General features: G+C 41.7%; 6 protein-coding genes, 2 long non-coding RNA genes and 1 pseudogene across 18 annotated transcripts in view; 6 read left to right on the plus strand and 3 right to left on the minus strand.

Annotated features, from left to right (window-relative positions):
• The window catches only part of F5 (coagulation factor V), a 74,489-nt gene extending 42,335 nt beyond the window's left edge, over positions 1-32,154 (plus strand). Inside the window, exons 9-25 of one of the 2 annotated variants that reach the window (XM_027046402.2) lie at positions 836-935; positions 1,313-1,524; positions 2,615-2,765; positions 4,643-4,855; positions 6,404-8,858; positions 11,531-11,705; positions 12,917-13,153; positions 14,003-14,219; positions 16,904-17,083; positions 19,177-19,293; positions 20,155-20,226; positions 21,490-21,590; positions 22,018-22,173; positions 24,602-24,746; positions 27,169-27,320; positions 30,322-30,504; positions 31,865-32,154. In XM_027046402.2, the coding sequence (XP_026902203.2) occupies positions 836-935; positions 1,313-1,524; positions 2,615-2,765; positions 4,643-4,855; positions 6,404-8,858; positions 11,531-11,705; positions 12,917-13,153; positions 14,003-14,219; positions 16,904-17,083; positions 19,177-19,293; positions 20,155-20,226; positions 21,490-21,590; positions 22,018-22,173; positions 24,602-24,746; positions 27,169-27,320; positions 30,322-30,504; positions 31,865-32,011 (5,013 nt within the window). In that variant the 3' untranslated portion in view covers positions 32,012-32,154. Of the gene's footprint in view, positions 1-835; positions 936-1,312; positions 1,525-2,614; positions 2,766-4,642; positions 4,856-6,403; positions 8,859-11,530; positions 11,706-12,916; positions 13,154-14,002; positions 14,220-16,903; positions 17,084-19,176; positions 19,294-20,154; positions 20,227-21,489; positions 21,591-22,017; positions 22,174-24,601; positions 24,747-27,168; positions 27,321-30,321; positions 30,505-31,864 lie in introns of those variants that run through there. The other variant, XR_008293389.1, reaches the window with a different exon arrangement.
• An 18,718-nt stretch (positions 32,155-50,872) lies between these two features.
• LOC128313128 (ERI1 exoribonuclease 3-like) lies at positions 50,873-55,706 on the plus strand (annotated as a pseudogene).
• Positions 55,707-61,242: 5,536 nt separating this feature from the next.
• SLC19A2 (solute carrier family 19 member 2) lies at positions 61,243-84,485 on the plus strand. Of its 3 annotated transcripts, none has more exons than XM_027046423.2 (6): positions 61,247-61,677; positions 67,481-68,068; positions 77,853-78,075; positions 79,612-79,804; positions 80,145-80,286; positions 82,523-84,485. In XM_027046423.2, the coding sequence occupies exons 1-6, from the start codon at positions 61,480-61,482 to the stop codon at positions 82,649-82,651; spliced, it is 1,473 nt and encodes a 490-aa protein (XP_026902224.1). In that variant the 5' UTR covers positions 61,247-61,479; the 3' UTR covers positions 82,652-84,485. The 3 variants fall into 3 exon arrangements, with proteins under 3 accessions (XP_053065819.1, XP_026902224.1, XP_053065818.1); XM_053209843.1 differs by lacking the exon at positions 61,247-61,677 and adding an exon at positions 61,726-63,517; XM_053209844.1 differs by lacking the exon at positions 82,523-84,485 and having other exon boundaries at positions 61,243-61,677; positions 79,612-79,886; positions 80,145-80,279.
• Positions 84,486-108,345: 23,860 nt separating this feature from the next.
• CCDC181 (coiled-coil domain containing 181) lies at positions 108,346-136,470 on the plus strand. Of its 7 annotated transcripts, none has more exons than XM_053209839.1 (8): positions 108,349-108,459; positions 113,535-113,674; positions 116,403-117,213; positions 117,300-117,350; positions 125,255-125,388; positions 128,508-128,654; positions 133,927-134,078; positions 136,128-136,470. In XM_053209839.1, exons 1-8 carry the CDS (start codon positions 108,399-108,401, stop codon positions 136,285-136,287), a joined length of 1,656 nt encoding a protein of 551 aa, XP_053065814.1. In that variant the 5' UTR covers positions 108,349-108,398; the 3' UTR covers positions 136,288-136,470. The 7 variants fall into 7 exon arrangements, with proteins under 7 accessions (XP_053065817.1, XP_053065814.1, XP_053065813.1 ...); XM_053209838.1 differs by having other exon boundaries at positions 108,352-108,459; positions 133,924-134,078; XM_053209840.1 differs by having other exon boundaries at positions 108,385-108,564; positions 133,924-134,078.
• A 224-nt stretch (positions 136,471-136,694) lies between these two features.
• Positions 136,695-143,630, plus strand: LOC128313130 (uncharacterized). Its single transcript, XR_008293391.1, has 2 exons — positions 136,695-139,787; positions 142,289-143,630. It is a non-coding gene; the product is annotated as an uncharacterized LOC128313130 (long non-coding RNA).
• Positions 140,412-169,706, minus strand: BLZF1 (basic leucine zipper nuclear factor 1). The gene is made up of 7 exons (XM_015062299.3): positions 169,421-169,706; positions 168,062-168,136; positions 158,133-158,572; positions 155,540-155,739; positions 153,297-153,425; positions 150,171-150,390; positions 140,412-141,743 (listed from the first exon to the last, which is right to left on the minus strand). The coding sequence occupies exons 2-7, from the start codon at positions 168,090-168,092 to the stop codon at positions 141,558-141,560; spliced, it is 1,206 nt and encodes a 401-aa protein (XP_014917785.3). The 5' UTR covers positions 168,093-168,136; positions 169,421-169,706; the 3' UTR covers positions 140,412-141,557.
• Positions 169,707-169,840: 134 nt separating this feature from the next.
• NME7 (NME/NM23 family member 7) lies at positions 169,841-425,748 on the plus strand. 2 transcript variants are annotated; one of them, XM_015062301.3, is made up of 12 exons: positions 169,841-169,999; positions 216,876-216,983; positions 217,746-217,912; positions 233,026-233,136; positions 237,156-237,206; positions 240,761-240,968; positions 253,478-253,583; positions 289,363-289,427; positions 292,885-292,953; positions 302,277-302,378; positions 369,825-369,932; positions 425,305-425,748. In XM_015062301.3, the coding sequence occupies exons 1-12, from the start codon at positions 169,997-169,999 to the stop codon at positions 425,335-425,337; spliced, it is 1,131 nt and encodes a 376-aa protein (XP_014917787.2). In that variant the 5' UTR covers positions 169,841-169,996; the 3' UTR covers positions 425,338-425,748. The 2 variants fall into 2 exon arrangements, with proteins under 2 accessions (XP_014917787.2, XP_053065820.1); XM_053209845.1 differs by lacking the exon at positions 425,305-425,748 and having other exon boundaries at positions 369,825-369,941.
• On the minus strand, positions 408,197-424,846 carry LOC128313129 (uncharacterized). The gene is made up of 3 exons (XR_008293390.1): positions 416,970-424,846; positions 414,156-414,330; positions 408,197-413,010 (listed from the first exon to the last, which is right to left on the minus strand). It is a non-coding gene; the product is annotated as an uncharacterized LOC128313129 (long non-coding RNA).
• ATP1B1 (ATPase Na+/K+ transporting subunit beta 1) lies at positions 425,402-449,215 on the minus strand. The gene is made up of 6 exons (XM_027046299.2): positions 448,644-449,215; positions 444,008-444,136; positions 432,331-432,486; positions 430,445-430,629; positions 427,806-427,886; positions 425,402-426,841 (listed from the first exon to the last, which is right to left on the minus strand). The coding sequence occupies exons 1-6, from the start codon at positions 448,738-448,740 to the stop codon at positions 426,578-426,580; spliced, it is 912 nt and encodes a 303-aa protein (XP_026902100.1). The 5' UTR covers positions 448,741-449,215; the 3' UTR covers positions 425,402-426,577.
• Positions 449,216-468,329: the final 19,114 nt, after the last annotated feature.

The following is a 468,329-nucleotide window of genomic DNA, read 5'->3' on the forward strand; positions in this document are numbered from 1 at the left end:
GTGTTCTTCAGGCAGCTTTCCTTAAATATATGTCACATCAGTCAAGCTTTTGATAAGAACTGGGCAGCAGAAAATTAAAGGTTGGCATCTTTAGCAAGGTTCTAGAATGCAGGTAATCTACAGATTAAGGATGAGCCAAATGCTTTGGCGATCGACCAGTAGGAGATAAGATTAAGGTTCTCTTTCGAAGATTAAGAAGACTAACTATCACTCCTGTGTAAATAATGCTCCTCCTTTCACCCCTTCCTGGGGGTAAACTAACATATCCGCACACAAGGTCAATTCTGTTCATTTAAAGATAACAAAAGGATAGGAAGCAGCCTTTCTCTATTCCTCTTTCCCTTCCGCCATTTCTGATTTCCCCCATCCCTTTTAGGTGCACTTAGCAAGTGTAAATATACCTCATTGGAAATTCAGGATCTGGCTATTTGTATGCCCCTCAAGAAGATAATGTCAAGGACAGTGTCCTGGGAGGTGTGCCAGGCTGGAGAAGGGAATCATGGTCTAGAGAGGAGAAGGAACAGATCTGAAGGCAGATGTGGTCCAAGTTGAGAGGAGAGGGGAAGGGGACAGGTTTGGAAAGAGTGATATACTGTGAGGAAAATACAGGGCAGACTTCTCTTTCCATTTTCCACCCTACCGTGTGAGTGAAATGCTCTCAAAAGTTTCTTCCAGGTGATGGGGAGAGGTTGCTGCTCAGAGAAACAGAACTAGTTTGCGAACACACACACATAAGCACGCCCTCCAGCAAGTGCGTTTGCCAAGCTAAGCATCCCATATCAATTCTCACGATTGAGCTTAAGTCCTGAAATAATGAATTGAGTTAACTTTGTAGATCGTGTTCAAAAATATGGCCAGCCGTGTCTACAGCATTTACCCTCATGGAGTGACCTTCTCTCCTTATGAAGATGAAGTCAACTCTTCCTTCACCTCAGGTTTGAACCCGAGTCTACTGAATGAAACTGTTCACCTCTGAGAGGCTGCCACGCTTTCCTACTGTCCTCTTTGCTCAGTAACATGACTTGTGCAGTCAGGCAGTATACAAGTAGGGGTATCCTAAAAGTCACAACGAAACCCTGCTCACTTCAGGGATTTATTTACCCCAAAATGTGCTGTTCTTTGTTAGTGCCATAGCGGCCTCTAGTGGAGCGATGTCTAACGGCGACACGTAATCCAAGGTTCTGTCAAGTGGAGCTTAGTATACACATATTCCTTCCCTAATATTACCTGGCTCTAATAAAAATTTTGCTGTTTGTTTGTTTACTGAAATAATTTTGAAAATGAAGACAATTTTACCTCCATTTTCTTTCAGGCAATAACACTATGATCAGAGCAGTTCAGCCAGGGGAAACCTATACTTACAAGTGGAACATCCTAGAGTCTGATGAACCCACAGAAAATGATGCCCAGTGCTTAACAAGACCGTATTACAGTAATGTGGACATCACCAGGGACATTGCCTCTGGACTGATCGGGCTACTTCTAATTTGTAAGAGCAGATCCCTGGATAAACGAGGCATACAGGTATTCTGTCCATGGAGTAAACTTTTAGAAAATCTAGGAACTTCTTCTGGCTGACACAGATTAGGTCTTCTCACTAGAGAATGAGCCTTCTTCTAGAGAACAGAAAATGCTAAGTTGTCCTCTTTAGTGCAAATGTGACAACATATATTCCTTTTTTTTTTTGTCTTGTCTATTTTCATCTGACTCTCACTGCAGAAGACAATCATTCTATAGAGTGATGCTGTATTTTGTTTTAGTTTGAAATTCCAGATATTTTGCTATGTGATCGGCAAGTCACTTCGCCTTTCTCAATTTCTTCCTTTTATGAAATGGCTAATACCCCTCCTAAAAAAATTTGACACGGCTGCTTTGGGGCTCAGTGAGATACCACCTGGTAAAAGGGTAAATCTCTCTACTAGTCCTTGTTATTTTTAGAGACCTGAACTAGGGAGAGATGAGAGAGATAATACTTTGGAGAGATAGCATCTGGTGAAGTTGGACCCAGACAATGGTCCATCTCTAGTGAGACTAAATTATACAAAAAAAAAATGTGAACAAATATATGGAACTTCATCAGGGACTAATAGTCTCATATTAGTAACTTAAAATTCCCAACCAGGCTAAGCTGTTATTAAAGAAGTTCATCCTAAGGCATACACCATAAATATATGTTTGGAAAATTTTTTTAAATGGACATTTGGAAGACCCTAACTTATTGAGCTAGGAAAGGACACAGATAGGAAGAGGTATAAAGTTTTCCTATTGCAACCTTCTGCTTTATCCTTTGCAACTATTTGGAGCACATCTGGTCAATCTTGCAGGTTGAAAGGTATTCACTTACAGAGATAGAACACAATTACAGCGGCCATGAGGAGATGGAATTTTTCTACTAAGATGTTTTAGTCTCTGAATTTCCTGATCCGCTCAGTTTGCTTTTGCACATTACCTTTGGCCCTAATGAGGGCCAAACCCTAATGGGTTTTCATACATGCCTGCATTTGTGGCTTCAGTGGCCCCAGGGACTGTGCCTCTTTGGTTTCTGAGAAGAGCTCAGTGTTGCGGGTGATGGGCTGGCGCATCAATCACTGAACACAGCACTTTTACCCTCCAGAGGGCAGCAGACATTGAGCAGCAGGCTGTGTTTGCTGTGTTTGATGAGAACAAGAGCTGGTACATTGAGGACAATATCAACAAGTTCTGCGAAAATCCCGATAAGGTGAAACGTGATGACCCCAAGTTTTATGAATCAAACATCATGAGCAGTAAGTCAAATCACTGTTTTCGTCCGTCAGTTTTTCACTCCGGTGCTTAAAGTAGGACTGTGCCTAAAGGTGGAGACATGGAGTAGAATCCACTCACCTCTTATCCTCGCTCGCAGTCCTCACTTTGATGACGAAATTAGTGGATGATATTACAGAAACTTCTTTACGACATGAGGCCAAAAGCTTGTGACCCTTAGGAAGTCTGTGTCTCATGCTCCAGATGTGCATGCTCTGGGCACATACACTCCGGAGGAGCAGGGTGAGGGGTGGGGGTGGTGAGGAGAGGGGCTACAGGCTTGGTCAGTGGCATATGGGGATTTCAGACGGAGTGGGGGACAAGGTGAATGCTCTTGCTAGCAGGGCAGAAACTGAGTAAGTAACCCAAAGCTGGACTGTCCAATCAAACTAAGGCAAAATGCATATGGGGAGCCAAGCGTCTTAAAGAGCCAATCCACGAAGAAGTTTGAAGGGAGCAGTAAGAAGTTCAGAACAGAGGGAGTGGCCTGAGCCAAAGTCCAGGCATTTGCTGCAGTTTTCAATTTCAGTGCCCAGAGCCACTGCTCTGACAAGTCTGAGAGAGATTTGACTAAGCCAGCTGGAAGCAAACACTGCCACAGTGGTCAGGGTCCTCACCACATTTCCTTACACTCAAGAGTCATTATGACCACCTTCTCTGATAGGTGATCGTAGATAGGAGGATGGCTTCTCTGCGGTCTGTTCATATGGCTTCAGATGACTGGCAGCTGGGGATTATCTGAATGGGCAGGTGCCATGGAAATCATTCAAAACGGGGAGTTACTCCGCTTTCTTTGCATAATTTCATTTTGGCAGCGAATCTGTCATAGTTCTGGGCCAGCGCTGTCCAGTTTGAAATTATGTGTGAGCCACAAATGCGATTTAAACTTTTCTGATGGCCATATGAAAAAATGAAGAGAAATACATCCCAAATGTGATCATTTCAACATATAACCAATATAAAAATTGATGAGGTTTGCTTTCTTTATTTCATATACTAAGTCTCTGAAATCTGGTGTATATTTTACCCTTCGAGCACATCTCCATCCAGATTTTCCACCTTTCAAGTGCTCAGTGGCCCCTGTCGCTACTGGCTACTATATTATAGAGCTTTCGACCATTGAGAAGAGCCTCCTGAATGAAATACAAACTAAAAACATGTGTCAGTTCTTCAGTAAATATTTAAGGGTTCACTAGTGCTAGGCCTCATACTAGGATCCGGGCTAGGCTGGTAAACCAGGCAGATGTGGGCCGTGTCCTCAAAGAAATCAAGCCTGGGATTTTATTACCATGCCTAGAATCTGAGAAAAGATACTGCCTAAAGCTGTGTCCCTTTGAAAGATAATGAAGATGTGTGAACTCAATCCCTGCATGAAAACTATAGGTTATCTCAGTGCTAAGAGGGCACAATACAAGTTGCAAATGTACTAAATATGCATGACTTTTAGGGACATTACTTCTTATTCACTAACTCATGTGTCAAAACGACTTTCTTATATTATGCTTTCCTTCCAGGTGAAATTAGTCTAGATAATATTCTAAATTGATGTTTAGAATATCTTTAAAAGCAGACCATGGAAAACAAAGTATCTCATACACACCTGACAATGAAGAAGTCAACATGAATGAAAAGCTTTGTCTTTATCGGAAATTTCTCCCTTGGCTAACTTAGGAAATTAAGTTCTCATTTGGGAAATCTGACTTTGATCTTCTAGTCACATGTTAGACCTGGTGGAGCTTATCTCAGATGATCACTGCTTTGACACAACCAAGTTAATATTAGGACATTAATCCCAGGTATAATTAGACACATGTCCTTTTGTTGGCGGAGGCCTGCGTGTTAACAGATTTTACTCTTTCAGCTATCAATGGCTATGTGCCTGAGAGTATACCCACGCTAGGATTCTGCTTTGATGACACTGTCCAGTGGCACTTCTGCAGTGTAGGGACCCAGGATGACATTTTGACCATTCACTTCACTGGGCACTCATTCGTCTATGGAAAGAGACATGAGGACACCTTGACGCTCTTCCCCATGCGTGGGGAATCTGTGACCGTCACAATGGATAATGTTGGTAAGAGCCTAGACACTTGGAGAGGCGTCTCTGCTCTCTAAAGGTCTGCTGCAGCTCTCCAGACTCCCACAGTTCCTGGGTTTATCTTTCTGATCCCTTTCAGGCTTGCCTTTCAGTATTTCTCATGATCTCTGTTGGGTGGAATTAATTACTTAAAGGGTCCAGTCGCTTAATGTGGGTTCCATTTATCCTTCTCTGGGCTAAGTGAGAAGTAAAGACACAACAGCAAAGAGATAAGCCATGACTTAGAGGAGGAAGTGTGAACATTCAGCCACAAAAGAGCATTTCTTTTATCAAAAAAAAAACAAAAACCTTTTCAGGGTTTGTTTAATGTTTATTCATTTTTGAGAGTCAGAGTGTGAGCAGGGGAGGGGCAGAAGGAGAGGGAGACACAGAATCTGAAGCAGGCTCCAGGCTCCGAGCTATCAGCACAGCCCGACGCCGAGCTCAAACCCACGAACTGGGAGATCATGGCCTGTGCCAAAATTGGATACTCAACTGACTGAGCCACCCAGGCGCCCCTACCTTTTTTAGTTTAGTTTTTTTTTAATATATATAATTTATTGTTCAAATTGGTTTCCATACAACACCCAGCACTCATCCCAACAGGTGCCCTCCTCAATGCCCATCACCCACCTGGGGAGGAGGGGAGCCAGGCGTGGGTGTGGTGGTAGGTCAGGGGTTCAGTCTGCAGTTGGAGAAAGTGATTCCCTTTTTTAGTTTTTAAAGACAGCCCTTCCACCATGCAGTAGTGACCATCACATATAGCGCCTTAGAGGCTGGCCTCAAAGCCAGCAGCGCCGTGGAAAGCACGTGGGCTTTGGAGTTGTTCAGATGCGCTCTGGCATTCAGTATGGACAAGTGACTTGACCTCACTGAGCCTCCGTGTTTTCATCTGAAAAACACAATAACAACACTTTACAGAGTTGCTCTGACCATTAATTGTAATATCCTAGCACTCGGCAGACACCCAACGAGCGCTAACTATTGGAGACTCTCCAGGAAATCTGTACGCCAGCAAATAATAGCATTTCAAAGAGATTCAAAGGTTCCCTGGGCCCACCCAAATCATTTATTGCTTAGAAATATCTATATGTCTCTTATTTGTTGGGGTGAACATCATCATCCTCCCCTCACACCAATTTGCAATATGTGCAGCTAACAGGATGGTTATGGTATTCAAAGCCCATTTTATTCTTCATTCATCCTTTTTATATATATTCTAAAATAGTGATTCTCAAATTCTCTATGCTAACTCTTTTATCCCTAATCTCCACTGACCAATCCTTTGGGCCGATACTGATCACATGCTTGGATGTCACAGCAATGTCAAATTGCTAACGGGCTTTCTAAACGCCTTAGACCAACTTATCTCCTTCTGTCACTGTGGAACACTAATCAACAGTTCACGGATCAGTGGTGGCCCACAGACCATGCTGGATTGTCCCTGCCTGAAGTTCATTGAAAATCATCTGCCACAGTGGATCCCAGTGTTTTTCTATATTTTTCGGGACTTAGAGCTCTGTTTTCTCTGTCTCTCTTCTGTAGGAACGTGGATATTAACTACAGTGAATTCCAGTCCCAGAAGCAAGAACCTAAGGCTGCGATTCAGGGACGTTAAGTGTATCTGGGATGAAGACGACGATTCATATGAGATTATATATGAACCTCCGGCATCTACAGCCATGACTACACGGAAAATGCGTGATTCTTCAGAAAACAGAGGTGAAGAGGACGATGCTGACTATGATTATCAGGAAAACCTGGCTTCATGGTTAGGAATTAGGTCATTCAGAAATTCATCACTGAATCAGGAGGAAGAGGAGTTTAATCTTACTGCCCTAGCTCTGGATAACTACTCAGAGTTCATTCCTTCAAGTACTGATCCAGCTATTCGTTCAAATTCTTCTTTCCTGAGTAGCATTAGCAGGCTTATTGTCCATAACTTTGTAGGACCTCACAAAACACTTCCTCGCCCAGAAGCCACCACAGCTGGTCCCCCCTTGGGACGCATTGGCTTGGACAAGAAATCAGTTCTCAACTCTTCCACAGAAGAACATTCCAGCCCTTATTCTGAAGACTCCATGGAGGATCCTCTCCCATCAGATATCACAGGGATAAGCCTTCTTCCGCTCGATGCAGATGGTTTCAGGAATCAAAAACATGCTAAGCACAATGGATCCAAGAAAAGAAGAGACCACACAACAAAGCATGGGATCTCCCAGGTGGGACTTTCAGCATATAAAACTGGGAGCCATTTAAGACAAGGCAACTCTTCTCCTTCCAGAACGGGAGCCTGGGAAGACCTTCCCGGTGATCTGTTACTCTTAAGACAAAAGAACCCATCAAAGATTTTGAATGGGAAATGGCATCCGGCTTCTGAGAAAGGTAGTTATGAAATAGTCCAAGATGCTGATGAAGACACAGCTGCCACTAAGCTGCTGAGCAGCCCTCAGAATGCCTCGAGGACTTTGGGAAAAAGCAGCCCTTTCACAAACAAAGACAGAAAGCAGAGTGGCCACCCCCCATTTTCTGGAATTAGAAAGAAATTTCTGCAAGAAAGACAGGATGGAGGAAACGGTAGATTGAAGAAAAGTGCTTTTTTCATTAAAACACGAAAAAAGAAAAAGGAAGAGAAGCTTGCACACCATATTCCTCTATCTCCAAGGGGCTTTCATCCTCTAAGAAAGGCTAATACCACATTTGCAGACAGGAGACTTAATCACTCATTGTTATTCCATAAATCCAAGGAAACACCTTTTTATCCCACAGACCTCAATCAGACATTCCCCTCTGTGAATCTTAGCCTGATAGCCTCACTTCCTAACCATAATCAGAATCCCCCAAATGACACCAGTCAGACAAGCTCCCCTTCAGATCTTTATCAGACAATAACCCCAGAAGAACGCTATCAAACATTCCCTATTCAAGACTCTGATCAAATGCACTCCACTACAGAGTCTAGTCATGGATCTCTCCCAGAGCGTGGCCAGATGCTCAACTATGACCTAAGGAACAAGTCCTTCCCTACTGACATTGCTCAGATGTTCCCTTCCTTGGAGCCTGAAGCCTGGCAGACAACCATCTCTGCAGATCTCAGTCAACCAACCCTTTCCCCAGACCTCAGCCAGACAGCTGTTTCCCCAGACCTTGGCCAGATGCCCCTTTCCCCAGACCTCAGCCAGGAGCCTCTCTTATCAGACCTCAGCCAGATGGCCCTTTCTCCAGACCACAGACAAACAACCCTTTCTCCAGACCTCAGCCAGACAGATGTTTCCCCAGACCTCAGTGAGATAACCATTTCCCCAGATCTCATAAAGATGAACCTTCCCCCAGACCTCAGCCAGATGCCCTTCTTCCCAGACCTCAGCCAGGAGACTCTCTCATCAGACCTCGGCCAGATGCCTCTTTCCCCAGACCTCGGCCAGGAGACCCTCTCATCAGATGTTGGCCAAACAACCCTTTCTCCAGATACCAGCCAGACAACACTCTCTCAAGACCTTGGTCAGATACCCCTTTCCCCAGACATCAGTCAAACAGCCCTTTCTCATGATCTCAGGCAGACATCATCTCCTCCAGACCTTGATCAGACATCCAACACCTCTGAATTTAGTCATTCATTGCTTCTTCCAGAATTTGGTCAGATTTCCCCTTCTCCAGACCTTAGTCAGGTGCCATCTCCTCCACTATCTTCTACGGTAAATAACACTTTTATACCAAGGGAACTTAACCCACCAGTTGTAATAGGCCTCAGTGGAAACGATGGAGATTACATTGAGATTATTCCAAGGCAGAAGGAAGAGAGCAGTGAAGAAATCATTGATGACATTGATTACGTGGCCTATGATGACCCTTACCAAACTGATGTTAGGACAGACATTAACTCTTCCAGAAATCCCGACAAAATTGCAGCATGGTATCTCCGCAGCAACAATGGAAACAAGAAATATTATTACATTGCTGCTGAAGAACTATCCTGGGATTATTCAACATTTGCTCAAAGGTTTGGCCAAATTTTCTCCGTTGATTTTCTCATTTTTCCACTACTGCTAAAAAGATTACAATAGTCTTGAGGAGATAATTCTGGGCAAATTATACTAATTCTGGGAAAATTTAATTCCCCTATTGCAATTTGTCCTATACAATTTCCTTTGTCAATTCTATGATTAACCTCTCTGTATTACATGACATTTGGACAATATAAGAACAATCACTATAAGAAGTCTGTGATATTCTCTAGAGAAGCTCCCTCCTCTCTTCTTTCATCACTCATGTTCCTACCTCCTTTTCTTGCCCAAGTACAGAGCCCAGCCTATCCATAGCTATCTGCTAATCTGGCTAATCAGAAGGAATCTCCTTTTGCATTTGTTTACAGAAAAACACATCTTTTAGTTGTTTGCTGATCAATATAAAGTGTATAGCATCTTGGTGAAGTTTAATTCAAATTACATGAGATTCCAGTGGCAGAGGCCAAAGATATAAACCAGTTTAGAAACAAAAAGGCAAGTTTATACCTTCAACTGAGGCAGTCATAAACAATGATTTCTTTTGCTTTAAATTTGAATTTTAACTTGGCTTATAGAATGAGTGCTTACTCTCTCCTAAGCGTTGTGCTAAGTGTTGAGACTATAAAATAGAATATAAACATACATGACTCCTGCCCTCATGGAACTTGCATCTAGTTGGGCAGGTAGATAAGAATCAAATGCTCACATAAATAAGTGTAAAATACAACTATGCTAAAGACCAAAAAGGAAAGGCAGATACACGGTGATACGGTGATACGAGAATTCAGGAACCTGACACTGAACATTCTAGATAGAATAGCATAATGAGGCCATGAGGAAGGAGGAAGCCTGAAGTCTCTGTAGCTGGAGCTCAAGAAGGGGGTGAGTGTAAGAAAACATTGGGCTCGCTCTACAAAGACCAGATGCCACTAGGCTTTGGGAAGAATTTTGGTGTTTATCCAAAGAGCGTTGAGAAGCCCTTCAAAAGCTTTAGCCATTCTTAGCTTCATAGATTCTGTCAGTTCCTTTCCTGGACCTTGTTACTTTCATCTTTTAAATGAAGGAGGTACACCAAATGTCCCCCAAGGTCCTCTTCTGCTTTAACATTTCAGGTTCCAGCCATTCTTCGACCAGAGATGCAATTATGTAAGTGGCCTGACTTACAACAGAGGGTTCCTAAGGGATCTATATATGTTTTGAAAACGGTTTTCAATTCAATTCTGCTTAAGGATGGAAAGCCATATTGGGCTGGACTCCGGACTTGGCCTGTATTCTGGGATGACAATATAGAGAAAGAAGAGGTTGGGGGCAGGGGGGACAAGGGGCAAGTCTTAGCCAGCAATAGTGGGAGAATCACAGCTTGGTGACCATGCTCACACCATGTCTAATATATAGTTCACAGATTTTATAAAAGCTAACAACTACACTGAAAATCAAAAGCCAAAGTGTAGAGTAAGCAAACACAATATATGGTATGGCTCACAGAAATTATTTCATTAATCTGATGCCTGGCATTTCCATATTAGAACTCTGTTAGCTTAAAACACAGTTTCACATGACTTCCTATTTAAATGTAGCTCCCACTGCTATATGAGAATAATTTATCTAGGGATTTCTAAGAGAGGCCCTGAAAGAGTAAGATTTAGGGTGTTTCCAAAGCAGAAAGGGATAGAACCAGGTCCTTCAAAATCTTACGTCCCATTCCAGATATGCAACCCATGTTTATGGAACTCACAGCTGCTTTGCTGATCCCCATGTTTCTGTGAAACTATGCTTAGGGTCTGGAAGGATGGGGTCAGTGGTGTAGGAAGACCAGGAGGAAGACAGAGTGGGATTCTCTGTTGATGGATTGTGGTGCATGACAAATTCTATGACATTGATGGATGAGCTTTCGGCCTGTTTCCATAGGCTTGAGAAATGTAAGAGTCAGTGAGAAAATCTGATGTGCTCTGGCCCCAGACTGAGCTGGTGAACTATGTGAGGAATGATGCGATTTAACAACAGCAAACACAAGAAGGGTGGCTACTTTCATTCACAGGGGTGACCACTGTCAACTGACAGCCCCAAGCTGCCAATCCCATTGCATGGCTTTGTCTGCTTCTGATATTAAAATCTGCTATGTGACTATATGATTATAATTATTCGTTCATTAATACATTAAACAAAAGTTGATCCAGTGCCTGTCATGTGTCAGATGATTTGCCAGGCACTGGAAATTAAATAATGAGCAGACTAGGCACAATCCCTGACCTCATGGGACTTTCACTCTAGTGTCAGAGTCAGATTTTAATAGATAATATCACAAATAAATGATATATACTGTACTGTACATAACAGAGAAACTTAAGAATACTACAGGAATATACTATATACACTATGGTAATACTGTGAACACTTAGAGAATAATATAGACAGATTTCACCTACTCTAAAGGATCATAGGAGCCCTTACCGAAGAAATGATACATGAGCTGGGATCAGAAGGATATTTACTGGCTTAAGTTTTTACTCATTTATAGTTTCATTCATTTGTTCATTAAGTATTTATTAAATATCTCTGCTAGACACTATATTCAGAAGCAGGGATAATTCCTCCAATTCTTCAATGGTCTTTCATTTGTTCTTTTAAACAAATACTATTATTATTGTTGTTGTTGTTGTTATTTCAGTGAAGTAGATAATGAAGACATTGACGATGTTCCCGAGAACACCGTATACAAGAAAGTGGTCTTTCGAAAGTATCTTGATGGCTCTTTTACCAAACGTGATCCTACGGGGGAGCTTGAAGCTCATCTCGGCATTCTTGGTCCTGTTATTAGAGCTGAAGTGGATGATGTCATCCAAGTAAGTCATCTTTTGAGCATTGTTAAGATCGTCAGAGGAATTTCCACAAGCACCAGGGGGTTGTAACAGTGAAAGGGGCAGGAGGGCTATGGGTAATTTATTTACCTTCCAAAATGAACAAATAATAACACATCTTTTCAGAGACTGCTTGCCAAGTACAGTAAAACCTTAGATTGCAAGTAACTTGTTCTGCAAGCGTTCCACAAGACAAGCAAACATTTCTAATAAATTTGAACTTGATAAATGAGTGATATCTTGCAATATGAGTAGTACATGACGCCGAACGTCACATGATCACAACTGAGCCAATGGTTCTTAAAATTCACTTTGACATACTAGTGCTTTGGATGACAAGCATGTTTCCGGAACCGATTATTTTTGCAAACCACGGTTTTACTGTCGTTTGATAATCTTCAAGAAAAAAAATGATCTCATGATTTTATTTCCCCTTCTGCTGAGCTCCCATTCATCACTGCAAGGGTCAGTTCTGTTTTCCCTAAGAAACTTTTTTTGCCACCCCAACCTCTCCTGCACATTCAACCGAATAGCTCCTTCCTGGCATTCCCATGAACCCCATTCATACTTTGTTTACAACACTTTTGATCTCCAGATTTTTTAGTTTATTTATTTTGAGACAGAGAGAGGGTGAGCAGGGGAGAGGAACAGAGAGAGGGAGAGAGAGAGAGAATCCCGAGCAAGTTCTGTGCTGTCAGTGCAGAGCCCAACGCAGAGCTGGATCTAATGAACCGTGAGATCGTGACCTGAGTAGAAATCAAGAGTCGGTTGCTTAACTGACTGGGCCCTCCCTGTGCCCTGGGTCTCCAGATTTTGAACTTGAATCCGTATGTGCACGTGTCTCTTCATCAGGAGGTTGAAAGCTTATTGTTAGCAAGACCCAAACTTCATTCATCTCCACATCTGCAGCACCTATTGTGATCATTTCATTCGAACAGAATGTCAGTACTTTTGCTTGGCAGAAGAATAAACATGTTTTGGTATTTCTAGGGTAAACTACTTGGGCCCTATCTCATAGGATATTGTAAAAATCAGGTGAAATAATACATATGTGACCTGCATGCAATTAATATATTCTACTGTATATAGACCTAGGTCTAATTTAATAGCCATCTACTTGGGCCTATAATAGTGACATTCTTTAATTTGGATTTTTGTTGATCTTAAGTACATTTGTGGACCATTCCTTTTTCTAGGTTCGTTTTAAAAATTTAGCATCCAGACCATATTCTCTTCATGCCCATGGGCTTTCCTATGAAAAGTCATCAGAGGGAAAGTCTTATGAAGATGATTCTCCTGAATGGTTTAAGGAAGATAATGTTGTTCAGCCGAACAGCAGTTATACATACGTATGGCACGCCACTCCAAGGTCGGGGCCAGAAAACCCTGGCTCTGCCTGCCGGGCTTGGGCCTACTACTCAGCAGTGAACCCGGTACGTACATCCATTAAAAATTTCTGTCATTCCCCTAACCCTATAACTTGAGTCCACCAAATGGAAGGGTCAACTTGATCTCCTGTTAGATGTCTGTCCTGTTTTCCATGAGGAATGTGTGAGGATTGTGGCCAGTCGTCTACAGCCACTTGTGTTCAGAGGTCAGCGAGAGAGAAGCAAGTGTTCAGGAAGGGCAGTGGGGATTACTTAAATTGTTGAACCTGGTTAGAGTGACTACGTTTGCAGAGGAAGACGTTCATCTGCAATGTCCTCGAGCAAGTATTAGCTTTCTTTAGCTCTGCCTTTATGAAACAGCTACAAAATCAAGACTCGTTCGTTTGGGGCATGGGGGAGAGAGAGAGCACAGACTTTGAGTTCAACCCTCCTGTCACTTCCTGCGTGGGCCTAGGAAAATTACTTGACCTCTCTCAGCCTCAGTTTCCAAAAGTTAAAAATGAGACAACAGTAGATAGCACACAATAGGCACTTGGTAATATTTGTTCAGTAAATGAGTTTCTTTGTATTTAAGATACAGGATTGTTGTCTGAATTAAATAAGACACTACAGGCAAAGTGTTTTGTGTATTGGCAGATGCTCAATAAATAGTGATTATAATAGTGTCGATATTGTCACTAATTGCAACATTATCATGACTGCCATGCTGAGATAAAGGATTCATCAGAGGAAGGGAATATGAATGCCACAGTATTTGGTAATGATACCTAGGCTTAGTAAGCTATTCCTTTATAATCTTCCAACTCGGAGCCCCTGAAGTTTCCTTTTCTGTATCATCAGAGGAAATCCTGCAAGAGAGCGAAATATGTGCAATTTGTCCCTACTGTCTTCCAGGAAAAAGATATCCATTCTGGCTTGATAGGTCCCCTTCTGATCTGCCAAAAAGGAGTACTTCATAAGGAGAGCAACACGCCCGTGGACATGAGAGAATTTGTCTTACTCTTTATGGCCTTTGACGAAAGGAAGAGCTGGTACTATGAAAAGAAACCCCAGTCTCCCAGGGCTTGGAAGCTGTCATCCTCCGAAGAAAAAACCTCCCACGAGTTTCATGGTATCGTCTTCTGACTTTGAGCTAATCTCTGACTGATCTGATTAGATCTCTTTGATCTAATCCCTGGGTGCACGTGATTCCTGCCCTCGGTCTTCATAAGATTAGACATGAGGTGCTTCTAAAGAGGTGCTTCCGATGTCGCCCAGCAGGTGGCGCTGCAGGTGAAGGGGACAGAGAAGTCTGAAAGCTAGCACAGGAGCCCGCAGAACTGACCCAACCAGCCAACAAGGAGCCAGTGTGCGTCAGTCTACGGTAGCTTAGGGATTAGCACTATTCTGCAGTGTAAGCAGTTAATGAACCTGTTCCTTGATCTAAAGGAACAACCATGTATCTAGAAGAAGTGATCACTCATGTGTACTTTCTAAATAAGAACATGACAGTTCCAGCCCTCAGCACTTCTCAGGTGGCATTGGAAGCATCTAGAACAAAATGAGATAGGAAACTGGGTAGTTGGGTCACAGGAGAATCATGGCAAGAGAGCATTGCTGGGGGTGGGGGGAAAGGGGTGAGTGGGGAAAGCAAATGTGCTCTGAACTCCATTCAGGAAATTTGTCTGTAAATTGTCACTGAATTAAACCTTGGTTTGTGAGCATAATTTGTCCCGGAAACATGCTTGTCATCCAGAGCACTCGTATATCAAAGCGAATTTCAAGAACCATTGGCTCAGTTGTGGTCATGTGATGTTCCACATCACGTACGACGCATATTGCCAAACAACACTCATTTATCAAGTTAAAACTTATTAGAAATGTTTGCTCGTCTTGCGGAACACTCGCAGAGCAAGTTACTCGCAATCCAAGGTTTTACTATAGTTTTAGAGAAAGGCAGAATTGAGAATTAGGTGAAAAACAAAGAGAATGACTTGGGGATTAGAAAAATAAATGAAGACTGAGAAGCCCTGCTTTTAGAGTTTGATGAATGGAGGGAATTGCTGTAAGGTTTCTCATCAGGATGGATCTGTGCTTTGGGTATGGGTAGGTCATTCCATGAAACAGGAAAGGAGAAGGTTGCTTGAGGAATAAGAAAAAGACTTATATACCACATCCACTTCAGTGCCACCACCACCCCTCCCCCAGCCAGTCGCCATGGCTAAGTAGGTGTATTCTGCCTCCCCTAGCCCATTTACACACTCAGGCTGCCCTTCTGATCTGATCTCACCCGTATAAACACTTGTGGGTAGAGGAAGGTGAACAACATAATTTATGATCTGCTCCAAAACCCTACCCTCTGACTGCTTATCACACAAAGAAGTTAAAAAGATTCTCTTAAGCTTTCTAGAAGAGTGTCAATGGAAAGCTGACCAATAACTCTGGGCGGAGCTTCCTTTTCTCTTCTAGCATTTCTGGGTTTTTCAGCCTAGCCTACTTGGTGTTTCGGGTGGCAAACACACGCTGCTGAAAACCTCCCAAGCTGGTGGGAACGCAATGGCTGCAGACTCAGCTAGGCTTGTCAGCTGGCTGTCCCCTTTCCTGTTCAGTACCCTTGAGCCACTGCTTCCGATTCCTCAAAGAAAGAGTAAAATGCATCCGGGATAGTTTAGTTTGAAATGTACTCTGTAATTTGGTAATCCCCATGGCATAGTATTGATCAGGGTATTTGGTAAGCAGACCGCCCGAGTTCCCAGCCTCAGACTCAGCACCTGGCCTGTGCAGTGCGTGCTTGGAACTAAGTGGTGAAATAGGGAGTAAATGAAGGAATTCTATTACTCAGTTCAATTTATCAAACGTTTACTGAGCACCTGCTATGTTGAGAGACTTCATTCCACATCCTGATGTAATGATTTAGCAATGCTGACCCAATAATTGCTTGAGACACGTTTCACTCTTAGGAGATCTATTTCCTGCACAGGTGAGGGGGTTAGGCCTGGTGTGAGGAGTAGGAAGATAGGTACTCTTTACTTGATGTAACCTTAAGGGTGCCAAAATGACCTCAACTCCTTTTGCTCCCAAAATTCACTCGCTCAGTTCCTGAAGTCCCATATAGTTCTTTTTACTTTGGAAAAACACTACTAATAAAAACTTCCCTCACTTCAATCTCAGCTAAATGCATGGTAGCCCAGAGCTTTATCAGTAAAATTTTGTATTATTTTTTAAGGTGATCAAATTTGCGAAGTGCTTTAAACACACACACACACACACACACACACACACACACACACACACTCTCTTCACTGAGGGAGAGTGGATGAAGCCTGAGAACCCCAGACATTTAAGCTGGGAAGAGGGCAGAGGAGCTATCATACAAATGAGACAATAGACATGAACCCTTATGGTCTGCCTTCCTAATTTTGCCTGGAACTATCTCTGAATTTAGGAGGCCTCAGGGTGATGTGCTGTGTGTGCTCTCAGTCTTTTTCCTTTAACCACTGGAGTTCACCTATCTGGCTCGTGTTAGTCTTTCTGTTTTGGTAGCGCAGGAAAATGTCAAGGGTAAGTGAGTGGAGCCCAGGGAAGAAGTGTGAGGTCCAGGGTGAAGAGTGAGAAGCCACATGAGAAGCTGCTGTGGGCTGGCATGAGGAGGAGCTGGAGGGCCCGTCTTAGCCTCCCTCTGGTAGCAGGACACACAGGGGTCCGGACGGGTGGAGTGATAAGAAGATGGGTGGTGAACAGGACGCCTCCTACTTCCTCACCAGCCCCTCTGCCGTGTACATGGATTTCTAATCAATTGCACCTCTGTCCTTGCAGCCATTAATGGGATGATTTACAGCTTGCCTGGCCTGAGAATGTATGAGCAAGAGTGGGTGAGGTTGCACCTGCTGAACATGGGCGGCTCCCGAGACATTCATGTGGTTCACTTTCACGGCCAGACCTTGCTGGAAAACGGCACCCAACAGCACCAGCTAGGGGTCTGGCCCCTTCTGCCTGGTAAAGATCTGCACGCTGTAAAGAGGTCCCGGATGGAAAAAATGGCTAGGGAAGGCGATCTCAGCAATGTAACTGTCCCTCATTCCGTCCTGTGCATTTGCTTCCTAAGGGTCAGGAGTGGGTTCTGGCACAGATCCTGGGCACAGCCATTTCCCCAAACTGCAGACAGAGTATGACAAAGTCAGCCAGTGTAGGCACTGCGTGCAGCTCCCCACAGGCTCAACTCGGTTCTACGGAGATGTTACATCTGACGCAGTTTTTTCCAAACCGCACTGTGTCACGTAGGCCAGGTCTTAAACAGATTACAAAATGAATCCCACAGGGCTCAGGCTGCTTTAGCAGCTTTCTGTTGGGAAGGAGATTAAAAACTTACTAGGGTTTTGGGATTCTTGCATCCATGAATTCTGTTCCGCACACTCTGACCCTGATACCTTTGGGCAAGTGACTACAGGAATCTTAATCTTAAACTGACTCATGAGGCTGTTGGGGCAGTGCCGGGGGGAGGGGGGAGTGCTTTTAAGGATTATAAAAGCTAAAAAATAAGAGGGGTATTTAGAGCTTTCATGTACAAAGTAATGAAAAGGCTTAAACAAACCAACCATCACAAAGGATTTTTATGTGCCAGTGAGTTGTTTTATAGGCATATCTGTGCATTGCAGGGGGATGAGTGCCAGGGACCCTGATTCTCAAACTGCAATAGGCATAGTGAAATTTTAGGAAACCGGTTAAAACATAAATGCTAAGGCAGAGATTTTGCTTCTGGAGACTTTGATGTCAGACAAGGGCCCAGGACTCTGCATTTTTAACAAGCAGCCTTGCTTCCACAAATGCTCTGAGAAGCTAGGCAGGGCAGTCAGTCCTTTGCCAGAACTTTGGTTGGGAAGTTCCTATGTGGGTCAGCCTCAGTTAGGCACAGAAGTCCAAACAGGACTGGTTTGGTTAAAGGTGGGGGGAAAGAGTGTTCTTGGTTGGTTTGTTCAAGCCAGTGGCTCACTAATGGAGCTATGAAGACCCACTTTATTAAAATCAGGGACAGAGGGGATTAGGTCAAACTTCTGGCTTTTTACCAAATGTAAATTACCAGATCCGTCATCCTTCCCTTGAGCCTGAGAAGCTGGAATTGGCTGGCCCATCCAAATCTTCAAATCTAAATATCTCCGTTGGAGAGTGGAAGGCTGGAATCTTTTTTCGTGTGTTAGAGGAGGACCATCAGCTATTAATTTTTATTCACCATCTGGGAAATAGTCACGAATTACAGTCAGCAGAAGTTAAGTGTACACTGGTGATGAGTAGCATTGAAATAACAGAGTGGGTAATCAGAGGTTTCAGAAACGCCCTTCAGTGATTTTCTGAGTCAGTTTATGTGTATCTCTATCCAACTATGTAAACCTAATAGAAAATTTGAAAACATGGGAGATAGATGTTTTATTTTTATTTTTCTTATGTAAAAAAAGAAACACTAGTGAAATGAAGGGAGAGGAAGGAAACACATACAATATTCCTGAGGCCCAATAATGAGTCATTCAAGGCCGCTTTAATACTTAAGACTGTGAAGCTGTGTTGTATATGGGTTAGCTTGTGACATTAAATGTAGATCAGTAAAAGTTACTTTCTAGTAAGGCATGCTGGAGATTTTTTAAAGTCTGGGCCAATTAACTTTTAGTAATGTGTGTGTGTTGTTTTGTTTCATTTTTAAAAAATTTTTTTCAATGTTTATTTATTTTTGGAGACAGAGAGAGACAGAGCATGAGCAGGGGAAGGGCAGAGAGAGAGGGAGACACAGAATCCGAAGCAGGCTCCAGGCTCTGAGCCGTCAGCACAGAGCCTGATGTGGGGCTTGAACTCATGAACAATGAGATCATGACCTGAGCCGAATCGGACACTTAACTGACTGAGCCACCCAGGCGCCCGTTTTGTTTCGTTTTTATCTGTTTGTTACAACTCTAGCCCTGCCTAAAGAGAAATGGATAATTCATAAGTTCTTTTCTAAAACTCCGTGTGATGCAGGGATTTTAGGATTCTTTGACAGCTGTCAACTAATATTAACTTTTAATCTTTGGGTATGTAATGTCGTGCTTCACTTCCTATTTTAGGTTCATTTAAAACTCTTGAAATGAAGGCATCAAAATCCGGTTGGTGGCTCCTTGACACAGAGGTTGGAGAAAACCAGAGAGCTGGGATGCAGACACCTTTTCTCATCATAGACAGAGGTACACTCTGAGCTCCATGGGATGTTTCTAGAAGGACAGTCCCTGCTAGAATATTATTAACTTTTAAGTTTGAAATACTCAACTCTGGGACTTCTACATGACAGAGGTACAATCTGTAGCAGTAGCTGCTTGTATTCTGACCTGTGGTCTGATTATACTGCAAACATCAGTCTTCTAGGAACCTTAAACCACATGCTTCAGCCCAAAGGCATGCCTTTCAATTGGGAAACCAGTATAAAGTGTCTTCCTTCATGACATGTGATTCATGGGAAAGTGAGTGGAAGAGTTTTTCCAGACTCCTAGAGCAGAGGAGGGAAAAGATACCAGGAATTAAACAATGACTAGGATAGTCTCTGAACTTGGCATTTCAGTATTTGAGAAACAGTTCCCATATGTCCATCCATGCAGCCAGCCAGCCAGCATTTATTAGGTACCTGTCGAATACCAAGCACTGTGTCCACATCCAGGTATCTCAGTGGCTGGTATTTTCTTTTGTGATCAGAATGTAAATAGCTCTGTAACTTTTGGTCCAACTTTTGGGAACATAGACTTATAAGGGTAGTACGCAATGTTGTAAAATGGCTTTATTTTAAGATACAAGCAAATGGAAATCAGTTTAAGACTAACTGCATTTCAGGACGTCAGTGGTTTTCCTCTAGGGTATCACTATTTCTGTTAGAGCACCAGTCTTGCAAGTACATTCACCTGTTATGATCCAACATATTTAGGTCAGTGCCACATAAGGTAGGTGAAACTATTGAATCACTGACCCACCAGAGGTATAATCTCTAGCCACGAAATTTTACTTTGTTAATATGTATTTTCTAAGCAAAAATTATTCATTGTTCTGTTTTTTTGTAGAATGTAAGATGCCAATGGGACTAAGCACTGGTATCATAGCTGATTCACAGATCAGGGCTTCTGGGCATTGGGGTAAGTAGTAGCATCATAGCCTTTGAAAGGCACCTCCTATAACTGTGCAGTATACAGCCTGAAAAACCATCCATGACAACCCTGCCTGTTCAATCTATGGATCATTGCTTGTCTCCAGGCTTTTCTCTACCACAGAAAAGCACCTCTATCTTAAGGTGCTCATCTGGTAGAGGAAGGAGCAAAAAACCTGTTGGCATTCCTTTATCACTGCCTCCCTCCCTGGTGTATAATGTTCCTAAGGAGTCTCTCCCCCGGGAGACCAAGAGCTAGGGGTCCTCAGAATCTCTACAAGGCAGTACAGCCTCTCAGCAGGGATTGAGCGAGGAGTGGATCTCTCTCTCTCTCTGAGAGAGAGAGAATCTTAAGCCGGTTCCATACCTAGCACAGAGCCTGATGCAGGGCTTGATACCCACAAACTGTGAGATCATGACCCGAACAGAAATCAAGAGTCAGATACAACCAACTGAGCCACCCAAGCACCCCCTTTCTTTTTTTTTTCTTTTCCTTTCTTTCTTTTTCTCTTTCTTTTTCTTCCTTCATTTCTTTCTTTCTTCCTTTTTCTTTTTTTCTTTCTTTTCTTTCTTTCTTTCTCTCTTTCTTTTTTTGTTTTCTCCTTCCTTCCTTCCTTCCTTCCCTCCTTCTTTCCTTCCGATCCCATACTCTTGTGACCATGTGCCCATTTCCAAAACTCTCCACATTCATCCCCATTCCACATTTGATCACAAATGAGATATTCCAGCCAGATTCCCAAGGTCTATTGGCCACATGCCATACTGCCCTCTAACAGGGCCCTTTGCTGTGCTAACCATTCATCTATTCAGAAATTCTGCTGATCACCCACTTTGTGTCAGGATCTTCTTCTAAATTGCCTCACTCTGCCTCAAAGCACTTCCCAAGATGAAGAGGTCACTTGCAAGGGATCACGAGCTTCCCATAATCCCTCCCATGTCCTCTGCTTAGGCAAGGCACACTCAGCAGCAACCACACCAACATAGCTGAGAAAAGATAAACACAACCTGCATGCAAGAAAGGGGGTGGGTGGTGGTTGACACCAACCAAGCACGGACCTGAAGCCGAGATTTCATAATCATGAACTGACTTAGTAGCTGAGGCCTGTGACAACCGCCTGGTTGCCTAACTTTAATAGAGGCTCCTGCAGAGATCTGGTTGTCCACAGGGACTAAACTTACTTGGGAAATTTCTAGTTGTATGTTTTGGGTTTTTTTTAAGTTCAGAATAAATTTTTTTCTCTTTTGAATTTAGGTTATTGGGAGCCCAAACTAGCAAGATTAAACAATGGTGGATCATATAATGCTTGGATCACAGAAAAGCCTTCAGAAGTTGACCTTAAACCTTGGATCCAGGTATATCTTATTAACCTGATAGCATTTACTGTGCTATAATAATAAAATGACAGTGATTTCATATTTTTATTTCTTGTTCTTGCAGTGTTTTAGGCACTATTCTAAGTGCTTTACATATTCAAAATGAACCCTATAAAGTTAGTTCTAGCGTTATCCTAGATATCCTTTTTACAGATGAAAAAAACAAAGAAACGGAGGGACTGATTAACTTCCAAAAATCACACACAGCTAGTAAGTGGTCAAACTTGGACTCAAGTCCAGGTACTCTGTGCTCAAATATGGATTGTATCTAGCCAGTTTATTAGTTTGCTGACTTAGGTGCTGGCTTTTTAGTTCTAAAGAAAGCTGGTTACACAACGAATTAAGGAAGGGGATATGTGAGTTGTCGACAAGGACAGATCTGCTTAATGGCTTTGCTCTGTTGCAGGTTGACATGCAGAGGGAAGTCGTCCTCACAGGGATCCAGACCCAAGGTGCCAAACACTATCTGAAGTCCTACTACACCATGGAGTTCTATGTGGCCTACAGCTCTGACCAGACAAACTGGCAGATCTTCAAAGGGAACAGCACAAGGAACGTGATGGTCTGTGGACAGTTTCTTGTCTCAAGACTCACCCTAGGATTACTAGGCTACTATGCCTATGACTATGTCTTTTTAAAAAATCCCTTTCTGGGTGGTAGAAAAAAATGGCTTTCTTAGGGCTTTATGAAAGAAAGTGGCAAAATCATGGGTCTGTTATACAAATTAAAGGGATAAGCCTGAGTTATGGAACTTCAAAACTCCACACACACAAAAAAATCACTTTTCGATCAAACTAAATGCCCATGCTTCTCAGATTGGGACATGGTGTAGGGCATTTAATCTGGTTTTGTGCCTTAAGGAGCTCATGCTCCTTAAGCTTGGAGTTTGGCCTCCAAGTTTTGATAATACTAACTTTTACATTTTATTTGTTCTTTGTTTCAGTGTACTTGAAGGAAATAGCAGCTCTGAGGCAGTGTGCTTTTCGGAATTTTTTTTTTTTTTTTTTTTTTTTTTTTTTTTGCTACCCTGCCTGCAGAGTGACAGTCCCCTGCTGGGTCTTTCAGAGGCTCAGCGGGATTATTCCCAATAACCCGTATGTACCAGCCCTAACTCTTCTCTTCCTCCCTAACCCCCTTGCCAAAGAAAGTTATCAGAATGTAAGGCGTCAGTCTGCCATTATGCTGATAACTTTGAACCTGTTTCATTTTTCCTGTAAATCACTTACCATTTTACTAGTTTGTATATTATTATTAGCTACCCCTGGTAATAAACCTTAGAACAGATCATGAAAATCTCAAATTATCGTCCCTACTGATCAGTTTTGGAAAGAGAACACAGGTTACAGTTAGAGTTCGTAGCTGAAAGACTTTTGCCCTTATACTTATGAGGAACGTTGGTGTGCGGTATTATTTTTTTTTTTGTACTTTTTTTCTGGTTTTGGTATCAGAGTAATACTGGCTTCATAAAATAATTTGGGAAGCATGTTCTGTTTTCTGAGAGAGATTTTCTAGCATTGGTGTTAATTCTTTAAATATTTGTAGTATTCAGCAGTGAAACTATAGGGGCCTAGAGATTTTTTTTTCCAGGAACTTGTAAATTACAAATCCAACTTCTTTAGTAGTTACAGGCTGTTCAAATTACCTATTTCATACTGGGTGAGTTAGATAGTGTTTTTCAAGAAACTGATCCATTTCCTCTAGGCTGTTAAATTTATGTGTGTAGAGGTGTTTGTAGTATACTTTTATTATCCTTTTGATGTCTGCAGATCTATAGTGGTATTGCCTGTTGAATTTGATGTTGGTAATATTCACCTCTTCTCTTTTTGCTTTGTCAGTCTTGCTAGATGTTTGCCTTTTTTTTTTTTTTTATCTTTTCAAAGAATTGATTCTGTTTCCTTGTGTTTATCTACTGTTTTTCTGTTTTCAGTCTTGCAGCTCTTATCTCCTGTGTTAGCTGGCTCTTTCCTCGCTGGCTCTTTCCAGCCTCTTTCCAAGTCCAGGTTCTCCACTAAAGGGGAGCTCCTCTTTGCTGTTGGGTGGGGACGGGATAGTGTCCACTGATACGACGGTGGTGGGAGTCTTGTTAGGAGCTGGCGGGGATCAAAGTCCTGGATTCCTATTTGCCCTTCTCCGACACAATCCCAGTGAGGGTGCTGGGGTGCCTCATTACAATCTCATGAGCATGGAAGTCTAGGCTCCCCACTTGGCCTTTGATGCTGTGAGTAGAGGAAGGGCCATGATGTTTTCTATAATGCTGAGCTGGACATAGATCAGTTATCATCTGAGAATTTTCTGTCTTGCTGAGCTGCTCTTTCCTGGGCCTGTGGCTAGAGAAAGCAGGTTTTCATTGGGGCTTTTTTTTTTTTTTTTTTTTTGGCTGCACCCATTGGTGTTTCTTGGTTGCTGGCTTCTTTGCTTCCCAGTCTGGGGCATATGAGGCAACAATAAAACCCAGGGAGCCCACCGCCATGTTGCTCCTTGGGTCCCAAGGACCCTAGCCAGTCTGCCTTCTTCTCTCCCCCTCTCCGAGGCTCCTTATGTTTTAGTAGTACTCAGCAGAAGGAACGAGGCAAAATATGTCTACCTCATCTTCCTGAAGTGATCTCCAATTATTTTTTTTATTTAAAAAAATTTTTTTAATGTTTTTATTTATTTTTGAGACAGAGAGAGACAGAGCATGAACAGGGGAGGGGCAGGGAGAGAGGGAGACACAGAATCTGAGGCAGGCTCCAGACTCTGAGCTGTCAGCACAGAGCCTGATGCAGGGCTCGAACTCACGGAGTGTGAGATCATGACCTGAGCTGAAGTCGGACACTCCACCGACTGAGCCACCCAGGCGCCCCTCCAATTATTTTTTTTTAAACCAAGAGACTTAATTCAGGTCACATGAAAACTGAAAATGACAATATTAAATTAATCCAGAATTTTATTACAAAATCACTTTATAGAGAATTGTTATATAACTAAGCCTTCCTCTTTTTTTCCTCTAGTATTTTGATGGCAATTCAGATGCCTCTACAATAAAAGACAATCAGTTTGACCCACCCATCGTGGCTAGATATATTAGGATCTCTCCAACCAGATCCTACAATAGAGCTGCCCTTCGCTTGGAGCTACAAGGCTGTGAGGTTAACGGTAAGGAACTAAGATGCATTGTTGTCCAACCACCAGGCAGAGAGTCAAGTAGATATGGAAGAATGGCTAGAACTTTTAGTTCTCTTCAATCACCTGGGTGCCTAGAAAAACCTTGGCGAAACCGGTTCTGCTCAGGTGAACTCTCATTGTGATCTGGGCCAAAACTGGTTCTACCAGCCAAAGGGCAGGCACCATCTCTGAACAGTGCCAGGATGGCATGGGCACCGTCCTGACCCTGCGAGGAAGGGCCCTAGCTTAGAATAACTGCATCAGCCCATTTCAATAAGAACTAAGGTTCAGACTAGGCCTGACTCTTCCACAGTTCTCCAGGTCACCCAGATTTTATTTTATTTTTTTTTTAATTTTTTTTCAACGTTTATTTATTTTTGAGACAGAGAGAGAAAGAGCATGAACGGGGGAGGGGCAGAGCGAGGGAGACACAGAATCGGAAACAGGCTCCAGGCTCTGAGCCATCAGCCCAGAGCCCGACGCGGGGCTCGAACCCACGGACCGCGAGACCGTGACCTGGCTGAAGTCGGACGCTCAACCGACTGCGCCACCCAGGCGCCCCCAGGTCACCCAGATTTTAATGCAGAAGAACATAGCAACATTACTGGCATATATGAGATGTTCGATGAATGTTTTCAACAAATCTAAACTCCTTGTCAACCTCCTGAAACTCTGATTGAACTCTTCATTCTCTTTGGCACCCAATGTAGGCGCTCAAGCTCTTTCTCTGTAAGCTGCTGTTTTTCAAGGGATGTAATGTGACCTGTGGTATAAATAAATCCAGGTACTCACAAATGGCCATAATAAAATTCTACCATGTGGAACAAAGATGTTTAAGAATCTGATCAACTATGCTCCTTTGGCGACTCTTAAAGTAGAGCTCTCCACATTCTTTCACTTCAAAGCGCATCTAGAAAATATCTGGCTAGCAATCTGGGGTAAGAGAAGGCCCTGGCTAATCTTCCGTTGCATCTCAGCTGCCCGAGGGCTCTGAGCGGGAGGGAGACCAATACACAGCGCACCTGAAACGTGTATTTCTCCACCTGTTGGGGAGCTACAGTACCTTCTCAGTCTCGCACGGCTCATAGTGGACAAAGCAGCTGAAACTCGGAATCCGCTTCTTATCGAGGCAGATAACGGTATCCATTATACTGCCGATACCATGAGGGGCATGGACATGGGTGTTTTGTCAAAGCGTGGTTAGCAGTGGTATGTAACACCTCCCACATAAAATGCTAATTCTGTATAGCAGGAGCAGTCCTTGAGACAGCTCCGTAAATCACTGGCCTTTCTTTCCCTCTGGCACATGATGTAAATGGTAGTTTGTTCAGATCACAGAGACAAGCCACTCTAAAATGTGACATTCAACTCTGTTAATCTATTTAAAACATTTATATTCTATTCAAGAAGCATTACTTTTTAAAAATCTCTTCACTTTCTTGGGGCGCCTGGGTGGCTCAGTCGGTTAAGCATCCGACTTCGGCTCAGTTTGTGAGTTCGAGCCCCGCGTCGGGCTCTGTGCCGACAGCTCGGAGCCTGGAGCCTGCTTCGGATTCTGTGTCTCCCTTTCTCTCTGTCCCTCCCCCTGCTCACACTCTGTCTCTCTCTCTCTCTCTCTCTCTCTCTCTTGCTCAAAAACAAACATTAAAAAAAAATAATAATAATAATCTCTACACTTTCTTGATATAATTATTAGAGTAGATTTTCTTTTTTAAAACTCTTTTTTTTCCATGGAGAAAGATATCACTTCAAGAAAATGTCAGCATGATTTACTAACAAGAACAAAGTGTCACAGAGGTGATGATGATGCGTGGTCAGCTGGGCTCACTCACTAGTTACGTTTCTTACATTCGCAGCCCAGCCTCGAAGCCTGACGTTCAAGTTCACGTCTTGGCAAAATTCATAACATGAACCACCCTCAAAGGGTTAAAAATAAAATATTGAATGTGACTCCCCAGGGATCTTCTTCTTTGTAGCTTTTCCTTAGAAAGAGAAATAGAGTATATTCTTATATACAGAGATAGTTTAGGAGTATTTTCTACCTCAAAGAAAAGACAGTTTCCATGATTCTCTGAAGGAGGAAAATGAGTTTCAATATTTAGAACGCGGTGTTTGGTGTCAGACTTCCTGCGCCCCAGTTTAGTTTCTGATTCTTCTGGTAGTCTTACTTCAGGCAAGTTACTCTTTCTTGCTCTGCTTTTGTCTTCTCATTTGTAAAACGGAGGTGGTTAGCAGCATCAGATGATACATGGAGAGCCTAAAAGTAGGATTTGGCACATGGGCAATAATGTTCACTGTCGGCGATGGTTGTTTTGTTGTCACCGAGTATGAATACTGTCTCCTCTGTAGTGCAAACCACCACACAGGGAATACTGGTGGTGCATAATTAATCACATTACTTTTCTCTTGACAGGATGCTCCACACCGCTGGGTATGGAAAGTGGAAAGATAGAAAACAAGCAAATCACAGCTTCCTCATTTAAAAAATCTTGGTGGGGAGATTACTGGGAACCCTTCCGTGCCCGTCTCAATGCCCAGGGCCGTGTGAATGCCTGGCAAGCCAAGGTAAAATAACGCCTATGAGTGGAGTTCTCTCAGCCTTCTAGAAGAAAACCACGGCCCTCACTACAAGGAACATGGGCATCTTGGGAAGCAAGAATATTATCTCCTGTTTCTGCAGATTATGATCCTAGGTCCTTAGACCTAGGATGTCTGTTGACTTGATAGCTGTAGCTCTGACTTTGGCTCAGAGAGAAGTTACCATCTCCTTGGTTTTTGGTCTAGTCTTGATTTAGACGAGCCTGGGCAAATTTTTTCTGCAAAGGGCCAGATAATAAATATTTTAGACTTTGTGAGCCATACATTTCTAGTCATAACTACTCAACTCCGCCACTATAGCAAGAAAGCAGCTATAAACAATAAGTACATGAGCATGGCTGTATTCCAATAAAACTTTATTTACAAAAACAGGCCGGGGGCCAAATATGGCCCTTGGGCTGTAGCTTGCCACCTCTGAATTAAGACAACTTAGTGATAAATGATTTAGATTTCCAACACCTTCTCTCTTTTTTCACAATTTAGCAATATTTTTCATTTTCTTAATAGTGCTATTTAAATGTTTTATGTTCCCATTTTTTAGAATTTTGTGACATTCCTTTGGACAATTGGAGGCACAGTAAAATGCTACAAAACCGGGGTTATAAATCAGTGGCCTAAGTTTAATAAGCATCTTCCAGAGAGTAATATTGCTCCTAATATTAGCCCATTGAGTAATTCCAGTGTCTTAGTTTTTAGGGTAACTGTTAATATTGACTCATTTTTATCGCACTTTTCAACTGACTTGAAAAATTACGGTGGCGTCAGAAACCAGAATACTTCTATCAGTCAACTTAACCCTTCCTTATTTTCTATCTTCCTATGTCCCTCCCTTAAGACACCTACATTCTAGTTCCCTGGACTCCATAGAATTCCAGGTCCTAACCCTAAGTTAGGCTGTCGGGAATGGAAAGCGAGCTGTGGTGGGGGTAGAGAAAGTAGAACAGCTTGGACCCCATACAGAGAGTCTTGGGGACTGACATCTGTATCTCAGAACTCATTGCTAGTCCATCACAGACTCACAGAATAGAAGAACAGCGAGGGGGTTACCAAGCATACGGTCCAGACTTTTCCTGCTAAGTTTAAACACAGAGAAGATTGCATCATTTTCGCTTAGTCTGGTGGCAGAATCAGGAAACCCATTCTCCCGATAAACAGTTTAGTGGTCCTTCCGCCATTCAAAGCCACCCAAACCCCTTATTATGCAATTTCATGGAGGGGTAAACAGACCTGAAGAAGTTAAAATTTAAAAAGTAATAATGTATTACATTATACTAATATAATTATATAAATAAAATAATAAAAAATGAAGGATTCAGTTACATAGAGATGTCATCCAATTTTTTCCCAGATAACTCTTTAGATCTGTTCATATGACAGATATATGACACAGGTATAACTGTGTCACCCTACTCCGTATTTTACAACTTTTTGAAATACTTTGCTCTGTATATGATTTGCACTTAGTCTTTGTAATATAATAAGGGCTTCAAAGATGAAATGCTGATTTTAATTTTTAATGCTGTCATTTTAAAATCTGGAATTCTAGGTCAGAACTGTTTCACTTAATCTTCTATTAGGATCATATGTCTTTAAAGGGTCTCTTTAGAGAGGCTAAAAATCTAAGCCAGACCTATGCAAGTACACACACAGACTGAGGTGTCTCTACCTCTGTCATGCCTACGAAAATTTTCATGCCTTCAAAAACCCTCTAGCAACCTATATTCTATATCACCGGTACAACTTCGATTGGATACCATACAGTTTAAAGGTACACTAAGAAACCACCATATTCCCTTGGGGCGCCTGGGTGGCTCAATTGGTTAAGTGTCCAACTTCGGCTCAGGTCATGATCTCAAGGTTCACAAGCCCATGTCCATCTCTGGGCTGACAGCTCAGAGCCTGGAGCCTGCTTTGGATTCTGTGTCTCACTCTCTCTTCCCCTCCCCTGCTCTGGCTGGCTCTCTCTCTCTCTTTCTCTCTGTCTCTCAAAAATAAAATAAAATATAAACATTAAAAAATTTTTAAGAAAAGAAACCACCAAAGTCCCTAGAGAGTATTACAAACTTGACAAAAAATTAATGAACATGATAATTTTAATTCAGTTAATTTACTTTAAAAATACACATAGTATATGAGTATATACATATATCTGTGTAGAAATATATACACATACATATGTGTACACATAAGTGATGATAAAGAAATATGTCAATATTCATTATTTCATATAGAACTGAATGAGACTATGGGGCATGATAAATCTCCCAAAGGTGAAAATTTCTCTTAGATTACTCTCGTACTCAGTCCTTCTGATCCTCTTTCTCCAAGTATGTATCAGCGAACGTATGATTAGGCATTTTGTTAGGCCAGAAGGCAGGACAGCTACCATGCCATAAAGTCCCAGGTATGGCTTTATCAAGGCTCTCAAATATTACATTTATTTGAAATATCAGAAGAGAAGACATTGGACTTCTCGTTGATATAAGCAATGGGAAGAAAAGTGGGACTTTTCTAAAATAAGTTAAATAGAGATTCTTTCCCTGATACCCTCATGGCATTTACACAAATTTATTTAAGAGAATAATATTTACAGATAACTTAGCAATATGATATTCTTTCTCAAGTAGTATTCATTTATGTGTTCATTCAACAAATATTTGTCGAACACCAACCATGTGCCATGCATTGTGGTAAGTACGTGGAAACAAAACAAATTCCGGCCCTCGAAAAGGAAGGGATACAAAGAAGTAAGTCATTATTGTACAGTGTCTGTGATACTCAAGTAAAAGTTTATGTATGTCGGTGACAACAAACACGAAGGAATAGGGAAATCCTCTGAGAGAAAGGATCTTAAGGGATGAGACAGAAAAGAAATCCTCTTGAGCTCTGTACATTTCTGAGTATCTTGGTCTAAAAAAAAATCAAAGGTTTTAATTGCCTCATTCACATGTCCTCATCATTTTCACAGGCAAACAACAACAAGCAGTGGTTACAAATTGACCTACTCAAAATCAAGAAAATAACTGCGATTGTAACACAGGGCTGCAAGTCTCTGTCCTCGGAAATGTACGTGAAGAGCTACACCATCCACTACAGCGACCAGGGAGTGGATTGGAAATCGTACAGGCAGAAATCCTCCATGGCGGACAAGGTACCGGCCGGTGTCCCAGCAAAGACAAAGCAGTTTGAAAGCTGCTGTGATGAGAAAAGTACCCTACATTTATTTGCACGTAGCTTTTGGGATTTGACAAATAGGCACAGACAGGCACCTCCTCTCTAAGAATTCTGTGTGGAGAGAGATCCCATGTCTCCCCCTCTTTTTATGAGTACATTAATCCCATTGTGACGGCCCCACCCTCCCGATTTACTCTAATCCTAATTATCCCCCAAAGGCCCCGCCTCTTAATACTATCCCATTGGGGGTTAAGGTGTCGATGTAGGAATCTGAGCGGGATGCAAACATGCAGTCCATAACAGGGTCTAGAAAACCTTCCACCGTGAAATAACATCATGTTGGCATTACCTTGGGTATACTTGTTATTCTTGACTGATGCCCAGCAAATGCCCATGCCCCAAAGCTTTCTGTATCATATTATTAAGCAGGAGACAATTGTTAGCCTCACTGATGAGGAAACTAATTTCCTTCAAGATGAACTACGCCATTATTCTCCTTAATTCCCTGTCATATGGTGTTAAGATGGTGCTGGGGCAAAACTAAGGACATAAACCTAATATTCCAGAAATGGAAGTGAGGCTGGAGCCAGGTGGAGGGGCAGTGCAGGAGAAGGGGGTGACGTTTACTGACTGCTCAGCTTGGGCTCAGCACTTATCTCAGCAAATGAGTTTGAACCTCTCTCTCTTTTTAAACTCCTGGGTTGTTTGTCTGGTCGCTTGGTTGGTTCAGTTTGTTTTATCTGTCACTGTACCAGGATGTCTTTCTAGCTTGATAAGCATCACTGTCATAAACAAATAGTGATTTAGCTTCTGGTGTATGTAAATCTGGGGGGGAACCTGCTGGGAATGCAAAACTGGAAAAGAAAAAGGGGGGGGCATAAAACACAGTTCAATTGAGGATATAAGGCATTTGGCAAAAAGAATAAGTAAAAACACATATCGTTGCATTTTATTTTAAATGTTGGTGACCCCTACTCTCTGGCACTTGTCATATGTGTACATACTTAAAAAAAGTCTTTATAACGCCTTCTGTGAGGTAAACTTTTATTATCCCCATTTTGCCAATGAGTATAGAGAATCAGGGAATATAAGTAACCTGCCAGAAGTCACACAGCTACAAAGGGACCGCGTCAGACGTCAGATTTCTTTATTTTCCCAGCTCGGATCACTGGTGAGGTAGAATCCCTAAAGAGGTCTGTTAGGCACATGATTTCATAATTGACTGAAGATCATCTCTGATCATGATGTCTGTGTTCTTTGTTTTTAAAAAAAATCACCTATAAGATTTTTATATCTGTTACATCATCATCAAAGATCTTCTCATATTTTCCTTTCAGATTTTCGAAGGAAATAATAATGTCAAAGGACATGTGAAGAATTTTTTCAACCCACCAATTATTTCCAGGTTTATCCGCATCATTCCTAAAACATGGAACCAAAGTATTGCACTTCGCTTGGAACTCTTTGGCTGTGATATTTACTAGAATTGAATATTCAAGGACATAGGAAAGACTCTTAAAGATATCAAGCCATTTAGAGCGGGCAATGTATTTTATAGCTATTTTAAATATTAATAATTTTGATTGTTTCCTTTTCTCTATTAGAGAATAAAATTTTATGTATGAAACTTTCATAATGTAACTCCTTGCTACAATTCAGTGAGATGATGGCTATTATTTATTCAGATATATGGGAAAATATCAAGAACCAACAAAACAAATGGCTTATCTGTCACAATGATTAAAAATGCTATAGAAAGTAATATTTATGTAGTTAGCATGCTTCATTATAGTTCTGTTGAAACCTAAAAACACTAGGGGTGCCTGGGTGGCTCAGTCATTTACGCATCCAACTCCTGATTTCGGCTCAGGTCATGATCTTGCAGTTTGTGGGTTTGAGCCCTGCATCTGGCTCTTTGCTGACAGAGTAGAGCCTGCTTGGGATTCTCTATCTCCCTCTCTTTCTGCCCCTTCCCGCTAGCGTGTGCTTCTCTCTAAGAAATAAACACTTTTTTTTTTAAACCTGTACACACTAATAAAAGAGATATTACTTTTTTAAGCCATTTATAGACCTGGATAGCTTTCACACCTACCTTAAAAAAAAAAAAAAAAGAACTATGATTTAAGAGTAAAGGAAACAAATAAAATTTTTTAAATGGTTCATTTTTCTTGACATGAAGAGAAAAATATCTTACCATATGAAATAATGAGTCATTAAAATACCCTGCCTTCCTTACGTGACAATGATTTTTCTGACCCTCTATGAGATAAAATCATGTCCAGAGTTAGGGGTCTTTAGATACAAAACACAACCCAAATAACCATGGGAGAAATGAACCCTTGGCCTCACTCTAGCTGACACTACAATGGTATACTGTTTTTTCAAAGCATAGGTTCACCTAAGGGAAAGCTAAAACCTGTAAAGCAGCATTGGAACCAGGGGCCCAAATGCAGCTGTTCCTGCTAAAACTGGCGAGCAATTGTGGCTCTCTTTCAGTGCCCTTCCTTCCAGGGCCCCAACCTCCCCCTCTCCCTTCCTCAACAACTTCCCCTTTCAGCGCTCCCTTCCATGGGAACTTGGCATCCAATGATCCCATAGATACCGTGAGACTGGGGAGCTCTCTGGTCCACTTCAGCCACATGGGATAGGCAGTCACTGGTAAGACTATCTTTTTGTGGAACAAACCACCCCAAATCTGAATGCTTAAAGCAACACGTTTATTCTTTCTCATGATTCTGTGGGTTGACTGCGCTTGGCTGGGTGGTTTGACTCCTGACTACATTGTGGGGATATCCAGTGAGGTCACAGGCAGGGCTGGAGGCAGAGTCATCAGAAGGCTCAACGGGACATTGAAACAGCTGATCTTCTGTCACTCCTCAAGTGGTTTCAGGTCATTTCCTCATGACATGGCAGCCAAGTGGTCCATCCCTTTGCTGTCTCCGATAGGAGAGCTGGGCTTCATGTAAGGTGGTTCGGGCTCCTCAAAGCAAGTGTTCATGGTTTAGGAAGCAGAAGTTGCCAGTCCTCTTAAAGGTAAGGCCTGGAACTGGCACAGCCTCACTCTGCGGCGTCCTATTGGTTAACACAAGTCACAGGTGCATCCCAAGGAGTAGAATTCATTGGGAACATCTTTAGATACTAACTATCAGAGTTACCTATTGCATCCATGGGTGGGCTGAGTCCTATGAATGCATAGGGGAACTTCAAACATCCACAAAATATGGCTTTCTCCCCCTCCCCACCTTTATTAAAATATATTTGACCAAACTATAATATGTTTAAGTGCAGAACTTGATGATTTGACATACGTAAATGATTCCCATTGTCAAGGATTCCCATTGTAAAGGATTCCCATTGTCAAGTTAATTAACTCACAGTTACTGTTTTGTTTTGTTTTGGTCAGAATGCTTAAGATCTACTATCTTAGCAAATTTCAAATATAAAATACAGTATTATCAACTATAGCCTCCATGCTATATATTAAATCCTCAGAACTTATTCATCCTATAATTGAAAGTTTATACCCTTTTTACCAGGTTCTCCCCCATTTCTTACACTTGCCAGCCCCTGGCATCACCATTCTACTCTTTGCTTCTATGACTTCAGCTTTTTATTTTAATTCTGAATAGTGATACCATGCAGTATTGGTCTTTGTCTAGCTTGTTTCACTTAGCATAATGACCTCCGGGTTCATCCATGTTGTCACAAATGGCAAGATTTCCTTCTTTTTTAAGGCTTCATAATATTCCATTGTATATATACCACATTTTTTTTTTATCCATTCATCTATTGACATACACTTAAGCTGTTTCCATAGCTTGACTATCATGAATAATGCTGCAATGAACATGGGAATATACATATCTTTTAAGCAGATGATTCGGTTTCCTTTGTACATATATCTACAAATGAGATTGCTAAATAATATGATACAGTAGTTTTGTCTTTAATTTCTTGAGGAAGTGCTATACTGTTTTCCATAGAGGCTGTACCAGTTCACATTCCCACCCAAAGTGTGCATCTTCACCAAGATTTGTTGTCTTTTGTCATTTTGATAATAGCCATTCTAACCAAGTATGAGCTTATATCTCATTATGGTTCTGAATTTGCATTTCCTTGAGGACTAGTGATGTTGAGCATATTTTCACTGGCCATTTCATCTATTGGCCATTTATATGTCTTCTTAGAAAAATGTATACTCAGATCCTTTGCCCATTTTTTTATTTGGGTTATTTGGGTTTTTTGCTATTGAGTTGTATGAATTCCTTGTGTATTTTGGATATTAATCTCTTATCAGATTTGTGGTTTGCAAATATTTTCTCCAATTCAGTACATTGTGTTTTCGTTTTGTTGGTAGTTTCCTTTTATGCCCAGAAGACTTTGAGTTGGATGTAGTCCTACTTGTTTACTTTATGCTCTTTGGTGTCATATCCAAAAAATCATTGCCAAGGCCAATGTCAAAGACCTTATCTTCAATGCTCTAGGAGTTTTATGATATCAGATCTTATATTTGGGTCTTTAACCCATTTTGAGTTGGTTTTTCTGTATGGTGTAAGCTAATGGTCCAATTTCATTCATTTGCATGTAGATACCAACACACTTATTAAAGAGACTATCCTACTCCCATTGTGTATTTCTGGCATCTTTGTCAAAAATTAATTGACCATACATGCATGGGTTTATTTTTGGGCTCTCTATTCTGTTCATTGATCTATGTCTGTTTTTATGCCAATATCCTACTGCTTTGATTACTATAAGTTTGTAATGTAGCTTGAAATCAACTAGTGCGATGTTTCTGCCTTGCTCTTCTTCCCCATGATTGCTTTGGACATTTGGAATCTTTTGTGGTTCTAGATGAATTTTAGGATTTTCCCCCTATTTTTGTGGAAAATGTCATTGGAACTTTGATAGGGACTGCACTGAATCTATAGATCACTTTGGGTGGTGTGGACACTTTAGCAATACAAATTCTTATAAGCCATGAGAGGTTAAATAAATTTAACCAAGGTGGTTAAATTTATTTGCTTAAATTTAACCACCTTGCTTAAATTTATTCCTAAGTATTTTATTCTTTCAATTCTATTGTAAATGGGATTTTTTTTCTCAATGTCTCTTTCCAATAGTTTGTTGTTAGTATATAGAAATGCAACTGATTTTTGCATATTGATTTTGTATCCTGCAACTTTGATGAATTTACTAGCTCTAATTACAATATATAAAATACATAACACCATAATAATAGTGCTTTTGTGTTGTCTTTAGTGTTTTCTATATATAACATCATGTCATCTGCAAATAGAGACAATTTTACTTCCTCCTTTCTCATCCTTTCATTTCTTTTTCTTGCCTAATAGCCCTGGCCAGGACTACTAATACTATTAAAAAAATTTTTTTTTAACATTTACTTACGATTGAGAGACAGAGAGACACAGAGCATAAGCAGGGGAGGGGCAGAGGGAGGGGGAGACACAGAATGTGAAGCAGGCTCCAGGCCCTGAGCTGTCAGCCCAGAGCCCGACGCGGGGCTCAAACTCACAAACTGCGAGATCATGACCTGAGCCGAAGTCATCCGCCTAACCGACTGAGCCACCCAGGTGCCCTTATCAGTATTATTTTAAATAAAAGAGGCAAGTGTGGGCATGCTTGTCTTGCTGCTGATCTTAAAAGCTTTCAGCTTTTCACCAATGAATATGATGCTAGCTATTGGCCTGCCATATATGGATGGTCTTTTTATGTTGAAGTACATTTCTTCCATACATACTTGAGAGTTTTTATCATGAAAAGATGTTGAATTTTGTTAAATGCTTTTACTGCATCTATTTAAGTGATATTGTAATACGGATTCATTTTGTTGATGTAGCATACCACATTTATTGAAAGCATACATTGAACTATCCTTGCATCCCAAGAAAATCCCACTTGATCAAGGTGTATGATCCTTATATCGTATTCTCAAATTCATAATGTTTTGTTGAAGATTTTTGCATCTGTATTCATCAGGGACATTGGATTGTAATTTTCTTTTTTTGCATGTCTTTGTCTGGCTTTGTTATGAGGGCAATGCTGGGCTCATAAAATGAGTTTGGGAGAGTATCATCCTGTTTAATTGTTTGTAAGAGTTTGAGAAGGATTGGTGTTAATTCTTCCTCAAATATTTGGTCCATGAAGCTGTTTCGTCCTGGGCTTCCATTTGTTGGGTGGCTTTTGATTACTGCTTCAATCTCCTCACTCGTTGTTCTGTTCAGATTTTCTATTTCTTCACGATTCAGTCTTGGTAGGTTAGATGTTCCCAGGAATTTTTTTTAATATATATATTTTTTTAATGTTTATTTATTTTTGAGAGAGAGACAGAGTGCAAGCTGGGGAGGGGCAGAGACAGAAAGGGAGACACAGAATCCAAGGCAGGCTCCAGGCTCTGAGCTGTCAGCACAGTGCCTGACATGGGACTTGAACTCATGAATCGTGAGATCATGACCTGACTCAAAACAGGAGTCAGATGTTTAACAGATTGAACCACCCAGACGCCCCGTTCCCATAAATCGATTAATTTCTTCTGGGTTGTCCAATTTTTTGGTGTGTAATTGTTCATAATAGTTTCTTGTAATCTTTAGTATATCTGTGATATCAGTTGTGATGTGTCTTCTTTCACTTACGATCCTATATTTATTTGAGCCTTACTTCTTTTTGTCTTAGTTTAGCCAAAGTTTTGTGAATTTTGTTTATCTTTTCAAAAAATCAGCTCTTAGTTTCACTGATCTTTTCTATTGCCATTCTAGTCTATATTTTATTTATGTCCACTGTCTTCTTTCCTTCTACTAACTTTGGGCTTGGTTTGTTCTTCTCTTTCCAGTTCTTTGAGACGTAGTGTTAGGTTTATTTGAGATCTTTCTTTTTTCTTAACGTAGGCATTTATCACTATAAATTTCCCTCTTAGAACTGCTTCTGCTGCATCTCATAAGTTTGGGTCTGTTGTGTTTCTATTTTCATATGTCTCAAGTTATTTTTTGACTTCCCATTTGATTTCTTCTCTGATTCATCAGTTGCTCAGGAGCATGTTGTTTAATCTCTATGTGTGAATTTTTATTCTCTTCTTGGAACTGATTTCTAGTTTCATGCCCTTATGGTTGAAAAAGGTGCTAGATATGATTCTGACCTTCTTAAATTTATGAAGACTTGTTTTGTGGCCTAACGTATGATCTCTCGTAGAAAATGTTCCATGTGTGCTTGAGAAAGGTATAGCCTGCTGCCGTTGGTTACAATGTTCTGTAAATGTCTGTGAGGTCCAATTGATTTTATGCCTGGATGATTTGTCCATTGTTGAAAGTGGGATGCTGAAGTCTCCTACTATTATTGTACTGCTATTTCTCCCTTCAGATCTGTTAATAACTGTTTCTTATTTGTAGGTGCCTAATGTTGGGTGCATAAGTATTTACAGTGATTATATCTTTTGGATGAGTTCACCCCTTTATCATTATATACTTATTTTTCCTGTTGTTTTAGGCTTAATGTTTAGTCTGATATAAATATAGCTACCCTGCTCTGTTTATATTTGCATGGGAAAATCTTTTTTCATCTCTTCTTTTTCAGTCTACATGTGTCCTTAAAGCTGAAGTTATTCTTTTATAGGTAGTATGTAGTTGGCTCTTTTTTTTAATGTTTATTCATTTTTGAAAGAGACAGACAGAGCACAAGCAGGGGTGGGACGGATAGAGAGGGCGACACAGAATCCGAAGCAGCCTCCAGGCTCTGAGCTGTCAGCACAGAGCCTGACGCAGGGCTCAAACTCGCGAACCGCGAGATCATGACCTGAGCCGAAGTTGGACGCTCAACCGACTGAGCCACCCAGGCACCCCTAGTTGGCTCTTATTTTATATCCATTGGCAACTCTATGTCTTTTGACTGGAGAATTTATAGTCCATTCATATATACAGTAATTATTGATAGATATGAGCTTAATATTTCCATTTTGTTCATTGTTTCTGGCCATTTATGTGTCCCACTTTTGTTCCACTCTTGCTTTCTTCCTTTGTGATTTGATGGTTTTCTGTAGTATGCTTTGATTCCTTTCTCTTTATCCTTTGCATATCTACTAAAGGTTTTGTTTTGTAGTTACCATAAGGCTTATACATAACATCTTGTATGTATAATAGTCTATTTTAATCCGATAACAACTTACAAACAGACGCAGTCTCTACATTTGTATGTCCCCCCCCCTTTTGTTACTGATGTCACAATTTAAATCTTTTAATACTATGTGTCCATTAACAAATTACTGTAGCTATAGTTATTTTAAGACTTTCGTCTTTTAGGGCTTCGTTGTAACAATTTACACATCCTCATACAATACTAGCATATCCTAAATTTAGCTCCATATTTACTTTCGACAGCGAGTTTTACACTTTCTTGTATTTTCATATTAGTAGTTGGCATCTCTTCATTTCAACTTGAAGAACTACCCTTAACACTTCTTGTAAGGCCGATCTAGTAATGATGAGCTCCTTCAGCTTCTGTTTGGGAAAATCTCTCTCCAATTCTGAAGGATATTTTGCTGGGCTGAGTATTCTTGGCTGGCTGTTTCTTGTTTGTTGTTTAGCACTCTGAATATATCATCCCACTCTCCTCTGGCCTATAAGGTTTCTGCTGAACAACCCGATGATAGTTTTATGGGGGATCCCTTGTACATAACAAGTCACTTTTATGTTGCTGATTTTAAGATTCTCTCATTTTCTTTAACATTTGACAATACAAGTATAGTGTGTCTTGGCGTGGGTCTCTTTTGGATTCATCTCTTTGGTAATATTTGAGCTTCCTTGATCTGGATATGTTTCTCTCCTCAGGTTTGAGATGTCTTAAGCCATTGTTTCTTTGAATAAGCTTCCTGTCCCTTTCCCTCTCTTCTCCTTCTGAGATACCTATGATACATGTACTGGTCTGCTTGATGGTGTCCTATATGTCCCTTAAGCTATCTTCATTCCTTCTTAATTTTTCCTCCTCCTCTGATTGGACGATTTTCACTGCCTTGACTTTGAGCTCACTGATCCTTTCTTCCACTTGATCTAGTCTGCCATCGAACCCCTCTATTGACGTCTTAAGTTATTGTATTCTTTAGCTCTGTGACTACTGTTTGGCACTTTTTCGTATTTTCCATTTCTGTTGAAATTCACACATCTTTATGACCATTAGCTTGAACTCTCTGTCAGGTAAATCACTTATATCTATTTCATTAAGGTTGGTCTCCAAAAATTGGTCTTATTCTTTTGTTTGGAATACATTTCCCTGATTCTTCATTTTCCTTGGCTCTCTGAATTGTCTGTGCATTAGATGAAATAGCCACCCCACCTAGTCTTGACTGACTAGACTGTGTAGTTGATTAGCGAGGTCAGCCTAGCCTGATGTTATTGTTGCTTCTCAAATCTCTATAACTGTCCATCCTGCTGCCTTTGTTTTTATGGGTCCCGGTTAGATTGGGGTGATCCATTATAGTCCCAAAGATATGGGAAATGCCCACATGCCTTTTCAGTTTCATGGACTATTAATTGTCTGCCCCATCATCCCACCAATTCAGGGTAGTTGGAAGCCTGACCTTCAGGCAGAAGCTGGGAAAGTCAGGTTATTAGATGTACAGTCTAGTCCCTATCAGGAAGAAACTGGGAACCGGGTATTTTTGCTTACTCTGTGCTAAGCTAGAGAAAAGTTGGTAGAGGTGCTTGTATACCCATATAAAGTCATCTCTTTGCATTGTGTGGTTCTGGGGGACTTGTGAGTGCTAAGCTCTGTCAGCCCCAGAGCTAGATCATTCAGGAGCCAGTCCCTCATGTAGCAACTATAGCATTTGGGGTGCTACATGAGTGGACATGCTCCTTCCAGGGAGAAGCTGGAGCCTTGGTTTTACTGCTGGACACGTTGAAGAAAGATGGTAGGGGACATTCCCACCAGCTCTTTCAGGCTCCTGAGAGGATCCCAGTCCGCTCCCCCATGCAGTGTAACTAGAAGCCAGAACCTCAAACAGCAGCTAGGAAAATATCCAGTCCAATGCATTCTAGGGAGAAACTGGGACTTGAATGTTTTTGCCTCTTCCTTCTGTACTGAGCCAGGGAAGGGAGAGCTGCAAAAAGTGCTTGTGTGCCCATTTAAAAACTGCTTTGTTTGTTTCATATGGTCCTAGGGGACTTCTAAATGCCGAGCCCTGGTGGCTATTAGAGTCAGTGACTTCAGAACCTGTTCCTAGGGTGACAGCTGCAAAACTTGGAGCGCTTTATGTGTGGGCACTTTCCTTCCAGGAAGAAGCTGGCAACTTGTTTGTTGCTGTCGTTGTTGTTGAAATGAGCCAGAGGGAGAATGTGGGACAAGTGCCTACCAGCTTTTTAGGGCTCCTGGGAGGATCCCAGCCAGCACCCAGAAACAGACTGATTAGAAGCCAGACCCTCATGGAGCAGCTAGGAAATTGTGCTCTCAAAATCCTTCCAGGGAGAAATGAGGAGATGGTAATCTTTGCCTGGTCGGTGTGCGCTGAGCCCCGGGAAGAGCTGTGGGGCGTGTTTAACAACTGCTTCTTTGTTTGGTATGGTCCTGTGGGACTCGTGAATGCCAAGCCCTGTTGGCTCCCTGAGCTAAGAGACTTGGGGACCCATGCCTCGCATAGTAGCCTTAAAACTGGAGCACTCGATGTGTGGTCCAAACCCTTCACTCATAGGGAGGCTGGGAGCTGTGGGTTCCCTCCCAATCATAAGGCTCTGTGCCAGGGGTGGGGTGTATGGTGTGTGTCTCAGCCTTTCCTACCCACTTTTATGTGGGTGTTTTCTCAATAAGCTGATGTGAAGGGATTACTCAGTTGGTTTTTAGATTTCTCTCAGAGGGAAATGACCCGTGTGTAGCTATACCTTTGGCAAATCCATGGCAGGAGGGAAAGTCAGGAGCCTCCCATCCTGTCACCTTGGTCGATCTAAAACGTTGGCTTTCTAATACTGTATGTTCATTATTTCTGTCTTTTAATGAGGCATGTCAGTGTTCCACCAGTATTTCTCTGATGTTCATTCTGTTAAGAGCAAAAGAGAGTGTCTGAATATAAAATAAAAATTCCTTTGGTCTCTGCAGGGCCAGCCTCGCGGCTGTGCGATCTGCTCAAAGAGCCCCCATGCTCAGAGGGGCCCCCATGCTTAGTTTAATGCTCCATCATCTTGCTCTTGAAATTCTTAATAATTTTTTAACAAGGAGGCTGCCATTTTTATTTTGCAAATTATGTAGCTAGTCATGGTCTGTCTACTGAAGAAGTGGGCAGGATCTCTCCAGATCTAGAATCTACCAAGATATAAGAGGGACAAGAAAATCATATGGAATAATAAGTAGGGGATAAGACGATGGTGGAGCATGAGCTCCAACTTCATTATCCTATATGTGAGAAGAATGTCTCCAAAGGTTAAACAACTTGCCTGAAACTACTGCTTGTTTGTGTCAGAGGTGAAACTAAAAACCAGGTGATCAGACTCCCAGACTCTTTTTCAGTCTGGTTTCTCTTCCATAGAATGGAAAAATTGTAACATTTATAATTTATCCCCTCCCCCACCGACTGGTAGACATGAATTATTAATTATTAATATATAAATATTAATTAATAAAGCCTATTAATATGAACAATACTTGTTTGGGGATCAATGAGATGTTTGGGTTAAATCTGATGCTCTGTGGGAAAATGAAAGCCCCTCTTTGAAATAAAAAGCATTTTCTGTATTTTTATTCCTCTCTTTGAAGTCATTTATATGGTATTACAACTTTTGTTGTATAGTATATCCTCCACTGACATATCACTGTCCACTGTTGTATCATAATTGGTTTCTACGCAAAGGAGCTAAGTGACTCACAGTGGAATCATGACTTGAAGAAACTAACAGATAAAATCCTAAATGTTACCAATAATCATAGTTGAAAATTAGAAAAGAGGGTCTGTGAGTGTATCACAAATATGAAAAGGTCAGAGGAAAAGAATTACTGCTCTAGAATTTTTTTCAAGCTGTTAAAAGAAATTACAAACTTCATTGTTTTTAAGAATAACTTTGAATAATCATAATTATTTGAGTTCAGGACCATTCTGGCAAACTTGGGGAAAACGCATTAACCAAACAGCTTGAATCCTCTAGAGTTTTACCATTTACTTCTCTAGATAGGCCAAGAAAGTGCAATTCATGGGTCAGTGGATTTGGTTTCTATAACTGGCACATGCCCTAACACACACTTAAAAATATCTGTGATTTCTATGCTACCATTTTTTCTTCGCATTGTTTCCTAATAGAAAGTGATTTTATGGAAAATTCAGAATGCCTAATTCTTCTAAGTTCTTATGTTGTCAGAGACTAGAGGTGGGACAAGCAATAAGACACAGGCAGATAAAATGACTGTGTGGAGTGACATTTACATTGTTAATGCCCAGGTAGTAAGAAGTTTTTTACATCTAGGTACTGTAGATATAAGATCTGCCATCTCTGGGTTGTATGAACTGTCCTCACCAAAGATACTTATGTATTTTGCATTTGGTATATGGAAAGAAAAAAACAGTATTAGCATCCCTAGATGTACCACCATGTTAATTTGCTTTTTAAAAACATTTATTTAGCACACAACAAAGTTGTTGTATTTATACAAAAAAAGTACTATGATAGGAATTATAGGGGAGAGTATATTTTAAAAAATAAAAGACATTGCTCTGGCTCTTTTAACATGTATTAGCTATTTGGATAGAAAAGACAAACATAAGAAGTCAATAAAACACCAAAAGAAAAAGCTTTTGCATAGCAAAGGAAATGGTCAACAAAACAAAAAGGCAACCTACTAAATGGTAGAAAATACTTGAAAATGATATATCCGATAAGGGGTTAACATCCAAAATAACTTACACAACTCAACAAAAAAATCTGATTTAAAAAATGGGCAAAATGGGGCGTCTGGGTGGCTCAGTTAAGCATCCGACTGTTGATCTCGGCTCATGTCTTGATCTCAAGGTTGTAAGCCTGAGCCCCACATTGGGCTCTGTGCTCGGCGAGGAGCCGACTTTAAAAAAATATATATGGGCAAAGGACCTGAACAGACATGTTTCCAAAGAAGACATACAGATGGCCAACAGACACATGAAAAGATGCTCAACATCACTCATCATCAGGGAAATGCAAATCAAAACCACAATGAGATATCACCTCACACCTGTCAGAATGTCCAGAACTTTATTTTTGAGACAGAGACAGAGCATGAACAGGGGAGGGTCAGAGAGAGAGGGAGACACAGAATCAGAAGCAGGCTCCGGGCTCAGAGCTGTCAGCACAGAGCCCGACGCGGGGCTCGAACTCACGGACCGTGAGATCATGACCTGAGCCGAAGTCGGACACTTAACTGACTGAGCCACCCAGGAGCCCCCAGAGTGTCCAGAACTTTAAAAGACAACAAATAACAAGAGGTGACAAAGATGTGGAGAAAAGGGAACACTTGTGCAACTGTTAGTAGGAGTGTAAATTGGTGCAGCCACTGTGGAACACAGTATATAAGTTCCTTAAAAAAATTAAAAATAGAACTCCCATATGATCCAGTAATGGAATTACTGGGTATTTAGGCAAAGAAAATGAAAACAGTAAATTGGAAACATATATGCACCCCTGTGTTTGTTGCAGTATCATTTACAATAGTCAAGATATGGAGGCAAACCATAGGCTGATGAATGGATAAAGAAGATGTAGTGTGTATACACACACACACACACACACACACACACACACACACAATGGAATATTACTTATCCTTAAAAAGGAATGAGATCTTGCCATTTGTGACAACACGGATGGACCTAGAGGGTTATTATGCCAAGTGAAATAAGTCACATAGAGGAAGACAGATACCACATAATTTTACTTAGATTTGGAAACAAACAAAGCAGAATTAGACCCATAAATACAGAGAACAAACTGGTGGTTGCTGGAGGGGAGACGGGTGAGGGGTGAGGGGGATGAGTAAAATGGGTGAAAGAAAGTGAGGGATGCAGACTTCCAGTTACGGAATGAATAAGTCACACGAAAGGTACAGCCTCAGGAATATAGTCAATGGTATTACTACAGATGGCAGCTATGCCTGTGGCGTGTACAGTTGCTGAATCACTATGTGGCACACCTGAAACTAACATTGTGTGTCCACTGTACTTCCATAAAAAAGGAAGAAGAAGCAAAGAGAGACGATGGGCAGACTACACTCCGAGTACTAAAAAGTCAACCAAAAGAGTACCTATGTAAGATGAGTCACGTTGTGAAAGCTCTTGGAGAAGGTCATTTGACTCAGATCTTGAAGACATTGGATGGGTATCTAGGCAATCTGTGCAGAATGCCAGATCAGTGGATTAGGATAAGGGATAGGATGGTAGTAACCAGATGAAAAGTAGGTTACCTTTGGAGATGTGATGGAGGATGCCAACCTCAGACAAGACTCTGGCTTGCTCAGAGGACAGGGCATGCTGGTCAGAAGGCATGGCACTGGGGTAGGAAGCCAGGTGGACAAAAGAGTGTCATATGTGGGACACTGACCAGCCGAGAGGTGGGACAATCACATGGGCATATTTGGATAATGACGAGAGTTTTCAATGCTTAGGTGATTGTTCTGCTTGGTTGTGTTTTACCACTCGCCCACACTTGAGCCATCTGTGGTTCGCCAGCTCTTTCATGTTTCACCTTCAGGGGCAACTTGTCAATGTTCCAGATATTTTCATACACCCAGCTGCTTCTGGGGGCGTGAAATTTGGTAATGGGTTTACTGTTCTGTTTATCCCAACTGCCTTCAATCAAAGTTCCTTCTTGTTGACTGAAGAGGCTTTCTGACAGTCTGGATGGAATGTGGCAACCATGTTTCCAGATGTGACAGATAAGAATGCAAAAGGCGGGGCACCTGGATGGCTCAGCCGGTTGGGCGACCAACTTGGGCTCGGGTCTTGATCTCACGGTTTGTGAGTTCGAGCCCCACATCCGGCTCTGTGCTGACAGCTCAGAGCCTGAAGCCTGCTTGGGATTCTGTGTCTCCTTCTCTGCCCCTCCCCCATTTGTGCTCTGTCTCTCTGTCTCTCAAAAATAAATAAATGTTAAAAAAAATTTAAAAAAAAAGAATGCAAAACGTTTCTCAGTAGTCTTGGGGAAATAGTGACAAAGACTATATTTCTATGTACAGCGCTTAGAATAGTACATGGCACATATTAAACAGTATATATATGTATTATTACTAATAACAATGATATATAAATATAATACACTATAGCATCAATATAGTGGTATCATGATGAACAATTGTTACTAATTTCTGCTGTGTCGAACACCTTGTTTTATATCACTTGTTACTTTTTTTAATATGTGGTAAAATATACATAACAAAAATGGTTGACACGATACCTTTTACAAGTATACAATCCAGTGGCACTAAGTGCCTTCCTTCGCACTGCTCAGCGACCATTGTTACTTTTCATCCCTGCTCTATTTTCTGTAACCCCACGTCTTCCCAGCAGGTGGCCTCTGGCTCAACTGCCAAAGTTCTGAGGGCTTCCGCTCAGAGGTCAAGCCTTAATTATCCAGGCGAAACAAAGAATTAAACGGCTGGCACTGACTTTCTTCGGTGGATTTAACCGGACTAATTACGTTTTTCTCAGGGGTGGGGACTATTTAACGTTAGATGATGTCCGGCTTCCACGCTCTGGCTAATCGGGGATTTAGGAGTTACTGTACATCATCCATACACAAATTGGATCATTTTAAAGGGAAGTAAGTAAAAGTGTTTTGAGTGCACAGTGGACCGGTTGCCCACGAAGGAGGCAAGAAGCAGGGAGGTGTAAATCGGCTGTGCCAGAGACTAAACTAGAAAGAAAGCTCAGCATGTTACATTATAATAGGTAGTGTGAAGACGATACTTTTCTGCAGTGAGCTATAAAGGCCTTTACAAACAATTGGCCGGTGACGACAGTGGGGCTTGATACTGGCCACGTATTATAAAGAATCTTCTCCGTCCTCCTAGCAGCTAACCTCCTAAATCAAAGAGTCTTGTACTTCTTCCGAGGGCAAAGTAATAGAAAGCACCATGCTCTCAGCAGGAAATAAAACTCAAATAACTAAGCACCATATCATTCTATGGATATAATGTGTATATGAATGAATATATTCAGCTCTCATCTTGGTCCCCTAAAAGATGTCAGGTTGCCTCCAAGAGAACATAAACTCCTATCAAACAACTTAGGTTGGAAGCAGGAGAGAAGGCGAAAACAGAGGCAGGAACATAAAGGGGAAGCAAGAAAGAGAAGGACATGGAAATGGGGACTGTAAACCCCTATGCCTTGCTATGAGTGGGTTTGGGTATAGCAGGAAGTTTTCAGAGCAGATGCAAAAAGAAAAACCTTATCAGTTATACAATAGAGTGCCCCCCCCACCAATGTTCGAAGGAAGCACTTTTCTTGGTGCTAAAATTAAAAATTTCTCTCAAAGGACCACAGAAAGAGACCATCATGTAATGTGCAGAGCGTCTATGGCAAGAGTAGACTTTATAGGTCTGTTTCCAGTTGAATCCCTCAGGAATGGCTGAATGGATTCCCACCAAAGCAGCTCAGTAAAAGTCCAGTGCTGTGTGATCCAAGTGCAACGCTCTCGGGATGGCCTGGCTTACACCAAAGGTAGATGTCACAGTCTCTAAAGGGAAATAGTTGTCCTTCAGACAACAGCTCATATCATAAGTAGTGTCTTCTCTAAGTCATGATTTTGATGGCCATTCCGTTAGCAATGAGCTCAAGAATTGCACACTACCCTAATTTTTGCAGAATTCTTATGTTCCTGCACCAGATTCTATTATAAGCAAACGGTAGAAGCTGAATGTTTCAGAACTAATGGGAAAGAAAATGTAAATTGAGGAAATTATTTCCGTTCACCTAATTTTTGCCTGTAATCTTGGAATAGAGCACCCATCTGTTTGGGTAGTGAAACACCTGAATGTGGCTCACAGGAGAATACCGATGGTATGACACATCGATGTGCAAACATTATATGTAGAGGCGAAATCAGATTCTTATTTATAATTTCATTTAGTACAGACTGATCATTTCTAATGATCACCTTTCCTGAAAATGAATATAACATATTTGGCATCACCCGATTCCATTAAACAAATATTTACCGCTCATCATTTGTGGGAAGCAAAATTTTAGTTACGGTAGGGAAATGCCTTGCCCTCAAGGAACTAACAGACTTATTCATAAATTTCTAGCGATTAAAGCCTGGTTTGAGTAATCACATACTAATATTTTTCTTAGTAGCTAACTTCTTAATATTTTATGAAGTGCTGCCGTGTTAACACTCAGAACAATGGACTCTAAGCACATTGTTTCCCCCAGAATTTGGAATCATTCAGATTACAGCCTAAATCTTGACACATCAATGTTAGGAGCTCCCTGGACCAGGTATTTGCTTTAAGAAGGTGCCACTTATGGAGATTAAGCTTTGCAAATAAAACCAGGTTTATATTTAACTACCTTCTCCCATTCTTTCTCCCCCACAGCGCTGATTCCCTAGCACTTTGCTCATGGTACTTTCAATGCTCACAGGACGCAAGTTTTTCCTGTTTTCATGTTAAGAGAACTTTGAAAACAACCATCTTTATCGCGTATTTTACCAAAACATTTCTTGTCATTCTGTGTTTAGCCCCCTTGAAAGTACTGGCCTACCTAAACCTAATGCCACACTTTAGAAAACACCCTTTCAGGGCGCCTGGGTGGCTCAGTCGGTTGAGCATCCGACTCCGGCTCAGGTCATGATCTCGCAGTCTGTGAGTTCGAGCCCCGTGTCGAGCTCTGTGATGACAGCTCAGAGCCTGGAGCCTGCTTCGGATTCTGTCTCCCTCTCTCTCCTTCCCTCCCCTGCTCATGCTCTGTCTCTCCCTCTCTCTCAAAAATAAATAAACATTAAAAAAATTTTTTTAAACACCCTTTCTACTGATGTGCAGTTTCTTACAATCTAAATCTGTGTGGACGTGGAGGGATGTTAAATTCAGTTGCAGACTCTTCCTAAAGTATATACTTGGAGTGTGAAACCTTCCAGTGGATTTCTTAAATCCTTATCCTATCCCTTTATTTTCTGTCTCTGACCTTTGATCTGGCCCAGTCTTTGAACTAATAAGGATCTGTTGGAAAACATTAGTAGCTTGTTAATTTCTTCTTTCTTTTTTTCCCATTTTCTCTTTCCTCTTTCCAGAGCAAATGACCTTTTTATCGTGTCTCTTTCTCCTTTTCCTTTGTATTGAAGCTTGCATTCAATTAAAATTCCACCTTACAGTCATGAGCAAGTATCCCTTCAGTCATTTCAACTTAGTGATTATTTTGTAAGTGCCGGGCACCTTTACGAGTACTGAAGAGGGCAAAAGCAGACAAAATCTGTCATCTAATGGCATTTACCCTCAAGTCGAAAAAGAAAGACGAGGAACAATAAGGAAAACATATAGGGTGTCAGACATTATTAGGTCCTAAGGCAAAAATAAACCAGGGGAGGGAACAAGGCGTGGAAGGGAGGTGAATATTAAGCAGGATGGTCAGGGAAGGCCTTAGAGAGAAAGGCACCATTGAAGCGGAGACCAGAAGGAGGTGGGGTGAGGAAGCGAATACAGAGGGATGGGCGGAAAAAACGGGCAGGCAGACAGACCAGTGAGTGCAAACATCTTGCCATAAAGCTCACACCTCGGGGGCGGTGCAGGAACAGCAAGGAGACCATGGAGGCTGAAGCTGACTGAGCAAGAGGGGGGTAAGAAGGTGAGATCAGTATAAGGGGAGATGGGGCCGTAAGGTGGGTGGGAAGAGGCGAGGGTCTGGGGGCTTGGGGGTGGGCACTGTAACTCTAGAAAGCCCTGGGGGGTGGGGGGTTGCTGAACGAGATGGGAAGTTTACTGAGGCGTTTTGAACAGGAGAGTTCTGACCCGGGCTCTGCTTAGAGAACCTTCCTGGCTGCCGCGTTCTCTAAAGGTGCAAGGACAGTCCCAGGAAGGCCATCAGATGCAACTGCAGGCACCCATGCAGGTCGGGGGTGGCCGTGAGGCTGGTCAAAGCGGTGGGGCCTTCGGACAGATTTTAAGCCAACGCTATCTGCTGATGGACTGAACGGCGGACGGTACGACAGCTGTCCCGCCGCAGGTCCTCAGTAAACATCCGCCCCAGTGAAGCACCGGCAGCGCTCTTTTAAAAGCCTAGCGTTTGTCCAAATGCTCCTTTCTTTGTGTTTTCCGCCCGCTGTTAACAGCTTCCCCTGGGCCTTCCACTCCATTTCACCGGCCACTTGCTGGGAGCGTGGCCTGAACCTCCTCACCTCTCATGAGGCGTCCACGTGGGCAACGGGAAACGCGACCCGCCCGAACCTCCCTGGGGGGGTCTCGTGCACTCTCGTGCACCCGAGATTCCCCCGAGGCCCCCAGTTCCCGAGCCCACGCCTCTCCCACCTCCGTCTTCCACGGGCTCCCTCCTGGCGTGGCCGAGAGCGTTGCTTCCAAACCCTCCGAACATTCTCGGGCGCGTCCTCAGTCCAGCCTTGGAGCGGTCCGGCCTCCTCGTGCCGCCGGCCCACCGCCAGGGGCCACCGCGCAGGCGCAGGCGCTCGTGCGCGCAGCGGGGCCGCCATTTTGCACCTCCGTGCTGGTCTCTCCCCAGGGAGCGACTCTCAGCTTCCCGCGCGCGCGTCGTGGTCGAGCCTGTCTGTTCCCGCTTCCCTTCTCCTCAGCGCACACCTAGCTGCCTGCCATACGGGGCAATAAACATTAGGAAATGCTTCCAAGGTCGCTCGCACCTCTACTCAGGGCCTATTTCCCTGCGTTTCCACCCACCTTACCTACTTCCCTGAGGGGGCGAGGGGAGAGCCTCCCTTTTTTAGTCGAGGCCAAAACTTGCACTTCGGTTCTAGATCCCAGCAGCCTCCCCCCCCGCCCCCCAACAACCTCAGGGACCTGTTTCAAAAACCCCTGGATAGTTAGTGGTAGTTATAGGACTATTTTGCCTCAACTGATTGAACGATACATTTTATTTCATTTTTAATGTTTTTAATGTTTCTTGTTGAAAGGGAGACGCACGTCGCGAGTGGAGGAGGTGGGAGGGGGAGATACGGAATCCGAAGCAGGCTCCAGGCCCTGAGCTGTCACCACAGAGCCCGATGCGAGGCTCGAACCCACTAACGGGGAGACCGTGACCTGAGCCAAAGTCGGAGTCTTAGAGCCACCCAGGGCCCCTGAACCATATATTTTAAATGGATGGGGGTTTTTCGGATAAAAATTATGTATGACAATTTAAACAAACAAACAAAAAAAAACCTGACTCTTTTCTGTCCTTTTCTTCTCTGCTTATAAATACACTTCAGCTTCTGACAAAATAAACAAAAGCTGAATTCGAAATGTCCTTTGCCTTTGTTGGCTGCCTAAGTGTTTAAAGAGCTCCAACTGTGTGCCAGTGTCTCTCTTAAGTACTTGGAAGCTGACCCACTATGGTACTTAGCAAATAATACATCTCATCCTCTTGGATCAGTGTTGTGCCTGGCACTGTGCAAAGCCTTTAACGTGTCTAACCTTATTTAGTCCTCTCAACTACCCTAAGAGGTAAATACTACGATTTACATTTTACGTAAGAAAAACTGAGCCTTTAGAAGGGGTTGGTAACTGGCCCAAGTTCTCCCAGCAGCGCGGTGGGGACCGGACCCCCAACCCGTGTCCCTCCGATGCGCCTCACCACTAAGTCCTGCCTATATTAAGCTGCGGGATGAGGTTTTAGGTTAGGTGGGAGCAGAGAGGTAAGAGATCTGAACAGTTGGTTGCTCACAAGTTTCAAGGACTTCTCTCTCTCCTGTGTGAATTCCCTGTCTTCATTGCTGGGGGCACATCTAAAGGCTACCAACCAAACTATCCTTGCCAGAATAAGGAACTGAGGCACAGGGGTTTCTGGGAACCATCGGACACAGGATCCCGAACCCGCACGTCCTCTCATATATTTTTGCTTTTCCTTAAAGGGTATTCATGCACTACTACCGTCATAGGCCTTTTCTCACCCTGTGATTCTGTGTTGTTTTTTTTTTTTTCCATTTTTTTTAAACATGTATTTATTATTGAGAGATGACAGAGCACGAGCAGGGGAGCGGCAGAGAGAGAGGGAGACACAGAATCCGAAGCAGGCTCCAGGCTCCGAGCTGTCAGCACAGAGCCCGACACGGGGCTCAAACCCACAAACTGCGAGATCACGACCTGAGCCGAAGTCGGACGCTTTACCAACTGAGCCACCCAAGCACCCCGTCACCCTGTGATTCTTAACACACTCTAAAGTTGATGTCATCAGAAGATCTTTACATCAAAATAGAAGAACTGAATCTCACTGGCCGGGGTCAGTGTGCAGATCACAGAGATTGGGTCTGCCTTTCCCATGTATGTCCAGCCTGTGGTCCATCCACAGCTTTCTCCCTTCTGTACCCAGCTCACCAGGATTATTCAAGCCATGGCGGATGGTCAGCCAAGCCTGCAGCAAGCGGTGGAGACGGTGGATGAGCAGATAGCAAAAGAAAGCCTCTTCGATCCACATGTCAATTTTTGTCACATGTGGAGACTGGGACTCGAAAGTCCCAGGCCAGGGCCATACTTGGGTTTGCCAGTGGCAAATTACTTCAAGCAGTGGATTAATTTGAAAAAGGCTTACAGCTTCACCATGGGCTGCTGGCCCAGGAATGGATTTCTAGACAGGAACCAGGATCCCAGCCTGCAACACATAGGCGGGTCCCACCGCAGCATGATGACTACAACATTGCCAACATCATAAAGACACTTGCATATCAAGGCCTCGTCTTCAAGCAGACGTTGAAGCCATTCTGACTGGCCCAGGACGGGATGGGGCAGGACAGGGTAGCTGCTTGGCTCAGCCTAGAACCCTCCTTTTCCTCACCAGAGAGGAAAAGGGGGAGTGGCATGGCTCTGCCTCCAGTGTCCCCCAGTCCACCCTGTGGACCTGTGTCCTGGGTAAGAACTTGGCCACTTGGCCCCTCGGGAGCAGACACTTTGTGTCCCCCACGCCAACCCCTCAACCTCAGCCCGGTATCAGCCCCTCCCATTGTGGGCCTTGTCCAAGACAACCCATGAACTCACAGCCTCCTCCCGGGTATGTAGGCTTTGCTGGGGCCACCAGGCCCCCCTGTGCTCCCTCCCATCCATAGTGCATGGTGTGTGGTGCCCCCAGGGCTCCAGGAGAGATCAGGCCCAACCTTGTGTCTACCCCCGTCCCCGCCGTGAACATGCCACTGGATAAAGTCAGGGAACAAGAAAAAAAAAAATGGAAGAACTGGGCTAGAACCAAGAAGACTTCACTACAACTAAGTATGATGTCATAATACTCATAAATAAGCAGTAAAAAAAAAAAAGGATTAATGAAGGTTGGAAGTGTAACTCATGACGTGTGGGAAACATGTCTGCCAAGAAACAGTTATTGTATCACACCCCTGTTCAAAATGCCAGAATAGACATAGAGGATACAAAAATAAAGATCACACTCCATTTCTGCGCACATAAAGCCCACAGTTAGCGGGGGAGAAGTCATGTGTAAAACCCTCAGAAATCATTTACCAGGCGGGATGTGACAAGGACTTGGCACGAGTCAATGTGGCTTGAGTAGCCACGGCTCCCAGCACCTGAATACCTCACCAAAATCTGAAAATTTCCCCTTTCTTAGGATGTATTCCAGGCAGGAACCCTCACCCTCAGGATGGGGGAGAGGAAAATTGAACGGCTCATGGGAGTCTGGGCTACGGGAGCCTGGACAGAAGGTCCCGAATCAGTATTCAGGTTAAGAGTTGAGAAGGGCATTTCCTTCGTAATCTCTTCTCTGTGGGTGGACTTCAAAACATCAAATGTTTTGAACCTTTATTTTTCGATTGGAGAGCATTTGAAAATACCTCACTAAAATCACGTGGAGAATTCATAAGCAAATGAGCGGAGAGGAAATGAGCGTGTGGTTGTATGTTTGCATGTGTTGATGCGTGGTTGAGAAAAAGGGAGGAGAGTGACACATCAGAAACATTTGAATAGTTGTGGCCTGACTCTGTGGCCGTGAGAATCTCATAAAGCACTTCATCTATTCCTTGGGTTAATTATGTGCCACAAATGAATATTAGATGAGAGCAATGAGCACGCCCTTATTTCAACTCATTTAGGATTTCCTAACTTATGACTCATTGGCCTTGTGATTATGAGTGCTGTTTTTGGAGGTGGCCATAAGAAGTTCCACATGTTTCTAAAACAGGACTTCAAACATTTTTCTAACAAGTGACATGCATTCTTTAAAGACGATAAGGTATAGACAGCTCCCGACTTCTGATGGTTGGACTTAAAACAGTTTTGTGGCTTCATGATGGTGCAAAAGCGACACACATTCAGTAGAAAGTGTACTTTGAAGTTTGAATTTGGAGCTTCTCCCCAGCTAGCCATATGTGGGATGATCCTCCTTCATGACACTGGTCACAGGAAACGAGGTATGGCTCCCACTCAGCCTCGTGATCATGAGGGTAAGCTATCGACACACAACCACTCGCTACCCACATGGCCATTCTTATTGTCATCTCCAGTACAGTGTTCAATAGATTACATGAGATACTCAACACTTTATTATACAACAGGCTTTGTGTTAGATGATTTTGCCCAGGTGTAGGCTAATGTAAGGGTTCTGAGCATGCTTAAGAGAGGCGAGGCTAAGCTATGATGGTTGGTAGGTGTATTAAATATTTTCAACTGACGATAGGTTTATCGGGACGTACGTAAAGGAAGATCTGTGTATTCAAAAATATATTATTTCACCACTTGGCTTGGCTAAATAATCTAGTCTGTTCTGGCCTCCGATGAAATTCATTCTGTGTGACATGAGGAGGTTCAATAGCTGAGTCACAGACAGCACATCCAGGGCTGCTCCCTCCCAATGGCTCAGTGACTGTCTGCTCCCAGTGTGCCTCTGGCAAACTCCGGAGCCTCCGGGAACCTTCCAAAGGGCACACCCTGAACCCTGGGCTGTGTGAATTCTACTTCTAGTGTGGTAGCTCAGAGGCGAACTGGACTAAGGTTGTAGGGTGGGAGAGAGATGATTTCTGAGCAGCCTCTTGAGAAATTGGCAAGCAACTCACAGCTGAACAGAGCGAGTCTACGGGCGAGGAGTGAAGAATGGAGGGGTTAGCCAAAGTCAGAAATAACAAGTTCCAGCTTTATTCAGGAAGCACACCAAATTCTTTTTTTTTTTTTTTTAATATTTACTTTTGAGAGCGAAGACAGAGTGAGCAGGCAAGGGGTCGAGAGAGGGAGACACAGAATCCGAAGCAGGCTTCAGGCTCTGTGCTGACAGTTCAGAGCCTGACGTGGGGCTCGAACTCATGAACCGTGAGATTATGACCTATGCTGAAGGTCAGATGCTTAACCGACAGAGTCACCCAGGAGCCCCAACCCCTTTTGTCATTTAATTGGACAATAGTTGTCATTTACTACATGTTCATAGATAGTGAGGTCTATCTCTGGATTCTCTAGTCTGTTTTGCTCATGTAGTTGGCTATTCCAATAATATTACCGAATCTTCTTTATTCTAGCACCTTTAAAGTGTGTTCTGATATCTAGTGATGTAAGAATACCCTTGCTAGTCTTTCTTTGCAAAATTTTATTGGTCATTCTTGTACATTTGGGTTTCCTATATCAGCTTCAAGATAGTTTTGGAATCTTAATTGGATATTGTTTGAACTCCAGTTGGAAATGCATTAAAGTTATAAATTAATTTTGAGGAAAGGGATATTTTTATGATGTTTTCCTATCTAAGGACATAGTATGTCTGATCATGTGTTCAGACCTTGTTTTATGTTCTTCAATAAGATTTTATTATTTGGCAAAAGATAACTGTAGACAAGTCAATAAAATGTATATTTTTAGAAATAACATTTTCAATGAAAGGACAAATAAAGGGTTTATAAAATATAAAAGGCTCTTATTAATTAATAAAAGAGGAATAAACAACCAACAGAAATATGAGCAAATGGGGCACCTGGGTGGCTCAGTCAGTTGGGGGGCCAACTTCGGCTCAGGTCATGATCTCACAGTTTGTGAGTTGGAGCCCCGCGTTGGGCTCTGTGCTGACAGCTCAGAGCCTGGAGCCTGCTTTGGATTCTGTCTCTCTCTCTCTCTCTCTCTCTGCCCTTCCCCCACTTGTGTGCACACGCTCTCTCTCAAAAGTAAATAAACATTAAAAAAATTTTTTAGACAGTCTCTTTAACAAATGGTGCTGGGAGAACTGGACAGCAACATGCAGAAGGTTGAAACTAGACGACTTTCTCACACTATTCACAAAAATAAACTCAAAATGGATAAAGGACCTGAATGTGAGACAGGAAACCATCAAAACCCTAGAGGAGAAAGCAGGAAAAGACCTCTCTGACCTCAGCCGTAGCAATCTCTTACTCGACACATCCCCAAAGGCAAGGGAATTAAAAGCAAAAATGAACTACTGGGACCTTATGAAGATAAAAAGCTTCTGCACAGCAAAGGAAACAACCAACAAAACTAAAAGGCAACCAACGGAATGGGAAAAGATATTTGCAAATGACATATCAGACAAAGGGCTAGTATCCAAAATCTATAAAGAGCTCACCAAACTCCACACCTGAAAAACAAATAACCCAGTGAAGAAATGGGCAGAAAACATGAATAGACACTTCTCTAAAGAAGACATCCGGATGGCCAACAGGCACATGAAAAGATGCTCCACGTCGCTCCTCATCAGGGAAATACAAATCAAAACCACACTCAGATATCACCTCAAGCCAGTCAGAGTGGCCAAAATGAACAAATCAGGAGACTATAGATGCTGGAGAGGATGTGGAGAAACGGGAACCCTCTTGCACTGTTGGTGGGAATGCAAATCGGTGCAGCCCCTCTGGAAAACAGCGTGGAGGTTCCTCAGAAAATTAAAAATAGACCCACCCTATGACCCAGCAATAGCACTGCTAGGAATTGACCCAAGGGATACAGGAGTACTGATGCATAGGGGCACTTGTACCCCAATGTTTATAGCAACACTCTCAACAATAGCCAAATTATGGAAAGAGCCTAAATGTCCATCAACTGATGAATGGATAAAGAAATTGTGGTTTATATACACAATGGAGTACTACAGGGCAATGAGAAAGAACGAAATATGGCCCTTTGTAGCAACGTGGATGGAACTGGAGAGTGTGATGCTAAGTGACATAAGCCATACAGAGAAAGACAGATACCATATGGTTTCACTCTTATGTGGATCCTGAGAAACTGAACAGAAACCCATGGGGGAGGGGAAGGAAAAAAAAAAAAGAGGTTAGAGTGGGAGAGAGCCAAAGCATAAGAGACTCTTAAGAACTGAGAACAAACTGAGGGTTGATGGGGGGTGGGAGGGAGGGGAGGGTGGGTGATGGGTATTGAGGAGGGCACCTTTTGGGATGAGCACTGGGTGTTGTATGGAAACCAATTTGACAATAAATTTCATATATTGAAAAAAAATTTTTTTTAAAGAAAGTGAGCAAAGATCAAGAATAGGTAATTTACAGAAAAGTAAATCCAAATAGCTTAAAAATATATGGAAAGATGTTCAAACTCACCCATAAAGATTTTCAAACTGAAGATAAAAGGAAGTATCTCTTTATACCAGGGTTTCTTACCTGTGGCACTGTTGGCATTCTAGGCTGGATGACCATTTGTTGTGGGGGTTGCTTTGAGTATTAGAAGATGTTTAGCAGAATCCCTGGCTCTGCCCACTAGAAGCTAGCACACCTAGTCCCCCACCTCCCCCCGACACCATGATTAACAGGACAATCAAAAATATCTCCAGACTTTGCCAAATATCCCCTGAAAGAGACAAAATCATTACCTTATTTTCCAACTATCAGACTAGAAAAAAAAATTTTTTTAACTTGACTACATCTATTGTTGGCAACGATGCGGTGCAAAAGGAAGACGCTCACATGTCGCTGGTTTATGCAAAACAACTGAACAATGCCTATTAAAATAAAAATGCATATACTCTTTGACCCAGCTCTCCCACTCCTGGAAATAAATCCCGGAAAAATGAAACACACAACACATAGACATATATTGTACATGGATGTTAATTACAGCATTGTTAACAATGAACAAAAAACTAGAAACAGAGTCAGTAGTCACAAATAGGGAATGGTTGAATAAATTATAGTGCACCCACACAATGGGGCATTAGAAAGAATTAGAGCTTAACCTTACCACAGTGGAGTGTTTTCTACAAATTATTCCTGAGAAAAGCAAGATTCAAAAGCATGGAGTATAATTCTTTTTGAAAAATGCATGTCCTCACGTGCTTTTACATATTAACAGAGAAAAAAATGTCCCTCACCGGTTTATTTACACCTACAGCATAGGCAAAAAGATTTGTAGATCATATACCTGACAAGAGCCTAATATACAGAATATATAAAGAGTTCTTACAACCCAACAACAAAAAGACAAACTATCCAATCAAAAGTGGGCAAAAGACCTGAAGGGCTTGAATGGACATTTCTCCAAAACAGGTATATATAAATGGCTAACAAATGCGTGAAAAGCTGCTCGTGTTGAGCATTAGTCATCAGGAAAACGCAAACGAAAACCATATGGGGCTACCACTCCACACCCCTTAGGTGAGGTATTTCCAAAAAAAAAAAAAAAAAGAAAACAAGTGTTGGCAAGGATGTTGAGAAAGCGGTGCCGCTGTGTGGAAAACAGGTACCACGTCGACGAACCTTCAAAATATTACGCTAAATGAAAGAAGCCAGATACAAAAGGTCGCATATTGTAGGATTCTTTTTGTATGAAACATCCAGAATAGGTAATTCTATAGAAACAGAAAACACATAAGTGTTTGCCAGGGGAGGGGGAAGGGAAGGGGGAGCAATCGCTTAATGGCTACAAGTTTCATTCTGGAGTGGGGAAATGTCTTACAACTCGGTGCGATGATGGTTACACAACACTGTGAATGTACTAATGCCACTGAGCTGTTCACACAAATATGGTTAATGGACAATCTTATGTGACTGGTACCTCAATTTCAAAATATATTGTTTTCCTCTGCATTCGTTTCCTCTTGTGGCTTAACAAATTACCACAAACCTTACAGTTTAATGTAATAAGATGTCATAAAAATGTAATAATATTACATTTTTGTTTTTAATTTAGTACTCTTTTTTCAATGACAATAACAATTCAGCTCGTGGTTCTAAAGATCAGAAGTCCAGGTGGGCTTGGGTGCGTTCCCAAGTTTCACTTAGGGTTTCACAGAGAGAAATTAAGGTGTTGGACAGAATGGACTCTTACCTGGACGCTCCAAGGAAGAATCTACTTCCAAGCTCTTTTAGATTGTTAGAATTCAGTTACTTGTGGTTGACGGACTGAAATCCTCAATTCTTGCTGGCTGTCAACCAAGAGTCGGTCTCAGCTGCTACAAGGAGCCCACATGCTTGGCACGGAGCCCCCTCCAGCAGTAGAACATCGAATCTTTCTCACTCTTCAAATAGCTCTTTCTCTTCCGCTACCAGCAGGAAAAAAATTCTCCGCTTTTAAAGGGCTCTTGAGATTACATTGGGCCCACCTGGATCATCTCATGTTGCTGTATAATGTATCACAGGTGCATTATCTTATCAGATTCACGGGTTCCACCCCACATTCAAAGGCGTGGGGATTATACAAAGGCAAGGGCCAATCGGGGTCATTCTTAGAATTCAGCCTAGTGGGACCTCTTAGAGAAAAACATTTCTCCAAGAGAAATACATTTCTCCAAGAGAAATATTCCTCTCAGAGAAGACATTTTCTACCCAATTCCAGAACAATTATTATCTGTTCATGCCCAACATTGCAAAGAGGATTTGAGGTGCCTAAGTGATTTATGCCAAGGAAATTTTTCAGAAACAGTGATTTACAGATTAACACAGTTCAGGTGTCTAAGCCTTGGAAGGGACAGAAAGCTGTTCTGAACAGGTAGACTTCTCTGAGGCCTTTACTGCTTTTCTTTCTCTTTCCTTTTCTTCTGCTACAGCACTGAATGTACAAAGCAATTGCCAAGAGGACAGAGGTGTTCTCTCTGGAGTCATGATGAGAGGTAAATACTATGGCTGGAGTCTAGGGGACTCGATAATCGTGTTACAGAGAATCAGAGGTTCTCACTTATTGGTCTCAAGATTCCTGTTATCGAGGACCCTAAACTAAAGACTTTTTGTTTTTGTGGCTTATTCCTATTGCTAGTTTCCAGATCAGAAATTAAATCTGGAAAGTTTAATAAACACAAAACGGTACAAGCACACATGCTCTTAGCTTTTGGAGTGATGATTCATCGCATATCAGGTAGCCTCTAGAGTGGAAAAGGAAATAAAGTCTTAGTATTATTATGAAAGTAAGTTTGACCTTCTGGAACTCTGACAGGTTCCAAGGACTCCCAGGGCTTTCTGGATCACACTTTGAGGCTCACCGACAGATGTAAATACCACCAACTGCATTTCTTCAGATTAACCAACTCACATATTTTGGTGTATTCACTTGTGCAGCCTTAAAAACAAAAATTTCCCTTTCCTGTTAGGTCATCCCACCCCCCACTGATTTTTGTGGCTGATGTATCTCGTTGCAAAAAGTGTTCTTTGCTGTCACAGGAGGAAATTGAGCTCCGTGTGTAGTAACATGTATTAAAGCAAAATAGAGAGTTCAAAAATGCGCTCTGTGAGCTTCTGGCAGGATCTGCTACTTTGCAAATACCACACAGGAAAAGAATGCTTTAAATGGTGCAGCTCCGTCTGCGGTGGAAGTTATCGGGAGAGAATCAGGCTGAGTCAAGCAGAAAGAGGCTGAGAGAGAGAGAGATGAGAGAAAGCACCGGGTATTCTTGTCATGCTTTGCCCTTGAAAATTATGCCAAGACTCTTTGTTTTTAATAAAGAGATCGATATTTCTTGGTTGCTTTAGTGACTCAGGATTTCCCACTTTCCTTTTAAAACACAGGCTATCGCTACGGATCCGTTTGCTTTCTTTGTACCCTGCTTCCAAAGAGGACCGAGATAAAGCTAAAGCCCTTTCATCAGGACTCCATTACGGTCCTTCTATTAAGCGTCTTGCTCGTTCCTCGTCTAAATGTTCTACCCGCTCTCTTCCGTTCGGTGTCTTGGTAAACGCCCCGAGTGCTTAGATCCCGGGCTTCTGGGGTCTGTGGCAGACGAATGCAATTTAAAACACGAAAGCTGCAGGCGGAAAGGTTTGGCACTCCCTCCCACCCCGCCCCAAGGTTAAATCTTGGCCGGGTCTCCGGTGAGGAGAGTCTGAATAAACGCGCGTCCAGAGGGACTGTGACTAAGAACCAGTCCACAGTCTGAGTGTGTGGAGGAGCGCGTTCCGTTCCGTGGGGATTAGGCCCACGGGGAGGAACCCCAGGCCGCCCGCGAGCGTGCTCCGATTACCCTCGGCCTGACTGCCGCGCACCGGCTCCAGAAGCACGCTTTCCCAGTCGCAGTCCTCCATGACTTTCTGCACTAGCAGGGTAGGTCGGGGGACGTCAGCGGACTCGCGCTCAGCCCGCGCCGATTCTCCTCTGCTGGGCTGACCACCAATGGGAGAAGAGTCCAATTCCAGGCATCCGCGGCGATTGGCTCCGGGCCCGGGGGCGGTGGCGGCGGGGGGCGGGTCTCGCTTTGGGGCTCCGGTGCCAACATGTGAGGCGTCCGCAGCCGCGGAGGACTGGAGTGCTGCCCGCGGAGGCCGCGGTTCGGCGAGCGCGACCTGGCTCCGACGCGAAGGGCGAGGGGCGCCGCTGGCGGGTCCAGGTGCCCGCGCCGGGGCAGCGCTCGAGCATCGCCGCGGCGGGCGTCGGAAAGGGAACAGCTAGGGGCCGGGCCGCGTCCCCGCCCTCCGCACCGCGAATGGATGTGCCCGGCCCGGTGTCCCGACGGGCGGCGGCGGCCACCGCGCTCCTGCGTACGGCCCGCGTGCCCCGCGAGTGCTGGTTCTTGCCCACCGCGCTGCTGTGCGCCTACGGCTTCTTCGCCAGCCTCAGGCCGTCCGAGCCCTTCCTGACCCCTTACCTGCTGGGGCCGGACAAGAACCTGACGGAGAGGGAGGTAGGCGCGGCGGCGGGCTGGGGGCCGGCGCGGCCGACCGCCGGCGCTCGGGAGGCGGCTCAGGGAAAGAGCGAGTGGAACGGCTCTCGCTCCCCGGAGGCTTTCTGGGCAGGGGTTTCTTGCCCTTCCGCAGCTGGCAGGAGGCTCGGGGCCGGCGCTGCGCTACTCCATGCCGTTTTCCTGGCGTCTGTTGGATTTGTGGGGCATGGCTCGTGTCGGGGTGGGGAGCCCCAGCACGCGTGTGCTGCCGGCGGCGTGCTCCTCACGCTGCTCTGTGGTTCAGCTCCTCTCAGCTCAGATTGGTCCAGCAGTTCCTGCTGGGGGCGGGAGGGGGCGCTGCGGGGTACTCGGATAAAAAAGTGGAAACCGCCAGTTGTACTTTGGACAAAGGTTTAGTAAATGATGAAAGTAGGGAACCATGGGGTGCCTGGGTGGCTCCGTCGGGAAGCCTCAGACTCTTGATTTCGGCTGCGATCACGATCTCGTGTTTGCGGGATCAGCCCCGTGCGGGGGCTCTGCCCTGACGGCGGGGGCCTGCTTGGGATTCTCCGTCTCTGCCCCTCCCCTGCTCACGTGGCGCGCGCGCTCTCAAACTTTGTTTTTAAAAAAGAAGAAAGTAGAGAACCAGGTGCGGAGTAACCCCTGCTTTCGGAATGGATCTTCCCTCTTCCAGCCGCAGCCTCCTCCTTCCCATACCTTACTTTGTTTACCTTTGACTGGATGGATGTGCTCAAATAAGGGCAGGACAGCAAACAAAAATCCATCATCTTAATTTGTTTTGACTTTTAATTAGCTGAGGCTTTTTGGATGTGCTCGAATAAGGGCAGAACGACAAACAACTATCCGTCCCCTTAATTTGTTTTGATTTTTATTTAGGTGAGACGTTGTCCAGGGACATGCTGCCCCCCAGCCCCCAAATCCTACCTCCTGGGATAAAAGCAGATACTGAGATGGTATCACATAATTGGCATTTAATTACAGTTTGTCTTGCATGGTGAATTGTTGGTTCACAGCTGTTAGTTTTGCTTTTCAACCACAAGCCTGAAAGCTGAAGCCTGGTATTCTTTTCTAGAACACTAAAACGGGTGAAAGATGAGTGAGCATTTATTAGTAACTATTATTTTTCCTATGCCTACTTTTCCTTCCATCCCCTCCCTGCCCTAGTTGCTGTGAAATACTTCTTCCATTTAAAGTTTACTCTTCTTCCTGTGGTTAGTAATCACCTCTTTTGAGTAGCAACTCACCGTCCCTGCATAACAGGCCAGAGCAGGATATAATTATTCACAGTCCAGTTTGTTGTTGGCTTTGCCTTTCCGTTTTCAAGGACGCTTAGCAGGGAATTGAAAGTCGGTGTTGGATCCTGCATTGAGGGTTTCATTTGAATTTCTCATATTGTCTTACCTTCAGCAAGTATCACTGCCTTTTACCCAACTTCACCTCTTCTGTTTCTCAGTCTTTTGGACCACTCCACGAAGGACTGTGACAGCTATTCATTCCCTATTTGAATTTTAACATCGTTAACATTTTAACATTGTGAACAGAATAATTTTACGAGGAGAAAATGACTGCAGTAAATGAGAGAGAATGCTTCTGGAGACCCAGAACTACTACTGACTCTGAAGCAGAAATGATACTTCCTGAGCTGCGAATAATGAAAATTTCATGTGAACTGCCATGTGATCTGCACAGTCTGTTCACCTTGCTGGACTGAGGGCCACATGGGGAGAGGAAACATGCTCTCTGTGTTGATATTTGAAAGCTGATCTGTTTTGTCATATGCCCTGGGCTGAGAGTTATGTCATGTGTCATCATGTGCCCTGTCTACTCAGAGCCTTCTGGGGTGACAGAATATGTTCACTGGCATTGGGGCTGGACAGGGGTGCTAGGGCCCATAAATGTTTGCTGATTATGTAACAAACACCTAGCACATTCCTGTGCCTGCAAATTGGAGGAGGAGGAGGAGGGCAGAGTTTGAAGAGAAATCTGGTGGTCTAGAAAGGAGTGTCATTTGTTCATGAGTACCTTGGACCTGGGCTGATTCTGTTGTTGGTGCACAGTATGGCTCCGGTCACTCTCTCCAGAACCCTGGGTTTTTGGAATATCTAAGAACTGAAATAAATAGACAACTTGTTCTCCTTCCTGACTTAATGCTTGCTTTCACCAGTGGGCAGTTAAATGAAAAATGTTACATGACTTTTAGGCACAGTGAATGTCAGGTCATGGTCAGTGATGTTCTGAAGTTTGTATTTACCCCTAGAAGACTTCAGAAGGGCCAACTTAGATCATCTTAAATGCAGCTATGGTTAACCAAGTCCAAAAGCAAAGGAAGGAGAAGAAGGACAGAATTTCCTCTATCTTTGCATGCTTGAAGGATTTTCTTCTTAGATTTCAGGAAAAATGTTAACCCGTTTTAGGTACCACTTTATAAGTTTTAAACAGGTTAAAAATGGACTCTGTTCTAATAGTTGAAAGCCAGTCTTTTAATAAAATAGAGTTCCATGTCACCAGCACTTTTTTATTCTTTCATCTTTTTTAGCATATGATTCGACATTCACCACCTTTCTTTGATTTTTTTTTTTTTTTTTTTTTTAACATTCTACCTATTCTGTCTGGTATTCAGAGTCTTACAGAATTTGGCTCTTACCTCCTTGACAGCCTTAGCCTCTGCTACATCTTTCTTCTTGCCTTCTTCCATGTGCCCAAGCTTTGTCCACATTAATCTTCTAGTCCAAAATCCAGTATATCCAGTCTCTCATCTACTAGCCTGTGCTCAAAGTTGTGATCTCTGCTTGGAATAAGCTTCCCATACCTACCTGCTGATCTCTTTCTGTTAGCCTCTACCTTTCTTCTCCTTCAAGGTCCATATTTCCTAGCTCTCTTACAATGACATATGAATATATATCCTAATTAGGTTCAGAACAGAAGTTTTATTTTATTTTATTTTTTATTTTTTATTTTATATCCATACAGCTTGAAGTGTTGTGTAAAGAAGAGCTTATTAGCTACTTGTTTACTTGGAACTTGATTCTAAAATAAAGTCTAAATCGAATTAGAGCTTAAGATGAACATCTGTTCTCTCTTAACTTTCTGTATCTCAGAAAGAAAACGCAAGCAAACTCTGATCCAAAGACTGGGGGCAGGCACCTGACGATAAAAATCAGTTCCCTTTGCTCACATGGCAGATTTTACCTGAGATAAGAAGGTATTGTCTAGGGTATGGACAATAAGAGTCTGTAATTTGTACATTTTTGCACGGAGGAAGTTTCCCTTCAAGATTAAAAGTACCCATCGTAGAAACATTTTCCGGTGTCACAGTTTGTCGGTGGCAACATTGAAAGAGAAAGGATCTTTTGGAGACCCAGTGACTAAGCTCTGGTGATTGTGTGGTCATTAGGTCTTTGTGAATGCCCTATAAAAGCACCTCCATACTGGTTGAAAAAGGCGCAGGCCATAGAAGTAACCCTGGAACGTAGTCCATGATCGGTAACAGGTTTCCAGTTGAAGAAATGAGGCTTTTCAGTATGGTAGATTGAGAATAGTGAGGTTCTGATCCTCCCTCTACCAATTACTTACTAGCTGTGCTAACTTTGGATAATTTACTTAACCTTCCTGTAAGGCCCAGTTTCCTCAGTTGTAAAATAGAGATAATAAAAGCATTTACCACTTAGGCTGGCTGGATTCAACGAAGCAATGTAGGTAAGGCTGGTATCATAGTGTGTGCACGTCAGCGGACGTTGCTATTATAATGCTGATAACACTGTGAGAGGGACATTCATTCATCTTGGGCTGATCTCTTTCCCTGGAGATGAAATCGGTCTTGTATTTAGAATGAGTAAACAAGAACCCATCCCTTCCCCCACCGTCACACCTCACCCCACTTGCTTTAATTTCATTACTATGCGGCCTTACAGGTTTGGCAATGTTACTTTTCCTCATCTTTATCATCTTAACCGTGGTTTCGAGTTAGGAGTGGATTCGACCCACACATACAAGCACTTTAGGTTGATATTTGAAAGGATGAGGGGCACCGGGGTGGCTCAGTTGGTTGAGCAAAGCCTGCCTTTCAGAAAGCACTTAAAAATTGGGGCCACTGATCCAGACTTTGAAATGGTCATTTGAGAAACTGGCTTCCTTGTATCCACACTAGGACCTTGCTAGACCTTGGGGTAGGCATAAGAGAGGGGAAAGTCTCCTATGGTGATTGATGTTGCAAGGGTGGGGATGACAGTTCAGTTGATTTACATAGTTATGTTGTCCCAAAGGGTCTGCTTCAGCTTCAGTCCTCAAGGCTTGAGACCTGTAAATAAAGTGGAATGAATGATTTACATGTATTCTCTCACTTAGTCCTTGCAGCAGACAACCCTGTGGTTGCTGGGCTTACCCTTCTTAAATTTTTTTTTTTTTTTAATGTTTATATTTGAGAGACAGAGTGAGACAGAGCTCAAGAGGGGGAGACACAGAATCCCAAGCAGGATCCAGGCTCTGAGCTGTCAGCACAGAGCCCAATGCGGGACTTGAACCCAGGAACAATGAGATCGTGACCTGAGTAGAGAGCCACCCAGGTGCCCCAGGGCTTACCCTTCTTTTACTGATAATGGAGACTAAGGCTAAAGGGAACTAAAAAAAAAAAAAAAAAAAAAAAAAAGCCTTGCCTGTAATCACACAGCAAATGATGGGAGTGAAATTCCAGCGGGGTCTTTATGGTAGAACGCTTATTGTAAAGATACCTCTACTTTATCCCAACTTTAAAAATACATTAAAAAGAAAACAAAAACTTCTATTTTTTTTTCATATTTCAGGCAAGCAAAAAGAAGGACATCAAAGCTGCCTATAAGCCTGTCATCCACAGATAATTATTCTGTCAAGACTGTAGGACAGACTTATCCTCTTGACCTGTTCCCCCAAAGAAATTAAACTGAAAATCAGAGAAACCTAATCAAACAGTGGGATCAAGGCTCCCTATTCTGTGGGTAGAAGTAAGAATTGATGATCATTCCCAAACATATATCCATTTCCAACACAGTTTTTGAGCCACGTATCCACACAGCAGGCTAACTGGAAGGCCGTGGCAGGTCAACCCTTGAAGAGTCCACCCTTTTAAGGCAGTGGTCCTCAGCTCTGGCTCAGATAAAATCTCCTGGGAGGTCGTAAAGACTGGCCTTTGGCTGGGCATCCAGATTTTTTAAAGCTCCACAGGAGATGTGCAACCACGGTTAGGAACCAGTGCTCTGTGGTAATTGGGGAGACAACACGTTCAAAGCAGTATGGAGAGCTCTGAATGTTACAGTACAGATATTATTTGCTCCAGCAAAGTCTTCCAGGATGAGGAAGGCTTTGAACTAGGCCTTGATGAATGGGGAGGATTTTCAGAAAAAGATCATGGGTTGGGTGCCTGGGTGGCTCACTCCGTTAAGCGTTAAGCATCCGACCCTTGGTGTTGGCTCAGGTCACAATCTCCCAGTCTATGAGTTTGAGACCTGCCTCAGGCTCTGCACTGACCTCGTGGAGCCTGCTTGGGATTCTCTCTCTCCACGCCTCCCCTCCTCACACTCATGCACGCGCACGTGCGTGCACTCTCTCTCTCTCTCTCTCAAAATAAATAAATAAACTTTAAAAAAAGAAAAAAGATGATGGGGCGGAAACGGGGAAGTATATTCCAATTATCAGAATTGCTGTCGAGACTTCTTCGGTCAGTAAGGATTTATCAGAGGTGCTGGTAGGTTGTTTTATGAGAGTAAATTGTTACGAATATTCCCGGTCCGTTGATCTCACTAATAGGTTTTTAATTTTCTCTTTTTATCAGGTCTTCAATGAAATTTATCCAGTATGGACTTACTCGTACCTGGTGCTGCTGTTTCCTGTGTTCCTTGCCACAGACTACCTCCGGTACAAACCCGTCATCCTGCTACAGGGACTCAGCCTTATTGTCACGTGGTTCATGCTGCTCTACGCCCAGGGACTGCTGGCCATTCAGTTCTTGGAGTTCTTCTATGGCATCGCCACAGCCACTGAAATCGCCTATTACTCTTACATCTACAGTGTGGTAGACCTGACCATGTACCAGAAGGTCACGAGTTACTGTCGGAGTGCCACCTTGGTGGGCTTTACGGTGGGCTCCGTCCTCGGGCAGATCCTCGTCTCCGTGGCAGGCTGGTCCCTGTTCAGCCTGAATGTCATCTCTCTTACCTGTGTCTCGGTGGCTTTTGCCGTGGCCTGGTTTCTGCCCATGCCACAGAAGAGCCTGTTCTTTCACCACGTTCCTTCCACTTGCCAGAGAACGAATGGCATCAAGGCACAGAATGGCGGCTTTGTAACCAACACTACGGCTGCAAACCACCTTCCAGGGTGGGAGGACCCGGAGTCAAAAATGCCTCTAAATACGGAGGAGCCGGTAAGTGTGGCCTTAGACACCTTGCGGCGGCTGCTCTGGCTGTTAGAGCAACGATGACAAAACAGACAGGAAAACCCCTCTTGCTAGCCCTTGTATTCATCTTGACTCAGTTTTTTATCCTGGGTTGGTTCACTGGTTCATTCATTTATTGATTAAAGACAGGGCTGATTTATATTAGGGATGGCCAATACATTCTGTCCTGAGGTGAATAACCTCCAAAGTCAGACCAGCACCACATCATACTGCTTGTGTCAGAGAGGTCTTAAGAAGCCATAGCAGGTGCACCTGGGGGATGGGGGACGGGGCTCAGTCAGTTAAGCATCTTACTTCGGCTCAGGTCATGATCTCACCCTTCGTGAGTTTGAGCCCCGCATTGGACTCTGTGTTGACAGCTCAGAGCCTAAAGCCTGCTTCGGATTCTATCCATTTCTCTCTCTCTCTCTCTGTGTCTCTTAAGTATAAATAAACATTTTTTTTTTTTTTAACATTTATTTATTTTTGGGACAGAGAGAGACAGAGCATGAACGGGGGAGGGGCAGAGAGAGAGGGAGACACAGAATCGGAAACAGGCTCCAGGCTCTGAGCCATCAGCCCAGAGCCTGACGCAGGGCTCGAACTCACGGACCGCGAGATCGTGACCTGGCTGAAGTCGGACGCTTAACCGACTGCGCCACCCAGGCGCCCCTAAATAAACATTTTTTTAAAAATTAAAAAAAAAATGGGGCTCCTGGGTGGCTCAGTCGGTTGAGTATCTGACTTTGGCTCAGGTCATGATCATACAGTTTGTGGGTTTGGGTCCCGCATCGGGCTCTGTGCTGACAGCTCAGAGCCTGGAGCCTGCTTTGGATTCTGTGTCTCCCTCTCTCTCTGCTCCTCCCCTACTCACACACTGTCTCTCTCTCAAAAATAAATAAAAGGATTAAAAAAAAAATTTTTTTTTTTAATTAAACAAAAACAAAAAAACAAGCCACAGCAGGAGTTGTCTCTTCCTCATCTTTACTGGCTATACAAAGAAAGCCCTCTGAAATTTTTACTGAATAAATAGTTGAAATGATTCCAATAAATGATGAACATCTTCCAGTTTCTGAATTGATGCCTAAAGTATTTAAGGTTAGAAAGTTTTCTTCCTCTTGTGTGCTGAAAGCAATGTCTGATATTCATTTTCTTTTTTTTTAATTATTTATTTATTTTTTTACGTTATTTATTTTGGTGGGGAGGTGGGGTGGGGCAGAGAGAGAGGGAGACAATCCCAAGCAGCACAGAGCCTGATGTGGGGCTTGAACTCAAAAACCACGAGATCATGACCTGAGCCGAAGTCGGATCCTTAACCGACTAAGCCACCCAGGCGCCCCCTGATAATTCATTTTCAAATGACATTTCACCAGAACGGGGTAGTAATGAGTACCACAGAGTAGATAATCACAAGAGGAAAATCTAAGATGGGTGACGGAATACCTATTAATTAAAAGTGTGGCTATGAAATTGTCTCTTAGGGAGGTATGGCATCTGAATAGTCCGTCCATCTGGTCTGGCTAGCCGGGAAGGTTAATTGCTTCCCCCAATCACTCACCCTTCTTTATAGCTTCTTATCTTTCCAACAGGTTGTAAGCTGTGAGGGGCAAGGTTCATTCCAACCATACCGAATTGGTCTCAGTTTTCATGGGACATGTTTGGAAACAAGCCTGTTAAAATTCTCACTTTGCAGGTGGGCTCTGTCAGTCCTAAAACCATGCTCCGGGGGCCTTATAGGCTGAAGGAGAGGAGAGAGCCTACAGGAGGAAAGTCTTTGGCTCCTCCCCTGGAGTTAACTCACATTGTTTCAATGTGGCATCTAATTACCTCTCTTCTGCCTACCCCCACCATTCACTTGTGGTTACCGGTTGAAACGTAGGTTATTCATCCCAAAGAGCTTGAGCTGAGGTGACACTCGTTGTGAAACTTGGGTTACTGGGGCACCTGTGAGCAGCATCAGTCAAAAGACCAGGGATTAAGTAGGAATGAATCGCCAGTTCCTTCATGTTGGCAAGTCAACCCAGGGCTGATGGAGGAGGGAAAGAGTTAGAATCATCTGGAGTACAAAAAAGTAGAAAGCTGTAGATCTCGTGTAGTAGAAAAACAAAGAATAAGGATCCTTTGTTAATTGTTTCAAAGATGTGAAATGGCTTTAGTGGAAATTAGTATCCATATACATACATATAATACCTGTATACATATATATCTTAAATATTAACATTGGTCATAGTTCTAAAGATTTTTATAGACCAGTAAGTTGTAAACCATTTTGAACATAGTAAGAAAGAGTAAGAAACATAGTAAGAAAGAAACACATTTTACTTAGGAACCAGTACCATTCATAGGTGTGTATATATTTTAGATATAACTGAAGCAGAGGTTTTACAACACTTGATTCTGGTACTTTCCATTCAGTTTATTTTTTTTATCATGCAGATCACTGCCCACTAGATTGACTTTATTACCTGTTAATGAGCTGTAACCTACCACTTAGAAAAAACTCTGTCCTAGACCAGCTTGATGTTTGTTGTTTATAGAAACGCAAGATGTCAGTACTTGACATGCTGAAGAATTATGAAATTCTAGAGTTAGAAGTGATTCTACCCACAGGTCGCAGGACCATCAGAGCATCTTACAGTGACAAGGGACTTTAGATCTCATCAACCCTCTCATTTTAGAGATAAGGATTGGGAACAGAGATTAGTGACTTACGCAGAACTGCCCTGATATACTCCGAAACATAACTAAAGAGCATATAGGAGACCCCCCCTTGATCTGTACTTCACTCCGTGAAGTCTTTCCCTGGGGTGACAGCATGGTGAGAACCATCGTGTTGGCTACAGTGTGGTAAAAGTTAGACTCAGGTCAGTTCCATAATATCCTTGGTTCCGCTGCTGACCCCGTAACAGGCGGTCGTGACTGCTGGACAGCTGTTTGGGGCCCAGACGATGCTGTTTCTCTTTCACGAGCCTGAAGGAGAGTCAGAACATGGCTGTCGGGGATCATAGTGCCATTTGAAGTTGACAAAGCCCATAACTGAACCATAAATCATAACTGTAGTAGATACAGTAAAAAAAGGGGTAGGTAGACAGGTGGGTGGTTTGATCTTGATCTTGAAAGGGAAGATGAAGTAGGAGAGCAATAGCCCTTGTCCGCAAGTTACCTTAAGGTGTTTGTGAGTCCTTTTCAGAATGAGCCTGTTGCCGTGGGGCCCAGCGTGTTGACATTACAGCAGAGCTGGTGATTTTCTTTCCTAAATAGGAAACGGGATTCCTTCTGTGCTTGGCTTGTAGTTGGATTTGCTTTATTTTAAATTGCTCATTCGCTAGAAATGATGTAAATTAAGCCACTTCTTTAGCACAGCCCATGACACGTAATGAATACCTAATAAATGACACCTGTTAACATACCTATACTTTTATTGGTAGACAGATGCCCTTTGCTGTTAGTAAGCGTTCATATTCTTGGCGTATGTGTGTGTTTGAGCTTTATAGAACACTGACTGTAGCAAAATTAGTGTTTCTACTTTGTATGCAAGTAAGATCATTTCTAGCAGCACACTATAGTGGATTTCGAAGGAAGGGAAGTTGAAACCTGGGCTCTTGTACTCACCAGCAGGGTAATCTTGGGCACGTTTCTTAATTCTTTGAGACTTAATTTCCTCATTTGTCTGTCTCCCTCACCGGGTTATTTCAAGTATTAAATGCCACAATGTAAATGAGGGAATGACCAGGTTACCTCTGGTCTTAACCTTATGAAAGATGTCACTAGAATCTGGTAGTGATTCCATACCACTAATTCTTTAACCGAGGCCACTCTTTTTTTTGAGAGAGAGAGAGGTGGGGGGAGACAGAGGATCCGAAGCAGGCTCTGTGCTGATGCGGGGCTCGAAATAACGAACCCTGAGATCATGACCTGAGCTGAAGTCAGACGCTTAACCGACTGAGCCACCCAGGGGCCCCCCCGAGGCTACTCTTAAATGTAGAATGTTAAACCAGATGATCACTAAACTTTCCTTAGCTCTAGAATACTGAGTTTTATGAACTGATTGATCTGAAAGCACTTTCTTTCTTCTGATAGGTAAAGAACACATAATATCATAGGAGTGGTTTAATTGCAGTCATCAGCCCTTGACTTAAATCTTCACAGTTTAAGCATTAAACCCTACCTATCTCCCCTCTCCCCCATATATTTTCCTATTGTATGTAGAATAAATTCAAAAATTCTCATTACGGACTATGAGACCTCATACAATCTGACCCTTTGCGACTGCCCTTCATTCTCATCTTCATGGCTGGTTCCTTTATGTCAGCTCAGGTATCAACTCAGAAGTCAGCTTTAATCACTACTTGCCAGTCCATTACCCTGTTTATTCTCTTCATGGTATCATTCTTACTGTCAGCTGTCTTGTCTGTGTGTTTATCGTCTGTCCTCCTTACCAAAATGTCAGTTTAAGGAGGACAGGGACTTTTCTGCTGTATTCCCAGGATCTAGAACATTGCCAAACGCGCAGTATGGGCACTCGTCAATATTTGTTGGTTGCATAAGTGAGTCATGATAGAGTACAGAGGAAAGGAGCATGTATTGAGCACTTGCTGCATACCGTGCAGTCCTCATTTAGTTCTTCCAATAGCCTGTTGAAGTAAACATTCATTTCCGTTTTGTAGCAAAAAGCCTAAGACTTAGAAATTGGTTCCATCTGCAGGCAGGCAGGTGTGTTTCTGTCACACTTCATCATTATCGTCTCAGCTCTCATTCATTTTAACCTGGGTGCTGTGCTAAGTACAGTGGGACTGTACTCCCACTTAACACTGTGGGACAGTGCTAAGAATCTTAGGTTCATGAGCTCGTTTAGTTCTTACTAAGACTGTGTTGTAGGTGTCACTATCCCCATGTTACAGTTGAGGGAACTGAAGCGTATGTCAGATAACTCACCCAAAGGCACCTACAAACAGCACAGTCAGAATAAACCCAGATCAGGGCGCCTGGATGGCTCAGTCGGTTAAGTGCCAATTTTGGCTCAGGTAATGAACTCACGGTTCGTGGGTTCGAGTCCCGCGTCGGGCTCTGCGCTGAGCTGAGCCTGGTTGGGATTCTCTCTCTTCCTCTCTCTCTGCCCCTGCGTGCTTGCTTGCTCTCTCTTTCTCACGCGTGCTCTCTCTCTCTCTCAGTAAAATAAACCCAGATCTAGTTGACTTCAAAATCCTCTATAATAGAGACCCCTATTCCTTGGTAGAGAAATAACTCCAAGTTTTGTTATTTTGTTTTTAAGACAGCGTCAGAACCCCTTTTTTGAGTGAAATCTGAAACCACACGCCCATTTTGATAAACCAGTGAGCTGAGCCTAGGGATGGTGTGAGTAGGCCCAACTATGGAATATTGCTTGGTTCTCATTCCACTGAGATTTTCCTAGCATTTCAGGGAGAAATGGCCTTTATTTACTTAATTTCAGGAGTCGCTATATATGTATGTGTGTGTATATATATGTATACATATACACACACACACACACACACATATATATACACACACAATATACAGCTAATAGGTATATCATCTGAATAGGAAAAAAATTTTTACTGATTTTATAAAAAAGACTCCTACTTCATTTTTTTTTTAATTTTTTTTTTAATGTTTATTTATTTTTGAGACAGAGAGAGACAGAGCATGAACGGTGGAGGGGCAGAGAGAGAGGGAGACACAGAATCGGAAGCAGTCTCCAGGCTCTGAGCCATCAGCCCAGAGCCCGACGCGGGGCTCGAACTCACGGACCGTGAGATCGTGACCTGAGCCAAAGTCGGACGCTTAACCGACTGAGCCACCCAGGCGCCCCTCCTACTTCATTTTTTTAATGAAACAAAACAGAAAACTACATAAAAAGAATTCAGAATCCTCTGAACTGCTGCTCCCAAAGATTACCACTCTTAATAGTTTAGTGACCTTCTTCCTAAACATCTCTTTCCATATACACATGTGTATGTATTCATAGGTATACATTTTATAGTAAATGAAATTATAATCTACATGTAGTTTTGTAACTTGATGGTTTTTTTTTTTTTTTTTATACTCAGTGTTATGTAATACTTGCTTTCCGATGTCTTTCCATGCAAAATAGCTTTCTTTCGGAATCCAAAGAAATGGAACCATAATGGTGCAAGTGACTGGTGGGAGGTTTGTGTTGGGCTGGTAGTCTCCCCCCAGGCTAGCCCTGAGCACAAAGCCACAACTGTTGTATAGAGACTTGTGTGAAGGACATAGTCTGCCTTTCGACCCTCCCTTTTTCCCTTGTGGTCACAAACCGTTCCCTCTAGATGTCTCCAGTGAGACCCCTGCCAATGGGTATGTCTGAGTTGGGATGGAGGGGAGAGAGTGTGTACATGGCTGCACCCCCTCCCTGTTACAGCTTAATGCCCTTGAACTTCAGGTGTCATCTCCCCCTGAAAAAGAATAGCCAAAGACAGGCCTCTAAGCCAACTCTTAGCAGGTTGTTAACGCCCTAACTTCAGGTTTAGGAACTAAGGCTCTGTGAGCCTACCAGGCCAAGGCAAGAATGACTATTCTTGGAGCAATATAAGTGCACAACAGGCCAGAACAGGAGAGAGAGTGTCCTAGAAGCTTTTGATGTGTGGCGAGAACTTTACTGTTGCTAAATTGCAAATGTACCACAACGGCATCTTCTCCCGTGCTTTTGTTACTTCCTTTGCCTAGAATGTTCTTCATTATTTCTCTATTCACATCTTGTCTGTCTCCCAAAGTCTATCTCAAACAGCAATTCTTCCTTGATACAGATTTTACTTTGTTTCTTGTCTTGTTTCTTAATAACAGATGTATGTTATTCCCATCAGTTAAGGCTCACTCCATACGTTTTTACTATGTTTCGGATATTGGAACATCACCAGCAGAGGAAACAATGATAGTCCTCTTGTCATCAGGAAAATACGTTTGCTGTTTGTAGCAAGAGTTAGTATCAGGACTGTGTCCTTCAAAAGCACTTAATAAAAGAAGCAAATGCGCTCGAAAATTTCCACCCCAGCCATTGTTTTTGGCTACAGATGAGTCTCCCTCTGCACAACAGGGCTGAGAAAACAGTGGTATTTAACTTGGTCTGGCAAACACCTAACTCTACCTACTGGAAGGTGCTGTTTACACCTAAACGTTCTCGTGCCCCTCAAGACACGTGGCCTCCAACCAACAAGAGCAGGTTGAATTGTGCGGCTGCCACCGATGTATTTACAGATCTGGCACGTGGCTCCTGTCACACGTCCTGGCGCTTATGTGCTGCTTCACGATGAGCTCCCCTTTGCTCCATTTGGGTTCTCTCCTCTTGCCTTTCCGTGTTAGCCACAAAAGTGTAAGTTCCTGTCGCTCAGGAAGTAGGGCGTACTTGGATAAATTAGACCTTAGATAGGAGTTAGAGACTTCTCCTGGGGTGTCTGGGATTTCACCTTGTCTTTGTGGCATGGTGTGGGGATGGCACATAGCTCGGTAATGCCTCGGTTCACCCCGTTACAAACGCGGTGGCTTTATTACTTCATTATAGTGGTAGTATTTCCCGTTGTACAAGCATTGGGTGATATAAAATATAAAAAGCGTAGGAGAGAAAATTAAGATCACTAATCACCTTACTACCCTCTAAGTAGAGAACTGCTAATATTTGGATCTGGTTTTTCCCAAGGTTTCTGTCTCAACCATTGCTCTACAGTGAATCGGTCAGTTTTAAGGATAGGAAGTTCTCACTGACAAACCCTAACTGACCGGTGATTTAATAAGGTTACTCACGGTTGCTTATTCTGAACGTCGCTTGCCACCGTGTGGGGAGATGTGGGGTGGCATCTCGCTTTGGCTGAAACGTGCAGTCTTTGACCATCTTTCTACCTTCACTTGGTAAACAGTACATCGTTGCTGGGTTGATTACATGCAGCTATGCTACTGTTCACAGAGCACTAAAAGAAAAAGTCGTACCATATATATACGGCAACGTGCGCGTGCGCGCACACACACACACACACACACACACACACACACACACATCTCAGAGATTTCGCATGTCCTGCCCCAGACCACCGCAATAAAGCAAACATTGGAATAAAGCCAGTCAAATGAATGTTTGGATTTCCCAGTGCACCTACAAGTTGTGTTTACATTATACTGTAAATGGGCAATGGCAGTATGTCTGAAAACAAACAAACAAACAATGCATGTACTCTAGTGTAAAAATACTTTGCTAAAAACTGCTAACCACCTTCTGGGCTTTCAGCACATTGCGATCTTTTTGCCGGCTGCAACTTGTCCGCCAGCACCTGCCGCCCCACCTTGCATTGTACGTGGTGGAGACGGTTTCTTTCCTTGACCCACGTGAGCCAGCCTGTGCTGGCTTCACGCTTTTCTTCTGCGGCCTCTTCAGCTGCCTGAACCTTCACAGAATTGAAGAGCTCGCGAGGGCCTTGCTCCGGGTTGGGCTTTGGCTTCGGGGCAACACTGTGGCTGTTTGAGCGTCTATCCAGGCCACTGAAACTTTCTCCATGTCAGTGATGAGGCCATTTCACTTTCTTATCAATTGCGTGTTTCCCGTAGTAGCACTTTTGATCTCCTTCAAGAACTTTACCCTTGCATTCACAAACTGGCCACTGTTGGGCACAAGAGGCCTAGCTTTCTGCCCGTCCAGGCTCTCGGCTAGCCTTCCTCACTGAGCTTAACCATTTCTAGCTTTTGATTTAAAGTGACAGACGTATGCCTTTTCCTTTCACTTGAACCCTTTGTGGCCACTGTAGGCTTATTCCTTGGCCTCATCTCAATATCATTGTGTCTCAGGAAAGGGGGAAGTGGAGGGAGACTAGCCAGTCGGTGGAGCAGTCAGAACGCACGCAACTTGCACTGATTAAGTTGGCCGTCTTCTGTGGGTACGCTTCATGGCTCCCCAGAACAACAACAGTAGTAACTTCACAGGTCACCACAAAAAATGTAATAGTAATGAGGGGCGCCTGGGGGGCTCAGTCGGTTGAGCGTCAGACTTCGGCTCAGGTCGTGACCTTGCAGGTTGTGAGTTCGAGCCCCGCGTCGGGCTCTGTGCTGACAGCTCAGAGCCTGGAGCCTGTTTCAGACTCTGTGTCTCCCTCTTTCTCTGACCCTCCCCTGTTCATGCTCTCTCTGTCTCTCTCAAAGGTAAATAAACGTTAAAAAATTCTTTAAAAACAATGCAACAGTAATGAGAAAGTTTGAAATCTCGTGAGAATTCCCAAAATGTGACGCAGAGACATGAAGTGACAGATACTAGAAGAAACCTGGCTCTGACAGGCTGGCTCCACACAGGGTTGCCACAAACCTTCCATTTGTTAAACACACAAATTTGCAAAGTGTAGTGAAGTGCAGCACCACAAAATGAGGTAGGCCTGTATATACACCATTTATATGCATAAAAATAGGGGCACCTGGGTGGCTCAGTCAGTTGAGCGTCCAACTTCGACTCAGGTCATGATCTCACAGTTCATGGGTTCGAGCCCCACATCGGGCTCTGTGCTGACAGCTCAGAGCCTGGAGCCTGCTTCGGATTCTGTCTCTCCCTCTCTCTCTGCCCCTCCCCTGCTCACGCTCTGTCTCTCTCTCTCTCTCTCTCTCCAAAGTAAATAAACATGAAAAAGACATTTAGATGCGTAAAAATAAATAAGCGGTTGCCTTTCACAAGGAAAAAGACAAGTAGAAAACCGGGTCTATACAGTTGCTATCTGTAGTCACCTTCACAGTATTTGCATCTTTCTCTCCGTTTGCTGTGAAGGAACCCACGCCAGAGCGGCTCCTCGTGCTGAAGGTCCTGTGGGATGACTTCCTGATGTGCTACTCCTCCCGGCCTCTGCTCTGCTGGTCTGTGTGGTGGGCCCTGTCCACCTGCGGCTACTTCCAGGTCGTGAACTACGCCCAGGGCCTGTGGGAGACGGTGATGCCCTCTCGCGATGCTGCCATCTACAACGGCGGCGTGGAGGCCGTGTCCACCCTCCTGGGTAAGCGGTGTGGGGCGGCACATTCCCCCGGAGGTTAAGTCCGCCACGATCTGATTTTACTCTCCCCTCGGGAACTGGAGGTGACCCCCAAGGCCTGGTTTATTTGTTTTGAGCTCTGGCTTTCTGATTTAGGGAGAAATTCAGCAGTGCTCCAGTTGCGGGTGGCCGCGATTCGCAAACTGGAGTCCTTTATACCCTGTTGGGAAACCCAGCGTACTGGTTTGCAGAATTGTCCTCCTATGCGGGTTTGCGCCATCTCCGGGTGTTTTGGGTGCTTCCGTCACTTGATGTGACGCTTGGGAGTGGCAATAACTAGCACACGTTGAGTGGTAATATGTACCAAATGCTGTCCTAACGACTTCAGGTATATTAACTCAGTCCTCACAAAATTCCTGAGACAGTTACAGTTAGTATCCCCATCTTACGGTTCAGGAAACCCAGACTGATAGGTTAATAACTCGCCCGAGACAGTACAGATGGTACGTAGTTGGGTTAAGGTTTGAACTCAGAGACTGCGTCCTTGACCATTATATTCTGTCGTCCCGTCCCGTTCTAATTTGTTGGCCTATCTCATACGGTTCTTTTTTTTTTTTTTTTTTTAATGTTTATTTATTTACTTTGAGAGACAGAAGGCGAGAGAGAGGGGCACCCGGGTGGCTCAGTCGGCCGAGCATCATCCGACTTTGGCTCAGGCCACGATCTTGCAGCTCGTGAGTTGGAGCCCCACGTGGGGCTCTGTGCTGACAGTTCAGGGCCTGGAGCCTGCTTCGGATTCTGCTTCTCCCTCTCTCTCTGTCTCTTCCCCTCTCGTGCCGTGTGTGTCTCTCTCTCGTCTCTCAAAAATAAATAACCGTAAAAAAAAAAAAAAAAAAAAGGGCAAGAGAGAATCCCAAGCAGGCTCCGCGCTGTCAGCGCAGAGCCCAGTGCGGGGCTTGAACTCACGAACCGTGAGATCATGACCTGAAATCAAGAGTCTGGACGCTTAACCGACTGAGCCGCCCAGGTGCGCCCCCTCATAAGGTTTTTAGACGGCATTCCGTGCTTTCTGTAAACACTTCTGACTGTGTCTGGCACTTAGAAGGCACTCTGCACATCTTAGCTATGGTTACCAGCGTCATCGTTTCCCAAAGAGAGGAGATGCCCTTTTGCCATGCTCTGGACTGCTGCTCAGGCAGGAGGAGAGACGATCCCTCCCGCCGTGTCGTGTGGTCAGGCCGGAAGCAGCGGCTCTCTTTGACTCCCGCCTCTGCGTCCGCCTCAGCACCCTGTTCCTTGGCGGCACCCCTGGGTCTGCGTCCTCCCGTCTCCTCGCCAGCTGCTGTCATTCGGTCTCTTCGTGGTCTCTCAGTGGCTCCAAGTTACTTATTCCGTCAAGTCCCAAATTCTCTGCCTTTCCAGGCCCTCCATAATCTTGAGCTACCCTATTTGTAAGTTACGAGATTTTAAAATGTAATAACCCGAGCTGAATTTTTAGTTGATTGAAATCGCGTTTGTGGAGCAAAATAACTAGAGCGCTTTTCTCTCTGCATTTTGTAGGTGCTGTTGCCGTGTTTGTAGTCGGCTACATAAAAATATCCTGGTCCACCTGGGGGGAGATGATGCTGTCTCTGTTTTCTCTGCTCATCGCCGCCGCGGTCTACATCATGGATACCGTGCAGAACATCTGGGTGTGCTACACGTCCTACGTCGTCTTCAGGATCATCTACATGTTACTCATCACTATAGCAACGTATGTGTTCTGCCTCAAGGAAGCGCTAGGAAAAGCTGTGACAGGATAAACTTCTTGGTCTCTTCACAAACCCATGAAAAGTGTAGGTTCTCCTCCCGAGGGAGCCTCAAGGGCGAGGTTCATTTACGTCCTTGGTCCCGTAGTCCCGCTCTGTTCAGATGCCTGCATGAGATTTACAGCGTTTGGCAACAAAGTGCCTTTCACTTGGTTGGGAAGGGAATCGCCCAGCAGCAGAAAGAAGGGGCTGCTCTTCATAACTGAAGCAAAAGTCGTAACTACCTAGGGAGTAATTCCTGTCTACTCATCCTTTTGTGTTTTGTTTTGTTTTGTTTTGTTGAAGTTTTCAGATCGCTGCCAACCTCAGCATGGAGCGCTACGCCCTAGTGTTTGGTGTCAATACCTTCATTGCGCTGGTCCTGCAGACCCTGCTTACTCTCATCGTGGTGGATGCCAGCGGCCTCGGCTTAGAAATTACCACCCAGGTAAGAGTTGTGTTTCGACACGCAAGGTGTTCCAGTCATAACGGCAGGTGATCAGAGTGACCAAGTCGAGCATGCCTACTGCGAGCCAAACAGTACAGACAGATATAAAATAAAAAGTAGGAGTGTTCCCTCCTTCCTTTGGCCGATCCCCGTCCTGAGTTCTTTTCTCCCTGGAGGATGGTGGGACCGTCATCTTTTTGGCGAGGACCTAGAACGTTTTTGAGCGTCACTCGAGAGCCTGACAGAGGCGAGAAGTAATGTTGGTGCCCTCCAGGCCGAGCTTTTCCGCTGCCTCATCCATCATTTCCCTCCATTTTAAAAAAAAAATTTTTTTTTTTTAACATTTATTCATTTTTGAGAGACAGAGGGAGACAGAGCATGAGTGGGGAAGGGGCAGAGAGAGGAGGAGACACAGAATCTGAAGCAGGCTCCAGGCTCTGAGCTGTCAGCACAGAGCTCGACGCGGGGCCTGAACCCACGAACTGCGAGATCATGACCTGAGCCAAAGTCAGACGCTCAACTGACTGAGCCACCCAGGCGCCCCCGTTTCCCTCCATTTTTAATTCTGTACATGGAATACTGGCTCCTGTGTGTGAGATGCCCTGCTTCGACTCACCCTTCTGAAGGCTCCTCCCTTCTTTATTAAAAATGCTGCCCGCCCAAATAGCAAGGTAGTGACTTCTGATGAACAGCAGTAAGGTTCTTAACATATGACCCATTGAGAAAACACCTGCACAAACGCCCAAAGCCAGCGTGGACACTCTTATTCATTCTGGAACCGTGTGTCGTGTATGCCTTCGTGCATTGTGAGTTAGTAGGTGGGGCTTGCTCTGTACTTTGGCAGAATGGGCAACTGAATCAAAAAGTGCCTACCCCACCCCCAGCCCAGCCGAAATGATTCCTTCTCCATTATTCCCTCCACGCTTAAGATACTAGTTTTCTTTCTTTCGATAGAGACCCAGCACGTTAGCAGTAATGAACTTTGTACTGAAAAATCTAAAAGAGAAATCGTAATCACAGTTGGTAATGTGCACTAAGTGCTTCCTGTGTGCCAGGCACTCTATAGAATTTTACAGAGCTGCAGGCAGGATTGGACATCGAGAGAACGAGTCTGAGAGATGTTAAGTAACGTTCAGTGTTTCAGGTCACGTGGTCAGTAGTAATGTGGCAAAGTTAGGCTTTAAACCAGCTTCAAGGCCTAATTATCTCTCCCTGGACGGTGGTGCCTCAGAAAGGTGGGCGGGGAGTGGGGGGGAGTAGAGCGGGAGCGCATTACTTTCTGTTTCCCGGTCACTACCAGCAGTGAAAAGCTTGAGAGGACTTCTCAAGCGTTAGGCGCTCAGATTTGGAATGGAGGGTGGGAGAGAAGCCAAGTGCTTGTCATCCTGCTGTAGAAGCGGCGGGTTTAAAAGTACGGGATTACAGAATTTTGCAGGCTGTGCCGAAACTCGGCCATGATTAATTAACAGGTTTCCTATAGGAAAATGTATCCAAATTGTAAAGAACCTGGCTCAGAGTGACACTCTTACCGCACAACCGAGCCAGCTTCTCAGTACGTCGTGCGTTATTTTCAGAAAGTGGTGATGAAGATGTCGATAAACTGTATAGTCACCTTAAAATACTGGCCTAGAGAAGATTCTTACAAAAAGTCATCCTATGGCGGAATATAGTAGACTCTCTACTGCCCTCCTCTGGGGAGGAATAGAAGTTCTTTATCTTCAGAATTTGGCCTGGTGGTCGTACTTTAACCTATCAGCTTGAGGGAAGAGACCGTGATGCAATGGTAACAACAGCAACAAAAATAAAAGCAGTTTCAATTATAACAACAGCAACAAAAATAAAAGCAGTCGTATTATCAGCTTTAGCATTGTGTGGATAAACACATATGATTTCATCCCTTCCCAGTGACCCAGAAAAAAATGGGGGATATTGTGACTTCCCGTTTTGTAAATGAAACCCAGGCGCAGAGATGAAGTATTTCGGTCAGAGTCACCCGGCTCGCCGGGGATGGAGTCCAGATTTGCGCCGAGGCGGTCAGGCTTCAGTACGACCACGCTGTGCTGCCCCTTGCGCTGCCGGTGCCGGGCACATCGTGGGAGCACACGGTGTTTTTTGAAGGTTTATAGAGACACTGAATATACCTTTAATCATAGGAGGTGTTCACCTATATCCAATACAATATCTCCTCTTGTAATCGATAATTCTCTAAATTACTTCTTTTCCCTACCCCTTTTAGTTCCTGATCTACGCCGGTTATTTTGCACTCATCGCTGTGGTTTTCCTGGCCAGTGGTTCAGTTAGTATTATGAAGAAATGCAGAAAGCAAGAAGACGCAGAATCAAGTTCTCGAGTAACCACTTTGTGATACACTGCTTAGCAAACTCTGCACAGCAACTGTGCCTGGATATATTTAATTTTTTAGTATGTAGACGTGTTTATGAACGTGCTTTTTAAGGCTTCAGAGCAGCCAATTGACTCTACCTTGTGCTCCTAGAGTAACAATCCTGTTTAGGGGAGTCAGAGGCAAAGTTTATCTCGCGGATTATTTATGGAAGCTAATTTAAGGATTACTGTCTTCTGATAACAAAAGTGAACTTGATTTTGAAAACCGGGTACTCAAGAGCACTCAAGCAACACGTGGCATTTATACTTGACAGTGAGTCTGGTGTCTCAGAGGCCTGGTTCGGGACCAGGGCTCTGCGGGCCACAGGATACTATGTTCCAACAGCACCTGTGTCTGTTCAACTTCACTCGTATCTCTTTGTTACTCATGTGCATTTGTGTTTCTACAGATGAAAGTTGTTTTTATCACCGGCAATATTTGCTCTGGTTTGGTGTTCTGTCCTATTGGGAATGTGTGTCATTTCTAATTTTTAGTTATTTTTAAAACACTTATTGTATGAATGTTCTCAGTTTCCATCTTGACAATTTTGTATTTGTGTAGATTGTCTTTAGAAGTACACTTTTGCGTTATTCATATGCTTCCCAGAGAAGCTCTTTTAGTTAGAAAATAAGGCAAGTTTTGAGGCCTGCTGATAAATCGAAATGAAGACACCTAATCAGAAAACTTAAGCTCTATTTGCCTATCTTTTAGCCTTGAGTATGAAGGACTATTAATCCTATAAGGAGAAGATCATCTATGAGCTAAAGATACCACTAGCCCAACCAGCTCATTTTGTATTTGCACTCCCTTTTATTTCCAGAATAAAATGAGAAGTCTTTTTTTTTTTTAATATCTTCATCCCTATTTATAGTTTTTATATGCTTTGTCCTTCTTATCCAAGATCAAGATGTCATTAGGAGTTAGGTTTGTTGGATTATTACAAGGCCTTTTCAAAAACTGAGACTCTTTTTGATTATTTCAGTGGGACAGGAACTAGGATAGACCTGATTCCTGCATTTTGTACATTAAATCTGCCTTTGTTTCGAAGGGCGGATCATCTTGGAATATCTGCTTAAAATAATAATTGCTAGTGGTTCCATTTCCAGGGTACTTGGAAAAAATGTTGTGTATACATTTAATTCTGTCATTAGTCTACCAAGTGGCTGCTGGTGTATGTGAGTCATGATAACTATTTGAAAGCCAACTTTGTTGCCTTATCTTGAAAAAAAACCTAGGTTAATTTATTTAGAATAACACAGGTACACAGTGTGAATACTAGTTTCAAGATTCCGGAATTGACATATGTGTTTCGTGTAAGTGGCAATTCCAGAAGTAAATGCAGATGAGTATAGGTCATTTGCCATTCACCTTCCCTTCTGATCAAGGGAAGGAAAAGAACACTAAGGGAAGGGGAAGCGATATTATGAAAGTACAGCCTCTAATTTTATACCTTATCTTTGGTTTTGCTGCGTAGGGAATTGTTCACTCAGAAACAAGTAGAGAAGTGATGTTCAAGGGACTTTATTTAATGCTTTTTAATAAAATGGGCCGCGGTACAATCACATCACTCATGTTACCAAAGCAATATTTCCCTAGAATTCAATTCAAAGTTTGTGGTGCACAACTGGAGCCTTGACTTATTGAAGACAATAACAAGGTCATCTCCCGGCACATGACCATACTTATAGAACGCCCAGACCAGTTTGCAAGTTGTGCTGTGTGCAGTTTTGCAGAGAAGTGAAAAAAATCTGTACATTTTATCCAACTCTGTATAAATTATGAAATTATTTTTATTAAATAAATATTTTACAACCTATTTTCTCTTTTTTAGTCAGATTATTTTAAATGTATTTGTTTGCTTCAGTGGGAGCTTTGGATTACGTATTGAAACCTTTTCATTGTAAGCCTTCCCTCACCTGGCCTTGGTATTTAACCTTGTTATCCTGTTAATTCCTCCCACTGCTTTGTGATCCTTACCTTGACTCCTCCCCCTTATTTCTGTCATTTTCCCTGTTATTTCTAGCACCACACTGCACTGTTTGTTTTTCTCGGTCTTCCTCTTGGCACCTCTCATCTCTCTTTTTAAAGCCCTCGTCCTTTGAGAAACCAAAAAGACTCACATTCCCTTCAACGTTAACTGACTTTTAAAAATAAAGGAAATTCAGTCAAATCAAGGGCGGAAGGTGCCATGGTAGTTTGCAACTTCCTAGCCTCTTTGTTCCAGCCCCAAATATTCTGACATCCGGGAAAGCACCTTCTTGCCATCAGTTGAGAATCACTTGTTCATTATGTCCCAGAAACCAAGTCACTCGTTTGTCACAGTATCCAAAGGAGTACCTTCCCTTTAATATCCCATCCCTAAATCTGCTTCATTTGAAGCAATTACATTGATTATCAATCAAAGATTCATAAATTTTCATGCCAAAAAGTTTTTTAAAGATATTTTGAAGATAAAGCTTTCTGTCCCTATAGTTCTATCCCCTGTATCTTGATGCCTTTTGGATTGTAAGCCTTCTGAGCTGGGACCGTGTCTTATTTTCGTCTTTTTTGTTGTATAAATCACATCCTAGCGCCATATGAATATTCAACTACATAAATACTATGTAACAGACTTAATACCTGCCAGTGTAACAGCTAAATGCCATTACTTTTTTTAAAGTGCATCAAATGTACTTAACAGGAAATGTTAAGATTAAAATGCTTATCAATGACCTCCATTCCACTAGACGGTTTATTCATGGCATTGTGCTCAACATGATCGAGATTGGACACCTGTTTGTTTTACTTACTATGGTGGCCTCCTTGTCACTAATCCCTTACACCTGAGTAACAAGTTTTAGTTTGGAAAAGGCATTTGTGAACATCCCCTCCTTTGATTCTGGAAAAGGATCTTGTGGAGGTACTGATTACTTTTTCATCAAGTGATGCCGGTATGATAGAAGGGAGTTCAAATTGCTAGGTTTGCCACTCAAAGCAGGGCAGCAGTAGGGAAGTCACTCTGTTGACCTTCAGTGTCCTCATGGGTAAGTGGGAATGACCCACAAAGACAAGAAAGCATATCCGAAAGCACCCGCACACTGGAGGCACAGTACGGGACTGAGAAATCTGTTCCTTCATCCTTTGTGTTTACAATTAGCTTGTAGCCGTGAATCTCAAAATTGCACTTTTCAAGGGAAGTTTTTTTTTTTTTTTAATGTTTCAATCAAAATGGAAACAATCACAGGCTTTCAAACACCTCCTCCCCTTTTTTTAAATTTTTTTGATGTTTATTTTGGAGAGACAGAGCATGAGTGGGGGAGGGGCAGAGAGAGAGGGAGACACGGAATCCGAAGCAGGCTCCAGGCTCTGAGCTGTCAGCACAGAGCCCGATGTGGGGCTCGAACCCACGAACTGCAAGATTATGACCCCAGCCGAAGTTGGATGCTTAATCCGCTGAGCCACCCACGCGCCCCTCCCCTTACTTTTATATTCTGGAAAGCTCTTCAGGGGATACAACAGATGAAAAAGTCATGATTCCTGCTCTCAAGGAATTTAAAAATGGGAAAGTAGGACAACATAAATGTCCAACTGTATTAAAAAAATAGTGGCAGATTCCATTAACCATTTTCCAGTAAGAAAAAGCCTTGTCTCCAAGAGAACAAGGACATTGGGAAAACCCTAAGTGACTTCCTGGAGGAGATGGCATTTAGGGTAGGATTTTTAACAGAAATTTGGAAAGGGGAACCAGTGTAGTGGAGAAAGAGGCATAAATAGTTCAGAAGGCCCAAATACGTCGGGGTGTATTTGAGACCAGTAGGTGCACTGTACGATCAGCAGGGACCGGAGAGAGGTTGTGACAAAGCTGGACAGTTTGGGTTCATTTTCTAATGTTTATTAATTGGACATGGGGGTAATGATTAAGCTTATATTCATTATAAGCTTATATTCATTATATTCAAGAAAGTTAATCTGGCAGTACAGTATAGGAGTATTTTACGGGAAGATAACCACCTAAAACTTCTAGTCGAATGGCCATTTCAATTGGCTAGGTGTAGGTGAGGAAGGCCTTTTTGACTTGGCAGTGTAAGAAACAGGACTGACTTGAGGTTACTAAATCAACATTCTAGAATGTGTGTCTGTTTCAAAGGTGGCTTAAAAAGTGTAAACAAGCACACAAGGTCACGCATCTGTAAAGTGGAGAAGCCGGTTTGGGATTCTGAATCCCACCCTACATTGCAAATTACCAGTCACTTCTGCCCTCCCCTCCCTAGCCGCTCACCCACCCCCAATCCCTATCAAATCTGCAGGGGTGAGACCGCAGTGGCTAGAGGGGCGGGGAGGAGCAGACGCAGCTCTGACAGCGGAGCTCGGGAGGGGAAGAATGCCAGGCAGGGCACCAGGAGCTGCAGGATGGACGCACTGAGGGGCTGACGAGTGAGGGGCCCCGGGTACAAGCTGTGGGTGCAGGGTGAGGCAAAGCTGTCCAAAACCAGAAGAAGCGCGACCCCCGGGCCTCGCTTAGGGAAGGCGGCTCTAGACCCGAGGCGGGCGGGCGGGCCTGTGGGAGGCGGGGCGTGCCGCCTCCCTCGCTCCTCCCCCCCGCCCCCGCCCCGCTCCCCATCCCGCGCCTGCGCCCTGCCGCAGGCCCCTGCGCGCGGCGGGCGGGTGTGCCGGGCTCCAGGTTCCCGCCGCTCCGGGCAGTGGGGCTGGGCCGCGCGCTGCAGTTGACCTGTGTTTGAAACTGAGGCCCCACATACCACACCCACCCGGGCGTAAGGGAAACCCTCGGGGAAGGGCTTGTGCTGTGCGGGGCGACCTGCCGTCCAGGGCGTTTAAAACGTCTTCGGTAATCTGTATGGGCTGCTGGAAATCACTCTGAAATCGTTTCTCGTTACCAAATTGCCTTCTTTTAAAATAAGTGAACTAAAGGGGCGATAGCTTTTTCCGGAGGAAGAATCTTACCCTCCAGAAGAATCGCAGCTCAGAAAACGCAACCTCCTGCCCCCAATGCTGAAATGTTAACGGAAACTATTGAATACTTAAATAGGTAAAACCCCTGAGCATATTCATCTGTTTGATATAGTTCCAATTTCTCCTCTCAGCAGCCCCCCCCCCCCCCTTAAAGTATCAAACTGTATGCCTTGACCGTCATTCCCTGCAGGATGCCTAAAATCCTGGAGGACCTACCTGCGAGTGTTGACAAGGGTAAACCTTGAACTCTAGATCAGTATTTACAGATCGAGGGACAGAAACAGCCACCCAGAAATTCTTGCTCCTGTCTTGTGCTTGACAGATTAAGAGGCCATGGGTCAGAATGTGTCCATAGTGGGAAAGTATCCTAGTCAGCTTAAAGATCTGTCCTTATCTCCAACTCTTGTAACTAAGAACCAGTAATAGTTTTTGATGCTGTCTTCCCCACCCTGATTTTTTGTTTCACCTTTGTCTCCTTTCCTTAGGTATAAGCCATTTCATACCCAAAGTCATTCCTCCATACCCACTTTGATTAAAAAAAAAAAAAAAAAAGATCTGGAGATGCCTAGTGGTAGAAGGGACTCTAGCCTAAACCAGAGATTCTAAGTGGGAGTTAAAGTGGCCCCGGATGGGAAGAAACCCTTGGCTTATGGCAGAAGCAGGACTTCAAAAAGTTATCTCTGGAATCCCTAAATTCTGCTCTTGAAATCATTATTACGCTATATGTTAACGAACTTGGATTGAAATAAAATCTTTAAAAATTTTTAAAAATTAAAATTATCTCTAGAGAAAAGCATTCCCTCTTAAACCCTTGCACTGATAGAGTTATACAGTGTGGAATGGAAAAGCACAGAGAAAAGGATGCCTTCATCTTCAATAAGTAGCCTTCTAAGGGGTGAGCGGAAATCCCACCTCACAAGGCACAATACAATTTTACTAATTGAGTCTACTTGTGGTTGGCAAATATTTTGGTTCCATGGCTATTTTAACCTCATTTCATGATTTTGAGAGCACTGTGTGTTTACGGTGGGAAATTTGAGACAGAGAAATGTGTTGGTTTACAAGTGCCTCGGGAGCCTTCCAGGTGTAATGTGAAAGTGGCCTCCTTACTGAAAGCAGGGAGAGACCGAAGAAAGAGGCCGCTCCAGACTGGTAGGTGGCAGGTTGAATAAGCAAAGGGAACGCAGGTACAAGGCTTATCTTGGGCTGCTGCAAGATGAGTGGATCCTTGCGCCCACCCACCAAATCTTGTAAGTTTATATGGATGCCTTCATCATACTGACCGTGCGTATCATCTCAATACCACATCACTATTTTAAGGCTAGGCACTTGGACAGCTGCTGGGAGCAGGAAAGGCAAGCAGAATGCACATTCCAAGGACAGGGGAGGGGATGTGGAGCCTCCGGTTGCCAGGGTCCAGCTCACAGGCCAACCAGTTGTTATGTCCTCTCAATGACCTCCCTCAACAGCAAAAGAGCATAAGAAGTGTTATTACTCTTAATATTTGTCAACTCTAGGGGCGCCTGGGTGGCTCAGTCTGTTAAGCATCCGACTTTGGCTCAGGTCATGATCTTACAGTCTGTGAGTTCGAGCCCCGCATCCGGCTCTGTGCTCACAGCTTGGAGCCTGCTTCAGATTCTGTGTCTCCCTCTCTCTGACCCTCCCCCGTTCATGCTCTGTATTTCTCTGTCTCAAAAATAAATAAACATTAAAAAAAAAGTTTTTTTTTAATTTGTCAACTCTAATCCCATATGTACAATTATTATCCTCTCACAGCCCCAAGAAACCACAGTAAAGCATGAACAGTTAATAGGACACTTAGTGGCAGATCCCTCTCGGGTCAAATACATAAAATATTTACTGTTGGAAATTCGTAAGTTATTACAAATTAAGTATCTTATTTTGAAAACAACCAAAGACATAAAGCAACCACAAGTGAGAGTCAGCAGAAACAATGAACAACAGATAAGAGTCTCAATGTCTTCAGATACTGGGATTATTAGACACAGAGTTTAAGATGAATATGTATAAAATTCTAAATATAAAAGATGATATCAGAGCACCTGGGTGGCTCATCTGGTTAAGCATCTGGCTCTTGATTTCGGCTCAGGTCATTGGTAAGATGGAGCCTGGCATCTGGCTCTGCACTGACAGCATGGAGCCTGCTTCAGAGTCTCTCTCTCTCTCCCTCTCTCTCTGCCCCTCCCCCCTCTCTGGCACGCACACGGGCACTCTCTCTATCTCAAAATAAATAAACATTTGAAAAATATATTAAAACTCAAGACCACAAAAATGAGCAAGTAACAAGAGGCTAACCAAAATGAAAGGACTGATTTGAAAAAGCCCATAAAGATTGATTTTAGAAATTAAAAATAGAAACATTTGAGTTAAAATTCCATAGGTCATGCCTCAGAAATTGCTGGCGGGAGTGTAAATCGGTACAACCCCTTTTAATAGCATGTTGCGGCATTGATCTTTAAATTCAAAGATGTGCATGCGCTGTGACCCAGCAATTCTGCTCCTATGCATAGGCTATAGAGCTGCGTTTTCTCACATGGTAAGTCCCAGACACGTGTGCCCACTGGGCACTTAGGCATGTGACTCTACAGGAATGAATAATTGTTGCCACAAGCAACAGTTTCAATGAATCCTATAATTTTGAGTAAAAGAACTAAGACACACCAGAATATATCAATGCAACCCTATTTGTTCAAAGCGGACAAACCATATTGTTTAAATCTATATAACATAAGTAGTAAAGGTATCAGACAAAAATGATGACTATGAAAGCCAAGCGTCTACTTTTAAGGAACGGAAGAGAGGTATGGTTACTTCAAAACTATTACAATCCACATTACTTAAAGAGATAAATGAGTCAGGGTATTTTCATTCTTTGGAATAATGGAGATAAAAAAAAAATCCATTCCTCCTGTGTTACCTATATTGTACTCCAGTAGTGGTGAAATATAGATTCCATTTTTTCCTGATGAAAAGCATTATAGTACTATAAAGCATTGTAGTAATGTAAAAAAAAAAAAAGACATCTAAAAGAAAGAGGTTATGCTTTTGTCTGCCTACTGCAAAAATGGCTCTTTTATAATGAAAAGACACTCCGAGAATAGAAAATGTCAGCTGTGGGTTTGAAACTGTTTCAAGAACGCATCTGTTGAATCCTCAAGAAGAAAGAGACACCACAAGCGACGACTTGTGTAAAGCTATGGAGAATGCAAGGGTGTCATCCAGATGGAGAAGCCTGACGTCACTTTGGAACCAAAGGCCATGGCTACCAGGTGGAGGTCATTTCAAAATTCATTTAACTGGGATTCATCAGCTGTGCAGGTGTTTTGTCCCTTTGCTCCTATTGCGGCAGTCATGATTCTACGAATGCGTTTTCTCCCCGACGCCCTCGTGGAGGAAGGGGCGTTCGGTTTTTGTTCTTTGAAATTTGAGCCCGGAAAGCTGGGGGGTGGGGGGCTGGACCTGAGGGGAGCGGAGATTGCCTGTAGAGAACAAAAGGTGAGCACTGGGGGAAAGGTGGGAGAAGAGCGGAAAGGAGAGGGAGTATGGGAGCGGTGCTGCTGAGGTCAGAGGCTCTGCACCACACTTGCAGTCATACGGCTCTTTGCCATAATGTTGATGCAGAGGAAGCAACAAAAATAGGGGCTCCCTGAGAAAGCGGCAGATTCTGTGTCCTTCTAGAAGAGGCTGAATGATTGTGTATCTGCATATTATACTGGGAGAGCGTTGTACAAAAATCCAGCAGTTTATAAAAAGTCATTTAGAGGGGTGCCTGGGTGGCTCAGTCGGTTAAGCGTCTGACTCTTGATCTCGGCTCAGGTCTTGATCTCTGGGCCGTGAGTTCAGAACCCACCGTTGCCCAGCTAGCAATGGTGGGCACAGTAAGATGGTCAACAGACCTTAAAGGATGGCGGTTAAGGTTCTTTACAGCCTTCCCTACCTGATTTTCCAGCTTTGTTTCACATCCTACACTATTCCAGAATACATCTTGTGGTGTTAACGTTCTCTACCAGCCTCAGCTTCTGTATATTTGCACATGCTTCTAGAATGCTCTCATCCCCATTTCTGCCTCTGGTATCCAACTTACTCATCAAGATTAGCTCAAGTGCCACTTTTTGTTGATAGCCTTCCCTAATGTTCCTCATGACCATATATACACTCAGCTATGTATTGTGGTCATTTGTATGAAAATATACACTTCAATCTATTTGAAGGCAGGAACGTGTTTCGTTCATTGTTTGTCTCTTACTACCTAGCACAATACCCTATAAAAATTCACTGAATTGACTGATTAAAATGGAGGTTTCTAAGTTTTTCTAAGGTTTACATCTTTAGTGATAGGATTTCTTTGGGAAATATGGTCTAGATCTTACAATTTCAAACCTAGTGACTAAAGACAACTCTGGCTTTATTACTGATATGCCTGTGTACTTCAGAAATAAAATATATACTGGTGAAGCTCTTAATATATGTCACCTCATCACTGCTGGTTTGATGGGAAAGTCTGCTGAATTGTCTGCTATGTACGAATATTGACACTTTAGAAAAGAACCCTGCCTCAGGTTGTAACAGGTACTCCTGTAAGAAGGGCTATGGCTCAGCTGAGCAGTCTCAGCTCAACTCCTCTAGGGGTAGGAGTTACTGGAGTCCAATTCTCCCTTGGAAATTTCCTCATTCGATCAGAGGTAATGATGATTTACAAACCATCTGAAGGCTGAGCTTGTGGGTGGATTAATTAGAACCAAAAGTAAGATTACACAAGTCATAGACCAGGGAAAAGAACTTATAAATCATATATCTGATAAAAAAAAAACTTGTACCTAGAATACATAAAGAATCCTTACAACTCAATTACAAACAAATAATAACCCCATTTAAAAATGGGCCAAATACTTCAATGGACATTTCACCAAAGAGGACATACTAATGGCTAACAGATATATGAAAAGTGCCTAACATCATTAGTCATTAGGTAAATGAAAATTAATACCAAATGAGTTGCCACTACACACCCTTGAAGAAGTTATAATTTAGAAAAGGAGAAAATACCAAGTACTGGTCAGGATGTGAATGAACTGGAATTCTCATGTTACTGGTAGAAATGAAACACAGTACAGCCACTTTTGAAAACTACCAATAATTACCTACAACCCAACAATTCCACTTAGAAATCTAACCAAGAAAATGAAAACGTGTTCACACAAAGACTTGTACACAGATTTTCATAGCAACATTAGTTGTGATAGTCAAAAGTAGAATCAGCACGAATGTTCATCAACTGGTGGGTGGGTAAACAAATGTGGTACATCCATACAGTGAATACTATAGTCTGAAAAAAAGGAACAAAATACTGATACATACTACACAATAGATGAATTCAAAAGCATTATGCTAAGTGATAGAGGACAGATAACAAAAGACTACACACTGTTAGAAAGAACGGTGATTGCTCAGGGCTGGAGAAAAGAGAAAATAGGGAGTTAATGTTTAATGCATATAAAGTTTCAATGTGGGAAGATGGAAAAGTTCTGTAGATAAAGGGGGAAAGTAACCATTGTGAAATATGCCTACAGCCTTTTCCAAAACAAAGACCTACTCTTCAGGGAAAAAGACAATAAGAGCCTTAACTTATGTGGGGGAAGGGCATTTTCTCATCTCTAGCTCTCTGTAGGGCTTCTTTCTCACCTAAATGCAATGGAGGAGGAAGCTAACAAACACTTGTGAAGACACAGGCCTACTCAAAGGTTGAGATTTAATCATAAGGTTATGATTCTCTTCTACCAAACCATACCACCGGACCAATAGGTCTCCAGTATAATAACACTGAATTATAGCTGAAGGAGTGGCAAGACACAGAGTCTGTCGGAAAAGGAGTTGTTATGGAAGCCCAAAGTCTAGAGAAAGCTACAGAAAACATTAAACACAGCCCAACTCCTAGCCAGATTAACATAAAATTTCACACTAAAGTCCTATTTACTTCATGATGCATCATATCCAGCTTTCGACAACAACAAAGAAGTGTACGAGTCATACTAAAAGGCAAGAGAAAACACAATCTAAAGAGACAAAGCATCAAAACTAAAGTCAGGTTGACACACATATTAGAATTATCAGACTGGGAATTTAACTATGGTCAAAATGTTTAAGGGCTTTTGTGGAAAGTTTAAGACAACATGCATGAACAGAGATATGGAAACTCTAAGAAATAATCAAAAGGAAATGCTAGAAATCAAAAGCACTGTAACAGAAATGAAGACTGCCTTTGGTGGGATCATCAGTACCCTTGACATGGCAGAAGAAAGAACCAGTGAGCTTGAATATCAGTCAAAGGAAACCTCTCAAAATGAAATGCAAATAAATGAAAAATAGAATATCCAAAGGATAACCTACATGCAATTGGAATATTAAAAGGAAAAGAAGGAGAGAATGGAGCCAAAGAAATATTTAAAGTAATAACAAAGTAATAATATTCCAAGAACTTTCCAAAATTAATGATTGGCAGCAAACCACAGATTCAAAAACCCCAGAGAAAACTAAGCAGGATAGATATAGATATAGATATAGATATAGATATAGACATATAGATATAGATACAGATATAGATATACAGATATATAGATATATAGATATATAGATATAGATATAAAATCTCTACCTGGTCATGTCATGTTGAGACTTCAGAAAATCAAAAACAAATGTTAAAATCTTGAAAGAAGCCAGAGATGGGAAAAAACCCACCTATGGAGGAACAAGGAGAATTACAGCAGACTTTTGTCAGAAACCAGACAAACAAGAGGAGAATGCAGTAGAATATTTAACGTATTGAAAGAAAAAACCCCACCAACTTAGAATTCTATATCCAGCAAAATTATCTTTCATGAGTGAAGGATAAAAACCTTCCCAGAAAAGAAAACCTGGGATAATTTACTGCAAGGAAGAAATGTTATAATGTTCTGCTCTGCAAGAAATATTCAAAGAAGTTCCTCAGGGAGAAGGGAAATGATACAGATCAGAAACATGGATCTACATAAAGAAAGGAAAATCTCAAGGAAGGAATAGATGAAGTTCAGATAAAATCTTTTGCTTTTCTTATTCTTAATTTATTGAAAACTAAACTTTAGACTTAAAATTAATAATAGAAAGAATATATTGGGTGATTATAGCATATGGATAAATGAAATAAATGAAAGTGATGTCACAAGGGTCAGGAGGAAAGAATCATGGATAACCTACTATAATGTACCTGCACTACATAAAATTAGCATTAGATTAGCTTAAAATGGACATTGTAAAGTCTAGGGCAACCAGCAAATTTTTTTATTAAGAAAATATGATTGCTATCCTAAGAGAGGAGGTAAAATAGGTAATATAAAAATTACCAATTAAAACCAGAGAAGGCAGAAAAAGAGGGAGAAGAAAGTAACAAGGGAGAAAGTAACAAGAGAGTAACAAGTTAAAAACATGGTAATTATACTGATAATTATATCAATAATCACTTTAAATATAAATGATCTAAATACAACAATTACAGGACAGAGATTGTCAGAGTGAATAAAAAACAAATCCAACAATAAGTCGTTTATAAGAGGGGCGCCTGGGTGGCTCAGTCGGTTGAGCGTCCGACTTCAGCTCAGGTCACGATCTCACGGTCCGTGAGTTCGAGCCCCGTGTCGGGCTCTGGGCTGATGGCTCGGAGCCTGGAGCCTGCTTCCGATTCTGTGTCTCCCTCTCTCTCTGCCCCTCCCCCGTTCATGCTCTGTCTCTCTCTGTCTCAAAAATAAATAAAGCATTAAAAAAATTTTTAAATAAAAAAAATAAGTCGTTTATAAGAAACCCACTTTATTTTTTTAATGTTTATTGATTTTTGAGAGAGAGGGAGAGAGAGAGAGTGGGGCAGGGCAGAGAGAGAGGAAGACACAAAATCCAAAGCAGGCTCCAGGCTGTCAGCACAGAGCCCGAGGTGGGGTTCGAACCCATGAGCCGCCGGATCATGACCTGGGCCAAGTTGGATGCTTAACCGACTTAAGCCACCCAGGTACCAAAACCCACTTTAAATATAAAGACACATGTAGATTAAAAGCAAAGGTTGAGAAAGATATGCTAACACCTGTGGGGAAATAGGTTCAAGAATTCCTTTATACTTACATAAGTGTGTTAGAAAAAAGCTTAGGGCGGAAAGCCGCTGCTACAGGGTGAAAGCGCCCAAGGTGAGTTAGTGAGATACTGTAATGGGATCACGAGTAATTTGTTATATCACCTGCAGGAAATTACTTTCCATCTGGCGCCAATATACTTTGATCACAAACACCACTTGGCCTAGCCCCACCCCCCCCCCCCCCCCCCAGGTCCTCTGCTTGTTACACACAAGTTAATGATTACTATCCGATTGTTTTCTTCACATTCACCACGTGTGTGAGATCTTGAGAGGTCAATAAATACAGAGACAAAACCCCTGTTCGGGGCTCTTGTCTCCCCCCTGGATATTAGCCCTAATTCAATTGTATTCAATTCTGCAGCTGCTGTCTTGCTGTTGAAGAGAGAACTGCAGACTCAGAGTCTGCGACAAACACGCATTAAAAGAAAGCTGAGGTAGCAACACGCTTTCAAAGAATCAGAATAAGGACAATTATCAGAGATGAAGAAGGGCATTACAGAATGATAGAGGGGTTCATTTTCCAAGAAGACATAACAATTCTTAATATGTATGCACTTAACACAGAGCATCAAAATATATAAGACAAAAACTGAGGACTAAAAGGAGAAACAGAAAAATCCACTATTATAGTTAAAGTTATAGTTAAAGACTTCAACACACTCTTTTAGTAATTGATAGATTAAAAAGGCAGAAAATCAGTAAGGATATGATCTACCTGAAAAACGTCATTTAACTTAATTGAATTGGCACATACAGACTGCTCCATCCAGTAACAGCAGAATAATTCATTCTTTTCAAACTTGAATAGACAATCACCACAATAGGCCATATTCTGGACTATAAAACACACCTTTACACATTTGAAAGTATAGAAATCATACAAATTAGATTCTCAGACTATAATACAATTAAACTAGAAATGCGTAACAGAAAAATAACTGTAAAACCTCCAAGTATTTGGAGACTACACACCACACTTTTAAATAACATGTGTCAAAAAGAAGTCTCAAAAGAAACATGAAAATATTTTGAACTAAATGAAAATACAAATTATCAAAATTCATGGGATGAGCCAGAGTTGTTTAGAGGAAAGTCCATAACATAAAATACATATATTAGAAAAGAAGGAAGATCTAAAATTAATAATTTGAGCTTCCACCTTAGGAAACTAAAGAAGGGCAACTTAAACCTCAAGCAAGCAGAAGAAAATAAATAATAAAATCAGGACAGAAATAAATGAAATTGAAAGCAGGAAATAAATAGAGAAAAGTCAAGGAAATATAAAGGTATTCCTTTAAAGAAATCAGTAAAAAGCAATAACCTGTAGCTAGGCTAACTAAGAAAAAAAAAGAGAAAAGATACAAATTATCAATATCAGAAATGAAAGAGGGATCATTACTACTGATCCCAGGGACACTTAAGGACAATAAATAAATAATATGAAAGGTCTGGGCCCACAAGTTTGATAATTTAGATGGAATGGACTAATCACAATCTATAACAATAGTTATAGTTAACTATTAAAGAACTATTAAAGAAACTGAATCACTAATCAATAACCATCCAAAAAAGAAAGCATTAGGACTGGATGGTTTCAGTGATAAGTTCTACCAAATACGTAAGGAAGAAATGATACCAATTTTCTACAATGTCTTCCAGAAAACAGAAGCAGAGGCAACTCTTTCTATGAGTTCAACATTACCCCAACGCCCCAAACAAATAAAGACATTACAAGAAAGAAAACCACGTAGCAAGACCTCTCACGAACATAGACACAAAAATCCTCAACAAAATATTCGTGAATTGAATTTAACAATGTATAAAAAGAATTATACACCACAAGTGAGATTTATTCCAGATGTGCAAGGTGGTTCAACATTTAAAAAATCAATCAATGGAATATACACAAATATTGAATCACTATGTTATACAACTGAAATTAATATAATGTATGTCAATTAGATCTTAATAAACAAATAAAACCTCTGACTTAGAGAAAAAAAAAGTCAATGTAATCCATCCCATCAATGGGGTAAAGAGGAAAGATAATGTGAACATAACAGCTGAAGCCGAAAAAGCATGTGACACAATTTGATAACCATTCATGATAAAAATTCTCAGTATACTAAGAAAAGAGGGGGATGTTTTCAACTTGATAAAGAACTTACAAAAAAAACCTACCCTTAATATCATACTTAGTGGTGAGAAATTAGGCACTTTCCTCCTAAGATCAGGAACAAGGCAAGGATGTGAGTGCAAATATCTGGGGAAGAACATTCCAGGTACAGACGCAATAGCAAAGTTGGGAATGCGATGCTTGAGGAACAGGGAGGAGGTTGGTTAGAGTGTTTTGAGTATGAAGCATAAGCAGGAACGTAGTAGGAGGTGACGTTACAGGAGTAAGAAGAGGCCTAATTCTGCAGAAACTTGGAAGCAAAGTCAGGAGCTTAGATGTTATGATAATGGCATTGGAAAGCTAGCGAGAGGTATGATGGCACTTAAATTTTTAAGAGTGTTTTGGTTGCTGACACGAACTGTGGCAAGCTACGTTCTTGGCAGGTGTTCACTCTGCATCTGGATTTAGAAGATAAGATGAGTCCATTATCAGCTAATGCTAAATGTACTCTCTCGCATATCCAATTTTTGTAACGAGCTTTAATGAAATTGTCAACCCCAGTATGTAGCCACCACTGCTTTTGAATTGGTATTACAAGGCAGGAGGTGTTCACCAGGCATAGCTGACCAAGAGAAAAAAGGTGGAAAAATACAAAGCCAATTTTTAAAATATGTGGTTTTGAGTGTCATTTTTCTAGATTAGCGAAAATATGAACAGACATAAGGAACCTGTCTATGTCTTTGCTGTAAAAATGCTATTGAAGGTCTGGTCTTTAACGTCGCTCACGACTCCTACTAAAAACCTTACCTGAGAAATTCTTTTAAAAATTAATGCCAGGACAAGTTTTTCCTGAGGCACATGGGTTAGTATTTCTTTCTGATAAGAACTAAATAATATACTTTATTTCCTTTTTTTTTTTTTTTTACACTGGCTACTTGAAATTTTAAACTCAGCTGAGACTGAAACTGACTCTCAGTGTTGGCAAGTTGGCATTCTCTTATCTCTATCCACCACCCATCGTATTTAGGACGTTATTGCAAAGCGGCTTCAACTCCGGTGTAGGTTGAGAATAAATTTATGGAGTGACGTTAACAGTAAAGAATGTAAGTGAATACAGAGGACGACAGAGACTTTACTTAAAAGCATTTTTAGAACAATCAAGTGAACTGACGTACATTTCCTCACCTATGAGTCAGTTGTTCTTTGCTGTAGCAGAGCCCATCAGCAGAAGACAGGCTCATTCTTATCGCTGGTGATCAACACCATGTGTATACTTTAAATAGAGGCTTTGCAGTCGAGCTTCCTTATTTTATTATTTTTTGCTTTTCATACTAAATATGTATGTCTGGGAGTCAAGGAAGTGAAGTGTCTACTGTAAAACTGCACTGAAAAGAGTGAGACTGACAGCATAGCTCAGCAAATGGCACTGATGTTCAAACATTTATGGGTAGACAGTTTCAAACAATAATTATTTATTAAGCAATGAAACACCACTTATAAAAGGAGGGTTTTCCAGTCAACTATTTAAAAGGTAAATTATATTTGCTGCTTTTCTCAAAGGCCAACCTCTGATTCATTTTCTTTTCCATGATAATTTATTGCCATCATATCCTTCTCCAGTTAAGGGTTGATTACAGGATTCTCAGTCATATACTGAGTAAGCTAGAGCCTCACAGCAGGAGATCCTTGAAACTTCTGCCTCATGGGGGTTGGGCATACATCAAAAGTACTGAACACATGAAGCAAGAGCTAAACAAAGCTGATGAACAAAGAAAAATAATGACAGTGTAAATCATTTTTTCAAATTAGAGTGTCAATCCTAAAATTTGCATGAAACCACAAAAGACCCCAAATAGCCAAAGCAATCCTGAAAAAGAAAAGCAGAGCTGGAGGCATCAGGATTCCAGACTTCAAGCTATATTACAAAGCTGTAGTCATCAAGACAGTATGGTACTGGCTCAAAAATAGACACATAGGTCAATGGAACAGAATAGAAAACCTAGAAGTGGTCCCACAATAGCATAGTCAACTAATCTTCAACAAAATAGGGAAGAATATCCAATGGAAACAAGACAGTCTCTTCCACAAATGGCATTAGGAAAACTGGACAGTGACATACAGAAGAATGAAACTGGACCACTTTTTTTTACACCATATGCAAAAATAAATTGAAAATGGATGAATGGTCTAAATGTGAGACAAGAAACCATCAAAAACCTAGAGGAGAACACAGGCTTTGACCTTGGCCAGAGCAACTTCTTACTAGACATGTCACTGGAGGCAAGAGAAACAAAAGCAAACATGAACTATTGGGACCCCATCAAGATAAAAAGCTTCTGCACGGCAAAGGAAACAATCAACACAATGAAAAGGCAGCCTACAGGATGGGAGAAGATATTTGCAAATGACATATCTGATAAAGGGTTAGTATCCAAAATCTACAAAGAACTTATCAAACTCAACACCCAAAAAAATAAATAATCCAGTTACAAAATGGGCAGAAGACATGAATAGACATTTTTCCAAAGAAGACATCCAGATGGCTAACAGACACATGAAAAGATGCTCAACATCACTCATCGTCAGGAAAGTACAAGTCAAAACCATGATGAGATACCACCTCACTCCTGTCGGAATGGCTAAAATTAACAACACAAGAAACTACAAAGTATTGGTGAGGGTATGGAGAAAGGGGAACCCTCTTACACTGTTGGTGGGAATGCAAACTGGTGCACACACTCTGGAAAACAGTATGAACGTTCCTCACAAAGTTAGAAATAGAATTACCCTATGATCTAGCAATTGCACTACTAGGTATTTATCCAAAGGATAAAAACGCTGATTCAAAGGGGCACATGCACCCTGATATTTATAGCAGCATTATAGACAATAGCCAAACTATGGAGAGAGCCCACATGTCCATCAACAGATGAATGGATAAAGAAGATGTGACATATATATACAATGGAATATTACTCGACCATCAAAAGGAATGAAATCTTGCTACTTGCAATGACACGGATGGAGCTAGAGTGTATTATGCTAAGCAAAATAAGTCAGGCAGAAAAAGACAAATACAAATGATTTCATTCATATGTGGAATTTAAGAAACAAAACGGATAAACATATGGGAGTGGAAAGAGAGAAGGAAACAAACCATAAGAGACTCTTAATGATAGAGAACAAACTGAGCATTGATGGAGGGAGGTGGGTGGGGGGTGGGCTAAATGGGTGATGTGTATAAAGGAGGGAACTTGTTGAGTTGAGCACTGGATGTGATATGTAAGTGATGAAGCACTGAATTCTACTCCTGAAACCAATATTACACTCTATGTTAACTAACTAGAATTTAAATAAAAATTTGGGAAAAAAAACAAAAAAACCTAGAATGTTTAAGGAACGTATTGCTGGTGTACAAGCTAAAAGTGTGTTTGTCCTGCTGCTGAAGGTCACAAGCAAACTCGAGCCCCAGTCTTCAGTGTGACATACTCATCACAGTCAGTTACAGAAAGAAAGTCTTGATGGGGGGGGGGTACTTGTCATATTTTCATCATAGCTATTTCTAGTTAAGTGATATATCTGATGTTAATCTATGCCAAATCTGTAAGTAATTCTAAGAAAAGTTTCAAATGTCACCTCAATAAGGTTTACTGGACTACTTTATGTACAAGTTCAACCCCGCTTTCAGAATGCACCCCTATACTTCTGATCCTCTTGTTTGATCTATGTTTATATAGCATTTATCACCTTCTAACATATAATAAGACTTACTTATTTAGTATGTTTCTTACTGTCTTTCTACTGGAAGTTGAGCTCCGTGAAGACAGAGAATTTTCGACTCTCTAAAGAAAATATTCCCCATATTATCAAATAGTTTTTAACTTAAAAAAGATCTAGATGTTAACATACCAATTTCAAAACATGTATGTGAAACATTACAATTATAAAGTGTTCTGCAAGTGAGTAGCATTAACGATGGAATGTAAAGATATAAAATTCAGAAAAATATCCCACTTACTAGGAGAGACTCTCCTACAAACTGTTCACACTTAGCCCACAAACTCTGTAATAGCCTTATATTTTTGCTTTCAAGCTTTTTGCACTTTCCTTTTCAATTGTTTTTATTTTTAATGTTTGTTTATTTTGAGAGACAGAGAGAGAGAGAGAGAGGCAGAGAGAGAGGGAGAGAAAGAAAATCCCAAGCAGGATGTGCACTGTCAGCACAGAGCCTGATGCAGGTCTCCAAGTCATGAACTGTGAGATCGTGACCTGAGAGGAAATCAAGAGTTGGACGCTTAACTGACTGAGCCTCCCAGGTGCCCCAGCACTTGCTTTTTTTTTTCTTTTCTTTTTTCTTTTCTTTTCTTTTTTTTCTTTTCTTTCTTTTCTCTTCTTTCTTTCTTTCTTTCCTTTCTTCCTTCCTTCCTTCCTCCCTCCCTCTCTCTCTCTCTCTCTCTTTCTTTCTTTCTTTCTACAAATGGGTTTTAGGTGGTTGGAGTCATTGGAACTCTGATTTCCAGGGAATGTAATAGTTCATCGATATATTCCGAGTACATAGAACTGTGTCTGGTGCATAAATGCTCAATAATTTTTTGTTGAATGATTTAAAATATGACTATGCCAAATCTGAGTATTGTCTGCAAAGTATATTACTTGGAACAGTTTTATAGGAGACATGTATGGTCACGTCTTTCTAATTCTTGACCCTTATTTAATCTCCTTTTCTTTGGTTACTTAAGTTGTATATCAGCTTATCTAAGTCAAAGCCTTCCTTCAAAATGTCCATTATTTAAACAGAGTTGCTCAACTTGATGCTCGTCTCTTGCCAACAGTGTGTGCCCGTTACTTCTTTGTATCCTGTGATGACCAACCACTGAAGACTGCAGGGGTGTTATCCATTTCTGGGATTCTTTACAGAATGCACATTTAAAACCTAAGCTTATAACTATTATTAAATTAAAAGTGGAGAGGGAAAACATATGGCACTGGTCACTTATACAGGGATCTTATGTTTGTAGAATCCCACAGTCTCTAATGAATCATAAATTCTGAACACATTTCTACTGCCTGTAATGAAAATACGGTTATTCATTGATATTTAACATTTTCAGACTTTAAGAAGAATAAGGCATGTTAAGTGAAAGGCCCTGGATAGCAGACAACTTCTTTTCTCTATCTACCTGATTCTTCCTGAATCATCCTGTTCCTACATTTGTTTAACTCCCATCTCTTGTGTAGTCATTGACAGACTGAGGGCAGTTACATCAGAGAGGAGAGGGAAAGGATTGTATTTATTTTTCCAGCTATATTGGGATATAAGTGAGAAAAATGGTACATATTTAGTTTGCACAGCATGATTTTTAAGTTTTACAGTGTGATGATTTTATGTGTAGGTATATATGTACATGGAGAGAGAGAGAGAGAAATGATTACCTCAATCAAGTTAATTAACACATCACCTCATATACTTTTTGTTTGTTTTTGTGATAATACCTAAAATCTACTCTCCTAGAAAATTTCAAGTATACAGTACAGTATTATTAATTATAGTTATCATGCCATACAGATCCCAAGAACTTATTCATCTTAGAGCTGAAAGTTTGTGCCCTTTGACCAATATCTCCCCACTTCCCCCTCACTCTCCAGCCCCTGGCAACCACTGTTCTACTTTTTGGTTCCATGAGTTCAACTTTGTTAGAGTCCACATATAAGTGAGGCAGAATTTGTCTTTCTTTGTCTGGCTTATTTCACTCAGCATAATATCCTCCAGATTCATCCATGTTGTCACAAATGGCAGAATTTCCTTCTTTTTATTGCTGAAAAATATTCCATCATATGTATGTGTATTTATCACACTTTTCTTTCTTATTCACCCTTTGATGGACTCTCAGATCGTTTCCATGTCTTGGCTATTATGAATAATGCTGCAGTGAACATAGGAATGCAGCTATCTTTTTGAGATACTGATTTCATTTCCTTTGGGTATATTCCTAGATGTGGTTTTGCTGGGTCATAGGGTAGTTCTATTTTTAATTTTTTGAGGAACCTCCACACTGTTTTCCATGGTGGCTGTACCAGTTTGCATTTCCACCAACAGTGCTCAAAGGTTCCCTTTTCTCCACATCTTCACCAACACTTATTATCTCCTGCCTTTTTGATAATAGCCATTCTAACAGATGTGAGGTGGCCTATTATCATGGTTTTGATTTGCATTGATGATTAGTGATGTTGAGTACCTTTTCATCACTGTATGTCTTCTTTGCAATAATGTCTATATATGTCCTTTGCCCATTTTAAAATTGGATTCTTTATTTGTATTTCTGCTATCGAGTTGTATGCCTTCCTTATACATTTTGGGTACTGGCCTCTTATCAGATATGTGGATGGCAAATATTTTCTTCCATTCCACAGGTTGCCTCTTCATTTTGTTGATGGTTTCCTTTGCTGTGCAGAAGTTTTTGGTTTAATGCAGTCCCACTTTTTAATTTCTGCTTTCATGGCCTATGCTTTTTTGGTGTTATGCCCCAAAAAGTCATTGCCAAGACTAGTTTCAAAGAGCTTACTCACTATGTTTTCTTCTGGGAATTTTACAGTTTCAGGTCTTACACTTAAGTCTTCAATCCATTTCAGGTTAATTTTTGTATATGATGTAAGATGAGGGTTCAATTTTATTCTTTTGCATGTGGATATCCAGTTTACCCAAAGCCTTTTATTGAAGAGACAATCCTTTCCCCATTGTGTATCCTTGGCACCATGGTCAAAGATTGGTTGAACAGATAGCATGGATTTATTTCTGGGCTCTCTATTCTGTTCCATTGATGTATGGTTCTGTTTTTGTGCCATTACCATACTGTTTCAATTACTATAGCTTTGTAATATAGTTTGGTATCAGGGAGTGTGATGCCCATAGCTTTGTTCTTTCTCAAGACTGTTTTGGTTATTTGGGGTCTTGTGTGGTTTCATGTGAATTTTAGGACTATTTTCCTTTCTCTGTGAAAAATCCTATTGGAATTTTGATAGGGATTGTATTGAATCTGTAGATTACTTTGGGTAGTATGAACATGTTAGCAATATTCTTCCAATCCATGAAGGGGCACCTGGGTGGCTCAGTCGGTTAAGCGTCTGACTTTGGCTCAGGTCATGATCTCACAGTTGGTGAGTTCAAGCCCCATGTCAGGCTCTGTGCTCAGAGCCTGGAGCCTGCTTTGGATTCTGTGTCTCCCTCTCTCTCTGCCCCTCCCCCATTCACACTCTGTCTCTCTCTCTCTCTCAAAAATAAACATTAAAAACATTTAAAAAAATATTCTTCCATGAACATGGAAGATCTTTCTATTCATTCATGTTTTCTTTCATTTCTGTCATCAATATCTTATAGTTTTCAGTATACAGATCTTTCACTTCCTTAGTAACTTCTGAAGTATTTTATTCTTTTTGATGCTATAGTAAATGGGGATTGTTTAAATGCGTATGGAGAGAGAGAGAGCAGAGTGACCTGCTGAACTCTATGAAACTGCCAAATGTGGGGCGCCAGGGTGGCTCAGTCGGTTAAGCGTCCGACTTTGGCTCAGGTCATGATCTCATGGTTTGTGAGTTTGAGCCCCGCATTGGGCTCCATGCTGACAGCTCCGAGGCTGGAGCCTGCTTCAGATTCTGTGTCTCCCTCTCTCTCTGCCCCTCCCCTACTCAATAGCTCTGTCTCTCAAAAATGAATAAACATTAAAAAAAGTTTAAAAATGTAAAAAAATTTGCCAAATGTGTCATTAACATTCCTCCATCATTTCTTCCCCACTTAATATGCCAGTCCTGTATTCTCATGGTCTCATGGTATCTCTGATTATCCTAATTTCCCGAAGGTCTGCACTTGCTAAAATGCCTCATTTTAGAAATTTATTCTTCCCTTCTCCTTGATCATCAAAATACTAATTCCTTCAATAACCTCTGAGCTGATAAAGTAGTAGGAAGAAGTTATGAATTCAGTTACATGATTAAGGTTATTCACAATAAAATTAGCTCATTTACTGAGTTATGTCAACTCAATAAATATTTACTAGCCACTTAAATGCCAGTTCTGCTAAGTATACAGAAATACCTAAAACTCAGTCTCTTCTTTAAGGAAGTCACAGAAGAAATGAAGGATACACTTAACTTACCCAAAGATGCTATTAATTTTAATGGAAATGCCTGTTCACAGATCATACTTCAGTGGTTTTCATAACATGCTTACAATATCTCAGACGCTGCCACGGGCAATGAAGGACAGATTTCATCTTATGCTGCCAGCAGTTCTGAATTACATAACGATCCTGGAATAAACAAGTTGATGCCCCCATGCCCTCGCAAATGCTAACTTCTCTGTGTATAATGCCCCACCCTTGTGCAATTCTTTTCATTCTTCAAAAGTCAGCTCTAATGTCAACACTTTGCAAAGGACTCTTTGTCATCACCTTTTCCTAATTGATCTCCAGTTTTGAGCTATATCTGTACCTTGTGTATCACACTGTGTTCCCTTTCTTTAAAGCCCGTCTCCTTTTTTTCAGACTATGAGCTCCTTCATGCATAGATTAGAAATTATTCACCTCCCAGCAGACCTGTAAGTAAGGCACTCAGCAGGAAATATTGAATGAAATTAATTATTGAAAACCTATTATTTCTCTGCTTTCCTTCATAGATGCTAGTGAAATAGATCTTTTTTAGGAGCTCAGGTTTATCACCACATTTTATTTATGCTTTCATCACTTGATAGACATTTGAGTTGTTTCCACTTTTTGGGTGCTATATCCCATTACATTTGTAAAAAACATTTACAAATATTTGGGAGGATCAGCGGGAAAAATATTAAATTAGGAGTTCTGAAACCTAGATGTTACCTAGATGTAGCTTTGGTAGTAATTCCATACTTATTAAAGGAGATTTAAAAAAAAATGTTTATTTTTGAGAGAGAAAGAGAGAGGACAGAGCGTGAGCAGGGGAGGGGCAGAGAGAGAGGGAGACACAGAATCCGAAGCAGGCTCCAGGCTCCGAGCTGTCAGCACAGAGCCCTATGCGGGGCTCCAGCTCACAAACTGTGAGATCATGACCTGAGCTGAAGCTGGGTGCTTAACCGATTGAGCCATCCAGGGGTCCCTTCATTAAAGGAGATTTAACTAAAATTCCTTCCACCTTAAACAGTCAAAAATTTTATATTTTATCTTTTTCAAGTGTTTGGCCTAAGATCGAAGTCCCGCAGCAGGAGAAACATTAAATCTGGAACTATGAGTTACACATTGCAGCTAAGAAACACAGTAAATATTGTAATCCATTTTAACCTTAAAATCTTTTTTATTTTTTACTTAGTTTACAATTTGGAGAATACTTTAAAACTCAATTCTACATGCCCCTCTTTGAAGAAAAGATGCTCTCCATTATACCAGGTGATAAACATTCTGATAATAAACAGAGGTGCCTGGGTAGCAAAGTTCATGAAGCTTCCGATTCTTGATTTCTGCTCAGGTCACCATCTCTCCGGTTTGAGAGATCAAGCGCCATGACTGGCTCTGCACGGAGCCTGCTTGGAATTTTCTCTCTCCCTCTTTCCCCGCCTCTCCTCTTCTCACGCACACACTCTCTCTCTCTCTCAGAATAGACAAACATTAGGGGCACCTGGGTGGCTCAGTTGGCTGAACACCTGACTTCGGCTCAGGTCATGATCTTCTGGTCTGGGAGTTCAAGCGCCACATGGGGCTTGCGGTTGTCAGTGGGGTTTCAGGTCCTCTGTCCCCCTCTCTCTGCCCCTCCTCTGCTTGTGCTCTCTCTCTCAAAAATAAACATCAAGCAAATAAATATACATTACACATTCTAATAATAAAAAAGAATCTGAAAATTATGGAGTGTACTGAGGAAGTACTTTTGTTTCTCCCTGTTTGTTTCTGGCAGGGAATGGCCAGTTTCTAAAATCTTGTCATTTGTCACTGCAATCAAAAGTTCACTTTGCCTCCCTTATAAAGTCGATCTTTAAGGAGGATTTGAGAATATCCTAGTTGACCATTCTCACATTCTTGAAACCTGGAGGAAGCATCCTTTGACCACTCTTTTGGGTGCAAAAGGATGTGTTTTTCATTCGCGGTGCGGTTGCTGAAGCTTCCAGTAAAAGAATCTGGTAGCTAATTAGCAATCCGCTTACCTAGTAGTGAAAACTGAAATGACTTGGATAACGCGAAGAAAATAACACACAGACATGTACCTCCAGAAATCGCTCTAAAAATATCCATATTTGGCGAGAGACAACTCCACGCGGGAAAAGTCACAGCCAAGAAAGCGATCCTTCGCCAACTCTGACTCGCGCCTTGGAAACCTGCGCGTGGAGCGTGCAGAGCTCGGTTGTCTCCTTGGAAACCGCAGCCCGGCAGGTCTCAGGCAGGCCCCGGGGAAGCGCGCCTGGAGGAGCAGGTGTTCTCAGGCTGCCGTCTGCGCCTGCGCCGGTCCACCGCGCCCTCGTAGTAAGAGAGGCCCGGATGGAGGACGCGGAGACGCGCCGTTGCTATGGCACCTGGGTCCTGGCCGCCGTGGGAGCAGGTGCCGGGGTCTCCCTCGGCTTACTGTCTGTCAGAGCTTAGAAAGAGGAGGAGAGGAGAGCTCCCCCGGCCATCTCTGTGACCCCCGCCGCTGCATCTCACACAGGCAGGAGGGGAACCAGAGGGAGAGAAGGGAAGGATGATGCGGAGATTTTTATGGTGGGAGATATTTATAGAGGGGACGGGGGTCAAACGTCTGGGACGTCTGGGAGGAAAAGTGCTTAGAAGAAGGGAGCGAAGAGCCTTCCTGTGGGCTTCTCATGCGGGCGAGTCCCGGGTCCGGCGAGCCCGAGGGGGAAGCCTGGCAACACCTTGCTTGCTTGGCTTTGTATGAGGGAACCCCCCCCCCCCCCATTTTTGTCATTTTCTTACCCCGCTCAAAGTTCTCCTCCCCAGGAGAAAAAAAGTCATTCCTGAAATGGTAGCTTCCATGAAGAGGCTCGGGTATTCATTTAGTCGATGGTACCTGGGGACCCTGGATACAAATTAAACTTACCACCTAATGTTTGTAAAATACTACTTAATTGTCATACTTGGTGACAGAGCATGAATTTAAGAATTTTAAAATTCAGTTGAGAAGGAGGCAGCAGGGAGAATGGGCCAGGTGGTCTCATGGTGTTCTTAGGGGTTAGCTTTTGCTTAAGTACTTATTTTGTATTAAAACGGGTTGTCTTTGACGTTCTTTCGATGCTCTTCGATTTTAAACAAGCATGTGTTTAACAGGCTATGAGATAAGGCTGGGGTCAATGAATTAAACTATTTTCGAAGGTCTGAATCCCGAAAGAAAGTTGTCAAAAGCGTATACATATAGACTTAGCTTAGACTCACATTAAAGGATCTGCAGTCACATACTCACAGGGGATTTAGCAGACACCCAGGAGGAAGGAATTAATTTCTGTCTCTTATTACAGTTAACCTATTAAGAGGGTGGTTCTTACTCAAGCCACACAGAGATTTTTACTGCTGATAAACATTGAAATTTAAATGTGTGAAACTCACAAGGAGTAAGTGTGAGGGATTCAGTTTGTGTAAAATGTGTTTTTGTTCCGGTATGTTCACTGTGTAGCATATGGCCAGTGCCCTGGGGATGATGATTAAAACAACTGAAGGGGATTGGATATCCTGTGACGCATTTGAAAAAGGCTTAAGGGACTTGGTAACAAGAATTTATGATTTACGTTCTTTGTTTACTTGGCAACCAGCCATGAGGTTTTTGAAGAGACAGGAAAAGAACGGCGGTACAAATTTAATGCACCTTCATTTTCTTCTTAGAGTCACTTCAAACTGTGGCTTTTTCTCTTTTCAATTCTTGCATAATAGTACGATTTAATAACACCTAGTATGTTTGATTTTTTCATTTCATTTTTATCGATTATGCTGATCCTATCTGTTAGTTTTAAATTTGGGCTTTCACATGGGTGCAATTCATTGTAAATAAAGCACAGCTACCAAAGTCCTCAGGCAACTATTTGTTTACAAATTCAGAGCTATGTTTATTACAAAATTAAAGGAGAGCACTGGACAGTTCCATAGAAATTTTATTCTAACATTTATGTAACCTAAACATCTTAATAAATAAATTCCAAGATCCCTGGTCTGAAAAGAAAGCAGATTATCCTAAGGCACTTGTGACTGTGAAAGACAGTATTGTTTCTATAAGTATTTTGGATCACAGTGAGTTTTAGTGTGTTCTAATCATCCATGGCACCCTTACTTTCAATTAGTAGATAGTTAGGCATAACAGTTGAGGTGAGTTAGCCTGTCTTGCGGCCAGCCAGTGGTAGATAAACTCACTCCAAAGCATTGGTTTAGTTTCCCTAGGTTACCTCAAAATATTATTGCTCTCAACCTTTGCTTTACAAATTACTGAAACCTTACTTTGAGTTCTTTAAGTAAGTCCGTTCTGTATTCTTAGTTTAAAAGAAATAAGTATCTAGAAGGAATTGTAATCCAACTAATACATTGGAAATAGTTGTAATTACCCAGTTGAATAATTAGATTGAATGATTTGCATTCATGTACCTAAAACTAACTTTGTCTTGAGAAGGGGAAGGGTACCAATCAATACCAAACACTATGCTAAGGCAGGCGGACATTGAACTGAAACAGACCAGAAGTTTTTTTTTTTTTTTAATTTTTTTTTTTTAATGTTTATTTATTTTTGAGACAGAGAGAGACAGAGCATGAACGGGGAGGGGCAGAGAGAGAGGGAGACACAGAATCTGAAACAGGCTCCAGGCTCTGAGCTGTCAGCACAGAGCCTGACGCGGGGCTCGAACTCACAGACCGTGAGATCATGACCTGAGCCGAAGTCGGATGCTTAACCGACTGAGCCACCCAGGCGCCCCCAGACCAGAAGTTTTTAAGTCTTGGATTTAAAAGGCCCCAATCACTTGTTTTTGATTAAGTTTATCATGATACTGTGCATTTCCTTTTAAATTCTCGTGCTTTTCATGAGTTGGCAGTTATTTGCTAAATTGCAGCTTATAAAAAGTTTAAAATAAATCTTAGGGGTCCCCCAGCTCAACAGTTTTTGCTAAAGCTCCTTGTCATTGACAGGGAATGAAGCACTTCTAATAGGCTGCTCACTTCTCTTCAGGACAAGTTTGCAATGTAAATTCTGTTTTAAATTGCTGAAATATATCCCTGTTTCCAGCCCTTGACACTAGTTTCACTGTTTGAAGTTAGGCAAGTCCAGTCTTCCTCCAGCCAGCAGCCATTTGGATAATGTAAAGCACATGTCATGACTTTTGTGTTTTCTTTTCTTTAGGATAATATTCCTAAGGCATTCCTCAGGGTCTGGTTTTCAGGCATTACTCTCATAGCCTCCCTTCTTCCCTTCCTTCTCTTTTATGCCTCTTCCTCCTGGTTTGCTAGCCTCTGAATGTGTTCCAGCTTGTCTTTTGTCCTTTACAGTGCAGCCCAGGAAACTGGAGAGGGTGCTTCACGCTTCTGTGTGTCTCACCCATAGTCTCAGGCTTGCAGTTGATGTATATGTTGGGTGTCCCCATCATCCTTTTAACTCACTGGAACCTACTGTTCAGTAAAACCTATTAAAATGTTTTTCACACACAGTATTGAAAAGCCTCACCTCTTCACTTAGCTAGTGCTTGTGCAACTAGTGGGAAGGTGTTCTCCCACATGCTTTTTTGGGCAATGTTGGAAGGAAAATCACGTATATCTCATCTCCCTTTAGTAAAATTGGCACGAGGTTAGGTGATCGAGTCAAAGGTTCACAGATAGTAAAGTGAAGCCAGTGGCCGAAACGAAGCTTGTGGGTAGTTTATTAATTCAGACAAAATCTCTCTCATTTTAGATCCTAAAGAAATATGTTCTTGACATCGGTACTTTCTGCCTCCAGAAAGGGTTTTAGGCAACTTAGTCTTGCTACAGGCACAAGAGATGGCTCATAGGTATAGAAACAGGTATACAAACAGGGTCCCAGGTGTTTGGGACCCTGAAGATGAGATTTCTATAGTTCTTTTGAAACTGGACCTAAAATTCTAGTACATTTAGAGAGCACTGCTCTTTCTGTTTTTGTTTAATAGTGGAAAATGTGCAGATGATTGTTATATATTTCTACAGTTATGACAATTAGATCTACATGAGCAGTTTTCCCTCAACCCTGTTTTTTGAACAGATAATCGGACATCAGAGTGACCCCTTCTCCCTCCTTCCAGATTCTTCTTCAGGAACACATTATGTTCAGGTCACCCTGGACAATTTCATGCACTTCCATGTTTGTTTGCTCTTTCTCATGCTGTTCTCTTTGTCTGAAATAACTAGTCACCTCTTGTACTCAGTATTCAAAGCCCATCTCAGCTTTCCTTGGTATTTCCAATTTTAGACTGAGTTCATTGCTTTTTTATTCCGCCTTCCATAATTCTTTACTTTTTTATTTTTGTTTTTATCTATATTTAAAATTTCTGTGTTTTTTGTTCTGTACCATACTGGAAACACCTCAGGGGCATAGGTCTGTTTTATAATCTTTATGGGGATGTATATAGGAATATTGTAGGTGTTCAACAAAGTTTCATCAAAACTGTACATATATACACATATATATGGTATGTTCACATGCATATACAGACACATAGGTGAAGATTTATTTGCTGCTTTTGTTTGAAAAATTATAGACAAAACTATATAGCAGGGCTAGGAACTGACCTCAATTTGTAGATAACTTGAGCTTTGTTCTCTTAAAAATGACTTAATTTATACACCATTTTCATAAACATTAACTTTCACCTGACCTATTTATTTATCACTGTTACCGGATAGTATTAGACATCACATTTGTTTTTGCTTTTTTTTTTTTTAATGAAAAATATATTTCATAGAGTTTAAAACAGTTTGACTTCTGTGGAAATTAACATCTACTGTCGTTGAAAATCAAATGTTACTTAATTGAAAGCTCTCAGATCACAAATTATAACCGTGCCCTATAAACTAGTAGAAAGATTAAAAAATTGAGGATAGGCAGTGATATTCAGGTTTCCTCCACATTTGAAAGTTTGCTTTATGCTTCTCTTTGACAAAAGACCTACATTTGTACCTGTTTTTGTTCACTGAATGAAATCTGAAGAGGATTTTTGCTTTTATGAAACTGTAATTGCTTCTTTGCTTTATGCCATGTTGGCTTTCCTTGGAATACTCTGCTTTCAGAGAGCTGAGGAAACCTGTATTTGTTTTCATTTGAACATTAGACAACGTTAATGAGTATGACTTAAAAGCTGAGTCATCTGCTCTGACCTGGGCAAGGAGTTTTAACGATTGGCAGGGGATGTGGAAAATCCTTCTCTAAGCCTCAGATAGTCTTCTTATCCCCCTTTTTTTAGGCTCCTTGTAAGTGAGGGTTTCAGGAATTGGGTGGAGGGGGGTGGTTTTTAGAGTGGTACATCTAGAAAATGTCTGGCCATCGAAGGCCTCTCTTTCAGGGTATACAGATATATGTTTATTCTGAACGTTCCATGCTTTGTGTTTCTATGTGTTGGTTAGTCTATTACATTAATCTCCATACTCCACTCTACCCCTAAAGTGGACATAACATATACCTTATCTTTTTAAATCTTACAGCATTATTCTATAACAAACAGAAAATGGATGAAAATAAAGATGTGGACTCAAAAGAAAGTGGAGAATATGAAGATGACTTTGAAAAGGACCTGGAATGGTTAATTAATGAAAAAGAAAAAGGTGGTGCCAGCATAATAGAGGTATATATAAATTGCCAAAAGCATTCATAATAATTACATTAACAAAGTGCTTTGTAATTCTTCAAGAGTTTTGCATATACTATGTCATCTAAACCTCCCCAAATTCCTTTGATATATATAGAACAAGTATCGTTATTTCTACCTTAGAGATGAGAAAATTGAGACATTAAGAGTTTATATGTTGTATCCTAAGGTGAGAGATGAGAGAACAGGGATTAAGTTAGCACTTAATAAAGTTTAAATTATAATTAAAAATAGGAGTGCCTGGGTGGCTCAGTCCATTGAGCTTCTGACTTCGGCTCAGGTCATGGTCTCACAGTTTGTGAGTTTGAGCCCCGCATCCGGCTCTGTGCTGACATCTCAGAGCCTAGAGCCTGCTAAAGATTCTGTGTCCCTCTCTCTCTGCCCCTCCCTCACTCATGCTCTGTCTCTCTCTCTCAAAGATAAGTAAACATTTAAAAAACTTAAATTATAATTAAAAATTATAATTTATATAATATAAATAAATATGATTTATTGCATCAAAAATAAAAACAAGTACAATTTCTACTTTATATAAACTTGGATAAAATCATGGGGTTATACTTTTAATATAAATGAAAATAAAGCAAATCCTCAAAAAACATGGTCTTTTGGCTAACATTTGAAACCTTAAGACTGAATTAGCCCTTCAGGGGAATGTATATAGAGGAAAAGCGTAGAGAGTCAAAACTGAGCCATAGGAATACCTTTAGGAAAAAGTGGACCCATTAAACATGATCATACAGGTAGAAGGGAAATCCAGGAAAATGAACCTGTTCCTGGATCATGGAGATATATATATATAGTGTGTATGTGTATCTATATGTAATTTGTGGGTACATGTTTATATATATTCATATATGTATATATTCATATGTGTATATGTATGAAATTAACGTCAATAAATAGGTAATGAAGAAAAGATGTAAGACTGCTATAAGAATAGGTGACTTTAGAGGGACAACGACCTAAGTAATTGTGACAGAAGTCAGATTTGAGGTTAAGGGAAAGAACATGAGAAAAAGAAGACGGGCAGTTTTACATCACAGACTTCTCTTAGTTGCATTTTGCTTTCTTACGCAATGGAGAGGACAAATGGGATGATATTTGAAACAGGCAACAGAGTGAAAAGTAAAGGTTTTTCTGAGATGGCCTTTAAGTGGGAGTTCGATGCATCTTTAACAGCAAAATAGTAAGATTGAGTAGAGGCAGAGATACCCCAGAGCGGTCAGTTTGAACCAACGCCTCATGACTGGAGGGGTGCGAGATCCAAAGCACAGAGTGCTAGAATTAGAGAAGTGATGATGCTGCTTCATTGTGTCATTTCTTACTTCATTCAGAAAATATTAATAATCACCTACCATGTATCCGAGGCTATTGTGGGTGCTGGGGAAATGGCAGCTTCAAAACAAAGGGCTCTCATCCATCTTCCTCCTTTTTGTGGGTGATTATAATCACTTCCTCCTCTGAGGCTGGCAGGAAAAATGGATGACAGAGATAGAGACTGGGATGAGGGCTGGGGGGTGTGAAAAGTGGCAGTTTTATTGCACTGAATTTTGTGGTTACTTTGGCTTCTTTTGCAGTGGGTTTTAAAAAATGAAAACCAAAGAATAATTAGGAACCAGATACTGTCAGAGTGAACTAGAAAATCAAATACGGCGTAAAAAAAACCAATCACAATGCAGAAATCTTAGTTTACTTGGTTGTTAGACATTTTAATGGGCCAGGTTTATTTGCTTATCAGACATCTGGCAACGCTGTGCGGGTTAGGAAGAGATGGCTATCAGAAAAGATGACCTTTAAGCATGTAAAAGCGGAAGGGGATTTTACGAGGCTGAAGAGAGCAGCAAGTAGTAATTCCCATAGAATTGTTTCAGGAGGGAGAGAATTGTCTGAGAAAAAGGAAAAAAATATCGTAGGGGAAAAGAGTTTCTGTTTGGTTGGTGAATATGCGTGTATGTAGAAAAGATGTTAGATAAGAAGCCTTTAATTAGAAACAGGTGTAGAGCAGGGTTTTGTGACGTGGTAATATTGATCTATGGTTCATGTGGAATTACGCTTTTTTAATATAAAACTGAATTTATGGTGGTGTTTAGCATAGACTGTTGGAGCCTCAGAGGATAGTTGAGGAGGGAAAATGTCATCCGTAGATAAAAATTGACTGGAATTTGGATATGGATTCTGCAGAAAATGGCACCAATGATAATCTGAAAAGATGGTAAGAAGCTCAGAGTGATTAGAACTCAACTAAAGGCTGATATTGTAATGGTCCTGGGGAGAAAGATAGTTTTTTGAAGAATAGAAATATTATAAGGAGAAAACACTTAACAAAATTTTCTTCTGAAAATTTAAAGTGAGGAAGATTTTATAGAGGAACCATAGTAACATAATAATGTACTGTTTGTAGTTACCCTTTCATTAATTAGCATACAATTTTTGAAAATATTAACCTAGCCCCTAGCAACATCAAATTCAGACTTAGCATTAAATTTTTCCTAAAGTGCTATTGTCACATGTATTTCCCTTGGGATGCTCATAAATATGAATTCAAATATTATGAGCACAGTGTAAATAAGAAGCATGTAAATTTTCCCATTCATAAAATATATTGCATGATTATGAAACTTCATTTTGGATTATCTACATATAAATGGACAAAGAGTCTCAATTTTTACTGAAAAAGAGAACCTTATATATATTTTTTTAGATGGCTTGTGGGAATGAAGAGAATATTAACCGAGAATTAAAAGACCATGAAACAGAAACAGAACACACTGAACAGAGTTCTGATCCTGACAAATCTTTGAAGGATGAAGTTTCACCAAGAAGAAATGACTTCATTTCTGTACCGAGTATTCAACCTTTGGATCCCATATCAGATTCAGATAGTGAAAACTCTTTCCAGGAATCCAAAGTAGAAAGCCAGAGAGCCCTGGAGGAGGAAGAGGATGAGGAAGTAAGGAGATATATTATGGAAAAAATTATACAAGCCAACAAGATTCTACAGAATCAAGAACCTGTGAATGATAAAAGGGAACGGAAGCTTAAGTTCAAAGACAAATTAGTTGATCTGGAAGTTCCTCCACTGGAAGACACTGATACTTACAAAAATTATGTTGAAAATGAAAGTAGTATGTCTGGAAAACTCTCACAGTTATGTATTTCCAAGGAATTTGGACAAGAAGATGTGCTCGTGTCACTAACTGATGGAAATTGTGAAGACAACAAGGATAGGAAAATTCTAGTCGAGAGAGATGGAAAGTTTGAACTTCTGAATTTACAAGACATTGAGAGTCAGGGGGTTTTGCCCCCCATTAATACTAATAGTACAGAAAACGAGCCTCACCAGTTGTCATCCAGATCTTCCAACTCAAATGTCAATGGTGTCAAGAAAGAAGAGCCGATAGCAAAGATTCATGCTGTTGCTCATTCATCAACAGAAGAGCCACTGGCTTATATCCCTCAGCCACCAGCTAACCCCAAGACTCGTCCAAGTTCTGCTGCCAACTCAGATCGAAGTAAGGGGAATGGGAAACCTAATCACAGGACACAGTCTGCAAATACACCTCCAGTGACCTCAACATATTGTCTTTCCTCTCGACAGAAAGAACTGCAAAAACGGCTAGAACAAAAGAGAGAAAAGCTAAAGAGAGAGGTGAGCACATAAGCAGGCATCATATTGAAAGCGGGATGTATTTTCATGTTTTATAAATGTAGTAGTACTTGAAATAGTTCCTCAAAGTATTGGGTAGATTTGCTTGCTTGTTTTGTTTTTCTATGGTTAGATTAAGTGGTTAAATATTAAGAGTGCAGATTATGGGGTAAACACCATGATTATCTTGGTCCTTTCTTGGAGGGATCACAGGGCCTAGTAATGAATGACTTGTTTTAGAGACAGAGGTCTCAGTGATGACATCATCTGATCCTTTCGTTTTAAAGATGAGGCTCAGAGAAGTGGCTGCTGAAAGTAATTTTGATGTGAGCAGGTGAAAATCAGGTGTCCTGTGGAAAAATGAAGGCACAAATTTGTTGGGGTTTAGGAGGCAGCAGGTAGATTTGGATTATAATTCTCTGACTTATGTGTGTATGTGTTTTCACATATTCTTCCATGCCTATAATACCTTGATTTCAGAGATTTTAGTTTTAGATGAATAGAGCCTAATAACCTTAACAAAGTATTTCCAAAATGCCATATGGAATCCAAGATGATGATGATGGTGATGGTGATGGTGATGGTGGTTTTGTGCTGTCGATTAAGAAGAGGCTGTGAAGTAACCAAAGCATTTATTTGGGGTCTTAAGGATTGCAATCCAGGAGGCAGAGTGTCGACCTAAATCAAAAGTGTGCTCTGAATAGCGAGCTAGTGAGCTGGGAGTACAGGCCTATAAAGGCAAAAAGCACAAGCTTACATAGCTTGTTTTGAAAGAATTATGATTGGTGATGGCAGAGTTTAAGCTGACTAGCTAATACACATAGGCTGTTTAGCCAACAGGTTACAATTTCCATCCAAAGTACAAGAATGTGTCTCACCAGGTTGGTCAGGGTTGCAGTTGACAAGTTGCAATTGACAAAAATCGAAAGATCATGGTGGGCTGAAAATTGAAACAGGAGACTTGAAATAGGAGACAATGCGTAGGCCCCACTTCCTCAATGTTCTTTCAACTCTATTTTCAGTGACTGTCTTAGCAATGCTTACTTCGTTTTGAATCTTCCTTCACATTTCCCCCTTCTGATCAAGATCTTTCTGGCAGGAAAACATCAGTGACAGATTTTTGTGATCATGTAGTCCTATTTCATTATTGGAGTGGTTGGCAACCTGCAACTTGCTCTGGGCCCCTCATGTCCCTTGGAGGGTGGAATCTCATAGTGGTTGTTACTTGATGTGTTCTATAAGCATGCGAGGTGAGGGTTTTCCAGCCACATCTGAGTAACAAGGAGGTTTGAGGAAATAAGACCTAGAAGTCAATTAGATTCTCCTTTCTTTCAGTCAAAGGGTACATCTGGTGAATGGTTTTGAGTCTTTGAACAAAGATTATCTGAGTTCTGACAGGATTTGAAACATTGGCTGTGAAAAGCATTGACAGTGGGATAATAATGAGTATAGAACAAATTAAAACAGTGATAAGATAACTTGTAGCCCAGGTCCCAATTCTGATCAGGAGTTAGCTAAAAATATCTGAGACTCTGAAATCTAACCAACCAGAGGTTTTAGAGGATGGGATTCCCCTTAGAGATTTAGCAAGCTTAAAAATCTTAGCAGTTTTGAATTCCAAGCGACGGGAAGTACCCATGTACAGCAAGAAGTGTTAGTGATGGCAGACTCTACCTTGGGTCCCAAGTAAATAACCTAATGCTATGCTATTATTGAGGACAACATGAGATAGAGTATCCAAAGACTTGCCCTGGCTCTAATAGCTCAGGCAGTGAACCTGGCAATTCTGCTGATGGTTCAAGAAAGATTTCCAATCATGTACTCATTCCAAGCCAGCAACTGAAGATCCTCCCAAATTGGGCCCCTTTACTGAAGTTCTTCTCTCCTGGGAGACCATAGCCTTGGGAACGCCCCCAACTGTTATCTTTTTATTCGGAGGGGTTGTCATCTGGATAATTATCTTCTTTCAGTTTTTTTTTAGCGGGGAGACTCCTTTTAGTTCTATGATTAGTTCCTGTATGGTTATCCTTTAGTAATTAAGGACAGAAGAAAGGGAAGTTAGATATCCCAGGTGGCATTGCTTTGCCATTCTCCAGCTGTCTAGGCAAGCAGATGTCCAAGATTGTCCCCTGTAAGTGCAGACGAAAATGTGTCCTGTAGGGGTGCAAAGCATCTCTGCTTAGAACTGGTTATGGACTCATTTATCGGTATAGAGGGCATGATAGGAGAAAACCAGGGATCTGTTTTATTTGAGCAGACGAAAGGAGGGTGGCTGTGTGTTTCACATCTTAGCTGAAAGAATCTTTTGTAAGAGGGGGGTCTTGCAGCTACGAGTGTCTGTTGGGGAACACTTGTTATTTGTGCCTTGGCATGTCTGCAAGAGCCAAATATAGGAGGCACTTTAGTGCTAAAGTGCCTGCTACAAGGATTGTTCCAAATATTTCATGGCCATGAGGCATTAGGAAGAGTCTCTTGTGAGATATACAGGCCTGGTCATGACTCTTGGGAAAGCTGTCTGTCTACCTCAGGTGCCATCTGCTTCTCACCCAGATTGTTGATTTTGAGTGGGTCTGGATATTTTTAGTTTGAGATCTCTTGTGGTTGGGGATGTCCAGTCAGGAGAGGATGCCTTTTTTTTTTTTTAAATAAGAACTGTGAACCCATGGGTCAACGCCTTTAAGTTTAGCAGCCTGGGGGTTAGTTAACAAATGCTTGATGTGGCCCTTCCCAGTGAGGTTGGAGGGCATCCTTGTGTGGGTGACATTTCCAGGAAGCAAATGTCCAGGTGGGAGATCATGATGTTGAAGATGTTTGTCACCCAGAAGTGTGCTGGGAAAAGATTGCTGTATGAGCTCGGTATTAGTTTCAAGTACCTTGATAAGATCTTTGCAATAGATTAGTGGATTTCCTTTCAGTAGTAGGCCATCCTCATAGGTGTTCTGGTAATGATTTCAAAGGGAGATAATTAGTGTTTACCAAATAGAGTGGATCTGAGGTTAAATAATTTGAAGGGGAGGGCTTTAGACCAAAGCAGACTGAAAGACTCAGTAAGATTTGCCAGTTGGGGGGTCTTAATTATTCCATTTGTTTTTTCTACAGTGGCAGAGTATTGGGGATGATATGTGCAATGAAAATGTTGTAATATTGGCCAGATGTGGCAAATGGCCTATGATATTTGTTTTGTGAAATAGCTCCCTCAGTCACTGTGAGGTTCCGAGGGTATGCCTCAATTTGGACTTATTTTCTCCAATCATATTTACCATGGAACTGAGGCCATAGTTCCATGACTAGGAAAGGCTCTTGCACAGTGAGAAAACATACAAGCCATTACTAGAACATATTTGTGTCCTTGAGATGGTGGCAGCTAGATAAAATTCAACTGCCATATTTCAAAGGGCCCAGAGGGTAAGAGATGTCTCTGTCATCAGAAGGTAAGGGTTTAGAAGGCAGGATTTAGAGAATGATAGTTTGAAATGATGACATTTGGGGGAGACACAAGAGGGTTTCATAAAAGGTTAATCTACTGGAGGACAGATGCTAAGTATAATGAGTATCATTCTCATTATAATGGCATTTGCAGTGGGGGTTGCTTATTTTTATGACATACATTTTATTTTTTATTTTTTTATTTTTTTAAACTTTATTTATGTTGAGAGAGGTGGGAGAGGGAGAGGCAGAGAGAGAGGGAGAGAGAGAATCATAAGCAGGTAGGTGAAGCCTGACACGGGGCTCAATCTCAAGAACCATGACATCATGACCTGAGCCGAAATCAAGAGTCAGATGCTTAATTGACTTAGCTGCCCAGGTGCCCCTATGACATACATTTTATTTTTTATTTATTTAAAAAAATTTTTAATGTTTATTTTTGAGAGATAGAGCACAAGCAGGGGAGGGGCAGAGAGAGAGAGACAGAAGGAGACACAGAATCTGAAGCAGGCTCCAGGCTCTGAACTGTCAGCACAGAACCTGACACAGGGCTCGAACCCACAAACTGCAAGATGCTTAACCAACTGAGCTACCCAGGCGCCTCTGTCATGCATTTTAAAATGATGACTGATAACATTGTATCAGGAAATAATCAGATTTCTGGGGATTTCACACAGTATTTGGAACACTGTACAGATGTTACATAAAGAAAGTTTAATATTATTTCTTATTTGACAATGCTTGCCATGTGATTTAACATATCAAATAAACCTAATAGGTCCTACGGAATTTTCCAGATCAAAAAGACTTCATTTAGAAGTTGATTTGGGGGAGTTTGTAAAAAATATCAAAACGTTTGGACACTTGACCCAATAGGATAACAGAAAATTATAAAACAATACTTCATTATCCATTTACCTAAATTATCAGGGACAAATACAGAAGATTACAGTTAGCTACAAAAGCCTTAGCTGGTCTTAACAGAGAAGAAGACTCAGCTTTCCCAAGTCATCAAAGACGTGATAAAGACAAAACATAGACTCTGTTTCCTAGGCAGATTACATTAAAAGTAAAGAAACTTTGGGTACAATCTCTTATGAAGGGCAGGCCAATAATCTGAGAAAATTTTGTCCTTTCAACAGAGAAAACCAAAATTTTGCACTAGTGTACTTTGGATGTCAAAACTGAAGTTTAGATACATTAATTTTAACCTTGGCCAGCTTGATTACACATGAAATTCCTTTTCCAAGACTTCTTTCCTATGAACCTTCTACAACTTTCTGTGTCTATTTTAGTTTGTCTCTTTTTATTTCTCTTTCTGAAATAATCAGCTCTATGACAAAATCAGTTTCATTTCCCTCAACAAAATTCATTTCTTCCCCATACCTTCTTTTACCAAAAACACACACTCTACTTTTCCTCTCTTACTTTCCATATACAGTCATTTTCTTACATCCTTGTTGATTTTTAGTAGCTTTACTTTCAAAAATACTAAATAGAATGTTTAACCCTTAGAATCTTAATTCCTAGTGAAAACTAAGAAACCATTGTGGACTGGCACATTTATAAATATGTTTCATCATTTCATAATTTTTATGTCACTTTTTTTAAGTTTATTTATTTTGAGAGAGAGAGAGAGAACGAGGGAGGGACAGAAAGAGAGAGAATCCCAAGCAGGCTCCACACTGCCAGCACGGGGCCCGACAAGGAGCTTGAACTCCCAAACCCTGAGATCATGACCTGAGCTGAAGTCAAGAGTCAGACACGTAACCAACTGAGCCACTGAGGCGCCCCTCATCATTCCATAGTTTCTAGAAGTATAATCCCCCTCCTAGTCATTTAAATTTTTTTTGCATAGGTTTGTTTATTAAATAGACCTAAATAGTATATATTTTTGTCTTTCTGTAAAAAAAATTTAAAAGCCAAAACTAAATAAACTTTAGGTTTAGCAATCAATATTTCAGTATGTTATGCTATATATTTTGAAATGATTTAGGTGGTTAATGAACATTTGTTATCTAGTTTAATTCAGCATAAATTTTGATCTCCTTTAAATTTACTTAGATTGCTTGCTTTTAGTAATTATACTTGGATTAAAATGCTAAACAGCTAATCATCATCTTAAGCTATTTCTTTTCTTGACAGATTTTGAAACAGAAATAGCATGAGCTTTTATGACTAGTAAACCCAGGTAGAAAAAGTTGTGTATCTCCATTGCCTCATCGTGATGCTGATAACCCTGAAAACATTCCTGTTTTTACTAAACCAGCAAACATAAACGTGCATTTTTTGCTTTTATTTTCTTACTAAAGTTTTTATTCAAATTCCAGTTAGTTAGCATACAGTGTAATATTAGTTTCAGGTATACAGTGTAGAGATTTAACACTTCCATAAAACATTCAGGGCTCATCACAAGTCTACTCCTCAGTCTCCATCACCTGTATCACCCAGTTCTCTACTCACCTCCCCTCTGGTAACCAGCAGTTTATTCTCCATTAAACTAGCATTTATTTATCAAGGATTGTCTCAGATCATGTGAACTTGAGAAAGATTTGGGTTAGTGGTTTTTGTATTTCTGGGAATTTTTTGACTACTTAATTTATGGAAGCACTTCATTGTTTTTAATCCAATTAAATGGACCTTGTTCATAAATTAACTTTGACAGTGCCATCAGAGCTAGAAAATGTCACATCACTGTCACATACATATGTAGACATATGTAACATATAGGTAGCTATAGACAGAAACCTTATGGTTTCATTTTAAAATTTATACCGTGATTCAGGCATGATTCAAGCTCTTCTCAAAAGAATAGCAGATCCGAATTGTGTTTCTGGCAGATGTAACGTAACGTAAGTTAGTTAACCCAAGTTACCTGCTAAGTTAATCTGAGTTAACTGCTCAGATGACCAAAGTCTTTTACTAAGGATTTTTATTTGTGTGCTGTGAAGATCCTTATAGAGCTGTCCCCGGAATTCTGGCAAGAAAATTGGAATGAGGAAGTGGAGGAGGGTACACAGATGGTACAGGGGGAAGGAGGAAGATGGCCCCAGAGGCAGGTCCTTGGTGCAAGAGGGCTGTTGCACGCCCAGAGGCAAAGCAGGAGGAAGGGAACGAGACGGTGCCTGAGACAGAGAGGATGGGTCTTTTTAAAGTTGTCTGTTTGCTTCAGTTAGTTTAGAAATGGCATTTTGTAAAGACGAGATTTTTAAAATCCTGACTATGTTTGAAACCCCCCAGGTACCAACTGAAATAGGCATCCCATTTGGTTGTCTTTATAAGCCTTTTCCAATTGTGCACGCAAGTAAACTAGCTGTAGGACATCAAAAGTGTCCATTTTGACCAATGAAGTTTTAAATCATCTTGGGTAATTTGATCCAATGGGGCAAAAATTCACAGCAAGAAAGACCATATTCCTTAACATAAATACTGCAGGAGTTACAATAGGGGGCTGAATATTAGAAGCTCCTTGGAAGAATTATTTCCCAGGGCGCCTGGGTGGCTCACTCGGTTGGGTAGCCGACTACGGCTCAGGTCGTGATCTCGCAGTCTGTGAGTTCGAGCCCCGCGTTGGGCTCTGTGCTGACAGCTCAGAGCCTGAAGCCTACTTCGGATTCTGTGCCTCCCTCTCTTTCTGCCCCTTCCCTGCTTGGTCTCTGTCTCTCTCTCTCTCAAAAATAATAAACATTTAAAAAAATTAAAAAAAAATTATTTCCCATAATTGAGTACTTACCAAGAACCTGAAACCCAAATATTCCATTCAGAATGAGTGAAGATGGAATCCTCCCCTCAAAAATGAGTGAGGACAGAAGCAAGCAACAGAGGACATCCAATTAAAGGCCTGAACCTTGACCAAGATGGGAGGTTCAGGACCAAGAGGATTTATCACTGTGACTTGAAGCCACCAAGGATATGTAGGAGTGCAATGGACTCTTGGTACCTGACTCAAATCCACGGCAACACTGGAGACAGAGGTCGGGTACTTGAGATCCTACCATATGCCCAGTAATGTTGATGAAGAAGAGGCTGTGAAGCAACCGGAGCGTTTATTTGGAGTTTTTGGGATTGCAATCCGGGAAACACAGGTCAACCAAAATTGACAGTGCTTTGAATTATGAGTGGGGAGTGCAGGCTTATAAAGACAAAACCCACAAGGTCATGTAACTTGTTTTGAAAGAATTATGATTGGTGGGGGCAGAGTTTAAACTATCGAATACACAATTGACTATTTAGCTCACAGGTGTTACATTATCTGTATTTCAGTTCAAAGTAGAAGGAGGAGTTCTGGCTGCAATTGGCAAGAGTCAGAAGTTCCTGTTGTTCTGAGAACTGAGAACTGCAGGGAGAGACCTGCATTGGTCCTACTTCCTCAAGCCCTTTCCACTCCATTCTGAGTGACGCTCTTAGCCATGCTTACTTCATTTGGGATCTTTTTTTCACAGCTCTTGAATAAAACTGTGTTTTATTAATGAAAACTCCAGGTAGTAAAACTGGTGAATTTTCTCTAAATGACTTAAATCAGTGCCCCAGTTCTCTGTTTTACTGGATACCTGATGATATTAAGCTGAACCAGAAAATATCTGACTGTAAAGGCCAAACTTCAGCAGGATCACAGGTACATAGAATTTTACAATTAGAAGAATCCCTAAAGAGCCTTTTACAGATAAGAAATCTATAGTCTAGAAGTTTAATTAACTTTACCAAAATCGTTCAACTTGTTTAGAGCAAAATAGGAGTCAAAATCTATTTTCTTGGTGTCTATTGAGAAATGGTATAGGAATTATGTAGGAAATTATCAAGGAAATTTCTGGTGTTTCAATAAGGAGCCCATATTAGCAGAAAAAGGTGAAAAACAAAGTTAGTAAGGGTTTATAACCTATAGAATGCTCAGGCAGGAATCTGAAAAAATGCATACTAAATAAAGTTTAGCTTGCTTGGCCACTAATATCTGAACTGTAACTCGCAGACTTAGTTTGCTTGGTTTATAGCAGTACTTAAAAGGATCTGCTAATGCCAAACTTGATGACAATACAAAATAACATTTGAGAATGAACTATAATAATGTTTGCTGTACACACAAATGTGTGAGTGCATTTGTATATTTCTACAAATGTTATATGAGAGGTTTTATAGAATTTCAGTGTCTTTTCACTACTGGACTGAGTAATCTTGAACTGGTGTGACTCAGAAATAGTTTCGTTTTTATTTTGATCCTCTTTTCTTGGTGCTGAGATGCACTTTTCTCATGTCAGGATCCTCAGAACTAAATTTCCCTTGGTTTATGCACTTGCTCAAGGCATGGTCTTTATTACTTATATGCTTGCTCAAGACTGTATGGAAATGCTAAGGCTTTTTCATATTTTTTAGTTGGTTTCAGGGGAAGGCTTTCCTTGTTTATACCCAACAAAATATTTGCTGAGTTGAGCTGCTGTACTGTATCTATTCTAAGTGCATCATTTCATTGTTTTCTTTGGCAACTGCATTATCTGTACTTCGGCTGATATCTTCTGTGTAATATCTAAAAGTTCCTCCAGAAAGATAATCATCTTACCATACTGTCTGTATTGATGCAAGACATCATCAACTGAGAAAAGAGGCAGAACTGAAACAAAACAAGAGCACTTATTATTTCAGGTCTCAGAATTGCAATTTGGGGAGTAGAGATTTGGGTAGCAACCCAAATTATGTCCACTAGGGCACAAAAGTCAACTGTTTTTAGAGGCAAAAAAAGAATGCTTCTTTACGTTATTTACAAAGAATTTTGTTTGGCGTTGACAGCAGAAAACTAATCTTGGCTACACATAATTGGTGGCTAAGGCTATTGCTGAGAAAAAGTCTGTTACTGTAGCAGGTTGCGGGTACTGGTAGAATCCTTGTTATATTGGTAGTTTGGCCCAATTCAAAAGTTTATGATTATACCCAGTGAGGACTTGCATAAGGCCCACATCCTAATGGCCCCTGACTCCATTTTAAAATTCCTTGACATAAGGTGAATCCATTTTATTTCACCTTTTACATTACCCAAGGTCCTTCTTGTAAAAAGAAACTTACAAATAAATGTAAATTTTAATCTGTGATAAATTCACCTTTTATATAAGCATTTTTTAGAGCTTAGAAAATAGTATATAGGTATTTCAAAATAGAAATCTTCAGTCTTTATTCACATATATGCAAATATGTTTATTAACTTTTTTTTTAATGTTTGAGAGAAAGAGACACACACAGAATGCAGGGGAGGGGTGTGGGGAGGGGATGTTAGGGGCAGAGAGAGAGGGAGACACAGAATCTGAAGCAGGCTCCAGGCTCTGAGCTGTCAACACAGAGCCCAACGTGGGGCTTGAACTCATGAACCGTGAGATCATGACCTGAAGCCAAAGTCGGATGCTCAACTGACAGAGCCACCCTATGTACGTATTTTTAAAAGGCGAGTATCACCAGGATTCTGTCACAAAATTATACACACCTTTCCAGTATATCGGTATTTTAAAAGACATTCTGTGCTGTCTATTGGATAGGATATTTTCTTTCCTTCTTACATTTTGTTCAATCAAAAGGAATTAGAAAGACTTGCTATATTGTTAAAATGTAAAAAAAGAACTCTGAATTCCACCATTTGAAGAAAATTAAAGCATAGATTATATAATTCAGTTCATTTAAGTGATAAAATTTTAGTATTGGGACTTGAGAGCTCATTAATTTCACTCCATCTTGTAGAGGAGAATACAGAGTTAAGTGGTTTGACCAAATCGACATAGTACAATCGCAGCATGCTTGCTACTCAGATCTCCTAACTTTTAGCTCAGTACAATTTTCACTATGATATGTTCCTGACATGTTCCTCTTTGCTCCTAGTGACTATTTTATAGCTGTACACAACTGGTTTAAGTACCCCTCCTCAAGTTTAAGAAACTTCCTTTTATAACATTCATTGAATAATTCATATAAAAAATTCATTTTGTTCCTGTAGTTAACTGTCTAAATATTGTTCTGATAACAAAAAATGTTACTTTGTGAATATATATTAGTTGAAAAATATTTTTAAACAGTGTAATAAAAAATTTCAAACACATATGAAGGTACGGTTAATCTCTGTGTCCCCATCACCCAGATTTGAAAGTCATTGAGATTTTGGCATATTTGCTTCATCTCCTTTGTTTCTTGGCTGATGTATGTTTAAAGCAAGTCCTAGGTAGAGCATTATTGCTCACTTGTACATTTTAATATATATTTCTAAATGACGATGTTAGCCTTCTCTTTCATGACCACAATGTCATTTATCACAATTAACAAATTTAACAATAATGTAAAAATGTTTCAAACATTTATGATGCTCCTGTAGACACCATATAGTGCTTCTAGAGTGTGGTGGCCTTTTTTTTTTTTCTTTGGCAAAGCTACAATTTGAGGGGTTTAATTCCAAAAGTAAACCAGGAAATGAAGGAGAGATTCAAGGAATTTCTGAACAGCATGCATACATATATTGTACATCTATGTAATTGTAGAATTTATCTCTCCAATTTCATTTATCTGATAAACCTTAATTTTATTCCTAAGCAAATTAGAGTCCCTATTTTTTTTTTTTTTTTTTTTTTGGAGAAGCCCAATTTTCCGATGGAAAGTTTTAGGAGCAGAGAATGCTAATTTCAGATCTCAAAATATATCTCCCTACTCTGATAACTCATATACAATTTTATTAGTTTTTCATGAATGTCTTTTGATAACTCTTTCCACCAGGAAGAACAACGAAAAATAGAAGAAGAAAAAGAAAAGAAAAAAGAGAATGACATGGTATTTAAAGCATGGTTGCAAAAGAAAAGAGAGCAGGTCATAGAAATGAGGAGAATTCAGCGAGCAAAGCAAATCGAAGACATGAATAGCAGAGTAAGTAAATCTTCTCTATGAAATGTAAGTTGATACAGATATGAAAGCTGAATTACAGGAAGAAATGAGAATATCAGAATAAGAAACTATGGAAAAAGTAGGAAAAGTGGTCCAAGAGCAACCCTTGCAAAAGATGCAACATACAGATGACTTTACAATTAAATTCTAAGAAGCCTGTGAAAATCAAATGAGTCCTATTTTATTCAGACTTTTATAGCACAGGAAATGGAAAACTACCAATATGTTTTTTCAGGATATTATAACTTTGCTATTCAAATAGGACAAAGATAGCATACACGTGCATACACACACGCACATGCACGCACACACACACACACACACACACACACACACACAAACTCTACAGAATGGGTCTACTTAAGAACAGACATATGGCGTGCCTGGGTGACTCAGTCGGTTAAGCACCGGATTCTTGATTTCAGCTTGGGTATGATCTCACGGTTCATGGGATGGAGCCCCGTGTTCTCTCTCTGCCTCTCTCTTTGCCCTTCCCATGCTTGTGCTGTCTCTCAAAATAAATAAATAAACATATAAAAAACAATAGGGACGCCCGGGTGGCTCAGTCGGTTGAGCGTCCGACTTTGGCTCAGGTCATGATCCTACAGTTCGTGAGTTCTAGCCCTGTGTCGGGCCCTGTGCTGACAGCTCATAGCCTGGAACTTGCTTCATATTCTGTGTCTCCCTCTCTCTCTCTGCCCCATCCCCACTCATGCTCTGTCTCTCTCTATCTTAAAAATAAATAAAACATTAAAAATTAAAAAAAAAACCAATAGACATATAGACAGATGGAGAAAAGACGAATACTGTTTGATTTCACACATAATGTAGAACAAAAAGAAACAGACCTACAAATACAGAGAACAAAATGGTGGTTGCCAGCGCCGGGAGGTGAGGGTAGGGGGATGGGCAAAATGGGTGAAGGGGAATGGGAAGTACAGGCTTCCTGTTACGGAATGAATAAGTCATGGCAAGAAAAGGGTCAGCATGAGGAATCCAGTACAGGATATTGTAATAATGTTGTGTGGTAACAGATGGTAGCTACACTTGTGGTGAGCCTAGAGAGGGTGAGTCACTATGTTATCCACCCGAAAGTAATGTGACATTATCGTGTGTCACCTATACTCAAAAAAAAAAAATTTTTTTTAAAGAATAGATACATCTAAATCTTACATGAAAGCTAACAAAGACACCAAATTATTTAGTTTTTAAAAATTTGAAACATTACAGGAAACCAAAGACAAAGCAAAAAACCGTCCCTATCCCTACCAATTTTTCTAAAAAGCATAGAAATAAAAAATTGAAAATTCAGTCCTGTGCCCTCCCCTGACTCATCTCCTAGTGATACGCACTTTCAGAGTGTGTGCAAGTCTTCCAAGTCTTATTTATATTTACAGTCTCACAAGTCAAAATTTTGTGATACACTTTGCTTTTTTTTCCCATTTAACTCTTCAGAGACTATTTCTAGGTCATTACATTTAGATATTTCTTTTAAGTAGCTGCATAGTATTCTGTTCAGAGATAATTTATTAAATCCTCAATTGTGGGTATTCAGCTTGGCTCCGACATTGTTCTATTCACTAACAATGCTGTAGTGAACATGTTCGTTCTGTAGGAGAGTTTCTGAAGAGTGGAATCTATGACTCACTGGGTGTCCAGAGTGAAATTTTTAGTTAAATGTGCAAAAATTAACCTCCCGAAAGGTCGTATCAATTGATAGTCCCTCCAACAGTGTGTAAGAGCGAATATTTACCACATCCTGACTAACACTTTATGTGGTTTATCTTCTTAATTTTTCTTCATGAGTACATATGACCGTGTGTATATTCTGTGAATTTTCTGTTTATAGTCTTGACTGAATTATTATAACTGAATGAAGGGGGCAAGAGAAGATGTGAGGAGAGCAATTGAAAAGCAGATGTAGTTGTAGATGAGGGAGAAAGGATAGTGACTTGGGCTAGAATTGTAACAGGAGAGGGGGAGAGAGGGAGGGGGAGAAAGGGAGGGAGAGAGATATGAGTCATTTAAGATGTTCTGAAATACTGACTGGAGGAATTTTGTAATGAATTAGATATGTGTGTGAGGGAGAATGAGGTATAAAGAGAATATACCAGTTTTCTCTTCTGAGGAGCTCGGTGGATGATGGTGCCACTCACTGGAGCAGTAGAGAGTAACACACTGGTGGAGGAAACGGCTGTTTCAGTTTTTCACTTGTTGAGTTTGAGGTCCCTACGACACATCCAGGTGAAGCTGTTGAAACGTGACTGGAGAGATATATTTTATGGCTAGCGTGGAGAATGAGAAGATTAGTGATTTCAAAGACTAATGGCCGCCCTCCATCCCCAGTTTGTGGGGATGTGGCTGTGGCTGTAGGACTGGGTGTCAAGGGCCCTGGAGAAAGGCCTAGAAGATGAGAAAATGAGAACTCTGTGAGGCTGGATGTTGAATGACCAGAGGTCGTGAAATTAAGGGAGCCAAATGGTGTGAATGTCAGATGAGCGTGGCTTTACTTAGAAGAGTAGAGGCATAGAGTTCTGAAGAGTATGAAGGAGTGTGTCCTAATTTCTGCACCTGACGTATGAAGTACTTGAAGTTTGGCAGGAAATGCAGAGTCTATTTGGGAGAGGAAAACTGCGTCTTGGGGGAGAATCCGGATTTGGGTAACACAGGAGGTTTAAGTCCAGGGCCCTTTCGGTATCTTGTGAGAATGGACATGTTTAGGAGTTTTTATATCTTTGAATGGGAATTACAAGGGAGAAACTAGGGAAGTTTTTGAGGGAAGCGGGGAATTCAGGCTTGGGAGGGGAGAGGAACAGCACATTGCTGTAATATTGAAAAGTATTGCAGACAAGAGGAGCGTACGTTTCAGTGACCAAGAAAAACACAGCTGTGAGTGCACTGCCTGCAGTTTCCCAGGGGATGGTGGACCCTCAGGCTTCATGGCACTCAGCCCAACATAATATTTTTATAGGGTATTTATAAAAATAAACGTACGCTTCAGTGTTCTATTGTGTCTTACTTGGGGATAATAGAAACTTCGAACTGGGGGTGCCTGGGTGGCTCAGTCAGTTAAGCGTCCAAATTCAAAGTGACAAATTCACAAAAGTTCTTGAGAATATGATTCATTTATGATATGGTTTCTCATTAAAGTTAATCTTTGAGACAGACTTCAAATCAAGAAAAAAAAATTCCGACGGGAAATACATAACCATGATGCCTTTTAACATGAACATTTTTTGAAATAAATTACGTTCAGCCATCGTTCATGTTTTTAAAGAATACAATTCAGAGCTTCTTTTTAAAGAAAAATATTTATCTATCTATCTATTTGTTTGTTTGTTTGTTTGTTTGTTTGTTTGGAGAGAGACAGAGAGGGAGAGCAAGCATGAGTGGGGGAGGGGCAGAGAGAGGGAGAGAGAATCCCCAGAATAGATTGTGTCCGTTATGCTTAGAAACCTCTAGTGGCTTCTCGTCTCAAAATAAAACCTGCCGAGTGTTCCTGCCGTCGCCTACCACAGCCTTCTTTCACTTCGTCTCCTACCACTTTCCAGCCACTTTGCCACAGCTTCACTTTCACTTCTTTGCTGTTTATTGAGCATACCAAACACAGTCTCTTCTCAGATCGTTCGCTCTTACTGTTACCACTGCTTGAAATACCCTTCCTCCAGACAGCCAATAACTTACCCCCTCTCTTTCTGTCTACATACCATCTTTCTCCTCACCTCCCCCATATTTCTCTCTCCCCTCACCATACTTCTCTTTTGAATCTGACCTATCAGTCGATCGATCCTCTGTTTTCATCTCCTCATCTAGAGTAACACTGCCCGGTACAACTTTCTGTGATGATGGGAATGCTGTTTGTGCCGTCCAGTAAAGTAGCCACTAGCCACAACATGGCTATTAAGCGCTTGAAATGTAGCTGATGTGAGTGAAGTACTGAATTTTAAATTTTATTTAAGTAGCTGCGTGTGACGAGGACCACCGTGTCGTGCAATCACAGAATACGAAGAGGGGGAACCTCGTTTTTTTCACCGATGCAGCCCCGTACCAGTGTGCCTGTATATACTCTATGTGGTAGACAGCTGTAAGTGCTGAATGAATAAATGAACAGAGATACCAGTAAATCCTGGTCACCTCTGAATCCTTGACTCTCTTGATCTCGAATTCCAGCATGAACCCTTTTTAGTCATCTCCAGCCCTTCCCAGGCTTCTAGGTGTTCAGTGATGATCCTTAGGTCCATGGGTCCTCTTCACAAACTTCAGCATTGCAAATCAAAGATCCTAGGTTACATAAATTATGTAAATTAAAATGGAACCTACTTGGCAATGGGAGTGAAAGATAAAGGAAAATGCAAGATGAAAGAAGTGTATGCTCTGTATCATAGAGCTCATGTTCGGGGAAAGTATTAAATGAATACATAAAGGAAAGGTCCTTTGCGTTTTAGCCAGGCATCCATAGGATGAGACGTGCTTTCCCCTCACGCCACATCTGTCCCTTTGCTTTCTTTGTTCTCTCACAGAAGAGCTCTTTCAACTGTGAAAATTCCCTGAAGATAGGATCCATCATGAAGTTTGAGGAACTGTATATACAATCAGCTACTCCCACTGGCTTTTACTTATGACAAAATCATCACGGCTGTTACCCTGATGAGAAAATTCTTATGGTTGCAAATCCTTATGGCCGCCCTCCATAAGAGTAGTTACAGTTTGGAGATGAGCTTGGTAGTTAGATGCTCTTAAAAGTTAAAAACAAAGACAGAATTTAAAAGAAAGGGTGAATAACAGAAGTGTCAGATCATTAGTTTTCCAACTGCATTCCAGGGAGCTCCTTCAGGAATTGCTACAAAGACCTCAACTCCACTCATATTGCCTATCCCAATCTTTCTTCAACCCTGTTTTATTTTTTGTGCCATTGTGAAAAATTACTTTACTTGTCAAAGGGCTCTCATCATTGAAAAGTTTGCAAATCACTGCATTTAAACCTTCTTCATTTATTGCTTACCTCAATAAGACTTTTGAAAGGCGCTGGATGGCAATGAATACAGTGTTGGGTTTTCTGACAGGGGGCAATCAGTGGTGCGAGTCAAAGGCGATATATTTTGTTTGGATGCTAGGAGTGCAGGTAGTGAGGTTGGCATTATTAAGAAAAATTGATGAGTGGAACACATATTCTTGTAGGGTCCTATAGTCAGGGCCTCAAAAAGCTGTTTTGGTGTATTGAAAGTTAAATAAAGCTTGTTTTTGTAATCAGCAGGAAAACAGAGATCCACAACAAGCTTTTCGATTATGGCTTAAAAAAAAGCACGAAGAGCAGCTGAGAGAAAGAAAGACAGAAGAACTACGAAAGCAGGAGGAATGTTTATTCTTCCTTAAAGGGACTGAAGGCCGCGAAAGGGCCTTTAAACAGTAAGTCACAGGCAGGGCATGCTTCCCCTTTTCTCACAGTCATTGTAGAGAGTTATATCGTCAAGAAAGCTTGGAAAAAAAATACCACAAAATATTTTATTGCTTATATTACATATCTATTCAGTTTTAAGTCCACGCTTCTAAAACCTGAGAAAATTCTTTAGCTCCATACTATGCATTGTATCTATATACCATTCTTTCTTTCTTCAAGGTATTTTCTATTTTTTTTATGTTTATTTATTTTTGGAGATGGGGGAGGGGCGGAGAGTGAGGGAGACAGAATCCCTAGTAGCTTCTGGGCTGTCAGCACAGAGCTCCATGTGGGGCTCAATCTCACGAATCGTGAGATCATGACCTGAGCTGATACCAAGAGTGCGACGCTTAACTGACTGAGCCACCCAGGCGCCCCTCTTCAAGATATTTTCAATACCAAAATTATTTTCTATTTCACCAGTCTGATAACCTTTGATAGCCTGCCATTTATTTTATTTGTTATCTTGTTCACTTCTTAGAGAAATGGACCAAAGACTGTTTACAGCTTCTCTTATACACTCCTCAGAAAAACTGAATAAAGAGTTGCATTTCCCAAGAAATATTTTTATGTAAAGACAGACAGGCTGAGGAGGAAGATCTGTACAAACCAAATGGAAAAAGAGATTTTGGACACATACTTTCAAGGCAAACCTGATCTTTTCAGTTACCTGGTGGATACTTTGTATTACCTAATTGTGAGGAAACAGACCTGGTTTCAGAATTTTGCCAGCAGGCCTTGGGAGAGGGAATGAGTCCAGTTGTTTGAAGTTCCTTTCTTTCCTGTCTTTTTTGCTGTCTCTGTCTTTGTTTCTGTGCTTCTTTCTTCCTTTCCTTTTTTTTTTTTTAACATATAATTTTCATAACAGAAGCAGTAAATGTGCATTGTGGAAATGGAGGCAGAAAAGTCACATTTTCATCACCCAGAGATCACTGTTAGTACCTTAGTGCATATCTTTTCTCTATACATACATTTATAATTTTAAAATATAAATTGAGATCATACTGGTTATACTGTTCTGTAATCTGATTATTTTTATTGACGATCTCATCTAATACCCAGTCCAGAATCCTATTTTTTCCCAATTGACCCCTAAATGACTACAGTTAATTTGCTCAAAGTAGTGTCTAATTCAGGACCACACAACCTTGGCTTAGATGCTTAAGTCTATTCAGTTCTGACACAGTTATTTCGTTGTTTAGGGTTATTTCTGAAAACAAGTGTGTATACACACACATACCACATATATACTTTCATATGTGTGTATACAGTTATTTGGGGGTTATTTTACCTAAGCAAGGTTATAGATTCAAATTGGTTAGAATGTGGACTCTTCTTCACCATAGAGCACATTAATGTCTACCAAGAACGAGGTAACCTACCTTTCTTTCTTTCTTTCTTTCTTTCTTTCTTTCTTTCTTTCCTTCTTTCTTTCTCTTTCTTTTTCTTTCTTTCTTTCTTTCTTTTCTTTTTCTTTGTTTTTTTTTTTTTAACTTAAATTTTAGTTAACATTCGATGCAGTATTGGTTTCAGGAGTAGAATTCAGTGATTCATCACTTACATACAACACCCAGTGCTCATTGCAAGTGGTAAGGCAATATTTCTGTATGTTGGTATTCTTAACCTAACTGAGCCATGTTTTAGAATACAGCTAGTTGCAAAAAATAAGTTATTTGGAATCTATCAAATACTTGATTGCTTAGAAAATCATATTAAAAAAAAGAATAGGACCTTTATCACATGTGAAATATTATATTTATTACTAAAAACCCAGTTTTTTTAGCTGGCAGTTTCATTGTAAGAGAAACTTAAAGTATTTGATTGCAAATGTGACTGTGCTTCCTTGTGTGATCATAGGGGATAAGTCTGAAATTTTTCAGTTAGTACTTTAATAATTTTTGTTGTGACTATAGCATTTCAATGTAAAGAACTCAATTTCCTTTAATAGCCTGCAGTAGTAACTTTACAGCAAAAGAGAGGTGTATACTCACCAGTTCTGATCATATCTTTTTCTACAGATGGCTACGAAGGAAACGGATCGAAAAACTAGCAGAGCAACAAGCTGTCAGAGAAAGAACTAGACAGCTCCGACTAGAAGCAAAGCATTCTAAACAATTGCAGAGCCACCTACATATGTCAGAAGCCAAAGCTTTTCGTTTTACTGATCATTACAACTGAAAGTATCTTAAATACTTCATTTGGAAGCTGCTACCCTCAGAATTTTGTATATCATTTCTAATGGCCTGTGTGCTTTGGTCATACTCGAAATTATGGAAATGCTATTTATCTTTTGGTGATACTGACAGTGAATTTATCTTTTTTTTTTTTTAACACTAAACAAAATAAATTTCTTCCCTCGCATTGCTGTATTGTGTTATACCGTAGTCCGTGCAACAAATTGAACAACGAATGAACGCTTTACTTGTAATTTATTGGCAAACTTAAGGACAAAGAGTGTAGGTACATGAAATAACCTACTATACTTGTAAAGTAAAGTAGGTTCCTTTACTTGTAATTTATTCCTTTACTTGTAAATTATTGGCATTTCTAGCCTTTACTTGTGAATTCCTTTACTTGTAATTCCTTTACTTGTAATTTATTGGCATTTCTAGCTGGAAAGAACATAAGAAAGGGACAAATTTCTGTTCTTGGTCTCTCTTATTATTAAAAAAAGATGGCAATAGAACATTTCATAAAGCTGTAGTGACCTCTTAAACAAGCCTGGTTCAAGGCCTTAAACAAAATCCTGCCTATGACAACTTTGAGTTTGAATAGCTGTGGCAAAAGCTGAGGAATAGGGTGGGCTTACTTCCTCATGTTCTTTACAAAATGAAGATAGTAATTATGCATCCAATTTTGGTATGTTACAAAATTAGCTGGCTCTTATTTAGAGTTTATGGTGTACATGGTATTGTTGGAGATGCTTTACGTAAATCATTTGCTTTAATCCTTGTAACAACCCTACTGGTCTTGTTTTGCAGATGAGGAAACTAAAGCATAGAGGGGAGCAGTTTGCTCACAGGCTGTGATCTGCATGACTGCAAAATCTTTTCTCTGAGGCATGTTATAAAGTTTACATACCTTGGTAGATATGGTGAAATATTTAAGACTAAGACTATACAGGAATCTGACATGTGGAGGAACAGTACTCAATATGCGTAAGAGCATTTAAAGGGTGGAGGCCAAAGGCACCCATACAAGTGTGATTGGAGACTGGAGAATCAGTGTAGGAGTTCTGTTAAAGCTTCAAAGGACACGGCTCTCCTCAACTGGGTATTCGTACTTTAATGACTCGACCCTAAATGAGAAAACACAGAATCAGTGAATCCTGTCTCAACTTCTTACGGCACTTTCAGCATACACCAGATAATTTAAAATTCCGTTATAACTAGTTTGGGTTGCTTACAGTTATCGTTAATGATACAAAGCAACTTAACCTTTGAATATTCCACAACAGTTTTACAAAAAAGGCTGTTGGAATTTTGATAGAGATCACAGTGAACCTATAGATTGTTTTGGGTAGTACTGTCATTTTAATAAAATTACCTTCCAACCCATAATAGCACAGATGTCTTTTCATTTAGTGCAGCAACATTGCTGCAGTTTTCACCGTACGAGTCTTTCACCTTCTCGGTTGAATTTATTTACAGATATTTTATTCTTTTGGATTCCACTGCAAATGGAATTGTCTTCTTAATTTGCTTTTGAGTTGTATATTCAAAAACAAACAAATGAATTTTTGCATTGATACACTGTGAAATGTTGCTGAATTTATCAGCACTAGAGTTTTGGTAGATTTCTTGGAATTTTCTACATATGGGATAACATCACCTGTGAATAGAGATAGTTTTACTTCTTCCTTTCCAAATTGGATTCCTTTTCTTTTTCGTGACTGATTACTTTGGCTAAGACTTCCAGTATAGTGTAGAATAGTGGTGATAAAAGTGGGCATCCTTGTCTTGTTCTTGATCTTAAAAGGAAAGGGTTTAGTCATTCACTATTGAGTATGATGTTAGCTGTGGGGTTTTCCATAAATGCTTATAAAGTTGAAGTTCGTACCACTCTGTTCTACTTATTCCTATTCTTTGGTCCCTATTTTTCTGAGGGCTTTTATCATAAAAGGGTGTTGGATTTTATCAAAACCTCTTTCTGCATCATGTGAAATCATCATGTAGTTTTTCCCTTTTGTCTTCTTATATATGTGTGTATATCCTATATGTATGATATACACATTGTGTGTGTGTATGATATATACTACATTGGTTGATTTTCTTATGTTGAACTACCCTTGCATTCCTGAGATAAATACCACTTGGTCATGGTATATAATCCCTTTACTGTGCTGTTGTAGTCTGCTGGGAATTTGTTGAGGAACTTTTTCATCTATATTCATAAGAACATATGGCGTTGGAAAGTTTTTTGTTTTTGTTTTTTTTTTTACCGATTTAATCTGTTATAGGCCTGTTCACATTTTCTATTTCTTCTTGTGTCAGTTTTGGTAATTTGTGTGTTTCCAGGGATTTGTCCACTTTCCTCTAGTTTATTTAAATGTTGAAGTACTATTACTCCTTTTTGTTTGTTTTACTTATTTGAGGTTGGTAATAACTCCCCCACTTTCATTTCTGATTTTAGTTATTTGCATCTTCTTTTTTCCTTAGTCTGGCTGTAGGTTTGTCAATTTTGTGGGTCTTTTCAAAGAACCAATTTTCTATTTCCTTGATACTATTTTTATGTTCTCTATTTTATCTCTGCTCTAGTTTTGATTTCCTTCGTTCTGCTAGCTTTGGACTTAAGTTTGCTCTTTTTTTTCTAGGTCCTTAGGTGTGATGTTAGGTTGTCGATTTGAGATCATTTTCTTTTTCTTTTGTTTAGCTCAATTAATTGTTATCTTTATTATTGTTACTATTCTTGACATTCTTAAACCAACCATTGCAGAAGTGTGCTATTGGCTTGTGGTTATGAGTATATACACAATTTTTTGTGTGTGTGATAAAATATATATAACAAAGCTTACCATTTTTTTTAAATGTATAATTCAGGGGCATTAAGTATATTCATATTGTACAACCATCATGACTTGCCATCTTCAGGATTTTTCATCATCCCAGCAGACTCTGTAATAATTAAAAACTCCCTGTTCTGCCTTCCCTTGACTCCCCATAACCACTTCTGTCACTATGAATTTATTTCATGTACCTACACTCTTTGTCCTTTTATTTCACTTAGTGTAACGTATTAAAGGTTCATTTATGCTGTAGCATATACCAGATTTTCAGTCCTTTTTAAGGCTAATATTCCACTGCACATATATACCGCATTTTGCTTATCAATGGATAATCGAATGGATAAGGATGAATGCATCCATCAAAGGACACCTATGTTACTTTCACCTTCCTTTTGGCTACACAAATAATGCTGCTGTGAACACTGGTATACAACTATTTGGGTCCTTGCTTTCAATTCTTTTGGGTGTTTACCTACAAGTGAATTGCTGGATCATATGGTAATTCTGTGTTTGATTTTTTTGTTTTAATTTTATTTTAGAAAGAGAACGTGAGCTGGAGAGGGGCAGAGGGAGACAGAATCCCAAGCAGAGCTCGGGATTCTTGATGCAGGGCTCCATTCCACGACCTGAACCGAAATCAGGAGTCTGATGCTCAACCGACTGAGCCACCTAGGTGCCCGTGTTTAATTTTTTGAGGAACTACCATACTGTCTTCAACAGTGGTTGCACCATTTTACATTCTCACCAGTAACGTACAAGGGTTCTAATTTCTCCACATCTTTGTCAATGCTTATTTTCCTTCTTTGATAAGTGGCCATTGTAATGGGCATGAAGTGAAACTGATTAATGATGTTGAGAATCTTTTGATATGTTATTGGCATTTTGTACATCTTTGTTTAGGAAATGTCTCTTCATGTCCTTTGCCCATTTTTTAATTAGGTTGTTTGTTTTTTGGTTGCTGAGTTGTAGACCTTTATTCTGGACACTAGACCCTTATTAGCTATATGATTTGCAAATATTTTCTTTGGTTCTGTAGGTTGCCTTTTCATTTTGTGGATACTGTCCTTTGATTAAAAAGTTTTTAATTTTGATGAAGTTAACTATTTTTTTCTCTTCTTGCCTGTGCTTCTGGTGTCATATCCAAGAAATCATTGCCAAATCCAATGTCATGAAGCTTTTCCTCTATGTTTTCCTCAAGTTTTATGCTAAGTAAACCTAAAGGAAAGGCTGAAGAATCAACTATAAATAGTATAAGTTAGAGGAAGACTTGACAAGCACATTAAATCAATATTCAAAATAAAGAATGTAGAGAAATTTATTGCCATTTCAAAGTATAACTCTGATGAGTCAGACAAAAAAACCATTAAGTTGACATTAAAATATGTTATTTGACCAGATTTGTCTTCAGAAGATTTCTCTTTTGATAGACAGTTCTGCACCTACTATGGTGTAATCTGGTGGAAACATATTGTGGATATTTTTAAAGACCTATAAAAAGGGTGTTTTATGATGGTGCATCATAAACAATTATTAATTAATTGATGGATTTCATTTTTCATTTTGTACAATGTTCCAGAAAGATTCCACTTTCTCTACCACATTTTATATCAAATTGGATATTCCTACTGTGTTGCATTTGTCAAAATGAGCTCAGTGGAATCTGTTTTCTTTATATATGTCAAGTTGCACCCATTCAAACTATGGCATTCCCCACACAAAACCAACATAATATGTTTTGCTGAAACACTTGCTAATATGCTGGTAAAATACTTTTAATTTTCCTAACATGTAGCATTTGGTTTTAAAATATTAGTCCCTTCACCCATAGTATTTCCATGAGCCTCCTTTGTAGCCCCAACAAAATCACCAAAAAGGGAATGGACACTCCCTCCACCCATCCCCCTGACTATTATTCCTTGAGAGTAGGGGCCAGAAAACTTTCTGTAAAGGACCTGATAGGAAATATTTTAAGCTCTGCAGGCCATACAAGCCCTGTTGCATCTATTCGATTGTACTGCTGTGGTGTAAAAAAACAAAACAAAAAACCAGAAAATAACCAGAGACAACAGTAAATGAGTGGTGTGGCCGCATATGACCCACCTTGCATTAAGAGTACCAAAAGTTAAGTCTGCTCACATTAAATACACAGCAAGATATAACTTAGGGCTTAAAATAAAGGTGGAATCTTTTTCTTTCAGAGTCCTTTAGGAAAAGCATCATACAGTGCCTGCAAAGTTATCATCTCCTTTAAATATAGCTACACAGTTTCCTTCTTTTCTTACCCTGAGATACTTATTAAGAAAGGGTAATCTGTGGTCCAGTACATAAAACATCTTTGGGGATATAGATTACTTAAATAGAAAGTGATATTACTTCTACCATTGTAAGAACTCCAGCTCCCAGAGAAGCAAGTGCCTGTGGCGTGCCTCCGACACACTGAATGTTAAAGGACAATAAGTTCTCCCTGGCAGTGGTTGCAGCAATTGAAAGTTATGTTTTCATATCTAGTATAGGGATGAAATCGTCCAATATTTTTCTTTGTAGCAAGTAAGGTGGTTGGTGAAGACTCAGAAAATGGGTTGTCAGGTGAGCTTTCAGTACAGGTAACTGGATCTAAAATGCGTAGAACCTAGGGAAAACAAGAAGTAATGTCAGATGAATGCATTAGGGACTGTAAAAGCCCTTGGCTTTATTGATTAATATAAGTACTTATAAAACCCCATTTCATTCACATGTAACTACCAGAAAAAATAACATCTGAATGGTGAATTTGGTTAGAGAACTTCTCCCTTTTCAAAAAGCTCTAAATTATGAACGGTGTCTAGTTATGACATTACCTAGGTTGCCTAGTTTTCAAAAATGATGAAATTAATGTTCTTTTATGGATATTGGTGAAAAAGCATGAAAACACAGAAGAAAATATGATGGTTATATCAATTTAAGTGGCATCAGTTTTTACCCTTAACCAAAAAGCACCCACCACCTTCCTTCTATGATCTTTCATTAACTGCCTGGAATCAGGATTCTGCATTCTTCTACTGAAATTGTATTTCAAAGTTTATAATGAGCTACTTGTAAAATCAATGGCTTTTCATGCCTCTGTTTCTAGTTTATATGCAACATTTTATGCTAACAATCATGTTCTTGTTCATGAACAGTTCTTGGATGTCATAGAACTGTGCTCTCTGAATTCTTCTGCTCTGACATGTCCTGTTCTACGACCCACAACAGGAGGAACCTTTGGGTTGAATACAATTCTCCAGTGAAGGCAAGGATAACACGCTTAGTTCATAGCTCCTGTTTGTCACGCTTACATTCGCCCAGCCATATTCACAGGAGGAGGATGGGTCGTGGTGCAAACGAGGTAGGCACTGCAGTTGGAAAGGAACTGGGAAAAGCAGCAGGGGAAAGAATGTTCTTGCTTTCTTGTGCAAGCCTATGCCTTATGTAAGGAGCTTCCAGATGTGGTTGGATGTGCCCGTCTCTCTCTCAAGTTGTCCAGCAGGTTTTTTTTCCTTCTAAGTTACCAACATACCCAAAGGACTAGAGCTAATTTAAGAATGTCCTGGCACCATTTAAGGGCCACTGTTCTATTTTGGGACCTTTATTTTTCAACTAGATTGCTGCTTTTTCCACTGAGTTTTTGAGATCCTATTTTTGTAAAATTTGGTTGGGTGCTACAGGACAAGTAAAGATGAAGGGCTTAACGAAAACTTGCTTATAAATTTAGAAGGGAAAATAAGTACTGAGATACTCTGTTATTACATTCTGTCTATAGAGAGAGAAACCACATACCAAAGGAATTCAGTAGAAGGAGACTGAGATACCAGTACAGATAGGTTTCTGGATTTTAGCCTGAAGGTGACGGGGAAGGATTTTAAGCAGGATACCTTTCAGACAAATATGTTATATACTCAGTTGGAAGAGATGGGAAAGGGTAGGCATTAAAAGCAGACATGGGAAGAACAAAGAAAGGGAGTTTACTACAGTAAGATAGCTAAGAAATGATGACCTTGAAGCAAAGGGGCTGAAAGGTTCAAGAGACCCTAAGAAAGGAGGACTGTTAGGTATGTTAACTAAGAGAACGTGGTGGATAAAAGATTGGGAAAAGGGGATCTAGAATATGCCCGCAGGATACCTAAAATCGTATAGTAAAGTAGAATGGACAGGGAAATGAGAAAAGCCGGGAGGGTGTGCAGTTATGTAAGCCAAGGGAAGTGAGTGTTTCAAGGAAGGAGTTGTCAGTTATACCACATAGTACCGGCAGCAACTGAATAGGCAGTGACACAGCTTCCCAACAAGGAGAAGAGAAAGGATAAAGATGATGAATTTAGGGGCACCCGGGTGGCTCAGTCAGTTAAGCATCTGACTCTCGATTTTGGCTCAGGTCATGATCTCACGGTTTCGTGAGTTCGAGCCCCACACGGGGCTCTGCACAGGCAGCACAGAGCCTGCTTGGAATTCTCTCTCTCCTCTTCTCTCTGCCCCTTCCCCACTCACGCTGTCTCTGTCTCTCTCTCAAAAAAAAAAAAAAAAGAAAAAAGAAAAAAAGATGATGAATTTAGTTTTGGGTATGGATGCATTCTGTAAACAGCTGAGCACCTACTATGTGTACAGGATTGCTGTGTCAGATCTTGAGGAAACATAAGATACGGTCCTCACCCTCACGGAGCTTATAGTTAGGGAGAGAGGGGGCGAATCAAACAACTGCAACCGAACATGGTAAAGAGCTATCACAGATGAATGCACAAAACCCAATGGAAGCCTGGGGGAAGGTCCCTCCGAGTTTGCCAGGGAGATTCGGGGAGGGCTGATTCTTAAAGGTAGAGAGGTGCTGCGAGGACAGTCCAGGCAGAACGTATACACAGAGGCTTGCAGTACAATGGCATGTCTGTGCAATGAAATGTGGTTGAGGCTGCTAGGATTTGAAGAGCAGAGTGTAGGGACACCTGGCTAATCATCCTTGAGAAGAGATGGAATAAAGATTTTGAAAAGCCTTCTATATAATATGGAAGAATTGAGACTCAATAATGAGGGAGACTGGGAGCTGTGTGAACAGGAATACCAACACAAGTGGATTGACTTTTTCCTTTTTTTTTTTTTTGGACCGGCATTTAAAAAATAACTCTCTGTAGAGAGAGACTCTAATTGCAGTAGAGGATGGCCTGGAGGCAGGTAAAAAGCTAGGGGTATTGGTAAAAAGGCTACTGCAATGATTGAGGCTGAAGGATAGGTGTTTGGACTTGAAGAGGGGATAAAATAGAAGGAACTGATAGGATTTGTAAAACCAGCAGGATTAGGGGGATGAAGAAAGTAATAAAAATGGTATCTACCATTTACTGAGAAATTACTATATTTTGGAATCTTCTATGAGCTTTATATGCATTATTTTATGAAATACTTAAAACAACTATATAGTGGTATAGTTCACTAAGAGGGAGTACAGGGGGAAGTGGGTTCTTTTTGTTTTTGGGGGGAGGGGGAAATGCAAATGCAAAAGCAAGGAGAAAGGACCAGTTGTTCTATCTTCAGCTGTCTTTGAGATGCACATATGGAGGTGGAAAGCTGGACAGGTCTCTTGAACCCAGAAATAAATATCTCCGTCGAAGTCCCAAGCATGGAGCTATGGGAACAGGACAGTCCCTACAGAATACAGAAAGTCTGTTATGAGAGGAAAGGCTCAAGAGTGGGCACAGGAGGAGGATGCCTCACATCCCTGCAAAATACTGAAAAAGAATGGTCACGGAGTAGTGAGGAGTTAGAAGTATACGGTGTTTCAGAAACTAAGGGAGTTTGAAAAGCATGGGGAACAGACTCCTATGGAACATCAACATTTAAAGGAGGAAAAAAGGTGATGAGGAGGTGTCCTGAGAGGGAGTATGGGGGCCAAGAATGAGTGAGGTCAGAGAAGTCAAGAGGATATCAAGGGAGGAGGGCTGACACATAAACTAGGGTAATAAAGTGGAGTTAAGATGGCAGAGGAGCAGGGGGACCCTAAGCTTGCCTCGGCCCTTGAACACAGCTAGATAAATATCAAATCATTCTGAACACCCAAGAGATCGACGTGAGGACCGAGAGAACAAAACTGCGAGTCTGCAAGTAGAATCCTGGAAGGTAGGAACCACAGAGAGTTGATTTGGGGGAGGGAAGAACTGCATGCTGTGGAGGGGAGGGAGCCCTGCTTATGGAGACGCAAGGTATTCTAAGCAGCAGAGCACAAAATCTGATGTTTTACAAGTCCGCCCCCGCTGGGGTGGTGCTTGGCTTAGGGGTGACCCTGCAGGGAAGGAGGGTGGAGACCTGGGACTGGACAGCATGGTCTGAGGATCCCTTGGGTCACACAGGGAGAAACGGTTCCCCTGTTTTTGGGCGTGGTGGCAAGGCCTCTTGGGGACAGAAGGACAGGTGGTGCCGGTGTGCTGTACTGTTCCCAGGCATAGGACTGGGGATGCTGGCTGAGGGCAGCGAGCCTCTGAGCCACTGTGTGGCTGCGCGACTGCTTCCCCGGCACAGGCCGGAAATGGCAAAAGCTACGCGAGACCCTCTCCCGGAAGTTCAGCACACAACATCCTGCGTGAGTCCCTAAAATCTGGGATTTAGAAGCCCAGGTGGGTGCCTGGGATAAAGCAGCTGGACACAGACAGGGCGAAGGTAGGAATCTGATGGAATCCAGGGACACGAGAGTGGGGACTGTTCGCTCTTCTGTGAGGGGGACTTCTGAAGAGTGGCAGGCACGAGTTCTCCGCTCGGGGGATGAGAGAACAGGGCAACACCATTTGCCACCTGCCCATCAGCACCCATCCACCTCAGTGAGCTGAACAGTGCCGCCAAGAGGAGACTGGAGCGGCTTATGCCGAGACCCCCCCACCTGCACTGATGCGTCTCTAGAGGGCAAGTTGGCCTGAAAAAATCAGTGCGGAAGGCCCTCTACCCAGAAGACCAGCACAAACCCCGTGCACGCACAGAGTCTACTGATCACAGAGTGCTGCAAAGCTTCAGATCTAGGGGAAATAGGCTCTAGTTTCCTTTCTTTTAATCTTTAAAATATTTATTTATTTACATATATTTTACTTTTATTTTTTGGATCTGGCTTCTTTTAACAAAGAGTACAAAACACACATAGGCTGTAGCCTTTTTATTTTTTTTTCTGGACAAACTTCCAAACTCCTTCTGTGAGGCTAGCATTACCTTGATTCCAAAACTAGACGAAGACCCCACTAAAAAGGAGAATTATAGGCCAATATCCCTGATAAACATGGATGCAAAAATTTTCAACAAGATATCAGCAAACTGAACCCAGCAATGCACTAAAAGAACTATTCACCATGATCAAGAGGGATTTATTCCTGGGCTGCAGGGATGGTTCAATATTTGCAAATCAATCAACATATATACCAAATTAATAAAAGAAAAAATAAGAACCATATGATCCTCTAAATAGATGCAGAAAGAGCATCTGATAAAATATAACATCCATTCTACCTCAACATCACAAAGGCCATATACGAAAGACTCACAGCTAATATCATCCTCAAAGGGGAAAAACTGAGAGCTTTCCTCTACAATCAGGAACAAGACAGGGATGTTCTCGCACCATTACTTTTTAACACAGTACTGGAAGTCTTAGCCTCAGCTCTCAGACAACAACAACAAAAAAATAAAAGGCATCCAAATCGTCAAAGAAGAAGTAAAACTTTCATTATTTGCAGACGACATGATACTCTATGCACAAAACCTGAAAGACTCCACCAAAAAATTGTTAGAACTAATACATGAATTCAGTAAAGTTTCAGGATGTAAAATCAAGGCACGGAAATCAGCGGCATTTTTATACACCAATAATGAAGCAGCAGAAAAAGAAATCAAGAAATCGATCCCAACTACAATGGCACCAAACACTGTAAGATACATAGGAATAAACCTAACCAAAGAACTAAAGGATCTGTACTCTGAAAACTAGAAAATTTATGAAGGAAACTGAAGAGGGCACAAAGAAATGGAAAAAACATTCCATGCTCATGGATTGGAAGAACAAATATTGTTAAAATGTCTCTACTACTCAAACCAATCCACACATTTAATGCAATCCCTATCAAAATACCACTAGCATTTTTCGCAGAGCTAGAGTTAGAACAATCCTAAAATTTGTCTGGAAACACAAAAGACCCCGAATAGCCAAAGCAGTCCTGAAAAAGAAAAGCAAAGCTGGAAGCATCATGATTCTGGAGTTTAAACTTATCTATAAAGCTGCAGTCATCAAGACAGTATGGTACTGGCACAAAAACAGACATAGGGGTTAATGGAACAGAACAGAAAACCCACAAATAGACCCACAACTATATGGTCAAGTAATCCTCAACAAAGTAGGAAAGAATACCCAAAGGAAAAAAGACAGTCTCTTCCACAAATGGCATTAGGAAAACTGGATGGTGACATACAGAAGAATGAAACTGGACTACTTTTTTTTTTTTACACCATATGCAAAAATAAATTTAAGATGGATGAAAGACCTAAATGTGAGACAGGAAACCATCAAAATCTTAGAGGAGAACACGGGCAGCAACCTCTTTGACCTCGGCCGCAGCAACTTCTTACTAGACTATTTGCTGGAGGTAAGAGAAACAAAAGCAAACGTGAACTACTGGGGGACTTTATCAAGATAAAAAGCTTCTGCACAGCGAAGGAAACAATTGACAAGAGTAAAAGGCAGCCTATGGAATGGGAGAAGATATTTGCAGATGACATATTGGATAAAGGGTTAGTATCCAAAACCTATAAAGAACTTATCAAACTCAACACCAAGAAAATAAATAATCCAGTGAAGAAATGGGCAGAAGACATGAACAGACATTTTTACAAAGACATCCAGATGACTAACGGACACATGAAAGATGCTCAACATCACTCATCATTAGGGAAACACAAATCAAAACCACAATGAGATACCACCTCACACCTGTCAGAATGGCTAAAATTAACAACACAAGAAACAACAGGTGTTGGTGAGGATGTGGGGAAAGAGGAGCCCTCCTGCACTTTTGGTGGGAATGCAAACTGGTGCACACACTCTGGGAAACAGTATGGAGGGTCCTTAACAAGTTAGAGAACAACTACCCTATGACCCAGCAACTGCCCTACTAGGCATTTACCCAAAGGATACAAAAAATGCTGATTTGAAGGGGTACATGCACCCCAATGTTTACAGCAGCATTAAAAACACTAGTCAAACCATGGAAAGGACCCAAATGTCCAATGAATGATGAATGGATAGAGAAGATGTGGTGTATGTATGTATACATACACACACACACACACACACACAATGGAATGTTACTTAGCCATCAAAAAGAATGGAATTTTGCCATTTGGAATGATGTGGATAGAACTAGAGTGTATTCTGCTAAGCAGAATGTCAGTCAGAGGAAGATGAATACCATATGATTTCACTCAGTGGAATTTAAGAAACAAAACAGATGAACATATGGAAGGGGGAAAAAAGAGAGAGGGAAACCAACCATAAGAGACTCTTAACTATAGACAACAAACTGAGGGCTGATGGAGGGAGGTGGGTGGGGGATGGGCTAGATGGATAGTGGGTAGATACTAAGGAGGGCACTTGTTATGATGAGCACTTGGGTGTTGTATGTGAATGATGAATCCCTGAATTCTACTCCTGAAACCAGTATTGCACTGTATGTTAACTAACTAGAATTTAGATAAAAATCTGAAAAGAAAAAAATACGGTAAAAAAGCATTTAAATGTTCATGACCTTTATATGAGCACGTTTTGAGAAGAGTAGAGCTGGAAGGCTACTGGGATTAGTATGGCAGGAACTGAGGAATGGATGGTACATGAATACAAACAAGTATGGACCGTTTGTCCAACGTTCTTGCTTGTAAAGGTGACAAGGCCACATCAGAGAACTTAAGATAGAGAGATTTTTCTTTTTAGGCTTCTAGGTATCATGTGGGACCTTGAAGGAATTTTCTGCCTGTGCCTTCTTTTTTGTGTGAACTAGGAACCAAAGTCATCTACTGAATGTGAGGTTATAATCTGACAGGTACAGAAACAAGGCAAGTGACGAACTGACAAAGGACTGACATTTTCAGGGTACCTGAGGGATAAGGGAGAAAGATACTTAAAATTGAAATACAGGCAAGTTATGGAAGGAAAAGAAACCAGGGGAGTGAGCTGATGCGATGAAATAAAAAACGTAGGGATCGAGGGAATAAAGATTATGTGATCGAGGAACCGGGGCAATTAAAGCAATCAGGGCTTGGAAAGAAGAGTTGAGATTACAGGTCACGGAGAGAGGTGTTGAGTTGATTTTAAAAGTGGACCATTCTGGTTAAGGACAAGGCCTGCGATAGGGACACAGGAGTAAAATATTGCAATGCAATAGAGGTGACCTTGGTTAGGACAGAACTGTGAGACCACAGTATTTAACAGCTTATCTGCATGAACCCTGAATTTACCCAGGCCTGCAGGTACTGGGTCTACACTATTTGATTCCGCAGTATTTGCCACATTCATATCTATACATGGGAATGAAATAATTTCTGATGTCAGAAGTAATCTATTATCAGCTCATGATAATAGCTAAAAGATAGGCCCTTTCAAAACAATCACATTTTTCTCCTGAAGGACATAGTAATAATGTTTTTTTAATGTTTATTTTTGAGAGAGAAGCAGAGTGTGAATGGGGAGGAGCAGAGAGACAGGGAGACACAGAATCCGAAGCAGGCTCCAGGCTCCAAGCTGTCAGCACAGAGCCCAACGCGGGGCTCGAACCCACGAACCGCGAGATCATAACCTGAGCTGAAGTTGGACGCTTACTGACTGAGCACGCAGGCGCCCCAAGAGTAATAATGTTTAAGAAATGAAAACACAAAGGAAGAAACAAGTTTTTCCAAGATCTCAAGCTCATTAGCATGAGAATCAGGTTTAGATCCCATAATTCCTAACTCCTAATCCCAAGCACTTTGTGTTATATCACCTTTTGGTAAGGGGACAGTCTTAGAAGTTCCACAGTCACACAAGAGAGAAATATTTTACCGTTTCAGCCATTTTTTCTGCTGGGGTGCTGCAGAATTCAACTGGCGATGGAACCTTTTTTTGGCCGTTAGCACCAACATTTCCCAGAAGATGAGCATTGACCGCTTTTGCCAACTTGTGATTTGTTAACGCTAGTTCTGCCGTGGTGTGAGGTTGTGTACTTGGGTAGTAGGTTTGCTCTCTTCCCCACTGCAAAGAGACTAAGAGCTCCTCCAAGAGTCTGCATAGAACACACAGGAACACTGAATATTAATAAGAGGATAAAACCTAAAAGTCAAGAATACTAAAGAAACGGGAAACATTCTTCTGGAATCATGTAAGTATCTTTCTCGCATATCTTTTTCTCAGAGTTCAATAAATTGGAAATTCTGGTTAAAATAAGACTATAGAAAGCATTTATAGATTTATTAATGTCATTATCTGGAAGTCATCAACAAGCAGAACTTTTTTTTTAGTTCTCATATTTTAGTACAGGTACAATAAACTGGTATACTCATCTAGTGGTACAGAACTACTGATCTGATTTGTGTATCTATTATTTCCTTTTTCATGAGTTACATTAATTGATTTTTGAAGGATAAGCCAACTTACAATTCCTAGGATGAAATGTACTTGGCCACGATGTAGAAACCTTTTTATATATTGTAGGATTTGATTCACTAAAATTCTGGTTAGGACTTTTGCATCTATGTTCATTGGAGATACCGGTCTGTAGTTTTCTTGTAATACCTCTGATTTTGGTATCAAGGTAATGCTGGCCTCATAAAGTGAGTTGGAAAGTGTTCCCTTCTGTTTTCTAGAAGAGTCTGTGTAAATTTGGCTTGCTTTCTTTCTTAGTTGTTTGCTGGTATTTACCAGTAAATCTATGTAGGCCTGGAATTTCCTTTATTAGAAGGTTTTTAACTGAAAATTCAATTGCTTTAATAGGTTAGGGCTATTCAGGTGACTTGTTCTTGAGTACCCTTCGGTAGTTTTGTGTCTTTTAAGGACTCTGTCCATTTCATTTAAGTTGTTGAGTTTATTGGCATACAGTTGTTCATAACATCCCCACATCATCTTTTTTATGTCTATAGAATCTAGGTAATATATGCCCTTCCTAATTCCTGACACTGGCAATGTGTTTCCTTCTTTCTTTTTTTTCCCCTGATTATACTGCCTAGAGGTTTCTTAGATTTATCTCATCAAAGAACTAGAATTGGCTATTTCATTTATCTCTGCTCTCATTCTTATTATTTTCTTCCTTCTGCTTAATTTGCTCTTTGTGTTTTTTTTGAGAGCACAAGCAGGGGAAGGGCAGAGAGAGAGGGAGACACAGAATCCAAAGCAGGCTTCAGGCTCTGGGCTGTCAGCACAGAGCCGGATGTGGGCTCGAACTCATGAACAATGAAATCATGACCTGAGTCGAAGTCTGATGCTTAACTGCCTGAGCCACCCAGGTGCCCCCTGCTCTTTGTGTTTCTTAAAGAGTAGGCTTAAATTACTGTCAGGACCTTTCTTCTTTTCTAAAATAAGTGTTTAAAGCTATAAATTTCCCTCTAAACACCGCTTTAGTTGCCTCCCACAAAATCTGATATTTTGATATATGGTTTACCCTCGAACAATGTGAGTTTGAACTGTGGAGGTCTACTTATGTGATTTTTTTTTCAGTAAATACAGTATAGTACTGTAGATGTATTTTGTCTTCCTTATAATTTTAGTAATAGTTTCTTTTATTTAGCTTATTTTATTATAAGAATATAGTGTATACTACATATGATATACAAAATATGTGTTAATCAACAATTTATGTTATTGGCAAGGCTTCTGGTTGAGAGTAGGCTAGAAGTAAATTTTTGAGGAGTCAAAAATTACACATGGATTTTCAACTGCGTGGGGGTGGGGGTCAGTCTCCTCCTCATGTTGTTCAAGCGTCATATGAATTGTTTTCATTCTTATAATTTCCCCTGTGAGTTCTTCTTTGACCCTTACTGATTCGATTTGTAATAAATCAATTATAGTCCTTGACTTATGATGGTTTGATGATTTTTTGACTATATGATGGTGCAAAAGCAATAACATTTAATTAAAACTATACTTTGAATTTTGAATTTTCATCTATTCCTGGTCTAGCAGTAGGCAGCACCATACTTTCTCATTTACTGGGCAGCAGAAGTGAGCCACAGCTCCCAGCAAGGTACGTGATCGGGAGGTAAACAATGAATACACTTACAAAATTCTGTACCTGAACAAGCATTCTGTTTTTTGCTTTCAGTGTAGTGCTCAAATCCCAAGATAGTCAACACCTTATAACAAAATGGGCTTTGTATTAGGTAATTTTGCCCAACTATAGGCTAATATACAAGTTCAGCATGTTTAAGGTAGGCTAGGCTAAGTCATGATGTTCAGTAGGTTAGGTGTATTAATTTTTGACACATGGTATTTTCACCTTGGATGACTTTACTGGGACATAACCCCACTGTAAGTCCAGGAAGATGTGTGTATAGAAGTACAAGGTACTTTTAAAAAAGACCATCAATTTTGATAGTTCTGGAGCATATGGTCATGAAAGTAAACTCTAATGCTAAAGAACAGTCCTCAAAAAGATCTCCCAAAGGAGAGACAGGTGCACTTTTTGGCCGCTACCAAAAAGTATACAGAAGTGCTACAACTATAAACAAAAACCACTTTTAAAACCAAAGATCAAAAAAATGGGTTAGAGAGGGAGGGAGCCAAAACATAAGAGACTCCTAAAAACTGAGAACAAACTGAGGGTTTATGGGGGGTGGGAGGGAAGGGTTGGATGGTGATGGGTATTGAGGAGGGCACCTGTTGGGATGAGCACTGGGTGTTGTATGGAAACCAATTTGACAATACATTTCATAATAAAAAATAATAATAAAAATAAATAAATAGAACCAAAGATCACTTCTATTATAGCTAGAATTATATATAAGAATGTAATTAAGAATGTAAGACGCACGTGGTCTTATTTTTTTTAGTCTTCCTCCCTTCTGGGCATCTATTTAAAAATGCTCCTCAAAGTATACGCTCCATAAGTTACTGCATGTAGAAATACTAAAGAACTATCACAGTAACAAAAATTGCAAGAGAAGGAAGAAGAGTTGAGAGTGGAAACAAGTACCGTACTTCTGGGTAGCTATCATTTCCTGACGAAACTGTTCCCGTTCACTCAGGAGATCTTGAATGGCACTCTGTGCATCACGGTTTTGACGCTGTAAGCCTGCCCTGGAGTTGGTTAATTCATCTGCCATAACCCTGGAAAAGATGAAAATGTCACGTGTAAATTCCCTGATAATAAATTCTCCGGCTGTAAAGAAGTGAATGTGCTACCTTTGTAACTCATTTTCAAAAGCTTACAAAGATTTCACACAGTCAAGTTACTTCTCAGTTTTAAAGCATTTAAAAATATATATAATCTTAGAACTCATTAAAGGGATTTAAAGAATACGTGTCTACAAAATGACAAAAGAAAAGTTATTTCACTTTCCTTTAGAGTGACTTTTGGAATGTACCTCAGTCTTACTCCAGATAAACCAAATTAAAAATAATAATAATTACATGTTTTTAAATACAGAAAATTTTAGAGGAAAACAAAAATGAGTTCCTATCACTCAGTTACCTCATTGTCTTTAGAAAAATATTAAAATAAGATACAAAAGGCTTTTATACAAGGGAAAACTAAGTCTTTCCTCCTGTCCAACATCCCCACCCTTCTTTTATAACCGATAAAGTTTCTTATATATTTCTCCAGAAAAAAAAAATGTGTGTATATGGCAACATAAAAGAATATGTTGAAAAATAAATACATCCACTTATTTACAAAAAAGGGGATTATTTAATACAAACTTTTCTATGCCTTTTTTTTTTTAAACCTTATAATTTATCTTGGTGATTTTTTTTCACATTAGTGCATATAGTGCATATCGCTTCCCCTTTTTCAAAAACAACAGCTTCATGGTTTCTTCTGATTGGATGTACCAAAATGTATTTAACCAGTTCTCTATCAATGGAATTGAAGCAAAATTTTAAAGTATGCTTGCTCATTTGGCTAAAAAAACTTTTCTTTCTTTTTTTTTTAAATTTTTTTCATCTTTATTTATTTTTGAGAGAAAGACAGAGTGAGCAGGGAAGGAGCAGAGAGAGAGGGAGACACAGAATCCGAAGCAGGCTGCAGGCCCCGAGCTGTCAGCACAGAGCCCGACGCAGGGCTCGAACTCACGAACCGTGAGATCATGACCTGAGCCGAAGTCGGACGCTTAACCGACTGAGCCACTCAGGCGCCCCGCGTTCAGTTAAAAAATCTTAAACCTAAAATTAAAGTCTCGGACCATAGTGACTACCGACCAAAGATTAAATCAGTTAAATGTCAGTAAAGTCGAGTTTCAGTTTTATTGCCCTTCGAGTGTTACTATCAGCATTGATAAGGATGTCAAGAAAGCTGCGTATGGCAATAATCTGTATGACACACGCATGATTTGCCTCTTCACATGTTCAGTCAGAATGAACTTTCACTCTAAGTCAATACGCAGTACATCCATTTCTCCACACACCATCCTATGTGAGCACAATTAGGAAACAAATTAAGGACTTTAAGAGCGTTGTCCATTACTGAAAAGTATCACAGCTATTAAGACATGAAGAAACACCTCCCCGCAAATTTCTTCATCACAGCCAGCGATTCTTACAGTACAGCCTCGAGACGTCTGGTGTTATGCAGGGAAATCTCGAGATGACTGAATTTATTAAACATGTGACGTGTGAGGCACGTGGATAACACCCCACACCCTGGGATCCAGTCACTCAGAGCTGGGAGGAGGTCCCACTGTCTGTGTCCCACTGTCTGTGGGCCTGGGCGAGGGCCCTGGGGGTTTCGCCTCTGCTGAAGAGTGGCCTCATTCGGCATGCCGTACGGATGATTTCGTTTGTGCACGGCGAGAAGAAGGCTGGGAAGCTCTCTTACATAATTAACATAGTTAAAAGAGCTACGAGAACACAGCATGGAAGAGAAATGATATTTGAGTTTTCCCGATAGGAGGTGGGAAGAAGTAGTATTGGCTTTTTGTGTGATTTTATTGATAAGACATCTGAGTTTCCAGTTTTGTCTTGGTTCTTAAATACTGTATCAGGAATGATTTCCCCTATAGATGAGCCACCTAGAATTCTGGAACGAGGGAGAATCCTGATACCACTTTTCCACATAGGGAGACTGACCTCCCAGAGGAGGAAGACGCCATCTCTTTAAATATATGCAGTATTTTGACAGTCTGAGTGAGAAATTCTCACACTCGAACCTACTTTCTTGGGTCATAGACAAAAAATCTGACAGAGCCAAAACCAGGAAATGAAATACTACTTAAAACAGAAAATACCTGCTCGCAAGGAATTTACTTCGCCATACATCACACTGTATTGACATACGTTCTAATTGTTCGGAAAGTTGAGCTGTGTTTTGACCTAGGGCTTCGTTTTCTAAAATAAGCTGATTTTTCTCACGGGCTAGACGTTCAAAGTGATACTGAAGATCATCCCCAACAGAAGCCACTAGCAGCTTTTTTAACTCACGATTGACCTAGAAGAAAACATGACCGTTACAATAAGCTCAAAGTAATGTCCCTGACTTCAATGTGGCAAAAGGGAAAAAGAGAAGCCAGGTTTCACGTATTTGGACCTCCATTACTTAAAGTGTATATCAAAAAGCAACTATTAAATATTGGAGTTTCATAATCCATACAAACCATATCTATCACTATGTATTTGTATCTATGGTCCACGTGATTATAAACTAAGCCTCTTCTAATAAGAGTACCAATCATTATCATAAAAATTATACACTGTTTCCAGTTAACATTTAAAGGCAAATATTAGAAAACTAAACCAATAAATTTTGCCAAAAAGTGACATAAAGTGTTTTATTTTTTTAATCTTTCTCAGCATTTAGAAATTAATTTCTTCGTGTCATAGGATTTGTAAGAATTTAAGCAAAGAGAGCAATTCAGAATATTTATAAGCATGTTCTTTACTTTATCTCAAATGTGAAAAATTAAAACGTAAATATCCAGTAACAGGTATTGATATATAGTGCAGCAACGGAAGAACAGCGTTGCTATTAAAAATGCTATTCTATGATAAGAGACAAGATTCTAAGAGGTGAGTCCAGTTAGAGTGTCAGAGGTGCAGCAGTCCGGGTGAAAACTATTCTTGAGTATTCTAGTATCGCGTTATTGGAGAATATAGAAAAAGATCCTAAAATTTGTTCATCAGGAGGGAAAACAAGAGCTTACCGTCTGGCATAGGGGGTGAAAAGGAAGTAGTTCAGGATAAATCCAAAAAATCCAAAATGCAAGTGACTAGGTAAATAGAGATATTTTGACCGAGACAAGGAATCAAAGAGAAGTAGACATTTGGAATTGTTTGGCTGGTGGTCTTCATTTACTTGGGGGCTGGAGGAGGTGGGTGATGGAGAAATACAGACGATATGTTTAGATACACATTTAAATGAATTTGTAAAGATACATGTGCACGTCAAACATAGTTATCTGATGAAATATTCAGCCGTTATGGATTTCATTACAGTTTTTTTTTCATAATTGAATTTTCTTCTCTATCCCCGATTTTGAAGTGTCTGCCAGGTAGGAGGGTTAAGACTTTTGGTTTCATGTAGAATTTATTTCCAGAAGTTGTGAGGAAGAAGCAGCGTGCATAGACAGGATTCTTACAACTCACAAGAGAACTATAGATGAATGTGGTTTAAACAAAGAATATTCAGAAAATCAAAGTTTTATTCTTTGCTGCCACCATTTGAAAATCCTGCCAAAGGCACAGCTGTGGTTTTTCTCCTTCACATCAGTCTTGCTTTAAGTAAGACTGAAATATATCAGGAAGCTGGGAGGGAAGGGTGCTAGATAACGGTAATCAGCTATTTTTGAAAAAGAGTAACGCAACAAAATTTCTTCTAATATTAATGTATGTGTAATTTGGAAGGCACTCTTGTGTTGCACCATCCATCATAGGTATGGGATATAGAAGAACAAACAAGTGATTAAAAACATGTTTACTTTATGTAACTTTCGGTTCCATTAAGTTAATCAAGGACAGTTGCTAAAAGGGGGACAGGATTTGTTGTTTTTCAATTTTGAATACATAAGTAAAAGAGTATATTATAATGAAAAAAAACTGATACTGTAATAGAATATTCTGTGACACCGGAAAATATTAATAACCAAAAATGGGGGTTTTAAGGCAAACGTGAACTCAATATGTATAACTGTGCATTTATATAGCTAGATGGTATAATTATGGTTGGTACTATTTTCATTTTTTTGTATTTTCGAAAATATTTACAATAAATATGTACTGCTTTTGTAATTAGAAATTAGGTATTTAAAAAATAGTGAAGATCTATTTGGAGAAGAACCACTAACCATAGTGTCACTTATAAAGGCTAACGACATCTAGCCAAAAGACGAAGAGTCTAATCGAGAAACAGAGGGTGAGAGGTAAGGCGATGTAAAGGCTAAGGAAACACAATCGAGCACTAATAGACGGTTTTCCATTTACAATGCTTACCCCACCATTTCTTCACCCCAAGTATTATGTGCGCATAAAGAAAAATACTTGGAACTTATGGATTCTTAAAACAGAAATCGTTAACTAGTCCGTTTCAAAGTCTAACTCGGTCAGGTTTGGGTTTGGAATTTTGTAACTGTGACCTCCTTGACACCTTATAGGTGGTCCTGTCCAAAGCACCTCACACGTGCATCTTCAACCAGGTTTAGGGTAGAAGTTCGCAACACATACTCGTTCTACTAGACGTGCTGAGAAAGAGAAATTTAAGAGAAAACTCTTTAGAGAAATGACAAGCCAGAACAAATGGCGTTCCAAGAGGAAGTATAGTTTTCTAGTACACAAGCTTAGAAGGGCCAGGTGTAAAGAGCAGTGCTCGTTAAGTCTATTGGTTCTTACCTCTGTCTGTACTCTGAGCTGGTTTGAAAGACCTTCTTTGTCCTGTAATAACCTTCTTTCAGAGTTCTTGAGCTTCTCCAGTACATTCTTTACCTCTGACAGTTCCTTTCTGGGTTCTCCAACTCCCTCCGACTGACCAAGGAATTCTCCTCTGTGATGTCCCAGAGACTTAACCTTTGCATTTTTGTTGGGGATATCATGGGTTATAGCAGCTTTGGGAACTAATATTCTTACGGCTTCGACTTCCACTGCCTTTTCAGCGAGGATCTTCCCTAGCTGAAGAACTCCTGGGCTGTCTCCTGGAACTGCTTTCTTCCGTGGGTTCTGAAGGATGTGATGCTTCACGGGCTGGATTCCAGAGGTAACTTCAACAGCTTTAGGTGGCTCCTCAGTTTCCATTCCATCTCCTGCTCCTCGGACTGGGGCTGGAGTGAGGGTGACTATAAAAGGGAAAACAAAACATAAGCTACTTGCTAAAAGGAAATGCGGCGCAAATGCCAAGACATGCTTTACCCGACATTCAGAATTACTGACGCTAAAAAGAACGCAAAAAATTCAGAGTAAACACGAGGTTTCAGAAACAATCAGGTGTCAAATAAAAGATGAGGAAAGTCTTACGGGTTCACACTTTCCTTCAGTAAATGGTTTCTCTCTTGGTAGAAAATGCGAGAGAGTTGGAATCAGGGTATTTGGTTCGGACCTCTATTTCCTAGTGTGACCCTGGGTAAATAATTTAACCCTCCGTGAATCTCTATTTCATATTTTGCAAAATGACGGTAACAGCAACAATGCTACAAGGTTGTGGTAAGAAAGAATATGCTAAGGCCAAGCACCTGGCACACTGTAGACCCTTGATAACGTCAGTTAACTATAAACATAAATACAAGCTACAGGCGTGCATTCTTGGGCCGTCTACCTCAAAACATACTCATCTGCTTTGTGAACTCTTGGCAGAGAATGCTTCGCACAAGCTACCTAACTGGACTGCTCAATACTCTTTCCTCTAGGCCCCAACAGGCCCTTGTTCCTGCCGCTTCTTCTTCTCTTAAGTGGCTTCTTTTGCCACTCACTGTGATTTGTGATTCTAACTTACCCATAAGAAGTTAGCTTTGACTCCACTCTTTGCATTAAAGCCTCCCAACTGTCCCAGCACTCTCTGCATGCCTAAAGCACTTGCTGTTTCAAATATTCAGTTCAAAACTTAATCACGAACTTTAATGATCATTTTATGGGTTTCGCCCATGCTAATCGCACTTTCCCACTGAGTTTGATAAGCACACAAAGGCAGGCATCACGCCCTAAACGAATGGAAGAACGTGGTATTCGAGAAATGACAGGAACTCTGCGATCAACCAGATCTGGTTTTGAACCTTATTTCCATCATTACTCCCTGTGCTATCATGGATAAAATCCTGCAGTTATTTGAGCCTCAGTTTTAACCTCCACAAGATGAATTTAATGACATCTATATCCGTATCTTGGGTCTTAAATGAGAAAATTTTAGGTAACAAATAACCAACACTTATAAAAGACTTACCACGTGCCAAATACTATTCTAAATACTTAACATATAACTCACCTTTCGAGTAGGTATGATTAGTTCTATTTTATAGATGAAGAAAATGAGGCACAAAGTGGTCCAGGAACTTGCCCTGGTAAGTAAGTAGAAGAGGCAGAAGGAGGCAGCTGAGATGATACTTAAGCTACATGGAGTTCTTGAATTAGTACATCCGGTAACATCCCTTTGAGCTACACGTTAGACTTCTTGCCATTTTACAAGCCCAGCATACATTTGAGAAAGCGGAAGCCACAGCCTGTGCACAGTAATGATAATGAATTTTTATTCAATTTGTTATGTGCCAAGGATTCTTCTAAGTCCTTCAGATGCATTATATCATTTAATCTTTACAACTATCTCATGAGGTAAGCATAACAGTACCCATTTTTTTTAAGAAACACAGAGGCTTTGAAAAGTTTAATGGCTTGTCCAGATCATCGGTGTCAAACTGGGATTTGAGTCCAAATCTGACTCCAGAGCTAAGCTGTTAGTCGGTCTGGGAGGGCTTCTACAAACCAGAATTATTACCTCATCAATCTGAAGTATTATCGCCTCTGCTAATAAGCCTTTTCGTCAGGCCACAAAAGCCCAGGGAGTTTACCTAACAGTTACGGGGAAGCTTTAAGTAAAAAGCAGCGCTCCTCTGCATGAAACCCCTGCACGGCTTGCCATCACTCAGAATAAAGACCAGAGTCTCCACTACGGCCTACAGGGCCTTCCATGATCTGCCTGTCTCCTGGGTCTCAACTTCGGCCATTTACTTCTTCAGACTCTGTGTTCCTGCCTGACTTGTTTTGTGTGGGTGTCTTAAAAACTCCTTCCTCTGCAGACATTTCTCTGCTCAGAATATTCTTCCCAACTTCCTATTCCCTTTAGTTAATTACTTCCCGTCCTTATAATTGCAGTTCAACCTTTTCTAAGGGAAGCCTGTCTCTAACCTTTCCAGATTAGGCTGGGTTCCATTTTTGTGCACCTGCAGCCAAGACTCTGCATTTCTCCTTTTCTCTATTTATCAGAATGGTAAATTGACAAATTGACTTTTTTTTTTTCCTTTCAGTGTCACTAGTTAGATAACGTCTGTGCCTTCCTCTAGGATAGAAGTCCCATGAGGGTAGGGAATCTGTGTCTCTTGTTTACCACATTTCCAGTAATGTGCCTCGCTCACAGTATTCTTTAGCTGATAATAAATGAATGATAACAAGGGGAGGGGCAAAGGACAAGCATATATAACAGTGGTTCTAATGACAAGCTTTGAGTCGGTCACAGGCAGCAAACATGCTGCTGATGCCTAATATTGACCAGATATCATACGAGGTAGTGGGGACTACTGTGCTCAGGAAATTACTATCTAATTTAGGGCATGCATATAAAACGAGAGCATATATTACAGGGTAATATATAATCAGAGTGCAATCGGTGGCGCAAAAATGGTTCCACTGAAATTTTATTCCTATAGAAATGTTAACTAAGAACAATCATGGGCCGGTCTTTAGTGAATTCATTATATTTTGATATTTATACCTTCTAAGGCAAAGACAGGAAACAATTCCTAGTTAAAAAGAAAAAAAAAGCCAAAGTATGTCCTCAGCCTCAATTACCTTTAGATATCAGTATCATGTCTTGACCAATTAAATCTTAATCTTTAATTGTTATTGAACGTTAAGCACATTTCGCTGTAACCCATGAAGTTAGGAAAACAATTTGATAAGAGCAATAGTAAGGTCTTATTAAAACTAAACCTTTCTTAAGAATTTCTGAAATACAAAGCCATATTAAAAAGGGATTACATAATATATACACATTCTATCGAGCAATGACTCGTTACCGTGATTCCCAATTTCTCATCCTAGAAATGGATTTCTCCAGCAAAGAGCCATAGGAAATGGTAAGCTTGTTCAGGATAATGTTAAACAAACAAACAAACAAACAAACAAGAAACAATGGAAAAATTACCTATAAAGCTGTTTTACAGCTGTTTTACAGCAAGGGAAATACCTAACAAGAATACTTTCCTTAGGTTTCTGTATTAGATTTCTATTTTTTAATAAGCATGGTTTTCTTCTTCTTCATAAACTTTGTTAAATACAGAAACTACAGTAGTTCAAATACAGTCATACACATATCTTCTGGTTTTTAACATTATATTATTCAAAGATATGAAGAAAAAATTACCTATATTCTCATCACCCTAAAATAATTTTTCATTACTTCAAATTCCTTCATTATTTTTATATGATTGTAATCATAATTAACTTTAGAAGCTTTATTTTCCTATCTTGCTACATTCTTCATACTTTTCATTTTATGACTACATTATTCCTTCAAGTTAGTATAGCATTATTTACTTAATTATTATTCTATTGTTGGGTATTTGGACTTTTTCTATTTTTTCTCTATAGTAATGCTTTAGTGAATACTTTTATGCCTACAGATTTTTCTCAACTTCTCAATTATTTCTTTTGAATAAATTCCCAAGAATGGAATTAACGTGCCGGAAGAAGATCTGTATTGTCACAATGCTTTACCAAATAACTCTAGCAAAGTGTCAGGAGATCTATTCCTCACGTTCTTATTTCGTTTTATTTACTTACTTTTTCATTCCAACACCGATGATTTAATGCAATATTTAAATACGAGTACACGTGACATGTTTAGAACGGTGTTTGGCACAGTGAGCGCTCACTAAACGTTAGCTTCTGTTGCCTGTGTGGTTTACTCTTTAAAAAACTAATAATAAACTTTGGATCTTGATTCAGGGGGAGAAAGAAAGCTTAAGTCATGACATCAAATATAGTTCTAACTTTTATTTTCTTATGCTCAAGTCTTAGAAAAGTGTATCGCTAGACTTTAGAACTGTTTTTTTTTTTTATTTAACAGTTTGCGGGGGGCGGGGGGGAGGGAGGTTCCTACAGAGGTATCAATGTACTGGGAGTCCTGAGTTAACGTTAGTTACAGAGGAGGTGGAAAGGCATCTGGGGTATAATGTGTTCCATTTTACAAAACATTTTACATCAGGATAAAATATTTTGTCATTTCTATGTTGTATGTTAACTTGGGCCTTAGGACTAACTCTGCTCTCCAGAAGACCCACAAAGGAATACTCCAGAAGGAGAAATAAAGAGTTTGGGATCTCAGGTCAGGTCAGAGCACATGAGCCCCCAGGAGAACTTCCACCGGACTTTGCAAAAGTAAAGGCCTGCTCCTGTGTTCTTAACGTTTGCTTTTAGGATGTGCTAACTTTACCTAATGCAAATTGAATTTTGTCTCTAAGACATTCTGTCTTGGAAGAAGTTCTATAGAATCAGGAGTTAGCTGGGGGTTCACAAAACAACAAAAAGACAAAGCTAGGGCCGTACCATCCGGGTCCACCGAGGCGGAAGAAACAAGAAGCAGGTGTGACACGCTACTGTGCTTGAATAGGATTTTTAGGCAAGTCGTAACGTTTTTGAGTTGGAATTTTGGGTAATGGAGACTCAAGAACACAGCACAAAATAATTACTGCTAAATTTAAAGGGCAAAGGAACATTAATGGGTATTCAAAAGAAGTCTCTTTTCAAACAAGATACATCACACATTCCAATCAAGAAGTTCTCTTAACCTGGTTCAGCCTCAATTTACTCTTAACTTTATTTAAACTGCTCTACTTATTTGGGGCACCCGGGTGGCTTGGTTGAGCGTCCGACTTCGGCTCAGGTCATGATCTCACGGTTTGTGAGTCCGAGCCCCGCGTCGGGCTCTGTGCTGACGGCTCGGAGCCTGGAGCCTGCTTCGGATTCTGTGTCTTCCTCTCTCGGCCCCTTCCCTGCTCATGCTCTGTGTCTCTCCTTCTCTCCCAATAATAAATAAACGTTAAGAAAAATTTAAACTGTTCTACTTACTCAAGCATTTATGAGTGTGAGGGTTGTACAATATAGGACATGGCAGCTGTAACAACTCTGTAAAAACTATACTTGTTGCTAATGTGCACAGGCATGGAGGCAAGTGGGAGTCCGGGCTTTCCATTTTCTCACCTGGTAACTTACCTTTCATAATTCTACCTTCCCTTAGGACACACATAGAAAACTTTATTACATACATCCAAGGCACAATCCAGGGCACATTCATGAGCAATTATCTTCTCTCAGGTGGGAAGACAATCGTCTGTGGTACGAGCTCCATAATTATGAGTAATGTTTAAGTGGACCCAAACAGCCATCCCTATTCTCCACGCTTCGAAGGGAACCAAAGGAACCATTCTTCAATTATTCATCAACATCGTTCTTCCCAGTGATCAGTTATCAAAGAATGAAAACATATCTCTAGTTTATGGCTCATCCTTCCTGCCTTCCCCAAAGATTATTGAAATGTAGGCAAAGAACAAATAATATTCCACAATAGGAGTTGACAAACTTTTTCCATAAAGGGCCAGATGAGAAATATTTGAGGCTTATGGACCATGAGGCAAAATTGAGGATACTATACAGGCACTTATACAAAGAAGAAGAAAAAAAAAAAAAAAACCAAATTTCAAAGATGAAACTTTAATGAGAAATTAATTTTTCTTTTTTTCATAGTATATGTCTGATAATAAGCACAGAAATATTTTTTATTTGGGATAACCCTTGGCCCAAGTGGGATTCAAAGTCAGTGTTCCCTGTCATCAAACTGATTTGTAAATATTCTCAGGAGGCTGAGGGCCATAACTTGCCAACCCTTGCTCTAGAATGCTGACGCAAAAACGATTTTCTAGTCTATCATTACACATTTCTCCTTTTCCCATAAAACTCTAACTCCAAGAACACAAGATACCCTAAGTCTGTAGGATGGTGTGGTACAAAGAACACCAGACTCTGGGTCAAAATACCTGAAGCTCCCCCCGGTCCCCCCACTGCCACATGTTGTGTGACTTCGGGCAGATCGCTTACCCTTACTCTCCTCTCATCCCTCAGTGCTCTCAGAATAATGCAAACAGAGTGTTTTAACACACTTTGTTTCTCTCACCGACAGGACCGTTGGGGGCTCCACAGGGCAGGGTCTGCCTGCTAATCTTTGTACGGTCAGCTTAATGACACGGTGCTTGGCGTGGAAAAGACGCGTAAGCACTTACTGAAGTTCATCAGTGTTAACCCGCCACTGAGATTTCATTTTAACATCCAATAACTAACTCATTTAAAAACCGCTTACTTTTTTCCCCCTCTACACCAAAGCCTTAATTCCGACACTCGGTTATAGTATGACAAACGTTTCAGAGTAGATGCAGATTCAGCTATCAAACAGTTAAACAAATTAGGGATTGTCACTCAGTAATCTGAAATCAATATTCTTTGTAAATGTCACCAATTTCATTTAATGAGGTTTAGTTACTATTAAATTAAAATATCTGTGTTATGGATTAGTGGACTTAAGGGTTAGGTCCACATTTTATTGACATGGGATCATTCTCCTTGTCACAGGCTCCACGAATGAAGAGTTCCCTGGTCAAGTAAGTGTGGGCCATGCTGTCTACTGTAACTCTTCGCAGCTTCACAGCGCGCGAGGATGTTAAAGGCTCTGGGAGGTCCTGTAGCACAAACTCTCCTTTAATCCAGAACTTCCCAAATTTATCTGTCCGTAGGTTTCTTTTTCGTCTAATACCTGTTCCACAGAATGAGTGTTAGAGTATCGGATGGAATCCTAAGTATTTAGATGATTCAGATTCTCCTATCTGGTTTACTTTCCCTAGACGGTCTGGTTTTATTTAATACTCTTAGTTTTAATCTTGCTCTCAAGAAAGTTTTGGATTCAAATGCTGATTTTCGAACGGTTTCTCTTTATTGCCTGTTTCCCGTTCAAATGAAACCCTAGCAGCAGTCCCTCTCGTGATGACGATATCGCTCAAATGTCCACTGAGAGGAAGTTCGGAATCTCTAAACCAATGTTGCTTCTCTTGTGAGGCAGTTACAGGAAATGCAGGCCACCGACAAACGCCAACCATGACAAATGCACCTGCTTCTAGGCCATGCATACAAGGAACTTTTGTTCACTAACAACGGTTACCGTTATATTAAGTAGGAATAGGACTAACAGCTGAATTATGTACCTTGTAAAATGAAGAGCAGATGAAATAAGGTATGGGAAAGTGCTTTATAAGTCTAATGCTCAATACAAACAGGTAGCAACAAATAAAAAATAATTTACTTTCACAGAGGCCTTGCAATAACTAACTTTTAATCTCCAATGATAATACTATATTCAGGTTTCGCTTTTTGCCACGCGCCATGCTAATGACTTTCACCGTAGTGACCATTTAATTGCCCTATTCCTCATTAATCCCCAGTGTATTACTTTCATTATATTCTCTGGTTTGCTTCTTCTAATGATTTCCAGTGACTCCGAAATGCTGTTCACACAGCTGAATAAATTCACTTAAATATGTATTGGTATGATCTTCTCTTCCTTGCTTCCTAAGCATATTTGAATCCCTTTCAGAGAGTTTGCTGTTGGAGGTCTGTTTACTGCAAAGCTGGCTTCTGGAAAATAAGTTCCCATGGAGAGAAGGGGACAGGCCCCAATCTCCGGAACTCACTGTCCAAGAACAGCCTGAATCAGGAGGCGTGCACTTTGGGACATGCAAAAAGTGTTCTCAATGCCCGTCTGAAGATGGTCAGTAGGCTATCAGGGTCTGAAGCACAAAGGAACAGATCCAGGCTACAGACAGATTTGGAAGTTGTTCTTACAGACAATTACTAAAGCCCTGAGAGCAGAGGAGAAAGAGGGCTGAAACACGTTAATATTTAAAAGATAAACCAAAAGAAGAGAAGGATGAAAGAGAGAAAATATACTTAGAGCACTGGTGCCCAATAGAACTGTCTGCAGTGACGGAAACGTTCTCTATCTGCACTTTCTAATGCAATTGCTACTAGCCATACGTGGCTAATGAGCACTTGAAATGTGACTAGGGTGACTGAAGGACTGAATTTTTTTTTTTTTTTTTTTTTAAGTAGGCTTGATGCCCAGTGTGGAGCCCAATGGGGGGCTTGAACTCATGACCCTGGGATCAAGACCCGACCCGAGATCAAGCGCCGGATGCTTAACTGACTGAGCCACCCAGGCACCCCCTGAATTTTTAATTTTTAAAAATATCAACATAAACTCAAATAGCCATGTGTGGCTATTGCGTTGGAACAGTGAAGGGCTACAGAGTAGGCTGAAAACAAGAATAATATCATGGAAGTCAAGGAAAGAAAGTATTTCAAAAGGTGGGAATGATCAATAGTTCTAGAGAGGACAAGCAAACAGGACTAAAGCAGGACTAAAAAGTTACTGTAGTTAGCAAGCATTATGAGTTGATGTGGCCCCCCTCAAATATTCCTATGTTGAAGTCCATACCTCAAAATGTGATCTTATTTGCAAATAAGGTCATTACAGATGTAATTAGTTAGGACGAGGTCATACTGGAGTAGGGTAGGCCCCTAATCCAACACGGTTGATGTCCTTAGGAAGAATCTGGACACACAGGCACATTCACACAAGGAGAATGCCACGTCCACATAAAGCAAAGATCAGGGTGATGCATCTACAAGCTAAGGAATACCAAAACTACCAGCAAACCAGGAACTAGGAGACTGGCCTGGAACAGATCCTTCCCTGGAGCCTTCAGAGGGAACATGGCCCTGCCAGCACCTTGATATTAGACTTCCGGCCTCCAGAACTGCGAGACAATACACTTCTGCTATTTCCATTACCCGATTTGGTTTGTTATAGCAGCCCAAGCAATACAACCCAACACAAATGGTCTTTTACACTTCCTAGTTGCTTGTGTGTCTACTAAAATCTTTAGAACATACATCTTCTTGTTTATTTAAACTTACTCTTGTAGTGGATAGAAAGCATAGCTGCAAAACTTTGCTTTCACACTAAATGTTTAACAGTAGTTTAACAGCAGTATTGAATACTATCCAATGATGTGACTATTCAGTCGTAGACCTGGGTACTGAAATGTAAACACCGCACTACAAAACAAGCACGGAGAAATCTGAAACACAAATGATTCCCAAGAGCCCTATGAGATTTAGTTGCTTGGCTCAAGCACTCCTCCGTCCTTGTGTCATAAATTACATGTTTTAAAAACAATGAACATCGGGGGTGCCTGGGTGGCTCAGTCGGTTGAGCGTCTGACTTCAGCTCAGGTCATGATCTCGCAGTTCTTGTGTTCGAGCCCCGCGTCAGGCTGTGTGCCGACAGCTTAGAGCCTGGAGCCTGCTTCGGATTCTGTGCCTCCCCCTCTCTCTGCTCCTCCCCCACTCATGCGTGTGCACGCACTCTCTCTCTCTCGCTCTCTCATTCAAAAATAAATACAAACATTAAAAAAAATTTTTTTTAAACAATTAACATCAAAAAAAAGAACACTTACCTTTGGCTTCTAAACTTTCAAGAGTAGTCATTTTTTAACCAATGAAAAGGCACCTCAAACCTTCTACGGAAAAACCTAAAAATGTATAAATTGAAACAATTAAGACAATACCACACAAAGATGTTTACTAAGTTTATTAATTACCTTGTAATTTAGATATGACAATATTCTAGTTTCTGCATTTAGTACACATGCATTTCAAAACCTTCCCACAGGTGATACTGTTATGGTTACCGAAGGTCTCAAAAAATCACTGGTGGTTTACTTTCAAATTTGTTTCACTGTTTCTGCCAAGTATACTCTATCAGGTGCCCTGGATTTTAGTTAAGAAACTGTGGTGAAGTTACTGTAGCGGCTTTCGTATCATTGATACGACAACAGTAATCTTACTTATTAAAAATTTTTTAAAAAATGTTTTTATTTGTTTTTGAGAGAGAGAGAGAGAGAGAGAGAGAGAGAGAGAGAGAAAGAGAACGAGTAGGGGAGGGGCAGAGAGAGGGAGACACAGAATGTGAAGCAGGCTCCAGACTCTGAGCTGTCAATACACGCCCCAATGCCCGCTGGCACTCGTGACCCACAAGATCGTGACCTGAACCGAAGGCACACCTAACCGACTGAGCCACCCAAACGCCCCAACAGTAATTTTAAAGAAATTAATTACTTTCTCAGGGGACATTAGTGACACTAATTTGCTAACTATTTATATCCCAAAGGAACTTCTGTTTAAACTATATAACAAAAATACTCAGAACTTAATTTGCACTTTCTTGGTCATAGAATTAAAATGGCATAGCATATGTTTTCAGAAACGTGTGCATGGCCTTTTCAGTAAAGACTAAGATTCAGTGGAAAACATGAGGAGGAAGGTGGTGCTTAGTAGAGTGACACGATCGAATATGATGAACTGTACGTTAGATGGCAACTGGTTTCACCACAAAAATGATCACCCTGAGTACTCGATCTGACTTGGCACAGGGTCCTCCACGACTACCTTCCTCAATAGTCACAAACTCCCCTTCTGTCGCTCTGAAAACAGGTCTCCAAAGACCCCTTCGCAAGAGCAAGGAGCCCAGCCACTGCGCTCGGAGGAAGGCCACGGCTTCGGCCGGCAAGGGCCAATTCAAGGGGGTGGGAGGGTGTGGAGTGGGTAACAGGTGGGAAAGCGACAAGCTGGTCAACCTCTGCCGTCCGGGGAGCCGAATCCGAAATTCCGTCCCTGTCTGAACAAGTTTTCCTGGAACAAAAGGCAACCTTTCCCCAAATCCAAAGCGTCTGAACACCAAACTCCAACCCAGACCTCTGTCCCTTTCAAACGTCCCCCCCGGCCCTCGGTTACACAAGCCCGTTTCTTGCACTTACCGCCAAGGGTCCTTACTCTGCCGATCCCAGGGGCTTCACTTTACAGACCTTCGGGCTCCGCACACTCCTCTTCCGTTCCGAAGCTGAGCCGCCCAGACCTTCCTGACATCCAGAGGCTGGCTCACTAGTAATCACTTCCTGTTCTCAGGGTTTCGTTTCCGGAACAATTTTCCAAAAGAGAAAGGTAAATACGCTCTGTGGTGTCTTAAAACGCGAGTGACGCAGCACATGAGGTCTAAGGCTTCTGTAAGTGAAAAAGGGATAGATGTCTACTTAGAAATAAATTATAGGATATGTGGAGCGCCGGCTGTGTATCACTTAACTTCCGGGTCACCTGTCAACCAAACTTAAGTGATGACGCTGGCCCCAAGCGGCGCCATGAAAGGGCGGGGCTGTCGACGGGATGGGCGGAGTTCTAATTCTCCCAGCCCCTGGGAAAGAAGGGGCGGGGCGGTGGCGATTCCGCACGTCCGGTAGTAGGCGGGGCTCTGTTGCCGGAGTAACCGGGCGTCGGGGTTGAGGTGGTGTCTTCCTGTGGCAACGCTACCTATTCCCCTGTGCCGAGATCCTGAGGCTATGGTGAGTGCCAGGCGAGGCCGGAGGAACCGCTTCACGGTCTTGGTTACGTAGCGTCCCAGGTCCTGGGGCGGAGGGTCACTCAGAGGCGGCCCGGTTTCTTCCACCTTCGCCCCATGTTTCCCTCTTTCCAGGGGCTCTTTCTGCAGTTTCCTTTCTCTCCCTGTGTCTTGCAGCACCTCGAATTCCGCTTCGGTACTGCTGAGCCTCTGGAGTAATGTGACAAAAGTGTAGGGGTAAACACGGAGTCTCATACCCTGAGGCGAGACATTATTTCGAACAGACGTTTTAAATGTTTGTAGTTTTCATCACTTCAAGTTCTTGGCTTCTCTTTAACGCGCCTCATTTAAGAGCATTGGTTGTGTGTGTGATGGCTCAGCACTGACCCAGGTGTCCCTAGGTCTCGCAGTGTTTGCCCTCCAGAGCCGCAGAGCGCTGCTCCTTCTCCCCTCTAAGGGCCATTTAGTCGGAACCGTATTTGCACAGCTGTCTTCTGGCCTTTCTGTGACTGCATGGAAGCATAGTATTTTCACCTGCTTTAAATGCCCCCCTTTTCATCCTCAGTACTCTTGTCCGACTTCCTCTTGAATGGTTTCAATGAAGTTGCCCTTTTCCAAGTTTTTAATGGCCCTGAAATGCCAGATCCAATGATTTCTTCTCAAAGTTTATTTTATTTAGCTTTTCTGTGATAACTGAAGTTCACAAACATTCATTCCCCCCCTACCCCCCTCCGCCTTTTCCCCCACCGGCCTTGCCTGCTTTTTAAATGCCATTCTCCAGGACTCAGTCCTTAATTATTTTCAGTTCTTAGTCTATGCATTTTTCTGGGGTGATTTCATCCACGCACATGAGTTTTACTAATGCCTAAGCATTCACACCTAAACTTCAGTTTTCAGGAGCACCTGGTGGCTTAGTTAAGCATCCGACTTCGGCTCAGGTCATGATCTCACAGTCTATGGGTTCGGACCCCATGTCGGGGCTGACAGCTCAGAGCCTGCTTCTGATTCTGTGTCTCCCTCTCTGTCTCTGCCCCTCCCCTGCTCATGCTCTGTTTGTCTCTCTCTCTCTCTCTCTCTCTCTCTGTCTCTCTCTCAATAAATAAATAAACATTAAAAAGAAGTTTTTAAACTTCAGTTTTCCTCTCATACCTGCTAGGGCCTAACCTAGTTGCTTCCCGGACACTCTCCCTGGTTACCACAAAGGCCTCAAATTTGCCATGACTAAAACTGAACTTGCTATCATTCTACCTGGGTTTCCTTATTCCTTCAAGTTAATTAATGAGATCACTCTAACTTATAATATAGCTTTAATATTATATAACTAATTAATATAGTTATTACATATTGCAATATATGTAACCTAAACCAGAAACCAGAGTTAACCTCTCTTGCTTTCCTATGCTTCCCATATTCAGGTGGTCACTAGATCCTGTTTTAGTTTGAGGTCTCCTCATTTCTTGCCTGGACTGTTGCAATATATCTTTAATAGTGTGGTATGGCAGTTATTCGAGCCATTATTTTCTCAGTAACAAGAAGGAATTTTCTAAGACCCAAATCTTTGAGGTCACCTCTTTAGTTTATTAAGAAAATTTTTTTAAAATGTTTATTTATTTTTGAAAGGCACAGAGTGTGAGCAGGGAGGAGGCAGAGAGAGGGAGACACAGAACCTGAAGTGGGCTTCAGGCTCTGAACTGTCAGCACAGAGCCCGACGCGGGGCTCGCACCCACGAACCGCGAGATCATGACCCGAGCCGAAGTCGGACGCTTAACTGACTGAGCCACCCAGGCACGCCTGAAGTCACCTCTTTAAAACTGTAGGCTCTCTAAACCCTACAGTATAAAATTCAGCGTCCCTGGAATGGCATGCAAGGCCCTCCATCATCTAGCATTTACCTGTCTAGCTGCTTTCATGCCTCTCCGTTGCCTAGACATTCCTTTCAACTGCTTATCTTTCACCGAATGTTCTAAGCACCTTCAAGCTGGTGGTATGAGTGTTCCTTCTACTTTGCACATGCTGTACACAGGATAGTCTTCTGCCCGTGTTTGCTGGCCAAATTCCCTTGGATTCTTTCAGACCCAGGTTAAGTGTCTCTCCTCCTGTGATGGTTACTTCTCTGCTCAAAGAGAGGTGACTTTTTTTTTTTTTGTCACAACTTTACATAGTACACATCTCTCTTGTTGTACTTACCACATTCAGTTGAAATTGTGTATGAATTTGTCACTCTTACCAAAGTGAACTGGGAGGGGGATCAATATTTTGTTCCCTGCTATTGCTTAGACTGTATTAGGTGCTCAGATATTTGCTGAATGGAAAAAGAAGGAATGTGGTGAGTGTCCCGAGAGGTTACACAGTACTTGGGGAATACTGGAGGATGGAGTCCTCACTTTTCAGAGTCAGAAAGGCCATCATTAAGCGAATGGAATAGAATTTCCATAGCTAGAATTGGATGGCATAGGGGGATGGAAAGTGACATTTGTGGAATACTGGTTTTCTTTGTGCTTGTCTTACCTTCTGTCATTTAGACTTCCCAACTACCCTAAGAGGGGTGACCTCCTCCCCCCACCGCCCCCGGTTGGAGTCGCATGTTTCAAACTGGGTGGTCAGTGAAGGCCGCTGTGAAGAATTGACTTCCATCTTGAGACCTGAATGATGAAGTGCAGTGGTCTGGGAGAAGCGTACCAGGCAGCACTAACAACAAGATCAAAGGTCTTGAGGCAGTCAAGCAGTTGGCATATTGCAGGAACTGATCTCGTGATTTAATGTAAAAATAGAATAGAAATTCGGTGGTGGGGAGTTGGGGGGGCAGCGGCAGTGGACAAAGTATGGCAGAGGGTAATGTGAAGTGCAGTTAGAGAGGTAGACAGAGGCCAGACCAAACGTATGTACTTCAGCATGGTTTCTCAGACGAGGTTCTAACCCATTACTCGGTCATGACATCAATTTGTCATATGTAGCCAGCATTAAAAAAGATGACATAAAACAGACACTATATTCGTTGTATGTAATAAGGATAACTTCCATGAAACTTTTATTGTAAATTGTGTGTGTCTTGTATGTCCTGGGTTATGATACAGATCATGTTCCTGGAGCACCTGGGTGGCTCAGTCAGTTGAGCCACCGATTTTAGCTCAGGTCACGATCTCATGGTTTGTGAGTTCGAGCCCCGCATCGGGCTCTGTGCTGACAGCTCAGAGCCTGGAGCCCGCTTCGGATTCTGTGTCTCCCTCTCTCTCTGCCCCTCCCCGTTCGCTCATGCGCGCTGTCTCTCAAAAAATAAACATTAAAAAAAAAACCCAAACCCCATATTCCTTACTGTCGGTCATGACCCACAAAGTTCAAGATACAGTATACTTTGTACTAATATGTACTTTAAGAGGTAAAATAGTTAATCTCAAGGCACACAGATTTCTTATTCCTCCTAAGATTGACTTAGTGACAATCTCATTGTGTGATGGGAGAAGCTCTGAATTTAATGAGAGCTTAAAATTGACTAGAGTAGAATTTTCAAGTTTCCTTTTGCATGCAGATCTGTCTCCTGTGTCATTCGCTGTCAATCCTTTATGAGAAAGAATAGGCCTTTAGAAAACTAGAGGGGCGCCTGGGTGGCTCAGTCGGTTAAGCATCTGACTCGTGATTTCAGCTCAGGTCATGATCTCATGGTTGTGGGTTCAAGCCCCACATCGGGCTCCACACTAATGGTGAGGAGTCTGCTTGGGATTCTCTCTCCCCCCTCCCTCTCTGCCCTTCCCCCACTTGAGCATGCAGACAGGCTTGCCCTCTCTCTCTCTCTCTCTCAAATAAATGAAACTTAAAAAGAGAGAGAAATTGATGTTCTTTCTCTGTGTTCAGTCTCATCACTAACAGGTATGTTGCATCAAAGGCTGATGGTCTCTCTCCAAGCAGCTGAAGGTGGAATTTGTTTGCCCCGCTGGTTTGTCTTCCTGACCGCTACAATTACATGATCTGGTCAGTTTCTTCCTGCATCTAGTGAACAGTTGTAGCTTCCAGAACCATAATTAGGTCCTGCCTACAAATTCTAGAACCACCTCTGTCATGTGCAGCAGAGCAAATGTAGTTCAGTATGTCTCAATGCATGTTGTTTAAGATAAAGAATACGCTAGGGTCATCAATTTATTTCATTTTGCGCATGAAGAGAACACAGGACATAATTCTGAGACCCTTTTGAATAATAAAGAGATGTGAATGTTATGTCTTCTAAAATAGAACATTGATTTCAATGCTGTTATCCAAGATGAACTGCTTCTATAACATAAGGTTTTTAAAGATTGTCACCTGTGTTCCACGAGAATTAGGCTAAACACATGTCTCCAAGTTTGTTTCAAAGAGACTTGAAAGAGGGTTTCATGATTGCTAAATATGGACAAGATTTTATTCCATGAAATGTTTTTCAGTTTTCAGCTTTATAAAGTTTCTTCTAAATAGGTTTACTGTTTTCATCTTTGACATATGCTTCGTAACCATCCAGGATCCCTTTTTGTCACTTGAACTGCTAACTTGGAAGGACCATAATTGTAAAGTCCCAGGAAGGGTTTCATTTATCGGGACTGAATCAGAAGTATGGCGCCTAAATTAGAAACCTGAAACTTACAAAAAAGAAACAACCGATTTTTCCTACTAAAACATTTTTATTACAAATATAATTTGGAGTCTGTTTCTTCTTTAATAGGAACCAGTAGTATTTGCAAAAGTGAATAGCAATGGGGTTAATATAATGCTCTAATTTTCCTCACATGTAGCTCTTTTATCTTTTTCTGTCCTTTTTCTGCCTTTTAATTCTTTATCCTTTGTTTCCTTTTTTCCAAGCTTTATTGGGATATAATTGACATATAACACTGTGTAAGTTGGAAGTGTATAAGGTGTTGATTTGATACACATATTGCAAAATGATTACCACCTTAGCGTTAAGCTAATACCTGTATCACATCACATAATTACCATTGCTTTTGTGTGTGTGTGTGTGTGTGTGTGTGGTGAGAACATTTAAGATCTACCCTCTTAGCAACTTTCAAGTGTATAATCTGGCATTGTTAACTATAATGACAGTGTTGTGCATTAGGTTCCCCAGAACCTCTTCTAACTGGAAGTTTTTACCCTTTGATCAACAACTCCCCGTTTTCCTCACCTGCAGCGCCTGGTAACCTCCATTCTATGCACTGTTTCTTTGAGTTTGGTCTTTTTAGATTCCACGTATAAGTGAAATTATACAGTATTTGTCTTTCTCTGTCTGACCAACTTCATTTGGCTTCGTGACCTCAGAGTCCATCCCTGTTGTCACAAATGGCAGCATTTCCTTCTTTCTCGTGGCCCAATAATATTCCGTTGTGTATTTGTGCCACGTTGCTTCATGCATTCATCCACTGATGGGCCCTTAGATTGTTTTTATACCTTAGCTATTGTAAATCATGCTGCATTGAGCATGGGGAGGGTGCATATGTCTTTTGGAGTTAAAGTTTTCATTTTTTTTCCATATATAATATACACAGACATAGAATTGCTCGATTATATGGCAATATTATTTTAAAATTTTTGCGGAATTTTCATGCTCCTTTCCATAGTGGCTGTACCATTTTACATTCCCACCAACAGTGCGTGAGGCTTCCCTTTTCTCCATAGCCTCTGCAACACTTGCTATCTCTTGTTTTTTGTTTTTGTTTTTTTTTTATAGTAGCCATTCTGACAGGTGCGAGGTGATATTTATGGTGGTTTTGATTTACTTTTCTGTGTTGATTATGATGCTGAGAACCTTTTCATGTGCCTGTTATCCATTTGTATGTTTTCTTTGGAGAAAGTCTGTTCAGTTCTTCTACCCATCTTTTTTAATCCTATTGCTTATATATCTGTTATTCAGTTGTATGTATGTATATATAATTTTGATATTAACCCCTCATTAGATATAATTTGTAAATGTTTTCTCATTTTGAAGATTGCCTTATCATTTTGTTTCTTGTTTCTTAAAATGCCCTTTTTTAAAATGTTTCATTTTATTTTTGAGAGAGAGAGCGAGCGAGAAGGGGAGGGGCAGAGAGAGAGAGAGAGGGAGACACAGAACTTGAAGCAGGCTCCAGGCTCTGAGCTGTCAGCACAGAGCCCGACGTGGGGCTTAAACTCACAAGCCATGAGATCATGACCTGAGCCAAAGTCGGACGTTCAACTGACTGAGCCACCCAGGCACTCCTGTTTATTATTTCTTTAGCTGCGCAGAAGCTTTTTAGTTTGTTGTAGTCCCACTTACTGATTTTTGCTTTTTTGTATGTGCTTTTAGTGTCCTACCCGAAGAACTGTTGCCCAGACCAATATCTAGGAGATTTTTCCCTGTTTCCTTTTAGGGATTTTAAGGTTTCCAGTCTTGTGTTTAAGTCTTTAATCCATTCCAAGTTAATTTTTGTGAGCTGTGTAAGATAGAAATCCAATCTCCTCCTTCATCTATTCTTTCCCATTCATCAATTATTCATCAGTTCAAACAGGTATTGAGTGCTTTTTGTGTGCCAGGCACTAACGATAAATACATTGATTAATAACATAGTCCTTCCTCAGTGCCTATAGAGTGGAGCCCAAATATCTGAATTGGCATTCGAGACCTTCCCTGGCCCCAGCTTACCTTGCACACCCCATGGAACTTAGAAAAACAGGTATCAGAGAATAAATTTCAAGAGTAAGTTGGGTCACAAAAGAAAAATTACAAGGTAAGGTCAAAATGTGTCCTAAAAAAGAGTGGCCTGACCTAGCCAGGGTGGTCAGGGAAAGCCCCCTTGATGGTTTAACCTTAAAATTTTTTTTTCTTGGTTGAGACATACAATATATTACATAAATGAATGAAGCCATGACACAAATAAATGAGTAGGTCATCTCATATGGTGCTAAGCAATATGAGGAAAATTAAACGAAGTAATGTTGTAGTGCCAGATTCCAAGAGCACGTAGCTTTAGGTGGGAAAATTAGAAAAGGTCCTCGCGAGGATGTGGCTTTTAAGCTGACATCTCAGAAGGAAGGAGCAGGCAGGGTGAAGATATAGGGGAAGCACCTTCCAAGCAGACAGCAGCCAAGTGCAGAGGCCCATTGGAGGCTTGGGAGGGGGCAAATGGGGGTGGGATCTAGGGAAGGTGAGGACGATGGGAGGACTAGGGATCCAAGGCAGGCAGCCACCAGGGAATACTGACGCTTCGGAAGCTTGGGAAGGATTTTGGATTTCACTCTAAATGTACTGGGATAATGCCTCACCTACATTTTCCCTGTTCTATCAAAAGAGTTTATTTTCCTTGGAGCTGCCTTATTAAAACTTTACTCATATTAGTTTGGTCTTTCAGCGACAATTTCCATCCTATCTGCAACATTTATGCTCTTACAAACTTTGGAAAATATTTTCTTATAAACTTTGGAAAAGATTTTTCTGTCCAGATCTTACGTTTGAAGATTAAACACTCCTGATTTCTCCCTTTATAATCGCTTGTCAAAAATTTAATCGCCCTTTTCTGGACTCTTTGTTTCCATAATATCTTGTCTGAGGTGTGGCAGGCAGAGTCACACATTCCAGATGTGTGTTATCATAGTTTCTCCGTGGATGTTGTGTTTTCTGCTGGGATTTCACCTAATATCTTTCTTGATGGTGCTATTGCATAAGATTGAAGTAACTCGTTCTCCAGAAATCTCTCCAACACTTGTATTAGCCTCCTTTCCACTTTCTTGCAAAGTCTGTTTTTAAAGTACTTCATTTCCGAGCGCTGTTGATATTTTAAGACTTTCTATTTATTAGATGTGAGAAATTGCAGCTATTAAAATGTACTGCTCAATTCAAGTTTATTTTCTGATACTAGGCACTTTGTTTAATTAAGTTGCTATTGTTATCTCTCCTGACTCATGTACTGTGCCTTCTTCATAGCGCTTTATTCTTTAAGATGTATTTCTCTATGTATGCGCAATGGTTCCAGAGTTCTCTGATACACGTAAATTTAAATTTCATCTTGTTTTCTGTAGTTCTGATACGAGTTACATAGGCTATATGCATATATGTATATAATATATATGAAACATATATGTTTAGGCAACATATATGTTGCCTAAAATATATCATTATATGATACATTTGTAATGTATTACATATGTAATACAAGTATATATAAAATATGTATATATATTTAACTTGTATACATGTCAAATATTTAATTTATTATACCGGACATAGTCATTTTTGGAGATGTGAAACTATGTAGAAACAATATGATTAAATTCATCTGTAATATCATTGACTATATACAGTCACTATTAATATTTTAGTATAGTATCCCAGTGACACATACATACAGTATACATACACATACACATACATGTATATATCTTTTAAAATGTGATCCTACTGTGTGTATGGTTTATAAATCTGTGTTTTTCTTTTTCCTCACTTAATATATCTTATGCAGTTTCCCAGATCCAATTTTAGGAGCTCCATTTTATTCTTTAATTTACTCTGATGTAACCAAGCCATTTATTTATTTGGTCTTTTAACCCCATAACTAATATATTTTTATAGGCATAATTTTACATACATCCATAATTATTTCCTTAGAATAAATTAGAAATGGAATAACTGGGTGAGAGGACGTGTGCATTTCTAAGGCTTTTTGTTTTTTGCTTTTCTTTTTTTTTTTTTTTTTATAATGTTTATTTATTTTTGAGAGAGACACAGAGTGCGAGCGGGGGAGGGGCAAAGAGCGAGGGAGACACACAATCTGAAGCGGTCTCCAGGCTCTGAGCTGTCCGCACAGAGCCTGACGCGGGCGGGGCTTGAACTCACAAAAGGTGAGATCAGACCTGAGCCAAAGTCAGACGCTTAACCGAGTGATGCACCCCGGCGCCCTCCTAAGGCTTTTTGGTATGCATTGCCAATTAACTCCAGAAAGTTTTGCTATTTGTACTCTGCTAGCAGTGTGCCATGGTGCCTTGTTTCTTCTAAGCTCTAACCTGGTATTGTTCATACATTTCTTACATACATCTAACAATGGATTTGAACTTCTGGTAAAAGTTTCACCTATATTACCCAATATAATGTTAAGATTATAAATTGCAATATGTTCTTTTCATGTGTCTGCTAGCCATTTTCTTTGGAAAAATGTCTATTCGTGTCTTCTGCCCATTTCTTAAGTGGATTATTTGTATTTTGGGTGTTGAATTTGATAAGTTCTTTATGATTTTAGATACTAACCCTTTATCAGATATGCCGCTGGTGAATATCGTCTCCCTTTCTGTAGGCTGCCTTTTAGTCTTGTTGATTGTTTCCTTCACTGTGCAGAAGAAGCTTTTTATCTTGATGAGGTCCCAGTAGTTCATTTTTGCTTTTGTTTCCCTTGCCTCTGGAGATGTGTTGAGAAAGAAGTTGCTGCGGCCAAGATCAGATAGGTTTTTGCCTGCTTTCTCCTCGAGGATTTTGATGGTTTCCTATGTCACATTCAGGCCTTTCATCCATTTTGAATTTATTTTTGTGTATGGTATAAGAAAGTGGTCCAGTTTTCCCAACACCATTTATTGAAGAGACTGTCTTTTTCCACTGGATATTCTTGTCTGCTTTGTCAACGATTGCTTGACCATATAGCTGTGGGTCCATCTCTGGGTTTGCTGTTCTGTTGCATTGATCTCTGTGTCTGTTTTTGTGCCACAAAACACAACTGTCTTGATGGCTACAGCTTTGTATTATAGCTTGAAGTCCGGGATTGTGGTGTCTCCAGCTTGGCTTTTCTTTTCCAAGACGCTTTGGCTATTCGGGGTCTTTTGTGGTTCCACACAAATTTTAAGATTGTTTGGTTCTAGCTCTGTGAAACATGCTGGTGGTATTTTGATAGGGATTGTATGAAATGTGTAGATTGCTTTGAGCAGTATCGACATTTTAACAATATGTGTTCTTCAACATCACTCGTAGTCAGGGAAATAGAAATCAAAACCATGATGAGATACCACCTCACTTCTATCAGAATGGCTGAAATTAACTACATAGGAAACAACAAATGTTGGCAAGGGTGTGGAAAAAAGGGAACCCTCTTACACGGTTGGTAGGAATGCAAATTGGTGCAGCCAGTCTGGAAAACACTATGGAGGTTCCTCAAAAAGTTAAAAATAGAACTAGCCTACAATCCAGCAATTGTGCTACTAGGTATTTACCCAAAGGATGCAAACATAGGGATTCAAAGGGGGCACATGCACCCTTATGTTTATGGCAGCATTATCAACAGTAGCCAAATTATGGAAAGAGCCCAAATGTCCATTGACTGATGAATGGATAAAGAAGACATGGTGTGTGTGTGTGTGTGTGTGTGTGTGTGTGTGTGATACACACACACACACACACACACACACACACACACAGGAATATTACTCAGCCATCGAAAAGGATGAAACCTTGCCATTTGCAATGATGTGGATGGAGCTAGAGTGTATTATGCTAAGCGAAATAAGTCAGTCAGAGAAAGACAAATCCCGTTTGATCTTACTTATCTGTGGAATTTAAGAAACAAAACGGATGAACATAGGGGATAGGAAAAAAAAAAAGAGAGGGAAGCAAATTATAACTTACCTATAGAGAACACACCGAATGTTGATGGAGGAAGCTGAGCGGGGGATGGACTAAATGGGTGATGAGTATTAGGGAGGGCACTTGTGATGAGCGCTGGGTATTGTATGTAAGTGAATCCCTAAATTCTCCTGAAACCAATATTACACTATAGGTTAACTAGAATATAAATAAAAACAGTGATACAAAAAAAAAACTTTAAAAATTACAGCATGTTCCATAGATAAGAAGCACTGTTGGTAATTACCTGAAATATTTTTTCTGTAATTATTTGGCATTTTTCATAAATGGTTAGAATTCAAAATTTATTACCGGTATATACGGAAGAAGATAGAGGTGACTTTTTCTATTTGTCACAGATAGATTATGTAGTCGTCTCTTGTTACCTGTTCTGAGGAAGCAGCCTTTTGTAGTCCACAGGATCTGGTGTAGTGCTAGAAATCTAAAGTTTTTGGGGCGCCTGGGTGGCTCAGTTGGTTGGGCGTCCAACTCTGTCTCAGGTCATGATCTCATGGCTTGTGAGTTCAAGCCCTGCATTGGGCTCTGTGCTGACAGCTCAGAGCCTGGAACCTGTTTCAGATTCTGTGGCTCCCTCTCTCTCTGCTCCTCCCCCGTTCATGCTCTGTCTCTCTCAAAAAATAAAGAAACGTCAAAACAAAAAAAAAGAAATCTGAAGTTTTCAATCCTACTTGGCCTCAGCATGTATTTATTTACTGTGTGACTTGTAACCTTTCCAGGTAATTGTTTTCCCTTTCATAAAATCAGAATGATAATTTCTGTTCAGAATACCTGAAAGCGTTTTTGTGAGGATCAAATGAATATGAAAGTAATTTATAAACTAATGTACTGTGCATATGAAATGTATTCTTATTAACCAGAATGCTGTCTAATGACAAGATAGTTGGGGGACATGGAAGGAGATTAAAATTTAAGATAAGTTTCAGGAATAAATATTTGAGGTTAGTGGTGTTGTCTAATTTTGTGGCTACTTAAAAACTTACTTTTGGGGTACCTGGGTGGCTTAGTCGGTTAGGCGTCCTGCTCTTCTCCTTGTGCCTCTCTCTGTCTTCCCCCCTTTCTCAAAAAATGAATAAATTAAAACAGATTTTGAAAAGTACTGTTACATATTAGATTCATTGTCAATTGAGATTCATTTTCCTAACGGGAACAATAAAGGGTCAGGGTGAAAGGGAGGGACGATGGGCGACGGCAGGAGTACTGCTTGAGGCCGATGTCAGTAATTCTCACATGCTGTTGAGGAAGGGATAGCTAGATGTGTGTGATATGTATTTAGCGAGCATTAGATCTGAGATCCATGAATTTCTACTTAGCTTAAATAGATTAGATGGGAACATTTGCTTTTATTTGTGGTAGTTGAGATTTTATTATTCAGTAATTTGATTATGAAAGTACAATGAGCCCATTTGGGCCTAGTCTTTTCTTGCTACATAGGCCTAGAAATCTGGCTTTGGCAAAACTGAAAACCCCTCCATTTGGTGGCAGGTACAAGTCTGTCATTATGTTAAGTCATCTTGCTGTTTACATTTTATTGTACATGCACAAATCTCTGAAAGGTGAGTATTTGTATGTCTTAAGTATCTGAATATTTTTCATAATTAAACAGCTTTAAGTTTCTCAGGATCCACATATGAGTGAAAACATATGGTATCTGTCTTTCTCTGCCTGACTTATTTCACTTAGCACAATACTCTCCAGTTCCATCCACATTGCTACAAATGGCCAGATTTCATTCTTTCTCATTGCCAAGCAGTATTCCATTGTATATATAAACCACATCTTCTTTATCCATTCGTCAGTTGATGGACATTTAGGCTCTTTCCATAGTTTGGCTATTGTTGAAAGTGCTGCTATAAACATTGGGGTACAAGTGCCCCTATGCATCAGTAATCCTGTATCCCTTGGGTAAATTCCTAGCAGTGCTATTGCTGGGTCATAGGGTAGGTCTATTTTTAATTTTTTGAGGAACCTCCACACTGTTTTCCAGAGTGGCTGCACCAATTTGCATTCCCACCAACAGTGCAAGAGGGTTCCCGTTTCTCCACATCCTCGCCAGCATCTATAGTCTCCTGATTTGTTCATTTTAGCCACTCTGACCGGTGTAAGAATCCTGAGAAACTTAACAGAAGACAGTGGGGAGGGGAAAGGGGGAAAAAAAAGTTACAGAGAGGGAAGGAGGCAAACCATAAGTTTTTATTCTCTTAAAACTGAGAATAAACTGAGGGTTGATGGAGGGTGGGAGGGAGGGGAAAGTGGGTGATGGGCACTGAGGAGGGCACCTCTTGGGATGAGCACTGGGTGATTGATGTATGGAAGCCAGTCTGACAATAAATTATAAACAAACAGCTTTAAAATTTATATTCAAAGGGAGAATGGATCCTAAAATATAATCCCTCCCCGCCCCAGCATTTTCATTTAAAAATTTCATAACATCTTTCAGATTTTACCTTGTTTCTCAATGCACACATAGGTTGAGCTATGGGGTAATAATACTAGCCCTCCTAGTAATGGTAACAATATCTACTGTTAAATATTGTTGTGACTGAACGGGATAAAGTTCTTAGCCTAATGCTTTATGTATCATAAGCACCCCAAGAATGTCGGCTATTATTATTGGTGCTGCTGTTGTTATTACTGACAGGTGTTAAATGGAGACTTATTGAACATGAGAACAGAAAGGAACGACTCATCACTGTGTAGGAGTGTTAATTAAAAACAAAACGAGTTAACTTTACAGCGTTCTCTGTGGGTTTCTTTTTTATTCACTTTCAGGTTTTCTTCAACTTGTGAATATATCTATATTTAAAGTTAAGCTTATGCATACTCAGATCAACGTTGATTCCTTAAATTTACCAGAAGGCATTTTCAAACATAGGAGGAAACGATGTCACCGTGGTTTATTGTTCAGTGTTCACCCTAGTGCCCTGCCCCGTTAGGGGCTTAACAGATGCTTTTTTTTCTCTCTTTTAAACAGTCTGCTTATTGACCGAGTAGTTCCTGTGGGGTGAGTTGTGACTGGGCGCATACACATTTGTGACCATTAGGAATACTTGAGGTGTTCTTACTAATGTGCTTCTTAAGAAAATTCTTTTTGATTTACCCTTTTGAAATAGCCAGTTTTTAAAGTTTACTTCCTTTTTTTTTTTTTTTTTAATTTCACATTTACATGCACTTCAGCTACACGTGCTATTCCATTTGCCTGGAATGCTTCTCCACGTGTCCCTACGCGCCTGTGACACCTCTTCAGAGAGGATTTTCTTTCGCACTGTAGCTAAATTAGCAGCTTCAGTCACTCTTGTCCCCTCTCCTCTTCCCCCTTCTCTTTTTTTCACTTTAGCACCTGGCAAAAGCTCTGTGCATTTGCAATTTTACTAATGATGGTGCCTGACATTTACAAAACATTTTCCTATTTTTTAAGGCATTTAAGATTCTTAACTAATTCATAGTGGCCTTTAGAGATAGCTACTGTAGGTATGGAGAAGACAGACGAATATTAGTAGAGAGCAGAGGAGCACAGATGTCCAAGGAAGAATAATGCTCTGAAAATAGAGTTGCAGAGAAAGGAAGTTAACTTTCCACCACGTTTCCCTGGTAGTCACATGGTAGAGACCAGGGCTGGGGACCTAGTTTTGAGCAAGGGCTTATTACCGCCAGAGAATGTCTAGAATTCCAAGTCAAATACAGTAGACTCTTTTATTCTGAGAGAGAACTCTAGGCTCGTTCGTCCACTCAACAGTTACTTTTAAATCCCTATTAAGTGCCAGACCCTGTCCTAGGCACCTAGGACCTAGCAGTGAATGACAAAGACCTGCCCTTATGGAGCGAAAACTTCTAGGGGTAGGGAGTCACACACAAAAAAAAAAAAAAAAACAAAAAAAAAAACAAACGTGAAATGTTAGGTATCGATAACTGCTATGAAAAGCTGAAACCAGTTATAGGGTCAGAGAGTAAAGGGAGTGGAAGGGGGTTGGTATTTATTTGGATGGCCGGGGAAGCCTCTCAGAATCGCCCACATTTGAGCAGAGGCCTGAACGGAGTGGTGCTACGAGGGCCTTGGTAGTCCTGGCGGGAGAGCCGTCCAGGTAGAGAAAACTGTAGGTGCAACGATTCTGTGGTGGGAGCCTGCTCAGCTCGTCCGGGGACCAGCAAGAAGGCCCGTATGACTGGAGCAGCGAGTGTGGGTGGAGGGTGGCAGAAACGTGGCCGACAGAGAGCTTGAGGCCAGAGGACACGGGCCCTGTGTGGTATGAACTCATCAAGTCTTCGAGCCGGAACACCGGATTTTCGAAAGACCGGTATTTCTGAAACTGAGGCTATGGCTCACTGGTTGACTGTGAACCCTAAGTTGTGACTGGCAGCTGACCTTTAAAAAACAGTATAAAATATTAGCGCATTGCACGTACCGGGGATAAGAATTGTCGCTTGGAACTTCCTTTCGTTTGTGGGGGATATGTGTATGTTTGGGTCTGATGGAAATTGTAGTTCTTACTGTAGGTACTGGTAAAAACAAACTGCGTGCGATCACTGACCTAGTCGTATCCCCGAATTGTAGAGACGGGGAAACGAAGCTGGAAAATACTGAACGGCTCACGAGTGTCCTCCTTCCACGTGGTGCTCCTGCTCCCATCCCGTGCTCCTGTGTAGATGGCAGTGTGCTTATCTGTGTCTAGGTGTGGCTGACTCTGTACAGAATTCGGTCTAATTTCTAAGTGAGGAGAAGGCATTAAACGCTTAATTTAGGGGCGCCCGGGTGGCTCAGCCAGTTAAGCATCCGACTTCAGCTCAGGTTCTGATCTCACGGTTCGTGAGTTCAAGCCCCGCATTGGGCTCTGTGCTGACAGCTTGGAGCCTGGATCCTGTTTCGGGTTCTGTGTCTCCCTCTCTCTCTCTCTAAAAAATAAACGTTAAAAAAAAAAAAAAAGCTTAATGTAGTCAATACCACATTAGTAAGTACCCAGCCTCTGCTCTGTTTTACGATCCTCTTTTACCCTGTCTTATTTTCCTTTACTTTCTCTGTTTTCTTAAATCTCCTCCTGTTTATCCAGGAAAGAAAGCTATCCAAAGGGAAGAGATTGAGAGGGAGAGAAAGAAATCCAGGAATGAGAGAGAGTCACACAGACATATCCAAACTCCAGCAGAGGAAAGAAAATCAAGGCCCAGAGTGAGCAAGACGTAGTGACATCTCTGTTCCGGCCTGTCCCCCCTGCTGCTTCCGCCGTCCCCTCTGCCCCTTCCCGAGGGGCAGCGTACTGATTCGTACACTGAGCTGTCATGATGCTGTTCGTCTGTATTACCGTTAACCTCTTATCCAAACAATCAATCTGTAATCTTAAGATAGGTTCAGGCTCAAAAGAGACTTCATTTTGGAGACCTTGCAAGGGTAAATTAATGAAATTGGATTAAAGCTAAGGGTTAAAAACAATGCCAACACATGGCAGCAACCTAAGTGTTCATTAATAGATGCATGGATAAGGAAAGTGTGGTGTATATACACACACACACACACACACACACACACACACAATGGACTGTTACTCAGCCATAAAAAAGGATGAGATCATGCCATTTGAGACGCCGTGGATGGACCTAGAGGATATTATGCTAAGTGAAATAAGTTGGACTGAGAAAGACGAATACCGTATGACTCCACCATAAATGGAATCTAAAAAATAAAAACAAAAACAAAAAGTGGAATCAGAACTACAAATGCAGAGAATAGTTTCCAGAGAGGAGGAAAGAAGGGGGAGTGGGCAAAATGGATGAAGGGGAGTGGGAGATACAGGCCTCCGGTTATGGAATAAGCCACGGGAATAAAAAGCAGAGCAAAAAGAACACAGTCAATGATATCGTAATAGCGATATAATGGGACAGATGGTAGGTGCACTTGTGGTGAACGTAGCATGATATATAAACTTGTCAGATCACTAAGTCGTACACCTGAAACTAATATAAAAAGAAAGACACACATACACCCCAGATTAAACCCTTTTTAAAAAATGTCATGAGGAAGATATTCTTGAAATAGTTTAGCAGGATTTTAAAAATCATTGTTTTTAAAACGGTTATGTAATTTATTAGATGTGAGAAAGCAAGTGAAGAGAATTCACTCATCTTCCATACAGTGGCTGTTTGAACCTGATCATTTATTTCTTCAGTAGCTTAAAAAAAAAGCTTTAAACTTGGAACTGGTTGAGGGAAGGATCAAAAAAAACCTCAGATTAGGTCCTTTTTTATGCAGGTGATTAGGGAGGAATGAAATTGATCTGGCACAAGTTGCCTTTTTAATAAAACATTTCCTTAAAAAAATTTTTTTTAATGTTCATTTTTGAGAGAAAGACAAAGCACGAGCAGGCAGAGGGGCTGGGAGAGAGGGAGACACAGAATTCAAAACAGGGTCCAGGCTCTGAGCTGTCAGCACAGAGCCCGACGCAGGGCCTGAACCCACGAACCTCGAGATCATGACCTGAGTTGGACGCTTAACTGACTGAACCACCCGGTCGCCCCTAATAACACATTTCTTAAAGCCCTGATGACTGAAGCCTATATGAAAAGCCAAAAGAAACCTGTCAACTTGTAGACCTGAGTGGGAAACCTATTTTTCTTAATAGTTAACATCTATAATCTATCGAATGACTACTGTGTATTAAGTTCTTTTCATAAGATGGAACAATCTCAGGTTTAAAAACACGTGAGGCAGGGCCCAGACTTGAACCGGTTTTTGCCTGGGAGCCCGTGCTCTTTTCAGTCTACTGCAATTGGGGCCAAGGTGTTTTAAGATTTCAAAATTGTTTCTGTAGCTGTAGAGAAGTAACTTACTTTTGGAAAACTCAGTTTCCAGAGCATATAGTGATACAACATTTTCTTCAAAAAGTCATAATTCATATTTTGATAATTAAGGGCCTCTGAAAAATGATGATGATTTAATGCAAACTGGCCGTGTGGCCTGGCGATGTCGATATCCACATTGAACAGTAGGTGGCACTCTCCCATCACCGGAAACATTCTTTCAGGAAAAGATCACCTTTATGGATTTCATTAGTGCTTATTAATTTTAATCATACTATGTGGCATATTAATGCCACTCAGCTAGAATGCACAGAGGACACAGTAGCACATATTTAAGACACATATATTTTCCTTTCATAAATTAGAAGGCTGAATCATGAAAAAACTAAACTTGACATTTTTTTTTTAGAATCTGTGACTCCGTGAAATATGCTTTATCTTATTTAAAAAAAATCTTACAACAGTAAACTGCTAAGTTAAAATAACCCATGAATCATCCTATGATTATTAACCCATAATGTGTTCACCCATAATGTAATATAGGCGAAAGCATTCCAAAGAGTAGAAGAGCTCCCCATGGAGCTCCTTAGATGGACTGTCTGAAGACTGCTGATACAGTCGAGCCTTCCCCCGACTCTTACAGAGGCACATGCGTGCCACAGCCGCTTGAATCTGCCCCGCTTGACTGTGCACGTAGTATTTCCTCCAGTGATTGGTGATGGATACTCACGGTACTCAGACTCGTTCTTCTCTCATGAGGATAGTACAAACAGTATCAGCTGCCAACTATAATTAATGCTGAATAGGAATAGTGTGCACTGCACGCAAATCCGCCTGTATATTTAACATCTGCAGCATTTGGCATTTGAAACAGAGGAAGCATGGAACCAGTTTGGTTTGCATGAAGCTGTCCTCGATCTCAGCAACCAGAGCCACGTACACATTGCCATGCGTGTTTGCACTGCACAAGTGTGGGTTGGAGGTATGCTAGTTTATGATACATTTTTCTAATAGTAAAATGTTCTGAGGAAGGCACAGCCTTTGCAGATTTAACACAGAAGCACTAGGTCGACCAGGGAACGGGTTTCTCAAATTTCGACTTGGTGACACTGGTTATTTATGCCATTGGCACTTTTCCTAGAGGGATGGAAGAGTAGGAGAGGGAGCATGGGAGACAGAAGGTGATGTAAAAATACATGCCAATGGGGCGCCTGGGTGGCTCAGTCGGTTGAGGTCCAACTTCGCTCAGGTCGTGATCTCACAGTTTGTGAGTTCGAGCCCCGCGTCGGGCTCTGTGCTGACAGCTCAGAGCCTGGAGCGTGCTTTGGATTATGTGTCTCCCTCTCTCTCTCTTTCTGCCCCTCCCCTGCTCGTGCTCCGTCTCTCTCTGTCTCTCAGAGATGAATAAATGTTAAAAAAAAATACATTCCAGATGCGTGCAAATTGCTAAAAATATCAGGGTGGGTTTAGGGTTTCCACGTTGGAGGTGGGATACCTTCCCACTCTGTCTGTCCCTCTAATTCCACCTTCAGGTCATGCTGACTTTTTTTGTTTTTTGAATTTACCAACCTCCATTTCCCAGTCACAGCTTTATGCTTTTTGTCTCCCTAAAATATTTACTCCCCGGGTTTCTGCATGGACAGCTTCTCCTCATCCTGGTTTTACTTCAGATGATACCTGCTCATAGAGGGCTTTCTTGATCATTCTAGCTGGAGAGGGAATCCCTATCTTTCTGGTCTCTAGTCATTAACACATTTACTTATGTATTCTGTTGTCTTTATAAGACTTATCATTACAGGAATTATACTTTTTTGTTTTTTGGTTTTTTTTTACATTCTATGAGGAGAGACAAAAGTAATAAACAAGCACTATGTCAACAGGGCCTTGTCTGTCTTGAATATTCCCGGTGTTTGCTGCCGTACCTGGGTGGCAAAGAGAAGGAACTGTTTGTTGACTGGATGAAGGAATGAATAAATTCTACTTTTCAGGCACTTTATACTTTCCATTTTATAGTGGCTAGTAGATGAACTCTGCTTTTTAAATATATTCATTCAACAAATATTTAATAATACCCACTATATGCTATGCATACACCTAGTCTCTTGGGAGGCATCTATGAACAAAACAGATCCTAAAAGGGCTCACATTCTATTGGGGGAGATCTACAATAAAAACTAAACTGGTAAGTATAACCTACAGGATATTTGAAAGTGTGAAATGCTATAGGGAGAGTGGGTCGAGTGCCGAACCCTGGGTGTGCTGACAGTGGCAGTGAATGGATTAGAAAGGGACATAGCCAGGATCAGTCTCATACAGACAGTGGTAGCTGAGCAAGGATCTATACCAAGCAAAGCAATTGAATTAGCAATTAAAAATCTTTCTACAAAGAAAAGCTCAGGCCCGGGAGAATTCTGTCAGACAGTTAAAGAATCAATAATACCAGTCTTTCACAAAGCCTTCCGGAAAAGAGAGGAGGAGGGAATACTCCTCAAATAATTCATTGAGGTCAGTCTTCCCCTTACACCGAAGCCAGAGAAGACATCATAAGAAAACTACAGACTGATATCCCTTAGGAATATAGATGCCCACCGGAGTCATTAACAAGGTATCAGCAAACTGAATCCAGCAACATATACAAAGTATTATACAACATGACCCATGTGATTTACACCAAGAGTGCAAAGGTGATTTAACATCTGAAAAATCAATATCATGTTAATAAAGGATAAAAGTCACATGATGATTAATAGACACGCAAACATTTTACAGTATCCAATACCGTTCATAATAAATAAAACATGGCAACAGATTAGCGGGGCACCTGGGTGGCTCCGTTGGTTAAGTGTCTGACTTTGGCTCAGGTCATGATCTCACAGTTCGTGAGTTTGAGCCCTGCGTCGGGCTCTGTGCAGACGGCTTGGAGCCTGAAGCCTGCTTCGGATTCTGTGTCTCTGTTTCTCTCTGCCCCTCCCCCACTCACACTCTGTCTCTCTCACTCTGTCAAAAATAGATACACATTAAAAAAAAAAATTAGGAACAGAAGAGAACTTCATTAACCGAAGGGGATTCACAAAAAAGCCTACAGCCGTCAACATTCTTAATGATGGAAATGTGAATGCATTCTTCTAACGGTAGGGAACAAGGCAATTTATACAACATTGTAATGGAGGTTCTGACCAGTGCAGCTGGGCAAGGGAAAAAAAAAAGCACCCAGATGGGATAGAAAGAAGTAAATTGTCTTCATTTATAGATGATATCCTATATATAGAAAATTCTAAGGCGTCTGAAAAACAAACTCTTATGACTAATGTGTTCGGCAAGATTACAGAATATAAGATCAATATACAAAAATCAGTTTTTCTCTATACTTTTTTCTATATATTTCAGTGGATAATCTGAAAAGGAAATTAAGAAATCACATTCACAACAGCATTAAAAGGATAAAGTAGGAATTTTTAGTGGCAGTGGGAGATATACACTGAAAACTACAAAACATTGCTGATTAAAATTGAACATCTAAATCTTTTATGGTAAGTTGATATTCAAGAAAAATGCTAATGTCATTCAATGAGTAAAGAGTAGTCTTTCAACAAATGGTGCTGAGACAGTTGGATATCCACATGCAAAAAAGATAAATTTAGACCCTAAAATGAAAAGTAACTAAAAATGGATTGTAGACCTAAATGTAAGAGCTAAAATACAAGGCTCTTAGAAGGAAATATAGGAATAAATCAATACATCTTTGTGACCTTGGGTTAGGCAAAGCTCTCTTAGATATGACACAAGTGAGCAAAGTTTTCCCCCAATTTTTAATTGAATATTAAGTGAATAGTATAAAATTGCTTAAATATTCTCTTGCTAGTATAGCTAAACTCTGTGTGTATATATAATTACATATATAATTTTTTAAAAAAAGTTTTTATCTACACTACAGTTAATATACAGTATAATATTAGGTTCAGATGTGCAATATAATGACACACACTTCCATACATCACCCTGTGCTCATCACAGCAAGTGCACTCCTTAATCCCCATCACCCATTTAACCCATTCCCTCCCACCCATCTCCCTTCTGGTAACCATCAGTTGGTTCTTTATAGTCAAGCATCTGTTTCTTGGTTTGCCCCCCACCGTTTTTCCTTTTGCTAATTTGTTTTGTTAAATTCCCCATGTGAGTGAAAAAATACGGCATTTGTCTTTCTCAGACTGACTTATTTCACTTTGTGTAATACTCTCTAGCTCCATCCACATCATTACAGATGGCAAGATTTCATTCTTTTTTATGGGTGAATAATATTCATATATATATATATATATGTCACTTCTACTTTATGCATTCATTAGTCATTAGACACTTAGGCTGTTTCCATAACTTGGCTATTATAAATAATGCCGCTATAATACTGGGGTGCACGTATCCCTTTGAATTAGTATTTTTATATATTTTTTGGTAAACGCCTAGTAGTACAGGTGCTGGATTGTAGGGTAGTTCCATTTTTAACTTTTGGAGGAACCTCCATCCTGTTTTCCTCAGTGGCTGCACCAGTTTGCATTCCCACCAACCGTGCACGAGGGTTCCTTTTTCTTTACATTCTTGCCAATGCTTGTTTCTTGTGTTGATTTTATTCACACATTCTGACAGGTGTGTGGTGATATCTCATAATTTTGATTTGCATTCCCTGATGATCAGTGCTGTCGAGCATCTTTTTTCATGTGTCTGTTGGCCATCTGTATGTGTATTCATCTCTTCCGCCCATTTTTCAACGGGATTATTCATTTTTTGGGGTGTTGAGTTTTATAAGTTCTTTACGTATTTTGGAAACTAACCCTTCATTTATGTCGTTTGTGAATATCTTCTCCCATTCTGTAGGTTGCCTTTTAGTTTTGTTGATTGTTTCCTTCCCTTCGTCCTGTAGAAACTTTTTATTTGATGAAGTTCCCCCCACTTTTTGTTTTGTTTTGTTTTGTTTTGCTTTGCTTTTTTCCGCTTGCCTCAGGAGACACATCTAGAAAGAAGTTGCTCCGGTCATTGTCAAAGAAGTTACTGCCTGTGTTGTCTTCTAGGATATTTATGGTTTCAGGCCTCACATTTAGGTCTTTAATCCATTTTGATCCTGTTTTTTGTGTCAGATGTAAGAAAGTAGCCTAGTTTTCTTCATTTGCTGTCCACTTTTCTCAATTCTATTTGTTGAAGAGTCTGTCTTTTTCTTATTGGATATTCTTTTCTGCTTTGTCAAAGATGAGCTGATGATAGCTATTGGTCCATTTCTCGATTTTTCCTTCCTTCCTTCCTTCCTTCCTTCCTTCCTTCCTTCCTTCCTTCCTTCCTTCCTTCCTTCCTTCCTTCCTTCCTTCCTTCCTTGTATTTGTTCATTTGTTATATCTGTTTCTCTTTTTAGAGTGTTGTGGTTCAGTTAATTGTTGACAAGTGGTCCTTGATGGGCCTCTTGTCCTAGGGTTAGTTAATACTTTATCAAGTGTGTTTTTTTTAAGGTGTTAATCAGAGAAGCCATACTTACCCAAAAAAGTAAGAAAAGATGTCCTCTTTCAGAATCTTCCTGGAAATACAAATAAACATACATGCAAATAGTTGAGTGTTGGGGGAGGAAGGCAGCGGGTTTTGAATCTTGGAGTGTATTTTTGCCATTTTATCAAGATCTAGTGCTGAACGTGTTTATTTACTCCTTTAGATCTTTATTTTGGTAGTATTTGATTATTATTAAGGTCCCAGAACTAGGAAAGTCACTAATGACTTTCAAAGGAAATAAATGATGTTTGGGTGCGTGGGTGGCTCAGTTGGCTAAGAGTCTGACTCTTGATTTTGGCTCAGGTCATGATCTCATGGTTCATGAGATTTGGGCTCTTGGGATTCTCTTTCTCCCTCCCTCTATGCCCTTCCCTTCCCCCTCCCCAAATAAATAAACATTTAAAAAAAGAAATAAATGATGTTTCTATTTTCTAGAAGCTCATCATTTGATTAGAGAGAGAATTTGTATTACACAAACCTGCCAGATGACAAGCCCATGTTCTGTGTGAACAACAAACTAGCTAATCAAGAAACAAGGGTTTTTGTTAAGTTCTGCTACTTAATGGGTCACGAAGTTCTTGCCAAGTCACTTAACTTATTTGAGCTTCTGTTTCCTTACCATGAATATTCCTTTGATCTCTGAAATTCTATGAAAATCAAGTACAAGTACAGAAATATCAGTTGTCTGGGGTTGGTCTTAGAAGATTTCACAGTAACTCTGTTTCCTATTAATATATCTAAAGCAAAGTTCAGTCTTGCTTTCCAAAGAGGTTTCCCCAGATAGACTGCCGGTGGTGGCATTGTGTTTTTACATGACAATTTACAGTAGTGATCTGTAGAAGTCTGAGAGGGAGGACTTTCAAGGATCTACAAGCCAAGCTAAGAAACTTAAAAAGTCTTTTCTTTCCTGAAACTGGATGTGAGCCTTTTAAAATGATTCCGTCTTGTTTGATCAGTTTCCTGATTTACATTCACATTGTAGAAATGGTTCTTTCCTGGCATTTTTCACACTTTAACAAAATTAAGCAGGAATGAAGTTGAAAGTGCATTCCTAAGCATCACAGTTGGGGAAATACATGAGTTTGTGTTCTCTTTACTGCAACATGGACTTTTTTCTGTAAAAACAAATAATGCATTTGACTTCTCAGATGCTCAAATGACTTTTTTTTTCTTAATAAAATCTTGGAAATATGGTGGAATTCTCATGTTGAACATCATATTTTTCACCAAGGGGGAAGACATTTAGCCTTAAACTGAAAATTTTTTAAAGATAAAAATAATTGCAGCGGTTTCACTAGTTCTTAAAAGAATTTAAGTGGAATAGGATAGTTGAATTTAATAACTTGCCTCCCTTTTCCTTCTAGTGCAGTTTGATTGTCTGACTTTATTAATGAGAAATACTAAGCTAGAGTTAGCAAATTAGATTCTCCACCTTAAGACCCTTTTCCCTTGAGCTCACCTTCTGTTTGCCTTTCGGGGTGGGTTTATGAGGGAGCAAGCAATAGCCCTCTGAGAACAATCTGGATGGGCTCCAAACTGGTTCTGGCCGTACTAAAATAAGGTTAATGTTTGACACAATCCAGTGTAGGAGAATGCTTGCTCCTTGAATGAAGCCCTGGAGGAAGACTGCTTGGTAAAAAAGTTTAGTACAAAACAAGTCATTGATTTGAGTTCAGCTTTGTGGTGATGGGAAAATAGAAACGTTTTGGTGGTTGTCTTTTCCTTTCTATTGTACTTATCACTATGGCATCTGGGGAAAGCAATAAAAGTTGCTATGTTTATTTGCCTACTATGTCAGGTAATAAATCTTTAATGATCTGCCGTGTTCTCAGAATGTTCAAAGTGAAGTTTGTTGGAGACCAATTAAACCACTAACCCCACTGGAAGCAGCTGGCTTGAGGTGGCAGGTTCTCACATGCTGTTGATTTCTATTATAATGTCATTATTGGGGGGAGGTAGGTAAATGGAGACTTGGATTCAACTTTAGAAGTCTGTTGAACTCTACACTTTATCAGCAATGTAGTTTCGAATGTCTGTGAAGTCACGGAAGCAGATAGCTGGCTTAAAATACATTGAAATCACTTGCTGACTTTTAAATATGCACATTCTGAAAATCTGATTTCTACGTGGTTCAACACTTTTCTCCATGCTGTGTTATGTAAATCTACCTTCATGTGATTTAAGCAAGGGAGCACTTTTGTACGAACAAAAATGTTTTGCGTATTGCGAAATAATTTTTCCTGAACATAGCATTGTATAGTGTATGTTTTCAACACATTGTTGGAATGACCAGTCTGATAAGTGTGGCCTGATTTTTATTGTTATGTTTGTTGGCAGTTGAATTGAAAGTGTTTCGTTTTGGGTTCTGGAGACCTAGCTAACAGAGCAGCATATTTGGCTGCTTTGGTCCTGTTGCCCTCAGAGCCCCTTTTCACCACTCTGAGGAGAAAGGTTAAGACCTGGGATCTGGAATCACCTCTTTATAAGCTGTGTCATCTTGGACATGTTTCTTAACTTACCTGAGCCTTAGTTTCATCATTTGTAAAATGGAGATAATAACACCATCCCTCTCATAATGTTGTTTGGATAAAATACACAAGTATTTAGAACTAGGTACTTAGCACACAGCAAGTGCCTCGTGGAAAGTGCTAGCCCTTGACTGTCACTATTAGCGTTCTTGTAACATTGCCTTGTAATGATGTGTTTAGATATTTAGGTGTATGTTACTTCCTTAAAGCCGGGGATTGTTTCTTAGAATTCACGGAATGTACCTCAGAACTTGGCAGACAATAAGCAGTTGATAAATATTTTGGAATGAATAAGCGAGTGCACGAATGGAGTATTTGATCATCTGTGGTCTGGTTTTTCCTCATTTTTTTTTATTGTGATAAAATGCACATAACCTAAAATTGACCGTCTTTACAAGTTTTAAGTGTACAATTCAGTGGTATTAAATACATTCATAATGTCTCCAGAACATCTCATCTTGTAAAACAGACACTGCAACCAGTCAATAGACAAGTCACTTAACAATTCCCTTCTCCCAGCCCCTGGCAACCACACTTCTCTTTCTGTGATGTTGAGGACCTCCTGTAAATGGAGCCGTATAGTATTTCGCCTTTTGTGACCGGCTTATTTCACTTAGCAGTATGTCCTCAAGGCTCATCCATGTTGTGGCGTATGTCAGAATTTCCTTCCCTTTTGAGGCTGAATAATACTCCATTGTATGTATATACCACGTTTTGCTTACCCATTCATTCATCAGCGAACACTTGGGCTGCTTCCGCTGCATTTTAGCTATTGTGAATGATGCTACTGTGAACATGGGTGTATAAATGTCTTTGTGAGATCCTGCTTTTAATTCTTGTGGTCTGTTTTTTGAAGGAAAAAGATACAAGTGTTTGACATTGAATTCTTACAGGACACAAAAGTAAAGAAGAGGCAGAATACTTAATCTCCAAGCTGTTTGGATTTCACATTGTTGTTAGAAAAAACCAGAATATCCCTCCCTCTCTCAAAGCGGGTGCTTCGTTATAATTTATATGCTATTAATATGTTATGTACATTGTAAATAATACACAATAATAAAAACTTTAATAGGTTCAGATAGAAAAATAGAAATGGGAATGTTAATATTTTCTTTCCATCTACCAATGGGATCTTAGAGACTATTTGATATGGAAACTTAGAGACTACTGGTATAGAGAAAGGTATTTTTATGAGACTTGAACTTAAGTTCTGTTTTTGACACTTAGTGAATGTGGTTACTTAACCATTCTGTGCCTCTGTAACAACCTCTTAGGCTTGTTGTAAGGATTAAATGCAATAATACGTGCAAGTAACTTATTATGGTGCTTGGTATGTAATAAGGGTCCAGTAAATGTTAGCTGCTATAATAATACTGATCACAAATTGAAGTTATGTTATTGCTATGATAATGATGATGATGATGATGTTTTTTTTGAAGATAGTTTCCTTTGGGAATTTTTCATGAAATTACCAGCTTTTATCTATCCTAATTTTTTTTGGGGGGGGGGATTCTTAAATAATCAGTTCTGTTTCCTTGCTCAAATTCTAGTCCCACAGCTCCAAATGATTACTATAATAATTAGAAATTCTGCCTTCACTTCAAGATCTGCAGGCCTAAATGTAATCTCATCATACGTACTCTTGAAAAGATCCTCCTTCCCCCCATTCACTTTGGCTTGAAACCTTGAAAACAGCTTTGATCTCTAACCCTTACTCCCGTATCTCTTCCTTTCCTTTCACTGACTTATTACCCCTTACTTAAAAATGTCTCATAGCCATTATTTCCTCTTCATTCTTACTATTACCCTTTTTAGGCCTGGATTAAAACATCTGGTTTGTCTCCTAACTGGTCTCCCTGATATAAATGCTTTCTGCTCTCATCTAGCCAGCCAACCAGCCAGCCATGATATTGGAAAGCATTTATTGAACACCTACTTTTGCCAGATAATTTTTTAGGTCCCTGCAAGGTAGCCCTTCCCTCAAGAGTCCATATTCCCGTTAAGATCAATATTATAGCTTCATGATCGTATTTCTTTATGCAGATCGTTCACGAGCACAGTGATTCACTATTTTCATTTTGTCTTAAAATGTAAACATACTACTTATCAAACTTTCTGCGTCCTCTTGGAAGCTCCATCCTCCCAGGATGCCTCCTTATTCCCAGTTCTGCACTCTTGGGGCTCTTGTCATGATGTTTGTGTGGACTGCTCTTGTTCAAATGCCTATAGTTTTGTATCACACATCCTATCTCTGAATTACTTTTTATTATATTTTTGCTGTTGTTCCATGTGTATTGGTCTTTATTTGTCAATTTAGACTGATTGCAAAGCCCCTAAGGATCTGAATGATGATTTTGTGTATGCCCCTTTCTCCCATCCAGGACCCAGGGCGGAGTCTAGAAGGGTGTTTATTCTATCCTTCTATAAATTCAGTCTGTATAGAGCCTGCTGAAGACTGGCCGATGTGAAAGGAATCCACTGTCAACATATTTAATACACCTTTTGTTATGCTACTAAAAATAGAAAATCTGATGTTGAACTTCTAGGAATAATGAGGAGGAGGAGTTGGGTGTAGTGCCTGGTGCTATATCTCTTCTTCCCTCTCCGCCACCTGTGTTTGTAGGAGTTGAGGGTGGGGACCTCAGTTGCCATCCAAAAGGCATGGGCCTCATAGGAGCTTTGGAGGTACTCTTGTTTTTTGTTCATTGATTAATGAAACTTGTGCCCGTTTGAATGCAAAAACTCTATGTGGTTTGGCCGAAGCATGTTAAAAACAACTTGTAAATATGTTAGTGACCAGGAATGAATAGTCACCCGAAGTAATAGATATGCAAGGTAAAGTTTTTAAGAAGTAAAAGTAGTAAAGTAGTAAGATACAGAAATACATATACAATGGAGTTGTTTTGTAATCTTGCAACAACAGATAAAATAGCCACGTAAAAATCCTGCTCAAGTGTGTTGGGCTAGGCCTGGTGTAAACAGTTTTCAACAGGAATTGGTTATTCTGTGAGTCTAACATTGAAACATTGACTAGGTATAGACCGAATGTCAACTTGTAGAAGGCACTGGGGTGGGCACTTGGGGGGATGTAAAGATGAGTGATACACTCATTTTTGACCTCAGGAACTCCCATTATCGTAGAAGATAAGGTGTGTACGTAAACAGTGTATGTATGCTTCCGAAGCCTCAGATAAAGTGCAAGGAGATTTCAAAATACTGAAAAATATCTTTCACCTGGGAGGTTCATGGGGCATTTTCTTGAGCAGGTGGAATTTGAATTGTGTCTTGACAAGAAACTGTGTGAAGATTTTGAAGGAAATGAGAGAGAGTGTTCAAAGGTTTAGGAGAAGGGCCATAAATAACAAGATACATGGTACTTATCATCAGTTCAGGTCTGCAGCAATTAGGTGTTTATTTCAGCCACAGTCACAATTAAAGTGTGATCCTGTTTTGGTTCATTCCTGGAAAAACTAAACGGCCAGTTATGTACTTGCTATCATTTAAAAAAACTTTTTTTTAAGTTTATTCATTTTTGAGAGAGAGAGAGAGAGAGGGAGACAGAGCGTGAGCAGGGGAGGGGCAGAGAGAGAGAGGGAGACACAGGATCCAAAGAAGGCTCCAGCCTCCGAGCTGTCAGCACAGAGCCCGACGCGGGGCTCGAACTCACGAACCGTGAGATCATGACCTGAGCTGAAGTTGGACGCTTAACCGACTGAGCCACCCAGGCGCCCCTACTTACTATCATTTTCGAATCTACCTCCACTCATCTTTACTCATCATCCTGAAGAAGCCAGCCGATTTATCCTAGGATGTGATGGTGGGTTAAACCGGTTCCCTGATTCCCACACCGCTTCCTCCGACCTCTGCAAATAAGAGTTTGTGCTTGGCTATCGACCCACCCTTGTAGAGACAGCAGTCAGGCCCCTCAAAAGGAAAAGGAAGTTCCAGCTCTGGAGTTCAGTGGCGAGGAGCATAGGTAGTTAGAAGGCCCGCCATCTTCCTGAGCGGATGGGCTTTTATTTTGGCAAATCTGCTTGTGATAGATTCTCTTCTCCCTTTGTATGGCTTCTGCTCGATAAACAGAGGAGTCAGTAGAAGACATTTTAGTTTGTGTCAAAGTTCAATACTTTGCAGTTTGTAAGAGTGGAAAAGAGGATGAAGGTAGGAGGATTACAATAAGCCGAAACGTGTAAATGGTTTTACCCTGCGTAGATCTTAAACATTTCCCTTTCTTAAGTGATAAACCAAAGTACAGTGGAGGTTGTTCACTGCTGTCCAGTCATGAATAGAACTAGTATTTTATCACTTTGCCCCAAATTTCCAGTTCTTTATAGTCCACTGAGTCATTCTTTTAAATAGTAATGACAATCCTTTGTTAAACTTGTGCTGACTTGTAGAAGGTGGCGGTCTCATGAGATGCCATAGGAAATGAGGGACGTTGCAAAGGTCGCCTCCCATCTTGGGCAAGCAGGAAAATGTAGTGAGAAACATGCTAACAAAACTTGCAGCAAATCCGATTTCTTTTTTAAATTCATTTAGTATTGCATCACTTGATGGGAGAGAGAAAAACTCAAGTGGCATTGAGTTGTGACCTCATAGATTCATATAACATATACAAATAAATATCCCAAGAACCCGAATACATTAGAAACTGGATGTTTAGCTATTAAAGTGGTCGTGTAGCAAGTGGTTTTTCTCGCTGGCTAGAACAGAACAGCGTAACCCCAGGGATATGATGTTCGGCTCTCCCACTTACTCTGTTTTCGATCAGTGATTCAGAAACAGTGCTTCCTTCTTGCCTCATCTTTCTGGGAGGGCGCCAAGCCACGTGACTCCTTGTTCCACACAGTCCCGACCCAATAGTGGCACATGCTGTTTCCTTACAACCTCATTGAACTTCAGGTTCATAATGTCCTCACCCTTTGGAGCCAGTAGTCTACTCAGTGCAATGGTGGGCCAGTGGCCAAGGTGAATTAAAATATCTCTCAAAAAGGAGTTCCTCCAGTTCTTGGAAAATACAGTTTTCTTCCCCTTTGTAGTCACTTTTTAAGTTAGCACATTTATTTTTTTCATTTTTTGTAATGTTTATTTTTGAAGGAGAGAGAGAGAGACAGAGTGTGAGCGGGGGAGGGGCAGAGACAGAGGGAGACACAGGATCCGAAGCAGGCTCCAGGCTCTGAGCTGTCAGCACAGGGCCCAACGTGGGGCTTGAACCCACGAACCGTGAGATCATGACCTGAGCTGGAGTCAGACACTTAACCGACTGAGACACCCAGGCGCCCATTTTGCACATTTATTTTAGTGACTGATAAGTCGTTGCTTGGTTCCAATAGGGAAAAACTTTTTTTTTTTTTTTTTTTTTAAGTGTGCTCAGTCTGAGTAAAGGAGAGGATGTGGAAGGAGATGGTGGGCGGTTTATGGTGTTTTTTCAAAGGTTTTTGACCTTATTTGTACGTCATGAAATCAGTTCAGTGTGTTTAAAAAAAGTAGGATAGAAAATAATCTTAGTCCACAGCACATAGTAAGGATAAATATTGCTGCGTAAAATTTGCCAGTAATATATTTACAGGTATGGACGTATCGCGCCGTGATGAGAAGTTACAAAGTTTGAAAGCCACCATTATAACGAAGTTTTTTTTGTTTTTTTTTAAAACGTTTATTTATTTTTGAGACAGAGAGAGACAGAGCATGAACAGGGGAGGGGCAGAGAGAGAGAGGGAGACACAGAATCTGAAACAGGCTCCAGGCTCTGAGCCGTCAGCACAGAGCCCGACGCGGGGCTTGAACTCACGGACCGCGAGATCGTGACCTGAGCCGAAGTCGGACGCTCAACCGACCAAGCCACCCAGGCGCCCCTATAACGAAGTTTTAAACATGTGGGAAAGAAGAGATATAGTAATAAGTAGCTGTTCCTGAATTGTATGCATGTTCTGTGATGGAGAAAATGACTTTAATCATTCTGAGTCTTTTCTGAATTAGATTCTAAGCTGCTTCAACAGTCTTATTCATTCACCTTTGTAAGCATTGTCCACTCCTATCTTCTGGGCTCAGTACAGGGTTGACCCTTGAGCAACATGGGTTTGAACTGCCAGGATCCACTTACGGCATTTGTTTGTTTGTTTGTTTTTAACAGTTGGCAGAAAAAGCTACAAGGCTTTATTCACAACTGCCTGCCCCAGTCTCCACAGGACTGAACGAAAGGTGACCATTGCAGAGGTCAGGCCTGCTGTCCTCTGAGTACCCAGGAGAGCTGCTGGCTGTCAGCAGCCCTTGGGGCCGCAGGGCTGGGAGGGCTACACGTCACCCGATGGGCTGATGGGGGGCGGTGGAGTGGGGTCCGGTGCTGCGGCCCGGACTGAAGAGGGGGAATGTGTCCAGAAGACAGGGAGGGCGCTGTGCATGGCGCCCCATGCCCGGTATCCCACTCCCAAGTCTTCTGGTGCCAGGCTCCAGGGCGATGCACGGTTGGCCTTTGGCCTCGGCCCCCTACGGGTGGGCACAAATCACTCCCTCGGTGGCACCCTGGTCCTGTGGTCTTCCACAGCTGCCAGTAGCCATGAGCCGGTGGGACACCTCCAGGCAGATGGGCCAGCTGTGCTGCGCCTCCAAGCCCACCTCACTGTCCGTGGCCCCCCGTGTGGCTCTAACAAGCAGAGGCCACCAGGCTGCTGAGTGTCGCCACCACTGGGGGGCCTGGGCCATCACTACTGCCCCTGTCTAGCCTAGTCTGCCTATGCTAGAAGGTGAGGGAGGGTCAGTAATGTAGCCTCCGGACTGAGCTGGCCCTTTAACACTGAAAAAACGAAGCAAGCCCCTCCATACCATTCGGGATAGAGCTTTATTCAGGGTAATTTACTGACAGGGGCGATTGGGCAGTTGGGCAGAGGGGTAATGCAGCGGTGTGCGAGCCCTTATCCTCTGCCCCCCTCCGGACCTGCATCCCCAGCTTTTTATGGAGCAAGTAGCCTGGCGGTGGAGCCACAGGGTGATTATCTTAGAGTGGTGCCATATGTGTCCCAGAAGGGAGAACAAGAGGGAGGGCCAAAGATGGAGTCAGTGTCGTCAGCACTCCTACAGCCTGGAAGCAGGTTTTTCTCAATAAATATAGGTACAGTACTGTAAATGTACTTTCTCCTCCTTAGGAGGCTTTAAATAACTTTTTCTCTAGCTTAGTCTCTTACAGGAATATAGTATTTAATACCCATAACGTACAAAATACGTGTTAATTGACTGCTTGTGTCATCAGCAAAGCTTTCAGCCAACAGTAGGTTATTAGTAGTGAAGTTTTACGGGAAGGAAAAATTCTGCCTCCACCCTTCAAGGTCTTGCAACTGGACTAAGAAGTAAATTTACACGAGACGGTAACGGGAGAGCAAAATCAAAGTTGTATGTTTGCGTGGAGGCCCAGTAATGAAATTGAGACCCAAGTAAATGACCAAACCAGGTAGTTTCTATGTTCTTTAGACAGAGAGACAATAAATTTGTGAGGAATTGGCAGGGTAAGGAAAACATGTTTGGGAGCTTTAATTAGTAAGGAATTCTGAGGGGAATTTGGGCTGAGGTAGAAGTTAGAAAGTAACAAGGTTTGTTTCTACAGCTTTGTCAGTTTTAAACTTTCCACCTCTGGTGATAAGGATGTCTTTTTACTTCTTAGTACAGGCAGGGCATCTTTCATTAGGGAGATTTATTTGCTGCCTGGGGGGGGGGGGGGTCTGAGTGTCCTGGCACTGGCTGTTCCCCCAGTAGCTTCAGTTTGAAATAATATGCCATTGTGGCACATTTTGGGCAGCCTGCCCTTGGCTCCTACAGGAGTCAAAAGTTATACTCAGTTTTGAACCGAGCGCGGGTGGGTGCCCGAACCTCCAAGTTGTTTAAGAGTGAACTATTCAATTTGACACTTCGATGACTGGCAATTAGTATTTATATCTTAACAATGACTCTTTGGAGTTCTAGAAGTGTAAAATATGCAAGCAGCAGGCACTTAAAATTTTCAGTTTTTACAATTTCAGAAACTAGAAGTCTAGTGCTATTTCAGACATATAATAGCTCATTTATATATAATGCCCTCAGGTTTTTAAAAATACATTTTTTTTTTTTTTTGGAAAACTAAAGTTTCTTGGGATGATCTCTTGATTTACTGTGTGGGGGCAGAAGGGTCCAGAATATTGTTTTTCAAGATGCATTCCTGAATACCTATTATAGAACACAGAATTCTAGAACCAGCAAAAATACCCTTCAGAAAAATGGAGGTGGAATGAAGACATTTCCAGACAGGTATCTAACATCTGCCGTGTCTTTGAATATGTAGCACCACATCATATTACTGTTACTACCACAGTTTTTTCTTTTATGCATGCCTTTCTATTCTGTGAACTGATTTTCATTTCCTAGAAATCTGATGTTGACTAACTCCTTTCCCTTGATCTCTTGCACCACATCTTTTTTTTTTTTAATGAGGTGTAGTCGACATACAATGTTACATTAGTTTCAGGTGTACACCATAGGGATTCAACAAGTCTCTAGGTTATGTTGTATTCACCACAAGTGCTATTACAATATCATTGACTGTATTCCCTATGCTGTACCTTTTATCCTTGTGACTTACTTATTTCATAACTGGAAGCCTGTATCTCCCACTCCCCTTCACCTGTTTTGCCCACCCTCTCACCCTTTCTGTTCCGGCAACCATCAGATTGTTCTCAGTATTCGTGGGTCGGTTTCTTCTTTTTGCTTGTCTATTCATTTGTCTTTTAGATCGCACATATAAGTGAAGTCATGTGATATTTGTCTTTCTGTGACTTATTTCACCTAGCATAATACCTTCTAGGTCCATCTGATTTGTCACAAATGGCAAGGTCTCATTTTTGTGTGTGTGATTGGGCAATATTCCATTGTGTGTGTATCTCACACATCTTATTTATTCCTTCATCTATTGATGGACACTTGAGTTGCTTTCTTATCTTGGCTCTTATTTTAAATAATGCTGCAGTAAACATAAGGTGCATATATCTTTTCAAATTAGTGTTTTAATTTTCTTTGGGTAGATACCCAGTAGTAGAACTATATGGTTATTTCTATTTTTAATTTTTTGAGAAACCTCCATACTGTTTCCCACAGTGGTTGCACCAATTTATATCCCCATCAGCAGGGTATAAGTGCTCCTTTTTCTCCACATCCTCATCGACACTTGTTACTTGTTTTCTTTTTGATTCTAGCCATTCTAACAGGTGAAAGGTGATACCCCATTATGGTTTTGATTTACATTTCCCTGCTGATTAGTGATGTTGAGTATCTTTTCATGGGTCTGTTGGCCATCTGGATGTCTTCTTTGGAGAAATGTCTATTCAGGTCCTCTGCCCATTTTAATTGGATTATTTGGGGGTTTCTGGTGTTGAGTTGAATAAATTCTTCATGTATTTTGGGTATTAACCTTTTATTGAATAAATCATTTGCAGATACCTTCTCCCATTCAGCAGATTGCTTTTTTGTTTTGTTGATGATTTCCTTTGCTGTGAAAACCCTTTTTATTTTGGTGTAGTCCCAATAGTTTATTTTTGCTTTTGTTTCCCTTGCCTGAGGAGACATATATGGAAACATGTTGCTACAGCTGATGTCAAAGATATTACTACCTATATTGTATTCTAGGAGTTTTATGGTTTCACGTCTCACATTCAGGTCTTGAATCCATTTGGAGTTCATTTTTGTGTACAGTGTCAGAAAGTGGCCTGCTTTCATTCTTTTGCATGTAACTGTCCAGTTTTCCCAGCACCATTTATTGAAGAGACTGTCTTTCCCCCATTGTATATTCTTGCCTTGTTTGTCATAGGTTTACTGACTGTATGTATAATCATGGGTTTATTTCCAGGCTCTCTGTCTGTTCCATTGATCTACATATTTGTTTTTGTGCCAGTACCATACTGTTCTGATTACTGTTGCTTTGTAGTATAGCTCGGAATGCAGAATTGTGATACCTTCTTTCTCAAGATGGCTTTAGCTCTTGTAGTACATCTTACGTGCAACTGTCAGAAACATGTAAGAAGTGCTTCAGTAACCTGTCAGAGCTCTTTTATAACTCTAGAATAGTTCCTATTTTTCTAGAATTGAGGCCCAACTAATCTTCCATTGTTAGTGACCTCTAGTTTCTTATCACTGTTTGCTTTTGTGCTGCGATATACCTTGTAGACAGGCTACCTTTCTCACTGTCTCCCATCTGTGTTTCTCTTTTGGTTGATCCAGAACTCTTGGTTCTTTTCTTGATTCAATGCTTTTGATGTCTGGAAATGGGTATTGATTTTTAACATCAGACTTTTGTTTGAATCCCAGCTCTGACCCTGACTAGGTGTTTGATCTGCAGAATCCCTGGATAATTAACTTCCCTCCTGAACCTCTTTCTCATCGGTGAGAGTGAGAGGGAGAGCCTCCATGACAGGTTTGTGGCAAGAGTCAACTGAGATTGGGTTCTAAATATGCCTGACAAACTGTGTAGCTTGTCTCCCTTTCCCTCCCTACCTGCTTAATTCAGTATTTATTTCTAACTTTTCTGAGGGGTAAATAAGATTTGTAAGGGTTAACTAAAATAGTAGCAGGTTAGAGAACATTGGAAGAGTTGTAAGTACAAGCAATCAGATGTTAACAGTGACTCCTACTGATTCATACAAGCTTATGATAGTTGGTACCCTAAAAATAACAATAATGGTGCTGCCTGCCTTCCTTCCTGCCTTCTTTTTCTTTTTCCTGGTTTTTTTTTTTGTTTTTTGTTTTTTTTTTAATTCTATGTCTTTAGTACTTTCCTATGCTCTCCTGAGGCCTAACCAAAATACGAGGTCCCTGGAAGAATAAGGGACTTTTCCTTGTTAAGTGGCTCCATAACATTGGAGACATTTAAAATGCAATAAAGATGATTTCATACTATTACCACGTATTATTCAGAAATATTCCTCTTCACTTAAGATGCACACAAATGCACATACATGCACGAACTCATTCTTCACCCCGAGCGCTTGTGAATTGGATGAAGTACTTTTCCATCCGTGTTAGCATTTTGTTTCTTCTGAATTTATAATTGATGTGAGATTAGATAAGTATGACTTTCAATTTCTTCTGCCTTTCCCCCAGGCTTAGTACTATCAGGACTAAAAAATTACTTGAAAACATGCCTTAATTTACTGGTGAGTCATTCAATGGAGATTTTGGTAATTTATTTGACAGAATTTTCTGTGCTTTATTTCTGATATCAGAGAAGCCTTGGGTGTGCGCTTTCTCATCTGGAAGATTCCTGTCTCTTAAATCAAGTGTGGAGCACTTCTGCTTTGTTTTGTAGAATTGGAGGCCAGTTGTTCAGATATTCTTCTCATTTCATAGACGTAGCTCCTCAGATTCCTGCTTGGCCCTGGACACCTAGTCACATAAGTAGTTTGCATCTTCGAGTAGTTAAATGGTAACGTGTGATACCTGCTCTTTTGGACATATTGGTTGCTAATAAGTATAATATCTAGCATGACTTTAAATATTAACTCTAGAACGGGAATACTTTATTGTTATTTTCCATAATATCTTTGGTTTCTGTGCTAAGCCAAAGCACAGGGTTTAATTTTTCACAGCTATAATTTGCAAGAGTAGTTTCATGTTGATTGATATATTGGTATAATTTATGATTTTTTCAATGGTGTCTTTCCTTTGAGAAGTTTGAATTATAATCCTAATGATTATATTGGGTAACAGATGATGTTATAAAACTCAGAAAGAAAATTGTTGCTCAATTTCTTATTGGTGAACACTTTGAGCTCTCTAAAAGGCAAGATTCTGTGCTCCTACTCTGATTTATTAACATGTCCTTTATAAAAATTGCTTATTATTGCAGAAAAGCTATACATTCAGTAGCTTTTCATAAACGTACAATTTCAGTCACATTTCTATTTTTCTGTCCTTCACAAAACCTTTTTTCCTTCATACTGATTTTTTCTGCAAGGGCCTTAAAAAAAACTACTGACTAGGATTTGCTGCAGCCAAGGCTGCAGTATCACAAATCAAGAGAGGCTCTCCCTATATATCAGAACAAGGCCAGTGCAGCTCTAAAGTCACAGATGGCTCTACAAGCCACTGTCACTGCTGGAAAGACGTAGGCAACATAAATCCCAAGTGACTTCCGCACACTGAGGCATTTAATCCCCACAATTACCCTATGAGGAAAGTTTATTAATAGTCCCATTTTACAGATCCAGAAACGGGTTGGGAGAGGTTGAATATCTTATCCAAGGCCACATAGCCCAGGTCTGTCGGCCTCTAGAGCCCATGCCTTTAGCCATTCTGAAGTATTCCCCAGCTGACCCAAAAGTAAGCCCTTAATAGTTTCCTGGGTCTTCCCTTCGAGCAGCACAGTTCCGGGCCATGCCAACTGCTCCCCACGAATCATAGCAACTATCGCAGCAGCAGCAGCAGCAGCAGCAGGCTCCGTTTGGTCTAGGCATTGCACTGCGCAATCCTGATAGGGCCAGGTCCAATCAGGATGTGGTGAGCGATGGCTGCAGGGTCATCAGGAGGACAGTGGTTCTTTCTGACCCATAACATTAAAGTAGACGAGGCCAAGACACGATTATACTTGATGATATGAGCTTAATAAACTTACTCTTGAACTAAGGGTAGGCATGTGTGCCTGGAGAAGGTTGTTAGTTTCACATGGTCCGTGTATGACTGGGCCTTCCTTTAAGCAGTGACCAAGAGAGGGGTGGTGTGATTTGATTTTCCAAAGACTTGGTTACCTTTCAAATGTCATTTCACGTGGAATTTCAAAAGTGGGGGGGGGGTTTCTTAAAATCACTTATTTTATCTTATAAGTTATGTGAAATTATATGAGTTTTACATTCTGTTCAATAATATATATGTTTGTTATAATGTAAAAATGTTTACTTACCATTAAGAAAGACTGATGCTCTAGGAAGTCTCTCTCTCTCTCTCTCTCTCTCTCTACCTCAACGAATAAATAACACTGTATCTGCCTGTCTATACCTCTAACTGAATGGACACAGAACTTTCGCCCTTTACAGAAATTAACTCAAATGAATCATAGACCTAAAAGTAAGGCACAAAACTGTAAAACACAGGCACAGGCAAGCACAGGTTAGTTAACTTCATTTAGGGCTGGGTCTTGGATGAGAAGAATTGTTAAGATAATGGTTGAAATGGCAGACCAAGGAACCTAAGCTGGATAAGGAAGGAAGTGAAGGAAAGACAGGCTGGTGGGTTGGCGATGTGTGAAAGGACCGTTACGCTAGAAAGAGGGAGAAGTTGGACAACCTGAGTGCAAGGACAGGAGGATGTGGGCAGGGAACAGAGCGCTGGAGACATGGCATTTGGTGGTGGAACACTTTCAGGTGATAACACGGGCCCACATGTCACCAACTCAACTGTATTGAATCAACTGATTCTATCCTTTCTTCCAGCATTGTCTGCAAGTTCAGCCACTATCATGATTATAACCAATATACATGTGGTTTTTAAATTTCACCTGTTTTACGGAAGAATATTATTATTTCTGTTGGTTGTCCCCTATTTTTTTTTTTTCTTAAAAGGAATTGAGAGAAGGGAAAATGTTTTCAAAATGAATGGAAGGAACTTACCTACGTCATTAGCATGTGCATGGTATAATCTGACTATTTTAAAAAATGGCTGCCCTGGGAAGTGACTCATTCCGGAATGCATTTGAATAGATGCAGTTTTCATATGCTACATTTTAAAACGACATTTTCCTTTTTTAGGTGTAACAAAGTAAGTTTGGAAAAACAATCTGAGATTTTTCTACGTTTGAAAAAGCGTACCATCAAAGGGAAATTAAAAATTGTAACATGCTGTACAGCACATTCTGATGAGTAGTCATATCAGTGTAGAATGGATTTTAAGTACAAAATTAAAATGACTTTTCTCTTAACTGAGTCAACTGTGAAAGAGCAGAACAATCAATCCAGAGCCAGTAGTTCTAAGTTCCTCGAAATTGCTGGACTGGCTGCTAGATTGTAAGGACCGTGTTTGTTTCTAATTGCCATTGTCATATCTTGACATACCTGAGTACCTGGCATAGTACATAGAACATGGCAAGTGCTCTGTTTGTTGGATAAATGAATTGGTGGATGGGAATAAGGTAATGTACATAGTCTGATGGCCTTGCCTTCTGCTTTTCAGAGGGCAGGTAGTGAGGCCTATACGGACACTTGGGAGGTTTCCTTAACGTTCCTGTTACTATACCCATTGCTTGTTTCCTTTGTTTCTTTGTTTTCTGTTTTTGTCTTCCCATTCTGATTTTATAGTATGGCTAATAGAACTCCAAAGGTTATTGATGAAATACGATGTGAAGAAGGGTCTACTGATGAGTATTAATCTTTGTTGGGTGTTTACGTAGTTAAATTCTTACATAGTGAAAGAGAAAAAAAGAAAGACCAGCTTCAGGTTTTCAGTGTAATTTAAAATTAAACTATAAAGAAAACTACAAATTAGAAAATAGTTTAACCCCTCTTGACATTAAACAATGACAAAAAATACAAGCATCAATCAGGTGGAACATTTCATAATGGTGTACATTGAAAAGTAGCCTCCCCACCCCCACTGCCCCCGCCCCCCCCCCCCCCCCCCGCCCCCGCCACCCCTTCACACACCACATACTCCCCAGCGGCAGCTATTTCTGACGTACTCTTCAGTGTCCTTCTGAACGATTGTTCCCTACCTAGCCCAGGATTTTGAATTGAATATTAAAGATTTGGGTCATCATCACCCAAGTTCCTTGGCAATAAAAATGCTCATTATGTTGTTCAATGCTGATCTTTTGCAGCAGGAACAGAACTGCTTTTTGTTCGATACTCTGATTACCGTTTCCCCACTGTGAGTCACATTTAGCTATCGTTTACATAATCGTCAGCATATTGTTTCTTACTATTTGCCATCTTGCAGAACCACTGTGCTCTCTGTGACTTAAGGTCTATTTGGCTTTTCACCCTCCCCCTCTTTGCACCCTCCCCCTCCAGTGCAGCGCCTGAAAGCTTCTATTCCATTTTTTTGGCTTTCTACTTAGCCTTTCAGGGAGCTGTAGGGGAGGAAGACATTTTCCTTGACCTTCTTAGGGTCCCTGGCTATGTCTGAATACTGACAAAGACAGATTAATAGGAGAAAACATGTCAATTGATTTAAGTTTTATGTGATATGGGAGCCTTCATAAGGATAGCAAGGCCTGTTTGCTGGGATTCTTTTTTTTCCCATGTTCCTTTGTCCTGAGAGATAAGGATGCTTCTTTCTTCTGGGAAGGCACCTCTCACACGAGGGATTTATAACCTGTTTCAGGGAAGAGGCTTAGGAAAAGGTCAAAGTGACCTTCTTCTTTTGCGGTTTTCTCAAGCGCCTTCAGCTTAAAATATTCACTATGCCAAGGTGCCGCCAAAAAAAAGACATGCCAAAACGAAAACAAAAACTAGATGGCCCATTAGTGATTAGTTACAAAATTGGAACGCAGTGCGCTTGAGTGTGAGGGACCCATTATCTTTTTATGTGTAAATTATATTTAGAATGTCCAGAAGAAGGAAAATGTTTTGGCTACTTTAAGAAAAAGTCTCTTTGTGCTACCGTGTGATCTTTAAATGCTCTGCAGAAGCCTATGTCCGATGGAAGCTGAAACCCTTACTGTCCCTGTGACCATCCAGTCAGTGACGTTCTCCTCAGATCTGTGACCCAAAAATGGAGGTGTCTCTTCGTACTCCTTCCGTGTTAGTTTCTCATCTCTTGAGTTGGCCCTGGAGGTCTGGTACCATGGAAATCTCTGAGTCACAGCACGTGTAGCTTCCTGGTCGGGCTCAGTCATGAACTAGCTCTGTAACCTTATGGAAGTCATTTATATTCACTGGGCCTCAATTTTTTTACCCATAAAGTGAAGGGTTCAAACAAAATGATTTTCAATTTTGACATCATTAAAATAATAAAAGGGGTTAAGATACAGAACAGATGAACATATGGGAAGAGAAGCAAAAATAATATAAAAACAAAGAGGGGGACAAAACATGAGACTCTTAAATACAGAGAACAAATCTGAGGGCTGCTGGAGGGGTTGTGGGTGGGGTGATGGGCATGACACCTGTAGGGATGAGCACTGGGTGTTATGCATAGGGGATGAGTCTCTGGAATCTACTCCTGAAATCATTATTATCTATGCTAACTACCTTGGATGTAAAGTAAAAAATAAGTAAAAGACAATAATATAAGGGGAATCACATTCTGTGTTAGACTTTGCTCAGTTGAGCTGAAAAATAAAAATGTTTAAATTTCAAAGGCAACTTTGGTGTTGGAGGTGTGTGGGTATGTCTATATCAGGCAGCGAGCAAAAGGCTAGCCTGAATGGACATTCAGGTGCACTCCTGTTTTGTGCCTAGTCCAGAAGTCCCACCGCTATACCTCTAGACATTTTTTTCATTCCACTCCATTCCATTCCATTCCATTCCATTCCATTCCATTCCATTCCATTTCTTTGGAGAGAGAGGGAGAGAGAGGATCGCATGTACACGAGCTGGGGAGGGGCAGAGGGAGAGAGAGAGAATCTTAAACAGCGTACATGCCTAGCACAGAGCCCAACGTAGGGCTCAGTCTTACAACCGTGAGATAATGACCGGAGCTGAAATCAAGAGTTGGACAGAGCCACCCAGGCACCCCGAGGCATCTTTTGATTCTTCGAAGTAACCAGACTTTCTACTGCAAAGATAAATCAGAAAGTGAAGTTTAAATCGCATTTGGAGGGGCGCCTGGGTGGCGCAGTCGGTTAAGCGTCCGACTTCAGCCAGGTCCCGATCTCGCGGTCCGTGAGTTCGAGCCCCGCGTCAGGCTCTGGGCTGATGGCTCAGAGCCTGGAGCCTGTTTCCGATTCTGTGTCTCCCTCTCTCTCTGCCCCTCCCCCGTTCATGCTCTGTCTCTCTCTGTCCCAAAAATAAATAAACGTTGAAAAAAAAAAATAAAAAAATAAATCGCATTTGGATACAATTTGTACCTGGCATAGTTGGCCCTTTTTCATAGAGGGCATAGTACCTGCTTGAGAGTTAGTTTTCCTCATCATAAATGGAAATTCCATTATTATTTTTATGTAGTTTTAAATAATCTTGTTGAGATAAATCACAGTTATAAATGAAGGAATGGGATAATTTTCCAAGAGAATATGAAGGATTTTTTTTTCTTTGTGTGTAGATGCTATTCTGAAACTCTAGGTTAAAATCTAAGAGGTCAGATAGAACTTTAGGCATTTTTGAAATCTTGTGGGTATAGTTTCTGTCTCTGTTTCTGTGTGATGCTTACTTATCAGAGATTTATTTAAGTGCTGTGTAGTGTTGCAGACTTTTCCTTCAACATCAATCATTAGGTGGTTCTGAGGGAATTTTTAAAGCTAACAACTCTTCTATTCTTTTCCCAATAAAGTATGACCTTTGGTTTCTGTTGGCCTTTTTTCCCCTTTACCTTAAAAAAGTAATTGCTTTATTATTTTCCTTTAGAGCTTATGACTACATTAGAATAACTAATGCTCACAGTGAAAATGATTTAAAGCAGCAACTTATGGGCAATACAATATAATTTCTGTAATTTCCTAGATAGCATCCGCTTTATAACATTTTTTGGTATTTTACACACCAATGCTATCTTAGAAGGACACGCTTCACTGACTTGATTCTTAAAATTTTGGAATTGGGATGTAATTGAAAAGCAGTATTTGTTAAATATGTTTGATGTCGCAGGGAATGAGATGATTCTCTTATTGCATTTCCTAATCATTAATCTTCTCCTAATGATTGATAAAGGCAACAAACTTGACCCTGTTTAGAATTATTTAGCTTTACATGGAGGAGTAGATAAATAACTCAGTTCATTAGTGGATGGAGGCCCATTGAATGGATACGTTCTTAAATAGTGGCTTTTGTGTCGTCTTTCATAGCCAGTGCTGTTTAATGGGACAAAGCATAGTGAGTTCCAACTTATTTCTTTGTTATGTAACCTTGGACCAGCGTTCAAAAATTTTAAGTTTTACTATCCTTGTCCACGAAATAGGGGTGCTACCTATTTTGTCTGTTGTGAAAATGAAATGAGATCGTGTCAAGAGCCTGCTACTTAGTAGGTACTTTAAAAATTATTGTTATTGTCATGATTAGTGGTTGCCATTCATTTCTTAAAGTTTGAATGTCACTGCTTTGTTAAACAGTCTGAGAAATGTTTTCCCATTGTCTGAGGAGTAGGAGAGGGAGAAGATTCATTCTAACATAATAGAGGGTGGAAAACTGAACAGAACGTCCCTGATTCACGTATCTATTATTTTAAGAGAGATTCTTGTTCACGAATATTCGTTGGAATTTGAGAACAGGTCGAGCAACTGATGTAGGAGATATTTTCTTTGCTGTACATAATTTGGTGAACATCGTCTACCTTTTACACCTTTTATATTCATTTTGACATACATCCAAATTCTATGTATTTTCTATCCCACAAGGCATTATTACTATTTTCATGCATAATATTTATTTAGATTTACCCACATGTTTACGTCTCCACTGTTTTTCAGCCCCTTCTTTAACTCCTTGAATCATCTGGTATAATTTTCCTTTTTCCTTTGGAACTGCCTTTAGAATTTCTTTTAATGCAGGCACACTGGTAATAAGTTTTCTCTTTTTGCTTATCTAGAAATGTCTTTATTTCACCTTTACTTTTTAGAGGATATTTTTTGCCAGCTAGAGAATGCTATATTAGAGTTATTTTTAGTTCTCGAATTTCCACTTGACTTAAAAAAAAGATTCTGGCTCTCGGGTGAAATTCTTCGTCTCAATGTATTTTTTTAATACCTATCTTCATTGTTTTGAAGCCTTTGTCAGATAATAGGTAAGCTACTCATGGATCTCTTTCTATTGTCTGCTTTTTCTCTTGGCTCTCTTTCTTGGTGTATCTGATAGCTTATCATTGAACTTCAGGAGATGCAGGGAGCTAGAATGGGGAAAGTATCCCCTCAGTGTGGTCAAGGAGTAAGCATTGAGTGAACATATAACTTGTAAACTTTGTAAGGGACAGTTGACCCTTTTGTTTACCTGTGCTCCTAGAGTGTTGTGCTCCAGGAATCAACAAAAAGGTGGGAGGGTTAAGAGAGTTCCTCTTTAGTGGGTTTAGACACCCATTTTTCTCTCCCCATGCTGTAAGGCTAGAGAACAAACACAGGTATGAGCTTACTTTTCTATAATGTCCTTCTCCCCGGGATCTTTGTCCCGCAAATCTTGGCCACTCCATATCCCTGTGACATTGTCAGAAGCTCTGCTAGCTTCTCTGCCTCTTGGCAGCTTTCCTCTGCTGGCTCTTCTTAAGCTTCTCTGTCTCTTGTCCAGGCTGACATAAGACTCAACACATGTCCTCAAGTAAAAGCAGCACAAAGAATGTTGGGCCACCTCAGTCAGCTTCCTGCCTTTCCAGATCCGGGATCATCAAATTCTGGCTGCCTTAGAGGCTCCCCAGGGTTTTCAGACAGGTATTTTTTTCATATCCCACTTTTCTAGTTCTTCTTGCTTTGGTTTGCTCTAAGCTAGTTTGTCAGTCAGAAACAGTAGGTCCTCCATTTACTTTCTTTATATTAAAACTGTTTTCTGGATAGCGTATTGTGCAAAATTCTGTTACCTGCTTCAGGATTAAGCAGTACGATTGGTTAGTTTTGTGTTTGGGCTCCCTGGATAAATGATGCCAAGTTTCACTGGTTTTTCATTGACCATCCTGCCCCATTACCTTCAGTTAGATGCATCCATACTTCTTCCATTTTCTAATTTCATTTATTTTAGTGAAGGAAATATTTCAATGATGTCGTCGAGTGAGTGAATATTTTAATATAGAGAGTAAAAAATTTAGTAAGCTGGTAATATTTAAATTTTCTATTATAAGGGGACCACAACACTAGAACCACACAGTGAAACCTAAACTTTAAGAAGCCGTATTTGTAAGAATATGAAAAAAAATGTGTGAAGGAAGGCTTTCACGAATGTCATAGTATGTCTCTTAATTTACCTTCATTTTCTCTTAGCTAATAATTAGCGTTGCTTAAATATGTCTTTGTGGATGATTGTGGGAAAAATAAAATAGCGTCTTAAAACTTTTTACAGTACAGTTTATGAGTATAATCATAAACATAACTAGCTATACACCTTCTACCATTAGAATATATAAGGGAATTATTAGCACAAAAGAAATTATCAACAAAACATAAAAAAAAACCTATCCGTGTATCCTAACCAGAGAATCAGATGCTAAGTTCAGAATTAGCAACAAAACTAGATTCCTTTCTTCCTTACATGTCCTGTATGTCCTCCTTTCCTTATAATGAAGGACCTTTGGGGCTAAGCTATTTTTAACAACATACATGATTGGAAGTCCTGCTTAACAGTCAAGGAAAGAGGGTCATTCTTTGACTTATTTTTGCACTTCATCGGGTGTGATAGGCATAGGAATGCACCTCACACACCGTCAGCTATGAGCAAGGGCCCCACCTGCTGTGCTCTGAAATCTGCTGCTGCCTTTGCACTTAAGACACGCTTCCCAAGGGCTACTCCCAACTGGTGCCTTTGAGGAGCAGGGAGACTCAAGCAGGCGGGTCCCCGGATGTCAAGGAACTCTTGAGGGCTCCCTGGCCAAGGCACTGCCTGCCAGTCTTGCTGAACCTTCCTTAGACTGTACAGCAATCTGGAATGATGCCTCCCTCCCTTCTCTCTTTTCCTTCCTTCCAGTCAGATTTGTACTGTGGTCTGGATCCCTCCCCATTTTTCTCCTCTAGGAATTGCCCTTCTTGCAATAGAATAGAACTGTTGCAAGTGTAATCCTGTCTCGGTGTCTGCTTCTCAGAGGACCTAGACTAACACATTCTCCAATTTCTGTAAAAAGATACTATCGTGTGAAATTAGGAAGGAAAGAAAGGATGTTTACTATGACTTTAATGATGACAATATTCGAATACTGCTGGATTCTTAAATTTAGGAAAATTAAAATCTCATGTAATTGAGAGCTAGCCTCTCAGAATTTTTTTCTCACAGCAGTTTATTGTCTGTTTATATGTAAATCTGCTTTCAGATCTGTTTATATGTAAATGTGCTGAATTATTACAGTAGTCCGATCAGGAGCTCATGTTCTAAAAAAAATTGTTAATTTACTCAGGGTGATCGGATGGTTGTGAAGTATTAAGCAGGTCATAAGTCATCTTTGAGATAGCTGAGGATATTTAATGAGAAATTAGAAGGAAGTATTTCTGAAGGTATGTTGGTAACTGATATATGGTTGAAAGAAGAATCCTTGAATGTAATAAATAAATAGTAACAGATGTACTTGTTAACAAATCTTTGGTAATTCTTGCCTTCAACGTAGATGGTTTATGCAAGAAGTGCTTATATTTTATATGTTAATGTTAATTCTTTCTTTGCAGAATCACGGGGAAAGATTCGTTTTCATTGCCGAGTGGTATGATCCGAATGCTTCACTTTTTCGACGTTATGAACTTTTATTTTACCCAGGGGATGGATCTGTTGAAATGGTAATTGAGCCTTTTTTTTTCCCCCTTAAACATCAGCAGAGGGAGTGAATGCGGGATAGGGAGAGGAATAGGATTGCCTTTTATGTCGCTGCTTTTGAAAATTCATAATATATTTTTTTCTTTTATTACTGGGAATTCTTTTTTTGGTGTTTGAATTCCAATACAAGAGGGTAACTTTGTACCTTTATCTTTAATGTGAAAACAGTAATTCGTATCTTTTGTTTATAAAACGGATGTAGGATTGTTCATGTTTTAGATTAAGCAATAGGCGGTAAGTGGTTGCAGATCAAGATTATCATGGCCCTAAATACGTCACCAATATTGAAAGCTGTTATCTCTCCAACGAGTCAGATTGAAGAAGATCAGGTTAAGAGTCGCACATATTTCGTTGTGTCTTTTCACTGGCAACCCTTTTACAGGTAGATCTCTTTGGTACTGGGGTTTTGTCTAGGCAAGACAGCTGAAATTTGGAATTTCTCTGGGATTTCGGAAGCACTAATTTGCTGAAATGGTTTGGCAATGAACAAATCTTTCTATTCATGGTTTATTAAAGTATTAAATTTGTAATAAGTTTTTCTGTTATTACTGGATTCCACTAGGAAATACAGAAGTTCTAAAAGCAATGTGATTTGTATTTGTAGCAAAAGTGAAACAATGTCGCCAATGTTTAATGAAGCAGAATAAAGAATCATTTTTAATTTATAATAAGATTAACATTCTCTTTGGAGAATTATTTGTCTTACTGTGTTGCTTTTGTTTTAGCACGATGTGAAGAATCACCGCACCTTTTTAAAGCGGACCAAATATGATGATCTTCACTTGGAAGATTTATTTATAGGCAACAAAGTGAACGTCTTTTCTCGACAGCTGGTGCTAATTGACTATGGGGATCAATACACAGCTCGCCAACTGGGCAGTAGGAAAGAAAAGTAAGAAAATCTTTTCTTCATTCTTAAAACATTATGTATGTCCTGATACCAAAGTCTAATTTCTCATTTCTATCTTGTGTTTTTGCAACATAGACACTTTTCTGATTCAGTGATCCGACGCAGTGTTAGGACATTTTTAGAATTTTGAGGAGTAGATTCAGTGATTTGTTTTTCACTCAGATAACAAAGTGATGCCCATAGTCCTAGGCAGTGATTATTTTCTGGAGAAAAAAATACAAACTTTTTATACGCCCTCATCTTTCTTCATGACATGCATTTAACTGGGAACTGAGAATGTTTGAACATAAAAAAGTATTGGTGTGCAGGACAGACATGGCTTATAGGAGAAAAGTAGTGAGTGCCACACTCTCGGTGGAAACAGAAGAAAGTAGTTTGTTGTGGAAGATCGGGGAAGGCTTTGTGAAGGTATTTGAGCTGGATCCTGAAAGGTGAATTGGGTTTTTACCCAGTTAGGCTGAGAGGAGGGAATGCTGGTCAGAGGAATAAGGATAAGGAGAGATTCAAAGGCAGAAAGTTGTAGGTTGTTTACTGGAAAGAGCCCATTGTTCTGCCTGACTTGTTTGACAGTTGACATTTTTTTAGAACTTTAATTAGCAAAATAGCCTGAATGAGGGCGGTAGCAATAGGCGTGGACAGGAAGATGTGTGCAAGATTAACAGTAATGGTAGTGATAAGCGCTCAGTGACGGCCAGCTATTATTATATGGAGCATGGTGTTAAAATGATCTGAATGGGCTATTTGAGTCCCATGACAACCTGATAAAAAAGGTGCTATTATAATTAGCTCCCCTTTGCAGATGGGGGAGTTGACACTTAGCCAAGTGAAACAGCTTGCTGAAGGGCCGAGGAGAGGCAAGATAAAGCCCAAAGTCCAGTCTGAAGAATGGGAGGATTTAATCATAGGAGAATGGAGAGGACCTGGAAAGCGGTCGTCCTCTCTCTGTCTCACTTCATTTGTATGTCTTCTGGCACGTGGCACATCTCCTTACGCGTATTTGTGTTAGCTAAATCAGTCAGTGAATAACAATTTTAAATTCATGATCTGCCCTTTCCTTTTTCAGAAATGTCCTCCCTGCTTACAAATGATGACCTTTGATCTAGTTGACAAAGATGTTTTTGTCTAGATTGTTTGTAATGAATGTCGTTGATTTTTGAGCTTTATACACAGACCTAACGCCTGTCTGATAAATATTGACTGATCCAGCGAAGAAAGAATGAGCTAGTGTTATAAAAATAAAATAACACAATAGCGAAGAGAAACTTACCTGTCTTGTTCACAACTGTATGCCTCAAGACCGTTCTTGTGATGCCCCAGGCAGTAAGTTATTCCCAGGGAATGCCCCACAAAAATTTGTTGAATCAATGAATGAATCCGTTTATGCCACTGAACACAGTTATGTCTGGAGGCAGAGCTTCCGGCCGGCCTGTCCAGCTCCTCCCTTCCCTCCCAGTGCACATGGCTCTCTCTTCCTGTGACGGTGAGAGGCTGCGGCGTGGGACCTTCCAGTTGTCTCGTTAGCCTTCTCTCTGTACTGGTGGTCAAAGCTGCACTTGTCGCCCTGACTTTTCCTCAGTTCTGATTTAGAAGAGAGACAGAAAATGTTGGAGATGCAGCTGAAAAATCAGGCTGTTCTGAAAACAAGGACTTTTTAGTAAGGTTTTTCTCCTGCATATCAATTTTCAGCATTGCTAAAGTGACATTTTCATTTTCAGTCTCTACCTTTATGAGTTTTCAACCTTCTGAGGCTAGGATGACTGTATTTGAATTGAAATTTGACTTCTTTTGTCATCATTATTGGCTTCGGTTTCTTTGGCTTGTATATTATATTTATCTTGGGGGGTTCTTGGCAGTGTGGAGTGATTATTGTAGTAATTAAAAGTAGGGACCGCCAGTGGAAGGTAAAGCTATCAATATAAAAAGCTCCAGATACCCTTCAATTTGAGAGGAAAAAAAATATGTCAAACTATATTTTGAGGTCTACCAACAAAATAACTAGCTGGTTACGTAACATCTGAGTAACTCCAGTAGTAATATTCTTTCTGTGACCTCTTTACAAGCCTTTTGTAATCTCGGGGTGCTCTGGTGCTCATTGTGGATATTAGTACACAAGTGGTGATGTATCAGAGGGGTGGTGAATACCTCATAAAAAAAAAAAGACCATTCCCAGAATAACTCTGAAATGGGGGAAAAATAGGATGTTAGATAAAGAGGAATCTCATTGTTATGAGGTCTCGTGGTGAAAGTCTATGAGATTAAGGAAACATCTACCCTAATTCCTTTATTTGCAAGTAATAAATATTTATAGCTTAAATGTTTTTCAGCACATATATGCCAAGCACCGTGATAGGTACTTTTCATGTGAATCTCAGTTCAAGATGACTTTAAGCTTTCGTTTAAACTAGCAGAAGTAAATGAATGAGGGAAACAGGGTTAATAGTATGACCCGATCAAAATAAAATAATAATACGTATAGCAATTACAATTTGCATATATATTAGTCTTATTTCTCTACAGTGAATGTCATTGATTCCATTTTACAGCACAGTTGAGTAGCTTGGCCACGGTCGTAGATTTGGACAGTAAAGAAACCAGTAAACGTTGTTGTATATGCCTCAAACTCCTTCTCTTTCCACTAAGCCTCTAATTAATAAGTTGATAAATACTGTTGAGTGGGACTGATTTCAAAAGAGGAGGACCAGAAGAATATGAAGACAGATTTTAAATATTTGGGGCACCCGGGTGGCTCAGTCGGTTCAGTGTCCAACTTTGGCTCAGGTCACGATCTCGTGGTTCATGGGTTCGAGCCCCACATCGGGCTCTGAGCTGACAGCTCAGAGCCTTGGAGCCCGCTTCGGACTCTGTGTCTGCCCCTCTCCCACTCGCACTCTGTTGTCTCTCAAAGGTAAATAAATAAATGTTAAAAAATTCTTAAATATTTGGGCTGTATAATTAATAACAATATATGCAGTATTATATTTTTACTGACTTAACACTGTTTCCCCATCTTCTTTTTTGATTCTTTCTTAACTGTGTGTGGGCTAGTAAATCCAGCAACCATTTGGCTGATTTAAATAAGCTTCTTCAGAATTTAAGAATTTAAAAAAATGTATTCTTTCACTTAAATGACAAAAAAAAAAAAAAAAAAGGGCATTGGAGAAGTAAGTACACGTACCGTCTGTCGTAATCCCGTAGAAGCAACCTGTATGTAATAACTGTAACTCAGCCTCATTCTCAGTGTGGATGGGGACAAGGATAATTTATGAACTCAGTACCTCCCGGTTGTATTTCTCATACTCAACTCCCTTCTTTACACCAGAAAGAAATGATAGGAACGCCAAGGAAAATTGATCTCTGTGCTGCCCATCAGCTAATTTTGAGGCAGTTATCCAGATGATTCAGTATAGTTCACTTTAGCTCTCAAACTGGCCTCGGCCTTCCAGTTCTCTTAGACTACAGAAATACGACATTTGATTCACGTTTCTACCTGCTTGCTTTCTTTAAATCTCCTTTCTGAGTTGTAATGGACATAAAAAAGCTGTAGCTAATTGAATGCATACCACTTGAGCACTTTGGAGATAAGTGCACACCCATAAGCCATCACCACAGTGAACGATACAGGCTTCTTTTCTCCTGCTCCTTTTATTATTTTTTTTATATTGATTTTTTTGTGTGTGGTCAGAGCACTTAACATACGATTTACTCTTTAGCTAATTTTAAATCTATTCTCTATAGAGCTCCTCAGGTCAAGTTGACAAAGGCTATTTGTTGGCAAAGTATCAGAGTAATTGGTTTTAATTAATTCTAATTGAAGTATAGCTGATAGGGTTTCAGTTGTAAATGGCAATGAATCCACATCTCTGGTTCTGTTGTTTAGATGCGAGTCCACCTAGTACAAACTTCTTGTGATCTCTGGGGCGGGTTAGTCTCCAGATTAGTAACTGATGGGAGCACCGACACAAGAGCCAGGCGAAGACCAACACGAAGATGGGCGCTTATCCGGAACGTCTGGGATCGGGGACGCTTGAGAGTGGCCGAGGCTCTCCTCATCTTCCTACTTCTGCCACCCCCCTCCCATCTCACTCCTCCTCCAGTCCTGACCTCGGGGCCTGCCCGAGGGGGAGAGGGGTCTGCGTGGCAAACCCCTCTGCCCGCACACTTGGCCCGGGGTCTGTGCCGCCTCACAGCCCACCCAGCACAAGAGACAGAGCACCGGAGACAGACTTCCACACAGGTCATTGTGCTAAACATGGGGACGCGGGAGGACGATGGCCTGAGGGCCTGCAGGTCTGGGACAAAAGGGGCGGGGCCACATGTGACCAGAAACCTACAGCATATAGTTGAAGAAAGACGAGGTAGAGCAGAGGGAGAGAGCACCGTCCTGGGGGTGGAGTCGAAGTCACTCATGTGCACTCAAGAGTTCACATATTCCTGTTCTTGGAGTTTTCTTTCTTTCTTCTTTTCTTTTAAAGTTTATTTATTTTGAGAGAGACAGCAAGCGAGCGTGAGCAGGGGAGGGGCAGAGAGAGACGGAGAGAATCCCAAGCAGGCTCCACACTGTCAGCGCAGAGCCCATGTGGGGCTCGAACTCATGAACCGTGAGATCATGACCTGAGCCGTAATCAGGAATCAGATGCCCAACTGACTGAGCCCCCCGGGCGCCCCTTGGGGTTTTATGTCTTAAAGCCAGTTGGCCTAACAGTTTTGAGTAGGTTACTTCTCAGAGGAGGGGAGGAGCAGAATATTCGTTTAGGTCTGCTCTCACCTGAAAAGTACTCTCGCAGTACTAACCACTGTTATTTTACAGAACGTCCTAGGACCATAGTGAGCAGTTGAGTTTTGGCTGCTAAAAGGCACTGAATTGCATTAAAGTCATGTAGTTCAATTACCAAGGCCTTCCTAAAAATTCACCCCCTAACCTTTTTCTCTTTACTTATCTATGGTCTCATTGTCCAAGATGACTTACTACTGATTACATGATGGCCCCAACAACAGCATAACTGTACCCCAAATAATGCCATGAAAAAATGCCCTCCCATTCTTAAATTCCCAGAGAGAAATTGAGATTTCTTCCTCTGTAAAAATCAAGTCAAATTCTGCCTTCTCCTTTATAATTCTTAGTCGGCTCCTAGTTAACAGATTAGAACTGAATTTTCTTTTCAGCTCCAGCCGTGGCCATCTTCCCCTAGAATGATTGATAATATATTTGGATTAATTAATATCTTTTTTTTGCCACCTCTTTTCTTGTAGTCATACTATGTTATGCTGTAGGTATGTCTCTTATAAATAGCACATAGCATTTTTTTAAAAGCAAAATTCTGTCTGAAAATGCCCTCATTTTCCTTGGTAAGATTAGTACATGTACAGTTTAAATATGTTGTATTTTTGGCATTTTTGTACAATTTCCACTCTTTGGCCGCTTTGGTGCTTTTGTACTTTTTCTTTATTCTTGCTTTTTTTTTAAATTAATTGAGGTGTTTTTCCTCTGTTCAGTTTCTTTTTCCTCTATAGTTTTCTGTTGAAGCCATAACAAATGATCACAAATTCAGTTGCTTCAACAATACAAATGTATTGCCTTACAGTTCTGTAGATCAGAAGTTTAACACACGTCTCATCGGGCTGAGATCAAGGTGTTGGTAAGGTTGCATTCCCTTGCGGAGGCTCTCGAGGAGATTCTTGAGGCCACCCACATTTCCCTGGCTGTGAGGCTGAGACCTTACACTGACATCTCTCTGGTTCTCCGCAACCAGAAAGATTCTCTGATTTTAAGGACGAATGTGATTACACTGAGCCTACGAGAATGATCCAGAATAATTTCCCTATTTCAAGGCCTGCAGTTGTAATCAAGTCTGCAAAGTCTTTTTACCATGTGAAGTAATGTATTCACAGGTTCCAGGGATTAGGTCATGGACATTTTTGGGTGGCCATTGTTCTACCTACTGTATTCTCTATTGGTTTGGGGTTTACATAATTCTATGCTATTTCTCTCGTGGTTAGCTGTGAAACTTTGTCATACATATTTAATTTAAATTGCTTAGGGTTGTATAATATCTTCACCCTTCTGTAGTCTTAAAAAAGTTTAGAACACCTTAGTGCCAATCTTCTTTCTTGAATTACATGGTTTCATTGTTGCTTTGGGCATTTGGTTTTTGTCTGCATGTTACCCTTTTTTTTTCTTTCGTACCAGCGATGTTTGCTTGGATTTACCTATGCGTTTGTCACCAATTCTTGCGTATCAGACTGTCCTTTTGGAATCATTTTTCTCTTTGGAATTTATCCTCCATTTCTTGGTAGTCAATTATCTTTCTTAAAAATGTTTTTTATCTCACCTTCTTTTTTTAATGGTGCCTTTGCTTTGTACACAATTTGAAGTTGATAGTTGCTTTCAACTTTTCTTTATTCCTCTTTTCTGCTGTTACTGGTTTGAGAATTATATATTCTATTAATTTTCAGTATTTTTAATATATGCAATTAAGGATATAAACTTCCTTCTAAATACTGCTTAGAACCACATTCTACTTTTTTATGTGAAATTTGAAAAATTTGATTTGAAATATTTTCTAATTTTTATAAGTTGTCATTGATCCAGTAGTTATTTAGAAGTATGTTCATTTATGTCTAAGCATATCGGGTTTTTTTATTCTCTTTTTGTATTGGATCCTAGCTGAATTGTGTGGTGTCTAAAAAATATACTCTGCATGATTTCTGTGTCTTTCAAGTTGGTTGAGGCTTGCTTTTGTCTTACTATAATCAATTATTTTAGTGTGCTTGAAGAGAATGTTTAATCCACTGTTGTTTTGTGTCATTAGGTCAAGGTTGTGAATTATGTGTTCAAATCTTTCATGTATTTACTAATATTTTTGTCAGCTTATTCTATCAATTACCAAGGCTTGATTAAAATTTCCTTCTATACTTGTCATTTGTCTCTTTTTCCTTGTCATTATGTTAATTTTTACATTATAATTTTGAGGGTATGTTACTAGGAGATTTAACATTGTTATATTTTCTTGGTAAATTGAACCTTTTAGTATTATAAAAAGATCATTTTTATCTCTAGCACTGAATTTTACCTTAAACTCTACTTTGTTTGATAGCAATAGAGCTGCACTGGCTTATTTTTTTCTTACTTTACTTTATTTTATTTTATTTTATTTTATTTTATTTTATTTTTCTTTTCTTTTCTTTTCTTTTCTTTTCTTTTCTTTTCTTTTCTTTTCTTTTCTTTTCTCTTCTCTTCTCTTCTCTTCTCTTCTCTTCTCTTCTCTTTTTTCTTTTCTTTTCTTTTCCTTTTCTTTATTTTATTTCATTTCACTTTATTTCATTTTATTTTTTGTTTCAGAGAGAGAGAGAGGGAGCAAGTGAGTGGGGGAGAGGGGCAATGGGCGGGGGGAGAGCCTCAAGCAGGCTCCATGCTCAGTGTGGAGCCAGACATGGGACTCCATCCCATGACCGTGAGATCATGATGATGTGAGCCGAAATCAAGAGTCAGATGCTCAACTGAGCCACCCAGGCACCCCTGCACTGGCTTTACTTTAGTTAATGTTCACACAGTGTGTCTTTTTTCATCCTTTTTAAACTTTAAAACTTTAAAACTTTCAGTATGCTATTCTAAATGTGCCTTTTCTAAATAACATAGTTACTTTTTAAATCTAGTCTGATGTAATTTGTCTTTGAATGATTTTTTTTTAAAGAAAGTTTTTTTTTTTTAACATTTATTTATTTTTGAGAGACAGAGGGAGACAGAGCGTGAGCAGGGGAGGGGCAGAGAGAGAGGGAGACACAGAATCCAAAGCGGACTCCAGGCTCTGAGCTGTCAGCACAGAGCTTGATGCGGGGCTGGAACGCATGAACTGTGAGATCGTGACCTGAGCCGAAGTTGGATGCTTAACCGACTGAGCCACCCAGGTTCCCTAAAGAAATTCAGTTTTATAGTCTTTGTCTTTTACTCTAAAGCACTTACTTTTATTTATTTACTTATTTTTATTTATTTTTTTCAATATATGAAATTTATTGTCAAATTGGTTTCCATACAACACCCAGTGCTCATCCCAAAAGGTGCCCTCCTCAATACCCATCACCCACCCTCCCCTCCCTCCACCCCCCATCAACCCTCAGTTTGTTCTCAGTTTTTAAGAGTCTTATGTAAAGCACTTACTTTTAATGCACGTACTATAATATATTTGGGGTTAACCCTGCCATCTGCTTTTGTGCTTTTTCTCATTTGATTTATTATTATTATTTTTGGTCGTTTTCTGACTTATTGAGGATTTTTCAATCCATTTAAATATATATATGTATGTAATTTTTTTTTTTTACCTTATATTTATTTTGAGAGAGATAGGCAGACAGAGCACAAACAGGGGAGGGGCAGAGAGAGAGGGAGGCACAGAATCCGAAGCAGGCTCCAGGCTCTGAGCTGTCAGCACAGAGCCCTCACATGGGGCTCGAACTCACGAGCTGTGAGATTATGACCTGAGCTGAAGTCAGATGCTCACCCCACTGAGCCACCCAGGCACCCATCAATCCATTTTTTGTCTATTTGTTTGAATGGTGTACATTCTTTTCTATACTTTTAGTTCTTATCCTAGAAACTACAGCATGCATATTTAATATCAATGCCTAAAGTTTACCAATATCTGTATCTTCTTTTTTTTTAAATCCAAGTTAGTTAACATATAGTGTAATAATGACTTAAGGAATAGAATTTAGTGTTTCATCACTTATGTATAACACCCAGTGCGCGTCCCAACAAGTGCCCTCCTTAATGCTCATCATTCAGCCCAACACCTCTCCAGCAACCCACAGTTTGCTCTCTGTATTTGAGTCTCTTATAGTTTGTCTCCTCTCTGTTTTTATCTGATTTTTGTTTCCCTTCCCCTATGTTCATCTGTTTTGTTTCTTAAATTCCACATATGAGTGATATATATGGTATTTGTCTTTCCCTGACAGACTTATTTCACTTAGCATAATACCCTCTAGTTCCATCCATGTTGTTGCAAATGACAATATTTTCATTTTTTTTGATTGCTGAGTAATGTTCCATTTTATATATTCCACATCTTCTTTATCCATTCATCTGTCGATGGACATTTTGGGCTCTTTCCATACTATTGTTGATGGTGCTGATATAAACACTGGGGTGCATGTGCCCCTTTGAATGGGCATTTTTGTATCCTTTGGATAAATACCTCGTAGTGCGATTGCTGGCTTGTAGGGTAGTTCTGTTTTTAATTTTTTGAGGAATCTCCACACTGTTTTCCAGAGTGGCTGCACCAGTTTGCATTCCCACTAGCAGTGCAAAAGGATTCCTCTTTCTCCTCATCTTCACAACATCTGTTGTTTCCTGAGTTGTTGATTTTAGTCATTCTGACAGATATGAGATAGTATCTCATTGTGGTTTCGACTTGTATTTCCCTGATGATGAGTGATGTTGAGCATCTTTTCACATGTGTGTTAGCCATGTGGATGTCGTCTTTGGAAAAGTGTCTGTTCATGTCTTTTGCCCCTTTCTTGGCTGGATTATTTTTTTTGGCGGGTGTTGAGTTTGAGAAGTTCTTTACAGATTTTGGATTCTAACCCTTTATCTGATAAGTCATTTGCAAATGTCTTCTCCCATTCTGTCAGTTGACTTTTAGTTTTGCTGATTGTTTCCTTCCCTGTGCAGAAGCTTTTTATCTTGATGAAGTCCTGGTAGTTCATGTTTGCGTTTGTAGTATCTTCCTTCTTGAAAGTATAAGAATCTCAGAACAGTTTAGCTAAATTTCGTACCTTGCTGAATTACATGCCACTTCTGTTGTATTTTCTGCAGTTTTTGTGAACCTAATGACTCATTATTATTATTCTATATAACCAGTTGACAATTAGCTGTCACTACTTTTGGCCTTTTAGTATTATTATTTTGTCTATCTCAGATATTCTGTTTGGGATTGTTTTGCTTATTTTAGAATTTCCCTTAGAGTGTTCACTGATAAGAAACTCTTTTGGCTGAAAATGTCTTTACTTTACTCACATTCTTGAAACTATCCTCTTAGCTATGTCCTATCTTTCTGTTCCTCTGTGCTTCATTCTGAATTTGTTCAGAATTCTTCCATCAGGTACATCTAGTCTTCTGTCAGCCCGTTTGGTGCTTATTTTCATTTTTGTATTTTTTTATCACTTGGTCCTCTCATAGATTCTTTTTCAAACCTAAGTATCCGTTGTTCATAGCTTGGACTTCTCTTGCCTTATGATGCTTGCACCTTGTCTTTCAGTCCTTCCTTTTGTCTGGGCCTTTCACAGTCTGCATCTGACAGTTCCAGTAGCTGAACTATCTGTGGCTGTCTCTGTTCTGCGCTGTTTCTTCTGGTTCTTCCTCAGGTTGGTCTTTTTTTACTTTTTTTTGAGGTACAGGATTAAGTTACCTGACATCTAGGGTGGAATTGTTTTTGCTTCTGAGTTTTGGCTGGAGGGATTAGCAGTCTGGATGACCGTTACCAGAATTGTGCAGAATTGGACACTCCCAGGCTCCCTAAGTGATGTGAATTTGTGCTGCCGGGCCACGCAAGGCCTGGTTCTATCTGACTCACCCTTAGGGCGTAGCTTTTGGTCCCAGAGTATTACAGGGAGAATACTCTGTTGGGTTCTGTTGCCCTCTCCCAGTGATGGGGTACAGATTAAAGTTTGGATTTGCCAGAGGCAATGCCGGCAAGGGAGACATGACTTTTGTTCTTATTCCCCTGGATCTCTGTTTTTCTTTTACGTTTGTGCTAATAATTGTTTAGCATCCAGCCCATTTCTTTTTGCTTGAAAACTCTTTAAAAACTATCGTACCCACTGTTTTTAGTTTTCCGTGGAAGGGCTGCCCTGAATGACTCTGCCGTTGTTGCCAGTCAAAAGTTCTGATCACTGCCTTTGCCTCCAAGCCACAGGGGCCTCATCTGAGACTATTCTCCTTTATCCATGGGGCAAACACATGCTGTACGCTTGCAAAGGAAGCGTGAAAGAGACCCCAAATCTGGCTTTGGGTTGATATTTTGGAACAGGTTTTTACATGCTTTCGGCCAATATCATAACTTTTGAAATATTTAGATAAATTAATACAGATTAAAGTTTACAAATATATCCCTTTAGGTGGACAGCGTTCAAAGAGTCTATTGCCCTGTGCTGTGGAGGATGTTTATTCCGCAGCGGTTGACTGGTCATCTTTATCCCATACATGTTCGCTGCGATTTTTGCCCCGAGCCTGACTGGCGGATGGAGAACGCATCTTGTGCATGGCTCCATGAAAGCTGTTAGTTTGCAGAATTCTGTGTCCTATCTGAGTTCTGTGAAGGCTGGCCCAACTGTTTTTTCACTCTCCATTGCTAAGAAGTTTTTAGTGTAAAAGAACGGTTTATAGTTTTTCTTTTGTTTCGAGAGCATCTCCTGCCACATCCCGCTCAGTGCCAGGTGAGAGGATTACCACGCGGTGGGTTGTTACAGCGGTGGTCCCCAGTGAATCACACCTCTTGGTATCGTGCCCTTGTCCAGTCCCCCCTCACATTGACTCTGGACTTGACCATGTGACTTGCATTGGCCAAAGGGACGTCAGTAGACATGTCTCAAGGGGATGCGTGATAAGTGTTTGCACGCTGGACTCTATGTGGCCGCATATGAAGAAGCCTGGTGTGGCCTCCAAAGGATGAAAGCCCACAAGGAAAAAGAAGCCTTGGGAGCCGTCCCAGCTGACCCACCAGCCGCACACGGCTGTGTGAATGATCCCCGGTGAAACCACTGCAGCTGACCTACAGAATCTTGAGCAATTGTTGTTTTGAGCCCCCACATTTTGGGATGGTTCTGTTCCTGGACAGAGAATGGATTCTCAAGTCAAATTTGGTTGCTCGCCAGTCAAAAAAAAAACCAGTGCTGGAGAGACAAGTGATGGTGGGAAAGAGAAGTTTGCTTTATTCAGGAAGCTGGCATCCTGGGAAGATGGTGGACTGATGTCTCAAAGGCCATCTTCCGTGTCCAGACAAAGCCACAGGGTTCTATCAGGGGGGAAGGTGCGGGAAATGGCGGGGGCTCCGTGCAGGAGAAGCAGGTGCCCAGGCAGTTAGTCATACGTCGACCTGGCCCTGAACAGACTTGTTGGCATCAGTGGCAGCTGTTTTCAAATGCGGTCAGGGCTTATCTTCTGGGAAAGTCTGGTCCTTCATTCCTCAAGGCCAGCCTGCAGGCCTCTGGGAAAGTAGGTCAGTCCTGCACCAGCCCGGGGGACTTCAGCTAGCAAGCGAGGAGCGCAGCAGTTTGATACACGTTCACCTTTGGGACGGCTTGGAGTGTTGTTATGGTGCGTTACAGGGCGACAGAGAACAGCAGCACTATTAATAATATTTTTGTGGTCCTATTGTTTATGTGCTGTCCTCACTTAAAATTTTTTTTTTTCAACGTTTATTTATTTTTGGGACAGAGAGAGACAGAGCATGAACGGGGGAGGGGCAGAGAGAGAGGGAGACACAGAATCGGAAACAGGCTCGAGGCTCTGAGCCATCAGCCCAGAGCCTGACGCGGGGCTCGAACTCACGGAGCGTGAGATCGTGACCTGGCTGAAGTCGGACACTTAACCAACTGCGTCACCCAGGTGCCCCTGTGCTGTCCTCACTTAAATAGCATGTGTGACTTCTCGTGCCCGTCGAATTTTCTGTTCAGGATAATAACTATTAACTATTTAACTATTTTAAATATTTTAAACTATTATGTACTGAAGAGTTAAGCAACGAGGACACGATAGGCAAATCTATTTACAGTGGTTACTCCTAGTAGTCAGCCTTTAATGTAGGCATTTAAAGAGAAAATGAAATTGCATTTTAAATTCAGTTCTGTCCGTTTTGCATTTTCCACCCTGGTGCTTGTTCCTCGAAATCGATGGCTGCTGATGTGTTTATATTTTCTTTAAGAGCTATAGTTCCAGAAAGTTCGCCCATAGTTCAGCATAAACAATTCTGGGGTTAGTGTGGCTTATGATACTTAAGTAACGTGAACTAAAAAGCGACGAGTTTTAATTGCATCTTCAGTGAAGCCATATAATATAAAATACTATCAGCGACTCGTTTGCTTCAAAATAAAGGAAAGGATTGTCCGGTATGGCTTGTCATAAGCACACTGAGATGAACAATCTTTGTTATTTATAAGTTTTAAAAGGCAGCCATGGGTGACATCCCACTGAAAGTAAGGATGTTTGAATTATTATATCTTTGTCAGAGCCTCAGCCAAGCTTGTCTCATTGGGGAAGAAAGCTCCAAAAAGGCCATTCTTCTCGTGTGCATTCCTTGAAATATTGCCGGCGTGTCAGAACACCCAGAAATGATGAAGGGCAAGTGGTAGCAGTTCATTATCATAATTCTGCATGTCCCGCAAACTGAATTACTCCAACTAGTTCGATTTTCTTCTTGTATTTGCAAGTATTACCCTCGAGGGTTTTGTGGTTGTGCTCCCTTCTGATGATACTGAGAGTGACCTTGCTTGTGGTGTGGAAGGAGCGCAGACCCCCAAGTCTTGTGAGCTGGATGTTTCTGTCCTGAAGGTGCCGCTGACCGGCTGTGCAGCCTTGCACGTGACCGCTCTCCAGGCTTAGTTACCGCATCAGCGAAGTGAGGGCATTCGGGCGGTCGCCATCACCAAAAATCGATTAATTCTGTGGCTTCAGAGTAGAGAGGGTGCTTTGCTCCTATGTGTCGTCTTGGAGGAGACTGTGATTGTAAAAATTAGCATGGTGTTTGCCATCTGTCTACATTGCCAGGCAAGAAGACATTTGGTTCTTTGCGCATCCCTCATGCTATGCTTGAGTGTTAAAAGAAGAATTTATAATTATTTCCAAATCAGTGCCTAACTGACTGCATAGCATACATTTGTTAAAGTCTAAGAGACCAAAAACCAAGCTCATAATATATTAAATGCAATATTTTAAAGATTTGTTCTCTTTTATAAAATGTGTTGTTCTAAGAAACAGATATTTTAAAGACCAGTGTTTTCTAATGTGGGGGCCAAGGACAGTCTGCCTCAAAATGTGCCACTTTGGCATATTATTTTAAATAAAAGTTACTTAAGCAGCTGGTGCAAGGACACTCGGATCCCCTTCTGTCCCCCTGAATAGAGGAAGTAAATCTCCCGTATAAAAGGTGCGCTCCCTGTACTAAGAAGTAAAGAGATCCCTTATTACCGCCAGAGATAGGAACTTTAAAGCCAACAAAGCTGTAGAAACAAACATTGTTACTTTCTTTCTAATCTACCATGGAAGTCCAAATTCTGCTTTGAATTCCTTACTAATTAAAGCTCCTAAACATCTGTTTTCTTCCTTTCTTTCTTTCTTTCTTTCTTTCTTTCTTTCTTTCTTTCTTTCTTTCTTTCTTTCTCTTCTTTCTCTTCTTTCTCTTCTTTCTCTTCTTTCTCTTCTTTCTCTTCTTTCTCTTCTTTCTCTTCTTTCTCTTCTTTCTCTTCTTTCTCTTCTTTCTTTCTTTTTTAAAGGTTTTATTTTTAAGTAATCTCTACACCCAATGTGAGGGCTAGAACTCACAGCCTGGAGATCAAGAGTCCCGTGCTCGACTGCCTGAGGCAGCCAGGTGCCCCACATCTGTTTTCTTTATCCTGTCAATCCCTCACAAATTTACTGTCTCTTTGTTTAAGTAGTATAAAAACTGTGTTTTCGTCATTTCTTTGGGTCTCAACTTCATTATTGGGCCTCCATGCACACATGACGAAACTTCACCTTTTTCTTCTGTTACTCTGCCTCGTGTAAATTTAATTCTCAGTCCAGTCGGAAGACCTTGGAGGGTAGAGGAAGAATTTTCCCTTCCCTGCATTAATTTGGGCGTATTAAACATGACAATGTGAACTTTTTTCCCCTGTAAGCTTTTATTATTTTTTTTAGATTGGGTACGTAAGTTTATATTTTCTTGGGAAAAATAGTAAGCTTACCTTGTATAAGTTTATTTAAAGAGACCTTTGATACACTTCTCTTTGGAATTGATTTCAATGTTTTATGATGTAGGATGATTGTTAAGGAAACTACCACTGCTTAGGAATTGTAAGTAAAAACTGAACTATTTTTATTTTCAAACTTATGCTTTATATCCTTACAGAACGTTGGCTCTGATTAAACCAGATGCAATATCAAAAGCTGGAGAAATAATTGAAATGATAAACAAAGCCGGATTTACTATAACCAAACTCAAAATGATGACGCTTTCAAGGTAATTTGTTGGCCATTTTCAGTCACGTAAAGTCTGATTCCATATTTTTTTCTTTTTTAAATCATCTGTTATTTTTCATGTCATTGTTTAAAATAAAAGCCTCTCACTGAGTGGCAAAGGATAGAACACTAATCTTATTAAAATGAGAAAATAATAAGACCACAGGTAATTATATTCACCAATAATAATTGAACTCCAAGCAAGTAGGAATTGTCAGATTGTACCTGCCTCACTTTTATCGTGTTCCCTAACTCCATTGGCTTTTATCACACCGACGCTGGATAATCGTCATCTCTTCTCCTTAATCTAGAAGTATAACACACTGTGTGAAAATGATAGAAGAGGAAATGAACGTTTGAGTATTTCTACTTGATGAGGGAGTATTACTGTTGGGGTTTCCCAAAGGGAGGCCTTTGGAAATGTTTACATTTTGCTCCGCCCAATGGGTATCATTGGCACATACCCTGATTTACTACTCTGAAAAGCAGTCCATTCTGTCTGACCTGATAGTCTCTAAGTTATTTAGTGAAAACAGGACTTACCCCTTGGTAGGGACATTAATGTGGCAGTTAGGCAGAACTGGCTCCAGTGGCCTTTTTATGTTACTCCACTGGGTGTTTTTGTTTCTGTTTTTTGTTTTCTTGTGTGTTTTTTTGTTTGGTTGTTTGGTTGGTTTTTTTGGTCAGGTGTCTTACTGCTATTCCCGGATATATATTGTATGGGACAGTTGCTGTTTTGGCTCCGTGAGGACAGGGACAATGAGTAACTGTAGATATTCAATGCAGCTTTGCTAAGTCTGATCCCCAGATACCTTAATGAAACACCTTCAAGTTTATCCCAACAATGACATACATTTAATTTGAACTCTTCCCATGTATAAGGTCTTGCAGTTTGCATATCTTCTAGAAAGGCAGGAGGCTTAAGTTTCAGAGCACAGAATTCAGAGCCAGATTGCATGTAATTGCACCTCTTAGTAGGTGTGTGACTCTGGACAGTTTATTCTGTGCTTCGTTTTCTTCATCTGCAAAATGGAGGTTATAACCACCTGCATCGTAAAGTTGTTATAAGGATTATGGGAGTTTAATATAAGTAAAGTGCTTTGAAAGACCCCTACACATGGTCAGTGTATATGAAGTTAGCTATTGTTATTAGTAGTGGTAATCTGGTGATATTATTATCTAGTGGAGCTGAGGTCATGCCCGTTTATAAGTAGTTAAATTTGTCCTATGTCTGTATGTGTCATGAATGCTTGCCCTCACAGCAGGTGATGGGACTGAATTCTGGAGAAATGCCTTTGAATAGTTTCAGTGAGATTAAATTTTTTTTTTGTCTTTATACCACTAGTGCTTAATAAATTAGGCATCAAACTTCCCAAGATACAGATGCCCAGGGACACTTCACCGCTTCCTTATTTTTTTATAGCACCTCGTACATCTCTATTAATCCTAATGTCAAGTCTTGGATTTTGTCCAACTGGAAAGCTAACGAGCTAGTCTGTTACTCTTTCATGGATGCTAGCGAAGACGTGAGACACCTGGGTCGGTGACAAAGGACTTTATGATGGTACAGCAAAGCCGCAGGAGCATCGCGCTTATGTTGGTGCTCCTTGCCTCCTTGTCCCGTGGGAATAAGATGATATGGATCCAGGTGGATCTTGTATACGCAGTTGATTGCATCAGAGCTGAGGCGCTTTGAACTTGGGTTACCCACTGTTTCGGTAGGCAAGCAGTACACAGGCTGCTCTCTGTACTGAAGAGGGACATGACCTCATCCCTCCGAGTGGCTCACTGCAACTGTGACTTGGAGAAAAGGCTAGGAGGGAGGGCAGTGGGGCCTTGCATTCTTGGCCCAGCCAGTAAGTCACGATACGAGCACCAGAGACCCATGGAGGAGTATCTTCCAGTGCTTACATCTTTCCTAAACTTGTCTGTTCAAATGCCAGTTCCCCAGTCATGACAGTACCTGAAAGGCAGCAGCTGAGTTGCATCTGACTTTGAACTTCTAGTTCTTCGATCAGTGCCTGATTCAAGCTAGGCATTAAGTAAATATTTCTTGAAAGAATTAATGGACAAATCTTTGTGGGAGAACGGTTTCCTTATAAAAACACAGCAAGACATAACAAAACAACAACAAAACTCCTTTCTGTGGTGATGCCCTTGATGGGAAGAATTCATGAACCCTCATCTTGGTTCCAATTTTGGATGTTGAATGGAGATAACTATGGGGTCGGTGACATGTTAGAAGAAAATAGTGAAGCACTTTTCGGAATTAATGTTTGTCTTTTCATCAGTGTTAAAGATTATGATTGATTTTTTCTTTTTTAGTAGCTTAGTTTTGTTGAAAAGTTTAGAATTGGTTGTTTGAGTCATCTTGCTGCTAATTCTGTTTTTTAATTTTAAGTTTATTTTGAGAGAGAGCAAGCAAGCAAGGGAGGGACAGAGAGAGAGGGAGAGGAAGAGAATCCAAAGCAGGTGCCACGTTGTCAGCATGGAGCCTGATGTGGGGCTCGAACCCACTAACCGTGAGATCGTGACCTGAGCCAAAATCAGGAGTCAGTTTAACCATCTGAGCCACCCAGGTGCCCCTTGCTGCGAATTCTCTTAAAATGCTCTCACATGAGTTTTTCAGACAGTTTTACCTCATTTTAGGCTACAGCACAATATATCCATTTCATTTTTGTGAATTCTTCTGACCCTCTGTAGTTGGTAACAGAAAGGGTGTAAATAGAGATTTGCAGCAAGAGATTTGGGTTCAACTCCCCCACCCTCCTTCTCTTACTAGCACTTTACCTGGACAAGTTATGGAATCATGTTGAACTTCATTATTTTCATAAGCAAAATGCAGGTAATCATACCAATTTCAATGTATTGTGAGAAATAAAATGGTTTAATGTTGGCATAAAAGGTTCTAGAAAGATGAGTTTTCTTCCCCTCTCATTTCTTGGGATGAATTTTTATTTATTTATTAATTATTTTTTATACTCGCATAGTATACTTTTCATAATCTGTTCCTAGTTGAAGAAAATATTTCAGTATATTTGGTTTGAATAAGAGTATGCCTGCTATAGTTTACTGTGTGAATTCATTTGGTAGTAGGTTCGTAAAATCTTAAAACACTGCAGACTAAGTTAATTTTCATGCCTGAAAGGATAATCCTATGCTGGAGGACACTTAAAAACTTCTTTGATATTTTAAAAAGTAGTTAATGTTGACCTATTCGTTATATAATGTGTACTCAGTTCAAAGCCTTTAAAACTGTCTGAGTTTGAGAGACACCTGGTTTAAGATAAAAAGTTGTTTAGACTTTTTAGCCAATCAATTTAATCTTTTATTCTTTCAGTGTCTCTATAGATATTCTTTTGTGGGAATATAGATTTAAAAAGTAAATTCCTATTGCCCTTAGTAAATTCTGAGTATCTCCATATTGACCTTCCTTTTCTGATGACGTTAATTAAAGCATTAGTTTTTAATATATTAACAACCAATAAGAATACATTGATATGCTTAATTTGTCAAACAGATTTTAAAAACACAAGTATATAGCCTTTCCTTGGCAGAGATCTCAGAGAGAAAACTGTAACTGTTAAGTTAAAATTCTAGCCTGACCTTTCAAGTTTAAAGCCTGGAGAAGAAAGTGACAGATTTTGAATTTGAAGATCAATTTGCATTTTTAAGTGTAATTTATTTGACTTCTAAAAAACAAATAATTCTTATTGGTCAAACGTTACACTTTGTTTCAAGAATATTAAAGATGCTGATGAAAGGGAAGATAATAGATAACATGAGGAGAAACGTAAATATTGCCTCTCACATTCATTGTAATTTTACATCTTAATAGATATTCAGCTAGCAAAAACTTTGAAAGGTGGGACAATTTGAACAGAATATTTAGTGAAAAGTCATTAATCAGTTTCCATACCAATCAAATAAGTAGAGAACTCCATCTTTATTTTATTAATGTAAGCTACAATAGTTTTTTTTATGTAATTCTTAACTGTTGTCATTTTGATTATCTTACAGGAAAGAAGCAACAGATTTTCATATAGACCATCAGTCAAGGCCCTTTTTAAAGTAGGTGCTGAATTTGGGGCAAGTGGTTTACAGCAGAGGATATTCTGGGAAACTAAAGAATTGCAGTTTTATAATTCAAAAATTTGTGACATGAAAATAATCTGTCAAAAGGACCATAGCAACATTTTGTAATTGTAGAGAAGTGTTTTCTAAGAATTGTTTTTTTGTCCTTTTATTAAATTAGAATCCTTATTTCACCCTTAAATATCTTAAACTTTAATCAGCAGCAATTAGGATGATTTGTTTACATTATAAGAGGCATAGCTTTCTTTTTAGATTTCAGTAAAATAGTGATAATTATATTTTATGTTGAGTATTTTTTAATGTTTTTATTTATTACTATTATTTTTAAGTTTATTTTGAGAGAGAAAGAGCACACGTCTGCATGAGTGGGGTGGGGAGAGAGAGAATCCTAAGCAGGCTTCACGCTGTCAGCATGGAGCCGGATGCAGGGCTCAAACTCACGAACCGTGAAACCATGACCTGAGCCAAAATCAAGAATCAGATGCTTACCCGACTGAGCCACCCAGGTGCCCCACATTTTCTTAAGGGTTTTAAAACTTTTATTTAAGTAACCTCTACACTCAACATGGGGCTCGAACTGACAACCCCAGAATCGAGTTGCATGCTCTAACGACCGAGCCAGCCAGGAACCCCTGTGTTGAGTATTTTTGTTGTTTTTTTTAAACTCTCCTGGGGCGCCTGGGTGGCTCAGTCGGTTAAGCGTCCGACTTCAGCTCAGCTCACGATCTCGCGGTCCGTGAGTTCGAGCCCCACGTCGGGCTCTGGGCTGATGGCTCAGAGCCTGGAGCCTGCTTCCGATTCTGTGTCTCCCTCTCTCTCTGCCCCTCCCCCGTTCATGCTTTCTCTCTGTCTCAAAAATAAATAAACGTTAAAAAAAAATTTAAAAAAACTCTCTTATTTTGGCATTCTTGTGTGCATAAAACAATGTTCACGGAGCCCTTATTTTTTAACTAATACTTTTGTTCCTTGAAATATAGCAACTACTATATGTTAGAAACCGAATTTATGTTCTAAACATTTGAATATTGTGAGGTGCATATTACTATTGTCAAAAAAGTGCTTCCATTTCTTTTTTTTATTTTTTAAAAAAATATTTATTTATTTTAAATATGAAATTTATTGTCAAATTGGTTTCCATACAACACCCAGTGCTCATCCCAACAGGTGCCCTCCTCCATACCCATCACCCACCATCCCCTCCCTCCCACCCCCCCATCAACCCTCAGTTTGTTCTCAGTTTTTAAGAGTCTCTTATGCTAAGGGAAATAAGTCATACAGAGAAAGACAGATACCATATGTTTTCACTCTTATGTGGATCTTGAGAAACTTAACAGAAGACCATGGGGGAGGGGAAGAAAAAAAGAGATTTTTAATTTTTTTTTAATGTTTATTTTTTGAGAGAGAGAGCATGAGCAGGCGAAGGGCAGAGAGAGGGGGAGACACAGAATCCAAAGCAGGCTCCAGGCTCCATGCTAGCAGCACAGAGCCTGACACAGGGCTTGAACCCACGAACTGCGAGATCATGACCTGAGCCGAAGTCGGGCACTTAATCGACTGAGCCACCCAGGTGCCCCAAAGTGCTTACATTTGTAATAAAGAAGGATATTAGTCAGGCTGCTATAATAAACACACTGCTTGGCATCCTGCATATGATAGTGTTTTTCCTTTAATTGTATAATAGAAAATTATGTTATAGATTATTTTAAATCAAGCAGTTTAAAATATTCCCAGGCCTTGTTAGAATATACAGTTTTCTTGGGGCACCTGGGTGGCTCAGTCGGTTGAGCGTCTGACTTCAGCTCAGGTCATGCTCTCACAGTCTGTGAGTTCGAGCCCCACGTCGGGCCTTGTGATGACAGCTCGGAGCCTGGAGCCTGCTTTGGATTCTGTGTCTCCTTCTCTCTCTGCCCCTTCCCCGCCCATGCTCGCTCGCTCTCTCTCTCTCTCTCTCTCTCTCTCTCTCTGTCAAAAATAAATAAACATTAAAAAAAAAATTTAAGAATATACAGTTTTCTTGGAAACTATTATAGCTTTGCTTTATGTTTGTGGCATTATATTGCAGCACCTGGTTTAATGTCTTATATGTAATTAGTATGCAGTAAATTTTATTAACTGGGTGAATTAACGAGTTTTCTGGTATTATGAAAGACACAACAAAAGATGTACCTGCATTAATTGGAAATAGTCAATGAAGAAGTATTTTTTATGACCAGGCACACCTTTCTCTGCATTATTAACATGCCACACCCATTATAGGGTGTGGTTATAGGTTATAGGATTATTCACTATGTGTTTTGAGGAATTCTGTAATAACAGGACATTAGATGATAAGTTTCTTGACGCCAGGGTATCATTGAATATTCTGATTTGTAGTTAAGTAATTGTTATGTGCTTACTGAATGGATCAACATGGATTTGTTCCCCTGATTTGGGCTCCTTAAATCTAATTGTTTTTGGCTACTAAGTCCTAGAAGAATATGTATGAAGAGGTCATGGGGCCTTTTAAAGGACAGAGCGTATGAATACTTCTTCATACATACTATTTTTTAGAAATCCTTTTCAAAATGAATTGAAATGATTTAAAAAGGAAGGGAGTTAACTCATAACATGATTCATGAGGGAAGGAAGCATGTAAAAGAGTCAGGAGTTAATCGGTACAAAAGTGTTTGTCACACCATGTGCTTTTCTTCTAGAGGGTTCTGGCCTCTCTCATAGTTTAGAAGAGAGAGAAACATGCACTTGCTTTAAAAAGTATTCTGTCCCTGCCCCAAACAGTAGGAGGAATGGTGTCACTTATTTCCATGTGAAACCTGCCATTGCTCCCTCATCCACGTACGGGAGCGGAGAAGGGAAATGAGATATTGTTTTTATGGGTTGGGGTGCTGTGACTCAGTGCTGGAGTTTTCATCAAGAACCCATGTGTACTCTTTAAAACTTAAGATGGGAATATCCCAGAGTAGCTTTTATAGTCAGAAGGGGGATATTTTTTCAAGGCCTGTTGATTTCGTTTTCCTTATCACTAGCCCAACTCCGTGTTTATTGACTGCAAGTTTACTGTCATTCTTTGAATCCTAATCCACAGAAAAGTAAATGAATTCTTACCGGAAATATGTTAGAAGACATCACTCTCATCACTTTCTATATTACAAATATGATTGGACTGCGGTGGCAAACCACGTGAAAATAAAAAGGGAAATCCTTCTGTACCTTTCAGAGCAATGGGAAAAGCATAGATAGGCATTTCAAGTCAATGAAGTAGTCTTAATGAAGCGCAACATTGGCTTTTTTTTTTTCTTTGCTGACAGTAAATGATTTGACACCAGTAGCGATGTGTAGTGGCTCAGGCTACTGGAGGACACTCAATTATGAAAATTTTATCTTGCCTATGTAGAATTCACTGTATCCGATAGTTCTGAGATCATAATATCCATGTGTGTGTTGAAATACTCCAATTGTAATGTATTCTTGGGAGTAGAGATACACAGGTTGACAGAAAGATGAAGCAAATCAGTCTTTTACCTGTTTTATAGCGAGCTGATCCAGTTTATTACGAGTGGTCCTATTATTGCCATGGAGATTTTAAGAGATGATGCTATATGTGAATGGAAAAGACTGCTCGGACCTGCGAACTCTGGTCTGGCACGTACCGATGCTCCTGGAAGCCTGAGAGCCCTCTTTGGAACCGATGGCATAAGAAATGCAGCTCATGGCCCTGACTCTTTTGCTTCTGCTGCCAGAGTAAGGTGTTTGAAAAATATTTTAGTTCTGTTTTTATTTTGTTAAATGTGTTAGGTCAGAGTAAAGCATTTCTGTCACTGCTGACTTAGGGTAGATTTATACAGGTGACCTAGCAGTAGAGAAAGTCTTTGACCTGTTGCCTAGAATTAAACAGCATTTCAATAATACGTCTCTTTTGTGAACTGGTAACTTGGTCATGGTCAAGATAAGTTTTCTCCAATTAAAATACCTGTCATCCCGGTTTTTGTCCCAAAACCATTTAAATTATTCAGGCTTATAAGTGTTTGAATAATTGAATTCACACAAGACCAGTTTATGGATAATAAATATTCAGAAAGAAAGCATTATTTAATATATTTTTTCCTGACTCATACTTCACACTATTTTCAAGCTTAACATCCTTTTCTTTACCTATATATAGCTAGTGTTTATGAAAAAGTTTTTATGCTTCTTACAATTACTCCTTATTTTAAATCCATATAAATAAGGTATTATACGAGGTTTATGCTGATGTTGATTTAATGACGTTGCATGTTTATTCATAGCATCATGAGAAGTTTCTCAGCTAATTTAAGATGGTTTTCAGTCTGGTCATGCTTTCATTAAAATATTAGACAATTTTAAAATAATTGAATTTTTCTTTTTTTTTACAGCTCTGTCAACAGATCCTTTCAGTTTTCCCTTCAAATTAGACTTTGAATTTGATTGTTGTGGTCTAGGTCACTGTTATATTTTGTCTGGACATAAGCCTCCTAATTCCCCTTTCCTCTTCTCTGACACTCAGTTTATGAAAATTCTACCTTGCCCATGTAAAATTAACCAGGCTAAGAGAGATCTTTTCAAACCAGATTAACAATTCAACTATTGAAGACTCTTTAGTGAATTTTTTTTAATCTCTTCTACAATAGAATCTCAAGTCCCTATTGTAGGCTCCAGAGCTCTACCTGATCTGATTTCCATCTGTCTCCCGGCTTTATCTCCAGCCTCTCCGTTATTCACTGTGGCCCAGGTACACTGACCATCTTGCTATTCCTTGAATAGCGAATCTCTGCCTGGCTTGTTCAATCAGCAGTAAAGAGGACAGCGTAGTTGAATGGGGGTGAGGGAAGGAGGGGCTGATGAGGGCACAGAAATAATCAGGGGAGATATCACATGGTAATATTTCTGACATTTTCTCTGAGAAAAGCTGGGGCCTATTGCAGTGTTGCAAGCGGAGGGCTGACATGATTGAATTGGCCTTTGAAAGGGCTATACTGGCCCTGAGAATAGTCTGTAGACGACAGGAATGGCATCAGGGAGCCCAGTTAACAGGCTGTTGCAGTAATCCAGGGAGATGATGGCTTGGACAGGGTGGTGGCAATGAGAGGAGTATGGAGATATATTTTAAAATACATTTTAATCAGTGGAGGTCAACTGAACAAGATTTCCTTCCAGATTAAATGTAGAGTCGGAGAAAAATTGATATCAAGGATTACTCCATAGCTCCTGGCGTGAAACAACTGGAAGGCGACGATTTACGTAAACTGAAATCAGGAAAGCCGTGATTAGTCAGTAGGGATGGAAACTCAGGAGTTAACATTTTGGACATTGCAAACTTAATCTGCATGCTAGTCATCAAAGTGGAGAGATATTGGGCAAAAAATTTAGTTATATGAGTTCGGGGAGGGAGGTCTGGACTAGTACATATGGGGTCATTGGCATCTAAATGGTATTTAAAGCCTTGAGAATGGCTGAGATTACTCGGGAGAGAGTACAGATAGAGAAGAAAAGAGAACAAAGATGGAGCCTTTATGTTCTTAGTAAAAGGCTGAAGAGGAGGAAGCAGCAAAGGAGGCAGAGAAGGAGCCGTCAGTGAGGGAGAAGGAAAAACCTCAGAGATGATTGTGTCCCGGAGGCCAGGTGAGGAAAATATTAAAAGGGGAGAGAATGATCAGTGGGGTCAAATGAAGCAGACCTATCAAGAAAGAAGGGCCCTGAAATTGACCACTGGATTTTACAATGGAGAGTTCATTGGTGAAGTTTGTAAGAGAGCAATAGAGTCAAAGTCCTGCCGGAAGGGATTTAAAAGAAAATTGGAGGACGGGAATATAGACAACTTTTTTTTTAGGAGTGTTGTTGGATGTTGAGCAAAGAAATGAGGTGGTAGCTGTGAAGAAAAGCAGCATCTTTTTTCTCGCTCTTTTTTTTTTTTTTGAAGATGAGAAGAATTACAGATGTGAAAAATTGAGGATGTAGAAAAAAGAGTGAGACTTACTGGCACAATGTCCTTGATTAGGTGAGAGGGAATGGGGTGCAGGAGTAGTTGTCTGTAGCAACAGGTGTGAAGGCAGACTGTGGGGGCACAGATGCTGATTCTTACTCCCTTAGTTAAGACAGTGGGAAGCAAGGTCAAAAACAGCTAAAAGTGAGGATGAGGGAGACGGTGTTTATTGGTTTGAAGAGAGAGAAGATGCGAAGTAATCATCAGAAAGACTAGGAACAGGAAGCAATTAGGGAAATATGGTTGTGGTGCTGAGTAAGTGGCCCACCTGATGTTCATGGTTCTGAATTCTGAGTGTGGTTGTTCTCCGTCCTTGTTCAGCCGCATGGGTGTAGGTGCAGAGTAGGTGGAGCGTTGACTTCAACCATGGCTGTAGTTTTGTGAAGCGAACTCGATAGGAAGGTCTCGGTAGTCAATGTGAGTGTGCAAGAGAGTGATTATAGTCTTTGACCTTTGATCTTAGTAGTAGACAATCACTCTAAATGTCGTCTTCCTTTCTGGAGTTACATTACCAATCAGATCTTTCAAGATATTACATAAGTGATAGGAATAAATAATTAATGAAATAAATGGAAGCTGGAACTGAAAGTCACTGACCATGCTCATTGATATTTGCTTCCTGTTTCCCTCCCTTATTGTCTTACCCCGTCCATTTCCATCAGTTTATTTAATAAATTTAAGCTCAGGTATGCTTGTCAGATTTTAGACAATTTAGGCTCTATATGTATCAATATATTAGATGATTCCATCAGTGAGCACCGTAAGGGGAGCAATTTTCATGTTTCGATCAGTAGAACCTGCATGGCACATAACAAATGGTGAATGAATTCTGGTGTTGGCCACTAAAATTCCCTGGTTACTTCCCATTAGCGAACAATATATTTTTTAAGTTTTTGTATTAAAAACCGTGATGTAAATAAAATGGGAAGAAGTGGGAAAATGTGAGCGTATAATTTTGATCTTTTTCTCAAGGTATTTTACCTTACAAATATTCTTTGCCTTTTATGAAAATACCATGAATCTTGACTGTGAGTCCAACTACACCATGTTGCAGTATTATGATTTATAAGAAATGCATATGATGCATATGCATATGATGCATATGATGCATAAATGATTATGATTTATAAGAAATGCATTTCCCCATACCTTGCCCCATGTATCTCTTCTTCTGGCTGTTGATGCGTAGCCTTTATCGTATCCTTTCATAAGCTGGTAAACTTAAGTATTTCCCACAATTCTGTGAGCCTCTCTAGCAAATTAATTGAACCGAAGGTAGAGGTCGTTGGAACTTTGTGTCTATAGACAGGCAGACAGTCAGAAGCATAGGTTGCCTGGGGTTGGTAACCGGCATCTGAAGTGAGGGTAGCCTTGTAGGACTGAACCTTTAATTTGTTGAAACCGATGTTGTCTCTGGGTAGATAGTGCCAGAAGGGAGTTGATTTCTTGGACACCCTGCTGGGAGAATTGCTTTGGTGTTCTGTGTGGGAGAACATTCCCACACTGCAGTTGGGTCTGGAGCCCCTAAAAGACATATTTTTATTCGGTAGTTAATAATAGGTTGTGAATTTATTTAATACTATTGATGCTGAAAATAAGTGGATTCAGAAGTGCAAGGGAGGCTTTATACTTTAATATGATAAAGCTAGTCTTGTCTTTTTTTTTTTAATGTTTATTTATTTTTGAGGGAGAGACAGAGCATGAGCAGGGGAGAGGCAGAGAGAGAGGGAGACACAGAACCCGAAACAGGCTCAAGGCTCTGAACTGTCATCACAGAGCCCGACGACGTGGGGCTTGAACTCATGAGCCGTGAGATCGTGACCCGAGCCCAAGTCGGACGCTCAGCCAATTAAGCCCCCCAGGTGCCTCTGCTAGTCTTGTCTTAAGTACATGTTTGTTTCTATGGCTGCACATACATAATGTGCCTATCTTCAAATACAGTTTGCAGAACGATTGTTTTCTTTTTATAGTGGAGAAGCTTCTGCAGAGTTAGCTACCATAATCATTCCTCCTGAAGAAATGTCTTAAACATATTTGTTTCTATTTTGTACACTTAAATTTTTTAGCTCTTTCTGACATACGTCCCTGAAATACCCCATCGTCATGAACCCTGTGGGATACACCTTTTCTTGACTCTTGTCTTGGGAGGAGTGAGTATTGTGGACATCGTGTTAGCTGACTAGCTATCAAAGAGAAATCTGGCTGCAACTCACAGCACACGTGAGGAAGCAAGGACAGGACATGTGAATTAAAAACTGAAAAACCTCACACGAGCATCCCCAAATAATCTCTCCTTGATCTTAAGTTCCTATTAGTTACAATTTAATCCTTTTTTCTTCCTTATCCAGATTTCACCAAAGCTTAGACTATAGTCACAATTTTCTCTTCAGTTGCCTGTGGCTACTCACTGAGAACAACCACTGCAATGTGGCTTCATCTTTTCATTCCACCAAAATCATTTTGGATAAAATAATCAATGTCCTCTTACTTACAAAATTCAAGGAAAAATTTTTATTTCTTTTGTATCTGTCTGCAACATTTAAGTTTGAACACTTTCTCCTTTTTGAAATTCTCTACCCTATTTTGATTTTGTGATGTCTCACTGCCCTTGTTTCTTTAGAGCTATCAGGTCATGATCTATGTCTTATTAATTGGCTGTTCTTCCTTCACCTGTCCTTTAAAGTGATGATGTTAATCAGACTCCATTCTCTCACCTACTAATGTTTTGCTCTATTTCTCAGTCTTGGTCCGTAAAATAAGGGAGTAGTTGTACCTACATTATAGTATTCTTCTGAGGATTAAATAAAATGATTTAACTGTTTAGCATAGTGCCTAAAACATAGTGTTTAATGGAGATTATCTGTTATTAACACTCCACTTTCATGGTGCTTCTCAAATCTCTACCTATTAGTTGTACTGCATATAATATCAATATATAAAAATCAATAGTGTTCTTGATATACTTGAAATAACCAGTTAGAAAATGTAGACTTAAAAGAGAGTTCCTTCATAGTGTAAAAAAAAGTATATGATGCTCAAGATAAACCTAACAAAAGATGTGAGAGATCTTTATGGAGAAAACCATAAATTTTATTGTAGGCCATAACAAAAGACTTAAATAAATGAAGATCTATACCACGTTCATGCATGTGAAGATTCAGTATCCTAATGATAAAAAGTCTTTCCAAATTTATCTATAAATTCAGCGCATTTCCAGTCAAAATTGAGGCAGAGTTTTTCCTGAAGTTTAATGAAATTCTTGCGTAGACGAGCCAAAAGCGCCAAGGAAGTTTGGAAGGGTAAGAAGAAATGGTGGTGATAAGATGACTTCTTTATGTGAGAGGAAGCCTTTTATAAAGCTTTGGTAGGAAAAGCAGTGTGATACCGGTATGGGAGTAGACAAGTGGGTCAGTGTAACAGCCCAGGGTACTCAAGAAATGACCCATAAGTGATGAGATCTTGGTGGCATTATGAATCATTGGGCAAGAGATAGATGGATAGTCAGTAAATTGTACAAGATGATTTTATGTGGACAACTCAATTTCTTAATTCTATGTGTAGGGTTCTCCTTAGTCTTTCAGATTCATACTCAAATAATGCATCCCAAACTGAACTGATTAATTTTAACTCACCAAACTATTCCTTTTGTATTCTGCATACCATTAACAAAGGAACTTGAGGGGCGCCTGGGTGGCTCAGTCGGTTGAGCGTCTGACTTCGGCTCAGGTCATGATCTCTTGGTCCGTGAGTTTGAGCCCCGCGTCGGGCTCCGTGCTGGCAGCTCGGAGCCGGGAGCCTGCTTCGGATTCTGTGTCTTCCTCTCTCTCTGCCCCTTCCCTGCTCGTGCTCTTTCTGTCAAAAATAAAAAACCAAAAAAACAACAAAAACAAAAACAACAAAGGAACTTGAGAGCCAGTAAATATTCTTCTGCCTCCTTTATCCCCTACATCCAATGAATAAAAAGTTGTGTAGATTTATCTTCTAAACATTTTCTTCAGTTCTCTCCTTTTCCTTCATTCCTACTGTCACTGTGTAACCCGGGTTGCTATAATAGCTCTGGCTCAGACTTTTCTCCCACAAATACCTCTTCCACATAGGTTTCAGAGCAAGCTCTCTAAAAATATTGATCTGTCCATGTCATGAATCTGCTAAAAATGTTCCAGAGTGATGCATTATCCCCCAAATCAAGTTAAAGCTCCTTAACGTGTTTTATGAAAATGATCTGAATGCTAGCCTCTTCTCCAGTCTCACGTCCTGCGTCTCCTTCTTTAGACTCTGGTGTTCTTGCTCTATTGCCTTTACTCTTTCTGCCCCTCTGCCTTGGAATGCCATATCTCCCTTTGTCCAGGTAATTTTTTTTGGCCCTTTAACTCTGCTCAGAGTTCTTTATATATTACAGATACAGATTTTTTACCCAGGTATATGATGTGCAAATACCTTCTCACAGTGTGTTGTTTGTACTTTTATTCTCTTCAACAGTGTCCTTGGATGAGTAGAAGTTTTTAGTTTTGATGAGGTCCAACGTATCAATTTGTTCTTTGATGTGTTGTGGGTTTTGTGTCACGTCTAGGAAATTGTCACCTCATTCAGGGTCACAGAACTTTTCCCTTTTGTTTTCTTCTAGCGATTTTATAGTTTTTGGTTTTATATTTAGCTACATGATCCGTTTTGAGTTAATGTTTATATATGGCATAGGATCTGACCAAAATTTGTTGATTTGTGTATAGACGTCTGATGGTTCCAGCATCATTAGATAAAATCACAATTTTTCCTCCACTCAGTTACCTTTATACCTTTGTCATATTTGTTGACTATGTATCTGAGGGTGTATTTCTGGATTCTTAACTTTGCTCTATTGATCTTTTTGTCTTTTTTCATTGTGAATTTTGAACTTATTAAGAAAACAAACATCGCATTTAGAAATGGACAAAAATTTTGAATAGGCATTTACTTCACCAAAGAAGATACATGAATGGTATGTAAGCACACATTAAAAGTACACAACATCAATAGACATTATGGAAATATTAACAATGAGCCAACACTACACAGCTTTCAGAATGGCTAAGGTTTAAAAGAACGGACCATATCAAGTGACAAGGATGAGAAGAAACTTAGGAACTATCATACACTGCTGATGGATGAGAATTTAAAATGGTACAATCACTTTGGGGAATAGTTTGGCCGGCACTCAACTAAAAACTTAAACATGCAGCTACCCTGTGATCCAATCATTCCACTCAAGTTTTTCCCAAGACAAATGAAAACAAATATCAATACAAAGACTTGTGCATAACAACTTTGTTCATAACAACCTTATTTGTGATATCCCACACCTAGAAATAACCCAAATGTCCAAGAGATGAGTGGATAAAGAAACCATGATATTAACACATGGAATACTATTAGGCCATAAAAAGGAATGAAGTATCGATATACGCTACATTGCATGAATCTCAACATAATTTTGCTGAGCGAAAGAAGCGGGACTAAAGAGCACATACTATATAATTATATTTAAGTAAACTTATTAAAAATTAAACTAGTTCCTAACGATGGAAAAGAGGTCATTGGTTACAGGGCCAACTTGTTAATGGTAAGGGACGTAATGGTAAAGGTAATGGTTAATGGTAGGGGAGGCAGGGAGAGGCAGAAGAAAGGGATTGCCCAGAGGAAGGAGGGATGACTGATAATGCTTATTATCTTGATTGTGGTGATGTTTTCTCAGGAATAAACAGGTCAAAGCTTATCAAATTGTATCCTTTAAATATACTCAGTTGGAAGTATGTTCATTATACCTCAACAAAACTTAGAAACCAGTGGCAACAACTCTGCTCAACTGTTATCAATTTCCTGGTTCTATGTGAGGTACCCTTCATACCTACTACATACCTCTATTTCTTACCATCTTTGAAAAGTGTTTGTGTTTATGTTTATCCTCTCAGTAGACTGTGAATTCCTCGAGGATGTCCAATTCATCGTCATACCTCCAGGATCTAGGTCACTGGTGTTCAAAAGTGTTTTGGAATTCAAAACTAACAGAGACCTTATGTGTATCGAGTACTCACTACATTGCAGGCATCATTCCACATGCTTTTATATCTGATTTAATTCTCACAGTACGCTGTGTAGTCGCTTAGATCATCCCAATTTACCAGGAACTGAAACTTGGTGAATTTAAGCACCTTGGCCTCCTGACAACATGAGCCCGAGTACCTCTGTCTCCAGAGCCCCATGTTTAACCACCAGCCCCATGTTTAACCAACTATGGATACCAAAAATAGTGGCCTACCTTGTTTTAAACATTACTGTCTTTTAGAATACGTTAGTGATGGGAACACTTTCAGAGAATTTGGCAAGTGGAGAGAAGAAAATTTAGCATCAGTAATCCTGCCACTGATGTTTACAGTTTGTTTATGGCATATTCCTTCCAGCTTGTTCCCTTGATCATTTATATAATTTACATAAGAACACCATGTACCTGATTTTAACTTGATTATTTTTTTCACTTAATAAGATATTTTTCATGTTAACAGATTATTGTCACAGGAGTACATTTTAATGGCTACAGAATATTTTGTTGTATGAATATAACATGATTTATTTAAACATCCCCTTACTTTCGGACATTTTGTTAGGTTCTCTTTTTTTTTTATTTGTAAATAAGGCTGCATTGATCACGTGACTTCATATTTCATTTCTTAAAGGTTTGGATTTTCTGAGAACAGATTTCTTATTTGGTATGAGGGTATGTAGAGAGCAAGTTCAGTGTTTTCATGTTTAGTCTGAGGCATTTACAAAAATGATATGTAAAATTATGTAAAAGTTTTGGAGAAACTTTTAACTAACAACCATTTAGTGATGCCTTTATTATGGTAATAAAGATAAGAATGTAGATTAGTCAGATGTTTTAGTGAAATTACCGGTGGGATTTTAGGTGAAATTTATGAAACAGTGCTACTGTTTTGTTACAATTTGTTAAGTAAGATATAGTAAAAAAAAAAAAAAAAAAATTGAAGACTCCATCAGTCTTCATTTTAGGTTTTGGTAAAGTTACATATCTCTATCCTTCCCTGCTAGGTAGTTTAGGAACATATAAAAGGCTAAGAGTAATAGCAGGAACCCTTGGAAGGAGAGGAGCTTTATGTAAAGTGTTTAAGCAGCTCAGATCACAAAGGGATGTGAACATTTTTTTGTGCGACTATCACATTTGTTGTGTAAACTCTCTAAATCAGTTGCCATAACAATGACCTAGTAGAAGTGCTCTTGCAAATGTCCGTTTAGATTAATCCCTGGGACAGATAGGACAACCTATGCAGGGAGTAAGAGCAAGCAAAGGCAGAAAGTAGAATTAACTCACTTTCGCCAAGAAGGTAGATTTAAGTAAGACCTTCATATTCCTTGCCTGAAATACATATTTATTCAGCATATGTAAATGAGTGCTTGGAAAGCTGGCATTTTCAGTTTTAAAAATTGAGGAAGAGAAGAGGAAAGTCGAGACAAAAATAACTGGCCCAATAATTGGTTCAGCTAGAGGTGGAACAGTTTAGCACAGCTTCTTTACTTTTGAAAGACAGGTAGGTGATGGAAAAGGCTCAGGGCTTTGCAACCAGCGCGACCTGGGTCTGAATACCGGCTTTGCCCCTTGCTAACCCGCAAGGGCTTGTTAGTCAAGGCTTTCTTATGTGTGCAGCGTGGGTAGAGCAATCTTATTTCTTAGCACATGCAGAATGTATTAGTTTCTGAATTTCAGTCGTTTCTTAACATTGAGAAGCTGCTAGTGCAAAACGAGGTCCTGGCCTACTCGGAGCTTGCATCTGATGGTGAAGGGGATGCCAGATAATAAACAAATAGACGTAAAACAAGTCAGGTGGTAAGTGCTCCGAAGAAAATAAAGCGGGGGAAGGGATAGAAAAAGCCCAGGGTGGAGGAAGGATTGTGCGTTGAGTGGAAGTGAGGAATGCTGTGAAATATATTGATATATAAATATAAATGTGTGTCGGGAAGCCCTCACCGTCTCTGGTTTGAGCAGAGATCAGAAGGAAGTGAGGGAGGAACCATGCAGATATCAGAGAGAAAGAGTGTTCCGGGAGGAAGGGAAGAGTACAGGCTAAGTTTCTGAGGCGGGAACTTGTTTGCTGTGTTTAGTCAAACAGCGAGGGGGTGAGGCCAGTGGTGCCCGGACGGAAATCTAAATGTTTTTGTGGAAACAGATGATTAGCTCAAGGTACAGCTAGGGGCCTAGGGGCCAGATCCTGAAAGGCCTTGTAGATGTCTAGAACTTTGAAATTCATTCCGAATGAGATAAAAGGCTACTGGAGAGTTGTGTGCCGAGGAGCAGCATGTGTTTTACAGGTTTTCATGCTGCCTGCAGTGTTAAGAATAGATCAAGCCAGGTGGGTGTAGGTGTGCTGGGGGGCAAGTTGGAATGGGGAGAGCAGTTAGGAGGCTAGAGCAGTTGTCAGAGGGAGAATTGGTGATAGGCATGGACCGGGGTGACCGATGTGGAAGCGGTTGGATTCTGGCTGGACACGTTATAAAGGATTTCCTGAGCGATTGGGTGGATGGCTAAGGAAAGGAGAGAAATCAGGGATCACTCGAAGTTTTTTTTTTCTTTGGCCTGTGCAGTTGGAAGGATGGGAAAACAGGGTGGGAGTGAACAGATTTTATGGGAGACGGTGGAAATCAGGACATTTTAAATGTGCATCCTCTATAAGTGGTAGTGGCTGAGATATGGGTGTGAAATTTAGGGAGGAGGTTGGACTGGAGGCAGAAACGTGGGAGCCATCAGAATACAGATGGCATTTAAAGACATGGGACTTGAGCTCATCAAGAGAGTGACCGTAGGTAGAAGATGGACCCTGGAGCTCTCCCACACGGAGGGGTCAGCCGCATGGGCAAAAACCATCAGAGGAGACTGAGACGGAGTGGCCAGTGAGGTAGGAAGACAGTCAATGAATGGAAGCATTGCAGGATATGGAGTGAGATCACCTGGTCAAATCCCGCTCGGTCCAGTGAGGCGAGGGTTGAGAAGTAACCAGAGCACTTGGCAACGCAGAGGTCACATCGAGCAGTTTGGGGATGAAACCTAAGTGTCACCTTAAGAGAGAATGGAGGTGAAAAGTAAAGACAGAGAATAAAGACCCCCCCCTTTTGAGGAGTTTTGTTGCAAAGGAAGCACAGAAACGGGAACTCTAGAGGAGGCCTTTCCTTTCCAGTTTGAACAAGTCCACATCTTCTTTGTGGCTTTCAAAATGTACACAGTACATTGTACTGTGGCTTTCAAAATGTGTAGTACATTAACACGTCCTGTGATCCTGCAATCTTTAAATTCATTGATAAATGAGTATTTACTTTGAGGCATTTGTTTTAGGTGCTGAAAGACCTACAAAGCCATGCAGGTTAGTTACTTGCTGCAGATCTAAAACTTGTGAAGGGCAGTTGCCCAAATAGCCACAGTTTTGACTGGGGACGTCACAGAAGGCCTCCTGGAGTCGGTGATATTTGAAGTGGCCCTTTACACGTTGGTAGAGTCCTTTGGAGCTTGGGACAGAGGGGCTTACGGGGAATGCTGGAAATAACAGCAGGAAAAGCTTCAGGCGGAAGGCATTTATCTGAATAATTAAAAGAATTAATTAGTGTGACTGTGTTTGTGGCTGGTTCAGATTGCTGAGTTGTCATCTAAGGGAACCATGGACAAAGCAGATACCATAGCCTGAATCTGGTTATAAAATAAAGCTTATATGATTTAATTGTATGCTAGAATTGTAGTAAGTTCATTAGTTTAAGCTAATTAGTTAAAGCTAATTTCGCAGTTCTGATTCTTAAATACTAATCTGTTTCTACAAAGAATTCCTAGTTTTTAATTTCACAAATTTTAATAAAAAGTTTAAAATCAGACCTGTGTCTATGAACTAATGCTTTGAGGAAAATAAGAACTTTATATTCATTACTTCCAATATTCAAAGTATGTTAAGATGTTATTAGTTTTAATCCTAAAGCAGAATGCTACATGTCCTCATTACTTTAATTGTACTTTTTTTTAGATGATCTTTTGATTCCAAGACTTAAAACAGGGTTCGGTTCATCAGTCTTTGTAAAAGTCATTTTTAGAAAATTTGAAGCAAAGAGTTTATATTATGAAATTTTAAAAGTAATCCTGTCGTTTTTTTTTCCCCTCTCACATTAATATTCTAGGAGTCCAAGATAAGAGATTACATATGCCAAAGTTATTTCTTTTTGTCTTTAGGAAACGGAGTTATTTTTTCCTTCGAGTGGAGTTTGTGGACCCGCGAACACCGCTAAATTTACCAATTGCACCTGTTGCATCATTAAGCCCCATGCTATCAGTGAAGGTAAGTGCTGTGTTAAATACAGTGTATCCAAGTACATTTTGTTAATAGGAGCTTATTTTCTTAGTTCATTTTTTGATGTATTTCACAGCAGAAATGAAAATATCATTTTAGCATTTTTTTCCTTTGAAGCCACGTGAGTAAAGGTAACATGAGTGAAAAATCTGTCTCCACTTATATTTATCTGCATATGTGTACCTTTTTTAAAAAGGCGTTCCTTGAGGTGCTGATTGTGACCATGCTTGTCCTGCTTAAGATCTTGATTCCTTGACTTTAAATCCGCCTCCTCCCACCACATAACCGATTTGCTTAATTCACTGAAATAGGTCTTAAAACAATGTCTGCAGTATGCCCTGAGAAAGCTGGAGAAACTTCCTTCAGTTCTTAGTATATGAAACAAAGTTCTGTGAATACAGAAATACATATTTGTACACATACATACATATACACATGTGCACACGTGCAGAGATAGGTAGATATATATATATGGCTATATACTGAGAGTGTAAACTTTTTTCTTTATTTTTCTTCATCTGTTTTATTCTGTTGTGTGCATTTTTGTGAACTATTCCCAATTCTTTTGGAAATGAGATGGATAGAATTTAAAAGATTGCCCTTAAAAAAAGTAGAATATTCTGAATAATAAACATAGGTGAATGGGTTTTTTTAGTTTTTTTTTTTCCCCCAAGTATCAAAGCAATTCGGGTATACAGTAGAAAATTTGGAAATAAAGTGAAAAAGGAAACAGTAAAAGTTACCTGGTTTTCCATTGTCTTGACATTGTTAATACTTTTATATTTCCTCTAAATTCTTTTCTTCTGAATATGTGGATGTGTGCATGTAATTGTTGACATGCATTGTTAAATTAAACATGTTGAATGACATGTAATTGTTAACATGGTTGCAATGTATGTCCATAGGATATTGTTTTAATTTTAGGGAGCATTTTGGATGCTCTTAATTCTTCACGAATATTTTAATAGTTGTACACCATGCAGTCATAGAGATGTAGTATAATATTTGGCTACGTAGGTTGTTTCCAGTTTTTTGATGTTAACAATAAAGTTTTAAAGAATATCTTTATACATGAATATTTGACAGTATCTCTAGTCATTTCCCCTGGCTAGTGTTCTAGAAATAGAAGTATTGGTTGAAAGGATATGAAGATCCTAAAGATCTTGTTGCATAATTAATACTTCTTTAATTATTTAGGAAGTACTTTAATACCTTGTAAATCCTTAGGACCACAGTTATAGGGAGCTAACATGCACAATCGGTAACGAACATTTATGGAGACCTTTCCACCATGTGCTAGGCTGTATACCGAGTACCTTATACATTATCTCCTTTCGTCTTCATGTCAATTATGCCAAGTAGGTGGATATATCATTCTTTTCCAGATAAGTGAACTGAGGCTATCTGAGAATAAGTTATTTCCCCCAATTTAGAGCAGGGAATCTAGGATACAGACCTGGTCTCTTCTACCCTCCACGTTCTCTCCTCTACGTATACGACTCCACAGCAAGATGGTTACGGTAACACGGTTAGCAACACTTCCACAGGAAGGAATGATACTATTTGAAAGGGCTGGTGTTGACAGGCTATGAAAAACAAAATTGGGACTTTATGTTGCATTCATTTCTTACCTTGGGATGAATACACACACACACACACACGCACACATTTATACCCAAATATGCACACACACATATGTGTACGCATACATACATACATACATACATGTATACACATACACATACATAATATGCACATATATACATATATAATACACATGTTTTATTTTATTGTTATGTTTTTAAAGTTTATTTATTTGGGGCGCCTGGGTGGCTTAGTCGGTTAAGCGTCCGACTTCGGCTCCGGTCATGATCTCAGGGTCCGTGAGTTCGAGCCCCGCGTCGGGCTCTGTGCTGACAGCTCAGAGCCTGGCCTGTTTCAGATTCTGTGTCCCCTTCTCTCTCTGCCCTTGCTCTGCTCGTGCTCTGTCTCTCAAAAATAAATAAACATTACAAAAAAAAAATTTTTTTTTAAGTTTATTTATTTTGAGAGAGAAGGAGAGCATGAGCAGGGGAGGGACAGAGAGACAGAGAACCCCAAACAGTCTCTGCACTGTCAGCGTGGAACCCAGCGCGGGGCTGGCACTCATGAACCACGAGATGATGACCTGAGCCAAAACCAGGAGTTAGGTGCTTAACTGACTGAGCCACCCAGGTCCCCCCCCCCCACACACGTTTTAATATGATGCGACAAACTCTTCTTGTTTAAAAGCTTCAACTTCATTAAAAAGCTTACCTTTGGCATCTTAATACATTCAATTGGGTCTGCAACTGTTTTATTTTTTTCTAAGGAAAAGTGGGATGCATGGAAAGGCAGGAATAAAATAGGATTCTAGTAAATATGGTTATTTACTTTAATAATTGCATAAATATAACTGAAGTAATTAAAGTGATTAAATGAATGGTGATGTCAAAATGATTTATATTATATTTATACAGGTTTAAATCATTCTTAGAGCTATTTTTTAAAAGATTGGCTATGTTTCATGTATTTATATATGATACATAACGTTAGAGGCATATGAGTTGATTGAAGGAAATTTTGTAAAATCTGGTCAGATGGCAGAATACTTTTAACGTTGGCATTTTGAGGCCTTTGTTTTTCTTTTCTTTCTAAATCTCAATTTTAGGGATCCTTTTAGACCATTTTAAAATGTGTAATTAATCCACTATAGCTTAGAGTTAAATTGTGGCTGCAGTGAAATGTAGTTCAAAACCTCATGTTGAATTTATTGTTAGATTTACGTGGGCCCTTTCAAGTGCTGGCATATGTTTATCTTTTTCTATAAGGATCTCACTTCCCGGTGTATTTAATTTCACCTGTGGTCTAGAATAGGTATGAGGGAAGAAGGGATTTTTTAAAAAGGTGGTGTTTATGCACGAGCAGTTGAAATAGAATTGGGTCATTTCCTTCTGTTGACTGTCACCTTCCCCAAAGAAGTCCAGAATAGTTTCAGCCAAGCAAACCTGTTGCTTAGTACAGTGAGAACACGCCTTGATGGTCTTGGCAGACTTCACTAGGGAGAGAGAGTGGGCCTGTATTGTAGGGTTTTGGGTGTGACCTTTAGAGATTTAAGGTGGGTCTTAAATCTTGCACTGATCTTGCACAGATCTTGCACTGATCTGATTGAAGCTGGGTAAAGTTCATGATCTAATAGTTTAGGATTAGTGGGAACAGTGAGACAAAGCTCTTAACTAAGTCTTGTTAAGTACACAGTTCTTGGATAAGTGAGTTGTTTGTCCAGTTGAGGGAATACTGTGGACTGTTTGAGTAGTCTATTGTTGGGGCAAATGGACTTTTGGGAAGTTCCTGAAGCAAACAATGAAGTTATTTACTGATTTATAGCCTTATCTTTGGGTAAGAATTTCTTGGCACAAATAATAAAGTCATGTGGATGTAGGCAGCCTCAGTTCTTAGCCCTATAGTTAATTTGTATGGATGTGGAGGTTTACTTCTCGTAAGAGAGCTAGAAAAAAAGAGAGCTTAGTTTGCAGATGAGGTGGCGGGGAAAAATGATGGGGTACACTTGGGGCATCTGCCGTGTTCCTGTACGTAGATTAAAGTACATTTTGTCACTTGGGGACTCAGGATTTACAAGGGAAGAAAAACAAGGAGAATGTTCTTATGTTCTTTTTTCTTTCTTAATTTAAAAGCTATACAATGTGTTTGTTTTGATGTCCTCAGTATTATTTCCGTGTAGCTAGTTTAATTCCATCAATGAAATGAATTATTTTTACTCTGAAATCAGGCTGTGTAGGTTTGTCTTTTGGCTCTGCTGCTTTCTAGCTGTGGGAAATTGCATTAAGTATTGAACCTCTTTGTCCCTTGTTTCCTTATCAAATAAGTATACTTATCAAATAAGTATAATATAGCACATCATCTTAAAAGGGTAACTGCAAGGATTAAATGCACTGACAGCAACAGTTAAATGGCTAAATGATTAATTAAATGGTTAAATGTCAGGATGCATGTGTTAAACACAGTGCCCAACTCTTAACGTGCTCTATGTGCTCGACATTCCTACTATTATGATTACTACTCTATTCGTACTGTAATTTTCCCCTCAGGTTCTGGTTCTAACTTAAATCCATGCAGGAGGCTCCTCACTTACCTCTGGTTGATTCAGCAGTCATCAGCTGTTCCCTATTCCATTGGGCCATTGTGGTTGGCCCAGGGTGGGGTGGGGAGGAGAAGGTGGCAGCCAGTGCCGGGATGGCTGCTTCTGCCCTTGTGTCACCCAGATTTAGCCTCTGAAGTACTAGAGGCCTGAAATTTTGTTGGAAAATTTCCCTTCTTATAACGGATTTAGGCATTAAACAGTTTTACTGCATTTTTCAAAATACTGTCCTTCCTGAAATGTCATTTCTCCCATAGTAAAGTGAGTCAAGGTGGTTTCTAAGTTTCCCCTCAGCCTTTAAACTTAAACCCAGTATTCGGTACCTCAGTGTTGTGTTTTGGCTGTAAAATTAATGCTATGTTCATGGAGACTGTTTCAAAGCATGTTGGATTTTATTTTTACAAAGGTATGGAGAGACAGCGTTGGGGTCTGCTTGCATTTAATTAGTTGGGAAGCAAATTACTTCTGCGAATTCTGGCCAGTTGACAAATTTACCCCCGAATTGACTCTGATATGCTAACTAGCACGGGATGAATACCAGCAAGGTCATGTTTATCACGTTTTTCACTTTTTAAAATTGGGTTATTCTTACTCAGACTCTCTTGCAGAGTTTTCATTTCCGCCCCAAATGGTAGTTTGATGCTAGGTAGGCCCAGAGCCCCATAAGACACGTGCCACCAACTTGGGCTGCTTGAATTGGTTAAGTTCTTAACTTTTTGGTGTGAGATTTCCTCCAAGTAATTCAGCCCCTGGAACCCTGTGGAAGAGGTGTGAAATTTTTGGGTGCAAAGACATTGGATGGAAACATCGTAAATCTCACTTTGTTCCAGTGAAAATTCCTGGAGTGGGCCCAGTTTTCCTTAGAATGTCACAGTTTTGGAGTTCTGTGAATGTTTTATGTTCTATCTGAAAGAGTAGACAAAACAGTGGAGGGAACTTATAACAGATGCACCAAGTACATTGAACTACACATAAGACCTTTGCCTTTGAGTGCATTGAGTGTAGCAGCATGCATTCTCAAAACACAAAATTAGAGGCAGTGAAAACACCTAATAGATTTGTATGTTATGAGGATGTTAAATGAAATCAGTGATTTTTTAAAAAAGTTTATTTATTTATTTATTTAGAGAGTGTGAGCAAGGGAGGGGCAGAGAAAAAGGGCGAAGAGCAAATCCCAAGCAGGCTCCTCACTGTCAGCCTGGAGCCTGACGTGGGGCTCGAACTCCCGAACTGTGAGATCATGACCCGAGCCAAAACCAAGAGCCGGATGCGTAACTGACTGACCCACGCAGGTGTCCCTGAAATTAGTGATTTAGAAGGAATTTCAAGAGGCAGTGAAAGCATCCGACTTCGGCTCAGGTCATGATCTTGCGGTTCAGGAGTTCGAGCCCCGCGTCAGCTCTGTGCTGACAGCTCGGGGCCTGGAGCCTGCTTTGGATTCTGTGTCTCCCTCTCTCTCTGCCCCTCCCCTGCTTGTGCTCTGTCTCTCTCTCCTTAAAAAATAAATAAACATTAAAAAATTAAAAAAAAAAAGGAGTTTCAAGAATTTTGCTGGTTTAACGATCCTGAAGAAGCAGGTGTGTATTATTAGGCTATTAAATGTTTTTTTATTTTGAAATAGTGAAATTTTGTTTGCTAATATGTTTCGAAATCTAATAGCGTTTAAAGTAAAATATAAGTCCCGAGGATTGTCAGCTGTGACGACTTGACTGAGGGGTAGAGGGAAGATTCAAATCTGGTTAATGAGACACTTGAAGGGCTTTTTCTCAAGGATAGCATCACAAAAACAGTTTTAATAGTAATACCAGTTCACATTTGTGGAGTGCGAAGGACTTTATGTGAATTATTTTATCCTCAAAACTATAGCATAGGGAGTATTTGAAGCGCATGTCACACTGAGGAAGCCTGAGAAATGAAACGTTAAGTAACTGGCCAAAGTCACTTGCTGGCCACCAAAGAGTCAAAGCTCTTAGGTGGTGGCGTTGGGATATGCACCACGTTTGCCTTCATTCTGTCTCATTGTACCATTTTGCCTCTACATGGATTATCACTTAGACCATCTAGATTCCCGTCATCACGTTTCATGGATTATTAACCCATTTTACAGGTATGGAATCGAGGCATTAGAAGACATAGTTAACATCCTGGCATGCCTACGGAAAGCCATCATGGGTAGAAGGTTATTTAATAATTGGTATGAAGGGTGACTTTAATTCCTAACATCTTAACCGGGTGAAAAATACAGTTTAAGATAGGACTTAGAGAAATTATTGCTGTTCTGGTCAATAATGGCAGTTAAGAGATAAATAATAAACAAGTTCTTGAGAATTCTAAACTTAGAATACCTCCTTAAAACTTTTCTAGTTAGATGTGAGTAGTGCTTTTTATATTCTTGAAGGTGTTTAGTCGCTAAGAGCAGTCCTTGTTTGTTTTCTTTTACATTTCAAGAATCTACTTTTTGGGGTGCCTGGGTGGCTCCGTTGGTTACGCCTCTGACTCTTCATTTTGGCTCAGGTCATGATCTCACAGTTCGTGGGATCGAGCCCCTGCATTGGGCTCTGTGCAGACAGTGCAGAGCCTGCTTGGGATTCTCCCTCTCCACCCCCCTTCTCTTCCCCTCCTCGGATCTCTCTCTCTTCCTCAAAATAAACAAAGAAACATTTTTTTTTTTTTAGAAAAGAATCTACTTTTCTTAGGTATCATTTATTTACACTTGTTTGAGGTCACTCTCCCTTGCTTCTGCACTCCAGTGCCACTGTCTGCCTTTCAGATCCCCAAATACCCCTCACCCTTCTCTCCTTGAGACTCATTCCTTGCTTTCCATTTGCATGGAGTGTGTGTGCCCTCCCTCCTCCTTCCCCGGCCCGAAGTGTCATTTCCTCAGGGAAAGCTAACCTCACACCCCTAGAAGATACTAGGTTCCCAGTGACATGTTCTTTCAGCATTCTGCTTTTCTTCGGAGCCCTTAACGCAGGTTGCTGTTATATATTAATTAGTCCACATACTGTATATTATGTAGTGATTTTTGACTAATGATTTTGTGTGCCTCCTCCACAATATTACAAACTGTGATGGCAGAAACACTCATTCTTCTCTAAATATTTTGCACTCTTCATTGTAAAATATTTTCTTTTTTTTTCTTCCTTTTTTTTTTTTAGTTCACGTGTTATTTCATGTCTACACATTGTCAGAGAATGAGGTCCCTGTGATAATTGGTTCTTTGAAATTTGTCGATGTCCTTTGTTACTTAGTGCATGGTTAAATTTTAAAAATATTTCCAGTGTGTGCTTGAAAAGAAGGGTATTTGTTGCACTCTTCTCTCTTTGTATAGAAATAACTGTTGATTCAAATCTGTTGTTCAGATCTACATCCTTCCTCCATTTTTTCTTTTTTTGTCTGGCTTCTGAAAAATAAGTTTTTAGACATTCTCCCATGTTAAAATTACTCATTCTTGTTATGAATTTGTCAGTTTCTCCATTTAATTAGGACTGTTTTTGCTTTGTATGTCCTGTAGCTACATTGTTATGTATGATTATTACATCTTTTTGTTTATTACTCGGTGTCCTACTTCATTCTCCTTAATGGTTTTATGTTGTTTACCTTAAAATAAGGTGGCATATCCTTTTTAAAAAAAATTTTTGAGCCTTTTGCCTCTAATACATATCTTATAGCCACTATGGCTGCATTTTGTTTTATTTCTACTTTTAAAGATTTTTATTTTTTCAGTCTTAGGATAGTTGAATTCAACCTCTTGCCATTTATTATAGTTACTGATCTATTTGGATTCCACACATTCCAAAATCAGACAGATCTGTTCATATTGATTTTGTAGAGTGCTGGCAGAGCTCTTTGAAGGTAAGCAAGCTGGCAGATGTCATTTTCTTCCCCTGCCCCCCAGCATAAACACAGAGGCACCTGCAGGAGGCGGGGCTACACAGACACCGGTAGCCTTGGCCTAGGGCTGAGAGCAATTTTTGCTAAACCTGTGTGCTCACCGCACCCAGCCCCTGCACGCACAGCTGCCCCGTGTGCCCCACCAAGGCACAGCGTGGCACCCAGCCCAGCTGTGACCTTCGGCTACCTTCCTACACCACGCCCAGCCACCAGGTGCACAGCTGCCTCCGCGTGCCTTGCCCAGCTGCCGCACCGTGCCTAGCCACTCACCCTCAGCCACCACTGGGTCACACTCCCAGCCCTGTGCCCCTGGCCACCCTGGCACACGGCCCCCGCCCGCCGCAGTGCTTTTGGGGATCCAGCATAGGATTAGTGGTCCCATGCAACTTTTGCTAACATTGTTGTCCAGTTCCCAAGTTCCCAGGGTGCACACCCCCTCAGAGCTGGCCTACCTGGGTCCTGCTAACAACACAGAGAGCAAGCACAGCCCACAACGGAGAGTCAGTGTAGACGACCGCTCTGAAAGGAAAAGTGGCTCAGATACAAGAGCAGGGCGTAAGCAACACACAGAGGCTATTCTCTGGAAGTGCCAGGTTCTGGTGCACAGGGGACATTGCACTGCAGGGCACTGTAGGATCTCTTCTTCATAAAGTCACTACTTGCAAGAGTAGGAGACATAGCTGACTTCCTTAACATACAGAAACAGACACAGAGAGGCAGCCAAAATGAGGAGACAGAGAAATTTATCCTGAACGAAAGAACAGGAGAAGGCCACACGCAGAGATCAAAACAAAACAGATATAAGTAATATGCCTGACAGAGAACTTATCTCTTTATTTGTTATTATTTTTTTAAGTTTATTTATTTTGAGAGAGAGAGGGAGCGTGAGTGTGTGCACGAGTGGGGGAGGGGCAGAAAGAGAGAGAGAGAGAGAATCCCAAGTAGGCTCTGCACTGTCAGCTCAGAGCCTGATGCGGAGTTTGATTCCACGAACCATGAGATCATGATCTGAGCCAAAACCAAGAGTCAGACGCTTACCTGTCTGAGCCACTTAGCCACCCTCCCACCCTGATAGAGAATTTAAAGCAATGATTGTTAAGAATAATCATCGGACTCGAGAAGAATGGAAGATATGAGTGAGACCCTTAACACACGTATGTATATGTATGTGTATTATTCAGCCATAAAAAAGAATGAATTCTTGCCATTTGCAACAGTATGGATGGAGCTAGAGTATCATGTTAAGCGAGAAAAGTCCATCAGAGAAAGACAAATAGCATGTGATTTCATTCATGTGGAATTTAAGGAACAAAACAAATGAGCCAGGAAAAAGAGACAGAATAGGAAACCAAGAAATGGACTCCTCACTATAGAGAACAAACTGATGGTTACCAGAGGGGAGGTTGGTGAGGGGATGGGGAAAATAGGTGATGGGGCTTAGGAGTGCAGTTGTCATGGTGAGCACCGGGAGATGTGTGGATTGTTGAATCATTGTGTTGTACACCTGGAACTAAGGTAACACTGTATGTTAACTGGCAGTAAAATAAAACCCTAAAAAAAGAGAAAAGGCTGTATTTAGCAAATGATAAAGAAAAGAGAATGCTTTCAACAGTCGCTGATAGAAATCTTTTTTCATCTTTTCAGTTATTGCTGCGAGAATGTTATTTTTCCTTTTCTTAACTTTTATTTTTTCATCAACTTTATTGATGTTTAACGTCTATAACCATGCACACATTCTAAAGGTACAGTTCCAGCACTAGTGTCTCAAACTCTGAGTTTAGAAGTCCTTCTTTTTTTTTTTTTATATGTTTGTTTAATTTTGAGAGAGAGACCGAGAGAGTGAGAGGAGGAGGGGCAGAGAGAGATTGGGAGATTGGGAGAGAGAGAACCTCAAGCAGGCTCTGTACTGTCAGTGCGGAGCCTGACGTGCGGCTCAAACCCACAAACCCTGAGATCGTGTGACCTGAGCCAAAACGAAGAGTTGGACGCTTAACCGACTCAGCCACCCAGGCGCCCCAGAAGTCCTTCTTAATGTATGAACTTGGTCTTGTCTAATGGCTCCTTCTTGGAGACAGGTGGAGGATGAATAAATGGTGTTGATTGTTTGAAGACGTTACCATGGGAGAAGCGAACGGATTGATCCCAGGCTTGCCTGTGTGCCTTTATGATTATAGGCTCTCTATCAATGAAAAAGCAGTGACAAGTCGTCATGTCCCTTCCCTTTGGAAATCAGAGCTTGCTCTTCACATCTGACTGGAATAAAGAAACGTCTGTTGCTAGTCAGCCAAAGCCCTAGCACTTAGCAACTGTGATGTGCACATGAGGAACCTTAGGCTGTTTTTAGAGCCCGGTGATGTGTAGGAGAAACCACAAATCTATACTCATCTGTCTGAATTAACGGACACAAGAATCTAAATAAGTGAATGGCAAGGAACTCAGTGAAAACCCTACTGGACATGGCAGGGTTAATTTAGCGTACGGTGTTTGGAAGGCCTCGTATGCTTCTGCGGCTTGGCATTTACTAATTGCGTGACCTTGGAAACACTTCTTGGATGCCTAAAGCCTCATTTCTTTTAATCTGCAAAATGGGGGTGGCGGTACCTACTGCCATTAAAGAAGTTCATACCGGTGATGCAGTTTCCATAGCAAATGTGCAAGGAAATTAGGTATCAATAACCACAGTTTTAGAGATTATATCACATGATACATTTAAAAAAAAAAAACTCAGTAGTGATTCCTTTATCTATTGCTTTAAAATAAACCATCCCCCAAACTTAGTTCCTTAAAAACGATTTATTATTTCTTAAAATTCTGTGGATTACCTGGGCTCCGCTGGTGATTCTTCTGTGGCACACGTGGGGTCGCTTGGGTGGCTTCTTCAGCTTGGGAGCTGTGCAGGAGCTAGAACATGCAAGATTGCTTTTCCCCCTCCAGAGACTCTTTCCTCGTGGCCTCCCATCACTCAGTAGTCCACCCTGGGCGTCTTTGTGGCATGGCTGCTGCCTTCCAAGGAGAGCATCTCAAGACCATCCTCAGTGTGTAAGTGCTTATCCAGCTTCTGCTTGCGTCGTGTCTTCATGTCTCAGTGGCTAAAGCAAGTCGCATGGCTAAGTCCAGAGTCAGTATGAGAGGGGATTGTGCAGTGCATGAACACCAGGAATTATGGCTCACTGGGTACCAAGTGATATAAGGCACCCTAAGACCTTAACGTACTTGGGATGTGAAACTCAAACCTGAATCCATGGTGTTGTGTCACTAGTATGGGAGACCGTGCTTCTCAAACTTTAGTGTGTGCTAGAACCACTTGGGCAGACTTTGTAAATTCACCCTCCTGGGCCCCAACTTTAGTAGGTTTGGACCAGAGACCAGAAATACGCATTTTTAACAATCTCACCAGGTTGTGTTGATGAACACCCAATTTGAGAACCATGTATCAGAGATTTTCAGGTCAGGGAACACGGTGCATTTCCTGTCGTGATCAGCCTCTGTCAGAGGCCAGCCTTATGAAATTTTATATCCAATGGAAGTTTCTTAGTTCCTTCTCTGGGAGAGGTTAGTAACCGCCATGGTTAGGGGATGGTTAGGGAAGAGGCACCTCTTGGATTTCAGTTGTTCCAATAGCTCAGAGGTAGGCCCCTTGGTTTTTAGGCTGATGAGAATTTCTTGGAATGATGGAAAATTTGGGTGACCGGGACACTCTGTTCTACCAAAATAGCTTCTCTAATACTCTGAATTCTGTGCAGCAGTTGTTTAATAAGAATAACAGATCAATTTGATCTGTGGCTAGGCAGTCTGTAGATTGACATTTCTCACTAGTGAGATTGGAATGGAACCTAGTTTCACTGAAAGAGCATTGGACCAAGTCTAACAGTAAGGAAAATGACTTCTAAAATAGGTGCCTGAAGGTCACAGTGTATATCGACAACAGCCAAATTATGGCAAGAGCCTAAATGTCAATTGACTGACGAATGGATAAAAAGGGTGTGATACACACACACACACACACACACACACACACACACACCGACCCACCCACGCACAATGGAATGAAATCTTGTCATTTGCAACAATGTGGATGGAACTAGAATGTATTCTAAGTGAAATAAGGCAATTAGAGAAAGGTAAATATCATATGATTTCACTCATATGTGGAATTTCAGAAACAAAATGGATGAACATAGGGGGAAAGAAGGAAAAATAAGATAAACAGAGAGGGAGGCAAACCAAGACTCTTAAATACAGAGAACAATCTGAGGAGAGGTGGGTGAGGGGATGGGCTAAATGGGTGATGGGCATTAAGGAGGGTACTTGTTGGGATGAGCACTGGGTGACGTATGTAAGTGATGAATCACTAAAATCTACTCTTGAAACCATTACTACATTACATGTTAAATAAGCTGGATTTAAATAAAGTTTTAAAAAAAAGAAATGATACAACCTAAAAGAAAAAAGTCATAGGGCAGGTTTTTTTTTAATCTTTTAAAATGTTTGTTTATTTTTGAGAGAGAGAGAGCATGAACAGGGAGGGTCAGAGAGAGAGGGAGACACAGAAACTGAAGCAGGCTCCAGGCTCTGAGCTGTCAGCACAGAGCCTGACGTGGGGCTCAAACCCATGAACCATGAGATCATGACCTAAGCTGAAGTTGGACATTGAACCGACTGAGCCACCCAGGTGCTCCCATAGTGCAGTTTTAAGCTTTCATAATTTCAGAATTTCTTTTATAGTCTATTTTTTGTATTCTGAATAATATTTAATTTTAGGTTTATGTTTTGATAAATATTTTAAAAAGAATATTATATAATTAAACTTTCAAATCATATTTTATTCTACATTTGGAGCATTCATACTTCTTAGTTACCAAGACCTACACTAAGACTTGTGAGAGACATCCTGCATGTGTATTACTTAAGGGATGATGTTTATTGGAAGGAGGATCGTTTCATTTGAAAATAAATTGGAAACTTCATTTTCCCATTCCTTTTTTTTCACTTTTTTATACATCAGCATTCAGCCGTCATTATACAGGGAATAATGTTATTGAAGCAACTTGACACATATACCTTTGAGATATTGATCTGTTGACCTACTAGGTTCTTTGTATACACAGAGACTTCTAGGAGGGACAGGAGGATCAAGGCAGGCTCTTATGCAGAACTCTGATGACAGAGTTCTCCCCTTGCCCCTTGCCTATTTTACATGCACTGTCTGTTAGAGGACTGTGTAACTTACGAACTCATGAGAACTAGCAGCATAGCTAGACACGATGTAGACTCCAGGAAAACATGTATCAAAGTTTGTAGCGAGGTAGCTTGTTCCCATTCCTTTGCCTTGGAGGAACGCCTCGTACTGGTTTTCTGTGTTTGTGCCTAACCTGTCCTCTGCAGAAATGCCTGTGTAATTGTACAGTGGCCGAAGGAAGACAGGAGTTTCTTCTGCCCAGGCTGTGGTCCTGCTCTTTGAGCTGCTTCCTTCCTCCAGCCCAGGAGCAGCATGTATCCCTGTGGAGGTGGGGTCCAGGGATCCAATGCACATGCTGTTGCTTTATCAGCATGAAGCTGGGCATCCGACTTCGGCTCAGGTCATGATCTCGCAGTCCGTGAGTTTGAGCCCCGCATCGGGCTCTGTGCTGACAGCTCGGAGCCTGGAGCCTGTTTCAGATTCTGTGTCTCCCTCTCTCTGACCCTTCCCTGTTCATGCTGTCTCTCCCTGTCTCAAAAATAAATAAACGTTAAAAAAAAATTAAAAAAAAAAAATTAACAGTCAAGGCAGCACGAGTTCATGTTGTAAGACTTTAGAAGATTGATTCAGCTTATATGGCAGATTATAAATACTCAACTTCTGACAAAATAATTATAATTGCTTCTTTTCAAAAAATGTTTATTTTTAAGAGAGAGAGACAGAGCATGAGGGGGTGGGGGTGCAGAGAGAGAGGGGGACACAGAATCCAAAACAGGCTCCAGGCTCTGAGCTGACAGCACAGAGCCTGACGTGGGGCTCAAACTCACGCACCATGAGATCATGACCTGAGCTGAAGTTGGACACTTAAGCGACTGAGCCACCCAGGTGCCCCATAATTATAATTGCTTCTTATGAGGGAGAAAAAAGGCACGCATCTAAAGAAAAGACGGTAAAGGTCTTTGAAAAGCTGGGGTTTCCAGGTGACATGTTAAGAGATGGGAGGAGTTGACACTTCTGAAAAATGCTGAAGGGACATGAATGCTGTACCCGTTTTTGGAGGGGATTGTTAATAAATGGTACCCTGCTTTTCTACCTAGTCACACCTCTTCTTACTCTAGAAACCCTGTGGTTGAAGGCCCTCACATGTTTTGGCAGTTAGTTCATTTGGAACCTATCACCGACTTACAGCCACTGCTTCTCTGTGTTACAGGCGGTGGCTTGTGTCTGCGAAACGGGGAGTGGGTTACTCATCCTAGTGACTTCTCCAGACCTGTTTTGGTGGTAGTTACTACAGAATAGCCTAGTTACCAAAGGAATGGTTGGCAGTGTCTCTTCAGGATAATCTCGATGATTTCCATTCGAGCAAATTGGAGAGAGTCTCTGATGTGTTTGAAATCAGTCGTGAAATTTGGGGTAGATTCATGCTACAGACACTCTATTCTGTTTTTCTTATTCTTGAGAATATCCTGGATTTGAGATTAGAACAACTTGAAGCCAAATCTTTTTCTTTTTCTCCATATTTTTATTTAAATTCCAGTTACTTGACCTGCAGTGTAATATTGGTTTCTGGTGTAGAATGTCGTGATTCATCACTTACATACAACACCCAGGGCTCATCACAACAAGTCCCCTCCTTAGTACCCATCACCTATTTAACTCTTACCCCCCGCCTACCCCCCTCTAGTAACTATCAGTTTATTCTCTATAATTAAGAGTCTGTTTCTTGGTTTGCTTCTTTCCCCCCTGTGTTCTTTGTTTTGTTTCTTAAGTTTCACATATGAGTGAGATCATATGGCATCTTTCTTCTTCTGATTGACTTATTGTGACTATTATTACTATGCTTAGCATAATACTTTCTAGCTCCATCCACATCATTGCAAATGCAAGATTTCTTTTTTTTCTTTTTTTTGATGGTGGAGTGATATTCTATTGTATATATATACCACATCTTTTTCTCTGTTCATCAGTTGGTGGATATTTGGGCTCTTTCCATAATTTGGCTATTGTTAATTGTGGTGCAATAAACATTGAGGTGCATGTATCCCTACATATCAGTACTTTTGTGTCCTTTGGGTAAATACTCAGCAGTGCAATTGCTGGATCGTAGGATAGTTCTATTTTGAACTTTTGGAGGAACCTGCATACCATTTCCCATAGTGGCTGCACCAGTTTGCATTCCCGCCAACAGTTTAAGAGGGCCCCTTTCTCGGCATCCATCGTTTTGTTTCCTGTGTTGTTAATTTTAGCCATTCTGGCAGGTGTGAGATGATACCTCCTTGTGGAGGTAATTTGTTTTCCCTGCTATTAAGTGATATTGAGCATCTTTTCATGTGTCTGTTAGCCAGCTGTACGTCATCTGTGTAAAACTGTCTATTCATGTCTTCTCACTTTTTTAACTGGATTATTTGTTTGTTTTTCGGTGCTGAGTTTTAGAAGTTCTTGATATATTTTGGTTACTAACCCTTTATCACATATGTCGTTTGCAACCATTCTGTAGGTTGCCTTTTAGTTTTGTTGATTGTTTCCTTCACTGTGCAGAAGCTTTTTATTTTGATGAAGTCCCAATACTTTTTTTTTTTTTTTTGCTTTTGTTTCCCTTGCCTTAGGAGACAGATCTAGTAAGAAGTTGCTGCAGAAGCCAAATCTTACTAAGCATCAGGCTGAGTCAGAAGATGAAATTTCCAGTATAATTTGTACAGTGTTTGGCTTTGCATTAATGATCATTTAATATGATCACTGTTTTCATTTAATATTATCACTGTTAATGTGATTCAAAACACATGCCTCAAATTCTTCATAAGTATGGTGTGAGCAGATATATATTGATATCGATGTCGATCTATCACCAACTTGAGTGCTTGAGGAAAAGTCATCACTCTAAGAAAACCATCTAACATAGGTAGATGATTAAATAATGTTGAATGTTTTCTTTAGGAACTGTGTTTTTTAGGCGTTGAAACTACCAGAATGTTCCTTTTAAGGAATAGACACCAAGGAGATACAAAAGTGGGTAATGCTAAGTTTTAGCCAGGAATTTATCTGGGTAGCTTTTACTGGCATTTGTCTCGTATTAATAGAAGTAATCTACATTGCAGAAAATTTAGAAAACAGAAACATGTTTATTTTAAAAACCACTTACTCCCACCATGTAGAGATTCCTTTTGCAACGTGGCACGTTCTTCCTTCTCTGCTGTGTTCCATAATCATAAAGTGACCAAAATAAGCAACACTTAAGGATATATGCCATCTAAGTCTATTCATATAAAGTTCAAATATAGGCAGAAGTCAACTGTGTTTTTTATGTGTTTTAATGCATACGTATGTAGTAAAGAATACAGAAATGCATGGAAAAGGTTATTCCAGTCAGGTATTCACTGAGGGGAGAAAGGACAGTGATTGGGGAGACACATATGGAGGGCTTCTGGGTGCTAGGAGTATTTTGGTTTTCTTACTTTAGTGGTGGTTACCATAGATACTCACTTTAAAATTGTTTATGAAACTGAACATATCTGATACATATTTTACCACCAAATACATACTCTTTATATTTTACAGTAAATACATAGAAATTGAGTGAGGCATAGCATAGATGGTATAGTATGTATTTCAGTAAAACAAAGGTTGTGTCTGTACATTTGTATGTACATTGAATATTTTTAGAAGAATATATAAGAAATTCTAACATTGCTTTGGAGAAGGACTGAGATGCTGGCATGGGGGGGAGACACTTTTACCATATGCCCTTTTATTTCCATGTTTTCTGATGAAGAATGGTGTTAAAAATTAAGTGATAGAGGGTAAGGAAAACTAAGACAAAAATACAAAATTTAAGAATTTAACACCTCTCATGGAGTTCCTGAGTGGCTCAGTCAGGTAAGCATCTGACTTCGGCTCAGGTCATGATCTCACCGCCCGTGAGTTCCAGCCCCGTGTCGGGCTCTGTGCTGACAGCTCAGAGCCTGGAGCCTGCTTCGTATTCTGTGTCTCCGTCTCTCTCTGCCCCTAACCCACTTGCATTCTGTCTCTGTCTCTCTCAAAAATAAATAAACATTAAAAAAAAAAAAAAAGACTGTGTAGGTTTGGAGTAGTCTGATAAGGAAAAATGTGACTGAAAGTTAAAATCATAAGGCTTTTCAGGTCACATTACGCTTTTTCATGGTCAGGAAAATGGTTTTTATGACACCCTTCTATCCTCAGACATCTGGTTCACAGCCCTGCTTCTCAAATGTTGTGTGCACCTAGGTCACCTGGGGGGCTTGTTAAAATAAAGACTCCGAAGTGTCCAGTTGAGTAGGTCTGTATTTTTGTCAGGTTCCCAGGTCATGGTCATGCTATTACTGCTAAAGTGGGCACTACATTTTGAGAACCTTTAGGTGGGAGAGTTGCCCCCTACATGAGGACTATCCTGGAAAATGGAACAAAAACGGATGCCCATACCCAGGGCAGGTAGTATATGCTTCCAGAAGACAAGGGGCAGAAGTTACATAATTTGTGGCCCATGTTGTGGAATTATGTCTATTTAAAAATTTTTTTTTAATGTGTGTTTATTTTTGAGAGACAGAGAGAAACAGAGCGTGAACAGGGGAGGAGCAGTGAGAGAGGGAGACATAGAATCCGAAACAGGCTGCAGGCTGCTGTCCACACAGAGCCCGACCCGGGGGCCTGAACTCACAAACTGCGAGATCATGACCTGAGCCAAAGTGGGATGCTCAACCGACTGAGCCACCCAAATGCCCCCAATTATATGTCTATTTTTAAGCCTGTCTATGAATGACAATGTAGGTCTTAGCCGAGGAAATCAAAGCCACTTAAAATCAGCAGAAGAAACAGTGTTCTTGAAGTAGATAACTACATTTGTGCATTTCCTTTAACTGTGACCTGGGGTAGCTAGAATAAACAAAGATCAATGTACTTATTTTTTAAAAACGGGACAAAAGACTGGCTTTGAGAATCTTTTTCTTTCGGACCTTTTCACAAAAAAGGAGGCCAACAATGGAACTCATTTTAAGAAAGGGAAAAGATTTCTTTGTTTTGTTCATGTTGGAGCTAATAGATCCATGGTTTGAATTACTTTTTCATTGGGTTTATCTTTCTAAGGCTAACAGATTTCCGTCGATGAATTCTAAGATGTATAGCCCTTGTATAACTCAGGAAAATCTCCTAGAAATATGAAGTCGGCTTCTAATGGGACTCGTGCTTATTCCCTCCACAAGAGGGACTGGCTCTTTCAAAATTAGGAAGGATCTCGCCCTGTACTGGAGCTGGCAGTATCCTGTGGTGTCGAAACTCAGTGTGGCTTTGTGACTGAGTGATTGACTTGTTTTCTGTAGTAACCTGGCATTGACTTTGGACTTGTAATTAGCTATTTGCCTCATGTTACAAAATTTTCAGTTTCTGGTCTGTCTACCCGGTTCGCTACTTTTGTTTTTCTTGGACTGTCCTTGTTTTAAAATTGTGATCTCATTTTAGTCATGATAGCTGTTCTTGGCTTCTTTTGCTGTACTGAGCCTACCCCTGTCTTCCCAGCAAAGGAGGGATTCTTGACTGCCTTTTCCTGGAGATCTCAGATCCTGCGCATCTTTTCTATTGTTCCTAAGTTGGTATGGAGCCTGCTTTTATTTTCTACTCACTTAATTACAACTATCATGTATTTTAATGCACTTAGCTACCATATTGTGGGTACATCTGTAAAGCTACATTGGTTATTTTTATTGCCTTGTAGGGAATTTACATATTATGGTTCTTAGGCTATTGGTAAGGATAAACGTGTGTTTTAGATGTGGGTGTGTGGTGTAAGTGGAGAATCAGAAATGCTATTTGGATGAATTAGGTCTGTCTTTCATTACACCTACTTGCTACTAGAATAGATTTTATGATCAGCTAATGGAATAATTTGAGGTCTTTTAAGACCTAAAAGCCTCACTAGTTCTCACTTTAACAGTTCTGCTAAATACAGACTCTCATCTGCAGTTAATTTTAAGTGATTCTACAATATCTTTGCTTACTAGAAGGCAGACACTCATAACACATTTGCATCCAAACTACTTTGCAGGTATATTTTCTCTTCCGATTAAAAATTACTGGAAGATTGGGATGTCTGGGTGGCTCAGTTGGTTGAGCACCCAACTTCAGCCCAGTCTTGGTTCGTGGTTCATGGGTTCAAACCCCATCATCCGGCTCTGTGCTGACAGCTCGGAGCCTGGAGCCTGCTTTGGATTCTCTGTCTCCCTCTCTCTCTGCCCCTCTCCCACGTGTGCTCTCACTCTCTTTCCTTCTCTCTCACAAATAAATAAACATTACAAAAATTAAAAAACTGGGGTGCCTGGGTGGCTCAGTCCATTAAGCGTCTGACTTCAGCTCAGGTCATGATCTCATGGCTCGTGAGTTCGAGCCCCGCGTCGGGTTCTGTGCTGACAGCTCAGAGCCTGGAGCCTGCTTTGGATTCTGTGTCTCTGTCTCTCTGCCCCTCCCCTGCTCGTGCTCTGTCTCTCTCTCTCTCAAAAATAAACGTTAAAAAAAATAAAAAATAATTGCTGGAAGATTATTAGTGCAGTGGCATTGCCTGGGAACATATTGCTGTCTAGGAAACTGAAAGCTTTTCCACCTGTTTTTTATGCCCAAGGTTATTTGTTATGCATGTCTGCTAGGATTAGTATTAAGTTCCTTGTGTCGAATTTAGTAACGCTTGTGATTTCTCTTGTATTTTGCTATTGAAATTGATCTAAACTCTTATCATCTCTAGCTCTGAGTGTCCTTTTCATGGGCTCTTGTGTCTATGAGTTGGGTTTTGTTTTCATCTATTTATACCTTCTTACTGCATGGAGTAAGCTTCACATTGATAGTAAAGGTGGTTTTCAAGTTTTTCCACGGTAGAGGGGTGTGTTCCTTGCCTGCAGGGTTGCTTGTAGGTGTATGGGTTACTGTAGAGTTTGAGCATCATGATATAAAGGGAAAATATCAAGGAAAGACCTTAGTATCAGGGTAAGTTCTTTCCATAGAAAGTATTTTTTTGTCACAGTTTTAAAGAATGTCGTCCAGGGGCGCCTGGGTGGCTCAGTCGGTTAAGCGTCCCACTTCAGCCCGGGTCACGATCTCGCGGTCCGTGAGTTCGAGCCCCGCGTCTGGCTCTGGGCTGATGGCTCAGAGCCTGGAGCCTGCTTCCGATTCTGTCTCCCTCTCTCTCTGCCCCTCCCCCGTTCATGCTCTGTCTCTCTCTGTCTCAAAAATAAATAAACGTTAAAAAAAAAAAAAAAGAATGTCGTCCATCTACCTTGTTAACTACTTAACTTTTCTCTTAATGATTTTCTCTCTATCAAAGTTTTGTAGCACTGCTAATACACAGTAAAGTGATTATTGTTTCCGCTCTCTTTTTCCCTCAAATGTTGATAAGCATCAAAATGGTTAGAAGGAAAGAAAGCTTAAACTCTGAATCATTAATAAATTGGGCGATCATCCTGTGAACATTTCAAAATTTGCTAGATACAGATTTTATATTCTTCTGTTATTGATTTTATAGTATATACTCAGAAGATCAAAAAAGATAAATTATACATACGTAGATAATGTGTATTTTTGCATATTGTAGGGGATGCAAACTTTTACCTTTACCCTCGTAGAGTTTTTTCCGTCCTTGATGGGAAGTACGTTGCTTTCCTGCTAATATGGGGAGGATGTCTTTCATGTGGGGAATTTCATCTCCTGCTATTAGAAAACGAGGAAAGGTCAGAGTGTTTTTCTTGCATTTGCTGAGACACTTGAATGTCTTTAACTCACAATAGTCAATATCCCAGAGCAATGTGTTTTGGGGTGGCATGAATTATTTAATATAGATGAATTATTTAATTAAATGATATGTACATGCCGATTAAACATTTTGACTGTTGTAGTATAACATAATCAGATTCTAGGGCTGGCAGAACTTGGTTTAAATTCCGTTCTGTCTCCGGGTGCCTAGGTGGCTCAGTTGGTTAAGCATCCAACTCTTGATTTTGGCCCAGGTCATGATCTTACAGTTCATGAGTTTGAGCCCCGCTTTGGGCTCTGCACTCACGGCACGGAGCCTGCTTGGGATTGATTCCCTCTCTCCCTCTCTCTATGCCCCTCCCTTACACATGTGTATGTATTCTCTCTCTCTCTCTCTCTCAAAATAAATAAACCTGAAAAAAATTTTAAATAAAAGAAATTAATTCAGTTCTATCTCTTACAGGCTATTATTCTAGGGCATGTTGTTTTTCTCTTGAGTATAGTTGGTAACAATCTATAAAATGAAGGTAATAATAGTACTTGCCTCCTAGGATCGTTGTAAGGATTACATGAAATAATATGAGTAGCACATACAATACATACAAGAAAGACTAATTGTTGTCTTCTAAATTTGTGTTATCCTCCCACAGTGTAGACTGGCTTCTGATAAGTGACTGCCATGTCAGAGACTGTATTTTCTAATTTTCCTTATACAGTCCTATCACTGGTTTTTTGAAAAGGCTGTTCTCCACTGAATTGCCTTAATGTCTTTGTCAAAAACTTTATTTATGTGGATCCGGTGCTGGGTTTTCAGCTCTGTTCCATTGATCTATATGTCTGTTGCTCTTGATTACTGCGGTCTTGATTACTACAGCTATACGATAGTTAGGAAATTGAGGAGACTGATTGCTTTGACTTTTTCTTGGAATTGTTTTAGCTCTTTTAGTTCCTTTCCCTTTCCATATAATTTCAGAATAATCTTGTCTGTATCTACAAAGTATCTTGCTGGGATTTTGATAGGAATTACATGAAATCTATCAATTTGAGGAGAATTGACATCATAACTGTGTTAAGTCTTCTAAATCATGGATACTATGTGACTCCATTTATTTAGGTCTTCCAGCATTTTGTAGTTTTTTTTTTTTTTAATCTTTTTAAAAAAATTTTTTAATGTTTATTCTTGAGAGAGGGAGAGAGAGCATGGGTGCACGCATGAGCAGAGAAAGAGAGGGAGACACAGAATCCAAAGCAGGCTCCAGGCTCTGAGCTGTCAGCACAGAGCCCAGTGTGGGGCTCGAACCCACAAACTGCGAGATCCTGACCTGAGCTGAAGTCGGATACTCAACTGACTGAGCCACCCAGGCGCCCCATCATTTTGTAGTTTTCGTAACAAATCCTGTGCATGTTCTGTTAGACTTATGTCTAGTAATTTTTGCCTTTTGAGTGATTATAAATGATATAGTTTCAGTTTTAGTGTCCACATATTTGTTGCTAGTATGTAGATATACTGTTGATTTTTGTATGTTTGTCTTACATCCTGCAACCTCGCTGAAGTCCATTATTAGTTCTAGAATACATTTTGTAGTTTTTTGGATTTTCTGTATAGACAATCGGTCACATACAAATGGAAACAATTATGCCTCTTTCTTATCTGAATGCCTTTTTCTTTTCTTGCTTTATTTACTGGCTTAAACTTCTGGTACAATTTTGAATAAGAAAAATGAGAAGGGGCATTCTTGCCTTTTACTATTAGGCATATCTTAGTTTTAGCTTTTTTGTAGATGTTCTTTATGAAATTCAGGAAGTTCCCTTCTACTCCTCTTTTTTTTCTTAGAGTTTTGACCATGAATGGGTGTTGAATTTTTTCAGAAATTTTGTTCTGCATCAGTTGATATGATCATGTAATTTTTCTTTCAAAAGCCTTTTAACATAGATGACATTGATTGATTTTTTTCTTTTTTTAACAATGAAATAGGCTTACATTCCTGAAATAAACCTCACTTGGTCATGTTGCTGAATTTGATTTGCTGATATTTTGTTAAGAATTTTTGCAACTGTATTCATAATGATTTTGATATGTAGTTATATTTTTTTGTACTTTGCTTTTGGTATTAGAGTAATACTATTTTCATAAAATGAATGGGAATTATCCAGTTTATTTAGGTTTATATTGCACTTTCTTTTAGCCTAACATTGTGTTTTGAATTTATGTTTTCAAAGATTATTTAATTGCACAGAAAAAAATTCTTTAAAAATTTTAAAGTCTGAATAATAGTTGTAGGGGGCACCTGGGTGGCTCAGTCGGTTGGGTGTCTGACTTTGGCTCAGGTCATGATCTCACTGTGTGTGAGTTCCAGCCCTACATTGGGCTCTGTGCTGACAGCTCAGAGCTTGGAGCCTGCTTTGGATCTGTGTCTCCCTCTCTCTCTGCCCTGCCTCCACTCACACTTGTGTGTTCTCTCTCTGTCTCTCTGTCTCTTTCTCTCAAAAATAAACATTAAAATTTTTAAAAACAGAGTTGTAGGAATGCACTCCTCTTTACCTTTTCCTTGCTTTATTATTTAGAAATTTAAAAATATTGGGGCTCCTGGGTGGCTCAGTTGGTTAAGCATCTGACTCTTGATTTTGGCTCAGGTCAAGATCTTGCAGTTTGTGAGATCAAGCCCATGAAAGGCTCTGAACTGACAGGGCGGAGCCTGTTTGTGATTTTCTCTCTTCTTCTCTGCCCCTCCCCAGCTTGTGTGCATGTGGACATGCATGCTCTCTTTCTCTCTCAAACTTTATAAAACAAATTTAAAAACATTATTAATACTTCTGTGATTAGTTTTTTCCAATGTAAATCCTTGTGAATCTCTTATTTATCATTAGGATAATTTCAAGAGATGGATTTTTTGAAGGTTTATTCATTTTTGAGAGAGAGAAAGAGAGTGAGCTAGCACACGTGCGTGCACCCCTGAGTGGGGGAGGGGCAGAGAGAGAGAGAGACGGACAGAGGATCCCAACCAGACTCTGAGCTGACAGCAGCGAGTCCAACATGGGGCTCAAACTCACAAACCATGAGACTATGACCTGAGCTGAAGTCAGATGCTCAACCAACTGAGCCACTCAGGTGCCCCTCAAAAGATGGAATTCTTATTATCAAAAGAAAAAATTTTCAAGTTTTTGATAAACCTCACTGTATCTTCCAGAAAGAGGGTGCCGAGTACTCCCATATGTGTGTGTATGAGATTGCCTGTTTCATTTTATTCTAACTTCTAAATATTATTGTTTGATTTGGTGTATGGTTTCTTCTGATTTGTCACTCTGGGTATTTCTTCTTGTTTCAGTCAACACTGTTCCAATGATTGTTTAGGAAAGTACTTGTAAATTCCCAAGATTTTGAGTTTTGTTGTTAACTTTTCTGGAAATTTTCTCGTTTTATTGTGTGGTAGTCAAATAAAATGGCCCATGTAATTTGTATTTATTATAGTTATGTTGGAATGTTTAGCATAGGCTTAATTTTTTAAAAAATCCACTTGTGTTCATAATATTTTTCATTGAGTCTGCAAGAGTTGGAGAATGGTATGTTTCTGTTTATCTCTCCTGTATTTCTAATATTATTTTTCTTTATGAATGCCATGTCGTATATTCTGTGCATATACATCTGTGATACTCTGGTTTTACTTTTCAAAATATCCTGAGATATTTTTCCCCTGACTTTTATTTTGTTTATTGTTAATATTGCTACCCAATTGGCTATTTTGGTTTCGTTCACTATATAATTCATCTTACTTTCTATATTGTATAAATAGAACATAGTTGGGCTTTACCGTTTCACCCAAACTGAGACTGTCTTTAAATGGGGATGCGTAAGCTGATTTATCTTACATTTGCCACCTTGTTTTATGATTTTGATTTGTTTTTAACACTTTATGTATTAACTCAACTTTTATCCTGCCCTTTTTCCTCTTGTATGGATTTTTGTAGGGAAACTTTCTATTTCAAATTTTGCTTCAAGTTTTAAATATTCCTTATGAACCTGTAGAAATTGTTTTACTGATGCATGCACCTGTCTCCAGACACAGGACTCTAGCCCTCTACAAAGTTCACTGCAGATATTTTTAGGAGTCCCTAGTGGAAGAGAGAAATCAGATAGGCCTTGTTTGTCGGATGCCACGTGAGGACCCCCTTCTCCCCTCTTTTCTTGCCCTGATTTACTCCTAGCATGTATCACTGTGTTTGCCAGATACTGCTGGCTTTGACCACACTGACTTTTCTTCTCTGGAGAACCATTGTGTCTTCCGGGCTCTGTTGTGCCTGTAGCCGATGTTGCTGTGACCCCGGAGACCTGTCTCTCCAGCATCTCCGTGCAGGCATCTCACTAGGAGTGGCCCAGACTCTCGCATAGTCCCCTTGAGATGTCCTGGCAGCACAGGGTTTTCTTGTGGAATGGGAGGCATAAGATTTTAAGGGAACTGCTAAAATTAGATTCACGGTAATTCTGGAAGCAAAGCTACGCATTCAGCTGAACTTCTACTAGTTCACTCGTGATGAGGATTATCCGCTACTGCCAACATGACCTGTTAGTGCTGTTGTATGCCACTGGCTATGCTAAGAATTTTACATATAAACACACATTTAATCCTCATAACAAGGCTGTGAGGGACGAACTACGTGGTTTTTTTGTTTTTTTTTTTTTTAACAAATGAGGAAAGAAACTGACACCGTGTAGAGGTGAAACTGAGACAGGCCAAGGAGAGGGCTTTTCAAACTGGATTATTTGCCAGGACTTACATCTGTGGCCTGGAGAGCAAACTGATTCTTAGCCCCTGGCCAGATATCTCGTGTGTAGTTGTTAGTAATCTTCCTCCTTCTATGCCATGCCCTGGGAGGTTTTACCCCTCTTTGGCAGCTCCAAGGCGAGAGAGAATAACTCATTTTTAACTCCGGGCTGTTTGGAGCAATATAATCCGAATTCAATTCTTAAGGGCTGCCTTTCTGACTAAGCGCCCTGCCTTGTAGGGATGATGATGGGTAACACAGCCGAGTCAAGGTCAATCTGCTAATATGGATTTGTTGCCCCTGACCAGATACCAGGTCAGAGGGAGAAACGATGGATTCTCAAAAATAAATACAATTTATGTACTTATTTAAAACTGAAAAAAAAAATCCCATCTTTATTTGTTTCCACTTTAGATGCAAGCTGGATTTTCTTTGTAATTTGGGGGAAAAGCTTGTCCCAATTCCCAGGACCCTCATAAAGTTGCTGCTTCCATACCCAAATAAGTCTTGGACATGATGTTAGCACCGCATTATATGTGTGCCTCATTATACCTGCTTTGGGTGACCTAGGACCCCATATCTGGCACCTGTGAATCCATCCTCGGTCATAGAAGCCTGGTGCCAATTTGTTTTCTTTCAAGTGATACCCACCATGTCCTGTATTTAAATTGTGTGAAAATGTTGTGCCTTTGTGCTTATTGATACCCGTTGGTGTTGAAGTACCTGTTTTGTTCAATTGCCTTGCAGTTTTGTTTTTTTTTCCTAGTAGGTACAAACCTGTTTTAGTTTAAATGGTTAAGTCTATTTCTAAAAACAGTATTTAAAATTTTTTAAATGTTTATTTATTTTTGAGGGGTGGGGCAGAGAGAGAGGGAGGCAGAGAATCTGCACCGGCACAAAGCCGTATGGGGGGCTCGAACTCATGAACCGTGAGATCATGGCCTGAACCGAAGTCAGAGGCTCCACTGAGCCACCCAGGCCCCGCTCTAAAAATAGTATTTGAACGTCAGTGTACCTGAGTATTTTATTGTCAGTGTCTTCTCTTACACTCTCCAACCATGATCCTTTTCTGAACTTTGTGGACAGAGGGAGGGTTCATCTTCTAATCCCACTTACTGATCATTTGGCCATGCCTAGGATTTTTTCCAAGATAATTTGTTGTTGCCTATAAATCCTCTTATCAGAATCAGCACACATTGGAATACTGTACCTGTTGTTTTGTTTTTGTTTGTTTTAGTTTCTTTTTCAACCCTTCCCACTACAGCCTTTCTTTCTCAGGCTGCAGTATATCCTCTCCTGTGTGAGTCAGATTGTCTAAAGAGGACACTGTTAGTGCAGCTGATAGAAACCCAGCTTGAATCTACTAATTCTCATTTAACTGGACTGTTGGAAGAAGAGCAGAGGTTGAGCAGGGTTTAGGGAGACGTGGTTGACATCTCTCTTCTCTCTGGCTTTTATATTTTGCTCCTCTTGATTGTCAGGTTCATGTTCTGGGGTTTTTTTTTTGTTGTTGTTGAGAGACAGAGTGTGAGTGGGGGAGGGGCAGAGAGGGAGGGAGACACAGAATTGGAAGCAGGCCCCAGGCTCTGATCTGTCAGCACAGAGCCCAATGCGGGACTCCATGCGGGGCTCAAGCTCAGGAATCATGAGATCATGACCTGAGCCGAAATCTGACACTTAACTGACTGAGCCACCCAGGCGCCCCTGTCAGCTTCATGCTCTTAAGTAAGTTTTGCCCAATACCTTGGGAGAGAAGGATGGTTGCCAGCAGTGAAGGGCTTACCTACTTATGAACATAGTGGAGAGTGCTTTTTTCCCTGGTTCTAGCTTAAAAAACAAAACAAAACAGTGAAGGCCTCTGATTGGCTTTTGCCAATGATAGGCCCATTGCTGTGTGAATTGCTCTGGTCTTAGCAGAGGGCTGATAGGTCTTGCTGTTACCTCTTGACTTTTCACTGAGACCTTGGTCATACAGTTGTAAGGGAAAATGGCAGGCAGCTCCCATTCCAATCAAATGACCGGTGAGATCAGTTTTCTTAAAAGAGGATGGGGAGCTCTTAATCTCAGGAGAAGCAAGAGTTTTTAGAACACCAAAGCAATAGATGTCTGATATTAACGATTGGATGCAGGGTGGCCATTTACAAAGAGACTTTTGAACAGTCCGAATGAAAGGTAGACAGATACAAACTAAGACACTGGGATTGGAGATGGAGAGGTGATTTGACATTCAAAAAATTTAAGAACATTCACGGAGTTATAAGCAAACCATTAAAAAACAAATTAGCTATGCAAACACCAGCCAAGGGGAAAAAAAAAAAGTTGTCTGCTTTGACCCTTTCGAACTTGTTTGCTGCAAGGCAGGCAATTTTACTTTTTTTTTTTCCTTTTGCTACTTCATTTACATAGTTATTGTTATTTGTTCAGTCATCTGAACATTTTCTGTCTAGAACAAAGTAAAGGACATATGGTTATTGACAGTTTGTTGTTTCGAGCTGTTAAACACAGAACAGGTTTCTTAAATGCCTCTCTATCCTGCCTCCACACATAACCAACTGAATATAAAAACAGCAATATCCTTGACTCATGTCTGACTGTTCTTGGCAGAATGGCGATATTACTTGAACTATAACTTTTTTTATTCGTTTATCTGTGAACAGAATTATTCTGTTCAAGTGGTACATCTTCATGGGGCGTGGTTTAATGTGATTATAGATTTCTAACAGATGTAGATTGTAGATCTCTTTGTGTTGGTTAATGCACGAGGCTTAATCCTGCTCCCATATTTAAATGATTCTTTTGTAATCGTGTGAAGCATCTTCTTTATTATAACAAGAAAGACCCTTTACGTTATCGGCGAGAGCAAATCGATTTTCATAATAATCGGTTTATTTGCCTCTTGAAATGTGGTGACGTTTGCACTAATGGTACAAAACCAATGGTGGGTAACACTGCTGGTGCCTTAGCAAAAAGTAGCAAAAGACAGTGGAAACAAACTGCACTAATAGTCAGGTTTTTTAATTAAATTGTCATGTGCTTGCAGAAAGAAAAGCCACTTTCGCTTAAGAATGTCCTTGATGAAACAGAAAAAATTAATTGTATTCATTCTTGACCTTCAAGTATATGTCTTTTTAATATTGTGTGTGAAGAAATGAGAAGTCTGCATAAAGCACTTTTGTCCTATCCTGAAATATAATGTGATCTTTAAGAATAGCATTTGTATAATTGTTTGAGTGTTGAGCTCAACTAAAAGGCTTTTTCATGGGATATCATTTTTACCCAAAAGAATGACTGGCAGACATACTGTGGTTTTTCACGCTTAGGTATTTGGCGTGAATTTTTCTTGAAATTAAGTAAGCCTGTTATTTCAGAGAAATGGCAACTGACAAAAATTGTTGCCAAAGGTAAAAATGCAAAAGAAGGTAAAATGAGAAATGAAAATCATAATTATGTTCTTGCAGAAGTATATTTACCACCTTAAGCTTGACAGCTTCCTAATAACTTACAGACTATTCTGATGAAATTGGTGGCGATGTTAACAAATGTGATTTTTTTTTTTCCTGATGTACTGTAATGAAATGAGTCAGCATTTGGAAGATCTGCACAACTGAGTGAACTAATATTTTCCAAATGATCGATGTGTACTGTTATAAAATCATGCACGGGTAAAAGATTCTTTCAAAGTATAGGATAGACCTGTGATTTTTAATGTAGCAGGGTAAAAAATTCATTGGTAGAAGTTTGAAGTTATATGTTGCAGTGAGATTTTAGGAGAATACTGTTTGTCAAAGAAGAATAAATACATTTACATTAAAGGCTATTAAAATACTGTACTATTTTCTAACTAAATGTACTTTAACCAAAACAACACATAGCAGCAGATTGAAAGCTGGAACAGATGTAAGAACAAGGCTGCTTTCTATTAAGTTAGACATTAAAGAGATTTTCTAAAACGTAAAACAATGCTGCACTTCTCATTAAATTTTTTTCTTAGAAAATATAGTCATTTTTTTCTCGCAAAATGTTATGTATGCCAACATGTGAAGAATTTTTGTTATATTTAAATTAACATTTAAGAATTTTCTGTTTCAATTTGTAACATAACAAATATTGACAGATATAACCTATATAAGTACAAGTTTTTTAGAATCTTTAATAATTTCTAAGAACTAAAGCGTCCATGAGGCCAAAAAGTTGTGAGAACTTCTGGCCTACTGGGTAAAATCCAAACATCTAAGTATGGTCTATAAGTCCTTCTGTCAATGGTTTCTACCACCTCCCCTGCCTTCTCTCCTGGTTTCCCCTCCACCAAGATATATACATCGCTGTATCTGTGCCCAGTGCTCTCTTTGTCATGAACATCCATCTTCTTCCCACTCTCTGTCTAAAGCAGCCTCCCAGATGTTGCTTAGGACATTTATCTCTGGCAATACTCTTTGTCATAAATTCTACTTTATCTGAAATTAATGTAACCACTGCAGCTCTCTTGTACCTATTGTTTGCATGGTATTTTTTTCCATCATTTATTTTCAACCTATATGTGTCTTTATATTTAAAGTTGTTTTTTTTGTTAATAGCATATAGTTGAATCTTGTTAATTCATCTAAAATCTCTGCCTTAAATGGGAGTTTTTAGTGCACTAACATTTAATGTAATTATTGCTATGATTGGTTTTAGGTTTACTCTTTTATTATTTGTTTTCTATTCTCCTTGCCCCCCTTTCTTTTTTGGAATAACTGATATCTGATATGTATTAAATTCATGTACATTTTAAACCTACAATACAATGCTAAAATTTTTGCTTTAATCAGACATGTTTTTTTTAAGTAGGCTTTTTTTTTTTTTTAAGTAGGCTTCCTACCCAGTGCAGAGCCCAACACAGGGCTTGAACTTAAGACCCTGAGATTAAGACCTGAGCTGAGATCAGGAGTCGCTTAACTGACTGAGCCACCCATGTGCCCCCATTAGGCATGTGTATTTTAAAGAAATTAAGAGGAAAAAAAAATAATCTTTTGTATTTACCCACATATTTACTTTTAATTATGCTCATTTCTCCTGAGGGTCCTATTTTTAATCTTGTTACATTTTCCTTCAAGTTAAATAATTTCCCATTACCATTTCTTGAAGTAGGAGTTTGGTAAAAACAAATCCTTTAGGGTCTTTTTTCTCGAAGTGTCTTTATTTTATCATGCTTCTTGAAGTTTTGTGCTGGGCATGGAATTTCACATTGACAATTTATTTTTCTTATAGCACATTAAAAATGCTTAGCTGTCCACCTGCCTCCAGGAGAGGGAGAAGTCAGCAGTCATTAAAATTGTTATTCCCTATATACAGTGAGTCGTTTTCTCTGGCTGCTCCAAAGATTTTCTTTATTTTTTATTATTAGACGCTGGATGATGATATGCCTAGTGTTTTTTTTTTTTTCCTTTGAGATTGGTTTAAAAAAGCACAAAGTGGATTCAATAGGTCAACAAATTTGGAAAAAATTCAGCCATTATATCTCTAAATATTTTCTGTATTATTTTGGACTCCAGTTACATGTATGTTATACTGCTTCAGCCTGATACGCTGTTCATTGTTTTTCAAAAATTGTCTGTTCTTTCTTCAAATGGGATAGTTTCTGTTGATCTCTCTTCAGATCGATTGACTCTTTTTATGTCTAAATTTATTCCGCTCTTAAGTCCCTACTGTGGATTTTGTAGTTCAGATGTTGCATTTTTTCGTTTTTATTGTTTTTATTTGATCCTGTTTGTGGTTCTTAATCTCTGTTGATATTCCCTATCTTTTCATGTATTTTAAGTGTATTTCTCTTTTATTCGCTAAGCAGTTATAACGGTAACTTTAAAGTCTTTGTTTCTTAATTGTAACATCTGCATCATCCGAGGTTGGTCTTCATCGATTCTCTTTTGTCTTGGAATAGGTCATGTTCTTCTGTGTCCTCGTGTTTCAAATAATTATGCATCATATCCTGAACGTTATGAATGAGATATTGTAAAATTATGGATATTGTCATCTTCTTGAAAGATATATTGATATTTTAAATGCAACCAGTAAACTTGCTGAATTGATCAGGCAATCTCTGTTCCCACTGTGGTGGGTGTTAACTCAAAGCCTCGTTCAGTCCTTTCAATCATAGCTGGGCTTTTTGGAGTCTGCTTCATGCCTGAATGCTTCAGTTTTCCCAAGATTTGAGCAACGTTTATACACAGAAGTCAGGCTTTCTTCTCTGGCTTTTCTTTTTCCTGGGATTATCCGTCTACTCACTTTCCAGTGGCCATGGTTGCCTAAACCTTGTCTTCTAGTTCTTTAAATTTGCTACTTCTCTGGGTTTTCAATCAGAGTTTCAGTGTAGACCGTGGCTTTCTCCTCAGCCTAAATCCTGCAAAAACAGGGAACCCACTCAGTACCTCCACGTACTTGTATTGTTATGTTTTTTCCCCCCAGAGTTTATAGTTATTATCTGAGGGAAGGTTATATTCCAATAGGAGCTACTCAGCCATAGCAGAAACAGAACTCTCCTTTTTTCCTCCCCGCTTTTTAAATTTAAAAAGCCTACCTTTACTTGAGGAAAAAATAGTCACCTAGGTATTTTTCTAATTGATTGGGGGTTCTTTTGTTTTTTGTTTTTTTATTTTGTTTGTTTTTGCATTTACCTTAAGTATATTTTGGGTTATTGTTTGTATATGGCATGAAATAAGTGTGAACTTTTTCTCTCAGATCATTAAGCCAACATTTTTAAATAATCCTTTTCCTTCTTTCTAACTTTAATTACCCATTTGTAATTTTCCAGTGTTTTCAAGTGTTTCGGTGTTTGTTTGCTCCGAAGAGTCTTAGAGTTCTTTAGGTCTGCACCAGGCAGAGCCGCGATTGTTTCTTTGGTTATTTCTGAATTCAGTGAACAGTATTTGTGCAACACCTACTACATGTTGGACACTACGCTGGGCGCTGGAGATACAATGAGAGCTGAAATGAACATGGTCCTTGCCTTAGGGAGTTACATTGCCCAGCGAATTTTACATACCAGGCTTCCACGTATGCGTTTCTTTTTCTCATTAAACTTGTAGAAAGATAGTGGGATTTGGAGATTACACTAACATTATCATTTCAGGCAAGTTATCGATCCTCCAAAACCTGATAGGAGTGTTGCTTTAAGGATTAAGTGGTATCAATTCATAATAAAGAGCTCAGTCCCCAGTAATTGTTAATCAATTTTTTCTTTCCTAACTAATATTTTTCCTGTTGATTAACGACTTAGAATTTTGGTTCACATTCTCATATCCAATATCATCTGAGTCTTTGGTGCAGATTTTTAGTGGGTTATCTAACTTCTTTTTCCTAATACTCTTAATACATATCTTTCAAGTGTCTCTAATGTCAGCATACCATCCTGCTTATGCCGAAGGCTTTATCTGCATTCCCAGGGCCCTTAATCTCCTTTAATTCTGGACTGTCCCTCCATCCTAAGAATTTCCCCCTCTGTTTGATATGGCGATACTACTGTAATATTTTATTCTTTAATTTCCTGCACATCTCTTTTTACATACCCTTCTTTACTCATTTTCATTCTTTAAGTCCCAAACTTTAGATATTTTCTCAAAAATCATTCCTCCCAGGTTGTTTTTTTTGTTTTGGTTTGTTTTTGCGTTTCCTCTTCTTTTTGTCAAACCAGCAGACCTCTGTTCTCCTCATTTCAGCTCTAACCTGTCTTCACTCCTCATTATTAGCCTTCTACCTGTCTAGCTATTGGATGTAATCCCTTATCACCTATTTGGAATAGGGAGTGTATTCACTCATTCATCAATCATTTTTTAGTCACTGGATATGTTGTCTTCTCAAACACTGATCAGTGTTCTGTTCTAAGATTCTATGTTCAGAATAATTTGCTGCCTTTCCCCTTAACTGTTGGTTCATAACCTCCGTGGCAGCTTTCAGTGTGTAATCTGAAACTGGCCCCTGAACTCGTAAGGAGGGACGGAAGAAACAGGAAGGCCACTCCAGATTGGCAGGTGGCAGTTTCAGAAAGCAAGGAAACTTACATGCAAGGCTTGCGTTGGGCAGCAGCCAGGCAAGTGGATCCCACATCCACCTTCCAAATCTTAAAAAGTTTCTATAGAGGCCTTCTGGGTTCAGTCACACACACCATGTAGGTATTCTGAGCACCACATCCCTATCTCAAGGCTGTGTCCTTGGAGCAGCCTCTGGGAGTGGGAAAGGCAAGCAGAATGCACATTCCAAGGATGGGGGAGGGAGCAAGGAGCCCTGGAGTGCCCGGGTCCAGCTCACCAGTCAGGGGGCCATCATTCCATCTTGGTGTCCTTCCCCAGGAGCTCAATCAGTTCGTTTTTCTTACTTGTTTTCTTCTTAAAGATGCTATCAACCTTTCAGTCACTTGGACTCAAAACCTTTATTTCTACATCTTCACGCTCTGTGTTCAATTTAGTCCTGTTAATTCTTGTTTGGAAATGTCTTATATTAATTACTTCTTTCTCTAGTGCTGCCATCCAAGTTCAGTGAGCATGCTAGATGATTTCAAAAGCCTTTGTTATTCTGTCTTTTATTCCTTTTCAGACTAGCTTGCCTGTCATTATTACATCGGTAATCTTCCTAAAACACTATTTGTCCTGTATTCTTCTGCTCAACTTTTTCAGTGACTCTCCGTCTCTTTTGGCAGTGTTTCCTCTGGAGGAAAAATATTCTGATGGACCCCCAGTGTTGACATAAATTATTGTAATTATAGTGCAACTTAAATATGTCCAAATATAAAACTAAATATAAACCTTTGTGCATGCAACTGTACAGCTGAAGCAATTTACAAATTCATCACCAACAAAAGTATAAAATGGATAAAATTTAAGTTAACAACACTGATTGGATAAAGGATATTTGACAAAACTCAGTCACGAAACTCAACGCCGATATGATGCAGACTGCTGTGAGTTGGCGTGGGCCTGTTCCACCCTTCAGACTTCTGAGAAACCTTTGTTTTTTTCACAATACACCCTGGTATCATTTGGTCTTCCCTTGGTACAAATGCATCATTTGAGAAATAGATCTATCGTTGTCTTTTTTTTTTCCCCCTCCTATCCCTCAATCTGCTGCAATTATAATAGCACTACTTGGCTACAGTAAAATAGTAAATAAAAGTAAATAAAACGGATACTCTTTGGTGATGTTGGGTTACTAGGTAAGCATCAAGGTCGTTCCAGAATATATGGGATAGGGGTGTGCATGTGTGAGTGTGGGTTTAGTTGACTTGGAAAAAAGAAGCTTAGAAGATTTTTATACTAAACTAATGGAATTTCAAAATCAGTCCTAGACTCCCAGAATCTACAGACCCTATTATAAAAAGTGCTGATCTGTGGGGTAAGGACCCAGTTCCTCATGTTGATATCCAAGGCCTTCATCAATTTGAATGAAGTCTCTTTTCCTTTTCAGCTGTTTCTTTTTTTCTTTTTCTGACTTCTTACTCTCATGTGAGCACCCTCACATTTTCTTAGACCTGAGCCTTCTGTCCTTTTATACCTGTGTCCCCATGTAATCCCATCTATCTACAGCCTTTAAGTACCATTTCATGCTCTCATTTCCCCTTAAAGCTTCTGCTACCCTTCAGTTATAATTTGATTTTTCTTCTTTGACCTCATCCTTGGAACTCCCATACCCAGTACTTTGGCATTTCATTTCATCTTTTTTTTTTGTAATGTTATTGTCAGTGGTTTATTTTGCATGTTCCCTATATCACTAGACTTCAGGGGTCTTAAAGTCAAAATAATACCTTAAAGATCATTTACATCATCTTCAGGATAATTGTTGGTATTCTGAAGTACTTACTTGGTAAATCAAATGATTACATGTGGTGCTCAATAGTAGGGATTTAGTTTCCTTTAGAAAAATAAGTGGTTTCTTCATATAGAGTGTAAGCAAAGTGCCCTGATGTAGAAAATTTGCATTTCTAAGAAACTAAAATGCCTTGGCAATATTGTATTGTATTTTTGCACTCATTTGTTCTGTATTTTTAGGACTCCTGGGAAAGATCCTTATGGCTATCCGGGATGCAGGTTTTGAAATCTCAGCTATGCAGATGGTAGGTAGTTTGCAGTGAGTCATAACCTATTGAGAGATTTTTTAAAAATGTTTTACATTGAATTTTCTCTGTGCACTTGTGAACTCAGCACATTAAAAATAAAAAGATATAGTTACTGAACCTGATAACCTTATAATAAAAAATGTTTTTGAGATGATTTTACCCACAGAATCTTTCACTGAGAGAACTAAAATTCAAAGGGTAATTTAAGCTTATAAAATCGGTTTATAAAACTCCTGGGACTTTAGTTGCACAATGAATATAGACAGAAACAATGTAGGTAGTTCCTACAAACAAAAAATAGTGTTAAGTTGAGTAGTTATAATGAATTTTTGGTGGCCTGGATTGGTGGATTGGTGACTGAGAAGAGAATGGAGGAGGAGAATCGGTTGAGATTTTTTTCCCCCTAACCAGGGCCTTTTGCTGGTTTCTGGACGTTCCCTCAGAACCTTCTTTGGAGTCAGTGCATTTCAGCCCCTCTGTTGGCGGTCACACCATTGGACCTGCAGGGCCCACGGCTGTTCTCGAATCGCCCTGTGGACACCTTTGTAGGAAGCCCTTCACTGAACAGACAACATCCACTTTTGAGCTCACACCTTTGTTCTCTGCTTACCCATGCACTTGACAAGAAATTGGGTACCAATTGTTACAGGAATCCAATAAACCGTGTTTCAAGGCCAGCAAGTTTATGCTGTTTTGATAGTGAATTACCAGCTTTGGAGCTGAGATTTTCCATATATATATATATATGTATGTATAATTTATACGTTCTTTTTCTAAAAAGGAAGTGCTTTTGATTTCTTTTAAGTCTTAGGATCATCCAAAATCAGGGGTCAGAGCAGTAACCAAGATTCTGACCACTTTGTGTCCTGATTAGTAGGAATGCCTACAAGCCAAAAAGAGGTCAGAAATATCAACTGGTTTGCAGTCATTGGGCAAAACTTGGAGACTAATGACAGAGTTGATATTTGAAGAACCTTATCTAGGATTATGAAGAAATTGTTAGGCAAAACGTTCTAAAAGTATTGGATTGGTGTTATATTCACAGGACTGTAGGACCTAAGCCTGTTTTAAAAGTATGTATTTTGTAGCAAACTTAGATTTAAATATTGATCTGACTCTAGGCCTACAAGCTAGCATGGTCATTGGCCATAGTAGGTGCTCAGTGAAAACAAGAATAATAATAAAAAAGATTAATTGCACCTATAGGGGAGGCATGGTTGCTTAGTGGCAATCACAGCCCTTGAGTCTGGGAGTCAGGAAGCTCTGTTTCTTTCTTTTTTTCTTTCTTTCTTTCTTTCTTTCTTTCTTTCTTTCTTTCTTTCTTTTCTTTCTTTTCTTTCTTTTCTTTCTTTTCTTTCTTTTCTTTCTTTTCTTTCTTTTCTTTCTTTTCTTTCTTTTCTTTCTTTCTTTTCTTTCTTTTCTTTCTTTTCTTTCTTTCTCTTTTTTTTTTTAATGTTTGTTTTTGAGAGAGAGAGAGAGGAGGGGCAGAGAGAGGGAGACACGGAATCTGAAGCAGCCTCCAGGCTCTGAGCTGTCAGCATAGAGCCTGATGCGGGGCTTGAACTCACAAACTGTGAGATCCTGACCTGAGCTGAAGTCGGAGGCTTAACCGACAGAACCACTCAGGTGCCCCGGCAAGCTCTGTTTCTGAATCATGGGTCAGCTGCCCTCTAGACTCGTGGGTCTGCCGGTCAGTGAGAACATTATTGTTTGCCTCAGTGGATTATTTTACAAATCAAATGAAAATTAAAATAAATTGCAAATTAAATTAAAATAACCCTACACAATGCCTCGTGGAATTTCCAATACAAAATATAAGTATTTAAATTATATATTCTGTTATTATTTTGTTATATTTAAAATTCAACAAGTTGTGGGAATGTAGGCTAAAACACTGAAATCGAAACAAAATTCACTGACTGTTATAGTTATGTTGCCTATGAAATAAATCCTCCCAGTGTGAATTATTGCCTGGGCAGGCAGAAATTTCTTAGTGATCTGTATTTTTGGCAACAATAAAGAAACAAAATAGGGAAGAAAATAAAATTGTAAATTCTATTTTTTTTTAAGTTTATTTATTTTGAGAGAGAGGGCGGGGGAGGGAGGGAAGGAGGGAGAAGGAGAGAGAAAGTGCACAAGCAGAGGAGGGACAGAGAGAGAGAGGGAGAGAGAGAATCCCAAGCAGGGTTCCTGCTGACAGTACAGAGCCCGACACAGGACTCCATCCCACAAACCATGAGATCATGACCTGAGCCAAAATCAAGAGTTAGAAGCTTAACTGACTGAGCCACCCAGGTGCCCCTAAAATTTTATTTTATTTTTTTTATTTATTTTTTTAATTTTTTTTTTTTAACATTTATTTTTGAGACAGAGAGAGACACAGCATGAACGGGGGAGGGGCAGAGAGAGAGGGAGACACAGAATCGGAAGCAGGCTCCAGGCTCTGAGCCATCAGCCCAGAGCCCGACGCAGGGCTCAAACTCGCAGACTGCGAGATCGTGACCTGAGCTGAAGTCGGACGCTTAACCGACTGAGCCACCCAGGCGCCCCGCCCCTAAAATTTTAAATTCTGAGCCAATTTAAAAAAAAAATTAAGGTCTTAGTTCTTGAGACCCTAGGACTTATTTTTTGTTTATTATTTATTTTGACTGTTACTGTCAGTGCAGAGCCTGACCCGGTGCTTGATCCCATGAACTGGGAGATCATGACCTGAGCCTAAATCAACCGTTGGATGTTTAACCGACTGAGCCACTCAGGTGCCCCAACACTAGAACTTAATGAAATTATATTTTTAATTAAATTTGAATCCAGCCTGGATAAGAAAGAGTCTTTATAGATTTATCTTATAAGCATTCTCTTACAATTCGGTTTGAATTTCAATTTCCAGACGACTCGTGTAAATGCTAAGTAGGGATTTTTCTAAATGTTTGGGAGAAAAGGGTACTATTTTTGGCCGCTGCAAAATTGGAAGTACATTGCATTAGTAATAGTTCTGCTTCTGCTCATCTATCAGTAAACAACATGACACTGTATATAAATTTTTTCGTGTGCATGGAGAATGAGGCTTTATTCAAAGAGAGGTATAGTGTAGTGGCTAGGGGCATGACAGGTGAGGTCAGACTGCTTGAGATGGAACACACAGATCTGAAGGTTACATAACCCTTATGTACATCGTGTGACTTATGTCATGGGGTTGTTGAGGGGATTAAATGAGATGATGGCGTGCAGGTCCTAGAACAATATTTGATATATCAAGTGCTCAATAAATGTTACGCATTTTTATCATTGATGAGTTTATCTTCAACGACACTTTTTCAGAGTATTTAATTTGCGCAAGGTTTAGATTTTAAAGAAAATACATCCAGGAGGTCTTAAGTGTTGAGTTCTAAGCGTGGCACATTTTGCGTCCTTTTATTGGTTGACTTTTGTTCTGTTTTGTTTTGTTTCAATATAGTTCAACATGGATCGAGTTAACGTTGAAGAGTTTTATGAAGTTTATAAAGGAGTAGTGTCTGAGTATAATGTAAGTATCAAAGCGAATGTGAGGCATTGGTACTGAAAACAGTTTGTGTATCTTAAATGTTGGGGATCTCATCTGAAATTTATTCATACTCATGAAGGTATTTACAAGTCCACCAGTTGCTAGCTGATCATATCCAGTGACTGAGGCGTTCTTATCCCTGAGAGCCACTGGATCAGCTATTAAAATATCATGTTGTTTCATTTATGAAACAAAAATATACAGGCGTGCAAGAAAATCACGAAAGACCTTGCTGGCATAGTGACACCCTTAAATGTTATCTATGAAGTTAATAATATTCTCAGGGTAGAAGACTCTCCAGGATGCTTTAGAAAGTTAAAAGCAAATAGTTCTTAATGGTACAGTATAACTCCACAGCAGTATTTAACATCCATTTTAATGGTATAAATGCAGGTAGAATCATCCGAAAATATGGCTGAGACTGAAGAAGTATATTTATTTTATTTTTATTTTTTTAAGTTTATTAATTTATTTTGAGAGAGAGAAAGAGAGGGGGAGGGCCAGAGAGAGAAGGAGACAGAGAGAATCCCAGGCAGGCTGTGCCCTGTCAGTGTATAGCCCAATGTGGGGCTCGAACTCACAAACCGTGAGATCATGACCTGAGCCAAAATCCAGAGGCTGATGCTTCATTGACTGAGCCACCCAGGTGCCCCTGAAGAAATACTTATTTTTCTGGGAAAGCCTTTATCTTTCCTTCTATTCTGAATGACAGCCTTGTTGGACAAAGGATTCTTGGCTGCATATTTTTCCTGTTCGGCACATTTAATCCCTTCTGCCCTGCCAAGTTTCAGTGGACAGGTCTGCTACTACCCTTGTGTGTGCACCCTTGTAGGTTAAGGACGGTTGGTCTCTGGCTGCTTTCAGAATTCTCTCTTTAGCTTTGTAGTTTGCCAATTTCACTATGATATGTCATGGTGTTGACCTGTTCCTGTTGATTTGGAAGGGAGTTCTCTGTGCTTCGTGGACTTGGATGCCTGTTTCCTTCCCCAGACTAGGGAAGTTCTCAGCTATAATTTGTTCAAATAAACCTTTTGTCCCTGTCTCTTGCTTTTCTTCCGGAATTCCTATGATATGGATATTGTTTGGTTTCATGGAATCACTTAGCACTTTAAATTTTTTTTTAAAGTTTATTTTTGAGAGAGAGAGAGAGACAGAGTGCGAGCAGGGGAGGGGCGGAGAGAGAGGGAGACACAGAATCTGATGCAGGCTCTAGGCTCTGAGCTGTCAGCACAGAGCCCGATGTGGGCCTCAAACTCGTGAACCATGAGATCATGACCTGAGCCGAAGTTGGACACTTAACCAGGTGAGCCACCCAGGTGCCCCTGGAATCACTTAGCTCTTTGATTCTCCCCTTGTGATCTAGTAATTTCCTTTCCCTCTGTTTTTTGGCTTCGTCATTTTCCATAATTTTATCTTCTATTTCACTTGTTCTCTACTCTGCTTCTTCCGTCCTCACTGTCACTGTATCTAGTTAATTTTGCATCTCATTTATAGCATTTCTTTTTATTTTTAAATTTTTTTTAATGTTTTTATTTGTTTTTGACAAGAAAGAGACAGAATGAGCGGGGGGAGGGGGAGGGAGAGGGAGACACAGAATCTGAAGAAGGTTCCAGGCTCTGAGCTGTCAGCATAGAGCCTGATGCGGGGCTTGAACTCACAAGCCGTGAGATCATGACCCGAGCTGAAGTCGGACGCCTAACTGACTGAGCCACACAGGTGCATTATAGCATTTCTTTTTTTTTTTTAATTTTTTTTTTAACATTTATTTATTTTTGAGACAGAGAGCATGAACAGGGGAAGGTCAGAGAAAGAGGGAGACACAGAATCTGAAACAGGCTCCCGTCTCTGAGCTGTCAGCACAGAGCCCAACGCGGGGCTCGAACCCATGGACCGCAAGATCATGACCTGAGCCGAAGGTGGACGCTTAACCGACTGAGCCACCCAGGCGCCCCGCATTATAGCATTTCTTAATTCATCATGACTAGTTCTTAGATCCTTGACCTCTACAGCAAGACATTCCCTGGGGTCTACAATGCTGTTTCCAAGCCCAGCTATTAGTCCTACGACTGTTATGCTAAATTCTTGTTCAGATATATTGTTTGTATCTGTTTTGCACAAGCCTCTGGCTGTCATTTCTCCCTGAATTTTCTTTTGAGAATTCTTCCCTTTTGTCATCTTGGCTACGTTTCTGTCTTTTGCGTGTTTTAATAGCTTGTTACATATCCTGCACCTGAGAGTACTACTATATTAAAAAGGGGTCACACACTGTCCAGGGCCTGGCACTTCAGGAAGTGTTTTTCGTGTATGTTGCATTCACTCTGTTGTTGCATTTTTGCTGCTCTTTCCCGCTGGTCGGTTGTCTGCAGAGCTCTTCCTTGCGTGTAGTGGTGGGGTGTTCGGACCTTCAGCCAGGTGTGCTTTGATTTGTTGAAGTAACCGTGGAACGTAAAAAGTCAGGGGGAACCTGATCCCAAACAAAAAGAAAAATCAAAGGGGAGAAAAGAGGGCGAAACAGAGAATCAGCTAAATCCAGAGAAAGAGAAAGGAAAATAAAAAAGAATAAGAGAGAGAAAAGGTGTAAAAAGAATAGAGTGAAAGTGCCGGCTACCCAGCTTCCCTCCGGACAAAGTTGCAAACAGTTGAAACCTCCGGGTTTCGGCTCCCAAGGCTGTTTGCAGAATAGAAACTGGCACTGTCCATATTCTCGCTCCCCAGTCTGTGGTTCGGAGAGGTTTTCCTGTTGTGCTAACTTGATACTTCAATTTCACAGCCCTCCTCTCTCTCTCCCTTTTTGTCTCTCCAAAGAAGGGGTTCCCTCCCCTCTGTGCCTACTCCGTTTTATCTCCCCCAGTTCACGTACCCTCCCTCCCTCCCACCAAGCTGTCTCCCTCCGTGTGTGGAAATGCTTTTGCCGCTCTGCAGGTTGATTTCCTGGGGGTTTCTGGGGGTTCTGACCTCAGTACAGCTGTGCTTGAGGGACAAGGGAAATCCCAGTCCCCCTACTTCTCTGCCCTTTGAACTCCGCTCCTCCTCTGAAGAAATAATATTTAAAAGGTGTTTAGAGGGCAATGAAATACATTCGTGAAAACAAATGACTATATTCAAGTAAGCCAAGTATTGTTCTTGAAAATAACACATCATAGATATTTTATCAAAATTAGTTTCCTTCCCCTCTGTATCAAATCATCTTAGATTTATTTGTGCTAGTGGACTGCCTCCTGACCTAGGTTCCTTTAAAGAGAATTTTGACTTTTTTTTTTTTTTTGCATAAAGGTTACTATTCCTGACAATGAGACTAGATTCCCTTCTTCTCCCCTTCTCTATGACTCTTCCTTTCGACCGACCTTAAAAAGGAAAAATGCACTGGTTTGAACCTTTGTCTTATTTAGTCCTACAGAGTAAAGACCAATTGTGAAATAAATTTCGTGTTCAGCATACTGGTGGTTTCCACCCTGATTGAGAGGAGCCAGAGTAGTTTTCCTTCTTTTATAGCTTACTGACTCTAACCTTAATCTTACCTACTTCTTCATTTTAGAGTTATGGTGCGTCCGTCCTTCCTTCCTTCCTTCCTTCCTTCCTTCCTTCCTTCCTTCCTTCACAAGCAAGCACCTGCAAACCTTCTTTTGTTTGTTCAATTTTACTTTAAAAATATGATTGAAAACCTCTACCTTCCTTAATCCATGTTATATTATAGCTTTATATAAGATAAATTGTATATAAGATAAACTCATGGAGACATATCCCCTGATCCTGAGTTATATTATCATACACTATCACACAGTATTGAATTTGGTAACAAATAGTTGAGGACACTAGTAGTCTGTGTACCTACCTCAGGTGGGCCACATTTCCCTTTGGGAAATAACTTAAAAAAAAAACCCTCATCTAACTTTAATGTCTCCTATATTGTGCTTTAAAATACTACGCATGTAATTTATGTTTTACGTAATATATACTCGTGGAGTTTTTTTGATTTTGGGATTTGGGAGTTAAAAATAAAAACATCACTGGGTGGAGGTGACACCCCTAAGAAATCAGGAATTTAAGTGACAGTAGCAATATCATACTTTAATGTCAAGATATCCCAGAATAATTAGTGTTGATGCTTTCTTCTGTCTGATATTTTCAGGAGTATATTCTCTATAATTACTATTTAAATCTTATAATATTAATAACAGATCCTGCTTAAGAAAAGGATATATGGGCTGTTTGGTAGAAAAAAACTACATTATTTCAGAGTAATTAATAGCCTCGTGAGTCATTTTTAGTAACGCTTATCATCTTTTATTCAGCTTGAAATGGTTTATTCAGTGTAAAAGAAATATTTCAAATCATAATTGGTTTGTAGTTGTCTCTTAATGGGAAAATGGGGTGTCTACGTGAACCAGAACATTATCCAGGTATCTTTAAGAGATGTTCTGTACTTATAGGATATAAAATTTTATTGCAACTAAGGAGAGCTGTTTCTTTGAAAATGTTATCCAGAGGGAAATAAGGATGTTTTTATTCAAGGAATATTTTATTGACGTAAATAATCGGGCGGTATATTATCTCTAATGCTTTTAAAGTTCTTTTCCCACTTAAAATTCTGTTTTGTTCAAAGTGTAAGGGTCTGGATCCATACACTGCAAATGCATATGGTTGCGGTATCTTTCACTGCTTAATTTGGGACACCAAAAATTGGCTAGCAAATCCTGAGTGTCACTTGTTATTGTGACAATTGTATATCCCATCAAAACTCTTAGTTCTCATGACCGTTAATATTCGGAGCTTGAGTTTAAGTTCAAGGAAGAGGTAAATTTTTAAATGCTGCATAGTACTATGTGTCTCTTAACTTTAGGAGGTTTATCTAATTCAGAAAGAAGAGCCTATAAAAGTAATCTTAAGAGGCAACCTAAAGGGACAGAAACAGGTGATTTGATTCTTACTCTGTCTTTTCGCATAACACTTTACCCTGCTTGTCTTCAGATTCGTGTTTTAAAATAAATGATAAGACCTCTAAGGTCATAACAGCAAGTCCATTCATTTTATTAGCCTAAACTTAAAGATTTGTGGGTGAAATGGTCCTCTTAAATGTAGGATATACAGTGTGAAATAGGACGACATCACTGACATTGTACCAGATACTATACATGAGTTCTAGGGGTTCCCACATTCCTTGCTTCAAACTGTGTATAGACTTTTCTTATCTCAAAATTCAGTGCAACCAACTTTCAGCTTTCTGAACTCAATTCCCTTCTCACCAAAAACTTGTGGAGTCAGATGCTAGGTACAAATGCCAGTCTACCAGTTGTGTGGCCTTAGACAAGGTATTTGCCTTCTTTAAGCCTTAGTTTACCCATCTATAACATGGAAATAATTCTATTATGTACTTTATGAGATTGCTGTGATAATTAAATGAAAAAAAATCCCGTGAAGGAGTTTCACATATTGAGAGTACTGAGAGAGTATTAGCTGTTTTGTTATTACTATCGCTATTATTGTATTTGACATAATTCCTTATAGTAGATTCGGTGTTGATCATTTATACTTGCATTTGCTGCGTCAGCATTTACAAACACAAAAAAGTGATAATTCCTATCTTATTGTATTATCACGATCCACTTATTTACTACATAGACTGTCTACTATGTGCCAAACAATGTGTTCGATGCCAAGAATACAGAGATGAACAACAACAACAACAAAAGCACACTATCTGCATTTATGGAGCTTATGTTCTAGTGAGGATAGATATTAAATCACATGATCCCATCCTAACTACCTAAAGGACAGGAGTCAAAGGGCTGTGAAGGAAACAAGCATGTTCTTTTTTGTTTTTGTTAACTTTTTACTTAATTAAAAAACCTAGGTGACTTGAGAATTTTGTTGAGTCCATTTTGTTTTTTTAAGCAGCACATTATGCTTTTGATAGAGTCCTTTTTCCAACGTGTTTTTTCTTTCCATGTTGTGCATTTGCATAGCCCTTTATGTCTGTATTTTTAACGGTATCTGTGATTAACACTGAAAGGCAAGGAGAGACACAAATGAAAGAAAAGCAGGCAAAATTCACTCCTTTTCTTTCTGGATAACATATTCATGCTGTCTACTGCCCCTGCTGAGAACTTGGCCGTTGACATTTATTCATAGGCTGTACCTCAATGTCATGAGACAGAAGGTCAGACTCAACATAATTATCCATAAAAAGTCAATTACATATGACCTTTGTGAAATAGCAAAGTGACTTCAGGGGGATACACTTAGGGTTCTGTGTACCATCTTAATCGTGAAGCACTTCCCTCCTCTTTCAACTTCTGAAATTTCTATTAAGTATGATGGCTGAGTTCCAATTAATATTTAAATAGTGTTCTGTAATAAATTACTTTTATTTTACTTTGTCATTATGTGCCGCGAACTCTCCACAATCTGGCCTCCTCTCTTATTTTCTCTAGTCTCCCTTTGCTCCTGATAGTCATGCACATCACCTGGACTTCTGCCTCAAAGTCTTTATATTTATTTTCATTTCTTCCTGAAGTATTATTCCCCATGTAGAGAAGAAAAGAACATTGATTGAGTGTTCCAGACACTGAGAGGCTCTTTTCTTTGATCATCTTTTTCATTATACCGCTTCATGTACAGATAAGAACCTTAAAACAGTATCCTTCCATTCCCCCTCTTCTTATGTGTTGTGGTTGTCCTACATTTTATTTCTATTATAAACCCTATAATGCATTTTTTAATATTTTTGCTTTAAATACATATCTTGCACACCAACTAAAAAATATATTTGCCCATATGTTTACCATTGTTCTTGCAGATCCATATTTTTGTCTGGCATGATTCTTTTTCTATCTGAAGTACTTCCTTTAACATTTCTTACGGTATAGGGCTGCTGGTAGTGAATTCTGTCACATTTTTTCTGTTGGAAAAAGTTATTTTTCCTTCATTTGTGAGAAATATCTTCCCACCTGGGTATAGAATTATAGATTGACAGATTTTTGTTGTCATTTATGTCCTTAGCTTTGTTCTACTGTTATATGTCTTTTTTTTTTTTTTGGTTGTTTATAAAGGCTTTTTTGTTACTGAGATTTTTGGTTTTTTGGTTTTAGCCAATTTAATTATCGTCTTACTGTACTTTGCATTTATTCTTGGACTCTGTTGCACCTTTTTGGCTTATGATTTTCATCAAATTTGAGTATTTTTTAGGAATTCTCGGAATAGTTATTCATCACCCCTCCTTTTCTTCTGGGAATCCAATTTATATATGCATATGTTAGCATGTCATTGAAAAAAATTATTGTGGGATATTTGTATCCATTCTTCTATCTCTCTGTGCTTGCCTTTTCTGTTTTTAATTTTAGAGAAAGAGAAAGCACCTGAGCATGGGAGAGGGGCAGAAAGAGAGATTGAATCTCAAGCAGGCTCCACGCTCAGTGTGGAGCCCAAAGCAGGGCTCAATCCCACAACCCTGGGATCATGACCGGAGCCGAAATCAAGAGTTGGATGTTCAACTAATTGAACCACCCCCCTCTGTGCTTGCTTTTGAATAGTTGGTGTTGCATTTCCTTATATTTATTGTCCTTCTGTTGTATTTTATTTTGTCCTTCCCATTCAGTGTATTTAATTCAGATGTAGTTTTTATCTCTAGAAGTCCCATTTGGGTTCTTTTTTTTATTTTTTTTAAGTGTATTTGATAAAGTGTTACCTTAGTTTCAGGTGCACAGCCTAGCGATTCAGTAGTCTACTCTTTGGGTCTTTTTAATGTTGATTTTCTCTGCATGATGTCCATGTTTTCTTCCTGTAATTTGAGCAGATAGAGCCTATTTACATTGGCTGTTTTAACATTCTTATGTAACCAACATCATTTCTGTCATTGTTGGATCTGTATCAATTTATCGAGTTTTCTTCTAATGATAGTTCATATTTTCTTCTTTGTATGCCTGGTAATTTTTATTGGATACTGGATGATGTGCAGTTTATAGTGTTACATGCATGGTAGGTATGTCATATTCCTTGGAAGAGTATTTGATGTAGTTTGGGCACTCACTATGTTACTTGGGATCAGTCTGACCCTTGCAAGACTTGCTTTTAAGCTTTAGAGGATGGATACAGAGCATTCCATATGTAAGGCCAACTGTTACGGTGCAGTACCCTTCTGAGGACTCTACCCGATGCCCTGTGTATCGTGTGAGGGCTTTCCAGTCTGGCTGATGGAAATGCAAAGTCTTCTCAGCCTTGTGCTGTCTCTCTGGATGGTTTCACTTACTGCTTCTGGTAGTTCTCAGCCTTGGCTGGTTTCCTCTACACATGTACAGACTCTTAGCCAAAAACTCAGGTGAACTTCTCTGCAGATCCCAATAGCTTACTCTTCCATAGTTCTCCCACCTCCTCTAGTGGTCTGTCCTCACATTCTAGCTGCAGTGGCCTCCCTGAATTCCAGTCTTTATCTCTTCTCCTTAGTGAGAGTGTTGGGCTCTGTTGTGTTTCCTCTCCCTGTCGCATTGTCTGGAAACTTCCTCCAAGCAGAAAGATGGGCAGTCATGTGGCTTACTTCATTTGATTCCCCTGTCTCAGGGGTCATACTGTGCTGCCTGTCACCTAGTTTTTGAAAACTGTTGTTTCTACATACTAATTTCTAGATGTTTACTATGAGATCTAGTCTCCGTTTTCTTCATTTCTGAACATGATTATGATTTTTGAAAGCGTCTTTGGAAGAAACACTTTGGAATTTGTATCCTTAGAAATGTTCATTCGAGGGGTGCCTGGGTGGCTTAGTTAAGCGTCCGAATATTGATCTTGGCTCAGGTCACGATCTCACAGTTTGTGGGTCCGAGCCCCATGTCATGCTATGCTGCTGATGGCATGGAGGCTGCTTGGGATTATGTCTCTCCCTCTCTCTGCCCCTCTCCCTCCCTCCCTCCCTCCCTCCTTCCCTCTCTCTCTCTCTCTCTCTCTCTCTGTCTCTCTCAAAAATAAATCAATAAACTTAAAAAAAAAGAAAGAAATGTCCATTCAACAGAACTCTCTTTAAGAGGAGGTACCCTTTAGAAGGAAGAGGTATGAGAAGACCATTTCAATTAATGAAAGTGCCAACTGGTAAAGCAGTACATTAAAATGATGTTAGTAGGTAGGAATGGAGATGAAGGAATATACCTAAAACACATTTTTTTGCAGGAAAAATGGACAAAACCTGGGAGCTTTTGGCATGTGGGATTCATGAGAATTCACAGATAACTAAGATTTTAAGATTTGGAATAGTGGTGCAATTGAAGGAGGAGGAGTAAAAGATCATTAAATTTTACTAACTTTTACATTACATGTCATAGGAGATGGTGACAGAAATGTATTCCGGCCCTTGTGTAGCACTGGAGATTCAACAGAATAATCCTACAAAGACATTTCGAGAATTCTGTGGACCAGCTGATCCTGTAAGTTAGTGTTTAAAATGTTAATCAAATTTGTTCTATTCGGTAGCTAAATATATCAACAGTCTTGATTAAATTTCTTCTTTACAAGAGATAATACCAAAATGACTACATCAGACAGATTTTTATTCAAACTAGCGTTCTGGAGAATTTTTTAATATAATAATCCAAGAAAAAAGTGAATTTTTTATTAGCCTCGTGACAGTATAAAATGAGCAGAAACCTTTACTGTGGCATTTTCTTTTATTGTGTCTTCTTGCTAAATTGTCTAGAAAAGTGAATTTATCAAGCACTCTGATAGAACTTATCTAAGATATTAATTGTCCTTTGACATAGGGAGGCTCTAAATAAAGCTCTCAGTGTGAAGAATATTGATATGGTGGCCTCATAACCAGATGCATAAATATGAGCAGTGGGGCTTATATGAAACTTGATATTCTCTAGTGTCCTTTTCATTTTGCTTTGGGTTTCCTTCATATGGATATTGGGTGGCAAGAGGGGTGAAGAGGAGGGAGATGGGGGCTGAAAAACAGAAGTAGCATTAGAATACACATGAGAAATCTCCATGCAGATGATAAAGGCTGAGTAGGATTATGGGAAGCATTACTGATTTTCAACACTGTAATTTAAATGTATTCTCTTTTCTTTATTTTATTTTCACTTATAAATAGTTTATTGAAGATGAGCATCCAATTCAGTTTAATCCAGACAGCATTTATTGAGTTCCCTTAGATGTAGGACGGCAAGTTAACAGCACCTATTGAGAAGTCAACTTGTGTAAGAGTGCTTGCTAGATTTTCCCTGGAGGGGAAAGCAGTCCACCCATTCTCAGAGATCAAAGAGCACACACATGATGATCTTTTAGAACACTTGCGAAGAAACATACAAATAAGGACTAAAATATTGTTAGTTCAGGTAAAATGCAAATGTTGAGGGATTGTTGAGTAAAGGAGCAGATAGAGGAAACAAGGTAGCAAATGCTGGTAGAGATGAGTGAGAGATGAGCAGCCTTAAAAACCAGGTTAAAATTGTGGATTCTGTGTAAGTGGAATCCCATGTAGTAAGAAACAGCAATTCCTTATATTTAGCTTAATTTTGAGTGTATGGAGTCGTTCCCTTGACTCCATTGGAAGTCAATTGGAAGGCGTTAAAGGTAGGGGCTCTAGAAATAGTTAAGAGCAGACCTGATGACATCATTAGAGAAAGAGGTGGCAGGACCTCTATATGTCTTTTCAGGGAGAAGGAAGAATAGAAGTAAGTAATCAATGTGGTTGTGAAAGAGTGATTATTAAAACGTGATTCTGACGTAGAGGACATTAAGAGAAAAGGGTGATGATGTTGAGTGTTTATCGATGCTTAATCATAAGACATTAGAAAGAGATACTTTTTGGTCATATGAATGAATAGATCTTGGTGTTCGCCATTTTTGTATCCGATTTCTGTTGGCCAAGACGGCTTTTTGTTTATTGATTCTTTAAGATAATTAAAATGGTGAGTTGAACGGCTGACTGAACATATGAGCGAATTAAAGAGATAACTAGAACAGAAGGAGAATGAGATGTTTGTTCTTTCCGTCATTCAGTATTTACTGAATCTGTGCTAGTATTTGTGAACATAAAGATAGGAGTCTCAAAGAGCTTACAGTTTATGAGTGGACAGTATATGAAGTGGCTACTTTCCATGTTCTGTGCCAATTGTAGTGTTAGATGCTTGCACTATGTACGACGGAGCCCAGAATATTAGCACCTAGCTCAGCCTGGAATGGGCAAGGATAGATTCTCCTCTTGAGGCTCAGAGTCTTGAATCATATACTAAGTGTAAGTGCAGGGTTTTAAGCAAGATCATATGCTTTTGATCTCTCTCTGTATATATACGTATACGTATATCATATATACGTATACATATACATATATACACATACACACATATATCTCATCAGAAAAAATACCATTAGTGGTTATAGTCAAACCATTTTAGGGGCAGTAAAATGGCTCTTCCAGTTTGTTCCCAGGCTTTGGTTTATTTCCTTCTTCTCCTCCTCCCTTTCTTTCTCCCTCTTCTCCCACCCCTCCAACAAAATTGTAAGCATTGAATGCTCACGGCATTGAATGCCGGTCACTCTGCTAGGTGCTACTCTAGGTTTATAGAGATGATCAAATAAACGCAGTGCTTATCTTTGAGGAACTTACGGTCTAGTTTTAGGAGGTGGAATTGATGAACGGCAGTCTCACTTCAAGCTGCCAGTGTGCCAATCTACTCAGGTACTGTATTACATTGAAATAATTTAGAAACTCATTTCGTCACTGCACAGTCATTTCCACATCTAAAGAGAGACTGTGGGTTATGATACATGTAAATATAATTAGTGTGTAGGGAAAATGCCAGGTATGTCATGGCCGTACAATGAATACTTGACAGATTAATAAAAGACTGGCTGTATTTTTGTGCACACCTAACATCTGGTATTAACTCATTATTTAAAGAAGAATTTTTGTTTTGAGAGAGAGACAAAGCACGCACACGAACAGAAGAGCGGCAGAGAGGGATAGAGGGAGAAAAAAATCTTAATTCAGCCCCCTCCCTGTGAGGAGCCCCACAAGAGGCTCAATCTCACAACTGTGAGATCATCATCTGAGCTGAAATCAAGAGTCAGCACTTAAACGACGCCCACCTGCCCCTAAAAATATTTCATCTACTCAAGTGGGTTCTTTTTCTCTTTATTCCTTTTTAAGATGTAGAACTACTTTGTAAGTTGATTCAAAAGAAGGTTTAGCCTTATAGTGACCATTAGGCCACTCTCTCACTGTCTATGTTGTAGATTGACATCACTTTCATCATTGATGTCTGCACTGTTGGCAGATTCTTTCTCTTATAGCTGGAAGGAAGCGCACATTGTGTACGAACAGAATTTCTTCCAGTCTGTCTAGAAGTGGTCTGAAAGAAGGGGGTGGTTTATAAGATAGTTCCCTGGTGGGGAAGGGTATATTAGGCTTTCCATTTTTATTTATTTACCCTATCAAAAATAAGAGAGAAATGAAATTTATTAAAATTTCATGTATGGATTGATAAGAGTACATGTATATAATCTATTAAAAATATGTACATGTTTTGACGTATTTACGTATTTTAACGATAAGGGTGCTTGAAAAATGTTGGAGTCTACTGCGCAGAAAGGAAAAAAGATCACAACGCGTTTCTTTGTAGTGAGAGAAACATTCACTCACCACACCATCATCTGCAAAAAATCCATCTCCTTAGGCAGAAAACCTAAGATTTGCCTCTGGAGGAGGTTTTGATTGCACCTGCCCAAGAATTTCACTGTTGAGTAGCTTTGCAGTTTTCCTGCTGAGCCATCAGGAAACTGAAAGAGCCACCAAAGAAGTGGTAAATTATCTGGAAAAACTGTGCAGAATGTATTTGTTCTTGGGCTGATGGGGATGACGAGCCAAATACCCTTGCATAGGTAGGTCTTGTTTTATGAAAAAATATGTTTGTAAAATATTTTACGTAAAGGATCCTGTTTCAGAAAATCTGACTTTTTGGTCAGGTGATTATCTATCTTCAGGGGCTTTGAAAACGTTATCCCATGACCTGGTTGAATTAAGAGTCAGATATTTTGGGGGTGCCTGGTGGCTCAGTCGGTTGAGCATCTGACTCTTGATTTTGGCTCAGGTCATGATCCCAGGGGTGTGGGATCGAGCCCCACATTGGACTCCGTGCTGAGCTTGGAGCCTGCTTGGGATTCTCTCTCACTCTGCCCCTTCCCCTGATTCATGCTGTCTCTGTCTCAATCAATCAACCAATCAAATATTTTCTCACACAAAAAGTGGCTTTTTAAAATTTGATGATATTTTCCATTCGTTTGATTGTCACAGTGGTCTTTCACCGGCTATTGAGTAGCCTTTACTGCTTTTCGGATTAAAGTCAAAGTATCCTGATAGTTTGAAATGCAGTTCTTTTTCCATGAATGTGCAGGGACTTGTGGTAGACTTGCAAGAGAAATGCTTGGGAGTCAAAGTCTGTCGCTTCTGTTACCTATTGACCTTCTGGTCACATTCCTTTATTCATTGAAGGCTGGGAACCCCTGATTATATAGTCTTTCTCTTCATCCCAGTTCTTATCATCAGATTGGCACAAGAACATCCATGTGAAAGATTCACCCAGTACTTGGCCTGAGAGCTGAATGGACAACTTCTGTCAATTATCTTTTATCATTCTGCTTCCCAGTTTTCTGGGAATAGACCATGCTCTATTTTTTGTTGACATCCAGAGCAGAGACACGTCTTCGAACTTAATCTCTATTATAGTGATGTCTGCCGTAGCTTTCTGGATTCCTTGGCCTCTTGATCCTCTTCCCAGTGTCCCTTTGACTTGACTGAAACTTCTAGGCTGTAGACCCTTCCATTTTCTGACACTGTAATGCCACTTTCTGACTTCCTTCTCTGTTCAACCTAGACTCCATTGTTCATACCTTTGCCCTTTTTATAGCATTCTCAGTGTCTTTACTCTCTTGTCCTTTGTCCACACTCCCAAAACCCCAAACTTGGACCCACTCAAGCATGTGCCTACCTCATTCTTATACATGCACTGAATGGTCTGGTAGATGACTGTTATACTGTTGTATAAACTCATGTTGATGCAAAGTATGATCTCCAAACAAAGCTGGGCCGATTACTGTCCTCTAGAAATCTTTTTCTGTCCTTCTTTCTGCTAATTCTCAAAATAGCAATGTTAAACCTCCATTATTTTCCTCAGCCCTCTTACAATTCAGCCTCCTCTCCATAAAAAGACAGCATTATCTTCTATTTCACAGAGAAAAGTATGGTTATTAAATATGATCTCTTAAATTTCTGCCTTCACACCATTTATTTCTGAACTCACGCTCATTCTTCATTCTAGTTCCAAGGAAGTGTGTTTTCCTTCTCTGTTGAAACTTTCCACTTTATCCTTTTTCTCGTATCTTTCCGTGAAGACTGCCCTATTCTTCTGAATTTGTATTTTGCAAATAATATTTTTATTGTGATTATAAAAATAATACATGGCCATTACGGAAAAATTAGGAGTGAAATAAAGTTTGATAAAGGAAATGTGGCCCATAATATTATCACTATGAGTTAACAATTTCATAAATAAAATTTGGATCAAAATGTGTATACTGTTTTGTAGTTCATGATACCCTAAATAGTACTGAGCTTTCTCTCATGTCATTAAACATTCTTTAATGATATGATTTTACTAGATTGGTTATATGTCATTTTATGGTGTAAAATAATTTTTACAAAATAATACTTATGATAGGAGTCCAATTTCATTTTCCTGTGTGTGATATTCCTTTTTGCTTAACATCATTTCTTAAAGACACAATCCTTTCCTTACTGGGTATTCTTGGCTTCTCTGTCAAATATTAGTTGACCATATATATGAGGATTTGTTTCTGTGCTCTAGATTCTTTCCATTGATCTGTGTGTCTGTTTTTGTGCCAGTACCATACTGTTTTGATTACGATAGTTTTGTAGTAGAGTTTGAAATCAGGGAATGTGATGATTCCAGCTTTGTTTTTCTTTCTCAAAATTGGTTTAGTCAATTAGAGCCTTTTGTGATTCTGTACAAATTTTGGGGTTTTTTTTCTATTTCTGTGAAAAATGTTATTGGAATTTTAATAGAAATTGCATTTAATGTATAGATGGGTTTGGGTAATATGGACATTTTAACAATATTCATCCTTTCAATCCATCAACATGGGATATCTTTCCATTTGCTTGTGTCACCTTCTGTGTCTTTCATCAAAGTCTTACAGTTCTCAGTATGCAGATCGTTTACCTCCTTGGTTAAATTTATTCATAAGTATTTTATTGTTTTTGATGCTGTTGTGACATAAGATTGTTTTCATATATTATTGTTACTGTGTAGAAATGCAGTTGATTTTTGTATGTTTATTTTTGTACCCTGTAACTTTGCTGCATTTATTATTTCTAACAGTTTTTTTGGTGCAGTCTTTAAGATTTTCATATATTGGATCATAACATATCTACAAACAAAGACAGTTTTATGTCTTTTTTTCTAATTTGGCTGCCTTTTTTACCTAATTGCTCTGGCTAGGATGTCAATTACTGTGTTGTATAGGAGTGGTAAGATTGGGCACCCTTGTTCTATTTCTTATATAAGAGAAGGCTTGCCATATATGGCCTTTACTATGTTGAGGTCCATTCCTACCATATGAAATTTTTTGAGAGTTTTTAATCATAAAAGGGAAGTTGTATTTTGTCACCTATTTTTCTCCATTTGTTGAGATGTTCATGTGATTTTTTTTTTCTTTTACTCTGTTAATGTGGTGTATCACATTTATTGACTGGTGTATATTGAACCATCCTTGCAACGTAGGTATAAATTCCACTTGATCATGGTGTGTAATTGTTTTAATGTGGTGTTGAATTCAGTTAGCTAATATTTAGTTGAAAATGTTTGCCTCCATATTTATCAGGGTTATTGGCCTGTAGTTTTCTTCTCTTGTAGTGTCATTATCTGGCTTTGGGATTGGGGTAATACTGTCTTCATATAATAAATTTGGGAGTACTCCCTCCTCTTCAGTTTTTTGGAAAAATTTGAGAAAGATTGGCATAATTCTTAAGTTTGGTATACCTTACCAGGGGAACCTATCTGGTCCTGGGCTTTTCTTATTGGGAGATTTTTGATTTCTCATTCAATCTCCTTATTATTGGTTTCTTCAGATTTTCTATTTCTTTATGATTCAATCTTAGTAGGTTAGATATTTCCAGGAATTTATCGATTTCCTCTATATTGTCCAGTTTGTTGTCATATGATTATAATAGTTTATTTGATCCTTTATATTTCTTTGGTATAATATCTCTGCTTTTATTTCTGATTTTATTTATTTGAGTCATTCCTCTTTGTATTATGTTGAGATATGGTCCCTCTAGACTTACCTTATTGAGAGTTTTTATCATGAATGGATGTTGTACTTTTTCAAATGCTTTATCTGCATCTATTGAAATGATCATACATGGTTTTTATTCTTTCTCTTATTGACGTGATGTATCACGTTGATTGATTTATGGATATTGAACCAGCCTTGCATTCTGGGAACAAATCCTACTTGGTCACGTGAATGATTTTTTAATATATTGTTGGATTCAGTTTGCTAGTATTTTGTGAGACTTTTCCATCTGTGTTCATCAGAGGTATTGGCCCCTGTAGTTCCTTTTTTTTTTTTTTTTTTGATAGGTTTTTCATCTGTTTTTGGTATCAGGGTAATTTTGGCTTCATAGAGTGAATTTGGAAGTTTTCTTTCCTTTTCTATTTTATGGAATAGTTTGAGAAGAATAGGTGTTAACTGTTACTTAAATGTTCGGTAGAATTCACCTATAAAGCCATCTGGTCCTGTACTTGTTTTTTGGGAGTTTTATGATTACAAATTTAATTTCATTGCTGGTAATTGGTCTGTTCAAATTTTCAGTTTCTTCTTGCTTTACTTTTGGTAGGTTATATGTTTCTAGGAATTTGTCCATTTCCTCTAGGTTGTGCAATTTGTTCGCATATAATTTCTCATAATATTCTCTTATAATTGTTTGCATTTCTGTGCTGTTGGTTGTTATTTCTCCTCTTTCATTTGTGATTTTGTTTATGTGAGTCATCTCTCTCTGTCTTCCTTTTTTAAAAAGTTTATTCAATTTTGAGAGCGAGAGAACAGGGGAGGGACAGAGAAAGCAGGTAAGAGAGAGTCTCAAGCAGGCTCCGCACTGTCAGCCTAGAGCCTGACACTGAGCTTTAACTCATAAACCATGAGATCACGACTTGAGCTGAAATCAAGTCAGATGCTTAACCAACTGAGCCACCCAGGCACTGCCCCTCCAAAAAGCATATTTTTTTTGATGAGTCTGGCTACAGGTTTATTGATTTTGTTGATATTTCCAAAGAACCAGCTCCTGGTTTCATTGATCTGTTCTATATATTTACTTCTATCTATCTATCTATCTATCTATCTACTTATGTTTAAGTTTATTTATTTTTTGAGAGAGAGAGAGAGAGAGAGAGAGAACGAGCATGGGAGGGGAAAAGAGATATGGGGAAAGAGGATCCAAAGCAGTTTCCATGCTGACAGCAGATAGCCCGATGTGGGGCTCGAGCTCATGAACCATGAGATCATGACCTGAGCCGAAAAGTTGTAAGCTTAACTGACTGAGCCAGCCACTCACCCCTATATCATTTATTTTCCTCTAATCTTTATTATTTCTTTCCTTCTGCTAACTTTGGCTATGTTTGTCCTTTTTCATTTCTATCTCCTTTAGGTGTAAGATTAGGTTGTTTATTTGAGACTTTTCTTGTTTTTGAAGTAGTCCTGTATTGCTATAAACTTCTGTCTTAGAACTACTTTCGCTGCATCTCAAAAATTTTAGACCATTGTGTTTTCTTTTGCATTTGTTTCCATGTAATTTTTGATTTCTTCTTTGATTTCTTGGTTGACCCAGTCATGGTTTACTAGCATGTTATTTTACTTCCATGTATTTGTGCTCTTTCCAGATTTTTTCTTGTGATTGATTATCAGTTTCATAACATTGTGGTCAGAAAACATGCATGATATGACTTCAGCCTTTTTGAATTTGTTGAGACTTGTTTTGTGGTCTAATATGCATTCTTTCTTGGAGAATATTCCATGTGCACTTGAAAAGTATGCATATTTTGCTATTTTAGGATGGAATGTTCTGAATATGTCTGTGAAATCCATCTGGTCCATTGTGTCATTAAAAGCCACTGTTTGTTTGTTGATTTTCTGCCTGTAGGATCTGTTTGCCGATATAAGGGGAGTATCGAAGTCTTTACTATTGTATTACTGTCAAATATTTCCTTTATGTTTGTTTTATGTATTTGTGTGCTATCATGTTTGGTGCATACATGTTTTCAATTGTTATATCTTCTTGTTGGATTGTCCCCTTTATTATGATATAGTGCTCTTCTTTATCTCTTGTTGCAGTTTTTGTTTTAAAGGCTATTTTGTCCAATACAAGCATTGCTACTCTGGATTTCCTTTTTTTTTTATTATTTTTTTAATTATTTAATTATTTTTTTTAATATATGAAATTTATTGTCAAATTGGTTTCCATACAACACCCAGTGCTCATCCCAAAAGATGCCCTCTTCAGTGCCCATCACCTACCCTCCCCTCCCTCCCACCCCCCATCAACCTTCAGTTTGTTCTCAGTTTTTAAGATTCTCTTATGCTTTGGCTCTCTCCCACTGTAACCTCTTTTTTTTTTCCTTCCTCTCCCCTGTGGGTTTCTGTTAAGTTTCTCAGGATACACATAAGAGTGAAAACATCTGTCTTTCTTTTGACATCCATTTGCATGATAAGTGATTCTCCATCCCTTCACTTTCAATCTCTAGGTGCCTTCCCATCTGAAATGAATCTCTTGTAGGCACATATAGATGGGTCTTGTTTTGCATGTTTGTTTTTTGTTTTGTTTTTTAATCCTTTCTGTCACCTTATGTCTTTTGATTTGAGCATTTTCATTCAAAGTAAGTATGATAGATATGTATTTATTAACATTTTATTTGTTTTGTGGTTCTTTTTGTAGTTTTTCTCTGTTCTTTTGTTCTCTTTCATGGTTTGTTGGCTTTCTTTAGTAGTGATATACTTGGATTCCTTTCTCTTTATTTTTTGCATATCTGTTACTGATTTTTGATTTGTGATTACCATTCAGTTTGTATTTACTATCCTCTGCATCTAGCAGTCCATATTAAGTTCATGGTCGCTTATGTTTGATCACATTCTTTACTCCTCTTTCCCCCACATCTTAAGTATATGGTGCCATATTTCACATCCTTTCATTTTGTGAATCCCTTGTATGATTTTTACAGGTATATTTATTTTTACCACTTCTAGATTTCCTACTTTTCATACTCTCACTTATGGTCTTTTCTTTCCCAAGGAAAGTGTCCCCTTTAACATTTTTGTAGGGCTTGTTTTCACTTGTCATGAATGAACTCTTAGTTTCTGTTTGTCTGAGAACCTCTTTATCTCCTTTTATTTTGAATGATAGCCTTGCTTGATAGAGTATTCTTAGCTGCAGATTCTGCTGGTGTGCAAAGTTTCTGCTGAAAAATTTGCTGAGGGTTTTATGGGGTTTCTCTTGTATATAACTGTCTTTTTTGCTGTTAAAAACATTTTTTTTTAATCACTACTTTTTGCCACTTTAATCCTATGTGTCTTGGTATAGACTGCCTTGATTTTGTTGGGGGATCTGTGCCTCCTGGGTATGAATATCCATTTCCTTCCCCGCATTAGGGATGTTTTTAGCTATTATTTCTTTAAATGTACTTTCTATCCCTTTTCTCGCTCTCATTATTCTCAGATCTGTATAATATGAATGTTGTTATGCTTGGTGGAGTCACTGAGTTCTCTAACCCTATTCTCATTTTGCAGAATTGTTTTCTCTTATTAGTTCATCTTGGTTATTTTACATTACTCTGTCTTCTGGGTCATTAATTTGTTCCTGTTTCCTCTAGCCTGCTATTTTTTATCAAGTCTATTTTTTATTTCTTCATCTCTGATTGGTTCTTTTTTTAATCTCTGTGTTAAGGGTCTCACTGATGTCTTCCACTCTTTTCTCAAGTCCAGTGAGTATCTTTGTGATTAGTACTGTAAATTCTCCAAGAGGCATATTGCTTATGTTCATTTCACTTAGGTCTCTTGCTGTGGTTTAGTCTTGTTCTTTCATTTGGGACATATTCCTCTGTCTTCTCATTTTGTGTGTCTCTCTGTGTCTGTTTTTTTGTGTTAGGAAAATCATTTATGTCTCGTCACAAAGGTAATGGCCTCAAGAGGAAGAGGTCCTGTAGTGCCCTGCAGTGCTTTGTCCCCTGTTCTCCAGGGCTTCGTGCTTCAGGTTGTGTCTCTTACATTTGTTGCATATGCCCTGCTATTGTTTCCTGTCTGCCTTTTCCTTCAGTCCAGTTGTCTGCAGAGGCTCCTTTTGTCTGTTGTGAGCAGTGTTTGGTCCCCAGCTTGGTGGGACATGTTTTAATTTGCTGTATAATGGTCTGCTTGGAAAATGAGACCTGCCACGGATGCCCCCAGAACAAAAGCACCCCTAGCCAGGAGATGATGTGTTGGTGGGGATTGTTCCAGTTTTCTAGGGAAAGGGACCCACCTTATTGGGACTGAGGCAAGCTTGACGAGAAAGGGCAGATCCATCAAAGTGTGGGTGGTGGGAGGGGATTTCGTGTAAGCAATTTGGGTACAGAGTGTTGGCGCAGTGCTGGTTCCCACAGGAGACCTTGTGTTTATGCTGAGGGGTGGGGGAGGGAGATGTCACTTGCCACCTCCTTTATTCCTGGAGGGGTCTCCCTGTGTTCCCAGCTTCTATGGCCAAGCTCTAAGATAAGTAAATAACTCTCCCTCTCATGGGCCCCAGGAATTTTTCAAACTGCTGCTTCTGTACTCTATCTCTACTGGCAGCTTCTTGTGCTGTCCCTTCGAGGGGTGGGGACTCAATTTTGCAGAACTGAACCTGCTGATCTTTTAAATTCCAGGCTTTAAGTCCCACTGTTTGTAAACACTCATGAAATTCAGCCTCTCTGACTTTCAAAGCCAATGTTATGGGGATTCATCTTCCCCATGAGGGCTCTCCAGTGTGATAGTCTGTTTATTACCTTCCCCTGTGCCCCAGCCTCATTTCCAACCAGGGACAGCCATGGTTGCCTTTGCCCTTTCTCCCTCTTTTTATGGCCTCTTCTATACTTTTCTCTACTTTTACTTATGGAGTTTGTTCTGCCAGTCTTCAGTTCATTTTCTGAATTATTTACACTCATGTGAATATTAGCTTGGTGTATCTGTGGCACGAGGTGGGCTTACTGTCCTAGTCCACCATCTCCTCAACGTGTACCTGTATAATGACTTTCCTTGCCTTTTGTTACAGTTTTTGGCTTAAAGTATATATTTTTTTCTGTATAAATATTGCACCCCTGTTGTATTTTGGTTTCCAGTTGCGTGGAATATCATTTTCCATCCCTTTACTCCGAGCCTATGTGTCCTTAAAGCTGAAGTGAGTCTCTTGAAGACAGCATATAATTTGGTCTTGTTCTTAAATTCATCCAGTTACTCCATGCCTTTTGATTGGAGGATTTATCCCATTTACATTTGGAGTAATTACTGATGGGTAAGGACTTACCAATGCAATTTTATTCATTTTCTGGTTGTTTTGCAGTTCCCATGTTCCTTTCTTCCTTTTTTGCTGCCTTTCAGATGTGTTGATGATTACCCATAGTGGTATGCTTTGATTCCCTTATCTTTGTCTTTTGTGAATTTGCTGCAAGTTTTTGCTCTGTAGTTACCATGAGCGTTCTATAAATATCTTAATGACACAGTAGTCTATTTTCTGCAGGTACAAACTTGACTTTTCTTATAATCGAAGTTCTACTTTTACTCCCCAATTTTGTTTGTTATATCACAGGTTACCTCTTTCTATATTGTGAATTTGTTAACAACTTATTATAGTTATTTTGAATACTCTTGTTTGTTAATCTTTGTACAAGAATGAAGTTAAGCTATATACACCACCATATTACAGTATTAGAACATTCTGAATCTGACTATGTACAATTATCTTTATCAGTGTGTTGAATATTTTCATATTTTTTCAAATTACCCTTTAGCATTCTTTAATTTCAACCTGAAGAACTTCTTTCAGTATTTCTTATAAGTCAGGTCTGGAGGGATGAGCTCCCTCAGCTTTTATCTCTCCCTTATTTCAGAAGGACAACTTTGCTTGGATAGAGAATTTTTACTCTAAGCTAGTTGCTTTTTATTTTCTTTCAGCACTTTGAATATAATCATCCCACTCTCTCCTGGCCTCTAAGATTTCTGCTGAGAAAGTTATTGATAACTTTGTGGAGATTCCCTTGTAAGTTACAGGCTCCTTTACTCTTGCTGCTTTTAAGTTTCTCTGTCTTTGATTTTTGATAGTTTTATTATAATGTGTCTTGCAGAGGATATGTTTACGTTGAGTTTATTTTATGATCTAAGTGCTTAATGAACTTGGATATCCAAATCTCTTCCCAGATGTGGGAAGTTCCCAGCTATTCTTTTTTTATGTAAACTTTCTATTCTTATCTCCCTCTGAGACTCCAGTAATTTGCAGATTATTTTTTTTATGGTATCCCATTGATTACATAGGCTTTCTTCCTTCTTTTTTGCTTTCTTCTCCTGTAACTGGACAATTATTTACTTCCTGTCTTTCAACTCATAGGTTCTTTCTTCTACTTCATCCATTCTGATATTGATGCTCTATGGTACCTTTTGCATTTTATTCATTGTATTTTTGAGCTCCAGAATTTGATTTTTCTTTTATGATTTCTACCTTTGTTAATCTTCTCATTTTGTGTGTGTATTGTGTTTTTGTTGTTGTTGTTGAATTGTCTCTCTGTGCTTTCTTGTAGCTCAGTGAGATTCCTTAAAACAGGTATTTTAAATTCTTTATCAGGTAAATAGCAGATATTCATGTCTTCAGGATCAGTTACTGGAAGATTATTGTGATCTTTTGTGTCACGTTTCATAGATTTTTCATGTTTCTTGAAGTTGTTTGTTGCTGTCTTCACTTTTGAAGTAGCAGTGACCTCCTTCCTTCTTTACTAACTACCTTCCAGAGAGAAATCTCTTCTGTCAGTCTTCATAGGGATTCTCAGAACTTGTACGGATACACCTGCTCCACACTTTGGCTCCCTCTTTTGGCAGAATTCTTAGACTTGTGTGTCTTCTTTTGATCATCCAGTGCACCAGGCCAAGTGCCAACAGCCTCTCTTTTGCTTTCCTAAAGGTGGCGCTGAAGCTCAAGTTTGTGTCTCTCCCTGGCTCACAGAGTCTTACTGATTTCTGCACATGCTCACTTGCCATCAACCAAAGCTTTTTCTCACTGTCTCTGTGGGGTTAGTGTGTGGGTGAAGTACAAGGAGCACCATGGTGCCCATGGGCTCGTTGGTGGGATCTGCAGATAGGACATCCCCAGAAGCTCAAAGATCAGCTTTTTAATGGAATCTGTGGCACAGTTTTTATAATCCACATCCTTTCAATGGTCTCCAAGAGTCTTATCTTCTACTTTTCCAGCTATCCCCACCCTCCAGTCATACAGCTCACAATTCACTACTTTGAATAGAGTGAGAGAGAAATGGGCTTCTTTGGCATCATCCTGCACAGCTGGGGAGGCCCAGGTGTTGACTCACACACTTTCACTTTCCTCTCTTGGGAGAAATCACGGGGTAAGAATATCTCTCTTGACCCTGAGGTCTCTTGACCACTTTTGGAGAAGGGTGATACAGGTAAAGTCAGACTCTTCATCTTACCCACTCCAGTCCATTCAGTTCCTATTGTTTTGCTCCAAATGTGTGCTAGGACTTCTCTGCTGGAGACCTAGACTTCTACGAAGGTGCTCCTGTCCATGGGTGATTGTCTAAGACAGTTTTTACCAGAGACTTCTGGAATGTGGCCAGGAGGGGCTGGAACTGGTACAGGAACCACTGCAGGGTCCACTTACCTGATACACAGGTGGGCCAGACTCTTCCCGAGGCTTTTGGCATATGGTACTAAACCCCGAGGCTCCCACAAAGGGACTTTTTTCATGGTTGGATGTCACATTGTTGTTGTGAAAGGAGGGCCATGATGAAGGAGGTCTTATTCAGCCATGTTGTTGACTTATCTCTTTTCAGAACATTCTTATGTATACTTTTTTTTCCCTCTGTGTTTTTGGAAGAGATTCCCAGAAATCTAATTTCTAGAACAAAGGATAGAGATTTAAAACCTAGTATATATTAAACTATTTTCTAGAAAGTTTGTTCCAATTTACATTCCTGCTAGCAATGCATAAGAATACAAAGTTAGGAAGACTGAGGATTATTAAGCTAAAATGTTTCTAATTTAGTGGGTGAAGTAGCAATTTTGTTGTTTTAATATTAATTACTTATAAAGGTAAACTTTGTTGATTATTTATAAGTCTTGTAAATTGTCTTATAATGTCACTTGATCAATTCTCTACTTTTTTCATCACTTTTATGTGCTCTGTATACATGAAAGTTTATTTCAGTTATTTCCCCACTTTAATTTTTAATTTGCTTTGTGTAGAGAAGATTTTAATATGTAGTCATCTATCATTGTTTTCATTTATGGTTGCTTTAATAAAAACTTTGATGATACTTCCTCATTAGAGAACTATAGTCTTCTCTATAGCTACTATAGCTTTGTAGTTTCACTTTTTACATTTAATTATTTTATACATTGAATTTTTTGTTGCTCATGGTCCAAGATGAAGATCTGAGTCTCTCATTTCTGCCCCCTGAGTTTCACCAATTTTAGCATCATTTATGGAATACTTTGTTTTCCTATTGATTTATGAGACCTTATTTCTAAGTTATTTGTTAAGTTACATTAATCACTGTATCAATTCTTATACCAATACATGTAATTTTAATTAGTGTGTGGCTTTATCTTAAGTTTTACACGGTACCTTATTATGGTTTTCTTTGTATTTATTCAGGTTGGTGTTCACTGATATTTGTGTGCTTTTAGGTTTTTTTTGATCAAATTGGAAAAAATTTCAGCTAATATTTCTTCAATTATTTAGCCTTTCCATCTTCTTCTCTCCTGAAACTCCAATTATCTATGTGCTTGATCATTCGATACAAGTTACTGAGGCTCTACGATTTTTTTAAAGCGTTTTTTTCTTTGTGCTTCAGTTTGGATGATTTATCTTTGAATTGATGGATTCTCTCCTCTCTTTCGTTCAATTTTTATTTAAGATGTAGTAGTTATTTCTAAGATTTGCATTTGATTCATTTTTATAGTTTAACAAAACTTTCCTTAAACTATCTTTCTACACACTACATTCGTTTTTTTCCTATGGCTTAAAAAATTTTTTTTTAATGTTTATTTTTGAGAGAGAGAGAGAGAGAGAGAGAGACAGACAGAGCACAGGTGGGGGAAGGGCAGAGAGAGAGAGGGAGACACAGAATCTAAAGCAGGCTCCAGGCTCTGAGCTGTCAGCACAGAGCCCGACATGGGGCTCGAAGTCACAGACTGTGAGATCATGACCTGAGCTGAAGTCGGACGCTTAACCGACTGAGCCACTCAGGCATCTATGGCTTTGTAAAATATACTTATTTTAACTATTTTAAAATTCTTGAATGCTGGTTTGCCTGTGGGCCTATGACTGATTTTTTCTATTGACTATGAAAATTTTCTGTTGACCACTTTGAAAATCTAGTAATTTGGGGTCATGTACTGAAACATGATGTAAGACATGTTGTCACAGACTCTGGATTCTGTTATCCTCTTATGAAGAATGTTCTAACACAGCATTACTAGTTTTAGGCTTTGTCAGGGTGGATCTGTTTTGTCATTTCGCTTAGACATGGGATGCTTTCTTAATTCTCACTGGTGTTTTTTCCTAAGACATGGATGGCTCTTTGAGGTTTCAGTTGAAAACACAGTTAAGTTGCTTACCAAGTCTTCTTTGACAGATTGACACTCCTTATTCTTTTCTGCAGTGAGTAGCTGTTGAAACTCTGCTTACCTCTTTCAGCCTTCTAACGTTTGTTTTTTCCCCTGGCCTCTTTGAAATCTTGCCCCCCACACATGTGCAGTTCAGATTTCAGTCAAGGATTTGAGGGAGTTTGTTTACAGATTTTTTTGGCTCCCTCCTTCAAGGATTTTGCCCCATTCCATTTTCAGCTTCTCTGGATGTTCCAAACCCCATCCTCTTTTTCCTTAGTCCAATAATACTGAGATTTTCTGCCTTGAGCTTTGTCATATTGACTGGGGAAGTAACCTCATGGGAAAAACTGTGTGTGTGTGTGTGTGTGTGTGTGTGTGTATCTGTAGATGAATTTCATTATGGTTCTTATCTTTCAAGGGCTGAATCCTTTGATTCTTCCTTGGTCTTTTCCAGTTTCTCTATATATCAGCCAGAGGTTGAGGACCAGAGGTTGGAGTCAAGTTTTAATTATCGGTGTACATGAATCCTACATGACTGGGAGCCAAATAATCATACATTCTTTTCTTCTCTTCCTGTCTCTCTGACTTACCTATCTTCAGCTCTTTGGCTATATACTCTTAATCTGTCCTTTAAATGAGGGTCTCCTGAGGGACTTCATCCTTTGTCTCTCTTCAAAGTCTGTAAGCTCTCCGGGGGTGATAACTGTTGATATAACAGTACATTATCTACCGATGACTATGCATAGACCTCCAAAATCTGTATGCTGATGAGCCAGGTGCTGTTTACCAGGTTGTTTACCCTGTGCTTCTCTTTTTGTCTCAAGTGGATGAGTAGCTGAAGATTAAAACTGCTGAAATTCTAGGGAAGGGGTCTGGCAGAATCTTTAGCTCTGGGGGATCAGAACAGAACAGAATTCTGTTCCCTCTGTTCTGGTTTCATCTCCGTGTCCTTGTGAGACGAGTAGAAGGTGACCATACTCCTTCTCTGTCAGTTTAGTGCATGACAACAGTGAGAGAAGGCATTGATGCCCGACCAGAGATCACAGGCATATGCACAGATTAAGCCAGGGGAAGAATTTCCCCATCACCTTTCCATTGGTACTGGTGATAAGGACTGGGGTCACTCATCTCGACTGGGGAAAGGCCCAGCGGTACTGTCTACAGAAGGTTCTTCTCCTTCCGTGGGATTACCTGCCTATCGCTGAGAAGCCTTGAGGCAGTTTGCTCTGGCATTGGGTATAATAGAAATTCAAAACACAACCATCACCAAAACTTACAATTTTATAAACAGCCCATGCTAGTATTTCTTTTCAGGCAGGAAGTAGGTTGTATGGTTATCTGCTGAGGTAAATAGGTGAGGCTATGGGGGAATAAGTTGGACTGTGATATAAGGAACTAAAAGTATAGCTAAACTGTCCAACCAAAGAAATGCCTAGTAATTTGGGAATAGGAAATAAAATGAAGAGAGAACTCAAGCCACCAGCAGAGGCTGGAATTGGGCAAAGAGACCAAGTCTAGAGGCTGGGTGGGTGAAGGGATTTTTCAGAACAGAATTTCTAAAATTTAAGGCCAGGATATTTGTGTGTCTGGAGTTTCAGTCCTCTTTATCTTCTTAAAGCTTTGGGGGGCAGTGGTGCAGGTAGAAAATGAAAGTGTAAGCCTGTAGCACATTGACCTTGCAGTGTCTGGAGGCAGACAGCGCCCCCCTGAAAAGCATGGTGGGGGGGGGGGCGTCTGGGCAGGTGAGAGGTGATCCGTGAAGCTGCAACCAGCACAGAGATGCAATCCCAGGGAATTGATTCAAATGCACAGGGGAGTCTTCTGTTCCTAAATACATCACAGGGGAGAAGGCCATCTGGTAAATATGTTTCACTTTCTTTGACTTCTTTTCTTAGGATATGTGACTACATCCCACTGAGGTACTAAATTCTGGGACTTAGGGATTGAGATGGAAGGGGGGGGAATAGAACAGATACAACGGACCTTACAGTTTGGGTGACTTTAGGCAAGCACTGTTCAATAGATACATGTAATTTAAATTTTTCAAATAAAATAAGATTTTCTAGTAGCCACTTTAAAATAAGTAAAGAGACACAGATTCCATTAGTTTTAAATATATGTTTTATCTAATCCATTGTATCCAAAATATTTTAAGGATGTAATTAATATAAAAATTACTGATGGGAAATCTTATATTCTTGCTCATTTTTACTAAGCCTTTGAAATCTGGCATTCACTTTATACTTAGAGCACATCTCAGTTTGAACTAGCCACCTATCAGGTAGGCTAGTGGCCACCATATTAGACACGGCAGCCCTAGGCCACCTTCCCCATAAACTAGCTGAGGTTCCTGGAGCACTGCACTGGCTGGGATTTGTGGTCAAAACAATAAAGTATTATATTGCTTAGTTTTGATTCCTTTGTGCATATTTCCCAGGTAATTTAGAATTAGCCAGTCTTGGGTAGATGTCAGATTCCTAGATCCTCTGGCCAGAAAACCATCAATATATCTTCCCAGGGTCCCAACTGTATGTCCCCATGGAGCATGTACTGAGGGCTAAGCTTGGGCCAGATTGGAAAAGGCCTTATAAATTATGTGAAAGGGTTGGAATTTAATTCAAATGACTATATGGATGAGGGGGAGGAGTCAGTGAGTTTTCAGTGGGACAGTTAGGTGATTAAATTAGCATTTTAGGAAAAACTAGGTAGTGTGGATGACCCACTGTAGGGCAGCTTGATGAGAATCAAAGAAAAGGACCTATGAAAATGTGGATAAGCAGTGATGAAGGGCTAAGTTAAGACAGTGGCAGTATTAGGTAGAGGACAGGTCCAGTTAAAAAGACGTTAAGGAAAGGTAGAGAATTCATCCACAGTGCTTGGTGATCAACTGAGTTGAGATATAAGAAGTATCAAGGATGACTTTCAGCTATTTTTTTTTTGTCTTAGGCAACATGGATAATAGTAATTAAGTGCCATTGATCGAACTAGACAGCACAGGAGAAGAAACCAATTTGAGAGGAAAATGTTGAATTTCATTTCGGGACTTACTGACTTTGGAATGGAGACAGTAGTGTTTAGAAGTATCTAATTTAGCAGATTTAGAAGCCCTGAAGTAATTTCAGTGGCCTAGTGAGGCTGTAAATATGTTAAGGAAGGAATAAAAGACTTTGATAAGTCTGGTATATTCAATTCATTCATGTAAAAAATAGTAGTTTTTTAAGATGCATTGAAATATGCATGGCGAATACACTCATGAATAATTCAGTGTCTGCTCTCAAGCAGTTTGGCGGGAGGAGGGTTGGAGAGTAACCAACAGAGCAGACAGCAAGTGTGATGGGCTAAGATAGTCACTGGGAGAGCACACAAAGCGCTCTTGACCCCTAAGGGGTTAGGACTATTTCAGTGAGCTTGTGTTGAAGGGGCAGAGTGATGGAAGTTGGAGACATAAGATTGAGTCATTTTAACATGGTTTTCATCTGTTAAGAGGTTATTTGGGGTCCATCTTGTATCAGGTAGAAGATATGTGAAGAACTTTCTGCCATATTGGATAGCACAGACTACAGAACGTTTCTGTCCTCACAGAAAGTTCCATTACGTTGTGCTGGTCTGGACAGCTTGCTTTGTTCCTTTAAGTCTAAGGAATTTTTAAGACTCAAGGGAGTTCTGCTTTCACCTGCTTTATTTTTTTTTAGCCCTCTAGGCTTTTATGCTAGATCCTCTGGTGTTATAAATTATATATTTTTTAGCTGGCTTAATCGCATATTGTTTTCAGCTTACTTTGGCTTGCTATTTTTATTATTTTATAACTTATATTTTACACTTACAGCTTGTAATCCCTTTTCATGTTTTTGATATCCTTTTCCTTTCCATCTCCTATAATTGAGCCTTGGAGTTCTTACAAGTTGCTGACTCATCAGAGCAAATGAAAAGACTCACAGAATAAAATTTCCTTCCTGGAAACAGGAATATTACAGGTACAGGCTTCCTCAGTTATTAGAAGTATTTTTTCCTCCTACCACGTAGGACACCAAGATGTGTCTTTTAAAGTCTTTAAGTGAGCAAGCCATTTAAACAGATGTGACATTCTAAAGGAGATGGGTGGTGGGTGATTGATAATATCTAATATTTCTTAAGCATTTGTATTCGCCAAGCACTGTGCTATAATATCATTTAACCCTCCCAGGAATCTTGTGAGATTATTATCATTTATTCCAAATTACAGATGAGGAGACTGGGATCCTGCGAAGGTAATGTCACACAGTGAAGTGACAGATTTGAGTTCTAATTCCAAAGCCTACAATATTAGATAAGGAGGTTCCCTTTGGGAAAAGCCTACAAATATAATATCTCTGATTCAGTGATGGCAAGGCGCTTGATGTTATTTAATCTTCTATGTTTTTATGAACATAGTTTACTAGAGCATCGGTGGCCAGGTATTTGAAATTTTGGCAAATCGGTGTTGGCCTGTCGGCCAATAATCCCGAGGAGTATCAAAGCACAATGAATGTTGAGTTTTTGTTATTTTTAGTTACTTCACACTGATTTTTAAACAAAATTATTATCTGTGGCAAATGGCTGGCTCTTCTCCTGTGATATGATCGACATGATACGAGAGAAATTTCTAGGCCAAGCACATGACCCTTGAATCAGGAGGCTCCTACCCTCAGGCTGTCCTTTATACTGGCTGTCCTTTCTGCATAGAAATGTTCTTCCTCCAGGTAACCACACAGCAAACTCCCTCACCTTCTTCAGTCTCTGTTCAAATGGAACCCTCTCAGTGAAACTTACCTGATCCTCCTACTTGAAACTATAACATGACCCTCCCTCTTCATTTACCCATTTCCTGATCCACTTTCAGCAATTGATTTGTGATATCGTTGTTGTTGTTGTTGTTGTTGTTGTTGTTGTTGTTATGAGCAATAAGCACTAAGATTCTTTATCTAAATATCTCAGGGTACTAGTTAGTATTGTTATCTCTTCGGGCTAATACCTCAGCCTGCCTTTAGAAATAACTTCTGTCGCCGTTGCGCTCTTAACTTTCCAAAGCTCAAAATGAGGTGCTAAACCAGTATCTAGCAACGTTGATAAAAATGAGTCATCTCTTTATTTCTTCCAGTTTGACATTAGTCCTATCACTTTTTCTGCCCACAGCAAAATAAATAACACCTCCCTATGTTGACCTGGTCCTGCGGAAAGTTACAAATACTTTTTACTTCTCAAATAAAATAATCCTAAGAGGCAAGCCGTATCTAATACCTAGTGTTTTCTTTCCTAGTGAAAGGGATATTTGATGTTCTGAAGACAATTTAACTTGGACCCATTACCACTTTTTGAGATGACAAAAAATCAAAAGCTTGGGAGGTTTTCCAGTAAATAAAAGGACGCGGGGGACCTGGAGAAGCCACTGCAAGTTCTGCAGGCACGTTTTCCAGCCAGGCTGCCCCCTTCTTCACCAGCCTCAGAGAACACTGCAGAAAAGGAGCCGCTAATGATGGGGAACAGGGCTGCAACTTTTTTCTAGGGCAGCCGTCCAATTTAATTCTGTTCCCACGTGGAAGCTCCCTCTTCAGACTGCTTGCTTCTGGCACATCCTTCTGAGTTTCGTCTTGAAGACTTACTTTCTCAGCCAGATCTTCCACGCTCGGTTTGTCTCACAGCCTTTAAAACCTAATGAGGACTCAGGTTCTCTTATCTCCTAATTCACTTCTTGAAAATCTCAGCAGATCAGTATGACTGCTTGTACAGACCATCAAGGGATCTGCTTGTGCATTCCAGAAAGGAGCTTACTGCTAGGAATGTCCGTGTGCTCATAACACCAATCAGTATGTGTTACAAAGGGAATGAACGTGCTGCGTTGGGTAATCTGGAAAAGCTGTTAGCTAGAGACTAGCTAATGGGGCTTCTTGTATGTGTATGTATTTTTCTTTCAAAAAGATGTAGCCACTTTTCTGACACAACTCTATTGGGAAACAACTGAAATAATTTTCACTCGGACCTCTCTCTCACCAGGATGGGTCTCTTGGCCAGGGCTAAGCAGTCATCTAGGTCTCTTTGGACCATCAGCCAGTTAAAGAGCTGGGAAATTTCTTTAGTACTCACTCGTGTCCTTCCTTTATTTAACACTTGACATACTTAAAGATTAATTGGTTATAATTCCCTACTTGAGGAAGACAAAAAAGAACAAGAAGGAAGAAACAACGGGGAACAATTTACAGAAAAGATGCCTGTGTCACTTATGTTTAGCCTTATTGATCAAGGAAATGCATATCAGAGCAGAATGATCTAGTTCTCTTAAGCCAGTGAGCTTGGAAAAACTTAAAAAGATAGATAAAATTCAGCGTTGGCAATCATATGGTGGAAAAGGCACTCCAGGTTATAATAGTAGGGTGTGTGTGTGTGTGTGTGTGTGGGTACAGCATATCAACAATACACACACACACACACACACACACACACATCTTTAGTGTCATGGAGAATATAGAAAAGTCTTCTTTGTGAATAAAACTTCCAGAGATTCACTGTGGTATAGACCTAGGATATACTAGAAATAAATTACACTTTAAGAGATTTTTGCCATTTTACCTCCATTTTTATTGGATTCAGATTTACTTTATTTCATTCAGCTAAAATTATTGAATACAGTATGGGTATCAGCAGTGATATGACAGGTATTAGCTTGGTCCATATGGAATTGATAGTCTAATAAGGAATATGGTCATCAAGTGGATGAGATTGAGAACAGTCGTGGGTAGAGGCCCTAAATCTGGGGAAGACTAGCACATTCTAGGAATGCAGAGAAGTCCAGTTTGGCTCTATCTTAAGTGCAAAGAGAAGGGTAGCCTACAAGGTGACTGAAGAGATAGTTCAGGCAAGATTATGAAGGCCACGTGAACTAGTTTGTGTTCACGGAAGAAATGGGAGATTCCACGGGAAGGTTTAAGTGGGGGATGATGCGATTCCATAGCGCACATAGTCACTATGACTGCTGTGTGGACAGCTGGTGAGCAGAAGTAAGGTCATTGTGACTAGACACGATGAGACCCTGGGTTTTATAACCTTCGTTGGAGGGGACAGGGGAAGGTTTTAAAATATATTTTGGAAGGAGAGCTTGCAGAACTTGGTGATTTGGATGTGAGCATGAGCAGCTAAGTATAGATAAACAAATTTGTGATAGGATATTTTGGAAGTGACACAGAAACAGTGATTGAAACACCAAAGCCTGTTTAACTGTATTCCCTGTTGAAATGTTCTTCCTGAGCTATCAGTTTAAATTTTAGGCCCATATAAATAGCTTTTATTCTCAAAAGTAGGAGATAGGAATAGAAAAAAAAAAAAGCATTCAGTCTTGGGTTTAACTATGCTTCTATGTTATGAGGTACCTGTCAGCTTTGAAAATGTGGAGCCCTTTGGGCTTTGATGGAAAAGTTTTTGAGTGTGTCTGCTTTGTTTGTTCTTAAAGAAAGTCGTCTGGCAATAGTGGGCTCTTCTTCATCCCCTTCACTGTTAATTTTGAAGATTCTTTTGACTCAAGTTTTGTAAAAACAAAAATGCTATATATCACCCTGCTGTAACTAGCAGATGTTGCTTTCTTGCTGGTTCTGCTTTGGGGATTCAGAAGTGGGTGGAATTAGTTGACTAGGATCCAAAAACAGATGGACAATGAAAAAACATTCTTGAAAACCTTACAGAGTTGAAATCCAACTAGTAATATTTTTTCCTAAACTTATAACTCTATGGATATCTTTTTACTCCTTTATTATATCCCATAAATGTGATCCAAGCCATTAAAGATCACATTTGGAAATTGAGATTCTTCCCAGTTTTGGCCTTTTTAAGCCTTCCTATTAATTACCATTACCGTAATTCCCTACCAACAGTGTGCAACTTACTGAGATGTCACATTTAATCTTGCACAGAATGCGAATGAAATGCTGATTGAATCATTAATGATATAGTCTGTCTAGTTTCAAAGCTACAGAAATGATTAGAATAGAAATGTGCCTTTCCTTTCTTCAGTAAGATTTTTCTATTATTTTGGTTTAAACATAACTATACATGTAGATTTCTGAAAAGTTTGCTGATAACCATTTTTCTTTTGTTATCCTTTCCCGCTGTTAACCTCACTTCATCAGGCTTCTGAAGGTTCCTTACATGTTGCTGAAGTAATACAGTAAAGTTGGGTCAAAAGCATTTCTTTTCATTTCTGATCTGTTCATTCACTCAACCTGTCAACCCACCAGCCTACCCACCAACCATCGAACAATCAACCAAACGTTTTTAGACTTTCTAGGTGCCCGCTCTCCTTAGGCACTGGCAATGAAAAGAGAAACCACACGTTTTCCCTGAGCCAGAGGAACTTATGTCCCAGTGCAAGGAAATCATTGTGTAATCAACAATTGCAACGAAAGCTTACAGTTGTTATGGTATACATTTGTAACATGGAAAACAAGTTTATGATCAAATAAGATTGGGAAATACTGGGTTAAATGAAGTTAAGCAGATTTCTCCACTGCAGGACTCTAGAACGTTTCAAGTGCTAACATGCATTGTGAATCTCCAAAGAGACCATCTAATATCAAGTATTTTCCAACTTTGTTGCCAAAAGTTAGAGATGACAATCAGGATAAGAAGAAATTCCAAACCACAGTTCTTGCTAAGCTGCCTGCAGGGACCATGAAGAGAACATAGCTTTGAAACACAGCTTTTACTTTTTAGGGAAGAAAGATAAACAGGTCTACATAAATCTGACTTTCAAAACATATCTTCTTTATTTCTAGTTGCTCAGCACTCTCGCCCCTGCTGTGGATCTTTGCACTGATTTTGAGGCTTCTGTACTTTTGAATTTCTCATCAGTGTTAGAAAGTAACCATTTGTCCTGTAGCCAAAATGTAGTCATCCTGATATTCTGACACCCACAGCTAATTGCATTTTTAGGCCTCTTTTCTAAGACTGAAAAGGATTATCTACCCTTAGAGGAATTTGGAAAAATAGCTTTGTTTTTGTTTGCTTGTTTTCACTTTCCCCCTTCTGGTGCTGAGGGAGTGGAGGGGTTCTTAGCTCTGATCTTCTCTCCTCCCTCGGGTAGAGCCTGAGACCGATTCTAGAGCAAGGTTATTGTCCTAGTGTCTGCAGACACCTAAAGTTTTGGGGAACAGAATTCAGGGATTTGTGAACTTAAATGAGAAAAGAAAAATGTGGACTTCTTTTCACTAATCTTTAGCTGAAGATTAAGAAACCTGTGAATATAAACAACAAACCACGATAGTAGCTGTGCCTTGGCTTTGCAGCCAGTAGAAACCACAAACATTTTTTCTGATCACGTTAGGATTGTTGTGAGGTGTCTTAAAATATCTTTTACAGTCATTGCCACTTTAAAAGTGTAGCAGTTATTAGATCAGCTGGTAGACCTGAATGAAGATGCACATTATATTATTGTATCCCAACTTAGATTTTTTTTAATGTTTATTTTTGAGAGAGAGAGAGAGAGAGAGAGAGAGAGAGAGTGTGTGTGTGTGTGTGTGTGAGTGTGTGTGTGAGTAGGGGAGGGGCACAGAATCTGAAGCAGGCTCCAGGCTCTGAGCTGTGAGCACAGAGCTGGATGCAGGGCTCAAACCCACGAATCACGAGATCATGACCTGCTCCAAAGTCGGACACTTAACCGACTGAGCCACCCAGGCGCCCCTGTTGTATCCCCAACTTTAAAAAAAAGTTCTGCTAATTATTTTTCATCCTCGTTGCCTCTGTAATCCTGTGTGTTTGATACATTTGGAAACATTGCTCTGAGAAGGGCTCTGGGACTTCATGGGACTGCCCAAGAGGTCCTAAGCACACGACAAAAGTAAGAACCCCTGTTTTAGAGGAAGATACATGGCATCAAAAAAAGACACTGGAGTTGGAAGACAGAGGAGTAGCCCAGGGAAGCTTTATCCAGCTTATTCCCTCTCCCAGCACGAACCCTCGGCACCCTCGCCGTTCCAAGTCTCAGAGAACTTGTAAGACTTGCAGTCCATTCTTACTGTTTATATTCCCAACCCCTGCCGCAACTTGTTGTAGCTACTTGGGTAGAGCAATTCATTCATCCATTCAATCATTCATTGATTCAACAAGTATTTGGGGGATCTGTTATGAACCCAGGACTGTTCTAGATTTGGAGCTACAACAGTGAACAAAACAAGCAACGAACCTTGCCCTCACGGAGATTATATTCTAGTAGAGAGAAACAGATCATGGGCAGAATAAATAAGTAAAAGGTATAGTATGCCTAACGACGGTGTAGGGAAAACAAAGCAGGGAAGGACAATAACGCTTGATAGGAAGTGGGGGGGGGGATTTGCGGTTTTTAAAGAGAATGGACACGGAAGGCTAAGCTGAAAGGTGACATTGGATAATAGACTCGAAGGAAGTGAGGGGAACAGTCATTTAGCAATCCAGGCTGGGGGGACAGCGAGCGCCAAAGTTACAGAATGCCTACTATGGCGGAAGAAGCCAGGAGCCCAGTGTGGCAGAGCGAGTTGACCATGGGGAGAAGAGCAGGAGGTGAGGTCAGGCTGGTAACGGGATAGAAGGGAAGACCACGTGGAGCATTGTATGCCACTCAAGTGACTTTGGTTTCTGCTCTGAGTAAAATGTAGGCCATTGGAGAGAGTTGAACAGAGTACTGGCATGATCAGACATGTTTTAATTTCTCTCTCTCTCTCTCTCTCTCTCTCTCTCTCTCTCTCTCTCTCTGGCTTCTACATAGAGAATAGATGAAGCAGTGCAAGAGCAGAAAAAGGAAAAAATCTAGAGATTTCTGTAACTTTCTGTTTTCTACAGTAATCTCCCAACTAGTCTTCTCATCGTCACTAATTCAGTACCCACACTGCTGCCCGAGCAACCTTTTTCTTTTTTTTCCTTTATTTTAGGCTTTATATCCAAACGAATGATAGTGATAATTACAAATGTCAGCTAACAGGATTGAACACACAAAATATATCGCCGTTTTGTCGCTTTTTAATTTTTAATGTACTGTAAGCCTTAGACAAATGAAAATACCCTATACCTCTCTTGACCTTTGGGAAACTCTAGTTTAAAAAATGTGTAACGTCTGGGGTCCCTGGGTGGCTCAGTCGGCTCAGTGTCCGACTTCGGCTCAGGTCATGATCTCCTGGCTCGTGAGTTCAAGCCCCACGTCGGGCTCTGTGCTGACGGCTCAGAGCCTGGAGCCTGCTTCGGATTCTGTGTCTCCCTCTCTCTCTCTCTGCCCCTCCCCAACTTGTGCCACGTCTCTGTCTCTCAAAAATAAACATTAAATTTTTTTTAAAAATAAAAAAAAAAATAAAAAATAAAAAATGTGTAACATCTTCGGGTGCCTGGGAGGCTCAGTTGGTTAAGCTTCTGACTCTTGATTTCAGCTCAGGTCATGATCTCACGGGATCAAGAGATCAAGCCCCACATCAGGCTCCATGCCGATAAATAAACTTAATAAAAAAATCTGTAACATGTAATGTAATCCAGTTAACCAGACATATATTGCATTTTCCCTAGTTGCCAAGGACTATATACAACGATGGATAATTCAAGATGCGTCCCTTTTCCCTGTTCATCTTTTTCCCTTACTTCTTGTAGCATTTCATTCAATATGTATTTTTGCCCCTAATTCCAAGACCTACATTTAAACTATAAGTGACTAGGTCAGACTGGATGGTTGCTAATATCTCTTCCATTTCTACAATTCTACACCTTCTAAATCTATGCTTTAGTACTAACCCAGGTATGTGCAAATACTGATGCAGGCTTTGCTGAGATAGGCTGCAAGTTTCACATTATTTTATATCCAAATTAAAGAAACTAAGCTTCAGAGTCAGACGGGCCTAAGTACAAATATTTATACTTCGATAAGCTATTAAATCTCCTTGAATTTATCCATAAAATAAGGAGGCAAGTACTGCTTACTTTATAAAGTGTTAGGAGATTAAATGAGATAATGCATGTAAGGCCCTGAAACAGATGTGTTCAGAATAAGCTCAAAGTGAGTATTACTCATTATTATTCAGGCAGCATAAATATAGGTAACTTAGCTTGTCTGGAAACGATTCCTAAATATTCTCCAGTTAGATAAAACACATTTGTCCTCATTTTGCAAGAAAAGTTTGGGAACTTGGTGACGATGACAAATGTATTTCCTGCCCATTCGAGTCATGCTGGTGTCCAGAGCAGCGCTTTGTGATTCTTTGGTGACAGAGGCATGTGGCACGATAGGACCATCTTCTCTCTGACAGCCTCCTCACTCAGCACAGTACTGAACACAACAGCTCTACCGCATGTTTGCTGAGTGGATGAACAAGTGATGGGTGGGATGACTGAATGAAGAAGATCCCACAAAATCATTTGTGCTTTATAATCTAGGGGAAAAAAAGCCTGACTCAAGGCAGCATTAGTAAACGGTCGAGTAGGGACCAGAATCCAGAATTGCCTACATGTTGGTATTTTTCCATAATTCTATAAGCTTCTGGTTCTTACAGGGACACAAGTTCATGGCCATGTTGTATTATGATGACTTCAGAATGACATTTTTTACTTACCCATAGCAAGAATGCCAAGCATTAGGGTCTCCTGTTTTATTTTCAGAAAATGCAGGACTAGAAAAAAAGAGTTGACCTAGGATTACTAACAGAACAATTTTTAGTATCCAGTAATATTTATTTGCATTCCTTTGGACTTGTTATCATTATGGAGTAATATATTACAAAGATTCCCTTTGAGATTCTGTGATAAAAGACCCTGAATGTGTATCATGAAGAGTTATAACATTGAGCAAAACTCAGGCTTCCTTTTATGTATCAGATAGTCTTAATGATCGGAGTTTGGGCCAAAATGGAGTAATACTCCCAGAAAAGCTGCCAGGGTTTGAAAGAACATTTTTGAGAGGGCTAAAAATAAAAATTGAGAAATATGAATTGAAATACGGGTTAGTGAATTCTTGTAGCTGTGTGTAAAGGAGCATTTTGAAGTCTAGTATGGCAATGTACCAATATTTAATGGCACAGGTGTCTTTATTTTTTATTCGTAATTTACTTTTCATCATGATAAGGGTACTCTTTAATCCCCATCACCTGTTTCAACCATTCCTGCTCCCACCTGCTGTCTGATAACCATCAGTTCTCTATAATTAAGAATCTGTTTCTTGATTTGCCTCACTCTTTTTTCCCCTTTGCTCCTTTGTTTTTTTTTTTTAAATCCACAGATGAGTGAGATTATATGGTATTTGTCTTTCTCTGACTTATTTTCCTTAGCGTTATACTCTCTAGTTCTATCTGTGTCATTGCAAGTGGCAAGATTTTATTCTTTTTGTGGCTGAATAATATTCCATTGTATATATGTACCACTTCTTTATCCATTCATCAATTGATGGACACTTGGGTTGCTTCCATAGTTTGGCTAAATAATTCTATAAACACAGGGATATACATATCCCTTTGAATTAGTGTTTTTGTATTTTGGGGGTAAATACCGAGAAGTGTCATTCCTGGATGGTAGGATACCTCTATTTTTAACTTTCTAGGTCACCTTCATACTGTTTTCCACAGTGGCTGCACCAGTTTGCATTCCCACCAATAGTGCATGAGGGTTCCCGTTTCTCCACATCCTCGCCAACACCTGTTGTTTCTTGTGTTGTTGATTTTAGCCATTTTGACACGTGTGAGGTGGAATCTCATCATGGTTTTGATTTGTATTTCCCTGATGATGAATGATGTTGAGCATCTTTTTGGCCTTTGGTGTTGAGCATGCATCTGTTGGTCATCTGGATGTCTTCTTTGAAAAAATGTCTGTTCATGCCTTCTGCCCATTTAAAAAAAATTTTTTTTTTAACGTTTATTTATTTTTGAGACAGAGAGAGACAGAGCATGCGTGGGGGAGGGGCAGAGAGAGAGGGAGACGCAGAATCGGAAGCAGGCTCCAGGCTCCAAGCCATCAGCCCAGAGTCCGACGCAGGGCTCGAACTCACGGACCGCGAGACCATGACCTGAGTCGAAGTCGGACGCTTAACCAACTGAGCCACCCAGGCGCCCCCCTTCTGCCCATTTGTAATTGGCATTTTTAATTTGTTTTTTGGTTGTTGAATTGTGTAAGTCCCTTATATATTTTGGATGCTAATCCTTTACTGGTTATGTCATTTGCAAATATCTTCTCCCATTCTGTAGGTTGCCTTTTCATTTTGTTGTTTCCCTCATCATGCAGGAGATTTTTATTTTGATGTAGGCACATTGCTTTTATTTCACTTGCCTTGGGAGACATATCAAGAAAGATGTTATGGTCAATGTCAGAAATTACTGCCTGTGCCCTCTTCAAGGATTTTTATGGTTTCACGTCTCACATTTAGGTATTTAATCCATTTTGAGTTTATTTTTGTGTATGGTGAAAGAAAGTGATTCAGTTTATTGTTTTGCATGGGGCTGCCCAGTTTTCCCAGCACCATTTGTTGAAGAGACCATCTTTTTCTCATTGGATATTCATTCCTCCTTCGTCAAAAATTAATTGGACATATAATTGTGGGTTTACCTCTGGGTTTTCTATTCTGTTCTGTTGATTTATGTGTCTGCTTTTGTGCTAATACCATACTGTTTTGATTACTACTGCTTTGTAATATAAGTTGAAATCTGGAATTGTGATACCTCTGGTTTTGTTTTTCTTTTTCAAGATTGGTTTGGCTATTCGAGGTCATCTGTGGTTACATACAAATTTTAGGATTGTTTGTTCTAGTTCTGTGGAAAATGCTGTTGTTATTTTGCTAGGGATTGCATTAAATCTGTAGATTGCTTTGGATAGTATAGACATTTTAATATTTGTTCTTCCAACCCATGAGCCTGGAATGTCTTTGCATTTCTTTGCATCGTCTTGAATTTCTTTCATCACTGTTTTATAGTTTTCAGAGTACAGGTCTTTTACCTCTTCAGTTAAGTTTATTTTCTAGATATTTTATTGTTTTGGGTGCAATTGTAGATTGGATTATTTTCTTAATTTCACTTTCTCCTGCTTCATTAGTGCAGAGGAATGGAACAGATTTCTTTCTATGCACTGATACTGTATCTTGAGACTTTACTGAATTCATTTATTACTTCTAGTAGTTTTTTGGTGAAGTCTTTGGGGTTTTCTATATATAGTAACATGTCATCTGCTAATAGTGAATGTTTGACTTCTTCCTCTCGCTCGCTCTCCCTCTCGCTCTCTCCCCTCTCTCTGTCTCTCTCCCTCTCAAGAGGAGAGAGAGAGGGGAGAGAGCGAGAGGGAGAGCGAGCTTAAGAGGAAAAGAGAGAAGAAGAGAGGGAGAGCGAGAGGGAGAACGAGCGAGTTGGATGCCTTTTATTTCTTTTTTGTTGTCTGATTATGTGGCTAGGACTTGCAGTGTGTGTTGAATAGAAGTGATAAGAGTGGACATTCTTGTCTTATTCCTGACCTTAGGGGGAACGCTCTCAGTTTTTCACCATTGAGTATAATGTGGGTTTTTCATAAATGCCTTTATTATGTTAAGGTATGTTACTTCTAGGCTTACTTTGCCGAGGGTTTTTATCATGAATGGATATTGTGCTTTGTCAAATCCTTTTTCTGCACCTACTGAAATGATCATATGGTTTTTTTCTTTTACTGATGTGATGTATCTTGACTGTTTTCCAAATATTGAACCACTCTTAACAACCTGGGAATAAATCCCACTTGATCATGGTGTATGATTTTTAAAAATATATTGTTGGGTTGGGTTTGCTAATATTTTGTTGAAGAATTTTGCATCTATGTTCATGAGAATTATTGGCCTGAAAACCCTCTTTTTTTGTGTGTCTTTATCTGGCTATGGTGTCAAGGTGATGCTGACCTCATAGAATGAATTTGGAAGTTTTCCTTCCTATTCAGTTTTTTTGAATTAGTTTGAGAAGAATAGGTATTAACTCTTCTTTAAATGTTTTGTGGACTTTGCCTGTGAGGCCATCTGGTCCTGAGATTTTGTTTGTTGGGAGTTTTTTGATTACTGATCAAATGTCATTGCTAGTGATTGGTCTGTTCAAATTTTCTGTTTCTACCTGCCTTTATTTTGGTATGTTATACGTTTCTAGGAATTTATCCATTTCTTCGAAGTTGTCCAATTTATTTGCATGTAGTTTTTCATAATATTCTCTTACAATTATTTGTATTTCTATGGGTTAGTGATTTCTCCCCTTCAATAGTGATTTTGTTTATTTGGGGTCCTCTCTCTCTCTTTTTGATGAATGTGGATAGAGGTTTATCAATTTTATTTGATCTTTTCAAAGAACTGGCTCCTGGTTTCATTGATCTGTTCTGTTTCATGATCTGATCTATTTTTCATTGATCTGTGTTTTTGTTTTTAGTTTCTATATCATTTATTTCTGCTCTAATCTTTATTATTTTCTTCCTTCTGCTGGTTTGGGGTTTTATTTGTCTTTTGTTTTCTGTCTTCTTTAGGTGTAAGTTTAGGATGTTTATTTGAGATTATTCTTGCTTCTTGAGGTAGGCCTGTATTGCCATAAACTTCCCTCTTCAAACCACTGCATCCCCCAAATTTTGGACCATTGTGTTTTCATTTGCATTTCTTATTTATTTCTTCTTTGATTTGTTGGTTGACCTACTTATTAATAGCATGTATTTGTGGTCTTTCCAGGTTTTTTTCTTGTGGTTGATTTCTAGTTTCATAGTGTTGTGGTCAGAAAACCTGTGTGATATGGCTTCAGTTTTTTGAATTTGTCAGGACTTGTTTTGTGACTTAACATGAGATCTGTTCTGGAGAATGTTCCATTTGGCACTTGGAAAGAATGTGTATTCTGCTGTTTTAGGATGGAATGTTCTGAATATATCTGTGATACACATCTGTGAATATACCTGTGACATTCAAAGCCATTGTTTCCTTGTTGATTTTCTGTCTGGAGGATCTGTCCATTGATGTTAGTGGAGTGTTAAAATCCCCTACTGTTACTGTATTACTGTTGATTATTTCTTTTATGTTTGTCGTTTATCGTTTTATGTGTTTGGGTGCTTTCATAGTGGGTGCCTAATTACTTACACATGTTATATCCTCTTGCTGGATTGTCCCCTTTATTATTCCATAGTGTCCTTTGTCCCTTGTTAGAGCCTTTGTTTTAATGTATATTTTGTCTGGGATAAGTGTTGATAGCCCTGCTTTCTTTTGACATGATAAATATTTCTTCATTCCCTCACTTTCAGTCTGCAGGTGTCTTCCTGTTTGAAATGAGTCTTTTGTAGGCAAGATATGGATCTTGTTGTCACCCTGTGTCTTTTGATTGGAGCATTTAGTCCATTTACATTCAAAGTTATTATTGATATATGTTCATTGCCACTTTGTTGCTTGTTTTGTGGTTGTGTCCGAAGATTTTCTCTGATCCTTTCTACTCTTGCTCTCTTTCATGGTTTGTTGGCTTTCTTTAGTAATATACTTGAATTTACTTCTTTTTTATTCTTTGCACATCTATTACCGATTTTGATATACGGTTACCATTTGGTTTGTATATAATGCCTTCTGCATGTAACAGTCTATTTTAAGTTGATGGTCCATTAAGTTTGACCTCATTCTTTACTCCTCTCCCCACCATGTTTTGGGTAATAGTGTCTTATTTTACATCCTTTCATTTTATATATCCTTGACTAAGTTTCACAGAAACATTTATTTTTACTGCTTTTGTGTTTTTTACTTTTCATATTCTCACTCTATGGTCTTTCCTTTCCACTCAGAGTCCCCTTTATTATTTCTTACAGGGCTGGTTTGATGTCATGAATTCCTTTAGTTTTTGTTTGTCTGAGAAACTCCTTATCTCTTCTCTTTTCTGAATGATAGCCTTGCTGGATAGAATATTCTTGGCTGCAGAGTTTTCCCTTTCAGCACTGAATCTATCATGCCACTTTTCTTCTGGCCTGCAGAGTTTCTGGTGAAAAATTCATTGATAGTTTTATGGGGTTTTCCTTGTATTTAACTGTCTTCTTTTGCTGCCTTAAAATTTTTGTGTGTGTTTATCACTGCTTTTGGCATTTTATTGTGTTTTGGTGTGGGCCTCCTCGGTTTTAATTTTTGGGGGAATCTCTGTGCCTCCTAGAACTAGATATCTGTTTCCTTGCCCAGATTAGGGAAGTTTTATCTACTATTTCTTCAAATTTTCTGCCTCATTTTCTCTCTCTCCTGAGATCCCTGTAATCCAAGTGATATTACATTTGATTAAGTCCCTGAGTTCCCAAAGACTGTTTTCAATTTGTATAATTTTCTTTCCTCTCCTTTGCCTCAGCTTGGTTACTTTCCATTACTCTGTCTGCTAATTGTTAATTCATGACTCTGATTCATCTAGCCTGCTATTTATTCCATCAAGTATATATTTTTTAATGTTTATTTATTTATTTTGAGGGAGACATGGGGAGGGGCAAAGAGAGAGGGAGAGAAAGAATCCCAAGCTGACTCCACACTCCGTGCGGAGCCTGATGCAGGGCTCGAACTCATAACGGCAAGATCATGACCTGAGCCAGTATCCAGAGTCAGACACTTAACTGATTGAGCCACTCAGGCATCCCTGAGCCACCCAGGCATCCCTCCATCAAGTGTATTTTTAATTTCATTTATCATGTTCTTGATCTCTGATTGGTTCTTTTTTTAATCTCTGTGTTCAGTATCTTACTGACGTCCTCTACTCTTTTCTCAACTCCAGTGAGTATCTTTATGATCATTACTTGAAATTCTCTATCAGGCATGTTCTTGATATCTGTTCCCTTTAGGTTTTTTGCTATGGTTTGGTCCACTTCTTTCATTTGGAACAGATTTCTCTGCCTCATTTTATCGAACTCTCTGTGTCTGTTTCTCTGTGTTAGGAAAGTCAGCTGCTTCTCTCGCTCTTACCGATAATAGCCTGATGAGGAAGAAGTCTTGTAGTGCCTTGCAGTGCAGAGGGCCCTGTTCCCCAGGAGCCAGTGCTTCAGGGAGTGTCTTCTATGTGTGCTTCGTGTGCGTGCTTTTGAGTCCTGGGCTCTTTTTCCTTCGGTCCAGTTGTGTGCAGAGGCTCTCTCTCAGTGACTATTTGGGGCAGTGTTCGGTTCCCAGCAGGGGTGAGGTGCACGTTAACAAGTTGTGTGGTGGTCTTGTGAAACAAGACCTGACCCACAGTTGCTGGAACTGAGATCCCGCAAAACACACAGATCGGGAGACGCAGCGTTGGCAGGGTTTGTGCTGATATTCCAGGGGAGGTGCTCATGGTGCTGGAGCTCAGGTGAGCGTGACCGGGAAGGGAGGATCTGTGGATGTGCGTTGGCGGTTGGGGTGAGGGGGGGTGACGGAGCAAGCAAGTAAGGTAAGGAGTGTTGGCGTCTGGTCCTCACAGGTGGCCATTGTTTATGCCGTGGGGGCAGGGGAGGGAAATGACACCTGGCAGAGGCTCCTTTGTTCCTGGACTGGTCTCTCCATGATCCCCGTCTCTCTGGGCCTCACCTTGCGACGAGCACATTATTCTCCCTCCTCTCTACCCCTGACATTTTTGCAACTGCTGGTTCTATGCTGTATCTGCAGGCTGTTTGTCATGCTGCGTCTTCGAGAGCAGGCACTCTGCTTCCTAAAGCCCTCTAGGCTTTCTCCGGGCCGAGCCCACCGATTTTTAAAATTCCAGGCTTTATCTTGCTTGTTGTAAGAACTCATGAAATTCAGCTCCTCTCACTGGCAAAGGCAAATGCTGTGGGGATTTGTCCTCACTGTGATGGCCTCCCCAGTGTGAAAGTCTGTTTTTCATGCTTCTCCACACCACCAGCTCCCTCCCCACTGGACACCCCCAGTCCCTTTTGCTCCCAGACCGTCTTCACCCTTCCTGCCTTCTTTGATGGAGCCTCTTTCCTACCTTTGGTTGTGGAGTCTGTTCTCACAGTCTTTGGATGCTTTTCTGGCTTATTTAGACCGATGTGTGGTTACCTAGGTGTATCCATGGGGCGAGGTGAGCTTAGGTCCTCCCTCCTCTGCCGTCTTCCCCAGGTAACTTTTTTTTTTTAATGTAAATCTGATTATGTTATGTCCCTACTCAAAACCATTCTTTTGCTTTCAGTGTTGACTGAGTAGTAAAACTCCTCAGCAAGACAGACAAGGCCCTGTTTGATTTTGACCCTTTCTCACTATGAGAAAGCACTTTTTTCTCTATTTTAAAATGCAGGTTTTATTATTATTCACATATGGTGAGGTGCACGGATCAGGAGACAATAGCTCTTGAAAAAGTAGTTAGAGTTCTCGAGAAGGGGCATGCCATCGAGGACCACATGGAGAGGTACCCGCTTGGGTCAGGAGGCAGAGGGAGTCGGGGGCCGTTGAGAGGAGGCGCATGGGCAAGAGCCTTTGTTGTGGCTTCTGCAAGGACAGGTGAGACAAGGTAAGCCGGCTTGGGATTGGCTAGTTTCAACAATGTCAGTAGGCTCTAGGGTGTAGGGGGCTGTTTTAAGTTGTCTGGTGTTTGGGGCAGGGGAATATAAAAGGCTTGGAGTATAAATGCCCGATAGAGGAGGTGACGGTCTGTAGGGGGCTCTGCATTGGTTGGTCTCCCAGGGTCAGTAAGGCGCCAGATGGCAGAACTTAATAAAAAGACTTGCTTAATTCAATCTTCTACTCTCACTGGCTGTGCTCCAAGCAGCTCTAAATGACTTACCCTTTCTCACCACAACAGTGTAAATTCCTTTACCCACTTCCTGGGGAGGAATAATTTATCTCTTAGTGATTTTCTTGGTAAACGTCCCTTGACCTTTCCAACAGACTTGTAACTCCCTTCCATGTTTATTTAATGTTGCTTAGCATATTATTCTGTAGTTATTTGTTTACATGTATTACTTACCACCCCCTCCCCATCAGACTTCAAGCCCCATGAGGACTGGGACTGGCCTGTTCTTCTTTGAGTTTCTAGAGTCTAGCCTAGCATAGTGCTTGGGTGTAATTGACAGTAACTGTTTGTTGACTGAAATGAAAAGTACCTAAATGACTAAGTGAATGAACAAACGACTCTGGGGAAGTCAAGCTTGAAATTTATTTGGAAATTTATTTGGAAGAGTTAGGCAAAAGCCCCCAAATCTTCAGCTTTATCCCTCCTGTGAAGTTGCCATAAAATTAAATGATTGCTGCTGTTCCTTCCAACTATAAAACTCTGACTGTTTGCTGAACTGTTGGTGGATGATACCCTTTCCTTTTATCTTTGTATGGCTCGGAGGTATAATTTGCAGTTTTAAAAGTTGCAGCTCTGGAAAATGTACATGATTTTCGTGTGTGTATACAGTGTGTCCCATGAAGTATACCGAGGTGGTTAAGATCTTGGGTTCTGTTATCTGAGTTCCGATCCCACCTACACCACTGGTAGTTTGCTCTTGGTTGAGGTGCGTAATTTTTTCATCTGTGAAATTGGGATAATAATGATATCTACCTCGTGAGATTATTCATGCGAATGCCCTGGCACATAGTAAACACTTGATATTTGCTAGCGTGGTTATTGTCATTAATGTAATAGAGATTATTATGATAAAACTAATGATATTCTGCATTCTTACCATATTGCCAAGGTTTAAAGGGTGTTGTGGTGTTACTTTTGAGAAACGAAGAATAGAACTAATGTACATCTAGCTTTATGTATTTAGCTTTAACTGTTTTTAAAAATTTTTATTTGAGAGAGAGAGAGGGTGAGCAAGCATGAGTGGGGGAGGGGCAGAAAGAGAGGGGGAGGGGGGGGAGAGAGAGAGAGAGAGAGAGAGAGAGAGAGAGAGAGAGAGAATCCCAAGCAGACTCCTTGCTGTCAGCACAGAACCCAATGTGGGGCACGATCTCATGAACCATGAGATCATAACCTGAGCCAAGGTCAAGGGTCAGGTGCTTAACTGGCTGAGCCACCCAGGTGCCGCACCCTAGCTTTAATCATTTTTAAGTGTCATTACCATTATTAGTCATATTTTATATAATTTAAATAAAGTCAATGGAAGAATATCTTTTTTATTTAGTAATTACCTAGATAGGCTGTCTGGTAAATTCTTTCACAGAGGTTAAAAAAGTGGGGGGAGAGGAATAGGAAGATAGTCATTTTGTGAAGTTTGTAAAAACTGAATAAGTTATATACCTTTGGTTTTTTTAACAGCACAATTTAGATATAATTCACATCTCAATACAGTACACCCATTTAAAAACTACAATTCAATGATCTTTAGTGTATTTACACACATGTGCAATCATTACCACAGTCTATTTTAGAACATTTAGAATATCACCTCAAAAATAAACCCCATACCTTTTGCTATTACCCTCCAACCCCTCAGCCCGAGGCACTCACTGATTGGCTGTCTGTTTCTAATAATTTCCCTGTTTTGGACATTTCATACAAATAAATGATATAACGTGTGGTCTTTTGTGACTGGTTTCTTTCCCGTAATACGTTTTTAAGGCTCATCCACGTTGTACTATGTATTCAGCACTTCCTTTTTATGGCCCAATAATATTCCGTTGTATGCATATACCACATTTTGTTTATCCATTTGTCAGTTGATGAACATGTGGGTTGTTTCCATCTTTTGACTATTCTGAATAATGCTGCTAGGAACATTGTGTCCAAGTTTTTGTGGGGCTTTCTGTGTATGGCTACAAATACTATTGTTTGCTCATATACCTCCATATTTAATCATTTGAACAGACGTCAGACTGCTTTCTCAAAGCAGCTGTACCATTTTACATCACCACTAACACTACGTGAGGGTTTCAGTTTCTCTCCATCCTCACAATACTTGTTTTAGCTGACTTTTTGATGTTAGCTCTCTCAGTGGTTTTTATTTGCATTTCCCTGATGACTAATGATGGCAAGCATTTTTTCATGTGCTTATTGGCCATTTTATTTCTTCCTTTGAGAAATTATTCAGTTCTTTTGCCTATTCTTAATTGGATCATTTGTCTTTTTATTATGGATTTGGAAGAGTTCTGTATATATTCTAGATCAAAGTCACTTATGAGATACATGATTTGCAAGTATTTTCTCCACTCTGTGGTTCTCACTTTTGGGATGGTGTCCTTTGAGGGACAAAAGCTTATAATTTTAACAAAGTCTAATCTGTGTATTTCTTTTGTTGCTTGTGCTCTTAACGTCATATTTAGGAATCGTTTGCCAAATCCAGGGTCATGAACACTTCACCCCTATGTCTTCTTCTAAAAAATGTATAGTTCTAGTTTTTACTTTTAGGCCTTTATTTGCTTTTAGTTAATTTTTGCATATGGTGTGCAATGCCTTTGCATATGTAAGGATCCAGCTTCATTCTTCGGCTGTGGTTGTCCAGTTGTCCCAGCGTCATTTGTCGAAAAGACTATTGTTTCCCCATTGGAGGGTTTTTATTTTACACCCTTGTTAGGAATCAGTTGACAGTAGATGTATGGGTTCACTTCTGGACTCCCAATTTTGTCCCCTTGATCTACAGGTTATCCTTCTGTTACGTATACATTTGATTTTGATGCATTCAAAGAATGTTGGCATCCAAGAAGATATATGATGTGGATTTTTTTCAGTTTTTGAATAATATACAATTTGATAGTCATGATGCTGGAGCTTACCAGACATCACAAATAATGATTCATCCAGAATCACATGTTTCAATATGAGTAGGAATATGAATATGAATTCCAGGTACTACGTAAACCTGGAGTTTTTCTAAATATTAATCATAGTTTTTATTTTCAGAAGTTACATGCTTTTTTCCAAAGTTTTTTTTTTTTTTTGAATTTGTAAAACAGTTAGGTCTACAGCACTTCACTTGGTCCTCACAATAAATTGGTGAGAGGTAGATAAGATTATCTGTCGATATTGCTGTCCTTGTCTTTCTCCTGTCATCTGTAAGGAAATAGAAATATGGAAATATGTGGCGATTTGTCCAGGGTCACCCCACTTACACCAAGTCTGCACAGGTCCCCTTGCCCCTTTCTGTCTTCCGACCGCTGCACCTAGATGCTTCTGTACTGCTAGGTGAGGCCGCCACATTTTATCAAAATCTCTTTATAAAGTAAGAGGGCTGCATCCTGAGATCGTGAATCTCCAGTTCTCGCACCAGCTAGCAAATAACTCGCTCCGTGCTGATTCACCAGTAGGAAATGACAGAGTCATTCACCAGTAGGAAATGACAGAGCCACATGTTATGTTGGAGGCTGAGCAGCCTGGTGGGATGCACCCACTCGCTAAGTAATGTCTCCCACTGACCACCCTCTGCAACATCCCACATCAGTGGGTGTCACACAGCTTTGGTATTCTTAAGCAGCTGAATCCACAAATGTCAAATCGCTAAAGTCGGAGGCTTTTACTTCTTGTGGAAGCGTCCTAATGATTCTCCAAGCTGTGGTTCCTTTCTCAAAACAATTCTTCATTACTGCTTTTATTTATTCAACCAAAGCACCAAGTATCTTTTGTGTCAGGCAATGCTAGCCCGGGGATATGGCAGTGGAGGGGAAAAGAAAGACAAAACCCACTGCCCTCACAGAGTTTTTGTTCTAATGGGGAGACAGAAAATACACAAATAAGTAAAAGAAGGCAACAGGGAAATGGGGAGTGCTTTCCACGACAACCTCTGAAGACCCATGGTGAACATGACCTTCACAGGTGCTGCTGCTACAAGGTCAATTGAAAGAAATGGTTGTGCTTCAAATGAGCACTGCAGCATGACTGGCGAAAGAGAAATTAGGAGTAACATGAAAAACAGAATAGAGTTGTTAGAATATCTCAAGGCAGGATTCTTACAGCAAATTTAGCTTATTTGGACAACGATGCCATCCACGTATGATAATGATTTTCTTGCAGAAATCCAAATTGTGATTTAGTCGTATTAACTTATGGTGCTTGCACATCTCATCTAAAGGAGACCTCACCTAGGGGCGCCTGGGTGGCTCAGTCGGTTGAGTGTCCGACATCTGCCCAGGTCATGATCTCGCGGTCCGTGGGTTCGAGCCCCGCATCGGGCTCTGTGCTGACAGCTCGGAGCCCGGGGCCTGTTTCGGATTCTGTGTCTCCCTCTCTCTCAGACCCTCCCCTGTTGATGCTCTGTCTCTCTCTGTCTCAAAAATGAATAAACATTAAAAAAAATTAAAAAAAATAAATAAATAAAGGAGACCTCACCTGCCCTGCCCCTGGCAGCACCTTGACCTTCCCAGCCGCTTATCCTAACTTATTTTGTTTTACTCATTTCTATGTTAAGTATTATCTTCTCAACACTGCACCATTTACTTATTTAAACACATTAATTTTTGTATCTTCTCCCACTAGAAGGTGGGAGAAACTCCAGGAAGGAAAGGTTTTTTTTTTTTATTATTATTTTCACGGTTACATTCAGACAAGTATCTTATTTAACTTAATTAAGTTCCCATTTTGCATTGCTGAAATATACATCTCCTGTGCTATTTCTTATGGCTGCTATATCTGGTCATTGACCCAGAAGCTTTGTGCTCCTCTCTTAGTGCCCATTTTACTTGTTTGTTTGTTTGTTTATTTATTTTCGCGCGCGCATGCGAGAAAGAGAGAGAGAGAGAGAGAGACAGCATAAGGAGGGGAGGCACAGAGAGAGGGGAACATAGAATACGAAGCAGGCTCCAGGCTCTGAGCTAGCTGTCAGCACAGAGCCAGACGCGGGGCTCGAATCCATGAACTGCGAAATCATGACCTGAGCCAAAGTCAGACACTTAACTGTCTGAGCCACCCAGGCGCCCCTGTTTATTTATTTTTAAAGTTTATTTATTTTGAGAAAGAGAGCATGAGCAGGGGAGGGGGAAGAGAGAGAGAGAGAATGAATGAATGAATGAATGAATGAATCAATCAATCAATCAATCAATCCATCCCAAGCAGGCTCACAACATGCTGTCAACTCAGTCTCACAAACCCATGAGATCATGACCTGAGCCAAAAGCAAGAGTCGGACACTTAACCGACTTGAGCCACCCAGGCGCCCCTCTGGTGCCAATCTTAGAAGTGAAGAATAATATCAAGACTCAGGTTTTTAAAAATCTTTTTTTAAGTGTCTTTTAATTTTCTTATAGAAGACATGTTTCTTTTAAAAATTGAAGCTAGGATTTGAACTCTGTTCTGCCCGGTTCCAGTTTGAATTTTTTTTATGATTCAAAAATCTCAATATTTCTCAAAATTTAATTGCATATAATGCAAGAAACATATTTTGCACCTAAGAATATACCTCTCCTGTTGGGTTGGTCTCCAGTCTCTTCACTGTGGTTGCTGTCTGTGATAACAGTACCAATAAATATTGTAAAGATGAGAGTGGTGTCATTCTAGTCGCCATTCTCCAAAGATTAGTTCTGTGACATTCCATTTCATTTCAGTAACCCTTCATGAAACTGTTACCCATGCCACCTTTTTAAAGACACTTGCCCCTGTGTCTTTTTGGAGCTGGAACTTTTCCTGACCCTCCTCCTGGTATTTTGAATTTTGTTTTCCCTGCAAAGCTTTTGGCTTTGCTTGCTCCTCTGGCTAAGTACTCTGTCCTCCTCTCTACTCTCACCCCCAGCTCCTTGTCCCTTGCCTTTTATTCCATAGGTGCCACCTTGGTCCCTACAGGGATTGGAAACTTTCAATAATTACCTTCTTTCTAACATAATGGACCTTTTCCTTTTCCTTTTGTTTTTGTTTTTGTTCTTGTCATTTTTGGGGGGGGGGGGGTGTCTGTAATTTTGGCATTTAATTGGTTTTCATTTTCACATTCCTTCTACCAGCAGTGTTTGCTTCACCTTTTTCTAGTACATTTATCCGAATCATTCTCACAAGAAGTTTTCCCTTTCAGTCTCTTGTTTCCCTCTCACTTATTTTCATTTTTATTTAAAACAAAAATCCTCCCTAGTGATTTTTATACTTTTTCTTGGCCGCATTCACTGTTTTTCTATCAAATACTTTAAGATCTCTTAGCGTAATATTTTACCTCTTTTTTTTTCTTTCCGTTTTCTTTTTCTTCATACAGGAATTCACTTATTCCGAGTATTTCCAGAAATAACCATATTCCTATCAGACATGTCCTCATCACAGTCAGAAGGAGGGGCTAGAGTTTCCCCAAAGCAGTGCAGCACCAGGGATGGGGCACAGCCACCAGCTGGAGCGGCTAGCATTTTAAAATCCCAAGAGGTAGTAACATGTGCCAGGCCTTATCTCGCTAATGCACATGTGCTGCTTGTCAGTTTCAAATGTCAGCCCCTGGTGGTATTGCTTAAAGACAGTAGGCTTTGTGTTGAGATAGAAAGAAAATATTTTTAAACCTTGAGACCCTGGGAAATTACCATTTTTGGACAAGAACTTGCCTGCCACCTTACCAGTCTATCAGTAGGTAAAAGCCGCTGACACCAGAGCCAGGTTCGAGCCCAGGATCAGTTACAGTTGGCACGGATAGTAATGAGCCACGGTATTCTCAGGATGTTGTTAGTAAGGCATTTTATTTATATCTCAGTGAGACAGTCCTGCCGCTTGGGAGACCAGATCGAGAGGGACTTTGGGGGCCCTTAAACGTAACCATGCAGACAAGTGCTGCTCTTTTACCTTTGTATATTGACTTTTGACTGCTGGCGTTAGATAGCAAAACAATAATCATTTCTCCTCTCTAGTAAGTACAGGCACGATTCTTTCAAAAATGCTTAATTAAAATATAATGAAAATGTTAACTCACAGTGCATGTAATGTAGGAATTGACTATTTATAAAAGAATTCTGTACTTTCCAATAGGAGTCCTTTCAGTAGGGCTTCAAAAAAGAACTTGCCTTATATTTTAAGTTAAACCTACATTTAACACATTCAATGTGAAAAGTGAGATACATATATATGGGTAAAACAGCCATGGCCTCTCTCCCAGCAGGCTGTACATTTCAGAATGAAGCATGTGATCTCGTAAGATGCCTCACTCCATTATCTTCTGAAGCTTTGATACCTGATCAGAGTGTTATTTTCAAGTTGCTGTAACTAAGTTGTTCAGACTCCATAGTTTCTCCTGACCTTGCTCATGCCTCAGAGCGCTGGGTATGTGAAATTTACAAAGCTGCTACAGAGTAAATCTATGCAAAGTAGGGTTGAGAATGCCATACTCCCTGTTTTCCTCTTTTCCAGGCACCGTCCTTCCTGTAAGACCGTATGAACTGCCCCAACCTTGAGCAATGTTTGCGTTCCTTTAAACTGTTACACCATTGATCGTCTACACTTATCATCTGTCAGTTACCATGTGCTCCTTGTATAGTTTATCTTCTTTTTTTAAGCTTATTGATTTTGAGAGAAAGTGTATGCACATACATGCAAGCAGGGGAGGGGCAGAGAAAAGAGAGAGAATTCCAGCCAGGCACCTCACTTGTCAGCCCAGAGCCCGTCGAGGGGAACCGGATGCTCAACCGACCGAGCCACCAGGTGCCCCTGTATAAGTTTATATTTTATGAACAGTCCTCACCTCCCGGTCTGGATACTAATTAGGGGACCTGTGTCACACCTCGTTGGTGTCTCCAGTACCGGAAAAATGTTCTAACACAGTGCTTCTTCAGCTTTCTGAGGAAACCCCTAAGATCCTGTTGAATTGCAGAGTGTGATTCAGTCATTCTGAGGTGGGGCCTGAAATTCTGCATTCCTCACAAACTCCAGTGACGTGCGTGTAGCTGGTCTGCAGGCCAAACGTCAAGCACCAAGTCTCTGGCAGACTTTTGGCTAATGCCTGTTGGTGATGCTCTTTGTTTCAAAAAAGGAAAAAGGATTTAAATTTTGTTAAATGCTTCATTCGTCTGCAATATGAAAATAGCAGTAAGAAGTGAACATAGATATAAGGCAATTTCTGTGAATAATTGAAGATGTGGGATGTCTTTTTCATTTCTGATTTGTCTCTCTGATCTAGAGTAATGGGCTTAAGCTTATCCATTTTAATAGATACCAGACTGAACGAGATTATATGTGAATAGCTTCTACTTCTGGCTTCACTAGACTTGGGCTCAAAAGCAAATGCCTTTATAACCCATTTCTAGTCATCTGAGTTATCCAGTCTTTTTCTAACTTTTGCTCTTATTGAAGACCTCTAGCTTTGAGGAGCACAGATAGAATTTTCCCAGTAAACTCAAATTCTGGGCGTATCACATTTCAGTGTTAAGAATTATGCATATACTTACTATAAACCCTATCAAATCTTTCCTTCCCCCCTTTTTTTTTTTTTTGATGGAATTCAGACAAGATCAGGTGCATTCCGGGCGGTATGGCCTTAGACCCCTTTGTTAATGGAAATCAAAAGCAGTACATTAAGAATTACTAACAAGCAATGAATCTGAGTCCCAGCGCTTTAATGGCAACCAAGAACCCCAGGTTCCTTATTGCAGAGTACATTGTGGATTCCCACTTGCTTCCTCAAATTGAGACCGCATTACAGATTGTCTCCGAGATTATGTGACTTCAGACTCTGCCAATATTAAAGTATCCAAATGGCTCTGTTTTCTGGTTCTTTTGATAGAAACAGTTCACTTGCTTCTTTCCTGTGAAATGTACCAGAGTTGCTTGGTGTGAGTCTAGCTGGTCCACACTTGTTTTCTGTTGCCTCTCTCCCCAGTAAATGTCCTTCCATAACACGATAATTAAGAGCTGTGTCGTGTTCCAGCACATGATTAGTTAGCCAGTCCCCTGCTGTTGATATTTTCAAGTGTTTCATGTCAAGGACATTGCTGAGACCGGATTTATAAACAGATGTTTGCACTAGCTTTTTATTATTACCTTAGAATAAGTTCTTACTGGTGAAATTGCTGGGTGAGAAGATCAAAGGTGTGTGTTCTTTGTAGTCTGTCTTGCCCTTTCTCAACTACTATGGCGGTTTAACAGACTTTAATGATTACGTGGTTTCCTTTGCAAAATATTTTCTCCGAATAGCAACATTTATGTCGGTTTCTGAAGTGCATGAATATATAAAAGATTTATGTAATGTTTGGAAACTAATTAACCTGAGGAGATAGTAAACAGTAGGCATTACAAAGAGCAGCGTTCATCAGCTTGACTTACCAGCACATACTGCTTAGTTCTGCTATGGTCTCGTCACGTTTGAGACATTGGGTTGTACAAACGATACGTAAAGCAACTCACACATGAATTCTGACGGAGGATGAATGACTTTTTCCCAAAGCAATAATTTGTCTTTTAATTTTTTCCTCTCATGCAGAGAATTTTACTTGGTATGTATGTATGTATACTTTCAGTCAAGACCACCAAAAAGAATGTAAGAACAGGAAATCTGCTTAACTGTTTCTATTAGTTTAGGGAGTGCTTGGACTAACGAATCTTGACAGTCCGTTAATTTCTGTTAAATAAATTAAATTATATTTCAAAACTAGCTTTTTATCATATTTTAAAAGCATAATTATATAAATGATAACATTTTTTTAAGTTTTTATATATTTACTTGAGAGAGAGAGAGACAGCATGAGTGAGGGAGGGACAGAGAAAGAGGGAGAGAAAGAGAATCCCAAGCAGGCTCTGAGTTGCCAGTGCAGAGCCCAGTGCGGGGCTGGAACTCACAAAACCGCAAGATCGTGACCTGAGCCGAAACCAAGAGCTGGACGCTCAACCGACTGAGCCACCCAGGTGCCCCTAAATGATTGCATTTTAAAAGTGGCTGAATTATATGAGCCCATGTATCATAGCACCAATTTATAAATATAGAACCCCTTTTGGGATGACTTATTAAATAAATTAAATGGCTGTACAAGTATTTTACAGATTTAAATAGTTTTATAAAAGAAAATAAATCTTTCACAAGGCAAGATACTTAGCACATGAAATGGCAATTGTATGGTTTTTAAACATTCATTTTTAAGAGTGCATGCAACAAAAACCCTGCAGTTATATATCACTATAAGGGTTGAAAATATCTTAATATCTGTAATGGTATATTACAAGTTAACTATGTACCTTTAAAAGCTTACAACATTGCCATTAATATATGCATTTATTTATATTAAAGTTCTTTTTTCCTTAGAACTAAAGGTAATTTAGAAACATTTATGCAACATGATAAGGAAAAGAAAATGAATGAGGAACTCAGTACTGGGAGCAAATGAGACCAGAAATGAGGACAGGTGCATCATCAAGTCCTATATTCTTGTTACAGGGAGGCCACAGTGTGGCTCTTAGTTTTTAGGCATCCACAGGATCAGATTACATGACTGACAGTGTCCATGAGATAAACTAATGGCTCACCAACAACTCCCAACTTGTCCTGATACCTAAGAGGAAATTCCTTCATGGATCCCCAAAGAAGGCACCATGGGATCTAATACTCATGGTCTTTAGTAGCAGCTAGTTTCATAGGCTGTCTTTGTCAGAAGCTGATGGTGTCATCCCAGGGGGTGACAATTTTAAGGGAAATCAGAGTGATTCGATCTTATGCTTTGTTGCAGTAGAGGTTCCAAGTGAAAGGATGTGTTGTTTGTGTTAAAGCAATCCTTCATACACACTCTTCTTGAAGTCTAATGCTTTGGTAATATGGAGTGGCAGTAAGTTCACGGTTAAACTTCCTGGAAAATAACTGGAATGTGCTTATTCTGTGTCCCCATGCAAGTACGGATTGGTGTGCTTCCTTAGCCAAGCCAGTATGCTTGTGGAGATTGAAGAGAATAACACCGACACTCCCTTTAATAGATGAAAGTCTTTTTTTTTTTTTAACGTTTATTTATTTTTGAGACAGAGAGAGACAGAGCATGAACGGGGGAGGGTCAGAGAGAGAGGGAGACACAGAATCGGAAACAGGCTCCAGGCTCTGAGCTGTCAGCACAGAGCCCATTGCGGGGCTCGAGCTCCCGGACCATGAGATCACGACCTGAGCCGAAGTCAGACGCTTGACCAACTGAGCCACCCAGGCGCCCTTGAATGGATGGAAACTCTTCATGAGGCAGGCCCAGGAGGTACCCCCAGGAAGGACCTACATTCATTTCCAGCAATTTGCTACATAGAAATTATTTGAACAATCAAGTTGTACAGCATAGATTGTGACTGTATAGTTTTAGCCTGAAATGTTTAAAAGAAAAAACGAAACAAGTGTGACCAAATGCTTATCCCTGCCTAAAAAAGAACACCCGCATTCAAACGAAGCAAAACAAAAATGCTCAGTAAATAACCTAGAGAACATTTGTCCTTGAATCATATTTTTTTTTCTAGTGTGCTCTCCAAGATGACCTGACTACAAAATGTACCTCCAGGTATTAGTATGAATTAACTTGTTACATAGGGAATCAACAAAACCTCCAAAATCAGTAAGAACTGTATTGCACATATCCACACCCACAGAGCGATAAAGTAGTCAGGTCCTCAGCCTGTGGGTTCCCATGAATCCTCTCCAAAGAGCTGCAAAATGGTACTGAGAGCCTGGCATTCTGTTTGTGCTGCCATTTTGTTATTTGTACAAGTCCCAGGTTCCACTTCATCACCTGCTAGAGAAGTGGTCACAACTCTTCCCTGTGCAGTAGAAATATTTGAGATTCTCCAGTGTAAATTTTGGTCGGGACCCTGTCTGTATTGCCTAGGCTGCTTCTTCACCCATTTAGAAATTCAATTTGTGGGGGCGCCTGGGTGGCTCAGTCGGTTAAGCATCCGACTTCGGCTCAGGTCATGAACTCACGGTTTGTGGGTTCGAGCCCCACGTTGGGCTCTGTGCTGACAGCTCGGAGCCTGCAGCCTGCTTCGGATTCTGTGTCTCCCTCTCTCTCTGCCCCTCCTCTGCTCATGTTCTGTCTCTCTCTCTGTCTCTCAAAAATAAATACATGTTAAAAAAATTTTTTTTTAAATAAATTCAATTTGTTTGGTATATTTCTATGTTGTACCTATATTTCGAAATATACTTATTTCATAAATCATGGTATGTAGTTTTTGGATACTAAAAAACTAAAATTTCTAGAGAAGATTCAAACTAACTCAAACCTCATATATTAAGTTCCTCCCTGTGTGAGACGTACCGAATGCTCTGAGGGGTATTAAGATGAACAAGACACAGTCCCCATTTCCAATGGTTGTGTTCTCTCTCAGAGGAGACATTTATAATTGAGTTTTTGTGTGCTCAGTAAATACTAACCAAACACCTAGTGTGTTCTAGACTGTTCTTGGCATTCAGGATTTAGCAGGGAACAAGACTGCCCTGATCAGTACTTTTTTCCTTTTTTTAAAAATTCAAGCCCAACTAACATACAGTGTTATATTAGTTTCAGGTGTATGGTATAAGGATTCAACAATTCTGTACATTTCTCGGTGCCCATCAAGATAAATGTACTCTTAATCTCTTTATCTATTTACCCCATCCCCCTACCCACTTCCGCTCTGGTCACTCGTTCTCTATATTTAAGAGTCTGGCTTTTTGTTTCTCTCTCTCTCTCTCTCTCTCTCTCTCTCTCTCTCTCTCTCTCTCTTTATTAATTTGATTTGTTTCTTGAATTCCACATGTGAATGAAAGCATATGGTATTTGTCTTTCTCTGACTTATTTCACTTAGCATTATAGTCTCTAGGTCGATCCATGCTGTCCCAAAATGGCAAGATTTCATTCGTTTTTCTGGCTGCAAAATATCATTGTGTGTGTATGTGTGTATATATCCTACATCTTCCCTAACCGTTCATCTATCGATGGATGGATAGCTTAGGTTGTTTTCCTATCTTGGCTATTGTATATAATGCTGCAATAAACATAGGGGTGCATATATATTTTCAAATTAGTGTTTTTGTTTCTTTGGATAAATGTCCAGTAGTGGAATTATTGGATTATATGGCATTTCTATTTTTAATTTTTTGAGGAATCTCCATACTGTTTTCCACAGTGGCTGTACCAATTTGCATTCCCACCAACAACGTACGAGGCCTCCTTTGTCGAATTGTATACATTCTTATTTTTTTAATTTTTAATTTATTTTTAATTTTTTTTAGTTTTATTTTTTAAAATTTACATCCAAATTAGTTGGCATATAGTGCAACAATGATTTCAGGAGTAGATTCCTTAGTGCCCCTTACCCATGGGTCCCATCCCCCCTCCCACAACCCCTCCCGTAACCCTCAGTTTGTTCTCCATAATTATGAGTCTCTTCTGTTGTGTCCCCCTCCTTGTTTTTATATTCTTTCTTTTTTCCCCTTCCCTTGTCTGTTTTGTCTCTTAAAGTTCTCATATGAGTGAAGTCATATGATTTTATGTATTTGGGGAATTAACCCCTTATCAGATGCGTCATCTTCTCCCATTCAGTAGGTGGCCTTTTCATTTTGTTGGTGTCCTTCACTGTGTAAAAGCTTTTTATTTGATGTAGTGTCAATAGTTTGTTTTTGTTTCTCTTGTCTTAGGAGACATATCTAGAAAACTGTTGCTGTGACAATATCAGAGAAATTACTGCCTGTGTTCTCTTCTGTGATTTTTTATGGTTTCAGGTATCACGTGTAGGTCTTTACTACATTTTGAGTTTATTTTTGAATATGGTACTAGTTTCATTCTTTTACATGTAGCCGTTCAGTTTTCTAAATACCATTTATTGAAGAGACTGTCTTTTTTGCATTGTATGTTCTTGCCTCCTTTTGTCATAGATTAATTGACTGTGTAAGCATACATTTATTTCTTGGCTCTCTATTCTGTTCCATTGCTCTGTGGCTGTTTCGTGCCAGTACCATACTGTTTTGATTACTGCTGTTTTCTAGAGCATCTTGAAATCTGGGATTCTGACACCTCCATCTTTGTTCATCTTCATCAAATTGCTTTGGCTATTTGGAATCTTTTGTGGTTCCATACAGATTGTAGTATTTGTTCCGGTTCTGTGAAAAGTGCTATAGGTATTTTGATGGGGATTGCACTGAATATATAGATTGCTTTGGGTAGTATGGACATTTTAACAATATTAAATTAATTAATAAAGTTAATTCTGATCCACGAGTATGGAATTTCATTTGTTTGTGTCATCTTGAATTTCTTTCACTGATGTTGTATAGTTTTCAGAATATAGGTCTTTCACTTCCTTGGTTAAATTTATTCCTAGGTATTTTATTCTTTCTGGTGCAATTGTAAATGGAATTATTTCCCTAATTTCTCTTTCTGCTACTTCGTTATTAGTGTATAGAAAGGCCACCAATTTCTGGGTATTAACTTTGTATCCTGCAACTTTACTGAATTCGTATATTACTTCTAGTAGTTTTTTTGTTGAGTCTTTAGGATTTTGTATGTATAATATCATGTCATCTGCAAATAGTACTGATCAATACCCTTACAGAGAGATAGCCAACATAATTTCAGTTTATGACACAGGGTCCATTGCTAAGTACCCTTTGTAGCACAGAGAGTTATTAATTCTAGCTGGGAATTGGGGAATGCTTCATGGAAAGACTTTTCTTCTGGAGGCTTCAAGTTTCACTGACCAGAGAATAAGAGGGAAAACATGCTAGAAGGAATAGCATGAACAAGTTATGGTGAAATAAAAACACATTCCAAATCCGGGAAGAGCGAATAAATGTATTGATAAGCTTCTCCACTCTACTGTGTTTGATGGGCATGTTGATTATCACAGAGTATAGACAGGACTCAATGCAAGTTGTAAAGAAAGGTTCACTGTTAAGGCAAGTAGGTACGTCTTCTGTTATATCCTGGGTCCACAGACAAATTTTGTGTTTCTCTTTCAGTAGCCTTTTTTACGTCTCAGTAGTTTCTAAAGCATAAATCGTACAGATTTGTATGAAGTGATGAGGCTAAAAGAATACCTCAGGGCAAAATTGAGAAGCACCTTGAATTACCATACCCTATACACTTGAACTTAGTGGGGAGCCACTGAGGTGATTGAGTCGGAAAAAGCTACCTTGCTGGCCTCCCTTGCCCCTTGCTAAACTAGTTTAAGACAGTAGTTGTGAAGGATGGAAGGAAGTTCACAGAACCTAAAAGATCCTGTGAAGATCCTTGTGCTCCCAGAGCACTTTGCGTTGTGTCTCCAGTAGAGCTTTGGTCACCTCGTGAGGGTTTTCACAGTGGCATGCTGGGTCAGCTCGCACCAGCTCACAAGATCCCCTTGTTAGCACCACTTCCCATCTTCACATTCTGTCATGGCAGGAGTATTTACACCACGGAAATGAGCAAACAATACAAATCAGTTTATGGTTTATGTTTTGGTTTTGGACAGCTCTTTGTTAAACAATTCCTAGAACGTCGCTAGCTGTTTATTTACTTGACGTCTTGTAAGACTGTGACTTCTTAGAATAGAAATGTTCAGTTAAACTTTATTTCCTTACCTCTGGCCCCAGTACCTCACATATTATAGGTATCAATACTCATTGAATAAATGGAGGGGGAAATTAACAAATGAGATTAGCAAATTAGGTAATGACTAACTGGTTGTGTGGAATGAATGAAATTGTTAGAAATCGTTTGAAATTCGCTAGCCTGAACACTTGGGAGGGTAGTGATACCACCAGGAATGAAGGAAGATGTTTTTTTAATGTGTTTAAAAATTTTATTAATTTTTATTTATTTTAGAGAGAGAGACAGAGAGAAAGCATGAACAGGGGAGGGGCAGAGAGAGAGACACACACAGAATTCAAAGCAGGCTCCAGGCTCTGAGCTGTCAGCACAGAGCCTGACATGGGGCTAGAACCCACGAACCATGAGGTCATGACCTGAGTCAAAGAAGTCGGACACTCAACCAGCTGAGCCATCCAGGTGCCCGAGCCTCTGACTCTTGATTTCAACTCTGGTAATGATCTCGTGGTTTGTGAGATTGACCCCATGTGGTGGCCTGTGCTGAGGGTGGAGCCTGATTGGGATTCTTTCTCCCCCTCTCTCTGCCCCTCCCCTGTTACCCTGCTCTTTTGGCTCTCTCTCTCTCTCTTTGTCTTTCTCATTCTCTTTCTGTTTCCCTTGCCCTTTCCCTTTCTCTTTCTCTTTCTTCCTCTCTGTCTCTCTTCAAAATAAATTTAAAAAAAAGAAAGAAAGAAAAAGAATTGTTTTATTCCAGCAATAGAAGAGAAAGTCAGATTTCTATAAGGCATTCCAAGCATTGCTTTGGCAGAGAAAAGGAGAGATCAGATAGTCTGGAAGAGAATGAGGAAATGGAATTATTTTTTTCTATGTAAATTTTGTATTCTAAGATGATAGTTTACGAATCTGCTACGGAGAAAGTGAATTTCAGGGGATTAAAGTTACCTCTTAGAATATAAATCCCAAAGAAAAGTTTTTCTTTTCAAAAAAGCTGTTAACCATTTGGGACACTTGGGTGACTCAGTCGGTTAAGCGTCTGACTTCAGCTCAGGTCATGATCTCACAGCTTGTGGGTTCGAGCCCTGCGTCGGGCTCTGTGTTGACAGCTCAGAGCTTGGACCCTACTTCGGATTCTGTGTCTCCCTCTCTTTCTTCCTTCCCCCACTTGCACTCTGTCTCTCTGTCTGTCTCCTCTCTCTCTCTCTCTCTCTCAAAAATAAACATTAAAAAACAAACTCGTATAAAAAAAAAAGCTGTTACTGTTAAAGACTAAAGATGAGAAAAAATCTAAAATTACCTTTTTACAATAAAGACTTGGGGAAAGAATACAAGATACTTCTGAGAGCAACAACACTAATCTGAATTATCTAAGTAAAGGGGCATTCTGATTTATCGGGTATTCTCATTCATAGAAAAATTCAATGTATTTTGTGCACAAATGAGTACTTGTGAAAAAAAAAACAATCCGGAAAATAATGATGGCATTGTAACTATGGTGAACAGTTTATTATTTGCTTTCTAAACGAGGCTCTTGCCTCAAGATCCTATGTGAGAATGTGATTTATTCCATTCTAGAGCAATAGCAGTAATAGAGAAGTTCAAATAAGCTGAAAGATGATTAACTATAATGTGAGCTCTAATGTTTAGGGTGATTTGGTCCTTTGGTACATTGTGGATATTCACCAGAAGATAAAGTAGCCCTTCCGGAAATTTAGGGTGTCTTAATATACCGACTGGAAATTCACTTGTGAGCATGCTTCTACGCCTAATGCCACTCTGGCGGATGGCTCCCATCTCATATTCACCTTGTGGTGTCCTGTATCTGTGATGAAACAGCAGTGTCATCCTCAATCACGGTCACGGAAGAAGTCACTCGCAGAGCTGTGGGATTAGTGCTGAGAGTTCTTGATTCCATTCTGGGACAGGTGTGGCCTAGTTTGAGCAAATCTGATCTACAAACCCATCAGTTCGCAAAACAGATAAATTAAGGAGTGGTTACTTTCATTTCAAAAGGATTTGCTGCAGGGTTCCTTAAAACAGGCGTATCTAAAGGGTGTAATATACCCAAAAGCCCACTGGATTATTAGTAACCAAGAGGTCTAGTTTTTCTACTGGCTAATTAACCAGATTAATGAAGTGTATATATTTGAACATGTAGTCATTTCCTTCATTTATTCACTCCTGCACTAAATCATCACTACTGTTAACTCAGTGAATCTTTCATGAGCATTCTCTGTGTGTTGGATATACAACCATCGTAGTCCTTGTCCTTAAGGCATTTATAGATGCAAGAGTGAAACAGATGTGGAAACAAATCACTAGAGTCAGTTTTTGATGGTGGAGGCAACTGGCCTGTTGGGAGACCACTGTGGTCTAAACAAGGTGAGAGAGTGAATTGTAGGGGTAGACCCATGGCAACGTTAAAGGGAATCGTAAGCAGGCCTTGGGCAGCTTAGGAAATTAAGAGTCTGCCCAAAGTGGTTGATCTTTGTATACAGTCTTTCTTCGGTGCTTGACAGGAAGTCTAAGACTGTCCGTAGAACCAGGTTATCCACACCTATAAAAGGTGAAAATGGTCTGCATTATCAACGCAACAGGGGATTGTGAGGTACATATGAAATGTTATGTCTTTTTAAAAATGAAAGTACAACGTAAGTGATTCATTGTTAGCTGTAATTTTAGGAGTTTATTTATAATATTACGAAGGTGATGACTGTATCTACTGTTGGGTGCCTCCAACTTGGCCAGACACTTTTAGACATTTGAGGGGCGTTATCATTCAGCTGAGTCTGGTGCGCTGAACCTACTGGGCCTTTAAAACACCAAGATATTTCCACTAACTGCTGAAATTTATGTTGCTACTCTAATATATGACATATATAATATAATGTGAAATTTTATAAACTTTCCTGTTTTATAATTTGAAACACACCTATACTGAGTTTGTTAGACCATTGGAACTTGATTTCAAGGTCACCGTACCTGCCTCTAAGCCAGAAGTTGCTGCTGCTGCCTCCACTGCTGCCGCCTGCACTGACTGTCACGGAATCTGGTGACTTAGGCACTCAGTCTGGCCACCACAACTGCCTCCAGACCCTTGTGTGTCCCCCCCGAACTTCCAGTAGCAACACCAGCAGGTAGACGGCCTGTTTCAGTTCTGCCTTCCAGATCTCATTGGTAGGACATAATTTACATGAAGGACTCTAGCCAAGAGGGCGCCTAGAGAATGTAGTTTTTTATATTTCTAGCCTCCATCTAGAAGGAGGATAGAGTGAAGAGTTGAGAGAGCCAGGCTATAGAATCTGCCCGATCTTATTTATGTTGCTTATTCTGAACCATTTGTAAGGTCCATGAACTTCTTGTGAAGAGGGAGAAAAACTTCGGAGCCAGAATATTCAAAGAGAAAGTTTGTGTTTTCACGTTTGAGCTAGGAAAGGGCCTTGTGGCTTTGAAAACTGGAAGAGGTGGAAGTGACTAGATTACTTCAAGTGCAGGTGGAGAAGTAAGCAGGAATCCGATCATGTAGGCTTTTCTAAAGCGTGTTAGAATTTTAGCTTTTCTCTTAAGAGAAGCATCTCAGGTAGGGAAATGGTATAATTCAATTTGCATTGTATAGCCTCACTTATGATTGCTTTGTGTAGCATATATGTAGGATCTAGGAGACTGCATAAACCAGGAAGAGTGAAATCTAAAATCAATAGTCTAGGCAAGAGAATATGGTGGCAGAGTGGAGGAACAGAGAAATAGACTGATGTGGACTATATTTCAGCATTTTATTGACAGGACTTTGTAATAAATTGGGTGATAGAGGTGTCAAGAATGGGTCCCAGCTATTTCATTGTTTTGTCCCTTTAGGGGAGTTTCCAGGTATTGAGCTCTAAGTTTTTTTAGGAGAGTCAAAGAAGATTGTGTCACAATTCTCTATTTTATCAGGATGGGGTAGACTGTGGGGAGCGACTGAGGATGCCTTTCAAGTTTCTCAGTAGTAATGTGACTCCACTTCAAAGGTTACGTCTCCTAAATGCAGCATTTAGGAAAGCCAGAATATAGGAAAATATTTACCAGAAAGTTATGTCGTTTTCCTCTATACTAACGTGTATATGTTCACAGACGTAATGTAAATGTGTCCATGTGGGTTTTGCTAAAATATGAAGTAATTTACCTAAAAGTGACTAAGAGATATGCCCAACTATTTGAAAAGAGAACAAAAGGATCATCATTTTTTATTTAGAAATAGCACGTGTATCAGCCAGTGCCTATTGTTGGTAAGGTAGCAAACAGCTCAGTAAGAGGCCGTGATGAGTATGGCATGTGGTCTGTTGAAGCCTAGTGCAAAAGACAAGATTGAATTGTCTAAATGTTTTACCTGAAGTCCCGTTTAATTATCACCCTCTTCAGGTCCTATAAATTTCGATTACATCTAATTTCTGCCTAATGAAAAGTGAGATGTGAAGCCTTTCATGGATGGGTTCCCAAGCCACATGTCTTAATGATTCCTCATATTTAAGCAAATCACGTGGTTTCCAAAGCTAATGAGATGAGTGTATTTACTGTGAATTCTCTGACGGCTCACTCAGTGAGACTAATACATAAGTAGTTGAATTTAATTTTGCAGTTACTCTTTTTGAGTCCTGTGCATAGGTTCTAGAAGGATCCTAGATTTGCAAAAAGTAGCCTTTGGATCTCCTCTCTGGTTCCTTCTCCTACTTCTAAGTCCTCCAATGTTCCATTATCATGTTTTAGTTGTGAATTAGTCTCGTATTGCTCATGTCCCAGGAATATAAAACTGTAAAGTTAATATCAAGTTTCATGCAAATGGAAAAGCGTTTGAGGGTCAGATTTGGTGGGGTGTTTTTGAAGTACCAGAGGAGTCAAGGAGAGAACTAAGCATGTACTTTTTAACATGATAGGACTTGTTGGCTAAAAGCACGAATATTTTCTGCTTTCAATATGGTGGCTGCTTCATTGGCCTTTGAAAGTTCTATTACCCTTATTGTCTATAAAATGAGGGCAATGTATATTGATTTTCTGTTTTGCTTCTCAGCTATTTGAGGTTTGCCAAGACCTATGCTCCTTCCTCTTTTAATGTGCATCCATTTGTCTATATCACTGCTAACATGGTTACCCTATAGTTCATAGAAGACTTTTTTCTTTTACTTAGAATTTTTTCAAAATTAGACCAATGACCAGGTGTGCTTTTCCACCATGTGCCACTCATTATATGAATATATTCCATAGCTGATCATTAAGTTGTCGTTCTCAAAGGCTCTATAATCAGTAAATTGCACAAATCTCTTCCCCGTTCACCTCTTAAGTGGAAGGTCATTTTCACTCTTGCATATCTCTGTCCTGTTGTAGAGAACAGAAACAGTGTGGCTTTCTGTGGAAGCAGTTTTTCTTTGTCCAGACTTATTTTATGAGTCTGACTTATAATTCAATAAACAATATTTACAATGCACACAATAAAAGAATAATTACATCAATCTTCTCTCATTTGTTTTCAGTATTTAGCTAGTCACCATTCTACTTAGTGCATTGTTTCCATGTCTTAGATTTAGAGGTCATTCCTTAAGCCAGAATTCTTCTGGCACCGCCCCCCCCCCCCCGCTCCCCCCCCTCCCCCGCAGGATTACCAGAGCGGAATTTTTAGTCCTTATGGGGAGCCGTGTATGGGGAGCATTTGACTTGATGGAGCTCAGCAGGCCAGGTTGTGGTGGCAGACAGATCTGCCAGGAGTTTGGTAGAGTTTGAAAGACTGCCGACCTTCTAAATGCGAGTAAATGTGGGGCTTTTCAAGAGTCTCATTTGCTCAGCATAACCCGTCACTTGCTAAAACTGCAGTAACTTTAAACAGTTATTTAGGATATGTAAATTGCGTGTTGGTACCTCTTGTTGCTTTTATGTACCTGATATTCATTTCCGCTTCTTCAGACGGGGGTTTGGTGGGCTGGTTTTCACCGTAGTGTACGAGGAACGGGACAGCATGAATCTGTTAGGAACAAGTAGGGAAAATCTGCCAGGAAGTAGAGGGGGATAAGGATCTGTGGAGGATTCTTCTGGGCTTTCACTTTCAGTATTTCAGTATTTTTTACTTCTACAGACATATATGAAATTTTATAGTAATCAAAACTAAAATCAAGGTATCAATACTTTTTCAAAAACAGATCAAATGAAAGCCTCAATTTTAGTGAAAAGTGAAAGCAAACTATGAAGAAAATACGTGTTCTACAGCTTTATGCTTCGCCATTATCATTTACTGGCACGATATATTGTACCAGTAAAAAGACTTTCTGTGGTTTATTTATAGATTATTGTCTAATCTAAGTTCTTAGATCTTAAGATCTAAGATTATTGTCTAATCTAAGTTCTTATTACTTGATTATTTAAACTTTTACCTTCTAAAATTATCATTAAAAATCTTGAGAGACGTTATATATTTATTAAAAGGTACTTGAATATTTGGTTGGACTGGCTTTGACGCATATCAAAGTATCCCCCGTTTCGGTCTCTTTAGGAAGTGTCTCCTCCCATTTCCTTTCAATTCTGAAGTCCTGCTAATAAAACCAATGGCCATTATCTATTGACTGTGACAGACACTTTTCGAAACACGGGTAGTTCTTCCTTCCGTTCTCACCGCAACCCTGTAGTTAAGTTCCATTTCTTTCCCTGTTTTACAAATGAGAACTTTGAAGCAGGCGCAGAGAGGTTGAGTAACACGGCAGGGTCACACAACTAGTGAGTGACAAAGGCAAAATTCAAATCCAGAGTCATCCCCCCACAGCTGTTGCCCTCTGTTACTTCTCCATCCCGGCTCCCTGAATAGAGATGTTGTCATTTTATGTCAGTCAACAGGTATTTAGCAAGCATTCACTGGGTGTTTATAAATAAGACACAGAATATCGAGGAAGTTTTATATTATGTTAAATGTTGAGAGTCTAATGGGAACTTACTAAAAATAGGCACACACAAAAATACATAAAATGCAAGTCAGAGGGCTCGTACTAGGACCATGAAGTTCCTCTTGAAATGGTGGGAAAGGGAAGATTACTCTGGGAGGAATTCAAGTTAGTTTTGTAGAGGAAAAGGTGCTGGTGGGATTGAAGCTTTCAGGGAAGGTGTGAGCGAGGCCTCAAAGGTAGGTTTAGGCAGAATGTCGAGGACCTTGAATGCCGCACTAAAGGGGCTTGGGCATTAGGCCATTACAGGTGAGTAGCATGATAATATTTGCATTTTAGATGCAAAATGAGAGCAACATGAACAGCGAATTGAAGGTGGCTTAATGGGCTTGGGGAAATAGAGACTGTCTGCAGGATAAGTGGGCATTAACGTGGCAGATAATCCCCTGCTCTTCCCGGCCTCAGGAATGGTTGGAGATAGATTGTATTTCGCATCGTTTTGTCTTATCTTTTATTCTGAAGAGTAACTCTCCAGCAATGCTGGAAACAAGAAAGAATGCCTATCATTAGCAGACCATTCACTTTGAAAGGTAAAAAGCAGACAGGTTTGGACGGGGAAGGACAGCCGCACTCCACAGCATGCAGGAGAGGACTGCTCAGAGAAGACAGGGGCTCTGGCTATGCTGCATGTCAGACACCGTGGCCTCCGTGTCAGGAGGGACGGGAGGCCATGGGCAGGGTGATGGGTGGGGAGGCTGCGTGGCGAGCCGCTCACCTGGGCAGAAGGCAGGTGATGCTTTTAGCCGCAGCCCAGGGCAGTGAATCTGGAGCTTTAGTTAGAGGCAGAGTAGTAGATGGGCAGCTAGTATCACACCGAGGACAAATGGGAAGCCCCACTTCTGTAGGGACAGCAGCCAGCACGCCCCACCTGTCGGCATGCCTCTGGCATCCATGACAGGTAAACAGAAATTTCCAAACAGGAAGACGGAGAGCCCGGGATTGCAATTCATTCGAAGTTAACCGGTGCCGTAAGGAAGACACCAGGTGCAACCCACAGAGCCAGTGCCTAAGGAAACCAAAGTAACAGGCCTAACAAGGAGTCTTTACATAAGAGGAGGCAGTATCCTCAGAAAGACCTAAGGAATATTGGATCTATAAAAAAATAATTATAGATAGTGAAAGCCTTAAACACAATTTTTGAAATTGAAAAAAATAGCAAGTCAGTAGGGTGACACCATGGACCCAGTTTAAAAACAAATTAGTCAGGTGACAGATCAAACAGAGGAATTCCCCCAGAATATAGTACAAAAAGACAGATGGAAGGTATACAAGAAGAGAGAGAGGGAGGATTGAACCAGAAGTCTCAACATTTATTGCATAGAAATAGCCAAAGGAAAGAAGAGATGAAATGGAGGAGAGAAAACAGTAGAAGAAATAGAAGCTGATGTACTGAATTGGACTGTGGAGCGTGGAGCAGAATGACGGGTAAACGACCATTGCCTTGATAAAGAGAATGCAAAACCTCCCAGAAAGGAGAAGAAACTCATTACCTAAAAAGGATGGTAATCAGATTGCAATTGTCTGCAGCACCGTATTTGTCATAGATGCCGTGTCTACACCGTGCGTCGTGTGTGTGTGTGTGTGTGTGTGTGTGTGTGTGTGTGTGTGTTTGTACGCATGTAAGTAGTAGATACTACAGAGGGCTGCTCATATCCGCCCCCACCCCTCAGCTTCCGGACTGAAGTGCCCATTCCCCAGCTGTGTGTTGGCTGCTGACAGTAATTCCATAATTATTTCCCATATTGCCCTCTGCTGAAGAAAGTCACCTTGCCTAAGGTCATAGCCCCTTCCGTGGAGTGGCCTGTATCCAGTGGTGTGTCAGTTTGGAGAGATCAAGGCCTCACCTGTTTGCTACAATTCAGGTTGACTCTGAAGGGTCATCGCAGCTCCGGGGCTCACTGTGGGGTTATCTAAGGCTGCCGGTGTTACTCATTGAAGTTCAACTTCTCCCTCTTCCCACTCCCGTGTTCCTCACTTGCCCACAAGTGTGGATGCTGAGGCCACCTCCCAATAGACTTCCTGCATGCACACCTCGGAGTTGGTTTCCTCAGAGTTGGTTTTGCCAGAGAATGCAACCTGTGCAGTATTCTCTTCAGCCACCCTTGAGACATTGACGAAAATTAACTACGTATCAGGGTGCAAAGAAAATCCCAACGAATTCCTTCAAAGGAAAACCAAAAAGACCACATTCTCTCACCACAGTACAATGTGATTAACAACCGTCCCCCAACCACCAACACACATGCGCCCCCCCCCCCACACCTCTTCAGAATTCAGGTGCTGTGCATACAGCAGTCACTTATATGAAAGTAATATTTTAATGAAAATGGTGTGTACCAACTAAAGTAGGTACAGAACAAGTTCTTACGAAACAGTTTACTCAAATGGAGCCCCTTCCAAGTGTTTCTTCCTAAACAAAATTATAAAAAAAGGAAAATAAGTAGTGACCTTCACAGTTTCACAAAGTACATCTTATTTCACAGAATGGCAGCTTACCACCGCATAAGCAGAGAAGATGTCCAATACCGGGTGCTGACGTGCCAGGAAATTTACGGGGGACAGAATGAATGTAATGAATTTGAAATGAAACATAGAGCTATCCTTATTTTCTAGTTTATCAAAATGTTTTTCTTAAATTCAGTCATTGGTAACTGACATTTGATACAACCTTGGAAGGAAGACTTAAGTAAATAAATGCAAACCTTTAAAATGTGCTCAAGTGAGATGGACTCAGATGTGAATACTGCCCAGCATGTTTGCATCCTAAGCTACAGCCGCCATCGCCCTTGGTGACTTCCATCTCCATAGAGGTGGTCCGTTGAGTACTTTGGTCTTTCAGTCTGTGACCCTCCTTTCTTTAGTATTCTTGCCTTCCGTGTGACCTTAGCCGTGGTGACACCTTAAAACTGGTCATTATAAATCACTGTGACCCCACTGGAGAAGGTCATTGGAAAGACGTGACTGTCAGTCGACCCAGTCGATCAGAGGCCCCCCGCCCCCATTCCCTGTCCTTGGAATGTGGGTTCTGCTTGCCTTGCTCCCCACCAGTGGCTGCTCCAAGGACGCAGCCTTACGCTAGTGATACGGAGTTGAGGACACCCGCACAGTATATGTGACTCAACCCAATTAAGGTTAAGATGTGGCTGGCAGGTACAGGGATCCCTTCATCTTGCTGCCACCCAAGTTCCTCTTGCTTGTTAAAACTGCCGCTACTGACCTCTTTCTTCAGTTTCTCCCTGCCCTCTGACTACCGGGGCCAGTTTCAGATTACACCCGGCAAATGCCAAAAGGGTTGTGAACGAACACACCCTCTCTGCTCACTTCCAGTAATTTCGAGTATCTCATCTCTTAACTTTCCAGCTCACTTCTTCTCACGCCGATTTTAATAATCCTCCCACCAGGAGCTCCAATCCATGGATCTACCTTTTCGTTGTCTCTCACCCCTCCAGCCCCAGGCCCTCACTTTCTTACTCAGTGTAATGTGTGTTGTCCAATATTATTATCATCACTACCTTGAATGCACCTTCAACCCCCCTTACTCCTCTCTTGTTTTGCTGTTTTCTTTTGGCAAAGCCCCGCCCTTCGTTAAATTCAGCTTTCGACCAGATGCTGAGTGTGCCTGGAGAAGAACACAGCTATCCTGAAAGATCTCCCTCTGCGTTCATGACTGCTCACCTAACCTCACTAACAAAGGGCCTGACGGGGTTCCTCAGTGCTGCTCGGCAGTCACATTATACTTTCCCGGTTCATTCACTTTCTTGCTCTTAAAATGTATTCCAAACCTTCTTTTCTCTCCTGACATCCCCAGACCTCCTCCCCGGCCTTCCCCTCAGCTGATGACAGTCTTGCTGCCCTTTCCACCGCACAAGAGAATCAGTCAAAAGAAAACTTCTGGAGGGAACTTTAGACATGTTCCATAGTTTGTTTAGGGGGGTGATTACTGAGTTTATCCATTTGACAAAATTCATGGGGCAGTTACGCTTAAAACCAATACGTGTTGGGGCGCCTGGGTGGCTCAGTCAGTTAGGCAACTGACTCTTGATTTCGGCTCAGGTCACGATCTTACGGTTCATGGGATGGAGCCCCATGTGGGGCACTGCACAGAGCCTGCTTGAGAGTCTCTCTCCCCCTCTCTCTGCCCCTCCCCCACTCACTATCATGTACGTGTACATGCATGCACGCTCTCTCAAATAAAGAAACTTAAACCGATACATGTTATCTATGTAAATTATGTCTCAATAAAAATTAAAAATAACTTCAATAGGTTCCCACCGCTGCACAGAACCACTTACCTGCGTCAGGCTCTGTATTTGGTCTTGTTGCTCAGGCTGGATGCTGCTTGGCCTAGATAAGGCCAGCTCCCCTACTCCTGCACTCGATTCCATTACTCCAGCATTTCCTGCTTCTCCTTCCTGCTTTGTCTCCCTCCTGCTTCCCTTTGTTGGATTGTTCGTATCAGCGTGTAAATGTGCTATTTGTTATTTTTTAATTTTTTCATTTACATCCAGGTTAACATATAGTGCAACAATAACTTCAGAAGTAGATTCCTTAGTGCCCCTGGCCCATTTAGCCCATCCCCCTCCCACAAGCCCTCCAGTAACCCTCTGTTCTCTATATTTAAGAGACTTTATGTTTTGTCCCCCTCCCTGTTTTTGTATTATTTTTGCTTCCCTTCCCTCATGTTCATCTGTTTTGTATCTTAAGTTCCTCATATGAGTGAAGTCCTATGATATTTGTCTTTCTCTAATTTCACTTTGCATAATACCCTCTAGTTCCATCCACATAGTTGCAAATGGCAAGATTTCATTCTTTTTGATTGCCGAGTAGTACTCCAGTGTGTGTGTGTGTGTGTGTGTGTGTGCGCGCACGCGCACGCATACACACACACACACACACCACATCTTCTTTATCCATTCATCCATTGATGGACATTTGGGCTCTTTCCATACTTTGGCTATTATTGACAGTGCTGCTATAAACATTGGGGTGCATGTGCCCCTTTGAAACAGCACACCTGTATCCCTTGGATAAATGCGTAGTAGTGCAATTGCTGGGTCATAGGGTAGTTCTATTTTTAATTTTTTGAGGAACCTCCATACAGTTTTCCAGAGTGGCTGTACCAGCTTGCATTCCCACCAGCAGTGCAAAAGAGATCCTCTTTCTCTGCATCCTTGCCAACATCTGTTGTTGCCTGAGTTGTTGATGTTAGCCATTCTGACAGGAGTGAGGTGGTATCTCATTTAAACGTGCTGTTATTTCTCCCAATTTAAAATTCACCCTCTCCCCCAGAAAAACCTCTCTTCATACCACTTTTTTCCATTCACTGCTCCATTTCTCTTCTCCCCTTTTAGCAAAATTCCTCAGAATACTTGCCTGTATTCACTTTTCCCAGCTCTACTCCCCTTTTCTCTGGAAACCACATTAATCAGTGTTTTGCTCATCTGCAGGCCTCTGGAACCACTCCTGTCAAGGATATCCGTGACTCCATATTGATAGATCTAGTGTTCAGTCCTGAGTCTTTACCCTGCTTGACTTCTCAGCAACATTGGGCACTGTTGAGGACTCTCTGTCCTTGACATTTTTCTTCACTGCCTTCTAGGAGAGGACCCTTTTGTAACTCGCCTTACCTGCTGGTTGTTTTTTCTCCATCTCCTTTGCTCATCTCTCCTTGTCTCCTGGTTTTCCAATGATATGGTGCCCCGATGTGTCATCTCACTGCCTTCACAATCTTACCCAACTGATACCTTCAAATGTCTTAACAATGCCGTGGACCCCCAAATTGTTATTTGCAGTTTAAAAGACTCCTCTGAAAAGTACACTCATACCCAACCATGTATTTGAAAACTTCACTTGGATATCTAATAGGCATTCCAAACTTAATGCATTCAAAACCGAACTACGGAGGACTTTCCCTACCAGTTGAAGATTTACTATAAAGCTATAATAATTAAGACAGTATAATGTAGATACATGAATAGACAAAACGTCCAATGGAACCAAACAGCAAACTAATAAATAGACTCATACCTACACGGAAATCATATCATAACAGTCATCACTGGAGATTGGTAAGGAAAGAGGAAAACTATTCAATATATGGTGCTGGGGTAATTAAATGCCCATAAGGGAAAAATGGAAATGGATGTCCCCCTCAGATGATAGCCAAAGTCAATTCTAGGTGGATCAAGAATTTTATTTGGAAGGCAAAATCTAAAGATTTTGAGGACAATAGAGAAGAGTATCCTTATGTTCCTAGAGCAGGGAATAATTCCTTCAGAAACAGCACAAATCATAAATGAAAAGATTGATAAATTGAATTTCATTAAAATTTAGTATTTCTGTTCATCAACAAAAGACATACTAAAGAAAACCCAAAGACAAGCTTCATCCTGGAAAAAGATACATGCATCGTAAAAAGTGACAAAAAAAATAGAAGTCAGAATATATTAAGAATCATAATCAAAAAGAACAAGAAAAGCCTAGTAGAAAAATGGAGAAAAGACAAGAATAAGCATTTTACAAAAGGGGATGTATATGAAAGGACACTAAACTTCTCTAGTAATTACAGAAATGTGAACTGTAAGAATACAATGAGACACCATTTAACACCCACCAGTATGGCAAAATTAAAGAGTCAGCCAGTATGAAATGTTGGATTTTATGTGGATAACGGGAATTATTATGCATTGATGGTTGAGGGCAAATTATTACAACCACTTAAGAAAATGGTTTGACAGTACTTAGTATAATTGAATATGCATGTGCAGACAAAACTCTTGTACGTATACACTGTACTATGTACAAGAATGCTTGTAGCAGAATTTGTGTGTGTGTGTGTGTGTGTGTGTATGTGTGTGTGTGTGTCAAAAGCAAGGAGTGGAGAAGGAAAGGGGGAAAGAGAAGAAATTAGTTCAATGTCCCTCAACAGGAAACGGAATAAAATATGCTCAGTCATACACTGGATTTATATAGTAATAAAAACAAATTATGACTATAACAACATGGATAAATCTGAAAAACAGTGTTTTGAAAACTAAACAAGGGAATCTTTAAATAAAATTGAGAGTAACGGGCACCTCTGGGTAGACGTAGGGATGGGATAGGTGGAGTCAGGATAAAGTCCCACACAGGGGACTTCAAAGTTGCTGCTTTATTTTAATTCACCTAAATAGTGGGTACACAGGTATTTGTTTCATTTATCAAAAATTTTCATATATATTAAATACCATTTTTGTAAGTAGATGTCAGAATTAAAATTGAAGTTTTGGAAGTGCTTCACTTAGAATAAAAAAAGACTAATAAGCAGGTCATGAATACTCCCACATCTTTCTTTTTTTTTTAACCTCTTGTTTCTTTGACCCTCAATTTGGAGTTATTTGTAACCATTTTCCGCCTCATATGAGCTAGTACTAAAGCTGATACAACTGTAACATTTTGAAAAATCTTTTGAAATCCATACAAACTAATTCATTTTAAATCAAGTTGTTAGGATACAAGTCTTTCACAGTAATCAACTAGGTTCATATTTTATGTGATTCCCATAATCTGTTGATAAAAAAGATGTGATTATTATTGCCCTCTCGACTTTACAACAGGCCACAGAAAAAGCCTAGTGGATGAACTGAAATTTTTCATCGCTCAAAGTTTCATGCATTCGTGCTGTTTCCAGGAAAAATCAGTGCCATCAATGTATACATGTATTTCGTAAACAAATAATTCAAGTGTTTCCTGTAGCTGGTGTTTTTCTTATTAACACTGTATGACTGACTTTAATCTATATGTGAATATGTATTTAATAGGAAATTGCCCGGCATTTACGCCCTGGAACGCTCAGAGCAATCTTTGGTAAAACTAAGATCCAGAACGCTGTCCACTGTACTGATCTACCAGAGGATGGCCTGTTAGAGGTAAGATAAAGAAAGGTAAACATCATATTTGTATTTCAAACTTGTAATTTCAGCAGTTCTGGCGTGTGTAAGAGATCTTTTAATATTCTTGGATTATATACTATTACTTGGCCATCTGATGACTTCAGACTGAAACTTTAAATGACCAAATTGTAAGATGCTGTGTGTAACTCAAAGAATTAACGTATTTTTGTGATTGGCATATATTACGTAGATGGCAATATTTTAATGTATATATTTAACAATAATTTTAAAAAACGAAAAGCTATGGGGCGCCTGGGTGGCTCAGTTAGTTAAGTGTCCGACTTTGGCTCAGGGCATGATCTCACGGTTCCTGGGTTTGAGCCCCGCATCGGGCTCTGTGCTGTCAGCACAGAGCTGGCTTTGGGTCTTCTTCTGTCCCCCTCTCTCTCTGCCTCTCCAGCGCCAAAAATAAACAAACATTAAAAAAAGAAAGAAAAGCTACAGGATTCATTAGATAATGTGAAATGTGTTTTAAAATCAGGTAAAAATACCATTACCTTAAGTTTCTGGTCATAAAAACATGTAAGGAAATTAAGAAGTCAAATATGCAGTGCAATAATATTAAAAGTAATAGTTACCATTTACTGACTATATGCTGGGTTCCATCTAGCATGATAGATAAACACTTTGTATAAATTAATTATTTTACTCTCCAAAGGAACTTCAATAGGTTATTACTATTATGTCCATTTTTTCAGTAAAATAAATTGAGACACAGAAGTTAAGTAGTAACATTCTTAAATCAAACCGCTCCTATAGGACAGAGCCATATGTTGACCTCTCATCTGTGTAATTAACATAAAATAGAAAACAATGAAAAATTATAAGAAAATATTAGTGAATATTAGTCTGGTTGGGTTTTTAAAAAGTCATTTCTAGGCCAACAGCAAATAAACTTTAAAAAACAATTGAAATTTCATTTTGCAGTTTTAACGCTTTTGTATGTCAAAAGGAACTGAAATGAAATGAAAAGACACATGATAAACCGAAGTGATTATAGCATCAATGACAGAAAACGATTGACACCCTCAAAACATATTTAGTTTAGAGAGTATTATGTTTTATGTCAAATTTATCAGTCTTTTTTTTTTTTTTTTTTTGCCTCTCAAGTCATACAAAGAGAAAGTCTTCCTCCACATTTTGTTTTCATTTTCTTACATTGAAATGTTCAGTCCACCTGGAACTTGACGTATGGTGTCGGGTGCGGACTAGTCAGCTGTCACAACATCGTTAAATCCTTCCATGCCTTCACTGTTACTTCTCATTTATTAAAGGCTTATACACATCTGTGCCTGTTTCTGAACTTTTCTGTCTTTTTCAATTGGCCTGGGCCAACAAAGTACTGTTTTTATTATTGTACTTGATACTTTGAAAAAATTTTCTTGCTTTATTCTTTTAAGTTTATTCCTCCACAGGAACTTTACCCTACTCCCCCAGGATGTAAGCGGGACCTTGACTAACATTATGCTTATAAATTAATGTGGAAGTCACTTATCTATACTTGTGAGTCTCCAACTGTGTATGCCTCTTCTTTTATGCAAGCAATAGGGTGCTTTTTCATAGGGGTCTTGACGTGGCATATTAAATTTATTCTCATCTGTTTTTGTTTTTGTTGCTATCGAGAGTGACTTTGTTAACTCCATTAAGGTTTTTTGCTATAATCCAAGATGTTAATGTGATAAACATGTGATTACATGGTAATGTATTCTTATCTAAATTATGCACCCCGGTACGAAATTTTGACATACTTGTGAAATATAAAAATGTAACAAACTTCATTTTATAATTACCCAGGGTATGCCATGTTTATTTAAAATTTTCACCAACTTTATAAATAGTCCTTTTACCTTCTGAGAGTTTAGGACCCATAGACTAGGTTTGAGTACAGACTGTTCAGTGAAATTGAAATATTATTAAATTATGGAATGTATTATTTTATGAAATTTATGAAACTTATTTATTACAAAGCCATTTACTAAATGACTAAATTCTTTCTAACTTAACTGCTTGGGAGATTTCATTGTGTTAATAACAGTGTGGTTTAGAGAATTCATCAAAAACCAGAAGTAGCTGCAGCAGCCTGGTGATTCATACTTGATGTAACCTTGGATAAGTCCCTTTTTCTTTCCATGTCTCACTTTTATCAGCAAAATGGAACAAAGACTGCTGACAGAACCAAGGGATGTTCTCCTAGTTAGGGATTAACCGTTGCAGATTGTTACTTGGCTTTAAATGATAAAGTATTATAAAACACTTAGAAGTCAAAATTATTATCTGTTCATAGGTCTCTAAAGCGAAATTCAGAGCGACATAAAGACAAGCTGTTGGATCAGGGGAGCCCTTTATACTCCTGCTCATTAAGAGAACACCCTTTAGATGTAGGTTGACCGTAAAATGGATTGCCTAATCCAGGAACTTTCCGAAAGGCAGCTCCATTCAGACAAGATGCTAGGACAAAAGACATAAACTGGAACTGTCATTGGCACCCTGGGATTATGGGCTCCCTGTTTATGTGGGGAGCCAGGGAAATGGAAAAAAGCTACTTTTCCTTAATCTTTCCCTCAGGTGATATTTCCTGAGCTGAGTTTATTTATTGTCATATGTGTAGATTTTAGAAGGTATGGTTTCAATTCATATTTTATTACCATCTATTTTATGGACTTATTTTTATAGCCAATGATTACAGCACGTATTACTTGCTGGCATTGTAATGGGATTTCAGAGTCAAACAAGACATTTCTCTTGTCCTTATTGAGCTCACAGTAAGTTTTAAGGTCAGGGATCTTTTTTTTTTTTTAGTGTTTATTTATTTTGAGAGAGAGAGAGAGAGAGAGCGCAAGCTGGGGAGGGGCAGAGAGAGGGAGACACAGAATCTGAAGCAGGCTCCAGACTCTGAGCTGTCAGCCCAGAGCCCGACACGGGGATCAAACCCATGAACAGTGAGATCATGACCTGAGCCGAAACCAAGAGTCAGACACTTAACCGACTGAGCCACGCACGCGCCCGTAGAAGTCTTAACATGAATATAGCAATCGGATTTATTCGGAGGCTCTGAACTGTGACATAGCCATTTTTGTGGTTATAGGAATAAATGACAGTATCTCTGGTATGAGACATCTTATAAGGCTGTTTCACTGGTAATGTTCCGGATACTTCATTGGTAGTAACTTTAAAGATCTTAAATTTGTGCTGTAAAGAAAGCATTAATGGCAAAGTGTATAGCAAAACTAGTTGAAAGAAATTCTTTAATTAAAGAATTAAAGAAATATTAGTTTTTTACTAAGGGCAAAGGATTCGGAAAGGTGAGGCTTCAGCAAGACAGGTACCCTCATATTGCTGAGGACAGCTACATGGCAACAGGTATTGCAAGCCACGGAGTTTTTCCACTGGGTTCCAGAATTCTACTTCTTAGAATCTAACCGGGGGGGGGGGGGGGGGGGGGCGGGGCAGGACTACAAAATAGAAAGTTCCCTGCACAGATGCTCATTGAAGGACTATTTGGGGCAATTGAAATCGGAAATAATGTGCGTGTCCAAAGGTCCCTCCTCTGAGAAGGCTTTCCTGATCCTCCCTGCCTGTATCAAAGGTCCTTCCGTGTTTTCATAGGGTTTTGCTTCCCTCTCACATAGCAGCATAGCCCACAGCTGACACAGCCCTGCACCCTGCACTCCACACTCATTTCATCGTGCTAGGTTTCCTCATTCCATAAAGGAAGATAATAGCAGTGCCCGCCCTATCAGGTAGCATGGTGCCTTGCACAGAGTAATTGCTCAACAAATGATAGCGATTATATTGTTATTAACCACAGCACATTGTCTGTTCGCTTACATATATTTCCCCAGAAGACTGAATACTCATAGGGAAGAGAATCTGTCTTGCCCAGCATGTAAATGCTCCTCCATGAATCATTTTTGAAGAAAAAGAGGGAAGGATTTGGTGAAATAAATTATGGTTCATGCACTCCGTGCAGAAGTATGTAACCTTTTTTTTTTCCAAATAATGATGATGATGATGAACTACAGCAACAGATTCCAGCCTTGGTTGCACATCTGGATCACCTAGGCCATTTTGAAAATACTGATGCCCAGACCTACCCTTAGAGATTCTAATTATTTTTCTTTTGAACAATTTCAGACTTCAAAAAAGTTGCAAGTACAGTGCAAAACAATTTTTTTTTCATGAACATTTGGGATTAAGTTGCCAGCATAATGTCCTGTATCTGAATACTTTAGTGTGTGTTTTTTTTAAATTTTTTTTCAACGTTTTTTTATTTATTTTTGGGACAGAGAGAGACAGAGCATGAACGGGGGAGGGGCAGAGAAAGAGGGAGACAGAATCGGAAACAGGCTCCAGGCTCCCAGCCATCAGCCCAGAGCCTGACGCGGGGCTCGAACTCACGGACCGCGAGATCGTGACCTGGCTGAAGTCGGACGCTTAACCGACTGCGCCACGCAGGCGCCCCTAGTGTGTGTTTTTAACATAAAAGGGCATTTCCTACATCCAAGTCAGGAAATTAACATTGATATGTTGCTACTATTTAATCTTTAAACCCCATTCAGGTCTCTCCCATTGTCTCAGTAATGTGTTTTAATAGCAAAAGCATCCGGGTCAGAGTCACCCATTGTGTTTGGTTCTCTGCTTAGTTTCTTTCAATGTGGAACTTGCCTGTTGACCTTCGTGACCTTGACACTTTTGACAATAACAAGCAGAGATTCTAATATAATTGGTCCGTTTATTCCTTTGCTCATCAGAAACCTTTCTAGATGGTTTCTGTGTACATTTCTAATGAGACTCTGACACACTGATTTTGCTGAACGGCAGGTATGGCTTATACAAAAGAGCCACTTGTTGGCTCCCCGTTCGTTGTCCAGGAAGCTGCGTGATGCCTGTTGGATTTTATGACCCGACATTGTGTATGCCTCCCCCTGCTCCACTTAGCCTGAGTCCTCCTCTCACGCACATCACTGGTGATATTTCTTGAGTTTTACTTCATCTTTCCTTCATCTTTCCCAAAGCTTCTCTGCTGCTCGTGTTCCTTCTGTAGTCAGTTCCCAGCACTGCTGTTTTCTGATTATCTTCATAGGAACAACCAACACTTTACATGTACTGAAGTTGAAATTCTCAAAGTTGCTGAATAGGTATATAGTAGAAAATACAGTGTTTGAATTTTGAATTGTATATAACAAAATAGTATATCAGTCATTGATTCAGATATTGACATTTTTTTAAATTGAAAACACAGCACTGGGGACACGGCAGTAAAGAGGATCCATGCAGCTCCTGCCTTTGTGGAGTTTACCTTTTAGGAGATAGTAATCATAGTAATTGTTTTTTAGAATAACGAGAACATGGATCTTTCCTCTGTTTTTGTTTTCCTGGTATTCTGTAGCTTGGTTATATCACTTTTGTGGTCATAAGACTAAAATTTTTAAAGTTGATCAAATATTTCATTATATGTATAAATAGTTGGTCAAAACAAATATGAGTTTGGATATATAATTATTTCTGCCTTGATTCCTGTTCTGGTACACTCTGGAAAAAAGTTAATCAAACATTAGCCAGAAATAAACAGAGCTGTAGGAGTAACATGGTTGGACAGGCCTGGCTTTCTTGGCCGTGGTTAGTACGGGCCTCTGCATGCACTGACACTCATAATTTGTCTTTAGTTTTAGTTTCTATCTCAAAGGAAGAGTTGTGATTTTTACTAGTACACTGTCAAAGAGGGAACGACTCGTACTAAGACAAAAGCGAACAGCTTTCTCTAAGAGATTTAAAAATAGTTCAGTAAGGCTGGGACTTTGACCTTGAGGTGGAAAATGGCAAGAGGGAAGGCTAGGAAAGTCATCGAGGGCCTCGTAAAGTCATATTAAGACATCTGAACTTTATCCGGAGGGCAACAGGAATCCAAATAAATGTTTTACACAGGGGAATAGCACAATCGTATCTGTGTTACAGGGATCACTCTGGCTGCAGGATGGAGAACCAGATCCAGGGGGAGGGGAGGGGTTCTGGTCAGTCTGGAGGGAGAAAGACCCGGCCAAAGGCTGTTAAGGTAATTTAGGGGAAGATTCTGGTAGCCTGAGTGGATGTGGCAGTAGGAACAGTCAGGAGACATTTAGGGGGCCAGAACGGATAGCCTCAGAAACTACTTGGATGTGAAGGGTAACCTAGGAGAATGAGACCAGATTAACTCCTGTTTCCAAGTGAAAGTGATGGCGACCGCTGTCGTTATCTGTGACACCTAAATTTCGTAAGACCAAAGTTCTTTCATAAATTTGATGGCAAAGCCTAACGTGATCTCATGTGTAAGTTTTCTACAACCCGCTTAGGTGACTTACTTACGTGTTCAGTGACTCCTATGCAGTACGTAGCATGTGGAGAAGGCTTGAGACAGCCATGGAGAAAGAGCTGATGGCAAAATACAGATTTCTGGGTGATATTTAGGGTGAGGTTTTTGCAGGTGGGTGCATGAGGCAAGATCACTGAGGATGTCAGCAAGAGTGGTTGAAGTCCTAAATAAGGGAAGGTGTATTGGGGGGGGGGTGCCAGAATAAAGGCAGAAAGTCAAAAGGGACTGAAAGCCTTTCTGAAACTTACGGACAGACGTCCTGGAACAACCGAGGGAGGGAGCTCTGATCAGAGTAGACTCATCTGAATTTAAAATTTCAGAGGTGGCTCTCAGGGGAGAGGCTGAGGTTCAGGGCGTGGCCGTGGAAGAGGCCGTGGCCCGGAGCGGAGGCCACCTTCGGTCACCAGAGATGTGGAGGCTTCAGCATGAAATTAAAGTCACCTGGGATCTTGGCCGGGAGCAGGGTGGAGTGGAAAATGGTGATCCAAAGTTTGAAGTTCCCAGCAAAGGAGGGCCGTGAACCTGAGGCGTGTGACAGCAACGAGGAGGAGAAGAGAGGATCTAGCCAGATGGCAGAGCCTCGGAGTTGAGGGCCTCCGTGAGGGAGAAAGAGGAGCACTGTTTTTACGCGGCTGGCAAGACAAGCTGCACCCAAGGGCCCGAGGAGGTGATGACTTCGGGGAGATCCAGGTCTCATTTGAGGCCGGGAGGCCTGGTGAAGAAGTTCAAGTTTCAAGGGAGTTTACTTTGACACCGAGGGGCCACAGGGAGCCAGGGGAGAGGAATCCCAGAGCCAGGCAAGAGTAACAAGATGGGGGGAAATGGGCGACCAGTTGGAGGTCTGAATGTAGGCCGCCTGGGCCTGGTAGAGCCCATCTTCGTGCTCCTCACGGGCATTCTTAGCTTGTGCTTTTTGCCTGTGGTCCCCGCGTGGTTGTTGGAGCTGCATCGATCACTATTGTGGTCCAGGCAGGAGTGGGGAAGAGCAGGGGGCAAGAGGTGAAAAATACCGGCTCAGTCAGCATCCTCCTCCCTACACACTCTGAGGAGCTTTTCCAGGAGGCTCACCCCACAAATTCTGCCTATGATTTATCTGCTGATTTCGTCCCATGGCCACCCCCTTCTTCAAGGGGAACTGGTAAACGGAGTTCTCTTCGTTGACAACATTGCTCCCTCCAACACAATCAGGTTTCTGTTGGAAGGAAGAAAGGGAGAGTGAGCACTGGGGAGGGGGAGGGCAGCCTGTGCCACAATGGTCAACAAGAATAACAGGTGTTTAGCCGGGGACCAGGTTTCCAGTAGAATCGGCCCCTGCTGTTCCCCACTGTGGTGGTTCTCAAGCGTCCTACTCTGATCAGCAGCATCTGCATCATCTGACAACTTTGTGGAGCTGAAACTCCCTGGCCCCACCCTAGACTCCTGACTCATAAACTCATAAACTCTGGGGGTCCGGCCCAGGAATCGGCTGTAACCAGCCCTCCAGGTAATTCCGCTGCCCTAAGGCAGTGGGTTCCCAGCCAAGAACATGCGTCAAAATCACCCATGGAGCTTTATTTTTTATTTTTATTGCAGTATAGTTAACATGTGGTGTTATATTAATTTTAGATACGCAATATGGAGTTTTTAGAACTGTAAGCCTGGAGTGCTATCATAGAAGATTCTGGTTAAGTAGATTTTGGATGAGCCTCTTGTATCTGTGGGTTGTTGTTGTTGTTGTTTAAATGTTGCTGGTGATTCTGACATAGCTAATAATTAAACTAGCATTTGGAAACTACTGACCTTTATACCTTTTGGGAAAAAGTTGGCCATGGTTCTGCTTTTGAGGAAAACCTGGACCCTGTCAGGCCAGCAAAGGGATTATTTTGCTTCCAGGATTTAGAATTGGAAACAGCAGGCAGTGTCTCGAATTTGAAGGGATCTGTGGTCTCTCTCAATGGACTCAATGGCAGCCAAGGGTTATTACACTTCCAGGGAGGCCTGGCCCCTGATTCGAGAAGTCTGTGGCCTCTCTGAAAGGAGCCAGTCGTGACCTGGTTGATTACCTGGATTTCTTGGCTGACGTCTCAGTGTTGAGGCTGCCATATGCCCTTTCAGGGGCTGACTAGAGGGCTGTGTGTGTGTGTGTGTGTGTGTGTGTGTGTGTGTGCATTAATGCATGCCGAGGCTAACAAGGACCGAGGCCCTGGGTCTCTCACAGCTGTAAGCAGTTTTCCTCAGGTTCTTCACATCTGCGCTTACCACTCAACATGGGCATGTGATGCACAGGTGTGCGGGGGGCACCGAGCCGTATCTTCTCTCCCTGCTGGCTGTGTAAGTGCCTTGAGGGTCTGGACCTCTCGGACTTTTGAATCTCTAGTCCCTGCCGAGCATAGTGCAGGCTTTTAGTCAGTGTCTATCAGGTAAACGCATGGAGGAACGTATCATGAATGCGGCCGTGTGCCTCCCCCCCCCCTTCACATGGCTGAAGTGTCCCACCCTCACGAGGTGAGCCCCACTTTCAAGGGCCCCCATCCTACCGCTCCCTCCGTTTACTGGTTGTCAGAAAAGTCTATTGCTTCTTTCCCTGCTGACTGTGTGTGGCTAAAACCGGAACTAGGTGCACTGGAAAGTTGATGGTTTCCATAGATTTTTCGTCCTCTCAAGCAGAGCATTTCGGAAGTCTCTACACTAACCTTAAGGGTATCCTGAAAATGTAATGAAAATATAATAAGCATTAGGCTATCAAATTCTAATTCTTTATGGCCCAATTAGTAATAAAGAATTGACGTTTTCTCAGATAAAGGAATCTTGGACTAAGGAGCCATTTCATGTTCCCTCCCGTATCCTGTCACGTACAGATCTCATGTTTCCTGCTCAATTAATTCTCCCCCAGAGGGTCCGCACATGATCTCCATAAGAAAGGGATCCTAATATTTCCCTCATTCGGCATAGGTAGGAGTTTATTTTTTATTCACAGCCATAATGGATCTCTATGTATAAAATGCTGAAATAGCTTATTCCCATTATAAATGTTTACTTCGTGGAAACTTCCATACCCATTAGCACTATACTATCCGGGCAGTCATTATCATGACTGAAATCTCGTTCCGCGCAGGGAGCTTACACGTCCATGGGTCCCTCTTAGATTCCACATATAAGTGAAACGTTATGGTATTTGTGTTTCTCCGTCTGATTTATGTCACTTAGCATTATGCCCCCTGGACCCATCCATGTTGTTGCAAATGGCAACGTCGCATTCTTTTTTTCTTTTCTTTTTTTTTTTTTTTTTACGACACAGTAATATTTTACTGTTTAAAGAGACCACCTCTTGTTTATCCATTTATCTATCGATGCCACTTGAGTTGCTTCCATATCTTGTCCATTGTAAATAACGCTGCAATAAACACAGGGGCACATACATCTTTTTGAATTAGCATTTTTGTTTCCTTTGGGTAAATGCCCAGTAGTGGCATTACTGGATCATATGGTGTTTCTCTTTTTCATTTTTTGAGGACCTGCTTTCCACAGTGGCTACACCAATTCACATTCCCACCATCAGTGTGTGAGGATTCTCTTTTCTCTACCTCCTCACCAACACTTGTTATTTCTTGTCTTTTTGATATTAGCCATAATATCAAATGGCTAATATCAGTATGTCAGGTGATCTCTCATGGTGCTGTGATTTGCATTTCCCTGATGATAAGTGATGTCGAGCACCTTTTCATGTGTCTGTTGGCCATCTGGATGTCTTTGGAAAAATGTCTATTCGGGTCCCCTGCCCATTTTAATCAGATTATTTGGGTTTTTTTTTTTTTTTTTTTTTTTGGTGTTGAGTTGTAGAAGTTGTTTATATATTTTGGGTATTAACTCCTTACTGGATAGATCATTGCAAATATCTTCTTCTATTCAGTAGATTGCCTTTTAGTGTTGTTGATGGCTTCCCTTGCTGTGCAAAATCTGTTTAATGTAGTCCCAATAGTTTATTTTAGATTTTGTTTCCCTTGCCTGAGGAGACATACCTAGAAAAAAATGTTGCTATGGCTGAAGTCGGAAAAATCACTGCCTGTGTTCTAGGATTTTTATGGTTTCGGGTCTCACATGTAGGTCTTTAATCCATTTTGAATTTATTTTTGTGTATGTTGTAAGAAAGTGGTCCAGTTTCCTTCTTTTGCATATAGCGGTCTAGTTTTCTAAACGTCGCTTATTGAAAAGACTCCTGTTTTTATTCTTTCATTCATTATTTATTCTTGCCTCATTTGTGTTAGACTAATTGAGCATACAAGTATGGGTTTATTTCGAGGCTCCCTACCTGCTTTATTGGTCTGTGTGTCTATTTTTGTGCCGGGACTGTACTGCTTTGATTACTGTGGCTTTGTAGTATCTTTTGAAATCTGGGATTGTGACACCTCCAGCTTTGTTCTCTGTTCTCAAAATTGCTTTGGCTGGTGGTCAAGGTATTTTGTGTTTTCATACAGATTTTTAGGATTATTCTAATTCCGTGAAGAATGTTGTTGGCATTTTCATAGGAATCGCATCGAATCTGTCGATTGCCTTGGGTAATATGGATATTTTAACAATATTAATTCTTCCAGTCTGTAAGCACGGTATATCTTTCCATTTGTTTGTGTTGTTTTCAGTTTCTTTCATCAGTATTTTGTAGTTTTCAGAGTAGAGGTCTTTCTCCTCAATTAAAGTTATTCCTAGGTATTCCGTTATTTTTGGTGCAATTTTAAATGACATTGTATTAATTTCTCTTACTGTTATTTTGTTATTAGTGGATAGAAACAGCAGATTTCTGTATATTAATTGTGTATCTTGTAACCTTACTGAATTCGTTTATCAGTTATGATAGTGTTTCGGTGGAGTCTTTAGGATTTTCTATGTATAGTAGTATATTACCCACAAATAGTGAGTTTTGCTTCTTCCTTACCAATTTGGATACTTTTTAGTTCTTTTTTCTGTCTGAATTGCTGCAGCTAAGATTTCCAGTACTGTGTTGAATGAAAGTGGTGAGAGTGGACATCCTTGTCTGGTTCCTGACCTTGGAAATCTCTTGGTTTTTTCCCATTAAGGATAATGTTAACTGTGGGTTTTTCATATATGGCCTTTATTATGTTGAGGTATGTTCCCTTTAAACCCACTTTATTGAGTTTTTATCATGAATGGATGTTGTATTTTGCCAAATATTTTTCCTGCGTCTGTTTAGATGATCACATGCTTTTTATCATTTCTCTTATTAATGTGATATATCACATTGATTGATTTATGGATATTGAGCCATCCAGCGTTAACTCTGCTTTAAATGTTTGGTAGAATTCATCTGTAAAGCCCTGTGGCCCTGGACTTTGTTAGGAGTCTTTTGGTTACTGATTTAATTTAGTTGCTAATAATTGCTCTGTTTAAATTTTCTATTTCTGTCTGATTCGGTTTTGGAAGGCTCTATGTTTCTAAGAATTTATCTATTTCTTCTAGGTTGTCCAGTATGCTGGCATATAATTGTTCATAATATTCTCTTATAATCTTTGTATTTCTGTGATATCAGTGGTTATTTCTCCTCCTTCATTCTGATTTTATTTATTTGAGTTTCTTTTTTTCATGATAGTCTGGCTAAAGGTTTATCAATTTTGTTTATCTTTTCAAAGAGCAGCTCTTGGTTTCATTGATCCTTTGTATTATTTTTTTTAGTCTCTATTTCCTTTATTTCCGCTCTGATTTTTATTATTTCCTTCTTTCAATCATTATCTCCTTTGGCATAAAGTTAGATTCTTTATTGGAGATTTTTCTTGTTTCTCCAGATAAGCCTGTATCACTATAACCTGTTAGAACTGGTTTTTCTCCATCAGAGGTTTTGGAACCATTGTGTTTATGTTTTCATTGGTCTCCATGTATTTTTTTATTTCCTTTTTGATTTCTTAGTTGACCCATTAATTGTTTAACAACATGTTGTTTAATCTCCATGTGACTGTTTTTTCCAGATTTTTTTCTTAGAATTGAGTTCTATCTAGTTTCATAATATTCTGTGAGGGAAAGATGCTTGATATTATTTCAGTCTGCTTACATTTCTTGAGATTTGTTTTGTGGCCTAACATGTGATCTATCCTGGAGAACATTCCATGTGCAGTTGAAAAAAAAATGTGGATTCTGGTTTTGGATGGAGTGTTCCGTATATATCTATTAGGTGAGTGTGGTCTAACATGTTGCTCAAAGCCACTGTTTCCTTGTTGATTTTCTGTCTGGATGATCTATCCATTGATGTAAGTGAGCTGTTAAAGTTCCATACCACCATTGTATTCCTGTCAATTTCTCCCTTTATATCTGTTAATATTTGCTTCGTGTATTTAGGTGCTTCTATGTTGGGTCCGTGGATAGTTACAACTATTGTGTCCTGTTTTGGGATTGATCTCTTGATAATTATGTAGTGCAGTTCTTGGTCTCTTGCTAAAGTTTTTGTTTTCAAGTCTCTTTCATCTGATACGGGTATTGCTTCCCTGTTTTTTTTTTTTTGTTTCCATTTGCATGGTATGTTTTTCCATCCTTTCGCTTTTAGTCTATATGTGTCTTTAGGTCTGAAGTGAGTTTCTTATAGGCAGCACCTAGATGGATCTTGGGTTTTTTTGTTTTTGTTTGTCTGTTTGTTTATCCATTCATTCATTCTTTTGACGGGAGCATTTAGTCCATTTATATTTAAAGTAATTATGTTGTGTTCTGGGCTTTTTAAAAAAGTTCTGGTCTTTTCATTTATTCTTCTCTTACTCTCTTTGCTTGTGGTTTGATGGCTTGCTTTAGTGTTATGCTTGGATTCCTTTCCCTTTATATTAAGTTCAAATACATCCTTAAAAGCACTAACTTGTTACTTCTCCCTTCACATTTTAAGTATGTCACGTTGAATTTTACACCTCTTTATTTTGTGTATCCCTTGACTGATTTTTGTAGATATAACTGCTTTTACTGCTTTTACGTTTTAACCTTCCTATTGGCTCCGCAAGTGGTTAACCTACTACCTCTACTATATGCTTGCTTTTACCTGTGAATTTTTAAAATAATTTTCTTACTTCCAGTTACGGTCTTTACACTTAAAGAATTTCCTTTGACATTTCTTATAAAACTGGCTTAGTGGTGATGAACTTTTTCAACTTCTGTTCATCTGGGAAATTCTTTCTCTCTCCTATTCTGAATGATAATCTTGCTAGATAGAGTATTCTCAGTGGCAGGTTTTACCTTTCAGCACTATGTTATGCCACTCCCTTCTGGCCTGTAAAATTTCTTCTTAAAAATCAGCTCACAGCCTTCTGGGGTTTCCTCTGTGTATAGCTGTTTACTTTTCTCTTGCTTGCTTTAAAAATTCTCCTTATCGGGGTACCTGGGTAGCTCAGTCAGTTAAGCGTCCAACTTCGGCTCAGGTCACGAGCTCGCGGTCCATGAGTTCGAGCCCCGCGTGGGGGCTCTGTGCTGACAGCTCGGAGCCCAGAGCCTGCTTGGGATTCTGTGTCTCCCTCTCTCTGCCCCTCCCCTGCTCATGCTCTGTCTCGCAAAAATAAATAAAAAATGTTAAAAAAATTTTTTTTTTAATTCTCCCATCATTACCTTTTGCCATTTTAATTATCATGTGTCCCGGTTTTAACTTCCTTGGGCTCATCTTGTTAAGGCTCTTTGTGCCTCTTGTACTTGGAGGTCTGTTTTCTTCCTCAGATAAGCGAAGTTTTCAGCTACCACTTCTTCAAATAAGTTTTCTGCCCTGTCCTCTCTCTCTTCCCCTTCTGGGATCCCTATAACGTGAATTTTATTACGCTTAATGACGTTACGGAGTTCCCTTCACCTGTTCTCATTTTTAGTATTATTTTTTCTTTTTGCTGTTCAACTTGGTTGCTTTCCATTATCCTGTCTTCCAGATCTAATCGTCTATATTCTCTAGTCTGCTGTTGATTCCCTCTAGTTTTTTTTTTTTTTTAAGTTTTTTTATTTTTTATTTTTGAGACAGAGAGAGACAGAGCATGAACGGGGGAGGGTCAGAGAGAGAGGGAGACACAGAATCGGAAGCAGGCTCCAGGCTCTGAGCCATCAGCCCGGAGCCCGACGCGGGGCCTGAACTCACGGACCGCGAGATCGTGACCCGAGCCAAAGTCGGACGCTCAACCGACTGAGCCACCCAGGCGCCCCAATTCCCTCTAGTTTATTTTTACTTTCAGTTATTCACTTCTTCAACTCTGACTATATCTTTGTTTATGTGTCTTCGTATATGTATTCTTACATCTTTGCTGAAGTTCTCATGAGTTCGCCCACTGTTTTCTCAACTCCAGCAAGTATCTTTCATGACCATCACCTGGAATTCTTTATCAAGCATGTTGCTTGTCTCCATTTCATTTAGGTCTTTTACTGTGATTTTGTCGTGTTCTTTTCCTGTGGGACATACTCCTCTGTCTTCTCATTTTGTCTCTGTTTGTTTCTACACGTTAAGTAGGTCAGCTACACTAGTCTGCGAACTAGTGTCCTAGCACCAGCTAGGTCCCGTGGTATCTTCTAGCACAGTCCCCCCTGGTCACCAGAACCAGGTGCTCCAGGGGTGTCCCCTGTGTGGGCTGCTTGAGCCCTGCCGTTGTGGCAGAGCTGTGACTGACTCCAGCCCAGCCAGCTGCGATGACCTACTTTGTCTGCTCTGGCCATAGCGGGCAGAGTCTGGTCCCTGGGCTGGTGAGGGGCCTGACGCTGATGTGGGCTCCTTGGTGGACGAAGCTGGTTGTCAGCCGGTCTGTCTGCCATTACCCCGTCGGCCACAGTTGTGGGCACACCACAGGGCAGGGCTCGCTCCCCGTGCAGCCAGCTGAGAGGCCAGGCGGCCAGAACTGGGGGTACACTGGAAAATGGAGTGCTCTCTCTGTCTCCCCCCGGGGCAGGAGTTACTTGGGCTCCAGTCCCCGCCGGGGCTGCCTCTAGAGTGCGGTGGGGCAGGAGCCACTTTGGAGGGATGCCTGGGAGGGAGGTGGGCAGGTTGGGTGAGGCAGGTCCACAGGGGAACGCGGGAGCAGGTATGTTGTACTAACAGGGTAGACGGCAAGCATCCAGCCACCGAGTCTGGGCTGCCGAAGAGAAATGGGGCCCGCCAACACTTTAGTTCCTGGGCACCTCTCCTGAAGGTCCCTGGCCCTCAGGCACATGTTCTAAGATTAGTCAGTAAATCGTCACACATACTCCGGGTGCTTTTCAAACTGCTGCTTCTGTGCAGCGTCTTGGGCCGGCTTACCTACCGTTGCTGGCTCTTTAAGAGCAGGGTCTCAGTTTCTCATTGCCCTGCAGCTCTCCCAGAATTAAGCCTGCCGATTTGTCACATTCTGAGCTAAGCTCTGATGACTTTCAAAGCTCCCAAAGTTGAGCCCCACTGGTTTTCAAAGCCAGATGTTACGGAGACTCGTCTTCCCAGTGCCGGTACCTAGTGCCCGGGGGGCCTGGTGAGGGGTCGGGACCCTCTGCTGCTCCAGGCTTGTGACATCCCTCCTGTTTGCGATTGGTTGGTCTGCGCAGGGATTTGGTTCCCAGCCGTGTGTCCACCCCTCTTACCCTTTTCAGCGTGGCGTCCTTTCCGCAATGAACTGTAGAATGTCCTGCCCGTCATTGTCATTGTCATTACTTGCATAGCTGTAGCTGTTCTCTTGGCGTGTAGGTGGGATGAGGTTACTCAGTGTCCTCCTTTCCCTGATTGAACCCACTTTACAGCCACATATAGAATCATTATGCCTTATGTAGACTTAAGGCAGTAAGTCCAGATTTTATTTCAGAAAGGTTGGTTAATTAATCGCTGGAAAATCCATATAAAATAAATAGATGCAAAATAATTAGACTAAAAATATCACCTTAAAATGGCATTTAACAATCTCCAAGCTGGGGCGCCTGGGTGGCTCAGTCGGGTAAGCGTCCAACTTCGGCTCAGGTCATGATCTCAACGGTACGTGAGTTCGAGCCCCACATCGGGCTTTATGTTGACAGCTCGGAGCCTGGAGCCTGCTCCGGAGTCTGTGTCTCCCTCTCTCTCTCTGCCCCTCCCCTGCTCACGCTCTGTCTCTGTCGGTCTCAAAAATAAACGTTAAAAAATTTTTTTTAATTAAAAAAAAAAAAAAAAAGAATCTCCAAGCATTTTCTCATCTTTCCTGCCTGTTCCCTAGCAGTGGTTCTCAAACATGAGCAGCAGCAGAATCCCCAGAAGGCTTTTTCAAGCCCACAGACTGCTAGACCCCAGTTTCTGAGTCCGTAGATCTAATTTGGATTTCTACCAAGTTCCTAGATAACACTGATACTCTTGGTCTAGAGTACCACACTTTGAGGGCCACTCTCCCTAAGCCTAAAGGCACTGCCCACTCTCACGATTATTAGTTTGCATTGTTTGTTTTTCTGGCTAATCGTTCTCAGATTTGGGATTTCATAGGAACAAACCAAGCAACGAATGACAGTAACAAAACCCACACTGGGGATAGATAAAACAATCAGCTTTTCAAAATTTACCAAATGTGGGGGTGCCTGGGTGGCTCAGTCAGTTGAGCATTCCACTCGATTTCAACTCAGGTCATGATCCCAGGGTCATGGGATCAAGCCCCACATGGGGCTCCACGCTGAGTGTGGAGACTACTTGAGATTCTCATTCTGTCTCTCTCTCTCTGCCTCTCTCTCTCTCTCTCTGCCCCCTGTCCTTCTCCCCTGCTCGTGCTCTCTCTGAAATAAAAAAAATTAAAAGTTAAAAAATAACCAAATGAGGACATTAAAAACATTGTTTATCGTCACCATCATTTTGTCTTGAAAGGACATTTACTTGCCAGTGTCATTTGATATAGAATAAGGGACTGTCTCTTCAATTGGATAGAATCGTCATTACTCGAAGGTTACTTTGTTGCTATGGCAAGCCAAGGACATGATAATAGAAGCAGTTTGCTACAGGTATAGGCAAAGACATGGTTGCATTGCGTAGGCAATTTTAAAGCAGTAATAGGATCTACTCAAAGTTTGTCTCCTTTTTATTTTCACCATGCACAGGCAGTTCCAAACAATGTCAGTGAGAATATACCGCCCTCTCCCCAAGGTGGACCACTGATGCCCAACCCGTGGTTCACCACTGCTTTGTTGCCCTGATTTTCCCCATTATGCCAGAAAGTAGTAAAATGTCATCCTGGACCAGTGCCACCTGTGGAATGGTGGACAGGAGCCACTGGGTTAAGTTACATCTGATTATGGAGTCTTTGGATTCTTAATTGTACTGAAACTTGATATGGAAAAACACAGTCATGTTTCTTAGGTCAGGGAGGAAACTATGGGAGATTTCTCTAGTTTTGAGAGTAGTGATTTTGTCCATAGTAAAGAAAATTGTACAGTTTAAAACACATTCACAACGTAGAGGACAAAAATTCCTTTCTTAATTTTTTTAAATTCATTTTGAGATAGAGCACACACGTTGGGGAGGAACCGAAAGAGAGGGAGAGAGGATCCAAGCAGGCTCCTCACTGTCAGCACGGAGCCCGATGTGGGGCTCAAACCCCATGAACCGTGAGATCACAACCTGAACCGAAATCGAGAGTCAGTCATTTAACTGACTGAGCCACCCAGGCACCCCAACAAAAATTCTTTTCTAAATGTTTGGAGAGGTAGAATCTTCTAATCACTTCTGCCACGTAGGCTCAAATATGATACATAGGTGTGAATGTAAATGACTCTTTATTTAACTATGACTGACAAATGTATAATATTCTAATTCAAAGTGGAAAGCCAGACATTTTTCTGTAACATTGAGTTCAACTCAGTATGAAGAATTAAAAATTAATTTTCACTTTTGAATCTATGATTTTTAAGCTATTGAAACGTGTGTATATATTTTATTTCCGTTTCATTCCTTTGTTAATAAGAAAGTGCAGTCATTTTGGTGGGTGTTCTTTTGAGGACACAAGTATGAGTCCCAGCTTTTGAGGAATTGAGTGTTTAGCTGGGAAAACAAGATAAATACACGTATGAAGTTAAACTGTAATACGAAATTAAACACTGGAATGTCGCCAGTGAGCGTATGATGAAGAGTCAGAAGCAGACAATGGGCGTGATGAGAATTGAATGGAGAATGGTATGATTGGTTGAAGGGGATGAGAGGGATTTCATTAATGAAATGGCATTTCTTGGGAAGGGCCTTCAAGAATAAGGTAAATTATTATCTGTGGAGAGGGAGAGAAAGTGGCGGGCCAGTTTTGGGAGAATATTGAGTTACCCAAATCTAGTTGCAATGGAGGGTTCCTTTAGTATCTGTGGGAGCTAGATTTGGAAATGTAAATTAGGCCTACATTATGAAGGGATCTGAAGCCTCCTTTCTGGTGACCATATTGAACATTAGGATAATGATGATAAAAATTAGTTGGTTAAGTGTCTGACGTCAGCTCAAGTCATGATCTCATGGTTCGTAAGTTCGAACCCTGCATAGGACTTTTTGCTGTCTCTCTCTCTTCCCCTTAGCCACTCACATGGGTGTGTGTGTGTTCTCTCTTTCTCTCTCAAAAATAAACACACGTTTAAAAGTATCATAACTACACTTTACTGAGCAGTATATTCCAGGCACCGTGCTAAATGATTTCCCCGCATGATCTACACACCCTCCTGGGTAGTTCCTATTATCCCCATTTACACTTAAGGAGAGGGAGGCTGCCGTAGGTGAGGTCACTTGGCCGACATCACACTGCGAGTCAGTGCCAGAGAGCTGAAATTCAAACCGAAGGCCCCCGTCCCAAATCCTCCTTCTGTCAGGCAAACTAGGTGAGGGATGGCAGAAGGGTTTCAAGTGACAATTCTTGATCTACTGATGAGATTCCAAGACCACAACCAAACGGAACAAAGATACGCCATGGCCCCTTGGCGTCATGGATACTAATGTCTGCCAGAAACGAGGAGGGGAGTTTGTTGGTATGTATGACACACAGTGGCTACTCAGGCTCTGAAAGCCATCATTCAAAGGTTTTTGAATAGGGCAGTGATCTGATAAAGTGGGGTGTCCAAAACTTGAACCAGGCAGCAGAGTTTTGGTGAGTAGACAATAGGTGTAATGGAAGCATAGACGCCAGTCATCCAGTGAGACGTCTTAAGGACCTGGTGGCCCAAAATATTTGGAAATATTCTTCTACTTCCAGAAATCCATTTGATCACAAAAGGTACAGTTCTCGAAATGAGATCCGTCTCCTCCACTGATCTATGCTCAGTGAGAACCGTGATCCTGCTCAATTCCCCAGAGCCGAGGGACTCAATGCATTTTCCTTAAATAAATCCAGTAATATTACAAGTAAAGATAAAAACAATCATAGGCATTTACTTTGTGCCAGACATTGGGCTCAGTGTTTTCAGTGTAGCACGTGCATTTGGAACCAGACTATCTGGGTTTGAATTGCGGGTTTGGGATTTACTAGCTAGTTAAGCAAGTAGCTTGAACTCTTGTGCCTCAATCTCTCATCTTTAAGATGGGGATAATAGTAGTACTTAATTCAGAGGGTAATTCCAAGAAATAAATTAGTTGATATAGGCATACCTTGGAGATACCGTGAGTTTGGTTCTTGAGCACTGTCATAAAGCAAATCACTTGAATATTTTGGTTTTCCAGTACGTATAAAAGTTATGTTTACAGTATACTGTAGTCTCTTAAGTGTGCAATAGTATTATGTATGTCTAAAAAAAAAGGCGCATATCCAGGGGCACTTGGCTGGCTCACTGCGTGGAGCGTGCAACTCTTGATCTCAGGGTCGTGGGTTTGAACCCCACGTTGGGTGTAGAGATCACTTTTAAAAAATAAAATGTTAAAAAGACGTACATACCTGAATTTTAAAATACTTAATTGCTGCTCATCATGTGAGCTTTTAGCAAGTCATAATCTTTTTGCTGGTGGAGGGTCTTGCCTCTGTGTTGATGGCTGCTGACCGATCGAGGTGGTAGTTGCTGAACATTGAGGTGGATTGGACGTGGCTGGTTTTTTTATTTTATTTTATTTTTAATTTTTGAAAATTTACATCCAAATTAGCATACAGTGCAACGATGATTTCAGGAGTAGATTCCTTAGTGTCCCTTACCCACTTAGCCCATCCCCCCTCCCACAACCTCTCCAGTAACCCTCCGTTTGTTCTCCATATTTATGAGTCTCTTCTGTTTTGTCCCCCTCCCTGTTTTTATATTATTTTTGTTTCCCTTCCCTTACGTTCATCTTTTTTGTCTCTTAAAATCCTCATATGAGTGAAGTCATACGATATTTGACTTTCTCTGACTAATTTCACTTAGCAAAATACCCTCCAGTTCCATCCACGTAGTTGCAAATGGCAAGATTTCATTCTCTTTGATTGCTGAGTAATACTCCAGTGTATATATATACCACATCTTCTTTATCCATTCATCCATCAATGGACATTTGGGCTCCTTCCATACTTTGGCCATTGTTGATAGTGCTGCTATAAACACGGGGGTGCCTGTGTCCCTTCGAAACAGCACACCTGTATCCCGTGGATAAATGCCTAGCAGTGCAATTGCTGGGTTGTAGGGTAGTTCTGTTTCTAGTTTTTTGAGGAACCTCCATAGTGTTTTCCAGAGTGGCTGCACCAGTTGGCATTCCTGCTGGCAATGCAAAAGAGATCCTCTTTCTCCGCATCCTCGCCGACATCTGTTGTTGCCTGAGTTGTTAATGTTAGCCATTCCGACAGGTGTAAGGTGGTATCTCATTGTAGTTTTGATTTGTATTTCCCTGATGCTGAGTGATGTGGAGCATTTCTTTATGTGTCGGTTGGTCATCTGGATGTCTTCTTTGGAGAAGTGTCTATTCATGTCTTTTTTGCCCATTTTGTCATTAGACTGTTTGTTTTTTGGGTGTTGAGTTTGATAAGTTCTTTATAGATTTTGGATACTAACCCTTTATTTGATATGTCATTTGCAAATATCTTCTTCCATTACGTCAGTTGCCTTTTAGTTTTGCTGATTGTTTCCTTCGCTGTGCAGAAGCTTTTTATTTTGATGAGGTCCCAGTAGTTCATTTTTGCTTTTGTTTCCCTTGCCTCCAGAGACCTGTTGTGTAAGATGCTGCTGCGGCCAAGGTCCTAGAGTTTTTTGCCTGCTTTTTCTCGAGGATTTTGATGGCTTCCTGTCTTATGTTTAGGTCTTCCATCCATTTTGAGTTTATTTTTGTGTGTGGCATGAGAAAGTGGTCCAGGTTCATTCTTCTGCATGTCGCTGTCCAGTTTTCCCAGCACCACTTGCTGAAGAGACTGTCTTTATTCCACTGGATGTTCATTCCTGCTTTGTCAAAGATTAGTTGGCCATATGTTTGTGGGTCCATTTCTGGGTTCTCTATTCTATTCCACTGATCTGAGTGTCTGTTCTTGTGCCAGTACCATACTGTCTTGATGATTACAGCTTTGTAGTATAGCTTGAAGTCTGGGATTGTGATGCCTCCTGCTTTGGTTTTCTTTTTCAAGATCACATTGGCTGTTCGGGGTATTTTCTGGTCCCATACAAATGTTAGGATTGTTTGTTCTAGCTCTGTGAAGAATGCTGGTGTTATTTTGATAGGGATTATATTGAATACGTAGATTGCTTTGGGTAGTATCGACATTTTAACAATATTTGTTCTTCCTATCCAGGAGCATGGAATCTTTTTCCATTTTTTTGTGTCTTCTTCAATTTCTTTCATAAGCTTTCTATAGTTTTCAGCATATAGATTTTTCACCTCTTTGGTTAGATTTATTCCTAGGTATTTTATGGGGTTTTTTGTGCAACTGTAAATGGGATCGACTCCTTGATTTGTCTTTCTGTCACTTCATTGTTGGTGTATAGGAATGCAACCAATTTCTATGTGTTGATTTTATATCCTGCAACTTTGCTGAATTCATGAACCAATTCTAGCAGTTTTTTGGTGGAATCTTTTGGGTTTTCCATATAGGGTATCATGTCATCTGCGAAGAGTGAAAGTTTGACCTCCTCCTGGCCGATTTGGATGCCTTTTATTTCTTTGTGTTGTCTGATGGCTGAGGCTAAGACTCCCAATACTATGTTTAATAACAGTGGTGATAGTGGACATCACTGTCTTAGTGATGTTAGTGGACATCACTGACGTTAGGGGGAAAGCTCTCAATTTTTCCCCATTGAGGATGATATTAGCATTGGGTCATTCATATATGGCTTTTGTGATCTCGAGGTATGATCCTTCTATCCTTACTTTCTTGAGGGTTTTTATCAAGAAAGGATGCTGTATTTTGTCAAATGCTTTCTCTGCATCTATTGAGAGGATCATATGGTTCTGGTCCTTTCTTTTATTGATGCGATGGATCATGCTAATTGTTTTGTGGATATTGAACCAGCCCTGCATCCCAGGTATAAATCCCACTTCATCGTGGTGAATAATTTTTTTAATGTATTGTTGGAACCTGTTGACTAATATCTTGTTGAGGATTTTCGCATCCATGTTCATCAGGGAAATTGGTCTGTAGTTCTCCTTTTTAGTGGGGTCTCTGTCTGGTTTTGGAATCAAGGTAATGCTGGCTTCATAGAAAGAGTTTGGAAGTTTTCCTTCCATTTCTACTTTTTAGAACAGCTTCAAGAGAGTAGGTGTTAACTCTTCCTTAAATGTTTGGGTAGAATTCCCCTGGGAAGCCATCTGGCCCTGGACTCTTGTTTTTTGGCAGATTTTTGATGACTGATTCTATTTCCTTACTGGTTATGGGTCTGTTCACATTTTCTATTTCTTCCTGTTTCAGTTTTGGTAGTGTATATGTTTCCAGGAAGTTGTCCACTTCTTCCATATTGCCCATTTTATTGGCATATAATTGCTCATAATAGTCTCTTATTATTGTCTTTATTTCTGCCGTGTTGGTTGTGATCTCTCCTCTTTCATTCTTGATTTTATTTATTTGGGTCCTTTTTGATCAAACTGGCTAGTGGTTTATCAATTTTTTTAACTCTTTCGAAGAACCAGCTTCTGGTTTCATTGATCTGTTCTACTGGGTTTTTTTTTTTTTTGGTTTCGATAGCATTAATTTCTGCTCTAATATTTATCATTTCCTGTCTTCTGCTGGTTTGGGGTTTAATTTGCTGTTCTTTTTCCAGCTCCTTAAGGTATAAGGTTAGGTTGTGTATCTGAGATCTTTCTTCCTTCTATAGCCTGTATTGCTATATACTTTCCTCTTATGACCACCTTTGCTGTGTCCCAGAGGTTTTGGGTTGTGGTGTTACCGTTTTCATTGACTTCCATATACTTTTTAATTTCCTCTTTAACTGGTTCGTTGGCCCATTCATTCTTTAGTAGGATGTTCTTCAGTCTCCAAGTATTTGTTACCTTTCCAAATTTTTTCTTGTGGTTGATTTCGAGTTTCAGAGCGTTGTTGCCTGAAAATATGCACAGTATGATCTCGATCTTTTTGTACTTGTTGAGGGCTGATTTGTATCCCAGTATGTGGTCTATTCTGGAGAACATTCCATGTGCACTGGGGAAGAGTGTATATTCTGCTGCTTTAGGGTGAAATGTTCGGAATATATCTGTTAAGTCCATCTGGTCCAGTGTGTCATTCAAAGCCATTGTTTCCTTGTTGACTTTTTGTTTAGATGATCTATCCATTGCTGTGAGTGGGGTGTTGAAGTCTCCTACTATTATGGTATTCCTATCAATGAGTTTCTCTGTGTTTGTGATTAATTGATTTATATTTTTGGGTGCTCTCACATTTGGCGCATAAATGTTTACAATTGTTAGGACTTCTTGGTCTGTAGACCCCTTGATTATGATATAATGCCCTTCTGCATCTCTTGATAAGTCTTTATTTTAAAGTCTAGATTGTCTGATATAAGTATGGTTACTCCGGCTTTCTTTTGTTGACCATTAGCATGATAGATGGTTCTCCATCCCCTTATTTTCAGTCTGAAGGTGTCTTTGGGTCTAAAGTGGGTGTCTTGTAAACAGCATATAGATGGATCTTGTTTTCTTATCCATTCTTTTACCCTGTGTCTTTTGATTGGAGCATTGAGTCCATTGACGTTTAGAGTGAGCACTGAAAGATACGAATTTATTGTCATTGTGATGCTTGTAGAGTTGGAGTTTCTGGTGGTGTTCTCTGGTCCTTTCTAATCTTTGTTGCTTTTGGTATTTATTTATTTATTTCTCTCTCTCTCTCTTTCTCTCTCTCTCTCTCTCTATATGTGTGTGTGTGTATAAATATATAAATATATATATATATAATATATATAAATATATATAAATATATAAATAAAAAATATATATATATATATATTTTTTTTTTCATCTTTTATCCCCTCAGAGAGTCCCCCTTAAAATTTCTTGCAGGGCTGTTGTAGTGGTCACAAAGTTCTTTAATTTGTGTTTGTCTGGAAAACTCTTTATCTCTCCTATTTTGAATGACAGCCTTACTGGATAAAGAATTCTTAGCTGCATGTTCTGATTCAGCACACTGAATATATCTTGCCACTCCTTTCTGGCCTGCCAAGTTTCTGTGGATCGGTCTGCTGCAAACCTGATCTGTCTTCCCTTGTAGGCTATGGACTTTTTTTCCCTTGCTGCTTTCATGATTCTCTCCTTGCCTGAGTATTTTGTGAATTTGAGTATGGTATGCCTTGTTGATGGTCGGTTTTTGTTGAATCTGATGGGAGTCCTCTTTGCTTCTTAGATTTTGATGTCTGTGTCTTTCCCCAGATTAAGAAAGTTTTCCGCTGTGATTTATTCACATAACCCTTCTACCCCTATGTCTCTCTCTTCCTCTTCTGGGACCCCTATGATTCTGATGTTCCTTTTCAACGAGTCGCTGACTTCTCTAATTCTTAAATCGTGCTCTTTTGCCTTAATCTCTCTCTTTTTTTTCTGCTTCATTATTCTCTATAAGTTTGTCCTCTGTGTCGCTGATTCTCTCTTCTGCCTCATCCATCCTTGGTGCCGCTACATCCATCCATGATTGCAGCTCAGTTACAGCATTTTTAATATCATTCTGGCTATTTTTTCCTTCTTTTATCTCTGCCGAAAGGGATTCTAATCTATTTTCGACTCCAGCTAGTATTCTTATTATCGTGATTCTAAATTCTGGTTCAGACATCTTGCCTGTATCTGTGTTGGTTAAATCCCTGGCTATCGTTTCTTCGTGCTCTTTCTTTTGGGGTGAATTCCTGCTGAATTCCGTGGTTCAGGTTGTGCAGATTGTTGTGTTAATCCTCCAGTCAGTTTTCTAGGTGTGTAGGATGGTTTAGTGTTGGTCTGGCTGTATTTTGTGGACACGAGACACACAAAAAACTTCCATGCTGTTCCACCATCTTGGCTCCTCCCTGTGGCTGTTTCTTAAAATAAGACAACAGTGAAGTTTGCCACTTTGAGGACTCTTCACGAATGATTTCTCTGTAGCATATGACGCCATTTGGAAGCATTTTACCCGCAGTAGAAATTCTTTCAAAATTGGAGTCCTCTCAAACCCTGCTGCTGCTTTATCAGCTCAATTTAGGTAATATTCTAAATCTGTTGTTGTCCTTTTGACAGTCTTCACAGCATCTTCACCAGGAGTAGATTCCGTTTCAAGAAACGCTTTCTTTGCTCGTCCATGAGAAGCAACTCCTCATCCCGTCAAGTTTGATGCTGAGATTGCAACAATTCAGTCCCATCTTCAGACCACTTCTCATTCTAGTTCTCTTTCTGTTTCCACCACGTCCGCAGTTACTTCCTCCACTGTAGTCTGCAACCCCTCCAAGTCACCCACGAGGGCTGGAATCAACTTCTGCCAAACTCTGTTGATGTTGATATTTTGACCTCTCCCCGTGATTCACAAATGTTCTTAATGGCATCTAGAACAGGGAATCCATTCCAGAAGATTTTCAGTTTACTTTGCCCAGATCCATTGGAGGAATCATTATTCATGGCAGCTATGGCCTTGTGCAGTGTATTTCTTAATTAATAAGACTTGAAAGTCAAGATGACTCCTTTATCCATGGGCTGCAGGTTGGATGTTGTGTTAGGCCTGAACGCAGCACTTGATGTAAATCTGCATCAGAGCTCTTGGCTGACCAGGTACATTATCAGTGAGCAGTAACATTTTGAAAGAAATCTTTTTTTTTTTTTTTTTTTTTTTTTTTTTCTGAGCAGTAGGTCTTGACGATGAGCTTAAAATATTTAGTCAACCATGTTGCAAACAGCTATGCTGTCATCCAGGCTTTGTTGTTCCATTTGGACAGCACAAGAAGAGTAGATGTAGCATGATTCTTAAGGGCCCTAGAATTTTTGGAATGGTAAATGAACATTGTCTTCAACTTAAAGTCATGAGCTGCATTAGCCCCTGAGAAGAGAGTCAACGTGTCCTTTGAAGCTTTGAAGCCAAATATTGACTTCTCTAATTATGAAAGTCCTAGATGGCATCTTCCAAAATGAGGCTGTTTCATCTACATTGAAAATCTGTTTAGTGTAACCAGCTTCATTCATCATCTTAGGTCGATCTGCTGGAGAACCTGCTGCAGCTTCTACATCAGCACTTGGTGCTTCACCTGCACTTGTATGTTACGGAGATGGCTTCTTTCCTTAACCCTCATGAACCAACCTCTGCTGGCTTCACGCTCTTCTTGTACAGCTTCCTCACCTCTCCGGGACTTCACAGAATTGAAGAGAGTCAGGGCCTTGCTTTGCATTAGGATTGGGTTGTAAGGGAATGCTACGGCTGTTTGATCTTCTAGCCAGACCGCTAAACCTTTCTCCATGTCGACAATAAGGCTGCTTCTCTTTCTTGCCATTCGTGTGTTCACAGGAGTAGCACTTTTAATTTCTTTCAAGAACCTTTCCTTTGCCTTCACAACCTGGCTACCTGTTTGGCACCTGAGGCTTATTCTGGCCTGTCTCAGCTTTTGACACACCTTCTTCACTAAGCTTAACCATTTAATTTCTAACCTTTTGATTTAAAGTGAGAGGTGTCACTCTTCTATTTACTTGAACACCTAGAGACCACTGTAGGGTTATTAAAATTCAATACTGTTGTGTCTCATGGAATAGGAAGGTCCAAGGAGGGGCAGGGGGAGTAGCCGGTTGGATGGAGCAGACGGAACATACATTTATTAAGTTGGCTGTCTTCTATGGGCATGGTTCATAGTGCCCCAAAACAATTACACTTGTAACATCAAAGATTCCCAGATGACCATAGCAAATATTATAACAATGAAAAAGTTTGAAATACTGACAGAATCTATCAAAACGTTGATACAGAGACATGAAGTGAGCAAACATTGGAAAACTGGCTTCAATAGACTTGTTTGATGCACGATTGCATCCATTTGTAAAAATCCTTAGTATCTATGAAGCACAATAAAGCAAAGAACAATAAAGGGAGGTATGTCTGCCTATGCAAATCAATAAGGATAGGAAGTTTTCAACAAATATTATTGGTTATTAATCCTTATAATATTTACCATTACTTCATTGACCATTAGAAAATAAATACATGAGGGTCTAAGGGAAGGCTGACCTTGATGGTGTACCCATTATGTGTGAGGCCTGTCATGCTCCTTCACAAACAGTATCCCAGTTAAATTAAAACTCCAAGTATAATGTCACTGTCAAAAACCACTTAATTCTGTTTTCCACCAAATACAAAGCTCCTGTAGACTGGGTTTCAAGTAATATGATTTTAAAAAGAAAGGAAGCTTTTCTTCTTTTTGTGTAGCTCTTTATGATGGGACATCAGATTATAATCCCTTGCAAGAAATCCAGAGGCCCAGTCACTGGCCCCAGGACCATAGCAGTTGGACGTGTGCTTTCATTTGTTCACCCTCAGTTCATCATATAAACTCATTGTCTGTCACTGGCAGTGAAATTGAACTCGTGGGTCATTCCTTTTTCAGCCGAGGTTTGAGAGGCCAAGCTGGATGAGCCCATAGGAAGGGGGTGAGATGCGTGCCTTAGGCAGACAAGCAAGACTTCCCTTGGATAAGTATTACAAACAAATGAAACCGAAACTTTCCTCTGTCCTCACGGAATTACACATGTCCCTTCGCGATGCTGATCTTCAGTGACACATAATAATTTACATGAGTGTGGTCTGTTCTTGATCATTTACCATAATGGGGAGGTGAAGAGGTTGAAAAGTACCCTTGGAATCCAGAGAGACACCAGCAACCATTTTTCCATTGAATTGCAACCACTTTTGCTTTTTTTGGTAATCAGGACCCACGTGGACTGATTTGCTCTTTTGCTCCTAAATTTCTTTTTCTTCGGCATCTTCTTACAGTCCACAAAAGATTGGTTGTGGGCTTAAAATTTTATGATTGAATGAAGGCGATTAAGAACCATGAAGGAGGAACCCAAAGTCACCAACTATAAAGGAGTGGAAAGACCGGACTCATCCCAGAACTATATAATTTAGGTTTGATAAGATTATATTTTAACCAAGCCTAATGTTCTAGCAGTAGACAGAAATGTGTAACTGAAACAGTAACCTCTCTGAGTTACATGTTATTTAAAACTAATAAATACGCTCATTAGCACTCTTACTTCTAATTATCCTGGAGCTGGAAGAACCTCCAGAATATCATTGGTGTAGTGTCTACTCTGTGTCCTGTAAAGGAAGAATGGTACCAAGTCCAGCACATGAGGGGGCACGTAGCTTTGACCCTGGTCTCAAAAGGGAAACCAAGTGCCCTGTTGAGTCGGAGAGATCTGTGTCTCTACGCCTAGTGCGTCTGCTACTGCACCCACATTGCTACCTACACAGGCTGGCTGCTCACTTCACTTCCCTGATGCCGAAAGAGGGAGGAGGAAGGTCTGACCGCCCACTCATTGTCCTTTGCTCTGTGCAGTTTGACCCTGAACTCTTGTCTTTGGTCAGCACACTACCTCATTTTTTACACAGTGACTAAGCATGATCTGAGTTAATAAGTAACTCTCCGGTGACTATTTCAAAGCCCTTAGAAAAGACATAAAGGAATATAAAGCATCAAATTCATCCTCTTTTTCATTCGTAAAATATTACTGCTACCCTCGCTTTGGTTTCAGAGTCAAAGTTGCTAAATCAGCCATTTTTTGCCCACTAAACAGTTCTAGACATTTCGGGGGGGGTGAGGGGTGGGGTGGGGTGGGGGGTGGGTTTTGGTGTGGGTTTTTGTGTGTGTGTGTGTGAGATACAATTTTATTCCTATGCCATCCTCAAACTCTTCACCTGGCCCGCAAGAGTGATTCATATTCCTTGTATTTAAATATGTTTACCCTTATTGTATGCTAATATTCCTAACTTCAGTTTATTGAGTGCGTTCACACCCTCCCTTCTCTGTGGTGCATTCTTTTAAAAATTTCTATTCAAGTATAGTTGACACACAGTGTTGTATCAGCTTTAGGTGTACAACAGAGTGACTCGGTTTCTCCAAACATTTTGCTGTGCTCCCTCCAAGTGTAGCTACCACCTGTCATCCTACAGCGTTATCACAATACCGTTGACTAGATTCCTGTGCTGTGCCTTTTCTTCCCCTAACTTATTAACCCCATAACTGAAAACCTGTATCTCCCACTCCCTTGCACCCATTCTGCCCATCCCCTACAATACTCTCCTCTGACAACCATCAGTTTGTTCTCTGTGTTCATAGGCCTGATTCTGCTTTTTGTTTGTTCATTCAATTTTTTTCGATTCCACATATGAGTGGCATCATATGGTATTTGTCTTTCTCTGTCTGACTTCCTTTAGCATCATACCCTCTAGGTCCATCCATGTTGTCATAAACGGCATCCTTTGTTATCACTGCATAACATTCCATTGTGTATTTATAGCACATCTTCTTTATCCATTTGTCTGTTGACAGGTGCTCAGGTTTCTTCCATGTCTTGACTATTGTAAATAATGCTGCACTAAACATAGGGAGCAGGTATCTTTTTGAGTTCGTAGTTTTGCTTCCTTTGGGTAAATGCCCAGTAGTGGCATTACTGGATCATATGGTATTTCTCTTTTTAATTTTTTGAGGACCCTCCGTACTGTTTTCCACAGTGGAAATTTACATTCCCACCAAGAGTCTAAGAGGGTTCCCTTGTCTCCACATTCTTGCCAGCACTCATTGTTTCTTGTCTTTTTGGTAACTAGCTGTTGTACCTGGTGTGAGATGATCTCTCGGTGTGGTTGTCATTTGCATTTCCCTGATGATTAGTGATGTTGAGCACCTTTTCATGCATCTGTTGGCCATCTATATGTCTTCTTTGGGAAAATGCCTATTCAGGTCCTCTGCCCAATTTAATCAGATTGTTTGTGTTTCTTTGATGTTGAATTGTAGAAGTTGTTTACATATTTGGGGTATTCACCCATTATTGGATATATCGTTGCAACTATCTTCTTCCGTTCGATGTATTACTTTTTTGGCTTATTGATGGTCTCCTTTGCAGTGAAAAAGCTTTTTATTTTGATGTAATCCCAATAGTTTATCTTTTGTTGCCTTTGCCTGGGAAGACATATCTAGAGAAAAAAATGTTCCTATGGCCAGTGTCAGAAAAATTACTAGCTGTATTCCTGCTAAGATTTTTCTGGTTTCAGGCCTCACATGTAGGTCTTTAATCCATTTTGAGTTTATTTTTGTGTAAGATGTAAGAAAGTGGTCCTGTTTCATTCAGTTTTCTAAACACCATTTTTTGAAGAGACTGCCTTTTCCCCTAGTGTGTGTGTGTGTGTGTGTGTGTGTGTGTGTGTGTGTGTATTTTCTTGCCTCATTTGTCACAGATTAATTGATCATATAAGTGTTTATCTCTGGGCTCTGTGTTCTATCCTGCTGATCTATATGTCTAATTTTGTGCCAGTACCAGTCATGTTTATGGCTAAGTTTAAAAGATAGCTATGCTATGAAATTTATTTGTATTAACTTCTTCATGTCATCTGCTTATTAATTTTGTATTTTCACGTATTTATATGGTAATAATATTAACTAGCTGTTGGGGGTGCTTGGTAGGTGCCAAGCGTTGTTCTAAGTGTGTGTCCCATGCGTTAATTTATGCAGGTCTCGATGGAGTAAATATTATCACCCCGTTTACAGATGGGTAACTAAAGAACAGAAAGGTTAAGCAACTTTTCCAAAGTCATACAGCTGGAACATGGCAAAATAGAGATCGACCATCCAGGCAGTCTGAATCCATAATGTCCACATTCTAACCTCCTCACCTTTATGTTATCATCTTAGACATAACGAGCATTACTTACCTAGAGCTGGTGATAGAGCGGTGAGTGGGAGTAGAAAATTAAGCTTGGGGGAAAATACACAGAGTATTGAGCTGGAGTATTTGGCCTCCCTCAAAAATAATTAGTAGGATTGGATACTTACTAATATTTATCCTTATTTATGTTTTTCACCATGAGCTTTTAGATGAATGATACAAAATTATTTCTCAAAAATCTCTCAACAACTATATTGCCTGCAGAGCTTTGACTGTGTTCTTGGTGAGTCCGTCCACATGTAATTATTGATAAGCGCAATCACTTTTGTTTAATTTTTGCAGAATACCCAGGCAGTATTTTTATCTCATAGTGTAGATATAGGCCAGGAAGTTTGCCTTGGAAAATCATGGCTGATTCTTTGAAAAACCACATATTCTTTTGTTATTGGAGGCAAGTGCGCAGTCTTGGGCTTTTTCTCCCAATGATATTAAATACTAGATCTCTCCACCTCCCCTTTACTCCCAGTGTCGGACCATGTTGCGCATTTTAGCTCCCATCACTTACATTATGCGCTCTGTGTGCCGACACCTGTCCTACAGAATTCAGTCTTTTTAAATTCAGATCGACAAAAATGATGGCTTCCATGTTTGTCGTAAGCACACTCTTCCCTGTTTGGTGGTTTTCGGTCTTTTTACTTCCCCTGTCGTACGTACAGAACATAATCTACTCTGTCAGTGATATCTTTGATTGGGTGCGAGGGCCAGATAAAGACGGGAGATGAAGTCAGCATATCAATTCGTCTCGAGGGGGTGGGAGGCAGGGTTAAAAATTGTTCTTCCACGGAAGCTTCTCCACCCCACCCTCACCCCACCCCCACACAGTGCTGCTATAACTGGACTTATGGCAACAAATGAATCTGCATCAGAGAGAAGAGTTCCAGGGTTCACAAGATAGAAATGTGTAAATTAGTCATCTCATTGGATCTTTCCCGATAAAATTTACGAGTCCGGGATGCATTATGCTTATAGGCTATTGTGTAATAAATGGCAGTCCTTCCAGTGATAACCACTGGTCCACTGGCATTAACTGTAGAATTACAAATAGCTTAGTCTGCTGGGTAAATGAACGACAGCTGCAGGTTTAAAACAACAAAAATAATTTCTTGGAATATCAGTGCACATAACTTTCAGTGCAAAGTTCTTTTTATTTGCCACACATTAACTTTTCGGTTACTGTACAATCACCACCTGAGAACTAAACTCTGCTGCTCACCGTTGCTGATGCAGTGGGAGCTGTAAAACCTTATACAGCAATAGTGCACAGTGTGGAAGTGAACCTTTCGTAAGGACCTTGTAAATGGTACATTTTCTGAGTATTGCCTTCCAACTGTTTTAATGAAGAATCCATTGTTCTGTTGGTTCCATGGTGATTTTCTGTAACAGATACCCCTACTGACGTTGATGTCTTAGGCTGGATTTTTTTTTTAGGGTGAAATAACTTTGTTTTGGGTTTTCTGTGTTAGTAGGCTTCGTTGGTGATGATACACTGCAAATATCCCATTTATGGGTATTCCGGTTTGTCTTCTTATTTATAGAATATTACTTACGGATTCTCTTAGGTCTCCTACCATTAAGTTTGGTCCATCAGCAGTTTAGATTAACATACATTTATTAAAGGCCTGTTGGTGCCATTCACTATTCCCACACGGTTGGGGGAGGAGTGTCTAAGAAGTCCTCACACTCAAAGAATGTAATATTCTCTGGGAAAGACTGCAATCTAAAGAGATAATTTTGACACCATGAAGTAAATCCGAGGGGGCTCATCCCCAGGGGGTGTCATGGGAGGCCCCACAAGGTACCTGTTCGTTTCCCAGGACCAGAGTGAGGTGAGCCTCCTGGAAGATGCGAGCTCAGCTCTAAGTATCAGAGGATAGATGTGACATTTCACAAAGAGGAAATGGTATGTGTGCTGGGAAACCACATGGGGCTTCCTCTGTTAGAGCTTAAAAGAGAACGGCAGATGAACTTAGAGAAGGAGCTAAGGATCAAGCCAATCGATTGTCTTCTGCCATATTCAGGAGCTTGAAATGTATTCGTAGAGTTAGTCCATGGACTGATTGCCTGAGATTGTTTGTAAAATGTGAATGCATTCATTTTCTTGGAAACAGCATCCAAAGATTGTATTGGGTCTCAGAATGTTCCATGATCCAAAAGGGGTAGAGAATATTTGCACTGAAAGATTCTAAGTGCACGACCATACTGTTCATTAATTAGGGGAATTAAAGCATTACCAGATTCATATTTCACGTGGTAAGAAATTTGATGTCCAGAACTATGTTCAAAGATTATAGTTGTGGGAAGATTGCTGTATATAGCCAAAACAAAACCATAAATTCATTTCTTGAACAAATGTTTAACTGACCGCAAATCTTTTTGAATCATTTGTCCTGTCTCATGGAAAGTTGTCCAGCCTTCTCCAACAAGAGTATCAGATCTTGGTACCAGTCATTCATAAATGGCCTGTGCCACTATGGTAAAGTCTGAGGAGACAACGATAACCCAAAGAGATACTGTCCCTGTTCAGAGCTTGAAGTCTAATGAGGAAAACAGACATTAATCCGATCATCACAAAAAGGAATGAGCACGTTCAAACTCATCACTTCTAGGGAATAAAAGGATGAGCTGTAACAAGGAAAACCTGATGTAGAGGGGGATTAGGGAAGGTTTTTTGTTGTTGTTGTTGTTTTTTAAGCGTTTATTTATTTTTGAGACAGAGACAGAGCATGAACGGGGGAGGGTCAGAGAGAGAGGGAGACACAGACTCTGAAGCAGGCTCCAGGCTCTGAGCTGTCAGCACAGAGCCCGACGCAGGGCTCGAACTCACAGACCGGGAGATCGTGACCTGAGCCGAAGTCGGACGCTCAACCGACTGAGCCACCCAGGTGCCCCTAGGGAAGGTTTTCTTAGGCAATTAATGTGTGAGCTGAGACCTGAAGAAATCTGTGAAGTGTCAGCTGGAAAAGAAGGTAAAAGAGACCCCGGGCTTCCAATCCCTGATGCAGAAAGTGCTCTGTGTGTTTTAGGAAAGGAAACAAGGGACCTAAAGTGCAGTGGCGAGAACGACATGAGATGACCCTGGAGAAACGGAGGTTGGGCCACGCTAGGCCTAGAGGGCTATTTTCAGAATGTGGATCTTTATTCTAAGAATGACAAGAGGCCCTCGATAGGGGGATCAGGCACTGACGTGATCAGGTCTGTACTTTTTAAGGGATCTCCCTGGTTACTGTGTGAAAAAGTGGACTGAAGAGTACAAATTGGGAAAGAGTTTTTCCTCCTGAAAATACATCCGTCGCACGTACTTTAGTTTGTGGGTTGTTACAAACCTGCTTTGGTTTCCCCGGGTGCCAACTGGTGAGCTGGCGATTCTCTGAGCGCAGCGTTTCTGCGAAGTTGCCGGGAAATTGATCTGCGGAGACCCCAGGCAGCTCCTGCGGTCTTGACTGCTCCCTGTGTGGCCCCGGCACCCCACGCAAGAGCTGGCATCTCTGTGTGCTCCAGGAGGTGACGACAGTGGAGACGGTCCGCATGCACCCCTCTTCTGCACGAATGTTTCATGGTTCCGGGTTTCGAAGAAATCAGCTTCACATCTAAGTGCCCTGTTTCCCCCAGTGAGGAAGGCGGCTCCCCTAAGGTCGCGTGGCTCAGTCTACACATCACTGGTCTCCTAGCCAGCGGTGCTGGGGTTTTCTGATATGCCACACTCTCTGTATCTCCGCGGTGAGCAGATCGGTGGTTTTTAGAATTACCAAGTTCGCACGTGTTCCTTTTCCTTCCCTTTCCCTTTCCCTTTCCCTGACGACCAAAAGTGCATTTTATCCTTTTTCAATGACCAGTGAAAATGTATTGAAATGTACTGCTCTAAGGCATGAGACATCTTTTTACCAAAACCGGAAGCTTGAAGACTTCTGAGAAGCGCCTTCCCAGGAGAACAAGACTTCCCATTTCATTCTGACTAAGCTGAAGATACTGCAAGACCAGCATTTCTGTTTCTAAGTCAGTCCAAAGTCCGTAAGCCCGCAGAAGTGATGAGTGGAAAGAGAAATTGGCTGAGCTTTCAAGAAGTTTTACTTGATTTGAACTTGAGTTCAAAGGTAGACCAAAGTTCGAAGTTGAATTTGAACGTTACCATGCCAAATGGGCTTCCCTTAGCCTTAATTAAAATGTTAAGTACGAGGCAGGCCTGTAGGAAATGCAGCGGTTCCCAGCACAGGCTTTGGAATCCGGTGATCAGAGTTGGAATCCCCAACTTCTCCATCCACGAATTTTGTGACTTAGGAGAAAAATTGCCTTCTTTTCAGACTTAACTTCTCTGCTTGTGCAAGAGAAATAATGACGTTTCACAGTATGTATTAGATGAGACAATATATATAAAGGACCATATCATCAGAGTTCCGTATAGAAAACAGAAAACCACTCCAGGCGTTTCAAGAAAGGGGTTTAAGACAGGGAAAATCAGGGAGGGGTGGGAGATGCCACAAGGCCACCGACTTGATGCCAGATTGCCGTGGTTGTGGTCCGGGGGTCAGGCAGCTTCTCCTGGTCAGCCACGGCTGCCGACACGCCCGCCTCTAAGCCATGACCCTGAGGACAAGACACGGGAAGGCTGAGCCCAGGCACTCACACGTTTCTCTCTCTGATTTGCCTGCCAGCGTTCACAGCAGTAAGAAGACAACCTTGGTCTTGCCCCCTCTCTTCTAGTTTCTCGTGAACACATCTAAATTAGCGGGGCCTAGTTCGTAACAGGAGCCTTAGCCACAAAGGAGTATGGGAAATGTAGTTTGTAGCTTTCCAGCTACCGAATAGATGTAGGACGAAACGGAACTTGAGAGACCCAATCTTAAGTGTCTGCCACAGGGTATCGCCCGGGGTGTGGCATACAGCAAACGCCCAGTAAATGAGAGCTGTTATTGGTTTTGCTGCTGTTGGTATATTAGTAGCAAGAGTACAGATTTCATGTGTGTACATATATTTGACACAGGTTATGACACATAATTTACTATTTGCTTGTATTCCTCGGGCACGTACCAAGGATGCAAATACAGATCTCCATCCATGTTGTAAAGATCTATGATCTTATTTGTAAGATCCCTCTTTCTTCCCATCAGGATGGTAATAAATAATGAAGCAAATTTCTGTGTATTGGTGATTCAGTTAACACGATAACTGACTTGACGTAATAGGATGTGATATGATACGCCTTGCAGAGTTCAAACATAGACAGCTAGCTGATCTTACAAGGTGTCTAGGCACAGGCCGAGTCTTCTCTCCTATAACAAGCTGGAAACATCCCAATCATTTGGAAATTTTTATTTTCTGAAGGCTAATAAAAGAGTGATCATATCAACAGTGCTATGCCATTAAATGCGTTTTTCTCCTCTCATCTCTCCCCTATTCATTTCCTTCTGTTCTGATATCCCTTTGGCACCCAGACACCCCATAACATACTGTCTGTGGCTTTTTTTTTTTCTTCTGTCACCATTTTAGAGTGAGAATAAAACCTTAAAATAGCAGGTCACTTACAGAGTTCCCTAGGGTTTTTCTGACTCAGCAACACCTGTTTTCCAAATGCCCTTTCTTACCTGGGGGTTCTTAGATTGTACTCAGATTTTGCTTGAGGAAGGGAAAATCTGGTCAAAGCAATTTAGAAGAATAGACCAGCACTTTTGCAATGGACTGAACATACCTGGCGGAGTAGTTAGTTGGGGCATTTGACCTGTCATTGGAAGGACAGGCAAGTGGTAGTGTAATATGCTTTTCTCCTACATCGAGTTTGTGGCATAATTTTTCCTCTTAAACTACCTTTATTTCATTCTCTTTTTCATGTTTTCCGACCAATCACATTTCATAGGAAGGACGCTTATCTTCAGAGTCCGTATGAGAAACTGAAATTTAAAATGATTAGGGTCAAGAAAATTGAGGGGTGCCTGGGTGGCTCAGTCGGTTAAGCATCTGACATCAGCTCAGGTCATGATCTCACAATCTGTGGGTTCGAGCGCGTCGGGCTCTGCTGACAGCTCGGAGCCTGGAGCCTGCTTAGAATTCTGTGTCTCCCTCTCTCTCTGTCCCTCCCCCACTCTTACTTTGTCTCACTCTGTCTCTCAAAAATAAATAAATGTAAAATTAAAAAAAAAAAGATTGGAAACATCTGTTGTTATTCACATGTATTTATTCAAAAAAATATTTCTTGGACACCTACTTAACTACATTTAAAATTCAGAAAACTTCCTTCATTGTATTATTTCTTTGCGTCACGTTTTATTTAAGGACCTTAAAAGTTCTTTGCCAAAAGCTTTGGATATATCACTGGGGAAAGACTATGTAAGATTCAGTGTCTGATCTCACGGAGCTAACATTTTAAGAAAATGAAACTATTACATATAAAATGACAACAGGCAAAATAGTATTGTGTATAATTTAATGGATCACATGGTACTAAATAATGAGTTAATGATCTAGCATTATGAACATTATACTTTTTTTGTTGGTGCTGTTGTTTAATAGGCGTCATTCTTTTTTTTTTTAATTTTTTTTTTTAACGTTTATTTATTTTTGAGACAGAGAGAGACAGAGCATGAACGGGGGAGGGGCAGAGAGAGAGGGAGACACAGAATCGGAAACCGGCTCCAGGCTCCGAGCGGTCCGCACAGAGCCCGACACGGGGATCGAACCCACGGACCGCGAGATCGTGACCTGAGCCGAAGTCGGATGCTTAACCGACTGAGCCACCCAGGCGCCCCTAGACGTCATTCTTTAGAGCAGTTTTAGATTCACAGAAAAATTGAGTGGAAGGTAGATTGATTTTTTGTTACCCTCTGCCCCCACACATACATAGCCTCCCCATTATCAACATCCCCTACCAGAGTGGTACATTTGTTACAATTAAGGAACCTGGTTTACGTTAGAGCTCACCTTTGTTCTGTGCATTCTGTGAGTCGAACAAACATATAATGACATGTAGCCACAATTACGATATCATACAGGGTAGTTTCAGTGCCTTAAATATCTTCTGTTCTCTGTGTATTCACCCCTCCTTCTCCCCAGCCCCTGGCAACCACTGATATTTTTTTTACTGTCTCCATGGTTTTTGCCTTATCCAGAATGATATATGTTTGGAATCCTACAGTATGTAGCCTTTTCAGATTGGCTTCTTTCACTTAGTAGTAAGTATTTAAGTTTCCTTTATGTCTTTTCATGGCTTGATCATTTCTTTTTAGTACCAAATAATATTCCATTGTCTGGATGTGCCACAGGTTACTTACCCATTCACCTACTGAAGGTCATCTTGGTTTCTTCCAAGTTTTGACCGTTATGAATAAAACCCCTACAAATATCTACATACGGGCTTTGGTATGAACGTAAGTTTTCAGGTCCTTTGGGCGAATGCCAAGGAGTGCGGTTGCTGGATCACGTGGTAAGAGTGTGTTTAGTTTTGTAAGAGACTGTCCAGCTGTCGTCTCAAGTGGCTCTACCATTTTGCATTCCCACCAGCCATGAATGAGAGTTCCTGATGCTCTACAGTCTCACCAGCATTTACTGTTGTCCGTGTTCTTAGATTTTGACCCTTCTCACAGGGAGGAGTAGCATCTAATTGTTGGTTTAATTTGCATTTCCCTGATGACGTATGACGTGCACATCTGTATGTGTTCTTTGGTGAGGTGTCTGTTACGGTCTTTGGCCCATGTTTTATTTGCATTGCTATTGTTGAGTTTTAAAGTTCTTTGTATCTTTTCGACAACAGTCCTTTGTCACATGTGTCTTTTACAAATATTTTCTCCCAGTCTGTGGCTTGCCTTCTCATTCTTCTGGCACTGTTATTGCAGAGCAAAAGATGTTGATTTTAATGAATTCCAGTTTATCAGTTGTTTGTTTCATGGATCGTATCTCTGGTGTTGTATCTAAAAAGTCATCACCATTAAAAAAAAAAAAAGTCATCACCATACCCAAGGTCGATCTAGGTTTTCTTCTAGATTATCTTCTAGGGTTTTTATACTCTTGTGTTTTGCGTTTAGGTCTCTGCTCCATTTTGAGTTAATTTTTGTGGAAGGTGTAAGATCCGTGTCTGGATTATTATTTATTATTTATTTATTTTCTTTGCATGTGGATGTTCAGTTCCAGCACTATTTGTCGCAAAGACTGTCTTTGCTCCTTTGTGCTGCCTCTGCTTCCTTGTCAAAGAACACTTGGCTGTGTTTATGTAGGCCTGTGTCTCGGCTTATATATTTTTTCATTTATCTATATTGTCTTGGTTGATGTAGCTTCGTGGTAGACCTTGAAGTCAGGTAGCATTAGTCCTCCCACTTTGTTCTTATTCCTTCGATATTATGTTGGCTATTCTGGGTCTTCTTTTGGCTCCTCTGTATACACTTTAGAATCAGCTTGTAGATTGTTGATACCCACAAAATATGATGTGGATTATCTCTTCATGGATACTTGCCCTTTGGAAAAGGCAAAAACCACGGAGACAGTAAAAAAAATATCAGCGGTTGCCAGTGGAACCTCTGTGGAAGGAGTGAGGAGTTCCTCATCCAGTATCTCAGTTATAACAAAAAGTGCCATCTGGCTGCCGGCAGCTGTGAGAAGCACAGTAGAAACTACGAATATACTTTTCACAAGAAACGATGGATTCACAATTCACAAGACGGATTTGGATGGCATTTTCCTGGTAGCGAGGCAGGTCCTCTAGAACCCGGCCGCTTTCAGCAGAACCACCTTTATGCCAATAATTCTTTGCTGTGATTTAACCTTAGAAGCGCCACCGAGAATTCTGTGAGTCAAGCGGGGCCTAATGAAGCATGTCTACTGATTAGGAATGAAATGAAAACAAAGGTTTTCTTTATAAACCAAACTTCTCTGTGTACCACATCTGAATGATAAGTTCCTGAAACGTCTCAGCACTAAAACCCTAGTGGTATTTAACAGCACAGTAAAGGGAACCAGTGATAGATTATGGAAATAAGTTTCATTACTTAATGGCTATCCCGTAAAATATCACTGGGCGTTGAAACTAACATTGCAATGCCAGGCCAACAATATTTTAAATGAAACCGTAGGTTAAGAAATTTTCATTTTTAGCCCGTGCCTTCCCACGGTCATCCAAACGAGGATACGGTTTTTAAAAGAAAGATATAAACAGCAGATTTAGAAGTAAAAAGGAAATCAAAGTTGTTTTTTTTTTTTTTTTTTTTTTTATTTCAAAGTGACATATAGGGATTTTCACTAGTCCTTTGGGAACAATAGCTAATGAAATGATAAGCATTTCACAGCCAGAGATTTTATGGCTAATTTTACATTCCACTCGGGTGAATACCTATTAGTTTTCCTCATTTACATAGATGATATTTTAGCCATACAGGAACTGTCATGCGGGCCTCTAGGGCATTTTTTCTGCCCTCACATTTTCAAAGATTAGATTCACCTTGCCCCAACTTAGAAGCGTTGCTTCACATTTAAATCGATATACCTAGACCAAAATAATAGGCAGTAACTGTGCGGGTAGAGATCAATATTTTTTATTTATTATTTTGAGTATCAATTTCGAAAGTCGAAACATGGTAAAGTCCCAGTTGTCACTAAAGACCTCAGAAGATCCCCTCCACTGCTAACTTTAAACCACAAATAAGAGGGGCGCCTGGGTGGCTCAGTCGGTTAAGCGACCGACTTTGGCTCAGGTCATGATCTCGCGGTCCGTGAGTTCGAGCCCCGCGTCGGGCTCTGTGCTGACCGCTCAGAGCCTGAAACCTGTTTCAGATTCTGTGTCTCCCTCTCTCTGACCCTCCCCCGTTCATGCTCTGTCTCTCTCTGTCTCAAAAATAAATAAACGTTAAAAAAAAATAAAAAAAAAAACACAAATAAGAGAAACATCGATGAGTTAAAAGGATAAAACAACATGGATTACTAGCTCTTCTTCCAAGATTTTATGAATGTAACAACCATCAAGGCTAATTTGAAAAAGTGCTTATTTAATCTTAGCTTCAGGGTCCTTAAGCCTTTGGCTCATATTTAGCGCTAAAGTTTAAACCAGAGATTAAGTTTCTATAATCTGAAGGACTCCAATTTTCAAAGGAAGTAAAAGAGGTTATGTTAAAACTCTAGATTTTTATGGCTTGGTTTTGTTAATTAAGCTCCATTCTTGGGGCGCCTGGGTGGCTCAGCTGATTAAACATCTGACTCTTGATTTCAGCTCAGGTCATGATCTCACGGTTTGTGAATTTGAACCCCACGTCTGGCTCCATGCTGACAGCCCAGAGCCTGCTTAGGGTTCTCTCTCTCCCCCTCTCTCTGCCCCTTCCCCACTCGCTTTCTTGCCCTCTCTTTAAAAATAAATAAGCATTAAAAAAAAAAAAAAGCTCCATTCTCCTAATCTCCCATAATTTCAGGTTTCAATATAATATCCCTGTTCACTGAAAGAGATTATTTTAGAATTCCCAGGGTCAAAGATTCAGTAAGGTCTTGCCTTGGTGCCCAGACCATTTGTTCAAGAGAAGAAGCTCCATTTTAATCGAATCATGGTGACTGCCTATTTCATTGAGCTTCCTTTTGTGGGTTGTGAAGACTTAGGGTACCCACAGTACCCCCGCTAATCCTGTCTACGCAGTCTCTTGTGTCAACAACACGGGGGCACACTGAGAGGGTACAAAGTGGTAAACGGAGCTCTTTCAAAAAATGTTACCAACACAGCTAATTAAATAAACTGTGGTTTTGACCCAACAATATAAATAAGTGAAACGTGTATCCAGAGTATTTTAGTCACTCTGACTCATGGTGGAATCAGGCCATTTATGAATTACTGTTCCCAAGATCTGACACTCTTGTTGGAGAAGGCTGAAAAATTTTCCATGATGCCAAGACAAGTGATTCATAAGGTGGTATTTAATTTTTACATATAATTAACATTTTTATCCTGAACCCACTTTGATGAAATATTTGCACTTTATGTTGAATATAACTTTAATATCTTCTTTACTCAGTGGAATTGGCATTTTCACATGAATTAAAAGTGCCAAATTCCGAATAGTTCTCGCTGAATGTTGACATTGCAGATGTCATTTACAAGAGTGAAAGAAGCGGCCCAAAATAGCAAAGCATTTTCCCTTTTGTGCTATAAGATGTTTTAAAACTTTTCAAAAGAAAGAGAGTCCCAAGCGACAGAGAGTTGATCTTTCTGCCTTTGGTGTAAGAAGTGATTTTCTTTTTGGTGGTTTATGTCCTTCGGTGAATCTTTTACCTACGAAGCTCAGACCGCTCAATTTAGCTGGTTAGTCTGACCAGGTATCAGTGGACTGAGGCGTTTTGCTAGAACTCGGAACAGTTGACTTGGACCGGGTTGTGAAGGGCCTGCGCCCTGTTTTCTGAATCGGGAGCGATGGAAGAAAATGCCAGTGGCAGGATAGAGAGGAGGTTAGAGGGAGACGGAGACCAGAATCCGTAGGTAACTGGTGCCGCCTCCTTCTGGTTGGATCTGTCACACGCACGTCTGGTTTTACACGTCTAAGGTGGAGCTCGACGACAGAAAGTGTCAAACATCGGCGTTTTCTCCTGGGTTTCGTCTTTAAGAAATGGAGAGCACATAACAAGGAGAAAGTAATGTCACTGAGGGGAGGACGTGGAATTTTCTCAGGGCTTCAGTTCTGGGATTCTGATTTTCCAAACTATTCAATTATTTGGCAGTGGACCTAACTATCCTAGCCAGTATTTCAAAATTTCCCTCCAGTTTACTGTTGCGATTGATTGAAAGCGCAGTTTTGATCAGAAAGGTCATTCCATCCTTGGAAAGGCCTCTGAAAACTCATCGGCAGCTTCAGAGTGATTTGTTTTTGTTTTGTTTTTTTCAAAATCAACCCAAGTGTGTCCCAGTGAAGGCAGATCGTTTCCACCCGTGTTAGGGAGTCAGGGGTCCCAGGGGGCGGCTGTGGTATCTGTGCCGCAGAAAACACTGATGAAGCTGCCGCTGATTAGCTCCCTCGGTGATGATTTCATCTAAAAGGATAAGGATTGAGTAAATCAGCGAAGAGAGGTCTGCTGCCAGACCCTTCCAGACCGAGGGTGAGGTCCAGCTACAATACTTTGGCTGACCAAGTGCAAGGAATGGGGCAGGAATGGGACAGGTGGATCCGAGTCCTCCCGTAGGGAAGATTTTCTTTTCTTTTCGCAATTACTGGATCGGACTTCACTCTGTTTGTTTGATAAGCATTAGGTTTGTATGTTTTAGGAGTCTTTATTGGAGATGCTTAATCGGCAGTGCGTGTTTAGCGTAAAGGAGAAGAGCACCGGAAAACAGCTCGCGTGGGCCCAGAACCTCAGCTGAGCCCCTTGGTGGACTGACTTCACTTCTTAGCGGGCGGCAGAAGGCACAGCACGTGTGGTTCAAGTGAGCTGGCGCGACCCCAACCCGAACTCTGCTTCTTGGCTAGCTGTGGGGCCTGGACTTCAGCTCGGGCTGAAGGTTCAAGAACCCAAGAGCGGTTCAAGGACCGTCCTCCGCAGATAACTATCGTAGGCCAGGGAGAATCGCGACTATTAAAAGCGATAATGATTGCAAAGCGTTTAGAACAGCGCTCTCGCTGTCGGTAACCGTCATTGTCGCGGTCATTACTGTTCCTTGTAGATATCTGCTAAGAATTCGGCTGCTGGGAACAGAAATGCCAACAATAGCACAAAGGAGAAGTTCTCTTATCGGGAGAGGTTTTCTTACCTTTCACAAGAAGTGAAGAGGCAGGGCCATGACAGGCTCTGGTTCAGCAGCTCAAGAATTCAGGCCTGAGGTCACTGCGGTAATCTTGGCCCTTCCCTCGTGATTGCCTCTGAGGTCCAAGGGGGCCGCTCTGCCGTGGCCTCGTGTGCTCGGCCCCGGCAGAAAGAACTGAAGGCTAAAGGGCAAAAAGATACTACCAGCTGAGTGTGCCTGCTTTTAAGGAGCTTTCCTGGAAAAGCCCTACCCGACAACTTTCGCTTACGTGACACTGCTCTGAAATCAGTCACGGGCCTCCCCTCCACCCATGGGTAATGAAGGCTTTGCACTTGGCTTCTCCCAACGAAATCAAAACTCTCTTAAAAGAACGGGCATGAAGAATGCACTGGCAATCTCTACCACATTATTTTCAGCGGCGTTATTTCTGTCATCATGGTTATTATCTTGAAACAACGCCATCTTTCTCGCCTGTAAAGTTTCCAAAGACAGAAGCCATACTTCTTGAATGTGTCTACGTTAATCTTTAAAACCGCACCAGAAGAGTCTGCAGGTAGTAGAGGCCATTATTTTAATTGGTTGAGTTCTGGTTTAGCCTTTGACATTGCTGTTCCGAGTACTTTAAGAGAATATGAAACATAAATTATCTAGACTTTTAACGGGGATAAGGCAAATTCAGAATAAGGCTGTAAACTAAAAACCAAGCTATTCTAAGTGAAATCTTTAAACTGATAAAGCTTTAGATAATTCACTGTTTTAAGTTATCTGCAAAACTCAAAGAAGTCGAGTATTTATGGGCCAGGGATACTCTTGTTTAAAAATAAGTTAAGATGAAGTCTTGATAGAAACAGCATTGAAGCATGTCTCTGTCATACTTGTCTCTTTCTGGAAGCCCTATTCACTTGCCTTTTTTAATAGGAATATAGCCACTCACTCCTTTCCCTCCTGAGATCCTTTCCAGTTCTTTACTGCCCTGAATTGTTCACTGCGAACGAGCCTTTTGCCGGCATAGGAACAGGGCCCTTTCCATTCTGTTCATAAATGTCAGCTTTTGTTACCGTTACCTCAGCATGACTGGCGGGGGCAACGATGGAGATTATGTGAGAAGCCTCTTTTTAGCCTATCGTCAGCTTGGATAAAGAGCGGGTGATGAGGGTGTGAAGAAGAGACTGGAAAACACACCCTGCGGCACGGACTCCGCGAGCGTTTATGACCTCTACTGCATGTGCCCAGGTGGGGAGTGTAGGAAGAGGGAAGAGGGCATCCCTCGCCCTGCAGGAGCTATGGGTGTAAAAGAAAGGATATTTCAAGTGGTGAAGTCCTTTCTCTGCTTTTGAGTGGCAGGAAAGGAAGAGCGACTGGAACAAAAAGCTTGCTGGTCTTAGCAGCTGCATCGTCGGGCTTTATGAAAGCCAAGCCAGCACTTAGACTTGGTGTCATACGGTGGGAAGTAGGGAGCCGACTGAGGTTTTCACTGGGGAGCAAGTGGTCCTCGGGGACGCTGCGCGACAGTGGCGGTGGATGGAGCCCAGGACGGCTGGGAGCCCCCCTGTCTTCCTAGCATTTGCTGGTGACTCGTCTCCCCCCACCCCCTCCTCCTCCTCCTCGTGTCTCCCCACCAGGACCACTGGCCACCTCGGCTCGGCCCACCGTTCCCACTCACTTTACCGGCAACTGTGCACCAGACTCTTCAAGTACATCATAAGAAGCTTAAAATTTCACACAAATGTATTGAGCCCAGGGTAACTTTTTTGCTGGTAACAGTCAAGAATGGCCTATGGCGGGGGGGGGGGGGGGGGGGGGTGCCTGGGTGGCTCGGTCGGTTAAGCGTCTGACTTCAGCTCAGGTCGTGATCCCATGGTCAGTGAGTTCGAGCCCCGCGTCAGGCTCTGTGCTGACAGCTCGGAGCCTGGAGCCTCCTTCGGTTTCTGTGTCTCTCTCTCTGCCCCTCCCCTGCTCGTGCTCTGTCTCTGTCTCTCAAAAATGAATAAACATTTAAAAAAAAATTTTTTTTTTTTTAAAAAGAATGGCCTATGGAAAAATAGGGCAATTGCCTTTCATAACATGTACTCTCAGAGGTGAAGACCATCTCTTGAACATCTCCAGCTTGCCCTTCAAAGATTTTTTCAAAATATAATCCCTGGACATTTCAAACTTTCAAATCTTTGGATATAAGGAAGTCACTTTTTCCTTACACCTTAAATGACCTCAACGTTTGCTCTCAACGTTCCTTTCCAGATTCAAGCGAAAAAGTCCACTCCTACTCCCCTTGTTGTCTAATAAATTCTGATTAGACATCCTGGCAGCTTGTATCTGATCTGAGAGGTTTTTTTGTTTACTTTTCTTATATGTCTTTATAAAAGCAAGGTCCCATCTTCTAAGTAATTTTAGTCGCTATTTTCTAATTCCGTTGTTTTCGTCTCGGAGCTTTTCTAACTGCATTGTGCATGAAGTACGCAGTATAGCGTGTATGTATGTGTACTACATGGAGAACAAGAACTTCCCAGGAAACAAACACCCCGTGTCGTCGTCCTCGTCGCTTAAGGGCACCATGATTCTTTGGCTTTCATTTCCAGTATCCTTTATGAGGTCAGCCTGCGGTGATGGTACCCTAGACAGCACCTGCCCCATAGGCCCAAGTCCTTGGGGAAACAACAGAACACATCCCGCCATCCCTTCCCGAGTCACTGTGGGTTGTTTATAGAACTCACTCTGGGAGCCTGCCTTGATTTCTTTCCTGTGAACACCCAGACGACCCTGTTCAAGTTCACTGCCTGCATTTTGCCCACACACCCCATTTCATTGTGTGAGGCCAATTACCCGTCTCCTTGGCATGCCGCTCCTGTCGGGGGCCCCCAGGGTACCGCGAATACCAGCAAAAGCCGAGGTAACTGATAGGTTGCATTCTTTCCTTCGGATCGCTTACGACAACATCCGATGGGCTTCGTTCCAGCCCTGATTTCTGGGGCGCCGACTCTCAGTGACTCTGTCTAGGGCAGTCGTCTGCAGCCCCAGTGAACATCAGAAGCATCTGTGGAGCCATTTGAAAATATGAATGTTCAGGACCTCCCCAAGACCAGATGAGTCAGGTTCTCCTGGGGTAGGGCCCAAGCATGTATTTATCTTTTAAAGCTCCAAAGGGTGATTCTGATGTAGAGGCAGATTGAAAATCATTAATCTCAAGAATGCCTCGTCGTATTTACATTTTCTTTTCTCCTGTAAAAAAAAAAAAAAAAAATTAAGAATAGGATATGTTCTCTGTCCAAAAACCTTTCTTCTGTGGGGAATTGGCAGAAATGAATTTCTAATGTCAAGTGCCAAGTTCATCTGAGTGTTCTCCCCTGATATTCCAGCTGAGCTGCTCTCCCCACCCCCACCCCCACCCCTGGGGTGGGGGGGCCCTTAGCTTTTCTCTGACTTCTAGAAGAGCCCGGCCCGCGCTGCTCCGTGTAAATTTGTGATTTGCTCATTGGGCTGCATCCTTGTAAACCCACCTATAAACTTACGGATACATTCGTCCCAATGAGGCAGATTTTATTGTCCCTAATTTTAGATGACGAAACGGGCTCAGAGAGTGTAACATAGTTGCCTAAGAGCACGAGGACGTGGTGGCTAGAACGAAACTCAGCTCTTCCAAAGCCTAGATTCAGCACCCTCACCCTTTACCCACATTCCCCAAATGTTAATGTTTTACTGTGTCACGATTTACCAGTTGTCCCCTCTTCTCGCTCGCTCTCTCGCTTTGTGCACATGTGTGGGTATTAATATCATTCTCTATATATTTGACTGTAAGGTACATATATAATTCCCACGGAATTCCCATACCATTGTGTTTTATCTTCTGTCACCACAGAACAACCATCAGAAACCAGGAAATTCATATAGTACTGCTATCTCTGTCCAGACATTCAAATCTTACCAGTTTCACCCATAAACGTCTTTTGCAGCAAAATTAAAAAAAAGAAAATGCTTCTGGTCTGGACCCGGTTAAGGATTACATGTTGCATTTGGTTCTCGTGCGTCTCTACTGTCTCTGCAAACGTCTTCTATCTGCCTCTGTCATTCATGGCCTGATTAATTGTGAGGTTGTCCTCTGGAGGGCAGGAATGGCCCCAGCGGTTTTGTTTCTCGGAGTTTGCTGAAGTTGTTTAGAAACCCATGGCTTCATCGACGTACAGCGGGATGGACCACAGCATTGTGAGCACATTGGAGGGCCAGCAGTAAGGATATTTATTACATACTATTCACTACATGCCAGTACTGTTTTATTTTATTTTATTTTTTTTTTTTTAACGTTTATTTATTTTTGAGACAGAGAGAGACAGAGCATGAACGGGGGAGGGTCACAGAGAGAGGGAGACACAGAATCTGAAACAGGCTCCAGGCTCTGAGCTGTCAGCACAGAGCCCGACGCGGGGCTCGAACCCACGAACCGTGAGATCACGACCTGAGCCGACGTCGGACGTTTAACCGACCGAGCCACCCAGGCGCCCCTGCCAGTACTGTTTTAAATGCTTTCCTTAACCCTATATAATAGGGATCATTGTACTGTAGATACGGGATCTGGGAAATAGAGGAGTAATGTGACTTCCTCAAGGTCATCCAGCCAGGAAATGGCAAGGCCCAGAGTCAGACCCCAATAAGCTGGCTCCCCCGTCGTGGGAGCACTTAACCAGCCCAGGCAGAGCCAGAGGCACTAGACAGAGTTCTGTGCCCTTGGACAAAAAGTGTCAGCTCTAAAAGCCTCCAGCTCATCAACTGGAAAAACGGGACTAAGAATTTCTACTTTGAAAAATGAGTTGTAAGTATTGCACACGATAATCTGTTAAAGCACATGCAGCAAGGAGTCCGTTTGTAAAGGAGAGGTGATGGAAATATCGAACAGCTATCCGTAGCTCACACTGAGCTATGGTAACTCGCAGAGTGGACTCTTTTAATCATTGGGAGTAGGAGGGAGAGGGAAACGTAAGTGACAAACGTCTATTCATATTTTTAGAGTTTTTGAGGGCCGGGGAGGGACTAAGCTACAACCAAAACCACCATCCAGGCAGAAGAGGCCAGATAATGAGTCATGTAACACAATTTTAGAGTGAACTTCTGGAAAGGACTGCTGCGTCTTTAATTATATTAGAAAAGAAGGTATGTCTTTCCAGTAAAAAGTCCGTGCCACCTTATTCTGGGTTGAGGAAGAATTACCTTCCAGCTTCAAAAAGGGGGTCGTTGTCATTGGTGGATGGCAGTGAGAAAACAAGAGGGCTTGACGAGAGAGCTTGGAGCACACTGGTGTAGAGAATTACTGAAATGCATGGGCATTTTCATGTGAAACTGTCATTTTTCAGCATTATTTCCTGTAGCCAGTAAACAGATTTGCGGGGTGCATCCACAGCCCAAGCACCTCCTGGGCTCCGTGGCGGCCATAGCGGGGCAAGGATCGATTGCTCATCTCCTTTCTGTCAAGGCTGGCTGTGTCCCTCTGAGCCCTTCCGTCCGGAGAATCCCAGCCTTCCTTTAGCTCTTATCTCTTTCCTTACCATGGCCTACGTCCCGGCGCTGTACTGGGGAGCGGAAAATAGGTGGTGGCTTGGAGAGGAAAGACAGAGAGGGAGAGGGAGCCCAGCCCAGGTTCAGGCGGGATTGGAGTTTTGTGTGTGCGAGGCCGGCCTGTGGCCTCTGCTCTTCACCCCTGCCCCAAGGCTTCAGCAAGCCTTCCCGGCCTCTCTTCCTTTCCAGGCGAGCCTTCCGGCCTCGGCCTCCCCCCAGCCAGCAGCTCGCACCAAAGATCTGTGGGCCACTTGTTTTCAAAGCAGCCCTTTCGACCACCTTTTGCACCCAGCCTATAGGCAAACCACACAAAGGTAGCCCTCCGTGCGCTACCCCAGAGGCCCGTGGATGTAAACAGAACTGGCTCAGAATGGAACGTAGGGCCCCTTGTCCCAAAACAAGAATTTCAAGAGGGAGAGCAGAAGGAACAGTAAACCAGGCCTGGCCCTCCCAGCTCGTGGCCCCTCCTGTCGCACCATCCCTGGCAGGAAGGGGCCCGAGTGAGTGGAGAGTCGTTTTTCTGCCGAACTGGCTGGTGTATTTAAAGATCACTGTTGTATTACTGGAACACCAGCAAAATTGTGCCGCAATCAAATTCAGATTGCCTAGATTTTATGTGAGAATCTGTCTAGAAAAACGGCACAGGGACAAGCATTCTGATTCGGTGCCTGAACTCCGTGACACTGGGAGAGAGAAGTTCTGTATAGGTTGGAACACATATAGACTCTTACTTAAAAGGAAGAAAGTAACCCCACAGGCATCTTCAATGCCCAGCCAACCTTTAAGAACCACCGGAAAATAGGTGGCCACGCTCTACCTCCAAAGTGCCCGAGTCACCTGTCCATGGAAGAGCCTAGGCAGACTCCGCGACAAAGTCAGAGTTAGTCACTGCAAAGAGATTCCATGCTCGCTGCGTTACCAGTAGTCGCACGGCGCTCGTGGTGGACAGGACTGGAAGTCACTAGCTTTTGCTACACACTGTATGTAGTCAGGGCAGAAATGAGAAATTCCTTAGAAGCTTCTGCTGAGTCTACACTTGAAGCAGCTAGAGAAGACTTAAGAGTTATCCGTTGGAGAATTTTCCACAATGTGGATACAGTCGTGAGCAAATGCAGGTTCTGCTCCGTGGGAGACGAAGAGCCAAGAGACTTAGAGTTGCAGGTGCGCGTGGAAATCGCGGTACCACTGACTCCGCGAGCGCCCTGAAGCCAGGGGACCCGCGCCCCTGGACCCGGCTCTGTGCGGAGGTGGGGGGGGGGGGGTGTTACTCAGCTCAGCAGCGTGGCCCGTGAGCACAGGCGGCTGCGTATTCCGCTACAGCTCGCTGTTCCCCTCGTCTACATCCAAACTCAAGTCGAATGTTAACCCCCGTACGAAAGGTTTTGTGTCCCGCCGACAGCTAATTATTTCCATTTGCGCTGTTGCACGCTGTAGGAATTTGATTTGACGACCCGGGTTTTCCTCCTTCCAGGATACGAGGTTTCTGAGGTCCAGGACTCACGCGTCACTGGGTTATTTATCCCAGGTGGGTGTGTTCGCTGTGTTAGTTGTGTGGACGATTGGCAGAAGGAGGGAAAGGAAATGAAGCGCAGATAAGAGTCGTTTAGGCCGGTTAAGGTATTTGGAAATGTGAAGGCAAAAAGTACAGAACAGGGACCTTGTCTGGATACTCCCCTCCCCGAGTTCACGGTCAACGCTGGGCACAGAGGAAGTGGCTCCGGAGAACTTTGTGAATGCAAGAAGAGAAGAGAGGCCAGCTCTAGTCCAAGGTGTCTCTGTGGCCACAGACCTCTCACGTCGTGTTCCCTTTTCTACGGTAGGACCCCGAAGTGCCTGTTAGCTTTCTATTGTTCCCTTGCTGCCCAGAGGCCCCAGTGCAGAATCACCAGAACCTGCCCCCAAGGCCTGATCCTCACCCACTGGTCACTTTAGAACCCTGGCTCCTCATCAGAGGAATGGATCGTCCCCCCATTTCTGCAGGACTCCTCCCTGCCTCTCCTATTATTTCCTGTAATAACCGCAAATCGCCGTAAGAAGCTATGGGCACTGAAGGGCCGCCCTTCACGGGAAGGAAATAGTGGATCCTGAAGCCCTTAAACCGGAGGACTGACCCAGTGACTCCCAGGCACTGTAGCTGGCTGAGTAACTGGGTTTCCAGTCACCCTGTGCCGGCCCCCTTCCCGGTCTGCAAAGGGCCCGCGCTAGAGGAAGGTACGCGTTTCCCTGGAAAAGGCAGCCCTTGACAAACTGCCTGGAAAAGTCCTGATCTTATGAAAATCCAGTATCTTAAAGGCTTTGTGGCGAATCCAGCTGGAGATACTGGGTCACAGTTTTATTGCAGGATGGGCCTTTTCTTAGGGTGCGGCATTCATTTGTGGCTGATCAAATAGCTGGGTTCCGTCGTAAGAGTCAGCACCTCTTAATGAGATACTTAACTTCTCCGAGCAGACTGAATGCTGACGGTCTTTGAGAGGATCATGCAAAATTAAAACATGAGCCAAGGTATCTATCTGCCTTGGCCCAACCCTCTTCGTTTCACGTTGGGTAGGGTAGGAACACTAATTGCAGGCAGGAACCCAGAGAGTAGCGGGCTCGCTCGCTCTCTTTCGACGGCTCTCCCGGTGCAGGGCCCACAGGATGGAGGATAACGCGCCCGTGTCGGGTCCGTGCTGGCTCCCTCTTTAAGAACATAGAAAAGGGAGAGGCGCGTTCTCCCTGTTGAATTTGAAACCCAGATCACTTGACTTGATTCAAACTGCTCTCGATTGTTCCTTGGGTAGTTTCCCTCTGTATTCATGAGGTCCTTAGTCCTGAAGTTTCAAAGTAACCTCACCTAGTTCTCCTCCCCGGGCCAGGCACGCACCGATACAGAAGTGGCACTAATCCTTTAAGAAGCCAGGAACTGGGGCAGTCGTTGGACTCTGCAAGGTTCCGATAACTGGATTTTCGTCTCTGATTACCGATAATGTTTTTAATTTGGGGTTGGAGCTGTTCCCTCTGGCAGTAAGTGAAGCTTGGGCAGACAGGGCATGCTATTGTTCTAAAATAGAGTTCAGATTCGATTTTGCCCAAACAGGTACAGAACCGGGAAAACTTGGCTTCTGTTAATGCTGTACTTTGGGCCACATGTTCCTAAATTCTTGCTGGCTGTGTTTCACTTTTAGGAGTTTTACCCTGTCTGAGCACCAGCTGAAGGTTTTTTTGTTTTGTTGTGGGTTTTTTTTGTTTTTGTTTTTGTTTTTTTTTTACCATTTTTCTTTATATCCATTCAGTGTTTGACTTGAACAAATTTGTTTTACTGCCATAAATGGAAAACTAGTCTTACTTGTCCTTGTGTGAAAGTAACAAATACAATGAAAACAAAACTTATTAAATTCTAGCCAGATAATATTGCTTGGGACTGCTGGTTCCGAGCCCAAGGCCTTGTACCCCTTTCATGGAAAGGCAGATTAACCTGGGCTGAACACATGATAGCACCAGACCAAAACCTGCCTTCGGGGAACATGATACGATGGGTTGAAAGAAAACAAAAAAGCTCAAGGGAGAATCCGGTCTCCTCTGTGCAGTAGTCGTTCGAACGCTCTAGGTTCCAAGGGGTACTCGGCCTACCTCTGAGAAACGCTGCCTTTGAAAACCTCATTGCTTTATATTCGGTGCGAGGAATGAAGTAGCTGACCGGACTTGTGTGAAAACCCCTCTGCAGGATGTCAGAACGCCACAGAGGTAGAGGGCACCAACCCTGTACCCAAAAAGTGCCCTCTAGTAAGGGATGGAATAAATGGATGATCTGAGGAGAGACAGTTGATCAACGTAGAGAACAATTCCGAAACATGCAGTATTTGATCCTAGAACGTGACCTGCGGAGGAGAGAAGGCAGATCCGTGTGTTTGGTTCACTCGTGGATCTACCCTCCCCCCACCCCCGGGCCCCGTCTGTCAGAAGAGTGCTTAGCACCGAGTAGTCAGTCAACAGGTATCTACAGAGCCAAAGAATACAAACCCGGGTCCAGAATCTCATAGTGGGGATGGAACCCTAAGGTTCAGGGTGGGGATGGGATTGGTGCAGTCCGGAGAGGGGACGGGGACGCAAGACTCTGGCAGGATCCCGAAGTGATGGGCAGAGCGCGCACACACGGGCACGCACGCACACACGGGCACGCACGCACACACACGCAAGGGCACCCGTGCGCTACCACGTGCCCGGCGGCTCAGGATAGCACGTGTGCGAGCAGTGGGTCGGGTCTGAGGTTGTGACCTTAGAACAGCCTCAAAAACGCAGACCCCTGTCCCCCGTGTGTATGCTCCTTTCCCCAGACCTCACCCCACCCCCCTTCCTGTTTATAAACGTCTCGTTTACGACCGACGGGCTCCCTGGGAGAGGAGTTGTTCCAGTGAGATGAACCCTCTCCTGTTCTAGGAGCGACCCCTTCTACTTCTAGGAGCGTGAGGGGGGCGACATTCCGCGAAACCAGCTCTACGCGGGCACGCCGTTTACGGACGTTGCTGGATCGCCTCACTTGTAAATGAGGCTCCTGAAAACTGTGGCCGAGCTGTGGTGCCGGTTGCCACGGTGCCCTCTGCGGTTTTTGTTAAGAGGAATCCGTGCTCCTCTGGTATGAAGTTGCCATTAAACCGTTGGCTGGTCCAGAACCAGCAAGGCCCCGGGTATTATTAAAGGCTAACCAAGCAGATCGGCAGGGTGGTAACCGCGACCGCGAGGCAGCAAGGGGGGCGTGTGAGCTGTCACCGCTCTTTCTGAAGCACCCCTGCTGTCACGTAAGGGGCCGGGGCCTCTGGGTCTGTCGTGAGACGGGAGCGGGACCGAAGGGCACCCCCGCTCCACGCCAGAGGCATTTCTCAGGGCCGCCCGGGCTTGGCCAGAGGCTCCCATTCTCAGGAGTACGATGCCATGGTTTCAGTTTGATTTCAGGGTGCGTATTGCCCGGGCCGGGTTAAGTGATCCTGAGCCTCCAGCTCAGTTCTACCTGGAGGCTGTTTTTCAGAAAGCTCACTTTTGCCTCCTTTCACGCCAAGGCGAATTTTTAAGTATGGCCGAATGAGAACACAGGCCAAACCACGAACCAGAAAGCGAGGCGTGAACCTTCATTTACTGAACCTCAAACCCAACCTCCGTTTTTCAACTGCACCGCAGACTCCCTTTTTTTTTTTAATTTTTTTTTTAAAGTTTATTTTTGAGACAGAGAGAGACAGAGTATGAACAGGGGAGGGGCAGAGAGAGAGGGAGACACAGAATCGGAAGCAGGCTCCAGGCTCTGAGCCATCAGCCCAGAGCCCGACGCGGGGCTCGAACTCACGGACCGTGAGATCGTGACCTGAGCTGAAATCTGACGCTTAACCGACTGAGCCACCCAGGCGCCCCCAGATTCCCTTTTTTTAAACAGACGAACCTAGGGAGACACCGGCAGGAACCAAAAATTCGCGTCTCCTAAACTAGGCAAAGTTAACACCGCCCGATACCTCTGAGCGTCCAGCTCTGAACTAAGAGCTGGAGTCTCGGCCTCCGATGAGCCTGTCGCTCTGGCCTCCGGCCGGCCACGCGGGGGCAGAATTCCCGTGCGAACTAACGAACGCGTTCACGTGTCTTTGTCTTTCAGGTTCAGTACTTCTTCAGGATCCTGGATAACTAGCAGTAGAGGAAGCAAAGAAGACACAGGCTGGGGCAGTCAGACAAGACCGAATCAGGCACAGGAGGAACGTGTTCATTCTTTTATTGTCCATTGTTTTAACCTGACTGAATACAAGATCAACACTGTACTCCTGGCGATTATTATAGATGTTAGAACATGGATTTTGCACTGTAGACAACATTTAACACCGGTCTATGGGGTACTGCATTGCTTTTTATAAAGTCCAAAATAAAGATTTATTTTCAAACAAGTGACTTTGGTTTATTTCATACATTACACTTTTTCTTGCAGAAAAAAATAAAATTGTACAACTGCATAAATATAAAATTCTTCCACCATGAAAATGGTTAAAACATTCATAAAGACACAGCACCAGCGTGTGATGCCTCCAGAGAAAGGAAAAAAGGAAAGTAAGAGAAAATGTCCAAAGCGAATGAATGAGTCCTGTCACTTTGCCAAAGCGACAGGCGATCCAGGTCTCATACGCGGCTTCAGAACATCCTGGAGGACAAGGGGAGAATGGCAAGACGGCATCCGGTACAAAGCACGACACAACCCATCACCGTTTCGTGTTTTCTGTAGCGTCACTTAAAATTTCAAGGGCAGTTCCCCCACGACAGCCCCCCCACCCCCCCCCCCCCAGGAAAACAAACAAAACACAAAGAAAGAAAAAGACCCGACACCACAGGGAGAGAGACTATGTATGGAGTGTGTTAAAACTGCTCACCGATGGGCCGTTGCCTCCGAAAGAGCCAAACCCGAAAGAACAAAGAAAAAAAAAGTACCATGCCAGTTTTATTCCCGTTGAGTATTTACACCGTGGACGGCAAACCTCGCTCACAGAAAGTAGAAAACAGATACGAGAAAACATGGCTTGAAAAACGACCAGGTGCACCTATGGTACCATACACGAAATCAAACACACGAGGCGGCAATACTTAGGGGCCAGAAACACTGCTTACTACGGGTCAGTAATGGAATCATAATTTACAGTAAAAATGGGCACGTCCCAAGGCTCAATTTGTATTCTCCTTTTGTCATTTACAGTAGAATAAATATTTTGTTGCTATTGCTACACTTTAAATTTACATTCTAACCTATTAAATGCAGAAAGCTAGTGTAAAGCAGAGAGATTAAGTGTAGGTCCCATACGTATGACAGTTTATTCAAGACTAGTAGGTGTTTGTTTTTGTATCTTTAACTGTTTTAAATGGCTAGTGGGAAGGATCTGTGCTTGCGATCAGCTCTTAACTTCAATCTTTACATCAAAGCGTCCCTGGAAACGGTCCTTCTCGCTGTACCCGATGTTCTCACCGAACGCCTTGCACTCGATGCGGATCTCAGTGTCCATGGTCAGGTTGGTGAACTGCACGGCCAGCAGGGGCTGCAGGTACTTGGGCTGCAGCAGCTTGCCGTAGTAGGGGTAGTACTGCAGGGGGAAGCCGGCGTAGCCGCCCAGGCCGAAGTACTCCACGTTCCCAACTCTGTCCTTGTCTTCGTCTCGCTGAAAACCAGAGGGGCACAGGTTGTAACGGGTCGCGGCCGCGACGCGGGATCCCACGGAGCGGCGCGCAAACTGCCGCCCCGGGGGCCGCCAGCCCCGTCCCGTCCCGAAGCGCCTGCTCCAGCCTCCCCGGGAGGCGGGGGAACCTCGGCCACCGAAGACACGCCCGCCTCGCGACCCGAGGGGAGGCCGCGCACGCGCACGGCCTGCTCCCCGGCAGCCGCGGGAGCGGTCGCAAAAAGAGCCTATTCTCGCGGTGCAAGGGAGGAAACCGCGGCAAAGGCCAACGAAGCAGGTCTCCAGAGCCCGCACCCCGAGAAAGGGACCTGCCACCGAGAGTCAGAATGCCACCGGTGGTCGCCCAGTGGATGGCGCTTCAGGGGTCTCCTCCCCGAGGGGCTCGGTAACCGCCTCTCACTCTCTCGGCGTCCATCTGCTTTCTCGGTGTGGCCATAAAATGGGGCTGTTCCCAGACACCCCCCTTCCTCAGTCTGCCCTCTCTGTAAGCGATCCATCCGGCAGGAGCCTATTTTCAGGTCTAAAGGGAGCACGCGCTGTTACAGCTTTCCTTGTTTTTTTTCCAGAAAAGCCCAAAACACATTTTTTTAATGGGAAACCGTCTGAAACGAAACGAAACAAAAAGCCGGCCTCGAACGTGCCACACGCCACCGGGGCCAGAGAGGCCCCGTGTGGGCTGGTTCACCTCTCGGTCCCGTAAACCAAGATTCTGGCTGATTCGACCGCGGTAATTCAGTTTCTTGTTCTCGTGGAGAAACCCACGTACGGTCTGAGTCTTGTTACCGCTTTCTCTCAGACAGTCTACCCCGCGCCGCTACGGCTCGATCGAGGCCCGTGCCCGGAAGCGACAGGCCTGGCTTCCCCCGTCCAAGTTGCACCTCTAACGGACGACGGTCCCACCCGGTCTCCCCTCCCACCCCCCTTTGGTAACTAGGCGCCCCCTTACCTTGCCGGTGCACTGGACGGGCAGGACGTAGGGATTATACTTCATCACTGGGTACGCCTCCGACGACTCATTCTTGGGAGGCTAAAAATACAAACCCACGCCGGTCAACGAGTCTGTGAATCAGTTCCCACGACTTCTGAAAAACCCAAGGGGGCCTGGAGCACAAACGGGCACCCATGGGGCATGAAGAGTCAACTCCAGTAACAAAGCGCAAAACACAAGTCCGTGCCCGCGTTCCGCGAGGCCACAGCAAGGCTGCGACGCGGCCCGGCGCCACGCGGAGCTCCCAGCGTAACCCAGGGTGACAAGCGTTCCTCAAGGACGCTGGAAAATAAAGGCCAACCCGGCACTAATATTCCTCATTAAGAAGGTCATAATAATTGGACGGAAAGGTTGGTTGACATTTGTTTTGATGAAACTTGGGCTTTCCTCCTACCCCGTGAATAAATCACGCCACCCGGCTCCCTCAAGCAGGTGTTTTTTTCGGCTTTTGTTTTTCCCCTTGACTCTCTGGGAGACGCGCTGCCATTTAAGGAGCATTTCCAACTCTTTCTGTCAAGTCCTATATGAAAACGGGTAAAGGCAGCTGGGCCCCGCGTGAAGGGTCTTGTGAAGGCGCGAACCCCCTGAAGGGGCCCAGAGTACACTCTGAACATCCCTGCCGCGAGGAACCGTCTAGAGCGCTCCCTCCTACAGCCCCGGCCCCAAGCCACCTCAGGAGAGGTGTGATGAGCATCGTTCCCCGAAGACAGCCACCTGCTTGCTCGACCAAGGTCAGGACGGGAGTCTCGACAGGAGACGTAACACATACACAGCCTAACTGAAGACAAAAGGGGCAATTCTGCGAATCACTAGAGAACTACTGTTTTTGATGCTCTTTGTTGTAGAACACAAGAAACCGACCATCTAGATCGGACTCCCCGGACCTTTCGGCCAGCAACACCACGACCGTTGAAGACACGAAGAGCAAACGCTCGTTGATAAAGAAGTTGCCAGAACGTACCCCTCTGAGGGCGAGGCAACAGGCACCTCGAGGACACCCTGGGGTACCGCACCCTCTGACAAGAAGAATTCCTAACGACAAAAAGGGGTGATGAATTAGAGGGTGGCAGCGGGTGGAGACCAGAGACAAGCAGGACAGGACAGAAAGAGGCGTCCTCCCCTCGGGCCACCGCACCAATCCCGTTCGTGGCGAAACAGCCGGTTGGGCTAGGCGAAGAGCTCCCTGGCGGATGCACCCCAGCCGGAAGTGTGACGGGACGCTTCTCACCGTCTCTCCTCCATCACATCCTAACTCCAGTACAAAGAAGACTGAAGTTCTGTCGGGAGCGAGGTGCGCCAGCTTCCGTGGCGGCAGGGCCGTCGCGTCGGCCAGCCGGGCAACCGTCCATCCCACACACCCTCCGGAGGCGGTAAAGGAGTTTGAGGCGCCCCACTCGGTTCAGTTACAACTTCTCATCTCGGCCTCGGTTTTCTTTTTGTAAATACGACTCGGGAGCAGCAAGCATCGTGGCCACAAAGTAATGGCATAGAGCAGAAAGCGAACGAACGAGAGAGCCAGGGTCCGGAAGTGAAGTTAGGTTTTTCTCATGTTACTCAGCACCCCGCAGTCAACTCCTATCAGAATTAAAAACTCGGGGCACCTGAGCACCCGACTCCTGGTCTCGGCTCAGGTCACGATCTCACGGTTTGGGAGTTTGAGCCCCACATCGGGCTCCAGGCTGCCAGCGTGGAGCCTGCTTGGGATTCTCTCTCTCCCTTGCTCTCTGCACCTCCACCCGCTCGTGTTCTGTCTCAAAAATAAGTAAACTTAAAACCAAATTTTTCTTAAATATTAACAATTGAGAACCCTGCATGGAAGGGCAGTGCCCCCCCCCCCCCCCCGAGGGTGGATGCGGGAGAGCTACGGAGAGCAGCCTCACCGAAGGGAAAAGCGCAGCTCTATTTCCCCTGAGCTGAAGGACAGAGTGAAATAACCAGTTTTAGAAGAGCAGAGATAACACCAACACACTTTCCCTTCTTTTAAAGAGTCAACTATCGCCCCACCTCACGGCGAACGATGGCAAGGTGCCATTATTTCAGTGGCCTCAAGTCCCGTTTACCCACTCGAAGCTGCAACAGTATCCAAGGCCAACACCACGGTTATCAGAGTTCAGTCTGAATGGTGTCCAGCTTCTTGTTTTGCAGTGAAATCTCATTCTCATTCACTACCCCCCCCCAAAAAAAAGAAATAAAAAGGATGGAAGGAAGGAAGGAAGAGAGAGAGAGAGAGAGAGAGAAAGAGAGAGAAAGGAAAGAAAGGAAGGAAGGAAAGGAGGGAGGGAAGAGAAAGAAAGAAAGAAAGAAAGAAAGAAAGAAAGAAAGAAAGAAAGAAAGAAAGAAAAAGGAAAGAAAGAAAGGAAAGAAGGAAGGAAGGCAGAAGGAAAGAAGGAAAGAAGGAAAGAAGAAGGAAAGAAGGAAAGAAAGGAAGGAAGGAAGGAAGGAAGGAAGGAAGGAAGGAAGGAAGGGAAAGAAAGCAAGAAAAGCAAGACAGTCGCCACTGAGGAGACTAACCCTTCTTTCTATGCTCTCCTCACGCCTATTAGATGCTCTGCCCAAATGAAAACGGCTCAAGTTCTATGACTTCAAACATTACTTGCCTTAGGTTTGAAGCCCAGAACTCGGTTGAGCTTTATGAGGACACACGGTTTGCCCTCTTTGTAGCCGTAAGTCTCATCGTTTATTCCGGAGCAATTTCCCAACCACTCGAGCTTGAACCTGCACACTTTCCGCTCTCCCCGTTCGTTGTTGAATTCTCCCCGTTCCTTGATTTCGCTGGGCACATCTGAAAACGCAAACACCGTGCTTACAACAAACCAACGACTCCCTCGGTGCCCCCGAGAAAGGAAGCGGAGAGGGTCCCTCCTGGTCACGACGACCCATCAAGACCGGGCCGGTCTGCATTTAGTGCTCGGCCTGAATGAAGGCGCGGATTCCCAGCAAACCACCTCTGGTCTCACAGACACGGGAAACGTCTTTTACCCAAAGCAATTGCTGGTAAATGACCCCGCGTCATGGCTTCACGGGGCTTTGATGATCGGGGCGTGATGTGTGGTCTGTGGCCATGTGTCTCTTCCTTTAAATAACGGGTGACTCAGCTAGTGAGGAGACTGAAAGGAAACCCGATCACCCGTCAGCCTCACTGACACAGGTCAACATCACTGAGCTCATGAACAGGGACATTACAATTAGAGCACAAATGAAAAGGAGCATCAGTAATTTTCAGAACTGGGAGGCTTCTGGTCACAGCTGCCCGGCCACGGCTAAGCCGCTGTCCGTGCCCCTAATTAGCAGGTGAAACGGTAAGGAAAGAATTCTTTTCTTCCTTTTCGCCACTGTTCAAGGTTTAAAAACAAATTTTTTTTTTTTTTCCAATGTTTGCTTGTTCAAGCTGGGACTTCTTCCTGGCATTTGTTCAGCTGAGAAATTGTAGTATTTTTTATTCACAGCCCGTAACAAAGCCAGAGAGAGAGCGCACGAAATAGAGGATTCAGAGTTAGTACAAAAGCATCCTACGGGAAACCGATGCAAACGCCAAAATTTGTATGTATTTCTAAGGTCACAAGTTAACTCTTTTTCTTTCAAACGGTCAAGTGCCTCAACTCAGTCCACCTGCAGTGAAGTGATTCACCCTAATGATCTTTCATACAGGCCTTTAACATACAGGCCTTTGAGTTACCGCAAAGTGAGACGAAAACCCCCTTTCAGTCCTTAAGGAAAAAGGTAGTGAAAATGTTTCTTTTAAATTACTCTCTTCCGGATGCCTTAACGTGACCGTTTGCCCCATAAGGAGCTGGTGTTGGCAGGACAGGAAGGACAGGCACCACCTCGTAACTCAGACGGACATCCCGTCTAAGTGGGTACGAAAACACGGCTGGATAATGCACACGCCAGGCAGTGTATTCCGGCCAGTGGCTTAATGAAACCAAGAGCCACCCTTCGCCATTCATCGGTCATTTCCTCATCCAAATGCTCGGCTACCGGAGACGTACTGCACCAGCCACCCCCAGCAGGGTCTAGGAAGGCCTCTACCCTGGCCAGACATCATCCTCTATCCGTATCAGTGTAGTTACGGCCAATTATGTCAAAGAGCCATCGCAAGAGAAGGCCCTGGGGGCCGAGGCAGAAATCGGGAAATATAAACAATCGTGCCCCTCGAAATCAATGGGTGTAAGAGAACCGTAACTGTAATTGTGGTCTGTGAGTCAGAGGGGTGCCTGGAGTGTTTTTAAAATAAGATGCTTTTCAAATGCTGATAATCGTTAATACTTGAAGCTACATTGTTTCTCCATTGCATCCAAGCCTAAACCATAAAGTCTTCTCACTTTAAAACAAAAAAACAAAAAAAGAAAACAGTGCCCTCTCAACATGGCCAGGGTTCCATCACTGAATTACTTCAAGAGTCGATCTTGCGATTGTTAGATAACAAATAGAAATGGGAAGTAAGAATGAACCAACCACAAACGTCCAAGATAAGTCTACTTACTGCCACAATCTTCAAAAATCATTTCATCCTTCTGGGCTGAATCTTTGTACTTCTCCAGGAACCTAACTATGTTGAGCACATATGCCTCATAGCTCTTGGGGTCGTTCGGGCGAAAGGAAATTTCAGTCTTTTGGATCTGAGGAATCTGTGTTAATCCTAGACCAGGTAGAAAAACACAGAAAACTGTTAGTAAGAAGGCAGTCAGCCAAGATAATCCCAAAGCAGGTTCACAACGTACGAACCATCCTTCACTCATCGCACCTACTAAAAAGAACAGGTTAAATTCTTGCCTCTCTTGTCAAATCACTTCTGTGGCACTTAGATTAAGTACCTGAGTACCAGTGACGGCGTCTTGCTATCCTAGATCATTTTACTTCCTCAGCAACACTGAGTGCTGAGTATGCAGCACTCCAGAATCCTTATGTGGCCAACAGTCCCACATGCTCGTGGTCAACAAGACGCATACCCAGCTCGCACGTCGAGCAGGAAGCTCGTTTCCCTGACTGCGAGCAAGCCTTTGAGCACAGAGGTCTTTGACTCCTTCTTGTAAGGAACAGATGACCACCCCAAACTCTACCAAGACTCCAGACTACTCAACGGAGTATTTCTGTGCATCTTTTAACCCAAATTGGACGAACTTGGCATTTACGCGCAGTTGCCATCCTTGCTTTCCATTCCAAAAGCAAGTGGGTATTCTGAGCAAGTCAAGGGCCAGTGGTAAAAATTCGAAGTATAATTACCCTCCCTGGATTTTCACTCTTTTAACCAACCATGTATTTAAAAAATTTTTTTTAATGTTTATTTTTGAGAGAGAGAGAGAGAGAGCGCGCGAACGGGAGGGGCAGAGAGAGGAGACACAGAATCCGAAGCAGGCTCCGGGCTCTGAGCTGTCAGCACAGAGCCCGATGTGGGGCTCGAACTCACAGACCGTGAGATCATGACCTGAACCGAAGTCGGATGCTTAACTGACTGAGCCACCCAGGTGCCCCTTAACCAACCTTTTAGTCTTTAATTTTCAAAAGCCTCTGCCATCACAAGATTTCTAGATAGGTATTTGAATAATACTACAAACCACTATAGACAGGGGCAATGGGTGGTGACTCAATCCACTGCCTTTTTTTTTTTTTTTTTTAAGTTTATTTTGAGAGAGAGAAGAAGAGAGAATCTGAAGCAGGCTCTGCACTGTCAGCAAGGAGCCCGATGCAAGGGTTGAAGCCACGATCATGACCTGAGTCGGAATCAAAAGTCAGACACTCAACTGACTGAGCCACCTGGGCGCCCTTCAATCCCTGGTTTCTAGCACAATTGCATCACCAGATAAAATGCAAGATGCCTGGTTAAATTTGAATTTCAGATAAACCATCAATTGACTTTTATAGAAGTATGTCCCACGGGGCACCAGGGTGGCTCGGTCAGCTAAGGGACGGGCTCTTAACGTCAGCTCAGTTCATCATCTCCAGTTCGTGGGATTGAGCCCCTTTTTGTCAGTGAGGAGGCTGCTTGGGACTCTCCCTCTCCCTCTCCCAGCCCCTCCCCCACTCACATGCGTGCACACACATGCGCGTGAGCTCTCCCTCTCTCAAAACGAACGTTAAAAAAAAAAAGTTATGTCCCATGTAATATTTAGGACACACTTCTATAAAAATCGACTCGTGGTTTACCTGATGACCAAATTTAATTGGGTGTCCCGTATTTTGTTTGCTAAACCTGACAATCCTATTCTAATCCTGGCTCCAGACCCCAGACCCACCCTCTTTGTGTTGGGCACAACACCCCCAACGTGCCACCTCATGTCACCCCGGGGGCTGGTCAAACCTGCAGCCCCACAGGCTCCACGCCAGACCTGCCAAGTCACAACCTCTGCGCTAACGAGCCTGAAGGATCCTTAAGCCTCTTGGTTTGAGAACCGTGGCTCTGGGGAGTTAGAACCGGAGAGTGGTGATCGTGACACAGGCACGACGAAGATGAGAGAACAGGAACTATTTAGCAGCGCCATCTGCGAGGCGGGAGGACAGGCAGGGGCTGGGCTCGACGGCTGCTATTGTTTCTAGTGACTATGGGTGGCTCCCAGCTTCAGAAATGCTTAAATACCGGGGGAGGCGCAGCTCAGGGGGCAAGTTCTTCCATGCCTGCACTTCCCTAGAAGAATGGAAAAACTACGGATGAAGACGGGAAACGTGTGGGGCTGCCCGAGACCAATGACTTCATAAGTGACACGAGCCATCAGCTCAGAGAGGACAACGCGGGACCTGAAGAATCCAGGGGGGTGGAGAGCTGACAACAGCTATGGAGAAGAGTCCAAGGAAAAGTATCGGGATTTGCTCACCCAACAGTCATCAGTTAAAAGTAAACAGCGAATGCTACAATTAAAAATATATTTTTTTAGGTTCTTGCAAACCCCAGAAATATGTTTGCATGACTAGCGCGATTTAAATCCACCTTTTCCTACATTAAGCGGTGACCATCTGTAGCACAGAGACAATATGATAAAAAGTGGCAGAAGGGGCGCCCGGGTGGCTCAGCCGGTTGAGCGTCCGACTTCGGCTCAGGTCACGATCTCACGGCTCGTGAGTTCGAGCCCTGAGTCAGGCTCTGTGCTGACAGCTTGGAGCCTGGAGCCTGCTTCGGATTCTGTGTCTCCCTCTCTCTCTGCCCCTCTCCCTGCTCATGCTCTGTCTCAAAAATAAATAAACATTAAAAAAAATGGTTTTTAAATGGCACATACCTGCAAAAATTAAATTAAAATAAAATAAAATAAAATAAAATAAAATAAAATGTGAGTGGAAGCTTCCGCTGGGATCTCATGCCTGACAGAGTGTGGTCAGTAGGACGGACGCCCCACTAAAATGCGCAAGGCCGGGGAGGGGGAGGCATTCCTGGTTGGACTTAGAAACCGGACCTTTCAATGGAGGGGACCAGCCTGGACTCGTAGAAGTGCAGGGTTAGGCCCAAGGCCAGAGGTTCACCAGAACCCCGGAGGACGGGGTGTTTTTCCTGGAATAACCCCGCAGTCGGCAGAGAATGCGGCCTGACGGGCACCGACGCCTTGAGGCCCCGGGAGAGCCCGGCAGCCAGAAGACAGAGGCACACGCCTTCCCCTCTGTCCCGCGTCCCACAGGTCTACTGACATCCACGTCAGGGGCAGCGTGTGACGGGGCGGGAGGGCAAACAGAAACCATCTGCACGTGCAGGGTACACGGCGTTTCCAGGCTTGGGGAGAAGGCAGGAGACGGGGCAGAGAGAAGGGCGAAGAGATCAGTTATCAGAAAGAAGGCAGGCTCTCCCCTAACCTTCGGGAAGGTGGTGGTGGGGAAGGGGCCGCCGGCTGAGCAATAAGGGACAACGGTGCAGGCCGCGGTCCCTCGGCAGAGCGGCTGACGAGGCAAAACTCAAAATGCTGACAGGTGGTCAGCGAGCCCGGCAGAGATCTGGAGAGTCTCACTCGGGGGCTTTAAAGGAGGAAGGTGAACCTCGAAGGGCACGTTGACAGTACACGTCAAGACTTAATCACGAGGGGCGTCCAGCGCCGGTTGTCCCGCCCCCTTCTGCGGTCCCCCTTCCCGGGGCCAGTCACAGGGCAAGGTGCCATCTCCGGGACTGGGTGACGTGCTCCTCGGATCTCCCAGAGGCAGAAGGACCGCGGGGACAGACGGTGGCTTTACACAGAGTGCTTCTCACACCCTCGTGCTGCCAAGTCCAAGGTCTCCGCTATTCGAAGAGGCCGGGTGATGCGCGTGAGACCCCAAAGCATCAGCCATCCTGACTCAGTGCTCCGGGATCTTACGAGCAAATGGGCACAGCTAGTAAGTGCATCTTTCAGGAGCCTGGGACCCATGGCCAAGGCGAAGTTCACGCTCAGCCAGAGACAAACACCAGTGATTCCCATCAGTAAGCACCTCTGTGGTTAAGCGTCGAATTTGCGGAAACGGCGGACATTATTACTGCACACCCAGGGGCGTCGCGGGCCCAGTAAAGCTGTACGCACCCGGCCTCGTGTGTCTCTAGACAGGGCCAAGGAGAAATCGTGAATATCACGTAACGGAATCCTACCAACTTCCGCCCAAGAGCTCGAATCCTTCGGTAAGTGTGGCTCACATCTAAGCCCCACGGAGCTTGTGCGTTACCGTGTGAGAGACACAGCTCGAAAATGCGTGAAAAATCGGCGACTGTGAGGCCGAGAAACCAAGAGGTAAAATAGTTAAGCACAGGGTCTTACAATCCTGTGACGTGCCCAGCTGGGTCAGACCTTGAGCCAAAGTCACTGCCCTGTCCTTTCCACGTGAAGGGATACCACAGCCTTGGGGGAGAGGGAGGCCAGCAGTGACAGACCGACCCCAGGCAGCTCAGCCATGCCTTCCTGTCTTTTGTAGGCTAAAGTCTCCCTTTGGAGTTTCCGAAGGATCTTGAAGGTGTAACTGCCCTAAGCTTTAGTGACCATCCTTTTAAGATACCCAACTTCTGATCTAAAGGTCGCTTCCAGAAAAGAAGCATCCATGATTTGGATCAGGCGATCAGTTCCTCTCTCTAACCCCTCGTCTATGGAGCACATACAGTCAAGTGGGGGCACGATCCAGTGTCTGCTCTCACACCCCCCACCCCACCTCCGAGGCTGGGCAAGGTCTCACTCCATCCCCCACCAGCTCTGCCTCCCCTTTTCTTCATCCACAGCTTTCTGGCCTGAGAAGTTCTTTTCCTGGAATCTCTCGGACATCAATCCCCTCGCCTATTCTGTTCTGGGTGATCTTAATTAGGAGAGGTCTCTGATGGGATCTTCTCCAAACCATTAGGAAAATTCCGCTATTCAAAAGTAATTTCTCTACAGCAATTAGATCCACACAAGAGACAAATGAAAAGACCCTTGACCTGGCATCGAAACCCTTTAAATCATTCACTTTACATTATCAGACTCATGGGAAAAAAAGAAAGAAACGCGATCGAATTTGGCAACTTCGTTATCTGGAGTCCAAAGATTTCACGGACACCCTCCAAGGGCCACGTGAATCCCACCTTGCCGACCGGTATTCTCATTAGTTGTGTTCACACTAGACTGGATACTTTACTCCACGCTGGCCACCCCTTCAGGTTGTTAGTCAGAACTTTAGACAAGGATGAGCTTTGTTTCCAGTGGTAACTCCCAGAGGCCAAAGATAGCAGAACACCCAATCACTGGCTTGTGGTCTCAAATGATATTCCAGGAAACAGATACAACCTTTTGCCTCGCCAGTGTTCTGAACTTGAATTGACATTGACCATGCTGAGTTTTATACGGCTTTGCCCTGATGGGGCCGTTTGCCTTAAATTACATTTTGCTTGTTATGTGACAAAGCCACCTAGAAGGACTGAAAGAATAACTTGCCTATGTGAAATTTTCATATTTGGTTTTTTAATGAGCACGTTAGCTTTACATAAGAGTTGGGAGTTAAAACAACAACTACTCTTTGGCTTTGCAGTTGCTTTCCAGAGCTACACTTGCCTTTCGTTGGTTCCTCGTCTCTTGAGCAACAAATCGGGAGAACATTCAGTTTTTGGCTTTAGTAGGTGTTCATAGCAGGAGGTGGGGGGTGTGGGGTGGGGGACTAGCAAGTAAAAGAAACGAGAAGAGAAAGGCTTTCCAGCAAGAATTATTTTTGTTTCCAAGTAGGTTTATAATGTAGCAAGTGTATGAATTCCTCAATCTAACTTGTGAGTTTGAAGCATTTAAACTAGAATATGGCCATTGTAGCCTTGTGAACCGTTATTCCAGTGAATCCGGAAGCACAGCTGCCTGGACCAGTCATTTAATACACCCCACAGTCACCAGACCGAGAGCTCTAAATAGGCATCATTTTCCACAGAAACCTCCAGGAGGGCACCCATGGTGACTAATGAGGGCACACAAGGCAAAGAAACACAAATGTAGCCGTGCACACGGTTCGTGCATACCATTTATCTCCTGCACATTCCAAGCTGATGAGTGATTTGGAATTTTAAAAAACTGGGGGTATGATGTTGTACAGAACCTGGACATGTATCCATACGCACACATGCACACACACCATCTTCCCCCTTCAACATTTGATTTTTTTTTTTTTTAATGTCTGCAAGGTAAGTATCGATTTACCTAACAAAATTCAGGGAGGGCACAGGAAAAAAGGTGCCTCTGTGCTTTCTGGAAACTAGCAGCCTTGGCCTCGCCTTCTACGTAGGCTCAGCTTTTGACTACGACCTGGGGTCAGCCACAGTCACATCAACACCCTCCCAGAGGCCAGAGAATTTGCTCCCTTTGAAAAGTCTTTTAAAGAAGAATTGTTGGATTTTCTCTAGAGCCTGCCTGGATGTTCAACAACGCCTGGCGTGAGGAAATCTCTCCTCCCGTCTAAGCTAAATGCCACACGCTTTGGTGGAAAGCCCTCCTGCACTTCTGGAATCACCCTTTATCATCAGACTCTTAACCTACGGTCCTATGTTCACTTTCAGGTGAACAGAGAGAGCATTATTTAGTTCAGGGGACCTTGGAAGCACAACTAATTTCATAGGGACCTGTCTTTGATATTTTATAGCTCATAATTGTGCTTCTTCCTAATAAAAGATACCACCTTTTATAATGGGAAAATATAGACAGACAAAATGTAAACAAATAGCCAAACCCTACTATTTTACATTAAGCTTTTCTGGTGAAGACCGAGCTGAAGAACAAGCATATGTAGCAGATTTGACTCGTCTAGATACGAAACGTAACGTTCGCCAAGTGGCCAATGACCTGAAGTAAGATATCCAACGTATCTGATGATGTCCATTCATGCACGCACGTGGGAAAGGACACACTTTGCTGATCGGAAGCCCGTAGATGATAGACATCCCTACACTCTCCTTTGTCTCCCCAACTTCCCTCGCGGCCTGTGTGGGATGGGCCCTGGGGTCGCGAGATTACTAGAATAAACGCCCTGAGCAGCCCAGCCCATCCGATGTCACCGCAGGCACCGTGAGGCTGGTGCTCCTTCCACAACAGAGTGCGCCCGGCACAAAAGCTCTAAATGAAATTGCACGGATTCAGCATTTTTCCCCCGTTATCCCTCCACGGAATTTGTTGCCTGGTCCTGTTTGTCAGAGGTCACCGCTCTGCTCACTAGTCTAAAATGAGCACCCAGAGTGAGGCTCATTTTTCTGTGGCTCCAAGAACATTTTTAAGTTAATCGTCAGGCATCCTGTGTACCCAAGAGCTCACTTATTAGTTGTATCTTGGTCTTTAGAAACGAAGAAGGGCACAGGCAGGTGGGCTGTTGAGGCCTAACGGTGAGGCGGGGACACTCTGAAGAATGAGAGTCTGGAGTTTGCTGCCCTAAACCCAAACTGTGCCCAAACTAAGGATCTGGACAGTAGCTTCTGGAAATCTCAACTGCCACCAATGCCAGCTCATCAAGAGCCCCAAACTCTGGGGGCAAGTTGGCAGGATCCATCTGAGGGAGGGAGGAGAGAAGGAGGGAGAACGTGAGAGGCGGCCAGGCCGGGGGACCCCGTACATTTGTCGTGTCGGCTCCCAGATTACAACTCAAGAGGATCTGATGGAGACAGCAACAGACAGACAGACACACAGACTTTAAAGCCACTCTATTGGCACTTTGAAACAGCAATTCACCCAAAGTATAAGGAAGCCACGTGTTTCCAATTCTCCCCCTTGAAATTCGGAGTTTGAGAAAAATAAGCAGACTGATGTCATGATTCCTCAAGAATTCTGCTTCATTACGCTGAGATCTGCACTACAGCGCCCTGTTCCCTCTCACGGTCCAAACGAAATCACAACTGCAGGGGGTGCCAGTGTGGCCTGGGCTGCACCACCCCCCCCCCCCCCCCCCCCGCTCTCTCCCACCCATTCTGGGTACCGTGGCACCTGTTAATAGTTCTTTCGGCATCCCCTATCTCCACTTCAAAACAAAAAGAAAAGCCGTCCCCACGAGCTGGAGAGGAAGAACAGGATCACACACCTGCTTACCAGGAAGCAGGGTGGCTGGGAATCTCCCCAGACCGTGACCTGCACTTCATTCCCCTGTGACTCCGGGAGCGGAGCTGGGGGAGGGGCGGGTGGGTGGAGGAGGGGACTCTTCCAGGATAGCGGCCCGGCAGGCAGCAAGGGGCGTGGGGGGCCACGTGGGGGACCGGGGTCGGGAGCGTGGGCAGGTGCAGGCCCCGTCCTCTCCAGGTCTGGCAGGGAACACAGTGAGGGGATGCCACCAGCCACCGGTGGGGACTTCCCGAGAGGGTCTCCCAGGGAGAAAAGCATGGCAGGGCCGACCCGGCCAGCGTGGGTATTTTGAAGGCAGCGGCTGGAGTACAGAACAAATACAAGGTCACTTCGATTTACTTAAAAAAACCTTTCAGCAGGTTTCCTAATCCAATTTCTCCCAAACGCTTTTCGTGGAGAGCCAAGATGCTGTTCACTTCGTGAAACCAGTGTGGACAAAGCATCCCTGAGGGGTCACCCAGAGCTCAGTCTAGAAATACTGAATTCAGTACCTGAAAGGAAACCGCTGCCTCCAGTGCAAGAACAGAAGTGGCTGCTAATAACTACCCTTTGTTTCATGCCATGAGGCTGGCCACTAGAAGGTCCCATTCACTTTACATACACTTATTAAATCCTCACAGAGTAGGAGTCCCATTTTACAGATGAGACAACTGAGGCTCAGTGAGATGAAGTAGGGCACGGAATGGTGGGGACTGTGTCCACCTTCAAAGTTCCTGCTTTTCCTTCTCAGGTCAGCTTGACAGTGGAAACCTGTACCGTGGCTTATGAACTTGAGGCTGCTCTCGTATTTAGGTCAAGCGATGTCAAATGGCCAATAATCAACCATTTCTGACTCACAGAACAATTCGGTGTATTTCAACCTCGTATGGCAGCTGAAGCTCTCCCTGTGTGCCCTCCAGGCCGTGGGGGCGACCCGTTCCATTATCCCAGAGCAACACGACGACTCTGTAAGGAGGGTCCCAGGCACGAAGGGCCACCATCGCTCAGGCCCAGGAACAGCACGCTATCCTTTTTTCTCCTTAAATTTCACCTCCATTCTGTACCTTGGTCCCCCCTCTGAGACTTTCACGTTCGGCCTATCAGCTTAGCCAACATTACAGTCAAACCCAAATGTCCCGCACCATTGCCACCCTTCATCACCCTTTCATCGGGCCAGGATCGCACGTGTTACTTAGACGAGATCTAGTTACAAGGTAGCGAGGCGTGCTCACGCTCAGAGTGAGTCAGGCGGGCTCTGTGCTCCTGCCTCTGACACAGCTAATAATAGCATCGATAAGTCCGTAAATCTTTAAGTGATGTACCAAGTCTTTCCCACTCACTAGCTTCGTTTGACTTAAGCATGCGGGGTTCGTGAAATCTACAACTTTCACGATAATGGAAGCTTGGAGCTACCAACACTGAAGCCGAAAGATCGCCGGGGCATTCTTCCGCAGCGTGTTCGGTCTGCAGACCAAAGGAACAGCCTGTCAGAAACAAATTCTTGAGCTCTGCTCCGACAGATGCCAGGGGGAGGGGAGGGTCCCGTTGGGGCCCCTCGGAGCACGCACGATGGTCCGGGATGCACTTCTCGCCACCAAGGGCTCTGCCCACCTGGCCTCCCTGCTCCAAGGCCACTATCATTTTCAAACGAGTGTCATGTCCCTCGGGAAGGTGACGGTAAAAAGGGCTGGGCCTAGACGCTCCTGGCAAGGTGGTGGATGAGGAAAAGAAATTACGAAGATGAAGGGCCCAGGCAGCAGGTCAGGGAAGAAGGGGATCCAAGGAAGCACTTTTCCTATGACTCGGGCCAAAGAACGGGAACGCATATTTCCACAATGAGACACCAGCAGTGCTCTGGAGAGGCGACGGCCTGTCAGGTCAGCCCGACTGCTGAGGACACTAAATATAGGGACGAAGAACGTGCCTTTTAGGAAGGGGCTGAAGGAGGGGGAGGGAGGTGGGGAAAGAGGGCAAGGACCGAGCACCTCGACCAGATTTGCGAGGCAAGGTCATTGGCAGGTCCCCGCTTAAAAGGTCTGGCACTTTTAGCCTTTTCTTTTTGAAAGTGAAATCACCCTTTCTGCACAGAACGTGAAGAAAAGGTTTACTTTTATTAGGAGGCTGACTCCCCACGGTTTATACAGACAAGGAGCGTTTTTTTTAAGGCTAGGAAATTAAATGCTTGGCTTTGGAGTCAACCTGCAGCTTTCAGTTGGAGAACAATTATAAAGTAGCATCGTAATCAAAGGACCGCTTTCCAAGGGCTTACAGAAATAAAAGAAAAATAAGGGTCTGCACAAATTTATATGACGCTTGCTGATGCTACCATAAAAATCCCACCAGGAGGGGACATGCCATGCCTTCCTGTCCCAAAAGCCGGCATACAACCTGTAAAGATCCTACATTTCTCTGTGCACGCCAGTGCTTCTGCTTCAGCCTTTCCACTCACCTACCGATTTTGGGAAACAGTTGCTGGAAATTGTGGATTATCAAGCAGATTCAAGTTGCTTTATATTACTTACACGATTGGTTCCCTCCCCCCCCCCCCCCCCGCTTCCAAAATCCCCTAGATCTAGATCTGGCCATGTCTATGGTTTTCTAATAGCAGACGACTATTTGACTTGGTGCTGGCCACCTCCGTGTTCTGGAGATCTTCCTTGGAATCCTTCACACCCCAAGAAGGAGATGGGCACAAGAAGTTTGCAACAAACTTCCCACACTTGACCAAGGCTGCTCAGGGCCATCAAGACGGCCTCCAGACTGTCACCTAATGCAGCTGTTACTAAACACTTGCCAGGGAAAATGGAGAGGGGACACGTCATCGCCACCCCCCCCCCCCCCCCCAGTGGCAGCCTCAAGGTCATTTATAACGCAAGAACCCGGAAACTGCGCAACATTTCCTGTCTCTGGGTCCTCCCGACAATGAATTTGAGAAGAGCCAGTGAGCACGGTCGGGTTTGTGGTCGCCCTCCTGTCTGGTCTTCCTGCCAGCATCAGGCATATGGGCAGTGGGCCTCCCCAGGGCACGGTGACGGCTGTGCACAGCTCCCAGGTCACAGCTAAAGGAGACAGTGAAACTGCAAAGTGGGTCTAGACAGCCAAGTAGTAAGACTCCTACTGAACAAGCAGGTACAAACACAGAGAAGTGAGTTGTTCAAGGTCAAGCTAAGTCAACAGCAGGTGGGAGAATGGACTCCTGAAGCCGTGGCTCCTGTCCCTCTGGGTAACTGGCCACTTCCGAGCTTCTCATCATCCCTAAAACTAACTTCGTCTTGCTAAACAGGAGCTGAAGTGATTTTTTTTAAAGGATTTATCGGAGTCGCAGTCCCCTCAAAGTGAAAAATGCGCCTGAGCCTGAAGGGCCGTGTAGTGACCCCGCTAACTGACCTGCTGGGCAGTGGGGGAGGTCGCGGCCTCATCAGGAGTCCCGCAGCTGGGGAGGGTGCAAGCTTGGGGGCGGGCGGGGGGGGGAGGCTCTTCACCCCTCACTGCAGAGCTGGGAAGACGCGGGGGAGCCCCGGAGCTGTGTCTGCAATGCGGGCAGGAGGCCTGGCCACAACACTGAGCAGTTCTGCGTTTTCCTGTCAAACCAGGCTCGGTCTACCAGCGCGTTAACAGACAATTTTCAGAAAAATGTTTTCTTGCGTGAAAATGTGGCACCCGTCTTTCCCGTGGAAGAGCTGAACGTATTCGCATTACCTGGGGGGGCCACCCGGTCCTGGTATGTGGGCTGGAATTCGCTGATGGTAAGCAGCATCACTTGGATGGTTCCGATGAAGATGCCAGCCAGGCAGCCATAAAAGATCACGTAGAACAGAAGGATCTTAACTGCAAGGAGGACAGACAGAAACAGAAGGCTGTGAGACAGTCACACCCGCAGAATGAAAGGCTAACCTCGGAGATGAAGGGACTTCCTTCCTGCCTTCCCCTCCAGCCTGTCTTTGGAGTTTCCTTTTCTGACACTGATCCAGAGTGGACCATACTACCCCCCCACCCCCCACGGTAGGGTAAAAACAGACAGGCAGCCCTCCGTTACAGAGTGTGTGTGTGTGTGTGTGTGTGTGTGTGTGTGTGTGTTGGGGGTAGGTAAGGGTAAGAGGAATGTTCTGCTAGAACTGAGATTATTTACAGCAAATAATCTTTCTGCCTCAATAAAAAACTGTTCATGAAGATCACCAATAAAATCTAGGGCCATGTCTGTGTGCTTATGCAATGCATCTCAAATATGACACTATACTCCCTTAGAGACGTAGGTTTTCTTTCCTTGCTTATCCCTTGACATTTTGAAACTACAATCCAGGCTCTGCGGCTTCTCCAAACATTCGAACGCCTGCAAGTTTTTCTGCTGGGATGGGGCAACGAATGCCGAGAAACCGCATGAAGCTCTTCTGCGCTTTTCTGTCTCCCCACCTCTTGATGTGTATGACGGACTAAACACACTGTGTTTTCCTTCAGGGGCGCCAAGCAAGGAGGAGGGGCAAAAAAAGGAAAAACCCTGTAGTAAAAACGGCAAGCATATTTTTATTCCATATTCTGCCTGGACCCGGGATACTGACTGGCTCGACGAGCTGCATTTTCTTTTTCCCACAGCTAGCAGGACAGCAGGACACAGGCTGAGCTGGCTGCAAAAGCAAAAACACAAGAAGCAAAACAGCACGAAGCCCACAGACGGGAACGAGGCTATCAGTTACTGGTTTACGAGGATTATCTCCCCGATTAGCCACATAGTAACAGGCTGTACTAGGCATCTCCTGGCAGCCCCGAGCCGGCCAACGACTCGCCTTGAACGCAGGAATGGGAGCAGGCGAGCCGGAAGGTTACCGAGTCCGAAACAGGACTGCGCGAAGGAGCCTCGGGTTACTTCTCAAAACCTCCAGATCTCAGGCGGTGAATGCTGGGGTCCTCGGGCAAAAGTCCAGAACAAAACAGAACAAAAGCCTCGTAGAAAAGAAGAGGCGGAGGGATGGAGGGGAAGAGTGGGCACACTGTAACAGGAGGTAGCCACGTTGCCCTTGACCTGCATTTCAAAGCCCAGCCTTCCAACCAGCAAGTACATGGTTCGGGAAAATCATGCTGGAGTGTTAGTAAAACAATCCAAGCCAAACGCACCTAAGACCAAAGTGTTTAATCGTTACCCTTTTTCTCCTCTATCAGGGAAAAAAAAAAAAAAAAGAAGGAAAAAAAGGGGAAAAGGCCAGGCCACAAGCAAAAGGTAAGAAAAGCGGAAAGACTATATGATCCGGAGCCACAGCTGCCCGGCTCAATCACTGCCTCCCGGCAGGACAAGGGTTAAATGCTGCATTCTGTATCCAAGCAGCAGTAGGCAAATGGTAAGGCTGTGACGTCAAGAGATCTGGAAAATTTTCCAGCGAACGAGCTCCTAAGAGGTGCGAGAGCTGGTATACATGGTCAGCAAGGAGCTGTTGCAGCCGCTTTTTCTGTGGCCCCCCACCTCGTCTCGGTGCTCTTAGCTTAACTCCACTGAGCTCTCCCAACAACTGGAGCCATTTTTAATGCTCATTCCTCGGACTCCACACACCTAACTCTAATGACTTACTTAAGAAGGTACCTAATTGTGGCTGCAACTGAAAATACAAACAGAGCCCTGGGAAAATCAGTCCTTTTGCAGGCACACTGATGAAGCTGACGAAGATCCAGCCTTTCCCTTCTTTTCCACAGCATACCCTGAGAGAAGCGAGGGATTTTTCTCTTTTGCTCCAAGATGTCACTTAGCAAAAATCTCCCCAGTTACGGCTGTGAACCAAGGTCACCTGGTTAGAGGAACGTGAACGTCTGGGGGGCCCATGCGGGGGGCTCACCAGCACGCAGGTGACCAGGGCTGCTCAAAAAGAAAAGCTAGACAGATTGTACCAACTGGCCAGGGTGACACAGAAGGGAAGTTTTACAGGCATTTTCCCCTCTTAAGCAATGTGTCTTCTTTAAAAAAAAAAAAAAAAAAAAAATACAAGTAACGTAGAGATTTCCCAGTTAGAAAAAGAATGAGTACCCTTCAAAGGGTCACGGGCAAAAGGAGACTGGCATCTCCTTTTGGGCCCAGCGGTAAACATAATAAAAACCTACCAATGCCTGCATTAACTTAATGAAAAGGTGGAAACCGCAGGTGATTTGCATGCTGCCATTTCTCCAGCAGGTGACAGGCAAGGCTCCTGCGTCCATCTTGGTGAAAATCTACCTATAAGCAAAGCCGAGCCAAGGGCGACCTGCCCTCGTCCCAAGGGCATCCATGTTGGGCCCAGTGCTGGAAAGGTAGCATTTTGTCCACAGGGGACAGCGACTGCCGCCACTGTCTCTGCTACGAGAGGGTCTGTCGTTTCTTACGTTGCCAAAGAAGAGACAAACGAGTGCAAAACCCAAACTGAATTTTTAGCCCAGCACCTGTACCTTGGAAAACAGAAGCTAAGATGAGACGGGCAGAGACAGGAATCCCGGCGCCTGCATTCATAAATCAGCGTCTTGGCACCTTGCTGGACGTGGGGTCGAGACGCCAAAATTAATACACACACGCGTGTGCACCCATTTTCTCTCACACATGGGAGGTGCTGCCCCATTAAATGTCAGCTTAAAGAACAAGTCTGCCCATCCTGCCTTACCTTCTAAAGCAAATATTATTCTGGAACTGGAATGAGGAAAGAAATCTATTTTACAAGAGGGGCAAACAAATTTCACAATATGCCCGGAGTCCCAGGCAGCCCCTGACCCACAACAAGGCTGGGGTCCACCTGCCAGGGCTGGAGCCTCCAGTGCGTCGGGGAGAAGGGGGCCCCATTCCGCAGTGCACCCCCGAGGCCTCACTCAAGTGAGGAACGGCTAGATCACCCTGGCAGGGAGCTGGTCACCCCCCACACACCCCGAGTTCTTCAGGTTTTCCCTTCTATGTTGAGAAAACAGTGAGCTATCTTTATGCCAGAGAAACCATGGCAATAATCCCACTGAAGAACACAGCCTCCTCCAACATAAAATAAAATAAAAAACACAAGCTAAAGGCCCTCACTTTAAAGACCTACGTCTACCATGACTCAGAATACCTATGCTGCTTCCTTGTAATACCTTGGAATGCGGTTTCACCTTGACTAACCTTGAAGTGTGATGCATTATTAACCCTTTGCTTTTCAGCCAAGAGAGACCCACGACAGGCTGCGTATTTTTTTTTCTTCTTTGCAAAAATCATACATCTAGCTTCTTCCAATTCAAAATGTCAGCCAAGCACGGTTTCCCTGACTCATTCTCCTGTGATGGCCACAGATCCTCCCAATCAGGAACACCGCATCAGCCCCTAGCCAGCACACCCTCAGTGGCTGCAGCTGTGGTGGTGGTGGTGGTGGTGGTGATGATGATCCTCCAGAAGGAGGGGGCAGTGATGCAGGAGGGGGGGGGGGGGGAGTTCCCTTCTTCTCTCCCTTCTGCAGTCACGACTCTTCTGCATTTGCCTACAACTCTGCCCTTCAAAATGACCTTTAAAAAAAAATGTCACCCTTCCGGTGGAGGGAGGCGGAAAACAAGGTATCTAATTTTCAACGAGGGGCAAAAAAAAAAAAAAAAAAGAAAAAAAAGTCCATCCAGTCAAGCAACAGGCTGCCCCAAATCTTGTAAGGTGGGCTGCATCTGCCTCTCTCTATGCCGTTTATTTCTTACACTAACCTTTCACGGTGATCAACCCAACCTACTAATTCCGCATCTGTGTGTGCAGACACTGAAAACATCCAGACTTGTTTCGGGGCTTCCTGGGCCACTTCTGGGCTGTAATGACTCCAGGGGAGGTCACTGGGGTAAAGTCTGGGCACAGCCAAGAAATACTGCAATGTGGATGGGTTCTGCGCCCCCCGCCCCACCCCCGTCGCGCCTTTTGAGGTACATATTTAGACTAGAAAACTGCTGTAACACACAAGCTCGCCTGCATCCGACCCGGTTACCATCGTGAGGTTCTCTCGCCGCCTCAAATCTCAATTTTTAGGACTTGGGACATTGTCTACGGGGACAGCCAAACCTAGTCTCCCAGGGCCTGACCATTCCCAGGAGGGGAGGGCTCGCGCGAAGCTCGGACAGATTGCAAATTACCAAGAAAAGACCGTGGCATTCCGTAGCACCTTCTGCCCCGCGCGCTCCCGCCCCCACCCCCGCGCCCATCCTGGGGGGCCCCGCATTCCGCACCGGATGACAAGCCCAGGCCCGCGCGCCCGGAGCGGCGTCCGCCGCCGACCCCGCTCCACCCTGGGCGGCGCGAGACCTGAGAAAGGTCCGCAGAGCCTGCGCAGGGATGCGCCGCCCGGGCCGGGGAAGGCACCGTGGCGGGGAGAGCCGCGGACGCCGTACTTACACCAGCTGCCGCCGGTCCTGCCCAGAAACTCCTTCTTCTCCGAGTTCCAGATGAATTTCTTCCAGCTGCCCTCCTCCTTGGCTTTTCCGCGGGCCATGGTGGCGGGTCAGCGGCTGCCGCGGGGGCTGAGGGTGGGTGAGTGCGGCGCGCGCCCCGGCGTCCTCCCCGGCTGCTGGTCGGCGGCCCCGGCCCGGCTCTCCGCAAGCTGCACCCGCCGCTGCCGCTGCGGCTCTCCGAGTGCCAGACGCGCGCCGGAGGGGCAGAGGCAGGAGCGGGAGGAGGGGGAGGCGGCGGCGGGGGCGGAGGGAGGGGCCGCGCAGGCTGGGCGGCTCCGAGCCCCGCACCTATTGGTGGGCGCACGGCCGCTCGCGGGCTCTCTTTGGTCCGCCACGCGCTCCTCTTGCCCTTGGGGGTTCGGGGGCTCAGCGAAGCCGCAGCTGCCGCTCCCGCTGCCACTGGGGCCGCGCGCGTGCTCGGCCCCCGCCTCCGGTGACCTCTGCAGAGACAGGCAGTGGGGGCAGGAGAAAGTCAGAGGGAAGGACGGACAAACGGACCGCGGCACGGCCTCCGCGCGCCCGCCACGAGCCGAGAAATTGGCTCAGGGCGCGAGCCCTACCTTTACTATATACCGCGCCGGGGCGGCCCGGGGCCCCGCCCACTAGCGGCCCGGCTGGCCAATCGCGGGCGCGGAGGAGGCGGGGCCTAGGGCCCGAAGGGGCGGGCGCGGGGACGGCACAAAGGAGCCGCGGCCGCGAACGGGGAGGGCTGGGGCCCTGGGGCGCGAGGGGCGGAGGGAAAAAGACGCGCGCGCAGGCGGCCTTGCGCAGCCCCTTCCTCGCTCGCGGTTGGACGCACGCCCTCCTCTGCCGTAGTGAGGCGCGGGGCACCTGCGTCGCCCGGCGGCCCGCAGACGCCCGGGGACCCCGGTCCAAGCTGTCCTGATCGAGTCCCTGCCGCCCGCCTGCTCGCTGTCGCACGCTCCCGGTCTCCCTCCGCTGCTGGTCCACCCCTCGTAGGCCCTGGAGGAGTGGGGGAAGGTCACTTGGGGACGCCCGAGAGTCGGGGACACTGCCTGGCTCCTCCCCGCCTCTCCGCTCCGGCACCTGGCGCCCCCTGCGCGCTCCTTGCCACTGCGGTTGCAGTTCCGGCCGGTCCCTTTCCTTGCAGCGCCAGCCCAACCCGCAAGCCCTGGCTCCTGACTGCCTGCTGCGCTTCTTGTGGGCGGCCTGAGCCGCCTCAAGCAGGACACTTGCCAGACCCACCCGGGGCGGCAGTCCGCATCCTCGGGGTGGAAGGGATAGGAGGCCGACCGCTCGCCCCCAGTTCGTCTTCCCTCGGAATCCCGTCGCACTTCGCGGCGGCCTCACAGCAGCCTAGCCCCGGGAGACGATTATTTGCACATGACCCAACCAATTGAGGACTCTCTTCCGTGCCCAGCAGGTGGCTGGTAGTCTCACGGGCGTGCTTTCGTGCCCCCTGGGGCGTCCTGACCACTCTCTTGTGCTGTAAAATCCCTGAGGCCAGAAGGAATTAGGAAGACCCAGCACGAAGGGCAGGACGTTGAGGGGGCAGTCCGTCTTCCAATCCCTTAGTCCCTGTAGCTGAAAAGCCAAGCTGCTCGGTTTCATCTCTCTCTGAACCCTTGAGCAGCTTTTTACCCGTCCCTCTCAAGGCAGTGACACAGCAGAAATCGGCAGGGGTGCCTCCGCAGTGTCTGCGGAGAAGCCCCATCCCCAGAGAGCAACGAAACCCATCCTGGACAGGATGGGACAGCCCTTCATCACCCCATACAGGGACACTTGTCAGGGCCACCTTTCTGTCTCCAAGGTCAACCTTGCAGGTCTAAGGACAAGCTTGAGCTGCTACGGAATGAGCTCTCTCCCACGGATCCTTCTTAAGGCCCACCTACAAGATCTGCCAAAACCTGAAAATCCCCTGAAATTCTGAAGAGAAGCAGCCACCTAGCCCCCCAGCCCCAGAGGGACTGCTACATTCAGGACTCTGTCAAGGGCAACTGTGAGAACAGAGAACAGCTCGATGAGAGAGGAAGCCACCCCCCTGCTTTGCCCCTGCAGTGTTTACACTGGAAAAGCCCCAAGTCGGTGGGAGAATTGCGCAAGAGGCTACACCTGCAGATACGATGTCCCTGGTCCCTGTCCCAGTAGAAGTCACCTCGTGGAGGAGTTTCCAGTAGGACAGATCCCCGGGACGGGCATTTGTTTATGGAGTGTTGGCTGCACATAGGAGGGGGGAAAGCCTGTGGGGAGAATCTGCAAAAGGGAATGAGTGAGGGAAGAGGTGGCATGGGAAGGGACGAAGGGGTTAAGGGAGGGCGTGCTGCCCTTGTGCATACTCCTGCCTCTCACCCTGCCCATCCTCCACCACGGGTTCGCCTCCCCACTCCCTAGCTCTTCCTGTCTCTTCTCCAGTAGAAGCATTTGGTAAAACAGAGGATGTGGAGAAAGGCTCACGGTGACAGATGTTTAATTAGAACCCCCATTTCTTCTTTAAAAGGAGGTGCCCTACCGTAGCTTTCTAGGGCTGTGACAAATGCCAAGTAGACGGATTGCTGTGTCTGGCAGGGATGAGCGTTCTCTCTTGCCCTTGACCTACTGTGTTCCTCTGGGGGAGACTCCCTCTTCAAATTTTAGCGCCCCAGCTTTGCTCATGCTTCCCGCTCTGCATGTAGGCTCTTCCCAGGCGCTGACAAGTCCTGAGGGTCGTGCCTGCGCAGCCAGTGAGGGCTCCCGTTCTCAACCAGCCTCCGCCAGGCTTCCTGGGAACTCCGTTATTTGCACCCCAAACTCGGTAGTGCAGCTGGAGACCATGACCTCAGCCCTGGGAGGACCAGGTTCAGCCACTCAGACCATCTAGATGTTTCACCCATGTACCACGTCGCTGCAAAAGAGCGGCCTGGCGAAGGGCAAGACAGACCTGCATTCACAGACTCAGTTTCAGTGCTTGCTGGCTGTGTGACCTTGGGCAAGTCCTCGTTCTCTCCAGGACTCTTCCTTCGGTTGTAAAACTGGAGTGACACATCGTTGCAAGGATTAAATGGGAGATGTGGGAAAATGCTAAGCACGGTGCCTGGTGCATAGCAAAAGCTATTAAGTGGGTAGCTTAATTATAATTAGCTGTTTCCATTTGACCTTGTCTCACCTTGAAGCTGTTGCTCTGACTTTGCCACCTTCCCACTCTGATATCCACCCCCTGCCAGGACGCCGAGTTCTCTCAGAAGGTCACCTTGACTAATTCCCTACCCTCCATACCACCTTTCCCCTTGCTTTCCAATGTGCTTCCTGCTCGGTGACCTCCTCTAACTCAAGTAATGAGTAACTTGAGCACAGGATGTCCCTCTGGGCTGTGCCGGACTGGGCTTTTGTTCCCAGGCCCCTTCTGTGAAGGGTGCTGTAGCAGCAGGCTGAAAGCGGAACCTGGTGTCATTCCCTGGAGGGAGGGGTGCCTCTGGCAGGTGCAGTGTGTGGCTGGGCAGGAGGTGGGGGTGGGAGGTGTGGGCAGGGGGAACTAAGAAAGCTGTTCAGTGCATGCCCACGGAAGCCTGATGTTTCTCTGCAGAGACAAGAAGAAGGAACTCCTCGGCTCACTTGATAATACATTTTTCTTGAGTTTATTTATTATTGAGGGACAGAGAGACGCAGAGCGTGAGCAGGGGAGGGGCAGAGAGAGGGGGAGACACAGAATCCGAAACAGGCTCCGGGCTCCGAGCTGTCAGCACAGAGCCCGACGCGGGGCTCGAACTCACGAGCCGTGAGATCGTGACCTGAGCCGAAGTTGGGACACTCACCCGACAGAGCCACCCAGGCGCCCCTCCTCAGCTCGCTTGAAAGGCTCAGGGCAAGGAGAACCAATTTTCCATCTGTTTTTCTAGGGAAGAGCAGTGGCTCTAGAGGATGTGGTTAGTTGGGCCCGAGGCTGGTGCTGGGCGTTGGGGTGGGCAGAGGGGCAGGAGAGAGGCACGGCAGCGGAGAGACCAGGAGGTCAGGGAGGATGCCAGGTTCTGACTCAGGTAGCAGCCAGGTGCAGTTGTGACCGAAGTAGAATCTCCCCTGGGGCCCAGACAGGACCCCAGTGGGAGCGCAGGACAGGGCAGTCCTGTTTGTAGGCTGGGAGAAGAGGCAGGCCAGCTCAACCCCTGGCCATCGGCGACGTCTGCTCAAGCTCAGAGAGGCTACAATGGAGGTTCACCTGCCTGCAAAAGAGCGGGGGCCGGGCTGCATGAGGGCGAGCCAGCCCCGAAAAGCAGACGCCCCCTCCCAAGCCGTGGGCTCTCGAAGCCCCCCCTCCGGGGGGGGGGAGGGCAAACACAACGCCCTCGGCTGTGCAGAGGGCTCCAAAGGCTGAGCCCCCGATCCCCGCGTTGCCACACGTGCTCCCGCACAGCGGGGCTCTGCTCAGCCAGCCCTGGAGTATTTTAAGTACCGAGTGGAGGGGGCTGAGGGTATGTGTTGCATGGTGACTCATCCTGGCAGCAGGAACCGTGTGCAGTGTTGAGGAAAATGGCTCAATGGCAGGCTGTGTTTGCAGTGGAAAGCAGCCGGGATATGCGCCGTTCTGCGACCGAGGCCAGGGAGGGCGCCGGGACAGGCCGCCGGACCCCACCGGTCCCGGTGGCAGGATGTGGGTGACGCCTGGGGGGTGCCCACCGGGGGTCTGGGCTGAGCGCCCTAACCAGCCATCAGGGAAGTCTGAGCGCGGCACACGGTGTCCTTCTGCGCTTCACAATGGCCCCTGCCTGTTTGATAGAAAAATAAGTCATTCTCTGGAGTGGTTCTGCTTTCTTGGAGAGCCCCTCAATGGGGATGTGCAGAAATATCCCCCTTGTTCACTTAAGGTCATCCTGGGGGCGCCCGGGTGGCTCAGTGGGTTAAGCGTCCGACTTCGGCTCGGGTCATGATCTCACGGTTTGTGAGTTCGGGCCCCGTGTCGGACTCTGTGCTGACAGCTCGCGCCTGGAGCCTGCTTCGGATTCTGAGTCTCCCTTGCTCCCTGCCCCTCCCCCCACTCATGCTCTGTCTCTCGAAAATAAATAATCATTGAAAACAAAAATACAAAAAAAGAGAATAAAGCCATTCTGGCACTTTCCTGTTTCACTGGGTCCAGAATGGAATTCTTGTTCTGGGTGAGGACACAGCAGGACAATACGGAAAAAGCTTCTTTGTTTCTTGTTTTGTTTCGTTCTGTTTTGGTTTGTTTTTAGCAAGGCCCACTCGCACCTGCCAGGAGTGGCAGGGACAGGTTACCTTGTTTGTCACCGTGGTCACCAGGCCCTGATGGGCGGAGTTCCGGAAGCTGCTTTCTGTTACACCATACTCCTAACTTGAAAGTCAGGCAGCATGCTGGGATCTCTCTCCACTACTCCCATCCTTTACCAAGTATTACATGGTGTATGGAGGTGACCGGAGTGGAGAGAAGAGGATGCACAGAGAATGATTTTTGTTTTGCTTGTTCTAGCAGGACCACAGAAGTGTAGGGTTTCTGTGAGCATCCGGGACACGGGAGGTGGCAGGACTGAAGGCCAGCCGGGCCACAGTCTCTTGTCATCACTTTCAGAACCAGCCTGTCTGTTCCTCTGTACTTTCCCGGCGGGGGGGGGGGGGGGGGGGGGTGGGTAAGAGGTTGAATTTTCTTTCTCCTTGAAAAAAAATGTCTGGTACCAACCAGTGCATGCTCTAAGCTTTAGAAAATAAAATTTCTTTCCAGAATTTTCCATCTGCTTTAAAGGTGACAAGTGGGCACTCCTCGGAGAGGCTCAGCTCGGGGCGGGGGGGGGGGGGGGGGCGGGGGCGGGGGGGGCGGGAGAGGTCCCATTACAACCTTCTGCTGTCAGAGAGGCATGGTCTTCTTGGCCTTGGGACAGATGTAGATGAGATGAAAATCTGGGGATGTTTTATGATCCCTTTCTTGCTGGACAACTTGAAGTCTTCCGGAGATGAGAGGGAGGACCCATTTTACCATCTGCTGAGTTTTCAGCTTCTTTGTGCAGCCTTAGTTGAGGGCCTGGAGATGAGTAGCCACTGTGGATAAGCTCGTCGTATAGAGTGCTCCAATACTGTCCGGGGTCCTCTGGTCTAAACCCCCATCTCCTAGGACAAGGCCAACTAGCCTCTAGTTGAATAGCATAGCCACACGGGCCGTGGACCCCCTGCCCTGTGGCAGCACATTCCGCTCTTGGGAAACCCTGAGCTAAGAGAGAGTTCCTGTCACTTTGGTACCGTCCTGGCTGTCCCCTTGGGAGAGCACGGCACAGATCTGGTGCGTGTGCTGTGTGCGCAAGCTACACGTATTGCAAACATCTCTGCTGCTTCCTCGTTTTTACCTTTCAGGCCATAAAACCCCCAGTGTCTCTGGTCCTGTAGGAGATTTTTTTTCTAACGCCCTCCCCATACTGGCTCCCTTCCTCTGCACAGTTTTCCATTTGTGGATGTCCTATTGTCAAGCAAGTGCCTTGGCCCCTCAAGACCGAGTCCAGTGGAGATAATTTTTATGTGCGATCTGGATAGTGTCATTTTTATCAATTGCAGTCCTCCTCACACTATGGTTTTCTTGAACCCCGAAGCCAGATAAATGTTGTAGAAAACGCTTCCGCATTTGCAATAAACAAACAAACAAACAAACAAACAAAGACACCTCCTCCCCCTAAAATCTAGCTCCAGGAACATTGACGCACATGAAGTGATCAGACAAGGGGGACGCCGGTCCCTGGACCCCAGGGCAAAATGCTGCAGACACTGACCTTGATGGGACGGATGCCGATCTATATTCTGGCGCTCGCCTGTCCCAGCGACTCGCTGGTCAACACTCTACATGCCGCTTCTTGCTTCTCTGCACCCCTGACTTGTGCACCTGCCCCTGATGCCCAGCTTTGGCCTGCGTGCAAGTCAGCTGGCTGAGGCTTTTGTGGTCCTTCGCTGTTCATGGTCTCACCGCTCCCATCCCGTTGCCAACGGGCAATGGTTCGCTTTGCCTTCCATCTCCATCCAGGCCCAGAGAGTCAGGTTGGCACTGATCCTGTTTTCACAGGTCAGAGGTTGTCGGGAAGCCTCAGGACCGACCCCCTTGGCCCAGGTTCCTCCCTCCAGCGTGGCTGGGATACGAACATGGAGGAAGTTGTGCCAGTTAAAATGGCTGTCAAGCTATTGGCTGGCAAGAGACGGACAGACACACACTCAGACAGGCGGGAAGACAGGCAGGCAGAGAAACCCGTAGAATGAAGAGCCTTACACGCCCTACAAACTTGGCCAGCTTTACTTTCTGCGGCACTGTACCTTTCCACCTCATTCTAGAAACATTACATTTCAACGTGGCGAGCTTGCAGCCCTCGAGCCCCAGGGAAGAAAGGAAAAAAAGGCTGTTCTGCATTTATTTTACGTGAAGGAGGAGCTGGGAGGTGGGAAAATGTAAGAAGGAAGGAAGGAAGCAAGGAGGGAAGGAAAGGAGGAAAGAAGGGTGAAAAGAAAAAGGTACGTAAAATAGATCACAACTTATACTCTCCTCGACACGGAGTAATGAAAGGATTTTATTAAGCAAATGAGGGGATTCCTTTAAGCAAACCAGCTGTTTGTAGTATCCGTATCCTAGCTAGCTAAGGGCATCTTTTTTTGGGGGGGGGGGTGGGGCTTTAATAAGTGACAACAGTCTTTCATACCTATAATCTCCACCGCATTGCACCTAGCAAGGGTGCTTGGAGGGCAGGCCCCTTTACTGAAATTTAGGGCATGCATCCTGTACAGGGTGGCCTCCTGGAATGATGGAGGAATGGAATGGAATGGAATGGAATGGAATGGAATGGAACGGAACGGAATGACACGAGCCACCAGGGTCTTCAGATTCCTGGTTCTCAATATCATTGCTATACCTTTCCTCACAGTGATGCCACCAAGGACATACATGAGCGGAATGAGGGGGGGGACCAGGGTTGCTGAGCTCTGGCTTCCACAAGAGCTCTCTCTCCGTGTAAATGTTCTGGCGTGATGCTAGAAGCGACGCTCATGCGTAATAACTCCATTTATCAAATGGGGTTTGACTGACTCTAAGTCAGACGCTCTGCCAGGTACTTCATATGGATTCCCTCTGGTTTGTTTGGGTGCTACTTTATATTACCTTTTTAACAACGTAATGAGGTAGGTCCTTGTCATGGTTGATTTGACGCATCTGATTGGGCTAAGGGATGCCCCAATATTTGGTAAAACATGGTTCTGGATACGTCTGTGAGGGGGTCCCTGGAAGGGGCTAGCATTTGAATCCGGAGACTGAGTAAAGAGGAAAGCTCTCATCAGTGTGGCCGGGTATCGTCCAATCCACCAGAGACAATCCACTGAATGGAACCAAAGGGCAGAGGAAGGACACAAGGGCAAATTCTCTTGCTCTCTCTGCCTGAGCTGAGACATCTATCTTCTTCTGCCCTCGGACACTGGCCCTCCTACTTCTTGGGCTTTCAGACTAGACCAGGATGTACACCATCAGCCTCCTGATTCCCAGTCCTTGGACTAAATTCTACTACCGGCTTCCCTGGGTCTCCAGCCTGCAGGTGGCAGTTCATGGGACTTCTTGGTGTCCATAATGGTGTGATAATTCCCGTAATAAAGCTCCTCATTTCTATTTATCTGTAGCTATCTACCTGCCTATCTATCTAATCCTATTGGTTCTGTTTCTCTGAAGAATCTTCGTTTTATGACTGAAGAAACTACATAACATGCAGATTAAGGCTGGCAAAGAAGGAAGGCCGCATTCAGATTCAGGCAGCCTGGCTCCAGGGCCCAGGCTCAACACCACCAGACCAGTCTCTTCAGATTTTTTTTTTTAATGTTTTATTTTATTTAGGGAGACACAGAATCTGAAACAGGCTCCAGGCTCTGAGCTGTCAGCACAGGGCCCGATGTAAGGCTTGAACTCACAGACCGCGAGATCATGACCTGAGCTGAAGCCGGATGCTCAACCCACTGAGCCACCCAGGCGCCCCCGGCCTCTTGAGAGGGAAGACGCAGGTACATAGAAAGTGCTAGAAGAGCTCCTAATATCTAATGGGTGCAATTGTGTAAAGGCTCTTTGTTTTATATGTTAAAAGCTTCCCGGGATGATGTCAGTCTTCACTGGGTCACAATTTAAAGGAGCCTGTCCGTGCTTTCATGTATTTATCCATCAATCACTCATTGATTGCCCATTGTGTGTATATTGTGTGTATCCATTGTCTTAGGACCTGCAGGGTTTACAAAAGACCTAGGAACAAAGGGCAAGACACAGGGGAGTGAGTGAACAACAATGCAAGGTGATGAATGATTGCGTTTCAGGATCCCACAAACACTGTGTCACCACTGTGTCAAGATACAGTGAGAATTTAGCAAGGAGAGAGAGCCCTTCTGGAGGGGGCGGGCCCTGAACAGGATGTCAATAGCCCCACATAAAGGAGCAAAGCGGAAGGAACGTTTGTTTGCTGCATATGGGCTCACTTTGCTGGTCCCCGGGGAGCCGATGTGGTCAAGCAGCTTCTTCTCCCCCGAGGTACTAGGAGAGCACAGGGCGCAGGACCCAACCTCTGCAGAGAGTGGGGAGGGCTTCCTGGAGGCGGTGACTGCGGGACAGAGGAGTTAACAGAGGATGAAAGCAAGGGGAGGGCTGGGCAGGTAGGGGAGCTCATGCAAAGGCCGAGAAGGGTGGGCTTCAGTTAGTCAGGGCAGGTTGAGGGAGCACCTTTGATTGTGTTAAAGACATTTTCATAGAGAAACGATTCACCTGAAAGGTACAGGGTCTCACCAGCTCTTTTCAGAGGGGGAACTAGACTGAAGCAGATCACAACTCCTCAGAGAGCTATGACGTCATCCCAAACACCCCCATGTTTGTACCCGGGGGGAAAAAACCAGAGCTGCCCCCAGCCGCTTCTCCACCGATGGCTCCCTAGGGGGAACAGGATGCCCAGACCCCAAGCTGCTGAGTGTGGGTTTGCAAACTCCTCCCCAGTGTAATCTGAGAGGGTCCCTCGTCCCTGAAGCACAGGGCAGGGAGAGAGGGAAGAAAAAGGCAGCCCCTCCGGTAGGGAGGTGGCAGTTGTAATCAGCAAGAGAGCTTATATGTGAAGCTTGTGTTGGGCGGCAAGATGGGTGGATCCCACACCCGCCCGCCAAAGTCTCTCTAGGAGCCTTGGCTGAGTTCAGTCACATACGCTGGGCAGGTGTCCTCAACAACACGTCACTCATTCCAGGCTGTGTCCTCGCAGCCGCCTCTGGGAACAGGACAGGCAAGTGGAACCCACGTTCCAAGGACAGGGGAGGGAGTGAGGGGCCCTCCAGTGCTGGGATGCTGCTCACAGGTCAGCCAGTGGTCACATCTTCTCAGTGACCTCCTCCAGCACCGCAGCCAAAAGACCGCGCCAACCTAACGGCGAGGCGCCTTTGCCTTAGAAAAGAGCATCCTTCCTCCCCTGTGCCTCTCCCAGGGCTTCTGCATAAAGTTTGCATAAGAGAATTTGGCCCAAACGTACAGAGAACAGATTGGGGGTCGCTGGGAGCAGGGATGGGCTAGATGGGCGACAGGCATTAAGGAAGGCATTTGTTGGGATGAGTGCTGGACGTCAGATGTGAGAAGTCACTGGGTTCTACTCCTGAAACCAATACCACACTGTATGCCTGTATGTATGTATGTATTTAAATAAGTAGGTAAAAATTTAAGAAAAAGAGAGAGAATTTGGCCCAATCCAGAAAGTGGCCTCTCTTTACCTACATGGCAAGTTTTCAAATGAGGTCAGATTTAGACTGAAGAAAGCCGGACCACAGTCTCGTAGAATATTCAACACCTACTGATACTCTCGCGTTTGTAGCTTTCACACACATCTGGACACGGGAGGGAGGGAAGAGCCCTTACATGGAGGTGATTATTCTCCCCTACCGGAGCACAGGGCGGCAGGGGTGGAGGGAGAGGGGTTTCTGCCCCCACCTCTCCAGTTGGAAGCTGAGCACTGGTCCCACCACACACACTCCATCTTCTACTTGTTTTGTTCTAAGTCTCCTTCAGCGCAACAGCTTAACTGCAAGCTGGTTAAATGTCTTTTTTGGAATTTGCTTGGGGCCCTACCCTTCATGTTCTCGGGGCCGTGGAGAAATGGGCCACCAGGTTCCAAAAGAGCACTCTACAGAGCTCTAAGACACAACCTGCTGGTAAGATGAAAACTCTTCATCCCAATGATAATTTCCTTTACTGGCGGGGTGGGCATGGGGGGTTGGGTGAAGCCCAGTGTGTCTGGTCTTAGAAACTCTCGGGTGTGTGGGAGACCCCGGAAGGTGTTTTCTGGATGAGGAAGTGCGCGACCAGCTGGGGGAAATGGCTGGCGAGGCTGTGGCCCAGCTGGCTTCAGACGGAAGCCTGGGGTCCCCAGCCCACGTTCATTTCCCATCTTACGATCCATCCTGGGTTGACCCGAAGAAGCAGCCACACGTGAAAATGGAGAATATTGTTGCCTGCCTTTGAAGGACCCCAAGAAGAAATCGCACTGCGATCTCCCATTAAAAAAGAAAAAAAGGAAAGAAAGAAGAATCTCCGTGATGGTTTTATCAGTTAAACTTCGCATTGGCTGTAACAGAAACCCTAAATTTACAATGGCTTCCACAACATAGGATTCGTTTTCCTTTTACTTCCGAGTGCGCAGGACAATGCCTTTCTCCCATGTGCCCTCAGGGAGCCGGGCCCCTTCCACGTCACCATTTTTCCATCCTCCCTATGTGGCCCTGGCTGTCATGGCCCGAAGGCAATGCCTGGGACACCAGTCTTCCCAGTCAGGCTAGAAGAAAACTAAAAAAGAAGAGGCAAGGCATAAATGCCAACTGCCCTTTATGGAAACATCCGTCCTCGAAACCGTCTGCCCTCATCTCGTTGGTCAGAACTTGGCCTGAAGTCAACACTTGGCTATAAGGGAAACTGAGAAATATAGCCTTTATTTTGGGCGCCATGTGCCCAGCTGAAAGTTAGAGGGTCTATCCCTCTCTGCCATAATGATGCAGGGAAATTTGACACACATATTGATTCCTTGTTTCGCGTTACTATTGTCCAGGCCCGTTCTCAAAACACAGAAGCTTGAGAGGGGTCCCCTTATCTAACATTTCATTGTCCCCTGAGAGCACCAGATTTCTTCCCTTTGTGGTAAGAAAGGCAAGTCATGGGGAAAGGAGACCATCAGAAAAGTCCAGCCCAACCGGGGTCAGAGAAGTTGGCTCTGGAAGGAGTGGGGGAACACCACGGCCACAATCTGTGGCTTTGCCTTGCTGACAGGGACTGGTTCTGCTGATACCCTGCCCACCACCTTCCTCTACTTCCTGTGGCAACGGTAAACTCAATCTCGGCCAGCCTCTCTGGGAGCTTGCGGGATTTAGACAGCTGTTGCCTTATCTTAGTATGGACTGTGGTGGCACAGGGTGTGATTTGCCCAGGCTGGCATGCCAGCTGCCCGGCTAGTTTTAACTGGTCTTAGAGTAGCTCACATTTCGTTGTGAGCAAGGGCTGCTTTGCACGCATCAGTCATTCCTCAATTTCATCAGCCTTCCAGAAGGATGGAACCTTAGAGTTTGGAAGTGTGACTGAGGTTGGCCAACACGGGACTATATACTGAGCCCACTGGGTAGCTTCTGGAAGGTCCTCAGACTCTCCCAGCTCCCTTTCTGGCCACAAGGTCTTTATATGTACTATTCCTTCTGCATCTGGAATGTTCATCCCTCCCCTCTTGGCCAGATGACCCACTGAGCCTTCAGAAGAAGACTTCCCTGATGTCCGGGACTTGTGAGGTTATTTATTTAGACTTTAATTTCATGAGACCAGGCTTTGTCCCCCATGGTGTGCCCTGTACCTAGCACAGTGATGGGTGCATAGTACACACTCAATAAATTTAGCAGAGCTGTGAAGCACACCCCCACCCGCCGCACCCCTGCCAGCACATTTGCCTCTAACGCGAATACAACTGCACGGAATTTCACAGTATGTTGACCGTGAACCCTCTGCATCGGATTTGTCTGGTCAGGTCCTTTTAAGTGCAACTTTTTGGGATTTATCCCAGCCCTACTCAATCATTTTCTGGATAGGGCCCAAGAAGATACATGTGAACAAGTTTCCCGGGGAATTGCTAAGCACCAAAATGTTTGAGGAGCCCCACCGTAGGGTGTGTGAGAAGTCTGGGGAGACAGCACAGCAGAAGTGTTATAAAGACCCCCGGCACACAGGAATGCACTTCTGGGGTAAGACCGTTGTATTCAAGAACAATCTCAGTGGGCTCAAATTTGGAGACGAGGCGGACAAGACAACTTTGCCCTTGGAAATGTGAAAACAGCCCAGACAATTGGGAGACAGCGGTTAATTGAGCTTCAGTAGTCCAGGTCAGGTGGAAATAAAACAAGGAGTGTCCACAATAGTACCTTTGCACAGAGGGCTTTACAAGGTACAGGGAGGCTTGATTGTCGTTGGTAACTTGCTATCTTTTTTTAAAAAAAAAATTTTTTTTTAACTTTTTATTTATTTTTGAGACAGGGAGAGACAGAGCATGAACGGGGGAGGGGCAGAGAGAGAGGGAGACACAGAATCGGAAGCAGGCTCCAGACTCTGAGCCATCAGCCCAGAGCCCGACGCGGGGCTCGAACTCACGAACCGCGAGATCGTGACCTGAGCCGAAGTCGGACGCTTAACCGACTGAGCCACCCAGGCGCCCCGGTAACTTGCTATCTTGATCCCCTTCCCCCAGCCCCCCAGCCCCAGGTGTAGTCGGCGACTTCACTTCCTGGCTGGGCCTTTGGAATCACGAGCTTGGGTCTGATTTCAAGCCTCCAAACTTAATACGGCACATATCCCCCTATTAAAGATCTCCAAACCCGCAAGCCGAGCCTGAGCACTCAGAAAACCAATCCTTGTTTTCTTTCTAAAAAACCTGGAAGTTGAACATCAGCCACACTGGAAGCTGAATATCAGCCACACTCGCTGAGACCTAAACATGCAATTCAACCAATGACGGGAAGGCCCTTCCAGCAAGAGTTCTACTGAGTAGGTTTCGTTGCTCTTTCTTGCCCGTTCGGCTGCTCTTTTGCTTCGCAGATTTCCTTTTCCTCTTTTAAATGTTCTTCTCCTCTCTCCACCCTTGATGGTGGGTTCATATCGTTTTTAAGGTTCGTAGATTCTTGGCCTTCCCAGGATTTGTTTCCTTTCTCTCATTGCTCCAGGACCCATGTCCTTTATAAAATATTTACCCCAGGTCTTGGATGATCACTGTCATTTCTCTTAAGAAAATTAATCATTATAGGGCGGCTAGTTGGCTCAGTTGGTTAAGTGACCGACTTCGGCTCAGGTCGTGATCTCCTGGTTCATGAGTTCGAGCCCTGCATCGGGCTCTGTGCTGACAGCTCAGAGCCTGGAGCCTGCCTTGGATTCTGTGTCTCCCTCTCTTCCTGCCCCTCCTCCACTCGTGGTCTGTCTCTCTCTGTCTCTCAAAAATGAGTAAACGTTAAAAAATTCTAATAAATAAATCAATCATTATATTGTCTCACCAAATACCCAAATCCTACATATGTGTTTTATTAGATTTTTAAAATCTCTTTTTAAAGGAATCTCTACACCCAACATGGGACTTGAACTCACAATCCTGAGATCAAGCGTTGCATGCTTTACCAACTGAGCCGGCCAGGTGCCCCCAAATCCTATAGAGCAATAGCTCCAATACCAAGAAATAAAACAAACCTATGAAAACCCAGCACAAATTGATATATGAGTTGAGATCATCAATAAAGATAAAAAGTTTAAACCATAAAACATATGACAAAAATTACTGTCCCGAAGAGGACCCCCAGTGTAGGAGCTGGAGGGCAGCCAGGGAGAAGTCGCTATGCTTGCATTATAAGCTCTTGAAAGCAGGGACGCAGTCTTACTTCGATTTCTCTACCGTTCCCAGCCAGTGCCTGGCTCACAGAGGTTTCAAGAAATACTTATCGAATAACTGATTGGAGGAAGGAAAGGTCTCCAGTGTTCAGCAGGGACTTGCTAGTTAATGTCCGAGCCATTAGTACAGAGCCCGACGCAGGGGCTCAAACCCCTGAACCGTGAGATCATGACCTGAGCCGAAGTCGGACACCCAACCAACTGAACCCCCGGGCACACCCCAATGACATCTGTTTTACTGTCTTCATGGGAGGTAGAGATAATAAAGGTGAAGGGCTTAGAACAGAATAGAAATTCAGTAAGTGGTAACTTGCTCCCCTTGAACGTAAGCACCACGGGGGACTGCATTTCTGTCTGCTTTGCCACTGCTGGCTCCTAGTGCCTGAAACAAAAGAAGCACTTAGTAACATTTGTTGAATAAAGGATGCATTTATTTACCTACCAAGCCACTGACTGGAAAGGCATCCTTGTCTTCTGGGCGTTTTTTGTCTTTTGTTTTTGTTTTTGTTTGACACAGAGAGAGCAGGAGCAGAGAAGGGGCAGAGGCAGAGGTAGAGAACCCCAAGAAGGCTCCGTGCTCAGTGTGGATCCCAAGTGGGGCTCCATCCCACCACCCTGGGATCATGACCCGAGCAGAAACCAAGAGTCAGACGCTCAACCGACTGAGCCACCGAGGCGCCCCCATCCTCGTCTTTTGACATACGAAAATGGTGGGGCGCTTCGTGTTTCTAGCAGCATCTGGCTTTAGGATTTTGTGACAGACGCTAAGGACACTTGTATTCTTGCTATACAACGCGGGGGACAGCAGGTAGATACCGTGTCTGACATGTAAATTCTCAGGCCCCACCACAGACCTGCAGGACGAGTTCTGGAGTGGGAGCCAGTAACCCGCGTGAACGAACCCTTCACGGATTGTGACACCTGCCGGAGCCCAGGCCCGGAATCGCTGCGGTGTGCACGGCCCTCCTGGGCTGTGACCACCGATGAGCCGGCCACCTGATGCCTAAGAACAGTTGACTTGCTAGAAAGCCTCGCCCACTGGCGATTTTCGGGTACGACGCTAGTCCTCGGGTGGAGGACTTTCAGGAACCAAACTGAGCGGCAGGTCGTGAGTTCACGTGCTTATTCAGCTCCCTCACCTCACCCGGGGGACGTACTGCCCACACTGCTGTTTCCATCACGACGCCCGATACAGATGTGTGTTTGGGCACCCTCCCCAAATTCATACGTTGAGGCCCTACCCGCCCCCCACCCCCCCCCCCCACCAGTGTGGTGGCATTAGCAGGTGGAGTCTTTGGGGATGATTAGGGTTAGAGGAGGTCGTCAGGGTGAAGACACCTGCTCCCGTCCAGCCACGTGGAGACACAAGAGTGTAAGCCGCCAAGAGGCCCTCCCCAGTTCCCCACCACGCTGGCGCCCTCCTCTCGGACGTCCCGCCTCCAGGACAGGGAGCAGCTAAGTGGCTCTTGTGTCAGCCACCCGGTCCACGGGACTTTGTGATAGCAGCCCGAGCTGATTAGGACTGCATCCTCCCAGCCGGCCGTGGCAGAGCGGACCAGGGTGGCATGGACCCAGGGAAGCTCGGTCTGCAGGCCAGCCCTCAGCCCTCAGCTCTTGTGTTCACAAGGATGCAAGCCGAGCCACTGTCAGAGACCCAAAAATAAAGTGGCTCAAAAAAAGGAGCAGTGTTTCTTTCTCCTGTAGGAGCCTGGAGACGAACGGTCCAGGCTGGCAAGGTGGTTCTGCTGTTTGGCGTTATCTAGGGACCCCCCCCCCCCCGCCATTCCTCCTTTGTGTCATCCTGGCATTCTCTGGACTGTTGTCCTTCTTTGCCCGACTACGGCTGAGTCGACACCATGTCCGCACTCTGTCTTGCCGCAAGGAGAAAATCCAGGACAGGTGGTTTGACTTTAAGAAGACGATGCCAGATTTATATATCTCACTTCCATTTATACCCGGCTCCCCACACTGTCATACCCAGCTGCGAGGCGGGCTGGGAACGGCAGCCGACAAGTGCACCATGGGCTCACACACGGCACAGAGGGCTGGAGGAGGAGGAGGAGGAGGAGGAGGAGGGGGAGAAGGAGGAGGAAGGAGAAGGAGGAGGAGGGTGAAGGAGGGGGAGGAGGAGGGAGAGGGAGGAGGAAGGAGGAGGTAGGAGAGGAAGAGGAAGAGAAGGAAGAAGAAGGAGAAGGAGGGCGAGGAGGAAGGAGGAGGAGGAGGAAGGAGGGGGGAGGAAGGAGGGGGAGGAGGAAGGAGAAGGAGGAAGGAGGAGGAGGAGGAAGGAGAAGGAGGAGGAAGGAGAAGGAGCAGGAGGGAGAAGGAGGAGGAGGGAGGAGGAGGAAGAGAAAGAGGAGGAGGGAGAAGGAGGGAGAGGAGGGAGAAGGAGGAGGAAGAGAAGGAGGAGGAAGGAGAAGGAGGAGGAAGGAGAAGGAGGAGGAAGAGAAGGAGGAGGCAGGAGGAGGAGGAGGAAGGAGAAGGAGGAGGAGGAAGGAGAGGGAGGAGGAGGGAGAAGGAGGAGGAAGGGACACAGCAGCCTCTGCCCCAGTCCTCGACAGCTTTTAGTTCCACTCCCTCCGGGGCCAGCTGCCCCATGCAGCCCCAGCCCTGGATTCCCAGGAGAGTTCTGTATCTTTAGATGAAAACCCCCTTCTCTTGAACTAGCTCGGGTGAGAAACCATTCTTTGTTACCAAAGGCTCCGGATTAGAACAGCGTACCTTAAATTCCCTGGCGAAGTACGTTGGAGGTAAGCGTAATGTGACCAGGGGTGGGCTCGGAGCAAGCACTGAACCCAGGCGCGGCCGCGCAGTTGTGACCACACCAACGGCCGTCCGGCGAGATGAGCTGGAACTGGCCCCGAGTGGGAGTCCTGAGCCATCCGGCTCGGCCTTTGCTGCCTCCGTGCAGAGCCCCGAGCCCAGGCACGGCCGTGAAGTGTACTTACTGGGCTTTGGCAGCTTTCCGTGTCTTTCTGCATCTTTGCCCGTGGGATCTGGGCTGTCAGAATTCCTCATCCCGTGCGCGTTCCCCTCAGCTGTGCCGTGCACTTGACCTCAGGCTCCTTACGTGCAAACCTCCAGCGAGGGGGGACTTTTAGGCCCATTTGGCTGTTAGCCTTGGTTTATTAGGGGCTTTTACACCTGAGCAGGGTCCTGGCGCGCACAGCAGCATCTCTATCGTCATTTCAGGGTAGCCATCTGGGGAGAGAATTGCTTTCCCCCTGCCTTTAGTTTTTCTCCCTCATTTAGAATGATGGCTCATGGGTCTGCCACTAAGGGCTTTCACTTCCTGGAAGAATATGCGGAACTTTTGGGTCTCTCCTCTCTCAACCTTGTTTCCTTCTTCTCCTGCCTTTAAGGGGACCGTTGGCCCCGCAGTGCACCTGCCTGGATCAAATAAAGCGCCAGGAATGTATAAGGGTGTGTCCAGGGTGAGGGGAATCAGGAGAACCCTCAATGAGATTTCACACATTCCAAGTTGAATACTAAGTCAGTCTCAGACTCAACCGGCTCAACACCTGTCTTTCGTCGTAACTACCCTGGTTTTCCTGGCTCTGCCTTGGGGTCATTTGTCCTTCCACCCTTCCACGACACGCAAGGGGAGGGGGGCATTACAGTCTGCGACCTTCTGTTCATGGCAGGCTTTATGAAAGGAATGGAGAGGGGAGGGGTGGGGGTAGGCTCAGCAGTAGACGAAGGGACAACATGCGCCAGGCACTGCTAGAAGTTTTTAGTCCTCGAAGACCCTGGACAGGAATTAATGTTTCAACCCATGAAAAAAATCGAGGCTTCAAAAGATCATTTGCCCAGATCACTGCTAACTGACAAACAGTGGAGGCAGAATCTGAAGAAGGTTTGTCTGTTTAAAAAAAAAAAAAATTTTTTTTTTACGTTTATTTATTTTTGAGAGACAGAGTATGAGCGGGGGTGGAGCAGAGAGAGAGAGAAACACAGAATCGGAAGCAGGCTCCAGGCTCTGGGCTGTCAGCACGAGCCTGACGTGGGGCTCAAACCCACGAGCCGTGAGATCATGACCCGAGCCGAAGTCAGACGCTCAACCGACTGAGCCACCCAGGTGTCCCAAGATTTGTCTGATATTTAAATTCTGTGCTCCAAATTGGCTTCACCACATTTACGCCAAGGTTTCCATTAATAGTTGTATGTTGGCAACGAGGAAAGGAGTGAGGCCCATTTTAATCGCATACTTTATTGGTGGACAGAGAGTGGGGGAGAATGGGAACCACGGAGAATGAACTCGGTCATTGATCTCGAGGAGCTATGTTCTGCCACAGCCTTATTATTCGACTCTGGGAGAATCCACTCTCTCTCCTGTGACTTAGTTTTACTGCCAGATTAAAAAAAACATATATATATATTCCTAGTGTTTGAAGGGCTCAGTCAACATCTAGGTGAATGACCATATAAAAACTCTAGCAGGTAGGAACACATATGAATATAAATGATAGATTTTAAATACCCCATTTGAAAGCATTCCATACAGAGCGATTAAAAAAATTTTTTTTTAATGCTTATTTATTTCTGAGAGAGAGAGAGGGAGACAGAGCATGAGTGGGGGGAGGAGCAGAGAGAGAGAGAGACAGGATCCGAAGCAGGTTCCAGGCTCTGAGCTGTCAGCACACAGCCGGATGCGGGGCTCGAACTCGTGAACTGAGAGATCATGGCCTGAGCCGAAGCCGGATGCCCGACCGACTGAGCCACCCAGGTGCCCCCGTGCAGAGCGATTTTAATTTCGTGTTGTTATTGCACTAG

The sequence above is a fragment of the Acinonyx jubatus genome, chromosome E4 (genome assembly GCF_027475565.1).
Source record: "Acinonyx jubatus isolate Ajub_Pintada_27869175 chromosome E4, VMU_Ajub_asm_v1.0, whole genome shotgun sequence".
Lineage (NCBI taxonomy): Eukaryota > Metazoa > Chordata > Mammalia > Carnivora > Felidae > Acinonyx > Acinonyx jubatus.

Coding starts and splice junctions, on each gene's coding strand:
- CCDC181 (XM_053209838.1), top strand. CDS start 108,399: ATGGAGGACGCGGAGACGCGCCGTTGCTATGGCACCTGGGTCCTGGCC. Junction 117,214..117,299: donor TGCTGCCAACTCAGATCGAA/GTAAGGGGAATG, acceptor TCCTCTCGACAG/AAAGAACTGCAAAAACGGCT. Junction 128,655..133,923: donor TCGAAGACATGAATAGCAGA/GTAAGTAAATCT, acceptor TTTTGTAATCAG/CAGGAAAACAGAGATCCACA.
- ATP1B1 (XM_027046299.2), bottom strand. CDS start 448,740: ATGGCCCGCGGAAAAGCCAAGGAGGAGGGCAGCTGGAAGAAATTCATC. Junction 427,887..430,444: donor TTCTGGGCTTCAAACCTAAG/GCAAGTAATGTT, acceptor TTGTATTTTTAG/CCTCCCAAGAATGAGTCGTC. Junction 426,842..427,805: donor CCGTCCAGTGCACCGGCAAG/GTAAGGGGGCGC, acceptor TCTGGTTTTCAG/CGAGACGAAGACAAGGACAG.
- SLC19A2 (XM_027046423.2), top strand. CDS start 61,480: ATGGATGTGCCCGGCCCGGTGTCCCGACGGGCGGCGGCGGCCACCGCG. Junction 78,076..79,611: donor GGCCGTGTCCACCCTCCTGG/GTAAGCGGTGTG, acceptor TGCATTTTGTAG/GTGCTGTTGCCGTGTTTGTA. Junction 79,805..80,144: donor TTACTCATCACTATAGCAAC/GTATGTGTTCTG, acceptor GTTTTGTTGAAG/TTTTCAGATCGCTGCCAACC.
- NME7 (XM_015062301.3), top strand. Junction 253,584..289,362: donor GCCCCATGCTATCAGTGAAG/GTAAGTGCTGTG, acceptor CTGTATTTTTAG/GACTCCTGGGAAAGATCCTT. Junction 369,933..425,304: donor CAGAGGATGGCCTGTTAGAG/GTAAGATAAAGA, acceptor TTTGTCTTTCAG/GTTCAGTACTTCTTCAGGAT.
- BLZF1 (XM_015062299.3), bottom strand. CDS start 168,092: ATGACTACTCTTGAAAGTTTAGAAGCCAAAG. Junction 155,740..158,132: donor AGCTCAGAGTACAGACAGAG/GTAAGAACCAAT, acceptor GTTTTCTTCTAG/GTCAATCGTGAGTTAAAAAA. Junction 153,426..155,539: donor AGTAAATTCCTTGCGAGCAG/GTATTTTCTGTT, acceptor CATCTTTTCCAG/GGTTATGGCAGATGAATTAA.